The sequence below is a fragment of the Marmota flaviventris genome, chromosome 7 (assembly GCF_047511675.1).
Source record: "Marmota flaviventris isolate mMarFla1 chromosome 7, mMarFla1.hap1, whole genome shotgun sequence".
Taxonomy (NCBI): Eukaryota; Metazoa; Chordata; class Mammalia; order Rodentia; family Sciuridae; genus Marmota; species Marmota flaviventris.
In genome coordinates this window covers 88,399,895-88,887,481 of record NC_092504.1, presented here as the reverse complement: position 1 = coordinate 88,887,481, position 487,587 = coordinate 88,399,895, and the positions used below count along the sequence as shown (strand labels likewise).

Below are 487,587 nucleotides of genomic sequence, written 5' to 3'. Positions count from 1 at the left end.
TGTATAATGGTACGTAGGCCTACTATTCTAGGTTGTGTTTTCCTTTGGCTCTCTCTGTCTTGCTGGAATGTTGGGCAAGGAGGACCTTCCTGCTCTCAGGGCTCAAGCTGTATGACAGGTTCCATTGTGATGTCCTAAGACACCGCAGAGCCCAGGCCCCTCTTTCTGAGCAGCCATTATTTGAAGATATTCCTAGAATAGAAATAAGATCTGAGAGTCTGAGGAGCAGTTTTGAGATGTGATTTCATAAGGAAGTTCTGGGAGATTTCCTTGACATTGACCCAAAGAAAAATTGGAAAAGTAAAATGCAGAGGAAAGTGAAATGATAGCAGTCTCTTTATGCAGCTCCATAGGCATGAGGCGTCTTTCAGCTTATTCATTAACAACATTTACTTTTCTAAGAAACACAGATGCTCTACTAGGTGTGCATAGCAGGTTGTGTGCTCTCTGACTTTGAGAGATGCTATTCACTCTGCTTATGCACACCATCCTATCAATGCCCAAAACTCTTGTCTATAGGAAGCATTCTTTTCTCCAAACTCACTTTTCTCAGATTTCAAATTTGATGCAAGTTTGGGTACCAAAACCAATGTATTGCAAATAAATTTACAGAATTTTAAAGATTCTTTTTTTTTTCAGGGTTTAAAACTTCACTTAAAAAAACACCTCTTACTTGGTGTTAAAAAGATTCTGTTAACCCTACCTGGAAAAGTTAAGTTCAGTGAAGTATTAAATCAGATGAAGCACAGGGCTAGAGGTATTTCTCCTAGTGAGTAGTTTCCAACCTATGAATGATGATGGATGATGATAAGCTTAATAGCCTCTTAATACATTCTGCTATTTACTCACTATACAAATAACACTTGGACTAATGCATTATACTTCAGTTCTAGTTAGCAACTCTTTCTGTGTTGATAAATTTAGAAAATTGAACTATATCCAGAAAGAAAAGCAATTTGAGCAAAGATCAAATAGTTCTGCATTAAAAAACACTGAACGTGGCATGCCAAGAAAACTTGTTAGGCACAGTGATTTACACTGCTGCCACAAGCTGAATTTTAAGTCACACAGACATTTGCCAGTGTTTTTACAGTCTAATAAACACAACAGTGTTTATGAGGGTAGCCCACAGAAAATAGGACTTGGTGAACACCCTCGACTGGACTTATTTTTAAAATATCACTTAAAAATTATTGGACTTGACTATTTGAGATAGCTGAGTTAACCACATAAGAAATTTGAGAACATTCCACTTCTCTAATTTTTTCTTTTTGGTGGAGAGGGTTGAAGGAGGTTGGTCAGAGTGGACTTGCATGAGTATGTTTTGGGGTGGGGAGTTAAGCAATACTGAAGTTTTTTCACTGAGATTTTTTTTCTTTGTGTAATAGATTAATAAAATACTTAATCGTATGTAGGATATAGTCAGTGTCTTATGGAAAAATGTGTTTTTCCAGGGAGACTTCTGATTTTCTAACACCAGTCATCTTATTAGCACTTGTTTCATTTCATGAACCCAAATGATGATGAGGCCTTCGCCTCTTGCCATTACTTTTGTGCCTTCACAAGAAAGGAAGGGCTTCAAAAGACAGCCACAAACCAATAGTGACCCCAAACTCTGAAGCTGGATAAAGAAATCGGTTTGCATGCATGCACAGTGACTAAGGGCAGCCGTATGAAGAGGGTAGAATAAACCGATGCCTCTCCCTCTAAGTGTACTAATGACTGGATTAAAAAATCATTATATTATTGGATTACAGGGCAAAGGTTAGAAAGCAAATAGTGATTCCAGCACAGGATGGTATTGCCGATTGTGTGAACAGGGCTTTTGGTGGCCAGAGGATAGATTTCTTAGGTGAAGAAGAGGTCCATATCCTGAGACCCACCTGACCTCAGAAGTGATCCAACTAATTATCTGACAGGATGAAAGTGGAGTATGAGAAGCTACTAAATAAATGACACTACTGAGAGGTTTTTCTTTCCCTGGCCAAGTAGGTGAAACTCTCTAAGAAAGACAGTGCACAGGTTTCCTCAGTGGTGGAACTGCTAACAGGAGAGGCAACCAAGAGTCAAGTGTCTCCTCATGTTTCTGTAATCCTACATAGTTTTGTTAACTTACATAATTCTTCCAATGTTATCTAATTTTAAATTTTTTTTACATAATTTTCCCAATTTTTGTTTTGTAATTGTACATGATTTTGTCAATGAAGCATGCCTGTCCCGAAATACCAACTGAGCTATAAAGTGTTGGAGAAAAAAATCTAAAAATGATCAAAGCAGCTCTTATACTGCCCCAAGATCATTTTCACTTTAATGGGCTCCCTCGGTCCTTCAGTAGCACACCATCCTTTATAACTGAGTTCACACAATTACTAGGTAAAGACTTGGTATTTCCTGAGAAGCACAGCATATGCTGCTCTTTTTTGGCTTCAGGTTTTGCTGTTGTTTTCTACTCTCTAACCTCTAAATTCTGTGTCTGGAGAGCTAGACATACCAGTTCTGTGCTCTGAGAAGTTCCTTCACCTCTCTAAATTTGTTTCATTAGTAGGTTACTGCACGGATTAAATGAAATGATTCCCCCCCATGTGAGAGTGCCTATGGCACAGCCATTGTATACAGAACATCCTCTATATAGGACATGGTCCTGCTATATAGGACATGAGTATGCAGTGACTAAAGGCAGCCACATGAAAAGGCTAGAATAAGCTGATGCAGGAAGGGTGCCAATTGAATCAGGTTCTCCTAGATAAATCAAGGCATCACTGAAAAAAAAATAGTGTATATTTTCTGCTTTCTCAGCTTTGTGACTAATATTGACAGGGTTCTACCATATATTGTCATATTGGTCTAAGTAACTGAATATAAGTAGAAAAAGAATCACAATTGGAGATTATGCTGAACAATAGAGGACAAAGAATTTGACCAGCAAACCATTAAGACCCACTGCCCCTTTCCATTCCAAACAAAGGATCAAGTCGGGAAGGTTTCAAATTATGATGTTTGTGAAGAACTGTTTTCACACATCAGCTTAGAAAGAAATCGGCAATAAGTATATTCATCAAGATATTGTGAAGCCGGAATCATTCATGAGTGTCAAATGCAAAAGATCTGTTCTGAATGAAAAGGGCCAGGCCAGGTCAAGAGAAAGGAGAGTACTTCCTTTAGAAATCATTCCATGACACCTACCTTTTGCCAACAGCCAGGCATGGGTAATCCATCTGGGCCCTGTTTTAAAAAGAAAAAGAATTCCTCAGACTCCTCAAAAATGATCGAACTTCATAGTTCACATGCCCACGGGCTTAAAAAATAAAAAAGATTTCTATCTGTTAGGTGGCTTTAGTCATAGCCATCTTTTACTAATTACTATCTCCCTATATATTAAATTTTTTTCCAGTGAGAACATGTTTTAAAAATACATAAATTATAGAAAAAGCTATTCCTAATGTTGGAGAAGAAATTTACAAAGCATGGTGGTCTTAGGATCTACTCAGTTTATAACTTTAGATAAGAAATCTGTACTATATCTCCTCATTTCATTTAAAGACATTCACAATTATCTTTATTAAGTAAATCAAAAAATAACTTCTCTTTCTGGTCACTATGGACTCTGGTTGAATTCATGATAATGATAAATAATCAATGATAAACCATTTCTATCTGAAGTTTATAGCTCTTCACATGTCAATAACTTTTCATATTCCTGTACTGAAAGTAGATATTGCAAGACATAATTACAGGACAGGCAGCCTCGAGGTAGATTTTATAGTAAAGTGTTATTTATGACATTCATCTATTTCTCTATTTAAATTCTTCAGAAGTCAGTTAACATTCTGAATAAGAGATGGGGTTCCTAAATGTTGCAAAATTTATTATTACTTAAAGTGTCAGCATTCTTCAGATACAAATGATATCAATGAGACAGGAAAAGTTGACATAGTATGAAGGCATGCTCATATTTTTCTACAATAAAGTGGTTATAAAATACAACTTATCAATACCAAGCAAACAAAAATAAGACTAGGCACTTCATATTGAGATTTTATAACTGGAATTATTGCCCAAATAACTTTGTTTTCTATTCATACAACCTCTTAAAAGGCTTGAGAAACATGAATTTACCTTTAAAGAATCATGCTTGGAACCGAAGACTCATAAGAACATGCAGCTCAAGAATAACATAACCATACATTTTTTCTTTTTACTTTACAAAAATATATTCTTATTGTCTAAAGGTATAAAAATGTTGAAATAGCTTTATAAAATATTTGGGAAAAGTTGGTAATGCCAGATTGGTACAAGGAGAAGGATAAACCAGTAGAATTTTAGATTTTAGTATAAGGAAGATTTTGAGTTCATGCCAATGGAGAGAAGGGAGTTCTGTCTACTTTAGGAAAGTGAGTTTCAAAAGGAGAGACCATTAAGTTGAAAAGGTTACGTGACAAAGAAGAGGGTTTGGGCTGCAGACTATTATCTTTGTAATCTCAGAAGGTTGGGTTTCTTCCACATGGTCTCATAACTGCATTCCCTCAAATTGGTTAACTCTTGACCATAGAAGCTTTAAATCTGTAGTTTGGTTTTATTTATGGCCTGATAAAAATTTTGTGGAAGAGACAAAAATATCTTCATTTCTTTTAGAGAAAAAGAAAAAAAGTTAAAATGAGGGGTAAAACCAAAAGTTATGGCCTAACAGTGCCCTCTGCATCAAATATTTTTTTCTAACTTAATCTTTAAATATTTATTGAATAAATTAATATTTTAAAGAACACATATACGGTAGTCATGTCAGTGGTGAGATTAATTTGCATTCACTGATAACTCATGCTTTGCTCTTCCCTCTGCAGTTTCAGAAGGAGCCTGTTCATGCACATGCATGTAGTATGTTTATCATGTAAAGCTTGCTCTAGAAAGAACCACTTTACACTGATAGAGATGAATACATAATCAACAAAGGAACTGCATGCAGGGTGGTAGGAAAGAGAAATACTGTACCAATTGGCAAGGGGCATCCAGCCCATCCAGGCCAGGCTGGCCTGGCTCCCCTTTTTCCCCCTTAACGCCTCGGAATCCCTGTTTGTGAAGATTAACTCATAATGTTACTAACGCAAGAATTCACTTAAGCACAGATTCTGCTCAAGAAATAACTAGAACAATAAAAGCCTGGGAGAGGAGCAACCTGGAAGGGAAAAGTAACATCCAGGGAAGATGAACAAAGTAACATGGCACTGGGCATAGTCCCATAACAAGGGCTCGTCTTAAAACAGTGACCTTCTCTCCTGAGGGGTGAGCAATAGCACAGGCTCCTCTTCAGAGCCTATAGTCAGATTCCAGCTGTACAAGAAATACTTGAGATTAAAGAAGCCAGGTAGAGCTTGTGGCCAGAGACAAGATGTGGGAACATACCAAGATGGTCTGAGATGCTTCTTAGCATCTAAAAGTCCATGTTAAATGAGGCTACTGCTCCCTCCAGCTTGCTCTTCTCCCGTGTCATCCCCTCACACAAGCCACCTGGAGACAGTTCATGAGTCAGACATACCAACGGGCAGGGTGCATCTAATCCAGGGGCACCCTGTTCTCCTTTCTCCCCTTTAGGCCCCTTTTTGCCTTTCTTTCCCTTTTCCCCCTGTGGATACAAGGGTTTAAATAAAAGACAGGTTTTATTTGGGAGGGAAATAAAGGTGATTCAAAATATGGCTTAGCCAAGAAAAATCTGGAAGGGCATTTACCACTGTTTTCTGGTTTAGATAAAGCATATTATAATACATAACATACCTGGAGAGCGACAGTGGACTCCGGCAAACAGTCTGAGGGATTTTAAGATAACTCAAAAGATGGCAGGAGACCCAAAAGGCTCACATATCAGCAAGGCAGATCAGTGCCAACTCCCACCACCATGCCACAGTCATTGTGAATTAGGGGTTTGTGCCATGGATCTATGGAGGATGACAGATACCAATTGTATTGAAGCCAGTGGGGTAGGTAGAGTTCGGGGGAATAATGGATACTGCACCCCATTTTCAATACCTGTCAACTTTCTTCCTTTCAAATCCTCTAATAAGTTGAAAGCTGCATTGAGCCAGAGGAAAAGGAAAAAAATATCAGCAACTTCTACCTTGTTGAAATGTATCCAATCTTATTTTCTGAAGCTTTGATCAAAAAATTCAATGTATTAAAAATATACTTTTATTTCTTTTAAACTTTTTTTTTTTAAGAAAACCAAAACAAAGACTTTTATTAAGCCAGGTAAACAAATGTTCAAAGTACTAATTCTTTGCACGGATGCCAATTGTAGAAGCAAGTTTCTGTAAACCTAGGGGTCTTCTTTAATTTTCACTGATCTCATACTAGATATTCACAATGGTAAATGAGTTTCCAGCTTAATCGCAAGGTAATGAAAGCCCCCCCAAATTCTGTTTGATGGAGGAAAACTAGTTTGAACTTGGTAAAAATGAGGGAGGCAGGATAATTACATAGTGGGAATGTAGCCATGGAAATTAGTATTTAGGAATCAAGGTAAAGGTTGTGGGAAATCTGCATGGATCACAGGAATGGAGGAATTAAGGAAAGGAGGCAAAAGGAGAAGGAAGGAAGGAATGCACCTCAGCTGTTTCACATTAACATAAACATCTGTATATTTATGGACAGAATTGGTGCTCAATAGAATACAAAATACAATACGTATTTAAATTAGTACATTCATTCTGCAATCAGGATGGCAGTTGCAATAAAACTGAAAAATCTCTGAAGCAAAACAACATGAATATTCAAAGGTGAAGAGACATACACAGAACAGAAACATGAGATATGCATTCAAATTAATACATTCATTCTGACAGACCAAGTGAAAACTCCTCATTCATCTCCTGTGTGCCAAAAAGATTGCATCAGAAGACTCAGAATCAAAAACATTTGGGTTTCTTGAATCTTGGGAAAGAGAGCAAAACTTTGTGTTTGGTTGATCGGGATAAGAGACAAAGTCGTGGAAGGCAGAGTGAGATGGAGCTGGGGTGATAGGAAGTCAGATGGGAGGGGCATTTGGAAGTAAGGTGTTGCTCCTTAGCAAATTACTTGAATGCCACAGCATAAAATTGATTTAAGCTTGTTTGCATGAGCTCTTTCCTCCCAGAAAGCAATGGACTCCTCTTCAAGTAGGTGTGACTGAGACCAGGTGTGTTGGGTGTTAGTTTAGAACTCAGTTCTATTTGGTAAATTAGCTCAGATTAACCACTCAAAAGAGTTGTCAGGATTGTTGTTGTGGTAGGCTAGGAGGTTCATTTTTTATTAATATTTTAGCAAATATCAAGCTCTATGGAAAAGAGACACTATTATACAAGGAATTATGTACAACAGTGATTTGAATTATGCACCACAAAACCATCTCTCATTGTGGAGATAAGCACATGGTAAGTGCTTGGTAATTTTTTATTCCTCATGTCAAAGTATGATATTCATAAATGTTCACATTTAGAATCTAATTTTCCTAAGTATAAAACTTCTAATCATGGAATCTGTATATAGAAATATGTTTGCATGGGTGATTAATATTCTGTAGCTTTGTGCTTTCATAATCTATCACATAGGTAATTTCTTTCTTTCTTTCTTTTGTGGTGTTGGGGACGGACTCCAGAGTCTCAAGCATGCTATTCAAGCTCTCTACCACTGAGCTACACCCCCAGCCCAATACTGCAAATCTCTTACTTATTTAAAAGATCCAAAAATTGAGTACTATATGATGACATATTTTGAGTGAATAAGATTTGGGGCTCATACAACACATTAGGTAAATATAGAATACATACATAAAATCTTTAAAACACCTTGTGCTGACAGTTTTCATGCACAATTTATCTCAAAACATTATAGTTGGCATTTGTAATGCAGAGTCAAATAACTTTTTTTGGTCTCACTTTCCTTGTCTGTGAAATGGGAAATAATAGCACCATTCTCAGGGTGTTCTGTGAGGACTAAAAGGCTGGTCACATGTAGAGCACCTGAGTGCTCAGTGCATATGACAACGGTGCTCTGGATGCCACTGCATGGCATCTCTTACCAATAGAAGGCTGACTGGTGCTTAAGGACTAAAGCATGCACAGCAGTCTGTGGATCCTTCTTTCTGTGACAAATCTCATTTGGCCTTGCTTTCCAGCAGCTGTGAACTTTACAGTTCAAGAGAATCCACTGGGGTTTGAAAACAATGTGTTAAATAGAATAATAGAATTAATCAGAGTGAATTAATCAGAGAAGCAGAATTCCTTTAAATTGGGATTGTGAAAGCCTAATTCCAGTTACTTTAATATTATAGATATGCTTTGTCTGATGTCAACCATTCTTAGATCAAATCAGGTCAAAGATTCAAGTCAAATACAAACAGGGAAAGAATGAAGGAGAGGAAAGAAAAGAGGGTTTTTAGAATCCATAATCCAAACTTTTCTTTCCATCATAAACTGTCCTGCTTGGTAGTGGCCCCTATAAACTTGAGCTGATGGTCCTGAGATAGAGCCTCCATGCTCACCTCATAAAATATACCAATATCCTCATTTTCAAAAGCCACAGCAATCAGCTCTGAATCTGACAGTGGCAAGTCCCGGTCTCTGTGTAATGGACTTAACTGTGGTTTATTCATCACACGGCTTGTCCTGTTTTTTGAATAAAAAAATTCAAGATACACAACATGTCTATTTCCTGGGAATGTCATAAAGACAAATGAGATGCTGGCTTTACAGGGTTATATGGGCTCAGCCAAAATACCATTGCAGGTTTGTGCTATGTAATTTTATTTTTATGAAACAGAAAAATTCAAACCCCCCTGGACATTTTTCAAAAAAACTGGTGTCAGGTAGTTGAAAGATTATAGCTTGGCTATCTGGGGATTAGATTTTTTTTCCTTCTATGCTAGACAGTGCCCTCATTTCTGGCTGGGTAGACTTCCTTATTCATCTTTGAAAACCTGATTTCTTAGATCAGGCGTCAGTGTGTTTTTGGAGCACAGGACTGAGTCGGAGGAAGCGGCTGATGGAGTCATACAGGCTGAGCGGCAAAGCAGACAGCAGCAGGAGCAGAATCACACAAGACACGGGTCAGGAGGGACAGGTCACCTTTTCTCCCTTTTCTCCTAGGTCACCCTTCTCGCCTCGTGGACCAGGGAAACCCTGGAGGATATAAAAGCAAAACCAAGAGGTCTATTGGTGTAGCAGTGGTAAAAATCACATTGTGGGAAATAAAAATCTTAGGATTCATTAATCTGAACTAAAAATAGCAAAAAATGACCTAACAATCTAACAACTTAGGTCAAATAACACTTAGATGCTAGAAATCTATTATTTCTATCTGTACACAACAGGTTTCTTGCTTCTTCTCCTAAGAAATGTAGCATAATAATTTCCATTCTGACTGGAGAGAAATGAAATCGCAGTATAGTGTTAATTTGCATTTCTCTAATTGCTAGCGATGCAAAATGATGATGTGGGGAAAAAGGCACATTCATACATTTCTGGTGCGACTACAAATTGGTGAAACCACTCTGGAAAGCAGTATGGAGATTCCTCAGGAACACTTGGAATGGAAACACCATTTGACCCAGTTATCCCACTCTTCAGTTTATACCCAAAGGACTTAAAGTCAGCATATTACAGTGACTCAGCCACATCAATGTTTATAGCAGCTCACTTCACAACAGCTAAGGTATGGAACCTTCAACAGATGAATGGAGAAGGAAATTACAGTATATATTCACAATGGAATAGTACTCAGCTATAAAAAATAATGAAATTATGTCATTTTGCCAGTAAATGGATAGAACTAGAGAATATCATGCTAAGTGAAATAAGTTAATCTCAAAAAACCAAAGGCCAAATGTTTTCTCTGATATGCAGATGCTAACTCACAATAAGTGGTGGGGAAGAACAGAACTACTTTAGATTAGACAAAGGGGAATGAAGGATGGGAGGGGGAATGGGAATAGGAAAGAGAGTAGAATGAATTGGACCTTACTATCATATGTGCATATATGATTACATGACCAATGTAATTCTACATCTTGTACAACCAGAAGAATAAAGTTATACTCCATATATGTATAATATGTCAAAATACATTCTAATGTCATGTATAACTAATAAAACAAATTTTAAAAGTATTTTGAAAATTTAGCATGGAAAGAATATTGGCATAGTCATTCAGATGCTGGCAAGTTCACTAATTAGTGTAAGTTTGAGCAAATCACATACATCTGCTCTTTATTCCTTTGACTGTAAAAAGGATTAATGACTACCTGTCACATGGCTGTTGTGAATGTTAAATGAGAAGATATATGCAAAGTACAAGAATGATGCCTGCATATATCAGGTGCTCAATAAGCAGTCACAATAACTTTTGCTATTGTGTTTATTCACATAATAAGAATAAGCACTAATCATTTCTAGAAGCACTTATTTTTGACATTTTCTACTTTTATAAAATTATGTTGCCATCTGAGAAAAATAATAAATAGGTACTTAATGCTAAGAGGAAAAAATATTGCATGACAGCTTTGAGAATAAGCATATTATTCCATAAGGGTAGCATGGGAGAGGTATATTGATTTTTATGCATATTTTTTCCATAAATGGGTCATGCTGATGTTGAGTACCCTAAATTGGGAATGTATGGTGAAGTGTCACTATCTACTATCTATTATTCATTTTATACCAGGCAATTGTAATTTGCCTTTGTTTATCTCATGCAAACACTAGTGTATTCTATATTGCTGTCCACATGCACAGCAATATATGCTCTATGCATAGTTACATGCACAGAAAAAAATAACTATTCTTGCTATCCTCGATGATGGAGACCATCAGCATCTATTATCATAGGGAGATAGATGTTTGTGTCTTTATTACTTACATCAAGACCAGGCTCTCCATCTTTCCCCTGCCAAAGAACCATAGTAGCTACATTAGTGTTCCTAAGTTTCATGAATAGGTTATTGTTTTACTTAAGGCTGCCTGGACATGCAACCATTTGTATTAGAACAATTATATCTGGAATGGGAAAAGGATTCTCTATTGATTAGTAATACAAATTTGTTCAAATCAAGGAAAGTGATTGTTAGTGTTGCAGTTAAGGGCCATGAAAGTCTCTTTCTGATTTTATATTGGGTTAAATAGATTGGCATTTTGCTAAAGTTTAAGGAGTGCTATCAAGTTATCAGTTCAAGAGTGAAGTCAAAAGCAAAAATACTGTTTAGTTGATTTCAAGGCATGCCAGCACTATTAGAGGATGAGAATCAATGCTACTTTAATTTGCTAATTTAGTAGTTAACTCAACGGGTGAAGAATGTGAAAACTTCTTATTGTTAAAATAGTTCTAATCTGGCCAAATGTACACCTTCTATATGAATGTTAACAGTGTAAAAGTCACAACTTAAACTGTTTTTAAGCAAACTTTGCAAATGAATGATTCCCAAGTATAAAAGGAGTCATCAGACTCTTAAATGCAAAGTTGAGAAATTCGCTCTCTTGGTGACAACCCTGGTGTGTCCCTCTGTGGATCCACCCAAAGTTCCCAGAAGCTGGTATGATTCCACTAATCAGATTTTGACATCTATCTCAAAATCAGTATCTGAAATAATCATAGGTTATTATTTCAGTTCACAAAAACTATGTGGAAGGTACACGGAGGTTAAAAACCTTAATACAATATATGCTGCTTCATTGCCCCACCCTACTGAATTAATTCTAATTACTGCAAAAAAGTAAACCCGAGGTCTCAATTTGGATTCTGTGAATTTTCTGGTAATAGCACACTATCAACATTCCATGTTCTGAAGACCATTTGTCCTTAGTAACTTCGATCACAAGTGTTCAGCTCACGGTAAATACCAATTTATTTTCAAGGATCATCTTTACTAGCAAGAGTGCTTTTAATCAATAACCTATAAAAATAAAGTGTGAAGAAGATCATTGTCAATGAAACTTCCACACCTGCTTTCAGAAAGTGACCTTTCAAGGAGGTGGCAGTTAGGAGCATCCAGTCAGGTGGCATAGGGAGGGCGTTATCTGTCAGTTGGAATCCTGCTTTCAGGTTAGCAGTATTCATCCTACAGTCTGAGCCCTTCAGTCTTGTGAAATGCATGGTGTGTGTCTGTACAGGATGAGAGGGTGTGAGGCAAATGTGACCTATCTGTGAAGAACACGGAATTATCTATATTTATGTAATTAGTGGAGTGGTTTTGCCTTTTTAATGTGATTAGTCTGCCCCACAAGGGGAGGGTTAACTGTGTCAGTGACAAGTCAGTCATGCAGAAGGTGGTGGCCGTGCACACTGAACTCACAGGCAGGCCATATGGTCCTCTGGGTCCAGGCTCTCCCATAGCTCCTTTTTCCCCCTAAAACACAAAGCAGAAAGTCCAAATCACACATGCACACCTTCATCCCCACACGGTCTCTTAAGGTCTATGTACCAAGCCTCAACTAAAGTACGATCCTACCAAAATTTCAAAGATTCAGGTTCCTACAGGATTACTGCCAGTGACAGGGAAAGTAATCCACCATGGCATAGTTTACAAAATGACCTTTGAAAGTAGTACAGAAAGAGACTGCTGCTGCCCAGTTGTGCTAAGGGTTTGCCTAGTGATGATGCTATGCTTGGGTTTCTTCGGCATTATTGTGAAACATTTGTTACTACTTAAATTATAGGCTGAGTATCCATTATTTAAAATTCTTGGGACCAATGGATGGATTGGCTTTCAGATTTTGGGATATTTGCATATACATGATGAGGTATCTTGAGGTGGGACCAGCCGAAATACAGAATTCATTTCTTTCATATATACCTTATGCACATAGCCCAAAGTAATTTGAGATAGTATTTTTAGTATACCTGTACTTGGACTGTGACTCCTCAGATGAGATCAGGGGTGGGATTTTTTTCACTGTGGCATTGTATCTGTGCTCAAAAAGTTCAGGGTTTTGGAGAAGTCTTAAATTTTCAATTTTTGGATTAGAGATGCTTCACTTGTACTACATTTTAAGGAATGTAATAAAACACTTCTCCCCTTATTAAATCTCTCTTGTTCAGAGAAACTTTTGACCATCTCCTTCCCTTACCCAGCTGTGTTTTACTTCATGGCCCTTACTCCCTGGGAGACACTCAAATATTTATTCTCTGCTCCCTTCACTAGAATAAGCTCCTCAGGGTTTCAGGACCTCTCGTCATTCCATTACAGCATCCAGCACATAAGTAATATTTGTTGAATGAATGAACATGAATGAATGAATATAATGGCATACATGTTTTGATTTCTTTAAAAAAGATGTTTAAAAGGTTTTATGTTTCTATTAAATACAAGCTCATGTATACATTGTCTTCCTTACTGTCTTTCCTACTTCATAGACTCGCCCTGGCTTAAATGACAACCTTGGATTCTTATAAAGAATTAGTTACTGGGCTGGGGATGTGGCTCAAGTGGTAGCGCGCTCGCCTCGCATGCATGCGGCGCGGGTTCGATCCTCAACACCACATACAAACAAAGATGTTGTGTCCGCCGATAACTAAAAATAAATAAATATTAAAAATTCTCTCTCTCTCTCCCTCTCTCTTTAAAAAAAAAAAGAATAACAACAACAAGTGCTGGAGAGGATGTGGGGAAAAGGGTACTCTTGTACATTGCTGGTGGGACTGCAAACTGGTGCGGCCAATCTGGAAAGCAGTATGGAGATTCCTGGGAAAGCTGGGAATGGAACCACCATTTGACCCAGCTATTGCCCTTCTTGGACTTTTCCCTGAAGACCTTAAAAGAGCGTACTACAGGGATACTGCTACATCGATGTTCATAGCAGCACAATTCACAATTGCTAGACTGTGGAACCAACCCAGATGCCCTTCAATAGATGAATGGATAAAAAAAATGTGGCATTTATACACCATGGAGTATTACGCAGCACTAAAAAATGACAAAATCATAGAATTTGCAGGGAAATGGATGGCACTAGAGCAGATTATGCTTAGTGAAGCTAGCCAATCCCTAAAAAACAAATACCAAATGTCTTCATTGATATAATGAGAGCAACTAAGAACAGAGCAGGGAGGAAGAGCAGGAAGAAAAGATTAACATTAAACAGATACATGAGGTGGGATGGAAAGGGAGAGAAAAGGGAAATTGCATGGTAATGGAGGGAGACCCTCATTGTTATACAAAATTACATATAAGAGGTTGTGAGGGGAATGGGAAAATAAACAAGGAGAGATATGAATTACAGTGGATGGGGTAGAGAGAGAAGATGGGAGGGGAGGGAGGGGGGATGGTAGAGGATAGGAAAGGTAGCAGAATACAACAGTTACTAATAGGGCATTATGTAAAAATGTGGATGTGTAACCGATGTGATTCTGCAATCTGTATTTGGGGTAAAATTGGGAGTTCATAACCAACTTGAATCTAACGTATGAAATATGATATGTCAAGAGCTTTATAATGTTTTTAACAACCAATAAAAAAAAATTAAAAAAAAAAAAAGAATAAGTTACTGAAGGTTATTCCATGAATAGAAATAATTGTGATTACAGAGATAGTCCTCATTTCAAATAGTGTTTTTCTCTCCAAATTAAAATGTTTGTCAGTATTCAGCATGAAAAATTCAGGAGTAATAGTGATGTTAACATGAGTAGCCTAACAGAAAATATTACCTTTTATCTCACCTGTGAAGAAGTTTAAAGTTCAGCAAACCATTTTTCATGGGTAAATAAGCCAAGTTCAGCTGGGCACAGTGCCATACACCTGTAATCCCAGTGGCTCAGGTGGCGGAGGCAGGAGGATCGTGAGTTCAAAGCCAGCCTCAGGAAAAGCAAGGCGCTAAGCAACTCAGTGAGACCCTGGCTCTAAGTAAAGTATAAAATAGGGCTGGGGATGTGGCTCAGTGGTTCCGTGCTCCTGAATTCAATCTCCGGTACAAAAAAAATCCAGATTTAGCTGATTTTGCCTGCAAAGGGACATGGCACGCCTGTTTTCTACCCTCCGGATCTATATGCAACTCATTCTTCCTGAATCTAAATTTAAGGGGTTGGTGAAGCTAACAAGCACTGTTATGTAGAGACACATACAGGAAAGGTGAGATTACTGAAGACAATAAAAACTTATTGAACTCATTATTACTTTATTTCTGAAGCAGCAGCAGTTGGGCTCAGTAAAGTAGCCAGGCTTTAAATGACACAGATTTAAATGTGAATTCTACTTCTGGAACTTTGTGTGGCCTCCAGCGACTTTCAAAACTTTCTGTGCCATAAAGGAAGAAGAGTAATGCACATTTTGCAAGAACTGTTCTAAAGATTAAAGGTGATAGTAATATTAAAATTATATGGTGGCAAATAGTATATACAAATTATATACTATAAATGGGAACTGTTATTGGTAGTATACAATTAGAGGTGATGTTTTTAATGGATAGGGTTTGACAACCTGAAGAGCATCAATTCAAAATCAGTTTCCTTCATTTTGATTTGACAGTTTTACTCATGATTTTAAAAACAGTGGTATATGTGTGGTGAAAGGTGGGAGTTTTATAAGGGATCATGGACACTGGAGTAGGTCTAGCTTGAAATAGATGCAGATTATAGATTTTGATATCACCAGGGCCTTCCCCTTTCTCCAACGAGAAACTTGGCTTTGTTTTTGTTTTTTGAAATGAATATATTATGACTTATTTGAATAAAGCTGTCACTAAAACATCTGCTGGCAGAATTCCTATTCTCGACTAGCCCTCCCTAAATAATGACTTTTAAGCCAACAAGGCAATTTTCTTTCTCTGGCAAGTGACTTCTTTGAAAGTGGACATATGATTTGTTGCTGACCAATGAGGCACTGGGGGCCGTCTGGGGAAGGTGTCTTCTTTGCTAAGGAGACACCAATGCATAATATCTGTTCTCTGCCCATCTCACCTTGGGACGCTTGGGACTGTTGCTCCCAATGTTCTTGCTGGCAGAAGATGAAGCCCTGAGGCACAGCCAGAGTCCTCCTTCAACTCTTTTGCTATAAGAACCAGTATATTTCTTTCTCATTTAAGCCATTTTGAATGTATAAGTTCTGTCCCTTTGAGTCAAAAGCATCATAATGGTCCCATCTTGAATACTTTTAGGAATGAAACAGTCACCCAGTAATTTGAATGGGTAACTTCTTTTCCTGGATTAGATAATCCCCAAAGAACTGTTGAACTCTCAAACCCAACATCCTATAGAGTTCTGAAGCAGTTTACCGAGGATGAAGAAATCAGCCAATGTCAGGGAGCACCCAGAGTCTACGAAGCTGAATATTAATGCTGTCAGTCATATTGCAGACATTTTGAGTAACCATGCCTGCCAACGGCCTAATTTCTTTTAGGCTGGTCGAATTTCATTTATGCTCTTTACTTTGCATGTCTACACTGAGAAATTGTTCCAGGACGCCTTGCCTTGTTGATTCCTACCTCTTTAAAACTTGAAATTTTTTTCCATGAGAGTCCAGATGGCACCCCAATTAACTTTGAGAATTGCACTCCAGTTTGGCACTTTGGGTGAGGGGCACTTGGAGAGTACTGATACCTGATCCAGTCAGGATAGTTAACGTGCTGAGTAAATACAAGTGTAACACTTCACACTGCACGCCATCTGACTTAAACTATGCCTTCAAAAATTCTTATCGACTTCATTTGCTCTTCTGGTTAATTCTGCCCCAGCACTGAGACCTGATACTCCTGTGACACTGTGGAGCTATCGGAAGTAGCAGCTGATTGACCAAACGGTAAACCCTCTTGAGCCCCAGGGCACTCTGCCAAAGACTGCTTGAGATTTGCTGCTCCAATTTTAGTACCAGGGCTGGGTTTCTTCATATGATGCTTGAAAGTGAATCTACATCATTATTGTGGAGGCTCTTAGCTTTTGAATATTTTTAATTAAGGAGATCTTCAGAAGTTGTTGGTTTGATCTTGGAAATAAGACAACAGCAGCTTCAGATCATATATTCTTTTAGGACTCATCTCCATCTAGAACCAGTCTTGGATAAAGTCAGCCTTCAACACCACACGTGCATCCTGTACTATTCATTTGGGCCTCTTCCTCTAGTTAGTTCTTGCATACATTTTTTCCACCTCTGCAATTAGATTGCAAACTCTTCTAGCTCAAGGAAAATAGCTGCTACCTCTCCAGCACTAAGTATGTATGTATAATAAAGACTATGTATGTATAATAAAGACTAATAAAGACTATGGGATGATGAATCAATTATAATGATATTATTCAATGTACTGGAGCAAATTAGCAAAGTAGGCTTTCTATAAGTAGAAGAGTGTTTCCATTTAACACTAGAAGTCATACTATGCTTCGCACATAGTAACATTTGATAAATATTTATCACATGAATGAATTCCCTTTATAGAAGGCAGAATTGGGGAAATGGAAGGTATGTCAAAGAAATCACTACCTGGCTCTCTTTTTTTATAGTAAATTATTCCAGATTGGTGAAAATGATCAAGTTTTTATAAGAGCACAAAATTGCATAGTGAATCATTCTAACACTTTGAGGCCTTAACTTTTAAGATGCTTTCTTTATATCCTTGCTGGATGGTAGAGAAATTAATGATACAAACCTATTCAGACACACACACACACACACAGTTTTCCAAGGTGAGGAAATGAAAAAGGGAGAGAAGTTCCAGATAGATGATCAGCTGCTGATGCTTCAGTACATTTTTTTTGTGTCAGATATTTATCTTCCATTCTGAATGTCTTCTCCCCCCCGCCCTCAAGGATATGGAAACATGGCCTAGCAATAGAGAGATTAGTGAAAGGTTTTGTTTTATAATGCACAGAAATTATTTCCTTATGGCTAAAGAAAAACAGGCCATTTTTTAGCTATAAAAAAGGCAGAGGGCACATATAACTGCAGAGAAGAATACTTGGGTTTTGTAATTTCCTTTGGAAAAATGTTATAACATTCCGAATGAATACAGTAGCTTTACATTAAAGATTATCAACCAGAATGCATAGGTACTCCTGGAAATTGTAGGCCCATTGACTTCCACTTTCTGGATGAAGGCCAAATGAAAATATCTTCCTTATGGGTAGATGAAGAATAATTGGAGCTATTTATTTTAGCTATGTAAATGTATGCATTGTTTTTATTAAGACAGCCCTATTCTATTTTTATACTCTGTGGTTTTCTTCTCTCAGTGTTAGGACTCTGAACTGAAAATGCTATCTATTTTCATTTAATACTTGATAGCCCTTTACTTCTTCTGGAAAATAAACAGTCCAAGGTCAACTAATATGGAAAAGTCATGCTCTGTGTTTCCTTCAATACACAGTTCAAGCTTAATAACTTCAGGAACAACTTACTCTTTCTCCTTTGGGGCCTGCAGGGCCATGAGGTCCCATAGGACCATCTGTACCCTAAAAAAAAAGATAAAAATAAAACAATGAGACATACCACAAGTACTGCAAGAAAAGCAGCTTTGATTTATTCTGGACCTTTTCTGGTGAATGATGTCTTAGGATGTCTGTAAGACAACTCATCTCCTTTCAAAGTGCTTTATACAGGATTCTTTCAGACCAGTGGTTTTCAAGAAACTCATACAAAAGGGATGAATTATATCAACTGCATGATTCAATGAAGAGTACATACAAAAAGCCATATATCATGTTTAGTTATATATTTCACTGACTAAATGGAGCCTCTTCACTTTGCCCCCATAATCCTAAGAAAAATGAAACCGTCTTTCCTTCCTGTCACCTCTTCTTCAAGCCCTTTCTCCACATTCATGGCCACCCTTGGCCAAGCACACTAAGAAGCTTTGTTTGCAGCCACATGGAGGCTTCAATGCTGATTCAAGTTAAAAAAACAAAAACAAAAAAACGGCATTTAACTTTTTTTTTTTTTTTTGCTACTCTGTAGGGAACAGCAGGGGCTCATCGGGATCCTCTAGGTTCTGCCTCAGTGACTGAAGTCACGAGGCTCTCAAGTCACAAACCAGGCAGCCATGGTGATTAATGGCACCACTGAATTCTGCCTCCCGGTTAGTTCAGGATCTCTGTGATAGGAGATCTATCACTATAGGAACACTGGGGTCCACAGAAAAACAATGACTGCCCAAAGCAGGTTTTTAGAACTGAAAATATTGGAATTTCTTTCAGATTCTTAAAAATGTGGCAAGAATTGGAAGATTCTGCATAGATTTGCAAATAATTTATTATAATATGTGCAAATGTAGAAATATTCCAGCACAATTTTTCTACAGTACTTCCATTTCTCCTCTATTGTCCTGGTTTATTTTGTTAAAGCCTTGTGATATGAGAGAATTCCAAGTTTCAAACTCATTCTAATTTTGATGAATTCTCATCATCTTAAATGATCTTTACTGCCCCAACTCGAAGTTCATCTTTGGAAGATTTCTAAATACTGAGTATCTGCAGCTGAAATTTAAGAGATGGAGCTGTTAAGAACCAAAGAAAAGAGTAAAGATGACAAAAGGCAGATGGATCATTCCACGGACAGACACTTGAAAGTTAGTTCCAAGGAAGAAGTTACATTTCTAAGATGGGCATAATCCTAAAAGCAAAAGCTAGTTAAAATAAATTCATATTACTTTAATCTCTTCAGAGGACCTCTTTCATGGAATTACAGGGAATATTTTATTGGTTATGGAAAAATCCATCTGGGATACTAAGATAATGAAGCCAATTGGATGGGTCATTCTTCCCACATAGTAAGTTATCCAGATTTGAACTTGAGATTTCAAAGATATCCTGGCAGTTGAGATTGGATCTCAAAACACAGCTGCAACCCACTCTCTACCTTTCCTATTTTCCGCCATTTTGTCCACCTTCCCCTTTGACTCCAGCCCCTGAGTACCCCTCCTCATCGCCTGATGAGAGCACATGGAGCAAAGGGGTCTGCCCTGAAGCACGTTTCACAGCCACAAAGCATGCCAGAGCAAGACAGGGACTGACTCACCCGGGCTCCTGGCTTTCCGTCTAAGCCAGATGCTCCCTGTATGATTTGGTTGGTAGCAGGGTTGGTGGGTGTAACACGAATGACAAGAACAGAGATTAGTATGAGGTGCCAATGAACAAATGCAACACTTCAACAACATAATACACAGTCACGGGATTCTGGGATGAATATCACATTGCTACAAATTGTTAGTTAAAAAAAACAACAACAAACCACGTGACAATAAACACCCCACAGATGATGGCATTTTTAATGACATTTCTATTAGGCAAATTCTTTTTACAGAAACCAAGTTAATGAGGTTTACAAAGTGTACTGCAAAGTAGTTACTGGTTCTAGTCAGAGGCTTCTATCTAAATCCCATCTGAAATTCATTTTCTAGAGACTGAATCATTTACAATATATTTCTTTAGGTTCTGAAGGGGGAAAAGTGGCAATCTTGTAAGAAAGGGCTCATTATAATAATCAAGGTATGTGTTTCAGAGGAAAAAAAAATAGAGGCCGAGTTACGCTTGTTAAAATAGTGCTTGTGGACAAACAATGATGGGTTTCAATGTGCCAGGATGAGTCTGAATTTTATGTGAATCATAGTCATTGTATTCCAGGCTGTTCCTACTGTTCATGTTAGTGACCACTAGAGGGACTTCTAAGAACAGGGAAAAAAAAAAAAAAAAAAAGAAAAGAAAAGAAAACAACTCAAGAGCAGGGTGTGGTGGGGGAATCTGTGAGACGGGACAAAAAATAATTCCCAAACTAAATTGTTCCTCAATTCATTTCAAATAATCTTTCATCAAAGCCTGAATGAAAAAAAAAATGTCTTAAAGATCTAGATCTGTTCCCAGGCAATGAATGCTATTCTTTACCTTGAACTCTAGGCTACATAAAAACAGTGAAGGATAAAAAAAGTGACATTTCCAATGTTTATTTCAAGAATAAGTACAATTACTTATTTGATGAGGCTTCAAAGCCCAAATATTTATTTATAGTACTTAAAGATCAAGAGTATTTAGGAGGACCATGCTATGTCAAGGTCTCAGAACTACTTCCCAATTTTGTGTTTCAGATAAAAAGAATCTATTCAGCTGAAAATCCCACCAATGAAGCTAAACAACATACTTTTGGGATATTTTTAGAATTTTTAATTCAAGATTCCTTCAGGGTGATTCTATTATGAACCATAGTATAATTAATGATTACAGTAAAAAAAAAAGTGTATTACTATTCTTTAATGGTGGCAGACACAGAGATTTTGGCTAGATGTTGCATAAAAATTATCAACAGCTCTAAATTTTGAAATTGGAGAAAACTAAAAAAATCAGGTTAATAGTTTGTTTATATTACTCTTTGATGCTTTATTATAACATTTCAAAATAAATGGCCAAATGATAATTTTTACGTGTGAGATATCTACCTAGAATGCTGAATTAGTGACTTACATATGTTAGAGGTTTTATGCCTGTGGTTCACTGACCTAATTGGTGTAACTTAACCTATTTCTAATATAGGGTTTTATCATTTAATCAATAAGTGAATACATGTACAAATTCTCCTGTGCCTTATCTATAAAACCCTGGCTCTCAAGTGGCATACTTTAGTGCTTAAAGCACAGGGTCCATGGGAAAAATAAGTGGTCATTAATCCCAACCTCAATATCTCAAATACAAGGATAAACTATGATCACTGATTTTTGTCATATCTCACTAATATATTCTACAATGTTCTTTACGGATTTGGCATTGGCAGAATAGACAGCATGCTAAAAGCTTGAAACTAAAGCCTCATATTCAATAATAGATTTTTGAAAATCTGTTGGGGCATAATGCGCATGAAGATAAAAATCCCTTTTTCATTAAAAATAAAAATCTTTAAGCACTTGTAAGCTATTTCTCCCATACTATCCACCATTGCTATAAAGACCCTCATAACGGGGAATTTCCAAAAACAAACAACATACAACATGTAGAACACGATGTGATTGATATGCAAGGAGCCATAGCACTGACCTCTCGCCATCAACAATGGCCAATTGCATACCTGCCACCAGGAGGGCTACAGTTTTTTGATACCCAAGGAGAAAAAAAAAGTTGACAGCAAATCTTATATTGCACTCAATTATAAAAGCATTTGGGAGAAATAGTGGAATGATGAGCATGACATTTTTGGAGGAGGAGGATGGGGGAAGAACTGTCAGCCCTGAAAGAGGAAGGTTGGCATGTATGTAATTGAAGAATGACAGAACATCCACAGCATTGTTTGGGGTCTTCCACTAACACAAGAGGAAACACTGGAGAAAACAGAACTTGGCTGAGCTCTGCTCTGACATAATGTTTTCTAATTCCAGAAATCTCAATGGTAAGTAAACCAGAGTTGTTGTTTAGGGTAGAAAGAAAAATCTGAGATTTGCACTGAAATGGAAAGTTTTCTTTACTTACTGGAAGACCAAGGGGTCCTCTGTCACCCTTTTGACCTGGTTCACCCTTCAATCCTTTAACACCATTTAACCCTGGTTCACCCTAAATGCAAAAGCAAATGCTAATTTCGGTTGCTATTATGGGTGTTTAAAATGTGACAGAAGAGAGCCAGTCTCTGAAATAGCTGCAGATTCCAGTTTTATGTAACAGCAGAGTCAGGCTTGATTTGTCTTGCATCAGTTCAAAGATTAATTTAAAGATAAACTGAAATCAACAAATAATGTTCTAGAAGGCAAAACTCCTGAGAAACTGTGCTTCTTCCTGTCAAAAGCTGTATGACTGAGTCCCTGAATTTTTGAGTTCCATCCCAAGGAAATCAATGTGAACACTACATTGTTCTAATCAAACAAATCAAAGACAGAGTGAAGGATGCTTAAGCAGACCCAGTAGGAAAAACCCACTCTGCTGGAATGGAAAACTGGAATTTGCGGGACAGTGTTATAGACAGATATTTTAAGCCTTTAAGCATTTTGCCCAGGAGAATGAGCTAAAAATGTAGCAGCTGATGTTTGAAGTAATGCCATTCAGCTAGTTCTCCTTTACTGACATTGCCAAGTCGGTTCCTACACAGATTAATCAATACTCTACAACAAATTGCCAGTCCCAGAGGAGAGTATGAAGATCAAAGAACTTGAATGGAGTTTTACTCACCATCCATCTGCCCAATGTTAGAATCTGCCCAATGATTTTAACTCAGGCTGACATTATAAAAGCCATGCTAAGTGATAAACTCTCCTGACAATTTATTAAAAATCTAGTACACCTATTTTCCATCAATAATCACATGTTAGATGGACAAAGATCTGACTGGAACACTTTTCAACTTTTAAATATAGATAATAAGTTTTCAAGGAAGTCTTGCAAGACTTGCTAAAGGAAGATGATTTCAGGCTGTGGGAGGGGCTATGGTCCCATTAGCAGAAGGGACTTAGGCAGTGTTTACCCAATTTGCCTGACAATGAAAACCAGCGTGGTGGTTGTCAAATATAAAGTGGTCCAGAGCCCCACCCAGGCCACAGGAGCAGAGCATCGGTCTCTCTCATAAGCCTCCCAAGTGAATGTCACACCAGGATGTTCTGTGGAACCATGCTAGCTAGATATTTGAACTTTTAAAGGGGTCATAGAGTCATGGATGCCTTGGCGTGACATGGTGGATTTTCAGGATTTTGATGATAGGAGTTTGCAGTGCAGCCACTAAAGGAAATTCAAACGTGCTATGTTTGGTAAGGTCTGATCCTGGGAATGCCACAGTCATAGTCAGTATGATACTAAGGCCAAGGCTTGCTAGCCAATTTCAGTCAATTGGTTTAAACTTATGGCTCTGCAGGTACGTGCCCTATTAGCGAGTGGTCTTTAGATGAAGGACAGGCAGGGTAGCCCTAGTAGGCTATGGAATTCCTTGGTGGAATATCATGCATTGACAGGAGCAGACAATGATTGAGAAGGTCAGTTTAGAAACGGTCAAATCCAGTTGCAAAGAGACAAAATTTCATGTCTGGACCCAATTCCAGTCTCATATCTGTCATTAACTAGCATGACCTAAACTTTCTGGACCTGTAGTTTATCAGCAATAAAATCAAGGAACTAGTACTGGTCATCTATGAGATCTTTTCAAATTTATAATGATCTGAAATCTGACTTAAGTAACAAATAAAATCATGGGAGGAAAAAACCGATTGGATTTTAGATATTAAAAGGATCTTAGGCATTCAATGGTGCTGGCATATCTGAATCACTCTGGGAACTAGAAACAGTCTTGATGGCTTTACTGTTGGTCATTATCATTAGGCTGATCTTTGGTGGCACCTTCAATTCTAAGTAGAAGCTAAGACTGGGAATCATGGATTTGGTCTAGGATAGAAAAAAGACCCAGAGAAGTTAACTACAAAGATCACAAGCTGGTAGATGGGCTCTCTCCTTCTGACCCTAGAAAAGTACTTTCACCCCAGTCTCTATTGCATACATCTGAGGCTCTGACACTGGCCTTAGCAAAAGGCAAGGCATTCTAACAAGAAAGAGGTGTGAACCCCTTCCCTTCTTCAGTGTCACCTGCCTGACCTAAAAAGGAAAATCAAGGAGTCCTAAGTTTGACTAATACCTGCTGGTACTGGATGAGAGGCGCCAGATTACTGAGGAGAGAATGTGCTGTCTCTGGACTTTCTGATGCCTAGCACCAACATGACATTTATGTATCTCCTCCACCTTTGAAATGCAATGACTCACTATGAGAAAATTTCAGGGGTTATCAACTTTCTCTTCAGCAACCTTGAGGACAAGCTATAGATTTTTTTCTGTTTGGAAGAAAGTACCAAATCACAAGGTAACAATAAGTGCCATATATCAGGTGTTTATCAACAACTGCACCAGATATTTGCTAAGTGTCTTATAATTAGCCTCATTAGAGCATCACAACAACTCTAGGAGATAAGTTATCTGGTTGAATAATTTAAAAATCAGACAGGGTCAGTAATTTACTCAAGGTGACATGGCCTGTCAGTGGCAAAACTGAGATTAGAACAGAAGTTCTCATCACGTATGCTCTCTGGAAGGAGGAGCTTGCCTTTCAGGGCTCATTTTCATCCTCTATGTCTATGTGAAGATAACGTCTTCACAATGGAAGCTGTACTGATTCTGACAAGGATTGATTTGTTTTAACCCAAAGTACACAGAATGCAGGTGAGTGATGAGTGATATGGTGTGTACCTACTAGCACACCCCCAGCCCATTCTACACCATGGCCTCTGGGAGAGCACAGAACTAAGATGTTGGGTAGTCAAAGCATGAAGATGCAGTCCTGTGGTGATGGCAAGCAAGACATTTCAATTAATTGGAACCAAACCTACAGCTAGAGACACCAGGAAGGGGGTGAAAAAAGCACCTGGACCAGTCAAAGAATCTCATTGGATGTCTGCTAAGGGGTTGATTCGAATATATAACAATTAGTAATTTAGGAAACTTTTACTTAGCAACAAGGAAAAAAGAAAATGAGGAATAATTTAACTCTAGGTGATATCACTTAAATTTGTTGTAAGTCATTTTGTATTAATATCCGAATGCTTAAAGGCTTAAGGATTATCAAAATTACTCGACAAATAAATAAGACAGGACAGACATGCTTCCATCATGCTTCCCCCATGATAATAAAGAGAACAGAAATCAAGTAAGGAATGTGTTGGATTACCTTTGGTCCAGGAAGTCCATGGGGTCCCTGTAAATGGAAAACACGGCTTTTAATGAAGAATTGATTCACTGTTTCCCAACAGAAGTGAATATTTTCTCAAGAAGCAAGAATTATAAAACCAGAATTTTCTTGTTTGAGCTATTGTGAGAGGTGGGTCTGTGGTTGTTATTTGTTACCCACCAAAAGGTCCTTCCAGTTCTTGTTTTGCTCTGTAATAGGAAATGCATTAATAGCAATCCTATCTGCTAAATGTCTATGAGAGGGAGGGAGAAATGTGCTGGAGTTACATGGAAGAAAAAAAATTAGAGAAAAATAAACTATTTTAAACTCACATTATTTCTCTTTCTCAAATTTCCATTTTTTAGTCAGGTAGAATATTTGAGATACTTCATAAGTCTATAGAGAATAGAGGTAGGACTTAAAGTGTGGGACTCTCTTTGTCAAAGATCTACTTTTAAGTACCAGTGCTCATTAACTCCTACAGACTCGAGGTGTTAAAGAATCTAAAGGAGACAGGAAGTGAGGTGAAGCTAGCTGGGTATGAGGCCCTGTAGCAGCAACAATTTAAAAATCAGGAGGGCTGAGCATTTTTATTTAGATTGTATTTATTTTTACAAGGAGGAATTCTTCAAAGCCCTAACAATTCTTTACTAATGGAAGGAAGTCATAATGCATGCATAGATTGCCATTTTAGAAAAAGCATGTATTTTGTGGACAATCTAAATATAAAGGCTAATTATCAAATTAATGGAAGCTTACTGTGGGATTGCTTTAAGCTTTTCAAGTGACTTAAATAAACTATTTGTGGAAAGGAACATTTAAAAATACAGTGAAATCATACAACACCAGAAAACATTTTTGATCAAGCAATGCCTAGATATTTGTTACACATGTCTCCATTAGAATAATATTTTTCCTTTAGTTAAGTTTTGGGTAAACATTTTCAGGAAATGACTGTCACTTTATCAGGTATTCTTATCTCATTTTAATAATGGGTTAAAATTCCTTTAAGCCAATTAATTTTATCATATGAATAGGAAGCAGCATATTCTAATTTAACCTTCTAGCTTAAAACTTGAGGGAGAGTAAAAAAGCCAAAAATCATGCTATTTGCTCAATTCTTAATAAATTCATTTTAAGAAAACAAGGTCAATTGTAGCTTTCTGTTACAAAATAGAAATTAATAAGAAATGGATGACTGAGCTACCTTCCAGGTCTTGGATCATTCCAAAGATGTTCTCTTAGAGAGCAATATAAGAAGAATGGCCACAAATCAATCTGCATTGTTAAAGTTTTCTGCTTTACTGACACACTTTAGAGATGAGTGTACCTCATCCTGCCCCTGTCAAAAGCATTTGAAACACTCTGCTTTCCACATTGTAGCCTTAACGCAACTGTCATTAGTCTGGCACTTAGAGAATCACACTTGTTTAATGGCTGCCTTCTTTAGTTCTATGAGGTCAGGACCACTGCGTCTGTTGGTCACTGAAGGACACCACCATAGACACTGGGCCTATGGATCATCACAAGCACCATGAACAAGAAAGGGGAAAAAAATCCAACAGTCTCTGTCATCTCTGGATTATTATTCATGATTGTACTTCCATTATTATTGTACTATTTTATACATATTCTTATTGAACATTTCCACAAAGGGTGTCAAGGCTCAATTTTGGTTAGAAACATTCTTCAGCAGCTCCAGTTATTATGTTGCTACAAACAGATGAAAGCAGTAGCAAAAAATGATATTATGCACATTGTATAAAAAAAAGTAAATGTATCTCCTTGTATGTCTATGCCATAAGGCTGGAGCAATGCTTGCCAGGTTGGTCTGTCTGTCTTCAACTTTCCTATCATAAAGCTACTTTCTTCCTAACACATGTGCTTGGGGGAGTTAAAGACAACACAGTAAAGTCACCATATCTTAAAGCACCTGGTATTTTCTGTCCGTTCCACAGAGAGTCATACAAAATACAGGCTGACTGTTCAGAGAGATGTGCTCATGTTTTCTCTAGTAGCATGCTCATAAATAAACCATTACATTTTGGAGAGAAGGGAAACTTACCATGGGGCCAGGTGGGCCATGAGGACCTGGAGGGCCTGGTGGGCCTATGATCTGTGTGTCCAAAAAATAAACATGGATTTAGTTACTTCATTTAGATAAGGCAGTTTAGTTCAAATCTCATGCTGGGGCTCTGCTAAGGCCATTAATATTGGCAGAGGAAGAAGGATATTCCAAGAAGCGATGAGTTTGATTCTCTAGGTTTAGAAATTCCTTTGTGAGAATAAAATAACTTCAAAAAATAGTGTTGTTCTACAAAAGCCAGAATAAATCAAAAGTACAAGAAAGGGAACAACTGATTACAAAATATCACACAAGCAAGAAGAACAACAGAAATTCATAATGTCATAATCATCATTAAGCTCTCAAATATTTCACTAAGCACTAATAGGGTTCTGGAGAAGAGAAGAAGAATGTTAAGCTCTATTTTCACAAAGTTCTACCCACACATACTGTGGGGAAGTCATTGATTTTTCTCCACAGAATAGGACAGTCCTCTGAAAAAACTGCTTCTAACTTAGACTTCTGAGACACATGGTCTCTCACGGTACAAGGTTGACAGGCATTTCTTTTACAGTTTGACAAAGTGGTTCACAGTCTTTCTACTATTGATAAGCCATCTGGCACATGTTGAACTAGGTAAATAATCATCTTGTGTCTGTTTTTCAGGAACAGTGGAAGTTCAAGGTCCATGAACTTACAGAAGGACCCTGGGGACCTGGCAATCCGGAGTCTCCCTTTTCTCCCTTCACTCCATTGGCACCCTGCAAATAACCAACAAGCAGAGTTAAGCAGGTGAAGTTATTTCCAAAGTGTGAGAGAAAACTGAATTTTTCTCCCCAAATCCATTTTTCTCTTGAAATTTTATGATATTATGCACATTGTATAAAAAAAGTAAATTCATCTCCTTGTAGTTTAGCTTAAAACAGCAAGCTTACTATAAGATTCCTAGGTCTGTGGGTGGTATGTAAGATGTAATATAAATGAATTAAAAAACTAGACTGGCCTTGATTAGTGAAACTTACACAGTAAGTTTACAACTGTTGGGTTATAAATGCATCTTTTATGATGGTGCTCATTTTAAATTGCAAAGAGCCTTTAACTTAGTTTTCATGGACATTTGTATACTTCCTTACCTAAAAAAACACATAGGGCAGTGAAGTTTATTACATTTTTTTCTTGTGGACCGGGAATGTAGCTCAGTGACATGACACTTGCCTAGCATGGAACAAACCCTGGGTTCAATCCCCAGTAATGCAAAAACAAATAACCCCCCCAAAACCAAACATACATTTTTTTCTTATAATTTCTATATTCCCCACCCCTCCAAATTCTCAGTAAAAATTATGAGGGAAACTATAAATGCACCCATTACAAAATATCAAACAAGAAGAACAATTTACCAAGTAATTTTTTTTAATTGTTCCATATTTTTTGGCTTGTTTATCATTATCTGTTTTATAATCGGTTACTATCATCTTATGCATACTAAAGTGACCAATTACATTTATTTTACTATCTTCTAGTGAATATAATTTAGGAAGAACTTGAAGGTAAAATTTACTTCATAATTCATCTGGCTACATGCTTTAAAAATTTTAGTTTCCCAGTTGGAGTATTAATAATATAATTCTTTTTTGATTGCTTAACTTATCTTAATAAGAACATTTCATAAGAAAAAGTAAAAACATACCGGTAATCCAGGAAGTCCAATTCCTCCTTTTTCACCTGGCATACCTGGGTCCCCCATGTCTCCCTTTGAGCCTTTGAGTCCCTAAAAATGAGAGGATTTGCATGTGAGGAGCCTTCTGACCCCTGATAGTTACATTCTAGGGAAAACAGAAATCTGATGAATTTTGTCACTAGGTAGGTCCTATGCTGGGATGATTCTGATTTTCATTCTTAGGCAGGGCTATTTCTTACAGCAACTGTCTACACTGAATCAATACTATTTACCCACTAGTGGAAGGGATTGAGTTCTACTAGCCAATTAAATATGAAAAGCATGAACTTAGGTTTTGACACCATTTCTCCTGATTTCATGTATTTAATTGGCAGCAAGTCTACCTGAGCAGGCTTGAAAACAACTTAATGACTTTAATTCTCACAGAATTGAGATCTAATATTATTACAAGGCCCAAAGATACTTCTCCCACCTCTACCTTCGATGCTCCCCTCCCTCTTAACTGTTCTAGTCATCCTGAGTTTTCAAATGGTCCAGCCTACAGACAGGTTAATCATTTACTGTACACTAGTGTTCAATCAATCAATGCTTAAAAATACGTCAACTGTTTTAGTGTTCTAATTTTATCCTCATGGCATTTCTATATGGTGAGCCAGGATATTATTTTTATTTTCCTTTTACAGTGAGGAAATATATAAATGTGTATTTTGAATGTTAGCAAATCTGATTTGTGTAACACTAATGCTGAAACTAATTTCTATTGTTGATCATTTTCATCCTGAACATAACCAGATAGCCCATTCTTCAGTGAAGATCACAATAATTATGGTAAGGGACCCCTGAGTTACATAAACCTGTTTGTCTTCCTAGGGACTGAAACATATATTTCCTTGCTAGCTGCCTATTTTGTACTCCCTAGTTCAAAATCTCAGACTGGGTGAGTGAGTGGGTGGAGATCTGAATGGATTTGGATCTTATTGGTTAGTCAGACTTTGATTTTAGGAATCTAGTGACAGAGAAGAGCAACAGGCCAATCCCACCAGACTTGATGGCAGAAGACAACTTGATTTTTGGCTTCAAATCTTATAATAAAAGTACTGATCAATAATGATGCTTTTAGCAATGGTATATATCTTTGAAAATTACCTGCTCTCCATCAGCTCCTGGGATTCCTGGAGATCCTTGTTCTCCCTGTTAAGATAAAAAGTAATAGCTTGCCTCCATTATCACTGGCAATATACTACACTAAATAAAAAAAATGATGTTAGTTGAAAAGAACAATTTGACTTTTACCAAATTCATCATAACCCAAGAATACTCTGTTATATATTTCAGTTAAGTGAACTAATGATCTTCCTTCAAAATGTTGTATATGTAGCTAAGAGCCAGGGTTTTTCTGCCATGTAAGATGCCAGTTTGAAAAAAACATGATAAAAGATGACTGATAATTTGATGGCTGAGCATATCCTATAGCAACACCTATGTGCCTCAGTTAATTTTTTTCCATAAAAAAATCTAGTTGGCTTATCTTTTTTTTCCAGTTTCATAAAAACTAAAACATAACAGTTAAACTAAAATTAGAGTGCCAAGCCTCATGAATTTATAGCAACATTTTAACTGGAACAGTTTGAATAAATTCATAAAGTCTGTGAGAGTGCTGTGTCCAGAAAAGCCACAATGAAGGATGACATAATAAATCAGATAATATCTTAATCCACATAAAATTGCTTTTGATCATTTCAATTTCCTATACTATGCTAGGAATGAAGTAAAATTTACTGTTCATATGATTTATTGGAACTTTTGACAAACTCAAAACAAAACAGATTTTTATGTCTTATTTTCAAAATGAAGATGTTCCATTAAAAAAAATTAAACAATATGCTAGAGATGATTCAAATAACAGGTTTATTCACCTTTCACTTTTGGAAGGTACAGATAAAACAATTCCTTGAAAGGTAGGATGTTATTTTGTATCAAATTTCCTGATGCCTACTCCATGGAAATTCTAAAAACAGCTCTTCCTAGAGTGAGTGGCCTGCCTCAGACAGATTTCCAAGGGAGCTGCCTGTAGGCTGTGTTTTCTAAAAAGGCTTGTGTGGTGATGTTATAAATGACAAAATGGACATGGCTGGGGCTCCCTTCCCTGGTAAAAACTTTAAGAGCCATGGGTCACAGCATGAAATTTGAGCTTTCCAATGTTTAAAGAAGGTATGATTCTTACAGTTCTAAACAAATGAAATAAAAAAGCAGAAAAAAAAGGCCCTTTCCTCATTTCAGATTTCCTGCTCTTTGTGGTAGCAGCAAAGTTTATTTTGCTACAAACAAGTCTGCTGAGGTTGGATGCACCTGGCTAAGCCCTAGTTTCATTCAGAGTCTGAATACTTGTCAGCACTCAGGGTCCCATCATGATTGCTTTGTTAAGCTTTTACCTTTAAAATATGATACACAGAGGCTTAAAAGAAGAGCATAATTCATGCACTACTCATTTATCCTTCACTGTCAATTACGGTTTGTGAGAGCTATCTGATGTGCAAGAAATCAAATCATTCTTGTTTGGTAAAGGAAGGAGAAATGCGAATTCAGAAATGCTGAATCCGCATTTCTCAGTCTGAGACTGAGTCTAGAGAGAGAAAACGTTTCTGTGCTTGATTCAGGCTACATTTTGCTGTCTTATGCTTGGAGACACATCCTGCCTCAATTACTCCAGGTGAGATCATGGACAGCATTAAGAACTGCATCAGTTAACACTAGATCTCAATTACAAGACTACTGTGGGGTGGGTGGGGTGAGGATAATAGGATGGTGGAAATGATGGCGGGGGTAGACGGTAAGGGGGAGAGACCAGATTTCCTTCTAAGGTATCCAGTCTCGCTCACCAGATACTTAAGGAGTAGGGGTCCAGACAGACTTGATCACCAGGGATATAGACGGTTTGCCTTTAGCAAACAATTGTGTTATATCTTGTAGGGACTAGAATATGGTGGAGAAATGGAAAATGTAAAAATCCCATACTTTTTTTTATTAATGTTATATATGAAATGCATGAATGTTACACATGAAATCTGTTTCAATCTAGGATTTATGTTCTCAATACACTTCACATAGGCAAGGGCCTCAGCCATATTTTACTTTATATTCATTTGTTTAATAGAGAAATTTTCTATGTACTAGATTTCTATTTTTAAGTATCTAGAAAAAGGTACAAAAACTGATGCATGTGTGCGTGTGTATGACAGACTTAGCCAGTAAACTGACTTGAGAAGTATAAACAGAAGATGAATTTTGAAACCACTTGAATCTCCTACAAGAATCCAATGACGAAAGTCATATTTCAGCACATGTAGTTCAGTTCTGAAAAGCCAGAATCCCTGGCCATGTGTTAATTGATCAAACATGGTCAAATGACTAAGCTTTAGTTTGGAGGGATAGAGCTAACATAATTGACAAAGTGTAGGAATAGGCAAATCATTCCACGTTTCTACTGTTTGTGATTGGTATGTTTCATTAGGAAAGAATTAAATGGCAGAATCCCCCCAAACTGAAGGCTGAATGTTCTCTCTGATACGTGGATGCTAACCCACAACAAGAGCAGGGAAGAGTAAAAGTTCATTGGTCTAGACAAAGGGGAATGAAGGGAAGGGAGCAGGGATGGGGATAGGAACGGCAGTAGAATGAATTGGACGTGACCTTCCTATGTTCTTTAATGAATACATGACCAGCGTAGCTCCACATCATGTACAACCGCAAAAATGGGAAGTTAGACTCCACGTATGTATATCAAAATCATTTGACTGTCATGTATAACTAAGAACAAATAAATTAGGTAGATAAATTTTGCATTTCTCCTTCTTTTACCAGACAAGAGTTATTTGATTTCTTGAACATCAAATAAAAAGAACAAATAAATTAAAAAATTAAATGGCAGAATGTCTGAACGTATATAATAAAGGGATGTGCTAGAAAACGTGACTTCAAAATGATTCCTTTGTTGTTTATGAATGCATCATGCAAAAGCTTCCCTGGTTCTTTTTATTACAAAAGAACTGGAAGGAAGGATCTTTGGAAGTGTCGGAGTAGATCTCCTTCAATTCTCTTCTATTTAAATATTTTTTAAACACCACATTTAGTATTTCTTTGTAATTTCTGTGGAACATATTTTTCCCTTGGTTGATGTTTTCTATTTTTCTTAATTGGGAATGACATTAAATTTAGGGAAGAACATTATCTTCCTTCTTTCCTTATTTTACCTCTTCTTCTAGTTCAGATCATAATTTTTTTCCTTGAAACAATATTGATGACTTGCTTCTCCAGCATTTTCTAAGACCAATTTTCAAAATGCATATATTTAAAATGGGTTTCTCCCATGTGTATATATTTTAAAATATATTCTACTTTCATGTATAACTAAAAAGAACAAATAAAAATTTTAAAAAATTTCTCTGCATTATATGTGATTAAAATGTAACAAACAATTAAAGAATAACCTTTGGCCCTTGTAGTCCTTGAGGTCCAGGAGGTCCAGGGGGACCCTAAATCAAAAAAAGTCAGAGTTTTAAAAAGTAGCAAGTATGTATATATGTATTAAAATTCATGCTTTAAATAATAGGCACTCAACACACCTCCATTATTTCTATCATAATTAGTTTCCTCCCAATATTTATGTGAAGTGGGAAAACATCTCACTTGTTACATAATTATTACAACTATACTTATATGCTAAAATATTAACATGCTTTAGGTCAAAATAATACTCAAGATGCTTTTGGTTTTGTAAGACAGTTTTAAAATTGCTTCCATGTCCCACATTCATCTTGGTGGGATGAATTCGTCTCCTCATATTACCTGTGTCTTTAGATATACTCCTTTCCCTCCACCCCAAAGAACAAAGCTTTGAGAAGGTCAAAGACTTAAGAAAATGAATAATTTTTCTCATAATTTTTCATGAAACAAGGTGATTCAACTAGAGCAAATGTTGTAAAGGTTATTAATATAAAGAAAAATGAGATTAAGTATTGATAAGACAGTTGCTCCCTGAGTACCATTTTGCCCTGCATGCATCAACACTAAAGACACAGACCACAGAAATCATGCGATAGGAGTTACCGTGACAGTTAAGGTGGTAATCCTCTGTTGGGAAAATGTATTGATAAATAGTTATCTATTTTGTATGTCAAAGTACAATAATACATTTCTGAAAAAAAATCAACTTTGAACGTTTTGACAGATCTAATGTCTTATAAGGAACTGACAAGATTCTTAGAACACATCCTATTTTCAATAGAGTATAATTGTTAAGATCTTTAAAAAATATTTTTATAATTTTATTTTTAAAAAATCCATGGGTAACTGGATGTGGTGGCACATGCCTGTAATCCCAGCTAATGGGGAGGATGAAGCAGGAGAATTGCAAGTTTGATGCCAACCTGGGCAAATTAGCAAGACCCTGTCTCTAAAAAACCTGCCAGGGATATAGCTCAGTGGTAGAGAGCTTGCCTAGAATGTGCATGGCCCTGCCTGGGTTTCAGCTCTAGACCTGAAAAAAGAGTCAAAATTCTATTTATCTGATTAAAATAATGTGTAGTAAAGTAATATACACTACAGGCCCGTCAGCATAGTTGTGAACTTAGAAATTTGCTATTGATCAAAGTGCTTTCTCTAGGAGGGAAAACTGAAATATCCAATTGCATTTCTTTTGTCCTGTAGTCTATAGCTCATTTGCTGAGCTAGAATTAACTTTTTTTGTTATATGTGCCATAACTAAAGAAATTAATAGTGAGTTAATCTAATTTCTTAATGTGCTAGAGCACCTTAACAAAAAACATGATTCCTAATCTTTGAGTCATGTTCTTGTATAACTATTTTCTAATTTACATCTTGTACTAAAAGTTCAGCAGGGTCTATTAGCCACTTTAATGAAACCAGAGAGGGGAGAACATTTTCCATTAAGGGCGTTGGTCATAGAGAAACTATCGGATTACATGTAAACTTGTGGATATCAGATTAACACCATCTCTTTGTTTTCCATTACTCTGTTCCAATCTCTGACTCAAGCTGTTGTTGTTTTTACTGTTGTAAAAAAAAAGTAAAAAGTAACATCTCACTTTAATCACTTGAGTCTTTCATGACATGGTATCATCATTCCTTAGAAAACAATGTTTATACATGTGTACACATGGTTAAAATTTTTATTCCAGGATAAAATTAATCATGGTCATTATAACTTCAGAGAAATCAGTAGGAAAAAAAATTAAGTGATTCTAAGACAAAAGACAAAATGGACACAAACTGATTTAAAAAAAATTAAAGATTTTGGAGGAGAGCGAGCAAGGTGAAGCCATTCAATAGCTTCTGAAGACTGTCATATTACAGTCTTCTGTAGGGTATATATATCCTTATAAACAAGGGTCCAGAATTTAATAACAGCATACCTGTGTAATGTAAGGTAACACATACTTTCTTTCCTTTTTTCTTTTCCTTTGGTACTGGGGATTAAAACCACAGGCGCTTTATCACCACTGAGCTCATCACTAGCCCCTTTAATTTTTTGAGACAGCATCTCACTACATTGCTTAGGGTCTCACTAAGTTGTTGAGGATGACCTAGAACTTGTGATCCTCCTGCCTCAGTCTTCTGAAGTTTCTGGGATTACAGGCATGTGCCACAGCACCCAGCCAACATACTTTATACTTAAGGGATTTACCTGAACAAGAATTGGATTTATATTTATAAGAAAGCTTCTTCACTTATATAGTAAAAAAATGAGTCATTTAAACAAGGCTATTAGAAAATTACAGAACAGAAATAATTTATTTATCATTGCTTCCAGTATTTTTAACTAGAAAGCAGAGTTCCAAAAACTTACAAAGGGAAGCACGTTTACAATGTGAACTCAGATTTTCCAACATGAGGCCATGTAAGAATTCACTTTTCCATCTAAATAAACACAAGGCTAATATGTCCATTTAAAAAAAAACTTAAGGATAACAACATGTTTTATAATGAGCCACATAACAAAGGACATTATTAATGGTAACTGAACTAACAGATGGGATTTAAATGATTTCCTTAACTGTAAGACCTAAAAACTGCCCAAGGTTCCATCCAGCTTTAGAAGAACACGTCACAGCAAACTCAGCTAACTTCACAAGCACCTTACATTGATCACCTTCTGGAAGTATCAGCATGTACACCCACAGAAAAGTCATAAAGATGCTTGCTTGCTTTGGATGTCTTCTATCTGAATCCTCTAAGTTAAAGCTACATAAACCCAGCAGGGTTCTCTCTCAAACTCCAGTAATAATGTAAACAAACAAACAAACAAACAAACAAAAAACCTAGAATTTATGGCAGTGGTGGAGAAAGACATAACTTTTTCCAGAGACACATGAGGAACAAGGGAGGCAAGGCTTAGAGCAACTGCAGATGGGGGAAGACTAGCAGGCTGTATTGTGGCTTATTTCCTGAAACGCTTCTATGAACTCCCTATTTTCTTTCATTTCTCATAATGATAATGATGCCAACTTAAAACCTCTAATGATTTACACTAAAGAACAGGGTTATTTTAGAAGGTGATGAGAATTTGTTAAAACCTGAATCAGGAAACAGGTTTTATTGCAAATGGTGAAAATTCAACTACCTTAAATAAAAATAAAGAACTTAGATCAATGTTTATATAAATAACAATTTTCTTTTCATAGACCAATGCAATTTAATAGTCTTCCTAACAGGGTACAAGAGAGTAATGCACAAAATAATAACAGTACTGAACAGGTTCAGTACTAGGAAGAGGGACAGAATAAAATACCCTAAAAAGAAATTTGGAGTAGTCCTGGGCAGAGAAGGGGAAAATAAAATAGAAATAGGCTCTTTTTGATTTTGCCTTGTGTCAAAAGAAAAAATAATAAAATCTCTCAGGTTTTTATTTCACTCCACAATTTCAGTTCCAGTTAAAATTATACAGAAGTACTTTGTTATATGGGTTGAAAGCTTTTCATTTGACTATAAATGAGAATTATAAACATGAGAATTATAAACATCAAATCCAGAACACCAAATATCTCAGGCATACTGTATGTATAGGGTTTCAACTATATTGGGTAATATTGTCTCTCTTAAATTGGGTTCTGGACCCACAGAAGTTTATACTATTTTTTGATAATTTTTCATAATCTGATATTTTATAGAATACTTTTCAATAGAAGCAATGTAAAATTTTATATTTCTCACATGATATTATAACTGTAATATAGTCCTCTTTATCTAATTATCCTAGAGATTTTTTGGCAAATTTTTTGTAGAAGGCAATAATTATATCTATAAAACTATAAACATCCATTACTAGTTAAAAAAGCAGAAGAATAAATGTCTACCAACTCTTCTCAATCCAATAGCTGTCTAGCTGAATTGATTTTATTAGGGACTCTTAATCCACCAGAGTACTATGTTTGGAAAACCAATAAATAGTTTTGAAGTGAAAAAACAACTATATGCTATTTACAAGCATAACATATGGTTGCCCTAACAACCTCATAAGGATAATAAATCTTAAGGTTTGAACTTCGGCATGATAATATTGAATGCATATGCTTATAGTCACACTGAACTTGAAGTAAGAAAAAGAAACAGAACACATATCCTTGTATATCAAAAAGCAGGTGTCTGTGCCTACTAGAAGAGAAAGTAGGCCCCAAACTCCATCAGTCAGCATAGGAACCAATTCCTCAACAAGACTTCTAAACTGCAAGAAGTAAAATCAAGAATCAATAAATGGGATAGAATCAAACTAAAAATCTTCTCCACAGCAAAGAAAACAATCAAGAACAAGAAGAGAGAGCCTGTAGAATCAGAGAAAATCTTTGCCACATGCCTCAGATAGAGCATTAATCTCCAGGATATATAAAGAACTCAAAAAACTTAACAACAAAAACCCTACAAATAACCCAATCAATAAATGGGCAAAGGCACTGCATAGGCACTTCACAGAAGAAGAAATACTATTGGTCAACAAATATATGGAAAAATGTTCAACACCTCTAGCAGTTAGAGAAATGCAAATTAAAACTACACTGAGAGTTCATCTCACTCCAGTCAGAATGGCAGTTATCAAGAATACATGTAACCATAAATGTTGGTGAGGATATGGGTAAAAAAGGCACACTCACACATTGCTGGTGAGACTGCAAATTGGTGCAACCACTCTGAAAAGAAGTGTGAAGATTCCTCAGAAAACTTGGAATGAAATCACTATTTGACCCAGTTATCCCACTCCTTGGTTTATACCCAAAGGACTTAAAATCAGCATACTAAAGTGATACAGCCACATCAATGTTTATAGCAGCTCAATTCACAATAGCTAAGCTATGGAACCAACCTAGGTGCCCTTCAACAGATGAATGGATAAAGAAAATGTAATATATACACACAATGAAAAAGTACTTAGCCATAAAGAAGAATGAAATCATGGCATTTGCAGTTAAATGAATGGAACTGGAGACCCTCATGCTAAGTGAAATAAGTCAATCCCCCAAAAGCAAAGGCTGATTGTTCTCTCTGGTATAAGGATGCTAATTCATGATAGGAGCAGGGGAGGGAAGAATGGAAGCTCACTGGATTAGACAAAGCAGAATGAAGGGAAGGGGGGAATTGGGAATAGGAAAGACAGTAGAATGAATCTAACATAACTTTCCTATGTTCATATGTGAATACACGACTAGTGTAATTCCATATCATGTACAACCACAAGAATGGGAAGTTATACACCATGCTTGTATAGTACATCAAAATACATTCTACTGTCATGTATAACTAAAAAGACCAAAAAATTTAAAAAAAAGAATCTGAAGTTTATATTCATATCCATGACAAAGGGAAACAGAAGATACTGTCCAGTTTTCAGCCTGCATTTCTTTGGAGTACACTGTTTTTGAAAATTTAAAAAAAATGAGCATAAAAAAGAATAAAGAGCAGGTATATCAGATTTTTAAAAAAGGACAGTGCTTTGAGGTACATCAATAAAGTGTTCAGGAGCTTCTAAAAACAACCTGAGATAATATTATATTTCATGGACTCCTAGCAAAGTATCTATTCCAATGATATCCTCATTTTTCAGATAAGATCAATGAAGTACAGATACAATGATTTCCCCCAAATGACCCTGCTCATTAGTAGTAGAAGGAAGACTAAAACAAATATTTCCACTTTAGGCTAAGAGTAGTTAAAAGCCAGACCCTGTTCTTGCAAAGAATGCTTTAAAATTTTTTCCACAATTTTGTGGAAAATGACCAATTATATTTTATTGGAAAATAAGAGCAGATACCTTTTGGTTTGGCGGGTACTGGGAATTGAACTCAGGGGCACTCAACCACTGAGCCACATCCCAGCCCTATTTTGTATTTTATTTAGAGACAGGGTCTCACTGAGTTGCTTAGCACTTCACTTTTGCTGAGGTTGGCTTTGAAATCACAATCCTTCTGCCTCAGCCTCCCGAGCCACTGGGATTACAGGAGTGCACCACCACACCCAATGAGGGCAGATACTTCTTATAGGTGAAGGTAGGAATTATGTTGTCCTTGGAATTAGTTTAAGAGAAATGTACAGCATTGCTGATAAATTAAGTTTTAAAAGTGTCCCTGTATTTTAATGTATAAGTTAATATTTTGAAAACATAGTAGGTACACTAGAATTTTGTATATTCTCTTTCTCTCCATAAGCAGTTATTGGCTTAAGAGGAAAAGGGAACAGTTTAATAAACTGGTTCTAGAACTTAACCATAACACTGAGGCCACTGCTTATGTGTAAGCCACTTATATTGGAGAAAACCAGTCACATTGTGGCCTGAATACACTGTCTGAGCAAGGTTTCTCCAGCCAAAAAACATGCTTCTCTTTGCATTTAGGAGGAGAGAGAGAGAGAGAGAGAGAGAGAGAGAGAGAATATAAGGGAGGGGAGGAGGTAACCAGGAAAAAAAATGGCTGAGCTGAAGACAGATTTTGTACACATTAATAATAAATACTTTACTGGTTAAAAATAGTGGTAGTAAAAAAGGACACATAGAAGTGTAAATCTACCAAAGTTAGATCACATTAGTGAGGCTGAAAAAATGATTTAAAGAGGTATAAAATGGAAAAATATTTAAAATTAGTTTGTCTTTCAAACTAAAAAAGGAACTTGTACATAAAAAGTACACATACTCATTTAACCACTAAACCTCAATAGAAAGCATGACCAACAGATTAGTCCACTTGGAAGACAGGACCTCAGACAATGAAGACAAAATATATAATCTCAAAAAGAATGTAGATCACACAGTGAAGATGGTAAGAAACCATGAGCAGAACATTCAAGAAATATGGGATAACATAAAAAGACCAAATTTAAGAGTTATTGGGATAAAGGCATAGAGTTCCAAACCAAAGGGATGAACAATCTATTCAATGAAATAATAGAAGAAAATTTTCCAAACACGAAGAATGAATTGGAAAACCAAATAGTTTAAGAGGCTTACAGGACACCAGATATACAAAATCACAACAGATCTACACCAAGGCACATTATAATGAAAATGTCTAGCATACAGAATAAGGAGAGAATTTTAAAAGCCACAAGAGAAAAAAAATCAAATTATATATAGAGGGAAACCAATTAGGATATCTGCAGATTTTTCAACCCAGACCCTGAAAGCTAGAAGATCCTGGGACAATATATACCAAGCTCTGAAAGAAAATGGATGCCAACCAAGAATCACATCCAGCAAAATTAAGCTTTAGATTTGATGATATAAAAACCTTCCATTATAAACAAAAGTTAAAAGAATAGAAAGCCTGTACTACACAACATCCTCGGCAAAATATTCCACGATGAGGAAGTGAAAAACAACAATGAAAATCAGCAGAGGGAGGTAAACCTTTATAGCATCTTTACATGCCCACACAATGTAAGCATAGTTTTCTGTTATCAAGAAACTTACAATTTGGTAAGAGGAAAATTAAAATCAATTATGTAATTTGAGAACAATTAAATGGTAATGTTAGAACCTGACTGGTAATGTGGAAAAGTATTAAGAGAAAGAACTCAAGAGGGTGACAACGTAGATTTTAGGATACTATTTAGATGGATGAAAGAAAGGGAAAAAAGAATGGGATGAAGATTTATATGGATACTATAAAAATGACCATGCCAGGGGGAACTCTGTGTTGCAAAGAAATAAAAAGTTCTGCATAAGAAAGGCAGATTATAGAGCCTTAAATGTCAGATGGAGGAGATTAGGCTTGATAGAGTACGCAATAGGGGGTCATTTAGATTCCTGAGCAAATTAGAACAATTATAGTAATGGCAGTTTGTGAAAATCATCCTGGGAGTGATACATAGTTTGGATTAGAAGGGCAAGGAGGCACTAGTGGAAGATATATTGATCAAGGGTTTGTTATGGAGTTAGGTATGCAGTAAACAGGATGTGGACCTCCTTGGGAATGGAGAGGATGGAAAACAGAATGGATGAAGGACTAAGACTAGTGTAAAAATGGCTCTAAAGCTTCTACTCCACGAAATACAAAGACTCCACTGACAGAAACTGGTTAGTCAAGAAAGGGGATCATTTGGTAGGTGGGCAGAGTAACCAGCACAATCCTGGGCATTGGTGGAAATCGATGGGCAATGGTGCACCTATAGGGAACTGTTCCTACAAGTACACCAAGATCAGATCCCAAGATGACAGAATTGGAATCGTAATGTGAAGAACACAGGGGGAGTCATTAAGAAAAGATCAGATACTTCAGAATATAAAAAACTGGGGTGTGGACAGAGAAATTGGACACACCAACACAGAATAGCACCATGAAGGAAAATGGAAGTAGAGTCTGAAGAAAAAGAATTTTAAAAGGAAGGTGGTTTGGTACAAATGTCACAGAAAAGTCAAGAATGACAAATATGATGGGCTTTATCTAGAGGTTATCATTGATCTTTGTAAGAGAAGTTGCAATAGATTGACAGGGACTCAAGTGCAGGAGTCTAAATCTGAAGAGGAAGAGTAAGAAGCAAAGGTGGTGGAGCCGTCTAGTCTATTTTTGACTTAACGGAAGGAAAAGAATTGAATGGTAGCAGTTGTAAGAAATACTTACAGGGGGGTTATGAGGTGCTAAGCACTGTTTTAAGCATAGGCTATGTAGTAGGTCATTTGCTCTGTTCAGGAACCCTATGAAGCAGATATCATCTCATTTTATAGATGGGAAAACCAAGGCACAGGGAAATGAAATAACTTGCTCTAGGTCATGCATTTAGTAAGTAAGAGGGCTGAGATTTGAACCTGAGCAATTTCCACTCTAGAGCCATAGAGCTCTTAATTGCTTTGCCCAGCTCCCTCTTTAAGCAAAGAAGTAAAAGTCAACCAAATTAACACAAAGTTTATACTTGATAAGGCTTAGGAATGTTTGAAGGTAGAAGGGAAAAAAAAAGAAAGAGAGAGATTTCAAATTGCTATGAGGTGAAGATTACTGGGGCCAGATACTGGAATGGGCTCAGGATGACAGGGAGCAGGTGTGCTTCAAGGAATGGAGTGCTCTGAGATTAAAGGGGTGTGGGAGCTTATGCTGGCGTGTGCTACATGGCACCCATCAGTGTTCTCCTTGTGTCTCAGGGCAGGGAGCAGTCACTTGCCTGTAAGGCTTCATGGAGGTTGCCATTGTAGTTTATGATTTCGGTGGCTCCTTGATCTCCTTTTTGCCCAGGTGGACCCTACAACAAAAATGAATTGAGGGAACACCATAGGAGTTAGACTGGTGTATAACAGGACTATAGAAAACACAGAAGCAAAGCTGGGGTTGTGGCTCAGTGGTAGAACGCTTGCCTAGCACATGTGAAGGCCTGGGTTCGATCCTCCGCACCACATAAATATAAATAAAATAAAGGTATTGCATCCAACTACAACTAAAAAATAAATATTAAAAAAAGAAAACACAGAAGCAATATCTTGTGGCTCTCTCTGACTATTGCTTCCTCGCCAGGACCCAAGTGCAAACCACTTCTAACTTCCTGTCTGTGGTAGGTAAAAGATTTTTGAAAGACCTATGATTTAAACTCTGAAACCATTTTCTGAACATTATACAATACAGGCTAATCTGATGTGATTTACAAAATTTTATTAGCTTTATTCACATTTATTTTAAAACCTCCTATCCGCTTTCCACTCATCTATACCTGATAAATTATACCTTCTCATTCCTTAAGAAGATAGAATAACGTTCTATGGGAAATGCTTGGCTTTCCTAGTGGGAATAGAATCCCATGAAAAGGAAGCCAAATAAGGAACAAAAAGAGACTTCTACTCGACTCATTATATCTGCTACATAATTTCCATTAGTCATGTCCTAATTCCCTGCCTGTTTTAAAAAATACTCTAAACAAATGGGCTATTGCTCTCTTTATAATCGGGTTAATTGAAACATGGGAAATTCTATTATCTGTATGGCTGTAGGCTCGCTATTACTCCTTTGTCAGAAGGAAAGTTTTACACCTTCTCAATAAAGCTTATTGTACATGCTAGAATGTCCACACTCACTGCATGTGCTAGAATGTCCACACTTATTGCTCCTGGAAACAAAAGTCAAAAATAAAGAGAAGGGGGAAGGGAAGGCAGCAGGAATATTTAGAGTGGCCCTTCTCCAATGCTATTATTGGGCATTATTAGTCCAGATGGCACTCATAAGGTCACATACACACATACTACATCAAGTCTGAGTTTGTAGGGGGCAAAAAAGTTGATATAAGAGGGTTCACTTACCCTTGGTCCCAGAGCTCCAGAGTCTCCTTTGTCACCACGGTCACCCTTTCCCAATTAAAAAAGAAAAAAGTTAATTAGTAGTAGGACCAATGGTCTAGAAATTTCTCAAGTCTAAGGATGTTTTTATACCATAGTGCATCCCTTTAAATATAAACTTCTGATGTGGAAAACAATAACAATCACCACCAATGCACCAATGCAAATGCTTTTTTTTTTTTTTTTTTTTAAGATGCACCTTACAGGGCTGGGGTTGTAGCTCAATGGCAAACTAATCTTCAGCACCACATAAAAATAAATAAATAAAGATATTGTGTGCATCTACAATTAAAAATATTTAAAAAATAAAAAGATGCACCTTACAGGTAATCACAACTTCCCTTTCAGATAATTATTGTCTTGGAACAATAGTATAGTTTATATAGTAACTTTGCTAGGTGGAATCTACATAAACAAAGCAAGTGGTTTCTACAGCAACCAAAGTCCATACGAACTGAGCTATGTTCTTTTTAGTTAGAGGGATTTGGGGCAAAGGGAAAAAAGGTCAAACAGTTGTGTTGCCTGTTTTCAGAGAAGAAACATATAGATAATTGGGACAGAGAGGAACAGAGAGCTCATTATAGGGAGAATTAGGAAAGTAGGGTCACAGACTAGACCTCCTTTTGATGATGGAGATCTAAGGCAAAGTTCAACTGCAGGTATAGGCATTTTAACCCTTGGTGCTGAAGTGGACAGCAGCCAGTGGGAACAGGTTGGCAGGGACGAAGGTCAGGGGCAGGGCAGTGCTTTCTCCCCGTCCCCCTTCAATCCAATATAAAAATCTCTGAAATTTTATTTATGATGTCAGAACTCCACTTGTAAAGACACTATGAATAGTCTAAGCCCTCAAAATTAGTCCAAACTGCAACTTTGGAGAAAACATTTCAAACTGTGTAGATTTGAAGGTTCTTGAAAATAGCTTAAATTTAGAGACCTTTTCCTACATGGAATTCAAAACATTTTTGTCTTTCTACCTATCTCTATGAAATGGGTAAGAAAGGTAAGAAAGGAAAAGGATTATAAATTTACCCATCCACATAATGCTAATAACATCACCCATAATAATGTAATTTGCTGTGAATGGAGAATTAATAATCTCTAATTTCTGCTTTCTTCATTTTGTACCCATTTTTCCATGTTATCAGCCAATGGTACTTTAATTAACTGTTAATGACTCTGCCAACAGCGCATATGTTCTTGCAGACAAGATAAAGAACACGACAAAGAAAAGGAATTTAATTGGTGGGCAAATTTTAATGCAATGAAGGAAGTCACCTTATTTAAAGGCAAAATATAACTTGAATATTTATCATAAATATAGGCAGGAAGTGAAAAGTAAGATTATACAATTAAGTACTTTTTTCCCCAAAGAAGTGCTAAAAACAAAAAGAAAATATAACTTATCAAAGAAAGACCTACAGCACAAGAACATACAAAAACAAAAAGATAAGACAATTTTTTGATATTATCATAGGGACAAAATTATTGCAATCCCTGTGTGTGAAAGCTTTTAATCTAAACATGATTCTCCATGGAAAAGGCAAAAAGGACAGATCATGAGGCCTCAAGTTACATTAAAATGTTACCCAGTTACTGACCTTGGACCCCTTTGGGCCTCTAGTTCCTGATTCACCTTGTTTCCCCTATGACAGGAGAAGATGAAGATGAAAAGGGAAAATGACAGAGGAGATAAGAACAGGAAAAGGAAATTAGCAGTGACTCAGAATAACGAGGAAACAGGGAAACACTTTATTTTAACGGCCTCAATATGTATATGGCTGGTGAATACAACACTAAGCACACATATCATCACCGTATCATTAGTTCGCTCCCTGGTTTTCCCATCAGCCTTCATTCCATTATTACTCTGAAGACAGCCCTCCCCCATCAGTGGATGGGAAGAGTACTGTAAGTAATTCTCATTAGTCTCAACAATGCTCGTCTGCATAAATTTCCTTTTCATCAGATTGTAAATCGTTTCCCATAGCTCTCGGATAGGTTATTAAAATAAAGTGTGGCCACATTAGTTTGCAGGAAGTTTAGATGAATCAAGATTGAACAGGTAAACAAATCCTTAGCTCTAATATTTTCAAGGTTTTACACTCCATCAAGTTACCATGGAAATGAGCACAGCACTTACCAACAGAGATTTTTCTCAGTAGGTTTTAATACACATCAAGTGATAACAGGTTAATATGACGGTATTCTCCCTTTACACTTGAATGTGTCATTAAATTTGTTCACTGAACTGAACAGAGTAAACAGGGAAAGTTGAATTATAAAATCCCTTTTGAAAACAAGCAATCAGTATGCATTTCAATAAGTTATTTCTAATTTTAGCTGTTTTAATACCTGTTGAGGAATTTTCTACAAAATGTTCTACAGGCAAGTGGCAGGCATTCCTAAATCAAAGAGTGTTCTCTTTCAATGTAAGCATAACTGACCTTTGGTCCAGGGACTCCAGGATCCCCTCGCTCACCTCTTCCAGGAGGCCCTGCCTCCCCACGTTCACCCTGTCACAAATTAGAAGACAGGTAAATGACACGCCCAGATGGGTCAGTGTGGATACTAAATAAATTGAATAAAATAAAAATGAGCAAAGAGGCACCATTTACTTACTATGTACTCAGCACTGTTCTCATCTCTTCACTGAATTATCCCATTTAATAATAAAAAACAATCTTTGCTGGTTAATTTAAGTGTCTGGATTAAGGAATACCTAGAGATCTGGTAAAGCATTATTTCTGGGTGAGTCTGAGAAGGTTTCCAGAGGAAATTGGCATATAAGTCAGTGGACAGAGTGGGAAAGATCTACCTTCCATGTGGATGGCCATAATCAACTTGGCGGGGGGTCTAGGCAAAACAAAAAGGCAAAATCTCCCTCTACCCCTCCTAGACCAAGGACACCCTTCTTTTCTTGCCCTTGGACATCAGAACTCCAGAGTTCAGCCTTCAGACTCCAGAGTGTGCACCAGTATTCCCTGTGTTCTCAGGCCTAAAGCCTTAAAGAATCAGTCAGCTGCCCTGGTTCTAAAGCCTTTGGACTTGGACTGGGTCACAAGAATTGGCCTCTCTGGACTCCCTCCTGCCTGCCGATGGCCTATTGTGGGACTTCTTAGCCTCCTTATCACAGTAGTCCATTCCCCTAATAAATTCCTATCCCTCCATCCATCTTGGTTCTGTCTCTTGGGAGAACTCCAAACTAACATACAATTATGCAGCATTCCCATTATCATCCCCATTATATAATCAAATGGCTAGGCAAATGCCTGTCAGATGGCTATGTTGTTAAATAGAAAGCCCTTTAAAGAGAATTGATAAAAGCTATCATCTATCTCAAGACAGGAATTGACATTAATTCTCATTCTGCAGTCACTTTTTAAGTATTATTGTCAAGAAGCATGGCATAGTGGTTATTTCTCAGGCTTTGTAACATGTAAGATTTTAATTCTCTGTCATTTGCCAGCTCGGTATTTTGGGACAAGTTTGTTAAATTCTGCAGGCCTCAGTTACCCTGATCTCAAAACTTCAGAATGGTGTAAGACAGAAGAATTGTAGCTTTTTCAAATATTAGTAGCTCTGTGAAGTCTAAAGATGCTTACTGTCCTCTAGGAGCCAGTGACCTAATTAGACAAGATCCACAAGAACAAATCCATTAATAATTAAAGATTAATGTAAGGCTCTATGTGACAGAAGAGGAAACACCACTGAACCTTAAATGTTGTCGACTAGCTCTCTGGAGGTGAGACTCAAATCACATCCTAAAGGGTCTATAGGGCTTACTTTATAACCACTGATGAGGGCAGGAACTGTACAAAATACACGCATTAACCTATTTAATTCTCAAGACAAACAAGACAGATATTCACATTCTACAGACAAAGAAACCAAAAATGAGAGCTGTTGCCCAAAGTAATAAAGCTTTTAAAGAAAAAGAGCTGAAATTTAAAACTGATTACGCTCAATCTTCAATTGTTGCATAATTGTATACCAATTTTGTATATTCTCTAATCATTTTCATAAGATAAATTCCTAGTTGGGGAAATTCCTGGGTTAAAAGTATGAATGTTTTTAAGTCTTGCCAAAGATGGTGCCATTTTATGTTCTCTAGAGACTGTTTTGTTTCCTACAAGATGGGTAGAATTTCAATAATCAGACTTGGAATTCAGACAGTGGATGGTGTGTTATAGAAGAGAGAGTTGCCTTCCTCACTGAAGAAACTGATTCATTTTGGAAAGGATAAGAAAGAAGGATTGGATCCAGGATGGGTAACACAGGGCTCCAAATTCAGAAATCCTTTTCTGCAACATGCCCACTTTGGGAAGCCTTTGTGGTTTTGCAGGTGATGTGGGACAGGAATGAAAGACTCAGTAGGTGTCTGAGCAGCAACAGAGGAGGGTGTGAAGATGGGAGGCTGAGAGAAAGGCCAGGGGCTTGACCGGACACAGAAGATGGTAAAGATGGTCCAGAAGCCGAGGGACTTCCTTCTATTTTTGTCTTTTGATCCCTCTGTAACAGAGTGAGACTGAAGGACTTCTCTTGGCATATGGAATTTTTATTAACTATAAGATTATCTTAGGGAAAAATAAAAACCTAAAAAAATCAATGCATCCGTAGTTTCCTATAGTAGCGAAGTCTACATATCTTTACATGGAATCACTTTTTTTTTTCTTCTTTTCTTTTTTAAATCACAATGCCCCTAACTAGTTTGCCTGAAATACTATTTGTTTGTTTATTTCTTTTTCTCCTTTTGCCCCTTCCTCACCCACAGTGGATGTAAGCTTTAGGAGGGGAGAGAATGTTTTTGTTGCATTGATTCTCCTTTCTCAATACCAAAAAATCAACCAACCAAACAAAAAAATCCGGAAAACTTCACTGACTTAATAAATACACAATGTTACTCAGAGTATTCTAAAATAGTCTGATGAAAACATAATTTCTTTAGACAGATGTAGGTTCCTCACAGGCACTGATGTAGGTGCTCAGGACACACTACAGACTTTCAGATGAGATTATACATCTTTCTTCACTATGATTTCTCTTTGCTGGTGTTGGGAAAAAAATGCAACCTTATTTTATTTTTTAAATCTGAAGCCAGTGGTACAAATCCAGACTGACTATATGAATAGAAAAGAGTACTGTTGGATGGAGATTTTAACATAATCATAACTCTTACCTTGATACTGAGCTCAAGACAGGCAATTCAGTTGTCAATTAACTTCAAAATATTGCTAATGAAATAAATTTCCTATCCACAGCTCTGCTTGTGAACCCAAGCAAGGACAGCACATTCTTTTACTGGGGGTTCAGAGTAGTATCTGTCATGAAGTATATGGTCTATAGAATCATGCTAGGTTCTTCATGTCTGGATTTTTTTTTAAAATTTGAAACTGTAGAGTAATTTATGATCAGTTAAGTAAAGAAGAGATACTTAGAGATCAACTCCACTCTCTACTGCCTGGGTTTCTTTAATTTTCCCATGTATATAAACAAAGTGCACCAGCATTTACAGATGCAGTCCATGCTGGTTTTCTCCTACAGTGACCAGCCCTCCCCTTTGTGTGTCCTGCTCATCTTCAAGGCTGCTTCCTTTCCTCCCCCAACACACAGCAGTTCTTAGATCAATAGGGAATGCTCATTATTCTCTTGCTTTCTCTCTTTTTCTTCCAGAAAGGCTTTTCTTGTGTGAATCTGTTCAGGCTAAAACAGGCATTCCTCATACTTCACTAATAAGCCTGACAGCTCATTATGTGGCAAAAAAAAAAAAATTCTTAAGAAAATAACAATTTTGTATAATTCCACTGAGTTTCAGACCCCCTTTGGCCACACATAGTTTCCATGTACGAGGATTAGAGTTATTTTTACTTGACCAGCGGAAATGAGGACTAGTCCTGTCAGAACAGATCATGAACATATTTCTTTAACTCTTGGGAATCATCCCTGGCTTTCTTCTGGGGAAAACAATATACATTGAGGCAAAGACCATATAAAAGTGGTATAAAAATAAAAGAATGTAGTTTGATGTCATTTCCCCATCCTTTGATTCATGCGTCTGTCATGAGTCCAGTTCTATCATCAGAGCTGTACTTTTTTTTATGTCTTACTGGGTAGATAAAGAGAATCCTGGGTCTGACTGTCTCTGCAGCACCATATAAACCTTTTGCTTTTAGAGTCCTCTCTATGGCTACCATGTCAAGGAGCATGAGATGGTTTTCATTACAGAATATTTCTGCAGTTATCATTCAGGGTGGAGCCTTTTGGAAAAAAAGCACTTGGAAATCTATATGATATCTGTACTTGCCTTTGAAATCTAGGAAGCGATAGGAATAGTAATAATGTTTGATTTACAAGTATATCCTAAAGTGGGTGATGAGCAGCAGGAGTTAATGAGTTATCTCCCTCCTCTTCACAGTTCCTCTACTGTTCCATAAGGCCAGAAGGTTAATAGCATCATAACAATTTAGGAGGGATCTGGAGGACAAGTTAACAATACATTCCACAAGTCTGTCTTGCTTAAGGGTTTCTGGAATTGACTTTCCTTTGCTCTATTTAGTAATGGTGATCTCTCTAGAAGTGCCATTAATGGCACATTAGACTGCTTTATTTCTTAAGGCAGAAATATCTGGTCACCTCTTTCAACAAGTATGACAATAATTAAAAAAAAAAAAAAAAAAAGGAGCAGAAGAAAAGACTCCACTTACTTTTGTTCCTGGTAATCCTGGTAAGCCTGGTTCCCCCTGAGGACCAATGAAACCTGGTTCTCCCTTTGAAAAGATGGGCACACAAGATCACTGTTAATTTGACAGTAAATAAAGCTAAATTCATTTCCTCCCTTTGGTATTTTACTTCCTTGAAAGTATACTACAGTTTTGCTGAGATCAAGTTATTGTCTATAAAATTAATCAGAACTGGTTTTGATCTAATGAAAACTCTTTGAGAAATACTCTGGAAAATTAGATCAATTGTTTCACATTTTTTCCCTCATCTGTTTTCCAATGGATTTTTTTTTTTAATCACTTACCAAATTAAGACCGGTTGTGATTGGGTGATGTGGTAGGTGTCCTCTAAGATGGGCTTCAGTGATCCCACTCCTGTGTATCTGCCCTTGTGTAATTCCCTCCCCTTGAGTATGACCAGATTTACTGACTCACAGCTTATGAACAGAATATGAAGAAGTGATGGGAAAGTATAAGCTGTAAAAAGACAGAGGTGGCTTCCACTTGGGGAACCTCTCTTGTTTTTTCTCACTTGGATCTCTTGCTTTGGGGAAGGAAGCTGCCTTATTGTGAGCAGCCCTTTAGAGAGGCCCACACTGTAGAATGAAACCAGCCAACAACCACACATGCAAATTTGGTCGTGGATGCCCCAGCCTTGTAGAATGTTCTGTAAGACACAGTCTTGCTGACTATTTCACTGCAACCTCATGGGAGATTCTGAGCCAAAGGCACCTAGCCATTCTGTGCTTGTATTATAGTCCCTCAGAAACTGTGAGATAATTAATATCCATTGTTTTAAAGTACTAAGTTTTAGGGTAAGATGGTAGGCAGCAATAGATAACTGATATGATAGATATAGCTAGGGAAGAGACTCAGGAATGGAAAGCATGAAAGATAAAAATCTTCCTTGCCATATCTGCAGAATCATTATTTCCATCATCTGTAGAAACTCCAGTTGTGGTGTAATTGGACCTACATTTGGTCCTGGTCCCCAACTCTTGGCACAGACCTCTTAAAACCCTGGGAATATTCTTAATGATAGAGGCAAGGGACATTTGTTACTCTTAACAGTCTCTTCCAACTATACCTGGTTTTATGCAAATGAAGTGACTCTTGTTGGGCCCCTAATTAGCTTTAAGATGGAGAACTGACTGCCAGAGGAACCAACCCTGTGATTAGAGGGTTGGAACTTACTGCTGTACCTCCTGATCTCCATCAGGGGCAGATGTCTGGAGATTGAGCTCAATCACCAAAGGCCAGTGACTTCATAGATCATGCCCATGTAATGGAACCTCATTAAAACCCCCAAACAGCAGGGACCTAAGAGCTTCCAAGATGGTGAACACATTTAATGCCAGGAGGGTAGACCATCCCAACTCTACAGGGAAGAGGCTTTTTGAGCTCAGGACTCTTCTAGATCTTGCTTCTGTACTATTTACCTGGCTATTCCTTTTACCCTTTATAATAAACTGAAATAGTAAGTATAGCATTTTACCGAGTTCTGTGAGTCATTCTAGCAAATTAGCAAACCTGAAGGGGGTATTGTGAGAACCTGTAAGTTTGTAGTCAAGTCAGATGTAAGTGCCAGTAACCTGGGAATTTCATACCTGCTACTGGCAAAGGGAAATGAGGTCACTCTTGTGGGACTGAGTCCTTAGATGTGTGGGGTCTGGTACTAATTAGAGTAGTGTCAAAATAGGATCGAATTGTTCATGTCAGAAAGCTGGAAAACCGGTGTTGGAAAAGACACCACATATTTGGTGTCAAAAACGAGAAGAAGAAGAATAACAAAAACCTGAACCAGTATTCACATTGTCTTGAATATAATATTAAGTTTTATTTTCTTTTTAACTATGAAAGCTCAAGGGCCCAACTACCTAAAATATATACCAAAAATTTCAAGCAAACCTATAATGGCTTTGTTCCCATATTTACTCCCTGCCCCTTGGATTACTTCTGGAGTAGTTGTTCATGTTGTTTGATACACTTGATGTTTTCCTAATGCAGCAATATTTCAAACTTGGTCTTATGATACTTGGAGCTAAGCAGAAAAGTACTGAGAGGATGTTCTAGAAGATATGTTAAAATGTTATCTAATATATTTCAAACAAGTAAAATTTAAAATCTACTGTGCAAAATATGGGGTACTGGGTGGGGAACAAAGGCTATCATGCTACAAAATGCATGTTGATACACAGCTCAAACAGATTTACTCTAACCTAGGTGCTCCTGGTACTAATCTAAGAAAATAAAGTTAAGTGGGGCATTAATGCTTTAGGTTTATTGCCTACAAACCTTTTACAACTACTCTACATATCCCATTGTCTTCCATCTAATGGAATGGAGAATTAGAACAAATCATTTTGTTCTAACAAAATGGATGTCTTCATAGTTCAAAATAAAAATATGAACTCTATTCAGAAAAAATAAATGATTACCATTATACTTCTATTGAGAGTTTAACTTATTTCACAAACAAAAACAATACATGCATTTAAAAGTAAAATATTTCTAATAAAATGATATGTACAAATAAATATTCCCTCATTTTCAAAAAAAATGCTCACTGAAGTCCACAATAAAGTCATTAATAAAGACTTACTGTCATGAAAATGTAATACAATCTAATAGGTTGAAAATTTCAGGTTAGAAGGGAACCTTACATATCTTCAAGGAGAAATAAAATGACCTGTTTAGGATATCAAATAGTTGTAGCCCCCTTAACACATACTAATAAAAAAGAAGAAGAAAAGTAAATGCTGCAGAAACATATTTCTTATTTATGTTAGTGTTTAGTTTATAAAAAGATGAAGCATGCAGTTACATAATTCACAAATAAGTAAGGCTTTGCGACCTCAGTGTTCTGAGACAAGTGTTTTTTCATCATTTTTGGAAACAGAACATATATTAAATTTTTCTTAGAATATAAAAAATTCCTATGAATAGAATGTTCAGGAGTAAAATTTTTATTTCAAGATATAAAATTAGAATGTATTTGATAGTACTGACAATTTTGGCACTATTAATATTTGCTAATTTTATAGGCTTTGATTATGACCATTTTTATCTGATCATTCCATATTGATATATTCTGAGAGTCATATTCTTATATTACTTTATTCAAGGAGTCAAACAGCATACTTTTAGGATCTCAGTTTTAAGTTCAGTTATTTCCAGAGCTCTAAGTCACTTTAAGGACATTCCCTCCATTTTCTCTGTGTCTTGGGGGGACAGGAAGGAGCTAATTATTGGTATCTTTTCTCTCTCAGGCTTCAAAACCAGTTATTAATGTAAACAGGGCATGAGTATGTCTACTTGTGATCTTGAGCCATTTGGACTATTTCTTACCTCCCTAAACTTATAGCAGAGGTTCTCAAAGTATGCTCTGGACCTTTTCAGGGAATCCTAAAGGTCAAACTATTTTCATAATAGTACAAAGACATTATTTGCTTTTCTATTTTCATTCCCTCAAGAATGCAAATTATGAAAATTTCATGATATGGTTTTATATTTTATACTGCACTTAATGTTTAAGAAACTGTCACTATGGAGTTTGGGAGTAGCAAAGAATATCAACAGTAATCGAATAGACTATTGAAATAACCTTCTTGTGTCCAATTACATATCAGTATGAGACTGTTTTTTTCTTCATATACATCAGCCAGAACAGCCAACTGAACAGACTGACTGTAGAAGCAGATGTGAGATTCCGTTACACCAGACAATCCTCTTCAAAAAAAAAAATGTATACCAATATTATTCTCCTTAAGAAACATTTTTCAGTCTCATTTTGGAAAATTCAGCTATATTTAATAAAATGTTATTTAATATAATAAAATTTTCTAACACAGAAATTCAATAGATAAAACCTACCTAAACAAAAGCTCTTTAGGAGTGTATAGGGGTTCTCAGACTGAGTGTTTGAGAACTGTAGGTACAGAAGTGGAGAGTGGAGATGAAGTCTGACTTTTGCAAACTGGAGTCTTTGAAGCCAAGAAATGGAAGATTCTGGCTTCACCAAAGGGTGCTTAGTCAAGACTTACTGTAGGATAATGTGAGCACAACATAGCATCCTCCCCAGAATAAAGTGCACATCATATACCTATTATTTTTTCTTTATGGGCTCAAATATGTTAGTTATCATTAATATTAGCTAATATTCCAACATTTCTGCATCCTAACTGGTGCATCACCTAAAGGTAATCTCTTAACACCTTCAACCACCCTAGGAAAATGCTCAATACCTCTTCAATTTCTTTCAAGAAGTAACCCTAAATTTTCTCATGTGAACATACCATTTTATGAGACAGAACCCACCTGCCAAGGCATTTAAGATTGCAAAACCAAAAGAAGTTTAAAACATATCAGAACCATGTAAGGTAGAAGAGACAGGTTTACTAAGAATGAGTTGTCTTTCTTTTAATACAGGAAGATAAGAATCATACCTATTGAATTTCCCTAAATAAATGTAATCCTTTCAAACAAATCTTGTTTCTTTGTGGAGGAGTGATGTATAGTGTAAATGTTCTAGAATTCCCTAAACTCTCTAGAGAAGGACAATGACAATCTAAAATTATGTAATAATACTTTCTTGTGATATAAAAATTAAGCAAATGGCTCTTCTGCTCTAGTCACAATTCCTAATTTGCAGGATAGACAAAGGAGAAGGTCAGGGGGAAAAATAAGAAGCTGAAATGATTCAAAGTCATAGCACTTTGGAATAATCCTATTTAGAGAAAAATCAGAATATACCAGAACAAGATTACATGTCTGCAGAGCAACAAACAGGAAAAATAACAATTTATACTGGAATATATAATGATTCTAAAAGCTGTTTTGCATATTTAATCTCACTGAATGAACACAAAATAGAAGAATGCTAAGTTGAAAATTATTCACATGTATTCATCTGAGTAGACAAAGTGGGGAGAATACAATAGAGGAAATCCGAACTATAATGGAATTAAACTCTGACATTACTTTTAATGAAGAAAAAAATAAATTAGAGGGTTTTTTCAAACTAGGCAATTGCTGAATTAGAAAATCCAATTTCTAATTTCACTTAATCATTTTAGGAATAACATAGGACCTTAAAGTGGAGATCCTCTGAAGAGGGCAGGGGCTGGCTATCTTAATTAGGGAAGTATAGACTTAAACAGCAAACAGTAAGCACAACAGCTCGACCATTAAAAGAAAACAAGTGAACGTGATATTTTCTGAAATTATTAATGTTTTAAGTTAATGATCTCTTAGTGCTTTTTTTTAAAAAAAGAAAATAACAAAAATGTTCAAGATAAATGGGGGAAAGGCAGAGGTTTTAAATATCTGGCCTGTTATGCATACCAGGGTTACAATGAACAACATCAGAATAAGCAGGGTACCAATTTTTTTCAGAGCCTCTTTAATCTATTTCCCTCTAGCTTCACATACAGAGGTATATGTGTTTATAAATAGAAATATGATTATAGCATCATATTTGTGGCATTTTTTTCCATCTTTCTATTCACTCACCATCTCACATTAGGCAGCATTTGAGGTTTTTACTTTTGCTACTAGTGAGATTAACAAGAGGATGAAGTCTATCCTTACACTGGTGATGCTGACTGCGTGTGGAGGGGAATGGAAGAGTGAAGGCAACCAAATTCAAAGTCATTGCTTGCAAATTTCACATCCAACTAAAAGGGGAGAGAACAGGAAAAAGAGGGAGAGAAGGAAGAGGAGAAGGAGCAGTGGAGGAATGTAGGGAAGGGAGGTGAAAGAGGAGAAGAGGGGAGAGAAGAAGTGGAAAGGAACTTCTCCTCTTAAGGATTCCTGTTCCTCTCTCCATTACCATAACCATGGAATTCAGATTTAATCTGCTTCCTCTTTATATTGTTGTTTTATGGTCCAGGAAAAGTCCATTTGGATTTACTCTTGGAGAAAATAAAAATATGAACAATATATTATCTACCTTAAAATAAGCACAGAACTATGATTTAACCAAATTCTGGGAATAAAAGATACACATTATTTATCAGAACCATTAACACAATCTTAAATTTTAATTCCTAAACCACAATGAACAGATGATACTCTGTTCTGCTACCTCAGCCACATGTTAACAGATAACTAAGTGACTGTCAGAGAATCAGAAATCTCAGTTCTTCGGTTTTAGTGAAATGGGAGTAATATGGCAGCAAATTCCAAATGAAAGAAAATTTGGTCTAACTTTCTGTCTTGTTCTGGATATTGCACCTGACTTCTTCTTGAGTTGTTTCATGAGTTTTTATCTATCAATCATTTTAAAAAAAATCAGGTCTCAGTACCAAGACTAGCCTACTTCCTTGGGCTGAGCAGGTAGAAAAGATGAATAATGGAGTAGCTATGATTTTGGCATCTAAACTGATGTTCAGGTACAGCAGAGGAAATGCTGTTAACTCAGGCTGATGCACAACAGAGGCCTGGTAGTCAACCGCTAGGAGTAGCAGCAAGAAATAGGAAGATTTGACACAGGGTGTTCATTTGAATCAAGTCTAATTTTAACAGCCAAGATGTGTAAAAATACCAAACCAAGTTTAAACAACAACAACAACCTAAAACATTAGTGAAATTAGAGATGCCTCTTCGTGTGACCAATCATGGAAGGCCTAATGGTTTCACACTGGTCTTACCAACTATAGCTAACCAACTGGGCAGCCACGACTTTGACCTTGTAGTATTAAACTCAGTGAATGTAAGTCACAGCAACTAATATGTACCGTATTTAAAAAATCATTCTATGTCCATACCAAAAAATAGTTTCATTGTGAGTTAGGGTATTTCATTAGGGTATATCTCTGTTTCTCTCTCCCCTTTCTTTTATTAGTTGATAATGTGTACACATAGAAAACTACAAGAAGAATTTACCATATCCATCTCTATAACATAGAAGAAAGATACCTGAAGACAAGATTTTGATTGAAACAACTTTTCCTCAACTCACTGCTATTACTTTCCAAAACAAACCTGAATATTCAATTGAAATAGCAGCTTTAATTCTATGTCTTCTGACCAAAAAATAAAGAGCAAGCAAGCAAACAAACACAGCACACTGACAACCACCATCTGTACCAAGTCCAACAGCAAAAAAACTGGTCTTCTATATTACAAAGTCAAGGGAAAGCTAGGACATTCTTTAGGAATGCACTCTTTCCGAATGCTAACAATGACTACCAAAGGTCTCATTAAGTCTTAAAATTCTGTAATAAAATCTTGACTATTATCTGTTTAAATCCACATTTAATAAATGGCAAGAAAGTATTTCAGATGACCTTATTTTATCTTTTAAATGGTCACTGGGACAGCTCACCCAACACTTTTGCCAAGTTTACATAAAGTATGCCCTTTATAAAGATGAGAAGAGTCAACAAATACTTAGATGGGATTATTAGTCAGGGTAATAAAGGAAAGAACAACTTCATTTATACAGAAATGGCTCACCAGGTGTTTCCATATTAACTTCCAGAACTTACCATCTGTTAAACAGAATGGTGGCCAGAAAGTCCTAACTGATTAGTTCTTGCCCCAAGAAAAATCTCTGGTTTTTCATTTATTACCATTTGTTTTATTTTTGTAAGTCATTATCAATTAGAGGAGCAAAAAATATTAATTTTTAGCCTGTCTAAAAAACTCTCTAATATACCAGCTTAAATCAAGTCATATTTTCCATGATATCTATTATTCCCAGGCAGATCCAACTTTATTTTCATTGCCCAAAAAATAGTCCAATGGGGCTTGACATATATGTACTGAGTTGCCTGGGTGCTAAAAGCATCGCCAGTAATTTTGATTAATGTGTCTTGACACTGAATGCATTAACCAAACAATAGTCTTCTTGCTTAAAAGCTAATTAGAATTCAAGTCAGCATGATACCTGCTTGTGAGGATTACAGCAATAACATTTGTTGTAATAAGAACCTCTAGGCATCCAGTTTGGGTAATGATTGATTTATAAAATTATTGAGAAAAAAAGAAGGAGGAAGTAGAATCTGTCCTTAAAATACTTATTTCCCTTAAGGATCAAATTTGAGTATAAATTAAAACATCCTGGTGGCTCTGTCAGAAACGAACTATAATAGCATATTTATTTAAAATCCAGAAAATATAACTTTTTTTTTTCTTAAAACAGGATTACATCATGAAAACACATTCAGAGTGTTTACTGGAGGTTTCATTATGGCTGCTAAAAATCTCTGATTTCTGGTTGTATGAGTTTCCTAATTGGATTCTAAATTACTCAACTTCTCAGATGAACTTTGTGCAAGCAGAAAGTAATTGTAAGTAGCAATAACTCAATGTTATTCTTTTAACTAGTATTTTTTTTCTTTTTTTTTTCTCTTCTAGGAATTCACTCCATATCCTATAGAACTTCCAAAATTTTCCTCTGCTATTTTTTAATGTTTTAAAGGAAGGATCCTCGCCTTCAGTGGATTTAGAAAATACATTTCTGTTTAGATTACTGAGCACTATACTTAAGAATGCCAAAGTGAATGTTTCTGCCACCTGTCAAAGTTAGATTTCATATGCTTTCACGTCAAAGTTGATTTCATATAACATGGTATAAAGAGTTAGTGACTGTCGCAGACCGCCCCCCTAGTCCTCAAGGTCTTGATCTAAATGTCAAATTGTCACTGATGTGGAAGCCAGAGTAAAACCATCAAGCTTAGAGGGCTGATACACTGTAAAAATTTCATTGCCACTAAATGATTTGTTTTTCTGATTTGATGTCATTTTTTAAAATGTATTATATCTCCCTTGCCATATGTATATTTTCCCCCCTAACTGACTTCCTGGGTGAGATAAACTGGTAGTATATGCTGAAAGGAAAAAAGTAAGCATCGAAAATCAATATTTGTGAATAATACCTTGGGTTGAGCATCACTGAAGTATTTTCATCATTACAGTATGTGTCAAGTTTTACATTTGCTCTACCTGTGAACAGTGTCAGGAGGGAACTTTGATAGTGTCATGTCTTATCCCTCGAGTCCTGTGCCCTTTCGTTCCTTATTCCTAGAATACACTTCACTAATAAGAAAGGGGAGTAGTATGACATCATGTGTCAGTAGAAAGTGGGTGTCTTACTGCTCCGAAGGTCATGTTAACCTATCACTGCAAAGGAGTTTTAAGTTTACATCTACTACCATAGAATATAAATGGCTGTATATTCTATAGGTTAATATTATTCACATAACAAAAGATCATATAGAACAGATAGATACATAGTCATTGTTCCCCATTTCCCCAAGAAAAATAACAATAGCCAACATTTATATTGTATTCACTATGTGCTTGGTGATACTTTCAGAGCTGTACATATATTAATTCATTTAATTCTCACAGTTTTCTGTATTGTGATCAATAATGATTTGCATCTTAAAAGGAAAATGAAGCTTAGAGAGATTACAGAACTTTTCCCAGATCATACACTGGTAAGGGGGAGAACCAGGATCTGCACACTGGTTGCTTGTTCTGAAGTTGCTGGTCTATGCTACTTAATTACTGGGGAAATGTAACCATAAGGGGTGAGCCATGTATTTACATTAAAAAAATAAGTGTAGGGAATGAAACAAAGACTTTGGTATTTAGAATCTTATCCTTTGATATTTGAAAAGCTAGTGATAATAAATTTTATCCTTTAAAATATTTGAAGACTTTTTCATACAACTAATTTTCTGAGCTCAAGTCTTATTCCAGAAGATAGATGTGTGCATGGTACATTGTACATAATTTAATTTTCCCAGCTGAACATCTTGACACTATATGAACCATGAATGCATGGAATAGAAATTCCAAATGTCTTCCACATGGTAAGAGGACTTTCAAATACTTGTGCAGGAAGCTTAAGAGAAGTTGGAAATTAAGTTACGCCTGCTCTTAGTGACTTTTACACTGTATGCCTATGGTGTTAGCACTTTCCTCTGAGTGGGACCCTGAGGTGATAGATGGATGAGTCTGCTGTCTGTATTTAGGTACTTTGCTCATTTCCTGAGAGCTGTGGAAGGCATGTGGATGCTCATTAAGTTTCCAACCATTCCCCGAGAGCAACAGGTGGTGAATCAAAGCTTCCCTGGTATGTCATGGCTGGTTTCCTCAATGTCTTAGAAATAACGGATGGCATTTACATGCTCTCTGTAGTACCAGCAGATAAGAAGGAGATGAATAGCAACAGGAAGTATTTCCAAAGCATAAATAAACACACAAGTCTAGCAAGATTATGACTAATGTTCCTGCTACCACACATTCTATATCCATACATAATGGTTTCATCTTTGAAATCCTTATACTCTTTTAAACTATGAAATCATGGTTAACTGTCCTAATTAGGGGTAAGGTAAATTAAAGGAATAAAGAACAGCCCAAGTTAATGAAACTGTATTATAAGATTATACTTTTTTAATTCAACATTTATAAATATCTAGTAAATACTAATGACCTTAATGTGTTCTTAAAGTGTCTCCTTTTCAAAATTACTTATTTATACTTGGCACTTACTACATTATAAGGCAAGCATACCTCCCATTTGAATTAGAGTGAGAAGACAAAATTTATTAAACAGAAATAGAACCTGGGATTTAAATCAAACACTGAATAGTCGCCCGAATGGTACTTGATAAATACATTTTAAAAAATCTCTAGTGAATAATAAAAAGAGTTTTTGTTGAGTAATAGCTTCTCACTATAGTTACTAGCCAGGGATAGAAAAACAAAAGAAAATATCAGAATTAGTATGGCTAGCAATTTCCTGTGACCTTGTAAATGCAAGCATTTACTGGAGGTAGCAAATCACCAACTACACTCCCAATCTGAAAAAGTTCAAAACATTCATACTAGTCTTCAGATGACTAGGGAAAAGCCAAAGATCCAGTGGGATATGGTTCATGAGAGAAATATAACATTAAAATAATTATACCAAATAGTAGTAATAAAGATCATATACATACACACACACATATATATACATATATGTACATAACATATACATATATGTGTATAAATGTATATATACACATTTATATATAACATATTAACATGGGTAATTGTACACAATAAATATGTATATATATTTTACTTTGGAGGGAAAAAAAAGGAATTCCTTTATTCTCATGTTCTTTCTTTTACCCAGAAGGTGCTGCAAGCTCAGGAGAAGGGACAACTAGATTTCAACACACCAAGGCTCCTGTAAGACGAGCCATGCTAGCGGCACAGCCCTGCTAACCCAGAGCACTTGCTGCAGGGGCTCTGCTTGCCCCTTCCAAATGCTCCTACTTTATAATGATTTATAATGCTACCAGGTTCTTTTTTAATTAATATCAACTATCAGTTTCTTAAATCTATGATATGATCTTATAATCACTTATAAAAGCTGCCATTTTTAATGAATGGAAGGCTGTAAAGAACTGCCATAAATTAACTCTGCAATATGAAATTGCATATTAATTTATGAAGTTATTTTTGCTAAATATCAAATGATAAGGAAGTGAATTTAACTTTTTAGATAAACTGTTGTCAGAGGATTTTTCACTGAAGAAGTCAAACACTTCTTTAATATACCTTTACATATATTAAAAGGACATCTGAACTTTTTGGATACTAATCTGAACACATCAAAAAAGAAACCAAAACCAAAATTTGAGTGCCAACCTAGAAGATACACTAGACTTATAAAATATTACATATTATGCCACATGATCTCTTGGAGTTCAAAAATTCCATCTAATCTAAAATAATATTCTTTATTTAATAAACTCTAAGCAGAATGTTCATAAAACAGTATACAGAACCCTCACACTGAAAGTAGAAATAATAATTTTGGATTGGACTAATGCATGCTAAATCTTTGGAACAGAACCATGTAAGGAAAAACATGCTGGCATCATGCTCCCCTATCAAATAGTTCTAAAATAGATTTTTTTTAATAAGCTGATTTTTAAAGGAGTCACTACAACTAAGGGAGCACAGCTTTACATTTTGTCAATTGCCACATGAAAACTTTTAAACAATTTGATTTGTACTTTGCACAGAGAAATATTGATGGGAAGTAGGAGCCCAAACATTTTAGAGGGATTATTATAGTGGGTGAATCATAAAAACAGCTGCCTAAATGTTTGATTTATAGGGATGTTAAGACTTCAATTCTGGTAAAAATCTGATAGGATCTTAAGAATAAACTTAAAATGTGAAGGTAAAGAGGCATTCTAGACTTTACAAAATTTATGTTTTCAAGTAAAGTGGCATTTACACTTATGTAAGGGGAATGATAGGTTAAATAGTGGAATATATAGTTCAGAAAGCAATGGCAAACTTTAAATCCCTGCGCTCAATTCTTAATTTAAAAAACTTAATTGGTTGAGATGGTTGTGGAGTAAAGAACAGCATTATACTTTTTAGTGTTCATTTTCCCCTGTTTCTCTCCTATTTGGGTGACTCTGATAATTACAGTTCTATGAAATCAAGACTATCAGTGCAGTATTTACCTTTATCCCGGGAAGTCCAGGAAGCCCAGGAAGCCCTGGTTCACCCTACACAGGAAAATCATACAGCATTATAGAATGATATTTGCTCAGTCATAGTATATGGAGAAAAACATGGCAAATGTTCCGAGCTGCATACTTTTGGCATATATAAATACATACAAAAAAAAAAAAAAACCTGTTTAGGTTCAAGAAGTCTAACGAGATGGTGTAGTTCAGTCAACTCTTGATTCAAGGATTGGGTGAACCCTTTGAAGATTTTTCAGGATTTTCCCCTCTTCATGTAGTTTACTGCTATTTAGCATCTCTATCAGAAGGTAAGAATGAGGAGTAAAAGGAAGAGGAACATCTATATGTTTCACTCTTTGGTAAATGGTTTGCTGGAGCTGTTTGCTGAAATGGGGATTATGCATGCACTTAAATAATGCCTCCTATTCCAGGACTCTCACCTCAGATAATCAAGAGTTGGCTGTATGAACAGATGGTCACATCACAGCAATATACATTAAAAGTATTGGTCACTTAAAAGTATAGTAAGATTTCCTTTCCATTCCTGAACGATGAGAGGATAAATAAATGGTTGAGATTGTACTTAACTCTGGTCTGTAGTTCTGACAATTGTTGAGTTGGGGCAACCGTGCTTAGAAGCTTAGGGCTAATGGTACCATGCAGCTGTTCCTGAATACAGGTCTGAGATTAAGTGGTACATATTGCATGAGCATACTGGAGTCAGGCTAAACCTTCTCATTTTCACAGAATTGTCTACATTATTTTAAGCACAAAGTATAGTGGCAAGAGGTTACATTGCTTAGAAAATCTCCTGAATTCCAATAAAGAAGCATAAAGGAACGACAGGAACAAATAAAAAAGTTTGCCCTGAGTTGGGAATGATAACTATGATTTGTGGAAATAACATCTGAAGATAAAAGAATCCATTCCATAACAGCCAGTTAGTGGGACAAAAATCATTCAAAATTACATAGGAACATCAATAAAGTGGGAGAAGGAGGTACTTCTTTAAAAGTATCTCATTCCTTTAAGAATACTCATTCCAAGGTAACTCTAACAAGCACAACCAGATTTTCCATTTTGAATATTAATACTTTCAAGTTATGAAGAGCCATAATTTTCTCTAGTCTTATTATGAAATGATTTCAGATACTGTTTATTAAACTGTGGGATTTAGACCAAAAAAAAAAAAAAAAAGACAATGATTTTCTTTATGGTTTAGGTTTAAGGTTTTTCAGGAATGCAAAAGAAAAACTATTCAGTCCAAAACTACATGAATAAAAGTTTGCATTATGAATAAGACTAAAATGAGATTAAGCCAGGAAAGAGAAAATGATTATTAAGAACTTGTTATTCCAAAGACTACTTGTCTGAGTAGATTAAACTTGACACAGTTACATTATACATTTGATTTTCTTTTCTCTTTCCCTTCCACCATTAAATTTAAAAGGCTCTGCTAGGAAAAGCTTGTATACACATTCTGCTGAAAACTCTTTTACTTTAAAAAAACAAAGCATAAGATTTTTGATAACATTTAATTGCAGTAGAATGTATAACCAGTAAAACTATGCATTGTTTTAGAAAAATCTACCAAAATTCATTTTGGATACATTGCACCTGAAACAGTGGTGGTAATATATAGGTAATAACACAATTTTTCAATAAGAATTATCATCTCTCCATTAAAAGTATAGTAAATGAACATACATAATAAACAAACACATACTCCTATTTTCTAATAATAAGAAAGATGTATAAAACATCATGAAATATCTCTTAATGTAAATTAGAGATACATTGAGACTTGAGCATTCAGCCTTTCTCTACATCATATTAAATGTATATACGTATGTGTGGTAGGTAGAAAATATCCTTTTTAGTAAAATATATTTTTGAATCTCATACTTCACAGTCTTGAATTTTTATAAACTGACCTTTCCAAATTTATATTTACTTTGTGTAACTAGCTCACATATGAAAGAATATATTTAACATTATCCTTTGTGGAATATCTCTTGACATTTTTAGGAATACATTTCTTCCTGTATAATTCTCCATCTTTAAACTATGAAAGCTCATCTTCCAACTAAGGGATAGTGTTCAGCAACTTCTCCATCTTGTCTGTGCCTTGGCTCAGAGGCTTCTTTCACTGAGTTCTTGGGCATGTAGCCGGTGGGTCAGAATTAAGAATTAATTTGTTATTTCATTCTCAAAATACTTGTTCAAGAGATAAGTCTTTACACATAAATCTTGTCCTTTAGATTCTATTCTTGCTTTCCCTTTTACTCTTCACTCTCCATTGAGAGATCCTCACAATTCGGACTCTGTTTCCCTGCTCATCCCTGCGACAGGGCCCTAGACTTCTAGGGAGAGTTCTGGGGTGAGATCCCTTCTGATGGGAAATCAAGTGACTTGATTTTACAATAAAAACATATGCTTTAAAAAGCTGTAGAGACATTAGGTAGAAAAGAGCTCTGTGATGAAATGCAATGCCTATTTTACAAATCTACACATTCACTCTACAAGCCTATGCACACTCCAACTCACATGCCAATCACACACTCCACTGTTGAAGCTATCAAAGAAAAAAATCCAATGAAATCATTCCTCCATTATGAATATGGAACTAGATGTCACACAGTGGGCTTCCTGCTGGGCTTATACTGTGTCATGACAATTTGTACTTTTCTGGGAATGCCCTAAATTTAGGGGCATTAGTGCCATTGAACTCACAGTTCTGTAATGTGAGAAAAATGCCATGGAAGATCTCTAGAACTGACCCTGTACTCATTTTAACCTGAGCACCAAGCATGGAAATCTTTACTTTTAAATCAACCTTGGGATAAGCATTGCCAACTGACGATATCAGACACAGAAGTCATATTGGGAAAGTGAGATTGTATCAAAGGGTAGAATTTGGTCATTTCAGGACACATATTAACTAAGAAGGGTTGTAAGATTTTAAATGAATCTACCCTCTTCCAATGTAACCCAAAACTGATTTTTTAATGAAATGCAAAGGAAATCCAATGTTTCTATGTGTAAACCTAAAAGCTTCCAGAATTAGTCTAAATTTGATTTCTAATTAATCATGATAAGGCAATGTTTTATTAAGAAACTGAAGATCAATTTGGTTCTTCCACTCTGAAAAAAAGTGAACCCTATACAATATTATAGCAGAGTTTCTTTTGGCTTGTATTTTAGAGACACAAGAATCTTGCAGACATTTCTTTGAGCAAATCACAGATTTGTAGAACAACTGAAACATAGACTTTAATTTGTAAAGACTAAGGGACCTAAAATTAGATCATCTGAGAAGATTAATTGCCTTTTCAAAACAAAGCAGACCATGGATCTCTGACTGTATCACTAACTCCAAATTTTTAAAATGAAGATCAGAAGAATAGGAATTAAACAGTAAAATTTGCAGAGTTCCTTTGGGCTCTTTGGAAAAGCCTCAAATTTACCTGGAACTGGGCCTGATGAATCATTACTCTGAGATTCTTAGTTTCAAAAGAAAAATATGTCTTTAAATTAGAGAAATGTTAAAAGAATATGAGAGACCTTTTCATAAATTACTTCCATCCTAAGTTCTTTTTAAAAATAAAGCTCTCTCGATGACTTTAAGAATGTTTGAGACATAGCAAAACCATGGTTTGCATGCCTTAAAGTTCCAAACTACTATAATGGAATTTATTCTTTCTTTCCATTTCTACTAATGAAATAAATTATATATTTTTGTTCCTTTTTTTTTTTTTTTTTGCTACCACATCAGCTACTGATGGACAAAGGCAGAGAAATGATCTTAAGAGATTTTGCTTAATGTGGAATTCACATTTCCTTGTTAGCTACATCCATTTGTTATCTGAAATCCAAGTGCACTGGGCACTGATATCCAGATGCTCAGACGATAAACTGCTAACACTTGTTTCCTGCCTCAGACTCAGAGGAGAATATGAATCTAAACATAGTCACTGTGTGTTCTTTAATGTGTTGCTCAAGTGAAACAACAAATGATAATCCAAGCTATAGTTAGTTACATTGGTGTGGCTAGTGTCTCTAATTAAATTTTAGTTTTTAACAAATTTAGTTTGCTAACGCAATAAGAAAGACACAGGTAGAGTTGCATAAAAAATGTCAGAAGGAAAGTACTGGCAATGAACAGAAAAGGAGTATAAATTTTAAAGATCTGTCCAGCACTCTCTATTAAGTCAGTTTAGTAAACACTCATTTCTTCTCATGAAAGAAAGACACATGCAGATTACCTTTAAACATGCAAGATAAGTTGCGGGAGTCCAACCCAACAGATCTTTGTTAGTTTCAGACAGCTGAGTATATGTAGATTTTAGTTCATAAAACATCCTTTTACAAGGACAGATTTGTTTTCACATTTTGCAATGATTAGCATCAAGACTGTTTAAAATGCAAAATGAGGCTTAGCATGTAGCTCAGTGGCAGAGCACTTGCTTAGCATGCAAAAGGCTCACTCTGGGGTCAATTCTCAGCAACACAAAAACAAAATAGAAAAATAAAATAAAATGTACACCAACCAATAACACTCTGTATGCAAAGCATGAATGCTACATCATTTTGCAATAATCATTTTCATGTTATGTAATGAATCATAATTATACAAAGAACACACTGGAGATAGAGATATTACCTTTTGCCCTGGACGACCAGATTCTCCAGGTTCTCCCTGGACAAAGGAAACCAAAGGTGAAAAGAGCAGTCTTACAAGAATATTCTAAAAACTTTAGACCTCTGGGTACTTTCACAGAGATGGCCCAAGCTCCTTCTTGATCATAAGTCTTGACCACAAGTAGACTGATTTAATGTAAATCCACATTTCATAAAACCATTCAGAAAGGGAAAAGAAGTCAAGCCCACTTATTTAAACTTCATTGTATTTCCCACAAATATCCCTGTTGTGTTTGGAAGCTGATTATCGAGGTAAATAGGAACAGAACAATAACCGTCAATGTGGTAAAAGGGGAGAGAAAGTAGAGGCTTAGAAAATCAAAACTGTGATCCCTGTGGTACAAACACTTGCATGCCTATAGTTACCTTAATTCCTGCAGCAGATGATCCAGGGTCACCCTAAAATGAAACCCATGAGAGGTTATGCCACAAGTTATGGAAAGAGGAAACACTGCACACACCTAGAGGCTGTTATTGACATGGACACTCAAAGGGATTCCATGACCGACAGACCTAACATGCTCCATGAGACTTTATCCCAGTACATCAGCAATTAAGATGGTAATGATGTCTAAGATAAACAATGCACTTCCTACAAACACAGCTTTACCTTGAATGCAAACTATATCAGGATTATATTCCTTGAAGCAAGTACAATGATAGAAATGTGAATCTCTTCCCTTGATACAGTGCTAAAAAAAAAAAAACCATTCTGGAGCAATAAAATTACAATTTAGGGATCTGGAATGTTCTGTTTTCTCTATTTCTGGAGTTTATTAATGTCAGTAGCCATCATTTACAGGGAGCTCTCTGGCCCTTTAGTTATTGGAAAGTCAAGGTTCAGCGGATGAAGTCAAAGGGTTAATGATGTCGAGCTGGAAAAGCCGCGCAGCAGATCAGCAGATCCGTTTGTTTTCCTCATGAAGCTCTGTCGCAGTTGCAACCAGCATGCTTTTCCCAGCTTTACACTTATTTCACTGTAACTCGGTCACTGGGAAGTTACAGGATGATGGATGACTTGTGGGTGATGGGGACACAAGTAAGCTCTGAGACAGTCTCGAGACAGAATCTGGTGTTTTAAAAGGCACCGTGTTCCATCCAGACTTTATAGAGGGGCCCTTCATTTGTTTCTAAACCTGCTGCATTATAAATAAGCAGAGGGGCTCATGGAGAGAAGAGTATGGAGGATAACTGGGGATGAGGTCAGCCAAGGGCCTACATGTTCAAACTCCTTTTAGCCCTCTATTCCATGAACATGCTAGGAGGACAAAGATAAGGAGAAAACTTAGTTGTCTGAGATTGTCAAGAAAAGAGAGAGCCACAGGAGGAAGCACATCTCAGGATGTCCTCAGCTGACTTGTCTGTACAAATGCTCATGCAGCTCTAGGGGTCTGTTTGCTTGTTCTAGATTCCAGAAGCTGCTCATCAATCTCTTTTAGAGATGGAGATAGGCCTCGGGCCTCTGTGCATGGGGTAATTGTCCTCCTCCCTCATTTCCTCGCCCTTCTTTCTATGTGGCACCATCTCTTTCTTCAGATCTGGGCTTAAATGGCTTTGCCTCAAAGAACCCTTCACTGACCAGCCTAGGCAGATCTGACTGTGTAAGGTTACTCTCTGTTCACGTCAGCACAGCTTGCTTTGTAGCTGCCTGCTTATGGTTTTTGTGTATTCAATGTCTATCCTTCCTTTAGACAGTCAGCTGCATATGAGCAGATTCTGTGCTTTTATTCACAGATACCTGGCCATAGGATGTGCTCAATACATAGTTGGGGAAATGATGAACAAATCTTAAAAAGATTTTTTTTTTTAAACAGATCAGCAGTCAAGGATCAAAATGAAAAAAAAAAAAAAACTTTTAGGAAGGAAAAAAGAAAACTTAGGAAGGAGAAGGAAATAGTAAATTAGCTTGTTGAGGAAAGAATATATATGAGTTTCTTGGACATCTGTAATTGCTATTACCTAAGGAAAATATTAAAATGTGGCTAAACAAAGAAGGCGAAGACTCTGAATCCTGTCTTTCTGTACAATGATACTCCTTTTCTTCCCAAGCATTAACATCCAATTGAGTTCCAAAGGGGAAGCGAAATAAATGTGGCTAATAAAACAAAACTTATTTCTATTTCTACAGAACACAGTCTGAAAGCCATCAACACTAACAAAGCAGGTTTGCAACATTTTGTGTAATAAGACCTTTGAATGCATAAAAGCAATTTTGGCTTCACAAAGTTCCTCCTTTCATCTTGTTTTTGCCTTAAAAAACTATAGGCAAATATTATTGGCATGGGCAAATATTATTATTTCCATTTCGTAGGTGAGAATGTTGAAGCAAGTAGACGCAAAGTGAATTTGGGGCTTCCTAAATCTACTGCCACGTTCTTTTTGTTAGAATAAGAAAGGAATTGTTGGCTCATTTCATTTTGACAACAGGGCATAGAGTAAATTTGTAAATAATAGGAAGTTGCTTGTTTTAATTGTAGTTTCTTACCAGTGTTTTAATGAAAAGTGGTTAGATAATCCACTATATGACAATAGAGACTAGATTTAATTCTCAAAGAAAGTGGCTGAAGAGAAAAGGGCAACTTTCTGAAGGGCTGGTTTCCTTGAGAAATCTGAGAAGTTTCATTTGATGGACAACTAAAAGTGATATATTTTTTTTTCTCTTTTTAAAGATTTAGAACTGTGAAATCTCCCGGAATTTTTATAACTTTTAAGTGGGAAGGCAACTGCTGGAAGACATTCATAAGTTCAACATTTTAAAGGATAATGCTGCAAGTCATGGAAATAATATGTGTTTATAATCCTCCTCTCCCAAAGTGAAAATGAATACGGGATTAAAGTAGAAAAAAACCCTCCAACTATGTCTTTTTTGTGTGGGGGTGGGGTACCGGGGATTGAACTCAGGGGTACTTGACCACTGAACCATATCCTCAGTCCTATTTTGTATTTTATGTAGAGACAGGGTCTCACTGAGTTGCTTAGTGCCTCCGTTTTGCTGAGGCTGGCTTTGAACTTGCACTCCTCCTGTCTCAGCCTCCCAAGCCCCTGGGATTATAGGTGTGTGCCACTGCCCCCAACTATGTCTTAAGTATACTCCTAGCTTCATAAGTTGACTGATTCACAGAGAGAAATTTCCATAGGATAAGTCACAGATGGGGAAATACTGGGAAGATATCAGATATAAATATGCTTTGTTTGTGATTATTTTCAAATATGCTGAGTAACTAATTGTAATAGTTACAATTAGATGTGCTAAAAAAGCATATGTAGATATACAAAATGAATGTGATGATTTATTGATATAATTCATTCACTTATCCCATAGAAACTTAATAGAGCACCAAATATGTATCAGGCATGTTCTGGAATCAGGGATTTAGGGAGCTGAGGAGACAACACAGAACAATGCAGTTACAATCCCTGACCTTGTTATACTGTATATATGATTAAAAAATTATTTATTGAAAAATATTTTCTTATTCTTTCTATTTTAAAATCCAGGACAGGAGGGGCTGGAGTTGTAGCTCAGTGGTTGAGCACTTGTCTTGCAAGTAGGAAGCACTGGGTTTTATCCTAGCACCACATAAAAACAAATAAAGGCATTGAGTCCAAACACAACTAAAAAAATTAAAAAGAAAAAAATTCAGGACAGAAAAAAACTACCATGTTAGGAAGATTCCGTTTCACTGTGTACATACAGAAAATGTGATAAGCAAATGCACAATACAGGAACAATTTTATCCATTCAATGAGAATATGAAACAGTTCAAGAGTAAAAAAATACTAAAATTTTTCATTTACTAAAGGAATAAATTCAATATTTATTACCTTCTAACTATATGCTAGGACCTTGGACTAGTGATGGGAATAAAACAGTCTAGCTGTTTTTGTTTTGTTTTTTTCTTTTTCCATGAGCTGTATTAAAAATTGGAAATTTTAGTAAACCACAAAAAGGATTGTGAAATGAATTCTAAGGAGCTCTGCTGGAACAAAGAGTAGATGACCTAACCAATCCAGAGGAGGATGAAAGGTTGCCCCAGTGAAATGATTTCTAAATTCAGTTTTCACTGTATTGAAGAATGACTAAGATTAGAAAATGAAAAAATGGAGGTGAGGATTTGGGGGGAGGAGGTCAGAGAGCAAATGTTGGCAACAGTGGCAAAGAATAACATGAGCTAAATTAGAAAAAAACAAAACAAAACAAAACCAGAACTGATTGTTGTGGGAATATCCACAGAGATAGGACTTCAGGTGTGATTTCAGGAAGAGACAATAATTTGGTTGGTAGCTCCAAAATGACGTTACTTCTGCAAAGGCTCAGAGGATGCAAATCAAAGATGGGAAGTGAATGTAAAATAAGAATACAGTGTGTTCGTAGTAAGAACTGAAGAATGAAGAAACAGATAGTCAGTGCCAAGAAAATGCATGTGGTGATCTTTCCCAGCAGATAAAAGGGTGAAGAATTGTGTGACACGGTCAAACTGTTCACTGGGATGCATAGACATCTACTTTCAAGTGGGTGAAAATAGATAAGAAATCCATTTGTACATTTGGTTGTGGGATTAACACTCAAAAGAGTTGAACACAACCACCGTAAACCTTCCCATAGTAACTCCACACATGATTAAAACCAGTCTTTGGCAAGTTGCTCCTAAACCTGGAGTATACCGTAGTTGCTGACCACAGAGAAAACCCAGCCCAGTGGCTTTTATATTATAATTCCACAACATTTCCAGATGACCAGTCTGGAAAGGCTTAGATTGCTTTACCATCCAAAGGCACTGAGTTGGATCAAAAAGAAAAAAAAATATCCTATTAAAGTGAATCAGTCAATGATGTAATTTACTACATCAATGGCAGAAAAGGAGCATTTTAAAAAATTTTACATCTCAAACTTGGTAAATGATGAATGAGTTTTACATAGTGAACACAAAGGCCACAAGGAGAGTGTTTCCAACATGCTGGAAACAAATTATATGACAGAAGCAGGAAATGTTTAAAAAACACATCAAAAATTATATTCCAATTACAGCATTCTTGGGATGAATGCTACAGGTCAGATTACATATTATACGTGTTACAGATTCCTATTTACAATCCCCTGTTTAGACCCATTGAAAGTTTATAGAAATGATTTCCATTCTAACTGAGGCATTTCTTGTTCTTAATTTCAGCTGACTAGTAAAACTTTTTTTATATTAAAAAAAAAAAGAAAAACGACCAATCTTGTTGATTTCTAGTTCCATGTGGTAAGAAAAGCTAATATTTATTGAAAGTTTATGATGTGTGAGTCAGTATGGTAAATGATTTGCATTAATATATAAAGTAAGAACAGTATTCCTTTGAGATAACTTGGTCTTTTCAAAGAAAAAAGTTGCCACCCTATTGTAAAATTAAATTTCAAAACGTGTGATTAAAGAAACAAATATTGACCTATGTTCCAAAGATGCAGCTTTAAAAATACATCTTCTAAAGCATAAAATCCTCTATATAAATCCAAATAGGCAGAGTTCAGACTTGGTATACACTTTTTCACTTGAAGAAATTGCTCTGTGTAGAATATTTCCTTTCTTTCAGGCAGAGGTTGGCAACAGTGGCCAAATCCAGTTGGCCACCTGTAAGGCCCTTGAGCCAAGAATAGTTTTTACAATTTTAAATGGGTTAAAAAGAAAAACACCCAATATTTCATGACACATGAAAATTATATAAGAATAAAAGCTCTGTGTCCAGGAATAAAGTTTTATTGGAACACAGCCACACTCATTGTTGACATGTTGTCCGTGGCTGTGTTCACGCTACAGCAGAGCTGAAGAGCTTATGACAGAGACCATATGGCCCGCAAAGACTTAAAATATTTATTTTCTGGCCCTTTACTGAAGAAGTTGGCTGACCTCTGCTTTTAAGAAGAACCAAGAAAATTAAACATAACATCACCTAAGTTTATACATTTAGGGTTTCAAATTTTGATTTTGAGAGTAGTCGGCTGCTAACCTTGGCCTCAAATGCACCAAAGAGTTTCATGTCATCTGATGGCATCATGGTACTTAAAATTTGGCAGATCAATAGAATGGGTCTCCATCAGTGGAACAGATGTAGGGTGAATTTGTACTGCAGGGAACATCTGGAAATGTGTGGACATGTGTCTTTGTTGCAACTCAGGGGTGCCACTGGCATCTAGCAGGTAGAAGTCAAGAGTGACTGAACATCAGCACTCCTACAATAGAGAATTACCTGGCTCAGAATGTCAATAGTGCAGAGGCCAAGAGACCCTAACCTGTAGTTTCTTGTAGGAAACTAAAAGTCCTCTCTAACCTCTAGACTGTTCCTCAAATACAAACACAATTGTGGTGACATAGATTCAACCCCACTCCATGCTATATTTACATTAATATTTATGAGAAGAAAGATAATTCTTTTTTTGTTTTATGAATATGTTTTTATGACTGACCATTACCCATCTGTACTATAATAACTTCTAAAGTTGAATGTTTCATTCTCAACTATAAGCCTAAGTAAATAATGCTTTTAATCACCAATTTATTTAGCCTGATTTATGCTAAAAATTCACCTGATTCTATTTTAGATTTGGTTTCTTGAAAGATTTTCTTGATCTTAACATGGTCAAGGTGAAGTGAAATATCAAGGTCAGAAACGTTCTGATGTCAGATGTCAAAGGATGAATCCAAGCAAATGCTACAATGATGGAGCGGAAGGAAAAAAGAGGGAGGCAAGAAGACAGACCATGGACCACTGCACTATACCTGCAGATCATGGTTTAAAAGGCAAGGGGAGGAGAGAGACAACAGAGAGACAAAATACACAGATTTAGTGGGTTCCACGTCGAGGCAAATTTTCAAGATTGCTTTAAAGGATGTAATCAGGGGATATTCATTTATAATCAAACTTTAAAATTTCATACCAATCATCTGACATGTTCTCTCCTTAAATTGGGACAAACTAAGTCACTTTAGGAACTCTATGTTATAGCCCTGTGTATAAAGGGAGCATTCAGGACAAGTCTTTTTCTTCCTTGAAAGCCACATTACTGGAACTTAGCTATGCATTTTCTAGCATTCTGGATACATTGTTTTGCTTTCAAATTATTTAAATTTGTGGGAAAGATTCAAATTAATCACTTTTTTTTAATAAATCACACATTTAAATGTCTTTTAATCAAATATTTAAATGTCTTCTAATCTTAGAGAACTATCTCTGATCTTATGTTAGGATACTCTGACGCATTGCTCTCAAAACCTCCCATTTTCATACACACGAAATAACAGTTTTGCTCCTACGAATGCCCTTTCATATCTCATAAAACTGTACCTTTTCGCCCGTGTCACCTTTGGGGCCACTTTCTCCGGTATCTCCCTGAGGAGGGGAAAAAAGTGAGACATGTAAGACATATTGGTGCCACAAAACAAAGAGTAGTTTTCATTCAAACACACCATAGAAAGAAATCTGTTGCAAATGTTCTACAGAGGTAATGTACTTTTACCTGACCAGCTGCCTGATTTCAATACAATTAATTTTATTACAATGAAATGGCTGAACAGTTTTAAACTCATAAGATTAACAAGGAAGCAGTAATTTATCAGTCTGCCTTTTAATAGCATATTTGGACATTTAAGCCTCTTCGATCTGCTTCTTTTCTCCTCTGCTTAAAGCTCCTCTTTAATGAAGTCTTTTTTTTTTTTTCCTGACAGTTCTCTTAGTAAGTCATGCTACTCATGTCTTGCCACCTCAGTATTCTTCTCTGTGCCACACCTACCCCTGGACTCTCAGCCTCTCTTTTCCCTTTTGTTAGTATAAATTCTACCCTCTCTTCAAACCAATCTTAGCTCTCCAGGGCCTCAAAATGCATGACGGGGCTTTCAAAGCTTGTGGACTGAGCATTTATTTATTTGGCACTACATCATACTCTAGATCTTTTGTGCAAACACAAAAGAGTTGCACTTGTGAAATGAAAGTTTACATATTTTATTAGAAAACTATTTTTATAAATCCTAATAAAATGAGTTTGAGGAGTTTATGCTTTGATATTTTTAAGTCTTCTTATGCTTATTTCCTGGTATCTCCTTTCTACCCACAATGCAATGCCACTGGGGGAAAAAGAATTCATTTATGCTGTATGCTTTGCCTCCTTAAATTCTGAATTCTTGAATCTAAGCTTTACAGCATAGCATGTTCAAGGGGAAATGTCATGGATTTGGAGCTAGGACGAGAGTGTCCAGCTCTGGCATTACTGGGCGGATGAAATTCTCTTAGCATCCAGAGTCTCTTGTGTAATGTGAGGATAAGAACACTTTGTGCAACTTTAATAAATAAGTGACATCCTGTGTGTAGAGCAACTAGGGCATATCTGGTATATTCCAGGCCATTAGTGAGAGCTGCTATGATAACAATGCACAATTGTTCATGTGTTCCACAGGGTGGAATGCACTGCTCTCCAGCTTTGTAAGAGGTTCACCTTTCCATCATTTAAAGAGTTCCTCAAAATAAGAGGATAGTTTCTTGGGGCAGAGGAAGTAGAAGAGGGAGATTCCATTTTTTCCCTCCATGTTTTCTTTTATTGTTTTAAATAAGCATGAAATTTACGGTGATACTCTACAGTGGACTGTGCGAGATGCTGACACCATCTGATGAGACTCCAGAAGGATGCTGCCATTATTCCCTCTCCCTCCTGAATTTCAACACAAAACAATCACCTGATGACTAATTAATTTTAAGTTAATTACCATGAACTATTTGATGCCAAATAAATGTAATCTATTATGAGGGGACTTTGACAGGCAGTTTATTTGTATGTTTTTTAAAAAATTGTAGAAAATCCTTTTATTAAAAAACAAACCTAATTAGGTTTGAGTGGTTATTAAGATAAGGGTGTGACTGAGCTGTCCTTTCATGAAATTGCTTTTACACACCTCTATTTTGTTCCATTTAAATATGTTTTTTCCCTTTTTTCTTTACAATGCTTAAACATACAGTTGCATTAAAGAGTGTGTGTGTGTGTGTGTGTGTGTGTGTGTGTGTGTGTGTATTTTATCTTTAGATGAATTTCTTTTGAGCTTAGGGGTTACAATATTAACTTATCAGAAATATCCTAACACTTAGGAAGAGTATAATGTAAAGTGATGGTTGTTTCCCACTCAGCACATTCTCAAGCACTATTAAATAGCATGAGAACCAGGAAAATAAGCACCACCATATTCACTGAGAGTCGAAGTCATCAGGGTGGGCCCAAAGGTAGTAAGGAAAGGAGTCTAACAGAAATTGAACATGCAGCAACCTGCTTCTCCTTTTGTTTCTCTTTCTGGTTTTATGAGAATTCTTTGTGGGACAACTTTCAGATAATTGTTGCAGGTAAACCATCTGTATCCCTTTAACCTCATACCCAAGAAGCCGTAGAGAGAGATGTAGATGCTTAGAAGAGTACTGGCCTGGCATTAGCAAGTGAGCATAAGAGTGATTTTGTACGCCTAGGGAGTTATGAAAGCCATTTAAAGTCTGTCATAGGAGTTTCAATTTGCTCCCCTTTTCTCCATTTCTTTAAATATTTTACTCAAATTTTGCTGTACACAAGAATTACTCTATTTTCTTCTTTCCCCAATTAACAGTTTAAAAACAGACAAATGAATATAGTTATTAACTGTCCCCCACCCCCGTCTATCATATCTGTCTGTATGTCCATCCATCCATCATCCCTCCATCCATTCATCCAGTTCAGCTGGGTACTTCTTGGGAGGAAAAAAGTTAAACACAGGTAGAATCATACCTTTTCTCCTTGTTCTCCAGGTTCTCCCTGAGCAAAAGAACAAAGATTGAGTAACATTAAATGACAAAACACCTAATTAAATAACATTGAACAAACCAGATATTGAACACATTAGGTGAATTATGTATGGTACTTTCTTTTTTGTTATATATAGTTTCTATAGGGAAAAAAAAGGTATGATGAGTTTCCTGCAGAACTGGGTATGGATATCAATACCATATGTACTCTTAATTCTTGGCTTTTACAGAAATAAAGACATGTGCAGTGTTTCAAGATGATCCAGGCACAGGCTGGGCCACTGAGGAGCAGAAGTGGGTGACAGTTCAGTATCTGGAGAGACTTCTTAATCTGCTGCTTTTTATTCTGTCCAAACTCTAGCATGTCCTTCCACAAAACCCTTCACACAAAGCATCTCCGGGTGTGAGGATTATTCCAGGGACTGGAGTTCCAGTGTGGTTCACCAATCTGTCTTTTCCTAACAGGATCATAAACCTGAGATCCTGAACTCAGACCCCTTCACAGTGTCACATACTCCCTCTAACTGTTGATAACTAGCATTTTCTAGTTGAGGGATATTTTAGGAGGTACGAGTTCTTTCAAGGAAGACATTAGAAAGGGGCAGAATTTCAGTGAGTTTTGAAGAGATATCCTTAATTGAAATGATGACCGCAAAGACACGAAAACTACAATGCTCTGAAAAGAATTTCATTTTCACTTTACCCAGGAAAGGACAGGAGATGGAGTGGGAAAGTTCTAAAGTCCATCATACACATTATGATAATATTTCCAGCTGAAAAGATTGAGGGTTGCCATGAGATGAGACTGCTTTTTAAAAAATGGTATAAGGCAATTATTGTGAGGTTTTTTGTTTTTTAAATGAAAATATAACCTACTCTAAAAGTCAGTTTGAAGGCAAGACCCTTTTCATTCTCCGGAACTCAACCTGAGCCTTTGGCTCTCTGAATCTCTGGCCACCTTCACTTTGAAACATCCGTCCTGATGTCGGGTCGCTAGGCAACACAAGAATAGCACTGTGAATATGCATTAAGCATTAACTCCCATCATTTGGCTTTTTAACATGGAGCAAGAGAGGGAAGAAGACAGGAAAACGACTATAGTCCCAGAAGGCACATTTTCTTCCCTCCCCTGCAGGACAAAGGACAGGTCTATAAATTTTAGATCTGTCTGAGGCGCCTGTCAATAGCAATGTGATCTGTAAAATCAGCTGACAGGCATCTGTGGGTAGGGATACGCACCAGCACAGCTGATGGGATTAGGCATTAGTTTTGTACTTCAAGGGATGTTCACTCATCAAAGGATTTGGGATTTGTCTGCCTGTTTGGTTTAAACTAAATTGTCACCAATCTTTTTATATTTAACAGATTCATTTGTTCTTTAAGAAACAAAGAAAACATGTGATCCAAAAAAAATCTTCGTTACATTTTTTCCCTATTTAGTAATTCAGAGCTACATTCATTTTTAAATTTTTACATGCCACATCTTTATTCTGCTCTTCATCTGATTAACTGGTTGTGTTGAGGAGAAGCTGAAGGTGGCCGATCTTGAGGAAAAGCCACAGTGGCATAGCGAACATCATCTTTAGGAAGGTTTGTAAATATGTATATGTTAGGCAGTATGTAGGGGACTTATGTTTTTATATGCTCATGAAATGGTAAAATGACAATAGTCATATTGAAATAGGGGTTTTCTTATGTTAATTATCCCAGAATTAAGATTTTAGACAATCATATCCTATTTGTTTTTCTGCCTTTTTAACTTAACAGTAATAAAAATCACAAATATAATTTATTCATTAGTCACAAAGTTCTATACTGTAGCATATTATACTATTGACAAAAAAATTCCACCCGAGTGCCATCAGAAGGATATAAAAAAAATTGTGATAGCTACAATCTGATGGAAATCCATGAGTTGAATGATTCTTTTTGGCTTTATTTGTACTAACCTTTGGCCCCGGGATTCCATTCTGTCCTACTGCTCCAGGCAACCCAGGCTCACCCTCAAAATGAAAAACAGATATCACTAAGTAAAACAGACAAAATCAGCACATCAGGTAGCTAGAGGAGGTAACCATTCAATAATGCTGTAGAAAAAGAGAAAAATGACTGTTACTGTAATCACAAGTTAGCTTATACAATCCAAAATTCTATGTGATAGAGAGCAAGGTATATAACAGGATTAATTAATTTATTTTTTATTTTATAATTATTACATAATATAATAATTGTATTATTTTTATCAGTAAGAAAGATGAAGGGACTGACCCATGGAGTTAATATCTAGCAATGGTACTAGGTACAGCATATACATCATATAAGTACTGGTTGAATGAATAAAAGATCCTTGAAAATATAAGACACTTAAGATGGAGAACTTTTAAGAGATTAGCTCACAAAAACAAAGATTAAATCATAATATTTTCATATTAGATTTAATCAAATGAACATTTGTAAATCTAAATCTTGAAGAAGACACATCTTTGAATACCGACTTAATGTATTTAGACACATTTGATACAAAAGTTAAAAGTAAAAATGGCTTTGATTTCTTTTTTCCAATATCATTGTAAAAATAATTAGAATAACATATTTGGACTTAAGGGCTCTCATTCTCATATTGAAAGGGAGACTTTTGGCGGGGGGTGGGGTGGGAGGGAGATGATGGCTATTAATCTAGAAAAATTATCCCTCTAAGAAAGGTGATGATGTCTACTAGTCTTTCTGGATTTGCAACCAGCAATGATTTTCCAAAGAAGAGAAAAGAAAGTCCCATAAAGTACCCAGAATCAAAAGAAACCCACCGACCTTGTGCATTTCTGCTGCTAGTTGATTCCAACTTAGATCCATGAGAATCTCATTTTAAAACACCTGCAAAGCCCTTTCCTGTATGCTCCAACTAGTGGACAACTTCCTTCCACTGAGGGTGATAAAGTTGTTTTTTAGTTGATTTTTTTTAAACAGATTGATTTTTAGAGCAGTTTTAGGTTTAAGTTACAGAGTTAAGTGATTTTAAAGAACACTTTCTAAGTCATCTAAAGGGTAGGAATTGGGAGATTTTTATATTTGTGTTCTTAGCCTCAAAAATATGTACATTAATAATGAAGTAACATTTTTTTAATGTGCCAAGATCTTTACATTCATTAATTCAATTAGTTCTCAGAAGCTTCTATGTAGTACTACTGTTGTCTATTTTATACCTGAAGAAACTAAGGAATAAAAAAGTAATTTGTCCAGATTTACATAAATATAATCAGGATTTGAATTCATGATCTGGCTTAAAAGGTGGGACTTTTAACACTGATGAATGAATGTATCTAGAAACTGAGAGAGAGAGGATAATGAATATTTCTGTCTTCATTGTATTTGGTTTATATGTCCCATTTAGAAATGACTTTCCAGAATGTACAGAAACCTAAATTAAATATAATTTACCTAAAGATAATTCATGCATTCCTACCAGATTAATCTAAGCCATGTGAAGCTTGTGGTCTCTTTCTAGAAGAGTGAAAAATATCTTACTATTGTGCTGGATTATTATAATTGCTGAGGTCTTAACCTTCTGGAAGAAATTCGACTTCCTGCCTAAAATCACACTGTGATGGCAACTCTTGCACTTTCCTTGGTAAAATGACAAAATTGTTGACTTAGAATAATGATGGCCATTATGGGAAAATTTTGATATGCCATTTGTATGTAACAAAAGGATAAGAACTTGGAAACAGAATACACCCTGAAAGAGGACTATCATTTACTGTGGAACTAGAAAAAGAGCTATTGAGTCTGCTTTCTTCAAAGAATCCACAACAGGATGCACTAATATCATAACTCATGGTTTAATGCAAATAAGAGATGCTGCCAGGGAACAATGAAAACTTTGTTTAGACTTTCAAAGAATAACCATGGTAGCCAGAGTTACTTTAAAAAAAAAAAAAAAGGGTTAAGCCCTTTGGAACCAGACAAAATTCATGCTGAGATTTCAAGCAAGGAAGAGAAATGTTGCTTAAGTATCTGCCTAACATTCTCCTTAATATATGAACATCAAGGGACTAAAATTTGATCCCCTTTTCTCTTTGATTTTACATATTTCTAAAATAACCTTTAACCTAAGATGAAATAAAAAATTGCTCCAATAATCTCATCACCTTTATGACTATTTTCATTTTGTCCTGTTTCCGTAGTCTTTTTTTTTAAACTTACATATTTCCAAGCAATTGAAAGTATATTACATAGTTTAATGTTCTGATTTTTGTTCATAACACATGTGTTTTCACATGATATTCACTATTGTCTTGTGAACAGGTTGATTATCCTCTATCAAAGCCAAGTGTGATCATTTGTTTAATTGGTCCCACATTGTTGAATACTCAGGTTGAATATTCTATCCAAATTTTTATTGTCAAACTAAAGTAAATACCTTTGTAAACATGCTCATATTTTTCTGTCAAATTTTTAATTATGATAAATGCCCTGGATTTATGTTTTAGTCACTGGAAACATTATGGCCCTAACTGCATGTTTCTAAATTGCTTTCTAAGAGCATTCTGAGTTTTATTTGCTTTGATAGGCATCTATTCTGTATTAGTTTTTCATAGCTTCATCAACATTGGATATTACAATTTTAATTCTCTTTGTGGCTGCTTAATAAGCCTAAATAAGAGCACACTGCTGTTCAATTTGACATTTCTTTTTCACTTTCTAGTTAAATATTTTCTCATGAGTTTATGATATAAATAGATTCATAGGACTTTAAGTCTGGATACTGAAGAAAACTGTTACTTGAATGAATCAAAGGGAGATGATAAGAAGAAAAAATGACTCATAGCATTTTACCTTTAATAAATAGTATCAAGAAAAATACATCCCAAGTCAGATGAGGGTGCCTTGGAGCATTCTATGTCTCCTAGGGAGTGTGAAAGGAATGTTCAAGCTGAAGTGCTGTTCAACTCTGAGAACCAAAATTAAAAACTTTTATGCTGCACAGTTTACTCATTAATAAAATGAAAATATCACTGATAAAATGGGAGAAAATATTCCAAATCATACATTTGATAAGGACTTATATCTAGAATATATACAAAGATCTCTTAAAAGTCAGTAATAAAAATGTACCTTAATTTGTTCCATTTCAAGTACTCTTTATTTCTTTGCATCAATCTAGGATTTTGTCTGATACCACATTTCTTCTTAACTGAAGAATTTCTTATAACTTACAGAGTATTTCATATTTTTGTGTTTGAGAACATGTTGATTGAGCCTTCATTTTTAAACGTATTTTTTCTAACTTTAAAGATTCTGTGTTTAAAATGTTTTATTTTATTTTATTTTATTTTATTTCGACACTTTAAAATTGTCACTCATTGTCTTCTGGTTTGCATGGTTTCTGACAAGAAGTCTACTGTAATTCTTACTTTTCCTCTTTTAGGTAATGTCTTTTTTTTTTTTCCCCCTTAGGATGTCTCAAGATTTTTTCTTTGTGTTTTATTGTCAGCAGGTTCAACATTAATTCCATCTAAATTTCACCTGGCTTCTTTCAATAAATTGACAAGCTGATCAAAAATTTCATATGTAAATTTAAGAAATCCACAGTAGCTAAAACAACTTGCCTAGATTTTAAACCTAGGTGGGTGTTTGGGGCAGGGGGACATTATTCACTTTTTGTTTGAGTATTTTTATTGCTTGGCATTCTCAGCTTCTTTCATCTGTGGTTTAGTATATGTCATTAAATTTTGAAAGTTCTAAGCCATTATTTTGTCAAATATTTCTTCTGTCTCTATGTCTGTTTTCCCTCTGATGTTTCAATTGTGCATAGGGGAATGACTCTAGCTTCCTACATCCCATATGGAAATCAGAAATTCCTCAGGGAGAAAAAAACAAACATGGTATCGAACATTTACATACTAGGAAAAGCCTTACAGAATTTTCTCATCTACTTCTTAAGCTTACAGCAATGTCCCTTTGTTCCTGGGCACTTCCATTAAACAAATGCTCAATAAAAAAAAGGGTCAGAATTTGATTTAATCATAAAAAAACCCAAAGCTAAGCTATGCGATCCTGAAAGGCATGAATTCATTCACCTAAGAGCTAGAGAAAATCCACTGCATGTTCTTCAGTGGTCTGAGAATTTCATGGGCTATAAAAGATGAGACATGACAGGTGCCTATACTCAAAGCTCATTTTTGAGTGAGAAAAAAAGACATATACATAATAACTGAAGGAGACATCTAATTGAGTTTGTGGTTATTTTGTTATTGGTTTTTTTTTTCTTTTTTTGAGCAAAGTTTTCTTACAGCTCATGAAGAGGCATAATAAATAGAAATCAAAGCATAATCTTAATGAGGAATGAACTATGTCCTGTAGTGTATTAATTTGTTCCAATATATGAAGACAAAATTATCATGAGTCCCCTTCAAATAAAGTTTTAATAATATTATACAATTATATAATAGTAAAACATGTCATATAACAGAAACATACACATATCAGAAAGGTACAAAAACAGGAACTAGGGTGTGTGTGTGTGTGTGTGTGTGTGTGTACAAGTGTGTGTAGCTAGTCTCATGTTTATTGGACAACCTATCCATCTACTTCTGAATGCCTTCCACATTTATAAACACAGAGGACATTTAATCGATGATAACAAAGCAGGTAACATCTTAACCACAGGTAGATTGATGGGGTTTTCTCTAGCATACTTTATATTTTAAGGCCACTCCCAGTATATTACTCCCAAATGACCTTTTCCATATTTAAGCTAAAAGTAAGTTGGAATGACTTTTAAGAAAGATAGTTGGCTGTTTTTATTTTATATACATATATGTACACCAAATACTCTTTTAGAACTCTAACAAAACATAAAACATCGCTTAAGGCTTTTGCAATTATTTCAGGTACTGCTACTCAAGGTCGACTTGAAAGAGCACTTAATGACAGAAAGGAATGTAGTTTTCTCACACAGACTGAGTGCTAAAGGGAAACAAGTCATTCAGCAGTAATATCACTCACCATCACTTCAATCACAATAGCTTTCCATTCTGTCGTTGGGAATTTAAAATGAATTGAACTTTACATTTTTAGCATAATGTAATTTAAAAATAGAATTATTTCTTTTCAGCAGTGCATTTTCAGAAAAAAAAATCATCCAAACAGAAGACGAAAATAACTTCATGTAGCACGGGCTTGGCACTAGATGGAAAGGGTGACACAGAACACAATGTGGCATCAGAGGTTAGGTTGCTCTACCCCTGGAGCTGGTGATTGGGGGGTGAGTATGTAGAATAAAATAAAGACTAAAAATAGGCAGTGTTGGTCACTGATACCTCCCTGAAACTCTGGGTGCACTGGACCTTTCTTCCTGACAGTGACTCAGCACACAGAAGGGTCTCCCTGGCTTCACCAGTGAGCAAGACCAGCCTACAGCCATTTTTCTTCTGCAGCAGCCATCGGAGAGGAAGGGACATGTTTTATAGGTTTCAGAGCCTCAGAGCCTTTGGCAACAATTAGATAAATAACAACCAGTACAGGATTGTTCTTTGAATGCAATGAGGCACCAACCAGCAACATCCAGAAATATTTTTCAGGGCAGAGTCAGGAAAATGGTGTCCAGCTCTCCATTCATATTTATCCACATTCTCTCTCTCTTCTTATAACTATACACACACTATATATATTTTATTTGAGTTTAGTTTTCCATTCTAGTTCTCTAATGGCAGATGGGTGCAAACATGAACTTGGGTGAAGATAGGAGGTATAAAGTGGTCAAAATACTTAGCCTCAAACTCTACATAAATGTAGCAGACAAATAAAATATAAAATAAGAATCCTATGCCCAAATTCTAAGTGTTATTACTGCCCTAGATCCTCTGTGATTTTGTACCCCTGCACACTTCTGTAAACTCCCAAGGATACACGCACCTCAGTTTAAGAACTTTGATGGAAGGGAGATTCAGTTTACACTAATGACCCTGTGTAGCAGCTCCACTGTCCTTTATTTAGTCTGTGTGGGATGGCCAAGTGCACTATTCATCGTGTTTGTGTGTGTGTGTGTGTGTGTGCGTGCGCGCGCACATGCATGCATAAGTAATCATTGAAATTTTATTTGTGCACTGTTCATCCTTGATTATATGTCTTCTCTACATTTCCACACTAATTTCTACACAAATGAGTTAAGTACATTCAAGGATGTGAGCACAATGTAGGCTGGTTGAGACACTAAGATGGCCAGGCTGCCCTACTAGGAGACTGGAAATAAATCTCATGGCCAGAGATGGATCTTGGTCCTAGCTCCAGCAAAGGTGTCTTTGGTGGGCAGAGAGGGGACCCAGGAAAAGGTGGGAGAGATGTTAACCAGCAGTTGTCCCCTCCAAGTCCAGGTCAACCTGTGATGTGAGGACTGAAAAGAGAAGGTAAGAGTGACAGGAGGGGAGAAGCAGGGGTGGGGTCGTGTGTGAAGGACAGTGCCAGGAATGAGAACTTCAGTAGCTTCCAAGAAAGACCCTAAGCCCCGCAGACTCTGCGAGGGGAAGAGTGGTTACCTTAGAGGATTAAAGACTCCAGCACCTAAGCATATACCTATCTCAAAATAGTGATACCCTATCTCAAAGTAGAAAAACAAAACAAAACAAAAAGCAGGGCATGGTGACACATGCCTGTAATCCCAGCAGCTTGGGAAGTTGAGGCAGGAGGATCACAAGTTCAAAGCCAGCCCCAGTAAAAGCAAGGCGCTAGGCAACTCACTGAGTCCCTGTCTCTAAATAAAATACAAAATAGGCCTGGGGATGTGGTTCAGTGGTCGAGTGCCCCTGAGTTCAATTCCCGGTACTTAAAACAAATACACAAACAAAAAGGGCTAGAAATATAGCTCAGTGGTGGAGTGTCCCCGGGCTAAGTCCCCAGTATATACCCCTCAAAAGACTCCATTCATGTGGCCTAACAACATTTACATAGACGCGGTTTTATCCCTCATTCCCTCTGCTTCTTCCCGCAGATGAAGGTCAAGCAGTAGCTGACACTTTATCATGTCACCTAAAGTCCCCAAGCATTACCACTTACCTCATGAACTCACTCTAACATCTGCTTTTCCCTAAGACAAAGCACTTAGAATACAGTGAAATAGTTTAGTAGAAGGGGATCAGGTCAATGACTTTTAATAGACAAACACATTCAGACAGGGCAAGTAAGTCTCCCAGGAACAAAAGCTGCAAAAAGGTAGGTATGACATTAGAACCCAGGTTGTCTCATTCTTCTGAGCAGCTTCTGTCTTAAAAAACTCATTCAATTTCATTGTTTCCTTTCTGCTTAATTTTAGCATGAAATAGCAAAGTAGCTCTAGGAAGCATCCCAACATTTCTGCTTCCGGTGGTGCAGGGCCAATGGCTTGCACTTCTATGGGCTCAATGTGTCTTCTGTTCTGATTCAATATTAGCCCGAATGGAGTAAGATGTATAATAATAGTTAACATTATTTGTTATTGTTGGATTCAAGATGTTACTTGGTTACCTAAGCCCTGCAGACTCTGCGAGGGGAAGAGTGGTTCCTTATTCCTCAGAAATCTGAATAAATTTGGCTTCAGACCCACTTTCACAGGCCTCAGATGCCTGAGACCTGCTTTCCCAGCCCCACTGCTCAAGTTCTTGTCTCTGCATGAACTGAGTCAACTCTGGTTCACCCCAGACTGATTCAGGTGGGTCAGTCAGTTCTTTACCCATTGCCTCAAAGGGCTCATCCTGCCCCAGCTTCTTGTGAATTCAAGACTGACTATGTGGTGCTCTGACTATGTGGTGATCCCAATGACATCACATCACAGAGCACACAGTTTGTCTTCATGTCACTGGCTTCTCCTTTCTCTTCCTAGCCTCCCTCTCAGACCATCCTGGCAATTCAACTTCTCTCTGTGAGGAGCAGCCAGCAGTTTTTAGCTCCAATTTGCACACCCAATGCCAGATTCTCTGTTTTTCCTTTCCTGGAGGTGAAGGAGGCTTTGTAACATGGTGAAAGAAAAGACAGACAGAGTTGGTTATTCATCAGAGAACTGCCATTCTTGTAGGGAAGTTTGGTCTTGTTTATCTAACCAGCAAACTCCCTTCCCCAAATTAGAATCTCTGTCCACATTGGTAATAGGATATTAATGAGTAGAAAAGTAGACAGATAGATCAACCAGAAACTTAATGCAAATATGCTATTTCAGGTAATTTGCTGAAATGGGTCTTAAATTGATCAAAGTAATATCTAAATTAAATCTAGTAACCAAATTTTCATTATGCTCTTTTAAAAAATACCCATGTTTAAGAATTACAAATGTCTAAAAATGTAAAATAAGAAAACATTGTTGTATCAATAATATAAGCTATATATTAAAGCTATTTAATAAAGAAGTATAAGCTATTTAATAAAGAGGTCTTCTGGCTAACACTTAATTTTAATTTTCTATATTGCTAATGTAGACAGATAAGTAGAAGAATGGAAATGAAATGCAGGAAAATAGCTAAGAATTTAGGGGTCTCAGAAGATAGACCAATTGAGTTTATCTGGATGAAATTTACATAAATAACAGGAACTATTTGTTTTGAGCACACTTGTAATGTTTGATGGCCAGGTAGTGGTACACATGGATCCCACTGATGAACTCCCTATCTGCCCCCTCATCCCTGCTATGAATAGTTTGAATGATATATGTTTTTTCTTTTACAAAGAGAATGTGTTTAATTTATAGTGGAAGTTTTAACTAGCTTTGTTCAACTGGAAAAATTCTAAAGGTCAGTGGAGAGTAGAATGAGATAATACTTTACTAATACTCACTTGGGCACCCAGGAGATTTGTGTCATGGAAGTATTAAGGCCTCTAATGCAGAGAGGAAAGTTCTCATCTTTTAATAGAAAATTATATTTATTATATTTACAATTATACTTACTTCTTTTATTTTTTCTGATTAAACTCTGAGGTAAATATTATAATCTCTATTTGACAAATGAGGAAACCAAGGTTCAGAGAAGGCAATTTGTCCAAGGTCATACAAATACCTAGGAGCAATGCTAATCAGGCATTGGGTATGCAGTGCTGAGATTTTCGCATTCACATTAAACCTAGTAACCATACTTTTATCATGCTTTGTTAAAAACTACCAATATTTAAGAATTACAAATGTCTAAAACTATAAAATAACATAATAGTTATATCAATCATGTAACATAATAGTTGTGTCAATAATGTAAAATAAAAAAATATTATAGTTGTATCAATCAATGTGATTTTAAAAATCCACATTCTTAACTACTATTATGCATTAGAAGCAGAATTTCTGGCTTTGAAGGCTATTCAATCATAACACCTGGGTGATCCTAGGGAGAATATCTGTGCTTTTGTACCTCTATTTTCTCATTAATAAAATGGAAATAATCACAGCATTTACTCCATAGGATTGCTATGAACTGTGTGAGTTAGTATGCACAGAACCTTTAAAATAGAATCTGGCAGCTAGTAAGTGCTGAGTGAATTTTAGTAATTATTTTATTTTTTGGTACAAGGGATTAAACCCCGGAGATGCTTAACCACTAAGCCACATACCTCCCCCCGATCCCCGCAATCCTTTTTATTTTTTATTTTGGGACAAGGTCTCCCTAAGTTGCTGAGGCTGGCTTTGAACTTGCCATCCTCCTGCTCTAGGTTCCTGATCCTCTAGGATTACAGGTATGTAACTGTGTCCCGCTAGTAATTATTTTATACAACTTCTGTTCTCTGCACTAGGCAAAGAACAGAAGATAATCCTGAAAAAATTTAATTTCTTATAAATTAACCTCAACAATGCTGTGTTGTTTTGTTTTGGGCACTGGGGATTGAACCCAGAGTAGTTTTACCATGGAACTACATGCTAGTCCTTTTTATTTTTTATTTAGAGACAGGATCTTGCTAATTTGCCAAGCTGGTCTCAAACTTATGAACATCCTGCATCAGTCTCCTAAATTGCTGGGGTTACAGGTGAGAACCACCGTGTTCAGCATCCATGCTGTTTTACAGTTAGATAATGGTTGGCCCCTTGGCACTGTGACCAGAGGCCAAATAAATGAAACCTGGTAGATGTTACTATGTTATGATTATCACAATAAACTATCTAAATGCAGTTTTATTTTTAATAAAAATTTCAAATTCTAAATTGATATTAGAAATTAGATCTAATGATACAAAAACTGGTTTTGTGGCTTATATTATTTAACATTTTAGTGGTGCAAAATTTGGAGTATTGGTTATCCATGATAAATTTAAAAACCCCATAGTGATTAGTACTATGGTGTTTTAGAACAGAATTCTAAGACCAAGGTTCTCTGTAATTTGTGTGTATTACAACATAGTCATGGTTATTCTTTCCCTTGACAACACTTGTCAGATTTTAATTCTCACTTAAAAAGTCACCTATTCCAGGAAGCTCTCTTTGTCTTCCAGAGGCCAGACTGCCCTATGCTCCTGTTGCATACTACTAAATAGCATTGCAACTTAACATACTTTCAGCATATTGTTTAATAAATGTTCTTATTCCCCTTAGCCTGGAAATTCCATGACAGTGGACACAGCTTTAACTTTGGTACTCAGTTGGTGCCTGGCATTTTGTAAAGTTTGAATAAATCACTGTTGAGTGAATTACTGGAGAATCAATACGTGAACCAATGGACATATGTAAGGGAATCTAGAGGCAAAAGCTTTCTCAAATTACAGATGCAATTTACTCAGAACTAATGAGTCAATATTTCTGTATGCTCTTCTATTAAAAAATATAGTGTATTTTAAATTAAAATGGCAAATAAATAAACTTCATGATGTGATTCATTCAAATACTTCCACTCGTGGCTTCTTTGTCCTGCAATAAATTCCTTTGATTTTTATTCTCCTCTCTCCCAATATTTTCATTTACTAGAATGATAACTAGTTCTGAGTTTCATTGAAATATGCTGAAGTGAACCGAGGGGGAAGTGGTTTGAAGGAAAATATGACCATAATTGATTTATTTCCAGCCAGCATTAAAAAGCTTCTTTCAATTAACTTTTTATTCCCTTCTAAAGGAACTTAAAATTTATTACTTAAAGAACAGAACTATCTTTTGTTCCATTGAAACAAGTGAAATGGAGTGCAAAGTCACTTCAAGAGCAGGGCGAGCCTGAGAACACCTGGCCCATACTCAGGGTTAAAGTGATTTGACTTTATAAAATGCTCTGTAAAAGGAAAATGATGGTATTCTTTAAGAAAAAAGGAGGCGTCCTATGACTATAGCTACTAGCAGAAGAGCAGTCCCATATTCTCAGAATTCTAATCTACATAATTGCTGATTTTAGACAACAGGAAATTTAATAAATATAATCTAATTCCCACCTCTAACCCATAGAAGAACTGAATTATTGTAAGATTCTTTCCCTGAACCATTAACTATTCTGTAATCAGAAATCAGTCACTTATTTTGCTCTTAATATCTTTTCTTAAGGTATAGCATCAGAAAGTCATAAATATACGGGGTAATAGATGACTGTGTAAATTGTGCTACAGAAAAATTTTAGGTGAACTAGCCAGAAGACAAACAGACCACAACACATTGAAATCCTTCAGGAATTTAATTCAGACTCTTAAAATGATGGAGTCAAGGTAGCAAAGAAAAAAAAAAACATATGTTTAGTGGTTACAGCAAATGAATCAGGAATAAAAGATATCGGGTTCACTGTATAGCTCACTGTGCAGCTTGAATCAATGGTTTGACCTTTGGAAGTCTGAGAGGCTCAATTTATCGGCTCTCTAAATATACTTACAATAAAAGTGCCATTAGAAGTATGCTGTGAAGATTAATGTCAGGGAAGAACTGTGAGACTCATGTGTAAGAGATGAAAGGAATTCCAAATACCACAACTATAAGCTAATTAAAATTTAATGTTACTTAAAAATCACATAGCTAGCTAGGATAGATTCATAGGTGACACACTAATATCAATTTTTAATTTAAATAAATTTTGAAGTTTTAAAGACAATAATAAATTCTGAAACAGAATTATGAAATACTTATCATTTTGCTTTGGAAAAAAAATCCCTTATGACCCAGGCCTCAAAAAATTCTAGTCTGCCTAGGCAAAATATATATATATATATATTTTTAATCCTGAAGATCTTTGACGTTATTTTCATTATTTTTTATCTTTAAAAGGCGATGAGGATATGAACTCAGAGGAGCATGAGCTCGACTTGTTTTGGGCTGTTTATCTGTCTCTACCTCTTTTCTTGCATGGCACGTGCACCAAGGCTGGTCACTGATTGCTATTGAAATAAATTGTCATTATGATGAAAATGGATACCAACCAAGATTCTTATATCTAGCAAAACTAAGCTTTAGATTTGATGATGAATAAAAACTTTCCATGATAAACAAAAGTTAAAAGAATTTACAACTAGGAAGCCTGCACTACACAACATCCTCAACAAAATATTCCACGGAGAGGAAATGAAAAACAATGATGAAAATCAGCAGAGGGAGGTATTACACTAAAGGAAAATCTAATCAGAGGAGAAACCAAGGCACGTTAAATACCAAAAGTAAACAAAAATGGCAAGGAATACAAATCATGTCTCAATTAATAACCTTGAATGTTAATGACCTAAACTCACCAATCAATAGACATAGACTAGTAGATTGGATAAAAAAAAAGACCCAACAATATTCTGCCTCCAAGAGACTCATCTCATAGGAAAAGACATCCACAGAATGAAGGTGAAGGGTTGGGAAAAGTCATACCACTTACATAGACAGCGAAGGCAAGCAAGGGTTTCCATCTTCACATCAAATAAAGTAGACTTCAAGCTAAAGTCAATAAACAAGGATAAAGAAGGACACTACACACTGCTCAAGGGAAACATACACCAACAAGACTTAACAATTATAAATATATACTCCCCAAACAATGGAGCATCTACGTTCATCAAATAAACTCTTCTCAAGTTTAAGAGTCAAATAGACCAGAACACAATAATTTTGGGTGACTTTAACACACCTTTTTTATCACTAGATAGATCTTCCAAACAAAAGCTGAACAAAGAAACTACAGAACTCAATAATACAATCAATAACTTAGACTTAACTGACATATATAGAATATTTCAACCTCCAATGAGAGAATACACTTTCTTCTCAACAGCACATGGATCCTTCTCTAAAATAAACCATATACTATGCCACAAAGCAACTTTTAGCAAATATAAAAAAGTAGAGATACTACCCTGAATTCTATCAGATCATAATGAAATGAAATTAGAAATCAATGATAAAATAAGAAATAAAATACACTCTTACACCTGGAGACTAAATAATATGCTACTGAATGAACAATGGGTTACAGAAGACATCAAGGAGATTAAAAAATTTCTAGAGGTGACTGAGAACACAGATACAACATATCGAAATCTCTGGGGCAGTATGAAAGCTGTTCTAAGAGGAAAGTTCATTGCATGGAGTTAATTCCTTAAAAGAAGAAAAAGTCAACAAATAAATGACTTATATTACATCTCAAAGCCCTAGAAAATGAAGAACAAATCAACAAAAAAAGACACCGAGCACTAAGCGGCCGAGTTCCGGCTCCCGGAACTGAGCCCGCGGGGGCTGCTTCTTGGAGCCTACTCTTATCGGAGCATACACCGAGCACGGAGTGGCCGAGTTCCGGCTCCCGGAACTGCCCTGGCCCAGGGCTAGGAGCCCGCGGAAACTGCTTCTCGGTCCGGGTCCTGCTGAGGGCCGGTCAGGACTCACCCGTTGCTTTGGTTGCCCAGCAAGGGGAACGAAATGCTGCCATTCGCATAGGATACCAACATGGCAGAGATCTGATGTCTGCAGAAAGCGGCGGAGGAGAGAACTTCATCAATACCAGCGGCGACAGAAACAGTTGGTCTCCTGGTAGGGGGGGTGAGGCACAGACACCCGAGTCTCCTCAATTTGTCGTCGAGCCAGAGGGGAGGAGCCGGGCCGCCGCCAGCGCCCGGAGCAGGCCCAGCGGCTCGCCAGCGTGGTGACCACGTGACCCCAATTGGAGAGGGGGCGGAGCGGAGCTGCCACCAGCGCCCGCAAGGTGGGCAGACCCGCGACCCAGTGGTACACGGGCGTGGTAGGAGGGGCAGGGCAGACCGCCGCCCGCGCTTGCAAGGTAAGCAGACCTGTGACAGACTGGCGGGTCAGGCCCAGTGGCCTGCCAGCGTGGTACACACGTCACCCCAACTGGAGTAGGGGCAGAGCAGATCCTTCGCCCACACCCGGATCAGGCCCTCCCGGTGTGGTGGTCACGTGACACCAATGGGAGTGGGGGCGGAGCGGAACCGCCACCCGTGCCCGCAGGGTGAGCAGACCTGTGACCAACCTGCAGATCAGGCCCAGTGGTCCGCAGGCGTGGTAGGAGGGGCAGGGCAGATCCGCCGCGCACGCCTGCAAGGTAGGCAGACCTGCGACAGACTGGCGGATCAGGCCCAGGAGCCTGCCCGCGTGGTACACACACCACCCTAATTGGAGTAGGGGCAGAGCAGAGTCGCCGCCCATGCCAGGAACAGGCCCAGCGACCTGCAGGCGGGGTAGTCACGATACCCCAATTGGAGTAGGGGCAGAGCAGAGCCACCACCCATGCCCGAAAGGTGGGCAGATCTGCGACTGACCAGCGGGACAGGCCCAGTGGCCTGCCGGTACGACAGACACGTCACCCCATTTGGAGTAGGGGCAGAGTAGAGCCGCCGCCCGCGCCTGCAGGGTAGGCAAACTTGCAACCGACCGGCGGATCAGGCCCGGTGGCCTGCCGGAGTGGTACACTCGTCACTCCAATTGGAGTAGGGGCAGAACAGAGCCGCCGCCAGCACCCAGAACAGGCCCAGTGACCTGCCGGCGTGGTAGTCACGACACCCCAATTGGAATAAGGAGAGAGCAGAGCCGCCGCCCGCGCCTGCAGGAAACATACGCAAGCAGTATGAAAAGACAAGGAAAGAAAGGACCACAAGCAATGCAGGTCAACGCAACTTTAGAAGAGGTAACAGCTGCAGCAGATGGAATGTCAGATAAAGAATTCAGGATATACATGCTTCAGATGATCTGGAGTATCAAGGAAGACATTAGACAGCAAAATCAGACAATGAAAGATCACTTCAACAATGAATTACGCAAACAAATCCAGGAAGCAAAGGATCAACTATACAGGGAGATAGAGGTTATAAAAAACAAACAAACAGAAATCCTAGAAATGCAGGGAGCAATAAACCAAATTAAAAACTCAATGGAGAATACTACCAGCAGAGTAGAACACTTAGAAGATAGAACATCAGACAATGAAGACAAAGTATTTCAACTGGAAAAGAACATAGACAGCTCACCAAGACTGTTAAGAAACCATGAGCAGAACATCCAAGAAATATGGGATAACAGTAATAGACCAAACTTAAGAGTCATTGGGATACAGGAAGGTACAGAGCTCCAAACCAAAGGAATGAGCAGTCTATTCAATGAAATAATATGAGAAAACTTCCCAGACTTGAAGAATGAGACAGAATCCCAAATCCTAGAAGCCTACAGGACGCCGAATGTGCAAAATCATAAGAGATCCACACCTAGACACATTATAATGAAGATGCCCAACATACAGAATAAGGAGAGAATTTTAAAAGCTACAAGAGAAAGGAAGCAGATTACATTTAGGGGTAAGCCAATCAGGATAACAGCTGATCTTTCAACACAGACTCTGAAAGCTAGAAGATCCTGGAAAACATATATCAAACACTGAAAGAAAATGGGTTCCAACCAAGAATTGTGTATCCAGCGAAATTAAGCTTCAGGATGGAAGATGAAATTAAAACCTTCCACGATAAACAAAAGTTTAAAGAATTTGCAGCTAGAAAACCATCTCTTCAAAACATCCTCGCCAAAACATTACAGGAAGAGGAAATGGAAAATAACAATGAAAACCAACAGTGGGAGGTAGGACAGTAAAGGGGGGGGAAATAATCAAAGAGGAAAACAAACCATGTTTAGTAACAGAAATAAACAAATATGGCTGGAAGAACAACCCATATCTCAATAATAACCCTAAATGTTAATGGCTTAAACTCACCAATTAAGAGACACAGGCTAGTAGAATGGATCACAAAACAAGACCCAACAATATGCTGCCTACAGGAGACGCATTTGATAGGAAAAGACATACATAGGCTGAAGGTGAAAGGTTGGGAAAAATCATATCACTCATATGGACTTCGGAAACAAGCAGGAGTGTCCATACTCATATCAAATAAAATAGATTTCAAGCCAAAGTTAATCAAAAGGAATAAAGAGGGACACTACATACTGCTTAAGGGACCCATACACCAACAAGACATAACAATCATAAATATTTATGCCCCAAACAATGGTGCAGCTATGTTCGTCAAACAAACTCTTCTCAAGTTCAAGAGTCTAATAGACCACCATACAATAATCATGGGAGACTTCAACACACCTCTCTCGCCACTGGACAGATCTTCCAAACAAAAGTTGAATAAGGAAACTACAGAACTCAATAACACAATTAATAACCTAGACTTAATTGACATATATAGAATATACCACCCAACATCAAGCAGTTACACTTTTTTCTCAGCAGCACATGGATCCTTCTCAAAAATAGATCATATATTATGTCACAGGGCAACTCTTAGACAATATAAAGGAGTAGAGATAATACCATGCATCTTATCTGATCATAATGGAATGAAACTGAAAATCAACGATAAAAGAAGGAAGGAAAAAGCATACATCACTTGGAGAATGAACAATAGGTTACTGAATGATCAATGGGTTATAGAAGACATCAAGGAGGAAATTAAAAAATTCTTAGAGATAAATGAAAACACAGACACAACATATCGGAATCTATGGGACACATTGAAAGCAGTTCTAAGAGGAAAATTCATTGCTTGGAGTTCATTCCTTAAAAAAAGAAAAAACCAACAAATAAATGATCTCATACTTCATCTCAAAATCCTTGAAAAAGAAGAGCAAAACAACAGCAAAAGAAGTAGAAGGCAAGAAATAATTAAAATCAGAGCTGAAATTAATGAAATCGAAACAAAAGAAACAATTGAAAAAATTGACAAAACTAAAAGTTGGTTCTTTGAAAAAATAAACAAAATCGACAGACCCTTAGCCATGCTAGCAAAGAGAAGAAGAGAGAGAACTCAAATTACTAGCATACGGGATGAAAAAGGCAATGTCAGAACAGACACTTCAGAAATACAGAAGATAATCAAAAATTATTTTGAATCCTTATACTCCAATAAATTAGAAGATAGTGAAGGCATAGATAAATTTCTTAAGTCATATGATCTGCCCAGATTGAGTCAGGAGGATATAGACAACCTAAACAGACCAATATCAATTGAGGAAATAGAAGAAACCATAAAAAGACTACCAACTAAGAAAAGCCCAGCGCCGGATGGGTATACAGCAGAGTTTTACAAAACCTTTAAAGAAGAACTAATACCAATACTTTTCAAGCTACTTCAGGAAATAGAAAAAGAGGGAGAACTTCCAAATTCATTCTATGAGGCCAACATCACCCTGATACCTAAACCAGACAAAGACACTTCAAAGAAAGAAAACTACAGACCAATATCTCTAATGAACCTAGATGCAAAAATCCTCAATAAAATTCTGGCGAATCGGATACAAAAACATATCAAAAAAATTGTGCACCATGATCAAGTAGGATTCATCCCTGGGATGCAAGGCTGGTTCAATATACGGAAATCAATAAATGTTATTCACCACATCAATAGACTTAAAAATAGGAACCATATGATCATCTCGATAGATGCGGAAAAAGCATTCGACAAAGTACAGCATCGCTTTATGTTCAAAACTCTAGAAAAACTAGGGATAACAGGAACATACCTCAATATTGTAAAAGCAATCTATGCTAAGCCTCAGACTAGCATCATTCTGAATGGAGAAAAATTGAAGGCATTCTCTCTAAAATCTGGAACAAGACAGGGATGCCCTCTCTCTCCACTTCTGTTCAACATAGTTCTCGAAACGCTGGCCAGAGCAATTAGACAGACGAAAGAAATTAAAGGCATAAAAATAGGAAAAGAAGAACTTAAATTATCACTATTTGCAGATGATATGATTCTATACCTAGCAGACCCAAAAGGCTCTACTAAGAAACTATTAGAGCTAATAAATGAATTCAGCAAAGTGGCAGGATATAAAATCAACACGCATAAATCAAAGGCATTCCTGTATGTCAGCGACAAATCCTCTGAAATGGAAATGAGGACAACCACTCCATTCACAATATCTTCAAAAAAAATAAAATACTTGGGAATCAACCTAACAAAAGAGGTGAAAGACTTATACAATGAAAACTACAGAACCCTAAAGAGAGAAATAGAAGAAGATCTTAGAAGATGGAAAAATATACCCTGTTCATGGATAGGCAGAACTAACATCATCAAAATGGCGATATTACCAAAAGTTCTCTATAGGTTTAATGCAATGCCAATCAAAATTCCAACGGCATTTCTTGTAGAAATAGAGAAAGCAATCATGAAATTCATATGGAAGAATAAAAGACCCAGAATAGCAAAAACAATGCTAAGCAGGAAGTGTGAATCAGGCGGTATAGCGATACCGGACTTCAAACTATACTACAGAGCAACAGTAACAAAAACAGCATGGTACTGGTACCAAAACAGGCGGGTGGACCAATGGTACAGAATAGAGGACACAGAAACCAATCCACAAAACTACAACTATCTTATATTTGATAAAGGGGCTAAAAGCATGCAATGGAGGAAGGATAGCATCTTCAACAAATGGTCCTGGGAAAACTGGAAATCCATATGCAACAAAATGAAACTGAATCCCTTTCTCTTGCCATGCACAAAAGTTAATTCAAAATGGATCAAGGAGCTTGATATCAAATCAGAGACACGGCGTCTGATAGAAGAAAAAGTTGGCTACGATCTACATTCGGTGGGGTCGGGCTCCAAATTCCTCAATAGGACACCCATAGCACAAAAGTTAATAACTAGAATCAACAAATGGGACTTACTCAAACTAAAAAGTATTTTCTCAGCAAAAGAAACAATAAGAGAGGTAAATAGGGAGCCTACACCCTGGGAACAAATCTTTACTCCTCAAACTTCAGATAGAGCCCTAATATCCAGAGTATACAAAGAACTCAAAAAATTAGACAATAAGAAAACAAACAACCCAATCAACAAATGGGCCAAGGACCTGAACAGACACTTCTCAGAGGAGGACATACAGTCAATCAACAAGTACATGAAAAAATGCTCACCATCTCTAGCTGTCAGAGAAATGCAAATCAAAACCACCCTAAGATACCATCTCACTCCAGTTAGATTGGCAGCCATTATGAAGTCAAACAACAACAAGTGCTGGCGAGGATGTGGGGAAAAGGGTACACTTGTACATTGCTGGTGGGACTGCAAATTGGTGCAGCCAATTTGGAAAGCAGTATGGAGATTTCTTGGAAAGCTGGGAATGGAGCCACCATTTGACCCAGCTATTCCCCTTCTTGGTCTATTCCCTAAAGACCTAAAAAGAGCATGCTACAGGGACACTGCTACATCGATGTTCATAGCAGCACAATTCACAATAGCAAGACTGTGGAACCAACCTAGATGCCCTTCAATAGACGAATGGATAAAAAAAATGTGGCATTTATACACAATGGAGTATTACTCTGCATTAAAAAACGACAAAATCATAGAATTTGCAGGGAAATGGATGGCATTAGAGCAGATTATGCTAAGTGAAGCTAGCCAATCCCTAAAAAACAAATGCCAAATGTCTTCTTTGATATAAGGAGAGTAACTAAGATCAGAGTAGGGACGAAGAGCAGGAGAAGAAGATTAACATTTCACAGGGATGAGAGGTGGGAGGGAAAGGGAGAGAGAAGGGAAACCCTCAGCACTGTTAGTGGAGGGTCTTGGTGAGGACAGAAGGTTAGAGTAGGTCCTAAGACTTTGCAACATTAACGTCCTCTCTGGTCCTTTTCTTTGTTCCTAGTTTTGTACAGATTTGTTTTTGAGTGTTGAGTATCAGGGACAACGTAAGAAGAATGTTGTTTTTTTAAGAAAATCATTTTAGTTGTTCCAGTCTTCCTGTTCTGTGGAAGTCCTCATACTAAGAAATTTGTACATTTTATATTAAATCATTTCTTATTGAAAAAAAAATAAAAATAAAAATAAAAAAAAAAACAAAACAAAGGGCTAGTTAGTTATTTCAAAGATAAATGCTTTGGAACACTAAATTAATAAGTGTACTCATATACATTGAATTCAATGTGTGTGTATATATATATATATATTTTTTGGTACTGCAGATTGAACCCAGAGGTACTTTATCCCTAAGTTATATCCCCATCCCTTTTTATTTTTGAGAAAGGGACTACCTAAATTGCCAAGACTGGCCTTGAACTTGTGATCCTTCCTGTCTCAGCCTTCTCAAGTCACTGGAATTACAGGTGTGTGCCACCGTATCTGGTAAAATTCAAGATTTTTAAGAAAATATTTTTGTACTCTATAATGTATAGATGATTTGTATTTAAGATCATATGCGTGTCTGGATTTTTCTAGGTCTTCCAATAAAATGTGGCATGGTCGAAAAAAAAATCAACACAAAAAGAAGACAGGAAATAATTAAAATCAGAGCTGAAATCAATGAAATTGAAACAAAAGAAACAATTGAAAAACTGACAGAACAAAAAGTTGGTTCTTTGAAAAAATAAATAAAGTTGATAGCCTCTTAGCCATGCTAATGAAGAGAAGGAGAGAGAAAATTCAAACTACTAACATATGTGATGAAAAAGGAAATATCACAACAGACACTACAGAAATACAGAAGATAATTAGAAATTATTTTGAAAACTTGTACTCTAATAAAGTAGAAAATATCGAAGGCATCAACAAATTTCTAGAGTAAAACAATTTGAATCAGGATGATATACATAATTTAAACAGATCAATTTCAAGTGACAAAATAGAAGATACCATCAGAAGTCTACCAACCAAGAAAAGCCAAGTACCAGATGGATACACAGCCGAATTCTACAAGACTGTTAAAGAAGAACTAATACCAATACTCTTCAATTTATTTCAGGAAATAGAAAAAGAGGCAGCACTTCCAAACTCATTCTATGAGGCCAATATCATCCTGATTCCAAAACCAGGCAAAGACACATCAAAAAACCCGAAAACTTCAGACCAATATCTCTAATGAACATAAATGCAAAAATTCTCAATAAAATTCTGGCAAATTGAATATAAAAACATATCAAAAAGATTGTGCACCACGATCAAGTGGGATTCATCCTAGGGATGCAAGGTTGGTTCAACACATGGAAATCAATAAATGTAATTCATCACATCAATAGACTTAAAGATAAGAATCATATAATCATCTCAACAGACACAGAAAAAAGCATCTGACAAAATATAGCACCCCTTCATGTTCAAAACACTAGAAAAATTAGGGATAATAGGAACATATATCAACATCATAAAGGCTATCTATGCTAAGTCCCAGGCCAATTTCATTCTAAATGGAGAAAAATTTAAGGTAAAAACTGGAACAAGATAAGGATGCCCTCTTTCACCACTTCTATGTAACATAGTTCTTGAAACACTGGCCAGAGCAATTAGACAGATGAAAGAAATTAAAGGGATACACAGAGGCAAAGAAAAACTCAATTTGGCACTATTTGCTGATGATATGATTCTATACCTAGAAGACCCTAAAAGTTCTACCAGAAAATTTCTAGAACTAGTAAATAAATTCAGCAAAGTAGCAGGATATAAAATCAACACCCATAAATCAAAGGCATTTCTGTCTATCAGTGACAAATCCTCAGAAAGGGAAAAAAGGAAAACTATCCCATTTACAATAGCCAAAAAAAAAAAAAAAATACTGGGGAATCAACTTAAAATAGGTGAAAGATCTATATAATGAAAATTACAGAGCCATAAAGAAAGAAATCAAAGAAGTCCTTAGAAGGGAAAGAAGATCTCTTCCTTGCTCTTGGATAGGCAAAATTAATATTATCAAAATGACCATACTTCCAAAAGCACTATATAGATTTAATGTAATTTTGATCAAAATCCCAATGGCATTCCTCACAGAAATAGAAAAATCAGTCATGAAATTCATCTGGAAAAATAAGAGACCCAGAATAGCTAAAGCAATCCCCAGAAAGAAGCATGAATCAGGTGGCATCACTATACCAGACCTTAAACTATACTACAGAGGAATAGTAACAAAAAAGCATGGTATTGGCACCAAAAACAGACTGGTAGACCAATGGTACAGAATAGAGGACACAAAGACTAACCCACATAATTACAATGATCTTATATTAGATAAAGGCACCAAAAAACATGCATTGGAGAAAAGAGCCTCTTCAACAAATGGTGCTGGGAAAACTGGAAATCCATATGCAACAAAATGAAATTAAACCCCTATCTCTCACCATGCACAAAATTCAACTCAAAATGGATCAAGGACCTAGGAATACAACCAGAGGCCCTGTGTCTAACAGAAGAAAAAGTAGGCCCTAATATCCATCAAGTGGGATTAGGCCCCAACTTCCTTAATAAGACTCCTTTGATGCAAGAATTAAAATCAAGGATTAATAAATGGGATCGACTCAAACTAAAAAGTTTCTTCTCAGCAAAAGAAACAATCTCTGAGGTGAAAAGAGAGCCTTCATCTTGGGAGCAAATTTTTACCCCTCACACATCAGATAGAGCACTAATCTCTAGGGTATATAAAGAACTCAAAAAGCTAAACACCAAAAAAACAAATAACCCAATCAATAAATGGGTGAAGGACATGAACAGACACTTCTCAGAAGATGATATACAACCAATCAATATACAAATATATGAAAAACTGTTCATCATCACTAGCAATTAGAAATGCAAATCAAAACCACTGTAATATTTCATTTCACTCCAGTCAGAATGGCAGCTATTAAAGACAAACAACAATAAATGTTGGCAAAAATGTGGGCACAAAGGTACATTCATACATTACTGGGGGGACTGCAAATTGGTCTAGCCAATATGGAAAGCAGTATGGAGATTTCTTGGAAAACTGGGAATAGAACCACCATTTGACCCAGCTATCCCTCTCCTTGGTCTATACCCAAAGGAATTAAAAACAGCATACTATAGGGACACAGCCCCATCAATGTTTATAGCAGCACAATTCACAGTAGCTAAACTGTGGAACCAACCTAGATGCCCTTCAATAGATGAATGGATTTAAAAAATGTGGCATATATATACAATGGAATATTACTCAGCAATAAAAGAAAATAAAAATCATGGCATTTGCAGGTAAATGGATGGCACTGGAGAAGATAATGCTAAGTGAACTTAGCCAATCCCCCCAAAACACAAATGCCAAATGTTTTCTCTGATATAAGGAGGTTGATTCATAATGGGGTAGGGAGGGGGATCATGGGAGGAATAGAGAAACTTTAGATAGGGCAGAGGGGTGGGAGGGTAAAGGAGAGGGCATGGGGTTAGAAATGATGGTGGAATGTGATAGACATTATTGTCCAAAGTACATGTATGAAGACACAAAATGGTATGAATATACTTTATAGAGATATGAAAATTTGTGCTCTATATGTGTAATAAGAATTGTAATATATTCTACTGTCATTTAAAATAAAAAAATTAATTTAAAAAATGGTTTGTCATAACATCATTTTAAACAGTCCATGCTTCTCAGTGTTATCTGAAGGATTTAAAATATTCTGACAGAAAAATGAGAAATTATACCCCAATTGATTCAAATGTATGAATTGCCAAGATCATTGTAATGTCATGTGTAGCTAATAAAAAAATATTCTGACATACACATACACATAACATAGACACTTCTTGCCACGTGTACATTTGTGTATGTGAATATAAATAAAATGTTGATATACCTTTAACTGTGAGAATTACAAAAATAATAAAATGGGCTGGGAATGTAGCTTTACCTTTCTCCCCTCTCCTCTACCCCCTCCTCATTGTACTGGGGACTGAACCCAGGGGCACTGTGCCACTGAACTACATCCCCACCCACTTTCTAAAATTTTATTTTGAGACAGGGTCTCATTAAGTTGCCCAGCCTGGCCTCAAATTTGTGATCCTCCTGCCTCAGCCTCCTGAGAAGCTGTGTTATAGGCAGGGCCACCATGCCTGGCTGCCGAGATTTTTAAAGCATGATGGTTCTACTATCAATGCTTTTCAAAATTTACTGAGCATCTCTTATATAAGGTTCACTTTAGACACTTAGTCTAGCAAACCAAGGTCCATCTCTACATTTTATACTGGAGACTGAAACAGGTTCTGTAACTTGCCCAGGCAAGGACCTTTTTAAACACAAGCACCCTGTCTTTGACTGGAAGACCATATTCTTTCCTCTACACCTCACTAGGCTCCTGCTTTTCACAGAAGGATGCTTAGTAACTAGTGTAGGTTGGGATGCTAGAAGGAACTAGATTAGAGTTTAGTGCTGGGTTACTGCGAGTCTTTTTTTCCCTAGCACAATCTAAAGAATTAGAAGACCATTACAAAAAACTAACATTCAGATTAGCAAGTAAGGTGACTAATAGAGGAAAATAAGTGCAAAAAAAATCACCATCAAATGACCAAGGCTAATTACCAATTTTGTCAAACTGCATGACAGATAAAAATGTCTTGTAGAAAACAAAATATTGTATCGAGATAATTTACTTTTCCTTTGTTTTTCAAACACAAGAGAAAACATTTTTTTTATTTCCTGGTTGTTATTTGCCATATTTCATGGCTTAGAAATGATAACCCTCTTTTAACAATTGTTTGAAAATGATTTTCTGGGCATCAAAAGTATTTCTTCAGAAACAGTGAATCTATAATGTGGAAGAAAATGTTCTCTCAAGACAGTTTAAGGACATGGAGTGCTTTTTAAAAATTATTATGTCATTATAAGCTCTCTCTTTTAGAAAAGCACTTTTAGAAGTTCAAGATTCCTTCTGTGAGTCCGAGCTATAGAATTATTATAGTACTGCCAACCTTGTCTTTACTGTCTAAATGACCAGCCATCTCAGTGTCTTTTCCTAAAGACAACATAACAGCTATTCCACTGTTAAATAATAAGGAGGATGAACAGAAGTTCCATATACAGAGTTTTGTGTCTAGATTGATGAAGCAGAAAAAACAAACTCAAACTACATTTTGCTGAGACCTTCATAAAAGTGTGAAAACATTTGGTTTCTCTAGGTTTTAGAGAAAACACATTGCAAATGCCACAAGGATGTATAACAAAACATAAAACTGCAAATATTAACTGTCTCGTTCCTTGAAATATAATTTAAACTTGGTGACTAGGACAAGAAAATGTCACATTCCTTTCTCTTGCTAAGGAAATTGCATATTTCCTTGCAAAAATAAAGAATACGCAGTCTTCAAAAGAATCCATGTGACAGCTTTAAAGTTGTTTTGTTTCAGGTTAAAGGTTTCTATAAATTTTCATGATTGTGGGAAAAAGAAAAAGAAACAAAGAAGACAAAGCAAAACATTAACCATAGGCACACAAGTTTTGGGTTTCACCAATGTTAAAAAACATTTCGAGTTATATAATTTTTCAATTGATCCTAAAAAGGACAAACTTACGAATTGTGTTTATGTTTCCCTCCATGACCTGCAATGCTCCACCCAGAAAGTTAATCTTCTGTCCTTACCAGAATTTGTGAAGCAAAGGGACGTGCATTTTACAAAGTGGAAAATGGAGCTGCGGCATGGTTAGCTAGCCTTGAATGAATGCTGCATGCTTGGTTTATGGCCTAAGGGTGCCATAAGCCTGGGTCAAGAACATTAATTTCACTTGAGAGGCGAGTAATTCCGAAAGAGAGTCTTTACTAAACATAGATTCATCAAATTTCCAGAATTTCACTAAAATAAAATGAAGGGAAATTTTACTAGTAATAGCAAACACTAATGTAAGGGCTTCATGTCTGTTCCTTACATTGACCTTATTGGGAAGGATCTGCTACTGTCTCTCTCTTCCAGAGGAGAAACTGAGGCCAGAAACTTTAAGGACTTGGTCAAATTCACATTACCTCTAAGTAGCACACTCATGCTTTTAGCCACTTTGCAAGTTCTGATAGAGAAGCCAAGATGGAGAAAAGATGGAAAGGACTATGAGGCATCTTAGTCTCTCTGCAAAGGCTGGCCTCCTTATAATTTCAGAGTTTGGTCCAGGGCACATGGATTTAAAATATTCTGGGAATACAAGCAGATGAGTCACAGGATTTCTAAAGCCTAGGCTCAGATCTCTGAGGGGGACAGGAAAGTCCCTAACTCTGCATCCTGCCTTCTGGTAGACTAGCCCAGCCATGGGCTTTGTCAGCTCTCACAATGGCTTTCCTGGTCTCTGTAGAGGTTCCAGATTGCAGAGCCAGTCAGGACTGTTGGGGAACACAGAATGTCAGACTTATCCACGGGATTACGCTAGATGCTTTGTCCACCGGTAAGTATGTGGAAGGAATAAATACACTGAGGCATGGAAATATGGGTATGTGGAGTTGTGAAGTTCTGGTTTTACTTTATTATTCTCCCTCGCTATTAACAGTACCACAAAAGTATTAATATGAGTATGGCAAGCGTATTTAACCCTCATTCTGTTCAACAATTAAAAAAGCTTGCTTCTGGATTCAGAAGGTTTTATAGGTTCCCTCTGTAAAAATAACTTTTGTTAACCCAGAAACAGTACCTAGTTTAACCATGACTAGAATAAACTAGAGTGCATTTTGTTCTTCAAGAAAAATGTTAAATTTGGCATTTCCCTAAGCCATTTATATTTATGAAAAAGATATAGCTGTATCATACATATAACTGATCAAACTGGCATTCAAAATACTTACAATGGAAATTTTTCAGTTTCTGACTAGTGCCTTTTTCAAAATGACACAGATTTGATCATTTGTACCATACTTTTCCATACTTCAGAAGTACATGTAGTACTTGTATAAGCACAAAAACTTATTGTTAACTCATTCACTAGAATAATTTTGTGATTTGAATGCTCTCCAAATTATAAAAGAAATTATATATTCAAAGGAACTCACCTTTTGTCCATTCATTCCTGGGATTCCAGGTGCTCCAATGGAACCCTAAGGAGATTCATAATTAAATTAAATTGCATAATCACACAATATTTCAATTCTAAATTTATATTGTGTTAGTTATGTCAGTCATAACTTTACCTTGGTAAAACATCACAGAATTTATGTGCAAAAAATTATAAGATTATGTTTTTTTCAGATCTTATTCACTATCTGAAAATATATAACATAGGTAGTCTTCAAGCTTTCTCAAAAACTCAAGTTAAAATTTAAACTTGTTTCCAAATATCCACTTAACCCTAATATGATTTTAAAGAATTTCATGTCATAAATTGAGATCCATATCTATCAGAAAGTTATATGGCTTTAAATTTTGTTGTTAAGAAATAAATAGCCTTTGTTCCATCTGGAAAAAGCCTTACACTAGCAGTAATTCTTGAATTTCAAGAGTGTAAATAACATAAAAATATACTAAAATAACAACTGTTTGTCCTACACCTAAATAAAGGACCCATGTTGTAAACTCAAGATTTTTGTCTTTGGAGTATTTTCCCCCTGGACTCTCAGGTAGTATGTTTATGCCACCCAAATTTGAATGTCTTCAGAGTGGACTCAAAAAATATCATAAATGTTATACACTGATCAGGAAAAAAAAATACCTTCTGCACAAAACATTTTAAGATATGTGTGCGTGCAAGTGCATACATACATACTTGGGTGAGTATGGATGGTTGGGCATAGATGGGGTGCACTGAGAGTAGGAAAGCTAATTTGACTCAAGAAAATCTAAGTCATTTAAGTGGACACAGAAGCATTAGCAAACAGTGATGTCATTTCCTTCCCTTACACCTCCCTTTTAGGCTCTGGAGAAATCATTTTAAAATACAATGTGCTTATTCTTTGTCTAGAACTAGAAAACAGATTTTCTTCTTTGTAGATATATATTAAATTTCTTTAATAATAATGGGAAATTTTTTTAATAGTAATGACCAACCAAAATCTGTTCTAAAAATCAGTCTACCCTTTCCCCCCAAAAAGTAATTATATGCAAAACAAATTAAGATGGTAAATTCCTTGGTTCATTCAATGATTATATGGGGTGGGTCATTAAAGTACTTCCCGAAGGCTGAAGCAGTAATTTTATCCTAGTCGAATGTGGATTAGGATAGCTTTACAATTTCACACCATGCTTAATAGAGACATTATTGAGAGGGACAAAGTGTTCCTATACACAAGTTGTCTCACAACTCATTGGCTTTTACTTGGTTTGTAGGATTATGTTTCAACAGATGCCACATGCCCAGTGCTTGGGGGATAAAAAGTCTCTATCTTTGATGGATTCCAAAGATAAAGAATAATCACTTTTCCACCTGTTATAATAAAATTGTTTTCTTTAGTTTTCTGCAGGTTAACTATCCCTTTTTCCCCCCTGCAGGAGGGGAGGTTAGTGGGGAATGGGGGACTTCCTTCTATTTTGTTTGCAAAGAGCCTTCTTCCTGCTAGTGACATATTTACCTCTGTGGTATTGGTGTAATTTTAGAAACCCTAGATTCTCCCCCAGGAGAATGTAATGGTCAATTTGGATGACTGTGGATAACACTGAAATGACAATCAGGAAGTCACTTTTCAGTTACCTTGGCAAAGGAGGACACTTAGTGGACCCCTGAAATGCAGCAACAAACACATTTTTCGTCCTGGGCAGTTCTGTGGCCCTTTGGTTATTACATATTTGAGCAAGACCATGCATTCAATTTGCAATGTCATTCGATCTTTTGCATTTTAAGTTTTGTCACATTGTTTAAACAGTATTTGAATTAAAAATTCAATAACCGACACTCTCAGCAGACAGCTTAACAAGGTCTGCTGTGGATTTTCAGAATTTTCTACAATGGAGTTGATTAGAAATCTAATGCTACTCTGTATGAATTATTTTTAGAAAGCAGAATGTACAAACCAGACTGCTTCAGCATGGCTTACAGTAGCTAATTCTGCCCACCTCTCTTGCAAGCCATTAGGCGATGGGAGTATAATTACTTCCACAGCATTGTTAGATACTCTACCTTTTGTCCTGGAGGCCCCAGAGGACCCTGAAAAAGAAATATAATTTAATCAACATAACACTATAGCCATTCAAGCTTAGATGACTAATTAAATCTGTCCTAATCTGTAGGTTCTCTTTGCTCTACTGAAATACAGTGATGCTCAAGGAAAATTTTCAGTTGGAAGTACAGATGGGTGTTTTTTCCCATTTTATTCTTTTTTGAAGAACATTCAGCATATGCAATAGGGTTCTGATTGTTTCTCCAGGGAGAAAAAAAAAAAAAAAAAAAAAAAGAACATTTGCTGTTCCAGTGCCTCTGTTTCTTCAAATACTTGCAGATCTATCATATCAATCTCATTTAGAGGGGCTGCAGGTATTTTTGCTAGAAGCTGTTACAATGCAATGCCCTTCCCCAACTAACAGACATTATGTGAATTCTGCATCTGCAAAACTTCAGTAAGCAGATTTGCAAAGGAAATAATTAAATAGCTTACAAAGATTTGTTCTATTCTTTCTCAGAGAAAATGTGGTCAATTGACCTGCACAAAAACTTGTTTACAAACTAGGGGTGGCCAAGGTCAACTGTGGCACTCAGTTTGTACCTGAAAAGGGAACAAAAGATGCTGCCAACTGTTGCTTAGTCTATAATGGGAGTTGGGGGATACAATGTTTAGTGAGATGAATGAGAACATTTACACAGAAAATGTAAATGTGACAGTTTTGAGATTTAGCAGTTTAAAAACCACAAAGTCAGTGTTGGGATTCTGTTGGCTTTATTTAGAGCAAGGCATGGCTTTGGGAGAGTGGAAAGGAACACAAGGACATATAGCTACATTTCTGACTTTTTGTTCTATTTTAAAATTAAAATATTAAATACTTCTAATCCTTTCAAAAATATATTTACTTTTTTGTATGGTTTAGTGAAGTTATAGACATTATCATTTCATGTAAAATCTCTTTTGCTCAATACACTTTAATTAATGGCAATCTTAATTTCAATGTGTGACATTTCCATTAATTAGGATCTTAGATTCATACTCAGTTACATTAAATAAAACACTAGGGTCGTCATTAGAGGAAGAACTAGTCATGCATCATTGTTTAAAATTAAAAATACACAATGTTCAGGAACATTGGTGAAACTGTTCCTCATGGATCTTTTGTAATCCTACAAGTAAGACTAATAATTTCCTCATATAATCAGCTTTAGGTTATTGAAAGTTCACCATTTACTACCATTTTTATATATTCCTATTGATATCCTCAACCAACCCACCAAAATTTTAATGAGCTTGCTATCTACATATCTGTGGTCACTCTCCCTACCCATTCTAATTCTTCTATTTAAAATTCTCTGTTTCAGGTTTGCAGAGAAAATAAGAGACTTCAGGTGTAAATTCCCTCGACATCATGTCTCTCATCAACCCCAATCCACATGGACCCTTCTCCGGTATCAGAGAAAGAAGATTCCCACCTCCCATGCAAGGCCAATTCATTTGGTAGGCTCTGGAATCCATCCTTGGCCTCTGTCCTCAGGGATCTGTTTCCATCAATTACCCCTACATCCGTATCAGAGCCTCCCCTTCTCCACCAGTTCCTTCTCCTTAGCACATAAACATGTTTAATCATTTCCTCACTTGGGTAAATTGTTTGGGAAGTAAATGTTAATGCTGAGTAAAAGGCAGAGTTTAGAGGTTGTGGTGATAGGAGATCTGAGAATGAAGACAAGCCGTGGGTCTTATCATTGTCTAGGATTCCATTTTCTCAAGTGTCTCTAGAGCATTTCATGTCTTAAAATGTTGATGTTAGAAAGGAAATCATATAACAAGGAGCACATTAATGCAATGTTTAGACTGAAAATGTGTAGGTTCAATTCACAAAAGGTTTCTTTCCCATTGTAAACCTAACTTTGCCACTTGAAAAAATATTATTCCCTAAAACTGGATATTTCATTACATGGATATATAACCCTGGAACAGACTATTTAAAATGAAAATAAGAGAAAATTTTACATCAAATATTTTAACTAGAGGCCAACATATCTGGTATTTTCTATTTTGGTTTATGCTTATGGTCACATTAAATCAGAGATTTAGAAAAACTGATCATAGCTCTGAAATCCATAAAATTATATTAGTTCTCTATTTTAATGCAATATTCATGGATAATTGTAAAGAAAGCATTATTGTTCCCTTCACTTTTAGGAAATTAGTGTTATTTTTGGTAAACTAGAAAAATAAAAGCAGTTTTTAATATTTAACATTAATTTTGAATTGTGAATACATGTCTTATAGTCATAATTCTGCTGCCAAGAATACATTCTCAGCTTTTGAACACATTAGTAAAAAAAAATGCTATCTAGCCAAGGAGAATATAATCCATTTCCAAGAGGAAACTGGGAATAGAGTTGGACGTAAGGCAAAGATATACATTTGTAAGTATACACACAAACGTACACACCCCAGTTATTTTAATGAGCAATATTTTACATGCGTTTTTAGTATCCTTGGATGAATACTACTACTATGTACCTCTAATGTTGTAATAATTAAATTTAAACTTACAAAATAAGATTTCCCTGCTTAACATTTATTTTGAAATTAGAGTATGTTGCCAGTTGGTTAAGATGTCTACGTTTGATTAGTCTTGTGGCTTCTGGTACAAATAAAGCAATGGACAAATACCATAGATTCATTCATTAATTGACCTAATCTTTCTGAATTTATTTATACTTTCAGCCTGCACAATAGCTGAATGAAGTAAGTCATCAATTCATTATTTACTAGTGAAACTAATGCTTCTTATTATTCTGAAAATTAAAATTCTAGTGGTTTAAGATTTCTAAAGTAAGTCCATTATTATTATCCCCATAACTCAACAAGTTTGGATCAAGTAGTTTTCCAAAGTAGGGCTATAATCTTCTTGGTCCATTTTTATTAATCAATGAAGTGCTCCTTTCTTAGACATTTTCTTGACAGGCAAATTTGAAATTTGCATATACTTTGCACACAACCAAATAAGGTGGAAATACTCAAAATAAAATTTTTATTTTTCCAGATAGTTTCTATGTTTCAAGTTTAGAAATTATGCAACACATAGAATCTTAACCTATTAAGCTATATTTCTTTAACTCCAAAAATTCCCACTATAATTTGAATCTTAAAATATACTCATCTCACTATAGTTTCTGGTTGATATAAAATGCTTAAACTTTGCATTGAAGAATTATGCACATAATTATGAACATAATTCTACTCAAAAGATGAAAATCAAATGAGACACTGAAAAATTCTAAGTATGAATTACCAACGCCATGTAGATCTTTACACCAGAGTTTCCACAATCTTCCATAAAAGACCACAGAAAAATGGGCCAAAGTTCAGATAGAAACTTGTAAACTAGTAAGGAATTATACAGCGCACTTGATTTTCCTTCCTGTTTCCCCTTCCTTTGCTAGATTCCATTTCTGAATATTATGTACAATTTTCAGCACATGGTGAGCAAGTAAGTTAAAGAAATACGATAGTCCCCACGTTGGTGATCATCTTCCCCAATATCAGTTAACTCTGGCCTGAGAGTGATTCTTTACTCCTGCTCTGAGCCCCTCGGATACATAAGACTCTCTCTTTGGTCCAGTCCTCTTCTCCAGCTGCACTGCTGTGCCCTTGTTGGAGCCCTCATCTCTCTTTCACCTAGCTAATGTGACAGCCATCTAATGGCCACTCTACTTTTAGCCTCCTTCAGTCTTTCTGCACACTGCTGTCTGAGTGAGCTTTCTAGAATGCTAATGGTTCCATATTTCTGCTTAAACATCCTTTGATGGCTTTTGGTAATAGTTGTACATCATCCCATAAGCCATGCTTCCAACACCTCTGGCTGCCTGTTGCAATAAGGGGTTTCTCTCTGTTCCTCTCTCCTGCAACCATCTATAAATCAGAGCTCAGTGCCCCTGCCTGTGGGGTTCAGTTCCCTTCTTTTGTTCTCCAAAGCATCCCTATGTTAGGGCCTTTTCATAGAACTTGACAACATTATTGTAATTGTTTGGTTACTTCTTTCTTTACCCCAAACACCTTTTATTATGCATAGTAAGTGGCATATATTAATTGCTCAGTGAATCCTATGGTGTTCATTCATTTATTCATTCACTTAACAGTTTGTGAGTACCCACTGACTGCCAGGCAATGCTCTAGGCACTGGAAAGCCAATGTCAACTACATAAGACAAAACTCATGCCTTCCTGGACTTCATGTTCTAGTGAAGGGAGAAAGACAATAATAGATGAAAACAAATTGAATCAGGGGGTTAAGTGCTAAAGCAAAGACAGGGAAGGGAATGGGAAGTATTTTAAATGGAGGGTTGGTGAAGACCACAGTGACAAAGTGACTCCTGAGCAGACAGCTGTGAGAGAGGTCAGGCAGACCACATGAATGTAGAAGGGGAAGGATGCTCCAGGCAAGGGGACAGCAAATGCAAGAGCCAAGAGCTGGGAACATGAGAAGTGGATTCAATGAACACCCTGGAAGTTACCAGTAAATTAGATATGGAGAGGGAAGGGAGATTGTATTTGCATGGCCTTATAAGGGCTTATGAGCACAACAGGATTTACTTGGAGGGTGATAAAAATGATAGAATAAGGAATAAAGTCAGTCAAGATTTTTTTCTTATAAATATAGACAATAGTGTCTCAAGATATGAATGGCAAGGCTTCTTACCCTTTTGTTTACCTGAATTATTCTAAATGCTACTGGTTTATTACAATAGCCTCCAGATTTACTTCTAAGTGTAAGAGTGGGTGGAAGAACTCAATTCTGGCTTCTACAATCAAACAGCAAAGCAAAGATCATTCTCATTGCATGGTATCATAAACACTGAGAGTGTTGTGTATATCAGTCTATGATCTCTAATGAACCTCTGAGAGTCATCATGCAAACAGTAGCTGGAATTATCAATCCAAGTTAATCTTCAAAGCAGGCAGTTAAGAAATTGATGATTCTACAACCATTATGCATTGGCTGTACTTTCCAGTTCACATATATTTTAAAAAAGGTTTTTGCTTGATAGATCATGGAATGGAAAAAAATTAATGATTTTTTCTGACACTAGTGAAGTTAGCATAGATTTGATTGAGGTATTAATTACTTAAACAGGATGCAAAGTTTCTAAATGATGTGCTTTAGGAAGCCTCTTGGGAGATGTTTTAAGGCAAGTTCTGGTTGCCTGCTATTAGGAAATGATGTAGGGGGCGGACACAGTTCCTGTTCTGTCCCTGATGGCTAACAGTAAAATTTGAAGCTCTGAAAGCTGCTGGTCATTGCTGTATATAAGAATATACAATCAGCTTCTGTAATAAAAAACACAGGGAACAAAAAAGAGGTGTTCCATTGGTAATGGGGAGAATTAAAAAAGCCTACACTATTAATCCATTTAAAATTAATTCCTTTTTGAGTTAAGAATTTTTCCATGATTTAATAAAAGTGAGACATAATGAAGAAAATGCTTTTTAAAGTCTGGTTCCATTGGGAATAATGATAGCATGCATAATCTAACTTACAGAGCCATAAAACATCAGTACCAGATTTTCTCAAGGATTTTGTGTAACAGATTTTAATTACAACTTTTTGAAGATATTAACCTGGTCAAATGCCTCATAAGATCACAAAATACATAAACTTGGTTTATAAAAAGTTAAGAGGAAATTTGAAACAAATAATGGAAACTTGTCTGATTTAAGAAGCAACCATTTAAGATGTACTTACATAAAATTCTATATTCTACTTGGATGTTTGATGTGGGAAGGTTAAGAAACATAAACTCTAGCCACTATTATATGTCTGTCTGGAGTGGAATTCAAGAGATGTTTTACAAGATTGGATTTCATAGCTGAAGTGTGTGGAGATGCCAAACCAGAAACTATTGGGAATGTTTAGAATATAAGAGACTGTGCTGAAATGTTTTCATTGTGAAGGCCAATGATTTAATTGAACAGTCTGTGGAGGAACACAGCGTAAACAAGAGTGAAGGCAGTGCTGAGATGGGGTAGCTACACCTCTTGGATCAATTCCTCATGGACCATATCTCCATTTATATTTATCATTTATATTTTCCCAAGTAGCCCATATCCTCCCCTGGTTAGTCTTCATTTGAAGTTCTTACTCATTCTTACATGGATTATGGTCATAGCTCACACATCTTGTGAGCCTTCTTCAGTTCACCCAAGGCTAGTAGATTTTACATCTTCAGAATTGTAGGTTAGTACTCAACAAAAATTATTGTTGGCAAAACTAAAACAATGCATGAATGAATGTAAAAATTATAAAATCCTGTTTTAGATATCTACAATTATTTTACCAAACTGTCATCCTGCTACCTGGCATGACACTGGAAAGAGCTCCTGGTTTTGAGGCAATTGTTTGTTTAAGCATCTGAGACTTTTATTTCAATAAGATGGCTCCATAATTTCTTTGAAAAAAAATTTGCCTAAAATCTGGAGCTCATTAATAAGAGCTAGCACTACATCTATTCATGAACATTTGATGAAAAAAATTCTAATGGACTAATTCTTTTTCAAAAGTAGCAATTTTTTTTCTGACTCTGTATCTCATGGGCTCATTCTCCTGGGGAGGGGGGAAATACTAAACAGGGATGATTCATTTATTGGTATTTCTCAAAATCATGAGGCTATGACCTTTTTAAGGGAGGTCTCTTAAAACTCAGGAAATTAAAGAGGTAATACATTTTTCTCACTGCTTGACAAAACCAGAACCCAAGACTAAATATTAAGTACCACTTGCCGATGAAAGACAGATCTAGGTATTCGAGAATCTATGTTCTGATCAGGTTCCAAAACAAGAGACTCTATATCACCTTTCACCAGATATCCACAGCTGAAATTAGCTCACTCATTCCTTCTACATATTTAATAAATTGTTTCTTAGTGCTGAACCCCAAATGGAAATGACCCAAAAAGAAAGAAAAATTAACAGGCTCCTCTGCCCTCCACGATTACACACACTTCCCTTGCGTATCATAAAGGAAAGAGATTTATGGTTCATAAAGGCCTATCACCCCATACTACACTCAGCAAAAAATATTTCTACTGGGTAAAGTATTAAGTGCTTTTCCTATTTTAAATCAGCAACGTTTAGAAACACTGGTTCCTAGAATTTAAATATTCCATGATCCACAGAAGGTCTTAAATTTAAGACTATAATAAATAGTCATATGTTACTAAGATCTGTTTTCTATCTAGATAGATCAGTGTTGTCTAATAGAAAGTTTTGCAATTATGGAAACAGTCTATATTGCTCAACCCAATAGGGAAGCCACTCGCCTCATGGCTATTGAAATGTGGTTACTTGCAATTTTTAGAAAGTGAAATTTTAATCTTACTTAATATAAATTAGTTGAAATTAAAACTGTTACATACACTAGTAGATACTGTATTGGACAGTGTGGATTTAGACTAAAACACATAAAAACTGCAATCAGCTGGATTTCAGCATACTTCTGCCACTATTCACCTTGTGACCCCAGCCAAGTTACTTCTGGTGCTGTGTTTTAGGTGATTTCTAAGATTTCCTCTGAATCTGCTGCTGTGTCCGATTTGAAACTAGCTACCTAGTGTGACTAGAAATTAGTGCAATTACTTTTCCACTGTCCTCATGAAAATCAGTCTTTTGGTTACACTATCCATATTCATGAGCCCATGTATATACTCCAAATATATTCTAATCTATAATACTTAAAAGACTGTAAGAAGGTGCAGAAGAAAAGGCAATTTATAGTAATTCTGTTAGATTTATCTTGCTTAGCCCCACCTCTGGGGTGAAATGACATCTAAGAAGCTGATTTATTTATATTAGTATATGATTTATTGATTTGTTATTCATTCAGTTTACCCAACATAGGAAGTACCCACACCTACAATAAGATGTGACAAATGTTGTGAGATGCTGGGTATGAGGGAAGATGACAATTTCTTACTTCGTTTGGAAAAGGGTGCATGTATATGTGTACATGTGAAGTTTTCTCAAAGGAGGTGACAACAGCAGATCTACTTTTTTAAAGCTCCATTCAGTTAAGGGACTCTTGGACTCCCCTTAGACCCAATTAAGAAAGCTCCTGTTTTGGGACCTGTGATTTAGAGAGCTCTTCTCTGGTTGTGTTTCTCCTGAGGTTAGGAATCTTTGAGTTGGTGGGGGCATGCCCACCTGTATTCCTTATCACCTCAACCTTAAATGATGCTTTGGGTATTAAAGACCCTGGAATTTTCTGCTCCAATGACTTCAAACACAATGAGTTGCCTCTTTCCCAGGTCTATTATTCTGAAGGTGAACCACACCTTTGGTGTGCACAACAATGAATTGGAAGAGGGGGCAAAAAGGTGGGTATTTTGAGGGGTGTGCATGAAATTTGGTCCCCTGAGCATCCAAGAGTCTGAGTCTTATAGTTTGAAAGGGGTGGGAGAAAAAAGGAAGCGGGCCAGGGACTAGGAGCTTGTCACACAACTCTTTCCAAGTCACCACACTCCGACTTTGAATTTTAAGGAGGGCAAATTTTCCATGCCATTCCATGAATTTTAAGGAGGGCAAATTTCCATGTCATTCCATGTCATTATGAAAACGTGTTTATACAGGTTAGAAGATAGAACATATATCACTTAACAGTTTATTAGCTGGGTTTGTAACTTTGTGATATTTACAAATCTTACAGGAGGACTTCCATTTGTCCTTGCCCTAAAATGTGTATATTTGTCCTAAATTTGTAAATATAACGCAAAGACTTTAGATAACGTTATTATATCCTCACTCAAAAGTCACATATTTTGCTTCAATATTTCTACAATAGGTTGGATTCTAAAGTTAAAAGAAATGATAACTCGAGAAGTTGATTACAGTTTCAAAGATGATTTAAAATTTTTATTCCTTTGAAATTTAACATGACTGCTGCACTTAACTGTCTGCAGGACACACACACACACACACACACACACACACACAGGACATATATCTGTAGTTTATAATAAAACACAGAAAGATAACAGGACTTTAGATCTGGGAGGGTACTCATGTCACTTAGTCTCACCACTTTCTTTAGATGAGAAATCTAAGGTCTAGATTTCTTAATTTGTTCAATATAACATAGGTTCTAATACAGACTGGAACCAGTGCAAAGACAGTTGACCATAGAGCAAATTTACAGCCCAGAGATCATTAAGTATAAAGATACAACAAGGAAAGAGTACAGTGTTATTTACTCAGACTTTCGGGCTTTTTTTTTTGAACTTCTGCCATTTGATTATGCTTCTAAATGATGGTTGAACATCCTTCCCCAAAGCTGAGATTTTGTTTCTAGAAGACAGAACCATCCTCAAAAGAAAGCAAATGTTCCCCTCTGTTCCTTCACTATCACAACTTTGGGCACCTCTGGAGATGTCTGTGGCCCACAGGAATGGACACAGAGCTCCCTTGTGCCATGCAACTGGGAGGGACGCTGGGCTGGCACAGGAAGGAGGAGGCATCACTTGTCTACTTGCTCTCGGTTCATTTGGGAAACAAAGCATTGCAGGCTTGGGACAAAAGCACCAAGGAGGCGGGAAGGGCACTGTCAGTGTGGCATTTATATGTACTTCATGGACAATCAGATTAAGTGAGGATAATAAAGCATTAGGACGGTTGCTAAGACATCCCAGCAGGCAGGGTGCACAACTGAACACCCAGTTTTGCCAAACCACATTTCATTATTAAAATCTAGGCTAATGCCTATGCAAAGATGATTTTCTTCATTTTTGTTATTTGTGCTTTGATGGTTTCAGATTTTGCTTTCTCTGCCAGATCCAAATCAGGAAGAGTCTGCTGTTGTCTCCAATGTCTGACATCTGCTGATCAAGACAGCAGGCAGATCAAAGTTCAACTGAGTAAAATGATGAATTTTATCAAATCTGTGCACAGTGATATATATAACTGAATATTTAAAGCAAGTGTTGGTTATTTCACTTTTTATTTTAAATCAAACAGAAATAATTATTTATGCTTATGCTATTAACTAACATTTTTTAAAAAGCAGGTTGTCACTTGGGCAACAATGTATTAAATGTGTTTATAGGCAAAACTAAAAGAAACTAAAGAATATCCATAAGTTCTTCAGACACTAGTCCAAATTTCACTTTAATGAAAAATTTTTTTCTGACTTTTGAATTCACAGATACCATCAAGGTCCAATAAGTAACAATTTGAGTATTTTTATAGTTCAAAAAGAGATGACAGATATGTTTTGTAGATTACATATATTTGTGGAAGGGGAGATGGAAAGAATAAAGAGTTTCAGAAAATGATATGATCTATGAAGCCTTGGATATAGATATTTTGAACTAAAAAACAATATTCAGCAAACTGGGACTAGTTGGTGTGTGTGAATGTGTATAAATATATACATATATAATATTTATAAAATATATGTATATAATATATATATATATAATACATATAATATATATAATGTAAATATATATTTATTTATTTTAATGTGGTGCTGAGGATTGAACCCAGTGCCTCATACATGCTAGGCAAGTGCTCTACCACTGAGCCACAACCCTAGCCCTAGATGGTATATTTTTTAAAATGCCATTTATATTTCATGTTTCTGAGAACTTCTGAATTTGTCAAAGAAAGAAACAGTAAGAATATCTAAAGGAAAAATACCTTCAAAAATACGATTTTAACCACTATTTACATTCCAGAAGAACTGGAAGATAAAGATCACTCTTGCTAGAACACATTTGAGCACTTTCAACTCTGGTCGGCAGTTGGTTTTATTCTTGTGTCTGGTTTTATAAGATAGTGTGCGTCTGTTCTTATTTAGATGGAGTCAAATTTACTTAAGCTCAAGATTCTGTTTTTTAAAATCTCATCCTGAACTTCTCAGAAAACCCAAAGGTCACATTTACAGAGTAGATGCACAGCAGGATTAAATAAATGTGAAACTGCTTGAGCTGCAGATTTTCTTTTTTATTGTATCATAGATGCCGTTAATCTTCAGATGATTATTTTTGCAATATAAACTATCTATCCTGGATTATGAAAACTAATTCCCTACCTGCCACACTCATAAACAGTTTTGTAAGACCCAATTTTAGGCTATTTCTAGCTTCCTCATTTCATCATTGGAGATATTTTAAATTTATAAATATCCTCCAGTGCCTCTTAAGACCCTCATGGAAGCAAATATTCCTCTAGGACACAAAGCAACAAGTGTAGCAGGTTTTACATAATGAGGGCAAGATGGGAGCAGTGGTATTTACCATGCTGTCTTGTTTTAACTCGTGGGTGAGAAATGTTATGAAAAATTAATGATGTGATATATGGGAGAAGATGGATAAAACACGACCATCACCATCACCACCAAGAATAAACAGGACAAAAAAAAAAAAAAACTGCTCTATCAATTACACTATGTGATATGCTGTAACTAAGTTGATAGCTATTGAGTCGTTCTCAGCCCTTACATTTCATATAGCAGTCTTTCTGCAGGCTGAGTTCTATCACTGGACATTTGTTTTAGCATTAATACTTCTTTTTATGGATTTTCTGTAGTTCATAAAACATTTCATATAAGTATTTCACTTGCTTCTTACCATAATCTAGTGAGATAAATAGATTAGGAATTATTGCCTACACTTTATAGATCAGTAAAAAAGATCATAGACCATACTATATCTCTAAGTGGTTCCAAGTCCAGAATTACAGGTACGGCGTACTTTTCACCATATCAGACTGCTAGTTAAAACACATGTGCACACAAATATATGTATACACACCCAGACTTCAAAATATTGGAAAGAAAATTTCTGAAGAAATTTTTCTCCTCATGAAAATTACAATTATATGTCTAGTATTCTCTTCTCTATGAGATGAATTAAAATATACAGGTACTATTCAAGTTAACAAGGAGAATTGTGATTTTTTAAAAAATGAGAGATTTTTAAATCAGAGAAACATTTATGTTAAACAAATATAAACTATAAAATTTCAATTTGCTGGAAAGTGGAATAAGGGGGTTATACTACTTTACAAAAAGACTTTAAATAGGGTAGCTTTAAATAGTAAAATTTCCCAGCACATTTAAAATATGGTGATTTTTGAAAATCTGATTCATATGAAACTTTACAGGGATACATCTGCTATATAAATCCATGCATGTTCACCTGTAATTTACTCTAGAGAGAACAACTGAGTGATAATAATAATAACATGCTCACATAGTTCTTCATTATATATTTTAAAGTGCTTTCCTCTAATTTATTGCATTTGTCTTTTATAGCAGGCAGAAAGGATATTATCCTTTCTTTACAGATGAGAAATTGAGAGGTTAAGTAACTTGCCCAAGGTCAGACAGACGTTCATTCATCTACTGCTCTGAGTGATGGAGTTTTAACGGGGTAGTCAAGGCAGGAAGGTTCCTCCTCCTCCCTTTTTAACCAGCTGTGAAGGCTATTAAAAGAGGTGGATGATCTCACAAACATAATGTTGAATGAAAGAAGCCAGACACAACTGTGTACATACTGTATGATGCAATTAATATATAATTCAAATGCAGGCAAGACTAATCTATGGCGACAGAAGTCAGAATGGTGGTTACCTTTGGGATGGGGACTGGGAGGTAGAGCAGGGCTTATGATGATATTCTAGTAATTGATCTGGTTTGTACGTAGTTTCATGTACTTTTGAAAATATATTGAGATGGACACTATGATGTGTCTACTTTTCCTATTATAGAACTTTCACTTAAGAAAAAGGATTTTCTATCTTTAAATGCAGTAATTTTTAAATGTACTTTAGAAGATCACTGCATACACCTTTCCTTGGGATATTTTGATTTCAATTAAGTTTCTTAGAGTCATTTAAAAAAATAAGAACATGAACTGAATCTGAAAAATTTAAAGAGAAGAAAAAGTTTATAGAAAAAATAACCAGTAGTATCTGCAATGAGAAAGTTTTTATCTGAAATAGGAAATCTAAGTACCCTAAGATATTAACACAGTTCATTTAGGGCTGGGTTAAACATTTATATTTAATGATATCTGTCTGAGAATTGAGTGTATTTCAGTGGTAGGGTTCATGTTCAGCATACAGGAACCTGGGTTTTATCCCTAGCACCAAAAATCCAAGAAACAAGGAATTGTAGAAAAATGGGATTATGTTGTTATTCATATAGTAGTACATCCTTGAGAGCATATATAATTCAAGAAAGATAAGAATATTGTTTTTAAGAAATATCCATTTTATTCTAGGATATTGCATATTGTGATGCAGGGCTGGGTATCAGGAAAGCCAGTCAGTGCCAATGATAATTTCTGGGTAGGCTAGAAACAATCCAAACTCTTGAGGTTGTGATGTAAGAATGGATGGGAGAAATATGTTTTGACCATTTTTTCCAGAATAAAAATCATAGATTCAATTGCTTAAAGCAATTCCAATTTTTATATCATATAGTCTTGCAAGAATCCTTCACACTGTGACTCCATAACACAGGTGTTGATGCTACACTTCTATGTAGTTATCACTAGTGACAGATGTGATTTTTCATTTCTTTTTCTTTCATTTTATTTGCTTTTTTTTAAAAAAATACATAATGGCACCAAAAATAATCTGTATCAAATATCTACCTTGATATTTTAGGTCAAGAATGGAATTTCCAGGCAGCGGGTGTGATTTGATCCTAGGGTGCTTTCATTTCATCAGAGCTCTTGCTCACAAAGGCAGCTGAGTGGGTGTGTTGCTCCCAGGGAGAGTGCTGTTGAAAGCTCTGAGGGGGAAGCCTTTGACCTTCCACATTCCCATGCTGGCTTCCATTCCCCACACACTGTTGTTCTCCAGTGCATTAGTTTTACAAGGGCCTAGCTAAGGATTTTTTAAAATAAATTTTATACGCTGATTACCTGTACACTATGAGCCACCCATCATATAGCTTGGACCCTATCAAGCTTATTAGGATCACCCGCCAGCTCCTGGTGCGGTTTCTGGGTCTATCCATTCTGCAGCTGGGATGGGTACCTGTTGTCCTTTGACATTGGGGTAACTAGAGCATCAACCGCATTTCCCCATAGTGTTCAAACTGTAAAGTGGGCTAGAAGAGCAGCTTGAAAGACAGAGTCAGGGAGAGGTGGCTGAAGGCATTTCACTCTTCAAGGATCAGCAAGCTGACCTGAATTTTCTACTGGCAAAGAATAAACAACTCATGAGGAACTGGGTTCCACGTGTCCATACAAGTCCATGTGAGATCACTGCATGACCTGTCTTAAAATGAGAGATTTTTAAAAATGTCTTTTTGTTTCTCTCTGTGTAGAGCTTTTCAGCAACAGAAACACTCCTTGAAGTACTGTCAAGGTTTGCTACCCTAATTCACCGTCACACCTGATCCCTTTGAATACATGTTTCTATTTAAACTAAACAGCATACTCTTGAATTTATCTCCCTTACAACAGAGCTGCTTCAATTGCCTTCTCCCTTGACCTTCTGCAGCATCTTTCTGCCACTTTCCCCACGTGGAATCTTCTTTTTCTCCAGCATAATTTCTGTAGAAGTGTTGAGATCCTTAGCATGCAGCAGATAGACCATATAGCTTTTAACTTTTATGAATTTTCACTTTCTGCTCATTTAATGGATGTATTTGTCATATAAACTTGGCCATAGATTTTAATAACCTGGATTTCCATTATTTTTATATAGAATAAAATAAATCGAGATACTTGCCATCAAGCCTTGTTCTCCTGGTTTTCCTGGTTCACCCTTCCAAAAAAAAGTGATAATTTTAGTAATATGTAAACATTAAAAAACAATTTCAATAATTTTTCTTTCTTTTCCTCAATACTTTCTGGGCACATGAATGTCAAGTACATTTTTCAGATTAAATAGAGGAATCTAAACATAGCACACTTAAAAGAACTGATATTTTTCTTCAAAATAATTTTATGGACATCTTTGAAATTAAAAATTTAGTCTGGATCATCATGACCTCTTATGATGACAAAAATTGATAATATGGTTTCTTCTTTTTGAGAATCTGAACATGTGTGTGTTTGTATAAAATATATATATGCACACACAGTTGCTCTTAGTGCAGGAATTAAACCACAAAATGATTAGAGATTGATTTTAAATTTTGGTCCTCTTGAATTAATGATGGTTGAAGTTAAAGCAATACATTAAATAAAATTTAATTTGGCAATAAATCTTAATTTCTAGTCCTAAAGCCATAATATTAATTTCACATTTTTAATGTTTTCCATATATTTCCTTACATGGCTGGGTTGCCTCTATCAAACCATATCGTTGATCTAGCCTGTACTTTGACATTATTGAAACTTGCTTAATCTTACTAAGTATTGAAATCACTTTTAAATGATTTCTATTAATAAACTTTACATACAAAGGACAACTAGGGTATTAAGATCATTAAACACTGATGTTTGAACCATAAATTGTGCTATTCTTTTTGGCATTATTTTTTGATCAAGTTATTTATAAGAGATTAAGTATTAATTTACATCCTTTATTTTCCATACATTGTATGGGGCTTTATTGTGTATGCAATTGAGCCTTTGGGAAATGTTATTAATCCAGCACTTAAATTTTTTCAACTAAGCTCCCGCCTAAGCCAACGCATTGGTTGACGTACCCTATGGTAGGCAGGATACTTGTAAGATGGGGCATCTCCGGTCATGAACATCTTGAGGCTTACCTGAAAACCAGTTTAGCTGCTGTCTCCAAGTCTCTGTGGTGTACACGGATTCCAGGTGGATTGGGTAGTAAAGTGGACTGTTGCTGGGAGGGCCCTTCAAACCCCGGGGACCCTCCTGTCATCCCACTTTCCTCAAACCCCTCCACACACTTCACTCCCTGGTCCCACAGCCCTACCCTGCTCCTTTGGAGTTCTCAGCCCTTAACACAAAACAAAACCTGTGAGAACACTGATCCAGAAGGCAACTCACAGGTACTCCTGGCATTCCACGGGGGCCATCTTTCCCTGTGTCCCCAGGTGGCCCTCGTGGGCCTGGAGGGCCTGGGGGTCCTGGAGGCCCTGCCTGACCTTGGTCACCCTGGAAAGAAGAAGGGAACAGACCAACAATAACCATCAAATTTGAACACCCAAGTCTTCTTTTCAACACTTTGTACACTTTTCAACAATTTGTATCATCCACATTTACACAATGAAAAGAACCAGAAACACGGAGCCTGTAGGCAATTTACCTGCCAGCAGGGAGCCAATAAATATTCACACTGGATGAGCTGAGTAGATAATATTAAAATCAAAGTAGCTCAGAAACCAGCAGCACAGCTCTAAGAGTATTATGCAATCACTATATTCAGAGCTTATATAACTCTATCTATGGCAATGCTATATCAGTTATATTCACTATACATGGCTTCATTTATAGTTTGACAAATATTTTTTCATAATCTACAAAATTAAGCATATGAGGTTCTTGTATACTATGTAATACTTTATAAATTACCAAAGGTAGAGAACTTTAGAAACTGCATCTCTTACTGGTTACAATTTAAGTTTGTTTTTTTTTAATTAATCAAAAATTAGGCAGGCTACGTCTTTTAATTTTGGTACTTGTATATACATTTCAAATGGAGCTCACTAAACATAATTTCGTTCTAGGATAAAGGCCACCCTCCAATCATGCCCCACCCACAAGAGATAAATGGTAAAGCAAAACACAGAGCAATATATGAATGTAAAGAAGAAACGAGACTCCAGCAAGAAGCAGCACTACCTTAATCAGGCGGCGTTTAATGAGCTGCTGATCAGCAGAGAGAAACCCATGATTGATTTTAGGAAACACCATCTGATCAGTCAGGTGAGGTCAAAGGTTGAAGTTCAGAGATGAGAGAGTTGAAGAATAGGCATCAGAAGGCCCCAAGAAAGAAATAAAGATATACACATTAGATTTATAATGACCATGGAACAAAATGGAACTGGCACTTGTGTCTGCCACCAGACCTTCTCGCTCGTCTTAAAAAACATATAACCCTGAAATGGGATGGTGAGGCCATATTTTTAGTTAGAAGTGAATCCTTTTTGTATTCGTGTTGGGTCTTTTTTTGTGTGTGTAGCCCATTCCGAGATGGAGGTGAGCTGGATTGGGGGGAGAGCTGCATTCTGAGCAGAAAGTCTACAGACGAAGCACCAGTTCCATTTTCATCAGACTTGTCAACCAGCATAAGGCAGCAAGAACCTGATAGCAATTTCTTTGATGCCCAAAGTCTAAAGTACTTAGAATTACTTAAGTAGCTGGGAAATATCATAGAGCATTAGGATACATGCAACTCAAACCAGGGAGGTGTGGCATGGTCCTAGCTCACGATGCCCACCTCTCTACACTGATCTGTTTGATAAAACATCCTTCTCTGAGTTTGCTCAGGATACAGCCCTTTAATATATATCTGACCTCACTAAGGCAGGTGACGTTCCAGATGCCCAACACTAGTCACTTGCAGTTAGGATGACAGGGAGCACCTGGGCTGGGCAGGCCAATCAAATGGTTCTTGCTGACTCTTATGCTGATTGCGGTTCTGAGCAGACATAAGTGTCAACCACAAACCTTGACGGTGAGGATCTGATTACTGTGCAGGGCAGCAACTGTGGGGAAGCCTGGCGGGCCCTATGGACACAGCACAGCACCAAAACAACACGACACAGTACGTCACACAGACATTTCACTGGTGGACAAACAAAACAAGCACGTACCTAATGTCTAACTAACTCCCTGGCTCAGGTCTTACGAACACCATCAACAGAATTAGACACATCAGTTCCCAAGTGACCAGCCATTCCTTAAAGCATGGTGTGTGGGACTGAGAACCCTAAGGGCCTCTTGGGGCAGGCACAATGGGATCTGTACCTATGCCTGTGTAGTTTCCTGATCTTAACATTTCTGGAATCTTCCTCATGAAATGTTAGTACAAAATGGAAATAACTATAGACACTGTTATGAAAACAACACTGTAAATCTCCTCTATCGATACTCTGTTTACAACTCCAGACATACAATACATGTATTAATTCTTTTTTTGGACAAGAACAGTGAACAGAATTTTGCTGTCAGAACAGGGGTATTCCTAAGAATAAACATAGTGCATCACATAAAATACAGTCTTGCCACCCACATATCAAAGTTTCTCTCTCCAATCATATGATGAATCTCAGGTCTCCTGTTTTAGGAATTTCCGCAGAGGTGGGAGATGGAAATCTGTCTCTTATAACATGTGCATTTCATGTCAGGGGGATTTATGGTCACACTCTGCAGTAATCACTTCTGTCACGTAACTTTTCCAAAAGAACTTGACAGTTCACATAACCCCTTAAAGCAGAAAAGTGGCTTGAAATTCCTTCACCAAGGAGAATGAGGGAGAGATGTTTTTCAGAGACATGTACTTCAATAACATGTACTAATTCTTCCACAAAGGCATTATCCATTGGTTAAGTTGAAAAGAGAAATTTTGCCTTTGCTCCATTTCTTTTCTAACAACATGTGAAACTGGAGTCTTTTATTCCAATTTAAAAATATAAAAAACAACAGAACATGTTTACCATACAAATAAACAAGCACCACAGTGACACATGGCCTCAAGTTTCTGTGAGCTTTCCTTCTTCCTACCCAATTCTAGTTTGAGGATACTTTTAGGAATGACCAGAAAGTTTCTAGGTTTATAATTTGATAACTTTTATGGACATTTTCCTATTTTGCCCATGTTACGGATATGTTTTTCTTTTTAAGAGACCCAATAAAATCAGGTTTGTAGTATGAAGACATTTCTTCAGCCCTAATATCTTTGGTTCTCATTCTTTAGCACTATGACTTCTCAGGAAGCAAAGCAGAGGAAACCTCATCCCTTTTGCCAAATCCATCCTGATAAGGCTATTAAGTGGCTGGGTAGTTTTGAGATGACCTGTGTCCTCTTTTTCTTCTCTCCAAGTAAAAGTCCTTTAAACATAGACTCTGCACAAACTCAGAAATGCTACAAGTTGGAAAACAGATGTGTACAATTTGCTTTTGTTTTACTATGGAATACGAGTTTAAAATGTTATTAGATGGTAATGTGCCAGCATCTTTCCATCTGTGACTCATTAGCCCAATATTACACAGTCAAAATTTTATATATAAACCTCATATTTATGTAACAAAGAACAAAAACAGATACAAACAAGAAGTCTATGAGGGATCAGAATCTTGATTAGTGGTGATAAATCATAATGTCACTTAAAAAACAGGATTATCTAACAGAATAATTTTAAATTAAAAACCTTTTAACAGCACACATGGCAGGCCTTAAAAATGTTTTGAAATTTGAATGTATAAATAAGTCACCTCTTGTACTTATATTTGAGCATGACCAGCTTTCAGTGTGATCATATTTTCAAAATGCTCAACAAAAGATTACTAAGTTTTAGAACTTCTTGGTTTGAGTTCTAGTTTTTGAGATCTAAAGAGGAAAGGGGACAGGTAATTCTCACTTCAGATAGCTCCTTTTCCTCTAACAGGAAATCTCTACTTGAGGAAGCTGATCTTCTATTCCCCAATCATCTTAACTGTGAACATGCTACCAATTAGGTAGCAAAGTAAAAAGAGGGCATAAGAAGAGTTTCTTAAATTCCAACATAAAAACCTTGTTCTGGGATGCAATATTCTAAGACCCTGGGCTTTTCAAACATGATAAAAGTAACCCTCCAGGTAAGCCAGTGCCCTGGTATTTAAAGACAAGAATAAATATGGTATATTTTCTAGAAAGTCATTTTTAATTAATGGTGATCATTTAAACATCTTTTTAATGTAAAACAAACAATAGTATATTCTGGGGGGAATAATGCAATACTGTGTGAATTTTAAAGTATTTTTACCATTTAATGGTGGTGATAAATTCCGTTTCAAAGAAGTTATCTCTAGATGCTGGGTAGACACCAATTCTCTGCTTCCCACAAGCACTGGTTTGAAAAGCTCTGGTGCTGAATCTTGAGGACCTACTTACCTTGTGGCCATAACTGCCAGGCTTCCTAGCTATTCATACAGGAAATACACTTTTCATTAACTATGCCATTTTTTTCCCACAGTATCATTAGTCATAGTCTTTTCTAAATAAATGGAACGGACATATTTCACTTGGTTTTACATCTCAGAAAGCTTGCCTGGTACACAGATGGCTTGAGTGGGTGTGGGGAAAAAAAAAAAACATGTCTCCAGAAAAACATGAAGCATCCAGGAATAAGCTGAAATACTGAAATAATTTGTACATATTTTCATCCCCAAAATATTTTGAATTTTTAAGAAACTAGATGTACAAGAGCATAATACATAATACCTTATACAACTCACATTCTCTAGTAGGAACATAAAAATTCAAGACATGTTCATGAATCTTCATGACATTCTGTGTAGCAGTAACCATCTCTGGACCAATATTTTGTCATCAACACAGGAGGGGATTTGTCCCCCTTCATTACCCTATAGAAGGAAAGAGGAATGTGTACCCCAAAGAGAGGTTGAATAAATAAATCATCTATAAGAAATGCTTCTAACTATTTAGAGGTCTTAAATTCAAGATGTGATTGTCACTTTTATGGTATACTCAGTAATGATGAGTGTTATATGATTGCATTATGGTGAGAAAATTTCGTGTTCTGTCAAAAGTATTCCACAAGGCAACGATAGCGCCAGAAATGTAATCCCAGACTTCTAATTCCAGATTTTGTCTTTACGCAATTTATGTGTTTATGATAATTTCTTTCTACTTGTTTTAGAGTTTAAATGTTAGAAAGCTTACAAATTGACTAACACTCAACAATATTGAAGAAGTATTTGCTGAGTGCCTTCTGTGCAGCATTCACTATGCGAGGCGTTAGGGATTGAATGGCAAGCAGGATCTCAAGCTCACAGTTAACAGCTAGGGAGGAAATAAACAAGCAGAATCCACATTGGATGGTAAGTATTGTGATGACTGTGCTTGATGAAATGGAGTAGTTACAAAGAAAACAAAATGTGCACCTAACACCGCCTCTGGGGAGCCATAGGGGACTTCCTAAGCCAGGTGAATGAGCTGCGGGAGGTTGGTAGAGCAAGAGTAAATCTGAAGACAGACTTCAGGAAGATGCTCCAATAGTAGTGGTACTGTATCCCAGAACTAGAGGAGGGATGAATCAATAGTTATTAAAGAAACAGAATCTGCAGGAATTGTAACTTTTTAAAAACATATGGGAGAATTTTGAGAGCAGGTCTCTCAAAATGGTCCTAGGTCTCTAGTCTGAGCAAGAAAGATGGTAGAGAAAATTCTAAAACAGAGTGGGTTTTTGAGACAGGCGATGTATTCAGTTAGGAAATCCGCTGAATTTGAGCCAAGGCCAGTCAAGGGTGACAGTTGGATTTGCACATAAAAGAAGAGAGTTGAGAATCAGGAGTCAAACTGCCATATGAAGTCATCTAAGGGGGCTGCAAAGAGAACAGACCTAAGACAGACTTCTCGGAAAGACTTGGATTTATGGCATGAGTAGAGAAAGAGGCAACTACAAAGAGAATCCATAGGAAGTAGGTGGGTTGTTATAGAAGCAGGAGAAAGGTTAACTCCCTTCACAAAAATTCTAGATAGGCAAATAACTGAAAATGACAGACACACATACTTGTTTAGTACATAATTAATTATGTTGTATACATGCATATAAATATCCAATAGTGGGACTAGGCTATGGATGGCCAATGTCATTGACATGAATACTCTTTGATAAGTATAAGGGAGTGCACCTGAGATTGCAGGGGTATAGAGAAGAAATTAATTACAAAGGCCAACAAAACTCAACAGCAACTCATATTAGAAGAAAACAATATGTGTTATCTGTTATATTGAGAAGTGGAAATCTCTGAATTTCTCCATAACTTACACTATCATGACCCTTTTTGCTGAAAATATATCATGCATTACAACATAACCATTAAGTGGGCATGTGTGCAGCATAAATAAAGATAAATATTCCTAGAAACTGATAAAATGATTTCTAGCTAAGAGAGACCAGATGGGGAAATATTATAATAGAATTCAAAAATTTTTTAGGTAAAAGAATAACTTTAACAGCAGGAACTGTTAGGAGACTAAATAAAGAAAGACGACATTAGGAGAAAGAAATTTGCTGCTAAATCATTCCATATTGCAATAAATGGTATCATCTCTCTGTCTGAAAAGAAAAATCAACTATACAAAGCTAAGTGGCCAAAAGAATCCTATGAACAACCAAATAACATGAGGATTGGAGACTGTGAAAATCAGCTTATCAGTGACAAAGACTGACTTATGGAAGTATTAATTTTGGAAAGAGTTAGGCTTCTACTATTGAATATAAAATTTCATCTGATTCACAAAATTAGTTTTCTTTATTGATACTCTAAGTCCCATTCTATTATGTTCAATCATAAATGTTAATCCTAGTCATTTCAGTAATTACCTTTTTAATAAATCTGAATTTCACAAAGTATTTAAAAGAGAAAGAACAATGCAATCTCTATATTGACAAATGTTAGTAAATGCTATACCTACTAAAATGTTAAGTAAGTAAAGACAAACTACAAAATACTGGCACACAATCACAAGTGTGGCAGATAAATTCCAAATGCAAATGCAAAGTGAAAAAAATTGCCCAAACTATACTTCCAGGTTAAAAGGCTTTATGTATATATGACCTTTTAAGGGATTCCAAGGTTGTTGAAAAGGAGTCTCTAATGACATACAGCTAAGAAAGACCAATAAAAGATGAACTCCATGAAAAGAGAAAATAAAATTTCTACAAATTTTATTAATATAAACTTTGTTATTGTTGGATCAGAGGTAGTCTTTCTAAATGCACATCCAGAGAATAGTTCTATCTTAGGATTTCAAAATAATAATAAAATTACAAATAATAACAATAATGATGAGGATGATGATAATAACTATGGCTAGCATGCATATGATACTTATGCCAGGTAAGATTTGGAGAGCTTCATAAATACTAATTCTTCTACTCATCACATTGACCTTTTGACAGATGAGGGATTTGAGGCAGAAAGAGGTTAAGAGTTTTGTCTGCCTAACTCTAAGTATCTGGACCAAGATGCACATACTAGCCATTGCTCCAGAGTATGGTCTCTGAACTTCATTCCCACTCATTCACTTAATCAAGAAAAGTTTAGTAATATCCTACTATAAGTAAGGGAATGTTTTGAACATTGAGCTTAGAGAGGTGAAAAAGATAGGCTTATCCAGGTATCATGGAGCTTAGAGCACAACCCAAAGAGGTAGACATTGAACAAGCAATTTTAGATGTGCCCAGGATTTCTTTCCATATGGTTATTATTCGTGATTCTTTTCCTCTTGCATTTTCTATTTCCTTTACCCCCCCACCTCCATTGATCAAGCTCTTAGTTGCCCTCCACTTACTGCTTCAGGTGAGGCATGAGGAAACAGATTAGAAAATAAATCTTCTCTACTAACATTTCTAGAAATCAAAAATATCTAGAAAGATAGTCTAAACTGGAAGAGGAGATCATCTGTGATCCCCAATAGTAAAGGAGACCCATGCCCGGCTATGCAGCAGCACTTCCAGAAACTTCCAAGTGGACAGGACCACAGGCAGCTTTGCAAAAGACTCCCTTTCATGTACTAACATTTCCTGAATGCAAGACCCTTTAACAAGTACAGCAAACAAACAAACAAAAAACTGTAGGAGTTAGTCTAGTGTAAAAGGGAAAAGTATCACATAAACATTAATTCAAATGAAAAATATACTAAACTCACGGTCTACTTAGAGGGACAGGTGGTACCTAAGCACATTCTGTCTGGGGAAGGAGTAAGGTGCCCTAAAGATGGAATTTGAGGTAGGTGAGGAAGGATGCATAAGTTGGTATATGAAGTGGAGTGCAGATTAGGGTCCACTGGAAGGAGCTATCCCAGTCTGAACAAAGAGGTGAAGGCATATACGAATGCCAGGAAGGTGAATTTGGTTGGGACTAAAGCATACATTTCTTACAGAAAAGTATGGAAAAGTTGATACTATATAGATGTTGGAAGTCTTAAAAAAATGTTTAAAGGGGGCGACCACAAAATTTTTTTATTTTTCCCAGTGAAGATACCATACTATATGTGGGTTTAAAGAAAACAACCCTGGCAAAGTTAGGAAGAACAGATTAAAACCAAGATATAGTCCATGATTCCCAAAATCCAAAGTCCCAGGAGATAACATATTTTTTCACAAGTTTGAAGTTTTTTCTAAAGTTTTGGCAAATTTGTGTGATGCCAAACACTTAGTTGAGCAGATGTGAGGCTATTTATGGTTCCTAATAATCCTTCTTAGTGTAACTATGCATATGTTGCACTGCAGAATTTGATGTTTTGATTACAGGGTATCTCAGGTCTTTTTAAGGGTGTCAGACAATATGTAGCACATGAGCCACAGACAATCCCTAATCCCTGAAGTTCTGAAGCACATCTTATGCTGAGGGTTTCAAGAAGGGATGGTGAGTCTAGTCCAAAATTCATGACAAAATCCATTTACCAGAATGAACAATTATAGAAAAGTAGGACACTTTACACTTAAGGCAATGAATTTTATTTCAAATGATAAATTTGACTATAAAATTCCCCAGACTATTTAGGCTAATCTGGGAAATGCACAGCCTAAATAGATGATATGAATTATGTAATTTGTGCAAGTTTGTAGCAATTAAAAAAATTTTTTTAAGTGTTTATGTATGAATAAAAACTAGCCTGATCAATTATTATCTGGTATATATCTTTTACATCTAGTATATATCTTTAATTACTTGCTTTCATGAAAAAAACCCACATATTTCATAAAAAAATAAACTCATAGGTATTGCAAGTAAATGAAAAAGAAAAATGTAAAAATTTTGATCTTTTATTAATAAAAATTCTCTTAAAGTCTTTTTAGAAAATCAACTTGATTACCAAATACTGCATAATAATTTGTTTGAATATCCTTTAAAAAATGTAAAACTAAGCTCTTAACTCAGCTGTATCTGAATTTCATTCAATATGCATTTGAAATGCAAATTGATGAATTGTAGACCTCCTACTAATAATTTTTAATTCTCAAGAAATCCTCCTTATAAGGTAGTAGAAAATCACAGTAGTGAACAAAACAATAATATTTTGCACTCACACTTTATTCTTTTCTTTTGTAGTATTTGGGGTTGAATCCAGGGGTCTTGATGTAGTAGGTATCTTCAGTCTTTACTTATTTATGTATTTTTTGAGACTGAGTCTCCCTAAATTGCCCAAGCTGGGTTTAACCTTGCAATCCTGACTCAGCCTCACGAGTAGCTGGGATTATAGCGAGCAACATTGTACTTGATTTACCCACATTTCTATTAAATCTGGAGAGTTCTGCAGCTGTGGTTGCCAAGCCAAAGATTCACCTCAGCTTGAACATGCCCTATCCACTCTCTGAAGGGAAAGAGTTTACATCTGGCAGAGGAGGCACAGCTTGGTTCACGAAAGAAGAGGGTCAAGCAAATAGGGGATTCATTAGCTGATGGGGCACCTGATGCTGAAGGGAAAATAGGTATTTGTCCAGTGGCCTGTGAGAAAAGTTCAATTTTTTAGCATTTTTCATGCTGAGAGAAAAATCCAATGTGTCTAACCTTCCCTAGAAACTCAATTTAGTGTTCTGACTTAATGAGTATTGGCTAAACTTCTTTTGTATATGTGATTAGATTGAGTTGACTCTAAAATTCCTTGGGCATGCACTGTGTATGGTAGCCTCTTTTCTTGTTCCAACAGAGCAGACAGATGCCTGGCAGCCACTTCATAAAAAAGCTGTTGAGAGTCCCATGGGCCTTAGCTACATTGGGCAGACAGCTATCTTTGTACTTCTTATTCAACCTGTGAAGTTTACCACTCCCCGTAAATAAAATTCAGCCCACAGTAAATGCCTGATACCACTTGGGATACCAGAACTTTCCAAAAGTGATCTTAGTAACAAAGATAATGGAGTACTTAGTAGAGTCACCAGAGAGTACTGTTACTCATGGTGGTACTATTCCAGGTACTTTCTTCACTTGCCAATCTGGCTAATCTGTTTCTGTTCTGTAATATTCCCATTTAGTCTACATTCCAATTTTTAGTGTTTCCCAGGATTAAATTACAAAAACTAAAATAGAGGCTGCAGCTTGAAGATACTCTTGAAATCTTCATGTTTCCATTTACAGACTGTGAGTTAGAACATATGATCAGTTAAGTAACCCTGTAATTAATTAGATTTGATATCTCTTGTGTACACGGAATAAACACAAAACAACAATAAAGATGAAGCAGATGACATAAAGAAGCAGGTTTAACACAAAGGAAGTGGGGGGACTTGGCTGAAGAGGAGAGTACAATTGGGGCTACCAGGAAGCCATCACCATTCAACTGATTTTTGCCACAGGAGAAAGCAGACCTAATGCTTCTAAATCTGCCCTTGCTTCAGGAGAAACCAGAAATCCAAGTTACCAATTCCAGTTTAGTTTAATGCATTTTATAATCCAAATGAAAATGTATATGAGGGTAAGATTTGGGCAAAGACCACCAGTTAAAGATCAGTGATATGATACTTTTGAATGTTGAGTTAGAATCAGAACTACTGTAGAAGGGCTGTGTCACATAACGGAAATGCTTACCCCACTGATGGGTACTTTATTTTGCTGCCTTAGCATTGAAGAAAAGCCTACAAGTTCTCACCGTATCAATCTCAGGCTATAATTCAGAGCACTGTTAAGTCATAAAAAATTCAAAATATGATTGCTATACAGTATCTCTACAAGAAGCACAAAACAAGGTGTAATTCCTTTTTAAAAGGGAGAATTGGATTCCACAGTGATGCATCCTTTGGGGAGGAGGCCCATGATTTGAGCTCTCAATGAAAAGGGCTGTGTAATCTACATGAGAATTATGGTTTCTCTGGGAATCTTGGAAAAGAATTTCCTGACTTCTGGGAAACTAAATCTAAAGTTTATAATTATATGGATATTAGAAATTATAATATGAAATCCTACTTTTTTGGTTTTAATTTCCTAGTTGTGGTTGATGAGGAAATGCAGTACATTTTTATATTAAGCTGTATATCACATGCTAGAATGTTTATTATATTTAATTTCTAAAAGTGATATGTATATTTGCACATATGGTTTACTTGAAATAATACTGGTGATGATATTTGATATTTTATACCTCAAATTTCTTTTTATACTTTCAAATTTCAAATACTTACATGATCACAGGCCAGTCAAAAAGTCAAGAATAAAGATTTCATTGTTTTCCAAAGCAACTGAAAATGAGGTCTCAAAATAAGCTTTATATGCAATTTTTAATGGGATCAATTCCCAATTTAAAGGTACTTAATATTCCATTTGTCAAAGGAATTCATCCATATACAACAGAAGCTAGATTTTTTTTTCTTCCCATGATTTCATGAACTAATTCAAAGCATAACATGATCTTCCAATTTAGCAAATGTTAAATGATGTATATATTTTCTTTATTTGACAACAAATAGAAGACTGACAGTGTTCTATGTTTGAATACATACATAATCAAGACCAAGGAAAAAACGTTCTCTGATGTCTTAAAAGATATAAAAGTAATAGCCCAATTTACAAAATACAGATGTGCCTCATAGATCCTTTTTTTTCTCGACTGGGTCTCCAATTTCAGTACCCATAAGGAACAAAGTTTATGTGTTAAAAACCAGGTGGCATCTGGGATACTTAGATAAGGTACCAGTTCTATCACCTCATCAGCTACAACTTTTATGATTCCCATATGTGGTTAAAAAAATTACAAGATGGAGGCCTGTCATGTCATTACTGAAACTGCATTGCTTATTTTTACATAAGGCACTGTCAACCATTCTCCTTGGTTGACATGGGCTCTTAACAATAATGAAACGAAAAGAGAGGAAGAGTAATTTATCATTTCACGGCGATGGGACAAAGCTCCATAACATTACATCCAGATGAGGTGAAGATTCATTAACATCAATTGTACAATTGTCCTGTTTCTTGAAATTGTGAAACACCAGGGAAGTTGAAAAGTGACATAAAACAAACGTGATTGAGAAAAAAAAAATATGTGCAAAGGACATGCCTGAATCAATTTTTGTACAAAGTATCATTATCCACTTTGTGGATTGTAAGCTCTTAATAATTAAGAAGTAGAGTGGACTTCCTTCTACTCTCTTATTCTTTGTAGGGTTTCCTTCATTATGACTGTCTAATTAGATAAAAGGAGAGGAAGAAAGAGGAAGTGAAAGTCAAATTAATTAAATTAAGGCAGAGGGGATGGTACACCATGATCTGTGTCAGGAGTATGTGGAGCCCTCAGGGCATGAGGTGAAATTCTAAGAGACTCAGGAAGAGTATTTTTTCAGATAGAATCAGAAAGAGCACAATGATGAAGAAATAGGCCTATAGTAAAAGGTTAAGAGTTGAAAGAAGAAAGCAATAGGAACCAATTTCATTTTTGTTTCTATTTCTCTGTCAAACAGAAAATAGCTATTTGCATTAAAAATTGCCATAAATATCAGAACTATTCAATACCAAGAAAAATAAAGAAACTATAAAAGCAAAAACCTTGGGGATCTAAATATGTCTTGGCTTGAGGAAATTACTTTCAAAATAACGAGCATTTTTCCCCTCAAAACATGATCCAATTGTACAGTTTCTACTTTTGTGGAAAGTGGAAGAAGAAACAGAACAAGAAATAGAAAGACTGGTAAAATTTGTGTTGATGTAAATCAAGGCTGTAACAGGTGACTAAAAGGAATGTTGGTGAACGTTTACAGAAGCAGTACAGTTTTAAAATGTTATATATATTTCCTTTTTTAAAAGGGTAACTAGTAGATGGAGGTACATACGTAACTGAATTACAGCAAGAGATCTGTCAGTTTCTTGTACTGCCTGCCTTTGGATACTAACCTGAGAAACCTGAACTAAAATCTATTAAAATCAGTGAATTTATAACTGGCTGCACAATCTACCTAGAAAATAGGGCTTAACTGATCACATAATTCATGCCCTTGGTCCTGACCCATTCAACATTTGTATCAACCAATCAGATTCTCAGACTTGTGATCTGGGAATAATTTTTGTCTATACATGTATATCTGTTTCTGAATCTCAGAACTCCAGAAAATGGGGGGAAAGGAGGAAAATGATACTTGTTGGATTGCAGGATCAGTAGAGAGAGGGACGTCAGCAGAATGAAATGATGAACACATTATAATAATGTGGGGATAGAAAGAAGTAAGGAAAAGAATGTGGATTCAATAAACAAGTGATGCCACGTAAATGCACAATCAAGGAGCTGAGCATTCATAATAGTAAAAGACTTTAGAATTTAAGGTGATAATAAACCTATATATTACTATATGGTATAGATGCCAATGTAGTCCAAAGCTAATCAAATTTTAGGCTGTATTAACATGAACTTAATAGTTGCTTCTATTGCACTTTACTTGGGCTGGACCATACCTAGATTATGGGCTTCATTTCTGGGCATTTATTTACCCTTTCACGAAGACACAAACAGGAACATGTTCAGAGAACAAGCAGTAACAAAACTGGCACATGACAAATACATAAAGGAGATGTGGTTAGAGCAGAAGAGGAATTGGGATATAAGAGGTATTTATTTCTTTATTTTTGTAGGTAAGTATGTACTGGGGATTGAATCTAGAGTGCTCTTCCACTGAGCTACCTCTCCAGACCTTTTTATTTTTTGAGACAGGGTTTCACTAAGTTGGCCAGGCTGACCTGGAACTTGTAATCCTCCTGCCTCTGCCTCCCAAGTCACTGGGGTAACAGGCATGCACCATCACACCTGGCATGAGAAGTACTTTAAATAGAGTTAACACTGAGTAGAAAGCACAGTGCATAACCCGCACCACCGGAAGTGTATTCAGTTTCACTAGGCCACCTCTTGTCGAGGGATGTACCCAATAAGAGTTTGGACAAGCAGGACCTTGGGGTTCATTCTAACCTTGGGCTGCAGGATTTTTACAAACTCACTTAAGGATTGTCCTATGGAAGAGTAATTAGTTCAGAATACAGGACTAAAACTAAACATGCAGGAAATAGAGAAAAGTCAACACTGATTCAAAGGCAGGAGCAATAATATTTGCTCAGTAAATGAATTGTTTGTAATATTTAGGACTGCCTAGAATCAGAAGAGTCTGCTTGTAAGAGAGTGAGCTCCTTGTCATTGGAGGTGCCTGAATAGTATTTGGGAACCATAAATTTGGATACCCCTGAGGAGGTTTAGGCAATTGTCTGGCTGTAGAATTTTGTAGTTATGAGAGAACGTTTGATAGGGCAGAAAGTGAATTTCTCCTAACCGTATTATCTTCCTCCTTGCCACTCTCTTAAAATAGAACATGATATTTGTCTGGAAACTCTTTATGGCATTGCCAAATGACTTTTAATTCTAATAAAAGCTAGCTTGTAATTACTACATTATTGGTAGTTAAAAACACAGTAGGAAAAAATCTGCAGATGTACATAACTCTTTTGCATAAATGGAAATATATATGTTTTTTATGTCATCTTTTTTTTGAACACTTTGGACCACCCTTTCAAATTCTTTGTCGCACTCAGAGAAATCAGGTTTCAATTCTTTTTTTTTTTTTTTTTTGAGAGGGAATACCATGGATTAAACTCAAGGGCACCTGACCACTGAGCCACATCCCCAGCCCTATTTTGTATTTTATGTAGAGACAGGGTCTCACTGAGTTGCTTAGCACCTCACTTTTGCTGAGGCTGGCTTTGAACTTGCAACCCTCCTGCCTCAGTCTCTGGAGCTGCTGGGATTACAAGCCGGCACCACCACACCTGGCTTCAAATCAGTTTTATAATAAGGAGGACTCAGAAAAAATAATCAAACAATATGCACTGAAATGAGTTCTCCCTCTGAAGATTTGTCAGTACAACTATTGGAGATAATTCCAAACAATCCATGCCCTTGTTTTTTTATTGATGCCTCAATAAGGTAATTTTGTTATAATATTTAATAATTTTTATAATTTTTTATAAGGGAAGATGTTTCCATTAATCCACCTATAAAAACCCAGGAAACACACACAATGTGTTAAAAAATAATTGTTTCTAAACATATGCTGACTATTATTTGTAAAAGAAATCATGTGATTTTAAAGAAAGCCACACAACAACTTTATAACATGATTTTAAATATCCATGAACTTGAGCTCTGCCCTGTACAGGTATCTAAACTAAACTGCCTTAAGTAATCAGCTAACATAAAGGGAAAAAACCTGGCATAAATTTTTAAATTTATGACATTTTCCTCAAAGGAGTGACTCTCTAGGGTTATCCTTCAAAGTCTGCAATGTTTCTAATTTTAAACATATTATCAAGGGATTAAAACTTATCATTTAAACATTATTTACTTGTTAGTCTATTCTATATGTGACAGGTAACTTCTGAAAATTTGTTATTCTGTAATTTATATTTTAGACAAAAAAATTCTTAAAGAAAACATACATTATATTGGAATATTGATATAAAGCTACCAAGTTTGAACTAATACTAATTTTAACCTTTGACCAGACTTGGTATACTAATAAAATTCTCCAGTAGCACCAGTGGACAGTCACCTGTATAAGAATTCCATGTAATTTTAAACCAAATGGTATGTAAATCATGTTAAAGGCCATAATATTATTATTTTCCCAGGGAATAAATGATTTAGTATTAACTGTTTTGTGACCCACCTGACTGCATGTTAAGATGGAAAAGTTCATAGTATCGTAATAGCAGAAGTAGAAAAAACTTAATATTGAAAAAAGTCCATTACCAGCAGGGATCACACCTGTATGTCAATAAACAACGAAGCAGGCTGGGTGTCCCTATAGGTAAGCAGAATTTGCATCCCACTTATAGCAGAGGAGCTCCATTCAGTTTCTGCCAACTCAAAGTATAACAAAAAGCTGGACCCAAGAGTGCCAGATCTGCCCATTTTCCAAGAGAAATTTTTAAGATTTTAATATAAATTATTCAATATCAAAATGTTCACAACTAATTTGGGAAAATCAATAAGATAAACTACTGGAACCTGGTCCATAGGCTACCAGTTTTCAGCCTCTAATCTGTTCCCTTGAGTATTATTAACTCAAAATACAGAGAGAAGATTGCACAAAATAGTGCAAACATTCCAATAACAAGGAAAAATAGAGACATTGAACTCTTTTCCCCCACTACAATCCAGGACATTAGTCTCTACACTGAAAAAAAAATTCCCATATAAGTTGTGACAGTTTCTCAAACTACAACCATGTTGGCACATGCCATTTCATTTGACACATTTTAAAAATCTAGAGTTATGGTCACATTACTATACAAAATTCTGGGTAGATATCCGGACTCAAACTTTGCATTCTTCCCTGACACTTTTTATTAGAAGGACACGGCTCCAAAGTGGAAGTAATACCACAGACCAGCATAGAGTTACAGCAGGAGCAGTCACCACTGTAATGGTGATGTGAAGAGCTGTCTCCATTTCAATTCTGTTTGACTTTTCTGCCTAAAAACATAAGATGAAGGGTGAAGTTGTAAATCTCCACATTAACTTTCTGAACAGATCCAAAGTATTTAATAGATCTCCAGATAGTCCTTTCTTCCTGTAACTCCTCAAAACCCATTTCCTTTTACAATATTATGGAATAATTGTAAATGACTACTAAAACAAAAGGTTACAAGACTGAAAAGTAATTTCATACTGAGCAAAAATATACATACAGAGAATGGCTTTCTAACGTTGTGTTCTAGAGTTCCCTAACACTGAAGATCCTTTAGCAACTTTGCTTTGTTGACACAAAAATAATGCATTTTTTATCTATGCCACCAAATAAAAATGGCATGTGTCATGGGGTGAAGCTCTGAATATAAACATCTGGCAGAGAGAGAACAATTGGTGGTTAAAAGGTAGAATAGTCTCTTTTAATAATTAGTTATTTAAAAAATAACTAATTTTGATGAAATTTTGATAATTTCATCAAAATTAGTTATTATCAAATAGATTATAAATGATTTCCATAATGAGAACATAGTATGACAGAAATGTAAAACTCAGTGAAAATGGTTAACTTGAAACTAGTGGTTTTCTGCCATATGATGGATACCAGCCATCCTCAAAAAACGAAATAATTTCTGGTTTTCAAAACACCTGATAAAACTATGCTAATGATTTATAAGCTTTTCAAAACTTACCTTCTCAAAGAACAGTTCAGTAGGATAAAAATGAGTTGAGGATGGGGTAGAATCAAGGCTAAAAAACTACAAGACTAAAATTTTTGTTGCCTGCAAGGAATATATCAGAGACTCCTCAGGATCAGTTTGTTTCTAAAAAGAAATTTTGGTACTGGCATTCTAAGACATTTTAGACTTTCTCAACCACTAAGGAAGAAAAGGAAATAAGATACCTAAGAAAAGGCAACTGACTTCTCTGGAATTGTTTTCAACTTTTCTCTAACATTTAAGTCAAGGCAAACATTTGTCCCTCAAAGACTATGATGAAACTAAGATTTCATCTCACCCCAGTTAGAATGGCAATTATCAAGAATACAAACAACAATAAATGTTGGAGAGGATGTGAGGAAAAAGGTACACTTATACATTGCGGGTGGGACTGCCAATTGGTGCAGCCGCTATGAAAAGCAGTATGGAGATTCCTTAGAAAACTTGGAATGGAACCACCATTTGACCCAGTTATCCCACTTTTCTGTTTATACCCAAAGGACTTAAAATCAGCATACTACAGTGATGCAGCCACTTACTTCAATGTTTATAGGAGCTCAATTCACAATAGCTAAACTATGGAACCAACCTAGGTTCCCTTCAACAGATGGATGGATAAAAAATATGTGGTATATATACACAATGAAATATTATTTAGCCTTTTTTTTTTTCTTTTTTTATTTGTTCTACTTAGTTGTACATGATGGCAGAATGCATTTCAATTCATCAAACACAAATAGAGCGCAACATTTCAATTCTCTGGTTGTACATGATGTAGAGACACACCATTCATGCAATCATACATATACCTAGAGTAATGATGTCATCTAGTTCCACCATCTTTTCTACCCCCATAACCCCTCCCCCCCTCCTTTGCCCAATCCAAAGTTTCTCCATTCTTCCCATGCCCCTCCCCATCACAGATCAACATCCACTAATTAGAGAAAACATTTGGCCTTTAGTTTTGGGGATTGGCTTACTTCACTTAGCATAAAATTCTCCAGCTTCATTCATTTACCTGGAAATGCCATAATTTTATTCTCTTTTACTGCTAGGTAACATTCCATTGTGTATCTATACCATAGTTTCTTTATCCATTCATCTATTGATGGGCATCTAGGTTGGTTCCGCAGATTAGCTATTCTGAATTCAGCTGCAATAAATATTGGTATAGCTATGTCACTATAGTATGCTGATTTTAATTTTTTTTATTGGTTGTTCAAAACATTACAAAGCTCTTGACATATCATATTTCATACATTAGATTCAAGTTGGTTATGAACTCCCAATTTTACCCCAAATACAGATTGCAGAATCACATTGGTTACACATCCACATTTTTACATAATGCCCTATTAGTAACTGTTGTATTCTGCTACCTTTCCTATCCCCTACTATCCCCCCTCCCCTCCCCTCCCATCTTCTCTCTCTACCCCATCTACTGTAATTCATTTCTCTCCTTGTTTATTTTCCCATTCCCCTCACAACCTCTTATATGTAATTTTGTATAACAATGAGGGTCTCCCTCCATTACCATGCAATTAAGAAAAGGGAAATTATTTAGCCTTAAAGAGGAATGAAATTATGGCATTTGCAGGTAAATGGATGGAGCTGTAGAATATCATGTTGGGGGAAATAAACCAATTCCCCCCCAAAAAAAACCCAAAAGGCAAGTGTTTTCTCTGATATGTAGATGCTAATTCACAATAGCCATGGGGAGCCTAGGGAAGAATAAAGTTACTTTAGATTAGGTAGAGGGGAGTGAAGGGAGGGGAGGGGGTTTGGGGATAGAAAGTTAGTAGAATGAATCAGACATTATTACCCTATGTACATATATAACTATATGACCGGTGTGATTCTACATCACGTACAACAAGAAGAATGAGAAATTATACTCCATTATATATGATATATCAAAGTGTATTCTGTCATATATAACTAATTAAAACAAAAACAAAACAAAACAAAAAAGACAACTGTCAGTGGACTGACTGTATCTTGGAATCAGAATCATTTTTGGTGTGCTAGTCAAGAATGGTCACTGAGGGCTGGGGTTGTGGCTCAGTAGTAGAGTACTCGCTTCACAAGTGTGAGGCACTGGGTTCTATCCTGAGCACTACATAAAAATAAATAAAATAAAGGTATTGTGTCCATCTACAACTAAAAAAGAAAAATACATTAAAAAAAATAATGGTCACTGAGCTTGTCTCTCTGCAATTTTGCAAGGGAACAATACAAATAGTTTTCTTTGCTGAATGTACAAGAAAAAAAATTAAGCACTGAATTATTAAAGGTTAATTATGTTGTCTTTAATTCTAAAATTCCACACTGAATAGAGAGCCATTTATTTAAAAAAGGAGTTTATGAAAGATATATTGAGTTATCCAGAAAACTGTACAGATTGCTTTGAATACATACCTATCTTTTCTTAATAGGGATTAGAATATAAATAAGAATAGGTTCCTATTTATTTGTGTTTAGAGCTTGCACAGGTTAAAAAACCTGTACTTGTGGACAACTCTGTTTCACAGATATTACAGGCAAGAGTCATTATGGGTAAATATACAAATAAATGTGTATATAAAATTTATCTATGGTTAGTCTAAGAATTAGTCACACAGAATGAAGCACGGTACAGCATTTTAAATAATTGGTTGCAAAAAAGGCAATCATTTGATAATTCTTAGTCTGAGAAACAACTTGGGAAACTCTCAGAAGACAATCAAAACAACATAGCAGATGTAACTTAGAGTGAAGGCATGTCTCAGAAGATTCCCTGGTTGGTTAGCACATGCGCGTCCGCACAGCCTTCATCCTGTGTGTCCTATCTTATGAGTGAAAGAATTTCCTTTTGGCCATCCCGGAAATCTCTCAAAGTGATGTCTCCTCTTTGTGATGGTGAGGTCAAGATTCTGGAGACAGATTTCAAGGTTGGGCCACAATTGAAATAGTCTAGATAAACAGATCGACTCAACTTCTAAAAATAGGAAGCCTGACAAAAGGCCCAAAGAATAAAAATATACTAGAAAACAATTGAATATTATTCTTAATTAAAAGTTGGATGGTATCTCTCTAAGCCTTTCTTCTCTCTGCCAACAAACTCAGACGGTTCGGGCTGACGCATTCTTTTGAAGACATGGCGAAAGAGGTAGGAATTGCCACCTGTTGTTTCCTTGTACTTCCTAAGGTTACAGTTAGTTCTGCCATTGCACACCACAATCGTGGGCTTTAAGCCAGAACAGCATTGTCACCCTGCTGTGGCAATTTCTTTCTTCTTACCTCCCCACCATAATTTTCCTACTTACTCTATCTATCTATCTATCTATCTATCTATCTATCTATCTATCTATCTATCTATCTATCTATCTACGGTACCAGGGATTGAACCCAGGGATGCTTAATCACTGAGCCACATCCTCAGCCCATTTTTTTTTTTAATTTTTTTATTTTGAGACAGAGTCTTGCTAAGTTGCTTAGGGCCTTGCTAAACTGCCATCCTCCTGCCTCAGCCTCCTGACCTTCTGGGATTACAGGCATGTGCCATCAATCCAGGCTTAATTCTTAATTCTTATAAATTATTTCAGGCTGTAAAGCTGACTAGAAACAGTGATTTAGGTCATTGATGTTCTGGATGCTGCACTGGAGGTTTGTAATCTCACCTTTTCATCACTGACACCTTTATCACCAGATTCATGCTGAAGTCACAAGCTAATAAAGCATGAGAAAAACTCCCAGAAGTTTTTTATGGTAGTAGAATTGTGAAAACAACTGTGTTACTTTAGCATTATTACTATTACTGTTATCCTCTGTGCTTAAAAAAAAAAGCATCAGATGTGGTGTGGTGGTACACATTTGTAATCCCAGTAGCTCGGAGATAGAGGTAGGAGGATCACAAGTTTGAGGCCAGCCTCAGCAACTTAATGAGACCCTAAGCAACTTAGTGAGATTCTATCTCAAAAAAAAAAAAAAAAAAGAGGCTGGGGATGTGGCTCAGTGGTAAAGTGACCCTGGGTTCAATCCCCAGAACCAGGGGGGAAGAAAAGAAAAAAAAAAAAAAAGAAACACTATTAGCTCATTAGTGGTCAGCAAAGGTTTCTCTTAATATCAGCCAGCATTCTTCAAAGTTTAGCTGACTTCTAAGAGATGAAAAGTCAAGTTTCCTTACTTTCCCCAAAGTCACCGCATAACTGCATTTGAATTTGGACCTTGTAACTGACATCTTTCTTCCTACAAAGCCGGTCCTGTTTGCCAACTGTGATTTACAGACTGTGTCTGCTACAAGGAGCTGCTGGACACATTAGTCAGGTATGCTTATGAAAGGATGCTGCTGTCTGGCATTAAATGACTTTCCAGAGACCCATCTCATCCAGACCTACAGGAACTGTTCCCCCTGAACATGACCTGTCAATGCATAAGCCCTTGTTCCAGCCCTTCTACGAGGAAGAATCAAAAAGGGCTTGCTAGCCCCTTCTCTAAATTCCAATGCAACACTAGAATCTGCCATTTCATACTTTCTTGATTTCTTTTAGTTAATTCACTTCAAACATTTCCAGCTGCAATATAATTCTGCACTTGATGGAAAAAAGAATGGGTGCAATAATGTTGAATTTCGTTAAATTGCTTATAAATTACTATATTATGTATTTGCAATAGGCCCATTTTAATAAACACTTCCAACTATAATTTAAATTGAAATTTTTGACCATTGCAAATACAAATTAGTATACTGACTAAAAGCTTACTCTCCTTTATATAATATTGAAAGTCACCAACTCCAAATCTACCATTCCCTCCACGTTTAATTATATGCTTCAGTTGCAGTTATCAATGCAAATAATTGCTAAAATTTATATAGTTATGACAAATCTAAGAATCTTATATTTGAATTCAAACAAAAACTAGCTTGCTTAACTATAAGGCAAAGTGAATAACATCTTCTGTATAGTTTTATGTTTGAGGGAGGATCACTAATGTGCTACCTATCAAGGAAGTCTTTAAATTACTTATTTAATATATTACAAAAGGCACCAGTTATAGCAAAAGAAATAGAAATAATATTAAATATAAGATACATATTCTCTTTCATCTAAAATCTTTCTACTCAATTTCAAGAAGAATGTGAAATGGTGCACATTAATCTAAAACAGTGTAAAGTATGTGTCACAAAAAGTAAAAATAAGAATATTGCAGTTGAAGTAAGATGTGTGGATAAAAGTGTAGACAGAGGAAAACTTCCCTTTACTTTGTAAAATGGAACAAAATAATTACTTGACATGAATGTTATTGTGCTTAAAAGACAGAAGTCCAATGGTTATTTAAATTGGTTATCACCGTTATCCAGAATTCTTCACCAGAAGATGTGCTGGGATTGGATTTATTCAATAGGGATAGATTCACTTATATAATTTTTTATATTAAAGAAAAACAAGATGTAAAGTGATACGATGTAGGCAGGGTCATTATTCCTTAACCTTTCAAAATACCTCTTTTTTCTTATTCCACGAGTCTACCTACTCAATCAGTAACCCTGACACATAGTTTACAACACTGAATTCCAAGGGAAATATTGTCCACATATCAACCATCCCTTGTAAAAATAATTTATTTTCCAAATTGACCCACATCAGGAGAAATTTTAAAAGGTACCTGGGTTTAATTCAAAATATCAACTATTAACGGTTTAAAGGGTGAAAGAGAACACTCAAAAGGAGAACCCTAAATGGATAATATAAAAAGAACATTTGCACATTATAATGAGCTTGCTGTATCCATGCCAACTGTGCTGAAACTGGGAGCATTAAAATAATTTTCTCACAATTTATTTCTTTCACTATGTTATATCCATTCCCTTTTATAGGCAATACATTCAGGTCCCAATGAGTAGTGTATTCATTGATTCTAAAGAGGAAGGCAAGGGTTAAATAAATAAGAACATCAAATTAATATCCAGGCCTAAATGATTTAGCAGGGCCAAAAAATCTGTTTAATCATTTAAGTCAACAAAGGTTAAGATAATAAAATAAACTTCTAAATGCTTTCCTTTTCTGGAACTTAATCTGTCTTGCTGAAGATGTTTTAAAAGATGCTATCAGCTTTGCATAGTCCCAGCTGTTATGAAAATTTACTTTGAATGTACTAGGAAGAGAATGGAATTTTATGAAAATAGCTATGCAGAGCTCCTGGGTGGCTTATTGAAACTGTGAGAGCTTAGGACTCGTTTAAAACCAGCTGTTGGCTGATAATTTAAGACCAATAACCACTAAATCTTTTATTTATCAGGGCTCTGGGTTATTTGGCAATGTAATGATAATCAAATGATTAGGAAATTAATATACAGTGAAAAGATAACTTACAGTGTTTGTTAATTTTATTGCCTCAGTTTGATGAATAAATTTGCCACATTTACAGGACCATTTCCCAATTTTAAAAGACAGTATTAAATATTAAAACAGCTTTGCTTATTGTTAAGGCTATGTTTTCAAGTCACTAAAACAGACAAAAGAAATATGAGCCATTATCATCAAAGTTTGGGTAGAACTGTGATTCCCAGGGCTGTGGTTCATGATGAGGGCAGATACCTTTATGAACTGAGCAAACAAAAATTTCACTTAATGAAGAGAGATAGTGGTAGCAATAGTGGAGGCAGATTAAAATGAGAAAAGCCTGAAGAGTCTTCAGTGTTTTATACTTGACAATGAGGTCCTGTTATTGATCAAGAAATGTAATTTGATTTTTGCAGAGAAGATCAGAATAAAAGCAGAATCAACAAAATAGCCCATAGAACATACAAATAGCTTTAAGAACAGCAGAAAACAGACTTCATTCATCAGATTTTCCTGGAGAAAAAAAATTACTAACAGTAATATAACCAGGATTTTGGTATATAATTTTCCAACAGTGCCATTGAGCTGAGAAGTAAAAACTGTATTATAAGAATGTAATTGGATAATCTTGCATTCTTGGATGAGGGTCAATGTTGCCCTGCTTACCTATGCTCTACCTAGAGAGGTTCTAGAAGATTACTATGTGATATTCATTCATTACTTTTTGGAGGGCTGGCACTCCACAGGTTGTATGGACAGTGCATATCATAATTGCAAAGAAATAAAAGCTTCATATTTGTGTAGTATTCTCTGACTTTTTCAATCTAACTCACAGAAGCATGGAATCTCAAAGTCAGAAAGGGACCTGGCCACCATCTGGAGGCAGTTTGGCTTTGTGGAAAGAGCAGACTTTGAAATTTGAATTTGGGTCCCAGCACTGTCTTGAATAAGTCACGTCCCTGCTTGATTCCAATCCTCATCAGAAAAAAAATTCATATTCATATTTGTTCCACTAACTCACAGAATTTCTTTTGAGGATAATTGAGAGAAGTGTATATAAAATGTGATCTTGTAAGTACTTAGGTTCAAATTCTGGTTTGGCCACTCACTTCAGTTATCTTGGACAAAATAGTTAAGTTTTCTAAGTCTAGGTTTCCTCATTTATGAAATGGGAATCTAAAAATAACTATTTCATAGGGGTGTTGAAGTAAGCTATATCTTTCATACAGTTCAGTTATTAACATCAATTAAGAAGAAAAATTACATATCACCACTATTTTTATTTTATCCATACATGCTTTTTATTTTATTTTATTTTTTTTCAGTACTGAGGATTGAATTCAGGGCCTTGCACATGCCTGGGAACTGCTCTGTCACTGTGCTGCATCTCCCATCCTCCATAGATACTTCTATAACCTCTGTTACTTCACATTGATGTTGATGACTATCTTATTGACAGGGAAGCAGTCTGGTCCACCAGAAATAGTAAAAACTAGAGGGTAACAGAATTGGATTTGAATTCCATTGCTACCACTTACAAACTGTGTCAAATTGGGCAAGTTACTTCACCCCAGATTCCTCACATGATATCCTGGAAGACTTATCAGTCAAGATTTGGCAAGGGCTCATTATAGATTTTTCACACATCATTTTATTAATCCTTATCATAACCATAATGACAGGGAGTAGTAAAGTTAGAATTTGATCCCTGTCCAGCCTGACCCCAACCCGTGGGGACAGTAATTTCACTCACTGCATCTACACTTCCTAATTTTCTTGGTATATAATTTTTCAATAGTGCCATTGAGCTGAGAAATAAAAACTGTATTATAAGAAGGTAATTGGATAATCTTGCATTCTTGGATGAGGGTCAGTGTTGCCCTGCTTACCTATGTTCTACCTAGAGAGGTTCTAAAAGATTGAATTCAGGGCCTTGCACATGCCTGGGAACTGCTGAAGGCCTAGAGATGAAGTCTAAAACTTGTCAACAAAGGTAGTCACCAAGTGGTAAGACTAAGTAAGAAGAAATTACAATTATTAGATAAGGTATTCTTTACTAGTCCCACCTTCCATTCAGTCTAGGAATACCCTACAACTCCTGACAGCAGGTCATTCAGCCCCTACGAGTCACTATAGGACCACATCATAGTCTTCAGAACTTGATGTTGCAAAGCTGTGAGGATGAGATGAAGAAAATCAAGCCTGGGCTGGTGACGATGGCACAGATAAAGCACCATCTTCATCCTCCAGGCTTAAAACCTACCTGCAGAAGTGTGATGTGTGCAAAAAAAAAAAAAAAATGAATCAAAGTTTAATGGAAAATCTGTAATGACATCTCCCTAGGAACTGAGCAGGGAAGTGCAATTCTAATGCCACAATTCATTCATCTGCAGAAATCTAATACTCCAATTTTATAGTCTTGAATAAAACCAATTGATATTTATGATTGCTATGCTGTACCTACAACTGTAAGCTTGAAACTGGCTCAGAGGAGACTGATAGAAAGCTGATGCCCAAAACCTTAGCCTACTTTCTTCCACATTAAATCATATGCCATCAACGGTGTTCAAAGATGGTCAACTTGCTTCCCATTTACCTTTTAACTTCATGTCATCTGACTTCTCTACTCTCAGTACTTAACAAAGCATATCCCAGGACTCCAAACACCAACCCAGAAGCTTTTTATGGACCTCATTCCTGGGGCTATAGATTTACCCCTATCTATAATAATTTTTAAAAATTATAAAGACTATTCTATTGGCCACGTGCCTTTAAACTAGTTCTTCCTTCAGTATTCACACTCTGCACTGTCCTGGTTCTACCTCTGAATGTTCCCTGTCTTTGCTGACAACCTGTCCTAGTCCCATTCCCCAAATATGGATATTTCCAAGGGATCCATCCTAGGCAGAGTACTTCATCCCCTCACTCTTCCTCCCACCATTTTTCTGACCCTAGCATTTCACTTCTCACTCAGGAACAGCTCAGTTCTGTAACTGTCACCTCCAGTGATAGCGCCACCTCAGAAACCCAGTATCATGTTTCTCTTTGCTATAATATCACAGTGAACTATCTCACTGAGATCACAAATTAAATATAACTAAAAATTCAACATATCATTTGTCCTCTGGATTTTCTTCTGATTGATTTTATGAAGTAAGAAAGCTGGAAACTTCAAACCTATCTTTATCTTCAACTTCAGCTCCTCCATCCAGTTAGCTCCAAGTTCCAGTTTGAATTTTCACATTTTAAAATGGAATCTTTCAATTTTTCTCCCTGAGATTACTTTTTAAAAAAAATCTTTAACCTTCACCCAGGGTCACTGGTTCTGAGTGAAAATCTAATAGAGAATGAACCCATCTCCCACCTTTTGCTTTAAGATCACTTGTCAAGTTTCTTCTACAAACGCCATCCCGGGATTTTCCTTATTTGTGTGTCCAGGTCTTAGCTTGGCACTTATGGGAAACTGTATCAGTGAGATGATCTGGCTTTCCTTTTCAAATCTCATTCTCCTTGTCCTTTCCATTTTGGGATAACTTTGTGTCAGTGTGACCAATGAGACATAAGCTGAAGTCTGCTTTCAAATTCATGGGGGAATTTCTGCTTGCTTGGAACTGTATTTTATCAACCCTGCTAATATAGACACAGACATGATGAGTGGACTTGAAGCAGCCTTCTTCCTGCAATTGCGAGAGAAAGGCAAAGAGATTCACAGAGACTTTCACAGTACATCGTGAATTACATAACTAACATCACCAGTTGTCTTCTCCATATTTGTTATTATGACAGAAAAATAAATTCAAACTCTAGCTCCCATGGGAAAAGTGGAGTTTTCTTCCATATTTTGGTGACCCATTCAGAATCTCTTGCTTGCTTGTCCAACTTGGCCCCTCCCCATTGCTGAACTTCTCACTTTGATACTAAGTTTTCAGCTTAATTAGATTTTTATAAAGAATATTTGGTAATAAAAACCCAATGGTAATACATATCAAATGATGTACTAAAAGATCTTCAGTGGTTCCCTATTGCTTGCTTAACTAGATATTCAAGTGGCCCTATAATATCACTTCATTTAATCAGCCTGATATAATTTTTCAATATTTAACCTATTTTCTCAGAAAATAGAATGCTCTTGTTCTTTAAATGGATCATTCGATCTTCTACTTCTATAATTTTGTTTAAACTATTTCCTCCCCCTGGAATGTGTAATGTCTTGTTCTTCATTTTGTCCTCTAAAGATAACCCATTTATCAAGTCTTAGCTCAAGCGTCTTCTCTTCCGCAGCATAATAACTTAATACAGAAAATTTTTCACTTTTCTAGCATCTCTTGGAATAGCTACTTAAGGCACACAACATAATCACATAGTTTTACTGAGGCACTCATGAGATTATCAGCTTCTTGAGGGCAGAAATGATTTAATAATATTTTATACATATGTTCAATAAAGATTCATGAAGTCTTTTTTCTATGTGAAGACGGTGTGAACAAGAGAGATAAGGTCCTTCTTCTGTAGTTTATGTTCTCAGGATGGAGGGGCAAATTTTACAGACAACAAAGGAATAAATAAACAAAATAGGATCATTTCAGATTCAGATTGGGCAGTGAGAGAAGTTCTCCCCAAGGAGGTGATATTTGAGATGAAACCTCAAATAATAAGAAGAACCAATCGCAAGAAGACTGAAGAGCAAGTGAGAAGTTGCTGAGTTGGGTCTGACTATGATGTGTCTGGAGAACACAGGGAGGACAAGTAGAGGGAGGGTGGTGGGCAGGTGGGGGAGGGTCAGGGAAGGCTAGTGTGACATGAGGTTACAGAGGTGGCAAGGGCTGACCTTGAAGGTCTGTGGAGGCCAAGCACAGTGGCTTGGATTTCATTCTAAGGTTTTAAAAAGGGAGTAACACGATCTAATTTACAATGTAAAATGATCTCTCTGGCGGCTGTGGAGAAAACGGATTATATAGGGTCAAGAGTGGAAGCAGGAAGATTAATTGGAAGACTTCTGCAGTAATCAAGGGTATGAGATAATAGCAGGTTGGATCTGGTGGTTATAGAAGAGGAAAGAAAAAATGGACTCACAGTCTCCATGATATTATGCACAGTAAATTGAAATATAGCATTCAACACATATATGCCTTAATATGTATCTACTTCCAAATAGTTTCTCATTTTTCGTTTCTATCATACCTTTGAGTTTTTCTGGTTTGGATCACACATTATGGCTTAATATACCCCTGTTTGGCATTTGAAGAGCCAAAGAGAAACACAAAAAAAAAAACCCTTATATAAATTCAAGGAATAGTAAGGGATCCACAACGGAAAATCACCTAACAAAAACCTGAAAAGCTGGAGTTTGGAGGGTCATATTGCTAAGTTAAAGAAATAAATCCTTTGAAACAAAAAGTGGAACTCAAAATCTGTGATAGGATGAAAATGGATGGGGTATTCAAATACAAAGACTGCATTAAAATAAAAAAGAGTGTCCAGTTAACACTAATTGCAACAGTGTGCCTTAATGATTGATAGGATAATTAATTTTCATTGAAATTGAAGATTCTCCAGTTCTAACTTACTCTTGCTTCTCTGGAAATATGAAATCTTCACATTTCTATCTTTACATGATAAATTTCCCGATAAGTAATACTACCTTAAATATTATCTTACTAGAAAGGAATGTTTATAAAATTCTCAGAGCACTGAATGTGACCTGCTTTGTTTCTAAATTAGGAATCTGGGGAAAGATGAGTAAATTCAGTGGGTTCTCATTCTCTTTCACATATGCCTTCCAGGACATTTAGGATATTGCCTATGAAGATCCATCCCACATTATGAATTAAATCCAAATTCCTTCAATACAAAGTAAAATCCTGGAGAAAATAGGATGATTTTTTTGCCACTTTTCTACCCAAAATGCTAAATGGCCCCTGAATCGTGTGAAACTTGGCCCCAGTCGGTGTGAAAACTGGCTGAAATCTATATGAAAGGCAGTCTGGGTTTGTCAAAGTAGTTCATGAACTTTGAACAAACTTTCAGGGAACCGAGTCCAAGTCTTAGTTTGTAATGCAACATGAAACCAGGTGAATTTCAGAAGGTTTCAAGTTTCATCCTGAAAATTTGGCCTAGCTTTATAATCAATCATCACTCTTGGTCACGATGAAAGCCAACACACCTTTTTGAAAAGGAGAACTGCATGCAGACTGATGACAGCTAAGCTGCGAACCACCCCTTCACTTCCTTTGCCAAAAGAAGAGTTCTCAGAATGGAAACAGTTTCCCTCTTACCTGGAAAGGCAAGTTGAGTGATTTTGGCATTGAGTGTAGAAAGAAATGATAATCAATACGTGGAGACACGCCTTGTGAAATGATCATCACCTACAGAGCAAGTGGCTAATGTCTAATCAGTTCAAGTGAATGGGAGATTTATTCCATTCCCTTCTATGCAGTAGATAAGCATGAAGTTTACTCTCTTGACCATTAAGAGAGAATTTTAGCTTGAAGCAGGTCACTGGCTAGAATAAGTACCCTGAAAACTCTCCAAGGTGTAATCATTATTTCTATATGAAGAATGAAGGATAAAAAGAAAAGTAAATCAGAACATAACCTCTATCTGGTTCAAGAAACACAAGGAGATAAGAAGACAAAAAACTTTCAGGTTTGCATCAACTGCAGTTTTTGCAAAAAACAAACCAATGAACCCCTGAAAGCCCTATGCAGTATAAATGAATCCAATAATTAACTAAACACAGTACACTTTACAGAAAGACTACATAGTTTCTGTTTTCAACCTGAAAGTTTCAAATGTGCTTTCCACTGGAAAAAAAAAATTACTCTCTTCAACCAATTACTTGCTGTTGTGCATAGTGACATGAGAAAATTGAAAGGTATGTCTGAACAGAGCCACTACATCATTGGAACAGTATGTCTGAACATTTGGATAATAAGGCACAGATGTGAAGCAGAGGACTTGGCACTACCAAGGTAACAACAAAGCATTCACCATTGGTTATAATGGTTTAAAGGGCCATATTTGAAAAGAATAAAAGATCGCCCTTCCTCTCACTATGCTAAATCATGTTACACCTTTTATCTGCCTAAAAATATGCAGAAAATCAGACAAATAAGTATTATTCCAACACAGGATAAAGAATAAATATGTAGAATACATTAATATTTTTATCTGTAATAAAGCACATTTATGCAATAACATGTAAAGTTTAACTTAAGAAAAAAACCACATGGCCTTTATGTTGCAAAACAATGCATGCAAACCCAAAGGACCCAACAGTCATTGGGAAGGTGGCTGCTGAGGACAGCTAGAAGTGATGCTGCCCCTTAATCAGTGGTCTAATTATTGCAGAATGTTTTATTTATGGGCATCAGGTTAAGATAATGCACAAAATATATACATTAGTCATTATTAAGCTTTGTCACTTACAAGCAATGTGGTATTTGTGTCAGTCATTACTAAATCATGCAGCACGAGGGCAGTTATGACAGTGGGGTGCTTTCATTAAGTTTGGAGCAGGAAACTAATTTTCTGCCCAGAATAGGAAAAGTACAACTTACCCGAGGTCCCTGATCACCCTGTTCTCCCTGTATAATTGGAAGATAAGATGACAGCTTTAGCCAAAATCCATATGTGATACTTCTTAAAAAGGTCAAAATATAACAGTACAGGGTCATGCCAATATGGATTTCCAGTAAATTAGTTTTTGTCATGAATTTTCTTACCTTATCACCTTTTGGACCAGGGGGGCCCTGAAAAAAAACAGAGAGAGGAGAAAAAAAAGTGTAATTTAGAAAAAAACAATTGCAGCTTGAATAGATCCATCAGGTCAGTAGAAGATATATACAAAGGGCATGAAGATACAGATGTCAATGACATTTCTCAATAAATTTTGGTTTCTGAACTATAATTGTATTATAATTGGAATATGAATATGGCAATACGTGTGTGTATGTAGACATTCATGCAGCTATGTTTTGTCATCAGAATGTGATATGTTGAATGGATTTTCACAAACTGAAGATACCTATGCAAGGAGATCTCAGTTAAAGAAACAACACTATCAGCAAGTCAGAAGCTCTGGTTGTCACATGTCCTTGTCATTACTCTCCACCACTTGTTAATTGCTATTCTGACCACTGTCAACTTTTTATAAATGAAATCACACAGTAAGTGTCTGCTTGTTTTTGATCAAAGTGTATGCAGTTTACTTATAATTTTGTGCATAGTTGTAGATGGTTGTTAGTGCTTTCTAATATTCCACTGTATGAATATAGCATAATTCATTCATTCATCCTCCTGTTGATGCCCATTTGTTTCCAGAAGGTTAGAAGCTCTGGGCTATTAAAAATAGTGCTACAACAAACAGCCTCATACAAATCTTTTGGTGAAAAGTTGTATTCATTTCTGTTGGGTAATAGGAGTATCCTGTTTAATTTTAGTAGGTCCTGTCAAATAGCTTTCCCAAGTGGCTTCTACAATGTACACCCTCATCTGCAATATATGAGAGCTTCAGTTGTTCCACATCATCATCAATACTTGGTATTTTCTATCTTTTTCACATTATATGTTCTGATAGGGGTGTAATAATTTCATGTTTTTAAAAAATTTGTATTTCTTCTGTGTTCAGTAAGTTGAACCCCTTTTTATACATTTATTGGCCATTTTATATCCTCTTTTATAAACTATCCACACTTTTTTCTCTTGTTCTATTGAATTGTTCTACTGCTTTGCTATAGTTCATTACACATTACATATTATATGCCATGCATCTGTATATAGATGGGTAGGGATACATAGTAGAGCTCTTTACATATTCTGAATGAGTCATTCATCAGCTATGTTAATGCAAACATATTTTCCCATTCTGTGTACTGCCTTTATATTTTCTTAAGGTGTTTTTTAAATGAATTTTAAATAAACTCAGTATAACATTTTTTTCTCTTTATAGTTGTGTTTTTTTTATTATTTCACGTAAGAAATCTTTGCCTACTCCAATATCAAGAAGAGATTCTTCTACATATAGTCTAAAAACCAAAAGCTTCATTATTTTATCTTCCATATTTGGATTTGAACTCATTAGGAACTGATTTTGTAAATGATAGAGAAAAAAGCATCCTGACTTTATCGCCTAAGTGGATATCAAATTAACCAAACACCATGTATGGAAAAGGCATCTTTTCCCCGTTGTGGTACTAGGTTACCTTTGTCATAAATCAGGCGACCATACATGTATGTCTCTTTTCAGAAATTTCTTCTTTGGTGGGCAGCTGTCTATTCTTTAGGCACTTTGAGATTTTTCTCTGCCTTTGAACAAAAGCACTAATGGGAAATACTCATTCTAGAGGTATTAATTATGCTGTCTTCTCTAGTTCTTAAATATGAAGTCATGTTTTGTGGTTCAGCCCAACGTAAGGAACTGGAGCATTTCTAAGTCACCTTTAATCTCTCAGCTGTTTTTAGCAGGATTGGGAGACAAGGACAAGCTCAGACAGGAAGTAAAGTCAAGGATACTAACCCCTATCTTAAGTTTCCCCTGCTGTGCCTCTGCAGGTGGGCACATAGCAATATTCCATCTAAATACTTTCTTCTGCTAAGAGCCAGTCACAGAGGAACTACTCTAGCTAGAGCTGAGAGGTTATCATGAAATTAAGAGTAACAGATCAGGTCTCATATTTTGTTTAATTTACATTGACAAAGAACTTTCACCTGTTATTCCTTAATCTTTCCCACAATGCAAGGCAGAACTTATTATGATAATCCTTACATAAACGTCCTAAATGAAACTCAAATCTTATCTATGTTAGGCCTCTTGTGAGTCTGTCAGGCTTCTAATCCAGTCTTCATGACTTCAAATGCTGGGGTTTTGATACTAAAGCTCTTGAACACAGATCTAGAACTGCATTCTCAGAGTCATGTCAGGTATCTGGTACCTGCCCTCAGCATTGTGCCTTCTGAAATGCCTCCCAACTGCACATTCCCCACTGCCATGGACATTGGTCCCAAGACCCCAAGAGTCTAAATGAGAGAAAACAAGGAGAGCCAGAGGGTGACAGGAAGCTAGACCCTGGGATGACCTTGATAAAAACCTTTCACTCAGATCAGTAGAGGAAAGGGACCTGGGAGTGGTAGGGGGGAGGGAGGGGAGCAGTGCCAGGGACTGATATTGGTCATTATTGTATGCACGTATGAGTATGTAACAACAAATCCCACCATTATATACAAACATAATGCACCAATAAAAAAACATGGGGAAAAAACCTAAAAACCTTTCCTTCTTATCTGCAAATTATTTTATCACTGAAAAAAAATTATTTTATCACTGAAGTGAGAAAATTATTCTTTCTTAAAAGAGAAAATTATTTTTCTTAATGTTTTCAGTAAAATTTTAATATCCTTATTAATATTTTCAATAAATCAAGTTGTAAGTAAAAATGATAGTCTACCTACTGTCTGTAAAACTAAGGAATTTACTTGGTAATTTTCACACATACAAATGTTCATTAATTCTGTTCAAGTCGAATTATATTTTTGGTAGAGCAAAGGAAAAGAATAGTGAGGGGATTCCTACCATCATATTTATGCAATAGAATGAAGACTCTAGTCTTGATTTAAGTTGCATGTCATTGAACTCTATTTTGACTTTTACATACATCTGTTGGATGTCTATAAAGAGTTCACCAATGTTCTGAGTACTGGTAGAGCATATGGTGGGAGAGGCTGATTTAAAAAGATGTGGACTGTCCCTGTCCTCAAAAAACTAACTGGCTTAGCACAATTTACTGGCATTCAGGAAAAATGACTCCTAGTTAAGTCCAACAACTTTAAGGTCAGCTTTTAATATAGACTATACCCAGGTTTTTCCCCTCTTCCCCTGCCTGCTTTTGCTAATAAGATTTCAGAGGCCAAGCCTTCCAAAGGCACTCTGTGAGGTTCTAAGGCATGTTCTAAGGCTTTTCTGTAAAAAATTTTTTTACAGTAGGGAACAGAAGCAACTCCTTTTCTCAAAGTCCAATGACCAAGGCCAAAGCCACATGTGTCAACTAGTGCTCTGTAGCTGGAGCGCCTGGAGCAAGGACGCTTAATTCACGAACACATGAAATCTTGCACTCAAAACTGAGCAATAAATACTGCTGCTTCAAGAGCGGGTGTTTTTGAGCAGACAGCATGGCGTCCTGACACCTGCCAGCTCAAGACAGAAGCCAAGCCGAGGTCAACCTCCACTCACAGCTGTGGTGGCTGCTTGGGACACTCAGCCCCCACTTGTGTGTGGGATTAACAGCAGGTGTTTTCTTCTGTTCTAACTGAAATCCCACTTTTCTTTCTGAGTTGAATTTCTTCACTGAAACCTGGATTTAATCTGAAGACCAGAGTGGGTCACCTTTGTAAACAGCATTTCAAAATTTGGGAGCTGTGGTTGTTTTCTAAGCCAAAACATTACAAATTTTTAAAAAAGAGAGAGTTCTTTGATTATTAACTTTAGTTAGATCATGATTTCAGTTTTGCTTTGTCTTTAATTTAAAAAAAAATACCTCATTACTATTTATTAAAGGATAGAGACCAATACAAATTAATAACTCTATTTGATTTACAGTATATCAGTAAATGGCATTTTGTTGTTTCCAACAACACCAAGTTTATCAATCTAATACTTAGATGTATTTATTGTTTGGGTAACAATGTCAATGGCTAGATGGTTAACTATTGCTAAAACCAAGTTGAGATCAATGAAAAGGAAATAAGGCAAAATTAGTATAGTAATTAACTAGGCTGTGAGTCAGATTTATATCAGGTTTCTTTTGGGATTCCCCACTTTCTTGTCTTCTCTAGAATGTTGGAATTTGATCTATAAAAGATGTATTAAAGCACACTTTAATAAATAAAAAATTTGAAATGATTTTTCTAGATAGATTTATGCAATTAGGTCTCTTTACATAAATTCTAAAAGGTACTAGTAACGTTCATATTTATTAGTGTTGATAGTAGTTGGAACATTTCTTTTAGGGAACTGTTAGTGTTAACAATGTGGCACTCAGTTAACTAGTTTACTGTCACACTCTTTATAAATTTTGGAGGCAAACTTCAAAGTAGCTCTTGTTCAAACAACTTTAAATTCAGCAATTATAGTGTACCTTTCTGTTTGTTCCAAGTTGTTGATGTAGGTCTTGGCCTATATTGATTCTAGTCTCCCAAATCTATTTCTTGCTCAACAACTAAGGTTTTAGCTATTTTTCCATTCTCTATTGTCTATTTCAATTAAATGGGAAAACTAAACTAAAAGCATAAAGAAGTACAATGAATAACACTCAGGAAAATATTGGATTTTAATGTACATTACAGAAACTGAAATGCAACTGGCAGAGAGAGAGATTCACCTGGTTTGGGCATCCCCAAAAATGGTCTTTTATTCATTAGAACCATAAATTTTACTTCTTTTCTTTTTTTTTTTATTTGTTAAATTTTACTTATTTTCAACTGGAAAAAGTAAAGAGGGACTAATTTTTAAGATAACAATCATGAAAACAAAATCAAATTCTGCTAGTTCTGCTAAAGCTAGAAAAAAAGAGACTAGGAGCAAATCCTAGGAATTCTTGGCAGCCAGGGCTGATGGGATAGAAGTGAGGTTATGATTTCTAGCCCAGAAAAGCGTAGATAAGTTTATTTTTCTGGGCTAGAAATCTAACAATTTTTTTTTCTGGTTAATTTTTTCATTACTGTAGAATTATGAGGACAAGCAAGTCAGATTCTCTAAGCATTTATGGCTGTCATACAGGAATCTGGAGGAGGGACATGTAAGTCAAGTCTCAGTCTATGGGATAAACACTGTGTTGTGGGAGAATGGAGAAGAAGAGGTAGGAGAGCTGGAGTTGAAAGGTGCTACTGTGATGTTGTCCAGAGTTAAGGGAGCCTGGGAGGAGTGCTCAGAAAGATGGGAAGGTGTGTCTAAGGGTGAGAAGGGTACGTGTTATCAGAGAAAGACAAAGAGGTTTGGACAGTAAGAACAGAAGTGGAGTGGGGACTGGAGATAGGGTATAGTGGAAGAGAGAAAGGCTGATCAACTACACCCAGGTGTCTGGGTCAGATTCTGTCTTTAATTTAACAAGAGGAGATGAGATGAAATGAAGCCTGCTTTGCTTTGTGGCACTCAGAGCAGGGAGTGTTAGGGCTCCCTAGGAAGTTGTCACTTTAGTCCAGGAGAGAGATGGTAAAGGTCTGAATTAAGTTATGGTAGTGAGGACACGTGGCAAGTTCTAGATTTGGGAGACATTTCTGAGGCAGAACCAATGAGACCACCTAACTGATTGGACAGGGAGGCCACCGGCAGATCAACATGGTTTGAGTAGGTCCTGCTCATTGGAACAGTTACAGTTCTGTGAACTTGCAGAAGAGCATTGGCCTAAGTCAGTTCAATCTAGACCAATGCAGCAGTTCAGAGCGAAATGAATCATATCAGGTTTAATATCCGTGTTTAGGGTTGTATTTCAAATCCAGAGTGTTGGTAACTACAGATGGTCTAATTGAAAATAGGAGAGAGAGAGAGAGAGAGAGAGAGAGAGAGAGAGAGAGAAGGAGACACAGAGATAAAGAACTGTCATCACTACCAAATAAGAAGTGCACAGATGATACATCACAGCCACTGTGCCACCACCACTCTGAAGCCACTATTCTTCCTTAATTTCTGCAAAGAGGACATCTTTATTGCATTTCCAAACAGACTATAAAATTCCCATATTTTAAAAGAATATTTTTCCTATTCTTTCAAAAAGTAATAAAACAGGGTCTCCCACCCCAGCAGTTCTCTGAAAACACAGGGCAACGCCTTGGTCTAATGTTGGTCTTCTTTCTGAAGGGCTCAGGCACTCTTGCAAACATCATTTTATAAATATTCACAGTGTCCCAGGGAGTAAGAAAACATGGAATATCCAGTTTTTCTCTTGCACAACTAAAATACAAGAATTAACTCTACTGATTGTAAGACTTCTGCCTACTCCTTAGATCTGTTATTGACTTGGCCAGGGGTGTAACGAGACGTGCACTCAAACCATATAAAGAAATTGAATTTGAGACCCTAATTTTTAACAGGTATCTGAATGTGCAGAAAACTATACTGCAAATAGTATTAATGATTGAAAATTTAGTGTTTTATTTGAAAAATACAATGATCTAAGGATGAAGAGAGTAAACATACTGATGTCCTTAAATCCAAAGGAGTCTTGGAATATGTCCCGAGTGGATGGCTGAAAACATTTGGAGACTATGCAAGTTTAATATAGTTTACCTCCTTTGTTCAGGAATCATTGCCAAAGAAAACAAAACAAAAACTTCATTGTAGTTTTCACCACATTACTTTAATGAATAAAACAAGACTGAACTTTAAGTCCTAGAAACACCTAGTTACCTCTACCTTAAAGTAGGTGCTCAATTAATTCTTGCTGAATTGAAACAGAAAGAATGCAGTAAAACTTTCTGCTGTTCAAAGCAGAAACATATAAAGAATAATAGAAGAACCAGATTTGATGTTGCTGCAGAAGAGCTGTTTATTATAGTGTCAAACTCTGCTAAGCCAGGGAAGGGAATTATAGCTATAAACAGATTTATAGCTTCAGACTTTACACTTTTCATTTTACATTGAAGATTAAAAGTGACCAAGCAGAAGGGGGTAGATATAAGAATATCAAAAACAGATTCTTACTAGAAAACTAATTTTTATAGCTATTATTTTCTGGACATTTTCTGGAGTGAAACAGTAACTCAAAGGTCTTTTGTGATGTCCGCTTGCACCCTGAATGAGGGACTATATGTGGCCATGGTCAATCTTAAATCATAAACAGCTGCCACAAGGAAGCAATTAGTGGGTCTAGCACTAGAAGAAAATTTAGAAAATCCAAACATTAAAAAAGAACTCTGAAAAGTAAGACTGATGTTATGGAGTGAAGGGCTTATAAAACAGTGGGGATCAGGGACACTCCCTCTGGCTTTCTTTTCTAACACAATACAAATTAAATACAGTCACATCGCTTCTCCTGCCAATCAAAACTAAAGGGTCTATTCTTCCTAGCATCATTATTTGCTCTAAATGTTTTAAGAGATTGCAAAAATTTTCTTTGATTAACTTTGAATTTTTTTATACTTATTTTTTAAGAGGTCAAACAAAACAAACTCCATGGTGAAAGACTTGGAATTCTAAACATTCCTTTTGTGGAAAGAAAGTATCATCTTGCTCTCCATGTGGCCACAGTAGCCCCTGTGATTTTACAGCTAATGGTGTAAGCTATCTGCAACACTCTTAGGTATTCAAATGTATTCAGAGATACATCCATCATTAAGCCCTAGGTTTAATTTATAATCTATTTCAACATGTTTCCTAATACACCAGTCCAACATAATTTTGTCCAGGCTTCTTACAAAGGTTAAGATGATTGGAAGGTCAATTTGATTTTTTTTTTTTTTTTTTTTGCTTCATTTCTAGTATCTTATTGAGCAGTATGCATTTTGTGAAATGCAGTTGTGCAGAAAAAAGGACAAAGGCAAGATGTCCTTTAAAGCCTAAGGAGATATTCAGAAGGAATGAAAAAAATCCCTTACACCTGTCAGGTGAGTTTAAGAGAATCTGAATCTCAGGACATGGATATGCTTCTCAAACTTCCAATGTACATTGGATATTCATAATTTTGGCTGGTGGCTAAGATGATCAGAAGCTCTTACTAGAAGCTTCGACAACAACCACACCCTCCATGTTTGGATTCTTCATTATTTTCCTCCTCTCTCTCTCTGTGGAGTGAACATAACACTGCGCCTACCCACCTGCTTGTCTGCTCCCCAACTTGGCCCTACTTGTCCTTTTCCTCAAAACATCATGACCATTCCCTTTGACTTCCCCCCAGAATCTCCCAACACATTCACTGACTCTCAAAGACAAGAGCACCATTCCCTCCTTTAAATGTACTATCTTCTTTCCTAGCAATTCTACCTCCTTCCCAATGTAACAAATAGGTTAGAGAAAGAAAAGAAGTTAGATTTGTGGGAAGAATGAAGAGGGAGCAGAGAAATCCTATTTTTATAGTCTGGTTTTGGGAGAAATAAAGGAATATGAGGCAAAATACATACTGCTCCCAGGGGCACTGCTCTCCATCAAGAAAGGAAAGCTGAGATATGGAAGGGAAACTGCTTCTCTAGTCCTGTAGGACCTGGAAAGGATCGATCCTGAGTTAAGCCAAATAAACTGGAGCTTTGGGGAGAAAGGGCTGACAAAACCCATAAATGTTCTGATTGCTATAATTTGTGCCTCAACTTTTTTCTTTTCACTCAACTTCCCTTCGTTAGCTATCAAATACACCCCCAGGCTTCAACTTGACTTATGTCCTCAACACTTTTTCAAGCTATAGTCCTGTATTTTCAACTACTCACCAGATGTCGAAGCCGAGATAGACCACTATTAGCTCAAATTCAACCTTCTCAAACCAAACTTCTCCATTTCTGCTGCAAGACGACCATGATTACAGACTTTCCCACTTTTGTTAAATACATAACCACTCCTCCCTGCCTAAAAGCTCAGTTTCACATTTGATTCAGCAAATTTAATCTAAGTCAAGTCCTGTAAGTTTTATTTCCCATAAAATCCCTTGAATCTATCCCCATCGGCCCATGCTGGCTGCCAGCTTCCTTGTCCACAAGCCCCTCTTGACGTTTCCTGACTCTACTCCACCCTACATGCTTTGGTGAAGCTTGGTTTTCTCGCTGGGCATGGAGGCACAGACCCATAGTGCCAGCTATTTGGAAGGTTGAGGTGGGAGGATCACTTAAGCTCAGGAGTTTGGGGCCAGCCTAGGCAACACAGTGAGACCAACACAGGGAGAACATTTTTTTTTTCCTAAAGCACATTTCTGAACATATCATTCCTCAGCTCAAAAAACTTCAGGGGCCCATTTGAAAACCCACCGAGCAGAAGCAGCCATGGGCAACACTCCTGAATGGGTGTAAAAGCCATTTGGCAGCACTGCTGACTGAATCAACTAACTGATCAAACAGTATGTGCTTCCTGATGTAAACTAGGAAGTAGACTGTGCCTTTATAACATGTTTCCTAAAAATTGAAGCAAACTTAATAAAACCTCTAAATGTAACTTGTAGTTTAGAAAAAATACAGAAAGTAGGGGAATGAGTTAAACAACACCATGAGGAAATAATTAGACCAATACAGAATGTGAGAAAACACACACACACACACACACCAAATGTCCTAGAAAAATTTTTAAAAAAGGGAAACTACTATAGAATACCAGAGACTGAAGGATTTTAATAATTAAGGGCTCAGTGTAGGCTTTGAGTGTTGATTCAAACAAAGTATTTGTACAAAGACATTTTGTGGACAAATGGGGGGAACTTGAATTCAGACTGGGTATGATGATATTAAGGAATTATTGTTAATTTTATTAAGACTGTTGATGATGTTAAAATACACCAATAAAAAAAATGATAGAGTGTCTGCTTAGCATGTGTGAGGGTCTGGATACAATCTCCAGCACTAAATAAATAAATAATAAACAAGTGGAAAGATTTGTGAAATAAGATTAGAATTTGTATTTCTTAAAGCTGAGTGACAGGTGATGGGTCTAGGTCAGTTTACAATACTGTTTTCTTTTTGAGTGTGTTTGAAAAATTTCCATAAGTAGTTACCTATTTTTAAATTCATTTACAAAGGTCCTCTGATTCCTACCAAATCAAGAGTGATTGTGCCAGTGTCCAATTCCTTTATAACCTGCAGTTAATTTTCCTTTTTGCCTTATTTCTCCTCTCCTCCAGCCAGCCTTGAATACCTGCTGTTCCCAGAGTGACCTTTGCTACTGTCATTTTCTGTCAAATAAACATCAAAAATGATCATATTGTTTGGAATGATTAGAGCACATCTTTCATAACACCTCTTACTTGGCAGCTGAACTATGGTGCTACTTAGAGTCAAAATAAACAGGACACTTTTGAGTTTCTGAAGGAAATTTCTGTCCTTTCAGTAAAGTCCCCTCTCCCTGATCCACCCCACTTTGGTTATAGTCAGCCACTGGTCCACCTTGGATATCTCACTTTCCTTAGTATCACCTCGTCCTCCTTCGGATGTGCCCTTTCTTGTGTTTCAACTCCTGAAACACAAGCTCCTCTTTCATGAAAGGTGGCTCACCCTGCTGGAAGGAAGGTTTGTTCACCCTAAAATACTACCTCCTAGGCAGGAGAAGGACAGTCTATCCTCTTTGCTGGGGAAGAAAAACACTGACCTTGGAGTTTTATATGTACTAGCACATGACCTCTGGCAGGTCATCTAAATTCTTTAAGCTTCAGTTTCTTCATCTGTAAGATGGAGTGAAGATAATTACCTCCAATGGGAGCTGCAGGAAGCAATTAAAAGACCAGGGTTTTCTGTAAAAGTTACTTCCTTTCACATCTGCTTTAATTCTAATGTGTAGTTTTGTTCCTTCTACATGGTAAATATTTAATAAATACATTAGCAGGTTTCCTGCAACTGTTACTCACCAGGGCCAAAATTAGTATTCTCTTAACAGCCTGTTGGCAATCAAAAAGTGACAGATACCTGTGTGCTCAACTTGCTTCTAAGGACTGCTAGTGAATACATGAGAATTCAGCTAGAAATTCTATCTTTGGGGATCACTATGATTTCTCATCTGTTGACTCATGACACTAGTTCAGAAGAAGTAAGACTAATAGCAAAAAGGCACAGTAGTGCATGCCAGTGATCCCAGCCACTTGGGAGGCTGAGGCAGGAGGATAGCAAGTTCAAGGCCAGCCTGGGCAACTCAGCCAGACCCTGTCTCAAAATAAAAAATAAAAAGGACTGGAGATATGGCTCAATGGTACAGCACCCTTGGGTTCAATTCCCATTACAAATCCATCCATTCATCAATCAATCAACCTTGCATTGTCTTCGGGGGTGAAACAAACACAATTCAATGAGTTCAATAGGAAAAAAAAAAATTCTCATAAACCTAGGCAGATAGTTTTGGCTCCTGTCTTCCTTTTCCCTGTGACTCCAGACTTTGAGAAAGAATGTTCTATTTTTCAATCTTCCCCTCATTCAATACGAAGTCACTCCTAAAATCACGTCAATGCTGCTTTTAAAAAAAAACACAATGCTACTGAAATGACTAAATGACCTCCTACTTGCAAACCCAGTGACAGTATTTCACAAGCCTGGGTGCCTTCCTTAGCTTCTTTGGCAATGTTTTCCTCGGGTCTTCCATTTGATGGTGCTTTCTTGGTCTCCTTCCTCAATCCTCTTCCTTTCTGCACTTCATAACTAATCTCACCCCTAGCTTTTCTTTCCCCTCTACATTCACTTCCAAACTTTCAGCTACTACTTGCCTACTCTATTCCCAGCTGTGGCTTCTCTCCAGGACTCTACTTGTGTCCACCCTACATCTTCTCCCAGATAGCTTGTTCTCATCTTAGATCACTATGTCCACCATTAAGACTGGCTAGTTCTTTTCTAAAATTGCATACTTTCTTCAGGGCTCTACTGGCCCAGATTGAGGCTTGGTATTAATTAGATAAGGAAGATTTTCCTCTGGATGGTGGTAGCGCCAGGCCAAGGTTCATGACTTGGCAAGTAGAGCATGAAGTGATTTTAGAGAGTACCCTGCCCTTGGCTGAGCCCTCTTGTACAGTGCACAACTTACACAAATGTTAAGTGGCAGGAGTGGTGGTGAGTTTATGGCAAGTATAATATTTCTTTCAAAAACTCAAAACCCTACTGTGCTTTTTCTAAAATTCTCCATAACTCATGTTGCCAGGTATGATGCTTCAAGAAAGGTGCCTCTCTTCTAAGTAAAATGATAACCAATATTTATTTGAGTATGTCAATTGAGGATGTATCATCTTTGAATTACACTCAATTCCATGTATTTCTTATAAAAAGAATTTTTTTCTAAATGTAAATTATTAAAGTAGATTTCTACATGACTTAAGATCTTAAATAATTAGCACAAATATGCAAATATACTAGTCATTTGGGTAGGGGGAAAAATACCTGAAGCCATAAATTTCACTTACAGAGGGAGGAAAGTCTTATTCTTTATGTTAACTAGGTTTAAATGTGTTCAACAAAAAGAAGGCCTTTTAAAAGTCTGAGATGGCTCAAAGTACATTGATTTTATTTCAATAAAGATCAAAATTTTGAATTTAAACTCTGTCACTAAAATTCTTTGAATTAAAACACTATAATTAAGGAGAATTACATTATTTAATTCAAAATTTTGAATTAAAACACTATCATTAAGAAGAGTCATGGGGCTGGGGTTGTGGCTTAGCGGTAGAGCACTCGCCTAGCACGAGGCCCTGGGTTTGATCCTCAGCACCACATAAAAAAATAAATAAAATAATGGTATTGTGTTCAACTACAACTAAAAAATAAATATTAAAAAAAAGAAGAGTCATAGGCTGGGGTTGTGGCTCAGTGGGAGATGGCTTTTCTAGTATGTACGAGGTACTAGGTTCGATTCTTAGAACCACATATAAATAAATGAATAAAATAAAGGTCCATTGGCATCTTAAAATGTAAAAAAAAAGTTATCACACATACAAATGTGTACATAACTGTTCACTTTACAGAAGGTCCTATACTCTAACCATATCCAACAGCAATAATCACTTTTCATGAATTTCCTAACTTTCAGACTGAATTATTTATCTAAAACATCAAATATGTTGAACAATTATAAGATTAATACCATATGACTGTTTCAGTGAGTACTCATGAGAGAAGTACATATGTGGGTGTTTATGCACAAATAGGCTTTAATAACACTGATTTAAGTGCTTCATTAAGTTAGGTATCAAGTCAAACCAATCATCCTCATTTTACATTGAAAAAAGTTAGATAACCTGCTCAAACTCATCTAAGTTGTAAGTGGTAGACCAGAATTTAAACCCAGGGGTCTATCTCCAGAGCCCACACTTTCAACTCCATGTGTGTTTCACATGCTACCTTAAAAATAGACTTCTAGTTCATTGCATTAGACAAAGGAGAAAGAAGGGAAGAGGGAATGGGAATAGGAAAGACAGTAGAATGGATCAGACATAACTTTCCTATGTTCATTATGAATATACAACCAGTGTAACTCCATATCATGTACAACCACAAGAATGGGAAGTTATATTCCATGTATGTATAATATGTCAAAATATACTCCTCCATCATGTATATCTAAAAAGAACTAAATAAATAAATAAATAGACTTCTAATCCTGAGCAACAGGAGCAAGGCTTGGGGTATCATAAAACCTGATCTTAAATTATACTACAGAACTATAATAACAAAAACTGCATGGTATTGGCATAAAAACAGAAACAAAGATGAATGGAATAGAATAGAAGACATAGAGACAAATCCACATAAATAGTCATCTGATCCTTAAGGAAAGGTGCCAAAAATATACACTGGAGAAAAGACAGCCTTTTGAACAAATGGTGCTGGGAAAACTGGATATCCACACAGAGAGAGTAAAACTAAATCCCCATCTCTCATCCTGCAACTAAAAATAAATCAAAGACCTAGGAATTAGACCAGAAACAGCAAAATTGCTAGAAGAAAATATAGAGGTAACACACCAAAACATTGATGCAGCCACTAACTTCCTTAATAAGACTCTTAATGCTCATGAAATAAAACTAAGAATCAGAAAATGGGACAGCATTAAATTAAAAAGCCTCTGCACAGCAAAGGAAATAAGACTGTGAAGAGAGAGTCTAAAGACTGAGGGAAAATCTTTGTTAGCTACTCTTCCAACAGGGATTAATAATCAGAATATATAAAGAACTGAAAAAAAAAAAAACTTTAACACCAGAAAACCTCACTCACTCAATAGATGGGCCAAAAATATAAAGAAACATTTCTCAAAAGAGGAAATATAAATAGTCAGCAAATACATAAAAAAAAAATGTTCAACATCCATAGCAATCAGAGAGATGCAAATCAAGAGTAGACTGAGATTGCATCTTATCCTAGTTAGAATGCCAATCATTGAGAATACAAATAATGATAATGCTGTAAGGATGTGGGCTAAAATGTACACTTATATATGGCTGATGGGACTGCAAATTAGTACAAACACTTCAGAAAACAGTATAGAGATTACTCAAAAGACTGGGAATAGAATCACCACACAATCCAGCTTTCCTACTCCTTATTTATCCAAAAGAACTATAATAAGCATATTATAGTGATATATGCATACCAATATTTATAGCAGCTCAATTCACAATGGCCAAGTTATGAAAACAACCTAGGTCCTCATCAATAGATAATGGATAAAGAAAATGTAATATACATACACAATGCAGTTTTATTCCATTTATATAAAGAAGAATAAAATCATGGCATATGCTGAAATGGATAGAATTAGAGAATGTCATGCTAAGTAAAATAAACCAGATTCAGATAGTCAAGGGCTGAATTTTTTTCTCACATGTGGAACTAAAGAGAAAAAAGAAATAAAAAAGGGGGGATCTCACAAAAGTAGAAGGAAGATCAGTAGAATAGAAACAGGGGAACAGGGGGAAGGAAATGGGAAGAGCTAGGGAATCAAATCGACCAAATTATACTAGGTGTGAATATACCACAGTGGATTCCAATTTTATATATGACTATAATGCATCAATTAAAACAAATAAATAGAAGGAAGATCAATAGAATATAGTAAAGGGATCAGAGAGAGGGAAGAAAACGGAGTAAGTGAAATGGAAGCTATATGCATTTTATGAGTGTGTCAGAATGAACCTCACTACTATGTGTAACTCTAATGTACTAAAACTTTTTAAAATTAAAAAATATATACTGCTAAAAGCTGATATCTTCAGTTAGTTCAGCCATTTAATCATATGCACATAAATTATCATTAAATACAAATTAGTAAATGCATATATATTTATTTTTTTAACAAAAAATTATTGTGGGACTGAGGGTATAGTTCAGTGGAAGGGTGTTTGCCTAGCATGTATGAAGACCTGGGTTCAATCTGCAGCACCACACACACATACACGTGCACAAATTTATCGTGTGTTTTCTACTTATTAACACTGCATAAAGAAAATGAGATACAAAACTGAGTGGTTTGGGGAGTAACAGCTTCCATATAGGTAAGTATGGGATTAACTTAATTATTCACGAAATTCTACATGTTGTTCACCTTAATTCAGATGTTATTAAGAGGAATGTATTTGCTAGAGAATATGGCATAACACTGGTGATAGAAATTCTTCAATTTCAGTGGGATAAAATTGTAAACTAAATTAAACTTTGACATAATATTATACCATTTAAATACACGAATGATAATGTAAAAACATAACATGGATTCTAGTAAGATAAACAAGCTGTTATATTATGTGCATTCTTAATACTATAAATCATCTGGAGTACAATGGAGGCTTTCATATCACATTAACCATGTACTTAAAAATATCAAAAAACGAGTAAAGCATTAATATTTGTATTATTACCATCTTTGTCATATAAAATATAGATAAAATGTATGGGGGATGATAATATTTTGCAAGTTTAGCATGATTTATTCAATATGGACTCCATTACCAGCTTAATATGACAGTTCTATTGTCAGTTGAGTAAAATCAAGACTTTCTCCCAACATGTGTGCACACGCATGCACTTATTTCTCAAAGAATGTGTATGTCCTCCCTCTGCCCCCAAGTCAGACTATGCGAATCTGGAAAAGGCTAGAAGGGAACACAAACATGAAATATGGGAATTGCTAAAGTGTTAGGTTAGAAGGAGCTTAGTATATAATTTAAAACATATGAATGGAAACTTAAATACTGCCCCCAAAATATAATACTTTATCTAGGAACAATTCCTTACAAGGCATACACAGCTTGGATTTTGTAAATTTTAGCAAAATATTGTGAAATGGCAATGACAATATCAGAAAAAAAGAGAAAGAAACAAAAGGGATTTGGGTGAAAAGGCAATGTGACATCTTCTACTTCTTTTCAAGTGTATCTGAGAAAACACAAATGGAAGCCACACGCCTCCATGTGCAGTTGTCTGATGGTATTTGCCTGTGGTTTTCTCTTACATTTCTTTCTCACTGGGTAATACAGAATTACAACACACACCACTTCAGTGCTCCAAATTCCTAAGGGAATCATAGCTTCTTCATGTTCACATGCAACTCCAAGTCCGAGTTACAAGAGGGCTTAGAAACTGTAAAAACTTTATGTAAAAAAAAGAGAGTCTTGATATGGAAGGGTAACCCACCTATGACAATGATCCCACTACTTTACATCCTCTATTGAAGGTACAGATAGGATTATATGGACCACAGAAAATGTATTTTTGAGAAAAGTGTATGATGGAATTCTGTGAACCTTTTAAAAAACAACTAGCTTCTACATTTTCTATTATTGTAATGATTTATTAGTGGGAAAATATTAATTGTGTATTATGCCACAATCACTATAAACTACTTAAATACTATAAACTACTTAATACACAATCACTATAAACTACTTTCTTTAAGATTTGCTTGTTAAAAATCAAAGACAACTCTTGAACCTCACAAATAAATCGTTAGGAAATAAAATATCAGAAGTATGACCCTGGGTTAGTGCTGTTTATTTTCACCAAAGGTAAGATGTCAATATAAATAAACTCCTTCCTACAATTAAAGAAAACAAAGGTATCTAAAGTCTACAAGCCATATGGAATCAAGATACTGAAACTGATAAACGTTGAGTAAAGTCCCAGCTCTCAGAAACCTCAAAGACTTGTTTTGCATGTCGTTATTTACGACATGATGTTACTGGCTGGGGCATTTAGTTAAAGTACAAAAAAATTGATCATTTTCTCTTTCCCCCAGCTTCTATTTCCTTATGCTCTTCTATTTGTTGAACTGTTGTTATGTGCAAAGAACTAAGTTAGATGTTGTGGAGAGTAGATCTTGTCCCTGAAGATCATAAAAGCTGTTAAGAAAGTAGAAAAAAAGATGTTTATAAAGATACAACTGAAAGAGGAAGAAGGAGAAAGGGTATTAATATTTCCTGAGTGCTTGCCATGTTCGAGGCACTACATTAGACATTTTACATACAGCATATTATTTTAATCCTTTCGCCATCTGTTGAGATAAGATAGTATTATCTCTGCTTTACAGATGGGAAAAATGACCCTCAGAGTGACTGAGGAATTCTCCCAACATGGCAGTGCTTGCAAGTGGTACAGCGAGGATTTGACTTATGATCTGTCTGACTTGAACATCTATGCCCGTTTTTTTCAAGTGTATAATATTATAAAAAGATGAACAGATAAAGTAATGTGGGAATCGAGAAAAAAGCAGAAGTCACGTTTGGGTAAGGGAGAGTAAAGACATCTTGTTAAAGCAGCAGCATTTCACTATGCAAGGTGATCACGTTTGGACACGTGAAAACCGAGGGTTAAAAGGGAAGCTGTTTACGAGAAAAGGCAAAAAAAAAAAAAAAAAAAAAAAAAAAAAAGTTTTTGATGAGAAAAAAAATTAAATGTTTTCATTTCATCTGGGTTAATGCATACAGTCTAGAAAGAGCATCATTGAGAAGTTAATGGAAGATAAGTCTGGAAAACCAACCAAGTCAGAGGATGTGAATGTCAGGCAGGAAACTAGATTCTAGTCTAAGTGGTAAACATATTGAGACTCAAAGCTTCGGGGGATCATAAGAGTGACATAATCAGAACCATGGCAGAAAATGTTACCTGGCCAAGATACACAGGACAAGGTCGATAGAATACTCCATTCCAACTCTCAATGCCTCCACAATAGTGGCAGGAAAATGCCAAATATTTATTTTTCTCTGCTTTTCTTATTGCAGCAAAAATGGCCAGGTAACAGGCATGTCTTCACAGTGTGAGGAATGGAAATGGGGAAGTCGGGGCCAAAAGAAATGGAAATCCAGAATCCTGTCAAGTAGTCAGTGAGCTGGGACATTTAATCATTCAATCCACCATTAGCATGGCTGTATAAAACTATGACTCTCTCACTTAGTTGGAAAGAGGAAAGGAAAAGGAGGACATGGAATGAACAGTGTAAGGTAGAAAGGGCACATAGGGTTGGGGAGTTAGAGGATATCTCCGTGCCAGAACAGAGTTACTTGAATCTGGACAGAAATCCAATTATTAAAACTAAGACATGACACCAGGACTATGCTTAGAACAAGGTACTGATCCTGAGTCACCTGCATACAAACAAAAGGCCTCCTTAAATGTTTCATGTTTAAGGTCCAGATTGAGCTTGAGGATTACTCAGATATGCAGATGCAGTGCAGAAACACAGGTGAGGTTAAAGCCTTCCTTGGAAGTAATAGGTCTGGAGATTTGAGAACTTCCACACTTTATTGACCAATAGTATTAAGCTATCTAACTATCACAAGAGATGTGAATTTTTTTTTTCTAAATTAGACATGCAAATGGCCAACAGGACATGTAAACATGCTTAGCACACTGTCAGGGAAATGCAAATAAAATCTATAGAGAGATTAATCTCACATCTCTTAAGATGGCTATTTTCCAAAAAGCAAGATATAAGTGTTGGTGAGAATATGGAGAAAATAGAGCCCTGTACATTATTGGTACGAAAGTGAAGAATCACCGTCATTATGGAAAACAGCATACAAGTACCTGAAAAAATTAAAAACAGAATCACCATTTGATTCAGCAATCTCACTTCTAGGAATATATTCAAAGGAAATGAAATCAGCATGTTAAAGAGATCTCTGTAAGTCCATGATTACTGAAGTACTTTTCACAGCACCCTCAATATGGAATTAACCTAAGTGTTCATTTTCCTTTCTCAGCTGAGTAAGAAAAATATGGTGTATATATACACAAAGGAATACTATTCTGCCACATAAAAGAATGAAATCCTGCCATTTGCAAGAATATGGATGAACCTGGAGGACACTGTATTAATTTAAATGAGCCAGGCACAGAAGACAAATACTTCCTAATGTCACATCTATGTGAAATCTATCCATAACAGTCAACATATAGAATCAGGATAAGTGTCCACTGATGGATGAATGGAGGTGTGTGTGTGTGTGTGTGTGTGTGTGTGCATATACATAATGACAACAGAATATTATTAGATATGAGAAGGAAATACCGCCAGTTTTGATAACATAGATTAACCTGGAGGACATTCTACAAAGTGAAGTAAACCAGAGTCAGAAAGACAAATATATATGATCTCACTCATATGTCAAATTTAAAAGAAGCTGAATTCGTAGAAACATAGAGTAGGGACTATGGGTGGGAGAAATGGGGAGATTTTGGCAAAAAGTTACAAACCTTCGGTGAGTAGATGAACCACTTGTGAGGAGGTAACATTGTCTAGCATGGGTAAAGGTGGATGATAATTCTTTTGTTGTAACCATCATATGGTGTAAATGTATTTGAAGTCATCACTGTCCACCTTCAATACATTCAATTAAATATTTAAATTAAAATATATAATTTTTCAAAATAAAAATAAAACAGATTCATTGTAAGAACAGAAGCTGAATCTGTTTTATTCACCATAATTTGTCTTCCTGTGCCTTAGTAGGGGTTAAATAAATACTTGTTGAGTGATTGAATTTAATTATGTTAATATGAGTTACTGAACAAATATCAGGGTTACTTTCATTTCAATAGATTATTTCTCATTGTCTCTAGTTTGTCACTTATTTTTCCCTCTTTTCACTCATGTTTTTCAAGTCACTGTGACATTATTTACTCTAGTGTGTCGTCTTCCCCCTCCAAAAATTTAATGTCCCTTGATTCAGTCAAGTCACAGAAACATCCCCTCCATTCATGTTCTGCCTCTTTATTTTTTATTTATTTTTTAACCTTAACCCTAGATGCTAGAATTGCTTTTCTTCTTTCTTTCTAATATCTTTTCATTATTTCGTTTCCCATGTCAGGAACCTTCTCCCCACTCCCCCCACCAGGTAAATGCTAACACTCACCTGTCTTCCCTAAGCTCTCCTTTCCTATCAGCTTTATACTACGTATTACTGCGTATTACTGCGTATTACTGCGTATTACTGCGTATTACTGCGTATTACTGCGTATTACTGCGTATTACTGCGTATTACTACGTATTACTACGTATTACTACGTAATAGGGTCCACTGCCATTTACTTCTCAGTCTTCTTCACAATGTCTTATCCTTAAGTCCATCTAAACTGTGTTCAACTTAGGAAGATGATCAGAACGACTCACTGAATAACTCCCTCATAACCAACAGTCTTCAAAATACAACCTTATTCATCTGGAAGCTCTTATGAAAGAACATGTGATATGGAAAAAAGTACTAAGGAAGAGTTCTACACCTTTTAATATTGTGAATAAGATGAGGTGAAATGGTTTAAAACTATGCAAAAAAAATCATTGACATAAACTTTTGCACAAGAATAACAAGTGCCTAGTTACAATTCTGTTCAAATCTTTTTTAAACGGTAAAAGTGTTCAAAAGTCCCAATTCAAACATTTCTGATTTTCTTTGGAAGTTAACTGTTTGGAAATCTTATTTCGTCTTCCCATGGGGATTATGATATAATTATTATATAATCTACAGGTTATTCCTAATCCCTCCAAATATTCTTATTGTAGAAACAAACCATTAATTGGTACTTGTATCTTAATGAAAAATCCATCAAAAATTGGAATTTGACATTTAGAAATGTATCATTCAGAATACTGCTCAACAGGAGTGGATATTCAAAGGAGCAGGCAGGCTAGATAACAGAGGCCACAGGTGATATGGCTATGACTCAGGGAGTAGGAGGAAACTTGGAAATAAGGGACAACTTATTTACATGGCAAACTCTCTTCTTTTTTTCCACCTCCCTAAAGTAGTTGCAGAAGGAGATGGGAGAAAAGGTAAGGAGGAAGTTTTTCAATGTTCATGCCCTTCCCTTTCCCATAGTTAATGGCATGTGCAAAGGTTAAGAAGGAAGAGGATCAGAGGGAGGAAGTGTAGGTAAATTATATTGAATTTTACACCCACACAAAAAGAGGAAAGTGAGGGAAACTAAAAACATTGATATTTTAAGGAAAAAGAAGAGATTGTTTTAAGTCACTAAAAAAAAAAAAAAAAAGAGGAAGACATACCCCAAATTACAAGTTCCTGGTACTAGAAATACATTCTATGTGACTAATCGTTTGCACCGGCTAAATAACAGAATAAGAAAATTTTAAGATAATTTTGATCACATAAAATAAACCTTTTAACCATTTAAAAATCCATAAAATTTCCCAACTTTGGGTTTTAAGTGTATATTGCTTGCTTATTCACTGAATGCACCTTATGAACCTGTGTTAAACAGATTTAATGTATAGTTTATATGAATTTACTCAAGAAAAAAGTAGATGCATTCTAAAGTATGAATGTAAGATATAATTGTACAAAATGTAATAACTGCTGCATAAATTGATAATCACATCTATTACAGGAGTCATTTCTAAATGTTCAGATTTTTGATAGATAAATTTTATTTCTTGAGTTAAAATCCTGTTGAGAGTCTACTTTCTTTGCAAAATAAATTTCCCAAGAATAGATTAGAGCCTGGGAAATTCACACATTAAAACAGGTAGTGGTGAAAATTAAATATAGAGATGGACAGGAGCCTCTATATAAAATTCACCTATAATTTATAAAGATCCTCAAAACATAGCTAATGATCATGTACTTAATGGAGAACTTCACTAAGAACTATTTAAGTCCCCAAAATGGAAGTTTCTTTGAAAAACTATTATGATAATAATGGAGACTTAGAGGTAGGCTAGACTTTTTTTTTGTGCTCCAGAAATACAATGTGAGCATATGAGTTGGTTTCCCACTTCCCTCTCACACATATTCTCCCTAAATTCATTGCACTCCTCTTGCTGTGATCTGAGGAAGATGTTTTGAATTAAATTCTCATGTGATTGTCTTGGCCCCTACAGGCCAAAACAAAGGAAAAACAAGAGCAGGGCGCCATTTGACAATTCCAGTTCCATCTTCACTCTAAATTTCCAGAATTGTCAAATACACATGAAAATTAGGTAGACTTTGTGTTTTTTCACAGTAAATATAAGACCTGGTATCAAGGTCCTCTGAAGTACCATGATACATGTTCAAGTCTTAGCTATAATGATCCACGATGCTCCTGGTTCTGTCCATTCTTGGCTCGTCATCTGGCTTACTCTCTTTCTTCTATTCATCAACTATGGCTAATACTCAAGACCTATTATGACTGTACTTTGCTATTTGTAATTATTTTCATTAGCACTGCCTTAAATAATATACTTTTAATCCTGTCTTTGTGTCCAATATCCAAGTCTCTATATTTCATATGTAAATTTTCCATCCTGTTTTATATAAGATGCTTGCACTTGGTTGTGGGAATGGATGTAGTTGCCCACCCACACCACAACCGTGCTCAAAGACAGTGCTGGAATACCCATTCTGTATGTCCCTACAGCTTCCCATATTTCTCTAGCAGCTGGAGTATGCAGACCTTCTGGTGCAGGCCAGAAGTACCACAGAATTAGAATCTGGATGGGACTTTCAAGAAAGAAGAAAGGGAAATTAGTGGATAAATACATTAACTTCCTTGCCCCTCAGCGGGATGTTTCTGAGGCATGTTCTACATTGTCTCTCACAGGTTTTTCAGCTGGATTGAGCCTCAGCTATTCACAGCAATTACCTCTTCATTAGTGTATCAGCTTTTTTGGTTATTCTGTTTTCCCAGAGTCATTTTCCCCTACAATGTCTCCTGGGATCCTATCTTGAATTACTTATGCCCAAATTCTTAAGAATTACTTGGACATGGTTGGAGATGGCTGGCTAAAACAGACGTTCTATATAAACTTCAAATGTGTTAAAGATTACAATCTTTTCAAAACTAACTTTACCACCTGCTGTTTCATCTTCTTTTCCCTCAAAGGCTGAGTGTTAGAATATGAGGGTTTGGAGTCAGAATGACCTCTGCTTCCAGCTCTATGGTATCACCCAGGCAAGTAGTTTATCTCTTATGAATTTATATAATCTATGCATAAGTATATTTTACATATTTATATAGGCATATATAAATACACAAATATGTTTATATTTATATATGTACATATAAAACTACCTTCTAGTATAACCTGTCCAGGGCTACTGTAAGCATTCATTAAAATAAGGCATGCTAAGCTCCTTATACTTTGTCTTTATCCCATTATAATTTAGCTCAAATTTAGAAACAAACCATAATTCCCTTCTGTGGGTTTTTTCCTCCTCTAATAACTACCTTGAGCTCACCTGGAATGTAAGAGTGAACATTAAAAATAACAAGAATATTCTTTGATAGCAACATAAACTAGTTAAAGATGAATTTTTTTTTCTCCTGAGCTTAGTATGAAAAGAACTGTCTGACTGAAGCAGTGAGGTTTTTTTGGATTATTATTCTTATACACAGAGCTCACAAAAACTATGAAAAAATATTCTTGTGGTCTACTGTGAGGATTATCACACGATAGGTAATTCATAATATTGACTGCAAAGCTATCATGAAATGACTTATTCATAAAAAAAATCTAGGACCAAAGTAGAATTCAGAAGATCAAGGAAAAAGAGAGAATGGCACTCAATAAATAATCGCATTGCTTACAGGTATTACAGTGTTCTAGGTAAAGCATTACTAATTGTACTTCCTTCCCAAGAGTACCCTACAGATTATCATTAGCACAGACACTGGGTTTGTTGAGTTTGAGTTTGTTGCATTGACTATTTCTAGATATCCCCTTCTTTTGTTTTCAGCTTTATACAAATTCTTCCCTACCCTAAAATTTTGTCATTTTCTTCAATATGATTTAAGGCTCAAAAATTTTCGGTTGACTGTATTCATGCTCAATTACAACTCATGTCAGCCGCAGTTAGTCTATACTGAAAATGTACAATAAAATCAGTATCTGTCTATATTGAATTGAAAGAAGCTAGCAGAACTGCAGTTTAAATTATCAGAGACTGTGTGGATCTACAACATTATTAGTACATAATTAACCAGTACCTAATTCAAATCAGTTCACACCCAACCTTAACTAAGTCATTCTGCCTTCCATGACAGTCGTGTGGGCCTGGTCGAGGTCAGTGAGGAGTTTTGCTTTATATGATGACACTCAGCTCAATTTGCCATCTGGCCTAACAGCTGATGTGGCTCACACAACCCTACAGAGGCCCCAGGGATTTACTCCTGGGAAATATTTGGTCAACAATGTGGTGTCATGATTACCATCTCATAGCTTTCTTATATTCTTTGAAAAAGAATTGAAGAAAAACTTGAGGAAAATCCTAAGTTGGGTGCCAATTTATTAGAAAAGAGATCACTTACCTGAGGACCAGGCTGACCCTGAAATTGATAAGAAGAGAAACAATTATAAGATTGTTATATAAATATTTTTCACTACTAAAACTTAAATTAGCCCTGAAAACCTAAATATAGAAGCTTCGAATATGTTTATTATAATATGTAATCTATCAAAGATAATAATAACTAACTACTAACAAACTTTGCTTTGTGGCTTCCCCAATTAATATTTTTACTCTACACTATTGTTCTAAAATTTTGGTATTACAATCTGTTATGTATAATTCCACAATGATGCCAAGGTTGTAGCATGTTCTAGAATTTAACTGAGGAAAAAGAAGTCACAGGAGTATCACATCTCACAGCGTCCCAATCAACAGGCTACTAGAGGGAGGTCTTTCAGCACAGGTGTTACTAAGATACTGATTCAAACATGACGAGAGAGAGAGAGAGAGAGAGAGAGAGAGAGAGAGAGAGAGAATACAAGGTAGAAAGTTTAGTTTTAGAACTCCCTGTATCTTTGAATTTCTCTTCAATAATATCTTGAGTGATTTTTTTGATGAACAGCTCTCTTTTACTTTACACAATCAAACGTTAGGGCATTTTAGGAGTCTGCAAGGTCTCTGGATCATTACAGTACAACAGAACACCACCCACAGTAGATTATGTGACCTCTAGGCGATTTAATACGTGTTGAATGTCACTCTCTTGTTGTCTAAGCTGATAAAGATTTCAGAGCAGTGTAGCTGTATAGCTTCTAGCTAAAGAAAAATCACTTTTGAATAAAAATATTGATTACCCATCACCTTCTTAATCCCTAATTGAGTTTTATGTCAGAGGAGATTAAAGAATAAGTTCACTCTAAGTTGGGGAATCTATAAAAAAAAATAAATGATGTGCAGTTTCATTGTATTAGCTGTATATCATTGAGTAATATGCCTGGGTACTCTCTCTCTCTCTCTCTCTCTCTCTCTCTCAGCCTCTCTCTAGGATTAGAATTTCTCTAGGAATTTCTTCTCTAACTAACTCACTGGGGATAGACCAGATAAAATACAAGAGTTTTGATTAAAAATGTGATTGAACAGATTTTATCTAGTCAAACCAGGAAGAAGAGCAAAACTAAGTTGCTGAGGATGTTATCCACTTCACTGCTATACTCTTCAGTGGTGGAGAAAGAGAAAAACAATAACTTTTATTAATTCTTACTAAGTATGAGGCACTTTGGGATATATGTTGTTTCATTTATTCCTTATAACTGCTCTACATTTGGCAAACAGAGAAACTGAGGCTCAGAGAGTTAAGCTAAAGGTTCACACAGTCTATAGATGGAAAAGCCAGAACTTAACACCAAATCTGATAGCAAAGTTCATGCACTTCCTACAAAGCCATTCGGCTTTTCCCTCTGGAAATTTAACCTCACATATACATCTAGATTTGCTGGGATAACTTGGGTACCATGGCACTCTACAGTATGCACCTCTGCTTCCAAGGCACAATCAGGACCAATAGGCACCTGGTAACTGATACCTGTACAGATACCAGTTTGGAAGAGCTTCTTCTGAAATCAGCACTAAACAAAGATTTTAGTCAAGAACCTCCAAAACCAGGTTCTCCAGTGACATGTAAATATAGGTCTAGAAGATCCATGAACTAAATAAAATTTTGATTTGTGCAATTCTTCTCGGTCCCTCTTTTTCTCTCTTCTTCCTTCCGCTCTCCTTCTCCCTACTCATCTCTCTCCACATTAAGTTTTTGGCCTTTCTAAGGTTTAGAACTCATACAAACTCAGAAATATGAATGTGCATCTCTAGAACCCAAGAATATATTACATCTCTTACATGTATTATATGAAAAGTTAAAATGTAAGATTCTTTAAAATCAGAAAATTAGTCTTCAAAAAGAACCAATTTAGCACAGTTGCTGAGATTTTCTGATTCTTATGGTTGTTCTACAAACTTTTCCTGTTCATCTTTAAAATGTGGCACTTCTGTATTATGCCAAACAAATTATTTAGCATAGCATGCACATTTATATCATCATATACAAATATAAATTGTTTTATGGACTTCATGTTAGAGAGAACAACTAGGAGTAAATGACAGTGAAATTTTAAGAAGCTGACTTCTATCTAGGCATTGAAAAGTAGCACCAGAGAACTACCATCATTTTAAAGGATGGTATATATTTCAGGTCTATGTAGCAGGTATGTATGGGTATGTGTGTGTGCAGAGGATGGGGAACATGAAAAAGAATAGATGTGGTTGGTAGAGAGGTTTCCCAGAGAAACAAGCATAAAATAGTACAAATTTGGTAAATGCTCAAAGTCACAGATCACACAATACAAGCCTTACAAATCATGCCTGCAATATGTCCTCTCCATACGACATCACAGTCTATTCACCAGTGCAAACCTACAATACACCTAAGGAGATAGTCTGGAGGCTGATCATCAGAACAGAGCCACGTGACCCAAATAGGGATGTTATCCAAGAGGATTCTGAGGGTGTGGCAGGGTCCGCTTCTTAGAGTGCAGGCAGAAAGACAGCAGAGCCCACCAGAGAATCTCAGAAACCTCCTCCTGAACAAGGGCCCTAGGTGAAAACGAGTTTGCCACAGACTAATTGCCAGAAGAGATATTTCAGAATGTCCTTACACTGCTTCTGAGTCATTTACTGAGGAGTGGAAGCATTTTCATTCATTCATAGTAGATACTTTTCTAGGTTATTCTCATTTATTGTAGTGAATATTATTAATAATAAACCATGAAAGTTAACTTTTTAAAAATTCTTCCTAAAATATACCCTAAACGAGTAGATACAAATATGATGAACCCTCACAAATCACAACTTGAGATTTTTTTTTAAAAGCAAACTTACTGAATAGGTCTCCTCCACCCCAAGCAAATCACTAGAATGTTTTACATAAATAATAATCCAAATCTAGTATAATCTAGGGCCATGTTAAGCAAGGGTTAAGTCACAGAGATTCAGGATCACACATGTCAGGGGGCATTCAGTAGAGAACTCTGGGCCTCTCAAGTGGCTGATTTACAGCCCCCAACAGCTAAAGCAGTACCCCCAGGGCAGCTCAGGCTCTAGCAGGAAGTAAGAGAAGCATCCGAAGAGCTGACTTTAAAAGTGTTAATCAGAACAGTGTGGGGAAAACCATCAGCCAGTAGCTGAGGCTTGACTGGAAAGAGTTCCAAGGAGGCTGAACAGTGTGAGGCAAGTAATCCACAAAGGAACATGATAAATGAGACGACCCATCACTGGAGTATGTACTGTTACTTGAGGCAATTAAAGAGCAATAGTAATATCCTTGGCGGGGCTGTTATCACAATTATAGTTGCCAGAAATTGCTAACACACTTTGCTCAATCGACAAAGTCATTTGGATTTGTGACTAAGATAATTAGTTTCACTACATATTACTTTTTTTTTTTTTTTTTTTTTTAATTTTTTATTGTGGGTTGTTCAAAACATTACAAATTTCTTGACATATCATATTCCACACTTTGATTCAAGTGGGTTATGAACTCCCACCTTCACCCCATACACAGATTGCAGAATCACATCAGTTACACATCCATTGATTTACAAATTGCCATACTAGTGTCTGTTGTGCTCCACTGCCTTTCCCTTCCTCCACCCTCCCCCCTCCCCACCTCTCCCCTCCCCTCCCCTCCTCTCTCTCTACCTCCTCCACTGTATAACCCTGAGGGTCTCTTTCCATTACCATGCAATTTCCCTTCTCTCTCCCTTTCCCTCCCACCTCTCATCCCTGTTAAATGTTAATCTTCTTCTCCTGTTCTTCGTCCCTACACTGTTCTTAGTTACTCTCCTTATATCAAAGAAGACATTTGGCATTTGTTTTTTAGGGATTGGCTAGCTTCACTTAGCATAATCTGCTCTAATGCCATCCATTTCCCTGTAAATTCTATGATTTTGTCATTTTTTAATGCAGAGTAATACTCCATTGTGTATAAATGCCACATTTTTTTTATCCATTCGTCTATTGAAGGGCATCTAGGTTGGTTCCACAGTCTTGCTATTGTGAACTGTGCTGCTATGAACATCGATGTAGCAGTGTCCCTGTAGCATGCTCTTTTTAGGTCTTTAGGGAATAGACCAAGAAGGGGAATAGCTGGGTCAAATGGTGGCTCCATTCCCAGCTTTCCAAGAAATCTCCATATTGCTTTCCAAATTGGCTGCACCAATCTGCAGTCCCACCAGCAATGTACAAGTGTACCCTTTTCCCCACATCCTCGCCAGCACTTGTTGTTGTTTTACTTCCTAATGGCTGCCAATCTTACTGGAGTGAGATGGTATCTTAGGGTGGTTTTGATTTGCATTTCTCTGACAGCTAGAGATGTTGAGCATTTTTTCATGTACTTGTTGATTGACTGTATGTCCTCCTCTGAGAAGTGTCTGTTCAGGTCCTTGGCCCATTTGTTGATTGGGTTGTTTGTTTTCTTATTGTCTAATTTTTTGAGTTCTTTGTATACTCTGGATATTAGGGCTCTATCTGAAGTGTGAGGAGTAAAGATTTGTTCCCAGGGTGTAGGCTCCCTATTTACCTCTCTTATTGTTTCTTTTGCTGAGAAAAAACTTTTTAGTTTGAGTAAGTCCCATTTGTTGATTCTAGTTATTAACTTTTGTGCTATGGGTGTCCTATTGAGGAATTTGGAGCCCGACCCCACCGACTGTAGATCGTAGCCAACTTTTTCTTCTATCAGACGGCGCGTCTCTGATTTGATATCAAGCTCCTTGATCCATTTTGAATTCACTTTTGTGCATGGCGAGAGAAAGGGATTCAGTTTCATTTTGTTGCATATGGATTTCCAGTTTTCCCAGCACCATTTGTTGAAGATGCTATCCTTCCTCCATTGCATGCTTTTAGCCCCTTTATCAAATATAAGATAGTTGTAGTTTTGTGGATTGGTTTCTGTGTCCTCTATTCTGTACCATTGGTCCACCCGCCTGTTTTGGTACCAGTACCATGCTGTTTTTGTTACTATTGCTCTGTAGTATAGTTTGAAGTCTGGTATCGCTATACCGCCTGATTCACACTTCCTGCTTAGCATTGTTTTTGCTATTCTGGGTCTTTTATTTTTCCATATGAATTTCATGATTGCTTTCTCTATTTCTACAAGAAATGCCGATGGGATTTTGATTGGCATTGCATTAAACCTATAGAGAACTTTTGGTAATATCGCCATTTTGATGATGTTAGTTCTGCATATCCATGAACAGGGTATATTTTTCCATCTTCTAAGATCTTCTTCTATTTCTCTCTTTAGGGTTCTGTAGTTTTCATTGTATAAGTCTTTCACCTCTTTTGTTAGGTTGATTCCCAAGTATTTTATTTTTTTTGAAGATATTTTGAATGGAGTGGTTGTCCTCATTTCCAATTCAGAGGATTTGTCGCTGATATACAGGAATGCCTTTGATTTATGTGTGTTGATTTTATATCCTGCCACTTTGCTGAATTCATTTATTAGCTCTAATAGTTTCTTTGTAGAGCCTTTTGGGTCTGCTAGGTATAGAATCATATCATCTGCAAATAGTGATAATTTAAGTTCTTCTTTTCCTATTTTTATGCCTTTGATTTCTTTCGTCTGTCTAATTGCTCTGGCCAGTGTTTCGAGAACTATGTTGAACAGAAGTGGAGAGAGAGGGCATCCCTGTCTAGTTCCAGATTTTAGAGGGAATGCCTTCAGTTTTTCTCCATTCAGAATGATGCTAGCCTGAGGCTTAGCATAGATTGCTTTTACAATATTGAGGTATGTTCCTGTTATCCCTAGTTTTTCTAGAGTTTTGAACATAAAGGGATGCTGTACTTTGTCAAATGCTTTTTCCGCATCTATCGAGATGATCATATGGTTCTTATTTTTAAGTCTATTGATGTGGTGAATAACATTTATTGATTTCCGTATATTGAACCAGCCTTGCATCCCAGGGATGAATCCTACTTGATCATGGTGTACAATTTTTTTGATATGTTTTTGTATCCGATTCGCCAGAATTTTATTGAGGATTTTTGCATCTAGGTTCATTAGAGATATTGGTCTGTAGTTTTCTTTCTTTGAAGTGTCTTTGTCTGGTTTAGGTATCAGGGTGATGTTGGCCTCATAGAATGAATTTGGAAGTTCTCCCTCCTTTTCTATTTCCTGAAGTAGCTTGAAAAGTATTGGTATTAGTTCTTCTTTAAAGGTTTTGTAAAATTCTGCTGTATACCCATCTGGACCTGGGCTTTTCTTAGTTGGTAGTCTTTTTATGGTTTCTTCTATTTCCTCAATTGATATTGGTCTGTTTAGGTTTTCTATATCCTCCTGACTCAATCTGGGCAGATCATATGACTTAAGAAATTTATCTATGCCTTCACTATCTTCTAATTTATTGGAGTATAAGGATTCAAAATAGTTTTTGATTATCTTCTGTATTTCTGAAGTGTCTGTTGTGATATTGCCTTTTTCATCCCGTATGCTAGTAATTTGAGTTCTCTCTCTTCTTCTCTTCGCTAGCATCGCTAAGGGTCTGTCGATTTTGTTTATTTTTTCAAAGAACCAACTTTTAGTTTTGTCAATTTTTTCAATTGTTTCTTTTGTTTCGATTTCATTAATTTCAGCTCTGATTTTAATTATTTCTTGCCTTCTACTTCTTTTGCTGTTGTTTTGCTCTTCATTTTCCAGGATTTTGAGATGAAGTATGAGATCATTTATTTGTTGGTTTTTTCTTTTTTTAAGGAATGAACTCCAAGCAATGAATTTTCCTCTTAGAACTGCTTTCAATGTGTCCCATAGATTCCGATATGTTGTGTCTGTGTTTTCATTTATCTCTAAGAATTTTTTGATTTCCTTCTTGATGTCTTCTATAACCCATTGATCGTTCAGTAACCTATTGTTCATTCTCCAAGTGATGTATGCTTTTTCCTTCCTTCTTTTATCGTTGATTTTCAGTTTCATTCCATTATGATCAGATAAGATGCATGGTATTATCTCTACTCCTTTATATTGTCTAAGAGTTGCCCTGTGACATAATATATGATCTATTTTTGAGAAGGATCCATGTGCTGCTGAGAAAAAAGTGTAACTGCTTGATGTTGGGTGGTATATTCTATATATGTCAATTAGGTCTAGGTTATTAATAGTGTTATTGAGTTCTATAGTTTCCTTATTCAACTTTTGTTTGGAAGATCTGTCCAGTGGCGAGAGAGGTGTGTTGAAGTCTCCCATGATTATGGTATGGTGGTCTATTAGACTCTTGAACTTGAGAAGAGTTTGTTTGACGAATATAGCTGCACCATTGTTTGGGGCATAAATATTTATGATTGTTATGTCTTGTTGGTGTATGGTTCCCTTAAGCAGTATGTAGTGTCCCTCTATCTCTTTTGATTAACTTTGGCTTGAAATCTATTTTATTTGATATGAGTATGGACACTCCTGCTTGTTTCCGAAGTCCATATGAGTGATATGATTTTTCCCAACCTTTCACCTTCAGCCTATGTATGTCCTTTCCTATCAAATGCGTCTCCTGTAGGCAGCATATTGTTGGGTCTTGTTTTGTGATCCATTCTACTAGCCTGTGTCTCTTAATTGGTGAGTTTAAGCCATTAACATTTAGGGTTATTATTGAGATATGGGTTGTTCTTCCAGCCATATTTGTTTATTTCTGTTACTAAACATGGTTTGTTTTCCTCTTTGATTATCCCCCCCCCCTTTACAGTCCTACCTCCCACTGTTGGTTTTCATTGTTATTTTCCATTTCCTCTTCCTGTAATGCTTTGGCGAGGATGTTTTGAAGAGATGGTTTTCTAGCTGCGAATTCTTTAAACTTTTGTTTATCGTGGAAGGTTTTAATTTCATCCTCCATCCTGAAGCTTAATTTCGCTGGATACACAATTCTTGGTTGGAACCCATTTTCTTTCAGTGTTTGAAATATGTTATTCCAGGATCTTCTAGCTTTCAGAGTCTGTGTTGACAGATCAGCTGTTATCCTGATTGGCTTACCCCTAAATGTAATCTGCTTCCTTTCTCTTGTAGCTTTTAAAATTCTCTCCTTATTCTGTATGTTGGGCATCTTCATTATAATGTGTCTAGGTGTGGATCTCTTATGATTTTGCACATTCGGCGTCCTGTAGGCTTCTAGGATTTGGGATTCTGTCTCATTCTTCAAGTCTGGGAAGTTTTCTTGTATTATTTCATTGAATAGACTTCTCATTCCTTTGGTTTGGAGCTCTGTACCTTCCTGTATCCCAATGACTCTTAAATTTGGTCTCTTAATGTTATCCCATATTTCTTGGATGTTCTGCTCATGGTTTCTTAACAGTCTTGCTGAGCTGTCTATGTTCTTTTCCAGTTGAAATACTTTGTCTTCATTGTCTGATGTTCTATCTTCTAAGTGTTCTACTCTGCTGGTAGTATTCTCCATTGAGTTTTTAAGTTGGTTTATTGCTTCCTGCATTTATAGGATTTCTGTTTGTTTGTTTTTTATAACCTCTATCTCCCTGTATAGTTGATCCTTTGCTTCCTGGATTTGTTTGCGTAATTCGTTGTCGAAGTGATCTTTCATTGTCTGATTTTGCTGTTTAATGTCTTCCTTGATACTCCAGATCATCTGAAGCATGTATATCCTGAATTCTTTATCTGACATTCCATCTGCTGCAGCTGTTACCTCTTCTAAAGTTGCGTTGACCTGCATTGCTTGTGGTCCTTTCTTTCCTTGTCTTTTCATACTGCTTGCGTATCTTTCCTGCAGGTGTGGGCGGCGGCTCTGCTCTCTTCTTATTCCAATTGGGGTGTCGTGGCTACCACGCCGGCAGGTCACTGGGCCTGTTCTGGGAGCTGGCGGCGGCTCTGTTCTGCCCCTACTCCAATTGGGGTGACGAGTGTACCACGCCGGCAGGCCACTGGGCCTGATCCGCCGGTCGGTTGCAGGTTTGCCTACCCTGCAGGCGCGGGCGGCGGCTCTACTCTGCCCCTACTGCAAATGGGGTGACGTGTCTGTCGTACCGGCAGGCCACTGGGCCTGTCCCGCTGGTCGGTCGCAGATCTGCCCACCTTTCGGGCACGGGTGGAGGCTCTGCTCTGCCCCTACTCCAATTGGGGTGTCGTGACTACCCCGCCTGCAGGACACTGGGCCTGTTCCTGGCACGGGCGGCGACTCTGCTCTGCCACTACTCCAATTAGGGTGGTGTTTGTACCACGCCGGCAGGCTCCTGGGCCTGATCCGCAGGTCTGTTGTAGGACTGCCTACCTTGGAGGCGCGGGCGGTGGATCTGCCCTGCCCCTCCTACCACGCCTGCGGACCCCTGGGCCTGATCTACAGGTTGATCACTGGTCTGCTCACCCTGCGGGCACGGGTGGCGGTTCTGCTCCGCCCCCGATTGGGGTCACGTGACCACCACACCGGCAGGGCCTGATCCGGGCGTGGGAGAAGGATCTGCTCTGCCCCTACTCCAGTTGGGGTGACGTGTGTACCACACTGGCAGGCCACTGGGCCTGACCCGCCAGGCTGTCACAGGTCTGTTTACCTTGCACGCTCATTCGTCACAGCGCGAACCGCGGCTCTGCCCTGCCCCTCCTACCACGCCCATGTACCACTGGGTCGCGGGTCTGCCCACCTTGCGGTTGCGGGTGGCGGCTCCGCTCCGCCCCCTCTCCAATTGGGGTCACGCGGTCACCACGCTGGCAAGCCGCTGGGCCTGCTCCGGGCGCTGGCGGCGGCCCGGCTCCTTCCCTCTGGCTCGACGACAAATTGAGGAGACTCGGGTGACTGTGCCTCACCCCCCCTACCAGGAGACCAACTGCTTATGTCACCACTGGTATTGATGAAGTTCCCTCCTCCGCCGCTTTCTGCAGACATCAGATCTCTGCCATGTTGGTATCCTATGCGAATGGCAGCATTTCGTTCCCCTTGCCGGGCAACCAAAGCACCGGGTGAGTCCTGACCGGCCCTCAGCAGGACCCGGACCAAGAAGCAGTTTCCGCGGGCTCCTAGCCCCGGGCCAGGGAAGTTCCGGGAGCCGGAACTCGGCCACTCCGTGCTCGGTGTAAGCTCCTATAAATGTAAGCTCCAAGAAGCAGTCCCCGCGGGCTCAGTTCCGGGAGCCGTAATTCGGCTGCTTAGTGCTTGTTGTATGCTCTGGTAGGCGCAGGGTCCAAGAAGCAGCCTCCGCGGGCTCAGCAGCCGCTCCGCGCTGGGTATTCACTCCGATAAGATCAGGTTCTAAGAAGCACCCAGGCGCTGAGCCCTAGCAATCTGTCTGCAAGCCGCAGGCGAATTGCAGCCTGAAATTACCTGTTCTATGGCTGAATGAGCTGCGGTCAGTCGAAAACAGCGGTGGTGACGTCAGTTTACCAACATGGTGGCTGCTGGCCTCCTCTGTGGTCTGACCGGTGTGGAGAACCGAGATGGACCGCTTCCTTCCCCGTCTCAAACCCAGAATTCAGCCCTGAGTACGGTGCTTGCGCGGCTGGCAGAAACTGCAGCGCTGTAACCCTGCGTCTCTATCCCAGCGCACGCTGCAGATTCTAGCCTCGGGCCGATTTGCTGAATAAGCAGTGCGACAAACCTCTCGCGTTTGAGTCCCCGTAGCTGATCCTCGTGCGATGGAAATCCTTCCTCCAGGTTCCGGAGCACCCCACTATTGCTGGAAATTCCTAACAAGATATCCTTTAGCCGTCCTGACTTGTCAAACTCCCACACAGTGAAGCAGCACACGGGGGCAATGCACTCCCCTCGCCGCCATCTTTAAACTTCTCTTACTTTTTTTTTTAATGGATGGTAAATCTGTATCATTTTTTTCAGATGGGACCAATGTGGTTTTTTGTTGTTGTTGTTTGGTTTTGGGGGTTTTTTTTGGTTGGTTTTTTTTGTTGTTGTTGTTTTCACTTAACATATGCATAATATGCATAGACAGAGACACAAAGGTTGTAACTTTAAAATGTTATTCAAAATTTGATTGGGATAGCAGATTCACATGTATCTTTACTGTGCTCAGTTTCAAATAAAAACTCTTTCAATTACAAAATCTTGAGGGAATATTAGCATTATTCACGCAACTCAAAAAGATGCTACCTCTACTTCAAAATAATGAGAAGAAAATTGCCTCAATAACTCAGAATCTCATCATTGAGAAAACCAAGCTTGACTATTGCTTTTATTTTAGCACACTCAGAGTCCGATGTATCTCAGTCTCCTGAACTGAGGAAATCATTTCTGTTTTGCATTTGGAAACCTTACTGTCTAAAAAATGTCATTTGAATAGATATCCTATAAATTCTTAAATTTCTTAAATATTCACACATGTAGATGTCAATCTCCCCACCACCACCACCACCCAGGTAAAAACAGCACCTGTAGCAAGCATCTGGATAAAGTTCTAGAACCACAGCAAAGGAACTCAGAATGGAAGCAAGACTATCCTAGTGGCAGGAGGTCTCTCAAGGACCAACAGGAATCCTATCATGGAACCAATGGGACCCTTTAGCCTCTCAAGAGTCTCCAGCCGTTTGACCTTCTCTGTGCCAACAAGTAGAACAGATGTACTCTGCACTTGCAGCACCAGAAAGCAGGAATTTTTCCCAGCCTCCTTGCACTGTGAATTTCAATCTCTAACACACCAGTGCTCAAGCTAGAAGATGCTTCCAAAACAATTGCTGAAATGCTATAAGCTGAAAATATTTTGACCGGCTCAAGAAGGTTTGCCAAAGATATTTTAAAGAACCATTAGAGGGGTTTCTGTTGCTACATTACAGTGTTACATTTTCAAAATAAAGGTTCTCAATCTAATATTTCAGAAAGAGTTCTCTTGGCTTCTGTTCATGGCAGAATACAAACACATCCGTGTCAAGAGGAAGTCTGCCTCCTATGGAATCTAGTTCACATAATAAAGCTGGAACTCAGGCAGCTGCAGGCAGCAGAGTCTTCTGGGGTGTGTGTGTGGTGGGGTGCATTCCTACTGACACATGTGCCACCAAACTGGAGCATGAAAGTTCTGTCTTCAAGAACTAGTGCCAAGTTTGATTAAGACTCCATACCCAATTAATAAGAGAATACACAGTTACAGTACTTTGTATGCTATGCTGTACAAAAGAGCAGAGAGATTTTAAACAGGCTACATGGTCAATACCAACAATTTATTCAATTCAAATTGACATAAAAAGTGTCCATTAATTTTTAAAGCTAATTAACATGCAAATAATAAACTAGATAAAGAAGCAATTGAAGAAATAAAGCATTATGGATTATGTGTGTTAATTAAAAAATGGATTTGCAAGGACTGCATAATCTCTCAGTATCTCCAAGTGACTCAGGCTTTCAAGGACTCTTATACATTTGGTTGAAATAAACATAATTCATAATTTATATTACCTATTGTGCTGCCCTACAGGATAGATATTAATAATTCTTACCTTAGCTGCAGTCACATAATATTACTTAGATAAGAGTCCTTCAATTTAAAGTTTTCTTTTGAAAAATACTTAATCCTTGATGATTTTAATGCTGGAAAGGAAAAAGCCATATTCTACTCTAGAGGAAAATAAATAGCTAGTATCAAACTTGCTTCATATTTCTCTTTAACAATTTGAGCAATAAAGTGAGCCCGAATGAACATGGAGATGGTTTTATTAGGATTGATGTAAAGACAATAAAAATTGATTCAAAACTAGGAAAATTTCTTATATAGCACTTGCCTTTCATAAATAAAAAACAAATGTATTTAAAGACGTACTCACATTTAGATGGATTCACAAGTCTTTCCCACATGAACTAAGAGGTTGCATTTTCTTATATAATACTATGTTTACTTTTTTTCTCTTATATATTCATATGAGGAACATAAGAATTTACTTAATTTTTAAATTAAATAGTTTAATTTAAATAGTTCATTCCAATTAGGAACTATTTACATTTATGTAGATATTATCTATTCATATTGTAGTATATGAGATTCACATATAATTTCTACGATATCATTTAATATGTGTACACAAGTGTATTTATTTAGACATATAATTCTAAATCTAAAAAGAGAAAGAAAAGAAAAAAGCAAGCAAGAGAGAGAAAGGAAAGGAGGAAAGAAGGGAAATCAAAAGAAGAGAAGGGAGGATGTAGGTGAAAATAAAGTGTACAAAAACTGGTTATTTCTGGGTGGTGGAATTTTGGATAATTGCTTTATCTTTGCAGTTCTCTGTGCTTTCCCAGATTTTAGGTCTATTGTTTATTCATTTATTTTTTTTAAATTTGGTACTAAGGACTGAACCCAGCAGAGCTCTACCACTAAGTCATATCTCCAGCCCTTTTTATTTTTTGTTTTGATACAGGGTCTAAGTTGTCCACATTGCCCTCAAACTTGTTATCTTCCTCCTTATCTCAAGTACCTGGGATTACAGGTATGGACCACCATATCTGGCTTTAGGTCTTTTCTTGATTAGAAAAATACATTATCATATGATAACTATTTCATTACAGAAAAAAATTAAAAGAACCTTAATTATTAGTTGCTAATTTTTTTCCATGTTAGAGTCATTTAGTGGAAGATCTAGGTCAGTGACTTTGACCTCTGGTTTCCAACTTTTTCCCAATTCATGGTGTTCTTAATGACTTTAGAAGAATCCTGCAAAATTCTTCAAATATATTCTCCATAATTCAATGAATGTTTTAAATTTACCTTGTAGATCCCCCCCCCCCCATCACTTTAGGAGTAGATTGGGATAGAAGGAACAGGAGACTTATTGATTAAAATGATAGAATGTGGTGGCTCCATATAGACTTATGATAAGCCTGCTAGGCCACAGAATTTGTTGGAACCCTTGCTATTTTCCAAACCAAAATATTTGGGTTGGAATTTAGCTATGTTATTTTACAGTTCTTTATATAAAAGAACTTTTGCTTTTGACAATAAATATGTACCATACTTCTAAAAACATAAGGCTTTTCAAAATCCGGCATGAAATCAAGATTGGCTTCCAAGATAAAAATAAATGATCAGCTTAAAAGATATATGTTTAGTAGGATACAATAAACATAAGGAATATATGGGAGGGTAGACACCTGCTCCACTTCCATAGCTTTAAAAGGCCATTTTTTCTGACCCAACAATTTTCATTACATTGTACGTATTGAATAATTTGGTTTCTGCTATGTTTAATAACATCCTTCAAAGTGTGCTATTTTTATTGTTCCAAATACTGAAAGCCAATTTATGAACCTCTCTCAGACTGATTAAATTTATATAAATGCCCAATTCCAATTTTTCAAATATTGTGCTAAAAAAAATGGACTTACAGTACTCTGTGCAGCTGTCTTAGATGTTTTGCATTAATAAGTGAATGTTAGCAAATTTCTAACACCCAGAGTCAATTAATTCATAATGTATGAGTCACGCAATGTTTATTGCTCCAGTGAGGCAGAACCCTAAAAATTAAAATATATTTTAAAATTAGGGAGAAGCAAGTAGACAAGAATATGTGCTTTAGGGACCCAGATGTTTGGGCTGTATCATGACAACTACCACTTATTGACTACTATAAGTCTCCAAAAGTTTTACAAATGACATCTCTCTTTGTTAACAATAATCCTGCATAGGGGAAATCATTTCTAGCCATTCTGTAGTTAGACAAACCAAGTTTCAAAGAGGATAGCTAATGTTCCCTGAGTCAGCTTCTAACAGAGGGAGCTGGACCATGAACATGGATGACTGGGACCCTTTGTCTCACTTGCATCACGCTGATGGCTGAAGCCAAGGCCTAGGCGAGATTACCTAGGGAAAGAAAGTACCTGGGATTCTCAGCCCTCTTTTGAGTTGTATAAATGCTACAGTTGTTCTGGTTAGCTATGAAACACTTTAAAATGTCACACGCACACCACACACCCTTAAGTTCATCTGAAGATTCCCTAGGAAATCATTCTCTTAAGGTTAAGAATCTCTAAATAGGGCTGGGGTTGTGGCTCAGTGGTAGAGCACTTGCCTAGCATGAGTGAGACACTGGGTTCAATCCTCAGCACCACATAAAAATAAATAAATAAAATAAAAAGTTATTTTAAAAAAAGAATCCCTAAATAGAGAAATAGAAACACTTGAGGGGTAAGAGGAGGAAAAGGAAAAGGAGGAACAGCATTTAAAACAAACAACAACAAAAAAAAGAGAGTCACAGAAATCAAGGTGGATGTGTGTGTGTGTGTGTGTGTGTGTGTATGTGTGTGTGAGAGAGAGAGAGAGAGAGAGAGAGAGAAGAGAAGAGAAGAGGAGAGGAGAGGAGAGGAGAGATGATTATTCTAGGACTGCAAGGATTCCAGAAGTTTTACTGTAATTGATGGAGCAATGAGTCGAGGAAATTAAGACAAGAACAAGCTCCACAGATGTCAAGCAGGTGTCCTGCAAAGTGCCAATTCTGATTGGTTGCCTGGAATAATATATTAAGAAAGCTGAGTTTAGGAAAAGAGTGCTGGAATTAATCAGCAACATCTACAGAAGGTAAAAAGTGGAAAGGATGTGTGCCAACTACTTGCTAACCTGAGTAGTTAATTTAGTAACTGTGCAAAGGAAAGAAAAGAGAGGGGACGGTAGAGTTGGGGAAAAGTGACTCTTTGATCTTGTAGTAAGGTGCCAGGTAATTGTAAGTGTCTCTAAACTGACAGAAAACTGTTACATTGGGAGACAGAAATGGCTTGTGGAGCAAAATTAATATGTAAGAGAACACAAAAGGAAGTAGAGCAAGAGAATGAAGATTAGGAGAAGGGACAGCACTTTACCTAAGAGGAGGAGAAACTCAAGACGCAAACTTGCATGTACAGAGACAGAAGTGGAAATATTCCATGCCCCAAACCTCAAGGGACTCTGAAGTAGAAGTCTGTTGGGAGTGGGAAGAATAAGATTGACAGCTTATTTATGTATTCACCTAATATACGTTAAGCACCTACTGCATGCCAGACATACAGAGTAAATAAAGTCCCTGCTATCCCTCTGGCAGGAGAGGCAAACATTAAGAGAAAGGTTTATAAATAAGATGTTAATAGTGAAGCAGAAAAATATCAGAGGATACAGAGGCTAGAGTATCCAGAGGGAGGGTGCTCTTTTACAGGTGGTTACGGGAAGACTCAGAACAGAGGAGAAGAGGCAAAGGAAAGAGCAAGAGGACATGCCCTGTAAGGTGGAGAGGGCTGTAACATGCTCTAGTAACTGACGGCACGTCCAACCTGGAGTGAGTGACAGGAAAGGGTGAGGAGTCAAGTCATAGAAGGGAAGGGGCCAGGCCCCATGGACTATGCCGGTCATGATGATGACTTGACTTGAATCTAGAAGAGGCAGGAAGTCACAGGAGAGGTTTTACGTGAGGAAGCAATACAATCTGAGGTGTTTGAAAAGGATCATGGTCACTCTGAAGAAAAAGCTTCAGGAGGAAATGGTGGACCTATGACGAGAAGTCAGGAGGTTCCTCTAACATTCTAAATGAAAGATAAATGATGGCTATGCCCGTAGGGTAGCAGTGGAGGTGAAAAGTAGTCAGATTCTGGAGAAAATTTTGAAGATAGATTGAATGTGGGGTGTGAGGGGAAAAAAAGGGGGAGATGGGAATGATCCCAAGGGTTGACTGGAGCAATTAAAGGAACGTGATGCCCTTTATCCTTTATGGGTATGCAGAAGACTGTAAGAGAAGCAGCTTTAAAGAATAGAGGTGGAAATTCCAGAATTCATTTTGGACACGTTGAGTTTGAGATATATATGAGACATTCACATGAAGGTCTTGAATTGACAGTTAGATATACAAGTCCAGAGTTCAGAGAAGTAGTCTGGGCTGAGCTATGCACAAGGGAGCCTTTAAATACAGATAATATTTAAAGTCACAATATGAGGTCACCTAGCAAGGGAATGTAAAGAAGGAGAAAGGTCCAAGGACTGAGCCCTTCAACAGCTCATCATTCAGAGACTATGATGAAGAAATACAACCAGCTAGCAAGGCAGGCTGAGAAGTGTCGAGCGAGTCAGGAGGAGGACCCTGAGAGAGTGAGACCCAGAGAAGAGATGAGAAAGCAAGGCATTTCAAGAAGGAATCAATCAACTGGTCAAATGTGGCCCTGAAAAATTTGATCTGAACCCCGATCACTAAATTTGTCAAGATGAAGATAACCAGTGATCCTGGAAAAGAAAGTTTCAGCAGTGTGGTATAGAGATGCATACTTTAAAAGAAGAGAATAGGAAAATAGCAGTTGAGGAATATGGACAACTCTTTCTAGGAGTTTGGTTATAAGGGGGAGTAAATGAATGGATATGACAAAGAACTAGGACAGTGCAGGGAGAAAGAGGTGGGGTCAAGGAAGCTTGTGCTTTATTATGTTTTAAGATGGAAAATATGGTGGCATAATTTTATGCTAATGGAGTTATCCAAAAGAGAGGGAAAATTGATGATACAGGAGGAGGGCAATTGAAAAGCAATGATCTTGAGCAAAGCAGAGGGGACTGGACAACTGCATGAGTGAAAGGACAGTCCATGCCTGGCAACAGGAGGGAAGGAGGGCACGAATCTGAGTGAATTAGCAGACAGGGTGGGGCAGAGTATAAATGCTACATTCTGATTTATTCCATTTTCTTATGAATAGGAAACAAAGTTATCAACAAAGCTAAATGGGAGGGAGCTACTGGAGGAATTGGGAGCAAGAAAAAGATGTAAAATAGTTAAGAAAATAAGAGAATGACTGCATTAGGGACCTGTAATAGACTATTGACTAGCACTACCCTCTTGAGATTAGGGCTCCTGAGTTAAAAATGGCACCAGTGTTCAGAGACGTTTTCCTCCAGGCACATTCAGGGATTCTGGTCTCGGTGCCAGATAGGGTGAGCTGGTGTTAACTAGGCACGAAATGTTCCCCCATCAGGACAGAGGGAGAGAGGGAGAAGGTAGAGAGGATTGTGCAAGAACGTGATTTTGATGGTGAAGCAAGACATCTAATCTGCTAGGGAGGGAAATGAGGAATGGGAGGTGTATGAGATACTGTTTTCCACTTCTATTTCAGAAACTTCTTTTTATTCTTTCCACATTATTTTTGTGATATGCCCACAAAGCTAGACTTAATAAATTCAATTGCATCAAGACTTTTATCAATTAGTAGAGGATTGATATATTATTATTAATTTTTACTGGTAATGCTTAAACAGTTTTTAAAAAACATGCTTTTTAATTTATTTCAGCTGTTTTATGCTTCTACCTCATATTTAATTAGTCTCAGTAATACATTTTATAAAAAAATAATAAAGATATTATATTTATTCAATTAGGACTCAAAAACCACTTATGCAAACTTGGAATTTTTAATATATTCTGAATTTCCTTTTAATTCTTAGATATTGCCTTTAGACATGCTCACCGTGAGTTATCAGAGAAACTGCATGATCACTCATGAATCACTCACCTTTTCTGTAATAAAGACAAATGAACTTTACCAAGCAAGTCGCAACACTACAGAATGACAGTAGCTCTGTATACAGAGCACAGACAAAATGCCAGAGGAAGAACTCTTGTCCTTGGAGCCCTCAGGCAGCTCCAGCAGGATGGACTAGCCAGGTCTTAAACTTCACTTTTCCTCCATCATCAAAGGATCTCATTTGGATCAAATCAAGGTGCAGTTAGACCTGGCAGTCAAAGCCCTGGGCTCTAGTCTCTAGAGAGGCTGTTAGCCCTGTGACCTCCCTCCAATTGCTACCTGCTTCTGACCCCTGGAACACCCTGTTGCTGCTGTCCCACAGCCCCGAGTGGCCTTCTGCTCACTCCACTTATCAAAATCCCATCCATGATGAGGGGCTTATACCTCCTTCACAAAGCTTCCCCTTCTCCCCTGTGGCAGAGAACTTCATTTCCTGTGAATATCCACGGATACTGTCTCAATTCTTTCATGACGTTTACAATCTGCCTGAAATTACAGGCGTTGGTGACTCATCTCTCCTACTATGCTGCATGCTCCTTCAATGGCTAATGCACATGGGGCAGTGCTTTTTGTGAACTTCAGTAGGTGCCATGAAGAGCGCCACCTCACCGTTGTGGAAACTAAGAGAAACACTGAGTGACTTGCCCAAGATTACACAATCAGTGGAAATAACTAAGCTACAGACACTCACACTCAGTTCTGTTAGATTCTAGAGTCTACACTTTTCTAACTATGATGTCATACCACACAGTCCTTGGGCAGTGAGAAACATATCATAAACATTTTACTGTAAAAATTCCTCCTTTTATGCATTTGTATTTAGTCAATATCAACTACTTAAATGTCAGGCACCACAGGGATGCTAGATAAACAAGAAAAAAATAAGATTTGGACCCTTTAAAGGGGGACTTAACAGCCACAGGCAACACAGAGGCTCAAAAATTCTTTCAGATTTCCTTATTTTGTTCCTATGCTTCCCAAGTGATTGGAAAACCTTGTAACAGAGGATCAAATTGTGAGAACTAGTTAAAATTCTCTCCTAATTAAAAAAGAATTGATTGTAATAAAAAATAAACCATTTTATTTTAACAGGGAATATTACAATTAGCGATGCTGGGATTGAATTAGAAAATGTAATATTACTGAGAGTATTCTGAATACATTTCTTTTCTTCTGTAATACAAATGTTCTCAGTTGAGACAGAGAATGTAGCTTAGCATTTTTAGAGCCACTGGCTAAATTACCTCTATTGATGAGGCTCCCCAGGTTCTTTGTGAATGATTCTAAATAACTGCTAAGGGATAAAAGAAAGTGTTGCATGGGCTGTAGCCACAGCATGATCAGGAGTCTACTGGGGAGAGAATGGAGCACATGGCCGCATGCACGAATGGCTTCATCTCCCACCTGGGGCATGGCTGACTGGCCCACTCTGAAATTGTATAAATGAAAGGAAGTAGGCTAAGGTGGACATTTGTATTAATAATTGGTGTGCATGAAGTAAATCAGGCTAGCCCACCAGGTCCTTCTTAAAGGTAGAAAGGCAGTACAAACCTTCAGAAATAAAGTCTGCTAAAGCCATCTTTTCAAAGCTTTTGACAAAATGCAAATCTCAGTCATGTTATTTTTTATTTATTTATTTTTTTTGAAAGGAGAGTTCAGGGGAAAGTTTTAGCTCGGTTCACACAGAACACATGCACGTATATACACATGCATGTGAACTCTTCCAAAGACTGTACAGGGACATGAAGCATGAACTAGGACATGAGCAACATGGAGACTCCTTACACATAAAGGCAGTCAAGGGACCTGGTTCTGCCATTAAGACGAGGGAGGATTTTTCACCAATGTCAGAGGGCAGGTGTAGTAGAGTTCCGGGCTCCTTGAGCTCCTGTGTAAATTCCCATATGAGCCATCTATAGTACAGTGGAATCTGGTCCCCTTGTTTGCACAGTTTTGTTGCAATGCCTGGAGGGAGCAGTGTAAGGCACTTCTAACCAGGAGACCGCGAGGTTAAGTATTTCAAATAAACCATGATTCAGATTTTCAAAATTTTTCAGGAACTGATAGATTTGGAACATCTTTGCTTTATGATCCAAGAATATCATAAAGAATGAAACCTTAACGTGCCTATTTTCTGATGTAGAAAAAGTCAAGGTGTTTAAATTGTTTTCAACACCTCCTTTTCATGAACAGCACATAGTAGGTAATAAGAAGAAATATTAAACCCATTGAATGATTCTGTAGAACCATGTTTTCCTCTAAACTTAGTAGAAAAAAATCCATTGTATTTTGATGGCAATATCCTTTACCCCAAACACACATATTATTCAATCTTATGCCATTGCATAATAAATTTTGATTCTTACAGGTGTACAAACATTAATATTTAAATAATACTTGAATCCAAAAGGAACAAAATCAGTCACCAAGTTATTCAAGTATTTTAACTCAATTCAACAAGTAAATTCCCCAACCTTCTCTCAACCCCACTGCCATTTAAATTAAGATAAAACTGGAGATTGACAAAATTTTGAAGTCTAAATCAAGTAATTAAAGGATAATCAAGTAATTAAAGAATGTTATTTAAAGAATAGGAAATAAATTCCTTCCAAAGTGCTATTCTACTCCTTAACCCCACAAGTATTTAAGAAGCAAAAAATGTAATAAATAGTTCATGGCTGACTGAAACTCAAAAAACATCTTGACCTACAAATATTCACTTCTCTTAAGATCCGAAACCTCCATATGCACAAACAGAATGCTTATTCTAATCTATCTTCAGTGTCACTCAAGACATACTTGTGATGTCGTTTGTGTCAGGATGAGGAGAACAGAATAAGCTGTGAAAAATGTCATTTCTGGAAAATTCGTTGGCTATAGTTCAGCAAGAAATGAATCTTTCTAACAGATGTGACACAATGACTTTGATTAATTGAACTCTTTACTATATGAAGCATTTTTAAAGATATTCCCTTAGAAATGAATTGATTTGAGTGCAACATACTGAATACCATTATTCACTGTGTCCTTTGTCACTACTGCCAAGTGGTTCTATATTGATGTAGCAATGGCCCTCTTCAAAGTCCCACTTGAGCTTCATCTGCAGTTCGTTAACTTAGAAAATGAAGAGATAACTTGGATTCAATCTCTAAGATTCCCAGCTACTAAACTCTATAATTTGAGTGTTCTGTGAATTCTCAGACTTTCCATGGTTTGAAGATTAAAATCTTAAGAAGAGATTCTTCTAAAACTTTATTTTTCTCACTTAGCAGAAAAGTTTGAGCTACCAAACATTCTGACAGAAGAGATAGTATCTTCGTTGATTTCTATAGATGCATTATTTTAAAATTTGTTAAGAATAAAAGTTTGCACATATCAGATGCTAAAACTTAATACTCCCCTATGGGGTTAATATTCCATAGGCTAGATCTATCTATCTACACTATATATATAAAATATATATATAATTTATATATACTTCTACATATATAAAATATATATTATATATAACTATACATATACATGTACATATATACATATATAGATAAGTAGCTAAAGTTTTATATAAGTAATATCCATATTATAGAGCTCCATAAGATAAAATGAATGGATAATGTCAAACATTCAGCTATTTTTGGTTATAAAGTAAAAATTCTGAAGGTTGCCAGTCACGATGGTGCATGCCTGTAAACTCGCAACTCAGTTTCAGGCCAGCCTCAGTAACTTAACAAGTCCCTCAGCAACTTAGTGAGACCCTGTTTCAAAATAAAAAGTGTTTTGAGGGTTTAGCTCAATGTTAAAGCACCTTCGTGTTCAACCCCCAGTATCCAAAAAAAAAAAAAAAAAATTTTTTTTTTGAAGGTCTGCAATTTAGGATACCATTTAGAGACCACTCTTGGTATGGTAAGGTATTTAAAATCCTAGCCAGTACAGGGTGAGGCAAGGTGAAAATACTGCACTAAGAGCTGTTCTTTTGCAAGAGATTCATCATGCTGATTTTAATAGTATGCCACCTTTCATAGCTACTGTCAGTCAACAAAAGCAGGATGTAGTGAGGAAACACTTCACACTTGAAATGATTCTCACTTCCAGTCCCGGAACAAGAAACATCCTAATGTAACCCATCGCCCTGACTGCTTCCAAACTCTTCCCAAAAGGAATGCTTATATGGCCCATGAAGCCTAAATTACTGACATTATAAGAGTGTTAAAATCATTGAAAGTCCTAAAGTAGGCTGCCTCTTGGTGATCACCCTATTTTAGGGCAACAGAAAGAGGACCTAACACTACAGACAAAAGGAAGGTCAATTTCCAGTGATAATTTACATGCATAAAACCGTCCTGTTTAAATTATTTTTAACAGAAACCTAGAGAATGGAGTAATTAGTTATCGGAGTTTCTAGAAAGTATGAAAAGTTCTGAAATAAAGTATGAAATGAAAGAGGGATGAAAGAAATTGACCACTTTTAAGGATACTTTTTAATGACAAAATAAAAGCCTTCCCTCCTCACAATGATGAATAGGAGGAGGTTTCCCAATTCAAATTCATTTGCCTTGTGTTTTTGATTAAATATCTGCACATAGGAAACTTCATATTATAAGAAATATACAATCTCTGTAGTGAGTTTCCTATAAATTATGATATTTGATACAAGGTCAAGCCATTTTTCATTTTGTTCCAACGATCTGAAATTGCCATCAGCTTATTTATGTTCTCCAAACTCTTTTCTAAACTCTATTAACATCACCAAACTCAAGTTTAAAAAGGGAATTTCTACGCCCTCTAAACAGGGGAAGCTAATTCCTCTGGGAAAATAACATTCTTAACAAATAAAACCCAGGGGAATCTCGTCAGGCAAAGGGATAAATCCTCATCTTTCACACGACTTTCAAACTAGTAAACAATACAAGAATTCTAAAATAGTTTCTTTTCAACTCTTGCCATATAATGTACAAAGTAAGTTTGTATGCAATGGTAACTCCAGATCAACTTTACAGACATGGAGATTCAGTGATTAGAGGCTTAACTTTAATATGCAAAGTAGAGGGTTGGATGGAGGTGGAGGGGGCGTCAGGATAAATAATCCACACAACTGGAAGTGGAAGTTTAGGTCATTTCCTATCCAAGGATATATATAGGGCATATTGGATAATGGTCAGACTACCTGAAAGAAAACCACAAGCTGATTAGTTCCACTCCAAGGGATGGTTTTTAAAAACTAGTTCTTATTCTTTACCATTGATTAGAAGTCTAAATGGAAGGCTACATATGGTGAAAGATATATACATTCAGCCAGTTACCACAGAAGGGCGATAAATTATCTGGGGTGCCTGCAGAGAACTCTCTAATCCACTCTTTCAACTTCCACTCTCACCTGTGAAAAAGCCTGAGACTGTATGCCAATTGGTTGTTAATAATGCTCTCTGGAAGGGAGCAAGTTGAAATTGTTCCCAAAACTGCAAATCAAGAGACCAAGTATGTGTGTCTACTACTGTTGAATGAAATTATATATCAGAATAAAAGACCATGTCTGCAGTACAGGGCTCAAGTATGCTTTCATGTGCTCTATAAAATCCATGGGCCCTGGGCAGCACAAAGCTCTGGAATGCTTATATTTCTACTCCCAGAAGAATAGCCTAACATAGATGTAGTTAACGGAAGTCTCCAAAAGGAAGTTTGTGATATGAAATTTAAAATAATTGTTTTTAAATTTGTAGTTTCCAGATTGGGTTTCTACTATGCCTGCCAAACCTTCCCCTTCTTTTTCTGTGGGTTAGCTACACAAATATGGATTTCATTTGGATATTCATAGAAGGAAGTGGTGATTCAGCCACTTGGTGCGGATGCTCTAGTTTTTCCCGTCTCCACTCTCCTCTTTGCCCACAGAACACTGGGAGGTGGGACAGGTCCAGAGCCAGGAGAGAACCATGGGGGGAAGAAGTCAGGAGGAGCCAGCCCCTCGCCTCTGTGGCTTGGTCTGCAGCCCAGGCTGCCTGACTCAGACCTCCTGACTGATGCACCCCTCAGTTCCTGGGCACCCCCAACTGCTCCAGGACTGTCCTTTATCCTCCCTCCTGTTACAGGCTCCGGGCAACAGAAATGCCATCACCAACCACTCTATCTTAAATATAGGTTTCAAATTCTGGGTTTTCTGGAAATGTTTCATCCTCAAATGTGTCAAATAGATCATCTTGCAGCTGTTCCCACAGAATTGTGCGTCTGCATTTATTTGCTGCAGAAAGGTCAGATACAAGCATTCAGAGCTCATGTTCTGCCTACCTGCCATTTAGAATCTGGGCTAGTCAGCTCTGTGTCACCATGCCCAAATACCTGACAAGAACGACTTAGAGGAGGAAAAGTTTATTTTGGCTCATGTTTCTACGGATTTAGTCATGGTTGGCTGACTCGATTGCTCTGGGACCAAGGTGAGGCAGCGCATCATGGTGGAAGGACATGGCAGAAGAGCGCTACTTACTTCATGGTGGCTGGGAAGAAGAGGGAAGAGGGGAAGGGACCGCACCCTTCCAGAGCATACCCTATGTGACCTACCTCCTCCAGCCATACCCCACCTGCCTGTAGTTTTTCCTTTTTATTTTTGGTACCAGGGATTGAACTCGGGATCACTCAACTACTGAGTCACACCTCCAACCCTATTTTTGTATTTTTGAGACAGGGTCTCACTGAGTTGCTTAGCACCTCGCTTTTGCTGAGGCTGGATTTGATCCTCCTGCCTCAGCCTCCTGAGCCACTCAGATTACAGGCATGAGCCACTGCACCCAGCTTTGCCTGTAGAACATTCAAAATAGGATGGACTGATTGGATTATAGCTCTCACAATCCAATCATTTTACCTCCAAATATTCCTGCATTAACATGGGAGCTTTTGGGGGATATATCACATCCAAACAATAACAGGATCTATGTCCTTTAAGTCTGTCACTCCCCTTCTCTGAGCTCTACTAACAGCTATGTGAAGTAAAACAGAACAAAGCTCTCTGCCCACCTACCTCATAGGGCTGTGTCGTCAAATGATCAATAGCAAACAGTTTAGGTATCTAACATCGAATTGCATTACTATTAGCCAGGAATGGGTGTCACGTTATACATGCCTAATCTTACCCCCAAAGGTACAAAGTTATTCACATGGAATATGAAAGCTTAATCAAGGAAAGGGGTAAAGGAAGGAGGAGGAAATGATTTAGAATGGGAAGAAGAAAGAAATATAGGACAAGGATGAGTGTACATCTGTCATGTTCAGTAGGGATCTGAAAAAGCTGAGTTTGAAGTGGTGTTTATTTTAAAACATCAGTGTAGAAGGATTATTAACTTTTTGTGTCAGGTTGATTAGGCTCTGGTGCCCAGCTATTTGGAGAAACACTAGTCTAGATGCTGCTGGAAAGATATTTAGTAGATGTGATTAGCATTTATACTCAGTAGACTAAGTAGAGTAGATTTCCCTCAATAATGTGGGTAGGCTACAGCCACCAGTGAAAGGGCTTGTGAGCAAAAACTGAGGGTTTTCCTAGAGAAGAGGGAATTCTACTTCAAGATTCAGCAGAGAAATCTTGCCCGAGTTTCCAGCCAGCTGGCCTGAATACAAATTTTGGATTACAATTGTGTGAGTCAATCTCATAAAATAAATCTCCCTACATATTTAGGTTTCCTACTGGTTGTGTTTCTTTGACAATCCTGACTGATAAAATCACCAAGGTCATTTTTATTAGTAAGCCCATTGATCCTTTTTAAAAAAAAAAAAAAAAAAAAAACTCTGGCATTTTGCAAGAGCACTAGCACTCCAACCACGCCAGCAGCACAGCGTGAAGAGACTAAAACCCCAAGTGCATACTCATTTGTGTCACAATGGGAACAGCTTGGAATCTCTACTCCATATTTTACCAATAATTCAAACTCAAAATATTCAAAACTGAAATCTATTTTTCTCCCTAGAAGTCTCCTTTTCTTGGGTTTCCGTCCCTGCAGTGTCCTTCTTTGCCCTCATTGGAGAATCATCCTCAATCTCTTCCTCTGGGACACTCCTCCCATCCTCTGATAAATCCTAAAAGTCTCCCTGATACCTTTTCAGCGGAAGACCTTCACATCCTCCTTCCTCTACTCTTGCTTTTTTATTCTCTGTCCCAATGGCATGGCCCAGATTCCACCTGAGAGGGACTCAAGAGTCACCCCCACTGCTTGGTTGTCTTCACTACTCTACCTAGCCGTGCATCTCACCATTTCTACCTCATCAACGCCCCTGAATCTGCCCCATCCTCTGCATCTCCCCTGCTACCATTCTTCCACCCCATTCTATTTCCCACCTTAATAGCTGTGATACTGTCCTGATCATCTTTCTCTTCCCATTGCTCCTCCACCTTGGCCTTCAGCATGAGTGCTCTTCCCAAAATGTCTCCCCAGCCATGCTGCTGCTCTCCTGCTTAACTGAGTCTCTCAGAGCCTGCCTACATTTAGGGAAACAAATTAGCCTGCATCTGCATTTCTTCACAGCCTCTCTCCCCAGTCTCAGCTCTTCACTCCTTACTTTCCAATCTCCCTTCCTGGACTTTATGTTCTAGCCTTACTGAATACATGATTTCCCCCAAAATGCCATTCTTTCTTCTACCTCAAAGGTATTGAAAATGCTAACTTCTCGAAAATACCCACTACTTTGATTTTTCACCTTGATAAGACCTTGAAATTGATTGGATCCAGAGGTATCCCTGATGCCCTTTATATGCTAAATCTGGATCATTTACTCCTCCACTGTCCGCCCCCCCCACCACATCCTGACATATCATGAACATATTTCTCTCATAATAGTGCTAGGATTTTGCTTTATTTCATTCTCCACAAGATTCTAAGATCCCTGAAAACGGGGATGTGTATTATTTGCCATTTTATCTCCATTGTACAGCAGAAGAAATGGCACAAGTTATATACTAGGTATAAGTTTGATGAATGAAAGGATGCTGTTTTAAATAACCATATGAACTAATGATTAACTATCCTTAAAGCATTTCCTGTGTCTAAATTCTACATTATACCTTTTGTTCATTCCCTTGACCACAGGGAAATTCTAACAAAAATTATGTAGAAATAAATACATTTTTTGTGTATCTTTGAGGCTCAAAATACTAGCAAGTAACAGAAAAGCAAAAGTTTTATGTAATTTAACTCTAAGCTAATTTATGAAAGCAGGAAGATTTGTGAAATTAAACCATGCATTATAAATATCATTTATAAATTAAAACATTAAGACAATCTGGAACACTTTAGATTCTATGGCTTGATACCTTTTGAGTTCCACCAAAGGCAAAATTTAAGGACATTTAATAACTAAAGGAAGGAATGCTTTCCATATTCTAGCTCACAACCTAGTTTGGATCAACAGAACATTTTGTTAACTTAGACCAAATACAGGAGAGCTTCAAGGTGTCCACGTAAAAGGAAATTAAGCAGGAACCATACTTTGTTTAAGAGGAATCACAGCATTTTAAGTAGCTAGTTTAGAAGAATGAGAACATTGAGCTCTGATCATGTGCTGCTGAATACTATCAAATGCTCAGCCACTGAGGAGGAAAAAACGGTCAACCAGATCACTCATTTGACCTTGTTCAAATTCCAACATTCACAATGGTTCTGCCTGCTTTTGTTACAGCACTCGATTTTAAAGTGGCTACTTGACTATAGGTAAATATTACTTTATAAATCCACAGGAGTCCCATAATAATTTGTCCCATAAGATGTGTGCTCATATAAACAGCCCTAGGAATTTAGCAATGTGACTAAGCATTTGGTGACAAGAAAGTAAAACAGGCAGGGGTTATGGGACACTCCATTTGTTAGTAGACTGGGTACTATGGTGGTATGCAGGTATCTAATCAATTAAAAGCAAAGACTTTAAAACTGATAAATTGAGCTTACTTTTTATTTTTTTTATTTTTTAGAAACTCTTGACTGTAGCTGGGAGTACAACTCAGTGGGAGAGCACTTGCCAAGTATATATGAAGCCCTGGGTTTATCCTATAAAGTTTATTTTTTAAAAAACCAGATGGACATGTACTATATTCATTTTTTTAAGCACTCTTTAGCTCCCTTTTATTCTACCTACCCACTATCCTTGGAAGAGAGAGGATTCACCCCTAAACTCTCACTTTTTCTGCTTTAATCACCTGACTTCACACCATAAGAACAGCAGGGATCACGCTTCACATTTCATGAAAGTGAACCTAAAAGTGCTCATCCTTTTATCACAGAGTCCTTATTAAAGATCAAACTTCAGTGTGAAACAAACAGGAATATGAGACAATATAGATAACCAGTATTGTTCCTAGTTAAGGAGGTTTCCTTGTACCTAACTCTGTTACCGATGAAAAGCCATGAAGTCATTCAGTGGCCAGAGAAACAGAAGGAAAGTCCATAGCAATGTGGACTAGTGTTTAAACATGTGGAAAATGTTTAAAATCAAAAGCCTTTATGAAGTTACCTGGCAGGCCTGGTCTCACCCCCTGATATTAATCCATTAAGTCCCAAGTTTTCAATTTTGCAAAGATTTCAATGAAATCAACACATGCATCAAAATAGAGCTAATGTATTAATATTATAACTATCATATTATAATATGTACTATATTTAAATTTTTATAGATGTTCCAGATCTGGAACAATAAGAAAAGATGGGCTAAAACCCCACTGTGCTTATAAACCATCCCTCAACTTATACGTTTTGTTTTGGTACTGGGAACTGAACCCAGGGGTGCTTTCCCTCTGAGCAACATCCCTAGTCCTTTTTATTTTTATTTTTTAAATTTTGAGACAGGATCTCACTAAATGCTGAGAGTCTCATTAAACTGTTGAGGCTGAGGCAGGCTTCAAATTTGCAATCCTCCTGCCTCAGCCTACCAAGTCACCGGGTTTATAGGCATGTGCCACCATGTCCAGCTTGCTCTCTATTTTAAATCTCTTCCTTCTTTGTTTTTTTCTAGTTGGGTTTCTAGTGATAAGAGTTTTAATGAATATTCTTTAAATTGTAACAGAGGTCATGTATCTATATACATCTCTCTGGGGATTCTTAAGAAATTATTTCCAGATAAGATATCAGAGATTTCCCTAATTTGTCTACCTTTTCTTCTGAGCTCACAACTATATCTATCTCCCTGAAAGTTAGATAGGAATCTGATTTGACTCTCTTCAAAGGATCGTGGTTGGAAGTAATACAAACCAAAAAAGTGTATACTTCCAATATTTTTGCTCAAAAAAAATAAACCAAAAACCCTCCCTTCTGACCCTCTACTCTTTTATATATTTGATGGCTATAGGTCCATGCCCAGGAGACCCTTGGAACCCACAAGTTGATGATGGCAGAGTCTCCATTCATCTGGGTCCCTGAAAGGAGAATTACCCCTAACCACGTATAAGACATGAATCTTTATTGTGGTAAACCAGTAACATCTCAATGTTTGTCTGCTACAACAATTTAAATTATTCTAAAACAGATGGTAATCAGAAATACCCCACAACAAAAACCAATGTTGCAAAGAAAAATAACATTTAAACTTGCATATCTATTTTCTCTTCTTTCTTTTTTCTTTTTCCAATTCAACATGCTTCAATTTATCACAGTTCAAATGTAAACTTACTAATTGTCATTGCCACTTTCAGAATTTTAAAGTTCATCTTAACCTGGCATACAATCTACAGAACCAATAGCAGAGGAAGAATTAAGGCAAATCACTGCTAAACATTGACCTCACCAAAAATGGCACCTGAACCACTCAAAAGAGCAGAAATGACAAGCTGGGAACCTCCCAGTAGTTGGTTTATAATTATATTCCTTTTTTTCTCCCTCTATTCTAGAAGGCAAATAAAACCTACCATAGACCATTGTCATTCTATTATAATTTCATCCCCAAGTAGCCTTCAATGACATATTAATTCTCCAGTTTTTCATTTCTTTAGCTTGTTCTGGTGACTGGATATATCTCACTATCTTGGTATGTTGTAATGATACTACCTCCTACAAGATGGATTGTTTGCTCTTTCCATCAACAACAGTACCCTATTATTACAAGAGAAGAGTCCCTACCCATTTAAAGAGTCAAAAGAGAAACAATATTTTCATAATTAGGCAGCAGTATAAGAAAGAAGTAAGTATAGGAACTTTTTATGAGAAACTTCAAGAAAATAGGTTTCTTGACTTGAGACAAATGTCACACTTTACAGGACTGGCTTCCTTTAGATGATAATTAGATGATTCATCATAAGTTAGTTTTAAATAACTGGAAGTATGAAAGAACACATACAAGTTGTGAGATCTACAAGCAACTAAGGAGAGTGTGATATGAACCATACACAATAGAGGATAAAATAAGATAACTGCAAAGTAGGTGGTAACATTTAGACCTTACTGTCTGAAAAACCTCTTGTAGAAATATGGGGACAGAGAGCTTTAAAGAGAGATAGGCCTATGTTCAAATTCCAGACCTACCTCCTGCTTGATGTGCATGTTTGATCAAATTACTCAAACATCCCAAACCTCAGTTTCCTCCTCTGTAAAACAGGAGTGATAAATTTCTAGGTCACAGGGGTGGAACGAGAACTGGTAGGTAATGTGACATATGGTAGGTAGTTGCTATCGATTGTGGTTATATCTGGAAAAGATTTACTTTTGAATTAAAAATCGTATAGACTTCTTTTTTTCAATTTGAAGTAGAAATGTCAAGAGTTTCTTTTGAACGTTCTACGGAGACTTCTCTTCCTAATTCATTTACCACATTGGCAGAAATAGCACTGTAAGCTTAACTTGGCCGAGTCTGCTTCATTCATCTGTCAACAAGATTCTAAGGTTCAAACCGAGTTGACAATTGTGGAAGGTGGATGGAACGGAACTGCTGTGCAATGGCGTCATGTTTCACACCTCAGAGGGTTCTTGCTACCAACAATAACATCATATCTCTGTCAGTCAAGCATAATTATAGGGCTTGATAGACTGATACCAATAAAACAGCCAGTTAAAAAAGGTCTCCTGACTCCCTTCCTGCTGCACGTATAGGACTTACTTGATTCTGTGACTCATGAATAGTACAATGGTACTTCCTTTTGGGACAAAAGGACAGAGGGACTGCACCCCCTCCTGACTCTGAAAATCAGAACAGGAAGAAAATTGGCTCCATCTGAAAACACTGAAGTTATTTCGTAAATTTTGATCAAACCCTTTACTTCTTATTTCAATATGAATATATTCTAAAGACATCCAAAATAGGATACAATTTCATAGTCAGGAACACAATGGTCAGCATATCATCATTTTTGTAAGTAACAGTTGTCGCATTTGAGTTAGACACTCAAAAAGCCTGCATAGGGTTCTTTAAAGCAGTATGCTTATACTTGTTACCTTTATGAGAAAGAAAACAGAAAAAAGTATTTGCTACTCACATTAAAAAAAAATTACGTATATTGTCATAAAAGTGCCCCATTGCAGCCTTTTATAGCAGAGACTCCTATGGTAGTAACATGTTTTTGTTAAAATGGACAAGGTTGAATAGCTTCTTGTAGAGAAAATTGATACGTGGGATCTAATGCAAGTTGCATTTCAAGCTTTAAATTATAAATGATCTCAACATGCAAGAATATGGAAACTGACAAGAGAAACATATAATTATATATCCACACATAATTCTAGAGTGACATATCCAAGCTTTCCAAAATATATCAAATGAAGATATAAGTGCAAGGTTGCTAAACTAAATTTTATCATTATGTATGGTTTTATGGTTTTCTTTTTTTTTTTTTTTTTGTTAAGTCTTATTTGTTAATCTTACTTGAGACCATTACATTGGGAGGGCGAAGAAAATCAGATGACTTGACTCTTTGTGATAATGAGGGACAATGTGATCTGCCATCCTCCCCTTGGGACAACCAGTCTGTTGCTGTTTGTTCCTTCAGAGCAGTGCCCTAATGCCATCTTTTGTATAATGAGAAAGTGAATGACAAGAGAATCACATCAGGATCCTCAGTTACACTTCATGATCCTTCTGTTCACAGGAAGCCACAGTGCCTCCCATGCTCAGGGCCAGAGGAAGTTTATTTAGTTGCCATAAATTATATGCCAAGAAGCAAGATTATTCAACTTTTCAGATGACCTTTGGACTTTATGTTTAGAGTACAGAATGATGGCAAGAGCATTTGTGATTAAATGGCAAACAATTATCTTGATGTCGTATCCAGTTTCTTATTTGGGGGGTATGTTAGTTACCCCACAAAAGCTAGCTTTTCCTTGCTGTGGCCAAACTGCCTGACAAGGACAAGTTAGAGGAAAAAAGATTTATTTGGGGCTCATGGTTTCAGAGGTTCAGTCTGTGGTCAACTGAGTCTTTGCTATGAACCTAAGATGAGGCAGAACATCTGTGGAAGGGTGTTACCCAGGGAAGCTGTTCCCCTCATGGTAGTCAGGAATCAGGGAGAGGAAGGGAAGGGGCCTCAGGAAGAGGAACTCATCAAGAGCACTCCCCCAATGACCCACCTCCTCAAGTCAGACCCCACTTGTCTATAGTCACCACCCAGTCAGCCCAGTCAAACTTGGACAGATCTAATAGGTTACAGCTCTCACTACCCAATCATTTTATTTCCAAACATTCCTGCATTAATGCAAGAGCTTTGGGGTTTTGGGGGACACCTCATATTCAAAGCATAACATGGAGATAGCTGAGTGATATTTTAAAAGACACAAAATCAGGGAGATTGTTTTTTTCTAAAAATGAAATTACATAAACTGACAGATATCAGTTCATAGAAAACAAGTAGAAGGAAAAGCTATACATAAAATTAAAATGATGCTAAAATTAGGAGGAATAAGATCATCAGAAATTAAAATCATCAATAATTAAATACTGACTTTATAAAAATATGTTGTTAATAAGTATCTAATCATATTGCTATTATTCATTATTTACTCATTCATATTTACTCAGATATAAGAAACATAATGGAAATTTGTTATAAAGTCACTTAATTTGTACCTCTAAAGCAAATTTTAATAGAAAGCAGATAGTTCTTAGAAGTCATGGATAGGGTTTAGAAATTAGAGTCTCAATCAGATTTCATTAAGAGGTATTTAACCTACAAGGGCCATATGATATAGGGTTCTAAGAACTATGGTAATATCCACTGTATTAGTAAAGATAGCATAGCTGATATTTTTTTCCTCTCTTTTCTCCCACTGAACATTATTGGAATGATAACATCAGAGGGTTGTTGAAAACAAAAGGAAATTACATGTCTAAAGTGCCTAGGCTATAGCCTGCTGTATATTTAATAATGCCAGTTCTCTTTCCTATATTTAATAACACGAGGACAATGGAAATCTTTAAGTAGAAAATTTGGACTAATAGATAGCTAAGAAAACAAGTGCTACTTGAATTTTCAAAGAATCAAAGAGGAAATATTAGTACCCTCGCAGAAATGAGATTTGACTATCTCTCCACATGGTGAAAATGTATGTCACACAAAAATGTCTTGAACATGCTACTCTAGCTGTAATCTCTGGGTTTTTTTCCTGGATAGTAGTGGTTTATTTCTAGTTTTAAAGACAGAGGCTTAAATAGGAAGCCAAAGAGTAAAGACTCCTAGACCCAGAGCATGCCATCTGCCTAGCATTAAGCAAGAGCTGAACGTCAGTTACAGAAGCAAAGACTTTCTGACCGTGATTTATGTTCCATCCTTGAATGTGACAGGAAGACTGCAAAAGATATTTGGAAGCCAATGCTTCCTCTGAATCAAGTAAATGAGTATATGCTAAGCCCCTCTCCCCAGACCATGCTGGCCTGTTAGGTAAGTTGCCAATATGGAGTCTTTGAATCCTGCAGCAAACTGGCTATCTGGGATGAGAAAAATATCTCAAGGCCAATGATCATTGCTACTGTAAAGGCACAGTGCACAGAATAAACACTGGGGTCAGACAAGAGATATCCAGGATATTACTCAAAAACACATCTAGCTCAAAGCTGACAAGATAATCTGTTCCTATGAGTGCAAAGCAGACTGGAATGCTAGAGCTATGACCTACTCAAGGAAAGAAAAAAAGAGAGTGAAACTCTCCAAGGGCTCCATCTCAGGCTCTTTATGCAGGCAAAGCTCCAACAGACTTCAAAGGGAGTGTTGCTAAGGAGGGAGGCCTGGGCCAAGCCCACAGGGGGTATCACTTCCGAGATCCTGTTGCCATCTACATTTGGTGGACTGGCAAATGCAAATATTTCAGATACGAGTTTAAACAGATGAAAAAAGAAGTGTGAAATAGCTTGGAGATTTGCTTGCAAAAGAAACCTCAGAATTCCAGGAAAAGTATTTAAAATCAGAAGCTTCTTAAGTTATCCCCAATGTCCCAAGTGAGTAATTGGTGTGTGATAAAGGATCAAAAATTAAATTGTGTTTTAAACGGTTACATATTGCACTCCAATCTCCAACATATCACCTGATCCCAAAATTGTGAAAAAACAAACAAAAACAATTCTTTCAAACTTAAGTACTCCTAAAAGGTCAATAACATGTTTCTAGTTGAACCATAGATAATATTTTGATGCTTTAACCAAATTTTAACATACATGATGCTGATTAATGTAGAAGAGCCCAAGTCATCAAATATACTTACAGGAGGACCTGTGGGGTAAGGGGTGGAGAGAGAAGAAAAAGAAAAAGGGAAAGATGAATTAGTGAGTGTGCAAAATGCTAAGATTAAATAAAAGCTTGAAAGATCTTCATCATTCTCATCACAATACAAGGGACATGGAGGTTACTAAGAACTCAGTGATTATTGGTCATTTTGTTCTAGATCATGAACTTTTTTAGGTCATGAGCTCTTTGAGACCATCTCAGAAAAATGCCTTTATACTGGCACAAAAATCTTACATACAATCTCATGGGATTTTCAGATTCCTCAAGATCTGTTTGTCAATTACTAAGAGGGCCATCATTTTTGGGGGGGGGGGGCGGGCAGGGGAGTCGGTACCTGGGATTGAATTTAGGGGCCCTCAACCACTGCGCCACATCCCCAGCCCTATTTTGTATTTTATTTAGAGACAAGGTCTCACTGAGTTGTTTAGCATCTCCCTGTTCCTGAGACTGGCTTTGAATTTAGGATCCTCCTGCCTCAGCCTCCCAAGCCGATAGGATTTCAGGCATGCTCCACCATGCCTGGCCAATTATCTTAAGTGAAGTCTGTTCTATTATAAGTTTAGATAAAATATGAATCAAGAAAATCTTTGGTTATTTAAGACAGACCAGTTAATGAGAATTGATATCTAACTTCTTGAGTTAGGTAAAACAGCCAAATCAGAAATATACCTGTGATTTGTTTTAAGAATCCTTTTCATTATTAATACTGTCTAAACATAAAAGAGTAACTCCTAGTGTTTATGCCAGGGTTTCATTAAAACTATGGATTCTCTTCAAAACCCAAGCAAAGTCTAAGAAAATGTCAGTATTTCCTGCACTATATGTTCAATTAAAGCACCAATTCTAAGTAGCAAAAAAGTTGAGAATTGATTTTTATGTTTCCAATAAAACTTTGCATAAGCATAAAATTTTCTTTTTCCCTTAAATGCTCTCTTTCTTATGACAAAAACGTCATTTCCATAATTGTGTGAATTCAGCAATATTTAGTCACTTCTTTTTGCCTCAAATTTATAAAGCAGCCTATTAAAAAAGTTTGCACTTGGTGAAGGGATACCTTTACAAGTTTTCAATTATTCAGTTTCAATGAGGTTGAAAGATAGCTTTTGAAGATACTTTTAAAGAAATCCAGCAGCTATATGGCTCACATTAATGAATTTTCATAATCTCTTTTTAATTTGACAGTTGTTTTTTTTTTTTTTTTCAAAACGGAAAAGGAAATGAGACCTCCCCAATCTCCCAATTAATCTGCTGTCTGCTCCTCCTGGGTTAGTCTCCTAAGGTTTCAACACTCAGTAACTGACCATTCTGAATACTAATAAACAACTTAGAGAAAAAAAAGAAATTCACAGCATGTTACAATCAAACTTTAAATTACCTTACCATGAAAGAAAGAACAAATGAGCTGATAAAAACTTCATCTGGCCATTTACATTTTTGGAACCTTAGACTTCATAAAACAAAACAGTAAGTGAACTTACCTACTGGTATTATCGTGGTTGCAAAAATATTTTAATTTGGCATTTCCATTTTGGTTTGCCTATAGGGATTTGGCCTGAAAGCTAAAATGACTGGAGAGGGAGTCAGGACAATTAGTTCTGTTTCAAGTTTGGCTCATAAAAATTGCATGGCCTTGGAGGGATCACCTGACTGCTTCAGGCCTCTGTTTCTTCAACTACAAAATGAATATGCTGGATTGAATACCAATGCTCTTGTCATCACTAGAAGTTTTCAACTATACAAGAAGGATCAAAATCCCCAACACTTAAAAAGAATGGGAATAAAAGCATGACAAAATTGTGCCAGTTGGATGACATAATAATAAAGCTTTCCAAGGCATGTGCCCCAGTGTCCTAAGGCAGATATTTTTGCAAAAATCCTGTATTTCCTGACCACCTACAGAGATGGAAACATGGGCAATGTCACCACACTGTGCGCAGCTAAGAAACCCTCAGTGGGCACAGCAAAATTGGGAGTCAGTGGTTATCAAACTGCAATCAATATTTTGTAAACTTCTTATGACTTGATAAAAACAGAAGAGTAAAAAAAAAAATCTAAATCTAGTGTAGAAGATTTAAACATACACTCAACCTCCAATAAGGCAGTAGTATCATTAATTAGAAGAAACAGATGTGGGGACCTCACTGGAACATGAATGACACAGCAGCTGAGAGAGACTTACCAGATTCTCCTCTTCGACCCCTCTTCCCTCGTTTTCCCGGAGGACCTGAAATACAAAGAATACATTTTTTAGTGTACTTTAACTTTTTTTCCCGGGGTGGTGGTGGTGGGGCATTGCAAAATGGTTAGTACATGATTTCTATATATTTTCTCACTGTTTTAAACCACCAACTTCAAAAAGAGACCTGATGTTTGTAAAGAGCAATGTTGTCTTTAGTGTTTCAGCAAAACTGTTAAGCTCTATTTAATTATAAGCTGATCTGATCTTCCAGTGTTACTGAAGAACATTAGAATCAGAATTTTTGTTCATCCTGCTTAATATCATCAGTAAAGAAAGGTTTTGCAAAGCAAAGTGTTAGTATTGAGATTTTGTTTGTTAAAAATATGTATTTTCTGAAAGTTTTAGTATATTACCAATAGAAAGTACTGATTCCCCAGTGACTACAGTTTCTGCTCAGTCAAGTTTATCATAATCTTTCTGGAAAGATTATGATATTACATTAATTAGATATGATATTACATTAATTAAATGTAGATATTAAAATGTAGATATTAAAAATAGATATTAAAATGTAGATATTAAAAATAGATATGATATTACATTAATTAAATGTAATATCAGTCAAGGAAAAGAGCTGTAAAATATTTCTATTTCATTACATGTGAATATACTGAAACTTCTTTAACTGATAATCAGTTGAGTAAATTTACCTCTCTTAACTGCACTATGTTTGGATAGTAAGTTTAATTTTTCTAGAGATAGACTCATTTAATGAATAGTCTTTGTGATGATGCTATTCTAAAAGTACAGAAAAAACTTTTTTCCAGTGAGTTGACTCTAAGGACCACCAAGCTGGTATGTATCAGACTTAGCACAAAATTCTAGACATTCATAGCTTTCAAAGCCATTATTCTCAATTATATAATTTCTGTCCTCATTTCCTTGGGTAGGAATAGCTTCCACTGAATTATGGTTCAGGCAAATAGAAGAGAATAATTAGCCCACCATGAGAATGGAGGGCCTATAATATTGTTGGGAAAAAAGGCCAAGGAAAATAGAGAGTTGACTGGATTTAAAGAATGAGTTGCAGTATAGGCTTCAGCACACAGTGACTCTCAGTGTGACACAGAGCCATCAGCTTACACATGGAAACACTATCCTGAGAAATGAAAACATCAGTGGGCCAGTTAGTTTTCCCCCAAATCCTCCCACAGGATATATCTGGCCATGAGTGTTTGGGAAGAGGGTTAAAATCAATTGAGCAATGAAACAGATTAAAAATATTAGGAGAAGCTGCTTTGAAGTAAAATCCACAACAGTCATAGAAATTTCAGATTTCTTTCTGTATTCTGGGTTAAGGGGAGGTTTTTGTCATATTCAAGGTATTTTTGGTCAGGTTAAGAACAGGAAGAGAATCAAAGAACTAAGTATTCAAACCTAGTAAGTCCTCAATAGGTATGAAAAAATACATTTATACACTTACCAAATATACCTATATGTGTCTGTACATACTGACATTTTCTAACATATACAACTTCCTTAATATTAGTAATCAGATTTTTTGTTGTTGTTATACAAAGTCACTTAAACTAAGAACTACTTAAGAAACACTGTGTAGTTAATGATGTCTGTGGTTCACTTGGTAGGAAAAGTAGTAGAAGGCACCGTAAGAGAACAGTTGACCATTATTCCAGAATAGAATAGAGAAATCCTAAGATGGAATTTTAATTGACAAGTAAAAACAATACACCTTTAAATACATAGAAGGAGAAACTTGGGACTATCAAAAGATACAGAGAAAATATTAAAAATTACCAGACAGAGTTATAGAGAATTACAAAATGGTAGGCATTTTAACTGACTGCTGACTGACTCACAACAAAGGTGACAGAAGGTCCCACCCTAACTTTTAGGACTCATCTTGTCCTTACTTATTTATTGGGAATTAGCTTATTTACTACTTTTCCCCTCAAGAATCTTCCTTGGGAATGGTAAAATTCACCAAAAACAATAGATTGCATAAATAATTTTAAGAGATTGAAAAAAGTACTTTTAAAATAACAGATTAGGAAAAATGATCAAAGAAGCAATGGTATCTTTTGAAAAAAATTAAATGACAAAGGAATAATATTTCTGAATCTCTCTGCCTTAAATATTCAATCAGAAGGCTTAAAGAAATGAATTAAATGTTGCAGGAAATCTGTTACCTTGAGAATTGAAACACAGGGTGTAAGGAATTAGAACACACTTGGCAACACAGATATCTATTGAAGAGAGTTTTACAAAGAATTTCATAATATTTGACAGAGAAAATGAAGCTAAATTATGAGATGATGAGAATCTAAAATATACTGGATTTGCAAATAATATCAAATTGAAGAAGAATATATTACAATTACAATAGGAAGGAGAAGACCATATTGAGTATTATCCTGAGTGCAGTGAACTGAAAAATTATATGAAACTCCCAGAAAGACCTAGATAAAGATCTTGCATCAAGGAGAATAAATTGAATTTTGATGTCTCTGTGTGGGTAAAAGAATTTGATCTTGCTTCTGAATTTAAGAGCAAAAATAAAATTCAAAAATGAAATGGATGAGATGAATTTGACAACAGACAGCTGGCCTATAAGAAGTGAAAAGACAAAAGATCAGGAAAAAACACATGATAAACCTTTTCCAAACAAAAGTGATATTAACAATAGTTGGAAAAGACAGTGACCATTTCCATTCCAAACTGAGTGATAAGTGTCAGTCAGGCATCAACTATAAGAATAAATAGAGTGGGCTGGGACTGTGGCTCAGCAGTAAAGCGCATTTGCCTGGCATGTGTGAGGCACTGGGTTCCTTTCTCAGCACCATGTATAAATAAATAAAATAAAGATCTACCAACAACTAAGAATAAATAAATAAATAAAGTAGCTAGAACAGTACTCTTATTCACTGAATTTGGCCAGAGGTTTGTAACAGAAAATTCCAAGTAATTCTATCAGCAGAAAGACATGACTCTGCAAAAGAAACAGATTAAAAAATATGAATGAGAAGAGAAAAAATAGAAGCTATCAGCAACAAAGGAAGTGAAACTTCCACACAGAGAATTTATGCATTGAAGAATGAGTTCTAGAAAATAGAGGGAGACTACAAAACCAGATTGCTCTTCAGGATTAGAAGATTCATGGCCACTGCCACTGCTTATGTTTTAGAAAGAGTTTGTGCTAACTTTGCAAAGATGATGCAAACAGTCTAAGAGAGAAATTCTTTGTTTATTTTTTTTAAAGCAGCCATAATGATAGTACTTTACAGACCAGCCATTATAAACCCAACAATAGACAGATCCAGGTCATCAAATAATATCACAGCAAGGCCTTTTATAGCAAGCCAGTGATTTGGGCCTAAACTAATATGGTGTGAACGCTCTACTCCTAACTAATGATATACTGTGTTAAGGCTCTCCTCTAAGATTAGAAGTAAACCCATGCGTATATATGAGCTTTCATGTGGCCTTGAGGGTGGGTGGTTATTAGAGGTACTAAACGTACTGATCTGGCTTATCTGATTACTTTCAATAACCTGTTGATTCTATCCCTGTTTTTATGCATCTGTTTATTCCTCTCTACTCCTGTCAGTATTGCAAGATCAAGCTTAAACAACCTTTCTGGGGGCTCAGATACACAGTATTTATTTTTTATTTTTATTTATTTGGTTATTTTTTATCTTTTATTTTAGAGGACTAGAAATTGAACCTAAGACCTTGCATGTGCTAGACAAGTTGGTTATCATTGATCTACATCTCCAGCTGCAGTATGCATTTAAAAGCAGTAAATTCAATTTAAAATTTGAAAAAAAATTGACAAATTTAAACATGTCAATACAAACATGTATTGACATGTTTCAATGGCTAGTAATAAAAATACAAAAATTGTTAGTAAAATTATTCAGTGTATTTTAATTACAAACAATAAAAAGGAAGACACTAAACTTTGATTTTCATACTCTAATCAGATCAGATCAGAGTTTTAATAATGTGAATATTTATAATGTCCTGATCCCCTAAAACTAAAATTCCTAGAGGATATTTTAAAAACTGAATAAAAATACCCAAACTTTAAAATAATTTTATGGATATGCTTTTTATAAGAATGTTTATATTGAAGCTTTTATACAGGAATTTTTTTGAGAATTCCATATAAAACTTATAACAAAATATATTTTTAAAATTATGTCCACTCAATGAAGGTTAAATACAACTATGGGTGGAGCTGGGGATCCAAATCATTGGTAGAGCCCTGGTGTAGCAGACACAAGTCTCTGGGTTCAATTCCCAGCCCTTCAAAACCAAATTAACCAACCAAATATCATGCTTAGTGAAATAGCCAAACCCCCCAAACCAAAAGCCAAATGTTTTCTCTGATAAGTTCATGCTAATCCATAATGGGGGGTGGGGAAAATAAAAGAACTTTAGATTGTGCAGTGGGGAGTGAGGGAGGGGAGGGGGCAACAGGATGGGAAGGGTGGGGGAATGAGATGGACATTATTACCCTATATACAGGTATGATTACACGACCAGTGTAACTCTGCACCATGTTCAGCCAGAGGAAGGAGAAGTTATACTCTATGTATGATGTGTCAAAATGCATTCTACTGTCATGTATGACTAATTAGAACAAATTTTAAAAATTCTTAAAAATTAACCAACCAAACAAAAACCAAATCCAATGTGACCCATGGAAGGTAATAATAATAATAAAAAATTATTTGAGTGGCTAATAAATGAGTTTTTATTAACAATGTAAAATATTAAGTCTAAAGCCAACTGACTATGTACTCGTTTAAATGTAAAACAAAATACTCTTTTTATGTAGTAGCCAAAACAGGTTATGTTACTGGTTTAAAAGAAAATGAGCTGATTATTCCAGAATATAGTTTTCACTGGGAGATTCTTAAAAAGGAAAACATGATTTTCTGGCAAAGTATGTTTTTCCTTTCTCATGAAATATACCAAGAATAAGACTCTTGTTTTTTCTATTTTTTTTTTATTTTAAAGCAAGCAGAAATTTAACAATTGCTAATGTTTTAAATAAATACAAGTGACATATCAGAACTTTGAGTCTAATTCTCAAAATAATGTGATCATTATGAGTTGGAAAGAAATAAGAAATAGGTTGAAAGGATAAATGAAGGAAGGACCAGCGAAAAGACAGTACTTCAGAAGTTCCGAATACTTTGCCAGGCCTGTCACTCCCCAACCCAGTTTCTCTCCCAGGACTCTTACTCCCCCAATCCATGGAAAATGTGTAAAGCCACCTTTGTATTATTAATTGCCACCCCCTCAATGAATAAATTAAGCAAAGAAAGATACAATATCTGGAGGAACCTACCATTTAGACAACTTTACAATACCATCTACCAATCAGATAATGAAGACCATGTCAGCTGAAGGATCCTGAGATTGAATAGACCACCAGAAGCCATCTTGATATCATCCCTCCCTCCCTCCCCTCTACCCCCGTGTCTCTCTGCATTCAAGGTCCAATTCTCCCTTGAATTCATATTCCTTGCTTTACTCCAAAAAGCATCTCTCTTGAGGTAGCTGGCATTCTCCCCTGAATGCACTTCTCCATTCCTAAATAAACTCCATCTACGCCTCTGTCTGGCAAGTGCTGAAATTTTTTTCCTTCACTTAAGCCAAGTCAAGTTCCCCCTTCTCTCTGGGAATTCCTTGGACCCTTTTCTGGAAACACCTCATCTCCTGTGACAATCAGAGTTATTTTCCAATAGGTTAAGAGTTTATATTGCCATAGAAGAAGGCCAATAAACAAAACTTGCCTTCTAAGACATCTTCTCGGTTATCTCATTAGTTGAGGCAAGGTTTAAATGAAACATTTCGAGTTCATTCAGAATTAACTGATATTTATAAATTTTATAACTAGGAAAAATGTTCACATTTATGAGACAACTGAAGCCTCTCACAAAAACACATTGGAAAACTACTGCACTTAAATAGTTCAAGAAAGAGATTTCCCAGCTCAATGCAACGAAGGCTTTTGGGCTTTATGTAGATGCTTTGTTTCCAGAAATGGAATTCCTGCAAATGAGACATTGCCTTTATTGCTGTTTTTAATATTTAGATAATAAATATAGTAAAATATTCAATAGAAACTATTCAAGACTACAAACAGCCTGATGTTGCAGTTCATTGACTTTAATGAGGTCTGATGTGACAGTTGTTATTTCTATCATTCTTTTCCCACATATAAAGTGTTTCATTATTATGGGACTAGAATGTTTTACCCCATGATCCTACAGGGGATTTATCATGACTGCTTTTTTAAATTTTCTACTTACAGGAGAAGGAGCTATGAGATGTCAGAAAGTAGGGGCTGTGAAATAGAAAAGATGTGTTTCTTTGTGAGATTATGTGCTATGTAACAAGCATGGTTACTATCTCTACAATGTAATATATCAACATGAAGCTACCCAGGAAAAAAGTTCCCAAGCTAAGCAAGAAAAAAGTTTAAATATGTTTCCTAGGTTCCATGTTTTTAATGGAATTAAGAGTGGTAGACAATTGTCTCATAAATGTGGATATTTTTCCTAGTTATAAAATTTATAAATATCAGTTAATTCTGAATAAACTTGAAATGTTTCATTTAAACCTTGCATCAACTAGGACTGAACTTACATTGAGATAACCGAGAAGAAGTCTTAGAAGGCAATTTTGCTTTATTGGCCTTCTTCCATAGCAATAGAAACTCTCAACCTATTGGAAAATAACTCTGATTGTCACAGGAGAAGAGGTGTCTCCAGAAACATAAAATTTTAAACATAAAATTTTAAACAACAACAAAAAATACGATCAACGGTTAAATGTATTTTTCCATAGGCTCAATAAATACAAATAATGTTAATTTTTAATTTATCAGAGATGGAAACAATCTTCCTTGTGGAAAATGGGGAGGTGGGAAACAAGCTAACAGAAACACTGTTTTCATCAATGACTTTGAAAGGTTTTAAGGTTTTGCCAAATATCTGATGAATGAATTAAACACAGAAGTATCATATATATACCATCACACATGTAACCAGCCCAGATTTCTTTTAGCTGGTGCTAAATTAATTATTAAGTATGACCACTGCTAAAATTAGCAGTGGTATTAAAATTAGCAACTGGTATTAAAAAGTAAAAACAATAAAAATTAAAAAAGAGCTTTACTAACATTGAAAAATAGCATTGGAAAATGAATAAGTGAAAAGCCCAGGTGTGGTTATGAGAATGAGTGGAGGAGTATTTGGGAGGGAAAGGGAACAGGAAAGCCTGGACCCAATGAAACAAACATGAAGCCCCGAGTACACTAAAGCAGGTGGAGTAGGAGCGCAATCCAGGGAAGTCAGAGAACCTGATGGACCACAGTATCACAGGGGAAAGGCACAAAATACTTGCAGATAATAATAAGAGGGATAAGGACTAGTTTCTGAGTGCCATCATACACCTGGCTCCAGATCATCACTATATAGGAACCATTTCATTTTTTATACTATTCATGTTACTTCTTTGGAAAATGGTGATGGAGGGAGGTTAGGTGATTTGCTGAGTGTCACATAGCTAGGAAGTAGTGGGTTATAAACATGAGGTTTATATCCAGTCTGCTCCTGGATTTTGAATGCTAAGCCAAAAGACTTGTCACTTACTGAGCCCACTGTGTATCACTGAATTTGCTGATACAAAAACAGAGTTGCCATTGAAGAAAATAGGAGCCTTCAGTAAACTTAGTAAGAATAGGTTCACAAGTATTTCTGAAGTCCTTCATCTATAACTCAGGTTATATTCTTATTTTTAGCTCCTCATTTTACGTGAAAAATAATCATGAGAAATCACTAGCCAAAAGTCAGTCATTTTTTATTTTACAAACCTATCTTTACATACTGAAAACACACATGGTTAACTCAAGGGCATGGGATGAGCACATACTGTTGGATAAGCTTAGCTAATAAATTCTTACATAATGCACACCAGTTTTTTAACCAGTCTGTTACATATAAATATTTAAAGTAAGACAAATTTTAAAAATGATCTTCTAAAAATGAAGGATCTACATTACGTCTATATTACTTACTGTACTCTCAGTACCTGGCACATAATTAAATGTTAGTTAAATGGATGGCTACTTTTTAAAAAGCTGAAACAACAAGAATGCTTTTTGCAGTATTTCTTCTGATTAAAAAAAAAGAAGAAGAAATAGTAGAGTACAACTATTCAAATCAGCCACAGGAAGCTCTACATGAAGCACTCTCTCAGCAAACCAGCTATGTGGCTTTGGATGGATTAATCTTTTAGAATCTGTTTCTTCATCTACAAAATGTAGATAATATATACCTCAGAGTTATTGTGAGAATCAAATATACTTGGCTTGTAAGTACTGAGCACAGAACTTCAATGAGGACACGTGTGCCTTGTGCTGCAAGACTCAGTCACATAGAGGGAAGCACAATCAATGAAACACTTAGGTTTTTGAGACATTGTTGAATTAGAAACCCAGGAGAAAAGAGCACCCTCTACACCTTTTCTGCTGCAGACCAGCCTCTGCAAAGTCTCCAGAGTAAGGTTTCTTCAACACCTTTCTGTAGCCCCCCACACCAACTCTCAACAGATGCCTACTGCACAGCACTTGTTTATCCAGCTTTTTCATTGCTACGACCAAAAAGACCCAATAAGAACAAATTTAGAAGAAAAAGAGTCTATTTGATGCTCCCAGTTTGAGAGGTCCCAGTCCATGGATGGCGGGCTCTATTGTTCTGAGCCCAAGGTGAAGCTGAGCATCATGGGGGGAGAAAGCAGCTCAGACATGGCAATCAGGAAGAAGAGCTTCCCAAAATGTAAACCCTAAAGACATGCACCCAGTGACCTACCTCTCCAGTCACAACCTAACTGTCTACAGTAACCACCCAGTTAATCCCTATCATTGGATTAACCCACTGATTAGGTTATAACTCTTATAATCTAATCATCTCACTTCTGAATGGTCTTGCATTGTATCACACATGCGCTTTTGGGGGACACCTGATATCCAAACCATAACAGCACAGCACAATGGTAATGAATGTGGACTATGCAACGTGGCCACCTGAGTTCCTAATGTGGCTTAGTCATGTGCCAGTCTTTGTGCCTCAGTTTCTTCATCTTTAAATGAGGTGAATCATAGTATCTACTCATTTTTATAAGGACGCTATCAGTTTGTCCATTTAGAACCATGTTCTGCACAAAGTAAATGCACTTTAGATGTTACTGATTGTAATTATTTTTCACATCTTCAATTGTTTCTCACTTGTCCTTTGCTAATGATAATTTCTATATTTTGGTTTCTCAATGTCAACTCAGGACCAATATTCTAAAAAAGAAACCCACTCACTCACTACCTTCCTATCAAAATAGTTTCATGGCTTTCAGAATTTAGGCTGTTGGGACAATTTTTCACTCATGCAATCTGGAAATCTCAGTTATTTTTTGGTCCTTTCCTCTCATTCCTGAGAAATTTAAAGTTTTATTGATTCTTTTTCACTGAAATAACTCTTACACATGCCTTTCTTTACATTCCCGTTGCTGATACTGTAGTTTGAGCCTTTGCTTTTCAGCTTTAAATACTTCCTGGTCTTTCTCAAACATACGTGCACAGAATTGCTAACATCATCATTCCAACCTATTTTAATCATGCAATTCCCTGATCACTAAATACAGGAGGAAGCAAGTGCTCTGGCCCCACACACAGGCTTTCGCCATCATAACCCATCCAGCCCTGAGCCTCTTTTTTGCTTGAATTCTGATCTTTCATCCTCTCATCACTTAAGCTGAATTTCAAGAAGATATGTAAAAAATTGATTTAAGATTTTAAAAAAGTAAATAAAATTTTAAAAACCACTTTGCTATATCAGAAAGGAAGAAGATGATGAAGATCCTCTCTCCTTTTCCATGTATTTTGACCATTTTTCTCCTCTGATCTGTTCTCTAACATACCCATGAATTGATTCTTGCTGTGAAATAAATTCTGCCTTCTTGCAATATCATTACCAACTTAATACATATTTTAAGAATTGGGTACTAAAAGTACACAAATTATTTTTAACCTTTATCTTCAGCTTCCTGAATAAGAATGGCATTAAATATTTTAAACTACAGTTTCAGAAGGAGTTGCTATTTGCCTATTTGCGGAATCAATTTGCTCAATGCCATGGTATATTTGGAAATGTCATGCATATGAAAGGGCTCTACAAAATGTCAAACTATTTTGTTAAATCAACTGAGAGCAAAATGCAGAACAGGTTAAGATGATGGTTGGCCTCCCATGGAAACTGCTAACACAGGTGATCTCCAGAAAATCAAATCCCATGAGGCCATTACAAAAGATACTCAAAATCGACTAACTGCCCCCCACAGAGAATCATTCCTTCCATCAAAACAATCATAGTTATTTCCTTACAGTTAAATCTCAGATTCAGACTGACAGGTAAATCCTCTAGAATACAAAAACATACTGAGTTGACTTCTATGAATACAATGTTTCCAAATATGACTTCATATTAATTCTAGCACTTCACTTCTGCTACACTCTTCAAGTGCAAGGCAAACACTTTCCAAAGAAACCACACAAGGGCCAATCCAAGACTAGTGAGAATAGGAACATACCTCAACATTATAAACCTATATATGCTAAGCCAAAGGTCAACATCATTCTAAATGAAGAAAAATTGAAAGCATTCCCTCTAAGAACTGGAACAAGACAAGGATGCCCTCTTTCTCCACTTTTATTCAACATCGTCCTTGAAACTCCAGCCAGAGCAATTAGACAGAAGAAAGAAATTAGAAGGATACAAATACAAAAAGAAGAACTCAAGTTATCATTATTTGCCAATGACATGATTCTATATTCAAAAGATTCAAAAAAATTCGACCAGAAAACTCCTAGAACTAATAAATGAATTCAGCAAAGTAGCAGGATATAAAATTAATAGCCATAAATCAAATGTGTTCCTATATATCAGTGATGAACCTACTGACAGAGAAGTTAGGAAAACTACCCCATTCACAATAGCCTAAAAAAAAAAAAGAAAGAAATTGGGAATCAGTCTAACAGAAGAAGTGAAAAACCTCTACAATGAAAACTACAGAACACTACAGAAAGAAATTAAAGAAGACCTTAGAAGATTGAAAGATCTTCTATGTTCTTGGATAATCAGAATTAACATTGTCAAAATGGCCATACTATCAAAAGTGTTACACAGATTTAATGCCATCCTATTAAAATCCCAATAACATTCTTCATAGAACTAAGAAAAAACAAACAAACAAACAAACAAAAACCAATCTTGAAATTCATTTGGAAAAATAAGAGAGCCAGAATAGTCAAAGCAATCCTTAACCAAGAAGAGCGAGGCAGAAAGCATCACAAAATCAGAACTTAAACTATACTATAGAGCCATAGTAACAAAAATAGCATGGTATTGGCACCAAAACAGACACATAGACAATGGTACAGAATAGAAGACATCAAGACAAACCCACATAAATGCAGTTATACTAAACAAAGAAGCAAAACATACATTGAAGAAAAGATAGCCTATTTAACAAATATGCTGGAAAAAACAGAAATCCATACGTAGCAAAATGAAATTAAACCCCTATTTCTCACCCTGCACAAAAGTCAACTCAAAGTGGATCAAGGACTTACACACTAGAACTGAGACCCTACATTTAATAGAAGAAAAAGTAAGTCCAAATCTTCACTATGTCGGCTTATGTACTGATTTCCTTAACAAGACCCCTAAAGCACAATTAGTAAAATCAAGAATCAATAAATGGGATGGAATCAAACTAAAAAGCTTCTTCACCACAAAGGAAACAATAACATGAAGAGAGAGCCTATAGAAGGGGAGAAAATCCTTACCACATGCACCTCAGATAGAGCATTAATCTCTAGGATATATATAAAAAACTCAAAACACTTAACACTAAAAAACCAAATAACTCAATCAATAAATGGGCTAAGGATCTGAACAGACACTTCATAGAGGAAGAAATACAAGTGATCAACAAATACATGAAAAATTTTTCAACATCTCTAGAAATTAGAGAAATTCAAATTAAAACTACATTGAGATTTTATCTCACTCCAGTCAGAATGGCAATTATCAAGAATACAAGCAACAATAAATGTTGGTGAGGATGTGGGGAAAAAGGTACATTCATACATTGCTGGTGGAACTGCAAATTGGTGCAACCACTCTGGAAAGCAGTCTGGAGATTCCTTAGAAAACTTGGAATGGAACTACCATTTGACCCAGCTATCCTACTCTTTGGTTTATACTCAAAGGACTTAAAAATCAGTATACTACAGTGACTAGGCCACATTAATGTTTACAGCAGTTCAATTCACAACAGCCAAACTATCTAACCAACCTAGATGCCCTTCAACAGGTGAATTGATAAACAAATTGTGGCATATGTGTATATTACTTAGCCTTAAGAAGAATGAAATTATGGCATTTGCCAGTAAATGGATAGAGCTGGAGAATATTATGCTAAGCAAAATAAGCCAGTACCAAAGAACCAACGGCCAAATGTTTTCTCTGATATGCAGATGCTAATTTACAATAAGGGCTGAGGGGGAGGGGGCTAGGGAAGAATAAAGGTACTTTGGATTAGATAGAGGGGAGTGAAGAGAGGGGAAGGGAGGGGTTATGGGGAAAGGATTGATAGTAGAATGAACCAGGAATTATTACCCTGTGAGCATATGTGATTATACTACTTGTGTAACTTTGTATCATGTACAACCAGAAGAATGAGAAGTTACACTCTATTTCTGTATGATGTGTCAAAATGCATTCTACTGTCATGTATAACTAATTAGAACAAATTTTTAAAAGTTATTTAAAAAATATAACTACACTGATATTTCATCTCACCCAAGTAAAAAATGCCAATCATCAATAATATAAATTATAATAAATATTGGTGAGGATGTGGAGAAAAAGGAACACATGTAACTTTTATTTGTAAAGTTGAGTGATCTAATTTGTTTGTCCTATATTGCTTTTTATGTATTTTATTCTTATAATTATTTTATGATTAAAAATAAAAAGTAAAAGAAAAATGAATACAAAAAAATCATAGTTTTTAACTTTGGAAGTTGTGTTTCTTTTCTATGTTGAGTAGGAACTAATGGAGTTTTAAAAAATAGAAACCTTTAACTTTAACTTTTTTTAATACACCTCTTCATAGACTTAAATATAAAGAAAACACACATCAACATTTTATTGGTTTTTCCATCCAGTATCTCTTAACAAAGACAGGAATCTCAAAGCACACCCAGGCCTGGATGTGTGTCACAGGCCAATCTAACTACAAGTGCCAGTCAACCTTCAAGAACTTAGGAAAGACCCTGTTAAGTAGACCAGGGGCTCTGGAACTAACTCCAGGGGTGAAAGTTCAAAGGTTACTCATTTAGGTTATGAGGGAGATGGTAATTTTAAAGTGGAATTTGAGTTCTATTATTTTGCAACTTGACTGTCATAACAGCTTATCATAAAATGGAGCAGTTTTAAAATATGGAATTTTATCATGATATCTCATGAAACTGGAGGGAAAACCTTCAAAGAAAATATCTACTACAGTAAAGAGAGGGAGCAGCCATGCTCAGAGGTGGGACCAATACTATGAAATCTATTTCATGCTTCTTGGTAAAATAACAAATTTTAAAAGTGTAAGTAGGTGGGCTCATTAGTTCTTTCAAAACACAAAAGAAGGTGTCTTGAATAAGATTAGAGCTTTGTGTAATGTATGTTCAATAGAATAAATTTCCATTTATAGTTATTCTCCTATCTCTATTTAAGAGGAAACAAAAATGAGGAAATTAGGATCTTAATCTATTTTGACATGACCTATATTCCATCCACATGCACATTTGTGAATATGTATGATCTAATCAGGTTTAGTCCTTTCCCACATACAGACCCCTCAGTGCACAATCATTATTAAGAAATTCTGAAGTTCTGCTGGTAAGCTTTGAAGTTAGTTGTTAACACTCAGCATGAAAAAAGGATTACTATAAATAAAATAACCCCACTAGCCACCTGATTGAATTTGATTGTTTTCTGAATATTTTATGCTGAGATAAATGTGGGCATTACCAGCTTCTTGACTTCTAAAATATTTTTATGTCAAAGATTAGGCATGAATGCCTTATGCTATTGACACCTTATGTGTATGTTTGTTTTCTTCCTGAAAAGCTCTTTTTAATTTGGGAGAGATGTAAGGTCTACAACAAAATAAAACAAAACCCAAAGAACAATATAAGCTAGTATATAATACAGCATTACTCTGCAAATGAAAATGCCTATAACACAGTCACTCAGAGAAGAGATTTGAAGTGTGGCAGAGAGGGGTAACATTAGCTTGTCTTAAAAAGGGTATGTTAAAAAAAGAGTAAGAGGTATAAGCTAGCATGTGTCCTGCAGCTATCCAGGAGACCACTTTCATTGGCAAATAAATTAAGGTTGGATAAGTGAGGTTAGTCCAGATTATCAAAGCCTTCAAATGGCTGGAGAAATTAGGAGATTTTCCAATACATAATAGGAAAGATATATCTTTTTAATTGGAATTTATTTATTTATTTATTTTTATTGGTTGTTCAAAACAAAATATTAAGTAGCAAGATAGGGTGAAGACAGCAGTATTGTGGGAGAACTAACCAGGGAGGAGGTAGGGAGGTCAACCATGAGTCTCTCATGAGAAAGCTAAGACACTTGGTGACCAAGGGACTAGTGACAAATGGGGATAGAAAATTATACACTAAAAGTAATGTCTGACAAGAAGAATTCACTAGGAGGCTTACTTAGAGGAACTGAATCGGTAAGGTTAAAAGTCAAACATAATCTCCAGATTTGAGCCTTACAGAATATAAAATTTGGTAGTATTCTTTATATATCTTGGATAAATTAAACAAATATCCCTCTATTATTAACAAAAATATCAGATGACAACCTTGGGACTTGAAACAGTATTAAAATACTGGCATGTCAATATGAATTGGAACCTCCGCATTTCTTCTCTCAATATGAGATGCATCAGCCTTTACAGTAGAAGATGCAGACTCCCAAACTCAAAAAACATTGGTTCTCATATTTGGACATATATATCACAGACATAATAGCAAAGTTCTACCCCAGGAAATAGATAATAACTTGATGATAATATTACAGAATCTATAACAACCAATAATAAATCTGAGATCAAATCTATTAGGGTTATTTGAATCTTTTTATTGAATTACTTTAAAATCTGTGAAACACTTTCCAGTATGTCCACTGGCACAGTGTTTTAATTCAGAATTTCCATGAGTGGAATACTGATTTGAACCACCCCTAAAATAAGGAGCCAGCAGGATCAGGAATAGAGAACTATAGACCTTGTATACCTTGTTGTCTTTAAGTTTTGCAGAATCTTTTAATTTTTTAAAAAATTTTTAATAGTTCTACAGAATCTCAAACTAATTATCTGTAACATGGAAGGACTATTCTACAGGTCCATGTTTCTTTTCAATAATATGATTCTATGAGAAGCAAAAGAAAATAACTCATCTCCTCACTAAATAGCCACACCTGCTCTCCAGTACCTACCCCCCCCCACACACACACACACAAAGGAAGTAACCTCAAATCCATCAAAGTATACAGAAGAACGCCAATTAAGTTAGTTGATTTTGCATCAAATAGTCAGGTATTTCATTAAATGAGCATAATAACAGCAGTCATAGCCTTGAGGCTGTAGAGGGTAGAGGTACAGCATCAGATGCAATGGTAAGGATGTCAGCCAGAGCCCCACAACCCTACTGGCTTTTGGGAACTGTGGCTAGAAGTAGGGAGTGGTCATGAATGACAGCAAGTGCTCTGCTTCTCTCAGGCTCATCTAACCCCAGGACTGATGGCTGCAGCTGAGAAATTCCAGAGGGATTGAGGAGGGGAAGTGCCCAGGGCATGATGTAGGCACACAAATCCCTCTGGAGTCCTAATCATTCTGCCGCATACACACAATCATGAGGCACAGTTGTTTGATCTTGCCACACTCTACCTCCTTTGTGAAGAAATGGGGAGACTGCTGGGAAGTAGGAATACTTGCATTCGATTGCATCACAGGTTGTGATAAAAAAAAAAAAAAAAAAAAACCAACTACTCCTTGGTTGGCCATGTCAATTATAATCTGAATTATAATCAGATCAGGTCTACATTCCAGAAGAATGGAGATAACTGCGTTCTGTAGTTACACAACAGAAACTATGTTGTGTTTATTGTGCTATAAAATATTGAAATATTTTAAAATATTAAAATTTGTTACTGCAAATAACACCAAATAATTTATAAACACTGCTTTTCTGCTTTTTTTGGTGTTTGTAGGCTTAAAGAATAAATCTTTTACTTCTGTTGGATAAAACAAACAAAACATCCAATATTAATTTGGAAGAAACCATTTAAAGATAATTATTGAACAACCTCTATTTTTATTTAAAGACTATTTCCAGTTTAGTTGTTGGGCCTAGATTGGGAGCCAAGATTAAAAAGGCCTTCTTTATGACAACAGATTCAAGTATTCAGGGTATAGCAATGGTTTTATTTTACTACAGCAACCAATGATGAAATGCAATATGGTCAGATTAAAGGTAGTACATAACTATATTTTTGTAGTAATATCTTTGTTGAACCCACACATGCTATCAGTCATTTAAATCCAGAACCTGGAGCTAAACTGAATCCCATCAAAGTCTTCTTTACATGCTCCACCTGCCCTAGGGTGGTACATACAACATTAGAAGCAAAGCTTAGTGACAGCTGCAGAAACATATTTAGTGAAGTTAAAATAGACAGCAATCTAGAATAATTGTGATAGAAATTTCTGGACATTCATTGTTAAATTAATTAAACAAACAATCCAAATTCAGAGCTGATTTGCAGATGGTACACATCAGGACTGCTAGGTTGTTAGTTTTGGAAGTCCCCCTCCCCACCACTAACAAGTCCCTGCCCTCCTAAGACTTAGGAGATCTGGCCCCTTCCCTGGAGCTCCCTGGGCCAAAATGGTACTAAAGGAAGAAACGCCCAGCTCTGTAGGAGATCTCCTAAACTGCTTCCTGCATCCAGGCTGGCATCTATTATGATTTGTTGTGCCTGTAACATACTACTTGACAAAAATTTTGAATACCACCCTGCCTGCTGCCATCATCATTACAACACAAATCACACTGTGTTGCAATTATTTCTTTTCAAGGCAGTTTTCATTTACTTATCTCAAGCATCTGAGAATAAAAAGCCAGTCTAACTCATCTTTGAGCCTTAGTGCCTAAGAGAATTATAAAGTATTAGGAGATATTTGGTGAACCTATGAATGAATGAGAATTATAAAAGTCCAATTTCATTATGTCACTTGGGTAATATAACTTTTTCAGATAAAGTTATTTTCATTCTTATGCAACGTTTGTGATTTCTTATAAGGATCTTCCTATAGACATACCACCTTTAAATATTCCTTGGCTTTCACAGAAACACAATAGCAATGAACTAACAATCCCAGAAGAGAACTCGTAAGTCAATTGTGCTTGTCATCTTACTCATGCCATTTGTCCATGAAATGGGAATAAGGTTTATGTGAGATTATCATATCAGTAAGAAAATATCAACATTAAAAAGAACCTCTTTCAGCTGACTGAAATCAACTGTAGAACTTACATTCTCCAAACCTCCATACTTTTTTTTTTTTTTAATTGGTTCTGGGGATTAAACTCAGGACTTCGCACATACTAGGCAAGCACTCCACCACTGAGCTACACCCCCAGCCCTCCATGCTGTTTGAATGTATACAATTTCTGAGATTCCCCCACCCTGCACTCCACACCTGGGAGTCCCCTACCAATAGGCTTTCAAGGGCAACCCCACCCCATCTCAACAAAGAGCAACTCTTTGACTTAAAGGAAAAATAATCCTGAAAATAAATTTATCTTCATGGCATTTTAAAAATGATAATTACATAGAGAAAAAAAGCGCATATTTCAACTTCTGTTTCATAAAGTATATTTTTCCAAATTGTTATAAACAATTTGGTTTCTGTCAAGATTTCTTAAATCTGGAAAACAAAACATTAAAAGCATCAGCAATGCTTTGAGTAAAATGTCACCCCCCACCCCAATGTAAAAATCACAGAGTGTTTTTTTTTTTTTCCTTCTTTCTAGGGGATGATGTTTTGGTGCTGGTCAGGAACTGAATTTCTGTTTCATCACATTGAGGGCCATTCATTTAGCACATCAGGAAGCACCGTGGGGAAATATCTTTGCAGAAGGATATAGTCTTCATCTTCTGGTGAAGAGTTTTTGTTTTCTCTTCCAGGGAGTAGTTTATGTACTATGTTTAGGCCACACATGAAAGTAACAGCTCTCTCATGAGACTGCCTTTGGCTGATGCTATTGGTTTAGAGGCCAAGATTATGGTAATGATTTAAAGAGGGAAAGAAACAAAGTGGGATAGAAGGAAAAGATGGAAGAAAAGACATTAGTGAGGTGAAAATTTTTTCCCAATCCACTTTGACACAATTACAGTATGTGACAGGAAATTGGGAGGCAGGTCAGCTCTCAAAACCAAAGACACAGGGACAGTGTCTTCATCAGGTAATCAATAAGTGGGCATTTTTTTTGGCCTGGTGCTCCAGAGGAATGTCAAAGATTCCAACAATAATCTAAAACCCAAAACTTACTTGTTCTCTGTCTACTCAATACTCAGAAGTCCACTGGGACACGTGCGGTTGCTTTAGGTAGCCCCTCCAAGGCCAGCTGTGCATATCTTCAGTAGCCTGGAAGCTGGCCAGTGCAGTAAGCCCCATGCAGGACTTGGGAAACTAATCCCTTCTATTATTGCTTTTTCACAGGTGGGGCACCTGCCCTTTTCCTTTTACCAAGATCTTCCTAGTGGCATATTAAAGGCTCCCCAAACTCAAAAAGAGCATTTGGATCATTCTATGTGAATGGAAAAGATGAATGTAACAGTGAAACACTAGCAACGAGTAAGCAAGATATTTAGTCTAGGGCCTGGTGCACATGCAGCAGATTTATCATTTTTGACAGCCAGACTGAAAGGGAGGGGGAGGAGGGAAAGAAGGAAGGAAGAGAGGGAAAGAGGGAAAAGGCAGGGGAGAAAGATAGAGGGGGAAACACGCTTAATATTCAATTATTAGTTTGTCAGAAAGACAGCTAATTCTAACTCTCCTATCACAAATCTGAAAAATTCCTAAATAGTGATTTAAATATAAAAATAGCAGCATGCTTAAAAGAAAGGAATATAAGTTTTAGTGCTTATAGGACTGGATTTTAATTTTATATCCATTAAATATCCAATTCTCTAAATATTAACTCTGAATCTCTTTCTTTATCTATAAAATGGAAAAGATACATATGAACTTACCAAGTATTCATATATTTTTTTTTTAAAAATGCACCAAATGATATCTCATAGGGGAGCTTACATACAAAAGAAGACAGATGACAAACAAGTAATCCAAGAAATTTGTTGCATATTTGAAAGATATAATTAGGTGCTGCACCAGAAAATAATTATGATAGGAATTGAGATAATATATGAGAAGTATAGGATTCTGGTCTCAAAGGCAGATCAGTAGAGTAGAGGAAAAGGAACAGGCAGAGGGTGGAAAGGAGAGAAAGAGAATACTGGGGAATGACACTGGCCAAATTACATTGTTATACTGTGGACCTGTATGAATATGTAACAAGTCCCAGCATTGTGTATAATTACAATGCACCAATAGAAAATATGGGAAAAAAGAAATCCTTACCTAAACAAGATCACAGAGATTTTCCCTAAGCACTTCTTTAAAACTGTATGTCACCAATTTTGATATACTATATTCTTATTTTTTTCTGATTTAAAAAAAGAAAAGCATAGGCTAAAACACAGAGTACTCAAGAGATACAAATACATTCACCTGCTATTTTAACCCCACTAAAAATATTTTGAGCCAGGTGTGGTGGTGCATACCTGTAATCCCAGCAGCTCAGGACACTGAGGTAGGAGTTCAAATTCAAGGCAAGCCTCAGCAACTTAGGAAGGCCCTAAGCAACTTAGTGAGACCCTGTCTCAAAGAATAAAAAGGGCTGAGAATGTGGCCAGGGGTTAAGTACCCCTGGGTTCAATCCCCAGTAACCTCCCGAAAATATTTTTAAATTCTTAAAATTATGTGCCAAAAAATAGGCAATTTAAACTAATAGTAACCTAATTAATTTAAATTATGGCTGTCTTTCATGTCAACTAGAGAATATTTTTTCAATTTAGAGCATCAGGGACCATAATCATTTAAGTAACTCCCAGTAATGAGAGCAGGCTGAAGTCGAATGCTGAGTGTCAGATAACACATGTGATGATATCTAAAGAAGAGGAACACAAAGAGAATCGGGGTCCTTCATGCAGACCAAACCAAGGATGCTTTCTCTATAAGTAAAATAGGCTTATCTATCTATGGGTTTATTTTCTTTTCTGGGAGAAAAACAAGAGAACTGGGATTGTCCAGGAAATGTAAAAACTCTACCTTTTAATCATTTGGAAACTCATTTTATTTACTCGTCTATGAACTAGGCAATATGCTACTTACCTTCAATAGCTGAATTTTAAAGGATGCTATTCTAAACAAATAAGATAACTATAAATAGGACATTTTGAGAATTAAAAAAAAGCAATAATATAAAAAAATGTTTCATTTCCCTAACATAACTGTTATCGACTTCAGGATATTTTCAGGTTTATATATGTGATATTATATACATAACATTTTTTAAACTTTTTTATTTATTATTACATCCCAAGCATTTTCCCATGTCTTATTAGTCTTCAAAATTTTTACTTGAAATCGTATTTGGCTAAATAGATATTTCATTTAGGAATAAATTATATAATGTTTGATTCTAATTTTCCTATTGAACATTGTTGTTGCTCACACATTTTGACTCTATTAACAATATATCATTATGAACATCTTAATGCATAACGTTTTTTTTGTTTGTTTTGTTTTGTTTTGTCCACTCCCCATAAAAAGGACAATTTCCTTGGAATGAGGTAATCAGAGATGTGACTCCTGGGTTAACAGGAGTCAAAGATATGTTTTGTGAGAATTGACACAAAAGCCTAATTGCTTTCCAAACATTTATACTAATTCATATTGCCACCAGAAATGCAAAATGATTTATCTGTGTATTTGTGCCAGCACTGGATAATCTCAACAATTTCTAAATTTTAGATTAATAGATGAAAGATGTTACCTTAATTTAACTCTTTTTCTTTCTTTCTTTCTTTTTTTAACTAATTAAGCTGAACATTTGATAGTTATAATTCCTCTTTTCTAAACTCATTTTATGTTTTTTGTATGGGTGAGTATTGAGCATTATTAGAAAACTTTTGTCATTTTGAAAACTGGTGACTGAGGTTATTTTGTTCATGGAAGTTTTCTTTCCTCTGTCATGTGTAACCCAGTCAGATAACAGATCTCAGATTGTATAATTTCATGCTCTCTGCAATTATAGGGTCAATATGATCTCTCCAGTCTGGTGGTTAATAGTGATTTCACTATTTCTGTTTTTTTTTTTTCTGAAGTCTGCAATACAGACTCACATTCTCAGTTTGCAGAACCCTCTGCATGTTGCTTTCTTCTTTCTGAAACCTTTTGAAGGCTCTGAAATGACAAACACCATGTACCACTATACATCCCCAACCTCACCAAGATGTCTTATTTCTCAATACTGTATGTTGCAATCAGCACTACAGCTGCCAAGCTATTCCCTGCCCAGATGTGCTAAATCAATTGCATAACTCTACAGGGGGTCCACATAAAACTATGTGGCTCAGCACCACCCCCACCATACACTGCCTGACTCTGCAAGGCAGTGTGGGATCTAATGGCTCATCCCATTCCTCCTCTGTTCTGTTAGGGGTTGGTACCTGCAAACAAGTTTCATCAGGTTAAAGCTTTCAAAACAGATTTACCATTTCTCACTAAGCTTACAGATGGGATCACTATATTGTTATATACACTATCTAGTTCATCCAGTGAATCTCTGAAAAGTGTGTGTGTGAGTGATAGAGAGGCAGACAGACACAGAGATATAGACAAACCCCAAGACCTAGGCATCCTACCTCAGTTCAAACAAGCTCTTTAAACATCACTTATTTCCTGAATATAATATCTGGGGCTGTTCTACCTTTACAATCTCCAGAGGGCTCAGAAATGACTCTAGAAATAGCTTCTGTGATGGCCATCATGAACACAGAGATCCATAAGATCCACAAGAACAAATTCACTTTTATACTTGGTACTGGTTACTCCACTTGGTGTGTAATTTGCTCAAAAAAGAACACAGTTGCAGCAGATCTTCTTTAATAAATGCCACCTGGCATTCTGGCCTCATAGCATTTCATTGTTGACTGATAGATATGCAAGGGTTAGCTCTGAACCACAACAAAATGTATCCTTTGGAATACTGCAGCGCTGTCTGTGTGGTCTACTGATAACCAATCTTCCTCTACTCTTGCTAGCAATAATTTATGTAATTTAAGATGTTATCATATCTTTCCTGGTTGCTTTCCCTAGAGGCTGGAAACACTCAATCCTTTAATATCTTCTCAAATAATTATATCATCAAGACCCTAAGATTTTGCTGCTCACCCTCAGATTCTGATTTTTCAGTGTCATTACCCAGACAATAGCCACAATTGAAAACAGTAGTTTAATAAAGAGAAAGAAAACCAAAAACAATGTTCTTTTGTCCAGACTGTAATCATTTAACTGATTTTAAAAAAACAGGAAAGATGCAGATTTTCTAGACAAGGTCAATATTGGATATGTGCGTGGCTGTTTTGGATAGTTGAGGAATGAAGCAAAGTGGTTCCAGAAAATATGACCACTTTAGTCCCCAATCCTTCCTAGTACTGCTGACTTTCTTTGCTTTGAAGGGAAAATAAACTATTTTTAAAATTTCACGTTTTAATAGAAAATGAAATATACAGGATAGTCACACTAAATGATACAAAGTGCTAAACTGTTTTAGCTAATGTGTGACATCCAAAGCATCTCCCAAGCTACTTAAACTGTATCCAAATCTAATTTACAGACAGTTGGGTTCCTGTTGATGTGACTTAGTCTAAGTAATTAAATTAACATAATATCCAAAGGGAGTGCTGTGTTATTAATCTCGTTAATTATGAGACTATGATTAAATGGTTTATATTGCAATAGTAGCTCAGAAAGTCACAGATGTTTTATTTAAGAAAACTGAGCTTGTTTCAGCAAATGTTTACAAAGTTACTAAAAAAGTAAAAGTGCCAGTGATACTACTCAGGCCCTAATAAAACACAAAGTTTCATAATAAGATTGAAAGTAGTACACACATGATGTAAAAAGAATTGGTGATATGAACTCCAAAGTTCTACATAAAATAATCCTCCTGAAACAAAATGCTAAAGTGAGGTTTTTTTTTTCTTATATGAATTCTTAACAAAAAGCAAAATGGCAAAGAAAATGTAATTTTATCAAAACAGGTGATTGAATTTCTCTGTAACACAGATAGAGATAAAAAATGATTACATTGCCTAGATGTCAATATTATCTCATGGTTTAATGATAAGAATACAGTCCAATATTAATTCAAAATTCAGAAAACATTTCATTGCATTTACTGAGTTGTTAGTATCTACCATGGGAGTTTCTATAATTAGAATAGGCTACCATTATTAATTTCAGCATTTTGTTCTTTAAAACAATTTGAGTGATGTATAGGCATTTTTTCCTATCTTACTATAATAAAATAATTACTAGGTCAGTTGTCTAAATACAATATAAAGAGGGAAACATTTTTAAGATAAGTATTCATACAAACACAGAATAAGCCAGGGGTGGTGGCACACATCTGTAACACCAGCAGCTCAGAAAGCTGAGACAGGAGGATTGCAAGCTCAAAGCCAGCCTCAGCAACTTAGTGAGACCATCTCAAAACGTAAAAAGAGCTGGGGTTGTGACTCAGTGGTTAAGCACCCCTGGGTTCAATCCCTGGTACAACTCCCTCCCAGACACACACACACACACACACACACACACACACACACACACACATTTGAGTTACTTCAAACATTTGGCACCAGAGTCAAGGTATGACCAGAATTATGTTTGAAGGGGGAAAGTACCATAAGAATTGTTATTATATGGTCTAGAAAAGATAGAACAACAGGTAGATGAAAGATATATATAACTTCATTTTTCAGTTATCAGGCCTCCTAAAACTATGGAAAGCACCCATTTTAAATCATTTTTCTCAAGGACTTCCATTAACATTGAAAAAGAAAAAAAGTAGCACTAAAGAGAAAAAAATACTAACACCACAGGTAATAAAAATAATTAACAATTTTTATGTGTACTTCAGTTTCTGTATAGATCACCCTCTATGTAGTCCAGTCAGCTTTAATCAAAGAAACAACCTGCATGAGGCTGTGTGTCCCCAGGAAAGCCACAGAAATACCAGAACATCCTGTACTTCCTGGGAGCACCGACAGACAATATAAAATCTAAATGTTTAAACCTTCATAATAAATATATGTATATTCTAAACATTGATTAGAATTTCAAAGTGTCACATGGATATGGTTTTTCAGGTGTTTTGCTAAGTGAGCAATACCTGGTACTCACAGTTAAACTTTAACCTTCCACTTACAAAGAACTTGCTCCTTTGCCCCACTGTCAACTTTTATTAACCTTAGCAATTTATTCATTCACTCATCAGCTTAGTGTTTATAGAGTGCTTATTATGTGCCGAACCCTGGTGTTCTGCAGAATCCTAAGACAGTGACAAAGATACATACATTCTCCTTATGATTCCTAATAAGAGTATCTGTTATACTAACGAGTGCTGTAGAGGCTTCTGCAATGATTGCAATTGCTGTGTTTCAAGGAGGTCATCAACTGGATGGTGGAAGAGGGACTATTAGGGAATCAGAAGGGGCTAGGGGGAGGAGCGAGGGCAAGAAAGGGCAGTAGGGAGGGGGACAAGAGAATAAAAATACAACATACGCATATATGGAAATGACTGAGACACCTAAATTTGTACAGTTGATCACTGAAATCCATTAGTTTGTACAATTAATATGTGCTAATAAATATAAGAAGAAATCAGGTCATCAGATGTTAATTGTATTCACTGTAAAGTAACCTGATGGATAAGTGAACATGGGCTAAATGAAAATGGAAAACCAAATCAGAAAGCATTAAAATTATATAAAGGAAAAAATTTAAAAATAATAAAAATTTTAGAAGTATACTAGAGGATGTATATCTCAACACTTAAGCACAAGGCCCCACCATTGCTCTAGATGACCTGGAGTGAGTTATCAGCTCCTAGAATTCCTTTTCAGATCTCTGTTTTCTTAATGCCAATAAAAGCAAAACTAGTCTCCTACCTCTGGCCTCTTCCCTCACCCCCCTACTTTTGAGGAACAAAAACAGCAGCATTATCCTTAAACAGTTCCATTAACACTGACAGCCACCATTGTGTGGACCAGCCACTAGCCCAGAGCAGCCTGAGAATTTTAAATACCATAAGCCCCTATGAGAACCGGATGAGCACCAGCCTCAGACACTTCAGCCCCAGAACAATAGGCAGCCTTTGATACAAGAGGTCAACTGTCTGAAGAGCAAGAATGAAACCATTTAAACAGAATTGGACAAAAAGGCAAACTTCCTCAAGAATTTTCAAACCATATCATAATCAGTGGTATTGAAACCTGTGCTGGGATCAAGTGCTGACGGATAAGAGCAGAGGAGAATGAGAAGTCTGCCATGTAAAGAGGTCATTTGCAAATTGGAAAGGGGTAGTCTGCCCACTAACTGTTTCAGGTGATGGAAATTTTCACATGTAGAGTAGTTTGGTAGATACATATTCAACTCCTTGGCTATCATCCATAAAGGCTAATTCTGGAAGGGAGAGAGAATGGGAATGGCCTGCTTCTAGAAGTATTAAGTGTCTCCTCATATTCTCTTGGTTGATCCTGGGATGTCATCCATTTCTAGGGTCTGTCCACATAGCCTCTGGACTCATTTGCTCTTAAGCTTTTTACACTGTCTTAGTCTATTATCTCATTTTCTCCTTATCTTCCTTTACCCTCCAAAATTAAAACACATATGCACAGGCGCACAGACACACACACACACACACACACACACACACACATACTGGTTTAATGTCATCCATAAGTCATTTCCTCTAATGTGCAAGAGGTATTTGTTTTGCTTTGCTTTTAAAATAAGAATGAGGGAGAATTAAAATGATCAAAATACATTAGTTTCATATATGTTCAAATATGCCACAATGAAATCTACCATTCTGTATAAATAATACATACCGATAAAAACAAGGAGAGAGAGAAGGATCTTGGAAGTTTTTAAAGTGGACTCTATAATTTATGATGCCCTTCACAGCACTTACCACAGGGCAATGAAATAAACCATGCTGGTTTAAGGGATGTCAGCATTACTTTACAGAATTTTGAGGTTATCCATGTATCATATATTGTTAGATACAGTCAGATTTGCATTTTCTTTAACCCAATAAAAGACACAAAACATCTGCATCTTTAGAACTGTCAGACGGGCTCTTCTCAAAAACAAAAAAACTAATAAAGCACTTTAGAAATGTTTCTCATTAGGCCACTTTTTGCAGCATTTTCTGGCATCATATTAAAAACATATAATATGTATTTACATAGATAATATACATTATATAATCAGCCAGTCATGGGGCACACACCTGTAATCCTAGTGACTCAGAAGGCTGAAGCAGAAAGATGACAAGTTTGAGGCCAGCCTCAGCAATTTGGCAAGATCCTGTCTCAAAATTAAAAATAAAAAGGGCTGGCAATATGGCTCAGTGGTCAAGTCCCCTGGGTTCAGTCCCCAGTACCAAAAAACAAACAAAACCAAAAACAAACCACCACATAGTCAATTGATGAATGAATATATAAAATATGCTATAAATGCACAATGAAATACTATTCACTCATAAAAAGGATGAAAGTCTGTCATTCTGCAACAATATGGATGGAACTAGAAGACATAATGTTAAATAGGATAAGTCAGGCACAGAAAGACAAATACTGCATCATATCAATTATGTGGAATCTAAAAAAGTTGATCTCATAAGTTGAGAGTGGAATAGTGGTAACCAGAGGCTGGGGAGAGTAGGGGGGCAGCAGGTTGGGAAAAGATTGATCAATGGGTTCTAAATTGCACTTAGGAACAAGAAGTTCTGGTACTACTGCACAGTAGGGTGACTATAGATAAACAATAATATATTGCATATTTCAAAAAAGCTGAAAGAAATTGTGTTTGAGGAGATACATATATTTACCCTGATTTGAACAATGCACAATGTATACATGTATCAGAAACATAAGGGACGCCATAAATATGTACGGTGTGTGTGTCAACTGAAATAATAAAATACATATTTATTAAAACACAGAGATCAAGATTCAAAGAGATCCTGAACAAAGGATACCATTTACCCTGAGTCCACTGAAATGTTCCAGCAAGTCTTATAAAAAGTGGAGGAGAGGTGTCTCCAGGTCAATGCTAAAAATCTAAAGCAGAAAAAAAAAAAAAAAAAAACCCTAGAAGAATCAGAAGGCAGGAGCCACAGTGTGGTCTCAGCTGCAACAGATGCAAACAAACAAACCTTCCAAAAATCATCCTCAGTGCAGCAGGCCTGCAAATCAGCATCTCAGGCAGGCTCTTCCTACCTGCCCTGCTCACAATTCTGAACACCTCGTAGATGTGCCCAGTAGCTGGAGCGTGCTGCTGTTTAGGATGTGGGTGTTGAGGGAAGAGCAGCCTACAGGGATTTGGGTACCTGACCGTTGTCTCTGCTCATTACATGGCACCCACACACAAATGGCAAAGAGAAGGGAAGGCATGTTTTCACTGGCAAGCTCACACACAGTCTTGTGGTCTGGAGAATCTTATGATTCCAGATGAAGCTCCTAGAAGCACATTGATGATCTAGGTTACTGTGCTTTTTACGGGACATAAATAAAAGAATGGTGTTAAACAAGACTGATCATTCTGCAATAGAGTTTTGTAATCATCTCCCCATTCAGACTGAACTAAAAGCAAAGCCTTGCAAATGTTTTCAGTAGATTTTCTCCTACCCAAGATTTCCAAGCATTTTCATTTGTTCTTAGTGTCCAGACAGTATTCCCCAGCTACACAGCTGAATGCTCTCATTGTTCTACTGAAGAATATTCTCCATTATTCAGTATCAACCACCTTAACTATATAGGATAGTGCTCAATCTAGCTGAAAACTTTATAGTCATTTGGTCAATCCTTTGAATTAGTTCATACACTCATTTATTAAACAATGACAAAAAAATGTCACTCTCTGGACTAGGGACTAAGAGTACTTACTATGCTAAGCAGTGGGGATGACGAGCTGAAAGATAATACATTGCCCTTATCCAGGAGAGGATTCCAGGGTACAGATACACAAACACAGTCAGAGGGGCTATCAATTCAAGCTCCAAGAGCAAAAATGTGCACACAATAAAAGCAGTTAATTCTGGCTTTCGGGAGCAGCATCTGAGGAAATTTTGTCTCCTTATTACAAAAAAAAAAAAATCCTATTTTTTAGAGCAGACTTTTCCAGTGCGTGGGAGCTGAAATGCTAATTTTTGTCACATGCTTACAGTTTTCCCTACAAGTCTTATTGATTTATATTTCTGAGACTTGTAGGGAGCTTAAGGTACTGATGTTTTGAGAATCTGATCACATCTATTGAAATAACAAGTGACTGAAAGGGCTCTGTGGAACAGGAATCACCATCGATATGGAATTCAAACTCTGAGATTACGAAAGAGATAGATGTAGAAGGTCCATCAATGGCTTTCTTTCCAATCAGTACTGGCTATTTACACTAATAATAGGTGTTTTAGTCAGCTTTTTCACTGCTGTGAATAAAAGATCTGACCAGAACAATTGTAGAGGAGGAGAAGTATACTTGGGGGCTCAGAGTTTCAAAGGTGTCAGTCTAGAAAAAGCTGGTGCCATTCCTCAGAGCGCGAAGTAAAGCTGAACATCGTGGTGGAAGAGTGTGGGGGAGGGAAGCAGCTCACATGATGATCAGAAAGCACTGAGGGACTCCACATGCCAGATACAAAATATATACCCCAAAGGCATGCCCCCAGTGACCCACCTTCTCCAGCCACACACTATCTGTCTTCAGTTACCACTGGGTTAATCCCATCAGGAGATTCATTCACTATTGGCTTAAGGTTCTCACAACCCAATCATTTCTCCTCTAAACCTTCTTGCATTGTCCTACACACTAGCTTTTGGGGGGTACCTCACATCCAAAATGTAACTGCAGGTGAGTGCTTTGCTCAACAAAACTGACTGTGCTAGCTTCTGCCTTTTGTCATAACAAAACCGTGGTTGCTGTTATCATTATTATCACCAGACCATTAACAACTAATGTATACAGCAGAAGCCATGTGCCATGAACTGCACTTAGCCAAAATATTAGCTCATCAGGGTTCAGGAAGTGACTCAATGATAGAGCACTCAACTAGCATGGAAGAGGCCCTGGATTCCGTCTGCAGCAGCCCTGCCCTCTGCAAAAGATAATAAAAATTTTAAAATAAGCTCATTTAATCCTCACCTCAACTTTTTGGGGGCGAACGCTGGGGTTTGAACCCAGAGAGAGGCACTGCACCCCTGAGCTATGTCCCCAGCCCTTTTTACTTTATATTTTGAGACAGGGTCTCACGAAGTTGCTGAGGCTGACCTCAAACTTGTAGTCCTCCTGCCTCAGCTTCCAGAGATACCAGGATTATAGGCAAGCACCACCATACTCAACTAATCTTCACTCAACTTTATAGGGGATCCTATTGATACCCACATTTCCCCATTTTGTAGATAAGAACAATGAAGTACAGAAACGTTAAAGCTAGGCAGCAAGCCCAGGCAGTCTTACTCCAGACTCTTCCCTTAGCTCCTAACCACTATACTAAACTGTTTCAGAATAGATTTTGAAAATACAATAAAATAAATACAGTCACCAGACACAGAGGTGCACACCTGTGATCACAGCTACTTTGGGACCTGGATACTCAAGGATTGAAAGTTTGAGACCAGCCTGGGCAAATTAGAGATTAGAAATAGATGAATTAAAATTAAAAATTAATTTAAAATTTTAAAATTAAATTAAATTAAAAATAAGCAGGGTTGGGGATGTAGCTCAGTGATAAAGTGCCCCTGGGTTCAATCCCCATTATGAGATTTTTTTTTCCAAATTAAAATAAATAAATATAGTGATGCAATATTTATCAAAGAGAGTTTATCCTAATAGCAAAAAAACTTTAAGATTATATATAGGAAATAAGTCACAGGATTCCATAAGCCTATGATACCAGGACACTAGAGTGGCCCACTGCAAAAACTGACCAGTTCTTTTCCAAAAGCTTGTTCATTTTTCTCACCTAAATAAACTCATCTTCCAGGATTCATTTTTAAATACAGTATTCATTAATCTTAGCTTAAGTATAATGGTGAATAGTGATTTTTTTAATGTAACTATCAAAAGTCATTGAACACAGAGTTCCAATGAATACAATATGGGATTCACCCATGTTTGTGTTCTTTAGATATCTCAGACTCACAGGGCCTATTTGTTACCATGCTCCCATCCTGCACACAATTAGATTGTACCACTTAAATTTTATGAGTATCACCTAACTGTGTCCCTTTCTTCCGATCCTCAGGGGAAGGTATTCCATTGCTATTGTCTCCTACTTGGAACTATTGCAATCAACTTCCTTAAATCACTGAGCTCATGTTATGCCAAGCATTGTGCTAGAAGCCTAATTTGTTTATCTCATTTTATCCTCATGAAAGTTTTGAGCCAAGTAGTCGTATACACAGGGAACAAGCAAGGAAGCTTCTCAGAGATGAAGCAACTTGCTCCAAGAGTACAGCTGAGAAAACTCAGCACCATTGCACACATGGTCACTATTTCCTTCCAGCTGCCATCTTAATTTACTGTGCTCGCCTCTGCCTCATACATATGAACTCAATAATATATGTTTCATACTGGGAAAGTACACCCAGTCCTTCCATTCTACTCTACGAGAAACTAAACTCAAAGCCATGACTTAGCTTTCAATACTCCATCACCCACCAATGTTTGTTTTTCCTTACATCAAAGAAATATGTTCTGGATCATCTATTCAGACAAAAAAAAAAAAAAAAAAGAAAGGGATACACAAAATTAGAGTGAATCTCTTTAGATTGAAAAGAGAGTCAGAAAATTAATTCCATTTGGTTTCATTTCTTACAGTTATATTTAATAAACATCAGTAATGAACCCAAACTGATTTAACTCTACTGTTTTCAGAGGTTGACATTTTGAACAAAATAATGTGCTTATTTCTATTAATGAATCTTTTGTGTATTATTAGATAAGAAATACAACACAAAGAAAGAAGGATATTTATAAAGACTGCAGCATATAAAACAAGTTTTGATATTGCCTTTTCTAAAATACAACTTTCTAAAGGACACAAGCAGCTTTAAAAATCTGATATTGTAATGAAAATTTAATAGGACTTCCAAACAAAGAAGCATTCATCTATTTCAGGACCTACTGAGAAAAAAATCCAAGAATTTGCCTAAGAAGTCAAGCCTAAGAATTTCTGATATTGTTAACTCCACAGTAGTCATCTGTGTATTTTACTGATATAAATTGGTTTGCTTAGTTATTGTTTCTAAAAGTCAAAAAATGGACTTGTGAAAAGTTAGAATAAAGAAAATCTAAAAAATGCAAAACTCCTAAAGGGAAGCAAAACAATCTGCTTTACTTGACACATTCAAGGCTGCTTTCTTCCTTCTAACCAATATATCACTATGATCGAAATATAATGACTCTAATAATTTTCATGATAAAATGAAATAATTTTGCCTATAAAACTACAGAGAGTAAGCAGGTTTCTGTGATCATCATCTGCAATGAAAGATATAAAAACAAGGGAACAAAAAATAATAGCTTTCATCTTTCTTGTTTTTCATGTCGGTTTCCCTTTCATCTTTTCCTCTCTATCTTCTATTGTTTCATATTCTGCAATAGAATAACAGCTTAAATCAAAGAAATGCGTGTTTCAGGTTGTTTTTTAAGAAAGAAGAACAATCCGCTATGCATATCTTAAGATTCACCTTATGTCACAAACTTCCCAAAACTCTTTCCAATGACCTTGTCCCTAAGGAGAGCTTAGACTTTTCCAAGTTCCTTTTCCCTTCAATCACACACTCTGTCTCAGGGAACACAGCAGATGACTACACTGATTGGCTCCACGTCTTCTACTATGGGATTAGAATCTCCTTTGAGGGTGAGGGACACAGCTTATTCCCTTTGAATCCTCTGAGCTTCATACAAAGTTTGAAAGTGATTTATTAACTAATGTGTGTTGAAAGAAAAAAATAATTAATGAAAAGAAATAACACAGCTGGGCTCTGTGGTGCATGCCTGTAATTCCAGCAGCTTGGGAGGCTGAGGCAGGAGGATCGCCAGTTCAAAGCCAGCCTCAGCAATTTAGTGAGGCCCTAAGCAATTTAGTGAGACCCTGTCTCAAAACAAAATATATAAAAGGGCTGGGGATGTGGCTCAGTGGTTAAAACATCCCTGGGTTCAATTCCTAGTACCAAACACAAAACAAAACACAACCATGAATAAACTATTAGTGTGCCTTTCTTGAATTACAGCCACAGTTTTAATTACAAAGCTAAAATTTAAAAGCCAAATTGTAATGAAGGTAAGGGCTTATGCATTAACTTTCAAAAGGAATAAATCAGCAATAGAAAGTAGAAGGAATAGATTTTCTACTATAGATTCTAAAGCTATGATAATTGTGACCCAACTGGTTCAAGCAAGTTTATTTTCACATCACACACTTAATCTAACACTACTGGGGAACTTAAACCCACTTTTTACATAACCCTGAATTCCTTGAGACTTTATTCTGGTATGCTATTATACCACAACACTAGCAAGAACCACACAGCAGGTTTTTATGGCCAGTATCCATCTCATATCCCATCACACACTGTGGGCCCAGCGTGATTCACTTATAATGCAATACTAATCTCACACTTCGCATAAGTTGTTTTTACATCGGAGAGCTACCTGGCTCGTATTCAGGTTGTTTCATTTCATTTTGTTTTCTGGGGCATACTGATCAAAAAATAATCCAAACAACGTTTTATATATGCCTTATTCTTTCTTGTATTTTGGTTTTATCCCTATAATTTTAAACGAGCTCTCTCAAAAGTCACCAGAGCTTTCCAAATCATGACATTTTTCTTCTTTCAGTACCCATCTTCAGAATTAACAGCAGCACTTGACAGTCCCTGTCCTTTCGACTTCTGTAACACCAGATGACCGTGGTTCTCATCCCACTCCTCTCTGACTACTGTGTCCCTGTCCTCTTTGAAATTGGTGTGTCTCCTCTCCAAAGTTTCAAACAGGTTTCAACTGTCTGCTGTCTGCTCTCAGCTTCTGCAATCTGGGCTCCTTCATATCTACCGACTAAACCCTGTATCTAAAGTGCCAGCCCTAGCCCTGTATCAGGTATCAACCTGCATTTCCAATCCTCTTCTTTGTTCACCTGTGGAAACTTCAGACTCCATAATATCTCATTTTAAAACAGAACTCATCTGATCTTCAGAGGCAATATGGTATACACCCTGTCTCTCTAGTTCCAACATACAAACATTGACTCCTCCCTTTCTCAGTTGTCTTCAAAAAAAAAAAAAAAAAAAAAGATGTGCAAAGTTTATTAAGTTTTCATCGACCCCACCTTAATTTAAATCCTCAGGTCTATTTACCTGAAAAACAGTAAAACTCTAAGTGAACTCCTCGCTTCCAGATTTTCCTCTCACATATATTAAACACACTTCTATTAATCTTCTTTACCGATATCTCTGATTACATATTTCTACTGCCCGAAAAATCATCAGAGACTAAAATGGGAGAACAAACCCCTTGATTCTAGCAGACAAGGTTTTCTGCAACTTCTACCATTTTCCCTACCTTAGTCCCCTCTGTTTCCTTTGGGTATTTGGCATTTCAGCAAAACTGACTTACTAAATCATCATGCTTGCTCCAAGTAAAGATGTTGGTCTTTGCACTGCTGGCACCAAGAACACTGCCCAGCACACACATAAGTGCCCAATAAATATTTGTTGAAAGAATAAATGACAGCATACAAGAATCCTTTACCCAGAAAGCATATCCAGTATATTTTTATCAGGAGGAGGCAGAAGTTACTATAAAGTTTTCTAGATCTAGAAAATAGAGTAAGCCAAAGGAGTAATAGGAGTGGGAGTCACTGAAGGAAGCCCCAGGAGGACCCTCTTCCTAAAATGATTATTAGCTCTGTTGGAAAGCACATGAGTTTTCTAGACTAAGTAAAAGGACAATGGTACTTGCCAAGGAAGCTCCCAGTACTACACATTTTTAAAAAGAAATTCAGTTCCTGCTGTTCTTTATTTATTTAAAAATGGGTGTCACCTATCAGGCTCATTTGTCAAAGGCTGAACAGTTGCAGCATAACAAATTTGAACCTTTCATTATGAATAATGCATAATTAACATACTAGCCAAAGGATGCTGAACCTTCAACTCAAAGACGTTCTGTTACCAAAAGAGAAAAGGAATCTTACTTGGTAAATTAAAACATATGTTGTGCGTTTGACTCTCAACATCCATAAAACTAAAGGGATAGAAGCCAATTTGTATAGTAATGATGATAAAATTGGAAGAACAGTGGGAAAAATCAGCCCCTAAATGACAGTATTCTAGTCTCTCTCCTATCTTTGCTTTGAGATTGTTTCGCAATAGATTTTATAGGATTTGAACCATAAAACATTAAAAATAAACAGAAGAGCTTCATAGAATGTTCCCTAATTGGCACTTCTGATTCCATTATAATAAGTAGAATTCTTAACGCTTCTATATAACAGATCAATGCTGTTTCATGCTTGACTGTTGGAATTAGTCCTTGAGTATTAATAATCAATCAACACCTATGCCTGGCTATTCAAATAAAACTCTGGCTCCTCTTGAGAAGGTCCCCCTCTTATTCACAGAGCCCAGGAAAGCTGTTTTTTCAATGGAACAAACTTCCTTCACATACCACTTGAGGTTAAATATCTCTTGAAAGTGCCCAAAACATCATCAAAATATCACAGAGAAGTTCACTGACAGGACCTCTGGTGCTAAGCACTGTGCTATAGGGTCCACTTGGAAGCAGACAGGGAAAGAGGAAAAGAGTCAGCAGCCAGTGAGTCACAGAATACCTGCCATCCACCTCCTTGGTGTGGAATCCCTCCTACTTGGAATGTGACTACATTGAGGGCTAAATATGGATCCGCCTATCGACCCCCCAGTGTGTGGGCAAAATGTTCCAAGAAGCTAGGAGAGAGGCAAACATTCAAGTAATCCAAGAGCCAGGGCTAAATTCCAGCCCTCAACAATGCTACTGTTAATTCATGCTGTGATGCTCTTCTTTCTTGGAAAAAAAAAAAGAAATTTCTTTGAGGGAAGCAGCATATATAAGAAGATAAAGCCTAGGATTGCATAAAACCTTTTGACAGAGCAGAGCAATGAGAGGGGCAGCACCTAAAACACAAGATGTACTCTCTACTCCCCAATTCATTCTCCCAACATTCCCGCCTGCCCCCCTCCACCAAACTGTCACCAGGCACACAAACCCCACGACTAACTTATGTCTCAAAATCCAGCTGCACTCCCTGAAGAGATCCACTATATCACTCTTGCCTGAGAGAGAGAGAGAGAAGTGGATTCTGAGTTACACAAACACTCCAAAGTAGATGCACCCGTAATGTGTGACATTCTTGTTCCACATCTGACCATTCCAGGTTTATTCCCAACATTGAATATGTGCCTGAGCTGTTGACTGTGCACTGAGAAAGATGCATCACTTTTATTTTGCTTCCTCTATTTTAATAAGCTGGGTGTATACTCCTTAAAATGTATTGCTCTGTGCATATGATGTCTCACCTGTAGTTTTTCTGGAATAATTAGAATTCTCATAATAGTTAAAAAAACTGGGTTGGATAGCTGCAGTGGACCAACATGGGTTGGATAGCTGCAGTGGACCAAGACATATGGTGTTCTTTGATTATTATTTAATACTCATTCTATATACTACTCATATTTTTTTAAATTTTTATTGTTGGTTGTTCAAAACATTACATAGTTCTTGACATATCATATTTCACACTTTGATTCAAGTGGGTTATGAACTCTCATTTTTACCCCGTATACAGATTGCAGCATCACATTGGTTACACATCCACTGATTTACATATTGCCATACTAGTGTCTGTTGTGTTCTGCTGCCTTTCCTACCCTCTACTATCCCCCATCCCCTCCCCTCCCCTCTTCTCTCTCTACCCCATCTATTGTAATTCATTTCTCCCCCTTGTTTTTTTTTTTCCCCTTTCCCCTCACTTCCTCTTGTATGTAATTTTGTATAACCCTGAGGGTCTCCTTCCATTTCCATGCAATTTCCCTTCTCTCTCCCTTTCCCTCCCACCTCTCATCCCTGTTTAATGTTAATCTTCTTCTCATGCTCTTCCTCCCTACTCTGTTCTTAGTTACTCTCCTTATATCAAAGAAGATATTTGGCATTGGTTTTTTAGGAATTGGCTAGCTTCACTTAGCATAATCTGCTCTAATGCCATCAATTTCCCTGCAAATTCCATTATTTTGTAATTTTTTAATCCAGAGTATTACTCCATTGTGTATAAATGCCAAATTTTTTTAATCCATTCGTCTATAGAAGGGCATCTAGGTTGGTTCCACAGTCTTGCTATTGTGAATTGTGCTGCTATAAACATCGATGTAGCAGTGTCCCTATAGTATAGTCTTTTTAGGTCTTTAGGGAATAGACCGAGAAGGGGAATAGCTGGGTCAAATGGTGGTTCCATTCCCAGCTTTCCAAGAAATCTCCATACTGCTTTCCAAATTGGCTGCACCAATTTGCAGTCCCACCAGCAATGTACAAGTGTACCCTTTTCCCCACATCCTCGCCAACACTTGTTGTTGTTTGACTTCAAAATGGCTGCCAATCTTACTGGAGTGAGATGGTATCTTAGGGTGGTTTTGATTTGCATTTCTCTGACTGCTAGAGATGGTGAGCATTTTTTCATGTACTTGTTGATTGATTGTATGTCTTCGTCTGAGAAGTGTCTGTTCAGGTCCTTGGCCCATTTGTTGATTGGGTTATTGGGTTTCTTATTGTCTAATTTTTTGAGTTCTTTGTATACTCTGGATATTAAGGCTCTATCTGAAGTGTGAGGAGTAAAGATTTGTTCCCAGGATGTAGGCTCCTTATTTACCTCTCTTATTGTTTTTTTGCTGAGAAAAAACTTTTTAGTTTGAGTAAGTCCCATTTGTTGATTCTAGTTATTAACTCTTGTGCTATGGGTGTCCTATTGAGGAATCTGGAGCCCGACTCCACAGTATGTACATCGTAGCCAACTTTTTCTTCTATCAGACGCAGAGTCTCTGATTTGATATCAAGCTCCTTGATCCATTTTGAGTTAACTTTTGTGCATGGCGAGAGAAAGGGATTCAGTTTCATTTTGTTGCATATGGATTTCCAGTTTTCCCAGCACCATTTGTTGAAGATGCTATCCTTCCTCCATTGCATGCTTTTAGCCCCTTCATCAAATATAAGATAGTTGTAATTTTGTGGATTGGTTTCTGTGTCCTCTATTCTGTACCATTGGTCCACCCGCCTGTTTTTGTACCAGTATCATGCTGTTTTTGTTAATATTGCTCTGTAGTATATTTTGAAGTCTGGTATCGCTATACCGCCTGATTCACACTTCCTGCTTAGAGTTGCTTTTGCTATTCTGAGTCTTTTATTTTTTCATATGAATTTCATGATTGCTTTATCTATTTCTACAAGAAATGCCGTTGGGATTTTGATTGGCATTGCATTGAACCTATAGAGAACTTTTGGTAATATCGCCATTTTGATGATGTTAGTTCTGCCTATCCATGAACAGGGTATATTTTTCCATCTTCTAAGATCTTCTTCTATTTCTCTCTTTAGGGTTCTGTGGTTTATATTGTATAAGTCTTTCACCTCTTTTGTTAGGTTGATTCCCAAGTATTTTATTTTTTTTTTGAGGATATTATAAATGGAGTGGTTGTCCTCATTTCCATTTCAGAAGATTTGTCGCTGATATACAGGAATGCCTTTGATTTATGCGTGTTGATTTTACATCCTGCCACTTTGCTGAATTCATTTATTAGCTCTAATAGTTTCTTTATAGACCCTTTTGGGTCTGCTAGGTATAGAATCATGTCATCTGCAAATAGTGACAATTTAAGTTCTTCTTTTCCTATTTTTATGCCTTTAATTTCTTTCATCTGTCTAATTGCTCTGGCCAGTGTTTCGAGAACTATGTTGAACAGAAGTGGTGAGAGAGGGCATCCCTGTCTTGTTCCAGATTTTAGAGGGAATGCCTTCAATTTTTCTCCATTCAGAATGATGCTAGCCTGAGGCTTAGCACAGATTGCTTTTACAATATTGAGGTATGTTCCTGTTATCCCTAGTTTTTCTAGAGTTTTGAACATAAAGGGATGGTGTACTTTGTCGAATGCTTTTTCTGCATCTATCGAGATGATCATATAGTTCTTATCTTTAAGTCTTTTGATGTGGTGAATAACATTTATTGATTTCCGTATATTGAACCAGCCTTGCATCCCAGGGATGAATCCTACTTGATCATGGTACACAATTTTTTTGATATGTTTTTGTATCCGATTCGCCAGAATTTTATTGAGGATTTTTGCATCTAGGTTCATCAGAGATATTGGTCAGTAGTTTTCTTTCTTTGAAGTGTCTTTGTCTGGTTTAGGAATCAGGGTGATGTTGGCCTCGCAGAATGAATTTGGAAGTTCTCCCTCTTTTTCTATTTCCTGAAATAGCTTGAAAAGTATTGGTATTAGTTCCTCTTTAAAGGTTTTGTAAAACTCTGCTGTATACCCATCCGGTCCTGGGCTTTTCTTAGTTGGTAGTCTTTTGATGGCTTCTTCTATTTCCTCAATTGATATTGGTCTGTTTAGGTTGTCTATATCCTCCTGACTCAATCTGGGAAGATCATATGACTTAAGAAATTTATCGATGCCTTCACTATTTTCTATTTTATTGGAGTATAAGGATTCAAAATAATTTCTAATTATCTTCTTTCTGAAGTGTCTGTTGTGATATTGCCTTTTTCATCCCATATGCTCGTAATTTGAGTTCTCTCTCTTCTTCTCTTTGCTAGCATGGCTAAGGGTCTGTCAATTTTGTTTATTTTTTCAAAGAACCAACTTTTAGTTTTGTCAATTTTTTCAATTGTTTCTTTTGTTTCGATTTCATTAATTTCAGCTCTGATTTTAATTATTTCTTGCCTTCTACTTCTTTTGCTGTTGTTTTGCTCTTCTTTTTCTAGGATTTTGAGATGAAGTGTGAGATCATTTATTTGTTGGTTTTTTCTTTTTTTAAGGAATGAACTCCAAGCAATGAATTTTCCTCTTAGAACTGCTTTCATTGTGTCCCATAGATTCCGATATGTTGTGTCTGTGTTTTCATTTATCTCTAAGAATTTTTTAATTTCCTCCTTGATGTCTTCTATAACCCATTGATCATTCAGTAACCTATTGCTCATTCTCCAAGTGATGCATGATTTTTCCTTCCTTCTTTTATCGTTGATTTCCAGTTTCATTCCATTATGATCAGATAAGATGCATGGTATTATCTCTACTCCTTTATAATGTCTAAGAGTTGCCCTGTGACATAATATATGATCTACTTTTGAGAAGGATCCATGTGCTGCTGAGAAAAAAGTGTAACTGCTTGATGCTGGGTGGTATATTGTATATATATCAATTAAGTCTAGGTTATTAATTGTATTATTGAGTTCTATAGTTTCTTTATTCACCTTTTGTTTGGAAGATCTGTCTAGTGGTGAGAGAGGTGTGTTGAAGTCTCCCATAATTATTGTATGGTGGTCTATTAGACTCTTGAACTTGAGAAGAGTTTGTTTGATGAACATAGCTGCACCATTGTTTGGGGCATATATATTTATGATTGTTATGTCTTGTTGGTGTATGGTTCCCTTGAGCAGTATGTAGTGTCCCTCTTTATCCCTTTTGATTAACTTTGGCTTGAAATCTATTTTATTTGATATGGGTATGGACACTCCTGCTTGTTTCCGAAGTCCATATGAGTGATATGATTTTTCCCAACCTTTCACCTTCAGTCTATGTATCTCTTTTCCTATCAAATGCATCTCCTGTAGGCAGCATAATGTTGGAACTTTTTTTTTGATCCATTCTACTAGCCTGTGTCTCTTAATTGGTGAGTTTAAGCCATTAACATTTAGGGTTATTAATGAGATATGGATTGTTCATCCAGCCATATTTGTTTATTTATGTTACTTAACATGGTTTGTTTTTCCTCTTTGATTATTTTTTCCCCTTTACTGTAGTACCTCCCACTGTTGGTTTTCATTGTTATTTTCCATTTCCTCTTCCTGTAATGTTTTGCCGAGGATGTTTTGAAGAGATGGTTTTCTAGCTGCAAATTCTTTTAACTTTTGTTTATCGTGGAAGGTTTTAATTTATCTTCCATCCTGAAGCTTAATTTCACTGGATACACAATTCTTGGTTGGAACCCATTTTCTTTCAGTGTTTGAAATATGTTATTCCAGGATCTTCTAGCTTTCAGAGTCTGTGTTGAAAGATTAGCTGTTATCCTGATTGGCTTACCCCTAAATGTAATCTGCTTCCTTTCTCTGGTAGCTTTTAAAATTCTCTCCTTATTCTGTATGTTGGGCATCTTCATTATAATGTGTCTAGGTGTGGATCTCTTATGATTTTGCACATTCGGCGTCCTGTAGGCTTCTAGGATTTGGGATTCTGTCTCATTCTTCAAGTCTGGAAAGTTTTCTCATATTATTTTGTTGAACCGATTGCTCATTCCTTTGGTTTGGACCTCTATACCTTCCTGTATCCCAATGACTCTTACGTTTGGTCTCTTTATGTTATCCCATATTTCTTGGATGTTCTGCTCATGGTTTCTTAAAAGTCCCGCTGAGCTGTCTATGTTCTTTTCAAGTTGAAATACTTTGTCTTCATTGTCTGATGTTCTATCTTCTAAGTGTTCTACTCTGCTGGTAGTATTCTCATTTGAGTTTTCAATTTGGTTTATTGCTTCCTGCATTTCTAGGATTTCTGTTTGTTTGTTTTTTATAACCTCTATCTCCCTGTATAGTTGATGTTTTGCTTCTTGGATTTGTTTATGTAATTCATTGTCGAAGTGATCTTTCATTGTCTGATTTTGCTGTCTAATGTCTTCCTTGAGACTCCAGATCATCTGAAGCATGTAAATCCTGAATTCTTTATCTGACATTCTATCTGCTGCAGATATTACCTCTTCTAAAGTTGAGTTGATCTGCATTGGTTGTGGTCCTTTCTTTCCTTGTCTTTTCATACTGCTCGCGTTTCTTTCTGCTTGGTGAGACTGTTGTGTTATTGAATTTTCCCCCTATATATTTATATTGCTCTTGTATAGTTGCAAAGTCTCCCTTGCAGGGGCGGGCGGCGGCTGTGCTCCTCCTCCAATTGGGGTGATCTGTGTATCACGCCGGAGGGCCTCTGGGCCCCTTCTCCAGGTCGCGTGGTCTGCCTACCTTGCGGGCAACGGCTGGGCCCCTCCTCCAATAGGGGTGATCTGTCTACCACACTGGCGGGTCGCTGGGCCTGTTTTCCAGGTTGCAGGTCTGCCTACCTTGCAGGCACAGGAGGCGGCTGTGCTCCTCCTCCAATTGGGGTGATCTTTCAACTAGGCTGGCGGGCTGCTGGGCCCCTTCTCCAGGACGCGCAGTCTGCCTACTTTGCGTACGGCAGCTGGGCCCTTCCTCCAATTGGGGTGATGTGTCTACCACACCGGCAGGCCGCTGGGCCTGTTCTGCCGGTCGATTGCAGGTCTGCCTACCTTGCAGGCGCGGGCGGCAGCTCTGCTCTGCCCCTTACTACTCATATTATTATATTTTAAAAACAACACACAAATTGACTGGAATCCAAAAAGTTTGTACAGGAGTTATTTAATACTTCAAAAGTTCTGTGGCAGTGAATGGACCTCTCAATTTCCTTTTTTTTTTTTTAACTGAAAACACTTCTTTAAAAAAATACATATATTTGAAAATTAAAACAATACTTCAAAAATTATTGACACACCTACAAAGGTATATTCAATGCTGTTCCTGTCTTACATATTAGACAAATGCTTTGTAAATTTTAATCTTATCTAATACTTAAGAATGTAGGCTAACACAGTTTAGGAATTGCGCTGAATTTAATTTCTGAAAAGCATCTTACAGTGCTTATACATGTGTTCACCAAAACACTATTCTGCACACATAAAGAGAAAATTATAAACTAGAGAAGAACATCTTCAAAAGAAAGTCTTTTATCTTAGCTACTAGCTCATAAAAATACCTATTACAAGGCATTAGGGGGCAATGATGTATATCATGAAATTAAGCCAAAGTGTCAAAGATATTTTATGTAATCTACAATTATCCAAGTTACTGGCTTTGTTTTCTGGATTTTGTAACCTCATTATTCTCTATGTTTCACAAGTAAGGAAAGTATGCATTGTTGATTTTTTTTTTCCAGATCTACCTAGATATACATTTAATTTAAAAGTTCCAGGTGAGAATTCAATGCAAACAAAAGTAAACTCAAAACATCTTTTATATTCTCAATTTCATGCATCTAAGCTTCTAATATCATTAGATCACTAAAGTAAATTGTGAACTTTTTAAGAATTAGAGTAATTATGATAACTCTGTAACAAGGGGAAGTTATGGGGACATGGCTTACAATTCTGATGCAAACTGGCAAAACTGGACGAGGTTCAAATTGGTGTTTCTGAGACCCTAATCACTTATGAGTTATAAGAACCGGCTCAAATTTTAAAAGTCCACATGAAACTATAAATTCTGAATACTTTCTAGTAGTGGGAAGACTGGATTGCTTTCAATCCACATATATAAAACAATTCCCAGCCTGCTAATAAAGATTTCACACTGAATATGATTCATAATGAATATGTGGTGTTGTATTTCTTAACAGCCTTGTATTTTATATGCAGACTTTATTAAACAAGACCAAATTTTACATTTCTAATTTTATTGGTCCAACAATAGAGCCCTCCAACTGCATAAATGAGAACACTGCATTGGCAGACTCCGAGGAAAGGGCCAAGATGAGAGGCAAAGCAGCAATTTTGCCATTTCATAAAATACTGCTACTTTTACTACACTTTATAATAATAGCTCACCTCTATTAATCACAATTCTCCAGGACAATGCTAACCTTCATATTCGCTATCCACAGAAGTCACAAAACATATGTCAACTCAGTTACCTCTTTTACTAGAATTGAAAATAAAAAAATGGATAAGACAGTATCAGGTCAATTTTTAGGGCACCACATACTTTTTTAAACACTTCATTTTAATTTCACCATAATCCCTAATTTTACAAATTAGGATGCAGTACGTATCTGAACTCCATGCTAAAGATGAGAAAATCCTTCCAGAGAGATAATTAATCTCTTAAGGACTTGGGTGCAGACCAAGGATAATCCACCAGTTTTCTTTAATATAAAGTATATAAACAATGTAAAAACAAGTCAAGCATAAAAACAAGAGTAACTACCAACAGGTGAAAACCAATGCCAATCTCCAAATATAGTCAAGGGATAGACCTGAGATGTTCATTCTTTCTTTTTTTTTTTTTTAATATTTTTTAGTTATAGTTGGATGCAATACCTTTATTCTATTTATTTTTTTGTGGTGCTGAGGATCGAACCCAGGGCCTCGCATGTGCTAGGCAAGCGCTCCACTGCTGAGCCACAACCCCAGCCCTGAGAGTTGTTCATTTTTTTAGTAAATCCACTGGATATCTATATCATAAGAATCTTACTCAACTAAAATGTTTGATTTATTTGTCTGCCTTCCCCACAAATCTTTACACTCCTAGTCACAGAGTCTTTACCACATTCAACTTGGTCTCCTGAAACTTAACACAGTGCCAACAAAGTAGACATTAAATCAATCTTGATGAATGAATGAATGCTCACTATACATTTAGCAATATTTGTTAAGAACAAAATACTGTTCCAGGCAGCGAGTTTATAAGAGTAAATGGGATCATTTCCCTATTGTCAAGAGATTTACATTCAAATGGAGAAGTGACAGCAAATAAGTAAATAAAAAAAATACCCAATGAGCAAAAAGTGCTATGCAGAGAATTAAAATAGGGGGGATAAAGAGTAATTGTGTGGCTGCTTTAAATTGTGTGATAGAGAGGATATTTTAGCTGAGATCCAAATAACCAAAATAACCAGATCCAAATAACCAGAATATAAGAAGTCTGCAGCCAAGCAAGCACTAGAAAGAAAGACCAGCCAGGACAAAAACCTGGGTAGAAACAAACTTGTCATGTTCAAGTTCCAGATAAAAGGACAGCATGGCTGGAGTTTAATATATGAAACGACATCAGAGAGACAGGGAAAGCCTGCACCATACAAAATTTAACTTCAGCTTCTTGATGAAGAAATACATTTTGAAGTGAGTTAAAAACTTATATTTTAATTATGTTAGTTAGGGTCAACAGACAGCCTTCCAAGTGTCATTCTCATGGAGTCATTCCCTAATGTGTCATTCTTATCCTGCCTTAATTTCCTTCAGAATTCCCATCCTGACCAAATAAGATCACTGACTTATTGGCTTGTTGTTTTGTGTCTCAGCCTGACAACCCTGTACACTCCATGAGGGCAGGATCTGCACTGCGTTCACTGTGGTCTCAGCACCAAGAACAGCGCCTGGCATCTGCTGAGCGCTTAATGAGGTTGAATGAAAGGATCCACCTGGCTACGTCAAGTGAAATGGCAATATAAGAATCTGAAGATATTCAAGCAGCAAAGTACAACTATGGGCCAGGCACAGTGCTACACGTCTATAATCCCAGAACTAAGCAACTTGGAGGGCTAGGGTAGGAGGATCACAAGTTCAAAGCCAGCCTCAGCAACTCAAAGAGACCCTGTTTCAAAATAAAAAATAAAAAAGATAGGGGATGTGGCTCAATGGTAAAGCACCCTGGGATCAATCGCCTCCACAAAAAAAAAAAAAAAGTGGAAATATGGGATCTAAAAGTCATGGATCCGTGCATGCATGTGTGTGCATGCGTGTACACGCACGCACATACACACACATACACACACACACACTTAAATCTTGGAACTAAATGAGTAATTTTACAAAGCAAAGGGAAAAAGCCCAGAATAGATCCCTAGGGAACTTAAACGTTTAGAGAAGTAAAAAAGAAAAAAATATCAGTAAAAGAGAGTAAAACCTTTCAGGAAGAAAACCAATAGAAGGTGGTGTCAAGGAAGCTATAGGAAAATCACTTAGAGGGAGGTGGTCGGCTGTGCCAAATGCTTCAGAATAGTCCTACAGGGAAGAGGAACAGGGACCCACTCAATTTGGCAATGTGAGTTCCCTGGTGACTATGACAAGTGAATGACAGGGACAGTCATCCAACTGAACAGGAGAAGAGAGTGATCATGGAGGACTCTCCCAAGCAGTTTTCCTTTGGGAGAATTCTAGTTTTAACACAGTGGTACCACCTTCTCTTAAACTGCCATCCAAATAGCAAAGAAGCAGAAACATAAATGTCATCTTGCCTGACTCTTTCACTGTTTACTAATGAAAAGCTCAAAGAGGAATGACAACTGAGCTGCACCTGCATGTGACAGGCACCTGAGGAGACTGGACAAGCACAGTGGGACAACTGAAAGGAACCTGAATTGAAAAGGTCAACACATCCAGGGGGGAAATGACACAGGACAGTCAAAATGGAGGTATAACTTCACAAGGCTGTAGATAAAGACCTGCTTAATCACTTGGCAGAAAGATCAGGCAATTTGGAAAGATGGGGAGGGTCAGACTCTCTCCAGAACAAAATTAGTAGTAGAAAGTACTAGAGATGTGTCTATTTATAAACCCAGGAAAGAGAAATTTTTTCCAATGAAAAAATTGTGATACATTTTGGACAGGTCAGTCTCATTTCTAATCTTCCACCCCTCTACCACCACGCCTATCGTAGGATGTGAGGCAGGTACCTGACCACACCTGTAGTTACTGAATGTAAGCCTCTTCCCTTCTACTAAGAGGAAAATTTTAAAGTGCATGGAACTAATTTCTTATATAATAACTGTTCTGATTTCATTTGTTCTCTCCTTTCATTAAAAAAATGCAGAGGTCAACATCATGTCAGTTCCTTTTTCAATGATTATAAATGGTGAAGTCAGATCGACTTGAGGTATTTAGGACAGTTACATCCACCACGTGTCTTATCTGAGTATATTTTGGAAGCCTGTATGCTGTATAGGCATTTTTTCCAAAGATCCAATTGAAGTGAGATAAATATGAAAGCAACTATAAATTCTGCAGGAAGTATGAGATTACAAAAATTCATGATATAAAAATGTGAAACATTTCTATTTCAGAAGATAGTGTATATGTAAATGTAAAATGTTTCCATTTCAGAATACAGTGGAGCTACTTAAGTAACAAAAGCAAAATCACTTTTTCCTCCAGAGTTTAAGTTCAAATTAGCACATCTGAGACTATGAAATGCATATCAAGCTGATAATTTTACATAATTCCTTCTTTTGTAAGCCTTTAATAATTTATTCATCAATGTTTAATCTGAATTATCTTCTATGATTTCTTTGTTAACAGCTTTCCTTCATTTTTCATCTATACAAAGTAATTTTCCTGCCTTCACACAGTAATTTTTCCTTTAGTAAATGATTTTTCATCTTAATTATACATTGAGGAAGGTATCTGTCATCAGTCATTTTATTGCATTTATCAAAAACTCAAGAAGCTGTTAAGAAACTGTGAAATTGTTTCCAGAAATTAAATTTAAAATATACAGTTCTAGAACTTATAGCAACCAAAACTAAATATATGGCTTGCATGTGCTGAAATGTAGTTATGTCTATGTGTCTTGATATACTCATAAGTGATATTTTTTTAAAAAAAAGCAAAAACCTTCTTTACTACTAAAGTTTCACATATTTCTTAGAATGCCAAGAAGAACATATCAATTTGAAATTTCACTTGAAAGTTTATTTTCTGAATTAACAACACTGAGAATGATAGCAAGTAGCATATAACAGCCTAGGACACAACCTTTTGAATTCAACATTAGTGATTGACATCTTTAAGGGATAAATATATGTCACCAAAGTTAAATCAAGGTTGCTAATATGCACAGCCTGCACAGAACAAAGGGGAACATTTTCAAAATGAAATGTTCTGAAGAAGGACTTCTCAGTACAGCTTTTATTTTCTGTTTACACAAATAGAATCTAATTCTGGTGGCTTTCCGTTTTTCCCCTCACTGTGAAGGGCAAAACACCAATCTGGCAATACCTCTCAGAAGTAAAAGAATCATATATGTGGTTGGATAGAAAATGAAAGCAGTTTGTGAAGTGCTTTAGGATCAAGTCCAGTCATCAGCCTGGCATCCAAAGATTTATAATCTGGTCATAACTTTCATTTCTACCGCATGTGCATTGATCCTCCTTCCTGTAACCCTTTAACTACAGTAAGACTGATCTCTTTGCTCCTTCAAAAGGCTTTTCTCTGTTTGTCTCATGAATACCTAATCTATCTTTGTCTCTCCAAATCCCATCACTATTTAAGATGCAACTCAATTCATTTCACTATGCCTTCCTCAGTTCAAAGTACTTTCTTTGTCCTCAAAACCACTAAATCAATTGTCTATACTGTTTAATTCTTAATTATTATGCATATCTTTCTTTTTTCCAGTGATGGGAATAAAATTCAGACTTGCACATGCTAGGCAAATACCTCTATCACTCAGCTACATCTCCAACCCAACTATGCGATTGTTTCTAAGATGTCCTATCCAGGTACTATATAAGACATAAATAAAATAGGTAGAAAGGAGACAAAACGAGGACAGAAAAATACAAATTTTAATTTAAAGTCCAGCATATCTTTTCAGGCCAGTCACTCCCCAAACCAGTCTCCTGTCCCAGGCCTCATACTCCCAAATTTCTGGGAAAATCTATAAATCTTAAAAGTTATCATAAATTCACTCACTTATGATAATTACCTTGTGCACTGTTAATAATTCTGTGAAACAAACAAATTAAACAAAGGGAGGCATATTTTAAGAAACATATAATTTAGGGGACTTCCTAGCATTATCCATTGATCAGATAATGAAGACCATGTCAGCCTAAGGATCCCAAGAATAACCAGACTGCCATAAGCCATTCTTGATCAGCAGACTGATGCTATCCTTACATGCCCAACCCTCGTCAAATTTCCTTTAAAAGAAGAGCTCAAGAACCCCCAAAGAATTTCTTACTCTCAACATGGCCTGCATTCTCCTTTGAATGGGTATTCCTTCTTTTTTATGTTTTTTAATTTATTTATTTTTATTAGGTATATATGTGAATTGAGTTACTATGAACTTTGATGTGGCTGTGTCACTATAGTATGCTGATTTTAAGTCCTTTGGGTATAGACTGAGGAGTGAGATAGCTGGGTCAAATGGTGGTTCCATTCCAAGTTTTCTAAGGACTCTCCATATTGCTTTCCAGAGTGGCTGCACCTATTTGCAGTCCCCTCATGGGTATTCCTTCTTTACACACAAAGGCATCCCTCCCTTGAGATAGTCCACGACCTCGTTGGAATCTGCTTTCCAAAACAAATCTTAGTCTCTTACTAGCACGTGCTGATATATACACACCAAGGAGCCCATTTAGCCCCAGTCAAGTTCCCCCACTTCTGGGAACTCTTTGGATCACTTTTCTGATGAAGCTAAGTTCTTGCTTACGTAGTTATTTTCATCCAAATAGTTCGCGCACATGTGCGAATGTATGTTTGTGTGTGTGTGTGTGTGTGTGTGTGTGTGTGTCTGCTTGTCTGTCCTATACTTTCATGTATACCCAGGATGCTTAACACATATTTCACTGTGCACAGTAACAGAATGCTCAAACACATATATCACTTCCCAGTAGTTCTTTTAGACATCAGCTAAAGCAGTTCCAGAACAATTCTTTACTTTTCTGCCTAACTGGTCAAGTAGCAGCTCACATGTCTGACTAATAACTCTTCAGGTGGAAAAAAGCCCTGTGCAATACTGTGGTCCTTGACTCAAGACTCAGAGGGAATCTGTTTTAATCTGAAATAGGCCAGGTCACATCACCACTTATTTTGAAGAGTCTAGCTGCTCTGCATGAACACACAAGCACAGGAGCAAGTTTTCCAGGATTCCCTGAGATATAAGCCAGTGCTATATACCTCAGATTAGACAAGCAAAAGCTGAAAAGCGCAGACTCTTAAAACATTTATGACATGCTGGTCAGGAGCGATGGATGACAGGCCAAGGAAACAGTAATGTGATACTGAGCTTTTCACCTTGAGGTGACTGGTGAAAACTCAGCTTGGGATCACGAAAAATTTATAGCCCTCTAATGCAATAAAGAAAGCTATTTGTGACCCAGAGTAAATGACCATAAGAGATGGGCCACTACCACAGGTCCACAGTGAGATATGAAACAGACGCACATAGCCTGAAGAGAAGTTAAAACATACACATGCATATGTGCACACATGTGCATGCACACACACACACACACACACAAACACCACACACAGGAAAGAATAGACTCTCTTAGGGCAACTCTCCAGATCCACTCCCTTAATTTCTTATTCTCTTAGAAGCTCACTAAAATTTTAAGATGCTTGAATTGAATCATGTATTCAGCAAAGCTGCTAAAATGTATTCCATATACTGTCATTACAAAAAAAAAAAATAAGCAATGCCTCTAGTACCACTATAAGGCCTGCAATGTGTATAGTATTTTCATTACTTCCCTGGACTCCTTGTAGATAGTTCCAAGGAAGAGTGAAAAGCATCACACAACTTGACATGAGGATATCTCATTTCTGACCTGGTGACGATAACCTATGTTCACAGGAGATTAGGAGGACTGAGCTATACTGTGAAGGAAAAAAAGTGTTTTTAACTGCCAACCACTTTATAAAATAAACTCATCGTCATTTTCTTCTATCCTCACTGGGAAAGGTTATAGTAAACATTGATCAGGTTTCCTACTCAGTCCTGAACAAAACAATAAGTCTTAAACTTAGATGATCTTCTGAGCACATATGAAGCTCGGGTTATAAATATTAAAAGGGAACCATCAGACATGACTTTAATGATGAATACTAAAACTAAAACTAAAAACCACATTCCATCTGTCCCCTTTATTTAGTCAAACTGGAGTTCCTAATCATTTGTGGATTACAACTAAAAATTGTTTTGGCATCTCAAATAACTTAATCCTTCCTCTTAAAAAATACGCACAGCCAAAGGTAGGTTTAAAAAGCAAATGCTGTGATCTAAGGACTAAGAAAATTTTCCAGAACTAATCACAATCCTGTAAAATAGCTCCTGAGGCAATGCATATTGGAATAAAAATTTTTAAAAGCATGTTCTGCACGTTCAGTGTAGTGGATAGCAATATTTTGGTCACTTCAAAATAATCATCAAAAGCTTTTTCCTTTGTCTAAATTCAAAGCAACTCTTAGTGATTTTTCTCAGTATTTCTCCCAGAGAAAATGTTTTCAACCTTAAACTTTTAGTTGGAAAACATCCTTAACAATCAAAGAAACTGTCATTTCCTTATTTTTTGATGTTATATGTCTAGTCAGAGGCAGCACAGTGCCTGGAACACAATACTACATTAATAAGTGTGTGTGAATGAATGAAATAATAAATGAATGAGTGAATGAAGGATGACTTAAGTTTGTCCTCTGTGGTTTGGTACAACCTTTCTACATGTGAAAAAAAAAATCTTTCCAATGGGGGACAGTGGGCTCCTCCTTTCTCCATTGACAGATGCGTTAAAATACAAAAGGAAACCCATCCAAACCACAGGCACATGATGGATAAGAGGCAGAATTTAGAGCTGACTAGTCAAACAAGTCTTCATTCAGATCCTGCTGGGAGAACTGAGGTTTCATAAGGCAAACCCTTGAATTGTTCTCATTTCCATTACATTTGTTTGGCAGACACCAATTTGTATCGGAAGAGAACCATGAAATACATCACCATAATCCTCTTGAACATTCAAGTTCAATAGTATCATGATTTTATTTTTTCAGTTTCCTTCCTTTAAAAACAGTTTCAAAAATGAATACTCCAAAAGAACGTGTGGCATTATATTTACTAACATAGCAATCTTTCTTCTTATCTTTGCACTCAGCTTGATTCATATTTGTTCCTGACATGAGATTCTTACAGTTGTAGTTATCAACTTCACTAAATCAGCATTAAGATACATTTTGGTGTTACATATACACAATGGAATATTACTTAGCCATAAAAAAGAATTAAATTATGGCTTTTTCCACTAAATGGATGGAAATGGAGACTATCATGCTAAATGAAATACACCAGTCCTAAAAAAAAAAAAAAAAGGCCAAATGTTCTCTCTGATATGCAGATGGTGACTCACAATGGAGGGGGGTGTGGAGGTTCACTGGATTGGACAGGGAGAAGTGGGGAGAGGTTGGGGGGTGAGAATGGGAAAGACATTAGAATAAATTGGATATAACACTCCTATGTTCATATATGAATACATGACCAGTGTAACTCCATGTCATGTACAATCACAAAAATGGGAATTTATACTCCATGTATATATGTCAAAATACATTCTACAATGATGTATAACTAAGAACAAAAAATAAAAACATTTTTTAAAAAGATACATTTTGTTCAAAACATTACAAATTTCTTGACATATCATATTCCACACTTTGATTCAAGTGGGTTATGAACTCCCACAACCAACAATAAAAAATTTAAAAAAAAATACATTTTGGTAAAATACTTTATGTCACATATCTACAAATATTAGAATTTCAGAAATGTGAATTATTTATGATTAATTTGCAAATCCTCCCCTGAAAATCAAAATAAACCTTTCTTTAAGTTGCCTGATAAGTTATAAAGGCTATATTTGAAAGTAATTTTTCAAAAGCTATGGAAGATAAAGCAGAGCCTTCTAGAACAAATCAGTTTAAATATACACTAATAAAGAATATGAATGATGGTTTCATATTTCTTCCTTGTGTAATTTTTTCAGGTTTTTAAGAGAATACATTCACTTTATTCTCCTCCCACATAATGTACCACCGTTCATTATTAATGTGGCTAAATACTCCAAATAAACTGTTTTTAGCATGAATATTATTGTAATCCACTGGAAATATCAAGCATAGGTAATAAAATGATCTACTCAAATATTCCAAAACATGAATTAAAAGTTCAGATATTGCTTGAATCATAATCAAATGATAGTAAGTGAACATCATTAGAGTGATATCAGCTAAAAAACAATTCTAGCATGTACTGAGAGTCTGTTCCATTGTACCTCTGTCAGCATACCAAAGGCACACTCTCTAAGAACTCAGCTCCATTACAGCAAAGTAGGTGATCTATGTAATTCAGTGAAGGGCTACTCCTCTGGAGTTTCCCCCTCCTCTTACCCTTCCTAATCCCTTTGCTGAAGAGAAGTCCCACCTAGATGGTAAAGATGTTGACTGCTAAATCTTCCTGTAGATGTACAGAACTGGGAACCTTTGTATGCTACTCTTCCATCTTTCATTCTGTCTCAAAGCAACTAGGGAGGCCGATGCCAGAAGGATGCAAGTTTAAGGCTAGTCCTGGCAATTTAGGACACCCTCTCTCAAAAAAGGGGGTGTGAGATGTAGCTCAGGGGCAGAATGCTCCTGGGTTCAATTCCAAGAATGTATGTATGTATGTATGTATGTATAAATAAATAAATAAATGAATGAACAAATGAATGAACTGTAGGGACTAGCCCCAGAAGGTCAAGGTCTATTGTGATCTTCCAGCGAAGAAGAAAAAGGAGAGACAGCCCTGGATAATGAAGACTGTTCCCCTGGGCACAAAGCCTTCCTGTCTATTCTCCAATCCCTTCCTGTAAAAGCACTTTGCCACCATGAACTCCATTCATTTGAGTTTTGAGGCCATAGCTCCTCTATCTTCTTAGTATTGCTGGTCCTTGAATAAACTAGCTTCCTTCCTTCTAATTCTTATTATCCCCCACATATTGGCCTTCAAGCAGCCTGGACTGTAATTCATGTAGCAATTCTCTTCTCCAAATATGCTGGTGTTTTGGTGTTGCTTTTTTTCCCTCCTTAATCCAGGAATAACAAAATTTAATATTCAGGCACACTTTGGGGAACAAAGAAATTCACCTTACTATTCCTTCTTGGAGGGGGTGGCATAAGGATGTGAAAACAAAATGGTGGGAAATGGACAGGGGCGACAGCTTCTCTGCTGACTTCTCAAGTACATGGTACTCAAGTTCAGCACATGCAGCCCCAAACTGGTCCCAAAGCTTTCATCCCCAGAAGTGACACAGAGACAAGAATCAGCAACTCATTCCAAGCTAACCCAAGTCCTTCTCTGAAACCAGCTCTGAAAAATCAGCTGCCCTTCTTTAATTTTTGTTTTTTATTTTTGGTACTGGGGATAACCCTAGAGCATTTACCAATGAGGTACATCACCAGCCCTTTTTTATTTTGAGACAGGGTCTTCGTAAGTTGCTTAAGGCCTTGCTAAGTTGCTGAGGCTGGCCTTCAAATAGGAATCCTCCTGCCTCAGACTCCCTAGTCACTGGAGTTACAAATGTAACTCTTATATCCTATATAAAATTAGGTAAAAAATTACCTAAATTAGGTATGAAATTAGATATAACCATAGGGTTACACAGCTCAGCTTGGCTGCCCTTCTGAAAAGCCTTTAAAATGATGATTCTGGATAAGACAATAGTAAAGCGAATGATGGCAGGATGGAGAGCAGGGCATCTGTTAAACGAGGCTGAGCAGGAGTTAATCAGGTGATGGCCTCGCTCATTAGAGGTTCTTACCCAGAAAATGAAGTTGTCATGTTACCCTGGTAAGCCCTGACGAGCATGTTCTACATGCACAGAATTAATCACTTGAGAGAAACAAGGGAAATTATTTATTTACCAACAAGTAGAAATCTGAAGATTCAGATTTGTGCAAAAGTCACTGAAAGTGGGGAGGGAGACTGAAGTGGGCTGAAATTATTTGGAATTGGGATGAAAGGTTAGATAGTTATAGAACTATAGCTATGTTGGTGACATAACAGCTAAATGAACTGTGTCATTATCATTTGCAATTAATGCACATTTTTCCCCTTGCATAGCAAAATAATGCACTGGCTGTTAATAAGTTTTTTCCTATTATCATATTCTCAGAGAATAAAAGTTTTTCTTCTACAGTTCAATACTAAAAGAATTGCTTTATTAATATAATAAAGATGATGATGATGATGGCAATTAAACATTCTATAGACTTAAGATATCATTTGCCAAACAGCTTCACAGAAACTATTTTTTGTAAGTTCAACTTCTACTATTTTTAATTTTGCAGAAACACACCAACCAAAAACCAGGCTGGTCACAGAATGGCACTCAGCTGCAGAGTTCCTAACAGAAAGCTTTTTCTCTTTCCTGGTTATGGGGACACTTGCTGATGTCAAAAAACAAAATTACAATAAATTTAGTAACAGATCTAATTGGGTTTTTTGCAATTCATAAATCAGGGCAGGCTTTATTCTAAATAAAACAGAATGAGGGAGCCTACTGGGCAATAGCAGAACAGTGAATTCTGTAAAGTGGGAAAAAAGGAATAAAAAATAAATAAATAAATAAAAGCTGATAAGTTAACATCCAGTAACTTCAGGTTACTTTTTTGTGAAGGTTAAAGCAATAGTGACTTCCTTTTTGCTCACTCAGGTAGACTACAGTCTCCTGTTTTCAGGTAAAACTAGACTATTTGGATCTACATGATTAACTAAAGTTCCAGTTTGATTATGTGGCATTTAGCATGAGTGAGTCCATCTTTGTTTGATCTGGTCTTCTGGGGCCTATTGTAGAGGCTCAGTCCAACACTATGACATCCTGTGATTTTGTTTAACACTGAAAACTGGGTCATGTTAACTGAAATTATGCTATTCTAAGTCAACAACAAATTGCACATTTTAAGATGCAAATAACAATCATTGAAATGATGGAACAAGACATTCACTGGGGACAGATGGCATATCAATTTTGTAAAGGCAAACTATTTTTACATGCTACAGATGCACATACCTGAAGGCTTTTTTGTTGCTTCAGACAGCCTTGTGACCCTTCATCAATATCATATACTTTCGCAATTTACAACGTCCTACGTTTATTTAGACAGACACAGAAATGCCAAATTGCTTCAGTCCATACCTAGGATCCAAGCCGTCTAGTGGATCAGTGTCTGTGGAGCACAGGAAGGCCCTGTGTAACCTGATGCAGAATGCAGTGGTCATACAGAGGTGTTTTGAAACATGGGAAAATAGGTACCCAACACTCCACACCTCTGGAGAATGATGGTTCCTGCTCATGATACCAAAAATACCAGCACCTGGAATCCATGCAGACTAAAGGCCTAGATAAAATGATAAAACAAGCTGTCCTAGTTCTAGTAAATATTTGCCTATGTAGCAATTTACTTTAACTTAATTCAAATATTGTTGATAATATGAATCATTTCACTCTCTGAATGAATAAATCCTCTTATTCTCAGAAAAAAAAAAATCACACTTTGATCTTTGATCATGAAAGCCCTCATCAATCTTCTTTATTCATATGCATTGCCTTCACTAATTTAACCAGCTCTACTGTCGAGGTTAGATCATTTCAACTGATATTAAGAAACATAATTTATCAGGAAGATAAACAACAAAATGACCCTTATTCCCCAACTTACTTTAGGCACAGAACTTTTATACAGTAACTGTTAACTGAAAATTTTGGAGAAATTAGAAAACCAAGTGCAAGAATATAGAGGTCACATTAGGATTAGGTAGTAATAAAAAGTAGGGATGTTGAAATCATATTGCCATGGCTCATTTCTGCCTTCATTATCTACAAGTTTTGTGAGCTTGGATAGGTTATTCAACCTGTGAAAGCTTCCATCTCTCTATCTACACAATGGGTATGATAACATAAGCTACTCAGAGAAAATCCTTAAAAAGCATTCAGGCTGTGGAGGACACAGAGCAAATACACAATGAGCGTTGACTCTCTAATTATTTCATACTACTTTCCAGTGACCTAGATATTTTTAATAAGATGCCTTCCTTTAAAAGGTTTTGGGTACAATGGGAAAATAATAGTAAAAGCAAAACAACCAACCTGAATCATTCATAGAATTGTACAATCAGTCAGAAAAATGGTTGCTTTGCTTAGGAAAAGGTAAATCTAACAATAACAACTAAGGAATAAGAAATCTACATTAACATACAGGTTGTGTCAAACTGACTTGGAAAGCCCAGCACTGAACACGCTTTCAATAGAAACATTTAAATTTCTATACAAGAGGCTAGCATATTTTAGTGATGTATATAGAGTTACTTTTTTTATAAAAGACAAGGTATGGCAAAAATAAAATAGTCTACTTCTACCGAAAGTTCTGTTTAGCATCCAAGACAGTGATCTTTGTCTACATCATAAATGGTATACTGATATGTCATATCATAAGTTTTCAATAAATAATGGAATGTGTGGAATCAATAATTAACAATTATACATAAAACAGAGTGGGAAGTTATTTAAAAATAAGTTACCCACAATTTAAAAGTTTGTAAAGAAAAAGTAATGTATTTGCATACATGAAAGGCAAGTCTTCAACATTCCTAAAACTACCCACAAATAAATCCAAAGGTCAATGACTGCAAGAAAAAAATTTATACATGGATAGGTATATATGTAAATGTGTATATATAATATAAAGTTCTCATGAGAACAAGTGGAAGAGTAGGCAGTTAATTTGCAAAACACACACACACAAAACAAACAGATGTTTTTAAAAACTACTTGATCTACTAATATTTGGGTAATTAGCCTTCCATCAAATTAAAACAACATACATACTATTTTTTCTCATCAAATTGGCAAATTAAAAATAACAGCATAACATATAAAAGAAGGGGATACACAGGAAATTTCTGTATGTTTCATAGATTTTTTTTCTGTAAGCCTAAAACTACTCTAAAAAAAGTAAAATCTATTTTAAAACATGATAACAAATGCACAGTTTAACATATTGCTGTGAGAGGGAAATTATGCATTGTTCTGAAGAGTAGCTTAGCAACTTATCCACATTCTTTAATATATTACTTTTAGTGATTTTACCTAAGTAAATAATCATGGCAATAACTCAAGAATTGTCTACTGGATTATCACTGTAAAAACACATTTTCAGCAATGAAAGATTACTAAGTAATATTCAAAGAATACTACTTGTATTAATATTGTTAAAGAAGAATGCAAATGAATGATAAAAATGTTTCCAAAATATTTCTAAATGAAAAAAAAAGCCAATTATAGGTCTGGGGATATAATTCAAGGGTAAAGTGTTTGCCTAGTATACCTGAGGCCCTGGGATCAATTCCTAGCACTGCAAATAAATAAATCAATCAATAAATAGCAAGGCCAATTAGGACTACGTGTGATAGGAACCCACTTTTGTTTAAGACAAAAAGACTGGAAACATACAGATCCAAATTAATATAAATTCTTTGCTCTTTGAATGATCGAAATAAGGAGATTTTTTTCTATTTGTTAATTTTATTTGTATTTGTTGTAGTTTAGACATAAAATGTTCTTCAAAGGCTCCTGTGTTGAAAACTTGGTCCCCAAGGAAGCAATGTTCAGAGGTGTGGCTTTGGGGAAGTGGTCGGATGATGAGGGCTCTGATTTGATTACTGGATTAATCCACTGATGGGTTCATAATCAGAATGGTCTATTGGGAGACAGTGGAGACAGAAATTATAGAAGGTGGGGCCTATTTGGAAGAAATCCTTCATTATGAGAGGCCCTGGAAAGGCAAGTCTAGTTACTAGTCAGTCATTGTCTGTCTGTCTCTCTCTGTGTCTGTCTGTCTGTCTCTCTCTCTCTCTCTTTCCTGTTCTCCTTTTCTCTCTCCTGCCTGGCTGTGCCATGAGACAACTAGGTCTGCTTCACCACTCACACCCCACTATAATTTTTGGCTCAAAGTGATGGGGCAAGTGACCATAGATTGAAACCTCTGAAATTGTCAGTCAAAATAAATGTTTCCTCCTTTAAGTTGATTTTCTCAGGTATTTTGTAATAGTGACAAAAAGCGAACACAATATTATCTAAATTTCAGACCATAAAATACATATACATATTGTATATGTATACAGACATTTATTCACACACATATATATTTCCCCTATGGCACTGCAACACCTAAAGAATAAAAATATTTGAGCCAAGCACATACCTGTAATCCCAGCAGTTTGGATAGCTGAGGCAAGAGAATCCCAAGTTCAAAATCAGCCTACCAAGTTAGTGAGGCTCTAAGCAACTTAGAGAGACCTTGTCTCAAAATAAAAAATAAAAAGAGCTGGGGAGATAGCTCAGTGGTAAAAGCACCCTGGGTTAAATCCTTAGTATAAAAAAATAAAGAAAGGAAAATATTTATAAAAATCTCTCTTTTTTTTTTTTTTTTTAACACCAACCTTACCTTCTCCAGGAAAAAAAAAAAGAAGTGTTAACTTGTAATCAATTCCTGCTAATCATGAATTTCCATACAAATAACTCTGGAAAGATTTGTGTTGTAGGGGGCAGAGTTGGGGTGTAATACCGAGGATGTGGTATGCCATACTCTACAATCTCAGAGGCAGTGATGGGATCCCTATTCTAACTGTCCCATAATCAGATTTCAGAACTGAAGGACAGAAGATCAGGCAGAGAGAGAGAGCCTGAAGTTAGTCAGGCTCTTTGCCCTGACAATTTAATAAAAGTTTATTTGTTAGCTATATCTAGTCTTAGAGATCTAGAGCCAGCCTTGCAGGGAAATTTTGAAGCAGTTACTTCAAAGGGGCCTTCTATGAAGATCTAAGTGGAATATAAGAGAATAAGAGACAACTCAAAACTTGTCCTTTACAGGGTGATGACAGGCTATTGTTTTGTCTCAGAATTTCACCAGATAACTTGAGAATGCTTGAAAACAGAATTCAAAGGAGTCATGAAGATCCACAAATACTCAATGTGTTATGCAGAAACTAAGTCACTGAGCATGACAGCAATGGAAAGGTAGACCCTGGGTAGGAATGGACAGGTAAAGTTGAGCCTTCAATCACTAGAGTTAAGGGAAGGCTGAGGATAGTGAATTAAAACTGCAGTCAGTAGCAGCAAAGTTTGCTAAATACACTACAGTCAAAAGTTCCTGATGCCTCAAAGCTAAGCCTATCTGACCTGGTGGAAGAGAAAACCAAAACACAATTGTTTGCAAAGATTAGGGTGATTCAAGGGCACAGTCCTTAAAACAGACATTTCAGAATATTTTTTTTTAAACTGTACAAAAGGAAAAAAATCTCAGTATAACTACTGTAGAAGCAAATCTGGCCTCCTGCTTTCCCATAATGGTCATCAATTCCCTTTCTACAGAAACAGGACTTGGTGTTTCTTGAACTTATCTATGCTCTCCTCAAACTGCTTTCTGCATTAATTTATTCCATATGTTTATTATCTCATTCGTGAAATGCTCTGTACCCAGCAGAGAAAGCCTGCCCTTCAGACTGCTTCTGACTTCTGTTTTAGAAAGTGAAGATCCTTCCCAAGCTGTCTTCAGCCTCCTTTCAACACATCCTGAACTGACGGCCCTAATCCCAAAATTCTTCCCTATCCCCTGTGAAAACTCACAAGCAAGTGTTCAGTGAAACTCACTCCATAAGTAAATAACTAATTACACATTTCCAGACTATTGTTTTAATAACAGTTTAGAGTAACATGGAATGCATTGCATTTATGTTTTTGTGCTATTTTATTTCCCTAGGAATTAAATTCTTTCCAAGGAGCAGTGACATGATTATCATGATTGCCCTACAGAAATTAGTCACTTTCAAATATTTTATTTCATGAATTTCAAGCATATAGGAAGTCAAGCACATAGGAAACCTTTGACTTTCCACATAGGCACAGGATGTTCACAAGTAAAATGTGAAGTATAAAACTATACATTTTGCACTAGTAAACATGTATTTAATTATACTTTGGATTTTTTTCTTAAATTTTATATAATTTAGAAGTGTGTTGTCTGATTTTCAGGTATTTATATTATTGGTTTCTGATTTAATTTCCATTACAGCTAAAGAATATTTTCTGCATGGTTTCAATCCTCTTAAATTTATTTAATATCTAAGGATACAGTTCAATTGCAGTATGTTTCTTGTTCTCTTATAATGTTCTGCTGCCGGTGGGATTTCTACGAATTTTAATTAAATCAGGTTAGAGGACAATGTTTTTCAGGTCTTCTGTTTCCTTATTGATTTTCTGTCTACTTGTTCTATCAATTTTCAAGTGTTGAAATCCCTGAATGGTATTTCTCTATTTTCTCTTTTCAATTCTAATTATTTTTGCTTCATATATTTACAGAGACTTTTAGTTGTACACACATTGAGGATTACTTGATGTATTGACCTCTTTATTATTAAATATCCCTTTTACCTTGACAATCTTCCTTGTTATAAAATCTACTTTGTCAGATATTCATATAATTACTTCAGTTTTTAAAAACACTTATAGTGAACTCTAGAAGATAGCATATAATTGTTGGTTATAGCCAATCTGATAATTTCTGCTTTTTAATTGGGGTATGAGGATTATTTACATTTAATGTATTTACCATTAATTTGGATTCTAATCTACCACATCATTATGTATTTAAGTAGATATCTACAAGTCATATAAATACTAAAATGATCTCACTAGTTTGTTAAGTTTGTTAACATTCAAGAAACAGAAGATTCCTTAGCACAGAGATCTTTAAGGACCATAGGAACACACTGATGTTCCAGAACACTCATTCTTGTCTCCTGCTAATGTTACAAGGAGATCTAGTTCCACTAACAAAAAATAAATTCATACAGCACTATGCAAAACAAATAAGATTCCATGATCAAAATTTCAAACATTTTCATAAAAATCTCATCCTTTTTTTTACCCAATTATATTTTCCAAATGATGGTTTCACAAATCAAGTATTGCATGCTAAAAATGGTAACTCTAGACAAATTTGGTGGGATCTTTGCAATCTATGTTCTTTTGGCAGCATTACTATGTACTTGTGTTTTCAGTCTCGCTTCACATTATGCACTTACTGTCTTAGTACTTATTCCTTCATTAAAATAAAAATTAATTTCCCACTTACTTTATGGGGTCACACCTAAAGCTATGGAAGAGTGACAATCAAGTACCAACATTTTGTTTGCATACTTAACATGTATCTACTTTCTCTTAAACTAGCAGACATGTTTCAAAATAATTGTTCTTATTTCAAAAATATAATAATACCTAGAAATGTGATGTTGAAATATCATTCCCACTGAAAGGAATGAGAGTTCTTTCAGGAGAATTGTCTGAAGTCAAATCTGGTTCAGGAAATGCAAAAGATGAACCCAAAGCATCTTGACAGAAGCTATCAAGATTAGCAGAGTTCTGTGAAAGGGCTCAGTCAACAAATAAAACATGGGGCAATCTGTGGACTGAAAAGGATAACAACAACAAAGTAGTGACCCACTAAATCCATGAGTTTTTAGTGAATAAAAACAAGTAAAAATTAGAATTAGAAAAATTACTGTTTGCAACTCCTAATAAATTAATGACTCTTATCAATATCAAAGTCAGATAATGAGACAAAAGCAAGCAAGAATTAGACACATGCATATCCCAATGGATGCTCAGAATTTCTACTGTGACATAATTTTGGCCAAACATGAACTTAATTTTGGACAAGCCTCTAGTTCTTTCAGTTTGAAATACAGGGAACAGATGAACACATTAATAGCCACCTTTCAGAAAGCAATAATATAGTAAGATTGTGGGAAACTACAGAACAAATTACAAGTTTCATCAACAGCAAAAAAGAAATGAGGAGATAGGCAACATATAGATAAAAGAAAACTTAAGAAACATCAATTCACTTTAAGATATTTGGATACAGTTCAAACAAAAGAACTGCTAAATATTTATAAGATGCATTCATGATAATAAAAATTGTTATTAGGTCCAATAATAGGATTGTGGTATGGCAAAGAAAGGAATCTAAACTCAGAGAGGAATATTGAAATATCTCCATATGCAATGACATTTTATCTTGGATTTTCTTCAAAATGATTCTGGCAGTAGGGGGAACAGGGTAGGAATAGTGGCCATATGTTGATCATCGCTGAGGCTGGTTGAGGATAAATTAATTTCTCTAAGCTATTCTCAGTGCTTTTGCATTTATTTTTATAATTCTTAAAATAAAAAATTCTTTAAAAAGTGTGCTCTCTCATTATATGCAAACTAAATGGTAACAAAATTGAAAGAATCTCATTGAAATTTTATTTGTGACAATTTTATAATTTGTATCAGAAAGAAAATGGAGAGCTACAAAATGGTGAATGAGTCTTCATCATGTGGAAATATACCATTTCCCATGTTTTCAAGAGTATAAAATGACCCTGTGATAAGGTCTGGTACTTGACTTCAAGATGGTTCTCTCAAGGAAATATAAGGTAAAGATATTAAATAATAATGAATAAAATCCCAAATCCTCTTTAGCAAACTTTAATGTGCCAAGGAGCAGCTTTTCCTTCCAAATATACATCAAGCTTCCTTTATGAAACTTATCAATTTTATTTGCATTTCTTAAATATGAGTAATATCTAGAAGGCACAAAATTTTCTATCAAAACTAATTTACTCTATGACAATCTTAATTGCCAACTTTACTCAAAAATGTCATATTATTAATGGTGTCACATATCATCCTCTATTAGTTTTGTGTGTGCATGTGGATGGTGGGGCACTGGGGATTGAACTCAGGGCCTTGTGCATGGTAGGCAAGGGCTCTGCCACTGAGCTACATCTCTAGCCCTTATCTTCCATTATGTTTAAGGAATGAACTCCTTGAGCTTGCCAGCCTCATTTTCAGTGTGAGGGCTCTCTCTCCTATGATCAGTACAATAACAGAGAAGAAGGAATATTACTAATCTCCATGTAATAAACAAAAATGTAACATACCAATGATTGATACAAATTATCTTTCTTTCATCTCAAATTCCCATCCCATAATTTCCTATAACAGATTATTGTTAATGTGAAAAAGAGATACTAGCCACAGGCATCTGAAAATTTTGTAATGATGGATGGTGAAATTTCTATCCAAAGTCTTCACTTGTCAACTTTGCTCCATTGACTTAAGATCAATAAATTGTCATTTGAATTTACTTTAATAGTGGATCAGGGTATGTTTTTTAACTTTCAAGTTTTCTCCCCATTAAGGTTCCAATCTGGATTGTCCCCACCTTCTTCCTGCCCCACCCTCCCCAGCTATCCTGAGCTGAGAGGTTCCCCACCCTTCTGCCATGATGTTCTCACCCCAGGCCCAAAGCAGCGGAACAAGCTGAGCAATGAATAAAATCTCTAAAACCATGAGCCAAAATAAATCTTTTCTTTTTAAAGTTGTTTTTCTCAGGTATTTGTTACAGCAACAAAAGGAACACATCCTTTAAAAAAGGAAATCTAAGAACTTTGGAATTGTATATTTTACAAGAGAGACTTACCATTAAGTTTTATGTTCATCACAGTTCTTACACATGGTATTGATACATACATACATTAACACCTAAAAGAAGAGGTGTTCAGCTACAAGAAGCTATAGAAAATCAATGTGAGGAGGGATATACAGTATGAATAAGATCATTTGTCAATATGCCTTATTCATGACAGGAATAATATATGAGATAAAAGAATAGAAATGAAAGGTTCTCACTCAAATGGATCAAAATTTCAGATCAACCACTTGCTTTGTTACTATATGCACTGGTAATCCTCAATATCTATTTAAAATGTAATAAATGCTCCAACAAACTTTTAATGATAATCTTAGTTTAGTATAATCTTAATGATAAATTCAGCATCCACTGTAAATCCCAATAAAACAATTTAGACAAAAAGTTATATTAAACAAACTAAATCAGTTACTAACAACATTTTCCCTCCCTCCATGAAATATGAAAGAAAACACTTTTTTCTAGGTTTCTAAATGCACCCCAGTGAAAATCTTCAGGAGTTATTTTCCACAATCTCTGTACACATATTTTTTTCCTATTTCATCTTCAAAGATGATAGATATTCAGAAGTTAATACCTCAACAACTCATATATATTATAGTTCCCCTGCAGTGTGACATAAAATTGTCATCTGTTTCTCCTGAGAAAAGAAAACTCATCATTTGTCATTTAGTAAGATCATATTGTTTTCCACCATAGACACTGAGACTCAAAATGCTGGGAGTGGGGAGCAGAAGAGACCAGCAGACAAGATGCTGCTACTACTGTCTCCATAGTCATCAAAAAACAGCAGAAACAGAGGGATGTCACATGAGAGAGGGATGTCATGTAAAAGAGGACCACCAGTGGTGACCTCCTAAAATAAAAATTTATGGAAACATAAAGCCAGGCTCCTGTTCTTCCTCAAAATGAGCAGCCCACATAGACAGAGCTTACCACTGAGCAAGGAAGGGACCGGTGTATAACAGCAATTTTGCTTAAATTCAATTTAACTTTAAATTCCCTATGATCAGCTCTTCTCATTCTTTGTTTTTGAAGCAAAACCTTAAAAGTATCACCATAAATGTTCTATATTCCATAATAACCTATTTATGCACATGGCCAATTTTCATAATATCTGCACTTAAGTAAGAATCTAAATAGCCATTTATAGCTTATGAGAGAACACTTTATTTTTTTTAAATAAGTACTTTAGGTTGAAAAATGCCAACTTTTGCCAGGCATGATTGTGTATGCCTATAATTCCATCGGCTCACGGGGCTGAGGCAGGAGGATCACAGATTAGAAGACAGCCTCAGTATTTTATAGAGTCTGTAAGCAACCTAGCAAGACCTTGCCTTAAAATGAAAAATAAAAAGGCTGAGGATGTGGACTCAGTGGTTAAGTGTCCTTGGATTCAATTCCTGGTACCAAAATAAATAAATAAGCCAACTTTTGTCTGTAGGCAGAGAAAACAGATACTGTGAATCAGTGTTCGGATTATATTTGTTTCAATACACAATCTAATCCACAAAAAAAACATATACATGTACACACAAATTATAGAAGCATTTTAAATATATTTAATACTACTAAAAAGCCCAAGTAATTATTTCTGACATAGACACCCTGACATAATATGAAAACACACACAGATATTGAATTATGTACTATATATTCAAAGGACAAATAATTGTTGGGAAGAAGTTTTTGTTTAAATTTTTTCTTAAATTGATTATAATTTGGGGTGGGGAGAAGGTAGCAGCTATTGAAAAGTGTCACAGATCAACATTATATAATCTATCTTCTGCATTTCTCATCCTTCCAATCATACCACATCATTTCAAGACACATGTGATAGCCAGCTTTTCGTTGCTGTGACCAAAATGCCTGACCAGAAAGCTTACAAGAGGAAAAATTTATATTTCTTATGCTTTCAGAGTTTCAGTCCATAGTGGGCCATGTCCATTTCTCTGGGCCCAAGATAAGGTAGAAGATCAGGGTTGAAGGACTTGGAGGAGGAGTACTGCTCCATTCATGGAAGCCAGGAAACGGAGAAAGAAAGAAGAAGGGGATGAATGGAAGATGAACCTTTCCAGGGCATGCTCCCAGTGACCTACCTCCCCCAGCATGCCCCATCCGCCTACAGTTACAAACTAGTCCATCAAACTAGGATGGCCTGAATGGGTTACAGCTCCACAATCCATCACTTCACCTCTGAACCTTCATGCATTAACACAGGAGCTTTGGGGGAACACCTCATATGCAAACCATAATAGTACAAATTAAGGAAAGTCTATGATCTACAGTTCATTCATAAACACATGCTACGGAGGATGCTCATTGCCCCCATTACAAAGGACAGAGGCAAAGTACAAGGAGGGCTCAGTGATTCAAGTAAACTCCAACCCCACTGTTCCCCTTCTCCATTCTTGTCAATCTACATTTATTTGTAATCTAGTCTCTGTTGATTGAAATATATTAGCACCAATCCCCTTTGGATATTTCTAAGTAAACCCCTCTCCCTACTTCTAATCTTTAAGGGGATTTGTAAAAAAAAAAAAAACAAATTAAAATGGTACTATATTATTGTTTCTTTTTGTAATAACCAGTGGCTATGCTTCCTAACACTCTTGAATCACAAGCCTGGAGAGAACTAGGAACTCCTAAAAACATACAAAGCCAGTGACTTATGATCTGTCTCCAGAGGAGTACTCAGGAGAATACACCCAGGACGCGGCTGTGCTCATGTTTTGCAGCCTCCATAAAACTTCATTACTCTTGGTTCCCACAATCCCATTCTGTTCTTTGCAGACTCCATTTCTTCTAACTGTGCCTGGACATCACTGCTTCCTGTTATTCATATGCTTTACCATCTTCTCTATGAATTGTGGTTCTTGCAGGACTTTACCTTCTTGTGTGTCTCAAGCTAAATCTTAACGATCCCCTAAACTGTAACTTTAATGCATACATTGCTCCTGATCTCTAGGTCAATGCTGTCAATTTCATGTGGGCAAATTCTCCAGGGCTCTCAAATGCAATTTTCACAAAACTGAAAGTTGTAAATTATTCCTTCACTTTTTCCCCTTCCTTTCCCTAAACTTACTTCACCAATTGGTCATGCTCCTCTTCATCCTCTTATTTCAATCAAGAGTAGTGGTAAAACTGTCTTAACAAGAAATGAGAGATTTACCCTTGACTTTACCTCTGTGTCACTTCATATACCTCACAGTCCTCCAAAAGCTAACAATCCTAGAGAATTTGAATTTCCCTTCCCCCTTTTGACATCTACCTTGTATTAGCCTTCATCTAGTCTTGTCTGCACTATTACAATAGCATCCTATTGTCCTGAAATTTACCTCTAACTGGTTTCCAGTGTGATCATGATAAAATTCAAAGCCAACAACTTTCTCTTTTCAAAGATTCTTAATGGCCTTTAGAATCAGTTCAAAACCTAAGTGGCACATTAAGCCCTTCAAAATCTTTCTCTGGGCACCAGGTATAAACTGTGTTTCCTCAATGTACGGAGCAGGGTTTGGGCAACTTACTGCCCTTCCTATATGGAATGTTTTCCCTTCCACTTCTCTGTAACTAGGAGGAACTGACAACTTTGCAGGAAGTGTGTGATCCAGGTCCTAGACTCAGTCACTCTTCAGTTGTTCTTATCCCCCTCTGAATTTGAAGTGCCAATGTAGTCTCCTGACTTCTCTGTTACAGTTCATGATATCTCTATGGTCTGTTCATTGCTTTACAAATTCTTCAGCCCATGACCTCACCTATCTTGTTCACAGTCTTCTGGCCCAGAGAAAAACAAATCAGTAATATGCCCCCTCTGTCCTGTCTTTAGAAACCTTCTTCTGGAGTTCCTCTCAAGGAGTGACCCAAGTCGGTTGGGTAATGGCTGGTAAAACTCTCTCAACCCTTAAGTCTCAGCTCTAACTTTACAGTCTTCTGTGAAAGCCCTCCCTGTCCTTCCCAGAATCATTAGCTCTGAGGCTTTGAATGCATTTCCATTACACAATGTTCATATTGTAATTGGTTATTTTTCTCTCCCATTATGCTAAGTTCTTTAAAGTAACTTATTATACCCATAATATCAAATTATGTCAGAGGTATAGTAGAAACGTCTGATGTACTTTTCTCCAGTGGATATTCCCTTAAGACTAAAGAAATTAATCTTTCAATAGATTGCAAGAATCTCACATTTAATCTAAAACCATAGTTCCTCCGGACTTTTAGATATTTCCTCCAGTTTTTTGTTTTGTTTTGTTTTGTTGTTTTTGCCGGTTTTAATGCCTTTTGCCTTTATTGTTTTAATTTGCACTAAATATTTATTGAGTGAAAAAAGGGAAATAGTAAATGAATGATTTAATTGCTTTAGCAGTACAGATCAAATTACCTTACTATATTTTCATCTTCTTATCAATGAACATGGGTAATAAACTCCTGTTTTAAAAGACCTTCATGATACTACAATGGAGCCCCTGAGGCTCCTTCTCATCCTTCCCTCCTCCCAACACCTTTCTGTAGTGATTCATTCCTTCTCTTGGGAAGTGGATGGGATTAAAGATGGTGACCACAGTTTATTTTTCTTAAAGTACACCAAGGCACATCTGTCCTTTCCAAGCTAATACAAGTCTATCCATAATATATATGGTGAATTATGAAGTGAAAATTTTCCTCATCACAAATTTGTCGTTTGATTGAAAATTATACTTATTTGCCTTTCAGAATATATTATTTTCTAAAATAGCAGGGAAAAACATCTATTTTTCTATAAAAATGGATGTTTTTTCTATCTATAAAAATCAGATTGGATTTTTATTGCATGAATTTATATCATGTTTATATAAAATTTTTAGGTGAAACCAATATGCAAATATATCTTTATTAAGGAAAGAAACATCCTCAAAAAATAGGAGGAACAAAAAAGAGAGTACTCCCAAGTAATGTAAATTTTATATTCACTATAATCTGAAAAATCCATATCATTACAGAGCAGAGAAAAATGAAAAAGAATATAATACAAACCACTCCATCACACTTCCACAAAGTTTTTCTATTTCTCTCTGCAGCATTCTTTCTGTTCCTATCCCAGATCTCTCAGAGGCGGAACTTTGCCAAGAATGTAAAGGTCTGTTGAACTCTAACAGTTTTACAAAATTGGCAAATTTCCACAAAGGCTTTAAGAAGGACCACCAAATTCAGCTGAGCTTTGAACAGGAGACCCCTACATAGTCAAGTTAAAATCTGATAGATATGGAGAAAATCGGAGTACTGCAGTAGTTGCAGAACATACATATAGTTCTTCAATTTCTTTGTAAGTGGAGACTAGGAAAAACTACTACATGGAGAGAAAAAAAAATGTTTTAGTCTCACTGGGACAAATGTGAATAATCTCTTCTTCTGATGTATTTCCCTGATCTCTTAGGGGGGAAAAAAAAAAGTCTCTCAACAGCACAGGAAGAAAACTGCTTCTTTAACCCCCTGATGACAGAAACAAATTGTCTTGCAGCTCTGGGAAGAGATTTGTCACAAATGTGCAAACCAGACATTGTGTATCCTGGACATTGTGCAGCACTGCAATATCACATTTGTAGGGAATTTGAAAGTGATCCTTTAATAACAAAAGAGATTTTTTTTTTAACATAAAGGTTCGTCTTGATAGTTTAACATGTATGGATTTTTCTGTGTGATATCAAATGTAATTTTGTTTTTGCTGTGCTTATCGTATTTGTGGTAATTCTCAATATATCCAAGGAGACTTCATTTCTACACCAAAATAGTTCTGAAAATGCCTATTCTGTTGTTCTCCAATGGACACTTTTAACATTGAGTGTATTTAAAATTTAATAGTTGCTTATGATAAATTGGGCAATAAAGATGGCTTGGTAACTGAGCCAACCATTCTATGAATCATTCCTTTGATGCTATTTCCATAAAAGAAAATGTCCTTATGGTAACTCATCATACACACAACACATTATTCATAAGCATTTCCATACGCATATGAAGAAAGACAACATATGTAGCATTAGCTACAAAAAAGCATGACCTCTAAATAACAGATAGACATATACTCCAAATTATTGTTCTACCACTGAGCAGATAAAAGATTGAGTAAATTTCTTAGCATCTCTGAGTATCTAATTCCTCAATTACATAATGAAGATAATAAAACCAATCTTAATGTACCATCAGAAACATTAAATGAAAAAATACACTAAGTATCCAACTTAAGTTCTGACAAATAGCAAAAGAGCACTAACTGAGACCATCCTCAAATAAAAATAACAACCATAATGATAATGGACCTAGAACAAGATCCAAATATGTTAAAAAATGAAAGTCTTTCCTATAAAATATGCAATTTAATATAATGATAAGCAGGTATAACAATCATGCAGGTATAGTAGAAAACCCAGAATGAATACTTAAATAAGTATCCACTAGAAATATTTCCATCAGTTCATTAAACATTGTCTACTATGTGTTGGCAATTTGGAGACGAATGACATAGTTCTTTTGATCATCAAACTCACAATTTAGGACATGGGTTTAGAATATTTTATATTTGCAAAACCAGATAATTATGTGTATATATAATTGCAGGATGGTCAATCAACGAAACTTGTGGGAGAGGACAGAACAGAAAAAAAGGTTTTCCAAAGGGTTTGACGTAAGAGCTAAATTTTAAGAAATTAGTTTTCCAGCTATAGAAGGTGATGGACAGTGTTGTTGGGAGGTGGAATGTTCCATGTAGTCAGAGTCAGAGCAAGAAGACATAAGAAAGCAACTGTCCTGGAAATTCCAAACATATCAATGAGGCTGGAGCACAGGACTCAAATGCATTCATCAAGAATATCAATATGACATATAGGACTTTCATTTTTGGCAGGTAATTAGAGTATGAGGTTGCCCATACTAGAGAACAGTCTTGTCTTTATGCAAGACATGTGCAGGAGTGGTAGCAACTAAAAAGAGCAATCTATCTATGTGCCAAAATTACTCTTGAATTTAAACTGTAATGGGATTACATCATCAGGACCACCCAACTTTTTGGTCTGCCAAAGGAGGAAGTAGATATATATGGCATAAGAAAATTATTAGAATAATAAAAAAGTTTCATTAAAATATTTATTCAGGTAAAATCAAATTTCAAATTAGACAGCTAGACCACAAATTGCTAGACTAGTAAGAAGCAGATTATTATTTAAAATTTATGAATGGGGACATCCAATGAAATACTTGTAAAACAGAGACAAAAGGCATGAAATGGTTTTGTCAGAAATCAAATTCACGTTTATAAATAAGAGTCAAAACAAAGTATAAAATTCTTATAGTATGACTTAGAATTATAAAATTATATATCTGAAAGGTATTTTAGAAATCATCCAGTGGATTTTAAGGAGTAACTAAAAGACCCAAGCGTGGCACATACCTATAACCCCAGCAGCTCAGGAGGCTGAGGCAGGAGGGTCTCCAGTTCAAAGCCAGCCTCAGCAACTTACTGAGGCCCTAAGCAACTCAGCAAGACTCTGTTTCAAAATAAAAAGTAAAAAGGGCTGGGGATGTGGCTTAGTAGTTAAGCACCCTTGGGTTCAAGCCCCATACCCCCCCAAAAAAAATAAAAGTATAGCCCTACTCCCATACTCCCACTTCTAAGTGATTTTCTTGAATAAAAACAAAACATATCCTTCCCATTTTTCCATTTCCAGACATTATACTAGGTGAAACTTTAACTCAGAATTTGAAATGACATTTGCAACAGAAAAGAATAATTTCAGTACTATGCCAAGAGATCCAGGGAGCAACCATCAAGAAAGTGATAGGTGATCCAGCCAGGCAAGATGGCACACAGCCTGTTTTAGTCAGCTCTTTTGTTGCTGTAACTAAAGGATCTAACTAGCACAATTATAGAAGAGGATAGGTTTATTTGAGGGTTTATGGTTTCAGAGGTCTTAGTCCAGAGAAGGTCAGCTCCATTCCTCAGAGCTTGAGGTGAGGCAGAACCTCATGGCAGAATAGTGTGGCAGAGGGAAGCATCTCGGGCATCATGATGATCAGAGAGTCTCTACTTGCCAGATACAAATATATACACCAATGCTACACTCCAATTCCTACCTTCTCCAATCACACCCTCCCACTTCTGTTAATCCCATAAGGGATTAACTCACTGATTAGGCTAAGGCTATAAGCCAATCATTTCTCCTCCAAACCTTCTTTCATTGTCTCACATGTGAGCTTTCGGAGGACACTACATGTAAACCATAATATACCTGTAATCCCAGTGGCTTGGGAGGCTGAGAAAGGAGGATCAAGAATTCAAAGCCAACCTTTGCAAAAGGAGGTGCTAAGCAACTCAGTAAGACCTTGTCTCTAAATAAAAATACAAAAAAAATAGGGCTGGGTTTGTGGCTCAGTGGTCAAGTGCCCCTGAGTTCAATCCCTAGTATCCCCCTGCCCCTCCCCACCCCCCACCTCTGCAAAAAAAGAAAGAGAGAGAGGTGATCCATAAGCTTGTCACTTTGAAAAGAGCATGGCATGAACTCATTTCTTAGGTTACATTGGCTTCAGTCTCATTTGGCAGTGGGAGGGTTGCAGACAGAAATCTGTAGGTTCTGTTTATATATGGAAATATATCTGTATAGTATAGATTTCTATTGCTCTGTCAATAAAAAATCACTTTAATATTTGCAGAGGGTGTGGTGGGGGCTGAGGCATTTGGGTATGGACTAACATGAAAAAGAGAGGAACCATACATTAGCAGGGAGACATGGAAAACATCCAGAATTAGAGTAGCAAAGTGTCTAGACCCTTCTTTTTAAGTTTCAGCATTTCATATGCTACTCCACACCATGCTAAATTGAACATTTGAGGCATTTGAAACTGCTGTGGGATTCATGCATCTCAGGAAATTTCTTGTGTAAAAAGGAAGATGAATTTTAGTGGGACAAAACTCAATGGGGTGGAGTAGAGGCAAGTAGAGAGTCAAAAAGTTGATTTTTTAAGAGTCTAGCAAAAGGTGAAGGACAGACTTTAAGTCATGGAGCAAAGACATCAAGAAAAAGACAGGTCTTAAAATTATCAGTTCTTTTCATTTGAACTCGGGGGATGGTCGTAACATCAATTTTACATCTTTCTTCCTCTATATTCCAACTTCCATCAATTGTCCCTGTTCCACAGAGAAAGTTGATTGAAGCCATGAAGTTGTATGGATATATGAAAAAAAAAAGTGGGGAGACAACCAAGTATTTTACAATAAAAAGAATTATATTTGTTCTGATATAACCCCTCTGCTGAAGCTGGGGGAAAGAGAGCAGCAATGAAGAAGTAATAGTTCCAGAATTCTAATTCCTAATGAACCAATGTAAGTAGATCAAGAAGCACTTAGTTCTATGAAAGGAGCAAGAGAGATGGAGAAACTTCTATCAAGACAAAAGTCTCTGGTGCACTTAAAAACCCCCTCTAGTTACCATGGATTCTAGAGAAGGTGACCGTGGGGTTATATATAACAGATAAGGAATAACTACCCTGATTGAAATTAGAACAAACACTGCTTATATATGTGAACTGTTGTAGATTCAAAGTTGAGCTCTGTAACAATGGAGGCATCCTCCTATAAAAGAGATGAAGAAAAATAGAAAATTTCAACAGTTAAAAGGGATAAAGAAAAATTATGAAAATACAAATACATAAATAGGTGTTCTTTTTTAAAAGAACATATTGAGAACAAATACATAGGAGGCACTGGGATAATTATGTAAGACATAATTCAAGCTCTCAGGAAATATGAGAAACTTCTAGTTTCTGATCAGGCCTGGAAGAAACACAGAAGTTGCCACTCCATCCTAATAACAAGTAAAAAAAATCAAATAAACTGAAGATAAATCTGCTGATCTTATTAAAATGACAGAGATGTGAGGTTATAGGACAGACCACTGCCCTCAAAACTAGATAAACAGAGACAAATACAGATAATCACAACTTATTGCAGTAGCAACCAGTGCTAGGATACTGAACTGTAATCAATGAATTGCTGGCGGTTCAGTGTGGACAACTGTGAGAATCAAAAATTCCAGGGGAAGGCTAGGGTTGTAGCTCAGTGGTAGATCACTTGCCTAGCTCATGTGAGGCACTGGGCTCAATCCTCAGCACCACATATAAATAAATTAAAAATATATATTGTGTCCATCTACAACTAAAATTTTTTTTTTTCAAAAGTCCAGGGGAACCCAGTCAGGGGGCACATTTTGGGAAATTTTATCTCTAGGAGCTCTCCCAGGCCCTCAGAGTGAATGCTAAATTTTAAAAGCAGTGAATATCATGCTTCAGAATGAGGGAGGGGAAAAGGAACCGTTTTTAAATGCCACCGAATAACAGGGCCTCTCCTCAGGAGAATCTACTTTACCAGAGTATAGCCTATGGGATTTTTAAAAACCTACTTAGGAAAAGGGAATTACCTAACTCCAGTCCCTCTGTCTACCTGGTTCCACTTAATGTGGGAAGAAAGGGCGTGAGGGCTTGAGAGGCACTGGTGAAATTCATAGCCCAGGCATGCATTTACCAGAAGACAGAAACCTAGTCACACAGCTAAGGACTACTTTCCCACCCCACACCTTACCACTGCATTAGTAAAGACCTGTTTACCCCAGTTCTATCTTGTATATTATTGCACCTTTCAAAAAAGTCACAAGGCACACAAGGAGAAATGAACAAACAAGCAAGGAAGCAAATAAACAACAACCAGCCACACACTTTAAAGAACCTTTAAAAAAAAATCACAACCAAAATTAGATATGGTAGGAATGCTGAAATTATCAGAGTGGAATTTGTTTTTAAACTGTGTTGTGGAATAAGAATTAATCCAAGTTTCCAAAGAAATTACAAACAAAAAAGGAGTGGAGTGAAATATTTAAGGTATGGAGAGGGAAAAGACTAGAATTCTATGCCAAGTGAAATTATCCCTCAAAAGTGAAAAAGAAACCAAAAAAAAAAAAAAAAAACTCAAACAAAAATTGAGGGAATTTATTGCCAGAACACACACTTTACAAACAGTATTTTAAAAAGTTCTTCAGAGAGAAGGAAAAGTGTATATGTCAAAAACTCAAATGCAAATAAAGAAAGGGAAAACATCATGGAATGCACAAGTGACTATTACATCAAAACCTTCATTTTTATTATTCTTAACTGGTCTAACAAATTAATAATTCAAAATAATAATAGCAACAACAGATTCAAAAATACATACCCTTATGTATGCTCAAGTATAAGTGAAATGAATACAATGACAGAAGAGATTAAGAGGGAAGTTTTAGAAGTATTTTGATATTACAAATTAGTTGTACTACTTATGGAGCAATGTAGTATTATTTGAAAGTATACTTAGGTGACTTGTAAATATGTGTCACAAATTCTTGAGTAACAGCTTAAAATGTTTTTTTTAAAAAATATTATAATATGCTAAAAAGAGAAATAGTAGAAACATAAAATGCTCAACTAAATTCAAAAGGCAGAGAAAGTGCACAAGACAAAAATAGGAATGAAGAATAAAGACAACAAATATAAAAAGTAACAAATGTAGTGGCTATTAATCCAACTCTATTAATAATCACTTTAAATGTCAATAATCTAAATATATCAATTAGAATACAAAGATTATCTGAATAGTTCAAAAGCAAGAAATTGTCTACAAGAAGTTCATTTTATATATAAAAACAGATTAAAAATAAAGAGATTTGATGAAGAAAGGGATGATACTAATCAAAGAGTACAAAGTTTTAGTTAGACTAGAAGAATAAGTTTTAGGGATCTATTTTATTGCACAGTAACCACAGTTTATAGAATTGTATTGTATATTTCCAAACTGTTTAAGGAATAAATTTTAAGCAATCCCACCACAAAACAAGAGACAAAGTTGGTGGGTTAATGGATATGTTAATTAGCTTGATTTAATTTTTCTACAATGTATACATAAATCAAAACATTACACTGTAACTCATAAATACAATTATTATTTATCAATTTAAAAACAATAAGAGTAAAGATATTAAAAATTTTACACCATGCAAACACTAATCAAAAGAAAGCTGGAGGTACCTATATTAATTTAAGAGCAGGCTTCAGAGATGAAATTTATCAGGAATAAAGAGGGTCCTTACATAATGATAAAGGGGTTAACATTCCAAGAAGACATAACAATCCTTCATGTGTATGTGCTTACCAAAGCCCATTAAAAAACATGAGCCAAGCTGGGTACAGTGGTGCTCACCTATAACCCCAGTGGCTCAGGATGTAGGAGGATTTCAAGTTCAACTTAGTGAGGCCCTGAGTAACTTGACAAAACCCTGTCTCAAAATAAAAAATTAAAAGGCCTGAGGACGAGGCTCAGTGGTTAAGCACCCCTGGGTTTAATCCCCGGTACCAAAACAAAACAAAATCATGAGTCCAGTGCTGACCGAATTTCAAAGAAAAAATGCATTATTATTGTTGGAAACACTGACACCCATCTGTCAGAAATGGACAAATTCACTATGCAGAATATCAATAAGGAAAAAGTTGAACTGACAGAACCTCAACCAACTTGCTATACAAGACAAGCAGACTACTACTTCAACCAACAGCAGGCTATACATTCTTCTCAAGCTCATATGGAATACTCACCAATATACTCCATACTTGGGACTATAAAACAAACCTCAACAAATTAAAAAGAATAGAAATCATACAATGTCTGCTCTCAGACTACAGTGGAATGAAACTAGAAATCAAGAATAGAAAGATATCTGAAAAATAATTCCCAAATACTTGGAACTCAAACAACACACGTCTAAAGAACATAGGAATCAAAGAACAAACCTCAAGAGAATTTTTAAAATATTTTAAAGTAAATGAAATGGAAAACACAATTCACCAAAATATGTGAAATTCAGTGAAAATAGTGGTTGGAGGGAAATTTATAATATTGGGCACACATACTAGAAAAGAAGAAAAACCTAAAATCAATAACCTACGTTTCTGCCTCAGGAAACAAGAGTAAATTAAATCCAAAATAAGCAGAAGAACTAAAAAAAAAAAAAAAAAAATAGGACAGAATGAAAGTGAAAATAGGAAATCAATAAAGAAAATCAACAAAACTGAAAACTAGTTCTCTCAATCAATAAAATCAATAAACCTCTTTAGCCAGGATAACAAAGAAAAAAGAGCAGGAAAGACAAAAAGAGAGAAAATGCAAATAACTAATATGAGAAATGAGAGAAGGAAAAACACTACAGACCCTATGGATATTGAAAAGATAATAAAAGAATATATGAAAAGCACTATGCCCCCAAATATGATAACCCATTCCTTGGAAGACAATACACCAAAACTCATAAAAGATTTGAAGAGGCCTATTAATAAACAATAATTTATAATTCCCAAACAGAAAGCACCAGGCCTGGAGGGGTTCAGCCAGATGATCCAAATACTTTTCAGTACAATATTTTTGACTGATAAATTACATAAAAACACTTCAATCTCTTCAGAGATAAAAGTCAGGAGAATACTTCCTAACTCTATCTACAGGGCCAGCATTGCCCCAATATCAAAATGAGAAAAAGACATTATAAGAAAACGACTTCCAAGTATCTCCCATGAATATAGATGCAAAAGTCTTTACAAAACTTATCAAATTCAAAAATGTACAAAAAAAAATGTATACCACACCAAGTTGGATTTATCTCAGGCGTATAAATCTGACTCTACATTAAAAAATCAATGTCATCTATCATTGCATAAGGTTATAGAAGAAAAATCACAATCATGTCTACAGATACAGAAAAAGCATTCAACAAAATCCAATACCTATTCATGAGGAAAACTCTCAGAAAACTAATAACAGAAGAGAACTTCCTCAACTTGATAAAAAATACTGACCTCCAAAAAGAAAAAAAAAAAATCCTAACACCATAATTAAAGGTGAGAAATGGAGTTTTCTAACTAAGAACAGGTACAAAATAAAGTATCTTTCACCACTGCTTTTTAGTGTTATACTGGATGTCCCAGCTACTGTAGTAACACCAAACACACACACACACACACACACACACACACACACACACACAAATAACAGGGGTATGTGGGGAGGGAAGGGAAAGAAAGGGAAAAAAGAAAAGTCATCCAGGTTGGAAAGAAAAAATAAAACTGCCTTTATTTGCAAATAACATGATTGTATATGTAAAATATTCATAAGAATAGACAAAAACAAGAAACACATATTGCCAAAAATAATGTTTGGAACTTATAAGCAATTATAGCAAGATTGCAGGATACAAAGTTAATAATCAGAAGTCAATCGCTTTCCTATCTGTCAATAATGAATAAGAGAAAATTGGAATTAAAACCATATTACCATTTATATAAAAATGAAATACTTAGGTATACACTTAACAAATGTGTATGAGATTTATAGGAGGAAAACTATAAAACTCTGATGAAAGATTTCAAAGAACTAAATAAATTAAGAGATATTCCAAGTTTGTGCATAGGAACATTCCATATGGTAAACATAGATGTCCTTGAGATTGGGGATGACTTTCTAGATATAATGCCATAATCAAACTTCATCGAAGAAATAACTGATAATCTGAACCTTACTAAAATTAAAATAGTTTGCTCCATGAAAGACAATGTAAAGAGAATGAGTATGCAAGCCACACACTTGAAGAAAATATTTGCAAAACACATCTGATAAAGCACTATTATACAAAATATACAGAGAATGCTTAAAACTCAACTATTAGAAAATGAACAACCCAAACAAAATATGGACAAAAGACACCTTACCACAGATAAAGAGATGAAAAATAAACACGAAAAGAGGTTCAATGGCATATGACATTGGGGAATTATAAATTAAAACAACAATGAGATACCAACCACTACACACCTAAGACAATGGCCAAAATCCAAAATACCTACAATACCAAATGCTGGTGATAATGTGAAGCAATGTAATGTCATTCTTTGCTTACTGGAGTGCAAAACAGTATAGCCACTTTCAAAGATGGTTTAGTTTTTACAAAACTAAACATATACTCTTGCCTTAAAATTCAGTAAAAGTTGTCCGTAGTATTTACCCAAAGGAACTAAAAACACATGTCTACACACACACACACACACACACACACACACACCTCTTCACACAGATGTTTATAACAGCTTTATTCATAATTGCCAAAACTTGTAAATAACCAAGACATCCTTTGGTAAGTGAATGGATAAACTGTGATATGTTCAGACAATGAAATATTATTCAGTGCCAAAAATAACCAAGTTATCAGACCATGAAAAGCCATGGAGAAGAATTAACTGTCTACTACTGAATGAATAAAGCCAATCTAAAATAGCTACCTATTGTATGATTCCAGCTACATGATATCTGGAAAAGGAAAATCTTTATACTATATTCATAAGTTTAACAATTGCTGATGGCTATAGGACAGGGAGGAATAATAGGCACAGCATAGAGAATGTTGAAGGCCAATAAAACTATTCTATATGATCCTACAATTTTAGATCCATGTCATTAAATACTGGTCCAAACCAATACAATGTACAACATCAAGGATGAACCCTAAAGTAACCTATGGTTACTATTACTTTTGATATGCCAGTGTAGGCTTATCAATTATAATGAATATACCACTCTGGTTTGGGATCTTCATAGTGGGGAGGATGCGGGGAGGGAGTGATGGTAATTCTCTGTACTTTCCACTCAATTTTGCTATAAACCTAAAACTGCTTTTTTAAAAAAATTAAATTTATTAGAAAGGAAGGGAGAGAATAAGTTTGGCAACAGAAATAGAATGTGGGATGTGCTCAAGATGCCCACAAAGAAAGTGCTACAGGAATTAAAAAAGGAAGACACTACTTACATATCACAACATGCAAGTTACAACTTACACTGACTTTGATTATGGTACTATGAAGAAATCCCAGTGAAATTTCTCAGCAAAATAAGTCATGATTCTGATTGAAGAACACTTGTTGTTATGAATGTATATCAAGGACAGGAAAAAAAAGAGCATCATAGATGCATGATTATGAGATATATATCAAATATATTTGATACAAAATGAAGCAAGAAATAACATTCAAGGAAAAACATGTGAACCATGAATATATAGAAGTGTACTTGAGCTATTCATACACTTTGATAGTCCTCAGAAATTAGACAATTGCAAGGAAAGGGATAGTGAAAAATTGAGCTGTCCATCACTAATCATGTCAGGTGACATGGCCAGTTATATACAATTAGCTTATTTAATAAAAGAAGCTAAAAGTTAACTATTACAGATCCACTAAAGCTACACAAGAGAAATAGAATATTCTCTGAGTTAAGCCCACCATTGAAGGGATGTGAATTTCTTCCCAAAGATGTTTACATGATACCTTTCTAGTATAGGAAAGAACATAAACAACTGAGCTGTGGGGTATTTAACCAACTTTTCTCTGTTTAAGAGAACTTTAACAAGGCAGCCGTCCCACCTCAAAAAAAATAAATAAACAGCAGCTATAAAAATAATGATCCAATGGTAGTGATGCTAAAGTCACTGCCTGAAAAAAAATAGGGTATTTTAAATCTAAATCTTAACATTTCAACATAACAAAATCATATTTTATTAAATATGTCCTTCTACATGAAGCCTGAATTTTATCATCTGCATACTCTGATCTATATTAAACCAGGAATTAAGTTGCTAGTCTATATTAATATACTTGTTAAAGGGATAAATAAATAATTAAATTGATATAATTAAATTCTGACAAAAGTAAGGTTTCAGTAAATTAATACAAACCATAAAGTATATTAAACTTCCACCCAACAAAATATGTATATAATAATATGTTTATATTTGGACCAAAGGTTAAGGGATAGGTATTTCACTATACAAAGAAGTGCTTGTGTCAGCAGCACATACACTAAAATTTGGGATGATGCAAGAGAAGATGGCCACACTACCAAAAGCAATATACAGAATCAGTGTAATCCCCATCAAAATACCAATCCATTCCTCACAGAACTAGAAAAAAGTCCCAAAATTCATTTGGAAGAGCTAAAGACCAAAAATAGCCAAAGCACTTCTAAGTCAAAAAAAAAAATAGAGGAGGTATCACAAAATCTGACTTCAAATTATACGACAAAGCTAGGGTAACAAAAGGTGCATGGTACTGGCATAAAAGCAGACCCATAGACCAATGATACAAAATAAAAGATGCAGAGATAAATCCACACATCTATAGTCATCTGATCCTTGACAGTGGTGCCAAAAACATGCATTGGAGAAAAGACAACTCTTTAACAAATGTTTATCCATATGTAAGAGAATGAAACTAGACCTTTTTCTCTCATCCTGCACAAAAACCAAATCGAAGTGGATCAAAGACCTAGGAATTACACCAGAAACTATGTAACTCCTAGAAGAAAACAAAATCAACACTCTAGCATATCAGCACAGGCAATGACTTTCTCAAATGGATCCCTAAAGATTAGGAAATAATGCCAAGAGTTAATAAATGGGGTGGTGTCAAATTAAAAAGCTTCGGCACAGCAAAAAAAACAACTGGAAATGTGAGGAGAGAACCTACAGAAGGGAAGAAAATCTTTCAGCTACTATTCTGACAGAGGATTACTATCTAGAATATATAAAGAACTCAAAAACCACCACAAAAACAAATATGCAATTAATAAATGGTCAAATGAATTAATCAGATAGTTCTCAAAAGAAGAAATACAAAGAGCCAACAAATATTTCAAAAAAAATGTTCAACATTCTTAGTAATTAGTGAAATGTTCATCAAAACTACACTGAGATTTCATCTCATACCAGTCAGAAAGGCAGTCATCAAGAATATAAATAATAATAAATGCAGGAAAAGATGTAGAGAAAAGGGAAAACTTTTACACCGTTGGTGAGACTGCAAATTAGTACAACCAACGTGAAAATCAGTAAGAAGTTTCCTCAAAAGACTAGGCATGGAACCACCATATGATCCAGCTATGCTACTTCTCGGTATTTATCATAAGGAATTAAAGCCCTCCTACATGTATACCCATGTTTATAGCAACACAGTTCACAATAGCCAAACTATGGAACCAGCCTACATGTCCATCAATGGATAAATGGATAAATAAAATGTAGTTTTCAATGGAGTTTTATTTAGCCATAAAGAAAAATGAAATTATGTCATTTGCAGGAAAATAAGTAGATAGAACTAGAGATCCTTATGTAAGCAAAATAAGCCAAACTCAGAATGTCAAGGGTCCTGTGCTTTCTTTCACATATGGAAGCTAAAAAGGAAAAAGGAAAAGAAAGATGGGGGTGGGTTCTCATGAAAATGAAAAGGATGATAGAGGAAAGGGACCAGGATTGGGAGAGGGGAGGAAGTAAGGAAGTACTAGAGATTGATATTGGCCAAATTATATTGCTACATCGTGTACATGTATAAATATGTAACAACAAATCACATCAATAGGTACAACTACAATGCACCAATAAAAAATGTACAAAGAAAAAATTCTTAGAGAAATAATATTCTATTAATGATACTGGAATTGAAAAATGAAATTATCTCTACATTTGTAAAAATGACCATGATATATCTGTAATTATTCTAAGGCATTTGATGAGACTGGCCATTGTTCTTGGGCACAGTCCTGGGTCCTACAGTCATCACAGACCACTTCTGTCTCCCTAACAGTTGAAATCAGTCTGATCCTGATGTGTGCCCCTGACACAGAAACCGCTAAGTCAGTCAATACAAGCAGAGGGGTGGATACATAAAGCTGACACACTACTTCAACCCATTCTGCCTCACTTAAATTTTATACTAATGATTTTATGAGTTCAGAATAGGTTCCATTCATGAAAAAAATCACAAAAAAACAAAATCACAAATACACAAAGACTCTAATTCAATGATTATTTTTACCACTGTTTTTTCAGGCATTGCCATTGACTTTAAAACTTGTAAAATCAGCATTTTACTTTATTCGAGATGGTATTTTTTATCACCTCTGTTACTTATTTAAATGAATGCTTAATTTTTATGCACTTAGATAGTTATTAAGCTCCTACCCCCATCCCCACAATACACTTTTTTTAAATCATCTTATCCTGACTTAAATTTAAGTTTTTAATTAATGGCCTAAAAAGGAATGTTAACTCACACCATGCAATTATGTGGGCAAAGTACTTAGGACACTAGACATTATCAGCTATAATCACCCTTTAAGATAAATACTTAAAATACATGATTGTGTAAAATTTTCCATTCTAGCTACAACATCTCCTTAATGATACACAAACTTTATATTTTCATTTTTCTTTTCTTTCTAACAAAAGAAAAAGAATGACACATGGAAAATTCATGAGCTTATAAAGAAATACTGAAAAGTTGAAATGTTTTCTTTTACCCTTAGCTTCTAATCATTCCTTGTTAGTAGAAAAGGAATAGTTATCATACCTTTAAAAAATTGTTAACAGTTGAAAAGTTTTCCCTGTACAGCAGACGCCCAACAATAAATACAAAACGGTATCTCTCACCTTGATTTGTCCTAATTCCTATAGAAATACTTCTCTCCAAAATTATATAAGCAAATAATGCAGTTCTACTAATGTATTATCTTTTTTTAAAAAATCATACATTTACCCTTCTGTGGGTAGAAAAACATAACAAAAATATATTTACCCCCTCTTTTTCTAGAACTGGGAGTTAAGTGATAAATTCATTTAACTATGTTTAATACTTGGTTGAAATAGCCTATTTATTTATTGTGTTTGCTTAATCCTTACAGAATTTTAAAAAGCAAAGAACCCCTTCTTAAATTTTCCCCTAGGCTAACAATAACAAATAACAATAACAAGCAGATGTGTTCTAGATCATAATTCCACCTAGCAAGTCTATTTTCTAATGTAACCCATGTTTACAGATGGGTAACTATTATCAGAGGGATGAATAAACTTGAACTCTGTCTATTCCTACAAGGTGTAAGCACACAGGGAAGGCAGTTAGCAGACTGCTATCCCCAGAGAACCAACACTGATGCTATGACTTCACTCATCATCACAAGGACTTTTTCAAGGCAGTTGCTATAATCTAGGTAGTCCATTCAGTACACAGATTTATCCCTAGCAACAGGGAAAATAGGCCTCTCAGGAAGTACCACTTCTAAATCACAGGAACTGAGAGCCAACTACAGCTGGCAGGATGCTGAACACCCAGTTTCTTTCAATGGGTATATTTTCATGCTCAAACTAAACCAGCTCTGAATGAATCTTCAGAAATTAAGATTAAAGCAGGAACTTTCAATACATCTTCTTAAACGAAGTATTTCTAGAGTACAAAACTGTTGACATTTCATTTCTGTATAAAATTGTTACTCCTAAGGTTTGTACGCCCAGGATCATTGGCTGAAAAGGAACAGTAATTGATAGCACAGATGTTTAAACATCATTCCTTTCTTTTCTAATTTTTTTCCTGGCTTTTCTATCCACAGATCAGTATAAGAATTTTTAAGCCAAGGTGAGAAGTATGTTGTGCCATGGGAATGTATGAAATGGGAGCAGGGAGAACTGGACATATCCAAACTGAGAGGATTTTAAAACTCAGACCCCAAAGCTGGAGAGTCTAGTCCTACAGGTGTAAGGAGGGCTTAGTGATGTGCATTTTACAAAGGCTCTTCAGGTGGTTCTGATGTACAACTAGGCTTCAGAATCAGTGAAATACAACATGGTTTTATTTAGATCTATCTTATCTTGTTAAATAATTTCCATAATTCTTCTATTTGGAGTCAGCATTGAAGAAAAATATATTTGATAGCTGTATGATATTAAAGGTAGGTTTGCTACAATGACCAAATAATAAAAGTAAAATTTTAATAGGAACACCAGATCCTATATAATGTTACTTTTTACTATTATTCAATATTGTCCAGTATTTATTATTATGACTTATAGGTTTTTGGGGGGTAATATTTGTGTCTGTATGTGTTGCTGAGGATCGAACCCAAGACCTTAAATAGCTAAGTATGCATTCTACCACTGAGCTACAGTCCCAGCCCCTACAGATTGTATTATTTCAAACTCCACTTAATAAATACTTGAACATGAGAAAATGCTGAAGGGAAAAGCATCCATAGTGCAAACTAAGAAAATAATAATTGGAGATTCAATTGTTCACTAAGACAGGGCTCAATTTGTTCAACATTTATCAGGAAAGTCGCCTCTCCTTATCACAATACTCTTGTATATCAAGTTATTATGTTACTATGTCTTATCAATAGAATAGAAGACCTATGGGCACAGAATTTATTATTAAAAAATTATTACTTTAACACTGTGGTTGGCACACTTTATGTACTTAATATTTTATAAGCAAAGGAATAGATAACTTATTAATCCACCTTTTCTTTCAACAACATTTATGAACACAGAGAACTACTCTACTAAACCCTGGAGGTAAAGATGAATAAGACATGAACTTCAACCTCAAAATGTTTTCAATTAAAACTAGAAAAAGTACAGATAGTAAACATGAAATATAGCAAGTACAACGAATGAGATTTTCACAAAATTCTATGTAAGCATATTGAAAATTTCCTGGGAGGACTGTGGGAGAGGGAAGGGGTCAGGAAATGTTTCTTGAAAGAAGTGAGTCTCAAATGATGAACAACAGTTGTCCAAAGGAAAAACAAGGAAAAGAACACCTCAGACAGAAGGAAGCATGAAGATGAGAAAAACAAGGGGGTGCTCAGAAATGACAAGTTCCACATGGCTGGGGATTAAATGACAGGCAGAGAGCTGGAAAGGGAGACAGAGGCCAGATTGTAGAATTTGTTCTATTTTGTTTCTTGTGATGGGTAATAGGGAGTCTTTAAAGAGTCTTAAGTAGGAGATGATAGGTTTTTATATTAGATAATTACTCTGGCAACTATGCAGATGATAGATGGGACAGAAGGTAGAACAGTGCTCCAGCAGTCAAGAAAAGCAGTGATAAGGGCTTAACTAAAACAGTAGCATCTGCAAAGAGAGCATCTAATTTACAAAATGCTTAAGGCAGAAATTCTTAGTCTCTATTAGAAACATGTGAGAGCCTGATTCTGCCTGTGGAACACACTCCACCCCTGATGAGAATCTGACATTGTCACCTGCTGTGATGTGTATCATTATGTCATGGACCTCAGGTATGAGGAAAAGAAAAAGTTGGAGAGCAATATATTTTTGTAAGGTACAATCAGCTGGACTTAGTAACTTGATAATCAAGTGGAGGAGGAGGTGATGGGAAAGAAGGAATCTAGGAACACTGAGTGAATCTGATGATGGAATCATCGATTAAGATGGGCAAGTTAGAGTGGAAAATGATTGGGACTATCTGGATGGAAAGGTCAACGAGGTTAGAAATGTAAGTCTAATATGAAAAAATATCTGAGCAAGAGATCCAAAATAATCAGATTATAGATGATAGATTAAACTACAGGTAAAGGAATCTTTTGTGGACTAAGAAGAAATGGAGAATCAAAATAAAATCTATAGAATTACTCCTGAGAAATTGGGCAAAAAGCAACTCAAGAAGACAGCTCAGACTAAATTGCCCAAAAGGAAGAAGGAAAGAAGGAGAGGAAAGAAGGACCAAGAGAATGGTATAATGAAATCCTCTAACGGAGAGAATTTCAAGAGAGAGGCATTTTTCAAGAATGAGTGACTGTTTAAAAAACAAAACAAAACAAAAAAAAGATCCAATGAGATAAGTACCTACAACTAGAGCTGGTATTGATGAACTTTGCAGAATTCTATGAACACATGGAGGTAGGAGGCAGGAATGAATAGGAATTGAGGGGAATTGAGGATGACTAAAGTGAAAAGGTACTATTCTTTGAAGAAGTTAAAATGTAAATTCCTTCTTACTGCCCTCCTTCATTATTGTGTTTACTTACTGAAAAGAATGTGTCTTTATCATTTTTTAAATTTAAAAAAAAAATCACATAAACTTGCCCCTAGTGTGGAAGCAGGAAACACAGATGATATCCCTATTTTTAATGTAAAAATTCTAATACCACCTAAGAGTCCACCCAGATTGAAAGCAAACACACCATGCTCAAACCAAATTCCCTTCATCCTTCTTAATTTAACCTGCTATCAACTTTCAAAACAAGTGAGAATGGTCTAAGTCAAAACAGGGACTGGTTTCTACCAAAAAAAAACTGAAATCTATTTAAATGGAGTTTTTTTTTTATTCTCATTTTATTCTCTAAACTCCAAATTCAAATGCAACTACAACACAGGTCAATAAACTGTCATAAAAAATGAAAGAAGAAGAAGGAATGAAGCTATATAAAAACAAAGATCTGTGCCTTTTTTCCTCAAAGCAACAGACTCCAGACTTGACTCCATAAAATGGATTTAGAGGAAGTCTAAGATATCTGTATATATGAAACCATAAACTTGTTGATCATACTGACTGGATCTTATGTGTCCTGCACATTTAACAAATAATTAGTACCTACCATTTTGTCATGTAAAAGTCCTGGTGTTAGGGATACAGCTTTTCATAAACACAAAATACATAATTTAAAAAGTCTGGTACATGCTATAATTGAAGAAGGAGTAAGGGTTCTTAACTCTATTTAGGAGAAATGAGAAGGAATGGTCAGAGAATGCTTCCTGAAGAAGTCATACTCAAGCTGAAATCTAAAGCACATATTTAAGCTAGACAAATGAATAGGAAAAGAAAGAATGCCCTACTCAAGGTTTGGAAGCGAAAAAGAATTTTGGAGCATTTCAGAAAGTTAAAAGAAGTTTGATTTGAGGGGAATCTAGCATGGATGGAAGAATGGCAAGGCATGACACTGGAGAGGTGGGTAATTAGGTCCAGATGATGGGTGGTATGTGTGGTCAGCTGTCTCTGAGAAGGCTCAATGATCCCAACATATGTGGTCACCAGCTCTTGATGTGGACCAAATTACTGCCTCCTTTCTAACAAAGAGTACACAGCAAGAGTGACAGGATGTCACATCCAAGATTTGTAACTTCTATCATGGGAACCCTCATTCTTTTGTGGGTCATTTATCTGAGGAAGTCAAACATCATATCATGAGTCAGTCCTTTGGAGAGGCCCACATATTCTTTGAAGCCACATAGGAAGTTTGGAAGTAGATTGTCTCTAAATCACATCCAGTATGGTGCTGGTTGTCACCTTAACTGCAGTTTTGTGAGAGACCCTAAGTCAGAGCCACCTACTCTTGGACAACTAACCCACACAAACTGTGAGAGAATAAATATGTGTTGTTTCCAGATATCTGGTTTTGGGTTAATTTGTTAACATGCAATAGATAGCTAATATGCTATGTTAAAGAACTAAACTGAGCATTAACCTAAGGTAATAAGAATTTGAAGGGGTTTTAAACAGGAACAAGCATCAAACATACTCCTGTTTGAAATTTTAGATAATCACTGAGACGTCACAGAAAACTTGAAAAAATCTGGAACCATCAATAGAAATAAACACTTAAGCAAACAATCATTTCTGCTAAAAAAAAAAAAAAAAAAAAGCTGGTCTAAAATCTCAATATCTGTATAAAATTTCCACCTTTGCAAATAAATCAGCCAACAATCTACCTCACTCATTTCTTCTTAAAATGTGCATACTAATAGAGTAACAAGGTTTTAACACAAATACATTATGTAATGTTTAAATCTTGTCAAACATATCTGTCTGTCTCCTCATTTATTATTCTTATGATAAAAGCTTCCAAAGAAATTGAATGGGACACACACACAAAGAAAAAAATGAAAAGATATTCTATGTTCATGGGTTGGAAGAATCAATATTGTTAAAATGTCCAACCACCAAAGTAATCTTCAAATTCCATCCAATTCCTGACAATGGAATTCTTCAAAGAACAACCCTAAAATTCATATAGAATCACATATACACACACAAAGCACCAAAAATCCAAGGCCATCTTAGCAAAAAGAACCAAGCAGAAAACATAACATTTACAAATTTAAAAACACACTATAAGAGTTGGGATTGTAGCTCAGTGGAAGTGTGCTTGCCTAGCATATATGAGGCAGTGGGTTTGATTCTCAGCACCACATATGAATAAATAAAAAATAAAGGTCCATCAACAACTAAAAAATATCTTTAAAAACATACTAATAAATTTTAGTGAGACAAATAGCAAGGTTTTGGAATAAACACAGAAACATAGACTAATGGACTAGAACAGAGAGCCTGGAAGTATACCCACGACTCTATAGCCAACTGATTTTCAACAAATGTACTAAAAATAAACACACATTGGAGAAATTACCATCTTTTAATAAATGGTACTGAGAAAATTGAATATCTTCCTACAAAAGAATGAAACTAGATCGATCCATATCTCTCTCTCAATTACAAAAATCAAATAAAAATTCATTAAAGACTTACATGTAAGACCTGAAATCATGAAACTACTAGAATAAAAATTGGGGAATGCTTAAGGGTATTGGAATGGACAAGAATTTTTTAGAGAAGACTCCAAAAGCCCAGGGGGAAAACAAAGAAAAATAGACAAATGAGATTATATCAAACTAAAAATCTTCTGCAAAACAACAACAACAAAAATCAACAGGGTAAAGAAACATATGCAAACTATACAGCTTACAAGGGGTTGATATCCAGAATAAAGAAGCAACTCCAAAAACTTAATAGCAAAATAAAGACCTTATTTTAAAAATGGGAATAGATCTAAACAGACATTTCTGTAAAGAAGTGATACAAATCACCTACAGGTACATGCAAAAATACTCAATATCCTTAATCATCAGATAAATACAAATCAAAATCACAATGAGATATCACCTTACCCTACTAAGAATGGCTATCATCAAAAAGACTAAAGATAAGAAGTGCTGGCAGGGATTTGGAGAAAGGAGAATGCTTGTACACTGTTGGTGGGAATGTAAATTGGCACAGCCATCATGGAAAGAATACAGGTTCCTCAAAACATTAAAAAATAGTACTACCATATGAACCAGCAAAATACATTGGGTATATAGACAAAGGAAATGCAATCAGTATGCTGAAGAAACACCTGCAGTTCTACGTTCACTGTAGCACTATTCACATTAGCCACAAAACAGAAACAACCTACGTGTCCATCAACAGATGAGAGGATAACAAAAAAAAAAAAAAATGGCTTATACACACATGGAATACCATTTACACATTAAAAAACATGAATTTCTGTTATTTGTGACAATATGGATGGCACTATAGAATATTATGTTACATCAAATAAGCCTGGAACAAAAGACAAGTACTACATGATTCACTCACATATGGAAATCCATAGAAGTAGAACAGATGTTACCCAGAGATTGGGGAGAGAAAAGGGTGTGAGAAGATGGGGAACATTGATCAAAAGGTACTAAGGCACAGAGAGGAGCTAAGGCACAGTCAGGAAACTACTAATAACAAATAATATATTGTATATTTCAAAATGTCAGATAAAAGGACTTTAAAACCTGATTAACTTCTTAAAAATATGGACTCTTCCCTCTTCAAGTTGACTGGGCCACTGCATTAACGTAGGCCTCTATCATCTCTAACCCATACCATTGACAACCTAATTCCCTTCTCCACCTGAAGCCTTGTGCTTTGCCACTCCACCCACAAACTGTCACCAAAATTATTTTCATAAAAGGGAAAGCTGAACACATCATATCCTTTCGTGTTATTGGAAATAATTTCAGCTGCTGTGTAAGTCACATATATATTTTAATGACATGGCTTTCTACTATCTCCCAAATTTATTTTAAACTGGGTACATTACCCAAGATTTAGTAGGCTCTCAATAATAAAATAAGTAGAATGCTTGGGATAGTTTTTTTATGAGGTCAAAAGAACCCGAACCTATTAACCATTGAATAAGGGATCTTATGTGTATCACAAAGAAGGGACTATGATGTTGAAATACTTCCGCTTGCTATCACCACTTTCAAATACAAATTAAAATACTAGAGGAAAAAGCAACTCCATCCTTTTTTGACCACTGAAGCCAAACATTTGAGGAAAACATTTCGGACTCATATCTCATCAGAAAACTATTCCATTTACCAGTTCAACACCTCTGCACAGCACCTCGCAGCATGGTATAAGCCCATAGCCCACCTGGGGAGACACAGTTTTGTAAAGTATTCAGAAACATGGCAAGATTAGTACCTCAGGAGCTATTAGCATTTCTAAAAGCATTATATGAATTGTTCCTGTGTGAGACATTTAATTGTAAAAAAGGAAACTGGCAATTAATTCACAGGCATTTCAATGGCATGATTGCTTCAAGTAATATGGATGTCAAGAAATCCTCTGGCCAAGTAACAAACTCAAGTGATTATGAGAAGTACCAAAAGTCAAGAAAGGAAATGTCTCTTTCCCCTCTAAAATCTAATGACCCCATCTATGATATGAAAGTAAATAGAAATTTTCAACTAAAACTTTTGCTTTTATTTATCTAAAAGACATTCTATGAAACTTTAAGAATAAATAATGATGGTATACAATTTTTCATTAAGTTATCTTTCATTGGACAAAACTCTAATTCCTCATTTCATCCCTGTTGCAATTTATGACAAGGTCAAATATGGAAAGTCAGTGATTTGTTCAAAATGAATGTGAAAATACTATTTTAATGAATTTTATCTGTCTAAATATGAAATAATGATCCATATTCCAATATTAACTCATCTATAAGGTAATTCTGCAAAGTAAAGCCCATTTTTCCAATGTAAGTAAGTCAAAATTAATATAAAAATGTATTCTGTAATTTATTAAGTAAACAATCAAAAAAAAATTCCTAATTAATGTTCTGAAATATTAGTATCAAAAGAAAATATTCTACCATGGTAAATTCAGTTTAGAAAGACTTTAAAAAAGAAATTCTGTTAGATTTTTTTTTTCAAATCAGGATGAGAATAACTATGATGATGAAGCTGTTAAGTAAACTTATTTTCTAACATTTTAAGAAGCTGTCATTAAGTAATAACACCCCTATAAATACCATGTAACAAGAACAATCCATTTATGTCTTATTTGCAATTTACACTTCACTTAGATGGTTCAGAATCATAAAAGCATCCATGGAGAGAGATTTAAAAATCATTATATGGCAATATTTGTTTAATAGAAAGTGATGGCTTAAATGCTACAATATGTTTCTTGAATATCTTCACATTAAATAGTAATTGAACAAAAAGCCCCCTGGTTCTGCTTAAGGGCAAGCCCCACAAAGCTCCTCATTATTGGAATTTCCAACTTGGAAGCCAAACTAAATAACAAGAAGTAATTTGCCAATTAGAACTTCCTGCTCCTTTCTCTTTATTCTTTAAACACCATTCAGGGGCTGAACCGGTCAAACACTTTTAGCTTCAAAACAGCAACTGAAAGGATTTAATTTGTGTCTCTCGGAGGTGAACCTGTCAAGAGGCAGTGGTGATGCATTCCATGTCTCCAGCAGCAACTTCCCCTCAAGACAGAGAAGTGGGTTTCCACTCCTGCAGAATATGGAGTTTCCTTTTCTCATTTCCCATTATTTTATTTCAATTAATGACCTCCAAGATGTATACTTGTGTAACTACTAGGCTTAAGAGTGTTATGTTCCTGTGTTTCCTGGAATTTGCAAACATCTTCAGAGAAAACCTGTGTTTGGTCTGAAGACAGATGCATGGGCATGCGCGCGCGCGCGCGCACACACACACACACACACACACACACACACACACACACATACACAGACACATAAATTTATTGAAAATAAGCATTTCATAGGTGCTTGACACAAAGACTTGGAAAATTACCACCCAAACTGTGTAAAACCCAAAACTGAGGGGACCTAGAGAGGAACACAGAATTCTCTATTAACACAGGGGTTGGCAAAAGAAGGGGTAAAACAATCAGCAACTACAGACTCCTGGCACCATTTGCGTTTCTCAGCTACATTTTCCTAATTTGTAACCTGAGTTTGCATATCAACTTGTGATTCAATTTAAAATTCCAAATGATTAACCGAATTTGGTTGCAGATGTCTAAATTGCAAGCACATTTACAGATTAACATTAAATCAATGAAATCCGTTTCTACTTTTCCTACCTAAAGAAACAAGACAGAGGTTCCAGGCTTCCTCACTGAGCTATAGGCAGAGGCTTTATTTTATTCACTGTGGGCCTTGCCAGACCCTAAGCGAATCACCCCCTCCTCTGAAGACTAGGCCAGGAATATTAGAAGCTGCTTTTCAAATATTTGTTTTCAAAAGTATTTGTAATAAGTTTTCTAAAATGCACCCTATTTGGGGTGTGTACTGACAATCCATTGAAAATGCAGTAGAGTTATTTCTATTCGAATATTTAAAATTCAATCTTAGAACCTGAAAATGTGTGGCTTATATGAATGGATTATTTGAAAGATTACCCAGATTAAGAGACTTTTTGTTTTTTTTTTAACCATATAAAATGTCAGAAAGTCAGGACCTCAGAGTTGAGTTCAGGACTGACTAGTCCTTTTTTAGACTAGTTATTAGGGCAGGGCTTCCTAACTTCTAGGCAGTTTTAAAAGAATCCAGGGAGTATAAACTAAAGTGAAAATAAATATTGTAGAGAGAAGAATCAGTCAGTAAAAAGACCTTGAACTTCCCTGCTATTGTTCAGTGAAATGTTTTAGTTCAAATAAATGAGGTCAACAGAAATTTACTCACAGACTGAAACTTAACACATTCTCAATGATCATTTACTTCTTAAACAGCCTGGATCACACAATGCTCTGGATTAAAATAATTAGACCGATAGAAATAAATTCAATGAGTATTTTAAAATAGCAAAACAGAAATCAATTTTATACATATTTTGCAAATAATTCCAAGTATTGGTTAACATGCAAAGAAAAAAAAAGCATATTCTTACCTTCACAAAAGAACCACAAATCAATTTGTCCAAAACAGATGACCCTTCTACCATCTCACCAGTGTCCTAGTTAGAAACGGCAAAACCCTTGTGGATGCCTGTTCAACTACCACTATATACAGGGTATCCCAAGTCTGTTCTCTGGTAGAATTCATACTATCCTGCCCTTAGGAGGTGCTAATCACCTATCTCCCTACCACCAGTCTCCCTCAGTTCCAATCCATCTTCCAAAACGTTGCAAAAAAAAAAAATTATATTTCTCAGTTTTGGTCTTGTTACTCCCCGGTAAAGTAGCTTCAGGTTGCCCCAATTTAGTATGGTATTCCATGATCTTCTCTGTGGCTTTAACCTGGAGCCAGTTTCCTCTGCAACCACTTCTCCACCCATGTCTTGCAGTTTAGTTGTTTCCCCAACCTTCATGCCTCCATATTTGAGCTTATGCAGCTCATTCTTTCTGGAATCTTCTTCCCACCCACTTCCCTTATCCTCCTTCTCTATCTTGCATATTTCAACACATCTTCATTTCACCTGCTTTTTGAGGTCTGTCTTCAGAAACACACCAGATAAGCCAATTCATTGTTTGCCCCCAAGTTTATTATCACAACATATTTTATTTGTATTTCGTACCTGTCTGAGATATTCTAAATTACAACTTTCACACACACCCCTAAATTGTGAGCTGTTTATTTCTATAGCCATGCTTTCCCACCAAGTGCTTGTATACAGTAAGTATTCTATGAATTCTGTGGAATTGAATCATATTGGCAGTGAATCTACAATTGACAATAGAAGATGATCGAGAGCCATTTCAGAAATAAGTTCTTCCTAGATCATTTGCTCACGTTTAAGTCAAATATATTGAATAATCTAATAATAAATCTCAGCAACTAAATATTAAAATATACACTACTTTTAAACATTCATCAATTGACCCATTGTGCACTGAGGGGTTTTATATAACATTAATGAAATATAACTTCTACACATGGGAAATCACAATCTAAAAATTATGGCATAAAAACATACAGAGTTCTGAATGTAGCCATAAGGATAATATGTGTTGTGTCACTGAGGCCAAGAGTTGCTATATACAAATGAGTCCACAAAAGATAGCAAATCAGACATCTACGTGGATGTCAAATTGAAGTCATCATGAAACATTAGGCAAATGCTACCTATATTTTATTTGCAGCTTTTTTTTAAAATAATATGTATATGTGAGGAAATTGATATAAAGCATATAATAGCTGGCTGTTCTACAGGATTAGATGGATGCTAATGGAGATGCATAAATGATCAAGAAGTCATTGCAGGTTTCCAAACACAATGAAAATTTCTGATTGTTAGTCTATTAGAAATAATTCCTTATAAGCATGTGTGTGTGTGTGTGTGTGTGTGTTACTTGTATTGTATCTAAGCTACTTAAATATAATTGGGGTTTTTTTTGTTTTGGTAGTACTGGAATTGCTATTATTATAAAATATAGAAAATAAAGCCCTACATAGGCTATAGAATACTATGAATAATCACATTTTGATCTGTTTTTCTGTGATTACTCTAAAGCTGTCTAGCCCCATTGTGATTCTTAAAAAGAGAAATCTAGTAGGCTGCTTACATTTCTAAGGTTTTAGACAGTTCTCTCCTGTCTAGTTAATCAAGTAATACTTCCTAAGGGTACTTCTGAGATGAGAACAAACTGTGGCCATAACGTCAACATGGTCAAGAAAATGAGAATTTATACTTTGAATAAACTCCATGAATGTTACATAGCAAAATGTTCTGTTTCAGTCTGGGAGAAAAAAAAAGAAAAAATATGGACATATGGTGAAAAGTTTCTTTCAGCTATCTACATTATTTTAAAAACATGTCTCAAAAATGTTGATCATTAATATAATCAGCAGTTATGTAAAAGAGGAAAAATGCATTTAAAGTGGGAAAAACAAAATTTTCTCTGAGAAACACTTGATACCAGGACCTTTATGTGCTGTCATATAACAAACTTCAATACTGGAAGCTAAATGCATTGACATTCTTGAGCATTCTGCCACCTGAAGGCTCAGATTTAAATCCCAAGATGATCTACACACCAAATTATCAATGCATTTCTTTTTTTTTTTTAACTTTATTTAATTATTTATATGTGGTGCTGAGGATCGAACCCAGGGCCTCGAATACACTAGGTGACTGTTCTACTGCTAAGCCACAACCCCAGCCCTATCATTGCATTTCTTGTGAGAGAGTGTTTACACCTAAGGTTATATTCCTTGACTGAAGCTTTGAAAAAGAAATACAGAAGAGGAACAAGTACTAGATATCAATTCCTGCTTTTTGTTTTTCTATTATTTTATCTCTATTTTGGTTAGTTGAAAATTAACTAAGAAGAGAACTTTGATACCTTTTAAAAGGTCTGGAACTTGGCAAGAGTGGTTTCTAAAGAATACCATAGATATTAAAATTATTTAGCACTTAGTAGAAAATGTGTTTTTAATATGTATATGTTTGCATATCACAAGCATACAAATCACCACTGGATTGTATACTTTGAAATGGTTAATTTTGTCTTCTATGGGTTTTCCCTCAATAAAAAGAAATGAGTGTTAATAGAGGTCATCTCTAACCCGCTGTAATTTACCTGCAAATTAACAAATGTTCTCATTAATGATGTCTCCCTAAAAGAACCTCCTAGGATTGCTGATCATTTAGATTCTAAGACACACCAGACTGAGCTGCATCCTCTCAGCTCTCCCTTAATGATGGAAAGGCATTAGCCATAAAGTTAGCAATGGCCATTAGAGTTTCATTATTGGTGTTTTATTTAAATGTCTTGGGAAGAGATGATCTATGTAAGGTACATATAATGCTACTAACTTTATTTTTTAACATTCTTGGTTTTCTTGAAAAACAACATTTAAAGTTCAGCAATAGCATCAAAATTCCATAGTTAGTAACAACTGGTTGCAAGATTCTTCCAAGCTATCCCTAGGAATCCAAGAAATACTGGAAATAAAAATCTTACAATGTTGGGGTCTCCAGTTCATATCATGCATGACTAGATCTACTACAATATTCTCTAATTACATTCCTAAGTGAAGTTTGTTTAGGAGAACTACAATTTAAGCTTTCAAATTCTCCATAAGAACAGATAATTTTAAGAAAAAAAAGCATTCATTTTTAATTTTTAAAAAAGTAGCATTTGGTCAGATGCAGTTGTACGTGTCTGTAATTTCAGCTACTCAGGAGGCTGAGGCAGGAGGATTGCAAGTTTGAAGCCAGCCTCTATAACTTAGCAAGACGATGTCTCAAAATTTTAAAAATTAAAAGTGCTAGGGATGTCGCTCAGTGGTACAGCATCCCTGGATTCAATCCCCAGGACTACCAAACAACAAACAAATAGAAGATCAGTAGTATAGAAGGAGATTGAGAGACAGAGTGGAGGGGTGGGAAAAGGGAGGCAATGTGAAATGAAATCTTAAAAAATCATGTTATGTGTGTATATAAATATACCACAGGGAATTTCACCTTTATGCATAAGTAAAAGGAACCAATCCAAAATAAATAAATAGATGAGCAAAAGGAAGTCTAACAGAGAAGAGGAAGGAGAAGAAGAGAGAGGTGGGAGGATAGGAGGGAAAAGGAGGGATCATGAACTGAAATCAAATTCCATGCATGTATGATTTTGTTGGGATGAACCCAACTATTAGGTGAAACTACAATGATCCAATAAAAAAAGAATTACAAAAACACCCCCCCCCCGAAATGTGACTTTTATCCCACACAACAAGGGGAAGAGGGAACTCTCATTTCAAGTGCATATTATAAATTAAAAAAATAACTCAATGATAAATCCAAGAGATTTAATAAGTCTTAATATTTACTGTAATAGACACCAACAGGGAAAATATTACCTTAGCATAATACAATAAGTGGAACTCAAAAACTACCCTTGAATTCTGATGGTTTCACATGACACAAACTTATCAGCCTATCTTTAATTATAGCACTTTCAGGGAAAATAGTTTCTATGAGAAATAAAGAGATCTACCCTGTGAAGTGCTTAGGATTATTCTGCATGTTTTCTTGAATATTAAGATGGAGCTATAATGACCTTCTATTAAGTGTCCTATTATACACCAGACCCCATGTGCACTTCAGCTCAACTGATGTTTACTCCAGCCCCATTGGGTCAGTGCTACTGTGCTCCTTTAAATCCAGTGAGGAGCTTGCTGAAGAGCACATACCAAGGTTGAGGGCTGGCTGCCTGACTCTGCACTATCAACACATGGACCCCTGTCCCTGAGCAAACAGACAACAATAGAATTGATAAATGAAAATTTAAAGCAGTTGCACCAAAAAAAAAAAAAAAATTAAAATCTATTTGCAAACTAGAAATGTTGCAAGGATTTTTTTTGGTCAAGATTAAAATAAATCATATCTAGCTTAAATATATCTTACGTGTGAATGGCAATTAAAGTCTACCCAGGGAGATAATAGAATTTCTATGCAAGGGAATCCTTAATACAGCATAGGCAAAAACAACCTTCTGTCTTACATGGTTTATATAAAGTAGCACCTAAAGACATTGCTTGAGATCTTTTGCCACTTGAGAACTCTCTTAAAATTCTCTCATATGTGCACACACACATATCACATACACATATGCATGGACATACACAAATGCAAACTATTTGTTTCCAAAGCTCAAGGAAGTGGGGACTGCTGAGGAAGATGAGTCTTAATGAGTCAGGGACTATGTCATGTGACTAGAGGTCACAAGTGTAGGGCAGATTCAGACTTAATGGAGCCCTTGGCAGGAGAGCTATTCATCCCCACACCTGAGGCAGCTCCCCATCAGCAAGAACACAAAGACACCACCAAACATGAGCAGGAAAGAAAACATTCAAGATCATCGTCAATAGACAGATGCAAGGAAGAAATGGAAATCATCAGCAGAAAATGAAAAAGCATCTTCCCTGAGGAATTGAAATCCCATGGTGTGTCAACTGAAGCATACAGAAAGTCTTTTCTTTTAATTTAACTTCCCTACTCTTGAGATTTCAATCAAGAGAAATCCTCTCCAACATTTCGCTACTCTGTCTTCTTTCTTTAGTGGACAAGGGAAAAAGGGCCTGGTAAATGTATCTTCAGCTAGCAATGGGGAAAAATGATCCTATTATACCCTCTCTTAGCCTCATTTTTTTTCTTCCTCCATATACTTGGATCATTCTGACCACAAGGGAAACTCTGATATTACTCAAAGTATTTCAAAGGCAGGCAGGGAGAATGGTGGTGGTGTTCAATATGTGTATAACATTGTACAGTATTCTCCTTTTAAGCAACCCTGGTCAAGGGAGCAGAAAGCTAATCAAACTTCACAGTGCTTGAAGATAAGAGTCACTTGGCACTCTTGCATCCTGTGTTCAGAAACAATTCCTCTCCTTCTTCTACAAGAACACTACAAAACCCAAGAAAGAGAAACAGACTGCAGTTGTCTGACCTTCCCTCTTATCCCTCAGGCTGTTGGGGGAAAAAAAGCAATACATACTTTGGTCTCCAATTTATCACTCCTATTTTCTCAGTCATAAATTACTTCTCAGGCTTTAAAACAACAGGATTTTAAAGGGCACTCACTGTAAGGTACTTAAATTCCAGTAACTAAACTCAGATGTATGAGGCAATTTAAAATCTTTCTAAAAGCTTCCTGTTTCAAAGCTATCCAGCATGGAATCCTAGGAAGTCTATACACCAACACACTACAGAAATAAAGCTAAAGTTAAAATACTATACCTATGTCTTTAAAGGTCCTGGAACATGGGAGATAATCAATCAAGGAATGAACCCTTTGACGGAGTCTTAGATCACATCCTTTTATTGCTGGCCAATTAATTTTTGTTATTATAATGTTCAATGTAAGTGATCACAGACTAATCTATCACACATTATCTTCATCAACAGAAGAATGCATGTGTTCCAAGTTCGGTTTGGTTCACTCACATAAAATCGCTGTGGTTGCGCCAGGCGCCATTATGTAAGTAGGCTAGATAGGATGTACAAATGAGAACTAGCAAGTGCTTTTCCACAAAATGAATGATGGCACACAAAAGGCAAAAGCAAAGAGGACAAAGCAGAAGTAAGGTGCTTAAAGGGAAAAAAACCCCACAGTTTTGGCATGAATCCAGAAGAAAAACAAAAACTGTCTATTAGGTGCACAGTCGGAGCAGGGCCATTTGTCAAAAGTCTGCAGGAACAAACTCTAAGTGGCTGTCTTACATGTCTCAAGAGGCACCACTGAACTGGTGCTGTCAGCTGCCAGTACTGTAGCTCCAATTGCAGGAGCTCTAATTTGACCCTCATGAGAACCAATCCCAATTAGAACCACATAAAGGAAGCTGTTTAGACATGGTGCTTTGGGACAAGTCTGACCCAGTGTGTCAATGTCAACTGAAACAAAAAACTAAAGGGACTTTCTCAAGCATGTTGTCTGTTCTAGATAAAAGCTAAGGACCTTTTAGACCCAGCATTTGAAGTAGGCCTCCCTGGATTGAAATGAGGACAACTCGAATAGTGAATGCTGGCTTGATACTTTTTTTTTAATGCCTGCTGGTGTGTTTTGTGAAAACTGAGGTGTACCCCGGCCAGTTATAAGTCCTACTTTAGCAAAATTAGCTTGTTAAAAATGTGTAATTCTTAATGGTCAAACAGCAAGCTAAGAAAAGCATTCACATGTTAGTGATTTTCAATCTGGCTTCCCATCTTAAGTTTGTCAGAGCTGATGATTCTTTCTGGAATTGCCTCAGATCTACAACACATTGGCATTATTACATCGACTACAAAGCAAAATCATCTATTGAGATATAAAACCTAGGTTCTACATCGACTACAAAGCAAAATCATCTATTGAGATATAAAACCTAGGTTCTGCTTGGGGATTTAAGAAGGTAACGGGGATGGGGGAAAGAAAGGATAACTCAGGAATTCAGTGGTAAGTTACACAAAAACAAGAAAACAGCATGAAACAAGACAATAATTTATTCTATACTTTTCTTATGGCCAGGGAATGACAGATCAAGGGTTCTAACTTGTACTCCAGTAAGTTCTTTAATCTGCTATGGTTACAGGCAAACATTTTGCATATGTACTTTTTTCTGCATACAGGAACTACTGTTTTCACTAGAGTCTCAAGGGAGTCTGTGACTCAACAGAAATCAAGAGCCACTTTTCTAGATTTATGTGAATTTGCAGGTAGATTCAACTATGTACTCTACTGCCTAGCTCTCATTTTCAACCTAAGCTTCACAAAAGCAAAAGCATCATAGCACACAAGTACCCAAGACCTAGTGCAAGGTCATACACCTACATTCAAATTGTTAACTAATAGTCAATTGCCATGCCTATCGCTCCCAAAGTTGAAGAACTTAAAAGGCATTTCCAGGAGGTGCAAAGTGATCAAAAGGAGAGATGGGGCTGTGTAGTTTGGATATTCTCAATGGATGAAGAAATTGAGATGAGTTTCCAAAATTAATTTTGACTCAACAAAAATTACTGGGATTTAAAAAAAAAAGATCATATCTTCAATATCGAGTTTCACTGAAAATTATGAGTTCAGACAACCAAAATCCAAAGGGCATATATCAGTAAGATCATAACAATTTTCAATTAACTCAGCTTAGGAAAGTATTGTTGGCAGATGACCTCCAGAGTACAGTGCAGGGAGTCAAGCTCTTCCATAATTTAGTCAACAAAATAACTTCTGCTACTTCCTGTGGGGTTTCTTCAATATATTCACTTGTGCTATTTCAATAACTCCTCAAGGGAACCTTGAAGACAATAATGTACAATGTGTACATAAAGAGGGATGGTAATAAATTCCCCTAAAAGAGAGATGGTAATAAACTCTGAAGCATTTTAATATTCTTGCTGCTTTTGATATATATTCCTGGTTATAATCAGCAGAAGCAAATTTTCAAAGTTGCTGCAACTGTATTTTGAAATCACCAATCCTGTCTTTTCAATGTTTGATAGGATATTGAGAACAAGACAATCATCTAGCATATCAAAAAATACATCTTTTACAAGTAGAGCTGCCTGTTCATGGCCAGGAGCAGCCACTAACACAAGAAATCTAGCTATTCCACTAAGCTCACAGCCATATAGCCACTGTTACAGAGCACAGCATGGAGTGGCATGGTGTGCCGTGCCGTGCCGTTCCTGGCACTAAAGCACACCCAGGATCAAAGGCATGGACATAACTGACATGCCATCATCTACAGCGCTAAAGCCTCTGAATACTTCTATATAAAATTACATGGATGTTGACAAACCACCTGTTGGACCAAAGAAAAAAACAAATTAAACCACTTCCCCTATGTGTTCCCATAAAGTTGGTTTCGATAATTCTTTTAATTGCTGTTATTCTACCTTAAATACTTTCCATTGTCCAACCCACAAAAAGCTGTGTCAATTTATATTAAAATAAATAAACAAGAAAAATGTTTCTGTTTGTTGTTTCTGCAGTATTAGGGATTGAACCCAGGGCACTCAACCAGTCAGTTACATCCCAGCCCTTTTTATTTTTTGAGACAGGATCTTGCTTGTCCAGGATGGGCCACAAACTAGCAAATCTCCTGCCTCAGCCTCCCAAGTAGCTAGAATCATAGGCATGGACCACGGCAGCCAGAAGAAAGAAAGTTTTAAGTTTTAACTTATCAAAATGCTTTAGAGCATGGGGAGATGTGGAAGCAATGGTAGTAGAATATTTTTGCTATAATGTTTACCAATCTATGTGCCTTCCTGTGAACAGCAATGTTTTAAAGCCAATGGTGGGCAAAGAGACAGAAAAAACATTTTTGCAACAATGCCTTCAACTCCTCTCACTAAATGATTTAGACAACAATGTAAACAAGATGTATTCTTCTATACTTTTGTTCTGAACATATTACATATGTCAATAAAACATAAAACACAATGGACATAAGGCAAGGTAGAAATAAACAAAAAAAAAACAAGATGTTTATTCACTCATTAAGTAAATATCTATCAAGTATCTATAATATTCTGGGAGTAAATGTAGACTCCAAGATAATAAGACGACTAAGTTGTAGACCTAACCTTATCGTCATCAACATATGGACAGTGACTGGAATTAAATGCAGTCAGTGAATCAAGAGATGTGTACATGATGCTTCAGTGATTTTTTGAAAGGTTTTACAGGGAAAAAACTTGAGAATTTTAAAGATGATACCCTGAAGTATACTTTAAACACTATTTTGAAAAGAATAATTATGTAGTTCGAAATTCAAAAGGAATGGTGAAAAGAAATGTAAAACAAGTTGTCTCAAGTTACTTAGCTATAAGCATCCAATGTGAACAGAGAAGTTTCTTCTAACACCCCAACTGCCTTCTTGATTAATAAAGACACTGCCTGCCAAGGTTACTCTCTTGAGCCTACTGTATTTTATTATGCATTTATGTAGCATGTATTTTATTATGACCAGAAGCAACTCTCCAGTATATGGAGCAATCCATTAAAACAGACTTCTAATGTTACTAAATATCAAGTAAAACTTTTTTTTTTACTTGTTAAAAAATCTAATTTTTTTTCATAATGCTTCAAAATAAAGAAAATAATGATCAGAAACAAAAAAATATATATAAGATGCATTCTAGATGAAAAGGGAAATGGCAAAAATGTCTTTAAAAATATTCCCCAAGAACATGAGGCTTTAATCAAATCTAAAGTTACTGTCATGAATTCATGAATATATTATTCAAGTGGCTAATTGTGTTACAATTTAACCCAATGCTTTTAAGGGTGATTCTAGTGACAGTTTTTTTTGTGTTTTTTTTTTGGTGGGGGGGGGGGTACTGGGGATTGAACTCAAGGGCACTCAACCACTGAGCCACACCCCCAGCCCTATTTTTGTATTTCATTTAGAGACAGGGTCTCACTGAGTTGCTTAGCATCTCAACCTTCCTGAGGATGACCTTGAATTCACATCCTCCTGTCTCAGCCTCCCAAGCCACTGGGATTACAGGCGCTGGTGTCAGTTTTTTAGGGAACTAGGGAGATCATTTATATAGTCAATTCTCACTTGTCTTCACTTACGAGACAGGCATGAGAACACGATCATGTGACAGGGACTCCTACACCCTACTGTTCTCTCAAATTATCCCCATGCCACCAGCCTTTGAAAGGCTTTGGCCACCACTGTACCAGTCCCCTTGGGCTTCCCTCCAGATCACTGCAGTGGATGACAGTTAAGTCATGGGATGGTATGGGGTAGACTTAATGATATAGAATGGATGGTTTTAAAAAAAGAGAGAGAGCATTAATCAGGAAGCATTAGTCATGAAGAAAACTGTTGAGAGAAGGCCACAATCTTAGAGACTAAACTCACAAGGCAAGGCTCTAACTATGTAGCTGAAATATTACTGAAGATAATGGGTTTGGTGTATTAGTAACGTTGGAGACTTTTCTAGCACTTGGTAAGCAAAATGGAATCCTCGGGAACAGCAGAAATCATCACGATATACTGTGCCCACAGAAAGTGGGGGATAAAAAATTAAAATTTTTAAAATAATATCCGTGAGCTACTTGGGCAGGTCAAAAGTGTGAAAGGAGGCTTATAAGCATCAGAAACAAACAGAGCCATACATAAAATAACAGAGCCATCAGAACACACAGATAAAGTAGTAAGGTAGGGGGAAAAAATTTGATGACCAAAGTACAAACAGCACAAAATAAATATTTAAACTCATGTACTTCCAAAGAGGTCACAGTGTAAAATAACAAAAATTTGTAACTATGACAAAATCAATTTCTCTCAGAACATGTAAATAGAAAAACCATAAAAGACTCTGCACTTGGAAAGGAACAGTGTAATAAAACCATGACTAAAGTTTAAACTCTACAGCCAAAATCTACATTGCTTTTTCTAACTATATGTCCTTTTGCTTTTCTCCATTTAGAGTTGACACATCCACAAGTAAATAAAGGTCTTAGAAGAAATAAATTCCATTGCTCATATCAGAGCTCCCTGAAAATTGAGCACAAGTTGAAGAGGAGAAAAGAACACTTCTTTTGTTCCTTTGGTAATGGTTGAATCAGCAAAATAAAGTCAACCAAAATGTTAAGTTATGGTTATGAACAAAGCAAACTATTGGAAGAAAGCAAAAACTGTCTTGGAAATTGGCCATAATTAATTCCCAATAGTAAATAGTATCCCAAATCTGTTATTCAATATTAGGATATGGAAGTCAAATCGTCTTTAAACTGATGATAAAAAAAAAAAAAGCAGAGGGAACTTAGCTCATTTTTACGTCTAAGTTTGCCCTACTTTGACCTTGGTCATGGAGAAGCCACTGTGAACAAGCTCTGTCCATCTGCACGACTGAGCACACTTGCTCTGGTAGCTGTATACAAGAATGTCCTATTGTTCATCTCACAGATAGTCAGTGAGCCCAGGGTCAGCAGGAAGAGCTACATGACCCAACCACTGACCCCAGAGAGGGCCAGTGACCTGCTGGCCTGACCTGTAACTGAGGAAAGACTAAAGATTCTCATTTGGATTCACTGTTTTTCTAAACTCAAGAAAGAATATAGAACTTTCAAATAACATCCCCCCCAAACCCTTTACCAACCTACATACAGTTGGTCCTCTGTTTGCAGGTTCCACCTCCACAGATTCACCCAACTCAGATCAAAAGGTTAAAAAAAAAAAAAATGGATCTGTAGTGAAAATGTCCGATTTTTTACTTGTCATTATTCCCTTAGCCAATACAAAAAATTACTTGCACAGCATTTATACTGTATTAGGTATTATAAGCAATCTAGAGATGACTGAAAGTATATGGGAGGCTGTGCAGAGGCTGGACATGTTCTAGCTCAGTGGTTCTCAATCAAAGTCAATTTTGCCTCTAAGGGATACTTGGAAGTCCCTAGAGATTCCAATTCACAGGACTGAAGGGTGGGACTGGCATGTAGTTAACAAAGGCCAAAGATAATGCTAAACAACCATCCAAAACAAAGAATCATCTGATCCAAAATTGTTACTCTATTTGATAGAAAGTCAAATTAGTTTGTTATTGATTTGTCTTGTATACCTAGCAAATCAATTCATTTCTTACCCTTGAATATCTACATCAAGTAATATTATATCACAGGATTACTTAAATGGATTGTTTAAATATAAGCTTCCTGAACCCTTAGTGATGAGTCTGAATATTCAGTGAAGAGATAAGGAACTTTCCTGTAACTCATTTTGAAAGCCAATTTGGTTTTATATAATAAAGTATTTTTTTTCCAAATAAATTCTGGAAGTTATGTTGTATTTTCTTAAACAATTAAGGAAACAAAAATATACATTATTTCTTTTACCATAGTAACATTTTAAAATTATACTGAAGCCAGAAAATATGTTGGAGTTCAATTATGAAACTTTCTTATTTTACAGATTAGAAATTAAGCTGTCCACAAGGACTGAGATCACAGAACCAGTCAGTGACAACCAGACACCTCGTGGGTTACAAGTAGCATAAGGTTATGAAGTGGCTCACTCCAAACCTCAGACAACAAGGGATACGTAGTGAACGTTTCTACAGGGCCCCAAGGCTTCCTGTGTGGTCCCTGCCACTCATTCCAACATTTATGTCCAAGTCTCCACATGTGGAGGCCTGAGACTCATGCTGAAAAAAGGCCATGGAAGGGACCTGAGAACATTTTAATTATAACACAGAGTTCAGTTTAAAAGAGTGGAGGACAGCACACTGGACGTAAATACAAGCAATTAAAAATACAAAGGGGAAAGTAGATCAGGAAAGGCTTCCTGTAGAAGATGAGTTTTAGATCAGATTTTGAAGGAGGAAGAGGAGAAAGACTGACTAGGAAAAAGTAGAGAACATTTCGGGTTCAAGGAATGTTATGTACACAGGCCCTACCGAGGAGAATTAGCAAATCAAATTCAGAAAACAGTAAATAATAAGTCTCTTGAGCCGAAAGATCATATCTGAAAAATATTCAGAAATTCATTCGTTGAGATTATCAGCCTGTCAGAGAGAAAGGAAAAGAACCAGAAAAAGCAAGTCCCACAGTCCCTGGGTTCTCAGGACACCTGCAATTGCTATACATCACCCTGCTTTGTTTCCTACGTAGCACTTAACTTCTCCATAAATCATCATATTTGTCATTTACTTCTCTTGGTCTCCCTCACCACAATGTCCTCAGAGTTTGAAATGTAACAAGGAATGTCTAGAGTCATTTGAGTGATCATTAGAGTGATTTGGACCAGTGTGAAAGCTACAGAAACCTCAACAGGTACAACTAATAAGAACTAGATGGAAAGAATCGGTTTACCTAACTCAGTGTATGCACCCCCAGAGCTGCACATCTGCCTGTTTTCTGACCCAAGCAGCCCCAACAACAGCACCTCTTGCATTCTGGAGCCCAGATGCTGTAACAGCAGGTGCACCTACTACAGATGTGGGGCCCTGCCAGGCACTGTCTGACAGGCTAGCCACACTGGACACATGAGGAAGTGGCATCCTGGCAGCTGTTTGAAGATACAAATGTTACAACCTCAAATTGCAGAGGAGTTAATGCTGCTTCTTCAGGGAAGTGAATTTTAACTAATGAGGATTTTACCTAATTGTAACAGAAGGGAGTGGGTGAATCGATTCTCTCTTGCTGCCCTGGAGAGAATATTGTGATATGCATTCATTCATGCATCCTTTCTGATGATGTCCTGCAAAGCAGAGCAATCTTAGGTTGTGAGCTGGGGCCTCATGCTGTGCACATACATGTATCTGTACACCAACCTTCCACTTTCCTGGCCTTGACTCCCCAGTAAATCACTAGGATCTAAGCTCCCTACTTAGGCTTTGGTTTCTGGGCATCCCCCAAGTAGGCCAAAAGCTATCCTGCCTAGTAAAGGAGAGTAGATACAAGCATTTAGTGTGCTGAATTTCATTCTATGTGATCAACACCAAGAAAAATATGTGAGATGTGTATGTGTCATTAAGTGAGTAGCACAGGCTTTATGCTGCCAGTTCATCAGCCAAAAATGGTCTCCACTAGATACCACAGCCTTTGCTGCAGCCAGGTACCAACCAATTCTTCAGAGCATTTTGTTCTAAATGATTACAGAATATGCAAGATGGAATATGAAGGAACTGAGGACAAGAAAGGTGGGCTAGCAACCTACAGAAGAGAAGCAATGAGGAAATTGAAAGAGACTTAATTGCAGAAGAGCAACCATTTCTCCCCAGCTGGAAATCCTGCTGCAAATGCTGCATAGTGGCCTTGGGAAGCCTCAATAGCATAAATGGCTAAAGGTGTTTTCTGATGAATGAGGCTTTACTTCTTTGGCAGGTATCTGAAGTTCCAACTCTGGGAAGAAGAACACCTGGAAGTCTGGTCAGCTCTTGAACTGCTTCAAATTCCTCATATCGGGTTCATTACGAGAAGCCACCTGTGTCTCTACTCATCAAATCCTGCTGGTTTCTGGTTCTGATCTGTTGCAATGCACCAACCAGTCATTTCTAATTACAAAAGTAAAATAAATAATTCATGGGTATTTCCTGGCCCTTCAGTTTAGAGCCCATGTGAAACTGGTCTATGTTGATGATCACAGAATTGCAAATTGCTTCAACACTTCTGCCAGTAATTACTTAATCCAAGTACTAAAACCTGAGTTATGTGGATTAACGAATGGCATTGCTCAGTTTCAATTAGTGAAAACTCTGAATTACAAAATGTTTTCTTAAGAAATGCTTGTGAAAGAGAATGCTATGAAATTCACTAAAATCTGCTTGCTTTTGTCTTGGGCACACAATGGAATGTAGACAGAACTGTAGATCTTGTGTGTGGAAGGAACTCTCCAGTGCAAGCCTACATGATTTTTCTTTTTCCTACCTTCTGGTTGGAAAGAGAAGGCTCTGAAAAGCAGTTATCACAGAGAAACAGTGAAAGGATCCCGAATCCCTGAATGAATGCAATCAACAGAGATAATTCCTCCAACCCCACTCCTCATCCCCACAGTGCAGAGTGACTTAAGCAAGAAGTACACTTTTTATAAGAGACTGGATTTGGAGGAATTATTGTTTACAACAGTGCAATATGTTTACAGATTCATAATTCAAAGTAGGTGAATAGCAGTTACTTAATAAGGATTATTCATCTCATTGTTTAAACACTCAAAAGGTGTCTTACGACCGTGTTTTAATGAACAGATAAAACCAAAAATATTGTGCAGATTTATTTTTCTCTATGGTTCCATGTTGAATTAGGATGGTTTTTGTTCTTAAATATTATAAACATTTACAAAACAATTTGGTTTATGACATTAATTCACAATATAAAACTTTCAGCCTAGTTTTTATCTGAATAATCACAATTATTTCCAGTTTGATAAACCAATATCTTGCTGCTTTTCCATAATTTGCTTATGATAAGGCTGGTTGAATGCCTCAGAGAACTATGATTCCTGAACCATTCAGCTCCACTTCATTCTGTGGTTTTAATCTCTGCATCTAAACTGAGAGGCACTGTTTGAGTGTTTCTTCCAAAAGGAAAATGACATTATGATAATGGGGATGTGACAATGTCACACACTATATATTTCCAAGTGATCAAAAATAAGAACTGAAATATAACCATTAATTCAAGTTTATACTTAACTTTAATAGTTAATAATAAGAAGAGGGCAATCTTTCAATTTTTTAAAGTAAAGTTAAACTTTTCAAGTACAACATGTGGACACAAAGTCCCTATACGTTAGACTGAGTCAAAATGACCATCACCAAACACCTTCTCAACTCTATCAACAGCCAAGATCTATAATCAACTATGAGGATCATCTCCAGTAATATGCATCCATTAGCCTGAAAAGAGAAATCCAATAGAGCACAGAGAAAAAGTAAAATTAGTGTAAATATACAAATTACTATAATCTTCAAAAGGAATTTTGGTCACTCTATAAGTTGTTTAAAAAATAACTTAGAATTAGTAGTCTTGGTGTGAAATTATAAATGTATGCTTACACTATCTCCATAAGCTAGGGCCTTTTTAAAATAAAGCTAGTATAACTACTGTGTTAATAGTTTCTAAGTAGAAGAGGGCTTTTACACCATCAGGTGTTCTGCATGAATATTGAGCTGAGGCATCTGAAAGCATCTGGAATTTCAGCACAAAAACAATTTTAATTGTTGGAGCTCTTGATTTAAGAGAGGGCTTTTTTTAGATTTCCATTTTTGCTTTTTTAAAAAACTTTCACACCAAGTTAAATTTGTCCAAATTTCTATTTAAGAGTCATACACATAGTGCACAAATTTCAAATCAGTCCAGTCCAAATCAATGTGCGTTGTCTATGAATATGAAAGTGTCTGTATTTTTAGTAAGAACTTATCAGAAGTCTTAAAATGACTCAGTGGCATATTCCAGATTCCCTAGCAAAAAACAAATATATTCTGCTTGGCATGCCTGTTAGGTCAGTTGGACCAATCTTTCTCTTCCCATCTCTAATTATGTTTTCAGAATGTTAAAAACCTTTCTTTTAAATACAGCTGAGACTATGTAGCTCCTTTCTGCCAATCTAACCATCACTCTGTCACTTTTTCTTCATGTCTTCAACCAAAGAAGTGTCATTTTCCTGCTTTTATTTTGGCTGGAAATTCAACAGAATCAGCTTTCCAAAAGGTCTGGTGCATACAAGTCTAACGGCCCTGTTAGTCTCAGCTTAGAAATAAAAACAAGCCTTTGTTTGGTGGTATGGGGACCCTGCTGTTTACTTGGGCTCTGCATTTGGAGCTAGAGAAGGTGCCATTTCTTCCTAGGACCTAGACTTCAAAATATTTGTGAAAAGGGGCTTTATGCTGTACTCATGTATGTCCAGTCAAAGAGTGAAAACTGTTAACAATGAAAAGATTTTCTGTTACTGTGAGAACACAAATCTTATTAAAGTTCTAAACACTGCAGTTTGCCATTGCTTTTCTCTCTGGAAAGTAATGCCAAATATTAAATTCATTGCATCTAAATCAAATATATAAATTATGACATGTGATTAACAGTTTTCTCAAGAAGTGTAAATTTTCTTTGTTTTGTGCAGTGAAACTAGACATATCTACTGAATTTGATATTTCCGGGACAATTTTCTTTGATTCTAGTAAGTGATTGGGAAATCTGCAAACGAAGTACAGTTGTCCCTTTATATTGATGGGAAATTAGATCCAAGCCACCTTGGGAACTGAAATCCACAGAAGTTTATGTGTCTAGTATAAAATGGCATGCATATAACCTACACACATCCTCCCTATACTTTACATCATCTCTAATCATTTATAATGCTTAATACAATGTAAATGCTATGGAAATAGTTATTATGCCATATTGTTTAGAGAATAACAAGAAGAAAGTCTATTCATGTTCAGTAAGGATGCAATTTTTTAAAAGAATAATTTCAATCCATAGTTGGTAGAATTCAAAGATTTGAAACACATATATATATTTAACTTTATTTATAGGGAGTGGGAAAGTATCCTGTAAATAATATGCCTTTAAAATTGGGATATTAATTTTAATCAAATATATAGATATATAAATATATAGAGAGAGATAAATATACTCACTGAGATATTTTTAAAGTAGTATTTTAACAAATATGTTCTTCTTGAATTTTACAAAGTAGTAGGAAAATGAGAACTCTGCCCTATTAGCAAACAGTTTGCCTAATCCAAAGAATAAAGGGAAGGGAGGAGGGATGGGAATAGGAAAGACAGTAGAATGAATGAGACATAACTTTCCTATGTTCATAAACGAATACGGGACCAGTAAAACTCTACATCATGTACAAGAATGAGAAGTTATTCTCCGTGTATGTATAATATGTCAAAATGCATTCTACTGTCATGTGTAACTAAAAAGAACAAATAAAAAAATGAAAAAGAAAGAAAACAGTTTGTTGGGGGGGGGACCCAAAACCCTATGGGAACTTGTGCAATGTCTTAAGTAGGTTTAAATAATCCTTGAAATTGAACCAGAGATACATTTTATAAAAATCATCTTTCTCTCTCAAGAGTCCCATTTGGGATAACATGTGTGCAAATCCTAGGCAATATATGGCTGCAAAGTGGGGCAAGGGACATGTCAAGAGTTAAGCCAAGTTCCTTCTGAGTTATGCCCCAACTCCTCTGTATTTTCAGTCACTAATTCCACGTACGTCACACAAAATGAAGAAATAAAGTCTTCTCCTTTATGGCTTCTTGAATGCATGAAGAACAAGTTTCATAACACTGGGGAAAGACAAAAACTGTTAGATCCTGTTCTTATAATGTATCATTATGTTTTCTCCTTTTAAGAAGTGTCAAGATAATCTGTAACTACAGAAGTAGTAAGATTTTTACCCCAGTTCTCTACTCTCTAAAACCAGTTTCTCTTCTTTTCTCCCTCCCAACACCTACCACCTTTGCTTCTGAGCTACATTTCATGTAGATTAGCTTACACAATGGTAAGCTCTGGATATATGCCACAGGTACAAGATGGATATAGTCTCTTAACAGTCCAGTGAAAAAGACCATTATTGCTAAGAAGAGGAGAAGTAACTGGTGCCACAGAGCCAAATAACAGGCGGGGGAAATCATAGTGACACAGCAACTGATGAGTAATTTCAGACAGGGAGGTGGATTCATGATTTCATAGAACTAGACAAACAATTTGGTCAAACTGCTCACGATGGCTTCCATTCATAAATATCTTTAACCCATTAACACAGTAAGTTTGGATGGAAAGAACATGGGTGACATAACCATTGGAGTTGCCATTCCTGAGGATTCTAAGAAAGAAGGATGAACAAACGCTGGAGGTTCCAACTCTTCCAAAAATGGCTCATTGCTTCTTCTTCCGGAGCCCCCATGTCTTGATGAGAAATTAAATGGACTCTGGCAGTCCCTTGGCTAGGATGCCTTTAAGGATATGTGAAATTTCAGTGATATCACTTTGAACTCTTCCCCCACTATACCTCTACATCCTTGCTATTCTCTGACTTTAGAATGCCAAAGATTTCAAGTGAATTTAGTACAGCACCCTCACCATCAGGGACTGAAGAAATACTACCAAATCAGTGGGAGAGATCAAAAGTAAGAGAGTGGGAATGTTTGTTAGTTTGCTTTGGAAATGCAGCATAGTTTTGTTTTGTTTTGTTTTTTGTCTTTACAGTTTCCCTTCTTTATTTGACTAATAAAAGTTAATTATTATGCCAACTAATTTTATTGCATGCATTTTACCCACAAACATACACATACTCCATACTTCAGACACTCAAAAGATCCACATATTTATAGTTATTTATAGTCTATCTTTTCCTAAAATTAAAGTATACCTATGAAGTTCTAATTCCTGCTAACATATATGACTCTCAGGAGCTGCTGTAAATCATATTGAAGTTTCCTTGAAGGAGATGCTATTTCAGTGCTGTGCCAAAAGTTTAGCCTGGACTCAGAAAGTATCAAAAGCTTATAAAGCCTAAGATTCATTCCAGAGAAGCAAATATTTTTAAATTTCTTTAGAATGTCTTTATAATCTCTTGGTGTGCGTTCACTTGGAATGCTCATATTTGCCATTCTCCATGCCACAGCTGGTGGCTTGGCATCTGCCACCTGCACTGCTGCATGTGTCCTTGGGCTACTCTCCACCACCACTCCCTCCTCCACATCGTTCTGAAAATTATCTTGCTAAAAAGTCTGATCCTACCCTCCTGTCTTAAAACCTCCACATGTTGCTCCCCTCTCTTTAGGATACATTTTAATTCTTTATCTTGGGATAAATTTCTTTATATAAACGTATTCCCAAGCCATCTCTCCAGCCTCATCTACTATTCCATTCATTCATTCAGTGTGTCCTACATGCAACACCTCACTTCTGCCTAGGTGTGCTCCTGAGTAAATCCTGCCCTGTATGTACCATTGATATTGCTTAAAATTCCCTTCCTCTCCTTTCTCTGCCTGGCAACCTTCCTAACTCAGCCTTCTCTAACTTAGCCAGGAATGTTAACAACATTGTCATAGTAATTTGTTCACCACCATGATGACATTTATTTTTGTCACATGTTATGACTCATGTGTTAATATGGTATGTCTTATGTGTGTTCTCCTTTCTTCACTTGTATAGCCAATATAAATATCTTTGAGGACTAAGACCATGCCTTGCATACTCTCTATACATATACCTGTATCTATATCTATCAATCACCTACCTACTATTTAATATACAGGAGCAATGACAGCTAAATAAATGAATTTTCTAAATAAATATTCAATTGAGTTGAACTATTTTTACAATATTGCTCAGATTCTATCACAGCCTTACAGATTTAAGTTACACTGAACAGTCTATATGATTCTAAATAACAACTGATTTCCACCACAGTATGATGAAGTGTGCCTTTTTCCGATTAATTTATACGGGTTTATATCTAAAAGCTCACCTGAAGTCATACAAATACTTGTTTTTCCTTCCAAAAGGGAAAAAAAATAAATCATAATTTTTTTCTAAATTTTCTTATTATATACTATATCTCTTTGCAACATATCATTATACTAGTACTGTCTAATTAGCCAGAACAGTTACAAAGTCAATATTTAAAATTTTATCACAATTTGGAAACCATATCATATATCATATATTCATTCATGTGAAGGTGTATTCTATATAATAAATGAATTTACCTCCTTATTAATTGTACAGGTCAATAAAATAAATATTAAGGAGGTTGGTGTTTCCAATGGTGAATATTAGCTTAAAGGAAAATAAATATATCATAGAACTCCTCTGACCTGAGGGTGTAAGTTCCTAAGATTTGCTATATTAATATTTTATTTTCCATAGGAAAAATGCAAGTTAGGAGGAATTATACAATATTCTAAACATATTGTCCTGATAATGTATTCACTTGTGAGAAGAGAAGATTTGCTAATAGGAGGATAAAAATTATAGATCAGGTTTTATTTGTATGCTAAAAAGCATAGTTCTTGAAATAAGAAATCCATTACCAGGTCCTTCTAAAAGCATTCTATAATGAACAATTTTCACAGACTCTTCTGCTTAGTTCACGGAGAAAACTGAATTTACTACAGTCAATGCAGGCTAAGCAATTCACATGTCTTTTTAGGAGACTGATTACCCAGTGAGAGCCCTTGCAATTTGTGCATGCCTAAATGATCTTTCTATTAAAAACAAAAATCTACCTTCTGAATAGCAGAAGAGATTTGAACTCATTTCTACATCATGTCAACACAAATCCCTCCATACATGGATGGATAGAGAGGTCATGGGACAGATAGGTGGAGAGGAAGGAATGGAAGAAGAAATCAACCTTTTTTTTTTTTTTACTTGAATTAGATAAGACTCTGAAATTAACAGAGATAGTCATAAGTGTTTTTGTTAACAATTTCATGCAGAAATAGCCCAGGTATGCTACAAAGCTTTGAAACAACAAAAGGAATATATTCTTTAGCTAGACCTGCCTCACTGACCTGCATGGGAGCTTGGGCCCAGGGTAGGCCTGAGTTCATCCCAATACAAGTCATCACCCACCAGAGATCAGGCTCAGCCCAGACCCTCTACCATCCAACGGAGCTCAGACTAGGCCCAAATCCACCTCATCAACCTGTGCAGGAGCCGGGGCCCAGGGTAAGCTTGGGTCTGCCCCACCCCCAACAACACCTGGGAGCCCAGGTCTACCCACTTCCATCTTGAGACACTGAAGCCATCCCTATAGCCTTCCCCATGCAGTAGCTTCTACCTTTGGACAACAGACAGGGCCTAGAAGCAGCTGCATCTTGGAGCAGGCAAACCAAAGCCAGTGTAAGTCCCACCCTTTCAGCCCCATCTCTGAAAGACATTGCATCCATGTTGGAACACCTCCACTACTATTTTGAGTTACCTTCTGCTATTGCCACCACCACCTAAGGTAGCATCAATCCTGGAACACAGGCAGGGTCTGAAAGCTCAAAACCAAGGTGAGATACATATAATCTGCACAGATACTTCAAGATGATAGGATAGAAACTGTAATACCTCAGATCTACACTGAGAGTAAGAAAATCACATAGACAACATGAAAAAACAAAGGAGGAAAGTGCCCCGAACAAACCAGGATACTACAATAACAGAACCCATGGACAGCACAGTTGATGAAATGTCAGAGAAGGAATTCAGAATTTTCATAATTAAAATGATCTGTGAATTAAAGAATGAAAATGAGCAAATGCAGGCAAAAATTGATCATTCCAACAAAGAGATAAGAGAGCAAATACAGGCAACCACTGATGACACTAGTAAACAGAAAAGGGAGCAAATACAGGCATCCACTAATCACACCAACAAAGAGATAAGGGAGAAAATACAGGTAGCAAAAGATTACTTCAAAAAAGAGATAGAGATTCTGAAAAAAAATATCAGAAATCCTTCAAATGAAGGAAACAATAAACCAAATAAAACCTCAATAGAAAGCATCACCAACAGACTAGATCACTTCTTAGAAGACAGAACATCAGATAATGAAGAAAAAGTATACAATCTGGAAAATAAAGTTTATCACACAAAGAAAATGGTAAGGAACCATGAGCAGAACCCCAAGAATTATGGGCTAGCATAAAAATAGCAAATCTAAGAGTTATTGGGATAAAGTAAGGCACAGAGTTTCAAACCAAAGGAATGCACAATCTCTTCAATGAGATAATATCAGAAAATTTCCCAAACATGAAGAATAAATTGGAAAATTAAATACAAGAGGCATACAGGACACCAAATGTCCAAAATTACAACAGAACTACACCAAGGCATATTATAATGAAAATGCCTAGCATATAAAATAAGGATAGAATCTTAAAGGCCTCAAGTCAGAGGAAGCAGATCACATATAGGGGGAGACCAATTCATATCTCAGCAGATTTTTCAACCCAGATCCTCAAAGCCAGGAGATCCTGGAACAGCCTATACCAAGCTCTGAAAGAAAATGGATGCCAATCAAGATTCTTATATCCAGCAAAATTAAGATTTATATTTGATGATGAAATGAAAACTTTCCATGATAAACAAAACCTAAAAGAATTTACAACTAGAAAGCCTGCACTACAAAACATCCTCAGCAAAATATTCCATGAAGAGAAATTGAAAAACAATAATGAAAATAAGCAAAAGGAAGTATTACACTAAAGGAAAAACTAATCAAAGGAGAAACCAAGTCAAGTTAAATACCAAAAATAAACAAAAATGGCTGTGAATACAAATCATGTCTCAATAATAACCCTGAATGTTAATGGCATAAAATCACCAATCAAAAGACATGGACTGGCAGATTGGGTTGTAAGACTGACGGTGAAGAGTTGGGAAAAATCATACCACTCACAAGGACTGTGGAAGCAAGCAGGGGTTTCCATCCTCATATCAAATAAAGTAGACTTCAAGCTAAAGTTAATCAAAAGGGATAAAGAAGGATATTTCATACTGCTTAAGAGAACCATTCATCAACAAGACATAACAATAATAAATATATATGGCCCAGACAATGGAACATCTACATTCATCAAACAAACTCTTCTCAAGTTCAAGAGTCAAATAGACCACAACACAATAATTCTGGGTGACTTTAACACACCTCTTTCATCACTGGATAGATCTTCCAAATAAAAGCTGAACAAAGAAACAATAGAACTCAATAAAACAATTAATAACTTAGACTTAACTGACTCTATATAGACTATTTCATTCTTCATTGAGCGAATACACATTCTTCTCAGCAGCAAATGGATCCTTCTCTAAAATAGACCATATATTATGCCACAAAGCAACTCTTAGCAAATATAAAAAAGTAGAGCTACTATCCTGCATTCTACCAGATCACAATGGAATGAAATTAGAAAGCAATGATAAAATAAAAAATAGAAGCTGCTCTAACAAATGGAGACTGAATAATATGCTATTGAATGAAGAATGGATAGTAGAAAAAAATCAAGGATGGAATTAAAAAATTCTTAGAGGTGAATGAGAACATGGATACAACATGTGGAAATCTCTGGGACACTATGACATCTCAAATCCCTAGAAAAAGAAGAACAAATCAACACCAAAAGCAGTAAAAGACTAGAAATAATTAAAATCAGAGCTAAAATCAATGAAATTGAAACAAAATAAACAACTGAAAAAATTGACAGAACAAAAAGTTGGTTCTTTGAAAAAATAAATAAAATTTATAGACCTTTAGCCATACCAACGAAGAGAAGGAGAGAGAAAACTCAAACTACTAACGTGATAAAAAAGAAAATATCAAAACAGACACTATAGAAATACAGAAGATAATTAGAAATTATTTTGAAAATTTGTACTCCAATAAAATAGAAAATATTCAAAGGCATCGACAAATTTCTAGAGTGATTTGCCCAAATTAAATCAGGATGGTATACAAAATTTAAACAGATCAATTTCAAGTGATGCCATCAGAAGCTCATCAACTAAGAAAAGCGCAGGACTGGATGAATACACAGCTGAGTTCTACCAAGACCTTTAAAGAGCAACTAATACCAACACTCTTCAATTTATTTCAGGAAATATCACCTGATTCCAAAACCAGGCAAAGGCACATCAAAAAAAGAAAACTTCAGACCAATATCTCAAATGAATATAGATCCAAAAATTCTCAATAAAATACTGACAAACTGAATACAAAAGCATATCAAAAAGATAATACACCATGATCGAGTGGGGTTCATCCTAGGAATGCAAGGTTGGTTAAACATACAGAAATCAATAAATGTAATTCATCACATCAATAGAATTAAAGACAAGAACCATATGATCATCTCAACAGACACAGACAGCATTTGAGAAAAACTAGGGATAACAAGAACATATCTCAACATCATAAAAGCTATCTATGTTAAGCCCCAGGCCAACATCATTCTAAGTGGAAAAAAATTGAAAGCATTCCCTCTAAAAACTGAACAAGACAGGGATGCCCTCTTTCACTACTTCTACTTAACAAAGTTCTTGAAATACTGGCCAGAGCAATTAGACAGACAAAAGAAATTTTGGAAAAGAAGAACTCAAATTAGTACTATTTGCTGATGATATGATTCTATACCTAGAAGACTCAAAAAAATTTCACCAGAAAACTTCTAGAACTAGTAAATGAATTCAGCAAAGTAGCAGGATACAAAATCAACACCTATAAAACAAGGAAAACTACTCCATTTACAATAGCTTCAAAAAAACTAAAATACTTGGGATCAACTTAATGAAAGAGGTGAAAGACCTCTACAATGAAAACTAAAGAACACTAAAGAAAGAACTTAAAGAAGACCTTAGAAGATAAAAATAAATATTAAAAAAAGACCATACTACTAAAAGCACTATACAGATTTAATGCAATTCTAATAAAAATCCCAATGACATTCTTCATAGAAATAGAAAAAGCAGTCATGAAATTCATCTGGAAAAACAGAGAGCCAGAATAGCTAAAGCAATCCTTAGCAAAAAGAGTGAAGCAGATGACATCACTATACCAGACCTTAAACTATACTACAGCATGGTACTGGCACCAAAATAGTCTGGTAGACCAATAGTACAGAACAGAGGGCACAGAGACAAGCCCACATAATTACAGTTATCTATAATAGACAAAGGCACCAAAAATATACATTGGAAAAAAAGATAGTCTCTTCAACAAATGGTGCTGGGAAAACTGGAAATCCATGTGCAATAGAATGAAATTAAGCCCCTATCTTTCACCATGCACAAAATTCAACTCAGAGTGAATCAAGGACCTAGGAATTAAACCAGAGACAATGCATCTATTGGAAGAAAAAGTAGGCCCAAATCTCCATCATGTCAGATTAGGCCCCAACTTCCTTAATAGGATTCCTATAGCACAAGAATTAATATCAATAATCAATAAATGGGATGGGTTCAAACTAAAAAGCTTCTTCTCAGCAAAAGAAACAATCAGTGAAGTGAACAGAGAGTCTACAATTTGGGAAAATAATTTTACCACACGCACATCAGATAAAGCACTAATCTCTAGGATGTATAAAGAACTCAAAAATCTTAACACCAAAAAAACAAATAGCCCAATCAATAAATGAGCCAAGGAGCTGAACAGACACTTCACAGAAGAGGATATACAATCAATCAATATATCAAAAAATGTTCAACATCTCTAGCAATTATAGAAATGCAAATCAAAAATACTCTAAGACTTCATCTCACAGTCAGAATGGCAGCTATTAAGAATACAAACAACAATAAGTTTGGCAAGGATGTGGGGGAAAAGGCACACTCATACATTGCTGATGGAACTGCAAATTGGTGAAGCCAATATGGAAAGCAGTATGGAGATTCCTTGGAAAACAGAATGGAACCAACATTTGACCCAGCTATCCCTCTCCTTGGTTTATACTCAAAGGACTTAAAAACAGCATACTATATTGATGGGACACAGCCACATCCATGTTTATAACAGCACAATTCACAATAGCTAAACTGTGGAACCAACATAAATGCCCTTCAGTAGATGAATAGATAAAGAAACTGAGGAATATATACACAATGGAATATTACTCAGCATTAAAAGAGAATAAAATCATGGCACTTGCAGGTAAATGGATGGAACTGGAGAATATAATGCTAAGTCAAGTTAGCCAATCCCAGAAAACCAAATGCAGAATATTTTCTCTGATTTAAGGATGTTGATTCATAATGTGGTGGTGGGGATGGGAGGATTAAATGAACTCTAGACAGGGCAAAGGGGAAAAGGAGAGGGAGTGGAAAGGAGGGAGAATGGGGGTAGGAAAGATGGTGGAATGAGATGGACATCATTACCCTAAGTACATGTATGAAGAACAAATGGTGTGACTCTACTTTGTGTACAACCAGAGATATGAAAAATTGTGCTGTATATGTGTAATATGAATTGTAATGCATTCTGCTGTCATATATAACAAATTAAAATTTTAAAAAATGATATTCTTCAACAATCCTGCTGTCCAAGTGTGCCTTGTGACTGCTCCTGCAGAGCTGCATGACCCACGTTCTTCTGACTATGTCACATGGTGATCATTTCTTTGGACACTGTATGTTGCCCTCCAAGTCCTGGATTTCCACTACAAATGTACACTAGTCCTTTCCATAGAATGTGAGCTTCAAGAGGGAAATGATTGTTCATCTTTCCCAGTAATCTTTCCCTGTTCAGTGCTCTGTTCAGTGTCCAGCCCAGAAAGTCATTACTGACTGAACGAGTGAATGTGAACTCTCCATTGCTCTCCTAGCCCTTCCTTCCACTGGAAGGTCAGGTGGGCAGAACTGGATGGTTGAGTAGCAGACAAGGAGTTGTATGCAAAGACTTCTACCACAGTCAAAGCCAACAGAGAGTGCTGGTCCACTCTCTCATTTCCAAATTCTCACCTCATCTCACTTAGATGATTTATAAATGTTAAGTATAACAGACAATGCAATGGATTGAACTGTGTTCCCCAAATTCATATGTTGAAATCCTAATCTCAATGAGATGGTATTTTGAGGTGAAGACTTAAGGAAATAATTAGGTCACAAGCTAGGCGTGGGGGTGCATATATGCACTGAGGCAGAAGGATCACAGGTCCAAAGCCAGCCTCAGTATCTAGCAAGGTCCAAAAGCAACTCTGTGAGACTCTTTCTCTAAATAAAATATAAAAAGGATCTGGGGATGTGGCTCAGTGGTTAAGTGCCCCTGGGTTCAATCCCGGGAAGAAGAAGAAGGAGGAGAAAGAGAAGGAGGAGAAAGAGAAGGAGGAGGAGAAGAAGGAGAAGGAGGAGGAGGAGGAGGAGGAGGAGGAGGAGGAGGAGGAGGAGAGAAGAAGAAGAAGAAGAAGAAGAAGAAGAAGAAGAAGAAGAAGAAGAAGAAGAAGAAGAAGAAGAAGAAGAAGAAGAAGAAGAAGAAATAATTATAATTAGGTCCACAACAATGAGATTAGCACCTTCACAAGAAGAGGCCAGAGAGTTAGCTAGCTCTCTTTCCACCATGTGAGGAACAGCAATAAGACAGCTGTCTATAACCAGATTCACCAAGAATCTGGTTCTGCTAGCACCCTGACTGTGAGCTTCTAACCCCCGGAACTCTGAGAAATAATTGTTGCTTAAAGCACCAAGCTTACGATATATTTTTATTATAATCATAGCCAACAAAGACACAGACTACTTTCATTTTCTCACATTAAAATATAAACTGAATGGTTACGACCATAATGTACAACGATATTGCACCAATTTAAACAATGGGAAAAAAATTTTAAAAATGTTGTGAGACACAAAGTGTAAAGAAGACAGAAATACTGAACTATGCCCAAATCATAGTTATTTGCTGGCACATTTGTTTTTCCCTGAGATTTTTCCAAGGTAAGTGCTATGTTTAATCACCTTTGACTAGCCAGTATTTGATATTATATCTGACATATAATTGGTGTTCAGTATACGTCTGTAAGATAAATGATAGCCACACAACTTGTAAATGTATACAACAAAGATAATACTATTTCTACAGATGATGAAACTTCAGGACACCTCTATCAAGAGAGCTCTATTCCCCTGACTATGCTCCAAAAGATAACAACAATTGTGGAGCTCCCAAGGTCTTTAGTTAAAGATCAGTTACTATGGTTTAGATATGGTTTGCATATATCTCCCAAGGGTTCATGGGCTGGGAGCTTGGCCCCAGATGTTGTGATTTAAGAGATAGTGGGACTTTTAGGAGATAGAGCCTATGGGAGGTTGTCAGGTCAAGGGGTGGAGGTGTGCCCTCAGAAGGAGTTAAATTAGTTCTCCTGCAACCCCACTCTCTGGCTTCCTCTCTCACCATATGGTTTCTTCCTCTCACATACACTCTTGCCATAATGTCATCTGCCATGAAGTGATACAGACAGGAGGGTGTTCACCACAGCCAGCACCATGCTGTTTAACCTTTGTAACCAGAAATAAACTTTTTTTCTTTAATAAGTTACCCATCCTTAGGTATGTCATTATAGTAACAAACAATAGACTGATACACTAGTCTTTCTGAAGAATATGGACCTCCAGATTGACACAGAGCCACAGGTATCCTGGGGAATAAGTCACAGGGGGAAGACTTAATAAATCATTTCCCCTCAAGGGATTAGGACCTGATAAAATAGCTGCAGGCACCTTAAGGCCTAATATGTCCTACAGGGTCCTGAACCATCAGTTCTGAAAGCTGAGACCAACAGGAACAATTTGCTCCTGAAGCTCATGAGAATAATGTCCTCCTGGTTAAACCTCCCATTACTTTCCCACTCTGTTCAAATAATACTTACTGTTCCAGGAACTGTGCTAAGGGATGGTGTTATGAACAATAAACAATAGTGTGATAGTCTTACCATCACACAGTTCATAGCCTAACAGAGGAAACATATTTAAACAAGCAAATACAACACAATGTGATAAGATGTCATAGAGGAGGAATAAGGCACTTGGCCACAACACCACTCCATGGGGTGAAAGTGGGGGGTAGAGAGAGACTGCCTGAGGCAGTAGTATCTAAGCTGGGACTTGAAGATGAATTTAATTGATTTAAGCCATTCTACAAATCCACATCCTGACCACAATCTGATCCTCCTTGCCTCCTGTGGGTCTAAGTGTCCTGCCTGCAAGACCATAATCCATCTTGATTATAATCCATCTTGATTGTACCACTTTGCCACAAACAATTTCAATCCTCCAATTAATGACTTGACTCCCTTTCATCCTATTAGAACACTAAAGCCCAGACTCCCTCTCTGTAGGCAAAAATCTGAAATTTGTTTGAAACACTTTAGTTGAATACACAGCATCCTAGGATCTCTTAAGCCCCAGAGTAGCAATACAGTGTTTCATGTGCCTTTCTACCAGCCGCCCCTCCTCTGCCAAGCCCTTCCTGATTCTAAGTGGAATGAGGGGGGATTCAAATCTACATCATGGAAAATTCACTGTGGGGTAAACAATCATTGTGACTGACTGGTCTACAATCTACAAACACAAGATGTTATGTGAATACTTGAAATAACAGGTTATACTTAAGTACTTGAAACATCTTAGGATTGATAAACATTCTATCTAGTAGCTTTCATTGTTCAAAAAAAGAAAAAAAAAAAAGTCGGATCCTCTAGATACCACTAGAATTTGCCAGGGTTCTTCTTAAAATTGGACACGGTAAAGACCATGCAGGGAGATACAAGACATCTTTTGATAAATTGTGTCCTTCAGTTAGATTCCTATCTGACATATTACAGGAAATATTATTTTGAATGTTTTAATAAATCACATTAAAGTGCATAATTCTTACAGTTTATGAGGACATGCAAAGTTATGCTCTTTTTCACAAAGAAATTAAAGTGACTTTCTCTGAGAGCCACCAAATGGCACGAACTGGCAAAAATCCAACATAAAAGAAATTCCATTACAGAAAATCTAACCACATAAGATTTCAGTTTATTACAAAATGTGTCAAAATTATATTCAGTTTAAAGTAAATCATTCATAACCATTCATAAACTTTAAAATATAATCACTGACAGGTATAATTCTTACATATTCAGTATTGCTATATTTTTTTAATTAAGTAAGGACTTTATTTTTTTGTGGGGGGCCATCCATCCTTCCTCACCCCCACACCACCCACCCTGACCCTTGGATTCCTAGGGAAGGTACCATAATGGTACCTGTTGCAACTCTGGCATCTGGAGGTCTGGCACAACCCTTGGTGCAGAATCTGACACCTATCTAGAGCTAGCCACAGTAGCCCTACTGGATTTCTTCTTTGTCCTTGGTCCTTCCTCTTCTAGGATATTTTTTACTGGGGGGGGATGGGGGGGTAGTATTGGGGATTGAACCCAGGGACACTCTACCAGAGCTACATCCTAGCCCTTTTTATATTTTATCTTGAGACAGGGACTTACTAAGTTGCCCAGGCTAGCCTTGAACTTGGCAATCCTCCTTCCTCAGCCTACCAGGTACCGGGATTACAGGTATGTGCCCTTATGTTAGTATTTAAAGCTACATGCTAAAAGAAGTGCTAGCTCATGGAAAACAAGACCATTAGACCACTTTCTAAATTCTGCCCATAGACTAGTACAAGTTAATTGGCATTGGAATTTCTGCTCTTCTTGAGAATGAAATCAATTGTGTAACTAAAAACATTACACGTCTCTGTATTACAAGTAACAACTATGGAATGAGGTTTAAATGAAGCCCTATATTATGTGATGCTTGACATCTGGTGAAACCAGAAGAGTGTTAAACAGCCTTACTGCAAGTCCACCTCTCAATTATACTCTAACACATAGTCCTCTACCCAAACAATCCCTTTCATCACGGGACCAGACACATGGCTCCTGCTTATCCCTGTGTAGCAGGTTTCCGTTCCATGACAATCCACAGAATCTTTCAAGCAAGGCAAGCATGTCTTTTCACAAGAACTCCAGGTTTCCCCAACTCCTTGATATTACAGAGTCTGCCTCTCACAGTCTTGGGTTTTTAACTGTGCTCCTAAATCGGACACCCACCCTGTATCCCTGCATGGCAGGGGTGTCCTCCTCCCCCAGCTATGAGAACAGGGAGACTAACAAACTGCTGACAACCTCTGCCCAGCATCCAGTGTAGTGTGTTTGTCCATCCCAGTAACTCTGGGGGATTCCTAATCCCTCCTTCACCAATGGTGTAAACAGGAAATAATTAAAACCAGCAAGTTTATTGTCTGCCTAACACAAAACCACAGGTTTGCCTTTATTCATACAGACCATCAGTTCCACTGAGTATTTGGCTCTGTTGCCCAAAAGGAATATATGGAAGCTGCTAAGGGTTTCTAGTCACAGTCAAGCTCATGAAAAATGACATTGAGTTCTTAGCATTACAAAACAAACAGTTTGTACCAATCCAACCCTGAGTTTTTAAGCAGTTAATATAATTTAACTTGAACATTGGAACCCAGAGAATGGCACTCAATGAATATTCCATGAAGTAATCACTACTAATATCACAGTAAAACTGAAAATACAGGTCCAGTCCTAGCTAATGAAGATCTACAGATGTCTACTTGCATCTAATGTTTTCTTCCATAAAGTTCTCTCTACGAGGTCCATGGTATCAGCATGTTTTAACTCATGTGAAATTATTTTTAGCTTTTACTTTATGACTTCACAAATATATTTTCCAGTAAGAGTCAACTCTATGGTGAAGATGTTTAACATCAATGCATTGGGTAAGGGTAGAAAAGACTGTAAGTGTTCAAAAAGTTCTGCTAATTGTGATACAGGCATTCATCTATTCAATAAACATTTATCAGACATCTACCAGAGCCACCCATTAATGCTACCAAGATAAAATATACAGTCCTAATCTTCAAGGTTGACCACACAGAATCTAGAGAAGGAACTTGACTTAGAAGTGGGAAAAATGCTGATAAGAATTGCTCCTTCCATGAACTATGAAGGGTCAATAAATATAGGTTGGTGTGAAAATGCTAAAATTCCTAGAAAAAGCAGGATATTGAGTGAGTTAAGAGAGCGTAAGGGTGGTGTGCTGGGTTGTATTATGGTCTCCCAAAATACTTCCAAACCTAAGTCCTAACCCTCAATATTGTGAATATAGTCTCCTTTGGAGAAAGGGTCTTTGCGGATGCAATTAAGTGAAGGATGTCAAGATGAGATCATCCTGGATTAGCTATGTGGGTCCTAAATCCAAGGGCAAGTTTCTTTAATAACAAGAAAAGCCACAGAGAGGAGAGGAGAAATACAGGAGAAAAGACTCTGTGAAGACAGAGCAGAGACTGGAGTTATCCTGCCAGAAGACAAAAAAAAAAAAAAAATTCTGGAGCTATAAGACTGGAAAAGATAGGCCAGTCAGAGAGGTCAGGGAATGTGACCCCTACAACCCCTTGATTTTGGACTGTTGGCCTCCAGAACTTTGAAAGAATAAATTTCTGGGGCTTTGGGGCGGGGGGCAGTATCAGGGATCAAACCTGGGGACTAGCTCTTGCTAGGCTCTCCCACCCAGCCATTTCTGTTGTTTTGAAGCCACCAAGTTTGTGGTAATTTGTTGCAGAAACCATAGGAAACAATACAGGTGGGGCATCTGCATATGATCCAAGAACAAATATGCAAACAAAATCAAGTTTCTAAATTGGAAAATAATATTCTCTTCTGTGAACACCAGAGATGGAACATACCAGGACCTGTATTGGCCTTGAGCAAAAGTTCCATCTGTCACTGCCTGGCTGTGTCACTTGGACATGTTCCTCTCACAGCCTCATTTCTGTCATCTGTACAGCGAGTGAGGCTGAGGAGGAAAATGTTGAGGGTTAAAAATGTAGTGTAAACAGAACCCGAACAACAGCCTACAGAACCCCCCACCCCTCGGTGTACATGGGAATCGCTGGTAAAAAGTCAAAAACATTCAAATGGAAGAACTCGCATTATTCCAGGGACCAAAGTGAACTGCACAACTTTTGTTCTGACAGTCTCCTCCTTGGATCCTCCCCCATCCCCAGACCCTATTCCTCCATTTTGAGGCAGAAGCTTCAGACCCAATACAGTGGGCACCATCTGCTATCAATACGGCCTGCTCTCTTCCCAGCCAAGATGAGTTCCAGGCCAAGTTTATCTTGTGAGTTAACAGGAGGTGACAAGCCTGGCAGGACAAGAATTCTCCCTACATGATTGATTCAGCCTGGCTGACCAGCTCCATGCTAATGAGGATGTGCCAGAGCTCCCAACAAAAACATTTTTGAATAATTTAAAAGTGGAGAGCATGATTTGCCAGGTAATGTGATTCATTGTGTAATTATGGCTCCAGTTGAATCTGCCTCGGTGGGTGCCTCCATAGCAAAAAGCAGTGACTGCAAACTGCCTGTTATCAAAATGAACCATGTGAATAATGCAAAAGAGCAGAGAAACATGTTAATCATGCGGGGGAAGACAATGAAGGTAAAACTGGCCTGAGCTGCCTAACACTAATGTCTTACAAAGAACAGAGGAGGGCTTCAAATACAATTTTTTTTCTTTTCTTTTTTTTAAAAAAAAGGTGCTGGGTATTGAGTCCAGACCCTTGCATATTCTAGGCAAGTGCTCCACCACTGAGCTACACCCTTAGCCCTTTCTAGTTTTTGAGACAAGGTCTCACTAAGTCGCCCAGGCTGGACTTGAACTTCCTGCCTTAGCCTCCCCAGATGCTGGGATTACAGGCCTGCACCATCATGCCCCGTTCAAAGGCAATAGTTTTAAATGAGGAAGTGAGTTAAATACAAGTAAAATATCTATTTTTATCCATGAGAGTAGGTTTTAAGTACACAGGGATTCTTATATTTCTAGGGAATTGACTTAATTTCTTGCCATAATTCAGTTTTCTATTTAAATGAGTTTCCTTTTACCATTCTGGCCATTTATGCCCCCTCATAGATGCATCCTTATGCCGATTATTCAAATAAGGTATAACAAATACAAGTAGCCATAACATCCCTTAAGAGAGGAAACTGCCAAGTAACTTTTGCCTAATGAATAAAAACTCAAAAAAAAAAAAAAATTATCAGCTTGGTTAGGTAAAGGTTTTTACGTACTGGCCCGAGGTGGTTTTTAAAAACATTGTCCTTTAGCTCAAAACTTGAAGAATTGAGGACAAACTAATAACCAGAACATTCCATCTCAAGAGAAGCTTATAAAGAAAGAGCAATGAACAAACTAAACACGAAGCCAAATGATTTGGATTTAGGTTTGATCTTGCATTTGTCAGCTATGAGGACAAACTGATCTAAGCTTCAGTGTCCTCCACTATCAAATGAATTTGATAATAACCAGGCAACCGTCTGGCACAAATTTTAAGACTAAAACCAAGTGCAATATTGCATAGAAAATTGACAGATGGCCTTAATAGGACTATAGGATATTAATTTTTCAAACAGGTAACATTAAGGAATATACTCACTTGTCAGTCTTGCATTTTTAAAAAGAAAAAAAAAATATATATATATATATACACACACACAGACACAGACACACACACACACACACACACACACATATATATATATATATATATATATATCCCTAAAACATTTTACCAAGTTTTATCTGCCACTGGACCCAAGAATTCAGGACACCTTATCCCCACTTCCTGGTCTGAAGGCACAGCAAATCATCTGCTACCACTGACAAGAGGACCTTCAAGGTGAGGGTCACCACCTGTGCTCCACTTGATTCAATCAACATCTCTGAGATTCCTCCAAACTGGCAAGAGAAGCATATCCTTTACTGAGTCACAGACAGGCTTCCCACAACCTGCCCGGACCGTCCCCCCTCCCCCCACTGCACCTGACACAACAACTGTTTGGGCAGCTCCCACCAGAGATGCTGATTTCAAAGCTCAGCTCAGCTCAACTATGCATGTCCATCCCATCCTGTTTCACCATGGTCATCTGAGACTTCTGATATGCATTCGTGATCCTAAACATTTGCTCCTCATTTGATTTCTTTGGATTTCAGAAACCAAACTCCCTGTTAGAAACCTGGAATGCTAAGGTGGAGAAAGGTAGTATCCACATAAATATATGATTTGTTTTTATGAATCTAATTCTCCAAAATAACTAGTCACAAAAGCACTTGAATGCCTGGCTTACCGATTACTTCCTGTGTGACAAATTGCTATTTATTTTTATTTTTTTCAAATCTTTCAGAAAGCCAAATATGAACCTCTTGAAGCTGTACTTTTGTTAATGGAGCTGGTCTTCAATAGAGTTTGGAAACTCACCAGAAGAGTTTATCAAAATGTTGCTTTAAGTAGAGGCTCAGAAAGTTCTGGGTATGTTTTTTTGTTATTTAATTATCAATTAAAACTTAATGACAAAATGCTTTGCATCTGAAATCAATAGGGATTTTCCATGAGCAAAGACTGTAAAATCAGCCTATTATAAAGAGATTTGCATATTTTAATTATTGTGTTCTAGGGTTTTTGTCAAATAGATGCCACTGTGGAGTGAGCACCATGGGGTCTGGGTAAAATGTTAGCTCTCAGTTTATATAAAAGTTGCTAGTGGCATAATTATATTAAGAAAGGAATATGTCTTGTTAGAGTGAGGCTTTCATTTTGATGTGAGTTCTTAATATCTTGCTCTCAGAATTTACTTGGAGAACAGAAGACTTAGGAAGATTAAAATGCAAATAAACTGCTTAAGAAGGTGGACTTCATTTAGTAAATATGCACAAATTAACATAATATAAGACCTGTGGCAACACTGTCCAAAGTGGGTTCAAAACACAAAGTTGATTACTAAAATAATTTTTGCCTTTTAAGCCCAGAAAAGGAGTCAAATGCATAATTTTATATCTCCCAAATCTGATGAAGTACTATACAAAGAAAAACTAAAAGGATATCAAATCATTCATTTATTCACTCATTGAAATATTACATAGACAGTACTTTGGTCGTGTTACTTAACATCTTTTTGCTTCAGTTCTCTAGTCTGTAAATTGGGGCTAAACGTAGTACCTACTACACAGAATTGTTGTAATAATTAAATGAATTAATGCATGCAAAGCCCTTAGAAAAGAGCCTGGCACAAATGGTGATGGCAATGATAATCACCTTGAGCATTCAAAGATTTAAAAACAAACATACCTATTAAGAAAGGTTCCACTAAGAAGTTTTTAAAATGTTTTGAATCCATATATTTGAAGTTTGAAAATTTTGTTGAAATAATGTCATAAAAGTGCTAAAATTCTAGCCAATTAAAGCAGTTTTACAGATTACTTACATTTTCAATGAAAAAAAATTATTAATGTTTTTAATGTTTGTAAAATATATGACTGAAATTATGCTTTGATGTTTCTAGAGAAATCTTTTTTCTTTTCAGGAGAAAAAGTAAAACCACTCATTTGGGGTCAGAATTCCTAACATTAACATTGTCTGTGCAATGCAGGTGTCCATTGATCACCTTCCGGAGGGTCAGGGCTGAGAAAGGAGAGCTCCATGCACCAGGAAGCACTTCCTCACCAAGCTTTGTGTCATGAAATCACAGCGCTCTTGTAAATAAACTTTTTATGCTTTTTTACCAGCCCACCAAGTTTTTCCCAGCCCATTCTATTTTATATTAATCCCCTGAATTTTGTATGTTTTTAGGGATGATGTAGCAGACAGGACCCCTTTTAGAATGTGAAAAAAGCTACAGACCTTCTCTTCTGAAAATTCACACACACACATCATTTTGCATTTGATTTTAGGGATTACAGACCAAAGACTCCCCTCCATGGATTTGCATACTCCAAATACCAACTATTTGATTTTACCCTGAAATTAAATTTGATATTTTAGTAAAACATCATTTGACCATAGGAAATACAAGTAAATTAACAGATTCATTATCTGCCTTAAGATATTACATTATCATTTACAGTAAAATATTACTATCTACTTTTTCAAATTAAAGACCAATTGCTGAGTGTCCAAACAAAATATAATGTACTTTTTTTTAAAATGTTAACTGACAAAATTTTTATAGTTATGGTATACAACCTGATATTTTGAAATGTGGGAACGAACGTTGTAGAATGGCTAAATTGAGTTAATTAATATATGCATTACTTCACATACTCATTTTTTTGTGGTAAGAACACTTAAAAACTACTCTATTGGCAATTTTCAAGCATGCAATAACTGAAAATTTGTACAATGAATCCCCTGAACTTATGCTTCCTAATTAACTGGAATTATGTATCCTTTAGGGCCGTCTCCCCAGTCACCTTCCCACTCTAGGTCTTGACAACCACCATTCTAGTCTCTGGTTCTATGAGTTCAACTTTTTAAAGATTCCACGTATAACCAAGATCACCAGGTATTTGTCTTTCTATGCCTGGCTTACTTTACTTAACATGATGTCCCCCAAGTTCATCCATGTGGTTGGAAATGGCAGGACTTCCATCTTTTTTATGGCCAAGCAGTCTCCCATTGTGTCCACACACCACATTTTCTTTATCCATTCATGGTCCAACTGACCCTTAGGTTGGTTCCATACTATGGTCACTGAAGTCATAACGCAATAGACACGGCACTACGGGTATCTCATCCACACACTGATTTCACTTACTCTGGATACACACCCAGTGCTGGGATTGCTAGATCATATGGTCATTCCAGTTTTAACTCTTCAGAGTCTCCATTCTGTTTTCCATACTGTACCAATTTATGTTCCCAACAATACTACATAACTTTCAAGGCTGTTTGTTATTGTTTTAAACTATTTGTGTAAAGAAAGGAGCAGGAAGTATGTGCAAGAAGGTAAGTTTTGTTCATCATTAAATAATAATCCAAAGGGTAAACTATAGTACGATTATATTGATCCTTTCAGCTATATGATACTATTTGGGGGCTGGAGGTGAAACTCAGTGGTAATGTGAGTGCTTATCATGTGTGAAGTCCTGGGTTCAATAGTCAGGACCAAAAACAAAACAAAACAAAAACAAAAAAGATATCCTTCATTTAAAAAAAAATCAACATAACTTCAAATATAAAGCATCTGACAAACATGATAAAGAAGTCTGATCATTTTCTCTGGTGAATACTTGTTCTTGGTATTCACTCTATTCTTCTAACAGAGTCCTGAAGCACTAACACCCAGGAAATAGCTGAAAATAATTCATTTGGACAATACTACATAAAATGTACAGAATTTTCCTAGTAAACAAAAAGAATGACAGATATTTATAGAGTTCCCCCACTTTATGGGCAAGTGACTAAGGTCACACCACAGGACCATTAGAATTAAAGGCAGATTTAAAGTTGTGGTGTCTACACCAGCAGGTGTTAGGATAAAGTGTAAATCTGCAGCCAGAGAACTTTTTATGTTATAATATAGGTGGAAAAAAGTTGTCCTGAGAGCCTTCCAGTTTCAAGTTGCTTTTCTGAGAACAATTAAGGTCACAACATAAAATTCAGAAGTGACCTAGCTTTATCAAAATCCTTTTTGTTCCTATTTCACTGCTCATTATTTCAAATCTTTTTTACCTGGGCACCAGGAATGTTTAAAACTAGGAATGGCCTAGTTACTTTCATAACATGTAACCATTAAGACTATTAGGTATGAACCTTATAGAACTATCTACCTCAGCCTTACAGGGAGAAAGAGACCCCCACAACCTACTCACACCCACAAACATATTAAAGGAAGCTTTTAAATAAATGAACCCAACCAGATTGTTCTTCTGCATCCTGATCATATAATATCAAGGACTCTGATTCTTTGCTCCCACCCTCTCCAGCTACAAATCTAGAAAGAAATAAAAAGAGAAGAAAATGAAAGGCATGAGTGAAAGAGAAAAAGCTCATGATAAAGAGTCTGTACCCACACCAAATGGTGAACAGGAAACAATTCCACAGAATCCACCCACCACACCTTAAGCCTCAAGAACAAAGAATGAGCATTTGTTATATAATTAGTGAGAGAAATACAAAGACTATTATTTCATTTCACAAGCTTACCTGATGTTTCTGTGTTTTTCTTTCTTCTTCCCCTACTTTGAGTGGTCCAAATACAAAAAGTCATTTTAAAAGTGATCATAGATCCAAGAAGCACACGGATTTTTTTTTATTATTAATCTTTGCATAGATCACAGCTATAACGAGCATTTCAGATTCTCTAGGGCATCTTGAAATCATTAGAAGCTTCTTAATGCAAAAAGAGAAAAGGAATTCTATGTACTGTAAAGCATTCTTTATCATTATAAATAAATGCTAAAGCTAAAAGTAAATTTTTCAAGGAGGGCACAACACACATTACCAGTACGTGCATTTCCCTGGGTGAATTTTAGTGACAGCTAAAATGTTTGAAATAGCATTGTGATTTCCACTGTGCAAGATGAACTGGTAAACAATAAACTGGTTTTTAAATGTAAAGTATTCATGAAGCACATCTTACTAATACCTTGAAAGCATAGTGTCTTTAAGATACAGTTGAGCTCTGGAAACTCTTTCAAAGATCCTTTCACAATTCTCCTTTGAAGCCTGCTTCATGTAGAAAATGCTGCTGTCTAAAACGCTTTTGCTTGGAGAACACAATGTTATTATTGTCTTGTGCTTCAGGGCTAGGAAAGCATACATTTGTCTTCTTGGCTCTAGGCTTCCATGACTGAACAAGCATATGGCTTTGTTCCAGAGAGAAGTTTTCAAGGAATTTTGCTTACAAGGAAGTGTTAAACCAGGTACTTTAATTAATATTCATATTTACTTTGTTGTTAAATGAAGCTAAGGAGTCTATTGGCAAGGTAGAACTCTCACTCCCATAAATCCAAAACCCCTCTAGAGGATTCTACACTGGGAAGAGAGTGAGATGCATTAACACTCCATTAATATCTTCCTTGGAAACATTCTTTTTAACATTTATCTCTTCATCATTTCCTGAATCTGTAATGAAATGCTTGTGCTGGCATCAAACAAAAGGATCATGTCCAAAGCCTAATGAAGTGTTAGACACCAAGGTAAGAGGCAAGTCTGCTGTACTGGCTCCTTGTCAGATACACAATGGTACTTTCTATGCTATATTTAGCTCCAAAGTCATGGTCAGTAGCCTTAAGACTTACAGGACAATCTAAAAGAACTTCAAGTTCCAGGGCTGCCTAAACAAGCCACTCAGAGTTCTATTTTCTAAATCCTAATAAGCCAGACACTGAGGTAATTTCCATTTGTACATCCTTTTCTAAAGCAAGAGACTTCCTGAAAGTGACATTCTGGAATCACCAGAATTTCAGGAGGGAAGAGATCTTTGAGGTCACTGTAGCAACTTCCTGTCCACTGCTTAAAACCCTACCACCATATTCCTGCCAAGTGGTTCCCATTTGGAGATGAGAAACTCACCACTTTGTGAGGAAGCTCATTCCTTATTCAACAGCTAAACCAATTCCAAAATTCCTTCTTTAGCAGAGATTAAATCTTTCTCCTGGGACCTCCCATCTCTTGATGCTGATTCTGCTCTCTGGGGTCCCCAGAACAAGATGAGTCAGTGGAAAATTTTCACTGGCATAAACTGATTTGTTGTTTTGAAATTCAGAGATTTGTAGAAAAGAAGGTGCTGTGAGCAGTCAATAATCTTGTTAGGTCAAATAAAGTCATTTTCAAAGCTTTAAAAAAACACAAAACTTTGCTTATTCCTTTACTTCCCCCAAGATTGTTCATATCATAAGATAGCCAATGTCCAGGAAATATTTGCTTAAGAGAGTTTTACTTGAATTAGGTAAATTAAAACTGAATCTATGGGCAAATAATAATAATCACTTCTATACAAAGCACTTAACCAGTTAAACAACACTGTCAGGTGCTTTATACAATAGTTCTGAAGCATCATCATTCCCATTTTACAAATGGGAAAATCCACAGCCCCAAGATCCAATAATTTCTCCATAGCGACCAAGGTAGCACTAGTTCAAATCCATGTCTGTCTGATTCCAAGTCTAAATTTCTTCTGCAATACAAACCCCTCTTATCTAATTTTTAGACAAAAAGAAAAAATTTTACAACATTCTTCACTCTCTTTATAATAGAAAGTACTATAAGTCTGTTATGGACTGAATATTTATGCCCTCCCAATTCATATGCAGAAGCCCTTTCCCTCCAATGTGGCTAGATTTGAGCTGGGTTTCTAAAAAAATGATTGAGGTTCAAATCATAAGGATGGCACTGATCCCATGGGATTGGTGTCATTAGAAAAAGACAAACCAGAAAAGTTGTCCTTTCCTTTTGTCACATGAGCACACAGTGAGAAGTCAGCCATCTGCAATTCAGAATGAGAAGCCTCAACAGAAACTAACCATGCCCCACCTTGAGCAGGTCAACCTCCAGCCTCTAGAACTATGACAAAATAAATGTATGTTGTTTAGCCACCCAGTCTATGGTATTTTACTATGGTAGCCCCAAGGAGACTAAAGCAAGGTCTTCTGCCATTTGCCCAAAGCTACCAATGTATGAGAGAAGAAAGGCAGTGACGCAGTTCTCTTACCAAGACCTTTCATCATCTCCCAGAGTTTCCAGTGACTGGTGGGACAAAAGGGAGGCACACCTAATAGGCTCCTTCCCGTGGTCCACTGGCTGACTGTTGCACCTCAGAGAACTTTAATTCTTCATGATTTGGTCCTCTCAAGTAAACTGAGAGATCACTTTTAAGACTTCATATCCTATCTGAATATAAAATTTTTCTAGTCTTTCTTCATTTCCTGATCACTTTTGCTCATTTATCCCATTTTTCTCTTTTTTCAACTTTTGTTCTTTTACTGCCTTTGGATTTATCATGTAAAAATTTGAGTGATATGATAAAAATAGTAAAAATTTTCAGGAAAATGGGGATCTTTAGTTTTCTAGTTAACTTTGTGAAAGCATGTCAGACCTCATCTCTTATGTGACTGTATGCTGTTCAAGAATGTTCTAGTAGTTTCAGAAATTCTTGAAAATCAAAACAAAAAGCTCACCAAATACAAGGGAGCTCTTCTGTGACTAACCTCTCAAGTGGTCCCCTCCAGAAGGGTAGCTCATTCTGAAGTATGAAAAACAGGCATGATTACTACACCTAAGAGACAATAAAATGTAGACCTCCCCACCTGGGGAAATTCTGAGTCCCTCTAAAGAAATATGGGAAGAAGAAAATGTTACATAATATTTGTGTCTCAGATGTATATAATCTGCTCCCAGGAGCTCATCTGATTAGAGAATGTTCCTGAAGAGATCCCAGGTCATGAATTCAACATTAGCCAATGCTTTGCTCCCTTGTGTGGCCAGAAACTAGACTCAAAGTGTTCATCTATCTCACAAATTCCAATTATTGATGGTCTATGGAAAGTGGTTTGAGAAAATAAGGATCGAGCTAATACAACTTAATTTTGTTACAGAGAAAAATCTTTAGGATATGATATTGGACCACTATTAGTGTTACCATAACAGAAAAAAAGAAGGCAATATTTTTAAGTAATTATCAAAATACTTGAAAGAAAGTAAACTATATAAAATATTGTAGCGGGGTACTACTTGTTAATACTGACATACAGAGTCCTATTTTTCTGTGTGAATATATTCCTTGCCTCTCTAAAACCAGTCATTCCTTCGTCTGTAGGGGACTGATTCCAGGATCCCTGATAGATAACAAAACCTATAGACACACAAGCCCCAAATATAAAATGTCATAGTTTTTGTTCATAATTATGAACATCTTCCCACACATTTAAAACCCTCTCTAGATTATTACAAAACTTAATACAATGTAAATGTTGTGTAAATAGTCGTTGTACTGTTTGAGGAATAATGGCAGGAAAAAAAAAACTTCTTCTGTACATGTTCAGTACAAACATCTATATGTGTTCAGTATAAATGCATCTATTCTGCATGGATCTGTGGGTGTGAAACCTACAGACATGGAAGGACAATCATATATACAGTCATTTGTCACTTCACAACAGACACTTTTTGAGAAATGCCTCTTTAAGAGATTCCATCATTGTGTTACCTTCACAGAATGCACTACACAAACCTAGATTGTACAGGTCAATTGACCACCAAACGTGGCCTCCTGATGCAATCAAGAGACAAGAGGCTGCTGCCAGAGTAACACAGCTCACTGTTTACACGATGTTCTTTAAAATATAAATGGGAGTACTCTAAAATAATAAGTACAGTATAATCAGTACATAAACCCATAATAATTGTTTATTATCAGTATCAACTATTAGGTACTGCACATAATTGTTATGTGCTATACTTTATGACTAGCAGCACAAAGGTTTGTTTACACCAGCATCATCACCAGCACACAACACATTGTACTCTGATGTCACATGTCATGAGGCTGCAGGGTCACTAGACAATGAGAATCTTGCAGCTCCATTATAATCTTATGGGACCACCATTATATATATATATATATATATATATATATATATTCCATCATTTCCCAAAACATCATTATGTGATGCATAACTGAATATGTAAAATGAACTTTTCCATCATTTCTTCTCCTCAAAGCCTTCTCTGGATTTCTTTATTTGCACTTAATGAGACTCAAATTACATGATTCTTGGATTTCAGGATGAATGTTCAGTCATCTGTCTTTTTTCTTACCTAACATGATTAAAAGCATAAAAATGGATTTATACTACTTGATTTTAAATTGTAGCTCTGTCACCTATAAAACTTAGGGCAGTTTCCTTAGCTGCTGCTATCTTCTGTTTCCTCATCTGTCCCATTGCAAAAAGAATAGTTACTTCATGTGGTTGATGGGAGAATTAAAATATTTAAAACTCTGACACACAGTAAGAGCTGCAGAAATTAGTTAGCATTCTTATTTCCTATTTATACATCATGGCATAGCCTCAAAATGAAGCTACTGTACAATTCTGTGAAGTCATTTGCTCAACCTTTTATGACCGATGCTTTATCTGATGGTAATGATATAATGTGGGAAAGCAGACTGGAATGGAGAAATGGAATTTTGCTAAGATCAGCTGTATTGCTAGCCCAACAGTATCTTCTTTTTCACAATATAGCAAGCAAAATGTATCAACTGAAGAAAAGGGGCTTAAGGGTTAAAAATTTTTTTCCTTCTCCTATTTAAAGTTATATATTATTAATCAGCCTTTGAAAAAATCCTGGTCAACCTCATTTTAAAGCATCCATGAAGACACCCCTCCAAAGGAAAAAAATCACAATAATAAAAACTGGGCCAAACAGGAGACCTAGCACAAGAATAGGAAGGATTTCCCACTAATTACAAGGTCAATGAAATTCATCAAGAACATAATCAATAGGTTATAATTGCGGTATCAACTCAAAAGTGGACAGCAAAGCCTCTGTTCCTCCCTTACCATCTCCTTTTGGTTCACAAACACACAGGCTACAACCCATACAATTGGTCTGGTGCCTCTCTTCCTGGCTAATTCTCAACCCAGTCAGGATGCTACCCTCTCCTGCCTTCCCACAAACTCCTCTTCTAGAGAGACTGAGCTAGAAGCAACTGGGCAACAACTTTCGGAACAGGAGTCTGGGAAAGCATAGTGGTGTGGAATGAATACACAAACTCTCTGAAAACAATGCAGTCCATATCACAGTTTTGAATGATTCCATTTATTCAGAGAAATGAGGGGTGAGGCAGTAATACAAGACACGATTTCAACCCAGCCAAGCTACACTAGATGAAAGCCTATTAGATATGAAAAACTCAGCAAAAAAGACAAACGTATCAAACCTCCGAAGAATTATATATTAGGCATGGAATCACCCCAACTGGTTCCAAGAAGAGGCCAAAAGCAAGCCATTGACAAACATCATCCATAGGTCTTCTCTCTACTCTCAAGACTGGATAAGGAAAAATCAAATGTGTGACCTAAGGGGAAAGTTCTACAAGACAAAGTAAGGAGATCAACAATCTGAATAAGGAAATATCTAACCATTATTTATCACAGAATATCCTCCACAGTATGCAAGATGGAATGCTTTTTATGAAAGGACAGAAATCCAGAAAAAGAAAAGAGGATGTGATGAAAAGTTTGTGGACTGAAGTAAACAGTAATAAAGTTAAATATGTGAAGAGTCTGTTGTTTGTGTCAGGGGAAAATAGGAGGGAGGAAAAGAGAAAGGGAGGGTGAGGGAGGAAGTAATTTAGTTAATGAAGAACACACATAATCAGTTACTTTTTTTCAACTACATTAAAATTAGTGTTTTCTGCAAGACCAGTAGAGAAGAGGAAGTGTACCAAAGGAAAGGAGGAGGGAAAGAACGGGGAAGTACCAGGGATTGAGAATGAGTAAACTATTATATATGCATTGGTGATGATATCAAAATGAATCTTATTATGATGCATAACTATAATGTACTAACAAAATCATAAAAAAATTACATTTTTCTCAAATAATTAAATTGTATTTTAAAGCAAGATTTTTAAAAGATTCATAATAGCTCATTATATTTATATATTCTCTATCACATATGATTTTCTTCCTACTGGATATTTATTATTTTTTCAATTGTAAAGTATATTGACCCCTTTTGAGCTTACCATTTTCATGATGTCTTGATTATTGTGTTAACATATATTCCTACAAATAGTTTAAAGGGTCAATTAGTTTTCTCCTTTTTAAGATTCTTGACCCATACTAATAACCTGATTTCGAGAAAGTTTGTCAGTTTGCTCTCACCAGCAATACTTGTGATTATCTATTTCACAAAATCTATTCCAGAATTGTATCTATTTTTCAATCTTAAAATTTCATATTTAAAAGAATTATTTTGATTAAAATTTTTACTAATTCAGTTGAGCACTCTCCTGGTGTTGTCTACCAAGCATTTTCTATGAATAGCTTCTCTTTGCCAGTTCTTCCTCTTAAGGTGTTGATATCTTTTTAGTTGAGTGATTTTTTTTATTTAATTAACTTTTAATATTAGCAGTATTTTCCCCTACCAAATATTTGTACTTTGCCTTAATTTGTAGTATTTTTTTAAAAGTTTTAGTTTGCAATTTTACATTTTAAGAAACTAATAGAATAAGGACATAAATAAATGAGCATAGAGGCAATAAAGAACAAAATTTACGATTTTCAATCATGTTATGAAAGAAAAAGGTGAGGTGTCTAAAAATGCAGACAAAAACAGGTGAAAAAAATGAGAGAGATCACATGTCCATACACCAAAGAATGCAGAGTCAGCCCATTACGGTGGTATTTAATCCAAAGCATTGGAATGGAAACAATAATAGAAGACATAATCAAAGAAAAATCTTCCTAGACTAGGAAAAAACAAAACAAACTTACCATATTTCAGGCAAAATTTGTGGGAAGAGACCAATGCTGAGAAACATTGACAAATATTTTAATCATAAGAATAAGGAAAATATTTGCTAAGAATTCAGATTGAGAAAGGAAGGAAGGAAAGAATAAAGAAAGGAGGAAGAGGGGGGAGACAGAGAAAGGAAAGAAAGAAGAAAGCTATACACAGCAAATACATATGCATACTGCTATGCGCCCCCATTGTAGGGATCACTGGATCCTCTCTGGACCACAACGCAACTTTGACAGGAGCAGGTGAGAGATTATAGTTATAAGGTAGACAGCCAGGTGGTCAGCGTATTAGAGAAGTTACATGGGTATGAGCAAACTTAATGATATGAGTGGATATGATGAAAATTTTTTCACTAATGAAGTTTTTTTTAAGCCTGAAACTACCTGACCAGCTAATTCAATTTCTTCTTGAAGAATATATGGAATAAATGAATATAATAAGAACTCATGGGTTATATAAGAGCAGCTAGGTATTCTAAACCTTGTAGCCCCATTACCATTTCACAATCCATATCTCCTTGTCTCTTACTTGACCCGTAAGAGAGTCAAGTAAGAGACTTAAAGTCAACTAATAAACTTAAATACACTTATCAAGGCTGACAGAGCTGCAGAGTGGCATCTTTTTATCTACAGCTTCAAGTATGAAAAAACAATGATAATCCAAAAAGAGTTTGAGAAACAGTCAAATTTATGAGTGCTGAATTATTTCATATCTGTGGCATAAAGCCTATCACCCTTCTGGTCTATAGTGCTAACTTTTAAGAGACGATGGCAAATTGCTTTAGCATTTTCCTGCAAGGTTGCTAATGCACACCAGATCACTATCACAAAGTAGACAGCTTGCTGGAACAGCATGCAGAAAGCAGTGTTTTAAATAAGCCACAGACCACGCTTCTTGCTTTTGTTTACATTGGTTCCACGCACTGGGAAAAACAATTAGTTTCACAGTAAATTCAGTGATAAAATAAATTATGCATTTGCCCATCAGGCTGGGGAAAAAAAAAACATTCTTGTGGGAAACCGAGAGGGACAATGCAAAAGGGAGGAGAGAATCTGTGCTGTTTGACTAGGGTGACAAATTCAAACAGCTGAGGCCATGAACCCCAAACTCTCATTTTCATTCCCTTGCATGCCAGAGAGATTTGGTACTTGTCACCCACAAGAAAAGGACACACGAAACACAGAGAACTCAGCAGCTGCTCACAAAGACTGAGGGCTTAGTAGCTCCCGGTATTCAGCCACGTTCTCTCACTCAGTTCAGCCTCTCGCTAAGGCCAACCATCTTCAGCTTTGAGGACCTCCCGGGTTTCCATAAGGAACATATTCAGTCTCAATCCACATATATTTTGGGTTAAGAGATCCAATATTTAACTCCAAATAATGGAGATTACAGATTGATCCCCTCTTGAATCCTCATAGCAATAAGAACTGTGAGAACCACTTATGAGGGCAGCAATAGCCTGCACTTGAAAATTATATCACAAATGATTGAATCTCCAAGGATGACATCACAGGAGAGCCATCTAAGTACCCCACAAATGTTAGTTTCTATCTTATCAACTATATGAAAGCACTACAAGACAAACAAGATTCAATCTCCATGCCAAAGGAATTTGTACCCTGGAATCAGAGATAAGAGTCATCTAAATTATTACAACCAAAGGAGGATGTGGCAACTTCTTTAAGAGAAATAAAAGTGGTTGCAACAGCAGTAGTGGTCAGAGGATTAGGAGTGTCACAGAGATCTTCATAAATTAATTAGCCATTTGAGGTTAGTCTGGAAGGGCAGGGAAGGATTAGAGATAAAGAAAAATGGCCAAGGGAAATACAGAACCTGCTTGGACACAGAGGTAATTCAGTTTGGCCAGAACAGAGAGTATTTGGAGAAACAGGGGCAGTCAAACCTGGAAAGTCAGAAGTACTCCCCTTGGCAAATGGCCAAGAGCAATCAAGATGTCATTGATGAAAAAGATCTTTGCTGTAAAAGAGATCAATCTGTGATCTAGTGGAGTAAATTGGTGGAAGAATAAAGGCAGAAAATCTAAGTTGGGGTGGGAAGGCAGCACTAGTCTAGGCAAAAATTAGTAAGTTAGGTTACCAGTGGGAATAGGTGGGGGTATTGGGTGAGTTTTGTGGCCCCAGATTCATATGCTGATGTTCTAATCTAACCACCCTCAGAATGTGACAGTATTTGAAGACAGAGTCTTTAAAAAGGTAGTAATTAAGTTAAAATGGGATCATGAGGGTGGGCCCTAATCCAATTTGACTATCATCCTATAGAAAATGGAATTTAGGGGCACAGGTAGAAAGAAGATCAGGCGAAGATAGAGAAGATGGTCATCCCCAAGATAAGGAGAGAGGCCTCAAAAGAAACCACCCTGCTGACATAGTGAGCTCAGACTTTTACTCTCAAGTATCATGAGAAAAATAAGTTTCTGTTAAGTCACCACATCTGTGATACTTTATTATGGCAGCTCCTATAAACTAGTAAGGGTAGAAATAGACAGATGTGAGAGATTTAGGGAAGGGTTAACTTAGAGCAATGTGCAATGGGTAGGAGGAAAATGAGGAGTAAAATTTATCAAGGTGTGTTTGGGCAGCCTGGAAGTATTAAACAGTAGTAGTTTAGGAAACTAGAAGCAGCTGCTTTCAGGAAAACTGAGAATCCAACCTGAAAAAAAAAAAAAAATTGAGTTCTTACAGACTTTCACATACAGATGTAAATGAAGTAATTGTTAATTCAGCAAAATAGCTCAGCAATGGGCTGAATTTTGGAATCATCCTGGAAGAAGTGGACGTTGAGGTTTTAGGAACGAAGAGTTGCTCTGTAAGTAAAGAAGGAATAAGAACAGAAATTTGAAGACACATTTGGAGGAGCCCCTAAATCTTGTGGGAAAATGAACAGGAGAGAGAAAAGAGTGGTGAGTGCTCACAGAAGTAGTCTGGTTTTATAACAGTGTTGGGATTCGGAGCACAATACCTCCAACATAGGGTGCTTTGGAAGGCTGAGTGCTTCCAACAATGGCATGGAAAGACCTTAGAGGGACTCTCTTGGATCTTTTCCTGCCCTCCTGTCTTTGGCCCCATTTTCTCCCCATGAAACAAATTATAAAAACCAAAATTCCTCTGCCCCATAGAAACTAGGACCCTCTTGCCCAAAGCCAGCCAGCCACAGAACTTAGATAGGCCACTCTGTCCATTCTCTCTTGAAGTCCCTCATTTCACAGGAGGAGATTGTGGTCCATGATTGGAAGGGAAGAATGCTGCCAGAGAGGCAAAGAAGAATCAGACAGCTGCTCATTTACTGTCATCAGATCACACCTATTTGTCCAGTTGCTTCCCTTCACAATCGTCCATTCTTCACTGACCCTAATCACAAACACAGACATTTTCCCTGGGTCTTTGGGTTTCAGTTTTGAACCTTCCTATGTCTCCTAAATCAACTTGTTACATTTTGCTCTTGTTAACCTTTGTGAGAGAAGAATGAGCTGTGACCCTTACCAGGGGTGAGGAAAAGAATCATACCACCTGCCCACAGTAGCCAAACACACAGGAAATCGCCATGTCTGCTTGTGCTTGGTTCTCCTGCTCTATCAGCTTCAGTCAGAGACCTATAACATCTCAGTGCCCTTGGTTACCTTCCAAAGTTACAGGATGTGGGTGGGAGTTCCCTCTTGCTCCAGATTAGCACTCCCAGTTGAGTCCCAAAAGGCACTGAATGATGAGATCTCAATTACTTGGACCAGAAGGAATGATTTTGCTAGCAGTAAACTCATGTCTTCTTATCCTGCTGGACATTTCAATGAAGTATAAAAAGAGGACTGTGATATATATATTTTATACACACACACACACACACACACACATACTTTTGTGTGTGCGTGTGTATAAAGTGAATATTTGGACAGATTTACTTCCTCCTTTGAGGTCAGTGATTATTCTTTTCACTGAGTCATATCCACACAGTGTTAATGACGGTGTCATTGTATACCACAAGTGCTCCATATAAGTACACAATTCAATCTGTTATCTCAGCTGATTTGGGGAGAAGCCTAGCTTTAGATAAAGTTCATTAATTCACTGAAAAAAATATTTGCTAAGCTTCCATGCTGAGAACTATTCTGGAGCCTGGGAATAGCATGACGGATAAAGCAGATGTCATCTTTACCCCATGAAGCATGTAGAGGGAGTTAGAGGAGAAAGGTATATGATCTGACCTCATACACCCAATCAGGCAAGGCACTGAGAGGAGTTACTTTGTAAACTGCTTCCTTTGATTCCATCATTCTATCTATAGGCTCTGCTCTCATCAAAACAAAGAATATGAAAATAAATAACAACCCTCATAGTAGATTGTGATGCGGGCTCTAATTTTCCAACTCTCCTGGTATCCGAGCACTTTACACCATGTGACTTTACATTTCCTCCCAATACAGCGAGCAAGAATGTTCCTCTGCTCCTTGACTTTGTATTTATCTGTGCAACATGCTTTGGCCAACAGAATGCCAGTAAACATGACACACATTGATGTGCACATGGGTGTCTGGCCTGACCTCCTTACACTGCTACCATTGCCATAAGAAGAACATGCCAAGAGAAGCCCACTGGTCCCAGGAGGAGGAAGAGACACTCTGTGGAGCAGAGTACTCCAGCCAATTGCCCTAATGAGCCCAGTCTAGAGCTGCAGACCTCCAGCTCACCCACAGACACATATGCTTAGTAATTTATTTTTAATTTTATATCCTTTTGATATTGCGGTTGCTTGTTATATTGCATTATTACAACAATAATTGACTGATACTCTACATATACTCATCTTAATAGATCCCAACACTCTCATTTGATAGGATAGACGTTTCACATGGATTTTTTAAAAAGCGTAGAACATGCCTGAACACATGATGTAGCTTCTTACAATAGCGTAAGAAACTAAAGCCAAGCAATATGAATTGCACAAACGGAAGGACCAAGTTAAATATGAGGTCACTTCTCATTACCAAACTTTGCCAAAGTGAAGTTCATGACTCAGCCCTAGGACCTTGCTAAAATTTACTGTTTCCCAGACTGTCATATTGAACAGATCATGACACACAGAAGCCAAGGAAAACAAATAAAATTCATGTTTTACTGGGTCCCACATGCTGTGATGTTTCCAAACCCACATGCATCCACCAAAAAGCACTCAGAATGTTTGATTCTGAAAACAAATCCAGAACCAGAATAGAGTACAGAACAAAAATCAACTCAACGGGTCCCTCCATATGTTTTTCATTTTCCTGTATTCTACAAAGGAAGTGAACGTTGTATGGTATACTTGGCTCCCAGCTATTCTTTTTAATTTCATATTTATAGAATCCTATGTTCCCTTCTGTCCTGCCTCTGAAATAGCAACAGGAGTGAAGGAAGAGGTCTACCAAGGAGCAAATGTTGTCTTTCCTACTAGACTGGACTCTCATGCTCCTTCCTGAATTCAAGATGATCGTCACACATCATACACAGATTGCTGGGATCAGCCAGGTAGAATTAATGTGCCTTCATCACAGGAAGATGAGACCTCTGGCAATTCACCATTGGAAGGTTGAAAGGAAATTCAATCAGATGGCCTTCCTTTCCTAAGTCCAAAGTAACCTTCAAAGATATGTACATACTCTGGGTAACTTAAAGTTTGCTATCTAAACAGTAAAAGAAAAAGGAAAAAGAAATTCATTTCATAGTTTTTAATATATAAAAGAATATAAAAATACCATATATATTGTATGCTTGTATGTAAATGTGTACCTGCATGTATAAACAAATGTGTGTTAACATATACACAGAGCTTATAGCTATTAAATGCACTGACTCCAATACAGGTACAAACACACACAAAGGCTGTATCCTCACCTGCATCTCTCCCAGGATACCATACTCCCAGAACTCTCCACTTCAAATCTTTTTGAAGATTTTTATTTTTAATTTGGCCTCAGGAATATGGATTTCTATCAGCTATAAAAAGTTAGTACAACTCATGGACAAAGCGAAGCTATTTCAAAGCATTCTCCTGGGCGTGCAAAAGACATAAGAACAGACAAATGTATTTCATCTTTCATGTCTTATACATCAAAACTAGTACCTCTGTAGCGAACTACAGTGTTCCTAAGCAACACAAAAATCAATCATTTGCTAAACATTTTGATTATCCATGTGCACATACTGAAAGGTGCCAGAGTTACTTTAGGGGCCAGTCTCTAACATAATTATCATGTAATATTAGCATTTAAAGATTTTTTGATGAATAGTTATTGCTATTTCTCATTACTCATGGTCCATTTCAAACCTATTAATCAGACATATATTCCATAAAGATATATTTATCAAACTGTATGTTCAATATTAAATATTTAAAGTCACAGCATAATTTTTTTGATGTTGAATTTGGAAGCATTCGTTGAGAAAAAAATTCAAAAGCTTATTTTATTTTCATAAAGCTATTGCTATATAGGCTGTTTCTAAAACCTTATTCCACTTAACAGACTAGGCCAACAGATGAGTCCAGAGTCTTTGAAAACAACTATAAGGACTAAGACTTAATACCTGACAGATGAATGTGACTGATTCAACAGATGAGTAAATTACCCTGTCAAAATATTTTATAGTCCATGAAATTAAATAATTAACAAATATCAGTGGGATGCCACACTAGTGTAAACTATGATTATTCACAATACACAACAAGCTTTAATGTGTTGCGAATGTTGCATTCACCCAAGACACTTTCTCATTAATATAAACCTGTTTTAAACAAGCTCTGTTCCCTGATAACAAGACTTGTTATTTTTCTTGGATTGCACAAGTCTTAAAAGCAATTTTTCTTCATGCTTTTTATGTCAACGATTTGCTTTTACTTTGAAAGCTTTTCCACTTTATCGTACCCCAGTTATTCTGAAGATGAGCGTGGGGTCTGGCCAACACTGACTTCTTTGGCAGACTTGTTAACCCAACACAAGATGGACCAGGAATAACTCATCTCCTCTTAGCTCCCTACACAGCAAAGTGTACTTTATTAACCACATCAGACTCTACTTATTCACACATCCACAAACTCATATGCAGCTCTTAATACTATGCACTTAAGAGAAAACCAGTGTTCAAAACACACTCCATTTTAACTCTCCGGCAAGCTTCTTAACGTCTGACTTCAACTCTTTCTAAATGTTCCAGATGAACTTTATTAGTTCTGTAGCGAGTGCCTTCTTTTTACTCTCCTCTAGTCACTGATCACCTGCTAAAACTCAATGAACAATCAAATCCTACAGAGAGCCTAGCAGCCTGTAGAGGACAGCAAGGAAATGGATGTCACCGCACGGTAATGACACTCTGATTGCATTCTACGCCCACACTGGAGCCTCACTTTCTAACAGAGACAGCAAAGTGGTGCAGACAAATCTGTTTCAGCTGTGATGAGAAAATGCTTCAAACCCCATAAAATTACTACCCCGTCATGCCCACACTTAAAATGGTTTACAATTTAAATCCTTAATAATGCTACAAATGTCTGGGATGCTTCCCCAAAGACTTTTAATATGTACATTTGTGAGGAATCTGTCAGATTCATGAGATTAGTCTGGTACTTGGAACTAGGATAATAAAGTACAACTCTTGCTCTGGACACTAAACCTTTCCCTGTATAGAATTTATAAACTGCCATTGGGGACTAAATATGTGCTAAGAAAATCTGCACTGTTGGGATAACAAAGAATGCTTTATTTAGTTCGTTTAAACTTATTTATTTTGGGCACTGGGGATTGAACCAAGAGGTGCTTTACCACTGAGACACATCCCCAGCACTTACTATATTTTATTGAGAAAAGCTCTCACTAAGTTGCTTAGGATCTTGATAAAGTTGCTGAGGCTAGCCTCTAACTCCTGAATTTACAATCCTCCTGCCTTGGCCTTCTGAGTTGCTGGGATTACAGGTGTGTGCCACCACACCCAACTCAAGGAATGTTTTAAAAGGCGAGTGTACAGTTGGAGGGACCTGACCTGTTACACTAAGAATGTGATCTGTGCAGCCACAGTCAGATCTTTGCTTTACCTTCTATCTCCCTCCTTATAGCACTTGACATTTCTTAATGGGATTATTCAGAACTTTAAAATAATGTAAATGGTGTTTATTTTCCTGAAGAAAAGAATAATACCTAACTTTTTAAAGAAATGAACACAATACTTTGATATAAATCAATATAACAATGCAAAGATGAGGACTATGATAGCCATGCCGGGTGTTTACAAATACTCTGGTCAGCTCCCATTCCTGGCAGGTGTTAGGACTGTACTTCCCCACCCCTGGGAAGGCAGCATGGTCAGGTGACATGATTTGGCCAGAGAAATGTGCATTAAAGTAACTGAAAGTCACTTGAGGTTAGAAAGCTTTGAAAGCCAGTGTGTATTTACCATGACTTTGTTCCTTGGCCAGGGTGACTGAAATGATCAGGAAGAAGACTGCTGTTAGCCTCCATGCTAGAGCAAGAAGGAACTGTGAAATCCCCCAGCTGACCCACTATGTAATACCCATGTAGTGTCAGCAAGAAACACACCTTAGCTATATTAAAGTGCTGAGATCTGGGGACTGGGTTATCACAGAGTAGCCTAGCTTAAATGAACTGATAGACACCTTTATATATTAAAGTACAAAACTTTCTAAAACTGATAAGTCAGTAACCAACCATACACTATCTGGCTTATTTTGAGGCAGTAACTTATTAAATGACAACCTCGTTCTATTTTCACTTTCCCATTGACCCCATCATTGTCTTTCTCCAAAGGCTCCTTCACACAACCATCAGGCATGGTGAGACTGAGGGTGGGACCCTGCCTTCTATCCTACTAACACTCTGAGTTAACTCCTCTCTATGCACTGCCAACATTTTGGAAAGCATAGTCTACAGTTGCTGCTTCCACCCCATTTTACCTTTTGCATTCTGATTCCTACTCCATCCATTTTAAGGAAAAAAAATTCTATCAATGAACTTCTAATTGTCAAATCCACAGTTCTCTACCTTGTTATATCTTTTCAATTTTTCATTCTTATTCAGTGCTGATAACCATTCCTGCCCCTTACAGTTCCTCCTTTTATTTCTAATGTCATATCATTTTTGTTCATCCCTAACATGTCCCACATGAGTCACCCTTTTGGGTTCTTATTTTTCTAAGTATTCCTTGGGTGTTTTTTCTGATCTTTCCTCTCTCTTCCATTGATCCCTAACAATCTCATCTACTTGTACAGCTTCAATCATCACAAACATATATGATTCCCAAAACTTCTTTCCTTGATTTGTTTACTGATGATTCATTTACTTGATAGATATTGCCTCTTGTCCATCTCACTAGAACCAAAAAAACTACTTATATTTTTAAACATTTATTTCCCTCCTCTCTTTTCTTTCTTCGTTAGTATTCTCAACAGACCTCAAGTCGCAGTTTCCTATTCTTACTAACCACATTCAATCCATTTCCAAATCCTATCTGTGTTCAGTACTAACTTACCACTACTGGGAAAAAAAAAAAGAGCCGACTTTTTTTTGTTTGCATGATTTCATGGTCCTGTAAGTTATAATAAAGAAAAGAGTTAAAATTAATAGCAAAATGGCCAGGCACCATGGCACATGCTTGTAATCCCAGTGACTTGGAAGGCTGAGACAGGAGGATCACAAGTTCAAGGCCAGCCTCAACAACTCAGTGAGACCCAGTCTCAAAATATAAAAGGCTGGGGATGTGGCTCAGTGATAAAGCACCCCTGGGTTAGATCGCTAGTACCAAAATAATAATAATAATAATAACAACAAAAAAAAATCAGATAATATATTAAAAGATTTATATGCCACAATGAAGTGGAATTTATCCCACATATGCATGCTTGGTTCAATATTCAAAGTTCAGTTAATATGATCCATTATATCAACAGGCTAAGGGGAAAAAGCTAACTCGTGATCATAGAGAAAAAAACACATAATAAAATCCAACATCTATTCATCCCCAAAACTCACTGCAAACTAAAAATAGCAAGAAACTTTCTCAACTAGAGAAAGAATACCTACAAAAACAGTTAACTTGATGCTTCATGGTGAGAAACTAGAAGCTCTCTGAGAACAGGGGTAAGGCAGGGATGTCACCCCTACCACTCCTGTTCCACATCACTGGGTGTCCTAACTGACCCATAAGGAAGGGATACTGAGGGCACACAGCTGGGAAGAAAGAAAGAGAACTGTCTTCTCCAGTAACTACATGATTGGTAATATAGAAAATCTCAAAGATATCAACAAAGAACTCTTAAAAGTAACAAGTAATTATAGCAAGGTTGCAGATTACACAGGTAATAAGCAAAGTTAATTGCTTCCATTATTTTCTTTTTGCCTTTGTTCTTCTTAGATATACATGACAATAGAATGTATTTTGACATATTAAATACATAGTTAATTGCTTTCTTATATGCCAGCAATAAGCAACTGGAATTTGAAATTTTTTTAAAAAAAATCACTTACATTAGCCAGTACCCTCCCCACACACACACATACACACATATACAGTCTTTACGAGGAAAACCACAACATTCTGATGGAGAAAAATCAAAGAGCTACAAAAATGAAGAGATATTTCCTGCACGTGGGTAGAAAGACTCAAAATTAAGATGACAGTTCTTCCCAATTTGATGTAGCATGAAATGAAATCCCAGTCAAAAATCCCACTAAGCTGTTTTGTGGGTACTGACAAACTGAGAATAGCCAATGCAATACTGAATAAAAAGTCAGAGGCTGACTCTACCCAACTTCTAAGCTCACAGTGAAACTCTAATAGTGAAGCCAGGAAAGAATAGACAAAAGGACCAGGGGAAGAATAGAAAGTCAGAAAGAGTCTGGCACAAATATAGTAATGGATCACTGATGTAGGAATCAGGGCAAGTCAATGGAGAAAGACTAGTGTTTGCAACAAATAGTGCTGGTACAACTGGGAATCTACATGCAAAATAGTAAATCTAAACACAAACCTTGGACCTTTCACAAAACTAACTCAAAACATATCCCAGACCTACGTGTAAAATACAAAGCTACCAGAACATAATATAGGAGAAAATCATGTGACCTCAGATTTGGCCATGACTCTGCAGATACAAAACCAAAAGCACTATTAGGGAAATAAAAAACTGAAAACTTTAAATTCATTAAAACTAAAAACCTTCACCCTTTGAAAGATACTGTTAAGACAATGAAAAGACATGCCACAGCCTGGGTGAAAATATTGACAAAATATATTACCTATCAATCTATCTGCTACAGATTCATACCTGCATACACCTGTATCTAGAGTTATCTAAGTATATAGATATTCAGAGATCTACACCTATACAGAGAAATAGATATATGAGGTAGATATGAGAGAGAGAAATCTTCATCTTAAAAAGCTAGATATCACTAGAAAATTGGCATACTTTTTTCTTAAATATGAGAAAGCAGTCCTGCAAGTGTATTATATAGAAATACAAAAGTAAATAACAGAAATAATATATACCTAGTTTCAAGGCAATGCTTCTATTGAATGGATATCAAAGAGGACTGTAGAAATTCTAGAGAGAGCATGAGGCAGGAAAAAAACCCTTCTATCATAAGCACTGTGATTTTTTAAACTATATACCTGTGTTCATATGATTTTTAAATTTGAAAGAAATTTTCTAACCTAAAGTATCCCAAAACAAATCCTAAGGTAAATGGATTACTCCTAGTTAAAATCTGATATTTTTATAGGCTTTTGGCTTTGTTTTATAACTTGAGATAATAATTCTGAAAGACTGTACCAAGGAATCAGCAAAAAACCACAACCAAAAGCTCTTTCACTTCACGCTTAGGGATAATCTGAAAAATGGCCTAAGTAACACACTCTTTCATTAGGATTGAAGAAGCGAAATACAGTAATTATGAAAATAAGTATCTTCAGCAATATTCTCAGATAACTTAAATATTACATTAAGGTTATATGACCAATTATGCAACATAAAGATGCTGAAACCACAGGAAACTTTTGTTTTACAGAAACATAGGCTGCTTATAGACACAATGAGGCTTCTTTTTTTTCTTTTCAGCAATTTCAAGTAGGAAGAATCTTGATATTTTTACAAATTCCATCCTAAAAATGAAATTGTTTTCTTATCATGTAGTTAATTTGGTATATAATGCTGAGAAATAATAAAGTCTTGATTTTTTTTTACTACAGCATTTGTAGATGTGTGCTTTCTGAAAGTTTATCTTCTCCATATGACATTTATTCTTATTTTTATTCTTATAATTATTAACACATTAATTGTAAAAAGGAATGGAATTCAACAATAGTTTCACACATGCTTACGTTGTACATTGATCACATAATCAATAAAAACATTTTTAAGGTATATTGAAGAAACATTTTTTAAAGGTGTTCCAATAACTACAAAATAAAAAGGAAAAAAAAAGGAAGGTGCTGGGGGTGTATCTCAATGGTAGAACACTTGTCTAATATGTGTGAAGCCCTCGGTTCAATCCCTGGTACTGCCAGGAAAAAAAAAAATGGAAAATACATATGTATCCCCTGATAAAATATTCCTAATACTCTGGCTCAATGGGAATCTTTTCATCACCCTCTTTTGCAGAGATACTCACAGTATCTCTGGTTCTATGAGTGGTAAATTTGATTTAGTAATGTAGTGTAGACAATTCAATTCTTAATTCTCCCTCCAAACTTTACTATCTGAATATAGACATGTATACAGTTTTTTAAGGAATTTCTTTACCACAGTATGACTGTTCCAACACAAAGCATTAAGGAGCATTGTATTTGCCCACAGAAGAAACACACAATTCATTATCCCAATAATTCAACTACATTGTGATTCTCACCAGAATTATAGAAAATTTACTACAGCATATGCATTCATCAACCATATTATTCAGAAAGCAGGTTGGACAGCAGTTAGCTATAAAACAATCATACAGTTTATGGATCAAAGTAGATTAAATATTGGCCACGATATGTTTCTGTGTCAGAGACATCTGATTTTTCAATATCCATTCCCTCCTTTCACTTTCAACTCTTCACATTTTAACTGGGCATACAGCTACCTAGCAAAAGACAACATCTCCCAGCCTCTCCTGTAGCTAGATGTGGCCGTGGGACTACATTTTGGCCAAAGGATTGTGGACAGATATTGATAACACAGGACTTCTGGTTTGTTCACTTGTAAGTAAGGGGCAGGTTTTCCATCACCTCCCTCTCTGTCCCCAGTGATTGGGAAATAAGAACAGTCATTTCAGACCATAAAATGAAAGCCTTGGATCAAAAATAGAAGACAAGGACCTGGGTTCCTGCTACTGTCAAGCTGCCAGGCCACTCTGATCCCTTGCCCAGACTTAGAGGAGAAAATATAAACCTCTATCTTGATTGTCACAGTATATTTATATTCTGTTGCCTCAGAGAAACCTGTATCCTACCTAATAAAGTTTCACCTAACACTCTCCCCAGCTATAGTTGAGGGGCTCTTGACAGCATGCTTAATTTACAAAACACCTTTTTTTCTAAAGAGCCCAATTCACTTTCCATAATTCTACATCATTTTTCTTCACAGTGTCTCTGATGTAATATAATAACAATCCTTGAAGTTTGGCTCAGCCCCCAGATCCCATGACCAAAGTGCTCACGTCAGGCTGCTTTCTGCCCTGGAAAATAACATCTGGTTCTATTTCATACTGCTAGGCAAGCTACATTTCCAGTTTTCGGGGAATAAGAACAAGATTATTTTAACTCATTTTTCAGAACCAATTCTTTTTCATTTATAGCCCTTTTAATTCACCAGAAATACACTTAATATACAGGATTTAATAGCAAGAAACTTAGTTTTCTTTTGGCACAATATGGTTCTACTATACGTAACTCACCCTAAAAAAATAGTTTTCTCATATAATAAAGGCAGGTTCAGATATCCATAAAGTACTTTCATCTATTTGGTAAGACAAACACTCTAAAACATAAAAAACACTGTGTCTTCCCCTGGCATACCATTTACTCTCTCCATAAAAAGAAGATAATTACATGTGCCACAAACTTTCACACTGATGTTATGAAGACAAATGAGATAACCTATATATGAAAGTATTTTGTACTCTTAGGAAGAATAAATCTACCTAAATCCAAGATGGTATAATTCCTTCTAATGTTTTCCAGGGGGTTTCTGAGCAACTCTAGAGAGGTCATTACCCACAACAAACTTTTTGGCACTAAAGGACCACCTTTCTAACCAAAAAAAAAAAAAAAAAAAAAAAAAAACTCAAACTCATGCACCTGACAATACTTTTCCATTAATTGGAGGTAAATCCAGATGCTGTTCTGTTTGGCTATCTCCAATGCTCTAAAAGGATCCAGATTCTTTTACTTCAATTTCTTGCACCAACTGAAATGAACAAAAAGCTCTCTAAATCACAGGGGTTTCAGTTGACAGGTTAACAGTGAGACCCATTTCAATCACCTTCAAATGCAAAGCAGATTTGGCAAGAACCAGGGAAGGGATAAGTGGGAAAAGGAAAGCCCCGGTGGCAGTCTGACAACTCCCTCATGTCTACTGTCTGCTGTAATACATCAGCGACCCCAGAGGACCCATCCAATCAGCTGAACTTGGCCTTGAACTCGACCAAATGAGGTTCTTTGAGTTGACATTTCTTAGTTGTGTACAGAAATCTGCATTAGGTGCCTAATTTTGCTGAGAGTTTGGAAATAAGAATGGATGATTGTTAACAAAATTTTACCAATCCTGCCTACAAATTACCATCCTTAACCAGATACCCAACATGTTAGTGACCTGGTTAACATCCTGTTCTCCTTCCTACTAGGGTTGACAGATTTCTTTGCTTTTATGTAGAATGCTGAGGGTTTCTGCATGCCCCATGCTGCTTTAGAAAGTTACCAAACAAAGAAATCAACAGTGAGTGTGCCAGCTGCCCCTGTATCTCACTGTGTATATGTGATATGGCTGAGTCAAGGCATCCCTTGTCAGATCATCAATTAACTGTGGGGGCTGCAGGGGGGTGGGGGGCTTTAACATCTTGGCAGTTTTCCTGGAGCATGGCTTCAGTGATGTAAGGTAATATCAGAGCTTGAGTGAATTGCAAGAGGATCACTCCAGGTCCTCAGTACAGTTCTACTCACAATCCTGATGGCTTGTCCCTGAGGCTTCCATCGCTGACAACACAGTTATGATATAGCTCAGGTGTTGAAGGTCGCTTTCCATTGAAATTTCTTAAAATGCTAATTTTCTATTGTTATCTAAATAGCTTTAGATAACATTGAAGAAAACAGAAACGAATAAATACTAAACATTGACCAATAATTCAAAATCTGTGTAATTCTGTCAACGAGTTAGTGACTAACCATACTTGTTATGGCTTGATAAAGAATATTCAGGCAGTTGAGAAAAGTCAGAAATAAAAGAAAGTGAAGATTAAAGATCAGGGGAGTAGAAGAAGGGGAGTGAGGGAGAGGGGAAGGGAGGAGGGACAGGATAAGGGGAAAACAGTGGAATGAATCTAAATTTCCTATGTACATATATAAATATATTACAATAAATCTCACCTTCTTGTGCATCCACAAGACACTAATTTCTAAAAATATAAGTAAATGAAAGATCAGAGAGGAAAGGAGATGGAGCAGGGAAATCCTGGGGACTGAATCGGAGCAAATTAAATTCCTCATTTATAATTATGTCATAATGAAAATCCATGCTATGAATAACTAATCTGAACCAATAAAAATATAAAAATCATATTTAACAATTCTGAAATGTGTCTTGCATTTTATCTACCATCACACTCTGGGCAAACTGCATGGTTGAAGGAATAGGTCCCATCTACCAACTAAAGTGTATGCCTCTGAAGGTGGCCAACCTAGGACACCAAAATAATGATGTCACTTATCACACTCTTTCCTTCTGTTGACATTCACTCCCTCAACACACACACACTGGGAGGTTCCTTTTAGCAGACACTAGCCCACAGCTCACAGATGCAGCCTCCACTGCACTCTCCCCAGCAGAACCTGGAGACCCTCGCAGGGAATTTTTTTTTCCAAGAAAGAAATTATTAGCCATAAGAAAATTCCACACATGTAGACCCCAGGTAATTTAAAAATAGGAATTTGTCTTAAAAGTCAGAATGATATGAGGACTTCCAAAAAAATTCCGATATACTGTTTTGTAGAAGAAAGGAAGGAAGGAAATGAGGGAGGGAGGCAGGGAAGGAGAAAGGGAGGGAGGGTTGGTTATTAACTTTATTGAAGACACTACCAAGAATCATTTTATGGAAAAAAGTGATAACTATTTTTGTTTCCATTTTGGAGAGAAGGAGGCACACATATTCATGCGTCTCTGTAACTTTCCTTCATCATACCAAATTGGATTTCCTTAATACTGTGCTACAGAAAGCAGCAGCGCATGACAGAATCATCTCACATGGAATACAAGGTGCCCTAGAAGGATCATTTCCCACTCTATTTTCTCTATTCTCATTTACACACAGAAACATAATCTATTTCTTATACTTATTTACTTCCTGCTATTAGCACTGTGCTAAAAAAAAGTAGGGTGGTATATAGAAAACACTAGTTAACTGAATAAAATGATTTATTATTACTCCCTAAATGCTTCTTCCATGTGTATGATATAGAATGTTAAATGGAGACAGTTCTTTTTGAGGTCTTCAACCACTGGATATCTGTTAAGGCAAGATGACTTTGAATAAATATTGGCAAGCAAAGTTTAACGGCCTAAGTGAGAGCTCCATATGACAAAGGATGGCCCCAAAACAATGTGTATATATTGCTCCATACATATTCAGAATAAGCTAGTATCTATTTTTGTTTCCAAAAGCAGGTGAAGCTAATCACATAATAATAATGAATGGTGAAAACTGTATTTATTGTTCCAAACAGCTGATAGGAGGTTATGCCAGAAGATAATGAGAGTTCCTAATGTTTGTATCTGACTGGTCAATCCAGTAAACTTGTTCAGAGATAAAAAAAAATACCCAAATCAATAACAGTGTCTTCCTCTATCAAAATAAAGCAACATTAAAATTTAAAGTAAAACAAGGCTGAGATTGTGGCTCAATGGCAGAGTGCTTGCCTCACACAAGTGAGGCACTGGGTTTGATCCTCAGCATCACATAAGAATAAATAAACAAAATAAAGATATTGTGTTCATGTATAACTAAAAATAATTTTTTAAAATAAAAAATTTTAAAGTAAAACAGAAAAGACTAACCAATAAGCTGTTTCTTTCCAGGTACATGACCATAAATTTTAATGTCTTTCAGAAAAATACTTCATTTACAAGATCTGTAAAATAGAACCAAAAATGCTATCAATAAACATTGAGAAATTTACTTTTCTCAAACACCTTTGTTAAATAAATCAATAATTATCCTTATAATACAAACTATGAGCATTTTTATAAGGTTTCTGTATCTCATGTGAAAAAGTATATGTTCCCTTGACAAATGCTACACTTTTAACAGAGACACTTGCTCTCAAAAACAAATATTAACATGTAATATATAGCCTTTGTTGATATTAATTTTAATTTTATTATAGCTCTGTGGCAAAACAATTTTGTGAAAGAAAAGGGGAGGTTACAACATAGAGGGAAACCTCAAGAAAAGCCATTTTAAAAGCTAAAATGTTCCTTCCTAAGAGTATAATTTTCAAAATAAATTGCAAGCCACATAGAGTAGAAATAGAAAACTCCATTTTATATTGAATAACTATAATGTTATTCCAAAACCTTTACAATTTCAATAAAATGGTATAAAACTTCTGTCTCTGTTCTTTCAAGGAAGGAAACTTATTTGCTTAAAAATTTTAAAATTCTCTTCTATTCCAAAAGAAATTTAAAATGAGTTTAAAATGGCAGCTTTGGGGCGAGGGGTGGAGCCCAATGGGAGAGCACTTGCCTAGCCCCAACACCAACACCAAAAAAACCAAACCAAAAAACCAAAAAAAAAACCTTCATCTTTTAGGTTTCTGTCTATGCGATGAAACACTGCAAAATACAGTGGTCTTCAACCACTGGATATCTGTTAAGGCAAGATGACTTTGAATAAATATTGGCAAGCAAAGTTTAACGGCCTAAGTGAGAGCTCCATATGACAAAGGATGGCCCCAAAACAATGTGTATATATTGCTCCATACATATTCAGAATAAGCTAGTATCTATTTTTGTTTCCAAAAGCAGGTGAAGCTAATCACATAATAATAATGAATGGTGAAAACTGTATTTATTGTTCCAAACAGCTGATAGGAGGTTATGCCAGAAGATAATGAGAGTTCCTAATGTTTGTATCTGACTGGTCAATCCAGTAAACTTGTTCAGAGATAAAAAAAAATACCCAAATCAATAACAGTGTCTTCCTCTATCAAAATAAAGCAACATTAAAATTTAAAGTAAAACAAGGCTGAGATTGTGGCTCAATGGCAGAGTGCTTGCCTCACACAAGTGAGGCACTGGGTTTGATCCTCAGCATCACATAAGAATAAATAAACAAAATAAAGATATTGTGTTCATGTATAACTAAAAATAATTTTTTAAAATAAAAAATTTTAAAGTAAAACAGAAAAGACTAACCAATAAGCTGTTTCTTTCCAGGTACATGACCATAAATTTTAATGTCTTTCAGAAAAATACTTCATTTACAAGATCTGTAAAATAGAACCAAAAATGCTATCAATAAACATTGAGAAATTTACTTTTCTCAAACACCTTTGTTAAATAAATCAATAATTATCCTTATAATACAAACTATGAGCATTTTTATAAGGTTTCTGTATCTCATGTGAAAAAGTATATGTTCCCTTGACAAATGCTACACTTTTAACAGAGACACTTGCTCTCAAAAACAAATATTAACATGTAATATATAGCCTTTGTTGATATTAATTTTAATTTTATTATAGCTCTGTGGCAAAACAATTTTGTGAAAGAAAAGGGGAGGTTACAACATAGAGGGAAACCTCAAGAAAAGCCATTTTAAAAGCTAAAATGTTCCTTCCTAAGAGTATAATTTTCAAAATAAATTGCAAGCCACATAGAGTAGAAATAGAAAACTCCATTTTATATTGAATAACTATAATGTTATTCCAAAACCTTTACAATTTCAATAAAATGGTATAAAACTTCTGTCTCTGTTCTTTCAAGGAAGGAAACTTATTTGCTTAAAAATTTTAAAATTCTCTTCTATTCCAAAAGAAATTTAAAATGAGTTTAAAATGGCAGCTTTGGGGCGAGGGGTGGAGCCCAATGGGAGAGCACTTGCCTAGCCCCAACACCAACACCAAAAAAACCAAACCAAAAAACCAAAAAAAAAAACCTTCATCTTTTAGGTTTCTGTCTATGCGATGAAACACTGCAAAATACAGTCTAGCTGCAAGATACCTTACTTAGATGATTGGAAGTTTGAGCAAGCATAATTCAACAGGTAAAATCTCAATATACCTTATTTTTTCTACCACCGTCTCTTTAACATATACACAGTGGATCAAGTTCTTCCCTTGTCCTGGATGAAAACTCAATAATAAAAATACCTATATTATCTTTAAGTTGCAAAATAAAGTCTCAAAGTCAGTTCCCTATTAATAATTAAGGGGACTATTATTAGTGCCAGCATCTCTCCATATTCCACCTATTTCAACTAGTTCTAAGAAAACCTACCATCTGGGAAAAGGAGAATTAATACTTTTTCCTTTAGAATCACCCCTTATCCTGTCTGCTTGCTGTTCATCTTAGGATAGGGTTTAGGGTAGGTGGTGAAAGTTGCAGAGACTGGAGAACAGATACATAAGCAAGAATTCTTACCTAATGGGCACCGTCATAAGCAGGCATTCCATTCTGGTGTGCTAAGAAATAGGCTAAGTAATATATTTCTGGAATATATTAAGAAAAAACATTAGGCATTTTAAAAAAAAAAAAGATGTTAAGAAATTCTTCTTTTGCAGAGTGATTGGAGTGTGGGGGAATATGGAGTTATCCCCATTATGGAGAGTCCTTTAGCCCAGCCTAATATATTTCTAATCTGGCTGTTTTACCTCTTTCTGAGTCCTGAAAGGGTCCAACTGAAGGTTCCATCTGCTACAGTCTATTCTGCATTCCAGGCAACCATGCTGAACAATATCTAATATTATTTCATAATGGCTGAGCCTCAAGATCGCTGTACTAGTAAGAAGAAAATAGTCTTTCACATCCACTGAATCTATATCTTGGATTCTAGGTCCTTTGTTTCCCGATTGTTAATTAACTCTGCGCCTCGGTCTCCTAATCTATAAATTAATAAGCAATTTTATTATTTTTAATGAGAATTCTCTAGTCATAGAAGGGCATGGGACATCTATTATGCAGAATAAGGAAGAATGACTATGCAGCCATCTATTGCTTAACAAACCACTTGTAAGAATAACTGATTATCTTTTGTGGTTCTATGGGCTCAATTGTGTGGTCCTCTGGTATGGTTACAAAGGGTAGGCTTTAGTCATTTAAAGGCTTCCCTGGGCTGGACATCCAAGACGGCTCACGCACCTCGTTGGCAGCTGATGCTGGTTATCAGGTGAGTGTCACATGGGACTGGTACCTGCATTACCTATACACAGACTCTCTGCACAGGTTGGCATGCTCACAACCTGTAGTCTAAATCCAAAATGATGCACCCCAACAGCAAATCTTCTACAAGGGCAGAGGTTCAGGCCTTTATAGACTAACTTCACAGTACCAAAACATCATTTCTGCCAGATGCTATTGGCAAAGAAATCAAGATCAGCCCAGGTGAAAGGGAGGGAAATGAGACTCCACCTCTTGACATGCCCTTATCAGAAGAGAAGGAATCAATGCAGACTATCCACCACAAATGCATAGAGAGGAAAATGGGGAGACAAAGTAAGGGGGATTATAATATTCCAGAGTTCCCTAAAATGAGATGAACAGACCCAGACAGGTAAGTATAAATACTGTTAAGTTCTTAATTGTTTTTACTTTAATTTCTAATTTTTATATAAAGTCAATAAAAAGTTAGTGCTCTGATATATGTGTGGTACATGCTCAAAAAATTTCACTAAGGGGAATTATGGCCAGGCATTATCTGTCTTCTGCTGCAGGAATGACAGCATAAGAATTGTGATCTAAGTCTCTACTTAATGTTCCTCACCATATAAACAAAACAAATATTTGCTTTTTACAAGTAAAAATACAGATGTGTAACCACTGACAAACGATGGCCTGTTTCTGCCCAGAAGTGGTGATAAGTTTAGTACAAGGAGGAATTCAAGTTTTCTACAGGGGATTCATGTGTCAATATGCACTTAGAGAAAAAAAAAATTGCAGAAAAGCTAGAGTGGACTTCTAGAGTGCTAATTAGCAAATCATGATATCAATTGATTTGATTCTATTTTGTTGGGGTGCGACCAACAGAATCTAACCTAAGATTATAGAAGTACCCAAGTATTGACATTTTTTACTGAGATAATATTACTCTTTATTCACCATAAGAAATGCCTATGGTAGTTTAGAGACAGCTGAAAATTATTTGACACTGCTCCCATTAAGGGGTGAAGTCTATGTTCCTCCCCTCAAATTTGAGTGGACTCTGTGGCTAATTAATGAAAACAACGTAGTACAAGAGATGTTGAACCAGATTATAGAGCTAGAACTGAAGACACAGACAGATTTTACTCCCTGCCTTTTAGAATACTTATTTTTGGAAACCAGCTACCACTGTTGAAAAAACTCAACCAGTCCATCAGAGAGATCCACATGGAGAGAAACTAAGAACCTTGGTCAACACTTCATTCAAACTCCCAGCCGATGTGCAGCACCAGCATGCCAGCCATGGACAGGGTCATCTTAGAAATGGATCCTGCAAACCCAGTTGAACTATCCTAGTTAATTCCAAATGAAACAAAGACAAACCCAGCCCAGAATGCAGATCTGTGAGCAAATTAAATGATTTGCTATTTGAAATCACTAAGTTTGGGGATAACTTATTGCACCATAATAGATAACCCATACAATGACTTCCCCTTTGCTGTCCAAATTGTAAAACTTCAATATTGCCTTTGTTCTCCAATAAATTAAAGAAAATGAACTCCATCTAACATTACAATGTACCATCAGATCTTATAGCAAGTTATACAACAGAAATCTGCTATAAATTACTCTCTCACATAGATAAGAAGAGCAGTGACTACCACATGGAAATGTGATCTACTGTCACATCAGAATGTAGTGTCCCAGAGTTATGATGGCTTTGTGTCAACCTACCCTCAACCTTTTGCCTGGATTCTCCCTCAAATCAATGGTACATGTTGGTGGGATCAATGATCAGTGCTTAATGGAACAGTATGATATGAGATTATAAAAAAGAATAACACTTGAGACTCCCAGGAACTAAATCTGTGTCCTTGGTCTTATAAATGGTCCATTTTAACTATTCTAACCCCAAACAGACAAAAAAAGAAAACATCAAAATACACTGAAAATCACATATACCAATTAAGCTGTTTCATATAATAATATTAAAGTGAGATTCCAGAATAAAACCAAAAATAAAAAATTATAGAGTAAAGATGGTATTATTCCCTGACTTTAAAGCTAATATTTCATATATGTGATATATAGGATACTGGAAGTAGAAACGAAATCAATCTGCATTGTCTGTGTGTAAAACATATACTAAGTCCTAGATAATTTACTTTGTTAGAAAACTTAATAAACAGTATTATACAATTATTAAAATGTATATATTTCATTTCCTAACAATAGAACTTTGACAGTCTCAGTTCAGCTTTTTTTTTTTTTTTTAATCTGTAAAACAAATTTCATGTTGGAAGAGATCCAGGTAGGGGAAAAAATAGGATCAACATGAGATAAAACACACAATATAAGGGAAGCAAGGAATCATCCATTCTCTGCTTTGGGGAAGCTTAAAACCATCAGAATTGGTGATGTTAGTCTGAGTCAGATACGCCAGATGGGAGAATTATTGAGCGTGTATTGAATGCCATGGCTGCCTTTCAATCGCACCGTGGCTGGCATAGTACAGGTGAAAGATCTTGTTAGGTCCCCTGCTGGTTTACGCTGGTATTCAGACTAGCAACAGATGCATTCCATAGTTTTTGTTTTAATGTGATATATAAGAAAATCTAAATGTACAGTCTGCCTGTGGTGTGTCTGGAGATTGTTTTTTCCCCCTTAGTTTGATGCATTGCCTTTTGATGAACATTTAGCTCAGCAAATTTTATTTCTGTACACTAAGGAATTTTATAGTTCTAAAAGAGCTTTTAAATCCTTTGGCAGAGATTCATTCATCCTAGTAAAACAATAGCTGGCAGATATACACAGTCTACAGGAAGTCAGGGTAACAGCTTAGGTCATTTTTGTAGGGGAGCTACTCAGCAAACTTTGACTTTGTCCACCGCAAAATAAAAATTTGTTTTGTTAAATCAAAGTACATGGTTTCTTTTTTATTCTATATTCTAAAAGTCAATAAACAAATCATCAAATATCAAATCCAGTCTACACCAGCTTTCATGGTTTACATCTGGGCTACAGAGTTCACAACAACACTTTCTACCATAACACTTCTGTAAAAGTAACCCTGGAATATATTAAATCTGAGGAAAACATCAGAGTTTATTTGGGGTCAACCATCAACACTGAAGCTGAAAATTTTCTTCCCTCCTTATGACTGTGATATGTAACCTCTTAGTTGGTGAGATATAAATATGTGGAAAATATCTTTAGAATAACTAATGAGATTATATTCAATTCTTTTGGCTACAGATCAAGAGGAAAGATCTAAGTAAAGTCAGATCTAGACTGACTCCCCAAATCCCAATCAGCTGCTGGTTCTTTGTTATCCATGTTTTCCATATGCTATCAAGACTTTAAGAGGCAGACCAATAACACAAAGTTCCATGAGGGCAGAAGCCACCTTTCTCTTGCCATAGCACTCCATGACCCACATAGCACACAGATTCTACTCAGTACAGAGTTGTGAATGAATCCAGCAAGAGACCCTCTTTGAAACCATCTTTTTTTACCTTCTAAAATCAAATATATATTAATACCACTCTGCTGATTTAAGGAACTATTTGTAGAAGAACCTTGTCAAAATGTTAAATGATAGCTCCTGATAGCCACTGTTTGGACAGATTTATTCAGCAGGGTAGCTACCTAGACTGACTACCCTATCTGAAAGGCAGCTCCCACACACAGGCCAGCTATACCTGCCTCCTATCTCTGGACTCTATTTCCTGTGTTTTATGTATCTTTGCAACACTTATTACCAAGGATTTTCCACATATTTACTTGATTTTCTGTCAACTCCTGATAAAATAAGTGAATGAGGTCAGGGATTTTATTTTAATCCATCCTGTGATCCTGCCTAGGACAACTACAGCACATAGTGAGTGTACAATTTATTTAGTAAATGGGTGGATGGATCAACCTAAGATTCAAAGGTAACAGAAAAGATGAAACTCAGTAGTCTGTCCTAGTAGAAGAGATTAGGAAATTAAAGATAATACACAGGTTATTATTATGGGTTGTATCTCACAAAAAAAGATGTCCAAGTCCTAACCCTTGACACCTGTAAATATGATCTCAAATTAGATGAGGTCATACTGGATTAGAATAGGCCCTAACAATAGGAGTGTTGTTTTTACAAGAATAGAAGAGATACAGGCACAGAAGGAATTTGGCCATGTGAAGACAGGTGCATAGATTGGGGTGATGTTGCCACAAACCAGATAATGTGTAGGACCACCACAAACTAGAGAGAGAGAAAGAAGGCTCCTCCCCCCTGGAGGTATCAGAAACATGGTGATTTCTAACTCAACAACTGAGAGAGAGAATACACTTTTATTTTTTAAAACCACAGTTCTGAATACTTTGTTACAAGGGCCCTAGGAAACTAATAAAACTTGGTATATTAAGGGACCAGTATGGTAAGGGAAGGATCTCAGAAAGGAAGTAGAAGATTCTAAAAACAAGATTTGCCTACCTAGAATACTTGCCCTTGGAGTGAACCAAACCTGGCTGTAAAACAACCAATAAATAAAATTGTACCACAAGTTTTAAAAAGAAAATTCTTAGGGAAACAGGATATTCTTTTTTAAAACTAGGTATTTTTCTTGGTTTAGTAATTTAACCCCTTTTTGCCCAATTTGTACTTCAAAAGTTTGTCTAACAAATTCTTCTTTGTGTGTTCCTAACAATTGAAGAAACAAAAAGGCCAGGCTGGGGTTGGGGCTCAGTGGTAGAGTACTTCCCTAGATGCATAAGGCTCTGGGTTCAATCCCCAGCCCCAGGCAGATAAATAAACAAAAAGAAATTTAAAAGTTGATATCAAAGTTTAACTTCTTGTCAATGGGCTAATATCTTACCTAACGTGAAAAAATATAACTTTTCAGACTACAGATATCCAGTATAGGTTATTTTATTTTCACTTCTTTCCTATCATAAATTTTTCAAAGAAGAAATCGTTAATTGGGGGGTGTTATATTTAATTAAAATTATCTTCATAAAATCATTAAAGTCTTTACCAACTAATAAATTCAAGTTCTTATTGGTTCTTTTTAGATATACATGACAGTAGAGTCCTGTAGAATGGTCACTTTCAACTACAAAATAGAAAAGTTAAAATATGCTCTTAAACAGATAAATCAGGAAATAATTAACTATATAAAAGATGACTCGTTTTATAATGGCAATCTGAGTGGTAAACTCTACTGATAAATTTTAAATAGTTCTATTTACAAAAATTTAATTAGCAACTTTCAGGTACATTGCTACTGTAGGTAGTGAGAGACAAACATAAATCAGACACATGTTAAGCCAGTCCCCTAGCTATTGCCAGACCCATTATGCAGATGGTGGAGATAATAATATAAGCTGATGAAAAGACAAACTAGAGAACCAGGTTTCTCAGCCCTCTTAGCTGATGAGATCCTTGAGTTATCATTATCATTTTTGAGACCACTGGAAGTGGACCTAACTTTCCTATGTACATATATATGATTATACCATAGTGAATCTCACCATCATGTACATCCACAAGACACTAATTTAAAGAAAAATCTAAAAGCAGAAAGATCAGTAGAGTAGAGGGAAGGGAACAGGGAGAGGAAAAGGGGAAGTATTAGGGACTGTTAGAACACATCATATTCCATGCTTTTTTAAAAATTATGTCAAAAGGAATCCTATTGTCATGAATAACTAAAAAAACCAATAATTTTTTTAATAAAAAGTGTTCAGAGAAATCAACTTTCATCAGCTAACTACAATGTAATCTAATAGTTCTAAGATACTGTTAACAAATTTCTCATTGATGCCCCTAATAGGCTAAGGTTAACTTAACTGGGCATTTCATTTTCATTTTTTCCAGGTTCACAGAATTCTAAATGCCTGATAGAAATTCTGCCAACAGCAAAGCATGTCATGACATGAAAATATTAGAGACTAAGCTGGAGGCTATGATCTTGGTATGCCTAAAGAACCCAAGAACAGGAGGTGGGAGACTGCTAATGTGATATCCCAGTTTTGGCAACTAAGACAATTAAATGGATGTGGCTTGTTTTATAGCAAGGGCAGGACTATAAGACAAAGTCTCATAAAAATGAAATTCCAAGAAATAATAATAAATCTTTAATTCTATCATATTGGACTACACAAAAGGCAATGGAAGAATTTCTTTATGTAAGTTTTACTTCTCTTTTGTAAATTGTTAATCCATTCAGGTTACTATAACAAAACACCAACCTGAGTAGTTTACAAACAACCGAAATTTATTTCCTTCAGTTCTGGGGGCTGGGGAGTCCAAGTTCAAGATGTCAGAAGATTCAGTGTCTGGTTAGGGCCCATTTCCTCATTCATAGATGGTGCCTTCTTACTGTGTATTCACAGGTAGAATCCTTAGGCTTATTTTATAAAGGCTCTAATCTCATTCACAAGGATGCAACCCTTCTAAAAAGATTATATCAAATTAATGATTAGTTTTGGGGGTGACATAAATATTCAGAGCATAGCATAAATAATAGCTTTTTGAAGGAAGTTTCCCTCTGAAAGCTATGAAGATCCTCCCAATCTTAAATTAGGTATATTCTAGGGATTTTATTGTTGTTGCTATTTGTTGGGGAGATTGTTTATGCTTCCTGTTTTGTTTGTGATAAAAATTCAACATCTTAATTTTTTTAATCCTACATGAGCAAGTATTTTATCCTTCTATGTTAGTTTTTCAATTTAAAAAGAATGGAGGGCTGGGGATGTGGCTCAAGTGGTAGCATGCTTGCCTAGCATGAGTGAGGCACTGGGTTCGATTCTCAGCACCACATAAAAACAAAATAAAGATATTGCGTCCACCTAAAACTAAAAAATAGATATTTTTTAAAAAGCATGGAATTTTTATGCTGGGCTCAGTGCCATAATGCCAGCAATGTGGAAGATTAAGACAGAAGGATCACAAGTTCAAAGCCAGCCTCAGCAAATTGGTGAGGCTCTGAGCAATTTAGTGAGACCCTGTCTCAAAATAAAAATTTTAAAAACTTTTAAAATTAAAGGCTGGGTTCAATCCTCAGTACCAAAATAAATAAAAGAGCATGGAATTTTTAGAATGAAGTTAAGATATAATCCATGTAATTGAGATACTAATGAAAAAAAGTACACGAGATGGAATGGTTATAAGAAAAAAGAATTCAAAGATTCAAATGAACAAAAACTGCACTAATTCAAATAAATGATATTTGTGAAAATTTCAAGTTCATTTACTACAAATGAATTAAAGAACTAGAAACAAGTGAATCTGTAGATTATTTATCTAGCCACAACAATCTCAATGCAGATTAATATTTTTCCTGAAATAGTAACATCTAACTAGAAGATTAATTTAGTAATGTACTATAAGGAGGACAAAGTTTACTTGATGGATAGAGAGAAAATTAGTTTCAGCTGAAACATAAATGAAAAGAATTTATTATTATCAATATCTGAGAAAAATCAGCTGTCCGTCTAATGGGAACAAATTATATAAACTCATTTTTTAAAAAGGACATTGAATTTGCATTTATGTTCAACTGAGTTTGACAAAGACACCAAAACCAATTCAATGAGGATATGACTGTCTTTTCAACAAATGATTCTGGGACAACTAAATATCAACAGAAAAAGAAATGAAGTTGAATTCCTACCTGAATCATACATAAAAATTAATCCAAGATGGCTCATAGACCTAAATATAAGAGCTAAAAGTATAAAATTCTTTTTCATTGGTGTATTATAATTAAACATGATAGTGGGATGGATTTCATTATGCCATGTCCAAACACAGACATAAAATAATTTGATCAATCTCATTCCCCAGTGCCTCTCGCTCCCTCTTCTCCTTCCTCCCTCATTCTCTTTCTCTATTAAGCTTCCTTCTTTTATTATTATTAGTTAGTGCTTTATAATTATACATGTGATCAGGAGTCACTGTGGTATATTAATACATGGACATAACACAATTTGGTATGTTTCCCTCCCTCAAGACCCTCTTCCTCTACCCTATTGGTCTCCCTTTTATTTTTGTGACATTCTTTTTGTTTGTTTGCTTTTAATTCCTTGGATTTTTCCTCTTTAACTTCCACATACAAGAGGGAAAAAAAAATGACCTTTTACTTTTTGGACTTGGCTTATTTCACTTAGTGTGATGAAAACTATAAAACTAAAAAGAACTAAAAAAAAAAAAACCAAAAGCCAAAAAAAAAAAAAAACAGGAGCAAATCTTCATGACATTGGATTAGGCAAATTTTTAGAGATGACACCAAAAGCATAGGCAACAAAATACAAAACACATAAATGGAGCATAATCAAAATTAAAAATTTCTGTGCTTCAAAGATCATGACCAAAAAATAAGACAACCCACTGGGAAGCAATATTTACAAATCATATCTGAAAAGGAACTTGCATCCATAATATATAAAGAACTCAAAACACTCAACAATAAAAAGAAATAATCCAACTAAAAAGCAGCAAAATATTTGAATATTCAAATATGAACTCCAAACTAGTTACACGAGCCAATTAGTACATGAAAAGATGTTCATCAGCTTGGTGTGCTGTGACAAGCCAGAAATGTAGCTAGACAGAAGTCACAGGCAATCCATCTACATTCCCTAGCTAGTGATTGGTGGAACCAGGTTTAGACCCAGGCAATTTGGTTCTGGAGCCTATATTATACCCTTTCATCTTAGGCACTTATTCCACACTCACATCTTCTTATGGGAAATGTGTGCTTTTTCCAATATTGGTGTACTCATATAGATAACTAACAGTAGTCCATAGATCGACTACATGTCAGACAGTAAAAGCATTTCTCAGTTGCCAGTAATATAGAGGATGGACACTGACCTTTAGAATAAATTCTGTAATATAGTTTGTTATATTTGACAAGATGTAATTTGGGAGACTTCACAATGCTATGAGATATCATCCACTATTTTACGAAAAACATTTGTAAGTACTAAAATTCTGCAGTCTTTTTTTTTTTTTTTTTGGCTCTTTAGAACTAAATTTAACTCTCCAAGACAGCTTTAACAAGGGAAGCCCCATGTAGATTTAAAACTCTGTCCAAACTCAGGATAATCCAGCCTGTTTAAATTTTGCCACCAACCCTTTCAGGTATTGATATAATTTGTCATTCTGCCATGACATTGTTCAAATTATGCAGTCTATATTCACTCATCTCCCAAGTCACAAACCATGTAAGTATTCTAACTTCAGGAAAGTCTTAGGTATGTACTCTTACCCAATAAACTGTTCTTGAACTTTTATTGATTTGAACCTTATATATACATCACAAATTTTCATCCTCTTCATTTTAAAAAATAAAATTCACTCCTTTAAGCACATATCCCTGAAAATGTAAGCCCTATATTCACCCACTAAAAATGGCCAAATAGGCAGTCCCCATTTTCAATGATATTTTTTAATCCAGTGAGATTATACTGAGCTCTACAGTTCAATCTAAATTAGATTTGGGCTTAGTATTAAAGTGATAATTCTTCATGCTTTTTAATCTTCACTGTCAATGTTGTGGTCTGTTAGAATATCTCCATAAGTCTCCTGTTTTCTGCTCTTGAAATGTACATCCCAACAGGACTCAACAATGCCAACCTCCTTTTAAGATAGATTCTGAAGAGCACTCCTAAATTTCTAGGAATTACTCAAGAGCATATCAATTTAAATTCACATTAAAGAGGCAACATAAACTTTTCCTTGGAAAATTGTCTCCGATCCTCAGTTGGGAATTCTGCAAGAATATAAGCAAGTAAGACAGACTAGAAAGATTTATTTACAGAATTGCCGAATCACAATAAAATAGAACTGGAGGGAACTATGCTGAGCGTCTATAAATCTGTTGTTTTACTGGTGATAAAACTGGGGTCACAGAAGACTCTTACACATTTCTGGGCCCTTTTATTTCCAGCCTGGTGGACTTTCCACTAACTCTTACTGTTTCTCACTACTTGGGATTGCGAGACTGCATTTTGAGTCAATTACAAATCAATGGTCATACAGAGAATGAGGGTTTTCTAGAGTTACAAAGAAGACTGAACAAATCATTGAAGTCTTTTAATTACCAGTTTTTAACCTTCATCTCTGTCTTTCTAAAATGCCTCTCTCTTCCTCCTGTTCTCCCTCCCCCTACGCTACCTCCCACACCAATACTATGTGCTGCCTCTCAAAAAAATATATAAATACTGCAGCATATGAATTTTCAGTACCCTTTTTGCCTCTGTTATTCCATACCCTCTTATCTTCTTTCATTTTTGATACTCTCCATAGACTTGGAAAAAAAACTGTATCTACATCCTTAGGATAAGCCTTTTCCTAGGACTTTGCTTTGTTTACTAATGGGGGAAGGAAAAAGCTAATACTGCCCTAGATCTAAGCTTGAGCTTCTTCTTGAGATGGCCTTCTTTGTGACAATATGCAATTACCAAGTGCCAATTTACCTTCCAATGAAACAACTTTTTTGGTAGCCTATTAAACAAACAAAAAAAAAGCTTTGTTAAAAATAATTGTGCCCTTATTGTTTCTATACATCTGAAAAATAAATTGTTTGTATCTGTATTTAATAATGTGATCAAAAAATCTTTATATATTGCTTGTTTTCTAATTAGAACGCAGGCTAGAAGGTACCATATATCACAGCCTTACTTCTAATCTAATAAAGGCAGTAAGCCCATACCATAGCTACCATTTGTTTTGCGCTCCCAATCAACTGAGTCTTTGTATATCCTATAAGGAGAAAAAAAATCAGTTTAAAAAAAAAAATCAAAAAGCACACTGAGAAAATCTGTTTTCTGGAAGACATTTAGTATGATGTCAGCCATCTGAACTGTGGTTCTTTCATTGGATCATTACATTGTATTTTAAAGATTAACTGATTTTGCTCTTCAGTGAACCCATATTTCTGAACCTGAAGATTTCTTGAGATTAAGCAGACATCCAGTTCACTTGAGGTACTTGTGGTTTATCTCGGCTGATGAGATATTCAGAAATAGCTCTACATAACAGAATTTTATGAACAAAAGCAATTCAAACTAGACACAAAGACATCCAAACGATTTTATACCAGACACCCTGTGGTTCCTCCCATGGAATGCAGAGAATTTTAATGGCATCTTAAATGAAGATTTGAAGACTGGATTAATTCTATCATGCATCAATACAATAATAACTTTACTATCATATACACAGCACTACTACACTAAGTACAAGTTTTTCATAAGAACATAGAAATGTGTTTCACTATTAGATTGAATCTCACAGGGATAACGTCACTAAGATCCTAATAAGAGAAAGAGGTTCAAAAGTACTTTACTGAAATCTAAATTCAGGACACTAAATTCAAATTCCTTTAAGGCACGTGGAAACAATTTTCTTTCTCTTTAGTAACCAAACATGATATGATTTATTCCCTCTAATATTGTTTTTTCACTGTTTTCAGTGTCACATTGTTTATGAGGTTCCTACATTTGTAATTCCTCTGAAAAGAATATAAGTAGACAAATATCTTACTGGTATGTATGAATATTTTTCCAGAAAAATCTTAGGGCTGAAATATGGAACCAAGATTGAATAATATGTAAACCGAATGAAAGGACAGGTCTTTGAGCCAAAAATTCCCAGGAACAAGGGTTTCCAAATCCTGCATGTCTTTTCCATAGTAAGTACTAAATAATTTAGTGTGAATAAGTGATAACATTCTATAGCAAAAGTTTTAAACCCTATATTGTCCTATATATTTATAAATTTTCACTGAATAAAAAGGAGGCAGTTTCAAAAGCTTTCAAATTTGCTTAATGTGTTAGTCAGATATTTGTTGCTGTGACCACAAAAACTGACAAGAGAAACTTAGAGGAGTAAAAGTTTATTTTGGGCTCAAGGTTTCAAAGATTCAATCCATAGTTGGTTGAATCCATTGCTGTGGGTCCATGTTGAAGCAGAACATCATGGTGACAGGGCACAGGAGGAGCCAGGGACAAAATATAATCCTCCAAGGGCACACCCCACCTGCCTACAGTTACCCTCCAGTAGTACATTCAAATTATTAATCCATCAAATGTACTTACTCTACCAATTAGGTTACAGCTCTCATAATCTAATAGCTTTGCCTTTGAACATTTTTGCATTGCCACATGAGTTGCTCAAGGAACATGTCATATCCAAACTACAACACCTAATCACCATAAATCAGAGTAGAATGAAAAAGCGTATCAATTTCTCCAATGAGTTCTTAAAGCACCAACTCAGCTTTTAACATCTATACCTTTAGGAATCATGTCAAGTCACTAAATTTGCTTGATATAGTAATGGATATATTTACAGTTACCGTCTTCAAGAGCATGCAGTAGCATTTTGCTGACTTTTAATATATATTATGGAAGTGCTTCATTTTGAATACTCCAAACATACCTGTTAAAACAAGTGGAGTTAGAAAGTAGTTGGAGAGCATAGATACAAAATAAATCTTTTAATGTCTTATGAGTTTAATCAATACTGTTTTTGAGTATCAGACTGTGAGGGTATTACAATGTGTTAACTGTTAAAGAACCTAATTCACAACTTCTATGTGACTTGCTAAAATTACTAAAAACCTAGGTCTTGGCCTTCCCCTCACTGATGTACCTACAAAATGCATGGAGTCATGTTCATACCTGTAATGAAAACACTTCATTCTCATTAACTATTTATAGCTTATTGTTACTGTTACATGAGCCTCCTTGAGTGTTACAAATTTTAGGGCCTCTGCAATGCCAAATAAAATAAAATAAAATTCTGATAAGGACACAGTCTTAAGCCAATGTTACTGCTATTATAACCCCTAAAAAAAAAAAAAAAGAATAAAGGACTAAGGTGAACACATATCTCAGCATAATAGGTGGTAAGTGCTTCAAGAGAAACTAATAAAATTTTCAAAGAAAATCAAGCAAGCTTTGATAATTATACTTATTGTCATGTTTTATAATTCAAGCATAGTGCTTCCAATAACTTTTGATTCTTTAACCTTAACTCTAAGACTTTGAACCGTTACATATTTTAAAAACTGGTTTTCAGAAATCCTTGATAAACTAAAAACTCCACACTGTAATATCTTTGGGGGCACTAGTATTTATAAGAATATGTGTTCTCAATTAAATATTAATCTTTTTCATTTTAATGATCATTTTAATAATACTATATAAACATTTCAGTATATTTAACTTATAAATTCCATATCCTTTCACTTTAATGCTAAATATAGGATTTAGAATCCTTATTTCACACACCTAGTCAACTATTTCCTCAGTGACCCAAGAGAGTTTAAAAAGGTCATGTTGTCTTCACAGCTATAAACCAGACACATTCCCAAAGGAGGCTGTCAGTCCTGGGCTCAAGATGAAGTAAATCTATATTGCCAAATGAAAAAACCGCATTGTTTTAACTAACTCCCTGACTAAACAGATTCTCTACAAATCCACCTCATTTTTTTCAGTTACTCTGTATTGTATACACCTGGAAAGAAATATGATTTCATTTCATCAATTTTAAATAATCATCCCAATCAAATTGATTCTCTAACAATAACTGTGAGTGGTAATAGACATACAAAGGTGTTACATTCAAAGGCCTAAATGGGATCATGAAAGTTCATCCTCTTGTCTTTGGTTATAACACACGTAAACCAACTCAAATAGACCAATAATTAATTCCTGAAGGAAGGATAGAGAGAGTTCAGCATGTTTTCTGAAGGACACCGTAAATCTTTAAGCTATCAGGAAATGTTCCTTTATTGTCAGCCTAGGTCTCTGCATGCTGCAATTTAATTTTCAATTTTCTGGCATCTAGAGAAATAAAAACTTAAATTCTGTTGTTGCAGACACCTGCTTCTTCCTAATCCATGTCAGCCTATTAATAAGGCTACCATCGTGACCTTACGAAAAAACAAATATTACTATTTTAACATATATATTGGAACCAGGCAAGACTCAATCTTATTAATTTTCTCTTAGAAATTTTAGGAATGGTTTTACATAAAAATAGTAAAATAATTATTACATTCCAGTTTTACCAGCAAATCTTCACTAGTAATGGTTCTATGTCCTAAATATTGACTTTAGAACTCCAAATCCCCAAAGTTTGGAGAATTAGTTGGTGAGAGTTCACTATTGGCACCCAAAACCAAGTCAGAAAAGAATTCTAAGAGGACTGAAGCATGCCTCTCCCAGCCCCTCCTTGATCCTAAGAGTTAGAGAAGTGATATTTCATCTTCATTTGTGTAAAAATTGTGAGTCCCTTCCTATAACACTGCAAGCTTTTCAGTAGACTCAGAATTCCTTGGAACCAGTAAAGTGTGTCCTCTCTACTGTATTTATCAGTTAGGTCTTATTAATCAACTGTCATCTACAAAATCCCTTTTATCAAATGTGGCCTCAGTAAAGATGTTTAAAGATGAGATACTCCATGTTTATTGCTCAATATTATCTTTTACAACCAGTCATAGTATACAAACCAGTGTATAACAAGTGCTGAGTCAAAGATATTCACATCCATAAAGATATATGAATCAATGGCTAAGAAGTGCACCTCCATCTATTGATTTTGAAATATACATGTCAGAATTTATATCATCCTCTTCCAAGTAAACACCTTATGATGCTATATTATACTATTTCATTGTTTCAGATATACTCTGAACTACTGTTGGGGAATTCTCAATTTTATTTTAATATCCTCAAAGCTTTTTTAATCCTTTATGAGTACATATGACTTTTATAAATAGCCACAGAATTTTCAGAAACAAGACTTGTGATTTCAATGATAAACATAATAATATAATTTGTGTTTATAAAAGAGAAAAAAAAGGAAAAGGTAATCAATCCGGTTCTAAAATACTTTTAAAAGAACATTTTGAAGAAGGTCCTTGGAATTTCCCACTAAAATATGGCCATGGGGAGAAACCATACATGGTGGTCACATAAGTGACTGCTCTGAAGGAAAATGTATAAATACAAGGTACAAGTATAAATGTGCTTTCAAGTTTGGGCACCAATTCAGTAGAAGACTGATTCTCCAATTGCATTGTACCTGGGTGTCATCTTAAAATACAGATATCTGAGCTATACCAGAAAGTCAGATTCTATCATTCTGAGGTAATCCCTGGGGAGGCTACAATATTCATAATCCCCCAGCTTATCGAGACACAGGTAGCCTTGGAACCAGTTTTGAGGGACGAGGCCATCATTTCCCATGAAGACTCTCCAATTAATGATCACTTCAGTAGGTATCGGACAACTGCTTTAAAAAGAATCCAAAAATAATCCAAAAAGAACTATTCTCAGTAAAATAAATTCTTTAATGTTAACTTACTGTTTTAGTCACCTTTTTCACCACTGTGACCAAAGGCCTGACAGGAACAACATACAGAAGGAAAAGTTTATTTGGGGCTCACAGTTTCAGAGGTTCAGTCCATAGACGGTCAACTCCATTGCTCTAGGCCTGTGGTGAGGCAGACCACCAAAGTGGAAAGGTGTGGTGAAGGACAGCAGCTCAGGACTTGACAACCAGGAAGCAGAAACAGGCTAAGAGGTGTTCACCAAGGACAAAATATACACCCCAAAGGCACACCCCCAACAACAACCCAGTTCCTCCAGCCAGCCACACCATACCCAATCTTTCACCTCTAAACTTTCTTGCATTGTCTCACACATGAGCTTTAAGGAGACAGCTCATATCTAAATCAGAACACTTGCCCAGGGAAAATTAGCAAGGATTTATGAAAAAAAATTATTCAATCCCTCAATAACATTAGTAAGCTACTCTGGTTCAATATTAATGGAGGTATCTCCTCTCAAACCAAGGGAAAATCTCAGGGCTTCCCTTCTCTCTTAGGCCATTAGAGCAGGCAAAAGTGAATTACACCAAGGCTTTTCCTATAATGTGAAAGCTTGATCCTATCCTTAACTGGCAACCAAATATGCAAGGACCACCATCCCATAAGAACAGGGTCCACTAAAGTTCTTGGCATTACTGTGGAATTTCTGACCGTTTGGTGGCCAAGTAAAAGGTCAGAAATGTTTTTCATCTCTTTGTTAGTTTATGAATACTTTATCTTGGGATTACTTGCACAATCCTTTGAACAAAAACTCTTCTTAAAAACCCAACTGCATAATTGACTCTTCATTTTTGTACAATTATACATAACTTATAGCATAGGTCTATAAAAGGAGTAAAATTTGGAAGTGAGAATGAATAAAAAATGTATGAGACATTTCAATACCTCAAGGAAAATCCCAGAAGAGGCATTTGGTTAAAACATAAAATACTTTTAAGCTGTGGGGTTCCTCCCTTTCCCTAAAGAAAACTGAATTCCTAAATAGTTCAATTTGAAAGGTCTTCCTGATTATTTCAGAGACATTGTGTTGTGGCTCTAACTACAGTTTACTGTTGTTATTTGCAGGAGTTATAGTTGATAAAATTGCCACAAATATCAAATCTGCAAATTCTGAACTACTGCTCCAAGGAGAAACACTGGGGAAGACTCCCATAAGCCTCTGGTTACATTTTGGTTGATCATTCAATACACAACCTTGCTTTATGTATGTTTCTATTTAAAGACAACTTATGTAATATATATATGGTTGATTTGTTAACACTGAACTCACTGCCAGCAGCACTACATTTAACTGAAGCCTGAACAAAGCTTACCTTACATGGAATTCTAAGGCACATCGCAATCTTCTTTGCTTAGGAACACTGCACGGTACTTCAGCTCTGTGCCTGAGGGCCATTTTAAAGAGCAAAACCTTCACATAAAAACAAAAATTCAAAGCACTTGGCACTAAATGGACTTTGGAAAGGACACTTACTTATAGGATAAGAACTGAACCCAGAAGGCAGAGTGTTGTGCTATTTTGTTGCCACTGTGCACATGTCTGAGGATGGCTATGAAATGGGATAAGTTGATTCTGGGGTGATGAATACATTGTCACAAGTAAGGGAACTGCAAACACAGAATTAGTAAATAATTAAGACTGAACTTCCACTATTGTGCTCAATAAGGCCATAACAGATAGTGAAGTCCCCATCTTAGATTTGATACACACTGAGAAGCGTTTTTCTGAAGTCCTTTTTCAGTGATGTAATCCTCCAATATATTACCGTACCACAAAGAGTGTAATTTGTATCATTTTCAGTGATTTATCTCTCTCCTGCCTCATGATATAACCAGTTATATTCTGTCAAAAATTTCTAATGTGATCTTAATTAGGGCATGTGTATGTAGCATTGAAAGAATTTAAGTGCCCAAATGATGCTATAAAATTTACCAATGGTAATAGTCAAAGGAGGGCTATCTAAATTGTCAAAAGAGGAGGCATCTGTGCTAATACCAATCCAGAATGCCAATCCAAAGGTCCTCTTATAAAAACCATGTTAAAAAAATGAAAAGATGGATAAAGTGCATTCAGACTCTCTAAATCAGCAGCAAAGAGAAGACATAGAGTAGGCAACATAGACATAGATATTGTCTAAAATACAAACTCAAAATTAATCAGTAAAATTATTCATGGCCAAAGAGAGTTACTCAATATAACTGTGACACATAACTATTGATATTATATACTGATTACATTCTACTATTCCAAGCCCACTGAATACTGATGGTCAAGCCTTGTGTTATATAACAAAAACAATCTCCACATTTTAGAATGTAGAAGTCAAAGACTGAACTCTTATTAGTTCAATTTCCTCATTTTACATACAAGATTTCAGTGACTACCAGCTCACTAAATCTAAACTCAAGCTGCACAAATGCTTGTTTGTGGTATGTGATATTATATATCAAATATGGCAAAAATTTATAGAAAAATCCAGGAAAGACAACTACAGGAAAACAGTTGTTCTTTGTATACAGAGCACAAGATGTGGGGTCAGGGATGCAACATAGGACGTCTGTGGAGATGAGCATTATAGCTCCACTTCCTCTATGTTTTCAAACTTCTACAAATTCTGTCTCAAGCATCCAAACTATACGAGGTTTTCCAAATAGGCTTATTAGTTTTTTGAGAGAGATGTTTCTTTATTCCTGAGAGGCAACATGCAAAAAGGAAAAATGTGGCCTTGCAATTCAGGTGGATCTGGTTTAAACCTCAGATCTCCCAGTTATTAAATGTGTGATCTTAGGCAAGCTAGAAACTTGCTGAGCTTGTTTCTTCACGTGCAAAGTAAGGAAATGAAGATCTTACAACAGATGACTATGTTATGAAAACTCAACAGGTCTAAGTATAAACAGTATCTGACATAGCATTCAGTTATATATAATCACTCAACCCATGATAGCTCTTTGGCATTGGGTAATGAAAAAAATTCTGAAGTCATCATCTCAGTTTCTTAGAGTAGCCCAGATGTCACCAAAAATCCAAATGTGATTTCTGTTGATTTCAGAAGTTACTTAGTTCTATATACAATCAATTTGCTGACTGGGTAAGAAGAAAAAAATGTGCCTTCAAATCATAAGTGTAAACATCAATACTTTGTCAATAAAGCCACACTGTGAACAAGAGAACATATCACAGTCTAGGCTGACAATTTTTTCCTCTGGGTCTTAGGTACTCATAATTCATCATGTAAATTGACTTTTTTTGGCAGGCTGAAAAAAAAATAAGTGAGAGAGTTAAATATTAATATTTCAGTCAATATAAATTATAAGATGACTGTAGATATTGAATCAGAAAATCCCAATACTAAGCTACACTCTATAAATTTCGGCTGAAATTTTGATTCACTCTTTTAATCTAGAAAGTCAATAATACTTTGTCTTCAACAGAAGGACTTTTTGTAGTGATTAATACAATTAGTTGTGTATCATTTCAGTGCACTTGTATAACTACCAAGAAAGATATCCATAATAACATCCTAACATAAGACTGCATTCTCTTTAGGACACACACACACAAACACAGCCCATTCAATTGTTCTGCAGTTACACCATAGAATGTTTTTGTCCTCTGAGATATACTTAAGTAACCCCTGTGACAAATCACATAATTTGGCCTAGACCAAAAGGAACAATACATTATAAATCAGTGTCTCATTTTGCTATAATTGCCTCCTTAAAATAGCTGCAACTGGATCAATGTCTCAGATTCTCTTTTATTATACACACATTCCTAAAAGCATCAATGACAAAACACTAACTGACTAAGGCAGAAGAGCAGCTGGTTCCATGGCTCCATGAAAAGAATGTTCTGAAAACAGTTCAAGAATGTTTGATGCACTTCACAAGGATTCTGTTCTAAAATTTCAAAGCCACATTAAAAAGTGCTAATTGCTATCTGCAATGGAAAAGAGGAAGTCCAAAATATTGGAGTTGGACCAAATGCTAACAATAACTACTTTTTAGATAACTTACGAATTTTTCCTTGTTCCTTCCTTCCTTTTAAATACAGCTCTCACCTGCATATTTAAAAGTGACCTGGGGTCACTTTTACTAATGCAAGGGAGATATAGGTTTTTAATGCTAATCATCTGTATAAAATTCCAATTCTCTTCGCAGGACAAAAGGAATGTGTTGCCCAATGAAAACATAATCACTCTTATGATTAACTATTTAATAAATGTATTACTGATCCGTATCATCTTATTTTGAGGCTGCTAAATCCATGTTCTCTTTCTCTTGTTCTTCCATGTTAATTACACTTGTGTTTCTCTCCATAGTACCCTGTCATTATGTATTCTGGTTCAACTAGTACAAAATTACCTCACCTTATGAACATCCGGAAACAGAGATTTCAAAGACAGTATGTATATATTTTCTTCTTCCCAACTAGTGGAAGAAATCATATTTAATTGCATTTGTTTGAAGAAGATCATTGAATAAGCCTTAAATAAGTCCTGGAAGAACTGATTCAAAAACCTAGTTATGATATAAGCTATGTGTGTGACATTTAGTAATGTAATTTATAATCTTAAAATTCAATTTATGCATCATGTAGGAGACAGGTAATGATTATAATAATACTGATCCACTTCTCAGGGAGATTGTGAAGAATGACTAATGAATGAGCTGTCTGACATTACCATATAGTACATAAAGCCCCATTACTCATGCTGCTATGTTCTGCAGCTGGTAATTATAAGCTTCCAGGGGCCAAAGTACATAATGTACCACACTTAATACCACTCAATAGGCACAACTTTGTCACTCTTTTCTAGTTGCTGAAAACTGTCATGCTTTGCAGATCATACCCACTGCTTCTGAACACAATAACATACTCTTAAGAAGATCATCAACCTCAGTGACAGAAGAGTAACTGAATACTTCTCAGCTTTAAATGTATGCCAATTTCTTATTTACTCCTTACAAACTTGTCCTCAATAGTCCTTGAAGCATCGTATTCAAATCTTACAGCATTGCTGAAAAAATAATGGGTAGAAGCTGGTATGGACAAATTAAATTATAACATAGTATGACTAGGGTAAATATTTTTCCCACATGAAAACATATTTTTGCATAAATAAAAATGAGGTCAAAAGCTAAAGATCAGGCCTGGGTAAAAACTTTCAATCATTGTGTCCAGTCTTCTTTTTCCAAACTGTTTTTTCTCTGAGATTGTGCCTTCCCCCTTATCTAATCTCCAGAAGTAACTCTGATGGCACTGTGGTTGACTCTCCAACATGCATTCTACCACCAAATGTTTAAATTAAGCCAACTATGGTACTTTATTCCCCTTTGCAAATAATTAATAATAGTTTCATGGAAGAGTAGGTTAATGTCAGGGTTTCTGAGAAAAGAAGGTCACCCCTGTCTTTCTCTCAATTTACTTATTTATTTATTTAGGTACTGGTGATTGAACCAGGGGTACTTAACTGCTGAGTCATATCCCCAACCCTTGTTTGTATTTCTGTTTAGAAACAAGGTCTCACTATGTTGCTTAGGGCCTCACTAATTTGCTGAAGCTGGCTTTGAACCTGTGATCCTTCTCCTTCAGCCTCTCAAGCAGCTAGGATTATAAGCATGTGCTGCCAGACCCCACTCCTCTCACCTTCTTGAAGAGAACCAGGAAACATGTTTGATATGCTCCTGGAAGTCATTTCAGAAAACAAAAACAAAAGACTTGCATCTAAATAAAGCCACCAGATAAGCACTTCCAGAATGAAGAATAAAGACTTCTATAAAATCGCTGCTCCATAAAGCCAACAAGAATACTAACAAAAATTGTCAAAAATACGTTTTTCCAGAATTGTGTAAATTAATTAAAGGCCTTCCAGCAATCTGAGGAGTGTTTTACTCAAGAAAACAGCTAAATTCCTAAAAGAGCAGTAGGCTTTGTGGAGTTTTAACTTGTCCTACTCCCCTCCTCCTCTTCCAGCTCCACTACAGACTTGAATACTAACTGCCTTAAAACCATGGAGACTGTGAAACTCAGAAACCCAGCAGCCATGGGATGGGTCAGCCAGGTTTAGAGACAAAGCTCCACCCATAAAAACTTGTCACTATTTTACCTGTCTGGCAGCTCCCTGCAAAAGCTCCCTTCTCAGGATTTGCATCTTTTTCTTCTTCTTCTTCTTTTTTTTTTTTCTTTTTTCCCTGACTCAGAGATCACCACTGAACAAAGTCCTACCCTCAGGATGTTTGTTGAAAACAATCAGCAGCAAAGGTTTAACCTCAGAGTTGCCTGAGGCTACCATAACCAGTTGGGGCTAATAAGAAAACAAATAAATTAATTAAGAAAAAAAATCAGGTTAAAAAAAACATCCATAGCTCCAATATATATATATTTTCCTAGGGATCTATATGGCCACCTGCATGTTCATGTATCTACCCAGGAAAGATCTGAGAAGGTCTGATCTCTCACTTTGGGCTAACCTTGAGGTAAGGAACAGTGAAGGCTAAGACACATTTGCAAACTGCTAAAACAGTGAGGACATACACTTACATACACACAGCCCCTCAGAGTAGGAGACTTATTGATTCAAAACATTTAAGGAAAAATATCCAATCATTAGCTGACCACTAAAATAAATAAGCAGAGATTTCAGTGGCAACCTATGACAAAGAGTACAGAATTCACCCAGTAAAGTCACCAAACAGCAAGTTAGAAGTGAAAACCAATCTATTGAATCAACTGGCTGATCTCTTGGGGAATGTCTTGTCTTTGCATGGAGCTCCAGACTTGCTTACTAAGTGGTTAGTGTATATTAGAAGCACACATGTGTGTGTTCTGACCAGCTCAGACTAGCCACAGTGAGCAACTCTGTGATAGCATATGAGAAAGAACAGTTGATTTCTTGCCCAGCTGTTACCATCATGTACCAGATGCATGCAGATGTTGGTTTGTTGCCTTCATCCTCTTTCCTCCTAAAATAAGATTGGCTTTACTATCTAACTCAGCTGTGGGGTTTTTATGGATTTGGGTTTTGTTTTTGTTTTTGTTTTTTGATATGAATTGTCATGTTTGGTATTATTTTTAACACCCACCCTCAAAAATACAACTTAAGGCCTCCGTGGATCAAGATCTCATATTAGGATTTTTTGTCCTCAAAAAAAAAAAAAAAAAAAAAGAGTCTGGAAAATGTGAAAGTATATTTGGATTTTATATATTCTCTGAATTGTGATTTAAGATTCTTAAATTTGGGCCTCTTATATTTTTCACAGGTATCTTTAGGCCTTCATTAGAAAGCTATTTTCCCCCTGGTGGTTATCTCATTTTGCTATTTGCTTCAGATTATAAAAGCTTACAGGGGTGTCTGTTGGAATCATCTGCTGAGTCATTCCCTCAAATCATATTCCTTGTATCAGTTAACATATAACTCTAAACGTACATAAAATAAATATCTGTAACCAAATCATTTGAAGGCTTGATAAATTTTTAACAAAGTTTGTACATTTTTTATGAAAGATACTAGTAATGCTTTTCTAAGTAGGGCAATAAATTTTTATTTTTAATCTCTATGCCCATTTTTTTAGTTGAGACTGCTTTTGGAAATAAATATATGATTTACACTTAAAATTAAAAAGTCTAAATGCATACTTGTATGCCACAGATTTTGCAGCTGTATTCAGGTAAAATTTTCTCTATGGAAAATATTCCTATTTATGTAGAGGAAAGTTATTTTCCACAACTGGCATACATTAGCAGTTAGCTCTAGGTATAACTTTCTCTAGGTACAAACTGTTCCACACGTCTCTATATTCCATAGTGATTAGTCACAAGGCTGAAAATACTGTAGTTAACATGGGATGCTTACACTCTGTAGTGATTTCATATGTTTTCTTCATAAAATTATTTGAATATATATCCTATTTTTAACAAGCTATAGATTAAATGAATGCCTCTTTTAACTTCAATTATTAATGTAAACAAACTTGTTTAACCTCTGTGAGACCCCATCCATTTTCTTAGCTGAAAAGTAGGGATTAATATCTATAACACAAGTTTGTTGTAGGTATTAAATAAAGTGAGGTAAATCAGATTCTTATATCTGTTATTGTGCATTTTACTGATAGCAAATTTAATTATGTTACTCCCCAGACTGAGAATCGTTGATAACTACCCACTGGTAGAAAGAGTTGAAACTCTAACTTCCCAAACCCTATACAACAAACTAGCTGCAATCTACTTTTTCCTAGCCTAATCACATATCTTCCACCCCCATATAAAAATTATTTATTTTATTCTCAGAGAATGGGCATATCCTATAATTTTTTTCAAAGATATAGCCTATCTATTGTAAAATAGTAACAGTTCAAAAACCCCCAAGATACAAAACATGTATTTAAAAAAAAAAAAAAAAACAACTTTGAGAAAATGACTCATTTAAAAAAAGATTTCTTTGCTTTTGTACTATCACTTAAATCAGAAGTTCCAGCATGTACTTAAAACATCTAATTTGTAAAACTTACTGTTAAGGCAGGTGTGGTGGTGCATACCTGTAATGTCAGCTACTGGGTAAGCTGAGGCATGAAGATAACAAGTCCAAGGCCAGCCAAGGATAACAAGTCCAAGGTCTCTTAATGAGACCCTTTCCCAAAATAAAATTTAAAAAGGGCTGGGAATGTAGCTCAGTGGCAGCAAATTTTGCCTAGCTTGAGTGAGGTCCTAAATTCAAATCTCCAGTACCACAAAAAAAAAAAACAATGTTATATACAATTTTTTAAGACTACACCTGCTGAGCATAGCAAAACATACTTAAAAGAAACTAAGATTGATTTCTCCACAAGGGCTATTCTGAATTTTCTTGTTTTCCAGGCAATACAATATAGTAGAGAATATTAGTCTTAAATTGGATGAAACCCAAAGCTATACCCCAAACACCTGTAACTTCTCCAGCTCATTCTTAAAAACTCTCATAAAACCTGTTGGTACAACCACAAATGACCACTTCCCTCATGCAATACTTCAAGAAATGAATAAATCATGTTCTGTCTATTAGTCTGGCACAAAAAATGGTTCTTTGTAAAATACTATTTATATTGAAAAAGCCAATCTAATAAAGTACTGAGTCCCCTCCAAATTACTAATTTCTAGAAATGTTCTTTATTGTCCTACAATGCTTTGACATAATCTTTCTGGTTTTGAGGACATCATTTGATTTAATCCTCCTAATTATTTATATTTTCTAAATATCATTTATAAACTATGTTAAAAGGTATGGCTGTTGGATATGATTATTTTTTATTATATTTAGTTCTCAACAGGAACTGATATGAAAAATAGCCAGACTAGGGTGGGCTATCTTTGGTCCTCTAAAAATTGTTTTTAAGTGTTGATGGAAAATTTTCTAGGAATATTATTATAAAAATGAAGGAAAATCTTCACTTTTATAGACATGTAAAACTAAAATCTGGTACATTTTTTTTTTACTTAGCTGGTACACTATCATTTGGCCTCTTGAACATGCTAGAGCTAAATGAGTATGATGGTTTAGGTTCAAGAAATGTAACATTTACAATAAATCCTATTTCCTAAAAAACACTAGATATTACCTTAGCAGCCCACTAGCAATCCTTTGCTCTCCTCATAAAAAAGGAAATATAAAAACATCTCTAATGTGATCTACACATTACAAAATAAGTTCTGAGACATGACTGCCCAAATATATGGCAAGAGTAATTCACCCATGAGTGGAGATGAATAAAATATCTCATCCATGAGGTATTTTGAAAAATTCTCTTTGAGAGTTCAACATATTTGGGGAAAATTAGGTTTCACCCAGATGGAACTTTTCAAATACAAAATTTACAAGGATATAAAACTTGAACCAGGGAAGTAAAAAGAGAAATAAAGATTATATGAATAAAAAAGAGAATTGTCCTAAGGGTTATTTAAAATAAGCCTGGCAAATCTCTATTCATACTAATGCACAGACTGTACATTGGTAAAGGAGTGGTTTTAATGGCAATATTTGAATCAATTATTCTTCAGTTCATCCCGTCATTGTTAAAAGAATAATATATGGGAAGCTGAGGCAGGAAGATCACAAGTTCCAAGCCAGACTCAGCAACTTAGTGAGGCCCTCAGCAATTTAGTGAGACCCTTTCTTAAAATAAAAAAATAAAAAGGGCTGGGGATATAGCTCAGTGATTAAGTGCCTCTGGGCTTAAACCCCAGTACTCCCCACCCCCCAAAATGAATAATAATCCACCATTCTCCAAGGGCCAATTCCCGGCTACCATCTCTAATAGCTGGTCCTGTAACCCTGCCCTCCACCTTGGCCAAAGTGACTTTCTCCATTCTTTCCATTCCACATCTAAGTCCATTTATACCTGTGTAGGCAGTATGTGAGCATTTTGTTCTTTATAGTCAAAGGCACTGTGATGGCATAGTTACCAACAGACTCCAAATTCAAACCCTATACTGATACTTAGGCTAGTGATTTAACCCCTCTGTACTTCAGTTTCCTAGGGTGTAAAATAGAGAGGATACCAATAGCACCTTGTGAGATCACTGTAAGAATTAAGTGAAATAATCCATTAAGTAGTCTGCCCAATAGTTTGGAAATCCATCAAGTTCAACAACTATTACTATGATTACTTACACATTGTTTTTCTTCTTCTTTTCATCTTTATTGATATAAATGATATACAAAAAGGAAAAAATATCCAAATATTTGATGTGTATGTACAATATGATAAGTTAGGACGGATTCATGCTGAGATGATTTCATCACAATTCTCAAGGTAATAAACACATCTATCTCCTCCAAAAGATTCCTTGTGTGCCTCCACTTGTTTTGGAGCAGGGTCTCACACATATGTGTGTGAGGCGTGATAAAAATCACTTAACCTGAGATCTGCCCTCTTATAATTTGAAGGGCTCCACACTGTTACACATCTTTTTATACCATATTAAAGTGTAAATCCTTCTGAAACAATAGAGCACAAACAACTCATTCCTTCAGAGTACTCACTTTCTTTTTCTAACATCCATTTGTTATTACTGGTTAATTTGAAGGGAGATTAATTCTTCCAGAATACTATACAATGCCTCCTACATTTATTTATTGAATTACTGTTCATTACATAGTAGTCATCTCACCAATCCATCAGTAGAATGCAGAGATCAAAAAACCAAATAGAAGAACTTTCAGGAACTCAAAAATTTTTGCTTTGTTTGGGGTTTTGATTTTTATTTTTACCTATAAACTTAAAAGATTGAGCAATACAATTGTCACCCCTTGAGCCATCAGTCTCCACATTCTAGAAACCTACCATATCCCTTGGAGTTAAATCAGTTTGGCTCTATGTTGAAGGGACTCCTTTTTTAGAATTTTTGCCTTGCCTTTGCCCTTCAATGCCCTCTTTCTTTCCAAAATGTCATGTATATGGTTTGTATTTTCTAGAATGCCATGTCTCTTCACTTTCACCTTCTTTGTCCACTCGTTAAAATAACAACAAACACCTTGTTTTAATAATCAAGATCTATTGCTAAACATTCTATAAAGTCATATATGCACAAGGGAGGTAGCCTGGCTTGGTTTCTGCCTATGTCATCATTAAATCACCTATTGGCCACTTTGTGGGGGACCTTTAGAGAAACTAGTCATGCGCTAGCTCAAACCCATGAAATATTTGCCTAGCAAAAGAAAAAGCAAGCTGACTTTAGGAATAAATGACTCAGATACCACCAGTTTTCACCTTGGCACTCCTTGAGCTCCCAAGTTCTTTGGAGCTTACAGATGGTCTTAATTAAAAACAAGTAGTTTCTAATTTACAGCACAGGAAACATTTTGAATTTGTTGTTGAAGCAGAGTTAGTGGAACCTAGTAACCCCAATCTAACCCCAGACAACTACCTGCATGACTTTAATTCATTTGTACAGATTCCTGATGTGTTCATAAGTCTTTTTTATTGCAAAGTATAATACATTCTATTGCAGTTACACTTATAAAAAAGAAAAAAAAAAGTTGACAGAAAGGCACCATCTCACATCTTGACTTTTTCCACCTTGTGTCCTTGAGTTGCATCAAGCTTGCGATAGGAGACTACGATCAAGACTCCTGTGCTGTACATTAATGGCTCGTGGGTTTCACCTTTCTTATGTACCACATTCTCTAAATGTGACTTCAGTGTCGTGAGCCTTTATAAAGTGGAATGTTGCTTGCTTTGCTCACACTTGTAAGTTTGTCATCCAGTTTTTCCTACAAACACTCCAATAGCCTCTGTGTTTCACAGCCATGTTTCCCCCACTTTACATCATTTGTTTAACAAGAAGTCAATTCTGCCAACCACTCTTTTAACAGCCTATTCTGCTTTAAATTATTTAGCCTCATTTTTTTAAGGCCAAGCCTAACCTTGGAATAATGAACATCCTTAACCCATATGCACTCCACTTCACTCCTTGCAATAAACATACACTCCAGCACACAATCTGTCAAAGTTTCTCAGGAGGTGAGGGAATGAGGTTGAAGGTCAAGTTAAGCATGGTAGCTTTATAGTCTGGGAGACGAGCCAACATAAGTGTTCAGAAGATGGAGCTTGAACCGGTCAAGGCTTATAGTACAATCCTAGTAGATCAAAATCACATACTATTTTGAATGACCCTCCCTTTCTTACACAAAACTCTCGTTCTATGTAAAAGGTGCCTTCATATTGACATTATTTACATTTAGATACCAACACTTTTATGAAAATAAACTGAGGTGACTAGCTTTTTCTTTCATGTTTTTTAACTGTTATTTCTAGAGTTCAAGAAGTTCTTTATGCATAGTAGCTATTCATCTTCAACTTAGCAAATGTACTTACATTTCACTTATGTTAAATTTTATCAAATATATTTACAGTATAAAATATGATGTTTTGGTGTTTATATACATAAATGATTACAACAGTCATGCCTATTAATATCCATCATCTCAACTACTTCTCTTTGTGTGTACATGTCTGGTAGGAACACCTAAAATCTACAATCTACAATACAATATTATTAACTTTAGTCATCATGTTGTGCATTAAATCTCTAGACTTATTCTTCCAACAAAACTGCTATTTTGTACCCTTTGATATACATCTTCCTCTATTTCTTTCATAAAGTTAAAAAAACTTTAAGCAGTTTTCAATATCTTTAAAAACTTCATCTTCTTGGAAGGAGAACCTCATTGTTATACAGAATACAAATATGATGTTGTAATGAGGAAAAAAAAAGTGTGTCACATTAGATTGGATAGAGAGAAAGGATTGGGAGAGGAGGGGAGGAGTAGGGAGGATAGGAAGGGCAGCAGAATAGAATAGACAATATGATTGATGTATGTACATTCCATGTATGTATTATATGTCAAAATACATTCTGCTGTCATGTATGACTAAAAAAATAAAAATAAATCATATGGTAAAAAAAAAACTTCATCTTCTTGATATCAATTATCCTACTTAAAATATTATTTTAACTTTTATATTTACAGGCTAAAATTTTTCAAGGTAGGAGAGGAGAAAAAATAGGAGCAAAAGGAGTTATCTCCTTCAAATTGAGCTTCAGCTCTTTTTGACTCCATGAGTCTTCCTGCCATCAATACCCATGAAAGGAACTGTTCTGGGAACTTGGAAGGAAAAAGTCGACAAACTAGCTCTGCTTCTGGGAGGAGAGGGGCTTCTGGTGCAGCTATAACTGTGACCAGAGCTCTACAGGACCAGATAGGTACTCTTTATTTTAAAAGGAACAGTTTTTTGAAACCTGTACCCAATTTGTAGGGTTCAAATTTAACTCTACTAAAATGGAGAAGAGCCACAAAGATGATTAAAGGGTTGGAAAGTAATATCTATTGGAAAAGATTAAAGGAACTGGGATTATTCCGCCTGGTGAAGAGAAGACTGACGGATGATTTAATAACATTCTTAAAGTATTTGATCAGTTATTCCAGTGACCAGCTGTTCTCTATCTACAAGAGTACAGAACCAAAGGAAATAGTCTTAAATTCCAAGATGAAGAACTTAGGTTAGATCTAAGAAAGATTTCTTTGAGTGTGGAGTTACTGAATATTGGAATGGAATATTCACTCTAAAGTCTTTAAATGTGACACAGATTATATCTTCCCATCACAGGGATTTGTGGTGTTGATGGAAGATAGAAGGGATAAATCCTCTCACATCCCATGTATACCTATAAAAATCTATGATTTTGGAGTCACATTCTCTTATGTCTACTTTCATAGACAATTACTTATGGAAGAAATTACCAGAGGCAGTGAAGTTATATGCCAAAGACTAAAAAGTCTGGTAGATAGAAGCTCTTTTTCTATATAAAAGATTCTTAGACTTTATATACAACAGACCTAGACTCCAGACACCAACCCAAAGTTGATCATTCAATCATACACAAATACTTTCCTCTTCACCTGTCCTGGAATAAGCAGAGAGATAAGAAAGGAAACAGACACAGACTTGTTTTCCTTATTATGAAAAACAGCCCCCAAATAGACACTTAACCCCCAAAGTCAAGGTAAACAGGGCATGCACAACAGAAAAGAAGAGAATCTCCAGCAGGATTATCTGTTTTCCTTTTCAATACTTTGTTGTCCATTGAAATCTTAAGAAAGCAGGACAATAATATCTATTCAGCTCAAAGAATATGTCAGGGAAGTTCTGTCACCTGGCAGGGATTCCTATGATTGTGCTGCGTGCATTTAAATATACTCAGAGAACCCCACTCTTCTATTGCAGTAATTTGCAACAATTTCAAAGGAGCTTGCAAAGTGAATAAAAAGGAGTCAAAAACATCTGCAATTCCAGTCGCTTGAGCCTTAATTCACAGACAGCCGTCCTGAGAATAACTACCCAGACCTGGTCATTTTCTGCTGTGCTGCACATGAAAGGCCTCCGATGGCTTTTTTAAAAAATACCCCTTCTTCATTTGAGTGATTCAATAACGGTAGCATTTGCAATGCAATCCCTAAAACAGCTTATGTAACTAAACACTTACAATTATACTCAAAATTAAGGGTCTAGGCAATGTGTTGTCTCACAGAATATTTGATGAAGGACGTGAATCAAATCTTTTAAAGGAATTCCTAGGCCTTTGGTAATATAATACATGACAAATGTGTTCACCTTGTGAAAAAAAAAATTGTATCTTGATTTGACCATTTAATATCTTTGTATTTATATTCATGTTGTCTGTATTAAAGTAACCATACACTCAAAATCATTTAATAGTAGGCATCCATGTTATCTGATTTTAGAAAACTTTCAAGTTGCTCAATATAGCACTATAATCAGTATGGCTAAGACAAGATTTGAGAGTTCAGTTATAATCACATCTTAGGAAGAGGTTAGGTGATAATATCATATCATTTCTTATCCAAACTAAGGTCCTTGTAAGAGTGAAGGGACTCCATTAATAATTATACTAGAACAGTAGGTAAAACCCAGAACCATCCTAGGCAAACTAGGAATTATGGACACAGCTATCAAAAAAAGCAACATGGTCCAATTTATTACATCCAAACAGGAACCTGCAAAGTCTCCAGGATGTGGCCCTGGGTTAGAGCTGGTACTCAGGAGATAATTAACTGGTATGAAGGCGTGGAAAGAAAGCTTATTTTGAAGGTCAAAGCATCCATTGACAGGCCAACCCAGAGAAGCCAGCAATAATTGAGGCCCAACCTGAAATAACAGAGGTATCCAACCATATGTGTAGAGTATAGTGATGAGAGAAGAAAAGAAATACTCTGCTCCCAGAGGAGCAGAGAACACAATCAGCAAGCCCCAGTTTTGTGTTTTTTTTTTAAAAAGAGAGAGAATTTTAATATTTATTTTTTAGTTATCGGTGGACACAACATCTTTGTTTGTATGTGGTGCTGAGGATCAAACCCGGGCCACACGCATGCCAGGCGAGCGCGCTACCACTTGAGCCACATCCCCAGCCCAAGCCCCAGTTTTGACTGGAATTCTAGGACTGAACTAGTCATCCAATCACTCCACAGTATTCTGTGGACACCTACTATGACCAAACTCTGTTAACCCTGGTTTCAGGGACTGAGGAACGAGACAACACCAGTGGATACAAGCACAGGGTATCAGCTAAACACACAATAGATAATAATTTACCAAAACTACAGCACAAAGTAATGATTAAATCTGAAAAATGAAGACAGATGCCTTGTGCTAAGAACCATGGCACAGAAATAGGACAGAATTTCAGCTAATATAACTGCAGCCTAAAGGTAGCAGCAAGAATGGTGCAACGACTAGAGACAGGTACATATTGATACCATATGATCAGGACTTGTCCCAGGGGGTGGGGGTCAGGGGCAGGGTTAGGCCTACTGATGGAAGGGAAGGGGGCTTTGCCCTCAGGAGGAGAGGTCTGCAAAGTCTGGGGCTGACAGTTAACTGTTTTCAATTGATGATCTTCCAGTTGCTTCTCACTAAACAACAAAAAATATTTGAAAAAGACTATAATCAATATGGCTAAGTACACAAAATAGAAAGACTAACAGCAATAAGGGCATCCAAAGTAGCAAGAAATTGTCTGTTAGGCATGAAAACAGACACTATTACAACAGATATTTCAAATTCCCAAAGGCTGCCCAGAAGTAACATTTTAAAAAACAGTGATTTTTATTATCAATATTCCAACTGTCCTCCAGATATTACACACAAATACCAATAACTAAATACAGTAAGCAGAAATATTAAATGCAGCTCCTATGTCTATACAGTAAGAATCATGGCAGAGCTGGAGAACAACTAATTCTAGCAGTAAGTGAATAATTAAAGTAAAAGTAAGCTCTGGAGACTAAATCATTTTTATTCATATCAAGAAAATTCAGATCATTGAATGTTCAAACAATGTAGAGGGAATAAATGGCATATTAATGGGTGATTAATGAGTCCTCTATCACATCTCAAGGCATTCTTGTTTTCCACGAAGCAATTTGAAATCCCACAGTGTGAACTTCCCTGCCAAATTTATGATAATCAGTATATCTATTTTTTAATAGATGAATGAAAATATTTCTGAATAAATATCCAAATAACAACAATTTTATATTTTAGGATTAAATTTTATTCCAATTTAATTATTCTACAGAATTGATACTATTATGTCATCCTCTTTCTCCCATTAGAAATTCCTCCATTAAATGTCATTGATTTACTTATTCATTTTACAAAATTATTGCAGCAGGTGTCTACTGTGGAGTCTGAAGGATGGAAAGATGAGACCAAACATGAGTCTGCTTTCAGGAAGGTCACATGGAAAGTGCACATACAGGAGCATTGACTGCAAGGCAGACCAAAGGTGCTCCAATGGTTCAGGTGATGAAGAAGTTATTTCTAAACAGGAAGACCAGCATCTGAACGAGGCTCTGAAAGATGGAAATAAAGCCAGGCACACACCTGTAATCCCAGCTGTCCAGGAAGCTGAGGCAGGAGGATCACAAGTTCAAGGCCAGCCTGGGCAACTTAATAAGACTCTGGCTCAAAAAAAAATAAAAAGGGCTGAGGCTCAGTGGTGTGACACATACTTGCTAGCATGCTCAAGAACACGGGTTTGTTCCCTAGCCCCAGGTAGTGGAGAGTAAGATGGAAATAAAAGTGAATGTAATTAAAGACCTAAATGAGAAGACTTGACATTGATGTATTACAGATTAGCTGGGATACATGGTACAGGGAAAAAGAGATAAAGAAAGATGAGCCTGGAAACATGGAAAGAGCCTGATGAAGGCCTGGACTGTCAGGTAGGGAAAGGGAAAAAGAAGGAAGTCAATTTGTTTTTAATCAGTAAAACAAACAGCAATAAAGACCAACTGAAAGACTATTAGACATACTAGCCTACAAGTGGTTATTTGAGCCTGAATAATTGCAGAGGCTTTAAAACTAATGAATGTAATAAATTATAGAAAAGGAAGACCTTGATGATGTTAATGCAAAAGTAAAAATCAATTTACAGGTAACAGGAAGAGCAGACTTAGAAGATGAAGTTAGTCTTGGACATACTGAGTATAAGGTGAAATGAGGCATTTTATGTGGGATAACCACCAGCCAGTTAAAATACCAGACGCCAACTCAAAAGCTCAGAACTGAAAGTAAAACTTGGGGATTCATCAGAATAGAGGACACCAAGAAACATACAAAGACATAAGAGGAAAAAAAAATAAAAAATTGTGGGTTTCTTTTAGCCAGCACATAAAGGGGGGCCAGAGGGAGAGATAAGAATAAGAAGAGATCAAGGAAGTTGACTGTCAAGGGAAGTTAAGAGAAAGAATCTATGCAGAAGGAAGTCTAGTACACAGAGTCAATGCTGAAGAGAGTGAAAAAGACCTAAAAAATGCCACATTTGTTCCACAAACCAATATGAGTGCATTGGTAGGATGATAACTACCTTCATTCTCCAGTCCTTACCCAGAGTAATTTGAAACCTTTTATTCTTCACTGGCTTGTTCAAACTTAGAAGTAGTCGAGAGAAGGTAAATGTACCATTTTGTCAGACTCTCACTATTTCCATCGGTTTATTCAACAAAGGCAAAGGTTTATTTTGCTGACAAACATGCAGAATGTATCTTGATCCTACAGGAAGGTTGAAATCTCTGGTGATTATCTGGGCAGTTGTGTGGAACAAGGTCTCTGCCCCAGAAACTGATTCAATTAGCAGCAATGAAGACACGAGATCTACAATGGTGACATACTAGGTCTGACACACCCTGCTTGCTTCCATGGACATAGTATTTCACACTAATGATCAGCACCTCCTTATTTTCGTAACTGGCTTGAAATTAAGCATCCACCAATCTCCACCCATGCAATGCAATAAAGCCATGCTACAGCACCAGTCACCTCCCAGCTGCCAGCCTACCCCCTCCCATTCCCTGCAAAGGATCATCTGTTGGGCAGACATCAATCCTACTCTCTCATGAACAGCTGATTAGTGAGGGGTGGGTGAAATAGCCACCCGGCAGCTGCACCATTTTTCAGGGACAAAGCATGATGGTTAATGTTTATGAGATGATAAATACAGAGAAACTAAGCAGTTAAAGCCCTTGGTAAGTACAGAAGCACTGCTCAACTTGGCTCCTGAGCAAAAATATTCCAATAACTTTTCTGACATCATTCATATAAGAAAGACAGTTGGCCAGTGGCATACAATTTTAAGTGTTATATGCACTTATTCATCATACACTTATTCAACACCTACTAGAGGACAGATATTATAGAAAAGACTAAGATATTTTAACCACCTTGACTAATTCATATACATGGAAGAAACTGTTACAGAATATTCCTTTTGTTCAAATCCAGACGGGCCTTAAAGAGCCCAGCTCTTATGCCAGCTCCTCTGGGAAGGTTTTCTGAAGTCTTCCCAGGGAAAAGTAACAACTCTCCTCCTTCAATTCTCATAGCAATCTATTTAGACCTCTTTTGTGGAACGTGGTGATTATCCTACGTTGTAATTCTTTACGTGTGTCATCTCCTAATAGACTATAAGTAACTTAAAGCCAAGATTCATGTCATCCTAACATCCCCATTATCTTCATGTTTCCCAGAGCACAAAGCAGTTCCTTGCATAATGAGTGAATTAATGAACTATCTCTCCTCCACCTTGGCCCAACACAGATTAGATGCTTGGGGCTGAAAGCATTATCTTATTCTCTACAGCTCAAATCAAATTAAAAATCTAAAAATGGAAACAAAAATTTAAGAAAATTTATATATGAGTGCATTATAGTAAATCATCATAATTCCAACATCAATAAATGAATCTAGGACACCTGGATCAAGACAGGATTTTTTTTTTTTTTTTAATTTTTATTGTGGGTTGAAGACAGGATTTAACATCACTTTTGCATCTGTTAAAGAGTCTTCAAAAATGAAATAAAAAGTCACAGAAGTAAATGTTCATGACCTACTTAATATTCTAGGTGAACTGTTCTTAAGAATTTTTTAACATTAATTACACTTATATCTCATGTATTCATGAAAACAAGTCCAATGAGATTTCTACTTGCCTCTATCAACAATTTCCTTGTTAGCAAGGAAATTGGGTTACTGCATTTACTTGAAATACCTTTTTTAAATATGCTTACTTCTAAATAATTCATATAGTTTGCTAGCTTACCCCCACTCACTTCAAATGCTTGAATTTAGCAAAAGAAAACTTCATATTTTTGAGATAACACTGAAGCACTTAGTGACTACGCTAAATAAATGAGAGAGGGGTATCGAAACCTTTATTTTTTCTGGAGGGGATGGGCAACTAATAGTAAAGGGGTGAAGTATAATGAAAAGAGAAATTGGTTAGGAGTGTACAGAACTGGATTCTAAGCCCCTGCTTATCTGAAGGAGCACTGTGTCCTTAGACAAGAAATTTAAATTTCCCAGGTCTGTTCCCTTTTCTACAAAAACAGATAATGACTACTGATCATTTTGCTGTAAAATAAGATAACAATAGTCATCAATATGAATTGCATAAAGTTAACATGATTTCAAAAATATTAAAGACAACATTTCAGGAGAGGTAAAACTTCTAATCATATATATTAGGAATTTCCAGAGAAACAGAACCAACAGGATATACAGACAGATACACAGACACAGAAGAGACAGGGAAGATCACTTGTGAGGAACTGTTTCATATAATTATGGAAGCTAAAAAGTTCCAGATCCCAAGATCTGCAGTAAGCCAGCTGGAGAACCAAAAGAGCTCATTGGTATAGTTACAGTGCAAGTCCTAAGGCCTGAGGACCAGAAGAACCAATCACATAAGTTCAAGTCTGAGTCTGAAAGAAGAAAAACACCCTCAGCATCAACTTGAAGACTGGCAGAGGGAATGAATTCTCTGCCTTTTTATTCAACTCAGGCCTTTCAATGGATTGGGAGAGGCTCATGTTGAAAAGGGAAATGCTTTACCAATTTGGACACACCTAGAATAATGTTTAACCAAATATCTGAGCATTCTGAGACCAAGACAAGTCAAATTGACATTAAGTGGTCACAGATCCACCCTTTTCAACCTATATGCATCTCCTAAGCCATACTCATATCTAAAAAAGACAATAACAAGGTCCTAATTGCACCTAATGAGAGACCTATCCTGTGTACAACTGAAAACACATCAACCATTTCTCCAGAAGAGGAGATAAACTCCTTGAGTAGTATTTGTATCTTCTTCCTGATGTCATAAAATTTAATACTTATAAATTAAATACTTAATACTGTGACTTTAGGAGAAAAAAACATTTAATATGTTTATATAAACACACATATTCATAATGAAATAAAGAGGAAATACTAGTGGCAATTATAATTCTTATTTCTGTATTTGGTCTTATGTTCCTATCCAGTATTTATTGTTACATTCTTCCACTGACCAGTCTGTATTCCGTTTGTCTCAGCAAACACACCAACCAGTTGTGGTTTTTTTTACCTGGTATGGTGACCCAAATCTTCATTCCTCAAGAGTCTGGGCCATTCGTAGTTTTGCCTGCATTGGGTTGTTGTAGTTTTCCACTGATCTTAATCACAGGGCATGGCAATAGTAAGAGACACGCTAAGGGATCTCCTATATTCCAGGCATATTCTTCCCTCTCTTGTGTGGTAGCAAACCAATTTCCCTTTGGTAGCCATGATCAATCATCCTAGCCAGGCACAGTAACTCCCTTCTTTGCCTGGGATTTAGAGACATGAGAAATTGAAAGTGATCAGGGAGCTGTATTAACTTTCATTTCAATGGAATCATTGTTGTTGTGTCTCCTGGTTGAAGCATTCCTCCATTTGGAACTAAGACCTCAAGACCAGCAGAGCATAAGGTCATGGGAACAGGAAGAAAAAATTTTGTTAGAGGTCACTAGCAGTAATAGTGAGTGTTGTCACTACCATTTGCACCCCTTGATTCTTAGACCCATAAATTCTAGCTATGAGATAAACAGCACCAAACGGGAAATACTGATTCAGAGCACCACAATCTTCTAGAAAACCTTACCCAGCTTTCAAAGTTATTTCCACCTACCTGGCAATGTAATCAAGTCTTCAAAAAAAGCTATTCTACCCTCAAATTAAGCCAGCAGCTTCAGGATGTTAGGGGTCATGGTCAGAACAGTGAATTCCATGAACATGGGCCTTTGAAACCCCCAGTTCTTCTGTGAAGTGAGTCCCTCCACCAGAAGAAATGCTTTTTCAATTCCACAATGGCAGATAAAGCATTCTATAAGTCCATGGATGGTAGTTTAGCAAAAGCACTGAAAGCAGGAACAGCCATATCCAGGCTAAACTTTAATTTCAGTAACAACAAAATTCTCCTTTCATGATGGAAGTGGTCTAATGAAATCAGTTTGCCATCAGGCAGGTGGCACATCACCCTGGGGAATGGTGATATATTAGGTTCTCACTACTGGTCTCTGCTACTGGCTGATTGGTCAGTCAGCAATGGCTACTGCTAGGTCAGCCTTGGTGAATAAAAGTCCATGTTGCCCTGCGTAACTTTTACCCTTTCCTCTGTGGCTACTTTGCTAATGAGTCCACTGGGCAAGAACAAGTTTGGCTGGAGAAAGAAGATGACTGGTATCCACAGACAGGACCTTCCTATCACTTGATTTTTAAAATCGTCTTCTCCCGAGGTCACCCTTTGGTGAACAGTCACATAGGGAACACATATCTTCATGTGTTTTGCCCATTTTGAGAGGTCTGTTCACATACCTCTTCCCCAAATTCCCTCGTCACTATTTTCCAATCAGGTTCCTTCCAAGGAACATTCCTAACCATCCAACCAAATCACTGACCACAGCTCATGAATCTATGAATCCACATCTGGCCATTTCTCCCTCTAAGAAGTTCACAGCTGGGTGCATTGCTCAACGTTCTGCCTGCTGGAAAATTTCCCTACACCTATGTTCTTCTGGGGTGTCCTGGAAAGGGCTAAAGTGCTATAGCCATCCAATTTCACATGGTGCCTAAGTATCCTGCAGAACCATCAATAAAGCAGGCCCACATCTTCTCTTCCTCTCTCAAGTGATCATAAGAAACTCACCATCAGGCCATAGGTGCAGGATAGGAGGAAGAAGACAGTATGGTAGGGGTTGGTGACATAGGCATTTGGGCCACTTCTTGTAATTTATTTGTACCTTCTCGATATTGTTGGAAATAGAGTCAGTCACGTCTTTAAATAGAATCTGATTACAGAATAAATTCCAGAAACTCAGAAGCAATTCAGAAAGCCATCCTTAACACTCTGTTGCTCTAAAACCACTCTTGGTACCAAATCTGTACTTGTCAGGGCTCTCCAACAAACAAATTTGTATACCCGCATGTTTAAAATAAAGAATTGGCTCATATGATTATGGAGGCTGAGAATTCTCAAAATTTACAGTTAGCAAGTTGGACACTCAGGAAAGTAGGTAGCATAATCCCATTCTGAGTCCTGATATCTTAGAATCAGGAGAACTAATGGTATTAGATACAGTCTGAGACTGACTCCAAGTTTGAAAGCAGGAAAAGATCTATGTCCCAGCCTGAAGACAGGCAGATAGAATATATTCCCTCTTTCTCTGCCTGTTTGAACAAAGGTAAGCCCTCCAATGGGATGGATGAGGAGGCACACACATATTAAGGAGGACAACTTCTTTACAGTCTACTGATTTAAATGTTAATCTCCTCCAGAACACTCTCACAGACACACCCAGAATCATGTTGAACCAAATATTTAAGTACCCCACCTCCTAATTAAGTTGACACCCAAAATTAACCATTACATCATTGTTTAAAAATTTTTTAACATCTCATTTCTCAAATTGTTTTTCCTCACACGCACTCTAAAATCCATCCTTTGAACAATAATGAATAATAACAAATTTTTTAAAAGAAAATGTTCCTTTTTATAGGATTTTTAAAATATATAATTTGTTTTTAAAGAGGAAAGAAACCCAAACCCCTGATGGATCCCTCCAGCAAGGTGTGGTACAGCTAATTTTATGTCACCAGAGGTAGGAAAAACATGTGTTAACATTTCTTTATCATTATCATAATTAATATTTGTCAGGGGACATATAATTTAAATGTGCTTTCAATATCCATACTTAACTTGATCCTCAAAACAATCCTATGTGGAAGGCAAAATATCATTATTACTATTGTCATTATTAATTTTGTTTGCTGAAGAAATTGTGGCTTATTTAAAGTCACAAAGCTAGAAAGGCTCCCTTTGCATAATAGAAATAACAGGGTGCTATGGATACATGCATGTATGTTTACATATATGTGTATGTAAATATAAACTTATAAATTTCTCTATGTAGGATATATTAAATATATGCCCCTCATTTTAACCAACCCTGGGTTATAAACTTGAACAAAAGAATAATAGACATTCTATCCCCCACAATGTCTATACAAGTGCCCTTCAGATAGTAGATACTAAATAAATTTTGGATAAATTAACCTGAATTCAATGAGTTTCCTTTGAAAAGCTGGCCTGTTATCATATTTTGATCAATAAGCTTGAAAATGAAACACACTTGCCCAGCACAGAGATTTTTCTAGTTTGTTTGACAGCGTTTTCAAACTAAAATATATATTAATCTTTAAAAAGACTTCTATATCTCTTGAGAAAAGAAAAGGAAAAAAAATAGCATGTGTTGGGCTTCTACAACACACCAAGCACTGTGCTAAGTGTTTTACAAAATTATCTTAGTTCAAAAACCACTCATGCAAATGCAAGGCTAACAAAATCCCACTCAGCATGGATGAATGGAAGCAGTCAGGCAAAAAGGTGTTGTCTCGTGAAATCTGGCAGTTGAAATAATAAAAAATAAATAAAAAATAAAAATAAGAGCCTGCTTGGGTGGGAAAATGCCTCTTCTCGAGTGAAATTTTTACTTGATGGGAAAGCTCTTGTCACTGGGTGCCATAAGAATATGACCTCAGCAAAAATTCAGAGCTTAGCCATAATGAAAATCATTTTGCTCATCAATAGTAATTTTTGTAATATTTAAACTCAGATCTTTCAAGGTTAACTTCATCTTATATTGCAAATTAATTTAAAAATAAAACCTTAAATCATAAAAAAAAAAAAAAAAGCCACCTGGCTACAATAAACCCAGACCCCACTGAAGTTGAAAATTTGGTGCAAAGCACATAGGCCTCCTAATTTAGAGGCTTTCCAAATTTATTTTAACTGTTGCTCCAAAGCCATGGCTCTCTCCTAAGCAGAGTAACTCAAACTGGGAAAGAAGACGCATATTTGTGGTTGGAGAGACTACCTGGAGAATCTAAATGTGCATCCCCTTCTCTCCTCTCCACAAATATGAGAGAGCCTCCCAAATGGGAGATAACTGCTCTTTCATTCACTGAAACAATTATTATTACTATACCTAGGTTGCTTTTAAAAACTATTTACCATTTTAGGGTTTTCCCCTAAACCAGGAAAACAAATGGAAGCTGATGAAAAAAATAAAATAGGAACAACAAATTCCTGTCATTAAAAACACCTAGAAACTTCAAAATAATCATGCTTTCTCAAACAAATGTATCCCACCATAAACATGCTCTAATAAAATTTGCTTTGAGTTTACAACACATTAAAGTTTCAAATCTATACTGCTCTTGCTGGGCATGGACCCACATATATAATCTCAGCCAGTTGGGAGGTGGAGACAGGAGAATCACAAGTTTGAGGCCAGCCTCAGAAATTTAGAGAGGCCTTAACCAACTGAGTGAGACCCTGCCTTAAAATAAAAAATAAAAAGGTCTGGGGATATGGCTCAGTGGCAAAGTACCTCTGGGTTCAATTCCTAGTCAAAAACAACAACAACAAAAATCCTGAAGTCAGAAGTCACAACTCGAATTTAGAATGGAATATACTTAGTTGTCACATCATCTGTTCATCTCTGCTAATGTCACCTCCTCCCATGTGAACCTGGAAACTTTCAAAAGGAGCCACAGAGAGAAACAACACATAACCAGGCAGGGTGGCACACACGTATAATCCCAGTCACTGAGATTTAAATGTTAATCTTCTCTAGAAAACTCTCATAGACATGCCCAGAATCATGTTGAACCAAATATTTAAGTACCCCACAGTCCAGTCAAGTTGAGACCAAGACAGGAGAATGGCGAATTCAAAGCTAGCCTCAGCAATTTAGTGAGGCCCTAAGCAACTCAGCAAGACTCTATCGCTAATTAAAATATAAAACATTAAAAAAGGGCTGGGGATGTGGCTCAGTAGTTAAGCACCCCTGGGTTCAATCCCCATTTACCAAGAGAGAGAGAGAGAGAGACAACACACAAATATGACCATTGTAAGCCTCTTTTTGTGTGTTTCTGAATGCGTTTAGGTATTGATTTAACCTAGATGGGAAAACAAGAGTTCACCAAATTGTTTTCAAGTAGGCTTCTGAATCAAGGACCTAGGAATTAAACAAGAGACACTGCACCTATTAGAAGAAAAAGTAGGACCAAATCTCCATCATGTCGGAATAGGCCCCAACTTCCTTAATAAGGTTTGTATAACACAAGAATTAAAATCAAGATCAATAAATAGGATGGATTCAAACTAAAAAGCTTCTTCTTGGCAAAAGAAACAATCAGTGAGGTGAATAGAGAGCCTACATCTTGGGAGCAAATTTTTACCACTCACACATCAGATAGAGCACTAATCTCAAGGGTATATAAAGAACTCAAAAAGTTAAACACCAAAAAAACAAATAGTCCAATCAATAAATGGGCGAAGGTCCTGAACAGACACTTCTCAGAAGAGGACATACAATCAATCAACAAATATATGAAAAATGTTCATCGTCTCTAGCAATCAGAGAAATGAAAATCAAAACTACTCTAAGATTTCATCTCACTCCAGTCAGAACAAATGGGCTGGGGTTGTGGCTCAGGGGCATAGGGCTTGCCTAGCATGTGTGAGGCACTGGGTTCGATTCTTGGCACCACATATAAATAAATGAATAAAATAAAGGGTTCACCAACATCTAAAAAAAAAAAAGAATACAAACAATAAGTGCTTGCGAGGATGTAGAGGAAAAGGCACACTCATACACTACTGGTGGGACTGCAAATTGGTACAGCCAATATGGAAAGCAGTATGGAGATTCCTCGGAAAGCTGGAAATGTAACCACCATTTGACCCAGCTATCCCTCTCCTTGGTCTATACCCAAAGAACTTAGAAACAGCATACTACAGGGACACAGCCACATCAATGTTTATAGCAGCACAATTCACAATAGCTAAACTGTGGAACCAACCTAGGTGCCCTTCAGTAGATGAATGGATAAAGAAAATGTGGCATATATACACAATGGAATATTACTCTGCAATAAAAGAGAATGAAATCATGGCATTTGCAGGTAAATGGATGGAGTTGGAGAATATAATGCTAAGTCAAGTTAGTCAATCCCAAAAAAACAAATGCCAAATGTTTTCTCTGATATAAGGAGGCTGACTCATAGTGGGGTTGGGAGGGGGAGCATGGGAGGAATAGACAAACTCTAGATAGGGCAGAGGGGTGGGAGGGAAGGGAGGGGGCATAGAGGTAAAAATGATGGTGGAATAAGATGGACATCATTACCCTAAATACATGTATAAAGTAGCATTCTGAGGCTATATTGCCAATCATTTGCAAAATAAAACTTGATCTATAATTAAGTGGTATGTTTTTTTTCCATTGAGCAAATGTGGAGGCATTTAAATTCGCTAAAATTCACCTTGGACAAGGTACATATGATTCCAACTGCCTTGGTCCTTAAGTGACCTCTGAGACATCTCAAACCAGGGTTCACATACCCCAGCAGAAAGGAGTTACCCATAGCACCAACATCTTACACACTCCTGAAACACCTCTTTCACCTGAATGCTTGAATGTTCATGATCTTAAAAGTTTTTAATTTATCTTAAAAGAAACATGGAACAGAAAAAAACAATCAGGGATAATGATTAAAGAAGTTCCAAATCCAATTTCACAGAAGCCTCATTTCTAGACCAGTGTTTGGTTGACATAATGTTAACACTCACATAACTTTTGTGGAAAACATGGTGAAAGTCCTAGGAACTAAAAAAGCCTAAGTTTGATCTCTGATTTGCCACTATCATTACTGAGTCTTTAGTACCTTTGAATCTTCAGGCCTCAGTTTCTTCTTCTATAAAACAAGGTGGTTGTACAGGTTCATACAAAAAAAAAAACCTCTTCTTATTTCTGAGATTAGAGAGCGAAAATTAAGTGTTCTTACCACAAAAATGAAAATTATGTGAAGTAATGCTACATTAATAAGCTGGATTTAATTAGTCCACAATGTATACATCCTTCAAAACATCATGCTGTACATGATAAATACATTTGATTTTATGTTAATTTTAAAACAAATAAATTTGAAAAAAATTTACCTTTGAGATACTAAAGTTCAAAAAAGTAAATCAAATTTGGGGACAGTTTTGTGTAGATAATTCCCACAATTCCTAACAAGAACTCACCTAACTTGACCATATTAACTAGTTCTCCTTAGAAGTTTACCTAGGTTCACCTATCTACCACATTGACCAGCTCTCCTTAGCAAGTTTATCTATCTCATCTACAAAAAAAACAAAAGTGGTTCATACCATTCTGTATAAGCCAGCGTCTGCGGAGATAAATTCTTTACACAATAGCATCTGCTCAAGCAAATGAAATTCCAACTCTAATTGCTACATAAAATATCAATCATTATATCATTCTTAACATCTGTACAAATAAAATTTCTAGATATGTAAGGGATTTGGAAAATTTTATATTTCATATATCATATTCCCACAGCTTGTTTTCATGCTGCACTTAAGAATCCAATTTGAAGATAAATTTTCACCCCCCATCTGAAGTGCAATTTCACATCAAACCAGTTTATTATTACATCTCTTTGTAGTTCACGTCTTATATTTTTTAGAGTATTAACTCATTCCATGTTTAAAACAGAAAGACAATCATTGTGCTCTTTATCTATGAAAGATGATAATGTGCAGTTTAACATCTGGTAAGCAAAGAAAATCAGAAGACTACTTCTGTTAATGCAGGAAGAGTCTCCATCAGGGAAATGACTTGAACTAAAGAGAAATATTTGGATAGAAGGAAAGGAAAAAAGAAAAACACATAAAATTTGTCAAGGGCCTGTTGGGTCTTGAGCCTTTTTCCTAGACTCATTTAGGGTTCATTTAGGTAGGTATTATTCTAATTTATAAATTAACAAACTAACATCAAAGACATTGTTACTCCACAACCAAAAATTCTATAGTTGGGATTCAAGCCCAGCAAGGTCTTCCTCCAGGAGGTGAAAGGAATTGAACAGCATATCCACTCTACAATGAGGTGGGTATGTAAACCAAAAAGGAATGGATCCCAGATTGAGATGCTAGATCCCAGGTTGAGATGTACTTCAGAAAAGAACTCCAAAGGAGGAATCAGGGAAAAGGAGAACCAACTTTTAACAATGATCTCCAACATAAAGAAGGAAAGAGAATTTCAAAGGAAGGATAGTTGAAAATGTTAACCATGAGGAACTTGGTTAATTATGAGAACAGACTGACCACCTGTTAATGAGATCACCATTAACCCAAGTAAGCACTATAAATCATTTGTGATGCCTCCTTCTCCCTCATCAAGTAAGTAGTAACAGAGCTCAGCTGAATTTCCTTTACAGCCCTCTCCTTCTATTTCTCCTGCCCTCGGCCTCATCAGAATCATCATTTCACCATTGAGCAACTGCAGTAGCCTGGTCTCACCACTTCCAGTTGGTGCCCTGGTCCATTCATACATCACACTTTGTAACTTTCTCTAAAATAGTTTTGGCCACATTAGTCTTCTGTGCAGAATTCAACATGGTTTTGCACCAACCATACAAAACCCATCCATACAGTCTCTTCCACTATCCACATGCATTTTTACATTTGAGCTGCTCCCCATTATGCCCTAGTCAAACTTAAGAGCTCTATGACCGTGACCTTCTGCAAGTTATTCTTTCTATACCTCAGTTTAGTTTGTAAAATGGAAACAATAGTATTCTGAAAATAAAACAGCATGTGTAAAACACTTAAAAAACAGGGCCTATGTGATTAAATAGACACTCAATAAATGTTGATTATCATTATTAATGAATTATTGAAAAATAATTCAATTACTATTATTACCTTGTCAGCAAAATATTATACAATCCCTCAACAGAAATGCTGTTAACAATTATAATAATGGCAGTGTTGGCATCAAGGTAATGTGACTTTCAAGTTATGCTTTTAACCACTATACTATCACCTCATTTTTGTGGTTTGAATCTGAAATGGCACCTCAAAGCTCATGTGTTAAAGCCACCCTTTCCAAGGCATCTTCTCTGAACCTTCTAGCTAAATTGCCTACCAAATTTTGAATTCCATTCACATTTTACCTTTATTTTTATGTGGCACTTACTAATTTATTGTTAGTAAATTTTAACCCACTCTATTTTCATATCACTTAAAATTTATAAATCAGCTACTTATGTCTTATCTCTCTGGCTAACTCCCTTGAGGACAGGAATTGTGATTTACTCCCTGCCCTTATACACTGCTGTGCACAGGGTAGGTCCTATCAAGAGCCACATGACCTCTGAAGTCACTGATTACCCATGTGCAAGAAGGCTCAATAGAAAAAAAGAAATCAAACTACTTTTCAAATGAGAAAATTCTGGGGGTACAGATCAGTGGTGGATTTCTTGCTTAGCATGCAGAAGGTACTGGGTCCCTAGTACCACCAAAAAAGAGAGAGAAAAAAAAATAATTAAGATTTTTTTAGATAATAAATCCCCTTTTTCTTTAAGAAATAGCTTTTCAACTTTTAAGAAAATCAATTTTCATTTAAAATGTCTATTGCTGCAACTTGTCATCTGTTTCTTCCAAATATACTATTGATCCTTAATTACTGGAGAAATGGGATTTCATTGCCAGAGTGATCAAAAGAAAAAGTTTGTAGATAAGAACTATAATTCTATCACTGTAACTAATGGCATTTCCATTCCTACATCTTTATTTTGATTGAATATATAAACCCCAAAGGTTAGGCTGACTGATGTCAATCACAGAGGCATTACCCTGGTCCTGATGTAGTAGGAATGCCATATAAACTTACAACAGAAGTTTCACCAATATTTTTGGATTTCCCCAAGAACTTTACTTAGGATTACCAAAAGCATCAATTCAAATATTTTACATAAACTCATGTTTATACTTCTAAGTATCTGCATTCACATAAATAATACTTGATATGTGTGCAGGCAGATAATTACCATTTTCATTTTTTATAACTACCTCTGGACTCTCTTTCTCTATTTAATCCTCTGTGAGCAATGTTAGTTTCAAAACAGAAGGGAAAAGACACAAGAAATACAGCCAGAGGCTGCCCTATCATAAACACATTGCACACACTCTAGGAAGAGTGCTGAAAACAAAGATTTGGGAGATGACTAAAGGCAGTAAGTTTTTTCCTCAAATTTTTGCTTTGAGAGCTAGAATTCCCATTATGACCTTAGGCAAAGATGTACCAGGTACAAAGTAGAAAAGATGAGAAAATTGTCCTGAAGTTTATCCCTGTTTCTTGCACAAAACTGTCTCCTCCATTTTCAACATCACTGTTTTGAAGATATTTTCTTTAAAGTGCTGGATATTGTTCTGTAAGGTCTCTGAAATACCTTTTTATCCAATAGTCAATGAATATTCAATGAATATTGGATAACAGGAGGCAAGAGAAGAAGTATATTCATAATAAGTTGATTCTTTAACTTTAAAAGAACTACACAGCAAATGAACAGGGAAAACAATTGATTAATTTTTTTAAATGGTTGTACAATGGGGAAGGAATAAAGTTTTAAGGACTTAAGAAGTAAACACTTTACTTATATAAATAACCAATACTGTTTTTAACATATTTTATCCCAAAAAAAAGCCTTGCCTCAAAACTACACTGTTTTTTAAAAAGTTTGATAATAAAAGACAAAGAAGTATTCAAAATGAGAAGAAGTATATAATTCATGGTATACCTTTACCATGTAGATATTGAGATTTCTATAAAGACTTTTAGTTATATGAATAATGTTTATTAGATGACATTGATGAAAAAGTATAAATGTTATTCATAGCATATGATCTCAACTATGTAAAAAAATAACATTAAAAAAGGACACATGCCAAAACATGGCTGGTGACTGGGATTATTAGGACTATCTTTGCTATAGCTCTTATAGTCTACATTTTCCACCAATAAAGTTTCCATTACTCTTACAAGACAGTGAAAAAGAACCCACATTGAGAAAAATATTTTCAAAATTCAGATTTAGAGGAAATATCAAGATAAAAGCATTATCCCTATTTATTTCTGTATAAAAAGTCATTTGTAAATTATATAGGATGATATAAATGATTATTATCATTTTAAAAATAAAAAGGCCACAGAGCTGTAAGCAGTGGCACATGCCTATAATCCCAACTACTGGACTGCGAACCTATCTCAAATTAACAAGTAAAAAGGACTGGGGACAGAGTCAGTGGTACAACTCCCCAGGTTCAACTCCCAGTACCAAAACATACAAATAAATAGATCAATAGCTAGAAATTTCCTATAAAAACTGGGAGATAATAAAAATCAAAATTATTTTAGAGACTTACTTCAAATTATTATATTTCAAAGTATACTTCCTTGAGATTTGATTAACAACCTAAAGTCAAAAATAGCATTCCTTGCTATACACATCTCATAAGCATGAAATAAACACTTCTTGAACTGTAATCAGCTTTTAAATACAAAGAAATTTTGTTCTCCTTTAACAGGCAAAGGTTGCCCACTGCAGCATCCCTAAGAATCTGTCAGGATTCCCACAGCAAGTCATTACTGACTTGCACAGGTGATAAGACATAATTACCCCATATTTTGATGCTTAGTAATTTGGCCTATGTCATTTCCCTTTTGTGTCACTAAAACAGGGCACTTTGGATCAACATAAGAACAACTGGTAGAGCTGGGGGTGTAGCTCACTGGTAGATTACTTTCACAAGGCCCCGGGTTCAACACTAGTGCCACCAAAAAAAAAAAAAAAAAGAAAGAAAGAAAATAGTGGGGCATGTTCAGAGCATATTCATCCTCCCATATATTTTACCTACTATAGTGTTAAATGTACGATATAATACAAGTTTTAAATTCTCCAATCTCACCCATAGCCAAGTTTATGTATAAAAAAAATGGGGTTAGCATCATAATAGATAACCACTGTAGGCCTGAAAGAGCCATTCCTCTCAGTTCATAAACAGAAGCTTTTAATTTAAAAAAAAAATAATAAGAAAGAAGAACGTCATCCATTTGCTACATGTATATTCCTTTCTTTGGAGTTTCTTTAACAAAAGGGGTATAACACTTGCTGGGGATGCACTCTACAATCATAAGCTCTTGAAGAGTAGAAATCCCTTCACTGTATTCAGTACTAATCAAGTTTTGACTATGCAAGTTTATGATTTAAAGGGTGGCATGCTCAAAAATACTAGCAATAAAAACAATTCAGAGATTAGAAAATGAGGCTGAAAAAGAGAAAAACTTGAGTATTGGAGGGGGAAAAAAAGGTAGTAACTAAGTATACAGGGGACTTGATTTCATCTAAGAAAGATCAGAAATGAGTTTATAGTAAAGAAAAATTTAGGTTAGATATTGGAACTAATTTTAAAGTGGGTGGTTTCTACAATCTATTGCTATGAAAAACTACAGACTGTTCCACTGGAAACTGTAATAAAATAATGGGCAAAATGATAATCTGAAAATGGTTTAAAATAAAATTCTTCCCTTCCTCTGGAATATTATACTGTGCTCCTAATGCAATTTCTGTCATGGGCACTGAGTCTTCCACTCTCCACTGTTTACTTTTTCTAAATTTCCTTCTCTCATTGTACCTTGAAATGTACTCTGTGAATGACAGAGATACTATGATCTATCCCCAAAACAACAGCACACATATCTTGTTCATTCATTTACTAAATAAGTGTTTGCTAAATATACTCTATGAACCATACACCATTCGAAATGCTTGGCATACAAGAGAGTCCCTGTAGCATCAAGCCTAATAGAAGAGACAAACCATCCAGTAAGAAACAACCAAATACAAGTATAGATTTTTAATAGGTGCTTAATTCTATGGAATCCAGATTTCTATGGAAACACATAAGCAGGAGACCTTTACAAAGGAAGTTTAAATTGGTTAATTGAAAACTAAGAAGGGAGAAGGGTCTCTGATGACATCTTTCACCCAGAGGCTGAAAGAGAGAAAAGAGGAAGTCTTGCACTGCGACCTGGGCGACCAGAAAGGGAAAGAGCAAGCAGTGAGGCTGGGAAGGTTGACGGAGTCCTCATCTCAGGTCATGTCAGCCATGCTCACATGTTTGGATGATAAGCAGGACTGAACAAAATTTTATTTTTGACGGACGCATTCTGGGAACCTGTTACCATCACCCAAGCAAAGATTTTAGCTAACAGGACTAAACTGGCAGCAGGAAGGATGGGAAAAAAGTGCACAAGATTGAGAAACTTAGGAAGGTAATAGACAGGACTCAGTGAATGAAGAATTATGGGAGTTGCAGGGTAGTCTAGAACACTCTCGAGTGTCTGGTTGGGAGAATGACCACCATTTTCAGAGAGGCAGGGAAAGGGAATGAAAAATTCAGGCCAAGCCACTGTGAGTTCAAGATATCCAACCAGACATCCAGGCTGTTGATCAAATTCCAATAAGGAAATTTGGAATGAAATGCAGCCACACATGGTGGCACGGGCACTACCAGGTTCACAAACATCTTACCCTGATGAGTCTGGGCCTCTATTATTCTTGACCATGTGGTTTTGTTAGATAATGAATGAATTTTATTACATTTTCTAGAAACCAGTACCACCTTTGGGGAAGAAAGTAAATGATTCTAACTCAGAAATCGAATCTTACTAAAAGAAAGGTTAACAGATATACACCATAATTTCTAGGTAATCTACTCATAACGTCTTCTTGTAACAAAATTGAAAGTCAATTCAGGTCCTAGTCCATGGATCATGCTCTTATTCAGACATACTTGGCATTTTCAATTTTAACTATGTCACCCAGAAGGAAAAAAATCCTGATTTATAATCTGAACAAAGCTCACTGTTCATTCAGTATTTAATTAGAAAATCCTCAAGTTTTCAGGCAAACTATAAACTATACCTGTTCATCTCTCTAATCTAGTATCCTATCTGTTTAAAATGTTAGAGAACTGAAACCCTGCAGAGTATTCAGCAGGGGCTAAAGCTTTGGATTAGCGATCACATATGCAATAAATACTCTGAACTGAAGGGCAATGGACAATATAAACAGCACCACTTCTTTCAAACACACACCAATGCTTCACCTTTAATATTTCTTTTTGACCAACAGTCACATTTTCCTTATACTTTTTCTTTAAAATGAACTTATAACTGAGGCAATAAATGCCTATTCTTGGTTTTTTTTTCTGTAATAACAGTATATATTAAAGAGCAACAGGGAGTGTTTGTTTTTTATGTCATTTGAACTGTGCAAAAAATTAATGATAGAACAACTTGAGAGAGAATACCAAAGTCAAGATTCTTCTCCAGAACAGCCACTGTGGTTGACCTATGCTACACACCACCAGACCTTCCTGAGTTTTACTTTCAGAAGAGTTGATTTGCTTTTTCTTATTATCTACCTGCTAAATGGCTACTTAAAATAGACAAGAACAAGAGGATAAACACCCAGAAATTCCACTTAAAATCAAGAATGTGACAAACTTATGCTTGCTTTTTTTTTTTTTTTTTGTACTTGGGCTTGAACCCAGGGGCATTTAACCACTGAGTGACATCTCAGCCCTATTTTGAGACAGAGTCTTGCTAAATTGCTTAGGGCATCACTAAATTGTTGAGGTTGTGATCCTCCCGCCTGAGACTCTGGAGTCGCTGGGATTACAGGTGTGTGCCACGGTGGCCAGCCATTTTTAAGATAACAGAAACTACCACCAAGTCCTACCAGTTTAAATAGGCCTTTTTCTGTATCAATCTCATATTCATCTAAATCTCTTCTCTTAGCTACTTGCCTCTCCCTACCCATCCTTCCCGCGACTGATATTGCCTCCAAACATATTCTTATGTTTCTTAACATTCCTTATTTCAACTTATGCAGTCTTCTCTTCAGGAATAATATGTGTAATGGTGAAGAGCTCAAAACTTGAACTTGAAAAACACAGACTGACTTCCTCTGCTTAAGAGTTAAGTGATTTCTAGAAGTTATTTAAGCTCTTTGAGGTTCATCTGTCCTATCTATAAAACAAGGACACCAGAATGCTGTAAAAATTAACTAAGACAACCCATGAAAAAGTGTGTGGCAGTCAGAACAACGAATGTCAGCCATTACTTTTGTAATTTGCCTGGAAGGCGACAGATGAGCAGCTAAGGAAGTGCACAAGCTACAGTTATCCTCTGAAAATGATGAGGGGAACAAGAATGTCCTTTGGAAATCCTCACGTGCCAAGAGTGATTTGAAGAAAGAATGCCAATATCAAGCTGATGCCATAAGACAGTGTAACTTCCAGCACCTTAAAAGGGCCCCATGGCCTTCAAAATATACTTTCTGGATTATTTACGTTGTTGGCACTAAGCTTATCAAGATAGGGAGGCCAGAGGAGGATGAACTAGTAATCTAGACTGGCTTTCACAAATAAAGGGCTGCCTCCTGACTAGTCTGCATGACGTCCTCAGTTTATAATCTCATAGCCATTGCTACCCTCTAAAAAAAGCATTCATTGTAGGAAAAGAGGATAAAGATTATTCTCATAGAAAAAAATAACCAAAAAAAATGCAGACACCAATTTTCTCCATATAGTTGAATTACATGTTTTCTTCAAGCGAAAACCAAGTAGTAATTACAGTTATAAACTCAACCCATAGTTCTTGTGCCGTCAGCTGTTTGGGCACCCCCTGACAGCCTGCACTACTGCACTCCATGCTGATTCTGCCTCAGGCCTTCATTAGATTAAACTGCATCATCTGAATCTGAGATCATCCTAAATCACATGATGGAGATGTTAGTGAACACCAGGGCTGAGCTTATAAAAGCAGCTGGGACAATGTCCACAGGCTTTTGGTTTTTAGTTGTTTTTTGTTTTTTGGTGTGTTTTTTTTTTTTTTTTTTTTTTTTTGGGGGGGGGGGGGGGCTGGTAATTAAAAATGGCCAGTTCAGTCCTCTTCCAAATATACTATCAGAAACTCCCACTGGTCTGGCACTACTAGTGATAAACACAAGCACAAATTCTTATTTCTACAACTGGCAAAATAAGGATGTTCAATAGAGCTGGGTGCTATGGCAACCACCTGTGCTATGGCAATAACCCAGCTACTTGTGAGGCTGAGGCAGGAGGATCACTTGAGTCCAAGAGTTCAAAGCCACCTGGGCATCATAGCAAGATCCTCTCAATAAAAATTTTTAAAAAGAAAGTCAAGTCAAGTTAAATCCCTATCTATTTGAATAAAATCTTTTAAAATCATGGTAAACAAAAAACATTTTTCAATTCAAAACATTAAATGTTCTTTCCTATGTTCTGTATTTGTAAAGATCCAGGAATCTTAAAAAGAATACAAAAATTAAAATTAAAAAAAAAAACAATTAAAAGAAAATGTTCAATGTCCTGATCAAACTAAACAAAATTCCATAGTAACTATTCAGGGTAATAAATAAAACATTTTAACTCTTTATTCTCTGCTTTTTCCTTTGGTCAGTACAGCTTTGAATGTCTCCCTTATGGATAACATAGTATTAAAATCAGAATACAATTTTTTTTTCAATCAAGCCCAGCGTGGTGGCACACGCCTATGATCCCAGCAATTTGGGAGGCTGAGGCAAGAGAATAACTAGTGCAAAGTCAATCTAAGCAATTAGGCAAGACCCTGTCTCAAAATAAAAAAAATTAAAAGGGCTACAGATAATGGCTCAGTGGTGGAACCCTTGCCTCACATGCACAAGACTCTGGGTTTCACCCTCACTACGGGAAGAAAAAAAAAAGTTTCATCAACTCTGACTTTTCATCTGAGGTTTGGTTCTGGCCCATAATGGGTTTCCTAAGTTATGCTATACATTTGAAATCATTTCATTAGAATTGAAAAACTGTGCATTGTGAAAGAAATTATTTGGGGAAAATCTAATTCAAAATGTTGAACTTAATTTACCATAAAATCTAGATTGCAATTAAATCATTGCACTGATTTTAAAAAATATTCAAATGTGAATTTTCAAAGTGTGAATATCTGCAATACTTTACAAAGAGAATATCATACAATGCAGGAATATTTTCACTGCAGGAAATTACATAAGCATTAAGAGATTTGGTGACTAAAGGATGTCTTCAGTAATTTGAGTATTTTCCTTTTTTCTTTGTTTTCTCTGTTAGAGAAAGTATTTATCCCCACTTAATCATGCTTCTTGTATATATTTCACGTTGTAAATTACTGCTGTTGTGAGATTGGGAGATGCTGATGATTTTCCAAGTTTATAAAGCAGATGAAACATAGCCACTGGCATGCATAGACCACCTCTAGAAAGATACACAAGATATCAGTCACTGTGATTCCTTCTGCTAGAAAAGCAGTTAGGCTAGAGCGGGGTATGAAAAGGATTTATTTTACCTTTTCAATATTTTACAGTTAGCCTATGTAACCTACTTAAGAAAAACAAATACTCTAAAATGGAATACGTGAAGCCAAAACATGCACATCTTTAAGACTGTCATTAATGAAACAGAGAAAGAGTATGGGCCAATTATGATAAACTACTACATGCATCAGCCATTAAGGCGAGATATGAAAGAAGATGACTTCCACTGCTCAGAAGAAACCAAACCAGATGTCCTAACCTCAGCAAAAAGCAGACCCCACAGGCCAGTGTGAGATGGCTCAACAAGACAAGCTGCCCAGATTCAAAGGCTCCACCTTTCTAAGGGGACAATTTTCTCATGATTACACCTCACTGTTGTCACCCCTTCTCATCACAACTGACCTGCAAAGCCTTGACAGGCAAGCCCCTCTTCTGAAGCCTTCCCCTGGACAATGCAGTCCAATAGTTTCATGATAACTCAGGAATTTCAGTATATATGTCTTTTTCCCTACTCTGGAGTTTTCCTCAATTATCCCAAACTCATATTTATACCATGTGACACTAATGGTATACGGGACCAAGCACTCTTTGTACAAAATCATACCACTTACTCAGATATTATTGAGACTCTTATGTGTTGGACCCTGTGTTTAGCCCTGCAAAACCTATGGTATAGGGGGCTAGGGGTATAGCTCAGTTGGTAGAGTGCTTTCCTAGCATGCACAAGGTCCTCAATTCAATCCCCAGCGCTATCAAAAAAAAAAAAAAAAGACCTATGGTATATAATTCTGTCAATAAAATTTAGAATCTAAAGACCATAATTATCTAATACTAAACCAGCATAATTATTATATTTTATTTATTGACTACCTTCCTATGTGCCAGGTCACTGTGCTAGATCCTCACCGTGCATTATTTCTAACTTTTAACAGGTATTATTATCTATTGTATAAATGGAGAAACTGAGGCTGAAAGGATGTAACTTGCCAAGCTGGAACAGCTGAGCCAGAACTGGAGCCAGCTCTACAGGGTTCCAAAGCCTGAGCTCATTTTACTGGCTACACCCATGCTGCTTCCGTGGGAAATCAGTGACATTCTTTTTGCATTGATTACACACACAGTGCTATTTTTCATTTTTAATATTGTTCCTTAAAAGCACTGAAATGCAAAATTCCTAGTAACATGAAATCAAAGCTAAAATGTAAATTTAATGAAGGTCAATAAAATAATGCTAGCCATTAAAGGAAGTTGGAAGAGAAAATGCCCAACTTAATAGTGTACTAAATTCTACTTCACCTAGCTGAAAGTGATATTATTTCTTTTGGCCTTCTTTTCTCTTTGACCTTAAATAAGCATCTGTTAGAGAATAGTCTTTCCCTTGCTAAAATAAATTAGGTGAATATAGCTCTTTCACTTTGTGATGAAGCACCCCCAAGAGACCAACTATGTCAACTTCTACCTTGTCTTCACAGTAATGTGAAAATCCTATCTACCATCTTGGATTTGTTCTTTGGAGGCCTAAATTTTCTAAGCCTCTGTAATTCATTATATTAAATATTATTGTCAGTCATATGCCATGAACTATGCAGAAGAGTAATTTGACCAGCATCTTTCCAGGGAGTTCTTTATATAAAAAACTTCAACCCTGTACACCATAGTTATTTTTCACACTGATGATTTCCTTTTTACTTCAAGTTTTAAGATGGAGGTTAAAAACCTTAGGAGAAAGTATATGTAACTTTTACGGTGCTCATGCTAAACCTTTTCAAAGAATTTTCAGGGAAAAAAATCCAAATCCTCTCAAAATTTGAACAGTGTTTGCACAGTAAACATTATTTTCAGGAAAGTCTTATTCAACTTGGCATGCAGGTTATTTTTGTAATTTTTTTTAGAGAGAGAAGACAGAGAGAGAGAATTTTTTAATATTTATTTTTCAGTTTTCGGTGGACACAACATCTTTTTATTTTATTTTTATGTGGTGCTGAGGATCGAACCCAGCGCCCCACACATGCCAGGTGAGCACATTACCGCTTGAGCTACATTCCCAGACCATGTATTATTTTTTTTTGTTAAGAATCCCTTTCCAGATTAATAAAATGTGTGCAATAAAAAGGAAATGTGTGCAAGTGTGCAAATAAACTACCACTTACGATGTGCCAGTATTAAAATACACCAAATTGTTTTACATGGCCAAATTTTAAAGCAAGAATATACTCTGGAAGTCATTTAAGTCCAATTCCATTATTTAATGGATCTGGAACACAGAAAATTATTAGAGTAATTAGTTAGGATTAGACAAATAATCTCCTCTGTAGCATGTGTTCATTGACACTGTATTTGTTTCTCAACTCTTAGCAAATTCTGCTTTCAAGGAGCTTTGCAATCAAATGGATGTTAAGTATGGGGTAAGGTATGGCAGCTAGACAAGCAGAGAAATAGGCAATTGAGATGCAAGTGATATTACTATGGAAAACAATACATCAAGTCCTACTAGGCATCTAGCTATGCCTAGAAGATTTGGGGGAGGCTTATCATCTGAGTTGACATGACCTCTTTCTTCATCAGCAGGTACAAAGGATGGGTAGACCAGGCAGAGAACAAGGATGGAGAATGTTCCAGGCAGAGGAAACAAAGACACAAAGCAGGAAATCACACAAAGCAAGGGAATCAAGGCCTCCCATAGTTGAATACTATAAGCACTGGGTCAAGTACAGGTAGGTTGAAAGGGTAGGTTGGGGTCAATTTGGGCTCCTTCCCAAAAGCAGTGAGGAGAAGGTATGGAAGTATAACATAAGATTTGCATTTTAGATGTATCTCAATGTAATCCTGTAAAGAATTGGGGGAATGAGAACTAGAAAGGGGAAAGTAGATGTCTGAATCAAATTCATGGTAAAAGAGATAGAGATAACATGCTCCAAGCCACAGGGCTATTGTTTTCTTTGAAGTCCCTGCAGCTATGGCTCATTAAAATATCTCACACTGGCCAGATTCTCAATTGATAAAAAACAAAGATTATAATTGTCTGAATTACAAGTAAGTCTTCCACTAAAAGGTAACAAATTTAACCAAAAAACTGTGTAAGAAATATACCCCCAAACGCTGTAGTTTTAGCTCAGTGACAGAGCACTTGCCTAGCAAGTGTGAGGCACTGAGTCCAATCCTCAGCATCACATAAAATAGACAAATAAAATAAAGGCATTCTGTCCATCTACAACCACAAAAAATAAAATTTTAAATAAATAAATAAAAGTATAAAAAAAGAAATTTACCCCCAATCTTTTATTAAACTAGATGCTAACAACTGAAACTTTAAATTTAGCTCAAATTAGTTTAGTTCTAGGCAGAGTCTTATACGAAAGGACCAAAGTGGCTCCAAACTGTTAAATAATCATTAATGGACAGAAACTTCATGTACGCTTTACATTGCTTGCTGGCCAGAAGATAACAAAATGCCAACTTGTCAAAATAATAAGTTCTCATATGATTATTACTTCTGAATAGGCATAATTAGTTGCAAGCAATTACAACTGACCCAATGGTTTCCAACATTATCAAAAGTACTAAAGGCCATCTTTCTCAGTTGATCAGTAATCTTATTTTAAAGATAATAATCACTCTGTCAAATGACAGAAAGCTTATAATTAGAAAAAGAAGAGACCAATACACCTCTACCTGGGCAAAGGGTCTCTTTTTTATATGCAAATTACAATAGTACTGCCTGCCAGATGTGTTGTGTAGGTTGTTACAGGGATCAAACATGATAATTAATGTGAGATCAATTACAAACTGTAAAAAAAGAGAGAGGGGGAGAAAAAAAAAGAAAGAGTTCTTTTAAAAGGAATTTCTCCTTTATATCACACAAAGCAGAATTATGATACATAGACCTCAATTCTCTTTCCTTAGAAACTCATAGCACATAGTCAATACCACCCACTTTAAAAGTATGTATTATGTTTCATTGTATATACGTTGTGCCATCCCCAATTTTACAAAGCATCTTAATTTTCTTTTCAATAAAATATTCTATTTACCTTTTAAAAAAACAAAATTTCAAAATCAAACAAAAATTCAAAATCTACTTTTGGAATTCTCTAGTTTGCTATGTACAAATTACGTTCATCTCAAGTTTTTAAGCCATTTGCACTGGATATAACAAAAATGGGTTAAAAGAAAAATCTATGGTTTAATGTGATTCTAATAAATTAAAAGCAACTTTTTTTTAGTCATAGACTGGTTTACAGAAGGAAAAATCATTTCCACAAATTAGTTAATAATTATAAAAAGCAGACCACTGTCTTCCATGTAATGAATACATAATAAATACCCTTTCATCTAATATTTTATGTTAATATTATTAAACATATGAAAAACATGACAAAGTATCCTAGGAAAAAGAGGTAATCATTGAAAATACTAAAAATTATCCTGCCAATTAATTTTTTAAACACAATTTAAGAATTCAGAAAAACATACAGAACTCTCTCTTTAAATTAAACTAAGTTGATCTCATAGAACTTGAGAGTAAATGGTGGTTACCAGAGGCTGGGGGAGTAGAGGGAATGGAGGGGAAAGGCTGACCAATGGGTACCAAGTTGCAGTTGGGTCTGAGAAGCTCAGGTGTGCACTGGCACAGTAGGGAGACTGTCGGTAACAATGATGCACTACGTATTTCAAAAATCTAGACAACAGGATTTGGAAAGTTTTCACCATAAAGACACATAAATGTTTGAAGCTATAAATATGTTTGACCTGCTTCAAACACTATACAGCATATACATGTGTCAAAACATTACATGGTACCCCACTGATATGGGCAATTTTTATGTTTTCATGTATCAGCTAAAATTAAATTTTTTAAATTAAAAATTAAAAAAATAAAGATATACTAAGTATATAACCCTTTTGAAGACATTAATGAGAAAAAAATGTATTTTACACATACATATAAAACAAGAAAATAACTACTAAGTTCAACAAGTTAAATTGGCATAGTGGATATTTAAGTAGTTTGGTACAAAATATGATTATAATACTCACAAATTGTATAGGAACCTCATACCACGTGTTTTCTTATAACACAGAGATTAACAACTCCATGAAATTTTCAGTATGTGTTAGCACAGTAAAAACCACTGATTACATATTACCACCAATAGTTGTTGAACTTCCCTTTCACTGTGTTTAGAATATAAAATTGGTTTCTATACAGAAGGTACTCACATCCTCAATAGTTCCCTTTATGAAGTCAATGTTTTACCAAAACCCTTTTTTGTCACACTACAAAAGGGAGAAGACCAGTAGCAATGAGTCAATGTCCCCTTCAGTCTATAAAAAGTGTGCGCTCCCCTTTATGAAGAAGGTGCCCACGCAGCATGGTGGGAAACAAGAACTGGATCTCAAGTGGAAAGCCATCTGTCCTTCTGCCCTGAAAAGGACCTCCTGTGAGCTCTTCTCATGGATCATTACTATTTCCTTCAACCCTGACACTAAACAGGCTTTGAACTGACAGCTGTCTGTCACAAAAAGTTCATCCCAAGCCACTTTTCCCGAGAAGTTTCATGGGGTTTAGACTGAGGTGACCAACCATGTCCTAACAAAAAGATTACTGTGTCCAGGCACAAAGCCAGACAGAGATGTGAGTGACCCTCTTTGTAACATCTTGCCACACAGAAGAGCGAACAGTAAATGTGGTCAACTCCAGAATGTGCAGAATTGCCCGAGGGTCAAGCAAAGAGGACTGGGGAGGGGATGTGCCTGCACTTGGAAACAAGAGTTCTTTAATGTCAACAGGCATTTTCCCAGAGTGGTAACCTTTCTGTCTTCTTCATTCTACAAGAAATAAAAGAAGAAATAACCATTTCTACTTGGCTCCGGGCAAAATTTAAAATAGAGTGCAAGTTTAGGCTGCTGTATGTCAAGTTTATCTAGAAAGCAATCACATGGTAGGAATTTAGAATTTCAATGGCCTAGAGCCTGTCAAAACACAACCTGCCAAAATGTCAAGAGCCTTCCTCAAGGTCTTCAACAGGAAATCATGTGAAGTCTCCCTTCCTGTCAATCTCCTTCCATCACACCCACTCCTCAACCCCTGGGCAAATGTCTTCCCACCATTCAAACAATGGTCTTCTACAAAGTTTTCCCTGCTTACCATTCTCCTCCATATATACTGCTCTCATAAAGTTTTATGATCACTTTTCATCATTATTACCAGATTACAAGTGCTCAAGGACAAAGATATGTCTGACTTTTGGGGCATCTAACAAAGGGCTTGACACATAGTAGGTACTTAATGACTATTTATGGCCTACATAGTTTGGCAGAGATGTCTAACAAGCTGAGTTTTATTGAACTTGTGCAGCAAGACAGAACATCACCTTTAGGAAGCCGGCAGAGGCTCCCAATGGGTCAAGGAGGTCAGGACAACTTTCAGGGGTTTAGTGGCTGCTAGTGAAAGGATAGTTTCAGGGTAGAAATCAGTTAAATGTGGTCTAGGCAGGAATTAATCTATACTATGATTGAACTCTCCCAGGGTTGGTGAGCCCACCACATTAAAAGGAAGCCACTCCTAAGCACTCTGATGGGCAGGGATCTTACTTTCAGTAGAGATTTGTTCCCTAATAATTTCCAGTCTGGAACCCAAGTTCTGTCCAGAAGTAGAAATGGCCCAACACTGGAAGACAACCACCATGCTTTCCTTCATAGCACTAGCACCACCTCTAGCCTTTGTCTTTTGCATGACAAACATTCTCATTTTATTCTGTAACTATTCCTACAGGATAAGTTTTAGATGCCTTTCATCCTCAATACCATCTCCTAAACGTGCTCTGGTTTGCTGATATTTCCTTTAAAACTCAACCAAATACCACATGCATGATTCAAACTTTGCATCATACCATTGAATTCATACCTACTGGGTTTCAGCAACAATACTGTTATTAATACAGTATTAATTATTTCCCTTGCACCTCCCCTTTTGGAATCCTTCCATTCATGCTTCTGAAAGGGATAACCGAAAACTTCAATGGGATTAGGACCTCTGTTTTCTCAATGAACAACGTATGTAACCAAAAATACAGGAACCCATGTATGAAGCTCTTTATCATCCACAGTTTCATACTGATATAGTTTTCCCTAAAAGTCCAAGATTAAAAGCAACTACTTCAAGTAATTAGCCTGATTTTGAAAAACAGGAGGCATTGGTGGGGCGAGAGAGAGAGAGAGAGAGAGAGAGAGAGAGAGAGAGAGAGAGAGAGACAGAGAGACTATATAATTAACTGAGATCTTCAGTTTTTAAACAGAACTTTAAAATTTTTTCTCTTATGAAAGTATCTATCGACTAATTTGGATTCATTCTACCTGTAAATATCAGAACAATGTTCCAGGAGAACTTGTGTTTCATCCACTAAAATAACAGATTCTTTGTTGAAAACATTAACATAGAATTCTTGGAATATTTCCATTCAGTAGTAAGTCCCTGGGAACCATTCAGAGAACTCATATTATTAGCATTTCTATGGATCCATTTGAGACTTCACAGTCCCATCATTGAGTTTTCTGGCCCCATTAATACATTTTATTATCATTGTGACACTGTGGTGTACATTTGAATATTATTTCTCAGTTTTAGAACTGTGGTTTGGGCTATTATTTTAATACGCCTGGGCTAAATCAACACCTCAGTTCAGGCCATAGCTCTCCAGCTCAGTAATGGAACTTGATCTATACAATTCCAAACCCAATATGATCTACTAGTCAGGCAGCACACACCTATGTAGCTTTATAAATGTACAGTGATTATATCCTGTCTAGTATTTGTATTTCCTATATGTTGAAATGGTATACTGAAATAAGAAATTTTTGGCAGTCTCATCAAAGAAAAAATTGGATGCCTTAAGCTATTAATTTTTACTGAACTGAATCCTGTAATTCTTTGGGAAATGTTTTATACATTTTTCCTATGAAAGTTATATTTATAGAGCTGAAGAGCCATTTACCAGATCCTACAATATTCTAAAGAACCAAATATACTATTAAATATACGAGAAATATATTTCTTTTGAAAAGTTATATATACTACAGTGAGTACTTAAGGTCTGGCTAATTGGGAGAAATTGCTTTCCATTATGATGTAGTTAAAAGAAAAATACTGTTAGCATGGAACACCTTCTAGTTTCATTTCTGTTTATGAAGAATTTGAGGACTTGGACATGATGTTCACTTTCCCTAAAAGACTTTTTTCTCGAGAGAAAAAGCAAAACTTTTAAGAAAACATCTTAGTACATTTAACAGCTGTAAGAAAAATACCATATACTGGGTAGTTCATAAAATTAAAACTTATTTTTCATAGTTCTAGAAGCTAGGAAATTCACAATCAGGTGAGGTACAGGCAGATCGGAGTCTGAGGACCCTCTTCCTCATAGATGGCACCGTCTGGTTATGTCCTCACTTGGTGGAAGAGGTGAAGACTCAAGGGCACCCAACCACTGAGCCACATCCCAGCCCTATTTTGTATTTTATTTAGAGACAGGGTCTCACCGAGTTGCTTATCGTCTCACTGTTGCTGAGGCAGGCTTTGAACTTTCAATCCTTCTGCCTCAACCTCCCCAGCCACTGAGATTTCAGGCATGTACCACCAGGCTCCTCAGGCCTCTTTCCTAAAAGCATTAAATCTTATTCATGAGGACAAAGTCTCTTCTCAAAGACCCCACCTCTTAATACCATCACACTGGGGAGGATATAAACATTAGACCAGAGTAGAAAGTAAAATCCTCCCCAATTTGTTAACTGGTTCACAATTCGATTTCAATTTCTGCCTTAATTATATGCTTACTGTAAGATTTTCATAGTCAAGGACTAAGGAATGAAACAGATTTTGTGTTCAGAGAGTAAGAAAGGAATGTTAAATTTTTTTCAATACAACTCTCTCATGATCGAGGCAAAATGGGAGTTCTTGAAAAGTTTAGAAAAGTAAATAACCTAACATAAAATATTAATATATACTTGTGCACACATGCGTGTGCTAGAAAGCTTTTATTGAGTATGTCATTTTTTGTGTGATGAACCACGCCCACAACCACCATGTCAATGTTTTCTCTTTGCTTTAGTATGTCTCTACATCTCCTCTTCCTCCTTCAGCATTCTGGAGATTTACTTTCTTATCTTGCATTTGATTCCTACAGACCAATCCAGATCTAAAAAAAAAAAAATCTTATAATTAAGGATACAAACATGAAGAGTATGCTGTAATAAAGAAATCCCAATCTAATGATCCCAGATGCTGAAGGACAGGGTGGGGTCTAGGATCTAGACTAGAGCTTATCATGCCTTATGAGGAAAGCAGGGTGCCTAGAGCCTTCCTCAAGCTTCGCTGCACCTCCAGAGTGTAGGTCTATCTAGGTCTGCTACAGGAACAACAATAAAACCTAAAATAAGCAATTTGACAGGACTGAGAAATAAAAATGAAAACTAAAATTCTTAGTCATCAATGGGCATTGCTATATGTCCAAAAGGGGTTTTAAAACAAGAAACAGCCCAAATGTCCATTGATTAAGAGTATTTTTTAATTTACACATTCGTGTGATGGAATTCCATTCAGCCATTAAAGCAATAAAGGATGTGAGAGTATTACTACAAAACGTTCTTACTAACAATGTTTAATCTGATCTTTCCTAGTTTGCAGGAAATACAAGAAGTAGAGGAAGAAATAAAATAACGTAATGCATAAACAAACTGGACAAATTGAGAAGCTGGAACATTCCAGACCCTGCCCTGTCATTCAGTATCCCTGGGATCATCAGATTGGGATGTCTTTATTAGAGTGGACTAGTTATGTTTCAAACTGCTTTTAGAAAGTTTAGGTAACCAGATGACCCCTTCTAAAAGGCACATAGAATGAGTTGATTGTGACCTAATGATTGTCATATACACATAATCTATTCAAAGGCACATTTTACATGAAGGAAGCTCAGAAGCATTCAAGGGAATGAAAAGCCACTTTTAACTTCTTAAATGTTTATTTAATGGTTACTACTTTGGTTATTTCCAAGAAAACTTATAAACTAGCACTTTTGTTAGTAGCTCTACTAAAGTTTCTTCCTTAAAAACACCCCCTCCCTCAAAAAAAGGGTTCAAGTTACAATCAAGTGTGCTGTCTTTAATACAGTCATACCTGTAGCTCAGTCTTCCAGGTATGTCGACATGCCACTCAGCAAGCAGCAGAAAATCAACCTAACAGAGAAACTGATGGTTCACACCACTAAATTATATTTTTGCTCCAAGTTTGTTTTTAAAGCTAATTCATCTCTCAATGAAATCGTTTTTTTCTAATATGAACACTAAAGTTCATACCGAGCAATTCTTCAGCTACTCCAAAAAATACAGGCGAATGTTGATGGATTTCTGGCTGGGTTTTAAATCCAGCTCCCCAAAGAGCAAGAACAACAGAAACCAAAGTTCCTACAGAGCTTTCAGGTCAAAACTTTAAGAATGATTATTGTAATTAAAATATACTTTTGAACTTAGAAGACTACAATATTTTTACTGCTACAGCACAAAAATTGAACCAGAGGAAAAGAAGCAGAGGTTGTTGCAGGGGGAAAAATGTTCAAAAAACAACATGAAAAATATACCTACCAAAACATTACTGGATTTAAGAAAAAGGGAGAAAAAAAGGAATGGCTTTTGGGAGAAAGTTTGATCTGTTTTCATATGCTTTTTACAGAATCAAGCACTGTTAAGAATATTCTGAAAGGATCATTTGCTAATCTTTTCTGCCATGATGATATCACCCCCTTCAAGAGTTCACTAAGATGGCAATAGAGATATGATGAGATCACTACTTTCATTCACTGTACTAAGCGCAATTTGGCTGTATGCCTTATGGACTATATAAATGTTCATAACATTTGAATTAGCAATTGCACTTATAGGTAATTTTGGCAATGCACATGGATTAATATATCAGATTATTTACTGCAAAGTTATTTATAAAACCATTGACAATAATTTTAAAGTATTAAAGGAAAATATTAAATTGTAGTAAATTCATATATTTATAATTCTCATGAATTTTTATACTACAATTTTAAATGTGTATATACTACCTTTAACACAAATGTTTTTTCTACCTTTATACTATCTTTATAAAAAAATAAACTTTTTAAATTGTTATATTCTAGATGTATCTTTGAAGTTTAAGAAAAGTCATTTTAGTTACATATGATTAGGGTACTAGATTCAGACTCCATATAAAAGGCTTTTCTATAACTCAAACAATTATTATACCTAATCATTCTAGCTATTTAAATTCTATTTCTGGGCTGGGGTTGTGGTTCACTGATACAGTGCTTGCCTAACGTGTGTGATGCATGGGGTTTGATCCTCAGCACCACATAAAAAATAAAATTACATTAAAAAATTTCTATTTCTGTTGCTCTATTCATAGTGTAGCATTTAAGAAACAAAAGATGAAGATCTTATGTTTAAAAAAAGAAAAATATTATAATATTCAACATAAGAACAGGCTATATACCTGAAATAATGTCACAAAGAAAACAAAATGGCACTAACTAGGGAGGACAATGGTGTTGAAACAGAAGAAATTTATATAAAATATGAATTACTCGATTTGTCCCAAAAAATGGAAAAATATCTCTATGCAGTTGAGTTGGGTAAGGGCTAAAGCCAAGTTAGGTATTGGAACCGAGGCTCAAGTTCAGCCTTCAAACCACATGAAAGAACAACCAGACTTGTCTTTTTGGGCACAGGATTTTAACAAGTTACTTGGCTGCTTTTAAGTGGATCTTGCACTCCAATATGACAGCAAGACAACCTCCTCTAACAAACCTCACACAATCAGCACTTCTATGCTACCTGCCTGGCTGTGAGTCTGTCTGCTGGCTTGAGATTTCAGTCCTAGCTGGAGTATCCCCACTTGCACCAAGTTTTGTACTTCTTCCCCTTCCTTCTACCAGCTCATCAAGCTCTCCTTCTGTAAGTTGGGAGATGTTTTCTTTATTTTCCTTGGACAATCTCAACAAAAGTACAGCAAACTTCCAAATAACCTTCCTTTATATTATCCTGGTAGAAAAAAATTTGTCAACCCACAGAACTACTGAGTTTTAGCCATAATGTTTTATCTAAAAGGAAATAGATTGTTCTGTGATGAAGAAGGATTAGAAAACACGATATAGCATAATCTCTATTCTGGAGATTCACAATAACAAATCCTCCAGTAAATATATCTGCTTATATTTGTTTAATTCAGTGTGTCTCTAATTTATTTAATCTTGAAGGCCTTCTTCCTCATAACATTTGTTAATCATGAAAAGGAAATGTTTTGAAGAACACAGATAGCAGCACCACAATACACAAAAGAAAGACACATGGATGAACCACTGGTAAAAAGCAATTCCAACAGTGCTCATAAACAGATTAATAGCAATAAAAAGGGAAAACTACAGTAAACCACTAGGTTCTGTCCTGAACTCTCTCATGCCCAAGCATTTTATCACAGAATCAGAAGAAGCCCCTCTTGGTCGGTATTCATCCAATTTTCAAGTCATGTGAAGCCAAAGGAGCTGGGAATTTATTGAAGCTCTCATGATTATAATAAATTCTGACAAGACTGGAGTTGGATGTTATTAAAGGAGATGGAAATTTAGTGGAAAAATATCTAAAGTCTTGAATTTTCCTCTCCCTGAAAAGAAGGTAGAATGAAGACAGGACTTAGCAGCATATATTAAAATAATTGGGGGTTTTCATCAATGCTATACTCAGGGTCAGTCAATAGATTTGCAAAACAATGAGAACATTATTGAATTTTTTTTTGTACCAGGGATTGAATACAGGGACACTAAAACACTGAGCCACATTCCCAGCCCATTTTATTTTTTATTTTGAGACAGAGTCTCACTAAGTTGCTTAGGGCCTTGCTAAGTAGCTAAGGCTGGCTTTGAACTTGGTGATCGTCCTGTGTCAGTCTCCCAAGCTGCTGGGATTATAGGTGTGTGCCACCACACCAGGCTTGTGTAATTTCAGTTTGCAATAGATAGCATATTATAGCATCTATAATGAGAAAAGTTTTCTTCTCTCACCCTCTCCTACAAGCCTGTCAGGCCCCTTGTGAAGCTGCTTTCAGATCAGGTATGCAACCCCATAAGAAAGATACAGACTAACTGGAACCTCCAAGAGAATTAAGGGAATTCATTCTAAAAATAAAAACATTAATTGATGAGAAATAACATAGGTGATTTCAAACACTTTTAGAGTTGTCATAGTAAGAGGTATTCAACTTGTTTTTAATGATCCAGGTTGGAAGTAATGTAGAGGTCAATGGTGGGCACTACATGAGGACATAAATTTCTATCTAACAAAAAAGATAAATTTTTCTAACAAATGTGTCCAAAGACTGAAAGATACATTTCAAGAGATCATCAGAAACTGAATGAACATTTAGCTAGGGAATTCACCAAGGGAATTCAAGTATCAGATGCAACATTAGTCTAGATAACCTTTGAACCCTCCCAACACAGATTCTAAAATAACCAACAGAAGCCCCAAGGTGTGTACAACTGTAGTCCCAAGCTTTTGGGAAGCTGAAGCAAGAGGATTACTTGAGCTCAGGAGTTTGAGGCCAGCCTGGGCAACATAGTGAGACCCCAACTCGAAATTAAATAAAAAAAATTTAAAAAGAGAGGCAGCATTATCTTTACAGACATTTCCAAGAACAACACGATACCTGCTATTTGGAGACAGGAAATATCAGCAAAAGTGTGTGGTAGAAGCTGAACACTAACTCAGAAGAGCCAATTGTTCAGTTTTCCAGATTTGCAAGCCCATTCTTAGACACTGTCATTATCAAAATTTATATAAACTTACAATAAAATAAATTATATTAAAAACAAAGCTAACACTGAAACATCATTCCCGATGTCACTGTGTTAACTTGAAATGGACAATGGTGGGTTATTTACACACTAAAAATTTACAAATACTACATTCATATCAGGGCTTTTCCTTTTTAGAATTGTCATTAAGCACTTTTTACCAGCACACAACATCAGTAATATACTTAGTTAAGAAGTGTTCATTAAGCTCTCCATTCCACAAGGGTGTGTGGAATAGAAGTAGGAATCAAGGTAAACTCCTTGGCAAACAGGAAAATCCAACATGGAGAACAGTATCTGAACTTTCAAAAAGTGATCTGCCTTCTCAATGAACCACATGTGATATGTTTACAATACAGGAGACTCTGCAACCTTCAGAAAGAATGTGTCAATCTATTTGTGTTGAGAAGTTACACAACAAACTCCTAACTATAGACTGGAAGAGAGATAGGATATTGTATCCCATGTATTTAATAATGGTAACAACAACACTTTAATCAGGCACAAAGAAAGATTGACCATGAGCTGAACCTTGTCCTTAAAGGAGCAGAAGCAGCCACAAGGCGGAGAGCAGAGGACAGCAACTGTGACAGCAGTGACAGAAGTAGAGAATTCTCAAGTCCAGAAGGATCTACCATGGAAGCCTCTTGTGAAGAGGTGACCCCAGATCTGACTGTTTTGACCCCCTTTAGCTTCCTATTCTCCCTGGAAGACTAGCTGCAAAGTTGATATCATGCATTCCTTATTCATTGGGTAGACACAAATGATGGGTTCTCAACTTGAGATTTTTGTTTTGTTTTGTTTTGTTTTGCTCCCAGAGACATTTGGCAGTATCTGGAGACATCTTTAGTTGTAGAAGCTAAAGGATACAACTGGCATCTGGTGGAGAGAGGACAGGATTTGCTAAAATATCCTACAATGCAGGGCAATCCCCCACAACAAAGAATCAATCAACCTGAAATACCCATAATGGCCAGACTGAGACTCCCTGTACCAACATTTCTCACAGGCACCTGAGTAGCTCTCTTTTCTTTACAACCTAAGGGAGTCTGAGCCAAGATCCTGAGGTCTGCCTTCACTAAAAAACATGGCCAAAGGATCTGAACCAACATTTACGAGAGCCAGCAAGTCTCCTTAAAAATAATTGCCACTGAAGGTAGCCTGGGGAGGGGTTAAAAATGTAACACTTGACCTACCAACCAACAGAGATCATTTATCTTCAGAAAAAAACATTGAATTGGTATGTGACCAGCATTTCTACAATGTATCATAATACTTAGTAGAGAACTTCTTTTCTTAGGGAAAAAAAATTAATACAAATACCAATTTCTCTGGTAATATGTTGCTACTATAGAAGTTGCAAAAGCAAACTATGAGTTTAAATACCAATTATCATTGTTGTTTCAAATCCATTAACATTAGCTATAGTTGGCTATGGACTATATTTTTGTAGTTTTTAATTCTTTTGGAGTGTTTGGTCTGCTTATCTGACACCATGAGTGCTTCACAAAAACTTAGCAGCCTATTTAGTTCTCTAAGTCATAAGGTGTGGCCCATATTTAGTCATAATAAATCTTTTATTAGTTAATTGAATAAAAAAAAGATTTTTAAGAGACTCCTATATGGATGTTTTTCCCTTTGTCAAGAGTTGGCTGGAGTTAGGGAATACCTAACTCCAGGTAAGATCAGTTACCACCCACACAATATAATTTTTAAGTACTAATATTCAAAATTGTTTAATATTTAGATTTAACTTTCTCCTTTATAGTAATGAGACGACCAGAACAGAGGCTGCTTCAGAATGAAGGTAGATATTTCCCTAAAGGAACCACCAATCACTGTGAGCCCACCCTCGGTGCCCTTTCTGACTTCCTTCCTTCCTAGGATGTACGGGCAGGGCATTACCTAGCTTCAGCTGTTTTTCTGCCAAAAGCTGAGTAAGCTCAGCAAAAAGGTTCAACATCCAAGGCAGGAAAGAGCATAGGAGAACATGACCAAGCTGTTAGGGATGGTGGTGAGGGAACATGATCGCAGTACATATAGAGGGAGCAAACAAGGCAGGGGTCAACTGGCCAAGGATAGGTTAAAAAAAAAAAAAAAAAAAACCCTCTTCAAAAGTAGGAACTAAAAAGGAAGTTGTCAGAAGCAGCAACACATGAATAAATAGGAAGGGAATTAGATGGAAGTTTCCATGGAAAAGTCAAACCCTAACCCTGAAGGCAATGGCAGGATGATCCAAATAGCAGCACAAAACCCCAAAGACAACCACACACTCCCATGAACCAGGCAAATGTGGCCTGCACAAGAATGGCTTCCCCATAAGCCAAAGGTACTCCAAACTCTCCTTCACCAGCCTCAGGGGGAAACTTATCCTTTGAGAGAAAACTATGTATTGTCTACACCACATCTTTCCTGCTTATATGATTCTTGGGGAGAGATTACAAAGCAAAATAGCTTGCCAATAGCAAGCCAGGCATAGCGTCATCAACAGAATGAAGGCAAAAGTGAGTTCTATTCACAATAGAGAAGGAGGGAGAACAGACAAGAGTGTCCTGACTGGATGGGAGTTCTTATTTAGAAGTATAGATCTATTTTTGTAGTTTCATAGTTACATGGCTACACATCCACTCTGCAAGAAACAGATCACATTAGAGCAATGCCTATTCTTCGGGATCCTCACATGGCATCTTAATTCTACCTGTAGATGTATTCGCTATTTACTCTTGGTTTTCAGGAATTCAATAAACATTATTAATATCATATCCTATAAATGTGAAGCAGTGTGAAGGTTGAAAATGCTAGCAGCATATGATAACAATTAAACAAAAGTAGAGACTTGTAATAAATTGAAAATGGCGAGAAAATGATATATGATACACACAGGGGTTATATGTGACTGATTATAAAACTCCTCTGTAGGAGATTTCTTCTTGAGGATTGATGATGGAATCAAGAGTTTTCTGCTCAAAAAGATGAAGGCTTACAAGAATAAAACACATTTTGAGTTATAATGCGTCCCGGGCTCACATATCAAAAACACAAAATATACCTCAGACCTCTCAATCAAAGGATACATTGGGCTATAAAAATAAATTAACTAGTTTTTTAACATTCCAAAAATGACAACATAAGTTTTACTACCAACGCATAGTGTTCCTCATTCAGAACCTGATTGCAGAACCGAGCCAATATTCAGGAAAGGATCCTCTGAAGTAGCTGAAATTTAGAGCACTAAATAACTTTGCACAGAAGGAAACTATATATAAGAACATAAAAACCCTAGTTTCTTTAACGATGTAATTTCTCAATGCTAAGAGTTTTTCTTTTATTAAAAACTTCCAGATGTACAGTATGTATGGTAGGACTGAGTCACACTGTCAAGCTTATTGCTTAAACTCTTAGAAAACTGTCGGTATATCTGCAGGGGGATTGGAAGGCAAATTTAGAGGTTAAGTTTATTTGATTAAACCTCTTTTTTGCAGCTCACTGTAGCTTTACTTGGCACATGTGATCTTTCCAGCCTCTTAATTGGTCAACTTGCTCATATTTATTGCTTTACTGATCACTGACTTCTCTCAGAAGGTCAAGTAGCTAGTTCAAAAAGAAAAATAATTTTTTCCTCCAATTTGAGACTACATATTAAAGAGAAAATTGTTCACCAAAGATCAGTAACTTGTATAGTTGTGGGTCATTTTATTATGTGTCCTACAAGACAATCAAGGAAAGTGCTTCACTCGTCCAAACAACTGTCCACAGCTAGCTACTCATACAGAAAAGAACACTGCTGATGACAGAGGACATTCATTTCCCTGGGAGGTACAGTCCTTCAATTTTCCTTTGGTAGCCCAGTTGTAGCCAGGTTTAAACTTTCTCTATGAAATTTATATCTCATTCACTACTGGCTAAAATTTCTAGAAAATCTTCCTATTATTTAAACACAGACACACAATTCATATCTTCTTGTTGTTCTATCAACTGAAATTTCAACATATGTCATCATTTTACACACAACAACAACAAAAAAATCAAACCAAGTCTCAAAGACCTTAGAAGCATCTTTATTAACAATATAGAATTTCTACAAATAGCCTTCCACATCTGCAGGTCCTGCATCTGCAGACTAAACCTACTATAGATTAAAAATATTCGAGGAAAAATGCTGCATCTCTATTGAACGTGTACAGACTTGCTTTCTTGTCACTTAAGCAATATAGAATAACAGCTATCTACATTATGGTCATGCTTACAAGTAATTTAGAGATGACTTAAAGCATATAGGAGGACATATGTAGGCTATATGCAGATACTACACCATTTTATGTAAAGGACTTGAGCACCTATGGGTTTTGGGGTCCATGGGGTTCCTGGACCAATCCTCCCTTGGATCCATCCATAGGAACACTGTAACTTGGGAAGAATTTTTTCATGTAATACCTTACACACTAAGTATTAATTAATCAAAAGTCAACTGCTTTAAATAAACATTTAAAGAAGCAATGGATGCTATAATTTAATGATAAAGCTCTATATGAATACCTAGAATTGAAGCATAAAAACATGAAGGAAGAAATTTGAACAAAAAAATGGCATTTAAAAAAAGCAATTCATGAAGGCTTAAAAAAATAAGTGACTAAAAAAAGATGAAGTGAGATGCTGATTTTCTAATGAACGGCACCATACTCAGTTACAAAGTGCATCACCCAGCTTTCCACAATCATAACATGTCCTTCTTTGCTGGAATATTACAACCCATCAAAGTGACACAACTACATTAAAATCATTTCTGAATTCCACTAATAAATAATTTAATTTATAACATTTCTAGTAATGCTTTTAATGCTGAATTCTGAAGAAAAATCCAACACTGACAAGTCAATGTATCTCCAGAAAAAACAGCTTGAGTGACAATGGAGACTTTCGGTATTTTCTATGTGCCCTATGAATTGTAAGATTCTTTGAAGATGCCCCAATGGGCACCATGGGGGAGAAGGGGAGGGTAGCAGAAAGAAAGAGCATGTAGGGGTTTTGGTATCTGTCCCCTCTAACCTCTAATGTCAATCATGGTAATAGTAAGTCCAATTTCATATACTAGGGTTTCTCACTAGATTTCATTCTTTAAAAAGATATATCCTCCTCACAAAAAGTTGTAAAACTCTTGATGATCTCCAAGACATGAGTCAACTTTAAAATGTCATGGCTTGGTGTGCCTGGTGGTGGTACACGCCTATAATCCCAGTGACTCAAGAGGCTAAGGCAGGAGGATCACAGGCCCTAACCAACTTAGTGAGACCCTGTCTCAAGATTTAAAAAAAAAAAAAAAAAAGAGGCTGGGGATGTAGCTCAGTGGTAAAGCACCCCAGGGTTCAGTCCCCAGTACCAAAAAAGAAAAAGAAAAATTACGATGACATACAAAGTTCTCAGAGAATACATTTAAAAGTGTAGAAATGAGCTGAACACAGTGCACACCTATAATCCCAACAGCTCAGGAGGCTGAAGCAGGAGTTTCTCAGGTTCAAAGCCAGCCTCAGCAACTTAGCAAGACCCTCTCTCAAAATAAAAAATAAAAAGAGCTGGGGATGTGGCTCAGTGGTTAAGTACCCTTGGGTTCAATCCTTGATACAAAAAAAAAAAAAAAAAGAAAACAAGTGTAGAGATGAGAATATTAGTGTATGTAAAGAGATGGGTCATGATGAAGTCCCCAACTAAGCCAAGTTTTCAGATCTTTAATCATAATGAATTTCTATAAAGAACCCTATAATAAGTGCTAGATATGCACAGATACAAATCTAAGCCCCTGCCACGGAGTTCATAAATGGGGCCAGTAGATTCCACCTACTCAACCCATCCCTCAAAAAAGTGCCATGCAGCTAGACCCTAAGAACACTTTCCAATTAGTGTGTGTCAGTACCTGTCCACAAGGGTCACTTGATCCTTGATCCACTTAACTGCAAACCACACTGATTACCATCCTTAGAGAGGCAGTTATAGAATTTGTTTCTATTTGAAATTCATCTGATCTAACTTGTGCCCTGATTTTCTTTTAGCAAGAAAATTATTTTTAGTTTTCCAAAGTTCACTTTGAAGCCCCAGAACTTGCCAGCATTTCTGCTATGACTTTAAAATAAAGAGGTTGGTTTTTGTGTGTAGTTTGTGGAAATCACTTCTATCTTAGGATGATATCAGATATATCTAAAAAAATAAATAAACTTTGGATTCTGGAACCCAAGAAACCACAATTGGGGTTTCAGAATTCCTAGGAGAGTAATATAAACAACTTACCTTTGACTTCTACCAGGGCTGACCTCAGATACAGGAACATTGGGTAAGATATGGCAATTTTCCTAGCATATTTAACTTATCATCTTTAGGAACAAAAATAGAACTATAATGGAGAATTCCTTCAGCTCCCTAACTATGGTCCATAATTCCACTATAATAAAAATTCTAAAACACTGGGCTTTCAAGTATGATAGTACAAAGATATGAGCAGCTATTTCCTCCCCTCTTTTACTCCTCCCACATTATGAGTTTTTTTGGGTGTTTTTTTTGTTTGTTTGTTTTTTGTTTTTTTAAGGAAAAAATAGACTTCACCTCTACCCCAAGCAACTACTTCTGGTTAGACATATTCTGACACTCTGTATTACCAGAATGCACAAACTAAAGCTGGCTGCAACCCATACAACTTACGCAACCACTTAGCCTAAATATGAAAATTGTAGTTTAAAATGTGCTGACCACATCTCAAATACAAGAATAAAAACTTCGTGTGAATAATCCAGAAGACTAGAAGAATCTAGTTTTCCCAAAGACTACTAAAATCTAAATTATTAATATCCAAATAAACACACAGTTTGGGCAATGCAGGTGAATATGGTCTATGTCTACTAAATATGCTTAAAAAAAATCTGGGTGCAGTGGTTCATGCTATTCCAGAGTCTGAGGCAGGAGGATCACAATTTCAAGGCCAACTTGGGCAATTCAGCAAGACCTTGTCTCAAATTGAAAAATAAAAAGGGCTGAGGGTATAGCTCAGTGGTAGAGTACATGTCTACCATGTGTGAGGACCCAGAACCAATTCCTGTACAAAAAGACAAATTTAGTAATAATGCTAAGGAACATAAAATGGAAAAATAAAGAATGCATTTCAACTATTATATGTGGCAAATGAAGTTTAAATGGGAACTTCAAGTGCAATGATGTTATAAACATGATGGTAATTCCAAATGATTCTGGATTCTGAAAAGTTACAAAAAACACAAGATCTCCAATTAGTAAGTTTAATGACATTTGAATTATTTATTAAAGCTACTGAACACTAGCCTGAAGTTCATAGCTATGAATGTATCTACTAAGTAAGTAAACTCTTGGGTTAGTACAAATATAAAGCTGGGTGCATTGGTACATGCCTGTGATCCCAGCTACTCTGAAGGCTGAAGCAGGAGGATCACAAGGTCAAGGCTGGGGAGGTAGCTCAGTGGTTTAGTGGTAGACAACTTTTCTAACATGTGCAAGGCTCTGGGTTCAATCCCCAGCACTGCAAAAAAAAAAAAAAAGTTTACTAGATTCTTTTAAATAGTTGATAGAGTATTCTATTCTTCAAATACAGGTGGTAGAAATTGCTTACTCCATTAATCTTTTCTATTACAAAAAAAAAAAAAAAAAAAAACCTGCTAGGGATTTAATTGGGAAGGAGCTGTCAGAGTAGAGAAGTACTTCTGTTCAGCTCTCCATCCATGGTCACAGAGGGGAGGTGTCTGCCACCTAGTGGCATTTCCTCATGGAATCCCATCAGTGTAAAGGACACAGAATAATCATTTGAAGGAATATATGATGCCAGTGAAAAGTGCTTGATTTTAATTTGTAAGTGATTTCCACTTATTTCTGCATTTCCTTTTTTTAAAATGTTTCTTTTAATTGCAAGATTGCTGAACAAATCCCAAATGAAAGGAGTAAGTATCCATGTGTAAGAATTAGGTGTCATTTTTAACACAAATTGAGGGGAAGTGTTAAATATCATATCACATTCAACCACTGCATGGAACTTCACCCATGGCAACACAGAGGAGTGGGGGTATGCTTCTATGTTTAACTGTCACTTAACAGGGCTTCAACCGGAGCCTAGACTGACTCATCCATTGTTTTCACATTCTCAGCTTCCATCAAACCACCAAGTAATGTTTATAAAGTGGTAGGATGCAACTAAAACACTTTTTCATGATAGGTTTTGGATGGTTTCCATTCAAGATAACAGATTGATGTTATTTGGGTAAGTGTCTAGTGAGGTTTCCCTGCAGCAGGAAATGCTCCCCTGGGTTGCAAAGCAGTTCTGAATCTGGAGTGAGTCCCCACCAGCTCTCCATCCACCTAATCCTGCCGATGAGAGGATGTTCCTTCTCCATTCCCAGACCAAAGTCTGCCATTCACATACAGTTTTGGTTAATGCCATGGAGTTGATTTTTGCACAATTACAAAGCAATCAGAAGCACAGTAGGTTATTATGGCCCCAGGAGGGGACTTGCTCCTGCACATTCTCTGAAGGAGCTACAAGAAATTAAACTCCATGCAGAATTTATACCCTTCTCTTAAATAATTCCCAGCTCATAGAGAAACAGAATCACTAAGAATAAAAGTGTATTTGAAGAATTAGCTAAACAACTTACTGACAAGAGAGGCAAAAGAAACAAGAACACCACTTCAAAAATCCAAATTTGTCCTTGGGTCCTCAGATAAAAGGACATTTTGCCAGCTGTCACTACTGGACTAACTAAAAGTGTTACCCCCAAACTGCTGTACTCATTAAAACTAAAACAATTTACATGAATGCTTGAAGGCACTTGCATGTCACATTATATTGTTTGGTCTTAAAGAAGAGGGGAATGTCTGCCATTCTCATTTAAATAACATTTAGAGCATTTTAATTTGCTTTCCTTCTGCAAGGGGTCTAATTAACCTTAACCTTACATAACTGAAAATCTACATATTATTATTCCCTCACTTGATGAAGTCTTTCCATTCATTGTGCAACTTGTCAGGAAAAAAAATGTATAGCATAAATAAAAATCCATACAAGTCTCTTACGATAAGGAAAATGTATGTCAGCAAGGTAATTCATAAAATCTCTTCTTGGCCAAGCACAGTGGTGCACACCTATAATCCCAATGACTTAGAGGCTGAGGCAGGAGGATTGCAAATTCAAAACAAGCCTCAGCAATTTAGCAAGGCCCTAAGCATTTTTTTAAGACCCTGTCTCAAAAATAAATAAATAAATAAAATGGACTGGGAATGTGGCACCTCTGTTTTCAATCTCCAGCTCAAAAAAACGGTGATGGGAGGGGCTCTTCTTAAACCACGGGAAAGGGTGCACAGTCTCAAGGTTAATATTTATTTCCACACCAAATTAAGTCAATCACAAGGAGCTTCATTGCTCACATTTTTGAAAGCCACTTCTACTTACCTACATTTTGTCTTTCTCTGTATATAATCATTTTCATAGACATGGAGGTTGGTAGAGACCTCAGGAAATATCTAGTATATCTTCTTATATCTCTAGCTAAAGTCTTTAAGCAATTGACTAACTGTACTACAATTAATGATCATGATCATTCCTGAATGCACAGTTGCCAGAAGTACCATGTTCAGTACCCCAGAAAGGAAGTTTCTCCTCTTTCTCAACCTGAATTTCACTATTTACAAGAGAAAGGTAGTAAAACACATCATCATCATATTATCTATGACAACCCTTAATATATTAAGAGTCACTTTTTTGTTTCAGTTGGGATATCAGTTTAGGTACACAAATACCAGCATTATCTACCTACCAATTATTGGAAAGACAAAAGCCAAGTGAAGCAATACAAATCAGCTATTTATCCACTGATAAAGCTTTTATTTTTCACCAGAAGCTAGATTTTCTCCTACTATGAATTTATAAATGATCACACCCATAAACTCATGTCATTTTAAAACAAATTTGTCATCCCCATCAAAATGGAAACCCTGTGAGGGCAGGTACCAGTCTATCTTGCTCATCTGCATACTCCCATTATCCAGCACACAGCAGGCTCTTCATCTTATCTGCAGAACTGACAAAGGCCCTTCAAAATCATTACTGTCCAGCGGTCTTAACTTTGGAGATATGAAAATAGTTTATAAGTCATACCTGGAAACAATTTGCCCAAGATTGTGTAACATGTTAATGACAAAATCAGGATTATTTCGGATGCTTTATTCCCCATTCACATTCTCCATCCATTACCTAAAACTATGGGCAGGCTACACTACTGACTAGTAACATACACAAACCTTAGTGATCTAAGCAGCTTTTGGTTGACTGTCTGGCTCCCACTGTTCTTTATCAGAACATGAAAGCCCTTCCATAAATATGCCTGGTTTAAGCATTCTTTATGTAAGACTCCAAGAAACAGAGCCCAGGACAGAATTCTACAGCCCTAATAAAGAGCCAGCTTATTATGTCATATGAGGGTCAGATTTTACAGAGGCCAAACCACAGATGTCAGCTATCTTCCATGGCTCAGTTAGCTACTGCTAAATCAAATATTCTGCTAAACAAGAGCTTCTATGTGTAAGGGTTTTTAAAATTTGTCATCTTAGATATTTTTAAAAGCAAAATTTTTTTAAAAAAATAGAACTTTTCCTGAGCTCATGAAAAAAGTAAATGTGAATTTTTTCAGGGGAACAAAGATGATCTAAAATTGGATTGTGGTGATGACTGCTCAACTATAAATTTATTACAGATCTTAAAATAGGTAAATATGGTCAACTATATTTCAGTAATGCTGTTAAAAAAAATAAGTCTGAAAAGGAGTCCGGTACCTAAGCTACTTCCTTTTGTAAACATCTGGTATTAAAACCATAAAGACACTCTTTACTGCCACCATGCTCTTTTAAACCCAGGTCCTGTCTATCTACTTCGTCACACTTCACATAAAATGTCAGAAGTTTCCCTCTAATTTTGGTAAAAGTAATTTAGAAGACTAATATAAATATCCAAAAATAATCAACCTTTATTGATATAACAAAAGAAATTAACTAATATAATTATCTACATAAATATCTTATAGATGTTTAAGCATTAGCAATTAAAATTTGTTAATTTAAAATTAAGTGTTTAAGTTTAAAACTTGCCATTAATCAGCCATTGGGAGCCAAGCAAGTTACATGACATCTCTGGGCTTCCATTTGCCCACTTATATCATGTACCCCTATGGCCCACATTAGAGTTAAATAGCATATAAAAAAATAGAAATTATTATGTAATGCAACGCTACTAATATTGCAAACTTTTTACAAAAATTATTTCCTGTGAAGGTACAATTATTCCTTTTTTTTTTTTGCCCCATAAGAAATTGGAACATAGAAAAGTTGATTACTTTGAGCAATAGCAGATCCAGAATTCCAAACCATAGTTATTCAGTTCCACAACCTATATGAATCTCTATTCCTTATTTGACCTTGGACTTTTGAGTGAGGTGTGGGCATGAATCCTGCCCTAGACTTTAGTGTGTTAATCACTTTCTCTGATTCCCAACTTCCTCATCTATAAAAGAAGATTATTAGTATTTAATTGTTATGAAAATTAAATTTGTGTGTCTCCTATTGATAAGAAGCCATTCAATAAATACTCTTTCTCACAGGAGTCCCACAGAAGTTCCTTCTTCTGTATTGAGAGAGAGAGAGAGAGAGAGAGAGAGAGAGAGAGAGAGAGAAAGTTGTGATTTCCTTCTAGTCTACCTGGAACAAACCTCACTGGGACCGAGTTCTATCAAAAGCAATTAGAGTGAACACAAACAACCAGCATTACTCCTTTGCTATCATTCCTTGGCTCTATGTCTGAGACTGTCAACAAGAGTGTCAACTTCAAGGGGTGGGCATCTGTCCACAGGAACTGAGCTGAAGTCACAGACTTGTCTCGCTCTGCCCTGCAAACAGATGTCTGGGTGACAATCTTAGTCACTCTGAACCACTGTTAGAGCCAAAATCAGGTGGGAAGTGCTGTATCTCCTTTCTAATCCTCTTGGCCAGGCTGTTAGTTCCCTAAGACAATACCTCACTGATCAGAATTCAAAATAGCTAGTTTTTGCCAGGATACTATTTTTAAACATAATGCCCTTATTTTTATGATGTCTGATTATTTCACAAGCAAAAGACTATGTCTGTAACAGGGGTTTGTCAGCAAGAAACCCCTTTGATTCTGCATATTGGAATGCACACCTTTGCAGTTAGCCAGGTAAAAACTGATGTAATGTGGAGCTCTAGTGGTGGCAATGAAGTAAAGCAGCTGTTTAAAAAAAAAAAAAACCAAGGAAATTACCATTTATTATTCAATTACCATGTTAAGATTAAAAAATGGTCCAAATGCATCTTCTAAGATGGCAAACTCCAAACATAGTCACTTTCTTCCAGATGGCAAGTTAGACTTCAATAGCTAGTCTGCATTAAATATCATCAAGCAGTAATATCTTCTTAGAAAAATAGAACTCTAGTGCTATGAAAGTCACTTTTCTACTTTTTAACCAAGTTCACTTTAAAAACCTACTAATTTAATGCTACCTACTTTTTCACATAGCAAGCAAAAGTACTATATATTTAAAAAACTGCTAAACTCTAAGTGGTGTGATCAGTGAAATCCTTTATCATACCAACTTTCCTGGGAAGTGAAATAATCTCTACACACTGATGAGGCTGTTGTGTGTTAATTCCTGCACTAGGAAAGTACCTTTCTTGAATATCTGACTTCAGAGGTCTTTGCCAACTTGAAAACAACTAAGAGTAAAACCTGTAATGTCAAATGTTAACCCTTTGTTTTGCTGTTACCTAGAGTATTCATCTTCCCTATCAAAAGCCTTAATTAAAAAAAAAAAAAAATACATAGCTCAATTATGGTCAACAACATAATAGAATAGAAAATTCTATTTTTATGCTATACTACCTGGAGTTGCCATTTAAAATTTCTAAACATGGTGGCTGATTTAGCTGTGTCAAAACAAGTTACCACCGAGGGAAAATAATCTTAGAATGTGAGTAAATACAGGAACTAGTCTTTCCATAGACATGCATCACTTACAATGGGGATATGTTCTGAGGATAACATTGTTAGATGATTTTTATCAGTGAGCTAACATCATATGGTGCTCTTATACAAACTAAGATGGCTTGGCTGTCATTAGGTAATGTAATCTTATGGGACCATCATCATTTATGTGGTCTGTAATTAGCCAATCTGTCATTATGTAACACATAACATATATATATATATATATATATATATATATATATATATATATATATAAAATACATATTATATATATATATATATATATATATATATATAAAATACATATAACATATATATATATATATATAATGTTTTTGAACATTAAAGTCACTTTCCATGCAGGATGATAAAAGAAACCAAAATGTTCATTGATGCATGAATAATGCTTATCTGAAAAACACTGAGACTCTTAGGACTTTTTATAGTTTATATCCTGGAATCTACTAAAAGTTTTTCAATAGCCATATTCCAAGGGCTTTTAAATTGTTAAGCCTACAGATAACTACCAAGTCTCAGAGATCTGTGAATGAAGATTTAATGATTACTGAGGGGTTTTACTCATTGATGTCTCTCTTCTTCATCCTTCTAATATGCTGTCATAGATATAGTTCTCTGAAACTGCACCAAAAAAAATGGCAAAAATACAAAAGCCTTTTCTGGTGATTCACTGAGAATGCAATATTTACAGTGGGAAGCTCAAGGTAAATAATTAATTTCTTTTTTGTCTTCATCTTTAGCTATAGGTTAGGAGAGAGAGAGAGCCTTTCTGATAAAATAGGTAAAAGGTGAGCAAGAAGTGGAAGAGGTTTATGAATGTAATCATATGCCAACAGGAACAAACAGAAACCTTCACTAATGCAGCATTTGCCATGAAAGAACACAGAATCTAACAATTTTATAGTCCTTTTCACCACAGATGTTAACATGATAAAACTGAATACTTTCAATGTGTGAATCTAAGCACTATGCCTTTGTATATCATCTTGCCTGTATTTTCCATGGTGATTGTTTCTATCTCCTTTGCTTTCCCATAACAGACCTAGGTATGCAGCTTAAAATAATATTAGGGGCTTTATTTGCCATCCTTTCGACTAAGGACATGTTGATTTTATTAAAGCAAGTTGGGTCTGCATTCTTTCTTTACTATTATTACAGGTAGACTTGACAGACACAGGACCTTTGTTTGCAAATGTTCTGCTCTGGAGAAAACCTTGTTAAATAAGTTCCACTTTACCTGCTGGGCAGTTGCACTCTGAAGGTGCTTCTCTTGCAATTCTTATTTTAGCCATATGTTCATAGGATTTCTGTAGGAAAAGAAGAGGTATTAGCGATCATCAGTAGCACTGTAGAAAAATGGAGTCTTTCGGGACTCTGACCATATGTCTGATTTGCCAGCATTTGATAGGCTACATAACTAACATTTACATATGTACTTGGACCTTAGTCAAAAGGTAACAGTACCCAAGACCTAAAAAAGGAAAGTGATCATTGACATGATATCAAGATTGCTAGACACAGATACATCTTTCTCCATTCTCCAACCACCACCACCCTCTCCCTCAGCCCAAGAATAAACAATGTAAAAACCTGGCACTAACATGTTGCAGTTCTAGGCCAGCTGTGGCTTACCTGGCTTACATAGGTGCATACATGCAAATATATGCTACAGAAGTGTTATGAGTGTTATAAGTGTTATGCAGACGCACACATCAGCCAATACCTTACACATGAAGGTAAAATGCTTTATTATGTTGTGTTCCAACTAAGACTAAACATCTTCTTTGTTGAAAGAGCAACTTCCGAACACCCCAACTCTAAAGCTATCCTTAAACATAATGATACTTCCTTTCAATTCTCAACTCCAATGGTTCTGCATTCATGAATATTTGGGCACTGCACCCTTTTCTAAAGATAAACCTACTTTAAAAATAAATAAATAAATAGGGCTGTGATTGTGGCTTAGGGGTAGAGTGCTCGCCTAGCATGTGTGAGGCCCTGAATTCAATCCTCAGCACCACATAAAAATAAATAAAATAAAGATATTGCATCCAACTACAAATAAAAAATAAATATTTAAAAATAGATAAATAAATAAACTTTTATTCTAAAAAGAGCCAATGAGTAAAATCATTTATTTTAACTTATATGGTTATTTCACTTTATGCATTAATATCAACTATGGCCCTAACCTTATAATAGGTGAAGGATAAAACAGATGTTATCTCTGCAAGAAATAGTCTTCATACAACTGGGGAAAGAATTACATCAGACTCCAGAAAACTAAAGAGAAAAAAAATGCCTTCCAGTCATTCTGGCCACCCTTTCCCCTTTTAGACCTACACACCTGTTCGGCATACAAACATTAAGAAGGAAGGAGAGAAGGTAATATATAAAGAACTGGAGATATCAAGAGAGGTGCATACATGCAAATATATGCTACCGTAAGCGTTATGCAGACGCACATAATCAAACCAAGTATGCATACTGTAAGGGTAAAGTCTGGTCCTACACACAGACTCACACCTGTGCAAAATGTTATGCACGTGCAAAATACCCCAGCCTCTCACACCTGAGCCAGAAGGCGCTCCACTTTCTCTTGCACCATGGCCTTCAGCTGATCCAAGGTATCAGGCAGCAGACGAACAGAAGGATCCCCTTTAACAGATTCGAGAGCGGCGATCCTAGCCTGGAGGTCGTTGGTTTTCACCCCAAGGTACAGACAAGAAATCACGGCCACCACTGATAGGAGTGTCGCCAGGGCCGTGCACTGGGGCATGGTACGGGCACACCGCTGCCCGCAGGGGCTCGGGTCTTCGGATCCAGACTCTCGACCCCCTCCTTTCCCTGCATGCTTCTTCACCAGCATTGTGGCGGCTGCCTCGGCTTCGCCTTCCACCCACTATCTCCTCCAATAATCTTAAAAGGAGAGGAAAAGGACGATTCCTTTAAAGTTCAGTCTCTGTGGCTGCACAACTAGTTGGTGGAGTCGGAGCCCGGGCGCGGAGATGGACCTGCGCTTTGCTCAGTTTTGAGACCAGCAGGCGTGGACCATCCTCCGCTTCCTTCTCTCCTACCAGTTGAGTGAAAAGCACCCTCAGTCCAGGGACCGGGTGGCGATGGGGTAAAAAAAACCGAAATGAAACCCACCCGGATGGCTCTCCTAACCCTCAAAAAGCAGACACCTCTCCCCAGGTCCCCGAGAGCTGCAGTGTAGGGTCCCGGGGGGCAGCGGGCGCGGCGAGGGGCCGCCGCTCTCCCGCCCCACCGAGCTCTGGACCTGTTGCGTCTGATACTTTGCCTTATTTCTACCTATTCGGTGTCTTTCCGCCCGACGACCAGTTTCCCACCTGGATTCAGTTCAAGGCAAAAAAGGCTGAGCGACACCGGAGAGCGCAGCTCTAGAGGAGCGGCCAAGGGGGAGAGTAGAGAGGAAAACGAAATAACCCAAGGAGCAAACGCAAGTCGCGGCTGCCCTAAGTATCTCCGCAGCCTCGCGTGTGCGAGCTTAAATACCCTTCGGGATGCTCGTGTGCGAGTGTGTGTGTGTGTGTGTGTGTGAGTGCGCGCGCGCCCCGATCGCGACGTCCCTCCCCCGACCCCCTCCCGGCGCCGGGCGTCCGGTCCGCAGCTCCCGCGGCATTGAGCCCCCCCTCCCACAAAGCCAAAACAGGAGTCCGCCTCATTAGCATAATGTATTCACCTTCGCCCAGCCCGCGGGGCGGACTGCGAGACCCAGGAGGGGGCGGGGAGCTTGGGTGGGAGCGGAGCGGGAGGTCCATTATTAGCATAATGTATGCAAATAGCTGGAGCAGCCACCCTGATTGGAGAGGAGCTTGGCAACCCCTCCCCCTCCGCGGAGTAACTTCAGCGTCCCCCAAGGCCACCTCTCTGGTCTGGGCCAAGGGCCCAAGCCCGGTTCGCCGCCGGGCTGCTGGAGGCCACTCTGGCTTACACCCTCCCAGCCCAGCGCCGGCTCTTTATCCCGGTTAAAAATGGAGGAATGGCCTCCAGAAGGGAAGGAGTGAAGCTGGGCGCTCCAATTGTGATCCTCACTCAAAAGCAGCCGCAGGAGCTCTTCCCACTTCGCCCTAGTGCCTCATTTTCCATCCTCCTTCACTTTCTCACATGTCCAGAAGCAAAATGTCTGGTTGATGTCTTAGGTACCTTTCCCCATTTCCCTTCCTTCCTCCAGCCGCGCAGCAGATTCTCCGACAAGGAGAAGTTTTCTCTCCCCCTCCCCCAGTTTCCTTCTGTCTTGACGGCTTGTCTCCCCCCAGCTCTGTGTTCCTACTCTGGACTAGGGTGCTAATGCATTTTCCTGATTCCCTGTTTCGTGGGATTGAAAAGGAGAGTGTTGAGGCACACACATGTCTCAGGAATTAGGAAAGGACTGAAGAATGAGGTCAATTTTTCCTCTTCCCCTACTTTCTCCTCACGCTGTTCCCTCTGGATCAAATTACAGGGTCTCTAATGGGATTTTTGAAAGTTGTAACAAGTAGCATTTTGCATCTAATAGGGATAGGAGGGGGAATAATTATCCCGAAGAGCTCCTTCTTATCACATATTTCCTGTGTTCCTTGACCTCACGATTGTAAGCAATCAACAAAATACTGCACTAAGCTGAACTTTCTCACATACACAGATATTGCTAGGTATGAAATGGGGTAAGAAACTTTCAACATCATTATAGGATGAAGCAGACAACATGGGGGAAGCCTGTGATTTTTGTTATAAAATTGAAACGATAATTCCTTACATTTGTATTACGTAGTGGTTCACAAAGGATGGTTCTGGGTCAATAATACCATCATCACCTGAGAATTTATGCACCATTCAGATTCTGGCAATCCCACCACATATCTTCTGAAGAAACTATTACTAAAATCAGAAGCATAGCAATCTGTGATTTAACAAACCATGCACGCAAAAGTTTCAGAGCCACTAGTGTGACACTTTACAAAATATTTTCAAATACCTTTTTTCATTTGATCCTCATAACCCTGTGAGCCAAATGAAGAATTACTGTCCCTGTTTTATATATAAACAAACAATTTTCAAGTTACATGTTATTGTATTTAGACATATGTCCAATAGTAGGACCAAGGAATGGGCACAAATCTGTGTGTGTGAGCACACAATCTTGTACTGGGGATTAAACCCAGGGCCTCATGTATGCTAAGCATGTGTTCTACCACTGAGCTACACCCCCAGCCTGGTATAAATTTTTAATATGTCTATTCTTTCTGATTTTTCCATTACTTCTCTAATCATTCTTTAGTCTTCTTTGCAGGCTTTTTTTTCTGCCTGTCCCCTGAATGTTGGTACTTCTTGGGTCTCTGTCTTATGCCATCTTGTCCTCTTAATCCCATATACTGTCCCCCAATTACCTTCTTACTGATAAGTCATAAGTCCATATAGAAAGCCCAAACCTCTTTGCCTCAATCCCATACAGCAAACTGTTTGCCATTCCCATCTGGCTGTCCCACTAGCAATTCTCACTTAACCTACATATTACCTCCAAAATATGCTCTTTTTCCTGTTTCCCATCCAAGTATGGATCTCCCATCCATTCAATGTCCCCAAGGGAGAAAAAATAAAGAACTAATAATGCTTGACTTCTTTGCCTTACTCTCCCTGTCTACCTAAATTCCTGTACTACTTCTCATTGTGTTTTGTATTTTCATTTAAGCCCCCCTCACCTCCACACCTGGTGCCTCCCATCTTACCAACCTCATTGCCCACTCTTTCCCTCATTCTCCTCACCAATTGCTATAAAGTATGGACACAAAGAGAATAAAGAGCTTTTATTTTGGACAAGGCACCACTCTCTTAAAATTTCAGTAGAAAAGTCATTTTCCACCCAAATGCTGACAGTGGATTTTATATTTTCATTGGATGGTGCAATGTTCTTATGGCATGCTTTGTGGAAACGGCCATGAGAAGGCATATTAGCAACTCTTGCAAGCTCTCAGAACTATCAGATCTGGGTAGAGAGATAGAGTTGGAATTTTGTGGATTTGGGACCTTTATCCAAAGGATTAGATTTGCTTTATGTCTTTGGTGGGTACAATACCTCAGAAATGCACCAGCCATTAGCACTAAGATGTCAAACCCAGTAGATTCTTTGCATCATGCACAAAGAATGCATGGATTAACAAAGCTCTGGGAGTTTGAACCTGTGTTGTTCTGTAGATCCATCAGAGCATGGTTATTTTGGTTTCTATGTGCAGAAGGATTCAAAAAAGGTAAAAATAGCTCCAAAACTGCCATAGTCCAGCTGACTCCAACTTGCTTACAACTGCTCTCAATAGTAGTAAAAGGCAAACAGCTGGTTGAAGAACAGGTATGTGGTGGGGAGAATAATGGACCACCCCCACCCCAGATGGCCATGTCTTAATCTCCAAAACTTGTGAATGGCAAAAAAACTTTTACATGGCAAAACAGAGTCTCAGATATAAGTTAAAGATATTGAGATAGGAGATTTCCTTCATTTAGGTAGACGGGCCCAATGCAATCACAAGCTTCCTTATAAGAGGGAGGCGAGTCTCAGAGGGAGAGGAGATGTAATGCAGAAGTTGAAGCTTTGAAGATGGAAAAAGGACAGGAGAAACGTAGGCAGCCTCCAAAAACTGGAAAGGGAGGAGCGAGCGCTCCCTAGAACCTCCAGAAGGAAGACAGCCCTGCCAGCACCTTGATTTTAGGACTTCTGACAGTCAGAACTACAATTAGTAAATTTATGTTGTTTTAAGTCACTCAGTTTGTAGTAATCTGTTACAAACAGCAAAAGAAAGCTAATGTAATAAAAATCACAAGAAATCAATCTTCATCTGCCGTAGCGTCATAAGTGATATTGGAACCACCCAAATGCTTGCAGGCTGTATAGCATTAAATCCCTGCCTCTCAAATGTTTTTGTGTTTCTTTTCTGTTGACATGCTCCCTGGGAAAGGATTGGAGAGCATGCCTTCTCTCGTGTCATGTAAAATTAGGATGCCCTCTACAGAGACATATTAAACTCAATACAATATGCTCTATTTCCATGATGCCTCTCATTTGTACAACTCAGAAACAATAAACCAGTCAAGCAGTACAGACACTCTCGTCTCTCCTCCCATCTAATGCTAGCCTGGCCATGGTCATGACCCAGGACTCAGCATCACTATAGTACTGCTGATACCCATCTCCAAGTCCCCAGAAAAAAAGAAACAAAGACTTCTGACAGAGGTGCATGGGCAGAAGTTGAAGTAAAGAAGATAACTAGGACTGAAAGTGAGAAAACCAAGCAAAAGAGACAAATATGAGGAAATAGAAGAAAAGGATTTCTTTTAGGTGAATTTAGCTAAATTTCTTTTAGCTTAAAAAAAAGTTATCCTCTGCTTCTAATCCCTCCATAAGCTGCTCAATAAAAGGTACACAGCATAAATATGAAGAATGAGCACATTATTTCAAATTTTGATGTTTTACATGTATTTACAAAGATTATCAACCAACCTGAGTCGCTGGGATAATTATGTTCTGCTGTTTTTAGGTAGATACTAATTTACATTAAAGAAAAATATTTTGGTTTGGTTAGAAATTCATTTGGTGCCATTCATTTTGGAAGCTGATTAATTTTCTAAAGCCACAGCTTTAACCTGTGTTCACCACCAAAGTTATCAAACAGAAGCAAATGTAAGAGGGGATTTGTGGCCCTCTTTGTACATCCACACCACCTGTTGTGTCCTCCAAGTACCTTAATAGAGAAAATGGTTGAATAAATTATGTGGGGTATTATGTGTGCTATTTTATAAACTTCAGAGGACAGGGCAACCTCACAGAAATGTCTTCTAGGGAGAGTTTCCCCAAAGGGACAGAGCAGGTAGTGAAGGGTTAAGTGAGTTGAAGCTTATAAGATGTAGTTCCCTCACAGCCAGGCAAATTTCAATAAATCACAAACAAATTATAAATATCTTTCAGAGCAGAAGAGCAGAAAAGAAGGATTTGGCTCTTAGTAACAGCTGAAAAATTCCCTTTCAGACAGATCAAGGAACTGATCCCATTTACACAAGCCTGGTTAAGCAAGGGGCTTACAAGTGTATGAATCCAATAATCTGGACGATGCACACCCTCCAAAATCCCAGTCCTCTGTACACTCCATTTTATGTTTGTTTATTTGGAGGGAGGAGGTGAATTTTTTTTCTCAAACTTTAAATAACAAGGCAGAAAACCCACTATGTAGCTAACTCAAACAAGAGGCAAATTTTCACCAAACTTAACTAATCAACCATTTAGGGTAATGCTATATAGACAGAACACATTTGTATCATTGAGTCAGTTCATGATTAAGAACAGACTCCAGTATGGTGGCACATGCCTGTTATCCCAGCAACTCAGGAGTCTGAAACAGGAGGATCACAAGTTTGAGGTCAACCTCAGCAATTTAGTGAGGCACTAACCAACTTTCTGTCTCAAAATAAAAAGGGCTGGGAATGTGGCTAAGTGGTAAATTGCCTCTGGGTTCAATCCCCAATACCAAATAAAGAACACAGATTCCAAGGCTGAACTTCCTGGGTTCATTATGCAGTTCTGCCATTTAATAGTTGTGGGATTTTTGAGTAAATAAGTGAAATTATCTGTGCTTCAATTTTCTTCTCTGTGAAACGGGAGTGGTAATACTTGACCATTTGGAATCTTTTGCCATGAATAAATGCAAGGTAAGTGAAGGTCATGCAATAACTGGTGGTTGCTAAGTGTAATAGACACGTTTGCTCTAATTGACGCTGTTATTACTTTAAAAGTGTTAATTTACTGGTCATGGACACTAAAAGGCCTCCTTATACCATGGGGCAACTGTATATAGAAATCATTATTTCAGTCATATTTCAGTTCATGAGAATAGAATTACATCAGGGCAACCTTTTGGTTATGACATGATTTGAAGGATTCCCTGCACCAGGCAACAATTGATGTGTTTTTTGTCATTTTATATTTGTTTTGCCTGTTCTAGGATTTCGTATAAATAAAAGCACACAGTATGCATGTTTATGTGTTTGGCATCTTTTACATAATGTTTTTAAGAGTTATCCAGAGTTTTGCATGTAACAGCATTTTTTTTCATTTATTTATCATGGAATAATATTCCATTGTTTAATATAACACAATTGTTTATTCACTCGTTGGCCAACACTTGGAATGTTTCCAAGTTTGCTATATGAACAATGCTATTATATATTCATGCACTCATCTTTTTTTAATATTTCAAAAAATATAAAGAATAATTTTATTTCACGTATAGGTGACAGATTATCAAAAACTCTTTTTATAAAGAAGAACGAAAAGGGGATATGGCTGTGTCAGATAGAAAAATATAAGAGCATAGTAATAAACACAATTTGGTACTGCTTCATGGGCAGAAATTAAACCAAAAGAAAGAGAGAATAGAAAAGCCTAGAAACAGGCTTACACATAGGCACCAAAATTGGGAAAGAAATGACACTGAATAGCAATGAAGAAAAGATACAAGTTTCTATTAATTATGCTGTATATTCATATAGAATAAAATGAAGATGAATCCTTTCTTCATAGAACACACAAAGTTAAAAATGCAAAATGTCATAATATGAAGCATTCAGAATATAATACAGAAAAATATATTCATGACCTTCAACCAAGGCAGAGTTTCTTAAGACACATAAAGAACTAACTACCCTCAGAGGAAATGACTGATAAATTGTAGTGCATTAAATGAAACCGTCTTATTTACATTTTTTAAAGCCAAAAGAGAAGCCATAGAATGGGAAAGGGCACCTGCAAAATACAGAAATGAAAAAGGACTACAAAAAAGGACTACAAATCAATGAGAAAAATCCAAAAACTCAACAGAAAAGTGAGCAAAGGCTTGAATAAGCACTTTTACAGTCCAGAAACTAAAAATAGCCTGTAAACATTTTAAATTGTGCTCATCCCCAGAAGTAATCAGGAAAAAAATGCATATTGTAACCATAACAACCACATGATACCACTATTAGCCCACTAAAATGACAATATGAAAGAGACAGACAATATCAAACACAAGCAAGAAATGTGGAGTAACTAGAACTCTCACCCACTGCTGGCTGAAATGTAAATTCATTTTTGTACAAGCACTTTAGAAAACTAGTTGGCACTATCTGAAAAACAAAAATACAAAGCCTTGCAGAAAGACTTTGAAGATAGCATTAGCAAAACTCTGAGCCTAGAAATGTCTGTTAGTAGACTCTACAAGCCTTATAGGAGACTTCAGGTGAGGACTTAAAGGATAGTAAGGAAAATAACATTAGGAACTGTAAGGAAAGAGAATTGTACTATGGATAGTAGATGTTTTATCATTGTTGCATTCCATTGAGTGAAAGTTACCATCAGGCTGCTTCTTATTGAGAATAGTAAATATGAAAGGAGATAGATAAGCAAAGACAAGACTGTTAAACAAAAAGAAGCCAGAAATTATTGGGATTGAGAATTTACAGCTCCTTCAGATGGCAATTGACATTAACATTAAGAAAATACTTTGGGGGCTGGGATTATAGCTCAGTGGTGGAGTGCTTGCCTTGTACATGTGAGGCACTGGGTTCGATCCTCAGCACCATATATAAATAAATAAATAAAATAAAGGTATTGTGTCCATCTATAACTAAAAAAAAGTTTTAAAAAAAGAAAATGCTTTTGTATAAAGTTAAATCCAGACACTCTCAGAAAAACAAAAAAGCTGGGAATATGACTATAAAATTATTTGTTAAGATCTCAGAAATAACAAAAGTGATGGCTCCAAAAACTAAATTAAACTACAGAACCTCTAAGAAGCTTAAGGTTGTTGTCTCTCAGTAACCTAAGCAGAAATCCAAGGCAGAGTATGGCTTATTTTAGTAAAGTGAATATCAATAAGATTTATAGGAGACCAACAAGCCTTTTAAGAATATTATACTAGCAAAGACATCACTCCTAAAAGGAGTAAGAGTGAAAAATAAAGAGGCACCCAAGACCTCTACAACCAAGAAGCTGGCTGAGAAAATTGTGGAATTACAAATACAAGCTCCCTTTCATGGAGGGAAAAAGAACTTAGAGTATATGTGGGGAAGAGGCCAAAAGAGAGAGCAAAGAGCCATGGAAAATCATTCTCAGGAAAGAATAGGACTCTTTCCTAACCAAAGAATTTCCAATATTTGTTCAATTGAATTTTAGAAGTTCTGGGGTCTGGTTATTCCTGTGGTCTTTTTTTTTCCGTGTGTGTGTGTGTGTGTGTGTGTGTGTGTTACTGGAAATCAAACCCAGGGCCTTGTGCATGCCAGGCAGGCACTCTACCACTGAGCTGTATCCCCAGTCCTTGGTCTTCATTTGGAAAATAACCATACTTGAGGAGGGGAGTATGAGGTTTCTTATCAAGGAACCACATATAAGGCACTTCATTCAAATAGTCCTGATATAGATGATGAGATCTTTGACCTTGAAGTGTACTGTGAAAGATATATTGTAGCTATATGATTAATTATAGCCATAAGACCAACCCTCCCCCTGAAAAAAAAAATCTCACTGGACTAATGCTATGTATGTATCACTTAGCAATATGATGACAACTGACCTGGGGATATCCAGGAGAGGCCTCCTCAGCACAGATGCTACTCTCATAAGCCTTCAAACAAAGCTGATCCTTACAAGAATAGCATAAACCATCTTTATGAAAGAAAGACCTGGTAGCTGGTCTGGTATAAGAAAAGTAAGAGAATCCATCAAACTCTGAGAGCAATCTCCAGATAGAGACTGTATTAGTCAGCTTTTCATCACAGTGACCAAAATACATGTCAGAACAACCTAAAGAAGGAAAGATTTATTTTGGCTCACAGGTACAGAGGTTTTAGTCCATGGTCAGCCAGCTCCATTGTTCTGAGCCTGAGGTAAGGCAGAGCATCGTGGTGGAGAGAGCATCATAATGGAAGGGTGTAACAGAGGAAAGCTGATCAGTTTATAGCATTCAGCAAGCAGAGAAGAAAGATACGCCCTTCCTGCACACATCTCGAGTGTGTTGGACTTCCTCAGTCCCACCTCCCAGAAGTCCATTCAGTCATCAATGGATAAGTCCACTGATGAAGTCAGAGCCTTCATGATACAATTACTTCCTCCAAACCCCATCTCTGAACACATGAGACTTTGGGAGACATTCCAGATTCAAACCATACAGAGACCCTCCCAGTCAGTCTGGCATCTGATTCCTGGACTGTATCTGGCCCATGCCACTGGCCTGCTCCTGCTGGCCATCTTGTAAAGTACTGCCAAAATAAACTGCTTGAGCAACAGACTGTGCCTAATTCAACTTTGATGTGAATTGGACTGAAAGGGGAAAGTTGCCCCCTGGGGAGACAAGTTAACTAAGACCACCCGAGCGATCTAAGCAAGACAGACTTCAAGCTAATGATGTAATATGATGAGATTCGGGGGACATTGGGAGAGAATGGGTGGACATATGTTATTTTCTCTTCAACTGCTCTTGGAGGAAAGCATGTTGCTATGTCATGAAGACTTTCAACCACCCTAAGAATCCTATGGAGGGAGGAACTGAAGACTCCCATCAATAGCTAACACCAATTTACCAAGAATGTGGATGAACTAGATCCTCCTTTCCACTCATGCCTTCAGATGATGGTAGTGCCAGGCAGTATTTTAAATGAAACTTCATAAGACAACTAGAGCCAAAAGCACTCAGCTAACCTCCCAAATTTCTGACCCACAAAAACATTTTTAAAAAACTTTGATAATAATTGGGCTGGGGATATAGCTCAGTTGGTAGAGTGCTTGCCTTGCATGCACAAGGCCCTGGGTTTGATCCCCAGCACCACAAAAATAAAAATGAAAAAAAAAAACCACTTTGAGATAATAAATTTTTATTGTTTTAAGCCACTTCATACTTGGGATAAAATATTATGAGGCAATAGATAACTAACATACCACATCCTGAATATAATTTTTAATTTTCCTTGTATTTTTGTAAGCCAATGCAAAAAGGTTCAGAAGAGAAATGATTTGGTCATGAGAGCCTTAACCCAATCATCACATTAATCACCTCATGGGATTAATTGAGTGCTGACTGAAGGCAGGTGGAGTGTGGCTGGAAGAGGTGGGGCAATGGGGGCGTGGGTTTGGGTAGATATTTGTATCTGGTAAGTGAAGAGCTCTCTCTCCTGCTTTCTGATCATCCTGTGAGCTGCTTCTGCCATAATATTCAGGCTCACTGGAGCCCCCAAGGAATGGAACTAGCTGTCTATGAACTGAGACCTCTGAAACCATGAGCCCTCAAATAAACTCTTCCTCCTCTACAGTTGATCTGGTCAGGTCCTTTATTCACAGCATTGAAAAAGCTGACTAGAACACTTCCCATTTATTGAATGTAGCATTGTTATAAATGTACTGCTTGTTTTCCTCAACATTATATTTGAAGGATTTATTCAAATTGTAACTGCTCGAACTTCTTTACTACTGTACACATAACATTGCATGACTCTACCACAGCGTTTATCCATTCTCCTTTTGATGGGCCTCTGGGTAGTCTCCATTTGGTCTTCCCTCCCTCCATTTCAAGCAATGCCACTAAAATTATTGTTATATTTAAACAATTACTTTCATACAGATGAAAGAGTTTCTCCACTTATTTTTGCTTTGTAACAAATTACCCCTTCAAATTAGCGGAATATAACAAATTTGCATTATTCTATATTTTTCGGTGGAACCAGAATTTAAGGTTAGCATAATTGGGTGGCTCTAGTTCAAATTCTCTCATAAAGTTGCAGGCAAGATGCCATCTGGAGCTGTAGGCACAAGAAGGTTTAACCAGGACTGGAAGATTTTCCAAGATGGCTCACTCACATTACTCTTAACACAAGGACTTAATTTCTCTCTGGCAGTTGTCAGAAAACCTCTGTTCCTTGCTACTTGAGTCCCTCCAAGGGGTTGCGTGTATATTCTTGTGACATTGCAGCTGGCTTCCCCCACAGAGGAAGAGATCCCATAGAAGATATAAAAGAAGTCACAATGTCTTTTATAACCTAGACTTGGAAGTCACATGCTCTTTATTTACTCCATATTCTATTCATTATAAGTGAGTCACTAAATCCAGCCCCTACCCAAGAGGAGAAGATTAAGCCCCACCTATTGAAGGGAAGAACATCAAAGAATCTGTGGACATATTTTTAAACTACTACAGCTATATTTCTAGTTCATAGGATACATGCTTCATTAACTTTTCTCCATCAGGGTAACTGGGCTTCTTCTCAAGGAACAGTGACTAATATACAACAGTTCTTCATAGAAAGCCATTTCCTACTGTAACCTCACTTGGCAGAAGGGTCCAGGAACCTCTTTGGGATCTCTTTTACAGGGACACATGAATACAAGGAGCAATGATTCGCTGGGGACACCAACATAACAGACTACTACGTAAGGAAGTATAGACACCAGAGGTGTGAGAGGACAAAGGAAAGATGCTTGGATAAATGGATCGTAGATCCCAGTAGATTTGTTGGAGTTAAGACATTCAAAGCAATAAAGATGGAAAAAAAAAACAGCAGGCAGCAAATGAAAAGTAGAATACTGATATAAAAAAATTAAAGTTATTGGTGATGTCAATACCTACGGCATTGTTTCTCACTTCTGGTGCAAATCATAAATATACTTCATGCCCCAGGGGATATTTTTAAATAATTAGGCTGAAGGGGGCCTGTGATTAACATTACTTGTAAGTTCCCTCAGATAATTCTGTGAGCTAAATCTAATTGAGACCCATTAGTTTAGAATATGACCTTTGAGATAAATGACTGAAGTAAGTTGTAAGACAGGGTCATTAAATACAAAGAAGTTAAATAAAAAATTGAGACACAAGAGGATTGGAATAATCATATATATGGATGTTGAAATCACAAAGCAGGGGACTCCAAGATGGTGGCGAAGGGAGTGCATCACCCCCGTGTACCATGTCACTGTGCAGGAGAATGACAAGTTACAACGGCTAAAAGCTATCTTGTTAGGAATTTCCAGCAAAATTGGGGTGCTCCAAAACCTAGAGGAAGGATTTCCATCACACGAGGATCAGCTACGGGGGCTCAAACGCGAGCGATTTGTCCGCACGGAGGGTCATGCTGCTTATTCAGCAAATCGCCCCGTGGCTAGAGTCTGCGATGCGTGCTGGGAAACGACGAGATAGCAACGCAAAGATACAGCGCTGCAGATTCTGTGGGCTCCTGCCAGCTGTGCAATCACTGTACTCAGTGCTGAATTCTGGGTTTGAGACGGGGAAGGAAGCGGTCCAATTCGGTTCTCCACACCAGTCAGACCACAGAGGAAGCCAGCGGCCACCATCTTGGAGAGCTGACGTCACCATCCCTGTTTTCGACTGATCACAGCTCATTCAGCTATAGAACAGGTAATTTCAGGCTGCCATTTGCCTGCGTCTCGCAGACAAATTACTCAGGCTCAGTGCTAAAGAACCCGCGGAAACTGCTTCTTGGAGCCTGCTCCTATCAGAACATACACCGAGCCCGGAGCGGCCGAATTCCGGCTCCCGGAACTGCTCTGGCCCAGGGCTAAAGAACCTGCGGGAAACTGCTTCTCCGTCCGGGTCCTGCTGAATACTGTGGAGGTAAATACCAACCGGACCTTCATAGGCACTGGCAACAGGATTGAGACAGGGCTTGTGAGGGCCGGTCAGGACTCACCCTTTGCTTTGGTCACCCTGCAAAGGGAACGAAATGCTGCCATTCGCATGGGATACCAACATGGCAGAGATCTGATGTCATCAGAAAGCGGCGGAGGAGATAACTTCATCGATACCAGCGGCAACAGAAACAGTTGGTCTCCTGGTAAAGAAAGTGAGTCACAAACACCCGAGTCTCTCTCACTTTGTCATCAAGCCAGAGGGGCAGAGCAGAGCCACCCCCCGCGCCCGGAACAGGCCCAGCGACCCGCAGGCGTGGTAGTCATGTCACCCCAATTGGAGTAGGGGCAGAGCAGAGCCTTCGCCCGTGCCCAGAACAGGCCCAGCGGCCCACCGGTGTGGTAGTCACGTCACCCCAATTGGAGTAGGGGCAGAGCAGAGCCGCCACCCGCGCCCGCAAGGTAGGCAGACCTGCAACCGACCGGCGGAACAGGCCCAGCGGCCTGCCGACATGGTAGACAAGTCACCCCAATTGGAGTAGGGGCAGAGCAGAGCCGCCGCCCGCGCCTGCAAGGTAGGCAGACCTGCGACCGACCGGCAGAACAGGCCCAGCGGCCCGTCAGCGTGGTAGACAGATCACCCCAATTGGAGGAGGAGCACAGCCGCCGCCCGCCCCTGCAAGGGAGACTTTTCAACTATACAAGAGCAATATAAATATATAGGGGGAAAAATTTCAAAAATACAACAGTTTCACCAAGCAGAAAGAAACGCGAGCAGTATGAAAAGACAAGGAAAGAAAGGACCACAAGCAATGCAGGTCAACTCAACTTTAGAAGAGGTAATAGCTGCAGCAGATGGAATGTCAGATAAAGAATTCAGGATATACATGCTTCAGATGATCTGGAGTCTCAAGGAAGACATTAGACAGCAAAATCAGACAATGAAAGATCACTTCGACAATCAATTACATAAACAAATCCAAGAAGCAAAAGATCAACTATACAGGGAGATAGAGGTTATAAAAAACAAACAAACAGAAATCCTAGAAATGCAGGAAGCAATAAACCAACTTAAAAACCAAATGGAGAATACTACCAGCAGAGTAGAACACTTAGAAGATAGAACATCAGACAATGAAGACAAAGTATTTCAACTTGAAAAGAACATAGACAGCTCAGCAAGACTGTTAAGAAACCATGAGCAGAACATCCAAGAAATATGGGATAACATAAAGAGACCAAACTTAAGAGTCATTGGGATACAGGAAGGAAGAGAGGTCCAAACCAAAGGAATGAGCAATCTATTCAATGAAATAATATGAGAATACTTCCCAGACTTGAAGAATGAGACAGAATCCCAAATCCTAGAAGCCTACAGGATGCCGAATGTGCAAAATCATAAGAGATCCACACCTAGACACATTATAATGAAGATGCCCAACATACAGAATAAGGAGAGAATTTTAAAAGCTACAAGAGAAAGAAAGCAGATTACATTCAGGGGTAAAACAATCAGGATAACAGCTAATCTTTCAACACAGACTCTGAAAGCTAGAAGATCCTGGAATAACATATTTGAAACACTGAGAGAAAATGGGATCCAACCAAGAATCATGTATCCAGTGAAATTAAGCTTCAGGATGGAAGATGAAATTAAAACATTCCACGATAAACAAAAGTTAAAAGAATTTGCAGCTAGAAAACCATCTCTTCAAAACAACCTCGGCAAAACATTACAGGAAGAGGAAATAGAAAATAACAATGAAAACCAACAGTGGGAGGTAGGACAGTAAAGGGGGGGAAATAATCAAAGAGGAAAACAAACCATGTTTAGTAACAGAAATAAACAAATATGGCTGGAAGAACAACCCATATCTCAATAATAACCCTAAATGTTAATGGCTTAAACTCACCAATTAAGAGACACAGGCAAGTAGAATGGATCACAAAACAAGACCCAACAATATGCTGCCTACAGGAGACGCATTTGATAGGAAAAGACATACATAGGCTGAAGGTGAAAGGTTGGGAAAAATCATATCACTCATATGGACTTCGGAAACAAGCAGGAGTGTCCATACTCATATCAAATAAAATAGATTTCAAGCCAAAGTTAATCAAAAGGAATAAAGAGGGACACTATATACTGCTCAAGGGAACCATACACCAACAAGACATAACAATCATAAATATATATGCCCCAAACAATGGTGCAGCTATGTTCTTCAAACAAACTCTTCTCAAGTTCAAGAGTCTAATAGACCACCATACAATAATCATGGGAGACTTCAACACACCTCTATCACCACTGGACAGATCTTCCAAACAAAAGTTGAATAAGGAAACTATAGAACTCAATAACACAATTAATAACCTAGACATAATTGACATATATAGAATATACCACCCAACATCAAGCAGTTACACTTTTTTCTCAGCAGCACATGGATCCTTCTCAAAAATAGATCATATATTATGTCACAGGGCAACTCTTAGACAATATAAAGGAGTAGAGATTATACCATGCATCTTATCTGATCATAATGGAATGAAACTGAAAATCAACAATAAAAGAAGGAAGGAAAAATCATGCATCACTTGGAGAATGAACAATAGGTTATTGAATGATCAATGGGTTATAGAAGACAACAAGGAGGAAATTAAAAAATTCTTAGAGATAAATGAAAACACAGACACAACATATCGGAATCTATGGGACACATTGAAAGCAGTTCTAAGAGGAAAATTCATTGCTTGGAGTTCATTCCTTAAAAAAAGAAAAAACCAACAAATAAATGATCTCACACTTCATCTCAAAATCCTAGAAAAAGAAGAGCAAAACAACAGCAAAAGAAGTAGAAGGCAAGAAATAATTAAAATCAGAGCTGAAATTAATGAAATCGAAACAAAAGAAACAATTGAAAAAATTGACAAAACTAAAAGTTGGTTCTTTGAAAAAATAAATAAGATCGACAGACCATTAGCCATGCTAATGAAGAGAAGAAGAGAGAGAACTCAAATTACTAGCATATGGGATGAAAAAGGCAATATCACAACAGACACTTCAGAAATACAGAAGATAATTAAAAATTATTTTGAATCCTTATACTCCAATACATTAGAAGATAGTGAAGGCATAGATAAATTTCTTAAGTCATATGATCTGCCCAGATTGAGTCAGGAGGATATAGACAACCTAAACAGACCAATATCAATTGAGGAAATAGAAGAAACCATCAAAAGACTACCAACTAAGAAAAGCCCAGGACCGGATGGGTATACAGCAGAGTTTTACAAAACCTTTAAAGAGGAACTAATACCAATACTTTTCAAGCTACTTCAGGAAATAGAAAAAGAGGGAGAACTTCCAAATTCATTCTACGAGGCCAACATCACCCTGATACCTAAACCAGACAAAGACACTTCAAAGAAAGAAAACTACAGACCAATATCTCTAATGAACCTAGATGCAAAAATCCTCAATAAAATTCTGGCGAATCGGATACAAAAACATATCAAAAAAAATGTGTACCATGATCAAGTAAGATTCATCCCTGGGATGCAAGGCTGGTTCAATATACGGAAATCAATAAATGTTATTCACCACATCAATAGACTTAAAAATAAGAACCATATGATCATCTCAATAGATGTGGAAAAAAGCATTCGACAAAGTACAGCATCCCTTTATGTTCAAAACTCTAGAAAAACTAGGGATAACAGGAACATACCTCAATATTGTAAAAGCAATCTATGCTAAGCCTCAGGCTAGCATCATTCTGAACGCAGAAAAATTGAAGGCATTCCCTCTAAAATCTGGAACAAGACAGGGATGCCCTCTCTCTCCACTTCTGTTCAACATAGTTCTCGAAACACTGGCCAGAGCAATTAGACAGGCGAAAGAAATTAAAGGCATAAAAATAGGAAAAGAAGAACTTAAATTATCACTATTTGCAGATAACATGATTCTATACCTAGCAGACCCAAAAGGGTCTACAAAGAAACTATTAGAGCTAATAAATGAATTCAGCAAAGTGGCAGGCTATAAAATCAACACGCATAAATCAAAGGCATTCCTGTATATCAGCGACAAATCCTCTGAAATGGAAATGAGGACAACCACTCCATTCACAATATCTTCAAAAAAATAAAATACTTCGGAATCAACCTAACAAAAGAGGTGAAAGACTTATACAATGAAAACTACAGAACCCTAAAGAGAGAAATAGAAGAAGATCTTAGAAGATGGAAAAATATACCCAGTTCATGGATAGGCAGAACTAACATCATCAAAATGGCGATATTACCAAAAGTTCTCTATAGGTTTAATGCAATGCCAATCAAAATCCCAACGGTATTTCTTGTAGAAATAGAGAAAGCAATCATGAAATTCATATGGAAAAATAAAAGACCCAGAATAGCAAAAACAATGCTAAGCAGGAAGTGTGAATCAGGCGGTATAGCGATACCAGACTTCAAACTATACTACAGAGCAATAGTAACAAAAACAGCATGGTACTGGTACCAAAACAGGCGGGTGGACCAATGGTACAGAATAGAGGACACAGAAACCAATCCACAAAACTACAACTATCTTATATTTGATAAAGGGGCTAAAAGCATGCAATGGAGGAAGATAGCATCTTCAACAAATGGTGCTGGGAAAACTGGAAATCCATATGCAACAAAATGAAACTGAATCCCTTTCTCTCGGCATGCACAAAAGTTAACTCAAAATGGATCAAGGAGCTTGATATCAAATCAGAGACACGGCGTCTGATAGAAGAAAATGTTGGCTACAATCTACATACTGTGAGGTCGGGCTCCAAATTCCTCAATAGGACACCTATAGCACAAAAGTTAATAACTAGAATCAACAAATGGGACTTACTCAAACTAAAAAGTTTTTTCTCAGCAAAAGAAACAATAAGAGAGGTAAATATGGAGCCTACATCCTGGGAACAAATCTTTACTCCTCACACTTCAGATAGAGCCCTAATATCCAGAGTATACAAAGAACTCAAAAAAATTAGACAATAAGATAACAAATAACTCAATCAACAAATGGGCCAAGGACCTGAACAGACACTTCTCAGAGGAGGACATACAATCAATCAACAAGTACATGAAAAAATGCTCACCATCTCTAGCAGTCAGAGAAATGCAAATGAAAACCACCCTAAGATACCATCTCACTCCAGTAAGATTGGCAGCCATTATGAAGTCAAACAACAACAAATGCTGGCAAGGATGTGGGGAAAAGGGTACACTTGTACATTGCTGGTGGGACTGCAAATTGGTGCGGCCAATTTGGAAAGCAGTATGGAGATTTCTTGGAAAGCTGGGAATGGAACCACCATTTGACCCAGCTATTCCCCTTCTCGGTCTATTCCCTAAAGACCTAAAAAGAGCATGCTACAGGGACACTGCTACATCGATGTTCATAGCAGCACAATTCACAATAGCAAGACTGTGGAACCAACCTAGATGCCCTTCAATAGACGAATGGATAAAAAAAAATGCGGCATTTATACACAATGGAGTATTACTCTGCATTAAAAAATGACAAAATCATAGAATTTGTAGGGAAATGGATGGCATTAGAGCAGATTATGCTAAGTGAAGCTAGCCAATCCCTAAAAAACAAATGCCAAATGTCTTCTTTGATATAAGGAGAGTAACTAAGAACAGAGTAAAGACGAAGAGCATGAGAAGAAGATTAACATTAAACAGGGATGAGAGGTGGGAGGGAAAGGGAGAGAGAAGGGAAATTGCATGGAAATGGAAGGAGACCCTCAGAGTTATACAAAATTACACACAAGAGGAAGTGAGGGGAAAGGGAAAAATAATACAAGGGGGAGAAATGAATGACAGTAGAGGGGGTAGAGAGAGAAGAGGGGAGGGCAGGGGAGGGGAGGGGGGATAGTAGAGGATAGGAAAGGCAGGAGAACACAACAGACACTAGTATGGCAATATGTAAATCAATGGATGTGTAACTGATGTGATTCTGCAATCTGTATACGGGGTAAAAATGGGAGTTCATAACCCACTTGAATCAAAGTGTGAAATATGATATATCAAGAACTATGTAATGTTTTGAACAACCAACAATAAAAATTAAAAAATAAAATAAACTGCTAAAACCTGAAAAAAAAAGAAATCACAAAGCAGTTGTTATTGTTGTTGTTGTTGTTGTTGTTTTGAAAGGAGCAGTGACCAACGGTGGACAGATCAGAACTTAAAAATTTAAAGAAAGAGCATGAGTATTTCGGATTTCCAAGTTTGTATAAGAGTAATGGTATCACTAACAGAAATATGGTAATACAGCAGGAAAATTTACTTGTGGATGAATTTTTCCAAATAATAGAGAAAATAATATAAAAATACTATGACTGGGACAACTGGATATCTACACAAAAAAGAATAAATTCAGACCCAGCTTCACTTCATATGCAAAAATGAATTCAAAGTAATCAAAGACCTAAATGTAAGAGCTAAAATTAAGAATCCCTAAAAAAGCATTAGGGTATATTTCCAGAACCTTGGTTTAGGCAATGATTTCTTAGATACAATTCCAAGAGCACAAATGATTAAAGAAAAAAATAAATTGAGCTTTATCAAAATTAAAAAAAAAACAACTTTATTTTTCAAAGATCATGAAGGGGGCTGAGGTTGTGGCTCGGTGGTGGAGCACTCCCCTAGCATGGTTAAGGCACTGGGTTTGATCCTCAGCACTACATAAAAATAAATAAATAAAAATAAAGGCATTGTGTCACTTACAACTAAAAAAAATATATTTAAAAAAATAAGATCACCATGAAGAACATGAAAAAGACAACCCACACAATGGCAGTCAGCTTTCCAAATCACATATCTGATAAGAAACTTGCATCTAGAAAATACAAATAAATTTTACACAAGTAACAAAAACACAGATGACCCAATTTTAAAATGGGCAAAGAATCTGAATAGTCATTTCCCCCAAAGAAGATATACAAATGGCCAAATGCATGAAAAAATGTATAATATCAGTAATGTCAGAAAAAAGCAAATCAAAACTGCAGTAAAATACCTCTTCACACCCACTAAAGTAACTATGTTTTCAAAAAAGATGGATAATAACAAGTGTTATCAATTGTCTTAATTTGGTCTTCTGAACAAAATAACCATAGACTGAGTGGCTAAAAAACAACAGTTCTTTATAGAAAGCCATCTTCTACTATAATCTCACATAGCAGATGAGGCAAGGGAATATCTCAGAGATCTCTTTTACAAGGACACAAATCCAATCATATCCTAATTACCTCCCCAAAGGCCTTACCTCCAAATACTATCACTTTGTGCAGTTCCTCAAAAGGTTAAACATAGTAATCATATGACCCAGTATTTCCATTCCCAGACATATACCCAAGAGAATTAAAAGCATGTCTACACAAACACGCACACGTTTATAGCAGCAAGTTGCATAATAACCATAAGAGTAAATAACTCAAATGGCCATCAAATGATGGAATAAATAAGACAAGACATATACATGCCATGAAATATTATTGAACCATATAAAAGAATAAAGTACTTTATATACTATAGAATGAATAAACCTTGGGAACATTGTGTTACTTGTAAGAAGTTAGTCACAAAAGACCGCATTTTATATGATTTCTTTTATATGAAATACCCCAAATAAGCAACTCTATATAGAGAGAAAGCAAATTAACTATGATAAGGGGAATGGGAGGGGATTGCTAAAGAGTACAATGTTTCTTTTTAGGACATGAAAATATTCCAAAATAGATTGTGGTGATGATTATATCACCATGTGAATATGCTGGGGGAAAAACATTGAATGTACACTATTTTATGGTATGTGAATTATATCTCAATAAAATTGTTACAAGAAAAGGCACAGTTTAAAATTCCAAAGTAATCAAAACACAAAACTCGGTTATACTTTGGCAGTTCCTCGAGAACTTAAATGTAGAATTATCATATGACCCAGCACTTCAACTCCTAGGTATATACTCAAGAGAAATGAAAATACATGTTCAAGTAGAAACTTGTGCATGAATATTTATTGCAGCATTAGTCATAGTAACTCAGAGGAAAAAACAACCCAAACAACCATCAACAGATGAATGGATACGTGAGTTTTGTTATCTACATGAAATACCATATTATTCAGCCATAAAAAGAAACAAATTACTGATAAATGCTACAAATTGGATGAACCTCAAAGACATTATGCTAAGTGAAAGAAGCCAGCACAAAAAGTCACATATTATATGACTCTTTTATATCCAGAATAGGGAAATCTACAGAGATAGAAAGCAGACGAGAGTCACCAGGAGATGAGGGAAGAGGAGAGTGGGGAGTGATTACTTAATGGGCTTGGGGGTGTTTCTCTGGGGCAATAAAATAGTTTGAAACTAGAGAGATGTTGGTTATTCCACGTTGTTAATACACTAAATGACAATGAATTGTATGGTTTATGATTATTAATTAAATGTCGTGTATTTTACCTCAATTTAAACTTTTTTCTCTCAATTTCCATTTCTACCAATAGAAAGAAAACATTAAAGAAATCAAGACTAACATCTCACCCATATCACCCCAGATATGTATACAAAAGAAGTAGAATATAATGTATAATTAGCATTTGTCACCTTTTAGGGGAAAAAAATTTTTTAAACAAACTTTACTCAGTTCTCCCAACACAGTGTGTTTGGCATGATATCCCAACATCTCTAGACAATTATTACTAAAGACACGTGCTTTTTTAATGAAAAGTGTATAGTTTTTCCTGGATCATGTTAAGGTCTCAAAAAATACTTATGTTATCACTTTAATTATTTATCATAATTAATGGGATATTTACCTCACTGTCAACATGGTGCACATGTGCTTACTCTTGTCACTGATGTGCCTGGATCTAAGACATGAATAAGTAAACTCCTAGAAGTTAGCACTGGACAGAAACTTTTGCAGGTAGAGGGAGTGTGGTACCAGGAAGATTCTGGCAGAGGGCTGTGGGTGAAGGTCCAGGCAGCCTTCATGTTGTAATGACTTCATTAATTAAGACCTCCAGGCCACCCACTTTATAGGCATTTATTATACATCTGGCACCTGACCAGGAACTTTCTCTAGATTTGGGAATCCAAGGTCTTACAACAAGCCTGGTGTTAGGTACAATTTTTTTTCATCACAATTTAGCTACTCTCACGTTGTCATAGTAACAAGTCCAATCCAGCCAGCCTTACACAACCCTGGTTTCACAAAGTTCCCAGAATGACTGATTGGTTTGTTTCTTTTCAGTAATTTGCTTTGAGTTCTGAAGTTAAGCACCATGTAGGGTCTCCTGGGCACCCAAACTCAAGGCCCAACTATCTATACCTATTCATTCCCCATTCATACACAGAGACACACACACCCTGTCCTCATCTCATCCCTGGGGTGGAGCATATGACTGCACACCAGAAGCCAGTAGAAGCTTGGGAAATGGGCCTTTGCACTATATGGCAGGAAACAATTGGGGGTTTGGGGGAGCACAGAAATGGAAACATGTGGGCATATGCCCTAAGCCCAGTGGACCCCCTTCACGCCATGGGGACAATAGCTGGAAGATCCAAACAGAGGTCCTGGAAAGGTCAGGTACCATCCGTAAGAGTAGTGCTAAATGTTCAGCATACTTTGTATAGCTTAAAACAGCTCCAAGAACCAGCCGGTTCAAGAAATCATTTCATATAGAATTTACCTCGTCAGAGGGAGTGACAAGGAGAGAAAGCTGGTGAGGAAAGCTAAATCACCAACCAGTACCTGGGAAAAGAACATGTCACAGAGCCCATATGTCTCCACCCTTCTACTCTTGTTATTCTAAAGACCAAAGCAATGCTCATCTGTTTCCCCAATAAGGTCAAATATCTAATGCTAGTGGGCAGGGGTGGAGGAGGAGGAGGGGGAGGAAAGGAAAAGAGAAGAGGGAACCACCCAGCCAAGATGAGGTGGGTAAGTCTCCAACCTCTCCAGTTTGCTCTCCAGGCCCTCCCCACATAAGGATCTCCTCCTCCTCCTCTTTTCTGTCACCTCTTAAGGGTAACAAATGCCCCCAGAATAAAGGATTTACCAGTACACAAATTCATGCTCTTATATTCTTCTGATCCTCTCAGGGCAATTCTTCACTGTCTTATTAGGTCTTTGGGGCTACTAATAACATGTTTTCTATATTGTGTCCAGATATTTTAGTTTGTTTTGCAAGAAAGTTGGGCTGAATTATAGTCGACTGTTACTGGAAGTAGAAATCCCAAAATGGCTTTCAGATACTTGGTTTTTTGGCAAATAAAGTTTCAGTGAACGGACCCCAAGTAGAGCTTCAAGTTTCCTTTGACTAGCTTCGAAAATGAATTATTAAACAAACAGTTGTTTAACCAGCATTAAATGAGTGCTGCACTACTTTAATCACCGTCGTAAGCCGTGGAGAAGATAAAACATGGGAAAGAGGCAAGTTGCACCATTAAGAGAATGTATAATCCCCAGTGTGGGTCAGACGTGTGTAAATAATAGAGGAGTGAAAGGAGGAAGGTGAAGTACAGAGAATGAACTGAGTTTGGAAGTAACCAGCCTCAAGATTACAAATTGGAATAGAAATGTCATGTTTTGTGAGGATCATAAATCAAAGGTCTCAAAATGGTAGGCCGCAGTCTGAATCCAGCCCACAAACGTGTTTGGTTTGGCCCACACAGTGTTTTAAAAATAGGAGGTTTCCCATTTAAAAAAAAAAGAAATCTGGATTTCCATCTTCTGAAAACTCAGAAGATCTGGCAACTGTCCTCATTGCCAACTGGCAGGCGTCATCTGGAGCTGAGTGGAAGCGGCCTCCTTCGGGAGGGCCCAATTTCTTTAACTCACCACATTTCCAATCAGTCCTCCACCATCATCTTTCACACCCAGTGAGTTTCACTTTCTCAATCTGATGAAAAGTGCTAAATAAACGCAGCTTCTAGCCCTTCTCCTTGGAATATGACAGTCTTAAAACTTCACATAGTCTCACCCCACCCCATGTGCACTTTGTGACCCCATCTTTCTG

The 487,587-nt window shown here is 36.4% G+C and overlaps 1 protein-coding gene across 1 annotated transcript; it reads right to left on the bottom strand.

Moving 5' to 3' along the window:
- Positions 1–3,165: 3,165 nt before the first annotated feature.
- Positions 3,166–463,724, bottom strand: Col25a1 (collagen type XXV alpha 1 chain). The gene is made up of 37 exons (XM_071614023.1): positions 463,428–463,724; positions 462,093–462,162; positions 218,331–218,375; positions 216,129–216,136; positions 181,092–181,109; positions 156,434–156,460; positions 156,269–156,295; positions 125,839–125,910; positions 125,044–125,151; positions 123,806–123,841; positions 109,075–109,101; positions 107,018–107,062; positions 79,814–79,867; positions 77,848–77,874; positions 75,399–75,443; positions 68,442–68,474; positions 68,038–68,073; positions 63,369–63,413; positions 50,863–50,925; positions 46,606–46,674; positions 45,760–45,804; positions 44,126–44,170; positions 43,003–43,080; positions 34,456–34,479; positions 33,837–33,881; positions 30,496–30,540; positions 29,359–29,439; positions 28,367–28,429; positions 27,669–27,719; positions 25,604–25,630; positions 19,952–19,987; positions 18,337–18,390; positions 12,308–12,361; positions 10,879–10,905; positions 9,090–9,143; positions 4,987–5,064; positions 3,166–3,222 (listed from the first exon to the last, which is right to left on the bottom strand). Exons 1-37 carry the CDS (start codon positions 463,722–463,724, stop codon positions 3,166–3,168), a joined length of 2,016 nt encoding a protein of 671 aa, XP_071470124.1.
- Positions 463,725–487,587: the final 23,863 nt, after the last annotated feature.

Excerpts from the sequence above, each read along its gene's own strand:
- Col25a1 (XM_071614023.1), bottom strand. The coding sequence starts at position 463,724 with ATGCTGGTGAAGAAGCATGCAGGGAAAGGAGGGGGTCGAGAGTCTGGA. Across the intron at positions 218,376-462,092 it reads AGAGTGCAACTGCCCAGCAG|GTCCTCCGGGAAAACGAGGG; the intron begins GTAAAGTGGAAC and ends TTTGTATTTCAG. Across the intron at positions 34,480-43,002 it reads ACCTCCATGAAGCCTTACAG|AGGATTACCACCTTAACTGT; the intron begins GCAAGTGACTGC and ends TTTTCCCAACAG.